This window comes from Papio anubis, chromosome 9 (assembly GCF_008728515.1).
Source record: "Papio anubis isolate 15944 chromosome 9, Panubis1.0, whole genome shotgun sequence".
Taxonomy (NCBI): Eukaryota; Metazoa; Chordata; class Mammalia; order Primates; family Cercopithecidae; genus Papio; species Papio anubis.
Genome location: NC_044984.1, coordinates 58,165,411 through 58,610,700, shown reverse-complemented (window position 1 = coordinate 58,610,700; position 445,290 = coordinate 58,165,411). Strand labels below are relative to the sequence as shown.

The 445,290-nt window shown below is 40.0% G+C and overlaps 3 protein-coding genes, 1 non-coding gene and 2 pseudogenes across 12 annotated transcripts in view; 2 read left to right on the top strand and 4 right to left on the bottom strand.

The window, feature by feature from the left end:
* The window catches only part of C9H12orf66 (chromosome 9 C12orf66 homolog), a 30,484-nt gene extending 4,106 nt beyond the window's left edge, over positions 1-26,378 (top strand). Inside the window, exons 2-4 of one of the 2 annotated variants that reach the window (XM_009181128.4) lie at positions 2,403-2,688; positions 18,422-19,233; positions 25,380-26,378. In XM_009181128.4, coding sequence (XP_009179392.1) covers positions 2,403-2,688; positions 18,422-19,233; positions 25,380-25,453 — 1,172 coding nt within the window. In that variant the 3' untranslated portion in view covers positions 25,454-26,378. Of the gene's footprint in view, positions 1-2,402; positions 2,689-18,421; positions 19,661-25,379 lie in introns of those variants that run through there. The other variant, XM_003906719.5, reaches the window with a different exon arrangement.
* LOC116269009 lies at positions 14,255-14,359 on the bottom strand. The gene has a single exon (XR_004176335.1). It is a non-coding gene; the product is annotated as a U6 spliceosomal RNA (small nuclear RNA).
* A 31,500-nt stretch (positions 26,379-57,878) lies between the features above and the next one.
* On the bottom strand, positions 57,879-376,428 carry SRGAP1 (SLIT-ROBO Rho GTPase activating protein 1). Of its 2 annotated transcripts, none has more exons than XM_003906716.5 (22): positions 375,452-376,428; positions 229,460-229,655; positions 222,880-223,042; positions 196,041-196,103; positions 164,093-164,275; positions 163,488-163,616; positions 144,868-145,089; positions 142,167-142,268; positions 125,102-125,299; positions 123,882-123,966; positions 116,844-116,871; positions 112,483-112,585; positions 108,931-108,991; positions 108,719-108,796; positions 106,532-106,666; positions 94,710-94,815; positions 91,779-92,003; positions 87,873-87,952; positions 77,709-77,889; positions 76,149-76,283; positions 75,672-76,011; positions 57,879-63,427 (listed from the first exon to the last, which is right to left on the bottom strand). In XM_003906716.5, the coding sequence occupies exons 1-22, from the start codon at positions 375,516-375,518 to the stop codon at positions 63,050-63,052; spliced, it is 3,258 nt and encodes a 1,085-aa protein (XP_003906765.4). In that variant the 5' UTR covers positions 375,519-376,428; the 3' UTR covers positions 57,879-63,049. The 2 variants fall into 2 exon arrangements, with proteins under 2 accessions (XP_003906765.4, XP_017801477.2); XM_017945988.3 differs by lacking the exon at positions 112,483-112,585 and adding an exon at positions 111,930-111,963.
* On the top strand, positions 347,116-347,894 carry LOC108581003 (annotated as a pseudogene).
* Positions 376,429-408,217: 31,789 nt separating the features above from the next.
* On the bottom strand, positions 408,218-410,246 carry LOC101025536 (annotated as a pseudogene). The gene has a single exon (XR_634776.4). The product of XR_634776.4 is annotated as a polyadenylate-binding protein 1 pseudogene (transcript).
* A 15,773-nt stretch (positions 410,247-426,019) lies between these two features.
* Positions 426,020-445,290, bottom strand: part of RXYLT1 (ribitol xylosyltransferase 1) — a 38,316-nt gene continuing 19,045 nt past the window's right edge. For 5 of the 6 annotated variants that reach the window (XM_003906712.3, XM_031650592.1, XM_009181121.4 and 2 more), the window contains 3 exons: positions 431,846-432,160; positions 428,881-429,051; positions 426,020-426,642 (listed from right to left, as the gene is read on the bottom strand). In XM_003906712.3, the coding sequence (XP_003906761.2) occupies positions 426,225-426,642; positions 428,881-429,051; positions 431,846-432,160 (904 nt within the window). In that variant the 3' untranslated portion in view covers positions 426,020-426,224. Of the gene's footprint in view, positions 426,643-428,880; positions 429,052-431,845; positions 432,161-442,630; positions 444,533-445,290 lie in introns of those variants that run through there. The other variant, XM_031650591.1, reaches the window with a different exon arrangement.

Here is a 445,290-nt window from a genome sequence, read left to right as displayed (position 1 = left end):
CTATGTTATTTCATTTTTTTTTTTTATCTCTATCACCAGTTTTTGTTAAAATGAACCTGGGAGGCGGAGCTTGCAGTGAGCTGAGATCCCAGCCACTGCACTCCAGCCTGGGCGACAGAGCGAGACTGCCTCAAAAAAAAAAAAAAAAAAAAAAAAATGACAACCAAAGCTCAAAGTGGTTCGTAGTAGTTTGCACATCAACATAGCCTGGGTAAATCGCGGGAGCTGGGTTTGAAACCGCAAGCCTTCAGGACTTCCACAGCTTTTGCCTTTATGACACTCTTATTACCCCTCCTAAGCTGAGAGGTTTTTATCCTAGATGTTGTCACAGAGGCCTATTTATGTTGTACCCTTCACCTACAAAATCAGCAGAACTAAACTGAATATTGGTATGGGAGGAAGGCAAACCCTGCAGGGAACAGTTCCATATGGGATATTGGTGTCACAACTGGTCCACCTGTACCCATATGGATTTTGATGGTGTTAGTAGGAGAAATGATATGCCAGCTACTCAATCTGTTTGAAACAAGCTTGTCCAACCTATGGCCTGCTAACCACATGCAGTCCAGGATGGCTTTGAATGAAGCCCAACACAAATTCATAAACTTTCTCTTTTTTTTTTTTTTTGAGATGGAGTTTCGCTTTGTTGCCCAGGCTGGAGTGCAGTGACACGATTTCGGCACACTGCAACCTCTGCCTCCCAGGTTCAAGTGATTCTCCTACTTCAGTCTCCCACGTAACTAGGATTACAGGCACCCACCACCACGCCCGGCCAATTTTTTTGTATTTTTAGTAGAGACGGGGTTTCATCATGTTGGCCAGGCTGGTCTCGAACTCCTGACCTCAGGTGATCCACCCGCCTTGGCCTCCCAAAGTGCTGGGATTACAGGCGTGAGCCACCATGCCCAGCTAAACTTTCTTAAAACAGTATGAGATTTTTTGTGCGTTTTTTTTTTTTCCTCATCAGCTGTGGTTAGTGTTAGCATATTTTATATGTGCCCCAAGACAATTCTTCTAATGTGGCCCAGGGAAGCCAAAAGATTGGACACCCCTGGTTTAGACAGTATATTGGAAAAACACTTTTCAAAGTATCAGTAGTTTGTCTGGGGTGTCAGAAATAAGTAGGGTAACCAACTGTTCAAACTTGCCCAGGGCTGAGAGATTTCTAGGATGTGGGACTTTGTTTTAAAACCTTATAAAGATTTCCTGAGAAGTTAAACTTCTAGTGCTAAAATCTGGAAAGTCCTGGGTAAACTAGGACAAGTTGGTTGCCCCAATAGTAAGGGAAAGAAGGTTCATTTCTTGAAACAGAAACTGAGCAATGAATTAAAATCAATATTGTGAAATGGTTCATTTATTAAGAGGATGTTTTACAAATGCCTTGATGAATAATTTTTATTCCTAATTATAGGTATATGTTTATAATAGTAAATTAATTGAAGAGAAAATGTAAACTCTTGTCCATCTCTGAGATTTTTTTATGTATTCCTAGAAATCACTGTTTTAAACCTGCCCTGTTTCTTTTCATTTTCCTAATATCTTGCCTCTGGCCCTTTGGTGGGTGCAGAATTGCTTGAGGAAACATCCATGAAGCTGGCTCTATAATTAGAAATATAATTGGTCATGTATAACTACAGAAGTGAGTAAATGATATCTATGCTATTTGATCCTTTTTGGCTATGAAAAAATGTTTTTGGTTTTATTTTTTGATGATTTCCTTTGGAGCCCCCTAGTTAAAGCAGCAGTTATTTATAATTGGTTCCTGGTCTTAATAATTCACAGTGTGGTGCATATTATTTATAACATATAGTGTCAGTCTGTCAAGAGTGCTAAGATTTTCTTTATTCTCCTGGGATCCCAGTAGTCTGTTTTCTTGCATAGAGGGAATATATATGTATGTATGCAATTTTCTGGTATGATCTAAAAGATAAGATTCAAAGGAAAATACAACTCTAAAGCAGAAACAAAAAAATTGTGACATATCAGGAATAACAATCGTGTTTCATAATTTGTGTGTTCTTTTGTTTTGAATACATCTATCTTAAAGGTAGCCTTTTTAGTTCCAGTTGGTGTTATTTGCTAGGTTAATTATGCTCTGAAGTAAATCTGAATCCTCATTGAATTGAGTTGGGGGAGAATTGGTACATGGGTAAGCAAATCGTACACAGGTCCATTGCTACAGTAATGAATTCTATCAGGTATTCGTTTAGCTTATTCCTTAGGGAAATTATGAATCATAAAGTATTTATTTATATCTCAATCATAGGAGACAGAGAATATGGTAGATGAAAACCTATGGAGCTCAGTGGGTTTGGATTCTTTGCTTTTGGATGCTGGTAGGTGTTTGGTACTTATGGTTTCTCCTTCTTACTTGTCATGTGCTTATGTCTTTTGCCTACCAGGGGGCCAGTCTTTCTTCAGCAGGAAGGATTCCATCCGCACCATCTATACTTCCTTACATAATGAGCTGAAGAAGGTGGTGACTGGCCGTGGTGCCCTGGGTGGGACTGCTCCTCATGTAGAAGAACTCCTTTCCCACCTGTCAGAGCAGCTCTGCTTCTTTGTTCAGGCTCGGATGGAGATTGCAGACTTCTATGAGAAGATGTACACCCTCAGCACACAGAAGTTCATCAATGCTGAAGAGCTCGTTGGCCTTTTGGATGCCATCCTGAAAAAATACAGCTCCAGGTCAGAGTGGGGAGGAGGGAGGGAGAAAACGTGGCTGTCCTATTAATCCCACAGAAGCTCAAGAGTTTTTCTCCACACTGTTAATGAAAATCTGTGATGAAATAACTGAAATAAATAACTGGATTACATTTTATGCATATTCATTAATCAACAGGTATACATTAGGCACCTTCATTGGTCTTATTAACACTATACTGGCTGCTAAGCCATAGCAAAAGACCGAGAATGAAGTAATCATAAAACTTGTATTATAACTGATTTTGCTGCTTAGGAAAGAGTTCATACAACAAGAGAATTGTATATAAAATAATAGGAATTTCTTTTTTCTGGAAACCAAATTGTAACATAGTAAAATAATATGAATCTCTCTCTCTATATATGTGTGTGTGTGTGTGTGTGTGTGTATATTTTTTTTTTTTTTTTTTTTTTTGAGGTGGAATCCCACCCTGTTGCCCAGGCTGGAGTGCAGTAGCACGATCTCAGCTCATTGCAACCTCTACCTCCTGGGTTCAAGCAATTCTCCTGCCTCAGCCTCCTGAGTAGGTGGGATTACAGGTACACGCCACCACGCCCAGCTAATTTTTTTTTTTTTTGATAGAGATGGGGATCTCACCATATTGGCCAGGCTGGTCTTGAACTCCTGACCTCAAGTGACCCACCTGCCTTCGCCTCCTAGAGTGCTGGGATGACAGGCGTGAGCCAATGCACCTGGCTGAAAATAATGTGAATTTTTAACAAATTATTATTCAAACAGATGTTGTCCCTTTTAAAGTAATCAGTTATCTGCTCGTTCCTTTGAACAAGTCCATTATTTAACATGTGTTGGAAACTCCTTTGTAATTGCTTTTAGAGTTTGTGCCATAGAGTTTAGATTTCATTTTAAGTATTCTTAGCGGAGGCAAGCATCTACTTTTAAGGAGGATATACTTAAGTATTTTTGAGTGGCCAAAGAGTTATTTGGAACCAAATTTAAGTATTTTTTAAAAAATGTTGATTAACTGGAAGGTTGCTTTTATTGGAAGGACATTGCTGCTGATAAAGAAATGAGAATGTTTGTGATGTGCCACCCACTGCCTGGCACAAAAAGCAATACGAAAAGAATTTCAGAAGCATTGTGAGTGCCTGAAAGTGACTGAAAGTCAGTGAAATGAATTACTCAGTTTTATTTTTGTGTCCCTAGAGCCTGCAGCCTGAAATAGTGCCTTGCACATAGTAGGCACTTAGTAATTGTATGTTGGACTGAATGGAAAATGATTTGTTTGAAGTATTTCACTCCTTTGGATATGTGAGTTCAGATATGTTTGCTTAAAGAGAAAGGTGAATATGTTAATTCATATTCCCAGATGAAGGCAAATACCCATCTGATTAATGGAATAGGGGAAGGGAGCAAAGTCGGAAGATTCAAGGAGACTCCATGGAGAACGTAGAATCTGAGCCTTTTTTTTTTTTTTTTTTGAGATGGAGTCTTACTCTGTCGCCCAGGCTGGAGGGCAGTGGCACAATCTTGGCTCACTGCAACCTCCGCCTCCTGGGTTCAAGCGATTTTCCTGCCTCCGTCTCCTGAGTAGCTGAGATTACAGATGCACGCCACCAGGCCAGGCTAATTTTTTTTGTATTTTTAGTAGAGACGGGGTTTCACCATGTTGGTCAGGCTGGTCTCGAACTCCTGACCTTGTGATCCGCCCGCCTCGGCCTCCCAAAGTGCTGGGATTACAGATATGAGCCACCACACCCAGCCAAGTTGAGCTTTTAATGGCAGGTAGGATTTTGAAAGCAACTATAGGAAAGAAGACAGCAGGTGTTTTGAGATGGGAGGATATTTCAGAATACAAAAAGGCCTCAGGGTTTTGTTACTTGCAAGTCTTTCTCCCTGGAAAGTTCTTACTGTAGTTGTCTTCTCATCTTTAAGTCTTGGTTCACAGAAACCTCTCACTATCCTACCAAAACTATTCTGCTTTTAGTCATGATCTTATTCTCCTGATTTATTGCCATCTGAAATTACTGTTGTTTGTTTAGGGTGTTTTTTCTTTCCTTTTCTCAAAAACTAGAGTGTGAGCTCCATCACAGCTGCTGTGCCTTTAGCACCTGCAACAGAGCCTAGCATATAATAGATGCTCAATAGATGTTTATTGAAGAAATGAGTGAATAGTTGTGTTCCAGGTTGAAAATTTTTACTTAATTTGGTAAGTAGTGGGGAACCATGAAAAGTTTTGAACAGGGAGTGTCATGTTCTCATCTTAGACTAATTACTGTGGCACTGTGTGTGTAATGGGATGGTGAAGCGAGAGGTTACAGGAGAAAAGGTTAGTGTAGCAGGCTACAAGGGTAGCCTAATAGGCGATAGGAGGGCCTCGTGGTTGCAAGACAGTGGAAAAAGAGATGCTGACAAGAAGGCTATAAGTCTTGTCAACAGAATGGTGGGAATAATGAGAGGTTGCTGTCAAAGATGATACTTAGATTTTGCCCCTCCAGTGATAATATTGTTTACAGAATTGAAAAGACAAGAGGAACTGAAGAGGAGCTGGTTTAGAAGGAAGGTAGTAAGCTAAAATTGGGGCAAGTTGAGTGTGAGTTGCTAGCAGATTTTCGAGTAAAGATTTAGCAGGCAGTTGGAAATGGGGGTCTAGAGCTCAGACGAAAGGCCAGAAATAAAACAACTTGGTAGTAGACTCATACAGTTTTATGGTTTGAAAACTAAAATGTCATTGTTCTTTAATAAAACAGCAATTGATTTTTCACCTTGTAGGAAAAGGTGGTGGTGGGGGGAATATTTATATATACCTATTCTGAAGGAAATTAGCATGTGTTGAGCACCTACTGTGTGCCAGACACTATGCAAGACCTTCTTCTCCGTTACCTGATTTGGAGTATAGGTGTAAAATAGTACACCTTTTATAGACTTCTAGAGAAGTTGAACACTTTGCTTAGAGTCATACAGCTTAGCTGTGTGACTTCAGAGCCCATATTCTTTTCTGTATGTATCATTGCGTGTTATTAAAAATCGAGATATTTTTTATCTAGTCCAGATAAATAATTGCTCTTTGCTGATCATTTTGCAAGTCAATAAATTAGTTCTTCAGAAAACATAGGAAGCATTTACTACATTCTCTTGCTAGGAATATGAGTTGTGTGCTACCTACAACCATGTATATACATATTATTTCTGAGTGTAAGATAGTTTGGTTAATATACTATTATGTTACTATTCTTTCTTTCTTTCTTTTTTTTTTTTTTTTTTGAGAAGGTCTTGCTCTGTTGCCCAGGCTGGAGTGCAGTGGCATGATCTCAGCAAACTGCAACCTCCACCTCCGGGGCTCAGCGACCTTCCCATCCCAGCCCACCAAGCCACTGTGACCACAAGTGTGCACCACCATGCCTGGCTAATCTTTTTGTATTTTTGGTAGAGACGGGGTTTCTCCATGTTGCCCAGGCTGGTCTCAAACTCCTGAGCTGAAGCAATCCACCCACCTCGGCCTCACAAAGTGCTGGGATTACAGGAGTGAGCTACTGTGTCCAGCCTATTCTTTCTTTATAAAAGTTTTCCTCTAATTTTTTATTTTGAAATTTTTAATGCTATAAAAAGTTGCAAGTATAGTATAATGAACATAGTTACCATGTGATCAGCAATTTTACTCCTAGGTATAGATCCAAGAAAAATGAAAACATATGTCCACACATAAAAACATTGACATGAATGTTCATAGCAGCATTATTTATAATAGCCAAAGGGCAGAAACAACCCAAATGTCCATTGACCAATGGATGAATGGATAAATAAATGTAGTATATCCATACAATGGAATATTATTCAGCAATAAAAAGGAATGAAGTACTGACACATGCAACAACATGGATTAACCTTGAGAACATTATGCTAAGTGAAAGAAGCTAGTCATAAAAGGCCACATGGAAATCACATAATTTCCATTATGTGAAATATCCAGAACAGGCAAAGTCATAGACACAGAAAGTAGACTACAAATTCGTAGTCACAGAAAATGGTTGCCAGGAGTTGGAGGGGAAGGAGGAGTGATTGCTAATGGGCACAGGATTGCTTTTTTCGGGACCATGAGACTTTTCTAAAATTGATCGTGGTGATGGTTGCGCAATTCTGCAAATATATTAAAACCATTGAATTCTACACTTTAAAAGGATGGTACATGAAGTAATTAAGAGTAAAGCTGTTACTAAAAAAATTTTTTTTACAATGAACATATAACTATCCTTCACCTTTGTTCACAAATTGTTAACATTTTGCCACATTTGCCTTATCACTGTGTATGATTGTACTTCCCTGAGTTATTTGGAAGTAAAATGCAATCTTCATGATGTTTTCCTCCTACATACTCAGATTTTGTCTTCTAAGAACCATACATAATCATAACACAATTTTGAATGAAAAAAACAGTTTTTACATTCAGGAAATCTAACACTGATTTTCTGCCTTTGTATAATACATAGTCCATGTTCAGATTTCCCCAGTTGTCTCCAAAATGTTCTTTATAGTTGCTTGTTATTTTTTATTGTCATAGCTCTTTGATTTTTGTGACATATTCTAAATTTTCTTTTTATTTATTGTTTGATATGTAATATGTTCACATGGGTCAACATTTACAAAGTATAACACAATGGAAAGTCTTCTTCCTTCCCCTTAGCCACTTAGTTCCTGTCTTTAAGACGCAGCTAAAGGTAGCAGGGGTTTTTTTTTCTTTTTTTTTTTAAGATGGAGTCTTGCTGTGTTGCCCAGGCTGGAGTGCAGTGGCACGATCTCAGCTCACAGCAACCTCCACCTCCGTGATTCAAGTGATTCTGCTGCCTCAGCCTCCCAAGTAGCTGAAATTACAGGCATGCACCACCATGCTTGGCTAATTTTTTTTGTATCTTTAGTAGAAATGGGGTTTTACCATGTTGGTCAGGATGGTCTTGAACTCCTGACCTCAAATAATCCTCCCACCTCAGCCTTCCAAAGTGCTAGGATTGGTGTGAGTCACTGCGCCCGACCTAAAGTTAGCAAGTTCTTGCTGTCATTCCTGAGAAATAGGCTATGCATATAAGTATATACACTTACTCTTTTTAACCATTTAAAAATTTTATATTTTTGGAAATATTATTTCTTCCTCCAATCTGATTAGTATGTTTTCTTTTAATAAAATGGTTTTTTGAAGCCCCAAAACTGAAGTACAGTTAAGGATATGATTCCTAAGGGGAAGAGATCTCATGTAGTGATTCCCAAATGCTAATATAAAAGTGGTTTGCTGAGCTCTTTGGGAAGCTTAAGAAAAATACCCATCCCTGAGCCCTTCCTCCTCTTTCCTAACAGGGTAAAATTTAGTGATTCTGGTTATGTGCCCAGAAACCTCTGTTTTCAAAGTTCCCTGTGATAATGATACATGGTCTCTGCACACAAAAAAATTGGGTAACTAAGAGAAAGATGTCAACTCCAGGATAGAACAGGTACTGAACCTTACTGATGTGTGTGTGTGCATGTGTATGCATGTGTCTCCTAGGAATGATTAGTATTGATTGTTTTAAATTTGTGCCCTATCATTATTTATTTTGAGATGAGGTCTTGTTCTGTCACCCAGGCTAGAGTTCACTGGCGCCATCTTGGCTCACTGCAGCCTCGACTGCCTGGGCTGAAGTGATCCTTGCACCTCAGCCTGCCAAGTGGCTAGGACTACAGGAGCATGCCACCACCCCTGGATAATTATTTTATTTTTTTTTGCAGAGAGATAGGATCTTGCTATATTGCCCAGGCTGGTCTTGAACTCCTGCATTCAAGCCATCCTCCTGCCTTGGCCTTCCACAGTGCTGGGATTACAGGTGTAAGCCACGCACCAAGGCCCTATCATCTGTAAACCTTCTTTGAAACACCCCACTTCCCAGAGCCTTAGGAGTTTCTCCTTTTCCCTGCAGATTCAATTTTCAAAGTTCTTAGGGCAGTTCTTAGTTGTAACCCTCATCCTCTGAGTGGATATTGATGGAGTTGGATGGAACTGGATTACAGTATGGACAAGAGATGTCTTTTTTCATCTACAATTTCCATCTTCCACCCATGCGGCCTTTCTCTAATTAATAGGGAATGACTGATCACAGACACATCCTAGCCTGAAAATGATCTAAATTAGAGGCTTTGGGTTAATTTGAACAACATAAATTCTTTAAGGAATTCTGAAAAGTTGAACTTCTGTATAATGATTTTCTTTGGGAAGTGGGATTCCTTTATGTATCAACTAACATGATTTTGCCCTTTGCTAGGTTAATGTGCTTTTTTCTGTAGACTTTTTGATCTGGCATCTGTGCTACACCAAACATTTCTCTTTTATGGTTTCAGTGTTCTAAAGAAATAATTCATATTTTGGTATTCTGTTATATTGAAAAAGTTAAACCTCTTCCCAAAGGATCCATTTATCTTTCAGGGAATGTCCCAGTGTAGCTGATCCATGTCAGAACTCTTATAACAAATTTTGTGAATAGTACTATGCTTCAAATGCTGAAACGCCTTTGTATTAAAAAATTAATGAGTGTGATGAATAGCATGGAATCTAAACCTCTGGCCTTGATTTAACATGTAGATCCTATATGAGTTATTGCAATGTCTAGTCTGCTTACACAGATGAATGGAAAGTATGTGTTGGTTTTTTTCTTCTGAAAGCCAGTTGTGTTCACGGTAGAATGGTATTAAAAAAGGCTTCCTTTTTTGGTAAATTTATAATGAGATGGAGTTTTGCTTTTGTTGCCCAGGCTGGAGTGCAATGGTGCAATCTCGGCTCACTGCAACCTCCACCTCCTGGGTTCAAGTGATTCTCCTGCCTCAGCCTCCAAAGTAGCTGGGATTACAGGCGCCTGCCACCATGCCCAGCTAATTTTTGTATTTTTAGTAGAGACCGGGTTTTACCATGTTGGCCAGGATGGTCTCGAACCCCTGACCTCAGGTGATCAACCCCCGCTCAGCATCCCAAAGTGCTAGGTAGGTGTGAGCCACTGCACCTGGCCAGTTTATAACGTTATTAAGCATATATAAGTTCTTGTTTAGGAATCACAGTCATTTGTGATTCTGCATTTCAAATTGAATTATTAACAAATTGAACTATATTAATAATATAATTATATAAGTTTAATTGTGTGCCATTTAGCAGAAGAAACATGAACTTAGCTTGTATAAGGTCACAGTATCTGCTGTTCCTTGAGTACTTTTGAGGAGCAGTAGAACTTGGGTTTTTGTTTTTGTTTTCCAAAGAAGCACCAATGGAACATTTTCTGATTCTGCAGAAGTTTTTACACATTTATCTATTGTTTTGTGGGTATAAAAGAAAATTCTGGCTAATTTTTCTGTTTCATGGTTAAAACAAATTTGCAAGACAGATTGTAAATGCAAATTAATATTTACTTTCCTAAATCAAGACTATAATATTAAGAAATAATATTTTTAAAGAAAGAAGAGAGCCATCACTTATGCATTCTAGAACATTAAAAAAATCTCTATGGTATGGCAATAATAAACCATTCCGTGATTTTAATTCTTTTTTTTTGTTGTTGTTGTTGTTTTTTGAGACGGAGTCTTGCTCTGTCGCCCAGGCTGGAGTGCAGTGGCCGGATCTCAGCTCACTGCAAGCTCCACCTCCCGGGTTTACGCCATTCTGCTGCCTCAGCCTCCCAAGTAGCTGGGACTATAGGCGCTCGCAACCTCGCCCGGCTAGTTTTTTGTATTTTTTTAGTAGAGACGGGGTTTCACCATGTTAGCCAGGATGGTCTCAATCTCCTGACCGCGTGATCCACCCATCTCGGCCTCCCAAAGTGCTGGGATTATAGGCTTGAGCCACCGCGCCTGGCCGATTTTAATTCTTAAATTTAATAAAATATAAAAATAATTTTATAGCTAGAATTTAAAGAACATTAAAAAATTGATCTACATATATTTGTTTGCATTTTAGGAAGTACACTTTCTTGATCTGAATGCTTTAATTCACAAATTTCTCACAAAAGGCAGAACTACAATTTATTTAGCCCTTATGCCCACTTTTCATCAAAAAAAGATTTTTGATGATAAGGCTGTTAATAAGACATTTTGTTAGTTGCATGTGTATAGTTAACAAGGTTAATTATTGCTCAATGAAAATCTAATAAGCAAAACTAATAGTAGTGCAATTTCTGTGGAATGCGCTCTCTCCTAGGCATTTGACATGCTTAGATTTTAATAGTGAAGACCTTCAAAGTCTTCCGTGATAGTGCCCCAGCCTATCTTTTCAAATTCATCTGCTACCTCCCATCAAGTGCTTTACATTGCAGCCAAATTCTTACTACAAAGAAAGAAACTTAAAAAGAGCCAGGCGCAGTGTCTAATGCGTGTAATCCCAGCACTTTGGGAGGCCAAGGTGGGCGGATCACTTGAGGTCAGGAGTTTGAGACCAGCCTGGCCAACATGGTGAAACCCCATCGCTACTAAAAATACAAAAATTAGACAGGTGTGGTGGTGTGTGCCTGTAATCCCAGGTACTTGGGATGCTGAGGCAGGAGTATCACCTGAACCTGGGAGGTGGAGGCTGCATTGAGCTGCGATTGCGCCAGTGCACTCCAGCATAGGCAACAGAGTGAGATTGTGAGAGAGAGAGAGAGAGAGAGTGATCATTGAGGATTTTAAGCAGAAGTCCAAAAACAGCCCATAGTCTAATACTCAATATGTTCGTCATAAGGATTTGCCATTTCCTACCTCTCTGCTTGGGATCCTGTTATTTTTATGCTCAGAATGTCCTTTTATTGTTCTATCATGTATCAGTTTGCTATTGCCACAATAAGTCTGCATAACAGACCTCCAAATTTACACTTGTGGGTTTGCAGGCCTACTAGGGTTGGCTGACCTGAGCAAGGTTCAGGTGGGTAGCTCTGCTTAACACTGTTTGTTTCACTGGGTTTGACTTTTTACTATGAGCTTTGGGCTTGGGTCTGCTCCACATGTGTTCATTCTGAGCCTAAGGTTGGAGGGGAAGTAGCTACCCAGTAGCAATGTCCAAAGCTCAAAAGTATGACCCAGCTAAGCTCATTTTAAGCCTTTGCTTGCATCCAATCTGTTAGCATCTCTTTGGCCAGAGCAAGTTAGGTGGCCAGTCCATATTCCATCATAGGAAAGGAGCTGCAAAGTTACAAAACAAAGGGTGAGGAATCATGAATGGGAGAAGATTGGGGCTGGAAAATCAAGCCCCTATCTTCATATGGCAAAATCCTGCCTACTCTTCCTCCTGCTTTTCTATTTTGTTAAAAAAAAAATGCATAATATCAAATTTACCATCTTCTTTTTTTTTGAAACAAGATTTGGCGTTATCACCTTGGCTGGAATGCAGTGGCCTGATCTCAGCTCACTGCAACCTCCACCTCCCGGGCTCAAGAGATTCTCCTGCCTCAGCCTCCCAAGTAGCTGGGACTATAGGCGCATATCACCACGCCTAGCTAGTTTTTGTATTTTTGTAGAGATGGGGTTTTGCCATGTTGCCCAGGCTGGTCTTGAACTTGTGAGTTCAAGGGACCCGCCCATCTCAGCCTCCCGAAGTGCTGGGATTACAGGCATAGGCCACCGCCCCCAGCAGATTTATCATTTTAACTTTGTTTATGTATCCAGTTCAGTAGTGTTAAGTATATTCACAGTCTTTTGTAGTAGATCTTTAGAATATTTTCATCTCACCTCACTGAAACCCTATACTCATTGACCAACATTTTCCCCCCTCCCAGCCCTGGGCAACCACTCTTCTGTTTTCTGTTTCCATAAGTTTGACTACTCTGGATATCACATATAAGTAGAATCATATAGTATTTGTCTTTTTGTAACTGACTTATTTCAGTTACCATAATGTCCGTGAGGTTCACCCATGTTGTAGCATGTGACAGGATTTCCTTCTTTTTTTAAGGCTGAGTAATATTCCATTTGTATGTATGTACCATATTTTCTTTATCCATTCATTTGTCAGTGAGCATTGGAGTTGTTTCTACCTCTTAGCTATTTTAAGCATCATGGCTCAATTCAAATGCCATCTCCTCTATGGCTTCCACAATCTTTTGACCAAAAGGAATTGTTCCTTCCTCTGAAATGTTATTTTATTCATAATAAATGTATTAGTTTCTACTTTGTATTCATTATAAATGCCTCCTTCTGCCATGGAAGGTCCAGTAGGGCACATCTCTGGGTAATTTTTTATATCTTCAATGTATTGGTATTTAAGAATTAGTAAACAAGTTGTTTAAATGAAAAGATGTTACAGATTTTGCTTTGTCATGGTAAAATGTACATTACATAAAATTTATAATTTTGGGTGCAACAGACCACTGTGGTACACATATGCCTATGTAACAAAGCTGCACGTTCTGCACATGTGAAAAAAAAAATTTATCATTTTGGCCTGACGTGGTGGCTCACACCTGTAATCCCAGAACTTTGGGAGGCTAAAGCAAGAGGGTTGCTTGAGGCTAGGAGTTCAAGACCACCCCAGGAAACAGCAAGACCCTGTCTCTACAAAAACTTAAAAAATTAGCTGGGTGTGGTGGTGTGTGCCTGGTGTCCCAGCTACTAAGGGAGCTGAGGTGGAAGGATTCCTTGAACCTGGAAGGTTCATGCTACATTGAGCTGTGCAGTGAGACCCTGCCTATAAATAAATAAATAAACAAATAAGAACATACACCTTTAGGAAAGAACTCCATGGTGCAGATTTGCAAAGGAGAAAGGCAGTATTTCTAAAGTGGAGTTTAGTGTTTCATTAGAATATTACACAAATCTATTCATTTTATATTTTCCTCTATTCTATGGAGACTTCCTTTGTTCCTTCCCTTTTTCCTTCCTTCCTTCCTTCCTTCCTTCCCTTTTTCCTTCCCTTTTTCCTTCCCTTTTTCCTTCCTTCCTTTCCTCAGAGCAGATGATCTCTGCAAATAGTTGTTAATTTATTCTGTATTAAGACTATTCAGACTCTTTCAAGCTTGCTGCCGTAGCTTAGGTGGATATTTTTGGATTACAACCGTTTGACAGAGCCTCCTATAATATGAGTTGTGAATAGCTATGAGGCACATGGCAGTAGAAACAGGGAAATGATACATCATAATGCTAATCTCTAAGTCTTGGCAGACTAACATTAACATGAATTTTTAGCTCTTCTTGAGGTTGAAAAATAGCTTCAACATTCACATTTATCTTTAATAAATGTTGAGCACTTAAGCACTTTTAGTGTATGTTATGGAAGAGCTTGTTCGGAATTCTTTCTGAAGGTTTGGACAGGGAATTTATGTCCTCTTAAGGAGAGCATTGCCTATAAATGATGATTTCCAGCCAAAAGCAGTAGAAAGATAACAATAGTGTTATTTGTACTAGAATTTTCTCTAATTTCATGTCGTTAATCCTGTGATTAACAGTCTTACTATGTTCCTAGTTCCTGGGCAGATTTTCCTAATAGCCATGATTATAATATTTAATGCTTATAAGTGTCAAGGGGCCTAAAAGCTAAGGTGGCTTTCTTACAATTCAAAGATTTTGAGACTTACTCTATAATGGGGTTTTGCATGTGTACATTTAAAACATTTTTAAAAATATATAGTATTTAAGTAGATTTTTTTAAAAAGTGTTATCCTTGTATAGAGGACATGCTAATCTTCTCTGTATCATTCCAATTTCGGTATATGTGCTGCTGAAGTGAGCTTTTTTTTTTTTTAAGACAGGGTCTCACTCTGCTGTCCATGCTGGAGTGCAGTGGTGTGATCATGGCTCACTGCAGCCTCAACCTCCCAGGCTCAAGCAATCCTCCCACTTTAGCCTCCCAAGTATCTAGGCCTACAGGCGCACTCCACCAGGCCTCGCTAATTTTTTTATACTTTAAGTTTTTGTAGAGACAGGGGTCTCACTATGTTGCCCAGGCTGGTTTCAAACTCCTGGGCTCCTAATGATCCTCCTGCTTTGGCCTCCCAAAGTGCTAAGATTACAGATATGAGCAACTGCTGTCAGCCTGAACTTTCTTAGTGTTCATTCTAAAATATATAATGTTTGAAAAGTCCAAATTAATTAAACACATAAGCTAGAAGATTTGAGATCTGGTTTATCTTTCTGATTTTTTGTGTATTTATTTATTTTTTTACTTTAATTTTTTTAAGTTCTAGGGTACATGTGCAGGATGTGCAGGTTTGTTACATAGGTAAACATGTGCTGTGGTGGTTTGCTGCACCTGTTAACCCATCGCCTAGGTATTAAGCCCAGCATGCGTTAACTCTTTTCCCTTATGCTCTCCCCGGCACCTCCCTCCCCAAGTAGGCACCAGTGTATGTTGTTCCCCTCCCTGTGTCCACATGTTCTCATTGTTCAGCTCCTACTTGTAAGTGAGAACATGCAGTGTTTAGTTTTCTGTTCCTATGTTAGTTTGCTGAGGATAATGGCTTACAGCTTCATCCATGTCCCTGCAAAGTGAGAACATGCAGTGTTTAGTTTTCTGTTCCTACTAACGTTAGTTTGCTAAGGATAATGGCTTACAGCTTCATCCATGTCCCTGCAAAGGACATGATCTCGTTCCTTTTTATGGCTACATAGTATTCCATGGATTGTGCATATTATTAGACTTGATCTCACCAGTGTTTTAGCTGCCTCAGCTGGAAGGATGTTGATGTAAAATGCAGATAACATGAATAATGACATTTCACATGATAATCGGTTTATCTCTTACAATGTCCAACCTAGTATGGATTCTCTTAACTGTAATCCTTTTAATTAGTATTTAAGTAGATTTAAACAAAAATCCTAGATATACTTGTGATTTTTTTTTTTTCTAATTGTTTAGTTGATAACCAGCATGTGCTTTTTCACCAGCAGCCAAAATAGAACTGTGTGAGAAGCGTCCATCTCATTAACAATGAAGTGATCAAATGCACTCAGGCCTGTGGATCATCTACCATAGTGCCTGGAACATATAATGTGCTCAATAAATACAAGTACTTCCCCTGCCTTTACAGTGGGATCACTTGCTGAGGTGATTCCGCAGCCTCTGCAGGTGCTCTGAATCTTCAGGAAGAGTGTAAGCGCTTGATGTAGACTTCTAGAGAAGGAGCATGTATCAGGCCTGGCAGCCACTAGGCGTTTCTCAGAAGAGAAACTGAGCAAGAAAGCTCCATGTGGTCGGTACAGAAAGGACTCTCCCTGCCATTCTATTCCACTGTTATAGAACTTCGTTCAGCCCATAACCAGCAGGCAGAGTTAATGAGGCAGAGACTTGGATTCATATCTTTACATAGTTGGTCACCACATTGACTAAATTTCTGCTTGAGTCATAATGTTCTGGATAGACAAAAGAGCGAATAGAGGAGGCAGCTATTACTTCCACTTTAGGAGGAGTTAAACTAGGGTGGCCATATGTCTGTTTTCCTGAGAAATTACATGGTCAGACTACTGAAGTGGGAGAGAGGTACTAGGAAATGAGAGGATGTAACTGGGGAACCTGACCTCGTCTGGAAGTAGACAGAGAAAGCTTTTCTAGAGAAGTGACTGACGAGGAGACCTGAAAAATAAGGAAGAAGTACAGTATTGATGAAAATGGGTCATGCTGTCACTTGTCTAGGGTCCCTGAACTTGCCCTTTTTTCCCTGTGCCTAGAAGAGAGGATGTCCCACGTCATGTTCTTTTCCCTCTAAACATTACTTTATTACATGTGAAGTAGAACAGTGTTTTACAAACAGCAGGTAGTATATAATATATATACTCCATGGGTTATAATCCATGGGTCATAAAGTTAACTTAGTGAGTTAGTAATCTGATTTAATATATATAGTAGAACATAAATATATATTTAATATATATTAGAAAATATCAAGTAGAAAATAAAATATATTTAACATATATTAGAAAATATCAATAGCGGAAGTAATAGCTGCCTCCTCTATTCGCTCCTTTGCCTCTAGAACATTATGTCTCAAGCACAAATTTAGCACAGTACATTGTACATAGTAAGAAAATATTGAAATAAAATAATATTTATGTGTGCAGGTACTTGGTCACAATATAAAGTGTGTTTTTTACTATAGCTCATAGTCAAAAACTTTTTTTGGAGACAGGGTCTCCCTCTGTCAAGCGCAGTAGTGCGATCATAGCCCACTAGCCTCAGCCTTGCTGGGCTCAGGTGATCTTCCCACCGCAGCCTTCTGAGTTGAGTAGCTGGGGCCACAGGTGCACACCACCACACTTGACTAATTTTTGAATGTTTTATAGAGATGGGGTTTTTCCATGTTGCCCAGGCTGGTCTCATGAACTTCTGGGCTCAAGCAGTCCACCCACCTCTGCCTCCCAAAGTGCTGGGTTTACAGGAATGAGCCACTGTGCCCAGCATCAAAAACTTTTATACATTTTGTCTAGGACAAGTGGAAGTCAAATTGCACTACTGTCTTGAACTTGTAGTATAGTTGCATTTGCAGTTATTTAATTAATATCTGGAGAAAGTGAGAATAAGAAGAATGTGGCTCAAACTGGGAAGGGACTACATTATTCAGTGCCTTCTAGGCCTTTTTACGGATTTGGGATTTTATCCTAAGATAAATGGAAAGTGATTGAAGTGTTAGCTATTTCTTATTGGGTCACCATTTGTTTGTTTGTTTGTTTGAGACAGAGTCTTGCTCTGTCGCCCAGGCTGGAGTTCAGTGGCGCTATCTCAGCTCACTGCAACCTCGCCCCCCCAGGTTCAAGCAATTCTCGTGCCTCAGCCTTCCTAGTAGCTGGGATTACAGTCACGCGCCACCATGCCTGGCTAATTTTTGTATTTTTAGTAAGGATGGGGTTTCACCATGTTGGCCAGGCTGGCCACCATTTTGTTTTTAACTATAATTAAAGATGAAGGGAATTTGGGAACCAGGATTGAATAAGGACTGTCTAATAAATGCTCTATTTCTTTAATAAATTTATTTTATCTACTGTGTTTTCCATATAAGCTTATAGTATGTACTGTCATCTGCAAGACAGGTTTACTACCTCATGGCATTACTGTGAACATTAAATGAGTTTATATGTGTCATCTACACATTCAACAGATGTTTTAGTGACTTTTTTTTGTTTTACCTCCACCTCTTTAGGACCACACTCTGAAAAGAGCATGCCTTGTTTCAATGATTGTTTTAGTCATACAATTCCCAGAATAAACAAAATACACTCAGAAAGAATTATAGCTAATTTAGGCCAGGCATGGTGGCCCACACCTATAATCCCAGCACTTTGGGAGACCGAGGCGGGAAGAACACTTAGGGTTTGAAACCAGCCTGGGAAACACAGGGAGACCTTGTCTCCACAGAAAACAGAGTGTGTGCCTACATTCTCAGCTGCTTGGGAGGCTAAGGCGAGAGGCTCACTTGAGCCCAGGAATTGAGCTACAGTGAGCCATGATTGCACAGCTGCACTCCAGCCTGGGTGACAGAGCAAGACCCAGTCTAAAAAAAAAAAAAAAAAAAAAAAAATGACTTGTAGCTAAGTCGGTATTTCCGTTGTTGAAAAGAAAGTGGCCACTATTCTCAGGCTGTTTCCATAGGAAAATATGATGTTGACATAATTTTGAAATGGTGAAATTATATCAGAATTTTAAAATAAATCAACATGTAGTTCTTCCATCTTTTCTTCCCCTGTCCTGAAACATAATATTATTTGTTTGGCCATATTGTTGCTTTGTGGTTAGAAAAATGTCAGTGTGGCAAGTGAAGTAACATTTCCATGTATCTCTATTAATTTCTCTCTTCCCTTTAGATTTCACCACCCAATCCTCAGTCCTTTGGAAAGCAGTTTCCAGCTGGAAGTTGACGTCCTGTGTCATCTCCTGAAAGCCCAGGCCCAGGTCTCAGAATGGAAGTTCCTCCCGTCTCTGGTTAATTTACACAGTGCGCACACCAAGCTGCAGACCTGGGGCCAGATCTTTGAGAAACAGCGGGAGACCAAGAAACATCTGTTTGGAGGGCAGTCTCAGAAGGCCGTGCAGCCTCCACACCTTTTCCTTTGGCTGATGAAACTCAAAAACATGCTTCTTGCCAAGTTTAGCTTTTACTTTCACGAGGCTCTGAGCCGACAAACTACTGCTTCAGAAATGAAAACGTTGACAGCAAAAGCTAACCCAGACTTTTTTGGAAAGATTTCCAGCTTCATCAGGAAATATGATGCTGCCAATGTGTCCTTAATTTTTGACAACAGGGGTTCTGAGAGTTTTCAGGGTCATGGTTATCACCACCCCCATTCCTACAGAGAGGCCCCCAAGGGTGTGGACCAGTATCCAGCTGTAGTGTCTCTGCCCAGCGACAGGCCAGTCATGCACTGGCCCAATGTCATCATGATCATGACGGACCGCACATCTGATCTGAACAGCTTGGAGAAAGTGGTCCACTTCTATGACGACAAAGTTCAGAGTACCTACTTCCTAACCCGCCCGGAACCTCACTTTACCATTGTCGTCATTTTTGAGTCAAAGAAATCTGAGAGAGACTCCCACTTTATTTCCTTCCTCAATGAGCTCTCACTTGCCCTTAAGAACCCCAAAGTGTTTGCAAGTCTGAAACCTGGATCCAAAGGTTAGCAGGTGATTTGTGTGGAGGGGTTTCAAGACTAGAAACTGTTCTTAATTGCCCTAATGATCTACGGTGTTCTGTGATTAGAGTTTATGTCCACTCATGTCTCTTTCAGAACTAAATTAAAGACAGATCCTCCCTGTGTTGCACACTTTATAAGCAATTAAGGCCAATTGAATTGAGTATCCAAAGAGTAATCTAGGAAGTGGTCATGGGCTACCATGTATCTCCATGGTACAGCAAAGTAGTTGCAGTATTTCCCCCTATTTTCCTGTATTTCTTGTAGATTGAATATTTATTGGGCTTTTTTTTCCCCATATGTTTTTCTGTTGTTCTAAACGTGTTCTACTGCAATTCCGGACACCCTCTCTGTTTCCCTCCTTGGAAGAGTAATAGGGGTGAGATATTAAATGGCCTTTTTAGAATTAAGGACTGTATGTTTTCTGTCTCATAAATTAGCAAATGAATATGGAGTTAGTAGTTTTATGATTCTGATCTACAAATTAACATTTATGATGCCAAAATGAGGGTCTTGGTAAGAAATTTCTATCAGTTATTGAAACTGAAGGTGAATCAGATTGGTAGCATAACGTAAGTAAGGTTTTAACAGTTCAGAAGATCCTCATGGCAGCTTTAATAGCCATAGGTTCTTTTGGGGTGATGTATACACCTAACTGCATTTGTTTTGACTTCTTTAATGTTTGAATGTTTCACTCAGTTTTAAAGTCAGCATAAGCCATCATGTGGGCTTTCTTCATTCTTCAGCATATTACCCGCTTGGCTTTCTGTTTATCACTTTTCTGCTGAAATGTACATGTTTGGCTCTAGTCCTGGGTTATTTTTAGGCTTAAAAGCATGCAGTCGGTTTTTCAGCCACTTTTAGATACTCATGCAACATAGCCTACTTTTATAAAATCACAATGAAGGTCTTCATACCCTGCACCTGCTAAAAATCAGTTGTGCGCCTGAAAGACCTTTTCATAGTTGAGTAATCACCTCAGTACTTAAGTACTTCTGAACTTGGGTTTCATGCCTGCCCCCCACAAATTGTGTTTAGAAGCAGCACTGCATCTTAGCACATGCTGCCTTATCCCTTTCCTTCAGCAGGTGTTCATGGGAAGTAGGTGGATCAGTGAAGGCATAATGGGCTGTGGAGACCTTCACTTCTAGATTATTGATTCAAAATAAAAAGAAGCCACAAAGAGTAATTGAGTTGTTACTGGTTTGATGGTTCCTTCAAAGCCTGTGTGAAATGTAATGGTCACATTCATCTCTTTTCTCATGATTGTATGGAGCCACTGTTTTACTGGGTGTCCACAGCAGGTATGCCAGCAACATCAGCAGAGACCAGAGAGCCCCTCGGAGTCCATGTAGGAAGCCTGCCCACCTAGGGTGGACTGCCTGGCAGAATAAAGAAGAACCGGCCAGGTACAGTGGTGCACGCCTGTAATTCCAGTACTTTGGGAGGCTGAGACGTGCAGATCACATGAGGTCAGGAGTTCGAGATCAGCCTGGCCAACATGGTGAAACCCCCTCTCTACTAAAAATAAAAAAATTAGCCGCGAGTGTGGTGGCGGGCAACTGTAATCCCAGTTACTCTGGAGGCTGAAGCAGGAGAATCGCTTGAACCTGGGAGGCAGAGGATGCAGTGAGCTGAGATTGTGCAACTGCACTCCAGCCTAGGTGAAAGAGTGAGACCTGTCTCAAAAAAAAAAAGAAGAAGAACCAAGAAACTCTGGGCTATTTTTTATTTTCTGGGAAGAACATGTGTTTTTCCTTTTTTTTTTCAAGACAGGGTCTTGTTCCGTTGTCCAGGCTGGAGTACAGCGGCACAATCATGGCTCACTGCAGCCTCACCCTCCTGGGCTCAAGTGATCCTCCCACATCAGCCTCCCAAGTAGCTGGGATTACAGGCATGAGCCATCACACCTGGGTCTCACTATGTTGCTCAGGCTGGTCTCAAACTCCTGGACTCACACAAGGTTCCCACCTCAGCCTCCCAAAGCACTGGGATTATAAGCATACACCACTGCACCTGGCCTCCTTTCTTTTTCTTTAAAAATGGTCATAAGCTTTGTAAAAAGCCAGTTTGCTTTAAATAGAAAGTAGTGATTTACCTCTGCATTTTATTCACTCAGGTTCTATAAAAAAATCTCAGCAGATTCTACATTGACCTTACCTAAGAAATTGAAAGCAATTGGAGCTAAAAAGTCAAATCACTTTTCTTCTCTTTTGTGTTTTGCCAAGAAACTGAAAAATATTCCTTGGTATGCATGTATTTTTTTCATTTTTTTCCTCTTAGATTAAACCACCATTAGCCTTAATGACACAGTCCCCCAAATACCTAGAAGAATATATGCTTCAGTGGAACCCCGAGACAGGTGTATGTAAAGCATATATATGCTATTTAAGTAACCAGTCCTCACCTGAACATACTTGAATTGTATGTCTATCTTTAAGCATAAACACAAAAAGAATTTCAAAGAACAGAAGGCAGATGTGAATATTAAGAAAATCTAAGACAATATATATTTATGAATTACTGTGCAGCTGTCATAGACTTACTGGAGGAGTTTTTGAAGATTCAGTATTGATACTTAAATTATTTCTTAAGCTCTTCAATAAAGTTTTCTAATTATAAAAAAACCCACATAATTTGGTTCAAGTCAAGAAACAAAGTCATTTTACTCTAAGATTTATTCTCTAAATACAGTAATGAGATCTGTAAAGTCTGTGTTTTGCTAATTAAAAGAGTAAATCTGCATATTTTCTGCAGACTGCTTTCTTTGAATCTGTTTCTAAACCATAACTTGGTAAGTTTTTATGGGTAACTGGGAGTTTGGTCAACACCGAGTTTGCCAAGGGTTCCATCCAGGAGTGTTTCATTTTAGGATGCTGTTTGGACACAGGGTTTGTAACTTTGTTCTCTCTGGGTCCTACCTGATCTCTGGCTGTGTCATTTCAGGGAGTGTGTGAAAATAAAGCCCAATTCTTAACCAAGGAGCCAATACCCTTAATATAATTGCTTTGGATATTTGGACATATTGGGGGAAATATTTCCAAATACTTTTGTTTTCTGTCTGTCACCCAGGCTGGAGTACAGTGGCATGATCATAGCTCTCTGCAGCTTTGAACTCCTAGGCTCAACGATCCTCCTGCCTCAGCCTCCCGAGTAGCTAGGACCATGCCTGGCTAATTTTAAAAAAATATTTTAGAGATGGGGTCGTACTGTGTTGCTCAGGCTGGTCTCGAAATCCTGGGCTCAAGTGTTCCTCCCTCTTTAGCCTCCCAAGTGGGAATACAGGTGTGAGCCACTGTGTCCAGCAGAAAATGTACTTTCTAGAAAGAAAATAATTGATACTTCACTACATTCCCAGGGAATTCCCTCAGGTGATCTTTAAAATACGTCCACCCTTTTGATCTAGAAGCAGACTCGCGATTTTGTTCGTTTGGCAAATCAGCCTCTGAGCTCAACTTCCTTGTCTGTAAAATGGAGCTACGGTAATGTGGGCTGCCTTTTCAAAGGATAGTGTTAGGATGGAACGAGATCATATGTGTGAAAAAGGCTTTGGAAACTTTCTGGAATTTGAAGGCTATATAAATAAAAGATGGACCACTCTTTCCTTAAATTCGGCACCTTTCCTGTTCTTTTCTTTCTCTTCAATTCTGTGGCAAACCTGTACCTAGTTATTATGTTTGAAAGCAAACTGGTTTAGAAGAGGAGGCAGATAAATGCCTAACCAACCTACCCACTCTTCCTATTTTAGAATCTTTGTGGTTTTTTGTTTCCAAATTTTTATGGTTGGTTGATAGCATTGTAGTTCTTCTACATTATGATTTCTTTTTTTTCCCTTGGTTACTCTATCAATTACTGAGCGAGGTGTTTTAAAATCTCCAACACTGCTTGTGGATTTGTGATTTTCTTCCTTTACTTCTGTCAGTTTTTCCATCCTGTATTTTGGAGCCCTGTCATTAGGCCCATATACATTTATAGTTTTTCCTTCACTTGTAGTCACCATTTTATCTTTATGAAGTTTCCTGCTTATCTCCACTGCTACTGCTTACTCCAAAGTCCATTTTGCCCAATGTTTTTATCGCCCTTCCAGCTTTCTTATGCTTACTGTTTGTGGTGTGTGTGTGTGTGTTTTCCATATTCTCATTTTTAACTTACTTATTTTTATATCTTTGTATTGGAAGTATCTACAGACAGAACTAAGGAAATAAGACAGATTAAAAAGAGCAACAATCTCTGCCTTTTGATGGGAATGTTTAGTTTATTTCTCCTGTAAGGTTTCTACAGTCAGGATTTTGATGATGGTATCCTTGAACTGTCACTTAACGTGTTTTTCATCCTTTTTCCCCCTTTATATTGGAAGTTAGAGCAAGATGTTTAATCAGATTCAGCTTTTCTTTGTGTAGTGGTGTTGCATATTTTATTAGGAAGCAGCTAATAACTGGCATTGCCTAGATAGACTTTATCATTAGAGGTTACAAACTGGTAATATTCTAATTGTTATTCCTTTTCTCATTAGCCAGAATACACCTACAAAGAGAAATTCACCTCCAACTATTTAGTACCTTGAAGTACAGTTCATATGGAATGGATGGATAAATCCTTGATTCTTTTGCTTTTCTTTATTTTATTTATTTATTTATTTATTTATTGGGATGGAGTTTTGTTCGCTCTTGATGCCCAGGCTGGAGTGCAATGGCACCATCTCGGCTCACCACAATCTCCGCTTCCAGGGTTCAAGTGATTCTCCTGCCTCAGCCTCCTGAGTAGCTGGGACTACAGGCACGTGCCACCACGCCCAGCTAATTTTTGTATTTTTGGTAGAGTTGGGGTTTCACTATGTTGGCCAGGATGGTCTCGATCTCTTGACCTCATGATCTGCTCGCCTCAGCCTCCCAAAGTGCTGGGATTACAGGCATGATCCACCGCGCCCGGCCTTTCTTTATTTTTACTAGTTCTTAACATATTGAGTTAGTTCCTTAGCATCTTCCAGACACTGGGGAGTTTTAAAAGAAATGTATATGAATGTATAAGGATTTCTGCCTCTTAGGTTTAACCCTGAATTTGAAATAAAGCAGCCATTTTCTCCCTGACCACAAGGGGTTTTTTTTGGTAAATATTATGACTTTCCCTTATTTCTTCCTCATGGTTAATTTTCTCTCTTAATTACTGTTGACTATTTTCCTCCACATATTTTTCCTCTCACTCTCCCTCTATCAGTCTCTCTTCCTCCCTCTTTCCTTCTTTTCCTCTCTCCCTTCCTTCCTTCTCTCCCTCCCATCCTCTCTTACCTGTTATTTCTCCATTGCCCAGGCTGGAGTACAGTGGCGCAATCTCTGCTCACTGCAACCTCTGCCTCCTGGGTTCAAGCAATTCTCGTGCCTCAGCCTCCTGAGTAGCTGGGATTACAGGCACGCACCACCACGCCCGGCTAAGTTTTGTATTTTTAGTAGAGATGGGGTTTCACCATGTTGGCCAGGCTAGTCTCTAATTCCTGACCTCAGGTGATCTACCTCCCAAGTGCTGGGATTACAGGCGTGAGCCACTATGCCCAGCCCCATCCTCTCTTACCTTAGTTTCTGATTTCTTTCTCATAGATTCTGCTTTAGCCACCTTTCTGCCCATGCCTCTGAGATCCAGGACATACACCAGTAGTCTCTGACCCAGTTTTGGGAAAGAGCATCTGAAAGTATTCATTTTGATTGTTTTTATAACCAGTTACTTTTTTTCAGGCAGTGAGGAAGGAATACATAGAGGGGGAAAGGTCAGTGTTGATACTAATAGGGTGACCACAATTATTCCTAGCCACTTCATGAACACCCAAGGCCTTTGGCCAATGCAGCCAAGCATTGCTGTATGTATTTGACAGGTTATTTGGCAGGAAAAGTTACTCTAAAATCTTTTCAAGTGTATTTTTACTATGTGATTTATTATTATGTAAAAGATCACTCTTAGTGTATTTGCACTAATTATTGTATAAAAGCATTAAATTAGCCTCTGATTTTTTTCAAGTAAAAATGTAAGAAAACTAGATTTTTTTTTATCCTAAGTGAGAAACAAAAAACATGCTATGTGACTCCCCACGAAAGCCCTGTTTGAGTTTAATTTAGCAGTCCCCTCTCTATTTTTCTACCAGGTTCCTGTTACCAATGCAATTATTTCGTGGCCTTTTGCCTGAATTATCCTAAGCTCCTTCTCCAGAGGAAATGAGTCAGAAGAAATAGGCTTGATGTGCATTTCTGCCTTTGGAGACTTCTCTTGATATGGTGTAAATCCATAAGGCTTCATTAATGCCTTCTCTGCATTATTTTTTCAATCTCCTTTTGATTACAAGGTCTGTTTCTAGGGTACTTCAAATTTAAACCCATACAGTATGTGTAAAATATCACCACTAGAAAATGGAGAGACGCAAATGGGTTCCCCCTTCTGTAGTCCCTCCCTAATGTCAGAATCTGGGATTAGGGTTCTAAGTGATGGTATCACTCAGGAGAGGGTCACATGAGGCAACTACATGGGAGTGCATTCTGAAAGACGACTGCTTAGACGTGCGGCGAGATGGCCGGAAAACGGAGGGTGGCGCTTGACATTGATCTAGGAGAGGAAGATAGTCACTGGGACTTTTGCTACCTTTGTCTCTAGAGAGTGAATTCTTTTGCCGGTCCTAAAAACTGCAGAGTAATTCTACAATCTAGTTAAATTTGTAAATCTAATGCCTGATTTGATCTGAGATTTATAATGACTCAGCCGGTCGATCCAGCTTAGGTCTAGACTCATTTCACTTTTGTTGTGACAAGATGTGACAAGATATGACAATGTAGGACACACCCTTTACCCCCCACGGTCATCCTGGTGTCAGTCATTTCAGGCTAGGCCAGTGTCAGAGCAGTCCCTGAAGCAGAAGTGGATGGGAAGATGTGAATGATTTCTAATATTCAACATTCATTAATTTAACATTGACTATGCTAAGGGTCGTGATATAGCAGTTAACCAAGACCAACATGGTGTCTGCTTGGTTGATGCTTGAAATAAGGTGATCTGGCCCCAACCAACCAGGTGGCCCAGAGCTGAAAGGGCTGTAACCAGTAGGCAGTGAATAGTCTTCAAACTTGTTTACTTGCGCACCTACAAATTTTGGAAAAACCATGATACTCTGATTGATTGATTTTTTTTTTTTTTTTTTTTTTGAGATAGAGTCTCGCATTGTCACCCAGGCTGGAGTGCAGTGGCGCGATCTTGGCTCACTGCAACCTCTGCCTCCCGGGTTCAAGCAATTCTCCTGCCTCAGCCTCCTGAGTAGCTGAGATTACAGGTGACCGCCACCACGCCCAGCTAATTTTTTGTATTTTTGGTAGAGACGGGGTTTCACCATTTTAGCCAGAATGGTCTCGATCTCCTGACCTCGTGATCCGCCCGCCTTGGCCTCCCAAAGTGCTGGGATTACAGGCGTGAGCCACCGCACCTGTCCCTCTGATTGATTTTTTAAAAGAATATCTAAAATCATTATGTTTAAATAGTCTCAAAAGAAGCATTTTAATATGTATTGTAAATATTGGCATTTAAAAATGTTATTTGGTCTTTTAAATGTATCCAGTGAAATCTTGGTGCAATAGAGATTTGATAGCTACCATTTTCCATCTTTAAAAATACTTTAACATGCTTTGTAACAGTTGGAAATATTGTTTGATTTCTTTTGCTCCCTGAACTCCATTCTACTTCTTCCAAAAAATTTAATCCTAAAATGAATTTATTTTTTGCTTAAAAGTCTTATTGGTTACCTTATCAAATACTACTCAGTATATTATAGATGTAAGTTTTCTTTGTGTTACTGTAGGCTCTAAAAGTTTAATGACCAAATGACATTTTAATAAATATTAAACTTAAAAAATTACATTTGGCTGGGCACAGTGGCTCACATCTGTAATCCCAGCACTTTGGGAGGCCAAGGTGGTGGATCACTTGAGGTCAGGAGTTCAAGACTAGCCTGGTCAACATGGTGAAACCGGTCTCTACTAAAAATACAAAAAATTAGCCAGGCGTGGTGGCAGACACCTGTAATCCCAGCTACTCGAGAGGCTAAGGCAGGAGAATTGCTTGAACCTGGGAGGCAGAGGTTGCAGTGAGCTGAGCTCACACCACTGCACTCCAGCCTGGGTGACAGAGTGAGACTCTGTCTCAAAAGAAAAAAAAAGTTATATTTAATTTGAAATACATTTTCTATGAAATGAGTAGGTATAATATTTACAGTGATTTGGTTAAAGAAATTGTCTAAATGTTCTTTTGTTTGTTGGACAGGTATTTTTACACCCTGTGATAATGCCCCATGTTAAAAACTGGGAAGGGTTTGTGATTTTACCTTATTTGCTAGCTAACAACTTGCCCTGACATAGTTTCACAGATGTGGACAGAAGACACAAGACAGTTATTCTAGTAATAGCAGGAGCTGGATAACATCGCTTTTGCGTTTTTGATTTCCTAAGCTTCAGTTATCTCAGGACCAATGTGGATGTTCCCAGATGGATGTCTGCTCACATGCATGTGAGAATTCTGATCTTTGGAAACCCCAATTTTTTTTTTTTTTTTTTGAGATGGAGTCTCGCTCTGTCGCCCAGGCTGGAGTGCAGTGGCGTGTTCTCGGCTCACTGCAAGGTTCGCCTCCTGGGTTCACGCCATTCTCCTGCCTCAGCCTCCTGAGTAGCTAGGACTACAAGCGCCTGCCACCATGCCTGGCTAATTTTTTTGTATTTTTAGTAGAGATGGAGTTTCACCGTGTTAGCCAGGATGGTCTTGATCTCCTGACCTCATGATCCGCCCACCTCGGCCTCCCACAGTGCTGGGATTACAGGCGTGAGCCACCGCGCCTGGCCCCCAATCTTTTATAATGGTTTGTAAGCATGCTTTCCCTTTGCTGCAGAGGGAGACATTCCTATTCTAGCCAGTAAGTGTGTTGGTTTCCTAGAGCTCCCATAACAAAATACCAAAAATTGGATGGTTTAAAACAACAGAAATGTATTGTCTCTCACTTTTGCAGGATAGAAGTCTGACATGGTGATGGCAGAGCCATCTTCCCACTGAAACCTCTAGAGATAGTGCAGAACTAAGGGCAGTTCATGCCTTGCTCTCAAGACCTGCAGAACATGAAAAAAACCCATGGAAAATGGTCTCGTAATACACTATAGTAAACAGATGGGTGAGAGGTAAGTTTATTTTTTGGTGAGAGAAAGGCAGTTATTAAAGGAGAAGGTAGAAAAAGCTTAGTTTACTAAAAGTACTTTCACAGGTTCTTAGGAGAGAGTTCATATGGAAGTTGAGGAATCTGAAATTGATTTCCTAAAAATTGATTTTCTTAAAATGATCTCTATTCTCATATCTTTTGAAAAATATTTCCATATCTCAGTAGAATCCCAGTTTGAAGTTCACTATTTTAAGGGACATGAGGTACATCTGTACTGCTCTTCTCTGGGAATCACCACATATAGTACAGCTTTGAGGTATCGATGCCATAATGCCCCCTTCTATTTTCCTGAACTTTCTAAGAAGTCTTTGCTAAAAGTTGTGGATGGGCTGAGCAATGTGATCAAAGAATTAAAAGAGGGGTTTCTGCCTTCTTTTAGGGGAGGGCAGCAGTAGCAGGAGGAAGGTTGAGTCCAGGAATTGCCAAAGGTGGTATGCCGCAGAGCCCCTGTCAGCCTGTGCACAGGGAAGGTGGTCAGGAGGCAGATGCGTGGCAGAGGCAGCAGACAACTGGGTTGGGGTTCTGATTTCCAGAAATAGTAAGGAGAGGAATTTTTCAAGAGCCTGGAATTCCTGCAATTAAGCAGAATGGGGAGTTGACATTTTCCTAATGGATATTAACAAATAAATGTGACCACCTCATTTTACGCTCCCATTGGCCAACGTATGGACATTCCAGTTAAAGTTTTTGATCAAATTATATATGGCTAAATTGATGTGGAATCATTCAGTTCCATAGTAAACCATCTATACAGGCACAATGACTTATTTGCATATTGTTTCCTACTATGTTTTTTAATAACAAGGCCAGTTTTTGTGAAATGTAACTGTCTAGTCTAGGAAGTATAGTTGTCCTTGGAAAGCTTGAGAAAGTGCTTCTTTTAGTATTTATTAAATGTTATTTTTAGTTTGAAAACAGCACAGATCTCCAGGAGCAATAATGTTTTATGTTATTAAAGTTGAGCCCCTGTAGTCTTGCTTGATTTTTAAAAGGATGGATGAATGATATTGAGGAGAGGAAGATACATTTTTTGTCTCTGTCCTCAGGGAATTAACTTCCAAGGAAGGGGGACCACCAGCACCTGAAGAGATATCTAGCTTTAAAAAAAAATCTTATAGATTTGTCAAACTTTACAGGTGGGAATTGTAACAATATTGAAAAAATGTCAACTACTTAACAGCTGGTAAGAAAATTCTTAGGGGAAGTATTAAATGTTCAGAGAAAATACTTTGAGGAGATACTTGGAGTAGGATTGGCCTTACTACCTGCAGGGCTTTCATTTTTCCTTCCCTGGAGAAAGAATGGGGTTCGGAGGGAAGAGATGTGATAGGGAGAGGAGCCAAGAGGCTCAACCTGGCCTAGCAGGATTAAATAGACCCTTAGATACACTACTGCAAAGCAGGGGGAAAACGCATAGGGGGAGGTCTCTCAGGGTGTCAGTTGTGAGGTTACAATGTAAACCTCTCCTCTCTCCTCTTTGAAACTTTCAATAACTCCTTGAGTGAATGTTTTTTTGAGGGGCCTGACTCCAAACAGAGGGAGAAGGGACAATTGACATCTAAGGGCACTATATTCTTTCTTCCTCTTTCTGTTCCTCAAGTTACAGGAGGAAAGGATTAGCAACCTCTCCTTTCATTAATAAACAAAAAAGTCTTTAATTGTATTAGCTGCTGAGGGCTTGCTGATGCATAAGATGGTGGTTGTGACTTATGTTTATCACCCATATGTATTGATTACATAGGAAGGTGATAATGGACAGAAAGGCCAAACACGATCAGCCTTCTACCTTTTCATGTGAAAGTGAGTGAAAATAAGGTGCTTTGCTGGATTAAAAAGCAAAACAGAAAAGAAGGGAAAAGCATATGAAGGAGAAGTAAAGTGCAACTCTCTTTTCCTTTTAGCTCTTAGTTTGTGCCAGTATGATGAGATGGAAGGTAGATGTGGGGTTAGACAGTTCATAAAGAGGAAAGGAAGAAAAGTAACAAAAACAAAAAATCAGAGAAGGAAGAAGTGAACACAAGAAGAGTGAAGAAAGGCCAGGCATGGCTCATGCCTGTAATCCCAGCACTTTGGAAGGCTGAGGCTGGCAGATCACTTCAGCACAGGAGTTTGAGACCAGTCTGGACAACATGGTGAGACCCCATCTCTACAAAAAATACAAGGAAAAAAATTTTGCTGGATGTGGTGGCCTGCACTTGTATGTTCCAACTAGTCAGGAGGCTGAGGTGGGAGGATCACCTAAGCCTGGGAGACGGAGGCTACAATGAGCCAAGGTCATGCCACTCCAGCCTGAGTGACAGAGTGAGTACTGTCACACACACACACACAAAAGAATAGTGAAAAGAGTTACTATGGCATTCGTTAATAAAGACAGTCTTTGCTGTTCTGGTCAGTGCCATGGGCTTAAGAAGTAGGTGTACAAGACCCTTTCACTGTAGTTCAATAAAAGCAACAAAGTCCTCACTTGGGGAACCTGGTCCCTCCTTCCTGTCTTCATGGGGTATGTGAGAACCCATTCAATTCTAACTCTCAGCTATTCAGCCAGAGTCCCTGGCACTATGTTTATTAAGCTTACCACAAAAACCACTTTCTACACACAGCCTAGCAAAGGGAATTACTTTTAATGAAACAATAACAATAACAATAACAATTTTCAATGCTATTATTTCCCTATTCCATTCTGTGGGCACAATCCTCTGCTTATTCATTATCACTTCATATACAACACGTTTAAAGCATCTTTTTTGTCTTAATTATGTGGGGCTAACAAACATTTAGGGAGCATTCACCATAAACTCTATTAGTCAATGCTGAAGCTTCCTAGTAACATTGTTGACATTTGGTATTGCCTTACTTTGTTTTTGGAGCTGGTAGGTTGCTGTTAATTTTTTTTTTTTTTTTTAACCTCTTGGGGTCTGACTCTCTAGAGAGGCTTTGTGTCAAAAAAGCAGCCTAATTGCAAAATCTTTCCTTTGGCAGTGAAAAGATTGGGAATGAGAGTCTATGAAGACCAGCCAGTAGATGGCAACACTAAAGCAAGACACAGCTCCTTGGCTGTGGCTTCGTTTCCATCCTGGGACAACCCGTGCAGCTCGGCTTCTTTGGACAGTGGCGAGTTGAGCGGTATGAGGTTTATAAAAATGACCATTTTTACTGTTTAAGGTTGGGGCATTAATGACTGCTCTTGTAGAGACAGGTATTCAGGCAAGAATTGGCTCAAGAGGTGAGTCAGAAACTCTTCTGTCATTTCCAGTGAATTTTAACCAAGACATTCCAAATGCCTTCCTCATCTGGTGACTGTGCAGTGAGCATCTCCTGACTCAGAACCATCCATACATGACTGTAACTGCTGCTGCTGCTGCTTTGTTCCTGAGGCATTCTCTGTTTGTTCTGAGACTCATGCTGCCTTCCCAAATTTTCAGACAAGAGGGCTTACCTTGTTTGGAGTGTTTAGAAGGATGAATGGAGAGTATTAATATTTTTGTGAGGGAAAAGGGAGTTTAGTGCTCCTTGAGTTTGTAATGAAAGTACATACCTCTCCCTAGATGTCCATGAACACAAATAGAATTTGCTTTAATAATTTGGGAGGTTCATGGGACTCCCCATGAGTCCATGGGCCCCCAAGATAAAAATCCCTGTTTGGGAAAAGCTCCTGATGAAGTCCAAATAGGCTATTCAGGAGATACAGTAAGTCTTAAAGGTCAGTACTGTCCCAGGCAGATAAATTACTGCTGGATGTTTTCACCCGGATATCCTGTAGGCAACTCAGCATTTTCCTTCCCCAGACTTGCTCCACTTGGCATCCTTAATTCTTTCTTAGTATGACTCTTGTCCCAGTCGCCCTCTCTTCAGACTTTGGAGTCATGTTTGATTCTTCTGTTTTAGTCACTGCTGAATCTTCACAGCACTCTCATATTCGTTCCATTTTCATAGTCAGTTCTTTCTTCACTTTGGGCTATTAGTCAAGCCTGGATTAGAAACGTCATCTCCTGCTTGGTCTTTCACCTGTTTCTTTCTCTTCCAGGCCTGCCTTCTTACCTTTGCTAGGGAATTATTTGAAAACCTTGAGCTGGTTGTGTCTCTTTGGCTCTGCCTCTTGCTCCCTCTTTTTTTTGAGATGGAGTCTGGCTCTGTTGCCCAGGCTGGAGTGCAGTGGCGCGATCTTGGCTCACTGCAAGCTCCGCCTTCCAGGTTCACGCCATTCTCCTGCCTCAGCCTCCCGAGTAGCTGGGACTACAGGCGCCTGCAACCACACCGGGGTAATTTTTTGTATTTGTAGTAGAGATGGGGTTTCACCGTGTTAGCCAGGATGGTCTCGATCTCCTGACCTCGTGATCCGCCCGCCTCAGCCTCCCAAAGTGCTGGGATTACAGGTGTGAGCCACCGCACCCGGCCCCGCTCCCTCTTTTTAAAAAGTCTTGATTAAGTAGCTCCCCAGAGTCTGATGGAAGAAGTCCAGTTCTGACAATCAGGTTCTGCCTTTTTTTTTTTCTCTTTCGCTGTTTCCTTGCTTTACCTCAGTTTTACGCAAAATGGAATACTTGGTCGGCCATGTATTTTCTTGCCTGGCCATGTATTTTCTTGTCTTTGCTCCAAGTTTTTTTTTGCCTGGAATCCTTCTAGACCGGGGTGCTTCACATTTTTGGTATGATAAAAGATGAGATCTCATTGGCAGCCTGCAAAGCATACAAACACTTTCTCACAATGTTTTTAATGTATAAAATGATACACAGAATTACAAAGAAACCAATTATATTGAAATACAATTATAAAAATATTTAAAAATCTGCTATGTTGTGTGCATTCTTTATTAATACATTTAATAACAAGATATGGCATTGGTCCTAATAATTATCATGGCAATTTATGGCCTACATTGACAATGGAAGGAAATGTTAAATTTCAGTTAGACATTAGGGGAAATAAAGATGTATTTTTTCCGTATCCAAGTTCACAGACCCCAGGCTAAGGATCTTAAATCTAGATTATTGATTCTCCAACTAAAGTATGAATCAGAATCACTGGGATGCTAAACAAAGCATGCTCAGACTCATTTCTGATTCAGCAAGTCAACGGTAAGACCCTAGCTTTTACATTTCTAAGTGTTGCTGATGCTGCAGGCCCAGGGATTGCAGTTTGAAAACCTGTGATCAGGCCGGGCGCGGTGGCTCAAGCCTGTAATCCCAGCACTTTGGGAGGCCGAGACGGGTGGACCACGAGGTCAGGAGATCGAGACCATCCTGGCTAACATGGTGAAACCCTGTCTCTACTAAAAAATATACAAAAAAAGCTAGCCGGGCGTGGTGGCGGGTGCCTGTAGTCCCAGCTACTCGGGAGGCTGAGGCAGGAGAATGACGTAAACCTGGGAGGCGGAGCTTGCAGTGAGCTGAGATCCCACCACTGCACTCCAGCCTGGGTGACGGAGCGAGACTCCGTCTCAAAAAAAAAAAAAAAAAGAAAAAAAGAAAACCTGTGATCAGCTGGGTGCAGTGGCGCACACCTGTAATCCCAGCACTTTGGGAGGCTGAGGTGGGCAGAACTCCTGAGGTCAGGAGTTCGAGACCGGCCTGCCAAACATGGTGAAACCACTAAAATACAACTACTAAAAAGTTAGCTGGGTGTGGTGGCAGGTGCCCAGGTACTCGGGAGGCTGAAGCAGGAGAATCACTTGAACCCTGGAGGCAGAGGTTGCAGTGAGCCAAGATCACGCCACTGCACCCCAGCCTGGGCGACAAGAGCAAGACTCCGTCTCAAAAAAAAAAAAAAAAAAGAGAGAAGAAAAGAAAAGAAAACCTCTAATCTAGGATAGATCATCACCTCTTGCCATCTTTATCTGCCAAAACCCTATGCCTCCTGAAAGACCCAGGGAAAGGCCACCTTTTGTATTAAGTTTTCCCCTATATCCCCTATTGGAAGAAATTTCTTCTCCTTCAAGGACCCTGTCCCAGTTGTTCATCCCACTCTCATGGCATTTAACTCTCTGCCTCGTTCGCCGGAGTAAGATGTGTCTCTTCTTCACTTGGGCTTGAGCCTTCTAAACTATTTGTACTACTGGAAATGGTATGATATTTCAGACCTCCATGAAGGAATAAATGTCTTCTCTCACTCATTAGACTGTGAGCTCTTCTAGGGTATGAAACATGTCTTATAATTTGTGGGAGAGAAGAGGGACTAAGGAAGGGAAGAAGGAAAACTTCAATAGAGAACTCCTCATTAGGGAAATTTATCTAGAAGCACAGAAATTAGTCATGAAAGAGAACACCTCATTTATTCACATAATACCCTTCCTGGGTGCTACGGGCTGAAATGTCCTTTATCCAGATTGAAAAATATAACAAAGTAGGTTACACAGTGGACCTTCCAGCAAGTTTTCAAAAAGATTTCCATTGGTTCATGGTCATTGCACAGTGTATGGCCTCATCCAGGTCCCTGGTAAGAATATTTTATGGGTCAGAGCCCTGGGAGTGCATATGGATTTTCTGCAAAGGCTTTGATGTAGTACTCTGGAGTTATTTTTAAAGGCAGGATAAGCCCCCCGGGGCCTTTTGTATGGCACAGCTTATCTATACCTGATCAGACCTCCTAACTAGTGAGTATCAATCGTTTGGAGTCAACCTGGGAGGAGACAGAGAATTAAGTAAGTGTTGAGCTGCAGGATTATGATTTCATCCCTGTACTGTTTCATTCACTTGAATTTTTCTTCCTTCTTCCCCTTCCTTTTTTTCTTCTCTTCTTCTCTCCCTTTCTTCCCCTTTCTGTCCTTTTTCCCCTCCTTTCATTTTTTTAATCCAATGACGAGGATAGCAATTATGTTGAAGGTTGGTCTATAGGGGCCTGTAGGTTTCCTTCTAAATAGAAAATTCTGAGACTCTATAAAACAGATTCATAGTAAGGTGTTCTCCCTTGCCAGGTAGCAATTTTATTTGTGGTATTGTTGCTTCCCGTACTTTAAATCTTGTTTATTTGACAGAGACTATGCCTTTGTGAAGTGGAAGCATGCTCTGAGATTTCCATTCAGGTCTTCTGTCTCTATCTTGCTGTACTTGTATGAATTGTGTGATCTGAGTTACTCTGTCAAGTTTAGATAATGAAGATAGAGGCAAAAATAGCAATTATTAACAGTGATGATAAACATTTGGATGCAGTGCTTTTCATTTCTAAATGGCTTTGAAGAGACCAAATCCATCTGTTAGTATTAGTCACTCTGCCTGTGGGATTCCTTATCTTGGGTCAGAGGGTTTCCCTTGGACTCTGTTCTAGCTGTGTAGAAAGACTCATTTTGGTAGCTATTGAATTTTTTCCCCCTATGAGGCATATTCTAAACTTTTAATCATTTCTCATGGGTTACATCTGTTCTTTTGGTGCTAGCTGTGCATGTTTGTATTCTCATGCATGCATTTAAAATGAATTTATCCTGGTACTGTGGCTAGATAAGAAACTACTGTTGCTGAATTCTTTCCTAGGAGGGAGAAACGGAATTTTCTCTGGCGGTTCAGAACAGATCTTCAAATAAAACTCTGATCTTCATAGTGGTACCCTATGGGGTAATTCAACTGATACTTTGAGTGCCTTTTTCTCTAAGGCAGTGGGCTAACAATAGTAGCTACCGTTTCTCCTGGGCTAGTCTAGATGCAAATGTTCAGGTGAAGGTTGTCCCATGCATGTACCTTTCTCCCTTGTCACTTTCTGGGTATTCTAGATGGATTTGCATATAGTTCTGCGTGTATGACTAAGCTGTAAGGAACAGGTACTGGGTCTTTTGTCTTTTTACACTTAGTGTTGGCATGTAAGTGGTGCTCAAAAATTGTTGTGCTGAAATCCTCTTTATTCTAATCTCAAACCAAACCATATCCTCTTTATTATCATCTCCAACCACAAACAAAAACATTGTTTTGCATGTACAGATTCATATTAAATTGATTAGGGAGCACATTCTGACTTAGTACATGGCTTCGTGATCTAAGGATTTATTTTTAATAAACACCGCCACTTGCGTGTGGAGCCCGGCCCCTTCCCCAGGCTCGTCACATGCATTCTTCCCTGGCTCTGTTTGGGTCTGAGGAGCAGCCCTTGCTATTCCCTGTGTCTTGCATGCTTTTCTTCACCCTCTATCTTGTGTCACCCTTTATCCCTGCATCCCTCAGGCCTCATCTCAGTCATCACTTCCTCGGGCACTCCAGCCCTGTTTCTGCCCAGCCCTGCTCAGTCTCCTTTGGCAGAGGGCTCTTCGGTTCCTTTCCTTCGGAGTCCTGATCACCATTGTAAGTGGTTGACCATTTACTTCTGAGCAACTCCCTTCCTCTCTGTTCTATAAACTTCCTGAGGCCAAGGCCTAAGCCCATTTCTGCTGACCTTTGCATTTCCAGCCTTTGCACAGTGGCTGGGGCATAACAAGCACCAGTGGCCATGCCAAGGAATGCTCAGGGTTGGAGTACCCCATAATTTCTGTCATTCCACACAAAATAGTTCTATTCTTGGATATGAACTATTGCCATTTTCCCACTCTCATGTAAAATGTGAATGTTGACTCCACAAGGGCAGGGCTTCCTGTCACTGAATCTTGAGCATTTAGATGAGTGCTACCTAGCAGCTGCTCTGAAATATGTGTTGAATTGATAAAGGTATCTTGAGAAATCTTGGTTTTCATTGATCTGTGATATTCAGTTGTATGTGCTCTGCAAGCCCAGTTTCAAGGCAGGTGCCTTCCCTCCGTTCTCTAACTCCCTGCCTTCTAACTAGATTGCACTTTCAAGTCCGTTGCTTTAGCAACTCTGGCACTGCCTATTGGAAGGTTCTCAAGACATATTTTATGAAAGTCCAGAGCTGGAATTTTTCAAGGAAGTTTCTCAACAGTATACACCTAACAAAAGTATGGTCCAACTAGAGAGGGGGTGGGCTAGGGGTGGAATAGGTTTCCCAAGGTATCTCTGCTTCCAACAGTGTGCTGTGAGTGATTCATGAATATATATGCAGTTGGCGTTGAGCAAGTAGCCAGCAAGATTATCAGCTGGAAAATATGTTTTTATTTAAAAAGCTTAACAGTGAGCCAAGTACAGTGGCACATACTTGTAGCCCCAGCTACTCAGGAGGCTGAGGTGGGAGGATTGCTTGAGCTCAGGAGTTCAAGAACAGCTTGGGCAGCATAGGGAGGCCCCATCTATAAAATAATAATAGTAATCACCACCATCATCATCAATCATTATCATCATCTCAACAGCCTTTTTAAAAGGAGAGCATTTTTTAAAAGCCATTTTAAAATTGTAAATACTAGTTTACATGCACATATAAACAAGAGCACGTCCATATGCATGTATCCCTTCCCCCCGTTATTTACTTATTTATTTTTGAGATGGAGTCTTGCTCTGTCCCCCAGGCTGGAGTGCAATGGCACAATCTCTGCTCACTGCAACTTCTGCCTCCTGGGTTCAAGCGATTCTCCTGCCTCAGGCTCCTAAGTAGCTGGGATTATAGGTGCCCACCACCATGTCTGGCTAATTTTTTTTTTTTTTTTAGTAGAGACAGGGTTTCACCAAGTTGGCCAGGCTGGTCTCGAACTCCTGACCTCAGATGATCTGCCTGCCTCGGCCTCCCAAAGTGCTGGGATTATGGGCATGAGTAACTGCACCCGGCCCCCCTCTGTTATTTTACCAGATTGTCACTCCCCACCCTCAAAGTTTCCTTGCAGTTCAGCTTGTCAGTGGCTTCATCAAACAAAGAAGGCAGCTTGTTGTCACCAGCAACCAACATCTGGTTTTAGATGTGGCTAGCGTGCCTAGTTGCTGTAATAGAGGGGATGTCATAATTAAACTGCAAGGCATGGTGAAGGGTATGGCTGTCATACATTACCACACTTCTGGGATAGAAAACAAATGGTCTTGAACTTAGCAGGGACATGCAGGAATACAGTTATTATATACTTCTTGAAATTGTCTCCTTCCAAAAACATTTGGTTTTAGGGAAACACATTGGAGAATTAAAACACATTGAAAAGCTAGAAATAGGTCAAAGTGATTGCAAAACAGTCTTTCAGCATTGTGGTGGGGCACCTAATGGCTTTCGTTGGTCACCCAATCAGAGAGCTTGTCTTTAAACTAATGCTATTCAGCTGGTTACCATGGCAATGATGGAGTACTAGTTGTCATGGCAATGAAATGGAAATTTGGGGGACCAATTTCTTTAGAAGAGGTGGATTCATTAAGCCCTTTCTTTCTTTCTTTCCTTAAAACTTGACCATGTCGTACAATACTTTTAAAGGGTGTACATTTTTATACTCTATAACATTTTAGGATTTATGTAATCTTTTCTTATTATTGGATCTCATGTCTTAAGTCATTTCACCTCTGTGATTTTAGTAGACACCCCCACCCCTACACAGTCTTTTGTGGTTTATATTAAAGAACGACACTGCAAAAGCTACGTTTCTTTTTATCCCCCAAAAGGTGTTCCTGCCAAACTCCATTGGATTCCTCCAAAGTTATTTTGGTATGAAATAGAATAGGTCAGAATAATTACAGTGGACTCAATGATAAATGAGACTTCTACCAATGCAATGCAATCACCTGTTCCTCACTGAGGTGTTTATTAGAATTGGACTTTGAGGCAGATCCTTTCAAGAAGCACCAGAAACCTGGCTCTTTTTCCCTTCCTGGGCCGATGGGGGTTTTATTCCTCTTTGCTTAGAGTCCACTCTGTGGGATCATCAATGGGAAATAGATCTTGTTCACATGTTATGCAGACTTGAGTGAACTTTTTCTTGACTGTCGCCAAGGAATTAATTTAGCTGCTTATTTTGAGATTCTAGAAAAGAATAAGTGATTATATATATACATACACACACACACATATATTTGTTGTTGTTGTTTTGTTGTTGTTTGTTCGTTTTGAGATGGAGTTTTGCTGTTGTCACCCAGGCTGGAGTGCAGTGACACAATCTCGGCTCACTGCAACCTCCGCCTCTCAGGTTCAAGTGATTCTCCTGCCTCAGCCTCCCGAGTAGCTGGGATTACAGGTGCCCATAACCACGCCCAGCTAATTTTTATATTTGTGGTAGAGACAGAGTTTCACCATGTGGGCCATGGTGGTGTCGAACTCCTGACCTTGGATGATCCACCCGCCTTGGCCTCCCAAAGTGCTAGGATTACAGGCGTGAGCCACTGCACCCAGTCATAAGTGGTAATATTATCGGGTTGGCTAAATCTGGGGATTGTTAGAGATTTTAGAGAAAATGTATTGAATCAAATCTGAATTCATGGACCTCTAAATTTTTCTGAGATTATTTTTGGTGTATTAACATGAACTCTGGAAAAGACCTTTTGGTATATTTTTATACTGCGAGTTTGCTGCTATAGAACTTTTACGTGATATTTATGACAGTAATTCTCACATTCTATAATGAAGGAAAATCCCTTGGGGATTTGGAAGGAACCTCTGAGAGCCTTTCCTATAATCTGTAACTCCCCATTATTATAGATACACTACTTTACATGAGATCCTGTGGGGGGCTCAGTCGACCTTGTTGGGCTGAACACCCCCTGTATCCGAACTCAGGCTCTGTGACCTGAGAGTTCCAATCCTGCATAAGGAGGAAACTGGGCTTTTGTCTGAGATCCTCCCCCTTTTTACTGCCTATTGCCTCCCTCCGGTGCCTGTGGATTGGCCTGCTGGGGCTATAACAAATTACCACAGGCCAGGTGGCTTAGACAGCCGAAATGTATCTTATCTCAGTTCTGGCGCCTCGGAGTTCCAGATGGGAGTGTCAGCAGATCTGTTTTCTCCTGGGGCCTCTCTCCTGGGCTTGTAGATGGTGACCTTTACTCTGTGTCCTCATGTGCCCTTTCCTCTATGTGCACACATCCCCGGTGTCTCTTCTGTTTGTCCAAATTTCCTCTTCTTAAAAGAACACTAGTGAGATTGGATTAGGGTCCACCTTAACAGCCTCATTTTAACCTAATCCCCTCTTCAAAGGCCCTGTCTCCAAATACAGTCACATCCTGAGGTGCTGGGAGTTAGGGTTTCAACATATGTTTTAAGGGGACACACTTCAGCCTATAGCAGACTGCAACACCATATTATTTTTATTGTTGATTGTTTCCAGCAACTCCCTGGCTGGGATCTAAAAGAAATGGTGGCAAGCTTCATGAAATCAGACAGAAAGACTTCACCATTCTCTGCAGTGTTAGGGCACAGGAGTAGGTAAGGGGTCAGGGGGTGGTAAGGAAGCAATCTCTTGATGTTCCTGGGAGCATAGCTGGGTTTCCTCGGCCTAGTGAGATGGACAGCATCAGAAGGGGTTTGTGAGAAGTAAGGTGTTACTAAACGAGGCAAGGAGAGCAGATGGGATGGGGGCGGGGAACAGAAATGCACATTTTTTTTTTAAGGCCTCTTCTTGGACTAAGATTTGAGTTCCCTTAAGGATTGCAAACTAAAGGTTAAGATGCAAGACTGGAATAATTTTCAAATTTACACAAAAGTCTAGATTTCTAGGTTCTCTTAGATGATGTGACAACAGAGCCCACATTCCAGAACAGAAATAATTTCTTGCTAACCTCCTTGGGCTTTATTAAAATAGCTTCTTTACTTTCAAAGAAGATATGGCAGATGGGCTTCAGCCAAAGGAAGTGAAGCCAGTGATCACTCTATGAGCCACGCTGGAAGGCCCTAGCAGGAAGTGAAGAGGTGGCCATGAGGTGAGAACTGCTCATCTTGCTTGGGGCAGACTCAGTGTTTTCAGAGCTCCCAATCAACCTATAAGAAATAATCCATCAGAAAGGTGTCACCAGCCATGTGCCCTGCAGGGAAGAAAGGGCATGAAGGTACTACCACTAACTGGCTTGGTGTTCTAGTTAGGCAATCTTTTTCTTTCTTCCCTCCCTCCTTTCCTCTCTTCCTCCTCCCTTCTTCCTTCAGTCCTCCTTTTTTCCTTTCTCCCTTCATTCTTTCCCTCCTCCCTTCCTCCCTTTTTTACTTCCTTCCTTCCTCCCTCCTCCCTCTTCTCTTCCTTCGTCCCTCGTTTCCTCCCTCTCCTTCCTTCCTTCCTTCCTTCCTTCCTTCCTTCCTTCCTTCCTTCCTTCCTTCCCTTCCTTCCTTCCTTCCTTCCTTCCTTCTGGCAGTGTTGGGGATGGTAGATACTGGCTGCTGGGTCTGGGTCCAGGGACAGTGACAGAGGCAGTGATGTCTTCTAAACATTTCTGTGGCATAACCCTGAGTGAGTTCCTAGCTAGGGACCCTCAAGCCTCATTCTCTGGTCTTCCTGCAGGTTCTCTGAACTATTAAAATAGCTTTAAATAAATTCACCTTTTGCATAAATTATCCAGAGTGAGTTTATTTTGCTTGCCAAAATGAATGCTGATACTCTTTGTGCTCTGCCCAGACTTACTGTCACAGACAAGAACCTTGAGATGGCCACAGGTCCCAAATTGTTACCCAAATTTCCAGAGAGACCCAGAGCTTATCTTAGGGAGCCCCAGATGAGTCAGTCCCCAGATACATTCCATGACTCCTCATGGTAATAGTGTCACTTCCTTGAATGAGGAACCTGAATGAGGAGCTAGGTGAACAACTCTTTCCAGCAGCAAATTAAGCGCATTTTTTTGTTCTTTGCAAATGGAACATGCTCAACAAGTTCAAACTAACTTTAATGGAATTTCTAACTGTCTGTGTCCAAAGTCCCATCAATAGTGTTCTCTTTTTCTTTAAGTATGAAAGGTTTAGTGGAAAGAAAAAAGAATTTCTCATGTTCTGTGCTTTTCTCTTGCACAGAAAAATACAGCACCAACCTTAGATTTAATTAGAGTTAAATTATGACCCAAGCAGGAATAGTGGTCATTCTGAAAATCACAGACTTGGCAGAGACTTTCAGAAATCATTAATGCTGTTTCCCTATCCCTGGATTTAAAAAACTGGATTATGCAAGAAACGTGAGTGTTGGGGTTGGTGGGGGGTGGAGTTCAAGAGAACCCTGGAAGTGGAGTAGGGAGTGGAGATAGCCAAGAAGGGTCCAGATCCTTTCCTTAGGTTGATTGGGTGTCTGTCAGCTCTTCATCCCCAGTGATGTTTCATCTCTTTTCCTCCATACATTACAATAATGCCTTAGTTTTTCTTTTATTGAAAAATTAGTAAATTTATTGTCAAACTAAAAAACAAAACGGAAAGGAAAAATAATCACCTGTAATCTCACTACTGGAAGATAATTACTGTTAATAATTTGGTGTCTGTATTAATCTGAACTGTTGCTAGTGACAACTCAAACTACCTTAAGTTAAAAAGGAAATGCATTAGTATATAAAACTGCTAAGTCCAGGGTTTTATATAGTTTTAGGCTTATCTGCATTTAAGGGTTCAATGTCATAGGGGGTTTGAGTGGAGAAGTGAGATGTGTTTTCATTTTTAGAAGATTATTGACTTTTTTTTTTTTGTCTTTAACTGCCTTTCTTGCTCATCAGAGTAGAAGGAATTCTTTCTTAAGTGTAGTATAAACATCCACCCTAAAAGCCTCTCCCTGGCAAAGATCTGAGAAAGCTGTAGATGCTCATGGGGCTAAAACAAGCAGACTTTTGTGAGGTGCTAAGTGCTAAGTCACAATATAGATCCATAGCATGTACATTTAAAAAAAGAAGAGGAAAGGAAAAGGAGGCCCACGTAAACAGTGGAAGTCTAGAACCATTATGAAGCCTGTCTTGCTTCCAGCTACATGAAGAAATGTAACATTGATATTTTTATCATTTATTCTCTGGATACCAGATTCCTTAACTCAGAAAGAAGGATACCAAATTCCTTAACTCTTTACTCAGGGACTTCCTAGTTCATGGGAGTGCTTATCCTGACTTAAGCATACGTAATTCTTCCTTTTGTTTCCTATATCCATGATATAATGACAAAGGGACAAGTAGAAAATTTACATGTATTAACAAGTTAATATATCTTGCATAGTTTAAAATAACATTACATTTTAAGTCAACTCTCTCTATTGCTTTTTCTAGAATAGCTGTAAGTGAGAAAATGATCTCGTTTGTCCTATCAGTTGGGCAAACTGACAAATAATTACCACCAAAGATACGCTAAGGAGAAAAGTACTTCCTTCACTTACTAGGCGTGGTTATGGGATATGTTGCCTGTAGCATCTGTTTTTACTGAAATGCTTATTTACTCCTTCGGTGAAATTGTTGGAGCATTTCAATCATGTGCCAACATGTGCCTCTGATTCTTTGTGTCAGCGTTGGCAATTTTAGATTGGTTGCTTCGGAGGACACTGCTGTTGTGTTTACCCTGCGGGCAGGCATATTGTCTAGCACTGTGCTTTGGACACAGCTCTCAAAGGCCAGCAACTACTCAACTGTTGGTGCTTCTTTGCCATATTCAGCGTATCAGTACAGGACCAAGGAGACAACTACTGTGTTCCCTGAGGCACTTCGAAGCAAGAAGGAACCTCAAGGCCCATAATATGGGAGGAATGAGAGTCTAAGAGGGAATAGATGGACTTTTGGAAATTTTACTGTGACTAGCAGTTAGAAATTGGAGCTCAGGCAGTGTAACTCTAGAATGTAATAAGGATGGTGTGGCCAGGCGCAGTGGCTCACGCCTGTAATGCCAGCACTTTGGGAGGCCAAGGCGGATGGATCACCTGAGGTCAGGAGTTCGAGACTAGCCTGGACAGTATGGCGAAACCTCATCTCTACTAAAAATACAAAAATTGGCCAGGCATGGTGGTGAGCACCTGTAATCCCAGCTACTCGGGAGGCTGAGGCAGGAGAATCGCTTGAACCCAGGGGCAGAGGCTGCAGTGAGCTGAGATTGCACCACTGCTATCTCCTGTCTTCACTGTGACCAATATATTTCCAGGTCTAGAACTTCCTGGTAATTATTTTATGGAATTTTTTCTGCTCATCTTGCATTACCAAGACTCAGTTATCTTCATTCTAAGATTATTTCTCAATTCTAGTAGACTTTTACAACCATGACCTGCATTTGACCTAATATGAGTTCTTCTTATTTTTATTTCAGACAGTTCTTCTTATTTTTATTTCAGACATTTTATTTCTGTTGCCCAGTCTGGAGTGCAGTGGCACAATCTTGACTTACTGCTACCTTTGCCTTCCAGGCCCAAGTCAGGCGATCCTCCCACCTCAGCCTCCTGAGTAGCTGGGACCACAGGTGTGCACCACCACGCCCAGCTAATTTTTGTATTTTTGGTAGAGATGGGGTTTTGCCATGTTGCCCAGGCTGGTCTGGAACTCTTGACCTCAAGTGATCTCCCCGCCCCGGCCTCCCAAAGTGTCGGGATTATAGGCATGAGCCACCATGTCTGGCCATGGATTATTTAGAAATTTCCTCTAATTAATGTAAATTATCCCCAGTTTCCATAAGTTATTTTGAGGGGTACATAAGCAGATATATTGGAACCCCTTCTTCCCTACTTACATCACTGGAGGCCTTTGGTTCTCTGGCAAGGTTCTCCGGCAATGAGGCTTACTATGTTTTCTTCATCAACACACTCCCATTCTAAACAAGATATATTGTAACTTTTCTTTTTCCAAGTGGAAATGTATGAGCTGTTATGGATGACCATTTTATTTATTTGTTTTGGTTTGATTTGGTTAGGTGTTTTCTTTATTCAGTGAATATTTTTTATTATGTATCTTGTTTCACACCATGCTAAACAAATTTTCCTCATTTCTTTTCATTTCTTTCTTTCTTTTTTTTTTTTTTTGGAGATGAAGTTTTGCTCTTGTTGTCCAGGCTGGAGTGCAATGGTGCGATCTTGGCTTCCACAGCCTCTGCCTCCCGGGTTCAAGCAATTCTCCAGCCTCAGCCTCCCGAGTAGCTGGGACTATAAGCATGTGCCACCACGCGTGGCTAATTTTGTAGTTTTAGTAGAGACAGGGTTTCTCCATGTTGGTCAGGCTGGTCTCAAACTCCTAACCTCAGGTGATTAGCCTGCCTCGACCTCCCAAAGTGTTGAGATTATACCTGTGAGCCACCAACCTCCACCTCCCTGGTTCAAGCAATTCCCCTGCCTCAGCCTCCCAAGTAGCTGGAATTACAGGCGAATGCCACCATACCCGACTAATTTTTTTGTATTTTTAGCAGAGACAGCGTTTCACCATGTTGGCTAGACTGGTCTTGAACTCCTGACCTCAGGCAATTGGACCATCTCGGCCTCCCAAAGTGCTGGGATTACAGGTGTGAGCCACTGCACTCGGCCAACTTTCCTCATTTCTGATCAGCTTTATTTTTTCCTTTAAAAATATTTTTTTTTGTTAAAAAAAGAGAGAGAGAAACCAGAATACCTCTGAGAGGAAACAAAACACTTTCTCCCATTGTTCTGCTTCTAAATGCTGAAGTGATTAAACCAAGTAAAACCGGGATAAGTTCTGACTGAGTCTCTTCTAAGCCATCTTCTCCTTTTTTTTTTTTAAATTTTAAGTTCTGGGGCACATATGCAGGATGTGCAGGTTTGTTATATAGGTAAATGTGTGCCACGGTGGTTTGCTGTACCTATCAACTCATCATGAAGGCATTATGCCTAGCATGCATTAGCCATTTTTCCTCAATCTCTCCCTCCCCTCACCCCAACCCCCGACAGGCCCCTGTGTGTGTTGGTCCTCTCCCTGTGTCCATGTGTTTTCATTTTTCAGCTCTCACTTGTAAGTGAGAACATGTGGTGTTTGGTTTTCTGTTCCTGTGTTAGTTTGCTGAGGATAATGGCTTCCAGCTCCATCCATGTCCCTGCAAAGGACATAATCTCATTCCTTTTCATGGCTGCATAGTATTCCATGGTGTATGTGTACCACATTTCCTTTATCCAGTCTATCATTGATAGGCATTTGGGTGGATTCCATGTCTTTGCTATTGTGAATAGTGCTGCAATGAACATATGCATGCATGTACCTTTGTAATAGAATGATTTATATTCCTTTGGATATATACCCAGTAATGGGATTGCTGGGTCAAATGGTATTTCTGGTTCTACATCTTTGAGGAATTGCCACACCATCTTCCACAATGGTTGAACTAATTTACATTTCCACCAACGGTGCAAAGGGTTCCTATTTCTCCACAACCTTGCCAGCATCTGTTGTCTCTCGACTTTTTAATAATCACCATTCTGACTGGTGTGAGATGGTATCTCATTGTGGTTTTGATTTGCATTTCTCTAGTGATCAGTGATGTTGAGCTTTTTTTCATGTTTGTTGGCTGCATAAATGTCTTCTTTTGAGAAGTGTCTATTCATGTCCTTTGCCCACTTATTTATTTATTTATTTATTTATTTATTTATTTATTTATTTATTTTTTGAGCTGGAGTCTCGCTCTGTTGTGCAGGCTGGTGTGCAGTGGCATGATCTTGGCTCACTGCAACCTCCACCTCCCAGGTTCCAACAATTCTTCTGCCTCAGCCTCCCAAGTAGCTGGGATTACAGGAGCACACCACCACACCTAGCTAATTTTGCATTTTTGGTAGAGACAGGGTTTCACCATGTTGGTCAGGCTAGTCTTCAACTCCTGACTTCAAGTGATCCACCCATCTCGGACTCCCAAAGTGCTGGGATTACAGGTGTGAGTCATTGCACTTGACCCTTTGCCCACTTTTTAATGGAGTTGTTTCTTTCTTATAAATTTGTTTAAGTTCTTTGTAGATTCTGCACTCCAGCCTGGGTAACAGAGCGAGACTCCAGTTCCAAAATTCATTGTGTGATAATTGCACATCTGTAAATATACTAAAAACCACTGAATTGTACCCAATAAAGTACTAAATTGTATGATATATGAATTATATTTCAATAATGCTAATTACCCTCCCCCCACCCCATTAGAAACCGGACTGCACAGCAGGGGGTAAGTGACCATTACCACCTGAGCTCTGTCTCCTGTCAGATCAGCCAAGGCTGATTCTCATGGGAGCAGGAACCCTACTGTGAACTACACAATTGAGGGATCTAGGTTGTGCGCTCCTTATGACAGTCTAATCCCCCCAACTCCCACTATCATCTGTGGAAAAATTGTCTTCCACAAAACTGGTCCCTGTTGCCAAAAAGGTTGCCAAAACTGTTGCTCTAGAGAGTAAATCTCCAAGTCTTCTGCCTCAGCCTCCCAAGTGGCTGGGACTTCAGGTGCCTGCCACCATGCCTGGCTAATTTTCGTATTATTAGTAGAGACGGGGTTTCACCATATTGGCCAGGCTTGTCTCAAACTCCTGACCTCATAATGCTAATTATTTACGAGACTTAAATGAAGTTGCATGTTTATCAAAGCATAATCCAATCAATAGTGATTTTAATTTAATTCTGTGTCAACTAAGAGGGTAGACTGTAGCATCAGATGTGTTGGGTTTGAATCCCTGGTTTTTTAGACGAATCTCCTTCAAAAGCAATTGGGTCTTAAAATTTTCATATACTTGAAATCACAGTCCATGAAGTTGCTTTAGTATTTCATCCTTGACAAACCAGAAATGACTGGAGAAACTTTTAAGTTTTTGGAATAAAGGACAAATACAAAGCAGGAAATAGTTTTAATTTAGAAACACCTAATCCTAGACAATTTAGTAACATTGATTATAGCACAATTCTTGAGCACTAACTATGCACCAAGCAGTGTTTAATTGCTCTCTTTTAATCCTTACCTGGGCTCAAGTAATCCTCTTGCCTCGGCCTCCCAAAGTGTGGCGGTTATAGGCAAGAGCCACCGTGCCCAGCCCTGGGTTCTTTTTCTTGCATTATAGGAAGATGACATTTCCCGGCCTTGCTTGCCATGTGACTTGGACATGTACAGTAGTGATTTGTGTCTCCTCCATACCAAGACGTAAAACTTCACGTCATTGCAAGTGCTTTCTCTTCCTCGTCATGGTGGCCACATACTAAGGTGGCAGTGACAAAAAAACGGAAGGAGCCCAGAACCCTGAGTCACCTGCCTGACCCATACCACGCTGTGATGTGAAGGAGAAATACAGCTTGATTGTGTTACTGAGTTTGGGGGGTTGTTTGTTACAGCAGCTAGCATCAGTTACTCTCATACAGATGTGTAAATAGATATTTGCACTATAATGTTTTAGGCCCTGCTCCAGCTCTTCCTACAGTGTGAGACATGGCAACCCTCATGAGTTATTTGTTCAGTAAAAGATGAATTTAGAGGTGGACACATTCCTTTGTTACAGTGGGGGTCTGAAGGAGTGTTGAAGGGTGGGAAAGCCACCTCAGTCTATGGAACGGCATGTGTACTATCACTGATCTTTCCATGTAACACTCTTTCTCATGCCAAGAATGCCCTTTTCTCAGAGGTGCAGCTACCATATCAAACCATCCACTTTCCGGTCCCAAAGCATGAGCAGTGCAGGCCTGGCTGTGAAGGTCTCTCAGGTCAGAGAGTTTTATGCCGTATTCCCCCATCCCTTCTTCAGAGAAGGTAATCTTTTCTAGAGAAGTGTGTTCTTTCGCCATTGACCCCTGGCAGTTGGTAACATTTTCACCAGCCTTTCTCCTATTAAACTGCAGGGATGCAGCAGCCCAAAGCCATAGAAAACTTGGCAAATGTGATTTTCCATGTGTACTAACACTCCTTGCTTGAGCCCACTTTCCTTGAGGTCCTAACCATGCACGTTAAGATAGATGGCTTATTAATCCCTGTTGTTCTTGGTGTATTAAGGCTAGATTAATAGATTTAACTTATATAAATGTTCATTTATTTTATCATTTCCTTTTAGCTTTGCCTCTAACAAAACCCCTACTCTTGGGGTCAGGGCACCTAGAAACGTGCTCATACCCTTTAATCCTGTGGATGAGTACCCGTGGGTATCCATCACAAGGAATAGGATGATAGAAAATGAGTAACATATGCAGAGATTCAGAGTATTTGCTACTAAAAGAGCAAAAGCACTGGAAATGGGATAGAATATCATATGGCTATGAAAATTGCAAATAAGTAAAGTATATTAACATCTACAGATTTGTTAAAAATATTCATTCAGTTCCTTCTCTCCACCTGACATTGTTCTTCCTGCAAATGAGTCTACAAAACCAACATTAAGGAAAAAATAATCAGGATTCAATAAATTCTGATGAATACAAAAAATAATAAAATGTCTTTAAAAATTTATATTTCAAGTGTGTGGGGCAACAAAGAGGCCAGATAATAGTAGTTAAGCGTGGGGCTCTGTAGGCAGTAGATCTAGGTCCAGATACTGGCTCAATTGTTAGGTATGTGATTTTACAAGAGATAATTTCTTTAAACCTCAGCTTTTGCTTGTCTGTTTTAATCTGAAAAATGGGGATAATAATGATTCCTGTCTTACAGGATAAAATCAGATAATATGAAAGCAGTTAGCACAGTGCCTGGCACATAGAAAATATTTAACTCAGCCAGGTGCAGTCGCTCATGCCTGTAATGCCAACAGTTTGGGAGGCCGAGGTGGGCAGATCTCCTGAGGTCAGGAGTTTGAGACCAGCCTGGCCAACATGGCAAAACCCCGTCTCTACTAAAAATACAAAAAAATTAGCCAGGTGTGGTGGCACACGCCTGTAGTCCCAGCTGCTCGGGAGGCTGAGGCAGGAGCCTCAAACAAACAAACAAACATAAAAAATATTTAACAAGCCTGATTGTGTTTATTTTTTTTTTATATTTATTTATTTAGTTTGAGACAGAGTCCCACTCTGTCACCCAAGCTAGAGTGCAGTGGCGCAACCTCGGCTCACTGCAACCTCCACCTCCCTGGTTCAAGCTATTCTCCTGCCTCAGCCTCCGGAGCAGCTGGGACTACAGGCATGCGCCACCACACCGGGCTAATTTTTTTGTATTTTTAGTAGAGATGGGGTTTTGCCATGTTGGCCAGGCTGGTCTCGAACTCCTGACCTCAGGTGATCCGCCCACCTCGGCCTCCCAAAGTGCTGGCATTACAGGCGTGAGCCACCATGCCTGGCCTTAACAAGCAACATGGCGAAACCCCGTCTCTACAAAAAACACAAAAACTAGCCGGGCATGGTTGCATGCACCTGTAATCCCTGGTACTTGGGAGGCTGAGGTGGGAGGATCACTTGAGACTGGGAGGCAGAGGTTGCAGTGAGCTGAGATCATGCCACTGCATTCCAGCCTGGGTGACAGAGTGAGACTCTGTCTCAAAAAAAAAAATTACATATATATATAATATATATATATAAATCATATATATAATATATATAACAAATGTTAACTATTTTTATTATCATCATATTTATATTAACAAATGCACACTAGAAATGCGAATCACTTCTTTTCTCTGGGTACTGATCACATTACATGCTCCTCCTGATTTTCCTCCTCCGCCCTGGCTGCTCCTTCTGTCTCCTCTGCCAGCTCCTCACTCCACCCAAGCTCTCCAAGTTGGGCTCTTCAGGGCTTGGTTATGTGCTCTGTACCTTCCTTTCTCTTTCTCTTTCCAGGAGATCTCCTCCAGCCCCATAGCCTTAAATATCAAATTTACACCTTCTGGCCAGAAATCCCCCACGAGCTTCAAGTCCATCTGTCTCCTAGACTTCTCCACTTGGAAGTCTAATACCTATCTTAAATTAAAAGTTCAAACCTGAATACTTGGTTGTACATCCTGGCCAACTTTTTTCTTTCCCCACTCTTTCTTTCTAAGTATATATCAATATATTCCACCCATTTGCTCAAACAAACAAATACTAGGAGCCACTCTTGATTCTTTTCTTTCTTTATTCCCATATTTAATTTATTAGCAAATTTTGACTTTAACTCTAAAACGAAACCCCGATTCATCCCTTCCTCTCCTTCTACCTGGCTATCTAGTCCAAGTCACCCTCATCTCCTGCTGTTGCTCCTTAATTGTGGTCTCTCACTTCCCTCTTGCCATTCCCTCCCAAGCTCCTCCCCACCCCTGGACCCCAAACACAACTTCAACATCTACAGTGATGTTTAAAATTGTGATTAAAAAATACGTAGTATAAAATTTATCATCTTAACCATGTTTAATGTGATGTTATTTGCATGCATATTGTTGGACCACAGATCTTTAGAACTTTTTATCTTGCAAAACTGAAACCCTGTAACCACTGAACAACAATTTGTTTTCTTCCTCATCCTGATCCCTGGCAATCAACATTCTGCTTTGTGTTTATAAGAGTTTGACTACTTTAGATATCTCATAGAAGTAAAATCATGCAATGTTTGTCCTTTATTGACTGGCTCACTTCACTTAGCTTAGTATCCTTAAGGTTCATCCATATTGTGGCATATGACAGGAATTCCTTCTTTTTTAAGGCTGCATAATATTCTATTTTATGTGTATAGTGCATTTTCTTTACCCATTCATCCATTAATGGGTTGCTTCTCTCTTGTGGCTATTGTGAATAAAGCTGCATAAACATGAGTGTGCAAATATCGCTTCTGTTTTCAATTCTTTTGGATATGTACCCAGAAGTGGGCTTGGTGGATCATATGAGGATTTTATTTTTAGTTTTTTTGAGGAACTTCCACACTGTTTTCCTTAGTGGCTCTACCATTTTACATTCCCACCAGCAGTGCACAAGGGTGTCAATTTCTCTACACCCTGGCCGAGACTTGTTATTTTCTGGAATGTGTTTGTTTGATCATTTGAGAGTGGTCATTCTAATGGGTGTGAGGTGATATCTCATTGTGGTTTTGAGGAGTGATCTTTTAAAAATATAGATGTTGTCACGTTCCTTTTTGGAACCTTCCAATGGCTTTCCTTGAACTTAGAATGACATCTAAGCACCTTACTTTTTTTTTTTTTTTTTTGAGATGGAGTCTCACTGTGTTGCCCAGGCTGTAGTGTAGTGGTGCAATCTTGGGTCACTGCAACCTCCGTCTCACGGGTTCAAGCCATTGCCCTGCTTCAGCCTCCCGAGTAGCTGGGATTACAGGTGTGCACCACCAAGCCCTGCTAATTTTAAGTACCTTACTTTGGCCTCCAAAATCTTATCTCTGTCCATACTCTGGCCTTTATTTTCATCTCCAGGGCTTCTTGCTTATGGTGGTACGGTCACAGTGAATGCGTTTGACTCCTTAACCACGTGAGCGTGGCCCTGTTTTCCCATGTGCAGTTCCTTCTGCTTGGGTCTTTCTCTTCCTTTTCACATGGCCGGTTCCTTCTCATTATTCAGGTCTTAGCTCAAATGCTACCACATCCAAGGTGGCATTCAAGCTGTCCCATCTCAAATCCTTCTCCCAGACACTCTAAATTCTATCACCCTGTTTGTTTCACTTTTGCATTTGTAGCAGTTTTCAACACCTGAAATTATTTTGCCAATTTAGCTGTTGGCTTATGTAGTGCTTTTTTTTTTTTAAAAAAAATCATACCAGGAAGTAAGTACACTCCATGAGACCAGAAGCCCTGTGTGTCTCATTCATAGCTAGATGCCCAGAAGGGAGCCTGATTCAATAGAAGTAAAATGTAACAGAACAATTAATGCCAGCTGGGAGGTTTGGGGAACCCTTCATGAAAGATATAACCATTTTGTTGGGTTTGGAATGATGAATACAATTTCAACAGGCAGTTATCAGGATGAAGTAGGGGGCATTTTAGGCTAAGGAATGGCATGAAGTATGCGGAGGGAGCACGCAGCATCGCATTTTCAAAGACAGGTGACCTGCTATGACTGAAACTAAAGGTTCTGAAGAGAAGCTAGTGGGCAGGAAGGCTGAAATGGCAGGCTGAGGTCAAAGCGGCAGACATTGAATTCATTTCAGTTCCGCCAATTTGCTGTTTAGTTAGTGATGCGTTAGGCTTGAAGATACAAAGATGAATAAGACACAGTAGTATCCCGTCCTGCAGCAATGGGGAGTCACGTATGGCTTCTGAGCAGGGTAATGACATGAGCACGTTATAGAGATCAGAATGCGGCAGTGGTTACAAGTATAGCCTCCAGCACCAAATGGCTTGGAATCAAATCCTGCTGTGTCACGATCTAGCTATGTGACCAGAGCCAGTGTACCCCTGCGGCTTAATTTTCTTATGGGTAAAGATGATGATAATAACAGTGGCTCTCTTGGCTTTCTTGTGAGGATTAACATTTGTAGCGTGGAGTCTGGTACTCAATACATGTTGGCTATTAACATGCAACGTGTTGAGAGAAGCAATGTCAGTACATGGAACATTTTCAATGATTGTTAGGTTTCTCATTTTGTTTTTAAGAAAGATGATTTATTGGCAGCAGTGTAGATATAATCATTTCAAGGAGGAGACAATGGGCACAGGCATACCAACTTGGAAGCTACGGCAATCGTTGTGGCAAGGGGAATGGCACACAGAAAATTAGGTTAGAGCAGAGATAGGTGGTGGAACAGATTGGAGGATGTAGAGGGGCTGCAGAATATTTTTTGGAATGAAAGAAAGTGGGTTTAATTATTGGGTCTGTTGAGCTTACGGTGCCTGAGGAAAATCTCTGTTTGATAATGTTTAGCTGAAACAATAAAGAGTCATGTAAGTTTAGGACACAGAGGTGAGTGAAATAGAGATTTGTACTATGGAAATGTGGGTGTGCACGTTAACAAACAGCTGAGAATTTGCATTGAGCCTACCACTCACCTATTACACTGGTAAAGAATAAATGACCATGTTTTATACCTGTGTACTCTTATGCATTGCTGGCAGGGATGTACATTTGTACAACTTTGCTGGAAAACAGGTCGGCGATATTTGTCATGAGCCTTACAGATACTTGTATCCTCTGACCCAGTGATTTCACTTTTTGGAGTCAATGCTAACTTTATGATACAAACACAGACAATTATTATATATAGAGCTGCTCACCACAACATAACATTCAATTGAAAAAAATAAAACCTTCAAACAGGCTCACTCAGTGATAGGAAAATGGTTAAATAATGATGTGTTCATATGCTAGAATATTATACAGCCATTAAAAATCATGTTGACTGAGACTCCTACTGTGAATTGCTGTAAGGGAGAAAAATCCAATGAGGATACACAATTATATATAGAATATGAGTTTGACTCTGTTAAAAGATAACATAGTATAAGGATTAGAAGACAATATACTAAGACGTTCATATTATTATTTCTGTTTGGGAAATGGAGGCATGGGTTGGTACTTGTTGAAGTCTAGTAACTGAGTTTGACTTATGACTATATAATAGGTTTTTGGCTTACTTAAAGTTTCTTTTCCTTCTTTTCCTAATGCATCTGGTAATATTTAGTTACTACACAGTAATAATCTTTGGCTCACAGATCAAAATTCAAATGGCAATTTCTATTACAAATCTTGACCATGTTGCCTTTTTATTTTTGAGACAGCATCTCACTCTTCCATCCAGGTTGGAGTGCAGTGGTGCAATCATAGCTCACTACAGCCTCAAATATCTGGGATCAAGCAATCTTCCTGCCTCAGCCTCCCAAGTACCTAGGACTACAGGCATGTACTACTATGTCTGCCTAATTTTTGCATTTTTTTTTTTTTTTGGTAGAGATGGGATCTCACAAAAAGAATACAAAAATTTGTATTTTTTTGTGTTTTCATTGCCCAGGCTGGTCTTGAACACCTGGCCTCAATTGATCCTCCTGCCTTGGCCTCTCAAAGTGCTGGGATTACAGGCATGAGACACCACGTTTTGTTTTTAATGGATGCAGTCCATCAAAGGCCCAGAACCTCAAACTTCATTTTTGAGTTAATGTCATGTCATTGTACAATTTTGAATGTGCCACCAGACCACTGAAGATGTTTCCTTCTCTCCTGGCTTACTGACACAATTATCCACTTGCATTTAGAGGGACATAATTTTTACACAAGGGGCTCCTTGTGTATGTCAAAGACAGAAGATTAGAACAATACACCATCATTGAGAGGGTAATTCATTGAAAGTCCTAACTTCAGCTGCACAGCGAAGCAGCTAAAAGAAATCCAATGACCCTCGGAAGCACCCCTGATAGAGAGCTGTTGGGTGTGAAGGATCCATCCATAAGTCGCCAGAATTGGATTGCAAATATCCTAGAGCTGACGATCTCCCAGATCATGCTGCCATAACTGCCTTCAAGATGTTAATACTGAACAAGGCATGTTGTTTCAGGACTGCAGGAGGAGCAATCTCTCTTCTCAACCCCTCCCCACCTCCCCACCCACACACATGCACATGCACACAAGCACATTTTGATATCCAGCCCAGTCCCATTTCTCTTGCTGAGACTGACCTTGATAGAAAAACTATTTTGTTTTTGTTTTTTATTATAGAAGGCAAGTTTCTATTTACTATGTAGAAATAGATAAAAGGCTACTGAAGAAGTGATAAACTTCATCGTGATTATGAAGTGAGCAAAAATACTTATACTAAAGTTTAAGTACTTATTTGCTTATATTACAGTATAAGTAAGCCAAAAATCGATTAGCTGGTCCTAATTCAAATTCATTTACTAAACTTCAATAAATTACCAACCCATGCCTCAGTTTCCCAATATTTTCCAGGGCTATATGGCCTGTGGACAGAATTTACCATCATTCTGAGCTTTTAGGACCTTTTTGACACTCTAGGTCAAACTTGGGGGATTTTCCTTTTCAGGAGTCCCAACTACTCAAGGCAGAAGCCAGCAAACTCTCTTGCCCTGCCTTCCTAAGATTCTTACAGGGTGCAGGCATATGAACTGTGGGAACTGACGACCAGTCACACTCTGTTGGGACTCTGGCTCGGGAGTGAGCGATGGGGAGGCAGGCGCAGTTTTCTCAACAGGAGATGGTCGTAGCAGGCTGAGGAGCTTAGATTTGAGGGTAGCAGGATGGTGGAGTCTTTCCTGGATAACTCTACAGACTGATTTGGGCATTTGTTCCTGGTGGGATAACCTCTAAATCCAACTCTCTGGTCCGAAAGTAGGCACTGAAGAAAAAGCATCCAGCATCGGGTAAGAGAACATGACTTGATAAGCATCAAGTAAAGCTTCAACTAGTTTCAGTGTCATCTATGAATATTTCCAGCCTCTATATTGGACAGTGCTTTTTTGGAAAGAAAGAAAAGTATCCTTGCCTTTGAGTAGGCCTTCCAGTCAACGGCTTCGTTCAACATTATTCCATCATGGTTTGGGAAAACAATTCCTTTGACAGGGGGGTCCCCCACCTCCCCATTCATTTCTCTATGTTTAAAGATATCTGCATATACTACCCAAAGTTTAATCAGGAAATACTAAAACAAATGTAATATTGAGCATATTCATGTAATGGAATTCTATATAGCAGTAAAAATGGAAAAACCATGGTTTTACTAACAATGACGACTCTTACAAACATAAATTTCAACAAAAGGAGCCAGACACAAAATCTACGTACTGTATGAACCCATTTGCAGAAAGCTAAGATGACAAGCAAAACCACACTATGGTGTGATTAATCAGGATTCTGATACATTCACAGAGGCATGAGCACAGTGGCTTCTGGGATGCTGATAATGTGCGATTTCTTAATCTGGGCAGTGGATACATCAGTGTATCAGCTTGTGAGAACTGTTACACTAATGATTTGCACACTTTTCTGTTAGTATTTTGCACTTTACTAAAAAGTGTTTTTCCTTGATTTGCCTGTCAGTTTTTAAACTTTATATTTCTTACCAATATTCAATCTTGCACAACTTATATTGTTTTACAAAGCTATCTACTACAATTGCTAGACCTTGATTGATTTATTTTTTTATATTTAAAGAAAAATTCCTGGCTGGATGCAGTGGCTCATGCCTGTAAGCCCAGCACTTGGGAGGCTGAGGTGGGTAGATCACTTTAGTTCAGGAGTTTGAGACCAGCCTGGCCAACATGGTGAAACCCCGTCTCCACTAAACATACAAAAATTAGCTGGGTGTGGTGGCGGATGCCCGTAATTCCAGCTACTTAGGAGGCTGAGGCAGGAGAATCGCTTGAATCTGGGAGGGGGAGGTTGCAGTGAGCTAAGATTGCACCACTGCACTACAGCCTGGGTGACACAGAGAGACTCCGTCTCAAAAAAAAAAAAAAAAAAAAAAGGTAAAGAAAAATACCAATACACAGGGAATTCTAAGCACATAAAAATTACCTAAGGATTATTTTTCAATTTATTGAAATGAAACCAAAGATGGGCTTGCCATGGTTAACTAGAGTCTTTCTCAAAAGAAAGATTTCAATCTGGTGTATGTTTAGGAGGCTTGTACACTCTCAGCTTCTCAGTTAAGTCTCTCCCAAGACTCTTTTCTCTGACTACACATTGAGCCTCCAAACCATGACTGAAAAACCACAGCTTCATGGACAGGGCCCTGTGCAGGACACCCTATTTGCAAATGAACAAGAAATGGAAGTGAGATAAAAAAATATTTTAAAGGTAAAAGTTTCATATTATTTAATGCAAACTAGCTGTCAGGGAGAAAGTAGTGATGACAGAAAGGAAAGGAACGAAGACACCACAGAGATGCACATCAAACTGGAAGCAGACAAAGGCAGCCAGAACTATCTTATTTATTATAAAGATACACCGTGAAGAACAAACCTGACTGTATACTGAAGCCTGTAATGGTACATGCCAAAATGTACAGTACTATACATAAAAGTGCATTGTCACAACAGATTAACAAAACATTTTTTTCTTTCCAGAACTGTAAAAGTATCCCCCTTTATTTTCACCTCAGAGAGGAGGGAATGAAATGGTGAGAGGCAGTACAGAGCACGGGCGAGCGTGATGCTGTCAGCAGCACATGAGCGGGGGATGGATGCGGTGGGATGGGAGGACACAGGGGTGAGAAAGGCACAATCACGTCTACAAGGAAAACGAGACAGTCTGAGGACCGACAGGGATGCAAGATGGGACACTATTGAGCACTGAGGCACAGGAGGGAGGGGATGGAGAAGGTGGGGGAGAGGGAGGAAGCTTCAAAACACTGGAGTGGGCAGCAGGAATTGGAAGGAGGAGGTGGAGGTGGGGCACAGAGTGGGGCAACGGTACAAGAGCAAGGCTAAGACTCCTCTAAAATAGAAAGGCACTTTCACATGTACATACTACAGATGTACATTGACACAATTAGGTAACAGTCACAAGCAGGAAGCTACCGGTACTGCAATTGATCAAACCGACAGGAAAGGACAATACTGATTTAATTACGCGGGCAGCAGTTACCCTTCAGTACGTAGGTAAACAGTAGCCTCTCCTGTTACACAGCCACTTACTATACTTTAAATATCTATAATAACCATCACACTACACACTGAACTTGGATGAATGCTCTAAGGGGGGCATTCACAAATGCACAGTTCATATATTTTCTTTTACTAAAGTTTCTAAGATAAGCATTATGGAACCCAGTACAATTATTTAAACATACAAAATTCCCTACGTAATTTAAAGACACAGGTATCCATCTCGATTATACCACATAGACTTTTTTTTTTTTTTTTTTTCCACTTTTTAAAGTAAGTATACTGGGGTAAGTGAAAGCTCAAATTCCAGTTTGCTTTATGGATCTGACAAAACTTCGCTAAAGTCACCCTGCACCAAGCCTGACTCTCCAGCCCAGCTGGAGCTTGTGTTCTCAGCTTGGGAGGTGGGTGGCAGGTGGTCTGGAGTAGGGAGCTCTGTTTACGCATGGGTAGAGCTTTCTAAGCTGCTCTGTGTCTCAGGGTTTCTGTGGTGGATAATCGAAAACAAGACTGAGTCCCACATTTCCTGCACAAAAAATGGCCTCTCACTGCTATGGTCAGGAATCAATGAGCATCATCCCAAATTTGAATCCTCTAACTCCCCCTCAAGAGACCCATAGGCTCTTTAACTGGATTTCCAAGGCTGATCAGATGAAAGCTTCTTCAGTTTGTAGACTCCAGAGGCTATGTCATTCCTAAATGTTAAGGACACAACTACCAACCCACCCCTCTTTTCCTTTTCTTTAAATTATAACCGCCCCCGCTTTTTGGTGGGGGAGAATAGCAAAAGTTGGAAAACCCTTAACTGATACAATTTGACTCTTGGAGCAGTACATCCACTGATAGCTGTTCACAATCATTGCAGTAGATTGTGGGACCCTGCCATAAATTATTCTACAGGTGGCTCGAGGGACACCAAAGCCAGATGATGTTGTACGAAGACGTGCTAATCTGTTGAATGGTGCTGACACTGAATGTGAACATGGAGCTCTACAAAGCGCCACAGAGCAGGTTCAAACAGTTCACATGACACCCATTAGAAAATGTGTACTAAGTACCTTTCTCTCTATCCCCAAATCCACTCCCCAAACCCCAACCCAGTCCAAAAGGCTGACTTGGTGACTCTCTTGCAGTGAGTTCTATGGATGGGATGTGAACATACAGTTTTATCAGCTGTGAATACATATTCTTGTGTAAGTGGAGTCAGGTAATCTTTGTAGAGCCATCATTTACCCACCATCAAAATGCCCGCCTCCCCAAATTGCCCATGAAACCTGATAAGCTCCTTGAAACTGGGGGCAGAACACCTCAAGGCTTCATTCTCCTCGTTCTCTCTCGTTTCCCTGTGTCTTCCCACCTCCCCTGTGTGCTGCCTCTGTCGCTAGAAAGAAGGCTGTGAACCTTCTCAGCTGCAGTGGCTCTTAATGAGCTTTACTGAGCATGATTCTGGATTCTTTGTGAAGTGGCCACCTTGTCTTACCTCTGGAATCTGAAGACATTTACTAAACCAAGTAAGGAGAGGTGAGTCTTTACTGAGTCCTCACTCACTGAGGTTATACCCTTCATATGGAATTGAAAAAAAAAAAAAGTCTCAAGGTGACAATAGGAGTATAGGGAAATAAGATGGAGACAGGTAGAGTGAGTGATGGGAGAGTATTAGGAGCTGTTTCCTGAAAGAAGGCACAGCCTCTGAGGCTCTGCAGCAGCACGACTCCTGCCCACCAAGACAGCAGAGTCCTGATGGGGAGCACAGAAAGGCAATCCTCATTCCACCACAGGTGGACACACCAGAGAGAAGAGCTGCTGGGGAGGATGACCAGATAGAAGGCTGAATAAATGAACAGGCAGGAGGAAGATCTGAAAAGCTCAGAAAAGACACTGAAAAAAAATAAATTCAAAGACACCTCTGGCCCTTTGATACCCTCTGTTAACATCTTACTCTTCCATCAAGCAAGGAATATGGTTTTTAAGAATTCTTACTATTTTAAAGAAGTGGGGGAATGGCCAGGCATGGTGGCTCACATTGTAATCCCAGCACTTTTGGAGGCTGAGGCCATTGGATCACCTGAGGTCAGGAGTTTGAGACCAGTCTGGCCAACATGGTGAAACCCCGTTTCTACTAAAAATACAAAAATTAGCTGGGCATGGTGGTGGCACCTATAATTCCAGCTACTCAGGAGAATTGCTTGAACCCAGAAGATGGAGGTTGCAGTGAGCAGAGATTGCACCACTGTACTCTGGCCTGGGTGACAGAGCAAGACTCCAACTCAAAAAAAAAAAAAAAAAAAAAAAGTGGGGGATTATTTAGGAAAGTTTAAACTTCCTAAGGAATTCGTAAGGATTGTTTAAAAGGGCTAGTGCTATTCAAAGCTCAGTCCCGGCTGGATCTCCATGGTGTCCAAGGGTGCTGAAGGCCCCAAAAAGCTTGGGGGAAACGGGGAGGGGCTGGACAAGGTACTGTCCTGGGCTTCTTTTTCAAAATGGGCAAAAAGTATGGCTCTGAAAATTTGGAGGTTTAAAAGTTCACCATACCTAGAAATACATGGGAAAAAAAAATCACTATTCATTTGTGAAATCTGGCCACAGGCAAGCAATCAGCAGTGTGACTTTGGAAGGTAACAATATCTCATCGATTTAACCTCTTCCTGCAATAGAATGACTAGATGGGCAAACTGAGGTAGAGATCAAAGTAATGATCTTGATTTAAGTACAGATCCCAATTCATTTCTGCACGATGCATTCACCAATGGGCTGATGAAGTAAAATCTACACTGTGTAGCTCTTAGGTGTGCGTGCAATTGGCTGACAGTTTGAAATGAAACCAAGAAGGAAATTAATGGTGGGCCAGAGGGATTAGTTCTGGGAAATCCATTTTTCTCAACAACAACAACAACAACAACAACAACAACAACAACAAAAATATCAGTAACTTCAATGATAGAGTCGATAAAATGCTCACAAGTCTACAGGTGATATCAGCTGCTGCTGGTAGGAGAATGGAATTCAAAGCAAATTTTCTTAAGGGGGAAGATATAGCATAAATATAGCCTTAAAAATTGTCTGTGTGCTAGGATGCCAGAGAAAGAGCGTCTCCAATTGAGAGTTCCGCTGACTATGGGAGTGATGTAGAGACCACATACAAAAATGAAAACAAAAAAGGGAAAAGGGACAAAGAAAAAGAAGTTGTGGTTGTGAGGTACACAATTGGGTGAGAACTACAAGGTCATCTTCTGCTGATGGCCCTGCGTGGTTCTCACTCAGGTACCAGGGCCAGTTTGGGGTTGGCTCAAAGACAAATGGAGAGGGCAGTTGGGATTTCAAATTTAGGATCATCAGGTCTTTGGGGCATTTTTTTTTTTTTTTTTTTTTGAAGAGACAGGGTCTCACACTATGCTGCCCAGGCTGGATTCGAACTACTAGGCCCAAAGCCATCCTCCTGTGAAAACCACCTGAGTAGCTGGGACTACAGTGTGCACCACCATGCCTGGGCTTTGCAGCATGTTTAAAGGAACCTAGGTGATTTAGTCAAAAGAGAACACTGCATGAACCAAGGCCTCAGGTGCTTCTTGCGGCCTCCATTTCCACAGAGGAGAACACAAGGATTTGGGGAGATAGAAACATTTTCTAGGCAGTTATTGAACAACGAATCTTTGGAGGAGTTCGTGGAGTACTGTAACCAGAAAGTCTTTAAAATGAAACCCTTCTAGTCGTTTGTAAGTGTAGGGGAGGGACTTGGAAATCTCCGAGGCCTAATCATGCTCACAAAAGGAGTGACATTAATAGCTTTGGAGATGGTGTCTTCCTCTCCTTTCCCAGGTTAAGTTCAAGCAATAACAGCAGAGGTTCGACCCAATTCCATCGAGTCTTTAAGCTGGACCCGGGGAAATAACTGTTAGGAAAGAGGCAAGCATCCAACCCACTCGAGCTGCGGACTGACAGTCCCGCTGGGATCGTCCCATGGAGACAACTGCAAGTCTTTTGCATGAGCTAAACCCCACTCCACATGGAATCGAAGGTGCTCATTGTCAGCTACCACGCAACGCCATTATCACCTTTCAGCCCAAGTGCCACAGACCAACACTGGCTATACTCCAGTGAGGTGTGGAATTCGGGTTCTTCTGCCTTCAGGTCACAACCTTTCTGACTCACCTGGGCTACACTAAACCTGGAGCTCTGTACGAGGTGGAGAGCGGTGTTGCCTTCATTACAAGTGGTGCAGCATTGGATTTTCAAGTAAGTCTAAGTGTTTCTATTGTCCTTAAAATGACATATGTCCAGTTATTTTAAAAAATTACAAAATACAAATGCCCGTGTTAATTTAGCTAGTCTCAGACATTACATTCGACAACATAGAAAAGCCAAAAGATCTCCAGTTATAAGCACAAAACTAAGGAAAGTTATGGATCAATGATTTTGTCACTAATCCATTTTTTTTTTTTTTTTAAAGTCACCTCCCTTTATGGCCTTGCTTGGCTGGTTTTTACATCGTGCAAGACTTGTCTGTTGGACCCTGGGGAGGCGGGGCAGGTCCTATGGTAGGATTTGTTTTTGGAAGAACAGCAGGTTTTGGCCTAAGGGCTGGAGGCTTCAGCTGCACACCCATTCTGGGTGCCACCATAGGCTTGAAAGTACTCATTGTGTCACTGGAGGAGCTAGTGCTACGTCGAATCTGAGGCTCGGAGCTCCTGAGGGCAACGTTGTGCAAAGGGCTGAGAGATTCCGTGGAAGTGGCAGGGGTGGGAGAGTTTTTCACTTGCTCCAGGGTATCCAGCACCACATCAGGGGCATGCTTTGCTGTGCTCTGTCTCTCCAGTTCTCGGAGTTCATTCAAAGCTGTGTTCATTGTTTCTTCAATATCCTATTGAAGAATAATCAGAAAGAGAGAAAGCACAGACTGATAATGAATACTAATGTATAGAAACCCAGACACTTAATTTCAAAGTAAACGGCCCAGCAGAGTATGAATATCTTTAACTCCATAGTCCGCAGAATATATAAACATAATGCCATCTCACACAATCATTTTGATTCTTGATTCAGGAGACTGAGATGCAATGGCTCACGGAGCCATGTATCAAACATTGGCCTTCCTAAGGCCCTAGGTAGCCTTCTGATGGTCTCTGACTTACATGCTGACTTAAAAATTTTTTTTAGTTTTTATTTTTTTTTTGAGGCAGGGTCTCACTCTGTTAGCTAGGCAGAGTGCAGTGGTGCGCATCAGCTCACTACGGTCTTGACTTCCTGGGCTCATATGATCCTCCCACCTCCTGAGTAGCTGGGACCACAGGTGTGTGCTACCTCCTGCGTAGTAGGTGGGACCACAGGTGTGTGCTACCTCCTGAGTAGCCTCCTGAGTAGGTGGGTCCACAGGTGTGTGCTACCACACCTGGCTAATATTTAAATTTTTTGTAGAGATGGGGTCTTACTAGTTGCCCAGGTTAGTCTTGAACTCCTGGGCTCAAGTAATCCTCCTGCTTCCGCCTCCTAAAGTGCTGGGATTATAGGTGTAGGCCACCATGTCTGCCTGCTGACTTATTAATATAGAATTCTATTTCAACTTATGATAAAAGTTTATGAAAACTTTTGAAAAACAGTTTTTCAACTTCCTCCCCCTCCCCCACCAAGACCGAGTCTTGCTCTGTCACTCAGGCTGGAGTGCAATGATGTGATCTTGGCTTACTGCAACCTCTGCTTCCCAGGTTCAAACAATTATCCTGCCTCAGCCTCCCAAGTAGCTGGGATTACAGGCCCACACCACCATGCCTGGCTAAGTTTTGTATTTTTAGTAGAGACAGGGTTTCACCATGTTGGCCAGGCTGGTCTCGAACTCCTGACCTCATGATCTGCCTGCCTCGGCCTCCCGAAGTGCTGGGATTACAGGCATGAGCCACCGCACTGGGCAAGTTTTTCAACTTTTATGATAAAAGTTTAAATTTAGATATTGCAATAATTTCTCAATAAATAAATATAATAGGAATAAAAAAATCTGGCTTCATTCATTCATTCTACAAATTTTTGAGCACTTACTATACACTTGGCTAATTCCAAGAAGTTCTTCAAAATTCAGTTTAAGTCTTCCCCTGATACAATTTTCCAGTGGATCTCAATGAAAGTGGTACTGTCTCATAGAGGGCATTTTGGTAATATGTTGTTGTGTGTGGATTTTAATGTCACAATAACAAGGTTGCATTATTGGCAGCTGATGGGCAGGCTCAGACATATTAGGTATCTTGCAAGTGCCCTCGTGCGTTTACATGCAGTAAATTTTCCTGCACCTTGTTCAACTTTTGAATGTCCTCCAGACATTTATATAGGTAAAAATTCTCTTCTTAAGAACATGAGTCTAGAACCTCTTTTTCTAATATATAAACATAAAATATCTTTTGGATGGCATCAAATGTTTTAGGAATGTTATTGTTTTAGGAAAGTTATTTTTTGTTTTGAGTGTAACAGTATGACCAAGGGTTGTTCACCATTTTGGAGAAATATTATCACTAATGGAAGCTCTTTTCATGGAATTTGAGTTATTAACTCAATTAACTGAATACTCCCATATCGACATGCATTTTTAATTATTGCATTTATGGAAATTCTACCATGTAGGTGAAAGCATCACTACTTCATTTGTCTTCTAGTGTAGTTGATAATTAACTGAAATACATTTGTTTTAATATCAATTTCCCTTTAATTTTATATTCTATTTAGAGCTTTATATATATATTTTCAAAAGAGATATATCAATCAATTTATTTCAGATAGCTGGGCATGGTGGCACACCCCCAGCTACTCCCAAGGCTGAGGCAGGAGAAATGCTTGAACCCAGGAGGTGGAGGTTGCAGTGAGCCGAGATAGCACAACTTCACTCCAGCCTGAGTGACAGAGTGAGACTCCATCTCAAAAAAAAAAAAAAAAAAAAAAGGTCAATTTATTTCAGATAGTAAAAGGGGGAAGTTACAATAAATTTGTTTCAAAAAGGTGGAGTGTGCTCCATCAATGGATGGATAAAGAAAATGTGGTATATACATACAAAGGAGTATCATTCAGCCTTAAAGGGAAGTAAGTCCTATCGTGTGCTATAGCATGTGTAAACCTTGAGGACATTACACTAAATGAAATGAGCCAGTCACAAAAAATACAAATACTGTATGATTCCACTTATATGCGGTATCTAAAGGAGTCCAATTCATAGAAACAAAAAGTAGAACGGTGGTTGCCAGGGACTGGAGGAAGGTGAAATGGGAGGTGTTTAATGTGTACCGGGTTTTGGTTTTGTGAGACGAACACATTCTGGAGCGATGTTTCACAACATTGTGAATATACCTTTCTGAACTATACATTTAAAAATGGTTAGGATGGTCAATTTTATTTTATTTTATTTTTTAACCACAATTAAGAAAGAAAAAGGCAGAGTATTGTGTGAGACGGTAGAGATCCACTGCCCTGGTGACTGACATGTCTCTTACTGACATATTCCCAGGGCTTCTTCCACTCATCTGGAGCATACCCCTCATGGCACGGTTTAATGGTAACTCATTTCCCTATTCATCTCCTCAACTAGACTGAATGTGAGCCCTCAGAGGCTGCGGCTATTGTTTAACTTTGTTTGCATAAAACCTAGTGTGAGACCTGGCATACAGTAAATGCTCAATAAAGATTTGCTAAATGAATAATCTAAGACACTGAAATTAAATCACAGTCTCCAATAATGAATAAACCAAGATACGATGATTATGTATGGATGTGGTAGTCTTTTGAAAAATCTCCATTAGGCATTCCATTAATTTGTTTAAGAAAATAATTTGCATTTTTTTAATGAACACAATGATGGCATGCTTACTTGTCCCCATGGGAAAATCTGAAGGCTAAAGATGGAAAGATAAAAAGCAAATCTGGAAGCTGTTTTATGAGGGTGACATCACTTTTCTAGTTATTACTTTCATATGTGATTTCCGTTTGTGGCTAAACATGGATTTGTTTTTTTTTTTAACAAGTATTTACCTCAGAGACATGTGCGGAGCCTAGTTATCTGTTGAGTTTTTGCTTTTACAATTTACATTTCTTTTTTTTTGAGATGGAGTCTCACTCTGTCACCTAGGCTGAAATGCAATACTGCGATCTCACCTCACTGCAACCTCCGCCTCCTGGGTTCAAGCGATTCTCGTGCCTCAGCCACCCGAGTAACTCGGATTACAGGTGCCTGCCACCATACCCAGCTAATTTTTTGTATTTTTTGTAGAGACGGGGTGTCACTATGTTGGCCAGGCTGGTCTCAAACTCCTGACCTCAAGTGATCCATGCGCCTCAGCCTCCCAAAGTGGTGGGATTACAGGCATGAGCCACTGTGCCTGGCCTGTTTTTATAATTTACAATTAAAAAAAATTTCCTGATTCTAGAAGTCAAAGGGTTAAACAGACGTTATATGCCTTCCTACCTCCAAGCACCTAAATCCCTGTCTCTCTAACCCAAATTATGTTTCACCTGCTTATTATAAGCAGTGATGTTATAAGTGTCTCAAATCATTACATTCAGCTATAGTAAAATATTGCTGGTTGCAAATATGCCTCAAAGGGCTTTGCACAGCACTTTAAACAGAAAAAAATAAAACAGTCAAAGCCTTTTTGGTTTTTGCTGAGAAGCTGCTGTACATTTAAAATTGCTTTAATTTTTAAAAAACACATTAAACTTCTCACAATCTAATTTGCTATCCCAAATTCTTTTTAGTTAGAACACTGAAAATAGCTTGGACATTTGTCATATTGGGGCCGGATTCCTTGGGTGCTTTTTATTAAAAATAACCCACCTTTAATACTTTTCCATGTTTCATTCATTTCTCATTCACTCTTTTTTGAAATCTACTTAGTTTTTAAACTTCAGTGATAGCTGGAAGCTGCTTTAGATTATTTGAATGGTAAACCCTGAATCTATTCACCTCTTTTCTCACTGACTATAAACATACATATATTTGGAGACAGGGTCTTGGTCTGTCACCCTGGCTGGAGTGCAGTAGGGCAATCATAACTTATTGCAGCCTCCAACTCCTGGGCTCAAGCAATCCTCTTGCCTCAGCTTCCAAAGTACCTGGGACTGCAGACACGCACCACCACTCTTAGTGTGATGGTTAATACCTAGTGTCAACTTGACTGGATTGAAGGATGCAAAGGTGTATCTGTGAGGGTGTTGCCAAAGGAGATTAACATTTGAGTCAGTGGGTTGGGGAAGGCAGACCTACCCCTAATCTGGATGGGCACCATCTAATCAGCTGCCAGTGAATATAAAGCAGGCAGAAGAACGTGAAAAGGTTAGACTGGCCTAGCCTCTCAGCCTACATCTTTCTCCCATGCTGGATGGTTCCTTCTCTCAAACATCAGACTCCAAGTTCTTCAGTTTTGGAACTTGGACCGATTCTCTTTGCTCCTCAGCCTGCAGACGGCTTATTGTGGGACCTTGTGATTGTGTGAGTGAACACTGAATAAACTCACCTTTCTATGTATATGTATTCCATTAATTCTGTACCTCCAGAGAACCCTGACTAATACAGATTTTGGTATCAGGAATGGTTCTAGAGGAACAGAATATTAAGGATGGAGTTCTTTCATTGGTTTTGGGGCTTCTGCTTTATATGATTAGACCCCAAAATACTAAGGACTCTACTTCTAATAGGATGAAGAACACTGATAGTCCTTGGTGTGAATTGTTTAGAGAGTTATGCAAAATACATGCATTTGACACTCCTGATTCATCGCTCATAAGAGGCAAGGAGTTTAGTAACTCCATACGTAATACATTTGTATGGAGTATTGTGTAGAGAACCAAGGAACATAATGAAGCTCGTTGGTTGTTCCTAAGTTCAGTGGACAAAGTAATGAAAAACAATGAAGAACTCAAGGATTCTATCTCCTGGCTTCAGAAGCAGATATTGAGCCTCAAATCTGCTAAGACTGCCCTGAGTGAGAGTCTTATCTCCTGCAGAGAAAGAGCTGAAATTGTGGAAAACCAGACACAAGCTCTTATCATTAGAGTGGCTGACCTGCAATGAAAGGTGCATGCACACCCTTGCTAGGTGTCTACTGTTAAAGCGAGGGCATTGATTGGAAAAGAGTGGGACCCTACAACTTGGAATGGGGATGTGTGGGAGGACCCTGATGAAGCTGCGGACACTGAGCTTGTAAACTCTGATGAACCTTTTTTGCCAGAAGAAACAGCTTCCCTATCCCCAGTAGTGGCAACATCCCCTCCCTGACCCATGCTGCCATCAGCCTTTCCACCTTTGTCTGAGGACATAAACCCTGCGCTGCCTGAGGCAATGGTGATGGCCTCCTGTGAGGCAGTTGCCAGGCAAGATAATGTTGACTCTCCTCAGGAGCCACCCCCAACACCTGTTTGCTTCTAGACCTACAACTAGACTAATGTCCTGGTGGGCCCTTGGAGGTGAGGTTGAGAGTGTGACCCATGAAGAGGTGCACTATGCTAGAAAAGAACTCCTTGAGTTTTCTAATTTATATAAATATAAATCTGGAGAACAGGCATGGGAATGGATATTAAGGGTGTGGGATAATGGTAGATGGAACATAGAGTCAGATCAGGCTGAATTTATTAATTTGGGCCCACTAAGTAGGAGCTCTGCATTTAATGTTGCAGCTCGGGGAGTTAAAAAAGGTTCTATTAGTTTATTTGCTTGGTTAACTGAAATGTGGATTGAAAGATGTCCCACTGTGAGTGAGCTGGAAATGCCTGATCTCCCTTGGTTAATATAGAGGAAGGGATCCAAGGGCTTAGGGAGATTGGGATGGTGGAGTGGAATAGTCATTTTAGACCTACTCATCCCAGCTGGGAAAGCCCTTGACCAATGCCTTGCAAAACAGATTTGTGAGGGCAGCACTTGCATTTTTTTTTTTGAGACGGAGTCTGGCTCTTTCGCCCAGGCTGGAGTGCAGTGGCGCGATCTCGGCTCACTGCAAGCTCTGCCTCCTGGGTTCACACCATTCTCCTGCCTCAGTCTCCCGAGTAGCTGGGATTACAGGCACCCACCACCATGCCTGGCTAATTTTTTATATTTTTAGTAGAGATGGGGTTTCACCATGTTAGCCAGGATGATCTCGATCTCCTGACTTTGTGATCCACCTGCCTCGGCCTCCCAAAGTGCTGGGATTACAGGCGTGAGCCACCGTGCCTGGCCAGCACTTGCATCTTTGAAGAGCCCTGTAATTGCTGTTCTCTGTATGTCAGATCTAATGGTGGGAACTGCAGTCACTCAACTACAAAATTTAAATACAATGGACATAATAGGATCCCGAGGTGGCAGAAGCCAAGTGGTGACACTCAACTGTCAAAGACAAGGTGGGCGTAGCTACTGTAATGGACAGCAGAGGCAAAGCGGCAAGCAGAATAGTCTGACTCATGCAGAGCTCTGGCATTGGCTAATTAATCATGGTGTTCCTAGAAGTGAAATTGATAGGAAGCCTACTGCATTCCTACTTAATTTATACAAGCAGAAAACTTCTAGGTCAGATGGACAAGAGACTAATTTGAATTATAAAAACAGAATCACGGCCCCTCAATCAATTTCCAGACTTGACCCAGTTTACAGACCCAGAACCTCTTGAACAAAGGGGAGGCCGAGTCCCCTTGAGGAAGGACCCCGCTATATTACTGACAATTTATGCAGTGAATCTTTATCCCATACTTCCCCAAGGGGACCTCCAGCCTTTTACCAGGGTAACTGTGTAGTGGGGAAAGGGAAATGATCAGACATTTTGGGAACTAATGGACACTGGCTCTGAGCTGACATTGATTCCGGGGGACCACAAACATCATTGTGGTGCTCTAGTTAAAGTAGTGGCTTGTGGAGGTCAGGTAATTAATGGAGTTTTAGCTCAGGTCTGACTTACAGTGAGTCTAGTGGGTCCCCAGACTTCTCCTGTGGTCATTTCCCCAGTGCCAGAATGCATAATTGGCATAGACATACTTAGCAGCTGGCAGAACCCCCCACATTGGCTCCTGGACTGGTAGGGTGGGGGCTACTATGTGGGAAAGGCCAAATGGAAGCCATTAGAGCAGCCTTTACCTAGAAAAATAGTAAATTAAAAACAATATTGCATCCCTGGAGGGATCATGGAGATTAGTGCCACCATCAAGGACTTGAAAGATGCAGGGGTGGTGATTCCCACCACATCCTTGTTCAACTCTCCCATTTGGCCTGTGCAGAAGACAGATGGATCTTGGAGAATGACAGTGGATTACTGTAAGCTTAACCAAGTGGTGACTTCAAGTGCAGCTGCTAAACCAGATGAAGTTTCATTGCTTGAGCAAATAAACACATCTCCTGGTACCTGGTATGGTGCCACTGACTCGGAAAATGCCTTTTTCTCCATTCTTGTCCATAAGGCCCACCAGAAGCAATTTGCCTTCAGCTGGCAAGGCCAGCAGTATACCTTTACTGTCCTACCTCGGGGCATATCAACTCTCTGGCTTTGTGTCATAATCTTACTTGGAGAGACCTTGATTGCTTTTTGCTTCTGCAAGATATCACGCTGGTCCATTACATTGAAGACATTATGCTGATTGGATCCAGTGAGCAAGAAGTAGCAAACACATTGGACTTATTGGTGAGACATCTGTGTGCTAGAGGATAGGTAAAAAATCCGACTAAAATTCAGGGACCTTCTACCTCAGTAAAATTTCTAGGGGTCCAGTGGTGTGGGGCCTATCAAGATATTCCTTGTAAGGTGAAGGATAAGTTGCTGCGTTTGGCCCCTCCTGCAACCAAGAAAGAGGCACAACGCCTAGTGGGCTCATTTTGGAGGCAACACGTTCCTCTTTTGGGTGTGTTACTCTGGCCCATTTATTGAGTCTCTGACCCATTTATTGAGTCACTCAAAAGGCTGCCAGTTTTGAGTGGAGTCCAGAACAGGAGAAGGCTCTGCAACAGGTCCAGGCTACTGTGCAAGCTGCTCTGTCACTTGGGCCATAGGACCCAGCAGATCCAATGGTACTTGAGGTGTCAGTGGCAGATAGGGATGCTGTTTAGAGCCTTTGGCAGACCCCCATAGGTGAATCACAGCAGAGGCCTCTAGGATTTTGGAGCAATGCCCTGCCTTCTTCTGCAGAGAATTACTCTCCTTTTCTTTATGAGATGGAGTCTCTCTCTGTCACCCAGGCTGGAGTACAGTGGCGTGATCTCAGCTCACTGCAACCTCCACCTCCCTGGTTCAAGTGATTCTTCTGCCTCAACCTCCCGAGTAGCTGGGACTATACGTGCGTGCCACCACACATGGCTAATTTTTGCATTTTTAGTAGAGATGGGGTTTCACCATATTGGTCAGGTTGGTCTTGAACTCCTGACCTCGTGATCCACTTGCCTTGGCTTCCCAAAGTGCAGGGATTACAGGCATGAACTACCGCTCCTGGCCAACTACTCTCCTTTTGAGAGACAGCTCTTGGCCTGTTACTGGGCTTTGGTGAAAACTGAACATTTGACTATGGGTCATCAAGTCACCATGCAACCTGAACTGCCTATCATGAACTGGGTGCTTTCTGACACATCGAGCCATAAAGCGGGTCGTGCACAGCAGCATTCCATCATCAAATGGAAGTGGTATATATGTGATTGGGCTCAAGCAGCTCCTGAAGGCATAAGTTACCTGAGGAAGTGGCTCAAATGCCCAGGGTCTCTACTCTTTCCCACAGCCTGTACTGATGGCCTCAGGGGGAGTTCCCTCTGATCAGCTGACAGAGGAAGAGAAGACTAGGGCCTGGTTCACAGGTGATTCTGCATGATACGCAGGCACCACCCAAAAGTGGACAGCTGCAGCACTACAGCCCCTTTCTAGGACATCCCTGAAGGACAGTGGTGAAGGGAATCTTTCCCAGTGGGCAGAATTTCAAGCAGTGCACCTGGCTGTGCACTCTGCATGGAAAGAGGAATGGCCAGATGTGTGATAATATGCTGATTCATGGACTGTAGCCATGGTTTGGTTGGATGGTCAGGGACTTAGAAGAAGTATGATTGGAAAATTGGTGATGAAGAAATTTGTGGAAGAGGTATGTGGATGAACCTTTCTGAGTGGTCAAACTGTGAAGATATTTGTATCCCATGTGAGTGGTCACCAATGGGTGACCTCAGCAGAGGAGGATTTTGATAATCAAGAGGACAGGATGACCCATTCTATTGACACCACTCAGCCTCTTTCCCTAGCCACCCCGTCATCACTCAATGGGCCCATGAACAAAGTGGCCATAGTGCAGAGATGGAGGTTATGCATGGACTCAGCAACATGGACTTCCACTCACCAAGGCTGACCTGGCTATGGCCACTGCTTAGTGCCCAATTTGCCAGCAGCAGAAGCCAACACAGCCCTCGATATGGCACCATTCCTCAGCGTGATCAACCAGCTACCTGGTGGCAGGTTGATTATACTGACCTCTTCCATCATGAAAAAGGTTTGTCCTCACTGGAAGAGAAAGTTACTCCAGATATGGGTTTGTCTATCTTGCATGCAGTGCTTCTGCCAAGACTACCATCTGTGGACTCACGGAATGCCTTACCCACTGTCATGGTATTCCACACAGCATTGCCTCTGACCAAGGCACTTACTTTACGGCTAAAGAAGAGTGGCAGTGGGCTCATGCTTATGGAATTCACGGGTCTTACCATGTTTCCTATCATCCTGAAGCAGCTGGATTGATAGAATGGTGGAAAGGCCTTTTGAAGTCACAATTACAATGCCAACGAGGTGACTATACTTTGCAGGGCTGGGGCAAAGCTCCCCAGAAGGCTGTGTATGCTCTGAATCAGTGTCCAATATATGGTGCTGTTTCTTCCATAGCCAGGATTCACGGGTCCAGGAATCAAGGGGTGGAAGTGGAAGTGGCACCATGCATCATCATCTCTAGTGACCCAGTAGCAACATTTTTACTTCCTATTCCCACGACATTATGTTCTGCTGGCTTAGAGGTCTTAGTTCTATAGGGAGGAAAGTGCCACCAGGAGACACAGCGACGATCCCATTAAGTTAAGTTTGCCACCTGGACACTTTGGGCTCCTCCTACCTTTAAGGCAACAGACTAAGAAAGGAGTTACAGTGTTGGCTTGGGTGACTGACTTGGACTATCAAGATGAAATCAGTCTACTACTCCACAATGGAGGTAAAAAAGAGTGTGCATGGAATACAGGAGCTCCATTAGGGCGTCTCTTAGTAGTACCATGCTCTGTGATTAAGGTCAACGGGAAACTACAACAGCCCAATCCAGGCAGGACTACAAATGGTCCAGACCCTTCAGGAATGAAGGTTTGGGTCACTCCGCCAGGAGAACAACAACAACAACAAAAACACGACCTGCTGGGGTGCTTGCTGCAGGCAAAGGGAATACAGAATGGGTAGTAGAAGGTAGTCATCAATACCAGCTATGACCACGTGGAAACAGGGACTGTAATTGTCATGTGTATTTCCTCCTTCTTTCGTTAAAAACATGTTTGTGCATGTATACACTTGTACTAGGAAAATATCTTCATTTTATTTCCTTTTTCCTTTAGCATGTGACATAAGATTATATTGACTTCCTATCAGCATTTAAGTATTGTTAACTTTATGTAATAGCATTTGGGCTGGGGATTGGTGCATTTGCGGTTATAGGAAAGGACAAGTGTATTATGTTAGGCGTAATTATGAACTTATTATTGTTTTTATTTGAAGATTATGTATGATCTCAGGAGATGTTTATGGGTTCAAGTTGACAATGGGTAGACTTGGGATGGTTAATATTAAGTGTCAACTTGATTGGATTGAAGGATGCAAAGTGTTACTCCTGGTGTGTCTGTGAGGGGGTTGCCAGAGGAAATTAACACTTGAGTCAGTGGGCTGGGAAAGGCAGATCCACCCTTAATCTGGATGGGCACCATCTAATCAGCTGCCAGTGAATATAAAGCAGGCAGAAAAACATGGAAAGGTTAGACCGGCCTAGCCTCCCAGCCCACATCTTCCTCCCATGCAGGATGCTTCCTGCCTCGAACGTCGGACTCCACGTTCTTCAGTTTTGGAACTTGGACTGGCTCTCCTTGCTCCTCAGCCTGCAGATGGTCTGTTGTGGGACTCTGTGATCGTGTGAGTTAATACTTAATAAACTTCCCTTTATATGTATATATATTCCATTAGTTCTGTCCCTCTGGAGAACCCTGACGAATACACCTAGCCAATTAAAAAAAGGTTTTTTTGTAGACATGGGGTTGTGCTATATTGACCAGGCCTGTCTCAAACTCCTGACCTCAAGCAATCTTCTTGCCTCAGCCTCCTAAAGTGTTGGGATTACAGGTGTAAGCCACCCACCAGGTCTGCAAACATACTTTCTCATGGCCTATGCTGTGAAAAGAGCCAGAACCAGAGGGCAAAATGGTAGAATGATGGGCAAATTCATTAGTATTGTTTCCCTTTTACTTGGTCAATTTTAATCACTAGAAGAAAACTACAGAACCCTTCTCTGCAGTCACTGTTGGGAAGCAAAGACCTGGATGAGGTCAGGAGGTACAAAAGATCCAGACTTGTTCTTCAAATGTCTATCTATTATTGATCACATTATTTATTAGGGCTCATCTTTTCTAAGTTGAAAGTACCATCTTTATCATATACAGTAGGAGTTTGTACTATCTGTGGCTTCGGGCATCCACTGGGGGTCTTGAAACATATGCCCTGCAGATAAGGAGGGACTACTGTTTTAAGATATTTCTGTTTCTGGGCTCTCCATTCTGTTTTATCCATCTGTCTGTTTTACTAGCTTTAGAATGCATTTAGGATCTGGGAGGGCCACTGCTTCCCCATTCTTCTTTTTCAAAGTTTTTCTGGCTATTCACAATGATAGGTTTGAATGTCCTGGGTCTTACGTTTCTGTCATGTTTCTGTTTAAATCACTGTGAACCTTTGGGCCCTTCCAGTAACAAATTGTTCAAAAAAGACTCACACTCAGGGCCTAAGTTAAAGAATGAGCTGCTTTTGTTTCTGTTTTCTTTAGTTGATTCTATACAGAAATATAGCTACATAAAGTAAATCCTTCACACCTCCTACATCACACTTAAGTATTTAAAATGCAATACATAATTAAAAGCATTGTACCTGAGCAATTGTCTCTGGGTCCAGTGGCTTGTGGTCATTGAAGCCTGTGTATTGCCCTGATGATGTGGACCTTCTAATGGGAGGGCTGTCAATCTTCTTGAGGGAGTCGTGCCGGCTGATGTTGGTCAGGCTGCCATGGCCAGGCCTGCGCCTCCGCTCAGGACTGTCATTGTTGAGGCCACGGTTCTGCAGCAGGCCCCGGGGGTGACTGGCGAGGCTGGGGGACCCCAGGTCAACTGAGGAGTTGGAAAGGGCATGTGGAGGGTGGAGTGGGCAATGGCCATCACTGGTCCTGCCAGGACGCCTTACTGGAGGGGGTGGCTCTCCTCTTTTTCTTTGCCTAGACATTCACAGAAACAGGGAGAAAACAGAAGAGCTTATCACACTGGGCAGTACTGCAAGGCTGAGGGTGCAGTGGCTCCTTATGGCCCCGGAAGGAGTGGAGGCTTAGGGGCCTGATTCCCAGGCTCTACCTACCTGGCTAAATAGCCGTCAGGATGACGATCTGTCGGAGAGTTCATGTCCTTGGATGAGGACTTGTCTTCTGTGACTGGCCCACTGCTGGCCTCACTGTCGGCTTTTTGGCTCAGAGTGTCTGAAAATGTATCATCCCTGAAACAGTAAGATGAGTGGAGACAAAATTTACTAGATTTACAAATTTTACAAAATTTGCTAGATGAGTGGAGACAAAAATTTACGTGATAGCATTTATGGATGAAACAGCATTATGTATGAAAGACCTTCTTTTATTAGAATAACTTTTTTCATTATGAAAGCAGTATAATTTCATTACAGGTAAAACAGCAATTTCAGTTATACAAAAAAGAGTGAAATAATCACCCATAATATAACATCCAGAGACAACTACTGTGAGAATTTTAAGAAATATCCTCCTCCATCTTCTATTCTACGCCTGGGATACATATCTGTGAGTGTGCACATACATATGTATGGCATTTATACTACAGTCACGTGTTGCTTAACAGCGAGGATACATTCTGAGAAATGTGTTGTCAAGCAGTCTCATCATTGTGGGAACATCACAGAGTGCACTTACACAAACCTAGATGGTACAGCCTATTGCACACCTAGGCTATATGGTGGAGCCTACTGCTCCTAGGCTACAAACCTGCACAGCATGTTACTGTACTGAATGCTACAGGCAGTTATAATACAATGGTGTAAACAAGTACTTGTGTATCTAAACATATCTAAACATAGAAAAGGTACAGTAAAAATAGGATATTAAATCCTATGGGACCACTGTCATATATGTGGTCCACTGATGCTCAAAATGTCATTGTGTGGTACATGACTGTACAGATATTTATGCAAATTTATTTTATATATGAATATATTTATATGTAGATATTTCAGATATATACGACTATATGTATATACACGCATTTCTTGGCTTCTGAGATACACATTTTAAGATTTCTGAAATCAGGCTGAATCATTCAGTCACTGTATACCTTTTGTGTCCTATATTTATTTTTTCCATAAAAAGCTACAATTTTGGACTACACATTATTTTGCAACCCGTTTCTTTCACTTAATATGTTATGACTATCTTCCCATATATTTAAATACTTTTGAAATTAGAGCTTTCTCCTCAGCAAAAAACAAAACAAAACAAAAAACAGCATTGCAATGATTCCCTCTGACTTTAGGTCAGTGTCCTTCCTCTGGGGAATCTGGAATTGAAACGGTAAACAGACATCAAGAGAAGAGCACTGCTGTTTTTGGAATTACCAATGTCACTTCAGCTCTTAATGCCATTCTCTGCATAGGTTATTTTTCTAAGAATCTGAAAGCTTCAGAAGATGTCTCCCCCGAGTTGTTGCTCCAGACCTCCTGGGCCCTGACTTACTGTTAGCAAAGAGCCACTGGCAAGGTGAGGAACTGTGCCTAGCTCTGAAGTTTTATCTCTGTAATCCCTTCTGCTCCTTTCTCACAAGACCAAGGTCAGTTTAAGAACAATGGCTGGAGTCCTCTATTGGGAGCACTCAGGCAATCAAAGTTGAGACTACTCACATATCCTGCACCACTATATACTGGTGAGGCACCAGCCCGTCAATCCCGTTGTGCCTGCCTTCCCACCAGTCCTCAGATGCGCGGTGATACAGCAGCAGGGAGGCACCCTTCTTGAAGGATAGTTCTCTGGCGGACCGCCCAACATAGTCAAACTTGGCTATTGCTTCTATTGGCTCACATTCTACAACGAACACACCAGAAAACAGTGAGAAACAGGGTTGTTAGGAAGGCATGGTATCCTATCTGTGAGGGCTACATGAGGCTGGAAAATAATCAAGACCATTTTAATATCTAGACTGAACAGAGTCATCAACACATCATCAAGGCAGGAGAAAATAGAGGCTGTTTAAAAAGATGCAGAAAAACATTATCTTGCTGTCATCGGTTTTTCAGGCAAAGAAAAACTGAACATTGGATCTTCATTTCCACAGCTCTTACCAGAGATATAATGACAGTCAAATAAAAAATACTTTAAACTTTGCAATAAGATATATAAAATCTCTCCTTGAGTTGTAATATCCTCCACAATTGCTTCAATATGATTTTGACACTGATGGATGACACTGATGGAATTTCCTTGTAACACGTTAATACCATTTACAACATGGAAAAAAAATCGCCATCTCAGAACATTAGGAAGTTTATGCTTTACTGGCTTATTTAAGAAAAAAAATCAAGTAAAATCACAATAAATAGCATGTGAATACATTCAATTTCCCCATGTGTTCTCTGGCACTATCAGATCTTCATACTAACACTGACGGTAATCCCAATTTTTTTTTTCTCTAGTATCAGTAACAAATTTTGGATCTTAACCATGAAACAAATATACCTTAAACTGCCCTCTATCCAAATGAAAAAAACAGATTCAAAATTTTTATTTTTCTTGAGATCAAAAGGTATTCAAGGGAATGATGGTGAGTGAAAAAAAGCCAATCTCAAAAGATTGCATACCATACAATCCCATTTATACAGCATTCTTCAAATGACGTAATTATAGAGACGGAGAATATATTAGTGGTTGCCAGAGGTTGGGGATGGGAAGGCGATGGAGGGAAGTGGCCGTGACTATAAAGGGTAGCACGAGGGTTCCTTGTAATGGAGCCATTTGTTATTGTGACTATCGGTTGTGGTCACACAAAGCTATACATGTGATAAAACTGTACAGATTTAAGTAAACACACACACAAAGGAGTGCATGTAAAACTGGTGAAGCATTTATATAGTGAATGTTTTGTATCATTGTCAATTTCCTGCTTGTGAAATGACATTACAGTTTTGTAAGATATCACCATTGACAGAACCTGGCAGAAGGTATACGAGATCTCTCTGTATTGTTTTTTTTACAACAGCTTGTGACTCTACAATGATTTCAAAATAATAAGTTAGAAAAAAAAAGATATCAACTGCTAGGCTTAGAATTAGAATTCAGCTCTGATCTAATTCTGACCACAAATATTGAAGGCAAACAGGAGGACAAACTCAGTAACCAAAGAGGTGTTTCTTTGTGATTTATCTTAGCAAGAAGCTCCTCAATTCGAGGCCTTATGATCCCCGTCTTTTGCTCCCGTCTCCCACAAATACCTCATCCTTAGCCCTGTAATCAACAAAGGTGAGTAAACTTCTCTTCAATAATAAACAGGACGAAAAGGGGCCAAGGCAAGGGTCATATGCTTATAGGAATATGCGTATGCAATGAACAATACATCATTTGCTAAAAACTGAGCATGTTTTCATTTCCAAATACTCTAGAATATGTGTACACAGAAGACATTAAAACCTGCCTATCTCAAAAATTCCCCAGGAAGTTGTCTTCTATTTCCCTTTGGTAGCAAACCTTCCCATTTAAGAGTTTATTCTTCCAAAAGTTTACTGCAATAGCTGTTGTACTTGTAATCATTGCATAAGAAATTCTTGGACAGACAGCTGGGCTTCTTTCTCATTTGATAAATTCAAAATTCTCTGGGACATAGAAGGCAAAAGCATTAAAAACCAACAATATTGAAAAGCTTAGGCTTCACCTTATTATATAAAGGCCCTCGCCAAATTTCAGCGAAACATTTTAAATAAAGATAAAAATGCCCCTTCTTTTTGCTTTGGATTATTTTTTTTTTCTTTTAGATAGTGACAGGGTCTTGCTACATTGCCAAGGCTGATCTCAAACTCCTGGGCAACATAGCAATCTTCCAGTCATGGCCTCCCAAAGTGCTGGGATTATAGGTGCCCGGCCTCTAGTGGATAATGTTTGAGGTGAATAATATTTTGTATCGTAGAACCATAACACTGTAATCTGCACAGCAGACTTCCCAACAAAGTAGCCGTAAGGATAATGTTTAAAACAACAGGTTACATCTTTTAGTGGCTGGGCGCCATGGCTCTTGCCCGTAATCCCAGCACTTTGGGAGGCCGAGGCAGGAGGATCACTGGGTTGCCCAGGAGTTCGAGACCAGTCTGGGCAACAGAGTGAGACCTCATTTCTATAAAAATAAATAAATAAATAAATCCTTTAGCAATTGAATAAAACTTTTAGATTGTATGTTAACACTCTGGTATTCCCCCAAATTATATTTTACTAAAACAATATAAATAGCAGCTTTATTAAACATCTACGTGTCTGCTTCATAGAGGAGGGACTATAACTTTACATTTAAAGGGGATGATCTCATTATAGTTCAAAACTTGAAGAATAAATCCTGGTTGACTTGAGATGACAGATACCCAAATATGTCCCCCAGTTATTCCTATGAAAAAGAAAGAAACATCCCATGGAAGAATGAAGACATGCTAGTTTTTGGTTTTTTTGAGACAGGGTCTCACTTTGTCACCCATGCCGGATATAGCAGCACACTCATTGCTCACTGTAACCCCAAGCTCCTGGGCTCAAGCGATCCTCCCACCCTAACTTCCTAAGTAGCTAGGACTACAGACGTGGCATGCTAATTTATTTACAAGAACTTCAGGACATGTAATTTGCAAATTCCTGTGTGAACACACCCACATATTTATATTTGGCTTTACTTAAAAAAATTAAAAGATACCAGCACATGATACAGTATACAGTCTACATATACTTATGTCACAGAGAAATAAAGACAGAACCATTAATGTTTTTTAATGACATTCAATCACACACTGTCAATGCTGGCCATTCAACATAGTTAAGACTATTTAACAGATATATACAAATTTTATTATAATTTCACAATCATGACCTCTTCATCTCCTCTTACTATTTTTATTTTATCTTGGCTCACCGTGACCTCAACCTCCCGGGTTCAAGCGATTCTCCTGCCTCAGCCTCCCAAGTAGCTGGGACTGCAGGCACGTGCTACCATGCCCTGATAATTTTTGTATTTTTAGTGGAGATGGGGTTTCACCAAGTTGGCCAGGATGGTCTTGATCTCTTGACTTTGTGATCCATCCGCCTCGGCCTCCCAAAGTGCTGGGATTACAGGCGTGAGTCACCGCGCCATTTTTTTGAAACAAGCATCAGGATTATCAGACTCTGCTTATTTATTCAAATGTGGTCAGGTTATAGCAGGATGACCAGATAAATCAGCAGAACGTTTTATTGGCAATCCTAGTACATCAACTAGTAATTCTCAACAATTTCATTATTTTTACTCTTTCTACTCCCGTGAGAGCCATTTCACAGTCAAGTGTCAATCAATAAGCTATTTACACACATCTTAGTCTGGTCATTGCAGAGCAAATCAATCTCAGGGCACGGTACACTATGCCTCTTTCATACAGAGTGCCTCGCAGTACTTCAAGGTCCTGCAGAGACTTCATAGAATGCTGCTACTGCTGCTATCAATAACAATAATAGTGAGAGTGCAACATGATCACTTAGTTTTCCTGCATGGGTAATATAATTTTGTGCAAAAGGGAACACAATTCAGCACAGTTGATTCCCTGACTGCCCGGTGCTGTCAAGTCTTATATTTCCATTTCTTGTAATGTTATATAAAATGTGATCACACTTTCTCTTTGGAACCTTGCTGTTGCTGACATTTTTCCTGCTAGATCTGTTACCCACTGTCCTTGTGGTTTTGTTCTGTGACAGCCTGTCTTTCAGAAACAAAAGCTACTCTCTCTAGTGATCCATGACAGAGAAAAAAATACAATATCTCAGCAATCAAAGGATAACTGATAGTCTTATTAATTTAGTTACAGGACTTTGGAGGTTGGCTGTGGGTGAGAGTATCTGTCCTTTGTAAGCAATGTTTTTCTTTCCAGAAAAATCAGGTGAACATGGTCAAAATGTTATCTAAACATAGCACTCAGTAAAGCTCTCTTATAGCCAAGAGGTAAAAGGCAGATGGCATGATGGTGAGATTCATGTTTGGGAAGAGAGACGGCTGGCTTTGTCCTGGCTTTTCTGGCCTCTGGGGAAAGCACGGAAACACCTAAGAGAAGGCAGCAGTGAAACAGAAATAAACCATGCAGAGAAACAAAGAAACCCAAAAGAAAGGATGGTGGCAGAAGTAGGACTCGGAGACTTTCAAAAGCAACATCACAGGCTGGGCACGGTGGCTCACGCCTGTAATCCCAGCATTTTGGGAGGCTGAGGCAGGAGGACTGCTTGAGGCCAGGAGTTTGAAACTACCCTGGGCACACAGGAAGGCCCTGTCTCTAAAGGAAAAGAAAAAAAAAAAGAGCAACATCACAGAAATAGAAGCTCTCACTTTAAAGGATGTCTTGTAAATTAAGTTCAGAAAATATCAACTGATTTTACTTCTAAAGACACAAAGAAGGCGGGGCATGGGGGGCTCATGCCTCTAATCCCGGCACTTTGGATCCCAGAAGGATCGTTCGAGCCCAGGAGTTTGAGAGCAGCCTGGGCAACATAGGGAAACCCTGTCTCTACAAAAAATACAAAATTAGCCAGGCATGGTGGTGCATGCCTATGGTCCCAGTTACTCAGGTGGCTGAGGTGGGAGGATCACTTGGCCCCAGGAGGTTGAGGCTGCAGTGAGCCAAGATTGTGCCACTTGATACACAATACACAAGATTGTGTACTCCAGCCTGGGCAACAGAGTGCAACCCTATCTCACAGAAAAAAAAAAAAGACACAAAGAAACTTTCTTTTTTAGCAGATTTTGGACACTAGACAACTTAATTACCCTCCTGCTAGAATCAATGAAAAATGCCGGATTTAAAAGCAAACAACCAACGTTTGTAATTGCATTAGTAAGCTATCAAGACAGGAAAGAATACTAAAGACCAAAATGCAATGAAAGTGGGAACCCAGAGAGGTAAGCAGAACATTACAACATGAGTCAGATTTTGCCTTGAGGGCACTGTTCTAGCCTGGTCACCTTAAGCTTTTAAATTTTTTTTCATAGGAGATTAAGTCCAGGGCTTGCTCCGTGTTAGGAATCTAAGCTCTTTCCCTCCTCCCCATCCTCAGAAAATTACACCCTCAGTTTCAGAATGAACTTCACTCTAGTGTTGTAGAACTTTCTACAATACTTCTAGTTCTAAAACATCTAGTTCTAGAAATCTTATCCCCTTGTAGCTTTCAATACCTCTCCATAGATAGTAACCATCTCCCCCACCCTCCACTCCCATTAAGGAAATACTCTATCTTAAACCCTTGACACAAATCATCTGAGAATCCCATCCACATTCCAGTTCTCAGGTAGGTTTGCGGTTTAAATTTGCACTACCAGGGTAGTTTGACAAACTTCAAGCCAAAAATTCAGTGTTGTCCCAGGCTGGTTGTAACCCAGGCAGAAGTATATGAAAACCCTCTCTGGAAGAATCTACCTTCCACTGAGCCTGAAGTTCCAAGAAATCTGTACAAAATTTATAAACACAGTGGAAAATAAGACTCAATGAGTGAGAGCCAACAAAACAAATTTGGGAAGACATATGAAAATTATCAGACACATATTCTGATAGAAAGCGCTGATGAATAAACGGCAAGAGACTATAAAAAATGATCAAGCAGCAGACATAAAAGCACACCAAATACAACTTGTAGAAAGAAATAATATTTAAAGGCTGGGCGCAGTGGCTCACGCCTGTAATCCCAGCACTTTGGGAGGCTGAGGCAGGGGGATCACCTGAGGTCAGGTGTCTGAGACCAGCCTGCCCAACATGGTGAAACCCCGTCTCTTTTAAAATACAAAAATTAGCTGGGCATGGTGGCACAAGCCTGTAATCTCAGCTACTTGGGAGGCTGAGGCAGGAGAATCACTTGAACCTGGGAGGCGGAGTTTGCAGTGAGCCGAGATTGTGCCACTGCACTCCAGCCTGGGCAAGAAAAGCAAAACTCCGCCTCAGGAAAAAAAAAAAAAAAAAAAAAAGAATATTTAAAAATAAAAATTCAATGGATATGCTTAAAGCAGATTAGTTACAGCTGAAGAGATAAAAAAAGAATTTGTGCGTATAGCTAAAGAAGTACTAAGAGAAAACGGACAGCTTTAAATGTTTATATTAAAAAGTAAAAAGTGTTGAAAGTGAATGCTAAGCCTTAAACTTAAGTTAGAAAATGAAAAACATCTGTACAGAGAAAGAATAAAAAGTTTATTTGGGAGACATTAAATAACTGGAAATATGTTCCTGCACTGGAATATTGAATATTGTAAAGATATCAATTCTCTCCATATTAATATATGTAGAATTAATACAAAGGCAATCAGAACTCCAGTTGGGCTTTAGAAGGTTTGTTTGTTTGTCTGAAGAACTTGAAAAACTGAGTCTAAAATTTAAGTGGAATTGCAAAGAGCCAAGAATTATTACAAAGCAGAGGTGTTGCTTTATGAACTATTAAGATTTATTAAAAGATATCAAAATTAGGACAGCGATGTAGGGATAGACACACAGACCAGTAGAAAGGAACAGAGCCCAGGAGGAAATTCACACAAAGAAGACACTTTATTTATGACAAAGATGTAGAGCTGTGGAGAAAGGACAATTAATGCTGAGATAATTGCAACAATTATGTATCCATATAAAGAAAAAGGGAATGGATCCCTACCTGATCCCATGCCCCCAAATAAATTGCTGGTGGAATAAAGACGTACGTGTGAAAGCAAAACCTTAAAGGATTTAAAAGAATATGGGGCCGGATGCAGTGGCTCATGCCTGTAATCCCATCACTTTTGGAGGCTTAGGTGCGTGGATCACTTGAGGTCAGGAGTTTGAGACCAGCCTGACCAACATGGTGAAATGCCGTCTCTACTAAAAATACAAAAATTAGCCATGCCTGTAGTCCCAGCTACTCGTGAGGCTGAGGCAGGAGAGTCACTTGAACATAGGATGTGGAGGTTGCAGTGAGCTGAGATCATGCCACTGCACTCCAGCCTGGACGACAGACAGACTCCATCTCTAAATAAATAAATAAATAAGGCACCAAAGAAGACATATAAACAGCCAACACGTATATTTTAAAATGCTGAATATCACTAATCATCAGGAGAATGCAAATCAAAGCCACAAATGAGGTTATCCCACCGTGTTAGGAAACAAATAAGACAAACAAAAGATAACAAGTGTTGGCTGGACACAACGGCTTATGCCTATAATCTCAGCACTTTGGGAGGCCAAGGCGGGTAAATGGCTTGAGCTCAGGAGTTCAAGACCAGCCTAGGGAACGTGGCAAAACCCCACCTCTACAAAAAATTAGCTGGGTGTGGTAGAATGTGCCTCTAGTCCCAGCCACTTGGGAGGCTGAGGTGGGAGGATCACTGGAGCCGGGAAGTCCAGGCTGTAGTGAGCCAAGATCATGCCACTGTACTCCAGCCTGGGTGACAGAGTGAGACCCTGTCTCAAAAACAAAAAACAAAAACAAAAAGAAAAGATAAGCATTGCCAAGGATGTGGAGAAATTGAAACCTTTGTACACTGCTGATGGGAATACAAAATGGCACGGTTGCTTTAGAAAACAGTACAGAGATTCCTCAGAAACTGAAAAATAGAACTACCATGAGACCCAACAATCCTACTTCCAGGTATTTATCCAAAAAAACTGAAATCAGGATCTTGAAGAGATATTAGCAATCCTATGTTCATTTCAGCACTATTCACAATAGCCAAGAGGTAGAAATGGCCTAAATGTCCATGGGCAGATGAATGGATAAAGAAAATATAGGTCAATACAATGGAATTCTATTCAGACTGTAAAAAGAAGGAAATCCTGACATATGTGACAGCATGGATGAACCTGGAGGACATTTTGCTAAGTGAAATAAGCCAGACACAGAAAGACAAATACTAGGTAAGTTCACTTATATGAGGTATCTAAAAGAATCCAATTCATAGAATCAAAGGGTGGAATGGTAGTTGCCAGAGGCTGGGGGAAGGGGAAAATGGGAAGTTACTAATAAGTAGGAATAAAGTTTCAGTCAAGCAAGGTGAACAAGCTCTAGAGATCTGCCATATAACACTATACCTATGGTCAACGCTAAGGTACTGCACATTTAAGTGTTCTTACCAAAATAAAATAAGAGAATATGGGAGAATTATTTATTACCTCAAGACACAGAAGGATTTCTTAAAGGAAATGCAAAGTAAAATGACCATGAAGGAAAAGATTGATAAATTTAACTACTTTAAAATTAAGATCTTCTGTTTAGCAAACGACATAATAAGCATTTGAAAAGCAAAGCTACAGAGCAGCTGCAGATATCTGCAAAGCATATACCCAATAAAGGACCTGATGTGGACCCACAAAGAACTCTCACATATCAAACAGAAAAACAACCAAATACAAAACCAAGCGAAACCAAACAAAAAGAACCCAGAAAACTCAATAGAAAAATGGGCAAAAGACTTGACAGGAATTTTACAAAAGATAAATAAACACATTATCAACCATGTCTTTTATCTTCTGACATCTGGGGCCTTGCTGACCTTGGAGGGACAGTCCCTCTAGGGTTAGTAAACAACTCACCCACAAGCCAACTTTTCAGACACCAACGTGCCCATTGGAGCCAACACCCCACCACCTTGATGATCAGGCTCTCCCACTCCAGGCCACTGCTGCTGTATTCTCAGCACCCCAGGGCCAGGTACCAGACAACCTGGGACATCCCCTAATGCCCCAGAGCCTGCTGAAATTATTCCAACTAGCCCACCCTAAAGCTGCTTACCCTGCCTCACCCATTCCTTCCCGTGGAAAGCACACCAAGGTCTTCACTCTCCCTCTGCCTCCTGGTGCTTCCCCCGGTAGCCTCCCATGGCACGGCATGTCCCCTTCTCTGGGAAACTGTAAGTAGCAACTGTCTTCATGAAAATGGTTTGACAGTATAGAGTAAAGCTGAAGACATGTTTACTCCTAGGCATACATTCTAGAGAAACTCCTGTACATTTTCGGTAGGAGACATGTTCAAAATGTTCCTAACAGTGCATAGTAGCACTGTTCTTAATAGCAACAAGTAGCAAATACCTCACATTTTCATCAAGAACGGAATAGATACATACAATGGAATATTATACAGTGGGAAAATAAACAGTCAAACAAAAGAAACTGCACAGATGAACATCAAGAACATAATACTGAATAGAAAAATCTCATGAAAAATATATACAGTATGATCCCACTTATAGAAGATTTAAGAAAATAGAAAAGGAAACAAGAAACTATTTAAAAACACGAACATAGTGGTTCTCCTGAGGGGGTAAGTAAAGCAGTCGGGTCAGGGAAGTGCAAAGGAAATAATATGTCTTTGTTCTTAAGCTTGGTGGTGGTTCCATTGGTTTTCACTGTAATGTTATTTTTTATACCTTACGCATATTTTATGAATTTTTTTATCTATTAGTTTTTGTTTGTTTGTTTTTTTGTTTGTTTTTGAGATGGGGTCTGTTCTGTTGTCCAGGCTGAAGGGCAGTGGTGTTATCCTAGTTCACTGTAGTCTAGAACTCCTGGGCTCATGCGATCCTCCCACCACACCCTCCTGAGTAGCTAGGACTACAGGTGCACATCACCATGCCCGGCTAATTTTTTGTATTTTTTTTTAATAGAGATGGGATCTCACTATGTTGCACAGGCTGGTGTTGAACTCCTGGGCTCAAGTGATCCTCCAACCTTGGCTTCCCAAAGTGCTGGGATTATTGGTGGGAGCCACTGTGCTTTGCCTCTAAAATTTTAATAGAAACAATGTTTACAATAGGGATATAAAGACAGGTTTTATAATAGCATAAGGGCAGAGCATACCATCTTCGCTTGTGTGGGGCTCTGTACCAGCATCTTGGTCCACTTCCTCCAATGTACCGTGCTCACTGTATGGGCTGTCGCTGTAGAATACAAATGGAAATTCATATGAAATTAAAATAGACAAAAATTTTTTGAGACAGGGTCTTGCACTGCTGCCTAGGCTGGAGTGCAGTGGTGTGATCTTGGCTCACTGAAACCTCTGCCTCCCAGGCTCAAGTGATCCTCCCACCTCAGCCTCCCAAGTAGCTGGGACAACAGGTGTGTGCCACCACACCTGGCTAATTTTTAAATATTTTGTAAAGATGAGGGTCTCATTATTTTGTCTGGACTGGTCTTGAACTCCTGGGCTTAAGCAATCCTCCTGCCTTGGCCTCCCAAAGAGCTAGGATTACAGGCGTGAGCCACCACGCCCAGCCTGAGATAATTTTTATGATGAGCAATTGCTACTGTAATAAAAACTATAAGACTCTATAAGGGCAAAAGAGTAACTGGATAGTCTGTCAACGGAATCCTGGTGCCTCCATTGATTATGCTGTCCTATGGGAATTATATATTAGATACACACATTCATCTTTGACTAGGTTATTTTACAACTCTATAAAGACAGAAGTTAACTTGTAGAAAATGGATAGCATTATAAGTAATTCTTATCCACAGAAATACAAATTGTTGAATTCTGGTAGAATATGATTATTGCCTTATGGATAGACCAGTTTTTACAAATTCATTTCGCTGTTCCTTTACTACATATAAATTGGTGGTTCTTTGATGTCTCCTTTGAACTGGTTGTGGCATCTTTGCCATCTTTCTTGACACATGTCCATTGCATATCTGTATGAGAATCATGATTTTATCCTCTTTTAAAACTTATCCCTTAACACTGTCACCAGCAATCCTCAAATGCATGCTGATAAATGGAATACATGGGCCACAAATATAAACCTAATATTACTGTAAAAGCCCATCTACATTTCTGATGTTGGGCGACAAGTATAACTACTACACTGCTGACTTCCTGTTTAAAATGAGCAGTACCCATAGAAAACACTATGTTTAAAAAGATGGACACCGTCAAGCATACGTTACTGGCTGCAACACTATCATAGGACTTTTACTCTGTTTGGAAAAAGTAGCGATCACAAAATGTCCTAGAATATAATACACATCAAATAATATTGACCAGACATCTACAAACTTGCTCTTTTATAAAATGAACAAGACAGCAGAGCTTAATGACATAGCCCTAATATTTAAAAATGCTAACCAGGCCAGGCACAGTGGCTCATGCCTGTAATCCCAGCACTTCGGGAGGCCAAGGTGGGCAGATCACCTGAGGTCAGGAGTTCGAGACCAGCCTGGCCAACATGGTGAAACCCTGTCTCCACTAAAAATACAAAAATTAGCTGGGCATGGTGGTGGACGCCTGTAATCCCAGCTACTTGGGAGGTGAGGCAGGATAATCACTTGAACCCGGGAGGCAGAGGTTGCAGTGAGTTGAGATTGCGCCACAGCGCTCTAGCCTGGCAGCAGAGTGAAACTTTGTCTCCAAAAAAAAAAAAAAAATGCTAACCATACCTTTGGTACTGGCCTTAAAACAAATACAATGATGAAAATAAAATCATGTGTCTTAGCAGGGTTGAGTTGCATTCATTTACCTTCCCAGAGCCAAGCTCAGTCAGTATCTTGCCCATAGTAAGTACTCAAGTAAATATTTTGAATTGAACTTCATGTGTAAAGTTGGTCAATATGCTACAGAACTGGAATCTAGTATGTTTCGCTCTTAATTTAGAAAACAGTACTTCTGGAAATAGTCCACTCAGTTTTCTTAAGGCATATGACCATACTATGATTCAAGTAAAAAAAAAACTACTTTTAGTTATTTAATTATCAGCTACTCATTCCATTTCTACTTAATCTTTGGTAAGAAAATGGGAAAGAAAGTGTTGTGAGCAGGGTCCAGAAGGAGGGATTTAGACAAACCTATTTCCAGCCTCTCTTGAATCCCAGCTGCACAGGGCAGTTTCTGAGGTGGGCAGGGAGGCTGCTGAGTGAGGAGACTCATGTGTGCTCTGGAATCTCACACACCTAACCTTGATTTACTAGTAATCATTGGAAGGCTCCTTGGCCTTTCTTAACTTACTTGGTAGAGTGGTTATGCTAAATAAAAGAGATAACATGCGCTAAGCAGCTGAGATGTAATAGGGGCTCAAGAAATGGAAGTTTCTATGCTATTTTTTAATTGATATATAACAGTTGTACATATTTTAGGGGCACATGTGATATTTTGATACCCATATACAATGTGTAATGATCAAATCTGGGTAACTGGGATATCCATCACCTCAAACATTTATTTTTTCTTCATGTTGGGAACCTTACAATTCTTCTGTTCTTAAATATATAATACATTATTGTTAACTATAATTTTCCTACTGTACTACTGAATACTAAAGCTTATTCCTTCTAAATTTTTTTAGTTTTTTGAGACAGAGTCTTGCTCTGTCACCTAGGTTGGAGTGCAGTGGCATGAACTTGGCTCACTGCAACCTCTGCCTCCCATGTTCAAGTGATTCCCCTGACTCAGCCTCTGGAGTAGCTGGGACTATAGGCATGCACCATCACGCCTGGCTAATTTTTGTATTTTTAGTAGAGACGGGGTTTCACCATGTTGGCCAGGCTGGTCTCTAACTCCTGACCTCAAGTGATCTGCCTGCCTCAGCCTCCCAAAGTGCTGGGATTATAGGCATGAGTCACTGCGCCCGGCCTTTGTTTTTTCTTTTTTAGAGACAGGGTCTTGTTTTGTTGCTCAGGCTGGAATGCAGTGGTGTGATCAGAGCTCACTGCAGCCTTAAACTCCTGGGCTCAAATGATCTTCCAGCATCAGCTTCTCAAATATCTGGGACTACAGGCACAAGCCACTGCACCCGTCTTATTCTTTCTATCTAACTGTATTTTTATAGCCCTTAACCAACTTCTCTTCATCCTTTCTATTCCCCTTCCTTTCCTAGCCTTTGGTAACCACCATTCTACTCTCTACTCTATGAGATCCACTCTTTTAGCTCCACGTATGAGTAAGAACATGTGATATTTGTCTTTCCTGCCTGGCTTATGTCACTTAACATAATGACCTTCACTGCTAGGTATACATCCAAAAGAAAGGAAATCAGTGTATTGAAGAGATATCTGCACTCCCATATTTATTGTAGCATTAGTCACAATAGCCAAGATGTGAAAACAACCTACGTGTCTATCAACGAATGAATGGATTAAAGAAATTATGGTATATCTACACAATGGAATATTATTCAGCCATAAAAAAGAATGAGATCCTCTCATTTGCAGCAACATGGATGGAATGGGAGGCAATACTGCCATGCTAAAAATTTTATCTCAAAAATACATGAATATAATAAATTTACTCAAAATGACCTAAAGGTCTAACTATAATTATAGTTAGAATTATATTCGTAAGAGTGAAAACAAAAATAAGAATGAAAACACATTTGGTTGACAGGGCTCCTTTAAAATGAGAATTTAAAAACATTTTATATGCAACCAAAACCTCTGATTTAGACTGAAAAATAAAATGTCAATCTGTTATCTTTTCTTTATTTAATGTAATGATAAAAGTTAATATAGCTCTACATAATAACAGAAGTCTTTTTCTCTATCAAAACCATGATAGGGTAGATTTATTTAAAAGATAAGAGTCCTTGCAGAAAAGAGAGGGATAAATATGAGTTTCCATGAGTCTTAGTATTCTAAAATTTATCTCAAGTGTTACTGCTTCTTCCTTTTAAGTTGGAAGCATTGGTGGCTTATAGGAAACTCTTTCTTCTAATCAAATGGATAGGTATATTTCCATAATTTTCGGTGGGAGAAGAGGACTACAAGTCTTAGACTTACCAATAGTCATCTCCAGCCATACATTTCTCATAAACAGGGCCGTCCAGCTCTTTAGCATCTGGGAAAATAGTCTCATGGTGGATGATGATGGTTTTGATAATTTCATTCACATGTGCTTGGCAAGACACTTGATCCTGTATTTCTGGGACAGGCATCAATGTTGGGCCAAAGCAAATGGCCAGGTTATAAGGGTCCATCATATTCTCATCGCTGTACTGTGATAGACTACAAAAGGAAACAAGAAAGGAGTTATAAAAGAACAAAGAGAAGAACAGGGCATACATGTTTAATAAGAAGACACTTCAATACTTTAATAAGATACTTCAACTTTAAGTTGGCTCAGCAAACTCCAAAGAAAGTGAAATGACATATGACCTTAACAAAGTAGAAACTGAGAGGGGATTCTAAGTCCTATTTGCTTAATTGCATTTTTCAAAGTCAGGAGGGGGTTTAATATAATACTTACTACAATGGAGACCAGGATCACGTAAACGAGTTTTATTTGCAAATTTGACAGTCAGGCTCTAAATGCTCCTCAAGTAAATTTGGGATACACAGTAAGGATTTCCATAAAGCTTTATAGATGTCTTTAAAATTGTCTTCTCTCCATTCAAATATATCTCAGATTTTTAGTTTTCTCCTATAAATCTTGGGGAAAGCATAGAAGAAAACAAAGAACCTTTTCTTTGTAACTACTGAAAGGAGCAAATAACTCCAGGCTTCATAATCTGCTTTTGGGTAAGACAATCAATGCTAGGTGACAACCAGTGTCACAGAAGCCGTTACAAATACAAGAAAAGGGGAAAAGAATCCTCAATTCTCTTACTCTATGCAACGCTTGCAAACTGTAGGGGAGATTTCCAGTTGTCTTGTACTAATTTCTACATTCTATTCAATGGGTATTTGTGAAATATTTTCACAGTGATTCAAAATAAGCCAGCTCTTTATTGCTATGCTCCCCGTTCTAGGGAGAGTTTAGATATGTTATCTTTCAGTGTATAGAATGTCAGTCTTGAAAGGAAATGTAAAATCCAGGTGAACATATGACAAATGGAAGGAGAAAAAGGAGACTCAACTACCTTTGTGAGATGATGACAGATACAAAGAAACTGAGATACCACATGACATACTTTACCCTTTTTTTTGGAAATAAGATAGTCTAGAAAGTAGAAAATACAAAAGCATAATTTCCACAGCTAACATATGTTTTTCCCTTCTGCCATTTCTCAAACACACAATATTTTAAAAAATTCACAATAACAGTAAATGATCATGTTACAGATCATCTTGAAAATGGAGATTCTGAATAAGAATGGCCTAATTTCCAAAAGACACACTTCAGCTCAGTGGAGACAGTCACAGTTAATCTTTCTGGGTCTTTAGTGCTGGCTTGCAAACAAAAACGTGATGTAAAAATGTTATTTCCAAGTTTTGATTCTGCAGTAAAATAATAGCTTATCTCTCTTTTCACAATCCCCATCCCAAGCATCCTGCCCTAGAGGCTGGGCCCTTGTGTCTGCGTGAAGGCAGGTGCAACCAGCCAGAGGGCCTCTGGGTAGCACCACTGGAAGCAATGCCAGCAACACCCATGGTGCATTTGCCATTCTTCTGAGATGCGTAAGGAGTTAGGTTCAGGTTTTGAGAACTTTCTTAATTAACAGACTGCTTTCCTAGTCCATTATGGATTATTAGTTCACAGAGGATTTTGTTCAGGTATGTCAGGAAGATTTGGTAGGAATGGTATGGAGGGGGCCAGTAGGAATGCAAGGTACTCCATCCTGGGGTATGGTGGTGGTGCGTGGCGGGGCAGGCAAGCCTCTGGATTTTTAAAACTGCCTGAGTGACTGTGTTTCCTTAAAGGTAAAAATGTACAGCGTCTAGCCTAAACATAGTTTAAACCTATCTCTCTAGATACTGCTTATTTCTGATGGTGATTAATGTACCAAGGGGTTGCTACTGTCATCTGTGAATGTTTTAGGCACCACAGGTCAGCAGTAGAGTTTCTTTCTGTATGGTTCTCTGCCAACATTTCCCTATTGTATGATACTTGGCTCCCGGGGTCAAGCTGAGGGGTTATGATTTCAGGACTAGTCAGCAGGATTGTAATAAGTCACCGTGGCTTTTGAGAACTCCAAACGTCCCATGAAATACCGAAAAGAAAATACCCGAATTTTAGGAAAGGAGAATCCATGCTAGCATGAGAAGGCATTTCCCCAAGTTTATTCAAGAAGTTGATGCCCCTGCATTTCTTTATTTCCAGCTGCTTAACTGAAATGCTGAATAGCAAGGGGATTCTTAGTAGGACGTGGGGAAGCTGTTCTTATAACGGAACCCATACAGCAGGAAGTAGCATAGCTGAAAATCAAGCTGCCGAAATTAAAAGAATAAAGTTCTTTGAAAATTATGTAGTAATTTAAAAGATTTGTTACTTTGTTTAAGAGAACATTTTGAGGTATTTTCTTCTTGATAAGGTCTCATTACAGTGAATTTGCAGAAATTCTTTTTTGGATCTGTGTACAGCTCCCATCTATGATTTTCTTCCATCCCCAACTACAATATTAAAAAGTCACAGAAATTTTCCGCAACGAACAGCCAGTTTCCATCATTTTGACAAAAACATTCATGACAGTTTTGGATGGAAGTTGGAAAAACACTGAATAACACTTTTCACTGAAAAGTGTTTTTTTTTTTTTTTTTTTTTAAAGTAATATTTAAATATCTTTGCATTTGTGGCTACAGTTTCTACATCCAGGGTAGGGCTTTCATCTATCAATGACGCTGATCTGCTAAGGAAAAATGTACCTTCAGTCTACATTCAATCATTTTTCTCTTTGACGCTGCTGATAAATGGAACCCAATGTACATTTTGCAGGATCCAAGAACAAAGACAGAATTCAGATGGGCCTTTTGTTAGAGCATTCAGGTACTTACTGATTGAGGAAGGCAAAGAGGTATCTCATCACTATAAGGACCGACCTGGGCAAAGTCAGGAGGAGTTTGCGGATGTGAAGCGCCCTCTCATAGAGATTATCTATTCCTACAGACGGAAGATGACATGGTGAGAGTCCTTTCACTCGCCACATTTAAAATAGAACATTGCAGTACATGGATTACCAGTACACATCTGAATACAAGCAACACCTTGCTCTTGTGTGAGATGCAATTGTAACCAAAACAGTGAATAAATGATCGGCTTGAGTATACCACCATTCCAGAGGGCTTCTCCTCTGACCCTCACCGTTTTCTCTGACTTTCATGGACTTGGCTTTGAGTAGTTTAGAGTCTTCTAGATTTAAAAACCATTTTTTTCCTTTGCTGCTAATTCTAAATTTTGTATCTGATCTGATTTCAACTTCTTCTTGCTGCACACTAACCAAAGTAGCTTTCTGGGGCAAGGCACCCCTTCCCCAACTGTTATGCGTTAATTCATCATATATTTGTCTATGACTATGATCCAGGCAATGTGCCAGGTTTAGAATCTCTCCTTTCTCAAAATTACCATTGCATTTTACTTAAATGGCTTTTCACCTTGTATTACATTATACCATCAATATTAGGACAGCCTACCAGGTTTCAAGCACTAGGAATACATTAGCAATACAATTCCTGCCTTCATATGATGTATGCCCGTATGTTTACAGCTATTTATTTCCTTATCTCATCCTCCCTGTGGGATGGTGAGCTCCCCCAAGAGAGGATTACCTGAGACTAGTGTTATGCTACCTCTTCGCCGGGAATACAAACTGTCCAAAGTGTCTCAGTACTAAAGTGCTTATGAACATCAGCAAAAAGGTTACCACTACAACACATTATTGGTATAATTCTCTATATATTTAAGAACACATTTTCACATTTGCTGTCTAAGTTAAAGGGAATAACAAACTTTGCAGTAGGCGGAGCACACACTGTCATCCCCATTTATCAGATTAGGAAAATAAGAACTGGGCTAGTGGCATACCCAAGGTCAGCAGGCTAGAAGGGGGAGAGCTGGGACCACAACCTATGTGTCCTGTTTCGTAAGTCTGGTTTCATAAGTCTGTTTCATAAGTTTGTTTCCTGTTTCCTAAGTCTGGTTGCCTTTCTTCGATCCCAAGACTACAACTTTGTAGAGTTGTACCTTTACAAAGTACAACTTTGAAGATACCCAATAAGTATATATTTAAGAAAATATTTCCAAAAAAGTAGTATGTTTGAAAACATTTATGAAGCTTTCTATACTTTGTATCACCATAGTGTTCTTAATTGCTCTTGAGATATTCATGAAAATACCTGAAAATTCTCAGTCCATAGCCTCTGACACCATAGTCAACTCATTCTCCTTATTATTATTGTTGTTTTTTAAACCTTCTTCCACCCACAAATGTGGATAACTCTCCAAGATTTCTACCTGGTCCTCCTCAATGGCAACCTCACCCAGTTGCAAAGTTACAAACATCACTTCTAAGATGACATCTTTGCTTCATTTTTCTCCCTTGAATGGAAACGAAGTCCTGTAGTTTCTAGTTCTAGATATCTCACTGCTAATTTTCTAATTGAAGTCTTGATTATTTCTAAATTAGACTATCAAAATACTCTCCTAACTCAGTTTCCCTTTCCAATTCCTCTTGTATCAGTGGCTCTCAACCTTGACTTGGATTCACTTGGCGAGATTAAAAATGCTGATGCCTGAGATTCTTTTATGCAGCCAGAGTTGAGAACCACCGTCTTAATTACTCTTGCCAAGCTCATTTCCCTGGAATCTTGAGTGCTGACCCCAGCTGTTTTCCACTTATTATCAAACTGGGCATTTTATTTTCCCTTCTGCATAGCTGAAAAGGTGTGAAAAATCTATTAGCAATATTCTTGATTAACCAAGAATGAGTTGACAAAACAAGCAATAATTTATCAGGATTCCTGGGAAAAAAACACTTCCATTCCCACCTTTAAGTATGCCAGAGTTGGAACCGTAGCTCTGTCATCTTTCAGCAAATGCAATTTCAGAAACTCTTGAACCAGAATGTAAGTAAAACATTATCATGCAATTAACATTCTCATTCTTTCATTTTTATTCTTTCACCATAAACCTAAAATTTATAATAGTGTGATCTTAGTAATACTGAATTGGATATATTACATTTTGCCTTTTTTATTTGTAAAATATTTCAAAATGGAAAAACTATAACACTATGAACAAGGCAGATTAGGGTTATATCTATTGCATACAAGCACTTCAACATACTTCTCAGGCAGTGGTCTCAATTTTTTTTTTCCCTGAAAAGAGGGAATAAGATGCTTAAAAAAGAAGTTATTCAACAGGTGTATAAATTCTCTCAGGCCACAATAACTCAATAATTAAGTTATCAACATTTCCACCCAATTCAGTCCTAGTAGGATCAAGACATGTCCCAGAGTAAGCTGTTTATCTCCATGACAACTTCAAGTGATATGTGCAAAACCACACTGTACAGAGAGGGAAGATGAAATGCCTACAGATGAAGTAATTTGAAAGTCACTGAGAATTTAATGGGGGGAATTTTGTACCTTTAAATACTATTTCAACACAGCTGCATTATTATCTCATATCAGAAATTAACTGGTTGAATGTTTATTACCTAAAATAGCTGATTTTATAAAAAGTGTAATGTTGTTGCTACTTTAAGGAAGACAAAGATGATTTAGCATACCTGTATCTCGAAAGCCTATCTCTAAAAATGAAAAAGAAAAACCCTTCAAAAGCGAAATTATACATATTATGATTTATTCTTAAGACAACAACAAAACTTCTCCCACTGTTTATTGAGGATCTTGGGTGTTTCAAAAGTGAAGTTTCCTCATTCTCGAAGCAAATCCTCATTTTAAAGTTAAGGTCGAGGCTAAGGTGAGAAAATTGCTTGAGCCCAGGAGTTCAAGGCTCCAGCGAGCTATGATCACACTACTACACTCTAGTCTGGGCAACAGAGCAATACATCATCTCTAAAAAAATTAATAGTCATAAAATTAAGGTCAACAATCAGGGACAGGATTTTTGTAGCTTAACGCTAGTTTTGAAGGCCTAGAGTTAAAAACAAAAGGAAAGGAAAGGATGTAAAAAGAACCACTCTTACTATATTATTCATCTTTAATATTTGTCAAATCCCATAGATGGCCAGTCACTCTGGAAGCTACATTCTCTATAACTACAGGACATAGGCGTTACTTCCAAGAGGTTTTGTTGTTGTTGTTGTTGTTTTTGAGACACAGTCTCACTCTGTCATCCAGGCTGGAGTGCAGTGGGGCGATCTCGGCTCACTGCAACCTCCGCCTCCCAGGTCCAGGTGATTCTGAGGCCTCAGACTCCCAGGTAGCTGGGATTAGGAGCACCCACCACCATGCCTAATTTTTGTATTTTTAGTAAAGAGGGGATTTTGCCAAATTGTCCAGGTTGGTCTCGAACTCCTGGCCTCAAGTGATCTGCCCATCTTGGCCTCCCGAAGTGCTGGGATTACAGGTATGAGCCACCATGCCCGGCCCCAAGATGTTTAATCTTAATTCAAAATCCTCTTGTTTCTGTCTCTTGGTTCTAAACTTAGTCCCCTCTACCTCTTAAAGGCAGTTCTAAAATTTTATTTAACAAGAATTGAGGGAACAAATATTTGTACACCAGTTTCAGAGTAGCATTATTCATAATAACCAAAAGGTAGAGACAACCTAAATGTTCATTGACAGATGAATGGATAAACAAAATGTGGTATGCACACACAATGGAGCATTATTCAGCCTTAAAAAGAAACGAATTTCTGACACGTGCTACAACATGCATGAGTCTGGAGGACACTATGCTAACTGAAGCTAGTCACCAAAAGAACAAACATTATATGATTCCACTTATGTTAGGTACCTAGAATAGGCAAACGCATAGAGACAGAAAGTAGAAGAGATAAAGCCAGGGCCTGGGGCAGAAGTGCAGAAGGATGGGGAGTTATTGTTTGATGAGCACCGAGTTTCTGTTTGGGAAGATGAAAAAGTTCTAGAAATGGATAGTGGTGATAATTGTGAACGTACTTAATGCCACCGAACTGTACACTTAAAAATTGCTAACATGGTAAATTTCATTTTTTTAAAATATATATATATGGTTATATATATATATGGTTATATATATATATATGGTTTTATATATATATGGTTTTATATATATATGGTTTTATATATATATATGGTTATATATATATTACCACAGCAAAAGAATGAGGGGGTATGTGGGATGTGAATGAAAGATTTCAGGGGAAAAGCAACAAGGACATAAGTGACACCAAAAAGACTAGATAAAGTTATGTGAGGCAGATGTACATTCTCTATAACTACAGAAACATAAATCAAAGCAAAACAGAACTGCTGGCATTCCTGAAGTAGTAGCAAATCTATTCGTCTTGAAGGCTTCCAACCGTGATGGCTGTGAGCAGGACTCCCAATTCTACCTGGCTGGCTGCTCAACAGGCGCGCGATGTGCCTGCGACAGGAGCTTTGCTCTGGTACAAATGACTCATTTACTCTTGAGTCCAGTTAGCGGGCAAAATTTATGGTTGCTGCTGACACTCTGATGAATGTGCATTCCTAGCTGGCTCTGAGTGTGGCAATTCATGGTCTTTCACAATTTCATGCTGGAGGGAAAGATGGGTCTTTTCTTCCCCTCAGAAAAGTTGTCAGTGAGGAAAATCAGTATTTCATTTGGACTTCTTGTAAGCTGGGCTTTGTTTTCCACAATTCAAAGTCTCATGTAATTAGGTAAAAGTGGCATTCATCCAACCTTGATCACATGCTCAAAGCTCCCTGGGTTAATTTATGTTCTTTTCCCAGGAAGGCAAGATTCTCATGTTAGAGTCCCAACTTCCCAGCAGGCGGCTCAGACAGCTCCATGTAAATGCATGTGAAAAATTTACCATAAAACACAAGTTACTTCAGCAAATGGCAAAAAGTTCAAATGGTCATCACTCTGAAAATACCGGTTCTTCTGTGGACTATTTGTAGAAGTATTGGTTTGCCAGAAAACAAATAATAAATCACAAGATGCAAATTTCTCCTTCAGTATTAAGGCAGGGAAGGAAATTCCTCGGTGGCCACATTTAGAAACTGTTTATTTAACAGTGGGTACACACGTACTTGTGAGTTCCACAGCCTAACAGCTGGCATTCAAGATGAATGTACCAGTTTCAGGACATTTTTAGGTTCACACTAACAATGTCAAGGTGTTCATCAAACCTTTGTATATAATTGTTTAATAGACTGACTTCTGTGAATTAAACCATTGATGCCTCTCCTAAATAACAGCACTATAGAAATACATACATAGATGTTTCCTGTTCTGCTGAATTAACATATTGAGGTTAGGAAAGAAACTGAGTCTTAGCCTAGAGAGCTTTACCTACTCAGTTCAGATACTCAGCCTATTAAATATTTTTAAGGATAAAGGAAAAATGAAGAACATTATTATAAGGCATCAAACAGAAATTTAGAATTCAGAGAGAAAACCACCACGTAGGTCCATAAAGCTGAAAGAAATTCTTATAGCGAAAACATATATTAGAGCACCAGAAAAAGAGTTCAAAAATGTTTTTCATGAAATAATCAGAAAAGGCAAATAAATTTAGGTACTAAGAAGCTCATCATAGTATTTTGGCATAATTGCAAAATCACTGGAAACAATCTAAATGTCTAAACTAGGGGATTTGTTACATAAAATAGAAATCGTTATAGGGTCACCAAAAGCTATATTTTGAAAATAATATTATTGAGTTTTAAAAAAGTGGTTTATGAAGAGCCAGTGTGGCGTGACATAATTTTTGCAACAGCTTGGCTGGGCACAGTGGCTCACGCCTTAATGCCAGCACTTTGGGAGGGTGAGGTGGGTGTATTGCTTGAGTCCAGGAGTTCAAGACCAGCCTGGGCAATGTGGTGAAACCCCATCTCTACCAAAAAAATACAAAAATTAGCTGGGTGTGGTGGTGCATGCCTGTGGTCCCAGCTACTTGGGAGGCTGAGGGGGGAGGATCACTTTAGCCTGGGAGGCAGAGGTTGCAGTGAGCTGTGATCATGCCACTGCAATCCAGCCTGGACAACAGAGTGAGAGCCTGTCTCAAAAACAATTTTTTTTACAACACCTTTATTGAGATATAATTAATATACGATATAATTTACCCATTTACAGTTTACCAATGATTTTTAGTACATTTAGAGTTGTGCAAGATCACCTCAATCATTTTAGAGTATTTTCATCACTTTAGAAACAAACCTCTTATCCATTAGTGGTCACTTGGTACAATATAATTTTTATGAAAAGTACATAGGAGTGGTGTACCCACAAAATGGATTATTATTTTGCAATCAAAAAGAATGAAGTACTGATACCTACTACAACATGGATGATCCTTGAAAACATTATGCTAAGTGAAAGCCAATCACAAAGGACAACATACTGTCTAATTCTATTCATATGAAACGGCCAGAACAGGCAAATCTATAGAAACAGAAAGTAGATTAGTGATTGCCTAGGGCTGGGGGTGGTGGTGGTTATGAGTAAATGGGGAGTAATTGCTAATGTTTGCTAACTGGGGTTTCTTTTGGGGATAATAAAAATGTACTATAATTGATTGTGGTGATGGTTGCACAATTCTGTGACTATACTAAAAACCACTGGCCCGTACTCTTTAATGGATGAATTGTAGAGTATGAGAATTATATCTCAATCAAGCTGTTTTACAAAGTACATAAGTACTGTAGAAAAACTCTGGAAAGACACTGAAAATGTTATCACTATCCCTGTGTACAGAAATTACAATTCGTTCTTAGTTTATAATTTTTCTACAGTGATAACGTGTTAATTGCATAACATTAGGTTGGTGCAAAAGTAATCGTGGTTTTTGCCGCTGAAAGTAATGGCAAAAGCCACAATAACTTTTGCAACAACCTAATAAATAATTAAAAAAGCACTGACTACTCATTTGATGATTTAAGGAATTATTGTTTGTTTTAAGGGTATGATAATGGTATTGTAGTTATGTTGCATATTAACATGAAACATAATATTTGTTGTTGTTTGTTGTACACAAAATGTGTACATGCCAGTGGTACTCTTTGGGTAGTGGAATTATGGAATTTTGGTAGACAATATTTTATGTGCTTTTGTGCATTTTTCAGGTACTCTACAATGACTTCATGTTGGTTTTGTGATAGGAAAAAAAATTCTCCCTTAAGAAACCATTTCCTCATATCCAAGTAGTCATCTAAATAATAACACCTAATGCAAAATGAAGTGAAAATGTTTCATCTGGGCTCACAGCCTTAAGGCAGTCAGAAAAAAAACATGAATTACTTGAGTGGCTTTTCTAGGGCAAGTCACTTGAACTTATGCCCTAGGAAATCCCAGAGCCATGATACAGGGATATTCTAGAAGCTGCCCAGACTTTGTGGGTATGACCTGGAGCATTGACAAAACCACTCACAAAGTGAATGGTTAAAACAAAACAAAACAAAACAAAATAACTCTTGGGTGAGAAACTGAGAAACTACCAAGTTTGTCACTTCAAATTTATGTTGCATTTGGTTTTACCATGTCTTCATCCAGATAAGTAATCTTTAAAAAGAAATGTACAATAAATTGGGGAAAAAATAGTGCATTTTTTTTTAAAAAGGCCAAGATAAATTTCCTTTGACTACATGTATTTGTAAGCTTCCAAAGAACGTGGTCACTCAGGGTCATAAGGCATAAACATGGCTGGATAATTACTCAACACACACACACACGCGCACACACACACACACACACACCCCTTTCCCCAAACAATCCAAAAATAGGTAAGCGAAAAGTAGTGGGTGCTCCAGAGACTCATGGGAACTCTTAGAAAAGATGAAAAGGGAAGATTTTTCTATACAAAATAACTGTCATGTGAAATTACTTTAATAGGGAAAATCACACCCAATTACAGCAATGCTTACAAGATGACAAGAGTAAAAACAATCTATCAAACAGATCTCTCTTTCCTGTAAAATTTCTAAATCTTTGTTTCTATTGTATATTAACTTAGCCTGCATTTATTTGTAAATATCTTACCTTTCCTGCTATATTTTAAGCCTCTTAAATGCAAGAATCAAGTCTCTGAATCCCTAGAAAGTTTTATACATTGTAGGCAATTAATCAACTTGGTTCAAATCATCAAAAGTCTGCAATATTGATAAGGGGATACAATGATAAAAGATGTATTATGCTACTCAAATAATTTATTGAAAATCCAGGGAAAATGCAGGAAAATCCAGGAAAAATGTATTATGGTCACATTGGTAAGAAAAAAATGCTTGCTTAGAGATAATAACATCCAAGAATCCTCTCCTTCTTAAGAGGTTAAATGTTGGAGGAAAAGGGGTTGTTATATAAAGAGGTTGTTAGTGTCAATATGTATATTTTTGAAAAACCTGCCATTCTGTAAAACTGTGCACTAAAAGTAACAAGACTTATGGGGAAAAATAGGGTTGGGGCAGACTACTCAACATTTATGAAACTTTGTAACTAGAGCACTAATGAAAACATTAACAATCCTATTAAAATCCAAGGATTATGAATCCATTGATTTTGATTAATCCATTGTTTTATTACAGGAGGGAATGTCATTGTAGCTTCTTCATTTGCACTTGAGCACTGCAGGCACTGCCTATATGAAAGTTATCTCCATAGATTTTTTTCCTTGTAGTTTACATATTTGCTAAATATGACTCTAATTGTGAGAAAACTTGACATGGATTATTACAAAGCATTTAATGTGCTGGGAAAAATCATGCTGGAACCAATGTAACTTGAGGATAACACTAATATTTCTAAATTCATGTGAGTTAATTATGCCAAAGAAACGCATATTTAGCAGAACAGACAGATTGCTAAGTAGCTAACCCAGGTACTGGCATATGTGACCAGAGTTTATAGTCAGAGTAATTGTAATAGTAGTAATGATGACAGCTTGCAACACTTACTGAGGGTTACTATGTGCCAGGCATGATGTTAAACCCTGAACATGGACTATCTCATTTATTCTTCACATAGACTCTATGAAGTAGATGAAGAAACAGCTATTTAATAAGATTAAGTATTAATCTTTGCTAAAGTTTATACAAAGTTGGAAAGTGGTAAAGCTAGGATTTGAACCTAGATCTTTCTGACTCTATGGCCTCAGTTATTAAAAACCACTATGAAATGTTATTTTTCACCTAATAAAAGTGTGAAATGATTCTATAATGGTAACTGACAATGTGGCCCAATGCTCTTTATCCAACTGGTACATGTACATGTTACAGCTGACATGATGTATGGACCTAGAAAACCACTAAGCATTGTACAGCACTTGTTATTTTTCCAGACTTAAGCTTTTTGGCTAGGATGTGAGGGAAATCTTTGGACATGGCCAAAGGAGAATTCCAGAAGTGAGACACCTCCTTTTCATTTCTTTCCAGCTGGGTCAGAGGTTCACTGTGATGACTCAGGCTACGCAAGGGCTGTGGAATGGACGTGCAGCTGTACTTCTAAATTCCAATGGGACATCCGACTGGGGAGGATTATGACCGGGAAATTCATACCCAACTGGAGCCAGGACTCTACACACCAATGCGAGACAAAGAACTTGTGGTGGAATCTTGACTTTTCAATTCATTTCATCTATAAATTCTATTTAACTTAACATGCTCCAGGAATTAACTAATTCCTAACATTTGGGACTGGCCAAATGTTAGGGCTGCAAAACTGAGTAATTCATAAATCCATAGGCCTGTGGAGCTAATTGTGGGCACTTCATTGAGCATATTCTGTGCCAGGCACTCTTCTTGGCATTTTACACGTATTAACTCACTAAATTCTCACAACCCTATGATGTAAGGAGTAATGTTCTCCCTATTTTATAGGTGAGGAAACTGAGATGCAGAGAGCTTAAGAAACCTGCCTAAGGTCACACAGCCGATGAGCGTGTGGCAGAGCTAGGATTTGAACTAGGCTCTTTGAATCCAGAGTCTCCATTCTTACCCTACTGCCTAAACTCCTTCTCTAGCAGTAGGAGACAGAGGGGTTAAACAAATTATAATGTGGGGAGATCAGAAAAACTCTAGACATACGTACCCAATAGAATTCTGGGAGAGGAGAAAGTGATTAATCCTGGTTGGAGTGGTGGGGAGGACAGAGTTGTGGGAGGAGTGCCAATTTGGCAAAGCCTTCACAGCAGATGTTGAATGGTTATCAGGGACAGCTGAGGAAACAGCATAGGCAAGTGGATGGAGGTGGGAAATAGCCTGGCATGTGTAGTCTGCTACTGCTGAAATATACAGTAAATATGGTAGGGTAGCAGGGGAGGACTGTGTAGCAGAAGAAGATATCAGAGAGAGGAAGAATTCAATTCTATGAACTGGCCATGCCATGGAGTTTGCTTTTTCTTTTTTTTTGAGACAGTCTTACTCTGTCACTCAGGCTGGAGTGCAGTGGCACGATCTCGGCTCACTGCAACCTCCGCCTACCAGACTCAAGAGATCCTCCTGCTTCAGCCTCCCAAGAAGCTGGGAATCCAGGTGCATGCCACCATGTCTGGCTAATTTTTTATTTTTAGTAGAGATAGGGTTTTGCCATGTTGCCCAGGCTGGTCTCGAACTACTGGAGACCAAGCAATCAGCCCACCTTGGGGAGTTTGCTTTTATGTGGGAAATACTGAAACAGGTTTTAAAAAGGGGAGAAAGCAAGCAACCCAGTTTTTTTTTTTTTTTTTCTTTTACTTGCTGCAGTGTGGAGAATGGAAGGATGCAGGGCCGGGGTCAAGGGGTAGGGGTTGGGAAAGGAAGGCAAAATCTAGAAGTAGAGTCCATTTAAGAGACTCTAACTATCCCCAGTGAGAAACCAAGGTGATGGGGATGGGGAAGGAGGGATGAGTAGCGAGATTTTTTTTTGAGGCCGGATCAACAGGACTTGTTGATTCAGGTGGGGGGGGGGGGGGGGGGACTGTAGGGAGGTTTCTTTATTAAGAGTAAAAAGTTGATTCTTATGAAGCCTAAGTGATTGAAGTCAGCTCTAGACTCTTGCTGGGAACTCGGACTTAAAAGGGGTCCTGTATTTTTAGATGCATGGATCCTGATTGTGGCTAATAACTAATTCATGGTATCATTATTTTCACCTTCCTTTGTATAGTGTCAAAAAGCCCCACTGAAGTAAACAGCAATGCTGTACTTTGCCAATGATTATCAGTTTCATAACATGTCACACACAATCCCAGAGCAACTCTGCCTATTAGCTTGGGTTGCCCACTGACAGATAATTACCACCTGGTGTTCCTGCACTGTAATAAGGATCTTTGATCTCATCTTACCCATTTCTTGAAATAACATTCAAAGATGAATAAATTACCCCACTCCTAAAACTGGTTGAGAAAAACCAAGAACCAAAAGCCAAGAAAAGGTCACATTTCCCAGCTTACAACTTTCTCCTTTCCCTTAGGCGGCTGGCACCTGCCTTTCGGCTCAGTTCCAGCCATGAGTGGGAAGCTCCTGGCTTTCTGGAGCCAGAGGATGTTCGGGAGCAAAGCCCACTCAGTCGAGGGCGAGGCCATAGCTGGGAGGATGACTCGCACTGGATCCAGAAAGAAAGCAAATGGTCTCAGAAATATGGTGGTAATGGAGTAATGGTGGGAGTGGGGGTGTGTGGAGGGGGGCCAGTGCCTTTTCCAGGAAGTTGGTTAGTGAAATAATTCTGGTGGGAAAAGACGAGAAAGAAGTCCACTTACTGATACAAGAAATCAGATCATTAAATCTTTCCTTAGGAAAGAGGGGGTTTTCCAGCCCACGGAAATAGAGCTTCAGAACGCCAGCAACTGAGTTAATATCATGGTTACTCTGGTCATCAGCCAAAGGATTTTCACCTAAAAAAAAAATTTGTTACATTTATAGTGCTTCTTTTTATCTGAACAAAAATATATTTCTATGAACACACACACTGCTATATATACATGTATCTTTTAATTACACTTTATGAAAGATTATATGGTACTAAAATTAAAATAATTGGTTTAGATATCCCACCCCATGATTAACCTAAAAGTAGCTGACTAAAATAAAGCTTTTAAAATCTTATGCTACTAAACAATCCCTGGGTAACTAAACAAGTTACCCAGATCTTAAAAATAAAATATTGTGGAATTTATAATTTTACCCAACCCCCACTTTTTAAAAGCTGAAATCTGTAATCTTAGTTAGACATGAATTCAAACACTACATCCTGTGTTTCTTACCCTACTGGAAAAAAGGCACACACACACATAGTCTGTCTGGCTATGCTATGTGAGTCAGCAAAATTTATCAGAAATGTCATAGGCTCCACTGAATTGTGAACACCTACAATTAAATAAGTAGGTATTTCCCAAAGTGGCATGGTGGTGTTCACAGCACATCTGAAAGCTGTCTTAGCAGAGGGAGATTGTACAATCAGATAGAGGAGCTTGAAAATGTACCTTTCACGTTACCAAGGAGTTTGTATAAAAAGTGGGAATTTAAAAAATATATCATAAATATAAAATTACGTATTTTTTATGGTAAACAACTTTAAAATATTAGGTAACTAGTCTGGTGTTTCTCCCTTAAGAATTAAATTAAATTATTAGGCAACTAGTCTGGTTATTGTTCCTCTCAGAGACAAAATCCTTAAGAAGTTCAACATAAAATACAACCTTAATTCAAATTCTGTTTTTTATTTACAGTTTTATGCTTCTCTTCTAAAGTTCACAAAAAGTGTGCACTGCATTTTAATGTATTTTTTTTTTTTTTTTTGCTTCTTAGGGCAATTTATTTTTAGGGATTTGTTTGTTCCCTTTTCTCTGTTCCTAGGGCATGAAATCATTGAACATGAATTTATCAGAATATAATAATTACTATTATTTTTGCCCACTGTGAGAAAGCCTCACCCAAGCAGATCACAAACAAATAAGAAATACTGGGAAAACTTCCAAGGAAAAATGATAGCGTATTTTGCCTGTGGTGGCTAGCACAGAACCTGATACTTCATCATATTCCAACTTATCCTGAAGATGGCCAATGCACGGGACTTGACACATGTGGCTGCTCTGCTCTAACCATCAATTTTTAGTTTTGCAGATGAGGAAATCGAGGCCAAATAGGAATTCAGCGACTTGACCCATATCACATGCTTGATTAGTGACTGAGAGTCTGATATGATTCTAGGTCTGCCTGACATGAAAGTGTGCAGCTTTGCTAATTATAATGTGCTAATTGGAATGTTTCTAACATAAGGAAATTATATGTGCTTCAGGTGATGGATATCCTAGTTACCCTGATTTGATCATTACACATTGTATGCCTGTGTTAAAACATCATATATACCTTATTGATACATAATACTATTACGTACCCATAATAGTTAAAAATACAAAATTAAGGGAAAAAAAGTACTGACATTGAAAAAAGATAATGTATATGGTAAATGACCCAGTTTAGTAGAACTTATTTGACAGCCAATTATGAACAAGCATAAGGCACCTGCTAGGGTCACAGGGAAGGAGTCTGTGGACAGTGAGAAGAAAAAGGGAAGAGCTCCCGACAAAGGGAGCAGCTGGGCAGCTGGGAGGAGCTGCCTCCCTCACCTGCTATCCAGGCCCAGGGCTGCCCTGGCCACTCTTCTAGAACCTTTCAGCCCCACATTTGCTATACCTGGCACTGATTATCAATGTCAGCCCTCAACCAGGATGCAGAGCTCATATACTTTTCTAATTTTAATAACAAGGGCTTATAGTTCTGGTCCCATTTCTCAGCTATTTTTAATGGATTCTTATAGCTGCACCCCTAATGCAGTACATACAAAGAAAGGTTTTGAGGATATACAGAGTGAGGGCGTCACTTCAGTTTACAGAACATGATGACTTTTCAACATGGTTTGCTTATAGGGATAGACATGCAATTACCTCTCTCAAATGAATTTTTAATATCATTGACTTCCACCTGGGAACCAGACACTCTGAAAATCCCCTGATGCTGAAGACCTACAGAGAAAAGAAGGCAAAGAGGATAAAACTCCCATCACATTGTCTAGGTCCCTCTTTTCCCAGGAAGTAAATTTACGGAAACACTCCTAGTGATTTTTTAAGAAATCAGAATTCTGTAGTTTATGGCTTACCATAGAGATTGATGAACCGAATACAGCTTTCCACAATGAGGGGAATAACCTGTCCTGAGTCCTGGGTAAACGGATAGAAACCAGTTAAGCTCAAGGGAGAGGTATAAACCCCTCATTATAATAAGGCTTACAGTTTAACAGTAATTAAAGAGGGATTTTTGCAGTTCTGGAGCAAACCAAATTAAATACATTTAAGGCAATCCTGTTTCAACTTACCCTGCTCTGCCTAGAGATGTCAAAAGCTAATTCATCTCTTTTCTTATATTAAGACTCACATACCAAAATGAATATGTGAATAACTCATTTTTAAAAGCTTATTTATGCAAGTGATCAATCTTTAATGGACTTAAAAAGAACCCTGTGTGTTACAATCATAGCATCTTCAGTTTGATTGGCTGTATTCATCATGAAAGGCAACTTTTCAGCCATCTCAGGATTCTCTCTCTGACATCCCTGAGAGTACATCACCTAGATGACAAGTTATAAAAGGGCTTCCATATCTATAGATGCCTAATATGAGAATTGTTACAGAGATAATTAAAACATGTATTTATTTAGTTTACATCAGAACTTACAGATTTTTCATTATTACATTTTCATATTTTAAGGAATAAGAAAAAAAATGGCACAAATGTACATCGGAGTAGATCGTTTTTTTAGAAAGGAACATTTTTGGGCCTTCTTTCCCCACGTCTTGTAAAACAGTCACTGCCTTCTACTAAACAAATGTAAATTGTGGCAATGTTTTAAAACATGTATAGGATGACAAATGAGATGAAGGGCTGCTGAGGTCACAGTTAAATATGTACCAATGCCATGTACTCCATGAAGTTACAGAAGGTTACTGACTACAGAATTATTTTTCATGTATTTTTAAGACTCTGCTTTTTCAGGAATTAGATCTTTTTTAAAAAGCCAAAAAAACAAAACCACTGGGCTCAAAAATGATTAGCTGACATCAGGTATTAATTCATGAGGAATTTTATTTTGAAATGCAAAAAAAAGTTGGTTGTCTTAATATATTAGAACAATTCAGAATCCATTAACCTTTCCAATTAAGCAGTGGGGGAAGGATTGGGAATAATGCAGTTCAGCAATTTAAACTCTTTACTATTCCTAGAATGGGTATTATACTTCTTAAGGAATTGTCTTATTTTAGGTTTTAAGACAATCTAATCAGTGTATAAACCAGTTAATGGCTCAATTACTTCTGGAGCCTGTATTAAGTTTCTCTAATTAGTTAATTTGTTTTAGGAGTATAAATTTTATTAATTTCTTAAAGAAGAGTCTTAAGAATAAAGACACATTTTAGTGTGGACTAGCTGGCTCAGGAACAGTAATGTAATTACATCACAACTTACTGAATATGTGAAAGGATTTTTCTTTAAGATGTAAGTGTTTTAGGGGTAGTAAACTATACGAACAATTCATGGAACACTAATCTGAAAGCAACATATTTTTAAATGTGATAAAAGGAGACCATTAATTTACATCTCTGCTGAACTTAGTATTAAAACAAAAAGAAAAGCGAAGAATACAAGGTTATTAAAAGGAAAATGTTTGCACTAAGAAAGTTCTCAATAAAAAATGTCTTAGGTTTTCATATTTTTAAAAATGTCCTTGTATTTACATTTACTAATTGCTCTTTTAAAAAGCTATGATCAGTATTTCATTCAGATATAATTAATTTTGTAGTCAAAAAGTAATGAGTATATGTGAGTTAATTTAATTTAATTTTATAGATTTCAGATGCATGCGTAGAAAACGTAAGAAAATATAAGAACAATGGATTGCATTCCATCTATCATTCAAACTAATCCTTTGGTGTCAGTTTTCCCATGACAAAAAGAGAAAAAATGGTTTTGCCTTTGCTGTCTTCACAGTGACACTGTAGAGATTTCAAGTGAGCAAGCCCGTTTTAGAAGTGGAAAGGAGTCCTCTGTATTGTTTCTATTACCAAAGATTCTTCAATGTGCCATCTGGGCGGTGAAGAGCTTCTATAAGTGAATTTTCCATGATAGCTGGTTTATTTATTCTTTGGTACCTCAATTTACTTTCATTTAACTGCTCCTAATGAAAAATCGAAAAAATATATAAAATGTGCTTTTCTATCACCTTAAGCAGCCATTCTCATACCATATTATCAAATACAACAGAATCCTATGTCGTCTTCTTGCAGCTTTTCTATATTCTCTTTCTCTGCCAGGACATCAGCTGCATATCTCATTGCCTTCATTTTATCATTCCTCTCTCTCCATCTAATTTGTCCCTGCTTATAAGCCAGGGGCTGGGAAAATAGATAATCAAATTTGACAATAATTTTATATTAAATTAGAGCCAATAAGGTTCTTCTGGATTTAAGGCTTAAGGCAGATTTGTAATTGCTATTTAGGTTCTTCAGTGGCTTTTCACTTAATTCCAGAGTAGGGCTATTTTTAAGGCTGCCAGAGGTTTTAATCTATGTATGTATGTATCTGTCCTTACACATGCCGCGTGCACATTTATTTAATTGTTAGTACACAAATTCAACAAACAGACCTAAGAAAGTAAGGCATCTGTAACATATCATTAAGGGAGGTTATTAATGATGTGGTTTCTCAGATAAACTTAGTTTGCAGAAACACTGCAGCCCATGCCATAAAATGTGAACTATGAAGGAGAAAGCAAGCCCTTTACTTCTTTGTAAAATTCACACTAGGGTCCATAATCCAGTATTAAGTGTGTATTTGGTAGACTTTCCCTAATAAAAGCCCTTGATCAAACTTGGTACATTTGCCAAACACATAATGTAAAAAGTAATAGTTTAATGTACCCATTTTTCCTCTAGTGTTTGACTGCTACAGTTTCTAAGTAAAACCCATTTACAAACCTGTCTAATTTCCAAATGCAAACATTTTTCTTTTAAAAACCTTAACAATCTAATTAAAGCCAAGCATGAGCACGACTTGAAAATGATACCAACAGTGAAAGAGCACCCTCACGTCCCTCTAGCACTATACCTGATGTCTTGTGTGCGAGTTTCTTCGTCCTCGGCTAGAAGCATTATCAGAAATACAGGATGAAAAAGAAGACGAAGAGTAAACACAGCAGAGATACAAGGTATAGATCATAGGGTCTTACAATTCATTCAATATAATGAATTCCTCAAGTCATGGGAAGTCAGAACTCCTGCTGTGCTTCAGAGCTAGCCTAACAAGCAGACTTTAAAGAATATTTTGTGCCATCTCGTTTGCACGAGTAAAAATACAACATTTTTATCAGGTTGCTTTTTAACTTTCTGTATAAATTATGGCTCTTTTAAAAAAAAAAATAAGGAAAGAGGGCTTTCTTTTGTGCCCACATAATAATACCCACATTTATTCTCTCTTCTGAAGACACTCAACCCAAATATTCTTTACTCTCTGACTTCAGGAAATATTATATTGATTTTCTGGGAAAGCAAAGAGCCCCAGGACAGACTTGGACATAATGACCTTCCTCCTCTTACAAGAGGCTGAGACCATTATAGTAAGAAGCATGGAGATCAGCCACCCAGATGGCTGGTGCCAGTACCTTGACGAATGTTTCCAAATCCCCATTAAACAACTTAGTATTATACTGTGAGCGGGGCCTGGACTTCCTGTGTTTCTGGGGCTTAGGGGGAACATTTGGAGGCCTAAGGGAAGGGAATATAATTACTGAGCATGGCAGAAATCAAACAATAAATGAAACATCTATAGGTCACATCAATATTACAAAACATGGGAATCTTGGGTTCCTTCCCCTCCCCCAGTCACAGGGGAAAACAGTCCTTCCCATTTCCCATTTATTTACTTTCACTTCTGTATCAAAAAACACACAAATTGTTTATTCACACTGCTGTTTCCCTGTATGTTGCAGCTGACATTTGTTTGTTTGCTGGTTTGTTTTAAAATACACACTACCAAGTAGACTCGTTAGTTATTTAGCCAAACGTTACACACCAGCATTCTTGCTCTCTGGGTTACAAGTCACACAGTAAGATACAACCAGTCATAAAGATTAGGGCTCTGGTAGATCCCCAGATGAGGAATTAAATATAACATTTTTAGGTAGATGTAATTTTTTTTAATTTTTATTTTTTAAAATTATTATTATTATTTTTTAAGACAGAGTCTTGCTCTGTTACCCAGGCTGGAGTGTAGTGGAATGATCATGGCTCACTGCAGCCTCCACCTTCTGGGCTCAAGGGATCTTCCCACCTCAGCCCAAGCAGCTAGGACTACAGGTGCATGGCATCATGCCCAGCTAATTTTTAAATTTTTTGTAGAGACAGTGCCCCCTATGTTTTCCAGGCTGGTCTTGAACTCCTGGGCTCAAAAGATCCTTCCACTGTGGCCTCCCAAAGTGCTGGGATCACAGGCGTGAGCCTCCTCACTCAGTCCAGCAAACCAATGCAAGTAACATCACATCTGTTCGATACCCCTCCAGGAGTAATGGGATTTTATTTTATGCAAAAGTAACTATTAATGGATTGCAAGTAAAAAAAATAGTTTGGGTTCACTGCTTTTTCTAATTTGGTGGACATACAGGTTCGCATGAGTTATTATTTCTTTAGAACGAACTATTCCACCACCTAAATATCTGAGGATGTACTCGTTTATGCCACTGCAGACTCTCTTCCTCTCCAGTCCGCCCATTTGCTCTGGTGAATAAACCATTCTCTCTGACATACGCCCATCTAGTGCAGCAGGTAGTATATTTAGAAACTCTGTACCACCTTGCCCTGTGACTGCAGAGAGGGAACCTCTTTTGCTCTCTCCCGTTAGTGGAAAGAAGGCCAGAATTACCTGACTCAACTTCTACTACTGTGCTGAATGAAATACATGGAAGGAGAGCCCTGAGACCTGTCTCTGGATGTTTTAATGCAAAACTCCTTCTTAATTGCAAGGCTTATAGGAGGATACACACCACACCGGGAAATTGTGTAAAGCCCTTCATTAAGCTTCAGACTCTAGGAAAATTTATCTTTTTTAGTTCATTTAGTTTTAAGTTCAGAAGGTCTGGTTCATATACCAGATCCCAAGAAGTTACACGGAAGCCCGACTAGCTTCCTAAGACACTATCATGTATGGAAACAAACCTACTGGTACAGCCTTCCATAGTTAAATTCTAAGACCCTCCCAGTAGATGGGCTCATATGATGAATGGGGTGCACAGCACCTGAAGTTCCACAGTGCTGGCGAGGTTAAAAGGAGCCTTTGTGAGTGTCTAGGAGGGAATATGGAAACTTCTACCAGGCAACCTATCATTTCCTGCCATGGTTGCAATTTCTGAGATCTCTTTTATACACTGAATTCTGGCCATTCATGGAGGAAAGAATCTGATAAGTGTAAAAAGAACAAAACAACCAACCACCAAAGGGTTTAACCCTACATACTTTATTTCATCCACTCCTTTCACTATTTTAAAAGTGTTTTAAAATGTGGATTTCATTTTTATTCAGGTATGGTGAGGCCAAGGATCAGGAGACAACTACCACTGAAAAGATAGTTTGTTACTCACAGTTCCCAAGAGTTGGGGACATGCCCCACCACCAGGGAAGCCACAGAAGGAAGCACCAGGGTTGGTCAGGAGGCAGAAGGCACAAAGGAAAATGTGGGCAAGAGTCTTTATTGTGGTTCCCACTGGAGGGAATGGGAGAAGCTGGGGAAGCAGGTTTAGAATAGGCTACTTGGAATGATTCCAGTGGGCTTTGGGGCATAGGGACTGTCCCTAAATTGTCCCATACCTGGCCTTGGGGTGATTAGGGAAGGGGAAGAGTGGCCTTGAGTGTCAGAACCATGAAGGAGGTGGTTGGAGGTAGGTCCTCTGGATCACCTGACTTGCATACAAAAGGCACACTTGCAAGCCAGTTCTTACTACTGCTAGGAATTGGCTAATCCTGGGAGGGGCAGTACTTCTGGAATCAGCAAGGCCCCAAGATACCAAAGCATGAAACTAGAAAATGTGGTTATTACAATAAGGTCCAAGAGAGCTTCACATCTGGTGATATTTGGAGAAGCTGACAAAGCTAAGGAGATTAGAATTGTGTTTGGTCACTGATTCATGGAGCAAGCCAATCTTGTAGACGGAGCCAAAAACCTCCAATGCCCTGAATCATTGTCCCCGCATGACTGGGAGACGCAGGGTGATGCTGGCTAATGGAGGGATATCTTTTGAGTCTTCTATCAAAGGCCTGAAAATCACCTCTGTAGGATTCTATAGTATGGTAAACGTGAACACATGCAAGTTATGAGAGGAACTTGGAATGCAAACGAACTGCCTGAGTGCTTATCAAAGTAATTTCCATGGTGGAGGTCTGACGATTCTTGCTCTGCTACGCCCACATCAAGTGAACAGAGCCAGGGATGTTCAACATTCCAACTGCGTGACTCATTCTGACTCTGTGGCTACCACATGACTTCCTGATAATCTGGTTTCCTATAGAGGATGCCCACATGAGAGGAAGTACTGGTCAGGTTGACGTGAGTATCTAGTCTATTTGGCAATTATAGCTCGCATTGCAAATTAATATATTTCCATTTCTGCTTTTGAAAAAAAATCTCTTTTTTTGAAGTGCCTTACATTAATTATAATTGAGAAACAACAGGTAAAATAATTGATACTGCAAGGAGATGCTACAGGTGAAAAACATCTCTATAAGCTGCATATTACCAGGTTGAGGTTACAGTCCTCTTTTTCACTGACACAGTGAAGAAAAACCTCAGTGTTTTTTTCTTTTATTAGGTTTGGAAAAGTCAGGAGCTGTATCTTTCTAGTTGGTTTACCAAGAAGTATAAGAGGCTTCCTTATGAATAAGCTGCCCAGCAATAACATCATAGATCCTTGAAAGTCGACTTGCCAATTACTGCAACAGATATACCAGTGTTCTAAATGCCTCTTATTTCAAAGATAACTCAATTTCAAAAGTGCAACATCTTGCTATGCTAATTAGATAATTTATGTCTGTTGCACAAATGGTGACATAGAAAAATAAAAGTTGCCACAAACTTTCCCCAACCCAGATCAGAATCTGCTGCCCAAATGGCTTTTCCTTCTTGTAGTAGCTTTACAATCCTCCCTTGATTGAAGAAAGTACAATATGGGAGTATGTTAAAAGTTAAATGTTTAAAGTGAATCAAAATGGAGAATATATAGAGAGCTAAAATCTTAAAGATATTCGATATAGCTCTAATTTTTATTTTTAGAGATGGAGTCTCACTCTGTCACCCAGGCTGGAGTGTGGTGGTGCAATCTAGGCTCACTGCAACCTCCGCCTCCCGGGTTCAAGTGATTTTCCTGCCTCAGCCACCTGAGCAGCTGGGATTACAGGCGCATGCTACCATGTCGACCTAATTTTTTGGTATTTTTAGTAGAGACGAGGTTTCACCACATTGGCCAGGCTGGTCGTGAGCTCCTGACCGCAGGTGATCCACCCGCCACAGCCTCCCAAAGTGCTGAGATTACAGGCTGAGCCACTGCACCCAGCCAGCTGTAATTTTTATATGACTAAAGGAAAATAGGAACAGAAAATAATTATACTTTCTACTTATGCAGATGTACATCATATTGTTTTTTTAAATTAAACTATCAAATCAAAAGTCCTGTCACACTATTTAGAAACACTTGAAGTGTTCTGGATTAGATAAACCAAGCCTGTTTAACTTAGGTTTTTGTTACCGTCTCTGCCTATTAAAGAGCTTTACAATTCCAGAGGGAAACCTTAAATAAGCCAGAACATACCCAGTCTTGTGAGAAGCCCAAACATTTCATGTTGCTATGCTTTGTCAAGCCAAAACTATCTCCCGTATTCGTTAACAAAACATGTTAATTCTTTCAGCACTGAAATGGTTGCTTCTTGTTAAAGAGAAAGTGAAATATGCTATAAGTTATATGATAACATATTTTCCTACCTTGTAGTCATATATTCAGCTCTATGACCTGCAGAAAAAAAATTAAAGTAAGTAAACTGAATGGAATCAGTGGACTGTATGTGGTACTCTTTTGTATCTCCTGTCCCTTATTTTAAAATGTTGAATTTATAATAACTTACACATTTTTATGGTAGAAAACATGAGGATAGCATATGAAGATAGACAAATAATTCAGAGTTAACATTTCATAAAATCTATACATAAAATGCAATAAATTCTATAGATTTGAGAATCATGCTTCGCTTGGCAATTTGAGGTGGTTTTTTTTTTTTTTTAAGAAAAGAAACAAGAATAGCTGCTTGATCATAACTGTAAGCCCAAAAATGAAATACAAATAAGATACATCCAAGATTTACATGTTTGCTATTCTCTCTGTTTTGACTGACACTTGTTGGGGAGAAGGATGGGGTCAAATAGAGTTGAGAGGGTTCAATTTTCCTTAGACTAAGTTGGTGTTCTTTCTATAATATGAATCAGGGGACTGGAGAGAAGTTGTATTTTGTAATCAGAAATGACATTTGTGAATATTAAAGTACAAGGACATTAAATGATACTACATTCCACCAGCTTGTAAGCTAAAAGCCTTTCACGGAGTTCTCTGTCCATTAAAACACAAACTTCTTATACATTTGGGTTTCTTGACTTGTTTTAAGCAACAGGGCTGAATTTTTGTAGTGCTCCAACAATCGGCAATAATTTCAAGTTTGCATGTGTTTATTGGTTGCTTTGTACGTTTAGTGAGGAGTGCTGGGAAGGAATGTGGGAAAGTTGAACCATTCAGCTGGTTTGTTTGCAAAATAATGATATGGTCTTGAAACAGCTTGAAAATATAGCTGGCAGGGGATGGTCATGTTGCAGCACAAATAGCTAAGCCCAGCCTATCATATCATAACGCAGTGATTCAGATTTCTAGGGCAAGGCCAACATGACAATGGTAAAGAAAACTGGCTTGTTGGGAACGGTGAATCAACACTCCCAGGCTGCAGCAGAGTCTTTTACTCTATTATCTCCTCTTGAATAACAAATAACATAAAGGATTTGATTAATATCTACTGATAAAAAAGGGGCAAACAGTTAAAATCTGAGACTACCTTTCTTTACATAGGGCCAGGCCACAATAAAAGTGTTGGCAGAATGAGTTCATGGCCATGACTTGAAGTGGGGATGAAGGGAAGGGAAGAATCTCCTCCTCCTCCTCTTCTCAGTTCTACTTATTTAAGTTATAAGTCCCTTCCTTTTGCTGGCCTTCTACTTTGGAGGAGAAGAAAAAGGTGAAGGTGTACACAGAACTTCAGAATAATTTATAGCTATCCATGAATGGGAGCGAAGGTCTACTGAGAAGAAGAGGGGGCAGATGATGAGCTGACTGTGGTATGCGGTGCCTTATGGGATATCCTAATGGAAGTGTTCGGCAGGAAGCTGGCTATACAGGGTTAGAGCACAGAGAAAAGACAGGGCTGGAGATAAAGATGTCAGAGTCACCACCATTTAGGTTGTGTTGGGTCCATAGGAGCAACATAAGATTACCCAGTGTGAGGTAGTAGAATGTGCAAAGGGTTGAGGGTAGAGAAACTGTATGGCTTGTGCTGTATTATGTTGTTATTTTGTATACTTTATGATAGCATTAAGTCTAATTAGGTATGATGCAATATATATTAGTAACAATAAAAACAGCAATGACATCTAATATTTATTAGACACCATCATAAGCACTTTGTATTACATATATTAACTCACAATTTTCACAATGACTTTATGAGGTAGCTTCTATTATTATCCTTATTTTACAGAAAAGACTGAGCATATAGAAAAGTGACTTGCCCAAGGTCACGCTATTAGTATGGGGTGGGTGTGGCACTCAGGTCCAGGTTTGTTTTAATCCCAGTCCTGAGCTCCCAGGAACTATAACTATGTACTAGCTCCCAAGCACTATAATGTACCACCCTTAAAAACGTTAAGTCTTTTTCCCTGGCAAATATGTTGAAAGATCCTAGAAGAAAGGTAGGGATTACAGCTTACAATTCTGTCTGCCTCATATGCCTAAAGCCAAATACAAAATACTGAATATTTAAATAAATTTAATAAATTCTATAAATATTTACATTAAATTAATACATATCTATAAACGTAAATTTGATAACATAGGTAATCACTTTCAAGTGATTCAATGATAATGATGCCATGAGAATTCCTTAGAAATGAGATGTTATAACTTTGAAATTCTGCCATTTTTGTTACAATATCCTAACAAATTATTCCCTAGATTTAGAAAATGATACATAAAATGTTTAAAATTATTTTGCTCCATCCATCCATAGTTATAGTATGAGATAAAAAATTAAAAACCTATAACAGATACATTCTGAATAATGAACCAAGAGCAAACTTTGCAAGAACTATCATTCACAGTGTAACCACACTACCACATCCATCGTTTTTTCAGCTAATAGTCCTGAGTGTGTCTCAACTGATGAATGAGGTTTTATTTTTTAATCAGTATCATCATTAATAGATCAATAACACACAAGCTTAGAAGACTCTTCTTCCCAGAGAAATGGGAAAGCTTCCAGCAGTCTGAGGATTAGATTTCAATCATTTTGTTTGGAAAGCTACTTAATTATTAAAAACAATGGACCACTCCTTCCCCCTGCCGCCACACCCCCGAACATGCAAGCCATTGTGAAGGAAACAAATGCCCCAGGCTTAACTTGTTCTTGGTGCAAACATTTTTTTTCAGCTACTCTTAAATTTCACTTGAGAATTATGAAGTGAATTATTTTTCACACCTAAATGTATTTTATCTCCTACATATAGTTAACGGGAAAACCAAAATATAGTTTGGTGGCAATTTGATATTTTAAAAAAGGAGATAAAAGACTTAAAATGTGTATAGCTCAAATGAGACACAGGCATCCTGGATTTGCTCCCTAATGAATGACTGATGAGAACTCCTGGCATTACTTTCCAGTCCTTTTTCTTCCTTAAGAATACCAACTACTGCAGTGCTTTTCTAAAAAACCATAATTACTCACAATCAGCTTCCCTTTTGAAAGTATACTTGTACTCCTACTCAAAGACAGACAATGGATTGTATGAGGATAACCTATTAAATTCCTTTGTCAGAAACCTTATGCCCAGGGCAAGAAGCAATATAATAATGGAGCTCAGCTCCTAGTGTCAGATTTTCTGTTTGGCAAAATTGCACTGATATTTGCAACCCCTTAGCTCCAAATGTTGCACACAAAGAAGTCAATGTGAACATTAAGGCTTATTACTGAAAAAGAAAAAAAAATTCAGTGCCTCAGTTTTATAGATGTATATATCTCATTTACTGTGGTCAATTTAACTTCTATGATTAAAAAACAAATGACATCACAATAAGATATAATGGTGTTGCTAAGGGTTGAAGAAAATGATAATGATGAGTTTGGTCTTAACAACTCATTGGGTGTTTCCTTCTATTTCAGTAGTTTTCGAAGATTTGGAATTCTGAATTTTGACAGTGCCACTTTAAGAGCCCAATCTAGTTGCTTCACAATGTTGTAAATCAAAGAACTTACTGGGCCATTGGCAGCCTACCAAAAAGCGAGCAGTAAGGCAGGCCAAACACATGTCTGTAATTACAGATTCAGCTGTGGACGAGCAACTGCTAAATCTTCGGGTTAGGCTCTATTTGTTTTACTATGAAGGCAGTTTTTGCAGTGGTGAGTCTAGTATACTTCAGAGAGGCAATTTCTATATAAAAAGTCAGGACTGTCCCCAAACATACCATTGAATCCTGTACTAGTAACCCTATTACACCAAATCTGGACTCAGATTCCTCCATAAGAGCTCACCATGGGATTACTTCACTATGGGATGGCCGCCATTAACTCTCCTGGTCTCCTTTGATGTAGCCTATTAACATGTAGAGGGCTTGCACAGAAAGCCAGCAGGCTTATAATGGTTAAGCTAAGAGGTGTGGCATGTCTCCCATGCTCAGCTTTTCTCTGGGCAAATTTGCCAGTGTCATATTCAGGCAGTGACCATCAATTGGTGTGCCACCAAGCCTGCAAAAGGGGCAGGGCTAGGAAGCAGAGAGGTCTGCAACCAGTGGGCAGAGGCTAGTGTGCCTGCTGCTGATGGATGAAAGCCATCCAGTTTCCTCTGCAGCATAAACTGAGTCCTGTGAAAGTCTTATATACCTCAATACAGCTTGTGTCCCTGGTATACCACAGCCCATTGAAAAAAATTCCGAGATAAAGAAATCCTGAGCTGGGCACGGTGGTCCATGCCTGTAATCTCAGTACTTTGGGAGGCTGAGGTGGGTGGATCCTGAGGTCAGGGGTTCGAGACCAGCCTGGCCAACATGGTGAGACCCACCCCCCCCCTCCGCCGTCTCTACTAAAAATACAAAATTAGCCAGGCATGGTGGCAAATGCCTGTAATCCCAGCTACTCAGGAGGCAAGGCTGGAGAATCACTTAAACCCGGGAGGTGGAGGTTGCAGTGAGCTGAGATTGGGCCATTGCACTCCAGTCTGGGCGACAAGAGCGAAACTCCATCTCAAAAAAAAAAAAAAAAAAAAAAAAAAAAGAAAAAGAAAATTCTTGCTTGCAGTTCACAAAGTATAATATAGATTTATGCAGTTCAGAAGCTAAAGATGAAATTTGGCATGTGGATTCAGTAAATTGGCTAGACTATAGCCCCATCCAATAATGACATGTAAAAGAATATTAAGCATTCGGGTTTTCTCTCTAGGAGACACAAGAGAATCCATGTTGAATAGGTATCATAAAAGTTTCAGAATGTGGCCCCAAGCATATTAACACATGTGTCTGCATGCAGTTCCAAGAATGAATTCCCGCACTACTTCATGATCTCAAAACACAATTTCTAAAGTGGTATCCATCCTCATAGGGTAGGATTTTGTACCTGTAAGCGTTCATCTACACTTAGGATAATTTATGCTTTGGGGCTGGCAACTGACCTTGAGGGCATCACTTGAAATATCAGGCATTTGTGAAAAATTGAAAAAAAAAAAAAAAAAGACACTACATGATACGGTGAGGGGAAAAAAGAAAAAAATAGGACACAATTGTAAGAAAACTATTCAAAGATAAAAAGACTTTTTTTTTTTTTTTTAAGTTCAAACCTACAGAAGAGTTAAAAGAGCAGTACAGGAAGCATCCTCATCCCTTTCATGTAGATTTTCTGGCTGTTAACATTTGCCACATTGACTGTACCTTCTCTCTTTCTCTTTCTCTCTCCCTCTTTTTTTTTTTTGGAACCATTTGATGGTAAGTTGCAGACATCATGACACTTTAGCAAGCATTTCTTAAGAATAAGAGTGTTCTTCTTTATAATCATAATACCATGATCATATCTAACGCTAACATTATCACATCAAATTAATACTGATTCAATAATATCATTTAACATACAGTCTGTATTTCCACTTCCCTAATTGTTCTTAAAATGTCTTTCATAACTTTTGCTTTTTGATTCAGTATCTAATTTAATCTAGTGTGTGAAGGTTCATACGTTGTACTTGGTTATTTTATTTTTTAATGACACTTTTTAGTAGTTTAAGTGTTGCTTTTTTCCTCCCTCCCCGCCCCCAGGTGAAATTGGCCTTTTCATCCTAACTGTGTCAAACATGGTTCTTAGGTCATGATAACCTTTCTCCATGTGGTCATTCCCTGAGGACAATGAGTTCTTTGGCGGAAACCAGGAGATAAGGTGATGGAAACTTTATGGGTAAGGAAGATTCCAGAATGGTAGGAGGCAAGATTAGGTCTAAGAGGGGTAATCTCTTTTTTGACCTGAGTTACTCACACAACTCAGTCCTCTCATTTCCCACTCCCTTCCATGTTCTCTTTTACTTTTTCTAACTTCTGGCAGGGTCTAGTGTGAGTAAAAGATAAAGTTATAGACTATGAAGCACTTAAGACAGGGACTTGGCTTGTATTTTTTTTTTTCCTTTTAAATTTCATCAAGACAAAGATAAACATTAACATTTATACAGTCCCCTTTGCCTATATTCCCATACCCCCCCCTCAGTTTCCTCATTTGTAAAAATGGAGAAATTAATAGTGCACAGTAAAATATACGACTCAGAACAAAGCCTAACCCAGAGAAAGCCTTACAAGTGTTAGCTGTTGCTGTTGTTTTTGTTACTATTATTGGACATAGCAATCTACTTATACTGTAAGATGTTTCTCAACTACAGCCGATGCCTACTGAAAGAAAAAAATCACCCAAACTGGTTTAACTGGTTTCCAGAGTCTAAACAGGCAATAGATGGAACAACAAATACTCGCCCATTAAAACAAACAGGGGTGGGGCTGGAAGGGTGCAGAACCCTGAGAAGGGAAGGAAGAAGAGACTAGGGGGTCAGCAGGTAGGGGAGGGGCAGCGTCTCCAGACTTTTCTACCATCAGGAACACCATGCTCTGAAGATCCCTCCCTAGGAGCTTGGTATTGACTTTCCAGCCCTCCCTAGATTTCACTATACTTCCTCAAGGTTAGCACCACGCTTTAGAAGAAAATAGTGCCAGGCCGGGCGCGGTGGCTCAAGCCTGTAATCCCAGCACTTTGGGAGGCCGAGACGGGCGGATCACGAGGTCAGGAGATCGAGACCATCCTGGCTAACACGGTGAAACCCCGTCTCTACTAAAAATACAAAAAAACTAGCCGGGCGCGGTGGCGGGCGCCTGTAGTCCCAGCTACTCGGGAGGCTGAGGCAGGAGAATGGCATAAACCTGGGAGACAGAGCTTGCAGTGAGCTGAGATCCGGCCACTGTACTCCAACCCGGGTGACAGAGCGAGACTCCGTCTCAAAAAAAAAAAAAAAAAAAAAAAAAAGAAAATAGTGCCAGGAGAACTTGATCGTGACATACACAAATGAAACCAAATCGAAACACAGAGTATCCTCTGCTTCTTAAAGCACAAAAATACAATTCATACTCTTTCTGGAATACATGCATGATACGATGTATCATCCAGGTCATCTTCCTATACATTTCGGATAACTCACCTTCTCCCAGAGTCCTCTGCAGCAAGTCATGTTTGGCTTGAAGTTTCGTGATGAGATTACTGCCTTCCAAATATTCTCTGAGTTTCTGCAAAAGGCAAGAATAATTTAAAAAAATTTTTTTTTCTTTTTTGAGACAGAGTTTCACTCTTGTCGCCCAGGTTGGAGTGCAGTGGCTCGATCTTGGCTCACTGCAACCTCCGCCTCCAGGGTTCAAGTGATTCTCCTGCCTCAGCCTCCTGAGTAGCTGGGATTACAAGCGCCTGCCACCACGCCTGGCTTATTTTTGTATTTTTAGTAGAGACGGGGTTTCTCCATATTGGCCAGGCTTGTCTTGAACTCTTGACCTCACGTGATCCGCCTGCCTCGGCCTCCCAAAGTGCTGGGATTACAGGCGTGAGCCACTGCACGCAGCCTAATTTTTAAAAAATTATTCAATGTCAAGGAACTTTTCATAGATCTAAAATCCAGCCACTTTGATCTTCTAGATCCTAGAAACTTGTTACTTGAAATGTGGTCTGCAGACCAGCAGCATCAGCCAACCTTGGGAGCCTAGGAGAGAGGCACACTCTCAGGTTCCTTCTGTACCAGACCTCTGGAAATTAGAACTGGCACTTTCACCAGCTCTCCTGGTGACATGTATGGATACTGAAGTTTAAAAGTACTGTGTGTTTTTTAATTTTAGAATTGGGGTGTCACTCTCTTGCCCAGGCTGGAGTGCAGTAGAGTGATCTCAGCTCACTGCAACCTCTGCCTCCTGGGCTTAAGTGATCCTCCCACCTCAGCCTCCCAAGTAGCTGGGACTACAGTTGCATGTCATTATGCCTGCCGGCTAATATATATACATACATATATATATATGTTTTGTAGAGACGGAGTTTTGCCATGATGCCCAGGCTGGTCCCAAACTCCTGGGCTCAAATGATCCTCCCACCTCAGCCTCCCAAGTGTTGGGATTGCAGGCGTGAGCCACTGTGCCCAGCTAAAAGTACTGTTTTATACCAGTCCTCTAACTAACTAAATAACTCCTAACTAACTAATTAACTAACACCTAAGTAACTCCTAAACTCTTTCCAAGACTGGCTGAATCAGGAACTCTGATGGTAGACAGGAGTCTATTTTAACAAAAAGAACCCCAGATGATTCGGATGCGACTATAGAAGTGGCACTTGGGAATCCGAGATCTGAGCTCTGTCGAGTGGCTTGGGAAGTGGCGGGCGCACCATGAAGTAGAATTGTTCGGTTTCCTGCTGGTTGGCTCTTCTCTTGGCGATGCTGGGTTTACTCAGGTAGGTTTCAGAGACAGTGGACTTCACAGATTCTGTGGAGCGACTGTGCTGGAAGCATTCAGAAACATCATAGTCCTCGATGGTGACCATATCTTGTATCGTCTGCAAGGTGGCTTCAGTCGTTTTCTTAACCTGGGAACAGAAATACATTTCTCACATTAGTACATTATTTCATGAATCCCACAAACAGGGAGAGTCCACTCTGTCAGGCAGAGATGACTACACAGAGCCTGTCCCCGCCAAATTCACAGTCTTATTAGGAGAGAAACAAAGGTAAAAAACACTCCAGATCACCAGTTTAAGGGAGGGATTTCTTCAAAATCATCCTAAGGAGGTTATTGCTTTATATTTCAGTCCTTATAAATCTCATATATTACTGGGTACTCTCTCAATTACTTTTTTGTCTTAACATTTTTAATTGAAGTCAAACTATATATAGAAAAACACATGGATCATAAGTGTGCAGCTTGATGATGAATTATCACAAAGGGAACACATCTATGTGAGTAACAATCAGACTAAGAAAAAGTATATTACGAGCCTGCTAGTGCCTCTCCCAGTTACCATACACCTATTCCCTCTCCTCCTCCATTACCGGGATTTCTAAGATTAGATATTAGTTTTGCCCCTTCTTGCACTTCACATGAATGAAATCCTACAGGATGTATAATTTTTGTCTTCCTTTTGCTCAACGTGAGATACACTCACTTCTTGTGAGTATATTTCATTGCTATTCATTGTAGGAATACACTGTAATTCATCCATTTAACTATTGATAGATGCTTTTTTTAAGTTGTGGGCTAGTTTGAATAATACTGCTATAAACACATTTTTGTTTAGTCACACATACATGAATAGAATTGCTGCTAAACTGTTTTCCAAAATGATTGTAATTTATATTGTCACCAGCAGAGTGGAAGAATCCCTGTGATTCCACATCCTCATCAACAGTTGGTATTGTGAGTCTTTCTTTCAAATGTAAACAATTGTGTTGGGTGTGCCGTGGTATCTCACTGTGGTTTGAATATGCATTTCCCTGATACATGAGATTGAGCACATTATCATATGTTTAAGGCAATCTGGATCTCCTTAATTGAGAACACTTTGTTCAAATCTCTTTCTCCATTTTCTAAGTTATGAGTCTTTTTCTTAATGATTTGTTGATAAGGATACGAATCTTTTTGTAGTTGTATGTGTTGCAAATATTCTTCCCCACTCTGTGCTGTGGTTTTTCCCTCTTTCAATAGTGTCCAGATGAACAAAGATTCTAATTTTAATATAACGCATTTATCAATTTTTTCCTTTTAGTGTTTCTTGTGTCCTATTTAAGAAATATTTTCCTATCTCATAGCCATGAGATAGGAGCTTATTTATTTATTAATCTTCTAGTAGTCTTTTTATTCACTGAAGGTCATATTCCACCTTTGCTTATCAAAGTGTAATGTAAATTGATAGCTTTTTCCTTCTGTCACACCATGTAAAGAGTTTAGAACACCTTAACTTCATTTACTCCTCCTGATTTATATGCTATTTTTGTAATGTATTATAATAGAATATATGTAAATATTTATATATATTTAAATTTAAGACATTATTATTTTATGTAGTCAATATTCATTAAGCATCATCCATGTATTTATTATATTCTTGGATGTCCAGTGCTTATATTTTAAGGGTACCCTTTAGAAATTCATTTTAGTATGTGTCTGTTTTGTTGACTTGACAATGTCTTTTATTTCACCTTCATTTATTAAATACTTTTTTCTGTGCAGCAGTTATTTTCTTTTTGTATGTTAGAAAGGTACCACTGTACTCTGTTGTGGCTTCCATGTTCCTGTTGAGTGAGAAGGTTACTGTCAGTCTGTCACTGCTTTGAATAAGATCTGCTTTCTTTTTCCAGCTGCTTTTATAATTTTCTATTCATCTTTGGGTTTCTACAGTTTCACTGTAATATATCTAGGTAAGGATTTAAAAAATACATTCTGCCTGGAATTTCTTGGACTGCTTGAATTTGTGTGATGTTTTTCATAGACTTTCGTAAGTTTGCAGCGTTTATCTTTTCAAATATTGACTCTATATTCTTACTTTTCTTTCTGGATGGGGCACGGTGGCTCACACCTATAATCCCAGAACTTTGGGAGGCCGAGGCAGTGGATCTCTTGAAGTCAGGAGTTCGAGACCAGCCTGGCCAATATGGTGAAACCCCATCTCTACTGAAATACAAAAATAGCCGCGCTGGGTGGCGAAGCATATGCTCAATCCAGCCACGGGAGGCTAAGTCAGAAGAAGTGCTTCTGAACTCAGGGCAGAAGCTGCAGTGAGCCGCCAAGATCGTGCCACCGGCACCCAGCCTGGGCGACAAAGCAAGACTCTATCTCGAAAATTCTTTTTTGTTTCTGGGAGCTGGACTCACAAGTATATTAGGATTATCAATACCTGTGTTTCTGTATCTCTTATTCTTCTTTTCAATATTTTATTATCTTTTGTTTTTGATGCTGTGTTTTCATTATTTCTTCTGATTTGTCTTCTTTAATGATTTATTTTTTAGCTCTATTTGATGTTAAACTCACCCACTGCTTTCTTAATTTTGGTTATTTCTCAGTGCTAGAATTCCTATGTAGCTCATTCTCAAATCTGTTATTTTAGTGCTTATGATTTCCAGATGAAATCTAAGCTTGGCTTTTAAAAACCTCCTTGAACACTGTAAATAGTTCTTTTGTCATTTATTTCTAATAATCCCAATATTTGGAGTTCCTGTGGGTGTGTCTTATTGTCTATTATTTCTTCTGGCTATCACTCATGGTTTCCTATCTCTTCATTGTCTAACTATCTTTGCTAGATATTTTTTGTAGAGTTATTTGAGGTCAAAGGTGAGGTTATACTCCAAAGAGAATGTTTATTTTCCCAAACCATTAGGGGCACTAATAGCTCAGAATCTCTGGATTTTATTATTGTTCAAAATATTAGATGATCTTCCTTTTGGGAAGATATGGTTCCCTGTGTCACAAGTTGCAGGCCTGGCCATGCATCTTGTCCTAGAAAATAAAATTTGAAGGAATCAGTTGAGTGACCCAGTCCATCATTACAGGAAGTAGAAATCTTTTCAATTACTTTTTTTTTTTTTTTAAACAAAATAATGTTTGGGAAAGAAACAGTAGCAATTAGTACTAGTTTGGGTGTTTAGAAGGTCATGTGATGGAATTAATATTAAAAAAAAAGAAGAGAAAGACATTTAATAGACAATAATCATTCCTGGGGTTATGCACAATGCAAAGGGTAGATACTGTTGGAAAAAAAGCATATTAATGACCATTAAAATACTGTAATTAATTACTTTAAGGAGGTCATAATTAAATATCTATAGACTGAATTAAAAGAGTCACCATCCTACACTAGTCAAATAGGCTCTTACAGCTTGTAGACAAATTTCTAATGACAGTATCATGCACAAGTTTTAAAAGCACTGTATTTCAAACAAATAGATGTGAAGATGGTATACTCTAAGAAAAGTATACTTGATGACTCAAAATGTGGCTCTGGTAATGACAAACAATATCAGGATATATGAAGAGTCTTCATAAAATTGTGAAAATGAGAGAAAAACTATTTCTAAATTAAAATACTGTTTTATATATGATTTAAATTATGCATAACTAAATTAATAACTGAATAAGGAAGGTAAATATTTGACTATATTATCTACAGCTCCATAAATTTTATATTTATAATACTTTTAAAAAATGGAAGTACTTGTGCCAATATATAGTAATTAAAATGCTACAAAGTCAATGCTATTATTTCTTTATTCAATTAAACTCTTGAAATTGACAAATGTGTAAGAAAACACAGGCAAAAGAGTATATTGTGCTGTCTGAGGAAGTCACGGAAGGCACCATTGAGAAGATAAATTTTGAGCACATATTAAATGGTGAATAGGTGTTCACTGGAAAAAAGGGCATTCCAGGCAGAGGAAAAAGTGGGAAAAGAGAGATCCTGGCCGCCTTGGGCTACAACAAGAAGTTTTTTTTGAGAAGTAGGAGTGCATAGCATCTAGAGAAGATGACTTGCTAATAAAGGCCCTTCCTATTGTATGATACTGGGGTCAGAATTTAAAAAAATAAAACAAAAATAAAGGCCCTCATATACCACACTTAATTGAGAATCAACAGGGACACTGACACCTATAAGGGACAGTTTAGATTTACATTTTTAAAAGATCCCTGAGTTGATGAACAATAAAAGGGAAAGAGACAGAAAGCAGGAAAAGTAGTCAGGAGACCCTAGTTCCATTAGAGATGACGAAACCTTGATCTAATGAAGTAAGAGTGGGAATGAACACGATGGGGCATATTTGAAAAACATTTAAGCAACAGCAGTAGCAGTTAATCGTTTTCAACAGATGGCTTAAATAGCAAAACTGCTGAGAAGAACTACAGCTTCTTTTGCTCTGGAAGGCAGAGCAGAACTTCCAAATACATAGGAGCATGAAAAGTATACGTAGGGGCATGAAATGTTCTTCAGATACTGGTAAGGTGAAGTACAAGAATAACACGATGTAAGGTTCAATAAGGTGCTCTGATATGTACCTAATTAAAACACAATTAAAGGAAAACAATGACAAGAAAAGCTCCTAAAATACACAAACAAAAAACCACAAAATCCATCTGAACAACAAAAAAACCCAAAAATAATCATGAACCAAAATAAACATTCCTAGTTTGTCTTCAAATGCAGTCAGTTTTTGTTTTTTTAATGGATTCTCTATCCATGTATTCAACCATTCACAAGTTCAACCAACTGTGGGTCAAAAATATTTGTAAAAAAAAATAAAAAATAATACAACAATAAAAAATAACAAAACCCAGTATAACTATTTACATAGCATTTACATTGTTTTAGGTATTACAAGTAATCTAGAGATGATTTAAAGTATAGGAAAATGTGTGTAGGTTATGCGCAGATACCACACCATTTATATAACGGACTTGAGCATCCTCGAATTTCGCTATCTGTGGGAGATCCTGGAACCAATCCCCCTTGGACGCCAAGGGACAACTGTAATCTGTAAATTTGTTGGAATTTTGCAATTAAAGTGTGTTCACTGAGTTTATGACACAGATGGTTACATAAGAATGTTTCACTAGAGCCGTGTTCTTACATATAGGAAACCAGAGACAGCAGCATTATCAGATGCACACATGGAATACATATACGAAGAACCAAAATCAACACCACCATTTTTCTTCTTTTTTTCAACTTCCTTCTCAGAAGCAGTGGTGTCATGGTTAAATTTGGAAGTATCAGGAATAAAGGATGTGACAGAAGCCACCAGACACAATGCTGGGACTGCATATCATCCCATGGGATGTTTGCAACAGACAGTAACACCAGCTTCTGACACACACCAGCCATATTAATAAGTCTCGGGGGGAACATAATGAGGCAAATATGAAACAGCTAATATGAGCCTTGTAATACCTCCCCATCAACAGGAGGAAAACACAGTTGGGTTTTGGTGGAAGGAGAGGCCAAAGACTTGACAAAGGATTCATGAGAAACCAGAAGAATGCACTGCACTGAAGGAGCTGCCCGGGTGGCTTGAACTCTGAGCTGTGGGTCAAAATGAATGAGGGAGAGGTGACTTCTGCGGGCTTTTGTGGACTGGCTCTGTTGCCTTTGTGTTACCAGGACACTACCATCACTGGGAGAATAAGACAGCTATTTCAGTGGTCTCATTCCCTGAATGCACTGTGTTATTCTAAGGCAAACCAGGTACTGAGTAGCTTAAACAACAGAAAGGTATTGTCTCACAGTGCTGGAGGCTAGACATCTGAGATCGAGGTGTTGGTTTGCGGGGTTGGTTCTTTCTGAGGGCTGGGAGGGAAGGATCTGTTCCAGGCCTCTCTCCTTGGCTTGTAGATGGTCATCTTCTCCCTATGTCTCTTCATATCGTCTTCCCTCCACCTGTGTCTCTGTATCCAAATTTCCCCTCCCCTTTGTCTTATAAGGACATAAGTCATATTGACCTACTTTAATTTGATTACTTCTGTGAAGATCCTATCTTCAAATAAGATCACATTCTTAATCACTGAAAGCTAAGACTTTAACATATGAATTTTCAGGGAGGACACAAATCATACCATAACACACTCCATGTATTTAAGGCACTGTGCCTTGTACCTTGCACTGATACAGTCCTATTCATCCTTTAAGACTCATCACTCATCTGTGAAGGTGACCCTGATCCCTTCCTTCGCCTCCCCACTGAACTACTTGCTCCTTCCCATCGCTGACCTTGAATGTATTTCAATTATAGCACTGTGTCATTTCAGATGTACTAAAAATTAGCAGAAAGGGACCACACACACACACACACACACACACACACACACACACACACAGATTGGGTCAATTCCATAATTAATTAGCCAAGGGTACAGAAACTCACAGCTAGCACAGGCCACAGAAGGCGAGAGCACAGGCAGAGCATCCTGCCATGTCCTTCCCTTGCGCCTTGTACCCTAACATGGGTGCAATGCTAGTGACCCTATCCCGTGTCTGTGTTGGGTAGGCATTACCAGATCTGAAAAAACAGACCAATGTTTGCTGTCCCACAACCTTTTTTTTGGGGGGGGGGTAGGGAATGTCACATCACCATTCCAGAAGAATTCACACTAGTAATTTATGTACTTGCATTTAAGGTAATGTTTACAAATGCTGGGCTCTCTTGTTTTTGAACAAAATTCATTCTCAGCAATGATATAACTTAATCCAAGGAAGAAAACATCATCGTTGCTCAGGACTCTCAGAACAAAGTCTCTGCCTTCAGCTGTGTCTCGGAAAACCTGTTTTCCTGTGGCCCACCCCTGACTCTGATTTAATGACCCATGTGAGTGGACCTGACACTGAGTGTGGTCTAAGAAGCATGATCTCAAATTGATTTCTCACAAGCACCTGCTACACTGTTTAGAGGTTTATATTTCCACCTATGGTGGAAGCAACTTGAAGTCAGTGATAACTTATTAATCTTTATAGCTCCAGGGACTAGCACGGTGCCTGAAACACAGCAAATTATCAGAAAAAGTTCACTGAATGAACAGTGGATGCTGAAGTTATCCTTTCAAATCATAGATGCCAAAAAATGCTCAGTGCATCCGAGAAAATGAGTGGCTTCTCCACTGAGAGCCATCCTGAGCGCTGCCATTTTCTTTGGGGTGCCCTATCCCAGGACTCATTTTTATACCCATCCTAGAAACTCTCCTCATTTCTCTTGGTATTCTTTTGGATCAAGGCCCTCCCTTTAGTGAGCTAAAGCTTGCTTGAAACAAAAAATATAAATGTGTGTTCGTGGTGAAAGATAGTTGATCCTATTTTTAATTTTGGCCAAGAAGATGATGCCATCTAAGGGACAAATGGCAGTTATCTTTTACTTAGGATTTTCCTGTTAGCTTATCAGTAGAAGGTTGCAGGCAAGTCAAAGATACTTAAATCAGTAAAAATGAAGTTAAAGGCCACAGAGAAGACCCAAAGCAGCAATTATAATTAAGTGGTTATCAGGCTTCATATCTTATATCAAGTCTCAAAAGAACTTGAGAATCCCCCAGGAGAGTCTGATCATTGATTTACATGACCTGGGATTCTGCTGAGGTCACTGGTATTATGAGAAATTTGGGGGGAAAATGTGATTTTTCTACCCTAGGTAGGAGGTATAACTGAAATATCACTTAGTTCCCTCAATTTCCCATGCCATGAAAATTGTCTCAAATGTTTGCCTAAAATCTGGCTCATTATTGTTTAAAATATCTTGTGTAAGTAATGTATTTTTGGAACAGTCTGTGAAATACTCGTTGGCAAGCTGCTGGTGAAAGACTTCAAATGGTGCTAGGAAAATTTACGTGGAGCTATCTGTTCATTCAACACTGTTGCAAATTGATTGAGAAATTATGGGTCTCTCTCATTGTACATTCCCCTCAGGGTGGTAAATCTACTATAATTTAAGAGAGACTAGTTGTTTTATATGTGAGAAGGTTTTACTCACAGAACAGCAGTGACATGCTGATGAAAACTTTATTTTCTGGACCAAATATTGGGACAAACAGTCTGAAAATGGGGCAAGCTATTACAAACCAATGTTGTCCTAAAAAAATATAAAAGGCATAGATGCTCTCCTCAAAGTAGTTCCTTTTTCTCTTTCTTTGACTGTGTATAGATAAAGGGAGAAATGAGAAACTTGAAGAAATGGGAACTGTAATCAATGGTGAGTTACTCCAGAGGCTAGTTTGGAAAGGAAGAAGCAACAGGAATGACCCCTAAGCAGAAATCCCTACAACAAGGTTAAATGCAAACTTTTGAGAAAGCAGACAAGACAGTGCAATATTAGGCTGGAAAGTGTTTGGAAAATGTTTATAATGAGAAAGGTATAAATGATTAGTTTGTTTTTGAAAAGTTGCCTTTAAGAGCATGTTGGGCCAGGTGGCTGAAATGAGTAATGTGAGCCGGCTGTGGCTCTCACCTGTAATCCCAGCACTCTGGGAGGCCAAGGTGGGAAGATCGCTTGAGCCCAGGAGTTCAACCAGCCTGGGAAACATAGGGAGACTCTGTCTCTACAAATAATAAAAAAGTAGCTGGGCGTATTATTTTGTTTTTGAACAAAATTCATGAACAATAATTGAAAATTTAAAGAATAATTCAAAACAATTATTTGTAGAAACACTGTCTCTGTAAGTAATAAAAAAGTAGCTACTTGGGAGGCTAAGGCAGGAGGACCACCTGAGCCCGGGAGGTTGAGGCTGCAGTGACTGTGCCACTGCACTCCAGCCTGGATGACAGACTGGCACCCTGTCTCAAACAAAACAAAACAAAAACATAAGTAATGTTTATTAATGTTTCCTTTCAAAGTTTTAATAAACAGCTAAGTAATCAAAATAAAACAATGATCGGGCACAAGGCTGTGTGGCAGCAGGCCCCGCTCTAATTCCATATGCATAACACACAGTGGGCACTAATGAATATTCACTGACAGATCGGCTGGAAGTTGGAATCGTGAGACTGAGGTACTAAGGGCGCAAGCTTGCAGCATAGTAAAACTCAAACCTCATTTTTAAAAGTTTAACAGGTAAATGTAAAGTTGGGAAGTGACAATAAATGTCACAATCTCTTATGAATCTTTATCAACCACAGATTTAATTAAGCCCTTCTCAAACCTTTTAGCTTTTACTACTTTTAAGTATACTGAGGCCATTTCACAAGCATGTACTGCTCTCTTCTCTTTGTTTTAAGGCAGGTGATACAAACTCAAATATCTTTAAGGGCCAGGCAAGCCATGAAAATGAGCTGAGTGGGCTGAGTGGAGAACATGGCAAACTGGAAGCACACATTCTGTGTCTAAAGGAAGTCAGTTATTGTCCTGTAGAAACATTAAAAGAAATAACTAAGATCAGAGCAGAACTGAAGGAGATAGAGACACAAAAAACCCTCCAAAAAATCAATGAATCCAGGAGTTGGGTTTTTGAAAAGATCAACAAAATTGACAGACCACTAGCAAGACTAATAAAGAAGAAAAGAGAGAAGAATCAAATCGACGCAATTAAAAATGATAAAGGGGATATCACCACCGACCCCACAGAAATACAAACTACCATCAGAGAATACTATAAACACCTCTACACAAATAAACTGGAAAATCTAGAAGAAATGGATAATTTCCTGGACACTTACACTCTTCCAAGACTAAACCAGGAAGAAGTTGAATCCCTGAATAGACCAATAGCAGGCTCTGAAATTGAGGCAACAATTAATAGCCTACCAACCAAAAAAAGTCCAGGACCAGATGGATTCACAGCTGAATTCTACCAGAGGTACAAGGAGGAGTTGGTACCATTCCTTCTGAAACTATTCCAATCAATAGAAAAAGAGGGAATCCTCCCTAACTCATTTTATGAGGCCAACATCATCCTGATACCAAAGCCTGGCAGAGACACAACAAAAAAAGAGAATTTTAGACCAATATCCTTGATGAACATCGATGCAAAAATCCTCAATAAAATACTGGCAAACCGGATTCAACAACATATCAAAAAGCTTATCCACCATGATCAAGTGGGCTTCATCCCTGGGATGCAAGGCTGGTTCAACATTTGCAAATCAATAAACATAATCCAGCATATAAACAGAACCAAAGACAAGAACCACATGATTATCTCAATAGATGCAGAAAAGGCTTTTGACAAAATTCAACAGCCCTTCATGCTAAAAACGCTCAATAAATTCGGTATTGATGGAACGTACCTCAAAATAATAAGAGCTATTTATGACAAACCCACAGCCAATATCATACTGAATGGGCAAAAACTGGAAAAATTCCCTTTGAAAACTGGCACAAGACAGGGATGCCCTCTCTCACCACTCCTATTCAACATAGTGTTGGAAGTTCTGGCTAGGGCAATTAGGCAAGAGAAAGAAATCAAGGGTATTCACTTAGGAAAAGAAGAAGTCAAATTGTCCCTCTTTGCAGATGACATGATTGTATATTTAGAAAACCCCATTGTCTCAGCCCAAAATCTCCTTAAGCTGATAAGCAACTTCAGCAAAGTCTCAGGATACAAAATTAATGTGCAAAAATCACAAGCATTCTTATACACCAGTAACAGACAAACACAGAGCCAAATCATGAATGAACTTCCATTCACAATTGCTTCAAAGAGAATAAAATACCTAGGAATCCAACTTACAAGGGATGTAAAGGACCTCTTCAAGGAGAACTACAAACCACTGCTCAGTGAAATAAAAGAGGACACAAACAAATGGAAGAACATACCATGCTCATGGATAGGAAGAATCAATATCGTGAAAATGGCCATACTGCCCAAGGTTATTTATAGATTCAATGCCATCCCCATCAAGCTACCAATGAGTTTCTTCACAGAATTGGAAAAAACTGCTTTAAAGTTCATATGGAACCAAAAAAGAGCCCGCATCTCCAAGACAATCCTAAGTCAAAAGAACAAAGCTGGAGGCATCACGCTACCTGACTTCAAACTATATTACAAGGCTACAGTAACCAAAACAGCATGGTACTGGTACCAAAACAGAAATGTAGACCAATGGAACAGAACAGAGCCCTCAGAAATAATACCACACATCTACAGCCATCTGATCTTTGACAAACCTGAGAGAAACAAGAAATGGGGAAAGGATTCCCTATTTAATAAATGGTGCTGGGAAAATTGGCTAGCCATCAGTAGAAAGCTGAAACTGGATCCTTTCCTTACTCCTTATACGAAAATTAATTCAAGATGGATTAGAGACTTAAATGTTAGACCTAATACCATAAAAACCCTAGAGGAAAACCTAGGTAGTACCATTCAGGACATAGGCATGGGCAAAGACTTCATGTCTAAAACACCAAAAGCAATGGCAGCAAAAGCCAAAATTGACAAATGGGATCTAATTAAACTAAAGAGCTTCTGCACAGCAAAAGAAACTACCATCAGAGTGAACAGGCAACCTACAGAATGGGAGGAAATTTTTGCAATCTACTCATCTGACAAAGGGCTAATATCCAGAACCTACAAAGAACTCAAACAAATTTACAAGAAAAAAACAAGCAACCCCATCAAAAAGTGGGCAAAGGATATGAACAGACATTTCTCAAAAGAAGACATTCATACAGCCAACAGACACATGAAAAAATGCTCATCATCACTGGCCATCAGAGAAATGCAAATCAAAACCACAATGAGATACCATCTCACACCAGTTAGAATGGCGATCATTAAAAAGTCAGGAAACAACAGGTGCTGGAGAGGATGTGGAGAAATAGGAACACTTTTACACTGTTGGTGGGACTGTAAACTAGTTCAACCATTATGGAAAACAGTATGGCGATTCCTCAAGGATCTAGAACTAGATGTACCATATGACTCAGCCATCCCATTACTGGGTATATACCCAAAGGATTATAAATTATGCTGCTATAAAGACACATGCACACGTATGTTTATTGCAGCACTATTCACAATAGCAAAGACTTGGAATCAACCCAAATGTCCATCAGTGACAGACTAGATTAAGAAAATGTGGCACATATACACCATGGAATACTATGCAGCCATAAAAAAGGATGAGTTTGTGTCCTTTGTAGGGACATGGATGCAGCTGGAAACCATCATTCTTAGCAAACTATCACAAGAACAGAAAACCAAACACCGCATGTTCTCACTCATAGGTGGGAACTGAACAATGAGATCACTTGGACTCAGGAAGGGGAACATCACACACCGGGACCTATCATGGGGAGGGGGGAGGGGGGAGGGATTGCATTGGGAGTTATACCTGATGTAAATGACGAGTTGATGGGTGCAGCACACCAACATGGCACAAGTATACATACGTAACAAACCTGCACGTTATGCACATGTACCCTACAACTTAAAGTATAATAATAATAAATAAATTAAAAAAAAAAAAAAACCCAGAAAATCACTAGTGTTTGTGAGGATATGGTGAAATTAGAACTCTTGTACACGGTTAGTGGGAATGTAAAACGTTTGAGGGCAGCCACTGTGGAAAACAATACGGCAGTTCCTCAAAAACTTGAAAATAGAATCACCATATGATCCAGCCATCCAGTTTCTAGGTATATACCCCAAAGAACTGAAAACAGGGACTTGAAGAGAGATTTGTCCCCCGTGCTCATAGCAGCATTATTCACAATAGCCAAAAGGTGAAAGCAACTCAAGTGTCTATAAATGAATGTTTAAGATGGTAAATTTTATGTTTGTGTATTTTATCATAACTCAACATTTTTTCCATGTCCATACAAATGAAATAATAAACTATTTTTTAATAAAAAAAAAAAAAAAAAGAAACACAGGTCTAGTGTGATCAGTTCTTCTAATTTTTAAAGAGGCTGGATATTGATAAATATATATTATTTATATTATAAATATAAATAATTTATGTAATTTAATAATATTTATAAATTAAATATTTATAATTTAATAAATTAAATATTTATAATTTAAATAATTTATAATTTAATATTTATATATTATAAATAATGTTTATTATTTATAATATAAATAATATATATTTATTACATATTTATAAATTATATAATTTATATATTATATATTATTTTTATAAATATATTTATAAAATATAAATATGTAAATATATAATATATATATTTATATATATTATATATATAATATATTTTTTATATATATATATTTTTTGAGACAGTCTTGCACTGTCGCCCAGGCTGGAGTGCAGTGGTGTAATCTCAGCTCACTGCAACTTCCACCTCCTGGGTTCAAGTGATTCTCCCACCTCAGCCTCCTGAGTAACTGGGACTACAAGCATGCGCCACCATGCCTGGCTAATTTTTATATTTTCAGTAGAGACAGCATTTTGTCATGTTGGCCAGGCTGATCTCGAACTCCTGACCTCAAGAGATTTGCCTGCTTTGGCCTCCCGAAGTGCTGGGATTATAGGTGTGAGCCACTGTGCTCACCCTGCATATTGGTATTTTTATGAAAACTTACAGTTTTTACAGGATAGTAAATAACTTTCAAAACCCAAGCACTGTAGAGCAAACAAAAGTTTTCAGGCCAGGAGTGATGGCTCACACCTGTAATCCCAGCATCTTGGGAGACCAAGGCAGGTGGATCGCTTTGAACCCAGGAGTTAGAGACCAGCCTGGGCAACGTGGTGAAACCCAGTTTCTATGAAAAAAACAAAAATCAGCCAGGTGTGGTGGTGTGTGCCTGCAGTCCCAGCTACTCAGGAGGCTGAGGTGGGAGGATTACCTAAGCCTGCGAGGTTGAGGCTGCAGTGAGCTGTGACTGTGCCTCTGCACCCCAGCCTGGGTGGCCGAGTGAGACCTTGTCTCAAAAAAATTTTTTTTCATGGGCCAGATATGGTCTGTTGCAGGTGGTGCCTACTTTTTTGTTGTTGTTGTTGTTGAGACGGAGTCTTGCTCTGTCACCCAGGCTGGAGGGCAGTGGCACAATCTTGGCTCACTGCAACCTCCCGGGTTCAAGTGATTCTCCTGTCTCAGCCTCCTGAGTAGCTGGGATTACAGGCGCATGCTGCCAGGCCCGGCTAATTTTTTGTATTTTAGTAGAGATGGGGTCTCACCATTGTTGCCCAGGCTGTTCTCGAACTCTTGAGCTCAGGCAATCTGCCTGCCTTGGCCTCCCAAAATGACTATTTAAGGTATTCTAAGATTTGGTGAAAAGGTTCATGTTCTACTTAGCTGCACTGTCCATGCTTTTTAAAACTTGGGTGAAATTCTCTCTCAACTTTTCTTTCTTTTGGTGGGGGAGACAGGGTCCCATTCCACTGGCCAGGCTAGAGTGCAGTGGCATAATCATAGCTCAATGCAGCCTCAAGCCTTGGGGACCTTCAGTATTTATTGTTCTGAACCACAGTAACAAAACTCCTTAACCTGGCTCTCAAAGCTTCTTGTTGAATGACCTCACCTTCTCCTTCAGTTCATCCCCAAAGAGAACTGGGATGATAACCAACTATTCTCCCAAGGAACCTTGACATATATTGAAATATCTTTTCGTCCCTCTATTTTTATGGTTATCTACTGATTATCAAAAATCTAATTTAAATCTTACTTTCTTTGAGAATCCCACTCCACCACAGTAAATTTTCTTTGGTGTTCAACAAATCATAAACCAGTAGTCATGCTCACAAGAAACATTAGGATAATCCAATTCATTTGCTGCTTCAGCTAATGTTTAAAAAGTACTTTTTAAGTTTTATTTTGCAGTCAGTAGGTTTTTAAAAATTTATTTTAATTAATTAATATTTTTAAGAGACAGGGTCCTGCTGTCACCCAGGCTAAAGTGCAGTGGCACCATCTCACCTCAGTGCAGCCTCGAACTCCTGGGCTCAAGAGATCCTCCCTCAGCTTCCCAAGTTCTTTAGAGAATTTTTAAAAATTAACCCTCACAAAGCATTGCCTGACTCTCTAAGTTTATAAGGACACTGTGCTTCTCCACATTATGCCTAAAAAGGCATACATTAAGGGTCACAAACTCAAAGGCCTGCGGAGGCCAGACAGGTAACACAAACAGTTCACTATAAGAGAAATGGAAGTTGAATGACTCTGGCAAAGTAGAATTCAAATGCCCCAGCTCTTCAATTTATGAAGCAGTGCAGGGCCAGAGTAGTCAGACCTTTTTTTAAAAAAACAGGTCAAAACTTTGGGAGCCAAACAAAACATATCCTTGAGCTGCCAGTTTTGACTTTGTGTATAATACCCTATTTTCCTTGAGTTTAGAGAATGTTATCCAAATAAAACAGCAGAAGGATATGCAGGGAAAAACAAGGGAAGTCACTAGACATACAAACTGTAGATAGAATAGGATCCAGTAAACTGCATTAGGTATTTTGTGAAGCCTAGCCAAAACCTAGGCTCTCAAATGCTACTTCAAGGTGAGCAGTAGCTTTCCTTTGGAAAGGTTCATTTGTGGGACTCTATATAGAGATGACATTGGTTGCATCTTAAGTACACACATTTGAATAAGGGCTGGTTTGTTTCTATTAGGAATAATAAAAGCCAAAATTTACAATGGGTTTTGACCAAATTATACTGGTCTAAAAATACATCACTCTTTCTTAACAGAAACAAATACACGAGCTCAAACATCCTGGTGGGATTAAAACAAAACAGGGTATGAAAGTGAATTTTGGATATTCACTTTATCATTGTAAGTTATTTTTTCACTTCTGTCCCACGATCCTTCCTTCTGGGAATTGTCTCTAGAAATACACTATTTCTGTTGGAATTCTCAATCAAAGGGTTCTATGAGCTGCACATTCTCCAGGCTGACCAATGACAGAATCTCATCTCCTAGATGGAATCATTTGTCCAGAAGCATGCATGACTTCAGCCAGGTCAGTAAAGAGTCAGTCCTACTGCAGAGACAAGGATGCTAGGATGAAGTGGGATGGCAAGCTTTAAAAGGGACCACATAGTTCTGCCTCTATCCCCAACACACTACCAACACACATGAAGAAATCACTTCTAAGTGATAGAGAGAGAGTCCTGATAACGTCATTTGAACACAAATCCAGTGATGTCTGAGGATACTGCAAACACTGACCAATAGTTAACTTTGTAACTTGTGTTCCTGTAAATTACAATTGGGAGCCTTGATTAATGCAAGAAACATTTGTGGTTCGCATCTTTATTTTAGGAGAACGTGGATTCAAGTAAGTTAATTTCAGAAATAGGCAGCTGAATTGTATAATTGCTTCCTAACTCAACATATATTGATAATTCATATTTTATACTCTATTCATTTAAATATACTAATGCTGGCAAATAAACATTTGTCTATCCTCATTCAAGTACCATTTCAAAATATGATTTTGTTCTAATTATATCAGTAATGCCATGTTCAGTACCAAAAATTTAGAGAATATAGGAAACCATAAGGGAAAAAAAGTGAATTTTAAAAGTTAGGATTAAATTAACATGGCACACTGTGGGCCAGGCCCCACAATGGCTCATGCCTGTAATCCCAGCACTTTGGGAGGCCAAGATAGGACTGCTTGAAGCCAGGAGTTTGAGTCCGGCCTGGGCAACACAGCAAGGCCCCATCTCTGCAAAATATTTTAAAAAATAAATTAACATATTAGTCAAAAGTTCCACTGTACACAGGATTGTATATTTTTGTACATATATGTTGAATTTGACAACCCATGGGAACTATTTTCACTATGAATTACAATTTAAGGTAAAAAAATTATGTTTACATGTATATGCAGTGAGTGTCTAGTAAAATATTAATCTATGGCAGAATACAGAATCTTTGCATTTATCCCCTACAAAGAGTATTACAGGAACCCTGAGAGCAGGAAATACGTAATGAAGAGGTTGAATCTTGAATATTACATATGCCTAGATCATGTGAGAATGCCTTCCAGTTATATCTGAATTCAGAACACTGGTGTGGCAGGATGAACGCATGCTCACCTCTTCATTCTCGATTTTGAGCGTGGCGAGGCGGGACTGCAACTGTTGGTACCTGAGCATGAGCTCTGCCTGGACTGGTTGCTGGGCACTGACCTGGCACACCTGATGGAGAATGAGAAACCACAGTTACAACGGGGCACCACAGACCCACCTCCAGAAGCACAGTTCTCCTATTTAAATGACGCACGAATCACACCAATCCTCTCAAGGTTCCAATTACATATTTACTTTTAATAGGCGCATCAGAACTTCTCTTGTAAATATGGAGCTGTTACATAAGCTGCAACAGTAGAATGCAGCGGCTTGGCCTGGCTACGACTGGAAGATGGCAGCTGCAGGAAGGACTGTGGTAAGAACGGAGCAGTTCCTGCGATGGACCTCTGATGATGAAATCTCACTCGTGGAATTCTTAATGGCTCTTGTGCAGAGGCGGAAGATGATTCATGTGGACCATACAGACATAAATTAATAAGGCAGCAGGGCTTATTGGTTAGGGTCTGAGCTCTCGAGTCAGTCAGTTGTACTCGAATGCCAGCTCTGTCCCCTACTAGCCAGGTGACTGTGGTAAGTTACAAAACCTCAGCTTCCTAATCTGTAGAATGAGAATAATAAGAGTTCTTATAACACAGGGCTGCTGTGGGAATGAAATGAGACAATGTACAGAAGCAACTTAGATCAGCGCTTGGCACATAGTAAAAACTCAGAAAATGTGAATGACTATTTGAGCATCTTTCAAATATGGCTTCCCTAGCCACTAGCAGCCAAATCGCGTGACTCACCATGAACTTCAAGAGGCCACTTATCTTAGGTTTTGATAGAATATATTTGGCCATGATCTCAATTATGGATAAGTTCAAAATCAGAGCATTATTAAAATTGCACCAGAAACAAACAATTTCTTCTTATCTGCCTTGTTTTAGAAATGCTCTTGGCTGATGGGGGTTCCTTTTATGGAGTTTCCAAAACATTAGAGAGATTACCACTGCTCCTTAGCAGAACTGGCCATAAAAAAGGGCAACCAACTTATTTTATTAAAATAATAAAACCATTAACATCCAACTGATGTCATTTGTCTGTGATATGTTAACATGCTATGCTTAACATATCCACAGCTGAAAAATTTAAACAGCGACCATTTGTTTTTGGAAACATGGGATAAGCTACTCATCCTGCTTGTCAAAATCCACGTTCTTTTGGCTTAAAAACTGCTTACCATTTCTATCAAACACACATAAAATCCAATTAGAAATACAGCAGGTACATTATATATAAATACATACACGTATATATTTTATATGTCTTAACACTTGGTATTTCAGAAAAAATATGACATTAAAGAAATCTTTCATGATCTTATAATTACATCTATTTTGAAAAACAGACTGTCACCATAAGTTAAGACTGAGTTTTTATCTATGAGTTTTTTTTTTTTTTTTTTGAGACGGAGTCTTGCTCAGTCGCCCAGGCTGGAGTGCAGTGGTGCGATCTCGGCTCACTGCAAGCTCCACCTCCCAGGTTCACGCCATTCTCCTGCCTCAGCCTCCCGAGTAGCTGGCGCCCGCCACCATGCCCAGCTAATTTTTTGTATTTTTAGTAGAGACGGGGTTTCACCATGTTAGCCAGGATGGTCTCGATCTCCTGACCTTGTGATCCGCCTGCCTCAGCCTCCCAAAGTGCTGGGATTACAGGCGCGAGCCACCGCACCCGGCCGAGTTGAGTTTTTATCTATGAGTTTTGTTTTGCACAGCTGAGACACCAAATGCTATTATATAGCATGCTCCATAAACTGGCTTTTTTTGTCTTCTCCTCTTCATAGACAATAACATAAACAACTGTAACTCATAATCAGTTTAAATGCATGTTTTTGGTAAAATAGGATAGAAAGCTGAATTTATATAAAGGATATAAAACAGTCATAATTTCTAAGGCTCATTTTAAACTTTGGAGCCAACTTGAGTCTTAAAAGAAGTCTTGTACTTTTTTTTTGCTTCCATTTTCCTGCCATATACAATTACTTTTCTTTATGAGAATCTTTAAATCAGGATTATAAGAAGCCATCAGACAGATTGTATCAGACCAGCAAAATGCCTTCCTTTTCAGTAAATTAAAATGTCTTGAGGTAGAACAAAAACTTTCTATTCTGGGAAAGCTTAGTGCAACAGAAATCTGCACCTTTTATCTGTTTGACCTTTGTGAGTATTTGAGTGTTTGACATTTGCTTTAAAAGTTGGTAGCGACTGGCCAGGCGCGGTGGCTCATGCCTGTAATCCCAGCACTTTGGGAGGCCGAGGCAGGCGGATCACGAGGTCTGGAGATAGAGACCATCCTGGCTAACATGGTGAAACCCCGTCTCTACTAAAAATACAAAAAAATTAGCCGGGCGTGGTGGTGGGCGCCTGTAGTCCCAGCTACTCCAGAGGCTGAGGCAGGAGAATGGCATGAACCTGGGAGGCTGAGCTTGCAGTGAGCCGAGATCGCACCAGTGCACTCCAGCCTGGGCGACAGAGCCAGACTCTGTCTCAAACAAACAAACAAACAAAAAAATGTTGGTAGCGGCTGATCTCAGCATTATATTAAGGGCCTTTGCAAGGATAGGAGAGAGAAAACAACTTGGAATTATTACAGCTGTTAGATTATAGCAAGTGAGGAGAAATATAAGTGAAGAGACAATTCATTATTTTAAAAATGATCAATTACTGACCTCATCACCCATGTGAGACTGAAACTCAAACTTCATTGGTGGACAGAATGCAGCAGGGTACATCTCCATGAATCTCTGCTTATCACTCCGGGGCTCTAAATTATCAACTGCATTCTCAATAATGTCTAAGCCCTCATGTCTGGAGGTTTCAAGGTTGTACTCCGCAGAAAGATATGTTCTTAGGGCTCTATTCAGACTTGCGTGGTAGCCAAGATCACAGCACTTAAAAAGTAAAAGAACACCACATACAAAAATGAATGCAAAATTGATCAAAGACAAAAATGTGAGACCTATAGCTATAAAACTCTTAGAAGGAAACGGGTAAGCTTTCATGATATTGGATTAGGCACCGGTTTCTTGGACATGACCTCAAAAGCACAAGCAACAGATGAAAAAATTAACTAGATTCATCTAAATTGAAGACCCCCCCGTCTCTACTAAAATACAAAAAATTAGCCGGGTGTGGTGGCACGTGCCTATTGTCCCAGTTACTCAGGAGGCTGAGCCACAAGAATCGCCTGAACCCAGGAGTTGAAGGTTGCAGTGAGCCAAGATGGTGCCACTGTACTCCAGCTTGGGCTACAGAGCGAGACTCCATGTGAAAAAAAGAAAAAAAACATAGACACCATCAAGAGAGTGAAAAGAGAACTCATAGAATGGGAAGAAATTTTTGCAAATCATGTATCTTATTAGGTACTTATATCTAGAATATATAAAGAACTCTTAAAACTCAATAATAAAAAGACAAAGCCTAATTTTAAAATGGGCAATGAATCTGAATAGACATTTCTTCAAAGATGACATACAAATGGTTAATAAGCACATGAGGAGATGCTCAATATCACTGGGAAATACTAATGATAATCAGGGAAATGCAAGTCAAAACCACAATGAGATACCACTTCACACCCACTAGGATGGCTGTAATCAATAAGACAGACAATAGCAAGTGTTGGAGAGGATGTGGAGAAATTGGAGCCCTCATACACTGCCAGTGGGAATGTAAAATGGTAGAGCCACTTTGGAAAACAATCTGGTAGTTCCTCAAAAGTTAAACACAGAGTTACCATATGATTCAGCAAATCTGCTCCTAGATATATATCCAAGAGAAATGAAAACATATCCACCTAAAAATGTGTATACAAATGTTTATAGCAGTATTATTCGTAATAGCTAAAAGGTAGAAACAATCTAAATGTCCATAAACTAAAATAAAATATGGTATAGCCATATCATTAAATATTATTCAGCCACAAAAAGGAAGAACTGATATATGCCATAACATGGATGAACTTTGAAAACATTATTCTAAGTGAAAGAAGTAAGTCACAAAAGACTACATATGATTTCATTGACATGAAATGTTCAGAAGAGACACATCTATAGAGATAAAAAGTAGATTGTGGTTGATGAGGGCTAGGAAGAGGGAAGAAGTTGGGGGTGATGGCTGAGAGGTGCAGGATTTCTTTGTGGGATAATGAAAATATTCAAAAATTGATTGTGGTGATGGATACACAACTCTCAGTATACTGAAAGACAGCTATAGATTTATAATGGGTGAACTACGTAGTATGTGAATTATATCTCCATAATGCTGCTAAAACATAAAAGAGGCAAAATCAAACAGCAAAAGAATGAAAAATAGCATTCAAGTTTCATTTGTGCAATACTGAGATTGATACAATCATTTATTGAAATCTGTGTAGGTTGCAAATACACTAACTACAATATTTTGAATTTGCATATTTTATTGAAGATCAAGAATAAACTGTACTCTTTTAGAAGTGAGAAGAACAGGTTAGAATCTGCCAAAATAGTCTAGGAATGCCTTCCCTCTTATCCCCAGAATAAAACTCTTAAATAATAAATGATTGTCAAAGTCTGCTTATTGGAGATAGAATTTCATTTAGTATTCCTAGGAATATAACTGCTTTTGAGATTCTTGAATCTTCATTATCTTTAATTTGCATTTGTATTTTTTCATGTTGCATTTTAAGAGAATATGACTTGAAATAAAGCATAATACTGGAAATTAGTAATCAATTACTGACAACTACTGACAGGCTGATTTTCAATTTGTACATAAAAGCAGTATGAATCACTTAAAGAGGAAAGAAGTGACTTTAAAGGTACAAAACTAGGTCCTTTCCCTATATTGTTCCAGTGAAGTTCAATCAGTTCAGTTTGATTCAATTCAACTCACTAATTGGCCATGGATTAAGTGCCAGGGAATATGCTAGGCTCTAGACATATAAAGATTGGAGCATAGTAAATAAACTACCTCCATCCACAAGGAATTTGAACATAAGCTGTCCATTGGCTTGCTGTTAAAATAGTGGAGGGGTCACAAAGAAAGCAACCTTTGTACAAAGGATATATCTACCAGGATGTGAACCATCGGATCTGCCTTCACTGACCTGTCTTTAGAACCTATTTAATTCCACCCTTGGATTTAAATTAAATAGGTTGGTTCTTACAACTAACCTATTTAATTCTAATCTTTACCCTCCTATTTCAGAATTATTAAATTTGAAATTTTTATGTAAAGATATTCTAAAATCTTGCTATTTAAAATTTAGTCTGTGGACCAGCAGCAACGGCAGCACCAGGGGCTTGTTAGAAATGCTGGATCTTGGCTGGGCGTGGTGGCTCACGCCTGTAATCCCAGCACTTCGAGGGGCCAAGGTGGGAGGATTGCTTGAGCCCAGGGATTCAAGACCAGCCTGGGTAACATAGTCAGACACTGTCTCTACAAAAAATTTTAAAAATTAGCCGAGTATGGGGGTGGGTGCTGTGGTTCTAGCTACTCAGGAGGTTGAGATTGGGGGATCACTTGATCCTGGGAGGTAGAGGCTGCAGTAAGCTGAGATCGTACCACTGCACTGTAGCCTGGGAAACAGAGTGGGACCTTGTCTCAAAAAAAAAAAAAGAAAGAAAGAAACAAAAAAGAAAGAAAGAAAGAAAAGGAAGGGAGGCAGGGAGGGAGGGAGGGAGGAAGGAAAGAAGGAAGGAAGGAAGGAAGGAAGGAGAGAGAGAGAGAGAGAGAGAGAAAGAAAGAAGGAAAGAGAGAGAAAGAAAAGAAAAGAAGGATCCTGAGTCCCACCCCTGACCTATTTCAGAATCTGAAGGTTAAAAAGGATCCACAGGTGATTCATATGCACATTAAAAGTCTGAGAAGCAATGCCCTAAAACAATCATCAAGTAAATGGGCTTGCAACCATGTCTTTTGGGGGTGCTATTTTCCCATCATCAAATAAATGGGCTTGCAACCATGTCTTTTGGGGGTGCTATTTTCCCAAGCAGAAAAAAGGACTTGATTAAAGACGACTTGATTTAAAAAAATCAGAAAGTAGCTGTGACACCATAATTACAAATGCAACTAAAATACAATTGTGAAATGCAGCAATCAGTCTCATCATTAATACATTTCCAGTGGAATCAGCTGTACTCAAATATAGAGAATGATTCATTTTGGTTAATTTAGAAATTCTAGTCCCAGATGAACAAAGTCCTCTTGTATTCCTCCTGCTTTTCAAAATCTATAATGGTTCTGTGTAGCAGTTTTATACATATCAGAGGGCCTGAAAAATTATTCTATCTTTCAAGAAAGACAAGAAATTTGTGTTAATGAAAACACAGATTTGTAAAGGAAATGACCTCTTTTTTTTAGAGGTACCAGTGTTTAAAAACATCTCACTATTCTGAAAGAAGATAGATTCTACTGGATTATAATGAAACAGATGAGACAAGCTGTTCTATTTTATGAGTATTGATTCCAACGGGACTTAAAAAATTGAAATCTAGAGGAATGAAATCAGGAGAAAAGCCTCCCTCTCTCAGAAAAACCCCCAAATCTCTTAACAACTTAAAAGAGAAAGACAGAGAGAAGGAAAAGACAGAAAAAAAAAAAGAAAAGAAAGCAATCTAATCCCAACCACCAGATTGACTTGGAGCTCTGAAAAATACACACTAAATTTTCATTATTCCAAGACTTAGCTCATGCCTCAAAGTTTTAAGTGTAGCTTCTTTGGGGAAATAAATGTGAAGACTACAAAAGCATCAGTGCATGTTTCCACACCCAGTGCAGTCAGTTGGATTCTGCAGGTCTGGGCACAGCGAGAGATAATTTCATCCTGGTTTCCTCCTAGGCTGGGAGGAGCGTGCATGCAGCTTAGTAACTGATCTAGGAGCCTCCCCAGGTCTTCTGAGCTTTCAGTGCTACCCTTAGGAGGCTTCCGTGAACAGTTTTGATAGGAAATTTCCTTCTCTGACCCCTATGATGCTTGTCAGTCTGTAAGATCGCTTAATTGGCCTAGTTTTGTTACTTCTGATAGGCAGCATTTCTACACTGTAGGATTTTCAGGCATCTTGAACTAGAAACAAAATACAGAAAAAAGAAAATTCTTATTCAAGGTCTCCTGAGACAGCAAGGCTAGTCACTGAATCTTTTTTTGTCTTTTTTTTTTTCTAAACTAGAAGCTGAAATGACACGGGATCTGTTAAGATTCAACATACTTGGTTTAAAAGGTTTAAAGTAATTCTATAGAGCTCATGAATTATTAATGACAATATGAAAAGCCAGCCTCTGCACAAAGAGCTGAGTTATAGCCCAAGTGCATTTAGTGATGAAAATACATAAGAAACCAATACAAGATTTCTTGAAAACAAAGCAATGTTGTTCTGATGGATGAAAAATTCTGAACGGATACATAAAATTATGGATTAAAATTGGGGAAGAAAAGGCTGTTGGAAACAGAAGGGCATATGTACATTTTTAAAATATCTGAAAACCTGTCAAGACAGATTCCAGTAGACATTAGTCTAAATCATCACAGTAGGCTAATTTTCTTAGGCAAAAGGGTTGCAAATAGTATCAAAATGAAGATGAAATCCAAATACAGACGCTCCTCAATTTACAATGGGTTACATCCCAATAAACCTGTTGTTAAGTGGAAAATGTTGTAAATTAAAAATGCACTTAATGCCCCAATAAACTTATTGTAAAGTCGAAAAGTTGCAAGTTGAGCCATTGTAAGTCTAGATGCTCCTCTATTTGCAATGGAGTCACATCCAGATAAATCAATTGTAAAGCTGAAAAACTGTAAGTTGAACCACTGTAAGTTGAGGACCATCTGTATGGAGGACTGTGACAAATGCTGAGAGTTGGCTGAAATAACATGGTGAGTATAATGTGTAATGTTAGGTATAACTGAATCACAGCTGTTCAGGAAGAATACTTTCTATTTTTTGGCATAACTCCATGATATGAGCCCTAGTGGGGTAGAAGTTTGCTCCTAAAACGGGAGTTACCATAGTGGAACTGCATGGGAAACAAGTCTGACATTCATGTTTCAAGAACAGTAGCAGCCAAGGTCGTTTGTCAGGGTTGCCCTGGAGTAACTGGAGGGCAGCCCCAGGCTCCCATGTGACTGCAGAATTCAGCAGTTGTCATGAGAATGGAAAAGAAGGAAGTGTTCTACCTCTTCTGCAGAATTATTCTACCTTCATTTCTATAGTCTGGTCTCTGTCTGAGAGCCTTCTGTGATCTCATGTCCTGGGTCTTATCTCTGGGTTGAAATAAGCCTGGCTGTGGTCATTCTAAAGCCATGGGTATTGGGTGTAGACTCTATCCACTTCTTCTTTTGAGCCTTCTTGCAAAATAGTGCAACCTAAGCACAGTGAATTATAACAGACCAGAAATAGAAAATTTCAGAGCTTTTACACAGTAGTCAAATGAAGAAAGTGGATTTCTTCTGCATAACTACCTCTTTGACCTTCTCTATTTTCCTAACTGTACAGAATTTCACCCTAGAAACCACAAACACATTTTGTGAGAGATAGGCATCTTGCAGGACTGAACCAGATGTCTAAATTTCTACAGGCAACTTTTACACACCAGTTTTCATGTCTGCGTTCCTGAAGGTCCACAGAGAGCCAGCTGACAATTTAACTCTTCTTGTTGTTTTAACAACTGTAACCAAGCATTTAGAAAAAGTTGTTTTGAGTTTTCTCTTGAGCAATGAAAAGATCAAAATGGCACATCTGTGTGATAGGGATGGGTACAAAGTACCAAAAAGGAGTGAGTTGCATATGCCCGAGTCAATGAGCAGGCCAAATAATCACTTGTTGCCTAACACATCTCCCACCCATATACCAATGGACAATCATTTCCTTCAGAGGAGCTGCTACTCATTTTTCCTAGGCTAAAATCTCTATAACCAGCCTGAATCAAATAATGAGAAAGGAGAGAGAATGAGCAAACCAAACCCAATTAAATACAGGCCAGATGGTAAATGCTATGGATAAGGTAAAGGGTCAAAGGATTAGGGAGAGTGTTAGGGGAAAGGGTGTTGTCCTTTTATATTGGGCAGTTGAAATGCAACATAAATGAAAAGAAGCAGTCAGTCCTGCAATGCTCTGGAAGAGTGTTCCAGACAAAAAGCGCAAAGGCCCCAGGTGAGAAAAAGTTTGGTGGTTCTGAACACAGAAGGCCAATGTACCTGATGTATGGTGACTAAGGGAAAAGTTGCAAGATACGACACTAAATGTAGGTGGGCGTCAGTTCATACAGGGTCTTGGTGAATAGTTTGGATTTTATTCTAAGGACAATGGGAGGTCTTTGGAGAATATGAAATAGGAATTGATAAATCTGATTTATGTTTCTCTCTTTTTTTTTTTTTAGGTGGGGTCTCATTATGTTGTCCAGGCTGGAGTGCAATGGCATGATCTCAGCTCACTGCAACCTCCACCTCCTGGATTCAAGTGATTCTCCTGCCTCAGCCTCCCAACTAGCTGGGATTACAGGCACCCGGTACCATGCCCAGCTAATTTTTTTATTTTTATTAGAGACGGGGTTTCACTATGTTGGCCAGGTTGGTCTTAAACTCCTGTGATTGATGTTTTTCAATATTCTGGCTGCTTGGGAAGAGAATGGATTTTTGGAACATATGAGTGGAAGCTTAGGAAGCTACTGCAATAGTGGAGTCTAAGAATGAAGAGGCTTTATTTAGGAAACTGCAAGTACAGCTAGTGAGAAGCGGCAGGGTTTGGGACATTTACGAGGTAAAGATGACAGGATTTGCTGATGAATTTATATGTGTGGAACAAGAGAACTGGTTTTTAGCGGAAAGTGGCATTATTTTCTGAGGTGTGAAACATGACTAAGAAGAAAGTTGTTATGTGTGTGGAGGATGATGACAGTAGGGCAAATGGATATAAATAGTTGTGTTTTGAGTATTTTACATGTTCAAGATGCCTGTTAGACATCTGGTTAGGGATGCTCAGTAGTGAGTTGATGTACAAATCTGAAGCCCAGGAAGATGATCAAGGTTGGTGGTAAAAATCTAGGAGCCGTCAGATGGTACTTAAGCCATGGAAGCAAGAAATCCTGCCTCAGGTGACTCTCAATATTCAGAAGTGCAGCCAAAAAGGATAAGTGAGCACTGGAGAATGAGAAAAGAGAAAGAACAGCCCATAGTGCAGGAGGAAACCAGATCGGTGCAGCTTCCTTTAAGCAAATGCCCCTGGAACCTCCACTGAAAAGAACTTTAAGAGCCAACTACTTCAGTCATCCAACTCCTTTCAGTTTTTAAATACCCTATCACAAAGGGATAAACCATGCCTAAATCAGTTAACATGATCACTACAATATCCTAACCATGTAACATGATCTCGCCATAATCTTCCTAATAGGAGTTCAGGTCTAATGGGGAATACAGTACTACAATGGGACAGGTTTTCATGGATAAATCTTAATACTGTTATATGGGGGAAAAGTCAAACTAAGAAAATTCTGAACTGTGAATAAGCTGGCTTTTTAATTAAACACATGTCCCAAGACACAAAAAAGATAAGGCTAAAAGCTTTAACGTAGCTGATTATTCAGAAAAGATAAAAAAGGATGGCATGAAATATATGATGCAATCTAATTTCAATCTTATTCTGCATAAATGGCCAATAAAACACATGTGACAGATAATCTCTATGAAGAAAACTGGCTGGAGTAGGGGATTATTCCTTGGCAATATTCCATAATAATAATAACAAACATTTATCTTTCACACTCTCAACCAACCTGCAAATGTTTATAGGGAGAAACTGGAGACCATGAAACTGTACTGCAAGGATGACAAATACTTTATTACTACTGGGCAGGTGCTCTGGGAGAAAGCACTAATAGAATTTTATTGTTGAGGACTGAGTTTCTCTGAATACATTCTGAAGGTGTGGAACTGAACTGGAAGAGGTTACATTATCAGCAATGCAATTCTAAAACCAGTTGCTTTAAGAATTCCATATTTTCAGCGTGCTGAATCTGATTATAGATCAGAGAATCCTAGCATTAAGACTTGTACTCTAATTCTTTTCTCTTAGCAAATCATAATCTTTTGGAACTCTTAGCATTCAATTACAAATATTTGTTGCCTGTATGATTTTTCTTCTGCTTGTAACATATTTTCATTCTTACAGGATAATAAGTTATAGGCTCTTTTGCACTTAATATTGGGATAATAATTATCACAGATATTTTACCTGTTATTTACAAAAACTACAATCTATTTTCCTCTACAATGATACCTTTATTCTCCCAACCAATTAAACTTCCTTTGGCCAATATTTGCAATATACTTATTCTTACAATTCATATTTATTCTTTAGCATGACATAATAAAAGTCCTTATTTGTTGTGAAATTAACACTGTGTTCCACCTCCCACTTGATTCCAAACTAGGAGATTGTTATTTTACAAACTAAAATTTATCTAGGACTTTCCTCAGAGACAGAGGAGAAGCACTCTCAACAGTCTTCTGTTTAAGTGATACTCCAGGTTAACTAACACTTGCTTCATTTTATAAATCAGGATCGGCAAACTAGACCCTGTGAGCCAAATCCAGCCCAGAGCTTGGTAAGGTAAATAAAGTCTGACTGCGATACAACCACGCCCATTTGCTTACTTATTATTTATAGCTACTTTTGCACTAGAGTTGAATAGTTGTGACACAAACCATATGGGCTCACAAAGCCTAAAATATTTACCCTCTGTCCCCTTACAGAAAAAGTTTATCCACCCTTGTTCTAAAGCATAGTGACCAATGCCAATGGCAACGTGGACACACACAGCCAGTAGGTGCTCTCTAATACTCCTCTACATTTCTGCTCCAACAATTCATCTGTATGCCTCCAAGAACAGACTGTGCAATATTTGTGCCATTTATATTTATTATAACTATAATTTAATTAACTATTAAATAAACTGATAAAATAAGTCTAAAAAATTGTTGGAAAGACTCAGGAGTAAACAAAATTGCTATTAGATGAGGCAAAGGTGTAACAACTGTGCAAGATTGTGAAAACATTGTAAATGTCCAGAATATTTTTTCTTCACCAAAAAACCCTCAAAACTAGAAATTATAAATAATACACAACTAAAGTGATCTGTGTAAAGGAAGATTACTCTGAACTCTGTACAACAGATAAATCATTAAAAGTATATAATGCATAGTAAAAACAAAGAACAAAAAGATAAATCATAATATTAAAAGATTGGCAGGTAAAACTATATTGGTAAGCTTTAGATTAAACATATTTAAGGCATATATTTATCATTTTAGTAATTCCATCCTTTTTATTTTTTAAATATTAAAATATGACATACTTATAGAAAAGTGCAAAACATATATGTTCCTTTTGGGTTTTTTTTGAGACTGACTTTTCTTCTTGTTGCCCAGGCTGGAGTAAATGGCGCGATCTTGGCTCACTACAACATCCACCTCCCAGGTTCAAGTGATTCTCCTGCCTCAGCCTCCCGAGTAGCTGGGATTACAGGCACCCACCATCATGCCTGGCTAATGTTTTTGTATTTTTAGTAGAGAGAGGGTTTCACCATGTTGGTCAGGCTGGTCTCCAACTTCTGACCTCAGGTGATTTGCCTGCCTTAGCCTCCCGAAGTGCTGGGATTACAGGTGTGAGCCACTGTGGCCAGCTTATGTTCCTTTTAATGTTACTGGTATTTCAGAAGTTCTCCAAGTTCCCCCTGCCCAATCACAATTCCTTCCCTTCTCCCGAGACATAATTCAATATCTGGAGTACCCAGAAGTGTCCAATCCTTGTTTGGTATACTACATTCAAATATTTTCAGCTGAAATAAAATAATAGATACTTGGTTAACAATTGAGCCATTTTCTTCATTGAATTACCATCAATATCAATAAACTTTAGAGTTCTGATATCTAATATTTTCAACTTGGACTTGATCAAGAAATTAATTTTTACCTACTAAGTTTATGAAAGAGTCATGTTCAGTGATGGAACTCATCATAATGTTCATTCATTGATCCTAACAAGGCACAATTAAGTATGTAAGATTTACTAAAAATAAATTTCAGTAGACCTCCAAAAACCATTATTTATAAATCATTAGAGATTCTCTACATTGGCAGCAATTTCTCAGAGAGATACAGAGAAAATGAGAGAGAGACAGACAGAGAAAGAGAGAATGCACTTTAGTAATTCAAACTAATATTGATAGGTAAAGGTTTCTCAAATAGATAAAAATTGGAAATTATTAAATATTTTTAAAATCATCAGATCACCTCTAAATATACAGAAAAGACAAATTTGTCTATTAAAGTGTTGAATTATTAAAAGTTTTAGCTGTAGTAGTTAACAAAAGAAGATTCCATTAAATACAGTGTCAATGATATATATGTAAACTGATTAGTCTGAAGTGCTTAAAAACATTTTAAAAATTGTTATTCCCCTTTAGTTTACATCATTAATTTTTACTACAAGAAAGAGTTTTGCTGAACAAAGTAAATTATAGCTCAGATGTTGCTGAGTTCCAAATTAGTAGATTTCCAATGTAATAAAATCCAAATTTGAGAGGTTTTAAAATATCCATAGTCTGTTGTAAGGAGGGAAGACTTAACTATAAAATGTAGGAAATCGAAGTCACATCGCCCAAAGACAGCAATTTTAGCATCACTGTTGATGGGTTAAATAGATGTTGTGGTATGCCTAAATAAGATGTGGCAACACACTTAATGATGTATTCTATTGCAAAGTGCTTAACTTGAACTCATCAGGCCTTTATCTAAAGTTCAACTTGCAAGAATATAGAGGATAAAGAAACAGGATAAATGACATAAGGAGGTAATATACAAATCCAGAAGCTAGGGCATTCTGAGGAACACCTGTCCATGTCTCTTCAACAAAGAATTTTGTTGGATTAAGCTGGGCACGGTAGCTTACGTCTGCAATCCCAGCATTTTGGGAGGCCGAGGCAGGCAGATCACTTGAGGTCAGGAGTTTGAAACCAGCCTGGCCAACATGGTGAAACCCCGTCTCTACTAAAAATACAAAACAATTAGCCAGGCGTGGTGGTCCGCATCTGTAATCCCAGCTACTTGGGAGGATGAGGCAGAAGAACTGCTTTAACCTGGGAGGTGGAGGTTGCACTGAGCCGAGATTGCACCACTGCACTCCAGCCTGGGCAACAGAGCAAGACTCCATCTCTAAATAAATAAATAAATAAATAAATGAATAAATAAAAGAACTTTGCTGGATTAAAAAAAACTTAAGGGACATATCATCCAGACATAGTGTGTAATCCTAAATCAGTCTTGCCTAGACACATCAGCTGTGAAACATTCCTTGGGGTCACAAATGGAAATGTGGTATGTATTAGATGAGACAAAAATCTACTGAGATGGAAGGATAAAGATTATTGATTTTAAAAAGTAGGTTAGAATGCTCTATGTAAAATATTATTTCATACTGTCCTTCTGGTTTAAAAATGTGTGTATATAGACATAGAGAAAGTCTAGCTTTAACAATGATGACCTTAGGTGGTAAGAATGTGATCACTGGAAGTCCTAGATAGTGGAATCAGAGAAGAGAAAGAAATAACATACAAATTGGGAAAGAAAAAGTCAAATTATCCTTGTTTATAGGTGATATGATCTGAATATCTGGAAAAAGCTAAAGATGCCACTAAAAAAACTATTAGAACTGATAAACAAATTCAGTAAAGTTACAGGATACAAAATCAACATTTCTATATGCCAACAGCACACAATCTGAAAAAGAAATCAAGAAAGTAATCCCATTTATAATAGCTACAAATATAAGAAGATACCTAGGAATAAACTTAACCAAAGAAGTGAAAGATCTCTATAATAAAAACTATAAAACACTGATGCAAGAAATTGAAAATACAAAAAAATGGAAAGATACTCCATGTTCATGGATTGGGAGAATCAGTACTGTTGAAATGTCCAGACTCCCCAAAGTGGTCTATAGATTCAATGCAATCTCTATGAAAATACCAGTAATACTCTTTACAGAAATAGAATAAATAATCCTGAAGTTTATATTGAACCACAAAAAACCTACAGTAGCCAAAGCCATCCTGAGCAAAAAGAAAAACACTTGAGGAATCACACTACCTAATTTCAATTATATTACAAAGCTATAGTAACCAAAACAGCTATAGTAACAAAAGCTATAGTAACTAAAACTGTACTGGCATAAACATAGACCAGTGAAACAGAATAGAGAACTCAGAAATAAATTCATACATCTACAGCGAACTCATTTTCAACAAAAGTGCCAGGAACATTGATATGGTTTGGCTGTGTCCCCACCCAAATCTCATCTTGAACTGTAGTTCCCATAATCCCCACATGTCATGTGAAGGACCCGGTGGGAGGTAATTGAATTATGGGGACAATTACCCTCATACTATTCTTGTGATACTGAATGAGTTCTCACAAGATCTGATGGTTTTATAAGGGGCTTTTCCTTGCGTGGCACATCTCTTTCATGCTGCCATGTGAAGAAAGACATGTTTGCCTCCCCTTCCACCATGTTTGTAAGTTTCATGAGGCTTCCCCAGCCATGTGGAACTGTGAGTCAATTAAACCCCTTTCCTTCATAAATTTCCCAGTCTTGGGCAGTTCTTTATAGCAGTGTGATAATGGGCTAACACAAGCTTACACTGGGAAAAGATCTCTTCAATAAATGTTCTGGGAAAGTTGGGTACCCATATGCAGAAGAATGAAACTAGACCTCTATCTCTCACTATACACAGAAATCAAATCAAAATGGATTAAAGACTTAAATCTAAGACTTCAAACTATGAAACTACTACAAGAAAACGTTAGAGAAACTCTCCAGGAAATTGGTCTGGGCAAAGACTTCTTGAGTAACACCCTAGAGGCAGAAGCAAACAATGCAAAAATGAACAAATGGAATCATATCAAGTTAAAAAGCTTCTGTGCAGCAAAAGAAACAATCAACAAAATGAAGAGAGAATCCACAGAATGGGAGAAAATATTTGCAAGCTATCAATCTGACAAGAGATAAATAACCAGAGCATATAAGGAGCTCAAACAACTCAACAGGAAAAAATGTAAAATTTGAATTTAGAATAGGCAAAAGATCTAAATAGAGATATCTCGAAAGATGACATACAAATGGCAAACAGGTATATGAAAAGGTACTCAACATCACTGATCATCAGAGAGATGCAAATCGAAACTACAATGAGAGATCATCTCACCCCAGTTAAAATGGTTTTTATCCAAAAGGCAGGAAAGAACTAATGCTGGTAAGGATGTGGAGAAAAGGGAACTCGTGTACACTGTTGGTGGGAATGTAAATTAGTACAGCCACTGTGGAGAACAGTATGGGAATACCTCAAAAAACTAAAAATAGAGTTATCATATGATCTAGCAATCCTACTGCTAGGTATACACCCAAAATAAAGAAAATCATTACATCAAAGAGATATCTGCATTCCCATGTTTACTGCAGCACTATTCACAATAGTCAAGATTTGGAAGCAACTGAAGAGCCCATCAATAGACTAATGGATAATGAAAATGTGGTACATATACACAGCAGAGTTCTATTCAGCCATGAAAAAGAATGAGATCCTGTCATTTGCAACAACATGCACGGAACTGGGGGACAATATGTTAAGTATTTATTAAAATAAGCCAGGCACAGAAAGACAAACTTCACATGTTCTCACCCATTTGTGAGAGCTAAAAATTAAAACAATTAAACTTACGGAGATAGACAGATGGTAGTAGAGGTGATTGGGAAGTGGGGATAGTTAATAAGTACAAAAATACAGTTAGATAGAATGAATAAGAGCATAACAGCTAGTATTTTTCAGCACAATAGGGTGACTACATTTAAGTGTACAATAAATTACTACACAGTAATTACTACATAGTAATTTGTTGTACAATTAAAAATAACTAAAAGCATATAATTGGAATGTTTGTAACAAAAAGAAATGATAAATACTTGAGGTGATGAATACCCCATTTACCCTGATGTGATTATTACCATAAAAATTAAAAATTAAAATTAAGAAGTGATCATTTTATATTTGCTTGTAGTATTTTCTGTTTTTTTTTTGCAATACACATGTACTGCTTCTATAATAATAGTTTCTATGGAAAATTTGTGACTTTTCTGTGGTATCAATAGATCCATTCATAATGGTTCATCACAGAAAATTTGTTAGAAAAAAGACAGATACTGGCATGAGTGGAAGGTAAAGGGAAACTGGGGGTTTACATAAAAAGATCTCAACTTCAATTCTTTGACTCTTTATAATGCTTTGAATTTATCAAGATACATTTACTGCCTTTCATGTCATTTCACAGACAAAATGCTGTGCATTAAAAATGTTGTCTTGACTTTTTCTCACCAGAGGCATTACAGCTCTTCTCATTATTATTAGATAGCTCAGTATAAGATGTACTTTGCTAAATAAACTCAAAATGCATGAAGAATTCTAGATACCTCTGCATAATAATCAATCTGTTTCTTTTTCACCAGGAAGGGTCAAGCTTAATGGTTGTTAGGATCACCACTATATATGCAAATTGGATTCCTACAAAATAAGCAACCATTTTAGAATATACATATTCACACTCTAATTGCCTTAAAAGTGAGTCGAGGAACATAAAAATTACTTTCACTAACAGAGTACTCAATTTCAGTTGAATATACAACAAACCAAGTTCATATCATTTATTTCCAATTTCTTACATTATATTATTTGAGAACTGTTCACGTTTTAAATTTAAGACTGATCTTTCAAAAGTCCAACTTTTTAAAAAATGGAATATCACTTGGGATATTTAACAGTTACTTATTTAGGTCAGAGTCAATTAGATCTGGAGGTTAAAAATGTATGAGTTTGAAGCCTACCTCTGATTGGCTGCATAACCTTAGGCAAGTTATCTAGCTTAGCTAAATCTCAGTTTTGTTTTGTTTTTTCAATCTATAAAATGGAGAAAACACTGTTTACCTCAGAGTGTTGTGATGATTAGATATTATGCTGCCTGTTACATAGCAGGCATTCAATAAATATCCATGACAATGATGGTGATGACTCTCATAATCCTGACATGTGATTCCAGTCTGATATATCCTAAAAATATTGGCGATGCTCCTTTACATCTCCACACAGATGTCTGATAGGTATCTCAGTTTTCACAGACATAGCAGGACTACTGCTCCCACTTCAGCCTGCTTCTCCTCTGGGGCCCCCATCTCAGTAGATGGCATTATCAGTAACCTAGGAGTCATTTTTCAGGACCTCAACCTAGCAGTCATTTCTATCCTTTTTCACACATGGCAGCAAGTTCCTAGAGCTCTGTCTTCAATCTATTTTGATCCAACCACTTGCATAGGTCTATCACTACCACACCAGTCCAAGCCACCAGTCCACACCAGTCATCTTTAGCCTGGGCAACTGCAAAGACTCTTGCTATAGCTCCCTGTTTTCACTGGTATCCTCCTGACTCCTTTAGTCTATTTCTCACTCTGCTGCCAGAGTGAATCTTTAAAATGTAACCCAGGTGATGTCACTTCCCTGCTCAAAAAACCCTTCAATGGCTCCCCATCACATATAGAACAAAATTCAAACCCCTTCCCTACCCAAAAGATGCTAAGTGATAGGACTTCTGCCAATCTCATCTCCTAGCACCTTCCTCCTCACTCGCTCAGCTGCAGCCATTCTGGCCTCCTTTGCTATTCCATGAGTATCTTCAGATGGGAAGACACACCTCTGCTTCTGTACCCTTAGATATGCCAGTCCTTTTGTGTGAGGCATTCCTTTCCCAGATAGCTGCAAGGTATTGCAACTCACTCCTCTGCTCAAGTATCAGGCTTTTCCTGGACACTCCATCAAAAGCACCTCCATAGCTCTGTTTCATTTTTCTGTATGGCACTGTCATAACTTATTTTATATGTGTGTGTATATACATGTACTTTTATGTATATAAATTCATTTATAGTTTGTCTCCCAATTCATACATAAAGTCAAGAAACGTGAAGCCTTCGGTTTTATTCACTGCTGGATTCCCATTGTCAGGAATGGTGCTTAGTACCTTGTAGGTATTAAAGAAACACTTTTCGATACATGGGGAGTTTTTCTGGCATTAAAATTGGTTTGGATTGGCTGGGCCCGGTGGCTCACGACTGTAATCCCAGCACTTTGGGAGGCCAAGGCAGGTGGATCACGAGGTCACGAGTTCGAGACCAGTCTGACCAACATGGTGAATCCCCATCTCTACTAAAAATACAAAAATTAGCCAGGTGTGGTGGTGAACACCTGTAATTCCAGCTACTCAAGGGGCTGAGGCAGGAGAATTGCTTGAACCTGCGAGGTGGAGGTGGCAGTGAGCCGAGATCGTGCCACTGCACTCCAGCCTAGGTGACAGAGCGAGACTCTGTCCCAAAAAAAAAAAATTGGTTTGGATTTGGCCAAGTACTCCAATCACTACCAAAATGAACCCTAAACAAAAAAGCAAGAAAGAAGTTACATAGGATTAGTTCTTTTATATTCCCTATACCTTGGAGAAACCTGACAGATTTAAGTTTGAAAACTGGGGTCATAAAATTCTTTATTTTTACTCAGGAAACCGAGTAAAATCTTTTATTTAGGAAATCTAGGAGAAGTGTAACAGAAAAAGCTCCTTTGTTTCATCAGGGTGCTGGAAGACGTAAGTATTTAAAGCAACACAAAAAGTTTCTGCATTTAAAATAATCAAGTGATTACTTGAATGAAATATTTTGTAGTAAGTGAAAAGAGAAAATTTTCCCTGGTTTTATTTATTACTACATGGTTCTATATAAACAAATTATGATATTATAGGATAACATTGTTTTGAGACAAAAAGAAAAACATTCACATCAGAGGCTGGGTGAGGTGGCTGGCCAGGTACAGTGGCTCAGGCCTGTAATCCCAGCTCTAATGGAGGCTGAGGCAGGTGGATCACTTGAGTTTAGGAGTTCAACAATGGCCTGGACAACACAGCAAAAGCCCATCTCTACTAAAAATACAAAAATTAGCCAGTGTGGTAGCACGTGCCTGTAGTCCCAGCTACTCAGGAAGTTGAGGCAAATGAATTGCTTGAACCCAGGAGGCAGAGGTTGAAGTAAGCTGAGATAGTGCCACTGCAGCCACTGCACTAAAGCCCAGGTGACAGAGTGAGACTCTGTCTCAAAAAAAAAAGAGGCACATCAGAGTGTTATTAAGCTAAAACATAATTCCTTCCCTCAACAATTCTTTTATAGAAATCCCAAACTGTGGCTAAATGGTTTGGCACAGCTAAATACATGGAACTTAAATTCACCAGAAAAATGAAGCTGTTTTAACCTACTGTATGTTTAAATTATGACGGCTAATTTAATTATAACTGTTGAATCCAATTAATACAAAGCAGTATATGAATAAAATTCCAGCAGGTAACCCTCTGAACCTCTATGACTTTATCTGTGCTGTTTTTATGGCACTTAATCACTTGTTATCTTTTATTTGCAGGTAGTGGCATTTTTAGACGTGGGATTTTTGTGTTTCATCTTTGCAGCCTCCTATAGTGTTAGCACAACGACTGGACTACTCAGTGCATGTTTTCTGAATGAAACGATGAATGAATAATGTGGAGGGTTAAAGTTGGGGAATAACGGCAGTAAACACTGCATACATACAATGAATATGTATTTGGAGAGCTCTAAATAAACCTAATTACTGCTTTTTTATATCATATCCTACGAGAGAATGTACAGACTTAGATACATCTGTAAATGTCATTTATGTGCACTCTATTTTGCATCCCAGTAATGACCACAACTGTAATAAAGTAATCGTCCATGTAGTCATTTCTTAAGTCTGTCTTCTTCACTTTAAATCCTAGAGGGTAAGGGCTGCGTATGGCTTCTGAGAGCTTCAGCGTCTCACAATAGTGGGGGCCCAATAAATACATTTTGAAATAATGAATGCAGTTAGGGCTGCGCCACTACATAACTTGCAAATGACTGGGCCCCGTTTTAGCTGAGTTTACCGGGCTTCTCACAGCTTCACAGAATCTAACCATTTATTTTTCATTGGTTTTAGGATGCACTCTTTTTCACATGCATCTTACAGATGATAGTGTCTTCGTATTATGGATAATTTAAATAAAAGTATTTTTTTCTTTCTGAGTATTACGTAAAATAAGAGTCTTAAGAAATGATAGTATTTTCCAATCAATGAAATATGGTTATTGTTAATTTCATTTTAATATGGAAAGACAAAAACTTCAAGTACTCACATCAATTAAATCAGAAAGATCATGAATATAATACTTGAAAACTGAGGCATTGGTGGCTTCAAGTGTTAGGAGATATTCGTTCCGTGCCTTAATTGATTTTAGCTTATTTTCCGAATATTTTGCTTGTCTCTGTAATGAAGAAGATCCAGGCAGTGGGAAAGAACGCAAAGTCATTTTTAATCAAGACAGAGAAACATACATGAATTTTTATTAACCTTAACAATTTATTCCACATATACAAATGACCCTCAAAGTCCTTTGCCAAAAGTACATTTTGAATCTGATTTAAATAGCAAACTAAAATCACCCAGCTATGGGGAATAATAACAATGTATTTGGGCTTCAGGCCCATTTGCAATGAAATCTCCTTGTTAATATTCAAGTTCTCCACACTGTGTATTGAATACTTGGCATTCACCACTAAATGATGTCCAGCTGTTATTACATGATTTTTACATTTCTTAAACATTTCTCATTCCCGTGGGAGGAAATGCATGTCATTTCACAATAATTTACAATCTGTGGATATCAGCTATTGCATCAGTGTTCTTAGTATTGTCTCCTCAAATGAAGGCAGAGGAGTTCTGCCATCTCTTTTCACTTACTTTTTCTTTCATTTTTTCAATTTTCTTTACAGAGCTTCGCCGTTGATGTCTCTCCTCTAGTCGAATATGGAAGACTGGATCACCAGATCTTCCAATTTGCTTTTCCTCTTGTTTTTCAGCCTCTTTCAGCTTGCTCTCTGCACTGATGCTCTCTGCATGATACATATGGTATGTTTTCATCACCTGTGGAAAAGTGACCCAAATCGTTACAAGATGTCTGTCTGTAATTGAGAGAGTGAATGGGAACCATTTATAGGACATATACGATATACATGCCACCTTCCAAATGGCAGAGGGGAAAGTCAAACTGTTAGTAAAATAAGTGAATTATGGACTACTGCTTCTACATAAAGCACACAGAAATATGCAAATTCATCTGCCAGGAAAAGGCACTTAGGGGGCAGGATTTGATGAAAAAATGATTTACGGAGTCTTATGCATACTTTTCAACGTACCTGAAAAGTTCTCTTTAGCTTAAAAGTATTTCTGTAAAATCTCCTCTACATTATTAATTTGCAGAATAAACCATTTATTCATGGATCAATTTTAGCCCAACCCAAACCCAAATTCATACAGTCTTTATTAAAGGAATTTTATTGCATAAAATCTATTTGTCAAAGTAAAAAATGGAAATATTAAGGTTCATACATAGTTTTAGTTGAAAAAACATTGTTTTTCTGACCACAAAGTAATACTTTATGTTCATTGTAGAAAACATTTATTTTCTTAAAAAAACAAACAAAAACAAAACAAACAAACAAAAAAATAGGCTGGGCGTACTGGCTCATGTCTGTAATCCCGGCACTTTGGGAGGCCGAGGCAGACAGATCACTTGAGGTCAGGAGTTTGAGACTAGCCTGGCCAACATGGTGAAATCCTGTATCTACTAAAAATACAAAACATTAGCCAACTGTGGTGGCACACCTGTAATCCAGCTACTCGAGAGGCTGAGGCAGGAGAATCGCTTGGAGGTTGGAGTGAGCTGAGATTGTGCCACTGTACTCCAGCCTGGTTGACAAAGTGAGACTCCATCTCAAATAATAATAATAATAATAATGAAAATAAAAAGCAATCAAAGATAATCACTGACAAGATTTTAGTATAAAGCCTTCCAGCCTTTTCTCTATGAAAACACACACACACACACACACACACATTTCTTCCTTTAAAAATGCCCTATATGGCTGGCTACTGTAGTGAGGGGATGTCAGTTAAAATTAAGGGCAGGGCACTGTGGCTTCACGCTTGTAATCCCAGCACATTTTGCGAGGCCAAGGTGGGAGGACTGCTTGAGCCTAACTAATAGTTTGAGACCCGCCCGAGCAACACAGTGGGACCCTGTCTCTACAAAAATAAAAAAATTAGCTGGTCCTGGTGGCGTGCACCTGTAGAGCCAGCTACTTGGGAGGCTGGGGTGAGGGGACTGCTTGAGCCCGGGAGATGGAGGTGGCAGTGAGCTGAGATTGTGCCACTGCACTTCAGCCTGGGTGACAGAGTGAGACCTTGCCTCAAACAAACAAATAAACAAAATAAAATAAATAAATAAATAAAATAAAATGCCATATATGATTTCTCTCTTTAAAAAACTGAGACCATCCTATATTTATAGTTTTTAGATTACAATGTCCTTTGTCATTTATATATCAGCACATTTTCCTATATCATTAAATATTCTTCTAAACACAATTTTCAGTGCTACATAGTATTTTTCTATATGACTGTGCCATAACTTAATTTCCCATTGTTAAAAATTTAAGGATATTTCAACTATTTGCTTTATAAAGTTGTGTTAAAAACCTTTGCTGTATATTTAATTTCTTCTCTTAGAAATGATATATGTAATTTGAATTTTAATAAATTTAGGAATATATAGAATATAAAAATTTCATAATGTATTAAAACTTATAGAATGAATCCTCAATTATTACACATTTTGGCTATATTATTGTTACAAAAAACATCTGTGTACAAAATTGTGTCATATTTCTTAGGACAAATTTTTAGAAATAGAATTGCAGGGTTAGAGAATATGCACATTTCTGAGACTTAGTAATATATTGCCAATTTTAAACTCGGCTAATTAAAACAAACTGGTCTATAGTGGTATCTCTGAAAGTATTTCAGACAACATAGGTGCTTAATAAATATTTTCTCAAATAATAAACAAGCTATTCATTATTTTTCTAATAGTATCTATAAATCTGTATGTAATCTCTGTATTCTTAGGTACAGGAGAATAACAGTCACAGATTTCAGAGTCACAGATTTTACCTGAAAATCATAATTTTTCCAATATAATTTCAATATGCTTTCAGATGTCAGACATCTGGGTGAATTTGAAAACCTGTGTATTTTGAGCACAATTATACCCCTTAAAAGAAACAACACATGTAAGGTGTGATGACTCCAATGCAAAGGATGTGTCGAGGAGCACACCCGAACTCGGCACCCAATGCTAAGCATTTGTGGCAGTACTTTCTTATAAATGATGTCAAATTCTCATCCCCAGAAGACAGACTTCATTTCATATGCAAATAACCACACGTTACTCAGAGCCAATTTTATAACTAAGGTTTAAGAAGTTGAGAATAATGCAATGTTTTCAAGTAATGAATTTGATTTTTCTCATTTCAAGAGATGAGTTTTCAAATGGTTTGAGACCGGAAGCATCACTGGAATAAATATATTTATTTAGGTTGATCCATTTGAAATTGCTGCTTCTGTAAGTTATTAAAAAGGTGGAAAATCAGTACTTTCTTATGGTTCAACTTAACATATGTTCTCTAGATGACTATTTTGAAGAGTAAAACGCGGGGTTAACAAAGAACCTTTACTTATTTTCATAAAATCTGATGATGGCTTTCCTTAAAAATGTAAGCTAGTAAATCAGGTCAAAGGCATTACAGAGCCAGAACAAAGTTAGGGCTAAACTATAAAGCACTGGCAGCTTTTTCTGAGCCATGTGTAATTGGAAAGTTGTCTGTTTTTAATAATTATTGAACCTGTCTGGGAGAAGCTTGGTTGGCTACTCCAGTTTAAAAGAAAAATAAAAGAGCAGTAGGAAGCAGCTGAGCAGCTGGGAAATGAAAAGGGAGTCACCCTGCAGCTGGGCAAACAGCAAAAGGTCAACGAATCTACACACACCTTGCATTTCTTCCTAGGCTTGGCTCTGTTATTCCCTGCCTGAAGCAAACCCACACACTATTATATTTGGGTCTTGGTTCCAGTTACATCTTAAAATGACAGGGTGTACACACACACATACGCGCGCGCGCACACACACACACACACACACACACACGAGTTGCTCAGCTGTCTGTATTCTTGCTAATAGGAAGGAGGAAATGAGAACATGTGACTCTCATCACACTTGGCCACCCCGAGAATCTGAGAAATATTTCTTTTAAATATATTATCGCAAAGAAAAAACCTGAACTTCTGACTCTTGCTTGACTTGGACACTGAGGACTAGTATAAACAGGTAGTTTGCACAAAATAAGCCTTAGTATAAGAAAAAAGATACTGCGCTGACTGCCAGCAGGGTGTTCCTTATTGACTAGTATGGGTTAAAAGGAAAACATTTCAGTCTGACCTAACGCTGAAAAGAAAAGAGTGTATCTCATCATAATGTGATTCAGCACAATAGCTGAGGATTCTCTACCTAGTTCAGTGGTAATTTCCGGAAAGCAAATTTCTTTTTTGAGTTTTCCAATTTGATTTAGGGTTTCCACTATTCACTAAAATGTTAACAATGAATGAATTTTAAAAGTTGGGGAGATAAATGCTAAAAGCTTTTCGAGAACTCTAATTGCAGATAATGAATGCGAGTACAAACTGCATTATTTAAAATGTAAGCTGTTGACAGAAGTCAAATGTATTTTGTATTTAAAATAACAGACAGTTCTCTTTCTTTTTCAGAGAAGTAAAGGAAAGCTTTTATTTTTTACAGGTGCATTTTGAATACATACTGCAAAGAAAATAACAGCTTCTCCAACAGCTTAATGCAAACACAAGCCTTTGCATACCAAATGACCTGACAGGCATATAGCCATGTAAATGTACTCCCATAGCATATTTTCCTGTTTGAATTCTTCTCTACTAAAACTTCATGCATAATTCTCCGTTCAATACACCTAATTTATCTTTCTTGCTCCATTTTTCCTCAATGGCTGAAAAAACAGTCAAGTAGAAAATGACCCACATCATGAATTTCCTTAGGAGATTGGGATATCCTATATGATAACTTGCACAGAAGTTAATATTTTTTTTCTTATTGACACACCCATATTATGTATCTGACACTACTCATATAGTTTAAGTCAAAATAATAAAAATACCTGTAGCAAATTTAATACTTTGTGTTAAGAAATCACTATATATCTGAAAACTGTATGTGTTGGAGAAGATCAATAGATTAATGCTATAGTTTCTATTTTTTGACTACTGGTTCGAAAGTTAGAAGACATGGATCCCAGGAATGGATCTATAATTACTATGTGTGCGGAAATTATTTAATGCCTCTGATTACTTTACAAGGTCATCATGGATGCCAAATTGTGTGTCCCTATGTGTGTGTGTTTTTAAATTTAAATTTTATTGAGTATTTACTATAAATATCTATGTACACAATACATACAGTATCACTAATATAGATATGTACATATATATGTATAATTTACTTTAGCAAGCATTATATAATGCTTACTATGTGCTAGACATAGTATTTTCAACATTTTACAAATAACATATTTAATCCTAGGAACTCTTATGAGGTAGGTACCTTTATTCTTCCCTTTATGCTGATGACAAAACTGAGGCATAGAGAGGTTATGTAACTTGTCCCAGGTCACACAGCTGGTAGAGCAATGGTGGGAACCCAGACAGCCTGGCTTCAGATGAGGTGTTTTGGACTGCTATGCCATAACCTTTGGAAAGTCTAAAGTGTTGTACAATTGAAAGGCCTCTTTATCTAAGGGATACAGTCACTCTTAGTTCTATGTAGGAATGGAGGAAAAGAGGGGATGAAGATATTTATGTATTCAACATGCACTTGGTGCTTACCACCCATAACCCACTGATGGGTGTAAAAAGAAATATTTGGTTTCCATGTTCTAAAAGTTTAAAATTTTGGAGACTAAAAAATGGGCTTTTGATGTTCTGATGGGCACACATGAAGGGAGGGCATCCAGGCTGGAAAGATGGTACAAGCAAAGTTCTAATAAGGCGGGGATGCGGGAAAGTGCACAGGTGAGGTGGGCATGAGCAGACCAAGATGGCAGAGAAGGGGTCCAGGGAAGAACTTGGAAAGTAGATGGTTGGGTAACAAGCTGAAGGATAAGATTAGATAAGTTGGCCTGGGCCAGAGAGTCTTGAAATCCCCCACTAAGAAGGGCATAATGTATTCTATAGGTGTTGGTGAATCCACAGTGTTGCAGACAGTATGGTCAAAGCAGTGTCTTAGTAATAATGTGGTAGAGATATGCAGGATGGCTTGGGGTGACTTCATTTAGTATAGAGGAAGAGGGAATGGACAATAAGAAAAAGAATCCACGATGACAGTTATAGGGCCTTTTCCCTGTTACCATGCTCTTCGACCTTTTCTCAAACTTGACTTGATTCCCTCTACCATGGAGTTCAGTGCTCTCAGATTGGTCCCAACACCCATCCAAGCAGCAATTTGTGTACCACTCTGAATCAGTCACTTACGGCTCCCTCCCCAGAATTTATACGTTCTTGCCTCTGCAGCTTCTCCCAAGCAAGTCCCTGAGCTGCCGTCCCCCAGCGCCTCCTCCTTTTGACATTTGACCCATTCTCCATGGCAAGCTTAAATCTCACCCATGGCTAAGTGTTCCCTGGCTTCTCAGCCAAAGGGATCTTATTCTTTGGACTGCCAAGACAAGTATTGTCTTTCAAGACAGCTCTTCATTCAGACTCTTCAGCACACAGCACTTTAGCTATATGTCACAGATCTCTGTGTACCACCCAGATTGTGGACTGTCCTGTAAGAATGGCAAGGGTACCAGTCATGTTTATGTACCTTCAGATTCTTAAAACTGTCTCATATACAGTATGAGTAAAATAGGTGACAATCAAATGAAGGATAAGAACCCATTTTATAGTAAGCTTGCCCATCCATTTATTCACTTAACAAATATTTATTAAACATCTACAATGTGCCTGGCATTGTTCTTTTCTATTCCAGGCTTCCAAAATAGCACTAGCAATAAATACCTGGGATTGGACTAATGGAATGACAAATAGTTCTAAGTCATTTGTGAAATATGGTTAGTGTTGGAATTTATGGCCTCTCAGAAAAGAAATGATGTGGTGGTTTAGCAGGGAAGGGAGATGAAAAACAGTATGTTAGGGACAATATTTCCTAACTCTATATAGCCTGCTGCTTCACTAAATCCATTAATCACTAAAAGCTCTTCTGAGAAACTATATTCTTTGGGTTTCTTATCAACTACCTAAGATAAAGATCTATTTTCTACAATCAATACATAAGAGGAATTTCTGCAAGTGCCAGACTAACCAAACCACTGGGGTAGTACCACAGCCTTGGAAGCCCAAGCCCACTGTTCCCCAGGAAACTCTCAGGTGTGTCGGGAAAGCAGGGCCACCAGGGCCACCTTCAGCTGAACCCCAGGAACCTAACACAGCCACAGTACCTCCCTCCAGATTATAGCCTCTCCTTGGGCAAGCTGTCTCTCTGGTGGCTGGAGACAGTGGTAGTGGGCAGGAATTCCCTCAAAAAGAGCACTCAGGACACTGTGTGCCATGATCTTTACATCTGCAATCTCCAGTCTTCTTGCTCTTTAGTATACCCGGCCAAACCTGCTGATGAACACAGACTCTGGAACCAGGAAGACCTGGAATTGAGTTCCAGTGTCACCATTTCTTAAGTGGGCAAGTTTCCTAATGTCCCTGAGCTCCAGTTCCTCCAAGGTAAAATGGGGATGAAATGACAGAATGTAAGCACACAGTACAGTGGCTAGTTATGATTCCTGACAGTGTCTAAGGTATGATGTAGAAGTAACAGTGCAAGCTTCATAGGCAGGCTCTAAGCAGAGAGGTGCAGGCCACTGTCTCCCAAAGCAGCAGAGAACTGAGGTACAATAAAAGCAGACCAACAGATGCCTTTTTGCTATTTCATGTTGAGAACTGGGCTAGCCCAAACCTCATAAAAACTGAAATAATGTTATCAGTGAGGATGGTCTTGGAGGCGACTGCAAAGACACTTACATGTTTATAAAACACTCCTGAATTCACACTTTGGAAATGCTTTTGGCCTATCTACACACACCTCTTATAATTAGCGCCTTTTTCAATGTACGGTGACAGTTACTCTAAAATCAGGCAGACATTAGCCCAGGTTTCAGGGTGCAATGTATACTGATTTTATTTATTCATCCACCAAACAGCTACTGAGTGTCTGAATACCAGGCACTGTGCTAGGCCTTCAGACTAGAGATGAAAGACATAATCTCTCCCCAGTAGGGATGACACAAACTCCAGCCTGCTCTTACTGCACTACAAACAGGAAGTGGATATATGCAGAGATGGGATGGGGCAGTTGCTGGACTTCAGGGAAGGCTGAGTGGGAATTAGGTAGAGAAAAGTTCCCAGGCTTCTTTGTAATCAGCTTATATTTAAGTCCGGAAGCCCATTAGGGAGAGAAAAAATGGATAATATATTTCATTTACATAAAGGATGTAAAGGCATGAGAAGCCAGCCCTTAACATATACCTACAATGGATGTCTCTGTCAGTTCCCATCCCATCCCCACCTCCCACTTAAGGCCTGCAAGTGACACTAGAAAGTTTTTTTTTTTTTTTTTTTTTTTTTTTAATTTATTTATTATTATTATACTTTAAGTTGTAGGGTACATGTGCATAACGTGCAGGTTTGTTACATATGTATACTTGTGCCATGTTGGTCTGCTGCACCCATCAACTCGTCATTTACATCAGGTATAACTCCCAATGCAATCCCTCCCCCCTCCCCCCTCCCCATGATAGGCCCCGGTGTGTGATGTTCCCCTTCCTGAGTCCAAGTGATCTCATTGTTCAGTTCCCACCTATGAGTGAGAACATGCGGTGTTTGGTTTTCTGTTCTTGTGATAGTTTGCTAAGAATGATGGTTTCCAGCTGCATCCATGTCCCTACAAAGGACGCAAACTCATCCTTTTTTATGGCTGCATAGTATTCCATGGTGTATATGTGCCACATTTTCTTAATCCAATCTGTCACTGATGGACATTTGGGTTGATTCCAAGTCTTTGCTATTGTGAATAGTGCTGCAATAAACATACGTGTGCATGTGTCTTTATAGCAGCATAATTTATAATCCTTTGGGTATATCCCCAGTAATGGGATGGCTGGGTCATATGGTACATCTAGTTCTAGATCCTTGAGGAATCGCCATACTGTTTTCCATAATGGTTGAACTAGTTTACAATCCCACCAACAGTGTAAAAGTGTTCCTATTTCTCCACATCCTCTCCAGCACCTGTTGTTTCCTGACTTTTTAATGATCGCCATTCTAACTGGTGTGAGATGGTATCTCATTGTGGTTTTGATTTGCATTTCTCTGATGGCCAGTGATGATGAGCATTTTTTCATGTGTTTGTTGGCTGTATGAATGTCTTCTTTTGAGAAATGTCTATTCATATCCTTTGCCCACTTTTTGATGGGGTTGTTTGTTTTTTTCTTGTAAATTTGTTTGAGTTCTTTGTAGGTTCTGGATATTAGCCCTTTGTCAGATGAGTAGATTGCAAAAATGTTCTCCCATTCTGTAGGTTGCCTGTTCACTCTGATGGTAGTTTCTTTTGCTGTGCAGAAGCTCTTTAGTTTAATGAGATCCCATTTGTCAATTTTGGCTTTTGCTGCCGTTGCTTTTGGTGTTTTAGACATGAAGTCTTTGCCCATGCCTATGTCCTGAATGGTACTACCTAGGTTTTCCTCTAGGATTTTTATGGTATTAGGTCTAACATTTAAGTCTCTAATCCATCTTGAATTAATTTTCGTATAAGGAGTAAGGAAAGGATCCAGTTTCAGCTTTCTACTTATGGCTAGCCAATTTTCCCAGCACCATTTATTAAATAGGGAATCCTTTCCCCATTTCTTGTTTTTCTCAGGTTTGTCAAAGATCAGATGGCTGTAGATGTGTGGTATTATTTCTGAGGACTCTGTTCTGTTCCATTGGTCTATATCTCTGTTTTGGTACCAGTACCATGCTGTTTTGGTTACTGTAGCCTTGTAATATAGTTTGAAGTCAGGTAGCGCGATGCCTCCAGCTTTGTTCTTTTGACTTAGGATTGTCTTGGAGATGCAGGCTCTTTTTTGGTTCCATATGAACTTTAAAGCAGTTTTTTCCAATTCTGTGAAGAAACTCATTGGTAGCTTGATGGGGATGGCATTGAATCTATAAATTACCTTGGGCAGTATGGCCATTTTCACGATATTGATTCTTCCTATCCATGAGCATGGTATGTTCTTCCATTTGTTTGTGTCCTCTTTTATTTCACTGAGCAGTGGTTTGTAGTTCTCCTTGAAGAGGTCCTTTACATCCCTTGTAAGTTGGATTCCTAGGTATTTGATTCTCTTTGAAGCAATTGTGAATGGAAGTTCATTCATGATTTGGCTCTCTGTTTGTCTGTTACTGGTGTATAAGAATGCTTGTGATTTTTGCACATTAATTTTGTATCCTGAGACTTTGCTGAAGTTGCTTATCAGCTTAAGGAGATTTTGGGCTGAGACAATGGGGTTTTCTAAATATACAATCATGTCATCTGCAAAGAGGGACAATTTGACTTCTTCTTTTCCTAAGTGAATACCCCTGATTTCTTTCTCTTGCCTAATTGCCCTAGCCAGAACTTCCAACACTATGTTGAATAGGAGTGGTGAGAGAGGGCATCCCTGTCTTGTGCCAGTTTTCAAAGGGAATTTTTCCAGTTTTTGCCCATTCAGTATGATATTGGCTGTGGGTTTGTCATAAATAGCTCTTATTATTTTGAGGTACGTTCCATCAATACCGAATTTATTGAGCGTTTTTAGCATGAAGGGCTGTTGAATTTTGTCAAAAGCCTTTTCTGCATCTATTGAGATAATCATGTGGTTCTTGTCTTTGGTTCTGTTTATATGCTGGATTATGTTTATTGATTTGCGAATGTTGAACCAGCCTTGCATCCCAGGGATGAAGCCCACTTGATCATGGTGGATAAGCTTTTTGATATGTTGTTGAATCCGGTTTGCCAGTATTTTATTGAGGATTTTTGCATCGATGTTCATCAAGGATATTGGTCTAAAATTCTCTTTTTTTGTTGTGTCTCTGCCAGGCTTTGGTATCAGGATGATGTTGGCCTCATAAAATGAGTTAGGGAGGGTTCCCTCTTTTTCTATTGATTGGAATAGTTTCAGAAGGAATGGTACCAACTCCTCCTTATACCTCTGGTAGAATTCAGCTGTGAATCCATCTGGTCCTGGACTTTTTTTGGTTGGTAGGCTATTAATTATTGCCTCAATTTCAGAGCCTACTATTGGTCTATTCAGGGATTCAACTTCTTCCTGGTTTAGTCTTGGAAGAGTGTAAGTGTCCAGGAAATTATCCATTTCTTCTAGATTTTCCAGTTTATTTGTGTAGAGGTGTTTATAGTATTCTCTGATGGTAGTTTGTATTTCTGTGGGGTCGGTGGTGATATCCCCTTTATCATTTTTAATTGCGTCGATTTGATTCTTCTCTCTTTTCTTCTTTATTAGTCTTGCTAGTGGTCTGTCAATTTTGTTGATCTTTTCAAAAAACCAACTCCTGGATTCATTGATTTTTTGGAGGGTTTTTTGTGTCTCTATCTCCTTCAGTTCTGCTCTGATCTTAGTTATTTCTTGCCTTCTGCTAGCTTTGGAATGTGTTTGCTCTTGCTTCTCTAGTTCTTTTAATTGCGATGTTAGAGTGTCAATTTTTGATCTTTCCTGCTTTCTCTTGTGGGCATTTAGTGCTATAAATTTCCCTCTACACACTGCTTTAAATGTGTCCCAGAGATTCTGGTATGTTGTATCTTTGTTCTCATTGGTTTCAAAGAACATCTTTATTTCTGCCTTCATTTCGTTATGTACCCAGTAGTCATTCAGGAGCAGGTTGTTCAGTTTCCATGTAGTTGAGCGGTTTTGATTGAGTTTCTTAGTCCTGAGTTCTAGTTTGATTGCACTGTGGTCTGAGAGACAGTTTGTAATAATTTCTGTTCTTGTACATTTGCTGAGGAGTGCTTTACTTCCAATTACGTGGTCAATTTTGGAATAAGTACGATGTGGTGCTGAGAAGAATGTATATTCTGTTGATTTGGGGTGGAGAGTTCTATAGATGTCTATTAGGTCTGCTTGCTGCAGAGATGAGTTCAATTCCTGGATATCCTTGTTAACTTTCTGTCTTGTTGATCTGTCTAATGTTGACAGTGGAGTGTTGAAGTCTCCCATTATTATTGTATGGGAGTCTAAGTCTCTTTGTAAGTCTCTAAGGACTTGCTTTATGAATCTGGGTGCTCCTGTATTGGGTGCATATATATTTAGGATAGTTAGCTCTTCCTGTTGAATTGATCCCTTTACCATTATGTAATGGCCTTCTTTGTCTCTTTTGATCTTTGATGGTTTAAAGTCTGTTTTATCAGAGACTAGGATTGCAACCCCTGCTTTTTTTTGTTCTCCATTGGCTTGGTAAATCTTCCTCCATCCCTTTATTTTGAGCCTATGTATGTCTCTGCGTGTGAGATGGGTCTCCTGAATACAGCAGACTGATGGGTCTTGACTCTTTATCCAGTTTGCCAGTCTGTGTCTTTTCATTGGAGCATTTAGTCCATTTACATTTAAGGTTAAGATTGTTATGTGTGACCTTGATCCTGCCATTATGATATTAACTGGTTATTTTGCTCGTTAGTTGATGCAGTTTCTTCCTAGCCTCGATGGTCTTTACATTTTGGCATGTTTTTGCAATGGCTGGTACCGGTTGTTCCTTTCCATGTTGAGTGCTTCCTTCAGGGTCTCTTGTAAGGCAGGCCTAGTGGTGACAAAATCTCTAAGCATTTGCTTATCTGTAAAGGATTTTATTTCTCCTTCACTTATGAAACTTAGTTTGGCTGGATATGAAATTCTGGGTTTAAAATTCTTTTCTTTAAGAATGTTGAATATTGGCCCCCACTCTCTTCTGGCTTGTAGAGTTTCTGCCGAGAGATCTGCTGTGAGTCTGATGGGCTTCCCTTTGTGGGTAACCCGACCTTTCTCTCTGGCTGCCCTTAAGATTTTTTCCTTCATTTCAACTTTGGTGAATCTGGCAATTATGTGTCTTGGAGTTGCTCTTCTCGAGGAGTATCTTTGTGGCGTTCTCTGTATTTCCTGGATTTGAATGTTGGCATGCCCTACTAGGTTGGGGAAGTTCTCCTGGATGATATCCTGAAGAGTGTTTTCCAACTTGGTTCCATTTTCCCCCTCACTTTCAGGCACCCCAATCAGACGTAGATTTGGTCTTTTTACATAATCCCATACTTCTTGCAGGCTTTGTTCATTTCTTTTTCTTCTTTTTTCTTTTGGTTTCTCTTCTCGCTTCATTTCATTCATTTGATCCTCAATCGCTGATACTCTTTCTTCCAGTTGATCGAGTCGGTTACTGAAGCTTGTGCATTTGTCACGTATTTCTCGTGTCATGGTTTTCATCTCTTTCATTTCGTTTATGACCTTCTCTGCATTAATTACTCTAGCCGTCAATTCTTCCACTTTTTTTTCAAGATTTTTAGTTTCTTTGCGCTGGGTACGTAATTCCTCCTTTAGCTCTGAGAAATTTGATGGACTGAAGCCTTCTTCTCTCATCTCGTCAAAGTCATTCTCCGTCCAGCTTTGATCCGTTGCTGGCGATGAGCTGCGCTCCTTTGCTGGGGGAGATGTGCTCTTATTTTTTGAATTTCCAGCTTTTCTGCCCTGCTTTTTCCCCATCTTTGTGGTTTTATCTGCCTCTGGTCTTTGATGATGGTGATGTACTGATGGGGTTTTGGTGTAGGTGTCCTTCCTGTTTGATAGTTTTCCTTCTAACAGTCAGGACCCTCAGCTGTAGGTCTGTTGGAGATTGCTTGAGGTCCACTCCAGACCCTGTTTGCCTGGGTATCAGCAGCAGAGGCTGCAGAAGATAGAATATTTCTGAACAGCGAGTGTACCTGTCTGATTCTTGCTTTGGAAGCTTCCTCTCAGGGGTGTACTCCACCCTGTGAGGTGTGGGGTGTCAGACTGCCCCTAGTGGGGGATGTCTCCCAGTTAGGCTACTCAGGGGTCAGGGACCCACTTGAGCAGGCAGTCTGTCCCTTCTCAGATCTCAACCTCCGTGTTGGGAGATCCACTGCTCTCTTCAAAGCTGTCAGACAGAGTCGTTTGCGTCTGCAGAGGTTTCTGCTGCTTTTTTGTTGTTGTTGTTGTTGTTGTTGTTGTTGTTGTGTAGCTGTGCCCTGTCCCCAGAGGTGGAGTCTCAGTTGAAAATGCAGAAATCACCGGTCTTCTGTGTCGCTCGCGCTGGGAGTTGGAGACTGGAGCTGTTCCTATTCGGCCATCTTGCTCCGCCCCCCCCCAGTTTTTTTTTTTTCTTGTTCCCAGCATCAGGGCTGAAAGAGTTGCTGCTCACTGAGGTCACAAGTAGTCAGCAGGACTGTTATAATGATAAACTTTCACAAACCCACCTTCTCTCCCTGGGTTAATATGGCTCTTCATAAATCAGTGAAAGCAAAGTTTACAAAACTTCAATTATACTTGCAAAGTAGTATTTACAGGACAATTCACTTTGAGAAGTAGCATACTCATGGTTAAGAGCTCAGACTCATGAGACAGACTGCCTGGGTTCAAATCCTGCCCTGCCCTTACTTGCTGTGAGGTCTTTGGCAAATAACCTAACCTTTCTGTGCTTCAATTTCCTTACTATAAAATCAGAATTACAATATTACTCACTGCCTAAGGTGGTGGGGAGGATAAAATGTGTTAACACATACGAAGAGCACAGAAGAAAGAAGCTGACATATAAGTGCACAGTAAATGTCAGCTATTGATATTTGAAAAGAATGCCATTAAATAATTCATTTTAATAACAGGTAATAATTTTTCCATGATTGGAGGGATTGTTGTTTCTAATAGAGGTAAAAGGAAGAAAATCAGCAATATTTCCATTTATATATTACTCTTCTCTTGCATTGCTATAGAGAACCACCTGAGACTGGGTAATTTATAAAGAAAAAGGGATTAATTGACTCACAGTTCTACAGGCTGCATAGGAAGCATGGCTGGGGAGTCCTCAGGAAACCTACAATCATGGTGGAAGGTGAAGGGGAAGCAGGCATGTCTTAGGTGTCCAGAGAAGGAGGAATAGGGCAACGTGGGAGGTGCTATACACTTTTAAACAACCAGATCTTGTGAGAACTCTATCATGAGACAGCACCACCCCCATGATCCAATCACCTCCCACCAGGTTCCACCTCCAACACTGAGTATTACAATTCAACATGAGATTTGGGTGGGGACACAGAGCCAAACCATATCAGTACATATGTTAAAAATTTTAGCAAAGCTCTATTGATTGACTGATTGATTGATGGAGACAGAGTCTCACTCTGTCACCAGGCTGGAATGCAGTGGCGTGATCTCGACTCACTGCAACCTCCGCCACCTCCCCACACCAGGTTCAAGTAATTCTCCTGCCTCAGCCTCCCAAGTAGCTGGGATTACTGGCGCCTGCCACTGTGACTGGCTAATTCTTGTATTTTTAGTAGAGATGGGGTTTTACCATCTTGGTCAGGCTGTTCTCGAACTCCTGACCTCGTGATCCACCTGCCTCGGCCTCCCAAAGTGCTGGGATTACAGGTGTGAGCCATTGTACCCAGTCTTATTTATTTATTTATTTATTTATTTTGAGATGCAGTCTAGCTCTGTAACCCAGGCTGGAGCATAATGGCACGAGCTCAGTCCACTGCAACCTCCGCCTTTCGGGTTCAAGCGATTCCCCTGCCTCAGCCTCCACAGTAGCTGGGATAACAGGCACTCTCCACTACGCTGGGCTAATTTTTGTATTTTTAGTGGAGATGGGGTTTCACCATATTGACCAGGCTGGTCTTGAACTCCTGACCTCAGGTGATCCACCCCCCGACAGCCTCTCAAAGTGCTGGGATTACAGGCGTGAGCCACTGCACTTGGCCACAATACTCTTTAGAATGAGCAAATAGACCAAGGTGAACAATTAAATAGCATGAGATACGGTCTTTATTGCAAGTTTATCAAAGGAAACTTGAGATACATTGTGACTGCATTGAAATGAAATCAGCATAACGACTGAATTTATCATCAAATTATATTTATAATCCAAACAAATGCTTTGAACAAAAGGCACTGTCTGCGACTCTGCACCCTGCTGGCTAGGGACTGCCAAGTAACCAAGTGACAGGGCAAACGAGATACAGAGACTAAGCAAAACAAAGGGAAAAATAGAGACCACATATGCAAAGGGAGGAAATAAGGCTAAGAAAAATCACAGAAATAATCAGCTTCTGTTCAGTGTAGTGTTAACACTTTTGTTTCTGGAGTAATCATACAGAGTAGCATTTTTTTTTCTTTTTTGGGGACTTAAAAATATTTTTATTTGTAATTGACACATAAAAATTGTACATATTTATGGGGTACAATGTGATGTTTCCCTCTATGCATACTTTGTATAATGATAAAAAATGACTAAAAAATAATGTAGATAAAATGTCTGATGCCAAAATTACATGAATATTTATTATATGAAAATATGTACATTGCTAAAAAGTAAAAGCACTAATACTCATACATTCGGATGGGTCAATTAATGCAGCAGAAAATTCACAGACAAGCTAAAGAAATGTGTGAAATGTGCTCAAGATCAATAATAAGTGAAGAAACATGAGGCAGAATTTTTTTTTTTTTTGCTTTGAAAGTTCATGTCACTTGTTTGTAATAGGAAATCATGTCATCCAGAATTTCAAAAGTGACTGTGAGGGCTTGTGGTGGGTTGTCGGGGGCAGGAGTGGGTGACGAATGTGCAGAGCTAAGTCCGTGGCTCTGGTCAGGGCACTGCCCTGGGTCACTCTGTGCTGGCCCAGGCCTGCTCCATGCCTGGCTGCTGGATAAACCAGTTCTCTTCTGACGCACAAAGCAATCTGATGGTGGGGCAAACTCAGGATCTCTCTTAGTCTGGAGATCTGACTGATGAAGCAGATTTTTTAACTATTTGTAAAAAAATGGAAGTATCTCATACTGCCATTGACACAGCCAGGTGGGAGGGGGTCACTGGAGAAACGCCAACCGGCCTGCTCCCGGGGTGGAGCCTGGGGAAGTTTAGGCCCTTTGCAGTGGGAAGGATTTGGTCCCTCCTCTTCCTGTATAGAACCTGAGATTCAATCTTCCAGTGGGGGAAGCACTGGAGCATGGGACACTGGCTTATGCAGAGTTCCTGTTTTCCCCTTTTCTTCCTTTTCACCAAATAAAACCCTGTCACCATTCAAAATGTCTGTGAGTCTAAATTTTCATGGCCATGGGACAAAGAACCCTGTCTTTAGCTGAACTAAGGAAAAGTCCTGCAACACCATAGCATATAGAGATTTTGCCTCTAGTAAATTTACAGAGTAGCATTTTTAATGGAGAGGTCTATGAACAACAAACCTGGATTTTGGTCCTGGCTTTGCTGCAAAATAACTCTGTAACCTCAGCCTTTCTGATCCTCAGCATAAGCCTCATCTATTAGAGATGACAACATGACAACATGAGGTCTCTCTACAGGATCAAAATTAGGGAGACAATCAAATCTAACTTTATACCTCAGGCACTTTGAAAAGTGTGGGATGAAAGACAAAGTACAAAGTAGAGGCGTGATCATAGAAGGAAAAATTGATCGCATAACTTCTGGGTGCAGAAGGCTTCCTTTCAAGAGAATTTTAATATATCCTTCAAAAGGAGAATATCTGATGAAGCTCAGAGGAAATAGTGTAGGATGACATTTAGGAGTAGTATATGAAAACAGTGTCCATACTGTTATTCCAGTTTTTATTTTCTGTTGGAGCCCTCAGTCTGCCATGCAGAGACTGTGTGACTCTAGGGCAAGATTTATCTAACTCCTACAAAGGAGGTGGTTGGTTTATGTGCCCTGTCAGGCCTTTTCTCACTCTAAAATTCTATTGATATTGAATCTATGATTTCAAATATTAATCTCACAATAATTAAAATAATTTATTATTTGGGGAAACATATATAACGTACTTCTCAGTGTCAGGGTAGATAGCAGATAATTTTTTTTTTTTTTTTTTTGAGACAGAGTCTTGCTCTGTTGCTCAGGCTGGAGGGCAGTGGTGTGACTGCAACCTCCTCCTCCCAGGCTCAAGTGATTCTCCTGACTCAACCTCCCAAGTAGTTGGGATTACAGGTGTCTGCCACCACACCCGGCTAATTTTTGTATTTTTAGTAGAGACAGGATTTCACCATGTTGACCAGGCTGGTCTTGGACTCCTGACCTCAAGTGATCCACTCACCTTGGCCTCCCAAAGTGCTGGGATCACAGTGAGCCACTGTGCCCAACTGGCAGATAAATTTTAACCAAAAGAAAAAGCCAGTGTAACAACAAATTATATTAATTATCTCCTTCTGGTTCTGTTGACTTGAGACAGCAAGGAGTCCACCATGCTATGCCAGGGATATAAGATTCCTCCTGGAATTCTCCATGGGCTCCGAGGCCATAACTCATCTGCTTTGCTGTACAGAAATTATCTAGAAATGAACAATGCCCCTACAGTCTGTCTAGCACACTGTTAAATTGATGGACCTTATACAGGGATATCTATTACTCTAGTGACTTTAATTAGCTCCCAAACTGATTATTGATCAATCATCAAGTGCTCATTAAGGAGGAAAACCCAAGAGCTATTTGGTAGGCGTGGGCTGACATACTTAACAGATATGCTACATGCTTCTATTTTTGATGGTTACATTTAAGTTAAATCAGGGCATTAGTCATCTTTTTCAAAATGCTAAATTTAACCATGATTTTTAAATGTTAACATAAATTACAATTAGTTTCATGAGATTTTGGTACTTTAATAAAACTAATGAAAAAGGATCAACTTACCCTAAAGAAGATAAATTGTTTTATGCCTTATTAAAAAGAAAATGTTTCTATTTGTAATGAAAGTGAAGTGTACTTATAAATCTTAATCTGCCCTTGCTCTTTCCACCAGTTATTGGAGACAGGTTCTAATTTAAGTCTTTGAGTCATAGATGGGGTTATTGGTTTTGTTTATCTCTAAGGAACTCTTAATCAACATTCATATTCAGCAAAAGTTCCTCAAGCCCTCTACTATGTACAACAGATAGGCCTTGTCTTGATTTAATTAATGTTCTATCACTAGAAATCCAATTATGTTTTCTTCTTTATTGATTTATGCTAGTTCATTAGTTCATAATTTTTTATAAACATAATTATCAATTTGGTGTTATACTACAGTATCTGCCCACTTCACAATTATCAGAGATTTCGACATGAAATAAAGGGTATTTTATCCAATAAATTCTAATTTAGCAAAAGATTCTTTTCCTTTCTTTTCTCTTGAGTACTCACTGTAGTGGGGTAAGAGAGAATGGTTAGGAAATGGGATTTTAAGATATCTCAGTTTAATGCTTTATTTATTTATTTATTTATTTATTTATTTATTGAGACGGAGTCTTGCTCTATTGCCCAGGACAGAGCGCAGTGGCAAGATCTTGGTTCACTGCAACCTCCACCTCCTGGGTTCAGGTGATTCTCCTGCCTTAGCCTCCCTAGTAGCTGGGATTACAGGCATGAGCCACCATGCCCAGCTAATTTTTGTGTTTTTAGTGGAGACGGTGTTTCACCATGTTGGCCAGGCTGGTCTTGAACTCCCGACCTCAAGTGATCCGCCTGCCTTGGTCTTCCAAAGTGCTGGAATTACAAGCATGAGTCACCGCCCCTGGCCTGCTTCATTTATTTTTGCATTAGTGATTTGCTAACACTCTGGCAATATCAGAGTGTATGGAGTTCCCTGCAGAGGCAATGTTTCACACATCTGTGCTTTCCCTCACACACTCTCCTCTTTTTGGAACGCTTTTCCCATCCATCCTTTAGCACTAAATTCAGGTGTCAGCTTCTTCAGGAAGTCTCCTGAGTGGCTCCATGCTTGCCCAGAGCCATAGAGATCTCTATCTAGTCTGGTGCCCAACACTGTACATGGACATATCTCACTAGTCTAGCTCCCTGATGACAGGGCTGTGTGTTACTCAGCCATGCTCAGGACTTAACATTATTTGTTGAAAGACCCCACCCCCAGCCATTCGGTGTTTAAGACTTGGATGCAATAGAAATAATCCTATAACAATTTCAGAGCAGAAGCAACAATGCTTTTAGTACTTTCCATTTATCTGGCTTAGAGACACGACACAAATTTTGAGATTTGGGACAAATGTGGAGTAACTGCATTCCGCGAATTCTAAGACCTTAAAGTCATAGCCCCTCTCTCCATACTTGCTGGCAGCCACCGGGAAAGAAGACAGGAGCACTGTCCTAAAAGACAGCCCATTCCATTTCTGAAAAGCTATAATGGTTCATCCCAGGAATCAGAATGCTTGGGTTTAAATACTAGTTTTGTCTCACACCATGTTCCTTGCTTTACTCACCTCTAAATTGGGAATAAGAATATTACCTGTAAGGTTGGAAAAATGAATACAAAAAAATGAATAAATGAATACATGTCAAGCCCTCGCAGTGATCACTGGCACACAGTGAATGCTCCATGAATGCAACACAATTAATAAAGTACCCCACTCTTCTATCATATCTGCTATGTTCTGAACATTTGTGTCCACCACAACTTCATATGTTGAAATCCTAACTCCCCAAGGTGATGACGGGATTAGGCGGACATAACCAGGGTGATTGGTCATGGGAGCAGAGCACTCATGAATGCAACTAGTACACTTACAATAGAGGCGTGAGACAGACCTCTTGTTTCTTCAACCATGTGAGGGCACAGCAAGAATGTACTGTCTATGAGCCACAAAGGGGTTTCACCAGATACTGAATCTGCTGCTGCCTTGATCTTGGATGTCCCAGCTCCAGAACTGGAAAATAAATTTCTGTTGTTTGTAAGCCACCCAGTTTGTGGTATTTTGTTACAGCAGCCGGAACAAACTAGGAAAATCTTTTCAGCCCACAATAGCTCTAACCCATCCAGTGCTCACTTGTTTATTCTCACACACTTGAGAGGCCAGGGAACTGAGGGATGGTCTTCGTTTTATGGGTCAAAGCAACTGAGCTGCAAAGAGACTTAATCATGCCCAACAAGTCAACAGGGAAAGTCGGTGATAGAGAAGGTCATTCAGAAAGTTCTTATTTCAAAAGCAGTTTTCATACAATGTCTTGAGGCACTGAAATACAAGTTTAAACTACTGAAAGAAGTATCCAAGAGTTTGCACATGGAATAGATATTAACCAGGGCCACAGTGGCAGCAGGAGCTAAGCAATAGCCTTTGGTGGCAAAGGAAAGTTTCAAGTAGTTGGCAGTGTTGAAGGGGAAAGTACATGTATAATGAAAGGCCACCAAATTTACTAGAATTTCCAAGTCACCTGCAACTTAAAATATTTAGTTCTTCTCAGGGAAATGTTTCACATGGCTTCAACATTACATGTGTGTATTAGACCTTTATATGGCAAGGTTTAGTATATGAAATATTTACACTGAGGACCCAAGATACTTCAGAATCTTGAAATCATAAAAGTCCCACACCTTCAGAATTGCCGCATCAACCAAAAGGGAAAGGCTGCTGTGGAATCCTTTTCTTTTAATGAAAAGTGCTTCAGAAATTGACACATATATTTTATGCCTCAAATCCAATACATCTCACTCCTTTTATTGGAACAATAGGAAAAAAAAAGAGAAATAAGAGGCCTTTGTTAATCTGTGCAAGAGAGCTTTTTGAGTTTGGAAACTGCTTTTGACTAGATGTCTAACCATTTTTTTGCTGCCTATGTTCTTTGCAATCTCGTTTTAGTAGCTGTTCCAAAATCATTCAACTTATGATTTTCCCTCTTTCCCTAGATAGGGCTCCAGAGAGAGAGATTCTACGAATGCACCTTGTGCTTTTTCCCAACTCTGTGCCTTGGCTCTCACTGTTCCTTTTCCTCAGATGCCTTTCCCCTGTTTCATCTCTCCTCTTACTGAAATCCTGGCTATCCTCTCAAGTCCATTTGTAGACCTTTTCCTCTCTGCAATTTTCTCAGTCTTCAACATGGACCCCTCTCTTTGGATCTCCGAAGTCCTCTGCCTGAACCTATCTGTGGGTACATAACAGTCTGTGTTATGTACCCACACTATATTCACCAGTAAAAAGGGAGTACAGCACGTGGGCTAAGAGCATAGACCGCCTCGTGTGAGACTTGCTAGCTGTGTGACCTTGGGCAAGGTACTTAACATCTCTGTGCCTCAACTACCTCCCAGGGTTGTTGGGAAAATATAAATAAGTAATTATGTAAAGTGCTTGGAACAGTACCTGGCACAAAGGTTAGCTGTTATTATCTCTTCACTTTAGCACCTCTGCCAGACTGAAAGCCTCCTGAACTGGTACTGTCTCAACTGAAGCTCCTAGCATAGCAGCACACACCTCACAAGAACCTTCTTGCTAATCTGAATTAAAATAAAACCTGGGTTTCAGTTCCAACCTGGCCATGAGTTAGCTCTGGGACATAAGTGAATCACTTAATCTCTCTGAGCCTTCCGGATATTCTTCCAAAATGAGGAGGTTAATTTGAACATTTCTTTTGTTTTTTTTTTGAGATGGAGTCTTGCTTTGACCCCCAGGCTGGAGTGTGGCAGTATGATCTTTGCTCACCACAACCTCCACCTCCTGGGTTCAAGTGATTCTCCTGACTCAGCCTTCCAAGAAGCTGGGATGACTGGCGCGCATCACCACGCCTGGCTAATTTTTGTATTTTTGTAGAGATGGGGTTTCACCATGTTGGCCAGGCTGGTCTCGAACTCCTGACATTAGGTGATCTGCCTGCCTTGGCCTCCCACAATGCTGGGACTACAGGCATGAGCCACTGTGCCTGGCTCTTAATTTGAACATTCCTGAAGGTCCATTTCAGTCCCCAAATGCTATCAAACTATGGTAGGATCAAATTCACATAATCACGTGAGTTAGAAAACCATGCCAGTGAGTTAAAATATGTTGAATTGGATCATCTGATAACAACTGATTTAGAGCTTGATTTCCTTCATGTGATCTTTTACATTTCTGGTCCAATTTCGAACAGTAAAATCCACGAAAAATGCCTCTAATTTATTTTGGCAAGTATCATATATATTTAGTACTAGAAACTGCTTAAGACGTCTGTCATTAAAGCATTCTAATCACTTAAAGATTATAATACTGTATTTCAGAATGTAATAGTTTGGACAAAATACTTCGTTGAGAAGAATTCTGGATGTAAAACATTCTTTAGAATTTTTTTTTCACTAAAGTATACTTTCTAACACATTCTCATTTCTAAGCTAAATAATTACATTGGGGTTCATATGGCTCACTTCTTTTAATAAAAGACAGCCTTACTTGTGGTATATAAACATTAATCATAACTAATTCTTAAATATCAGAAAGAAAATGAAACTATAAGCAGGAGGTAGGAAGCAGTTGGCATCATTGATCAGAACGCCCTCAAAGATGTCTACATATAAAGTTCTTATCAAACAGTTCTTCTCAGAGATCCTTGAATTGGTCATTTTATTAATCCCGATCATTCTGGCAGGAAAACAAAGCCAGGTTAAATTAGCTAATCTAGTCTCCAAAGTCGGTGTGTGTCAAGGCCAAGATTAGAATTCAGAAGTTCCTTGCAGAGAGTCACACGATCCCAATCCCTCTTTCTTTCCATTGAAGTGTCTAGCAATCAAAGCCAGGGGAAGGAGGTACGGAAATTCTTTGTCAGCCCAAGGTCCCTAAATAGAGTGTTTTTAAAAAAGTTTTCCAGGAGGCATCGTGGAGAATGTGGTACTCCAAAGAGATTTTCAGTTTGGGAGCTTTTTACATATTCCTACTCCTTATTTCCCTTTGTTCAGTGTTTTGTTTTGAGACCCAGGCCTCTGTAGTCTGTCTCAAAGGAATGAATTTTCATTTTCACTACTGAAATACATCTATTTCAAATTCTTAAAATGCCCTTGAGCTAAAATAAGTACGTAACCCCCACTCCTCCCCTCTCAAGGTCAAAAACCTCTTTGAGGCTCAGAGAAAAATCTTCCGATATGAGGTGGCAAGTATCTTGGGCTCTCGGAATGACTTTTCAACCTTGCCTTGGGCATGTTTCTTCTTTATAGAAGGATACATTAGCTCCTGGTCTGTGGGAGGCTCACAAAACCAGCCAACAAAGTTTCCCTCCGCAGTCCTCAGAGGCTGTTTTCAAGGAAGGGCTTGAAATAATAAACAGCATCTTTTCTTTCCCTGTAAAAAATAATCAGCTTTTTTTTTTGTTTGTTTTAAATTTAAACGTTTTAAAGAGACAAGGGCTTCAAAGATACATAAAGGCCAGGCTGGATTCTGTGCTCACATCAACTGTTTTTGAAACCGCTCCTGTGAAAGTTACTCAGCCCACCTCTGGGTTTGCACCAGGACAGCTTCCATACTCCATTTACATTTGTTAGGCATTGATATGGTTTGGCTGTGTCCCCACCCAAATCTCACCTTGAATTGGAACAATCCCCAAGTGTCAAGAGCAGGACCAGGTGGAGATAACTGAATCACAGGGCTGGTTTCCCCCATGCTGTTCTCGTGGTAGTGAGTGAGTTCTCAGGAGATCTGATGGTTTTATAAGGGGCTGCCCCTTCACTTGGCACTCATTCTCTTTCCTGCTGCCCTACGAAGAGGTGCCTTCTGCTATGACTGTAAGTTCCCTGAGACCTCCCAACCATGGGGAACTGAGTCAATTAAACCTCTTTTCTTTATAAATTACCCAGTCTCGGGTATTTCCTCATTGCAGTGTGAAAACTGACTAATACAGGCATATTGGATTTAGTGCTCATTAGGAAGAAAACGAAGCTGAATGGAGCAAGACATGGATCCTTAGAAGTAACCACTGTGTATGAACGCACACTGAACAGGAAATTTTACATTATAACACTAAAGCTAAATGAAAGGCCGCACCCAAAATGAACATATCCTGATTTTTTTTTCTTTTTCTTTTTTTTGAGACTGGATCTTACTTTGTCACTCAGGCTGGAGTCCAGGCTGGAGTCCAGGCTGGAGCGCAGTAGCACAATCATGGCTCATTGCAGTCTTGACCTCCTGGGCTCAGGTGATCTGCCCACCTCAGCCTCCTGTGCAGCTGGGACTACAGGCACACACCACCACACCTGGCTAAATTTATTTGTTTTTTGGTAGAGACAGGGTTTTGCCACGTTGCCCAGGCTGGTCTCAAACTGGGCTCAATTGATCCTCCCAGCTCAGCCTCTCAAAGTGTTGGGATTACAGATGTGATCACCACACCTGGCTTCATATCCTAATATGAAAGCCGATTACACAAAGTCATTTGGGTTTGCCCATTCTGTAACCCATATAACAGTCTAGAAAGCTCATGTTTTCACAAGTGTCTGTCATAGAGAGTTTTACTGATCCTTTAACTCAGGTTTACCCCTCCTCCTGCCACCTCCTCTGCACGTCCTTCTCTAAGGCAGCTGCCCAGTGAGGAACTGATGGGCCTTGGGAACAGAAGTGGGTTTAGATTTTGAATCAGTCATTTACTGTCTGTGTGACCCTGAGCTTATTATTCCAAGCCCCAATTCCCACATGTAAGCCTGAGATTAGGCATACCTGCCTCATAGTGCTGCTGTGAGAAATAAATGGGATAATGTGCTTGCCCTCAGGGTAAAGGGTTGGATAAATCTTCATTTCCTCAGTTCTCTTCCTCTTGATCTAATGGAACTTGAGGATAGATTACCTCTTGACTCTGGCTAGCTGTGTGTGCTGCTGATGCACAGAGAGTGTGATAATCAATTACATACAATTAACAATCAATTTCACATGGATTTATCATGACATCTGTGCTAATCTTGATTAGAATTAGCTGACTGAGAGTGGTCAACTCCTTGTTTTGTAAAATGCTGAGTGTAATGCTGTAATGCCTAGAGAAAGTAAAGAAATAGTAATAAAGGGCAAATCATGGTTCTTCTATTAAAATACTGCATAACCTTTTGAGATTTTGGTGGTGGGACAGGCTTAACACTTTAAACCCATTTCATATGACCTCTTTACTGGGCCGATGAAGGCACATTTTGTTTTGAATGTTCCCTCTAACCTTTGTGTTACCACTTTTCTCTGCTTTTGCCTTTTACTTTTCCACTTCTCCGATCACAGCCCTGTGAACATTTACTATCAATGTAGTTTCTTAGGGAAGTTACCTTCCTTTTTTTTTTTTGGTACAAAAGTATCAAATATTCATCATAAGAAAAATTCATATATATGTAAAAAACCATCTGTAATTACTGTTAAAATCATTCCTGATATCTGCATTTACTTTGTGAGGCTGACATGAAGCTGGGGCCATCCCCAGTCCATTGATAAAGAGGGTGATGATGATAAGGAGGCTAACACTAACTACTAATGTTTTTTAAACATTTACCATGTGACAGGCACTGTTCTGAATGCTCTACCTGTATCAACTCAGCTGTACTTTTCCTCTTAGCTCTTACTCCTGCCATATTATTTATTTATTTATTTATTTATTATTTTTTTTTTTTTTGAGACGGAGTCTTGCTCGGTAGCCCGGGCTGGAGTGCAGTGGCCGGATCTCAGCTCACTGCAAGCTCCGCCTCCCGGGTTTACGCCATTCTCCTGCCTCAGCCTCCCAAGTAGCTGGGACTACAGGCGCCCGCCACCTCGCCCGGCTAGTTTTTTTTGTATTTTTAGTAGAGACGGGGTTTCACGGTGTTAGCCAGGATGGTCTCGATCTCCTGACCTCGTGATCCGCCCGTCTCGGCCTCCCAAAGTGCTGGGATTACAGGCTTGAGCCACCGCGCCCGGCCCATATTATTTATTTAAGGCATCTCTCTCTCTCTCTCTTCACTAGAATGGAAATGCCTTGAGAGGAAGGATTTGGTCTGTTTTCATTCACAGCTATATCCCCAGTACATCTCACAGTGCCTAGCATAGCAAGCATGCAAAATGTTTCCATTTGTCTTTAAACATTCATCCTTTTTAACAACTCTAAGAGGTATTTTATCATCTCCATTTTACAGATGAGAAAACTGAGGCACAGAGTCACACGCACCTGAAAGGGGCAGAGCTGTGATGTAAGCGTTGACCCTTCCCCATTATACTCTTGTGCCTTGTCAGATGCCATAATAATTAATTTTATGTGTCAACTTGACTAGGCTGTGGGGTGCCCAGATATTTGGTCAAACATGATTCTGGCTGTGTGTGAGAGTGTTTCTGGATGAGATTAACATATGAATCAGTAGGCTGGGTAAAGCAGATTACCCTCTCCAATATAGGTGGGTCTTATCCAACCCACTGATGACTTGCTTTGAACAACAAGGCTGAATAAGAGAGAATTCACTCTCCCTGTGTGATGGTCTTTGAGCTGGAACATTGGTCTTTTTCTGGAGTTGAACTGGAACTTACACCATTGGCTTTCCTGGTTTTCAGGCCTGAACTCAGACTAGAACTATCCCATTAACCCTCCTGGCTGGATCTCCAGCTTGCTCACTGCAGATCTTGGGACTTCTCATCTTCCATAACTGTGGGAGTCAACTCCTTATAGTAAATCACTTTGCATATGCGCGCGTGCATGCGCGCGCGCGCGCACACACACACACACACACACACACACACACACACACAGACAGACACCCATTCTGTTGGTTCTGTATCTATAGAGAACTCAGACTAAAACAAGTGCCCAGAGAAGCTAAATGATTTCCCAGTGCCACACAACTAACAATTAATGAAGCTGGGATTCAAATATAAGCTTGCGGACTGCCAGTCCAGTTACTTTTGTTTCATGATAGCATGACGGTGTCCCTGGTTTCTTAACCCTACTCCCAAACTTGCTAATTCTATCCTTTAGCTTGCTTTCAAATGTTTAACTCAAAAAGAATTAGCAAATTAGGCTAAGAAAGGGAGTCTGGGGATCCTGGTTCACCCTTTCGCTTTTAGCCAATGAATTCCACCTGTTAAATCATTTAAATACATATGTCTAAGAAGTGCTGGTTGCCATAGAGCCACATGTTCAATTTGTCACCTATATTTTGTTAAAGCAACATTAATGCCATTGATTATAAAAACTATAAATGAGCTGGAGATAAACTGCTTATGTTCTCTGTATTGTGGGGGAGGCATTAACATTTAGAGATCTTATTTAGAAAATGGTTCCCCACAACTACGGCAATAGAGATAAAAAGACAGTAAAGGGTAGAGGCTCTGCAGCCAGTCCTGGACTTGAGATCCCACCCTATCACTTACTGTGCACCCTGGGGCAAGTCCCTCTGAGCCTTAGTTTCCTCGTCTATCAAATGAGGATGATGCGAATAACTACCTCATAGAGGTGCTGTGAGGATTACATGAGATAATGCAAATAATATGCTTAGCACAATAACTAGCACAAGCATAATCAGCATGTGGTAAATGTTAGCTACTCTGGCAGGCATGGCTAGTTAGCTACAAATAACTCCCGTTCTCTTTCAAATGAACAGAATCCCATTTTTAAAAAACTAGCTAGCAATGACCTGGCTAGCTAAAAGACTGTAATTCCCAGACCTAACTTGCAGCCTGGAGGGACCATGTTCTAAGTTCTGGCCAGTGAGATGTATATGAAAGTCTTGTGTGAGACTTTTATGGAGTCTCCTTAAAAGGCAAGGCTCCCTTTTTCCATTCTGTTGCCATGAATGCAGATGTAATGGCTGGAGTTCTAGCAACCATCTTGAATTCTAAGGACAACTGTTACAATGGGGTTTACCTGAACAAGCAGTAGGAGGAGCTTGAGTCTTGCAAGGCTTTATGTAACCTCCATACCAGGCCTGCACTGTCAATCTTTGGTCTTTTTTTTGTGAGAGAGAATATAAACATCTATTTGGTTTATGTCATTATTTTGAGAACCTTTGCTCTTCAAGGCTGAACTAATCATCTTTCTTTTCTTTCCTTTTTTTTTTTTTGAGATGGAGTCTCACTCTTGTCACCCAAGCTGGAGTGCGGTGGTGCAATCTCAGCTCACTGCAACCTCCACCTCCTGGGTTCAAGTGATTCTCCTGCCTCAGCCTCCTGAGTAGCTGGGATTACAGGTGTCCACCACCACGCCGGGCTAATTTTTGTATTTTTAGTAGAGACAGGGTTTCACCATGTTGGCCAGGCTGGTCTCAAACTCCTGACCTTAGGTGATCTGCCCACCTCGGCCTCCCAAAGCTCTGGGATTACAGGCATGAGCCACTGTAGCTGGTGAAGACTGAACTAATCTTAACTGCTCTGGCTGTCCTTTGTAGTCGCCTAAGAATTCAAATAGAGGCTTAAAACCATTTGAGGCCTTATTTTTATCGGCAATTAAAAGCAAGATTGGGCAAAAATATAGTAAAGGAGCTGCAAGTCTTTAAAGCCTTTCCTCTTTTTTCAGTAGCCACTCTAATGTCACCATCCTGTCTTCCGCTTGTAAGCCCAGGACTTCATGCCATGTCCACACAAACTGTGCTCTACTGTATTATATATCTATCATATCATCATATGATATCGTATCTATCCCATCATCCGTACAATCTGGGCTGGTAAAACTCGGTTCATTCTAATGTATAAATACCATAGGGCATCTCTCTCTATTCTCCTTCCTGAGCATATATATTTTATTTGAGACAAAGCTTTCTGATAAAATGTTTGAAATAATCAACAATTGCTGTGGGAACAATATTCTGGGGTAAGAAAGTCCAAACATAAGGCTGTCACCCACCACTAAGGTTGACTGTAATTTAAAAGACAATTAAAAAGCATCCTCAATTCCCCGAGGCTACGTATTTTATACCTGTTACTTCAACAATCACTATTACATCATCAGTGCTACAAAATTCCATGCATGATGCAACTAGGTTATTTGTTCATGACAAAAATACCAGTGAGTAGTTGAATGGGGAATCTACACTACATTCCTCCAAATATTGTTCCACTGTTCAAATATGCCTCATCTCGCCTCTTTCCTAATGTAAACTGAAGTATTAATATAATGGATAGATTTTATTTGAACAAGACAAAGTTTGTGTATCTGAAGACAATGTGCAAGAGGGACCAAACAGCATCTCCTTTTAGAATAAAAAGGGAGAGGGTGTGTATATGTGCATGAGTGATATGAAGTTCTCTCCCCACAGAACATGACCTCTGGCCTTGCTGAGCATGCTCTCTGATTAAAGTAAAATTTTTTCCCAGGAGCTCAAAGTGATCTACAGATGACATAATTAAAATCTCATTGCTTGTCTGCCCTATCCCTTAATCCCTCAACCAATTCTGAGAGCTTAAATGACTCTGACAGGGTCGCTCCAACCCTGGTGGCCTTTGGCAGAACCTGGCTGTTTCAGGCTTTTGGGCTGATATTTGATAAGAGTTCTGAGGTGTCAGCTTACTTACTTGAACGCTACAGAGTCTGCAAAATGTCTAGGTGCAATCAATAGGCTGGATCCAGGAGAAATCTCATTATATAGATCCCTCACTGGGATAACATCTTCAGGACACTCTTTTGACTTTTCTTGTATTCAGTGGTCAAGTTCATCTTTGTCACTGTTGTCTTTACTACACTACTATTTTCAGACCATAATCAACAGGCTCTAACCCATGATGGCATGGCAACCAGCAGACTTTCATTTTTGTAACGTATTAAGGACTGATTTCTATTTCTAGGTAAAACAATGTCTAAGCAAAAGGAACTACGAGGAAAGTGCCAAAACGTCCTCATCGTAAAAGAGTTCAATGGAAGACAACACAGAATTTCTGCTTGTTCCTCTTTGGAAGTCTCAGGTATACAAAGGTCGTTTAACTTTTAAATTACTGGGCTTCTAGAAATGGTTGATACCTTAGGGTATCAGAAACTAACAAATCATGTAAGGCAGGAGCTAGAAATTGGCCTTTATCACGTAAAAATCAGTTTCATTAGGCATTTGGTATATAGATATAATCTCTTAACCTGTGGCTTTTGTAGGCTGCATGCAGTCGAAAGTTTCTGAAGGAGGAACTAACACGCAGAAATTGTCAATTCAATTTATATGCACAGATGTAGTAAATGTGCTTTATAAAAATAGATTTATCACACACATAGAAAAAACTAGAAAGTTCATTTTATAAAGAATCATTTTATAAAAGTTTAACTTACAAGTTTCTTTAATTAGTAAGTATCAAAGGAGCATTAAAAATATAATTTGCAAAACTGTATGTTACACATGTGCCTTTTTAGGAACAAATGGAATTGGTAAATCAAGAAACGTGCTTTCGAGTTTCAGGTTTAGTTTGCCTATAAAAAAACCAATTCAGGCCGGGCTTGGTGGCTCATGCCTGTAATCCCAACACTTTGGGAGGCTGAGGTGGGTGGATCACTTGAGGCCGGGAGCTTGACACTAGCCTGGCCAACACGGCAAAACCCCGTCTCTACTAAAAATACAAAAAAATTTGCAGGCGTGCTGGCACATGCCTGTGATCCCGGCTACTCTGGAGGCTGAGGCAGGAGAATTGCTTGAACCCGGGAGGCAGAGGTTGCAGTGACTGAGATTGCGCCATTGCACTCCAGCCTGAGTGACAGAATGAGACTCCTTCTCAAAAACAAACAAACAAACAAACAAAATAATCTTGTGCAATAAAAATCCAAATATCTTTCATTAATATAAATTAATATTACTCATTTATTGTTATTTTATTCTCTTAAAATAAAATATCCCCCAAAAGAAGTATTTCATAACATGATCATTAAGCGTGGAAAAATATTTACATGATTATATTACTAACTCTAACTTGTAACATCATTAGTTTTAGTTATTTTTAATAAAGTAGTTTTAAATTATTTAATTTTTAATGATTACATGAAGTACCCTAAATAAAATGTAAGTCAAAAAAGCAAATTATTGCAAAAAAAATTGATACCCTTTCAAAAGTAATTTTAATACGTCATTAACCAAACAATTAATTGAACTAAAATGTGGAAAAAAAAGAAAGCACCAGAATAACACAACCTAAATTGCTCAAGTTCTATAACAGCAACATTTTTTTTTTTTTTTTGAGATAGAGTCTCACTCTTGCCCAGGCTGGAGTGCAGTGGTGCGATCTTGGCTCTGCAACCTCTGCCTCCTGGGTCAAGTGATCCTCCCACCTCAGCCTCCCAAATAGCTGGGATTACAGGCACATCCCACCACGCCCAGCTAACTTTTACATTTTTAATAGAGACAGGGTTTCACCACACTGGCCAGGCTAGTCTCAAACTCCTGACTTCAAGTGATCCACCAGCCTCGGCCTTCCAAAGTGCTGCGATTACACCACGCCTGGACACAAGGGCATCAATTTTAAACAAAATATTCTCAAATTCAATATATGTAGAGATCACATAAAATCCAGTTAAAAATGTATCTTATGGAGACATCTATACTTTAGTTTCTTAAAGTGCGCTACTTGTGTATATATGTGTGTATGCAGACAGATAGATAGGTAGATAGATAATTTATTTCAGTACAATTTCTCCAAATCGGGATGGAGTGGCAAAGGAATGTAGCTGTGTACACCTATCCACTTGCTCCTGTATTTCAAGCAGATGAGGATCCACTGTCACTCTGGCTTGGAATGAATACTACAATAAGCAGTGTTTTTACAAACCAGAATTCTAACCCAAGAATTCTAGAAAAGAAGAAAGATTATGTGCTTACCGTATAAAGCTCATTAAGAACCTTCATTAAATCCTCATGAAGTTGGAATGCAATCTCTTTGCTCTGTAATTAAAAAGAAAATAAAAAAGAATATTTTAAAATTATTTACTCTTAAAAAGTCCACTGACTGAAAATAGGGGAATGTATCTAACACGTTAGAAAGACAGCAAGGCTCTGTAATAAACATCTTCAACGGAATGGCCCTTTGTAAACTCTAGACATTGTATACAGATGGACCCCTAGGATAAACAGACCAAACAAGTGACAACCTTGGGTGAATGGCTCCCCCACCATCCAAACAGACTTTACCAAACAGAGACAAAGTAAGCAGGTTGAAGCATCATGCTTGCTTAAAAGTTGAGTTGCAGAACTAAGGACCATTAAAAATGAACTAGACCGTGAAATTTTACAGTGTGATTCCCAAAAAGCTAACTTAGAAAACAAAGGGGAAATTAACTTCCTCTGTCCAAAGTTACAATGTGACTGACTACAAGTTTAATTTTAAGAAAGCGCTTTTTTGTTTTTGGAGACAGGGTCTCACTCTGTCACCCAGGCTGCAGTGCAGTGACATGCTCACAGCTCACTGCAGCCTTGAACCCCTGGGTTCAAGCAATCCTCCCACCTTAGCTTCCCAAGTAGCTGAGACTACAGGGGCGTGCAACCAAGCCCAACTAGTTTTTACATTTTTTGTAGAGACGGGGTTTCACCATATTGCCCAGACTGGTCTCAAACTCAGTGATCTGCCTGCCTCAGTCTCCCAAAGTGCTGGGATTACAGATGTAAGCCACTGAGCCTGGCAAGAAAGCACTTTCAAAGCAGTAAAATGGTAAGTCCACTCAAGGTCCATGAACTTTTACCTCTGCATTTATTATTATTTTCAATGAAGACAAAAAAGTGGAGAGTATCATTCTTCTACCCAGTTGGTAAAAAACAGCGTTTAAAATACCCTTCCCTAGGCTAATTCTGAGAGTTTGATAGAGAAGTATTTGAATATTACTTTCAGCAAAAGCTGTAAGTTATTTTAAAGAAATCTTACATCCAAATGACCTTTTTTCCCCCCATTTTGAGTTCATTATGTAGTCAGTTACAGAAAATGGAAAAAAGATGTGTAGCACAGCTTAATCTACAGTTTGCAACAACAACAACAACATCCACTGGTTCATGTATGTACCTCTCACTGGGCTAACAGTATTAGGGATAAGGGCCATATCTTAATCAGTTCTGCAACCCCGCGGTGTCCTGTGTGGTGCTTGGGCGAGTGGGCACCAAGAATGCAGAATTTAAAGAGGGTCCTAGTCCTGGCCCAAGTCCATCTTGTAAACATGAGGTTATTGGGTCAGGCCTCAACAAAAGCCAAACAAGTATGATGGACTGAAGACTCGTGGAAGATAAAATAGTGTGGGAAGATGGCGTCAGAGCAGTACCTGAATTTGGAGAAATTTAAATTCATTAGCAGTATTTTTCACTGAATTTCCTTGGAGTATCTAAGAGAGTGCTGCTATTTACTAAGCTCTGACAGCTTCTAAAATCCCAAATTGAAATTACGGATTTTATGTCTTGCTGTGTCCCTGATATGTGAAGATGTGGGTTACAAATCACCCAAGAGTGAAAGGAAAGTTTCAAGTAAAAAAATGAAGTCAACTGAAACTCATTTTATTTTTCCTCTGTCTTGATTATCGAGAGGGTATATATTACACTACAAATCTCCTATGACTTCAGTTTGGTGTTATTTTAATATCAGATTTCATTCAAGGATCTAGGCCAACAATTTAGAACTCTTTAATGGGATCAAAGGCCACCAAGTAACTCTGCTCAGCTACCCACGTTTCAGGCAGCAAGTCTAAAAAGAAAAGATGGCTGGTCCCATTGGCTCACGCCTGTAATCCCAGGACTTTGGGAGGCCGAGACAGGCAGATCACTTGAGGCCAACAGTTCAAGACCAGCTTGGACAACATGGTGAAACCCCATCTCTCTTGAACATACAAAAATTAGCCAGGTGTGGTGGCACACATCTGTAATTCCAGCTACTCAGGAAGCTGAGGCATGACAGCTGCGTGAACCCAGGAGGCAGAGGTTGCAGTGAGCTGAGATCACACCACTGCCTTCCAGCCTGGGTGATACAGTGAGACTCTGTCTCAAAAAAGAAAAAGAAAAGAAGAAAATATTTCTTGGCTAAGACTTCAGAACAATAACAGCAACAAAAAAATCCCTTATGTTCAAGAAACCTTAACCCAAGAAAATACTCTGGGTCAGATAAAAGATTTAGGTTTGGGGTTATAAGGGTCCTCAAAGCTATCTTAGGCCAAATATCTTAGGACAGGATGATTTTTTCTTTTATTTAACTTTTATTTTAAGTTCAGGGGTACATGCACAGATCTGTAGTATAGGTAAACTTGTATCATGGGGGTTTGTTATACAAATTATTTTGCCACCCATGTATTAAGCCTAATACGCATTAGTTATTTTTCCTGATCTTCTCCCTCCTCCCAGCCTCCATCCTCCAACAGGCCCCAGTGTGTGTTATTCCCCTCTATGTGTCCATGTGCTGACGAGTCATAGTATGTTCCATATTTTCTAAGACTTCAGATAATGAGGTAGAAGACATCTGGCATCACAGACAGACTGTGCTCTGCCAGGCATACACTTACATTTTTCTTTTGTCGTTCCCCAGAGGCCCTGAAATATATAAAGTTTGTCTGCAGGCAGTATAATATAATGCTTAAAAGCAAGGTCTAAGGACTACAGAGTCAGAATGCATAATGTGAAGGTTCAAGGACTTTGGATCTGCGTATGCCTCAGTTTTCTGACCTGTAAAATGAATATAGGCATTGTACTTATCTCATAAGGTTCTTGTAAGTGTTAAAAAGATGATTCATGCATAGTATTAAGAATGGTTCCTAACACACAGTGAATACACCATAATTATCATTATTTCTTTTTCCAGATACTGTTCGTTATGGCAACTCCCTTGAGTGAAAAGGCCACATCACATTGTCCTTTCTCGTGGTCTCTTTTGACATTGATTCTTTTGGCTTCCCTGAAGGAGGGGCTTGAGTTGACTTTGATGTCCCTCCCTACTGCCCTGGCCTTTAGATTCCTTCAGGTGACCCTGGATTCCAAAGGGCCCATAAGGATTATGCTCCAGCTTTTCTTATATCCATATTCCCTTGCCATGTGTGTATATTAAATCTATCTTCCTATGTTCCATTTTCTCAGGGGGTCCTACTACCATTGCTATTGAATGAATTAATGAAACATCCCTTAGGAAATGGATAATTCCTCAAGTCCACATGATAAGGTATATGTAACTCATGAAAGAGGCCCTTGAGGAGCAGGCTCCAGTAGGAATTTTAGATTTTGTGAAAAGTTGGTGTGGAGTTCCTTTCAGTAGGTAGACCCCTGGCTATCCTCATGACACAGCACCAAAGTTTCTGCCTGTTTGTTCACTTTGAATGACAGTCCAAACCCTCTATTGTCTAGTAAATAACACAGAAATTAAAGATTTTCTTCCCAACACTAGTCTGCAAAAATTGCTGAGGAACTGAACTATGCTCTGAGAAGCACTAGTTTATATGACTAATTTGTGAAATATGAATTCACACATCCTTGTATTCACAGATACTTGGGCTGGACAAAACATCAAGTCCTAATCTATATCCTGGGGACATGGTTCCTGTCCTCACGGTATGGCAACAGTGGAGGAAGCACCTCATGTTACCCCCACTTTAAATATGTTTCCAGTTTATTACAGTAACAACGAGAAACAATTGTTTCTTCAAAATGCTACTCTGGACTCCCAAAGAAGCAATCTTTAAACCAAAATGTACCTGGTGTGGTCCAGTTAGCATACGGCATTACTAGGCTAATGAACTGAAATCCTTTAATTAGAAAATATCTGGATTGTCAAGAGTCCATCAAAATTCAATAAGTGAGGCCAGGTGTGGTGGCTCACACCTATAATCCTAACACTTAGGGAGGCTGAGGCAGGAGGATTACTTGAGCTCAGGAGTTTAACACCAGCCTGGGCAACACAGTGAAACCACGTCTCTATTAGAAAAAAAAAAAAATTAATAGGTTAAATACGCCTATGGATTCTATTTCATTAAAAATTAGAAAGTAGGCTGGGCGTAGTGGCTCATGCCTGTAATCTCAGCACTTTGGGAGACTGAGGTGGGCAGACTGTCTGTGCCTAGGAGTTGGAGACCAACCTAGGGAATATGGGGAAACTCCACCTCTAGAAAAAGTATAAAAATTAGCTGGGCATGGTGGTGCACACCTGTGGTCCCAGCTACGAGGGAGGCTGAGGTGGGAGGATCTCTTGAACCTAAGAGTTCGAGGCTGCAGTGAGCTGTGAGCATACACTCCAGCCCGGGTGGCAGAGTGAGACCCACTATCAAAAAAAAAAAAAGATAATAACTTAAAATATTTGAAAGCAGTGAGAGCAGACCCTTGGCCCTTGAACAACAATTGCCACATAAGAAAAATAATGTTAAGTATTAAGGAGAGCAATCAATGTTTCTTCTGTGTTAGGGAAGAAGTTTTTGTTCCTCAATATATTCAAATAATAGTAAAACTTCTAATATTCTAATACATTTCATTAGGATTCTGGGGTCCCGACCCAAGGGAAGGAAAATGGATAGAACTTCAATTCAGTTAACATTTACTGAATGTCTCCAGTGTATAAACCCAGAGTTTAATTCCAAGCCTATTTCCAATTGTTCACTGTTTATTGTCATTTTGATGTTTCAGATATTTCTAACATTAGTCCAAAATGAACAGTCTCAAAGTTTTTAACCTTTTTCCACCATGAAAATGAACTAAGTATATTGAATATTGAAGAAATAGAGAACAGAAGGACAATCCCCCCTTTATAATTTTTTTTGTTTATTTGACACAGGTCTCCCTCTGTCACCTAGGCTGGAGTGCAGTGGCCGGAGATTCTCCCACCTCAGCCTCCTGAGTAGCTGGGACTACAGGCACGTGCCACCATGCCGAGCTCATTTTTGTATTTTATGTAGAGAGGATTTTGCCATGTTGTCCAGGCTGTGCTCAAGCGATCTGCCTGCCTTGGCCTCCCAAAGTGCTGGGATTACAGGTGTGAGCCACTGCACTTGGCCCACCATTATGATTTGATGTATTTCTTTCAAGTTTATTTAAACATAGGTCTAAGTATATTTTCCTATTCTGCTTTTTTTTAAGTTACAATACATTTTTACATGTAATTATATAATTTTCAGAACCACAACTGGATTCATAACTACGTAGTAAACGTACATGAACATTAAATGTAAATGTACTGTTTCCAATGTTTCCACTATTTTCTACCAACCAGTCAATCATTTATTTCTTTACTCAATTTCACCGATATGTTTTAAACACTCTGAGCTAATATCATAAATGCTGATCAAAAGGCATATATCTTGCATTTGTATTATTTGCTTAAGCCAATTCCAAGACATGAAATTACTAGCATACAAGTATAAACATTTTTAAGACTCTTGATACATGCTGGAAGTTTATTTTTTAAAAGGGTTATAATGAAATTATAATGCTTCTAGGACAACAATGTCACTCAAGTCAGAAATCTAGGGTTCCTCTAAGACTGACTGCTTTTCCTTGAAGAAGTTACCAATCTTACCAATTCTGGCTGGTCAATTTTTTTCTATAGGTCATCAGAATTAAAAAAAAAATCTAATTAAGCTTCCTCTGATTAAAATTGTTGAAAGACTTGCTATATCATTTTAGGATAGACTTCAATATTTTTTTTTAACTCATCCATAACTTCTGCCTAACTAGTCTACTTCACTTTCCACAAATTTCACACCTCATCCTTCAGCCTGGTCCTAAACTGCTAAGTCTCAGGCCCTGCTTTCCCATCTCTGCGCTTTCCCCATGCCATTTCCTCTTTCCTAGACTCTCCCTCCTTCTCTTTGCCTGGTACAATCCTACATATAACTCTGTAAAAACTTTCTGGTAACTTCACTTTGTCCCCCAAGGAAAGAGATTAGGTCTTCCTTCCTTGTGATTTTATAATACATTAATTTATTATCACCTCTAGGCTATCTAGTCTACTGGCTAAGAGTTCAAACACTAAAGTTGAAGTGCCTGTGTTCAAACTACCTTGTTACAGTCCATGTACAAGTTAAGTAATTTTGTGAAGGTTCAGCTTTTCCACTGACAAAAAGGAAATGCTAACAGTCTCTGTTACAGGGTTTTACTGAAATGGTCCTTATTAAACACCTGAAATGTTACTAGTAGGCTTGTCACATTTGTTTCTTTCTTCATAAATACAGTTTCTTTGAGAGCAGGGACCACATCCTAACAATTGTCCTTGCATTCCCAGTGCCTACTTTGGTGCTTGGTACCTGGAGGTACAGGATCTACATCTGCTGAATGAAAAGCACTGAATAAGGACTGGTTTCTGCACTCCAGTTTGCAATCTCACGAAGGCGCCAGACATACCAAAACAGCTTTCTACATGGAGTGCTACGGTAAGTGCTACACTGGGTGGGCCCTGGCCAGGGTCCCTATTCCTGGAGGGCTGCAGTCTTACCCCCAGAACCTCCCAGAAAGGAGGGAGAGGAAGAACAAAGAGGATAGTTAATACAACCACATATGAGTACGCTGACCAATCTATCAAGTGATCTATGTGGTTGGATTCAATGACCCATTCAGAAGGCTTGTGGCCTTTTTCAGAGGTATTTTTAAAGTAAATCTATTGTGATGACCAGTCAAGAAATCCTGACCATATGCTGAGTCACCGTGGGAGTAGAAGAGAAAGAGAAAAACCAGATTAAATATTTAATGAGAGGGTTTCAGATGATGATAGTGTCTCATGCTCAGTCACTTTGGGATGTAAATTCTGGTTAAAGGGATCAGGCCATACTTCCACAGCATGTGCGCTTTTAAGTTTCCAAACTCATGTTCATGTGTCTCTATAATAATACGTTCCCTTAATTCAGGTAAACGCTGAAGACACAGGCAACAGCGTCTTCTAAAATGCCTAAAGGAGAAAGTTGGGTTGTGCTTGATGGCCTGAACCAAATTTCTAGGTAATGTTTACAGTGTTTCTGCACATTTTCCTTCTAACTGACAAGGGACATGGTTTTGTACTTATTAAAATCACAACTAAGTATTGAAGCTATCATGGAATTAGTTTGATGATCTACTTTACCCTAAAGGGGTAAAAATCAGAATTTTTAAAGACAAAACTCCTTGCCACTAGAAAAGGAGAAATTGGAAGGAATCGTAAACACAGAGAAACCAGAGCTTCATTTCAAATTAAAACAAAACTTAACCATAAAGGGAACTATCTGGGGCATCTATTACAATTACTAATGTAATTGCTGGACAAAAGTGGTATTCTACATCCAGGTGAAAAAGGTTGGCTGTTGCTGTGTTCAGCCTTCGAGCAGACAATCTGAAAGGTGCATAGTCATCAACACCAAAGTCACTCACAACCTACCACACATAAACAGTACTTGAACGGGCTGATTAAGTAACTCAAGACTGAGATTTAAATCCTACAGGAAATAAAGTAGATGAAAGAAGTGTCTTCATTTTCATTTCCCTAGCTCTTCAAAAAACACATGAAGAGTTGTTTCGCTACTCAAAATGCTGATAAACTGGAAATACCTTTTCAGTGTCACTAAATGAATAAGTTACATATAAATTCTCAGTGACTGATGTAAATAAACCTACTTAATTAAAATCAGAATGAGTTATAAAACTGTTTCAGACTATAATATAATTAACTAAAAATATCAAAAAGTAGTTCCAAACCATTTTCAATATGCTGAACTTTACAAAAATGCAATTAACTCAGCTTTAGGAACAAGTTCTCACTATTACCATATTAATATGTCTTCTTTAGTGCACGAACTTGAGCCTACTAATTTATTAGTAAAGCCAACTGGCCTTCTCCTCTGTGACAGCCATAATTATGAGAGATCCAAAGCTATTCCGCTCCCTGGTGTGACCAAAAGCTCACATCTACAACTCAGGTGGCTGGGATTATAAGTATATCATGCAATGAAGCAAACTAGACCACACTGTGTAGGAAACCCCATAACCTTAGTCTTAATAGCACTGTGGTAAGAAAAATCGAGGAACTAAGCAAATCAACAAGCAGGAAGTTTGCTCATTTATAATGTAAGTCATCCACTGGATTAGCAAGCAAAAGGCAGAGATTCTTTGAGATATTGAAGTAAGTTCATTCATTCACATACTCAGTCATGCATTCACCCGTTCACTCTACTAGTTTTTACTGAGTGTCTCCTATGTGTTTAGGAAAGAAAAGTGACCTTACAGTCTAGGAGAGAAACAGAGAGGTAATCACAACAATTTCAATCCAGTCTGATTTATGCATCTTCAAACACTTTAAGCCAAGCAAAATCTCCATATTTATATCACTCTGGAACTATACCCATAATTTTTTGAATAAACTAACTGATCTTTCAAAATGTAAACAAAATCAGAAACTTCCTTTAAAGATTGATATTTGGCCGAATAGCACCATCTCAGAACTACAGCCAGTTAACTGGTCATCAATCTGACAATGGGTGTAAGTACAGGTGCCATAACGAATAGAAAAAGAAAAACATTCTTATGGAGTAAGTATCTTTTTGACAAAGAACTTGGGTTGCTGAATACAATCAGAGAAATTTTAAAAATGCTTGTGGCTAACGGGCAATTGCACATGGGATGACAGGCACTTTAAGGGGAAAACCCCCAAAACCTTCAAAAAGGGCCAAGCTATTTAAATATCTGTTTAAATATAGTTAACTTCTCTGAGCTGTTTCCACTGTAAAATAGGGAAAGATCACAGTATATACTCCACAGGTTGGTAAAAGGATTAAAGGAGATGCCCATGCTTATGTGCTTAACAGGGTGTCTGGCACATACTAAGCATTCCATAAGTACTATCTCTTACCGTCATTATGATGCTATTATTAGCTCAGCATCATATCTTTGTTTTATCTTGTGAAGACATTTTCGGTTTTTCTAAATTCGAATGCAACAGTCTATTCATATAAATTTTCAAATTAGAATGTCTTAGTCAACTCAACATAATTCAAGATTTACTTTTTAGAATACTCAACTGTGTTTGTGGTACTATATTAAGGAAGATAAAGTCCATTCTAGAGAATATTGCAAAACTGCAACAAAGCAGAACTCTAGATCTGATTTAGACAGCCTTGCTGACTTGGACCGTTAGAAGGTCTTTCTTAAAGCTGTCCCTACTTAAGTTCCTCCAGTTGGTGTTAACTTCTGTAGCCTTACAGAGTAGGTATGCTGACACCACCTTCTGTATGATAGGTCTTCAAATATTGAGTCCTAGCTGAGACTTATTTTCTCTGTACTAAATATTCCCAATGTCTTTAACTGCTCCTTATACCAGGGGTCCCCAACCCCTGGGCTGTGGACTGGTACCAGTCTGTGGCCTGTTAGGAAATGGGTCACACAGTAGGAGGTGAGTGGTGGCTGAGTGGTGGGCGAGCCACCATTATAATGCCTGAGCTCCGCCCCATGTCAAATCAGCCACAGCACTAGATTCTCACAGGAGCACAAACCCTGCTGTGAACTGTACATGCAAGGGATCTAGGTTGCATGCTCCTTATGAGAATCTAATGCCTGATTATCTGAGGTGGAACAGTTTCATCCCGAAACTATCCCCTTGCCCTTGAAAAAATTGCCTTCCATGAAACCAGTCCTTGGTGCCAAAAAGGTTGGGGACCGCTGCCTTATATGACACAGTTTAAAGAAATCAGAGCAAATTCTCCTTGCCTTACAGATAACGGTTTGTTATTTTCTAGCTAGTGATATTAAGTACATGTTTTTATATTTCAAGGAATGGAGGCTAAGATCTTGGGAGGATTAGGAAGCAACACAGGCCACTCAGTAACTTGTAATCACTTGTGATTGCCCTGTTTGGTGGAGTCAGTCCAAATCCATGTCTGCATAGTTACTATAAGTCCAAGAATCTAGGAATCAGGATTAGATTCTTTTTCGTTTCCCAGTAAGCTAAAGATCCATCAGCTAAAGAAGTAGAAGCCTTAAGAAAATCTGAATAGGATGGACTGAATAAAAATATTCTGGATTTAAATTACTAACAGGGCTTTTATAAGTCAACAGCAAAAATCCATTCCACTCATTATTAATCTGCACCAATGAGAATTATTTTTTCCCCCCAGGACACACTAGTGGTTGACAACAATAAGAACGTTTTGAAGGCAATGTCATTATAAGTATAGAGTTATGCTCTGGCCACAATTCACATGATAGGATAAAAATTATCACCCAGATTACTAATGCAACAGCTTCCTCACCAGGTTCCCCAAGACAAGTTTCTTCCCATTCCAATGCTTTCAAATGCTTCACAATGCTTTCAAAAAACAAAGCTGATTAAGTCATATATTTGCTTTCAAACTCTCTTAGCATCCTTAATTGCTTAAATAACAACATACCAATTCCTCAAACTGAGATTCAAATTCTTGTGCCTACCACAACCTGCCTCTCTAGATCTCAGAACTGTTTATCCTTCATCACACCACAGGCTACACTCTTAACACCAGCCAGCTGGGTAAGAGATGTGAGCATTTGCTCTAGGCACGTAAGTGGCCTGATTCATCTTTAAAACTCATTGCTGTTAAGGGGCCACCAGGAGTCTTATCTACCCTTATCTTTCCCTAGCTTCATTTCCTAGATATGTGCTAGGCTGGATCAGAAATTCAGAGACTTGTCCTTGCTGGTCTGTCAGTATAGAAGAATGTACTTTCCCTAGTTTCTCTGTAAAGCCCCACCAAGTTTAAGAGCTTGACTAAATGTTGCTCTCTCTGCGAGGCCTTTCTTCCAGCCAGAATGCTTTACTCAATCCTTTGTGCTCTCATGGTCTTAGGTCCTATCTATCTAAGAGCAGTTACCAATTTGTAATGTAATTTTTATGTCTATAGTTCCTTTCCTTACTAGAGTCTAAGATCCTACAGGTGTACCAGTTGAAGATTTGTGTCTTACTCACTTTTGTGACCTTAGTAGCCACCACTGTGCCTATCACATAAAGGTTATCAATGGAGGTTTGTTGAATAAATAAAGAAATATAATGCCTATTCTGTTTTGGGAAAAGCTGATTTCAGTAAAGTTAGGTTTCAGAAAAAATAAAAAGGGAAGAGAAGTATAAGTTACTACGGATTTGTCATGACTTCTTCGGTAGAGTGATTAGATCTTGTTAAATAATAAAAGTTGATTATAATAGTAGACCTGTGCAATCTCCATCTTTCGAGCTAAAGAGTTAAAACTTTTTTAAGAGACGGGGTCTTGCTCTGTCTCCTAGGCTGCAGTGCAGTGGTGCAATCATAGCTCACTGCAGCCTTGAACTCTTGGGCTCAAATGAGCCTCCTGCCTCCACCTCCCAAGTAGATGGGACTACAGATGTACACCACCATGCCCAGCTATTTTTTAATTTTTATTTTTGTAAAATGGGGGTCTTGCTATGTTGCCCAGGCTAGTGTGAACTCCTGGCCTCAAGTAATCCTCCCACCTTGGCTTCTCAAAGTGCAGGGATTACAGGTGTGAACCAATGTGCCCAGCTAAGATAAAACTTTTATGGACACGTTTGTTCAAGCCAGCACATTAGCCAATTATGGTTCTATGTGTTCATTTGAAACTGTTAACGTTTAAAAAGTAAAAGTAGTGCATGTGTTTATTTACTACTAATTATTGAACATTATTTTTTCTCAATCTAAATAGTTCATATATCCAGTGTCAAGATCTTTCCTTTTTTATAGGCTTCAAGGTCAATTATACAAAGTATTTAGTTGGCAAATTTTCTTGTTCCTATTTAACTGCTTCACTCACAATAATTTTTTTTCTGCTGAAATTTAAAAGGTACTGAAATAAATCTGACAGCCATATTCGGTATCTCTTCTGCAAATGCATATTTTTAGGTTGATATATTCCAAGGTATCACAAGTGTTTCTTAATTCAAATATTTGCTATATGTGCAATCTCCCCCAATATGGCATTTCTTAAAGCTGCTGAAAATCTTTTAGAATCCCTACCATGTGGTATTAAACATAGTCTTCAACTGGTAAGAAAGTTGGCTAGCAACCAGAATACTGTTCTTAGGTGGCTTTAGAATTTGTTGATCTCAATTGCAGACACCTCAACATATGGTAGGAATGTTCTCTCCTCATCAGTGTCTTTCTTAAAGCAGCATCTTCTTTCTCAGATGAGAAGAATGAGTAAGGATTCAGTGTGTCTATGCCTCTTTGAAAATGAACTTCTTTGAAAACGAACATGCCTGTATTCCCAGCACTTTGGGAGGCTGAGGCGGGCAGATCACGAGGTCAAAAGATCAAGACCGTCTTGGCCAACATGGTGGAACCCCATCTCTACTAAAAATACAAAAATTAGCTGGGTGTGGTGGCACACGCCTGTAGTCCCAGCCACTCGGGAGGCTGAGGCAGGAGAATCGCTTGAACCCAGAAGGTGGAAGCTGCAGTGAGCCGAGACCGCGCCACCGCACTCCAGCCTGGTGACAGAGCGAGACTCTGTCTCAAATGAAAAAAAAAAAAAAAAAAAAAAGAATATGAATTTTATTAAGTGCTCATCTTTTATAAATAACTGAAATTGAATAAACCTGGTACTGAACAATATTTTTAAACTCCTTTTTCATGGGACATGAGGGACTGGGTGCCTTCTGACCGACCCTATGTTTGTTCATTGAATTTGGACTTGTAAACCCTAAGATGGGAAAACAAACCAAATTGGAATATTTCTTTTAAAAAAAACTAGGATGGAAGACTTAATCAATTTACATTAATGTTTCTCAGCTGGGGACAACTTTGCCCCCAGAGGACACCTGGCTTGTCTGAATCCATTTTTGGTTGTCACAACCTGTGAGGTGCTGCTAGCATTGAGTGGGTTGAGAGTCCCACAGCCATTTGAATTAATGTTCCCCCCAAAATAATATATCATTTTTCACTGGCTGCTTTCAATATATTTTTCTTTGTCTTTAGTTTTCAGTTTTATGATGATGTGTGTAGATATGGACTCCTTCAGGTTCATCTAGTTTGGTTTTGCTGAGCTTTTTCAATGTGTAGGTTTATGTCATTTGCCAAATTTGGGAAATTTTCTTGCAATTATTTTTCAATTAGTTTTATTTTTATGCCCCACACTCTTTCTCCTCTCCTTCAGGACCTCTGATGACACAAATGTTAGACATTTGGGTATCATTCCCAAAGTCCCCGAGGCTCTGTTCATTTTTTTAAAAATATTTTTTCTCTCTGTTGTTCAGACCAGGTTATATCTGTTAATCTACCTTCATATACACTGATTCTTCCCTCTGTTATCTCCGTTCTAACACTGAGTCTATCTAGTGAATTTTTGTTGTTGTTGTTTTAGTTATAGCATTTTTCAGTTCTCAAATTTGCATTTATACCTTTTATTTTTCTGCTGAAACTTCCTGGCTTTCCATTCATTTCAAGAGTATCTGCCCTTACTTCTTGGAACATTTTTTATCATGGTTGCTTTAAAAGTCTTTGTAGCCAGCCACAATGGCTCATGCCTGTAATCCCAGCACTTTAGGAGGCCAAGGCAGGCAGATCACTTGAGCCTAGGAATTCAAAACCAGCCTGGGCAACGTGGTAAAACCCCACTTCCAAAAAAATAACAAAAATTAGCTGGGCATGGTGGTGCACACCTGTAGTCCCAGCTACTTGGGAGGCTGAGGTGGGAGGATCACCTGAGCCTGGAGAGGTCAAGGCTACAGTGAGCCATGATTGAGCCACTGTACTCCAGCCTGGGCGACAGAGTGAGACACTTCCTCTCTCCCTCCCTCACTCCCTCCCTTCCTTCTTTCCTTTCTTTCTCTTTCTCTCTCTCTCTCTCTCATACACACACACACACACACACACACACACACACACACACACACACACACAGATCTTTGTTAGATAATTCAAACATCTGTGTCATCTCAGAATTTGATGTTTATCAATGTTTTTACTCATGGAAGTTGAAGTTTTCCTGGTTCTTTGTATGCTGAGTAATTTTGGATTGTATTCTAGATATTCTGCATATTATATTATGAAACTCCAAGTCTTGTTTAAACCATATACAGAATTCTGATAATTTTATTCCATCAGGAAATCAGTCTAGTTGGATTCAGAATACAAATTCTGACCAGTATCCTGTTGTTAATTGTTTCCAACACCTTTGCAGTGCTATTCATACCTGTCCTGCAGATGCACCACAAAGTGGCTTCTCTGGAACTCACACAATGCTCCTATTCTATAGTTTAATTCTTGAAGTCTTTGGTAAGTTTCTATCTAGGATAAGTCTCATTCATGTGTAGCTTAGGGATTCAGCAGTTCATAAAGAACTTTATGGTGTTGCTTTCTCAATCTTTACCCCTTCTGAAATCTCCCCAGTACTTTTTGGTTCCTAGGGCTCCCCTTTTCATTGCTCTAACTGGAAAGTTGGGGCTTCAGTTTTTCTAATCTACTAAACACTCGTTATGACTGTGTCCACATCTGAGGCCACGTGGCAGCAGGACAGACAGAAAATAAAACAACAGGTGGTTGCCCCACCCTCTTGGATCACAGCTCCTCTGATCAGGGAGGAAAGTTTCTCTATTTCAGAGTTGTAGGTAATTGTAGGCTTCTGTTGGTGTCACTGCTGCTGTTGCCATTTTGGGATTGTCTAGTGACTGGGGCATGAGGAAGTAGTGAGAAAAATGAAAAATTTGGATCATCTTTATTTTCCCTTTTCTGCTTTTTGTGTCACAGCTAACAGCTTCTCTTACAGCCCTCTATGTTTAAGTAAGTCCAATGTCTACTTTCAGGTTTCTAGCTGCCTTGCATTTAGGCTGGAGGATACTGAAGGAAAAGAAGTGGAAAACATAATGCCAATTTGATGGAATTTTAAAAATCTGGTCTTCTTCCCCAACCTACCTGCTACCGTTTAATTTTCAGTTTTTAAACTGCTGCAGGTATGCAGTTTTTAAACATGCCTTCAGTGGGAAAGGCATGGTGGAGTATACTTAGTCTATTTACCCAAAACCTATGTATATCTTCTGATTTCATCTACCTTTTGGGGAGGGCACAGGTCTTTACCTAGGGTATCATTTAACTTTTGCTGTGGAACAAAACGTCCAAATTTAGGGGCTTTAAGCAACACTTTACTTAGCTCAGGATTCTGTGGGCCAGCTGGGAGATTCTTCTGTTCTGAGCTGGCTTGGCTGTGTTCTTTCTTGCATTTGCAATCAGCTGGGGTCAGCTGACAATTGGATGATCTAAGATGTCCTCATTATATGTGTAATATTTGGCTGGCTGTCACTCAGGAGGTTTCAGTTGCCTTCCATGTAGTCTTGTGCCTCATCCAGCAAGCTAGCTGGGACTTGATAACATGTTACATGTCTAAAAGCATCAAAAGAGGGCAGGCCACAATGTGGAAGCACTTTTCAAGTATCTGCTTGCTTCACATTTACCATTGTCCCATTGACCAAAGCAAGTCATGTGGCCAAGCCCAAAGCCACTGTGGGCAAGAAATACTTCAGGGAGTTGATAAAAGGAAAATGCTAACTTTGCACACAAGCTACCCAAACTAAGTGTGCATTCAGGAAAGTACACTACATATTTAAGATTGCTCTTCAGTTGCTTTTTAAAATGAGTAACAACTTGGTTTTATCTAGAATTTTGGAGTTGTAACTTTCCTTCAATTGTCCTTGGTTTTGCTCCATTGTTTTCTGACATTTAATATTATATATAATACCTAACTTGTGTTCTTTTTGAAAAGAGGATGCTTTTACGGAATGCTTGTAGAAGTCATGCAAGCTTGAGGCTTGAAAGTACTACGTGTGTGTGTCTTTTCAGCAAGTTTATTTGAAAACTCATATTCTATTTTCATATTGTGATATTTTCTCAAGTGGGGATTCTTTTTCACATCATATTTCTTTTATTTTTAATTCTCAGTCCCTCCAGGGGTTGGTTGGAATCTTTTCTACTTTTCTCAAACCTTATTTTCCCAAAAGACCATTCTTTCTCCTCCTCTTGCTTATGAGATGTTATCACTTCTAACTTCACAAAGAAACAGGAATAGAGAATCCTGCATCCATAGCAGCTCTTCTCTCATCTCCAAATACAGTCTTTTGCCAGAGGCTAATCCCTCTGTCTGTCCTTTGGGTCCCATTACCTGCTCCCTTGGCAGAGTCTTGGGTCAATCAGTTACACCTGTTCTCTCCTAAAATGTCAAGCTTCCCTTTTTTTGGCTCCTTTTCCTCAACATATTATTTTTGGATTTTTTTAGAGACAGAGCGTCACTCTGTCGCCCAGGCCAGAGTGCAGTGGTGTATTCATTGCTTACTGTAGCGTTGAACTCCTGGGCTCAAGCAATCCTCCCTCCTCAGGCTCCTAAGTAGTTGGGGGAGTACAGGTGTACATCATCATGCCCAGCTAACTTTTAAATATTTTTTCTACAGAAATCATGTCTTGCTATGTTGCCCATGCTGGTCTTGAACTCCTGGTTTCAAGTGATTCTCCCGCCTTGGCCTCCCAAAGCACTGGGATTACAGGCATGAGCCACCAGGCCTGGCCCTCCTCAACATTTTAAACTAGTTTGTCCTAACATCCTGTTTTTTTCACACACACACACCCCAAACAAACACAAACAACAACAACAAAAAAAAACCTTTCTTGACCAACGTTCTTCTTCAAATACCTCCCTTATCTTTCCTCCTCTTTACAGGCAAATTTCTAGACAATACTGTCCACATTTGCTGTCCCAATTTGCTCGCTCAACATCTACCATTCTGCCCAGACTGCTCTTACAGAGATAATCAATGACCCTTTGCTGCTCAGTTCAGTGGACGTCATGGCCTTTGCATATTGACCACTCCCTCCTGGCATTTTCTTCACTTAGCTTTCTGGACACCTCACTCACCTGCGTTTCTTCTCACCTCTCTGGCTGATCCTTCTCAGTCATTTTATAGGATATGTTTCTTCTTCTCATTCTTTAATTCCTAGTTTTTCTGTGAGTTTTTCCTTACTCTTCCCTCCTCACCCTATATGTTCTCCCTGGTTTATCTCAACTACTCCCAGGATTTTAATGACCTGCCAAAGGTGGAAGATTCTCAACTCTCTAGTCTTGATCTCGCTCCTGAAGTTCTTGGTCTGCTTATGGGGCTTCTCTACCCAGTTATCCACAGGCACACCCAAAAGTAAACACCATGTTTTCCACAATCCCTTTCCCATCACAGCCTCTGTGCCCCGAGCCTTCTCCTCTCATATGACACCTATCATCCTGACAACTGCCTAAGCCTGGGTGTCACCTCTGACTGCTCCCTCTACATCTCTCTCCTCTCCCACCCAGCCAATCAATTACCCAGGCCTACATTACATATTCTATCTCCAACACACCACTCGAATCCACCTGCTCCTCTGCTTCTACTGCCACAACCAAGGAAAAGCATCGTCATCTCTCATCTGGATTAGTTCTAAGAGCTGCAAACTGAGTCTTTCTGTCTTATTACCTTTCAGTCCACTCTCCACACTCCAGGCACACTGAAAGTGAATCACGTCACTCTCGTGTTTAAACCTGTGAATGGCTTTCCACTGTTCTTAGAATAAATTCGAACTCCTCAACATGGCCTTTAATTTCAACTCTTTCTTATTTTCCAATCATCTCTCTTGCCATCTGCCCTCTCCCATTCTTTGATTCACCTACAAAGAACACCCTTGTCCTCCATGAAATCACTCATGGCATGTGATTCTTCACACATGCTGTTTTTTCCTGGAAGAGTTTTCTGCTCCTTTCCCATCATTTCTCCAGCTAACTCTTAATAACTGATTCAAATTGCAGCTTTCCTGATCTCCAAGTCCTAAGAAGTAAGGGCCTTCTCTCCTTACTGTACAATTAACATGCTATTCTGTAATTAAGACTGTAATTGCCTGTACTGTCCCACTGTAAGATCCAAGGGGTAGGGAGAAGGCCTGTGGCGGTTACTGCTGTATCCCCAACATCTTGACAAATGCCTGAGACAAAGAAAGCCTCAAATAAGTACTTACTGAAGAATGAATGAATAAACTATAGCATATATTTAGAGGAACTATGTATTCCTCTCTGTTTATTCATACTTATCCCTGTAAGTATGTGCATAATTATCTCTCTAAGGAAGTCCATGCTTGCCTGGTATTGTCTTAAGAGTAAATGGGAGGCTGAGCTTGATTTTGACTGATAGTTCTTGAGTAATTTTTATATAGACTGGATTTCCAAATATCTCAAGGAATGATGAAAAAGAAGATAATCGTAAGAGCAATTTTCAGTTGGGGGAGTTAGGTGGGAAACTGTGCCATGGGAACCTTCCGGTGAATTTCATGGTGCCTATGGCTGATTAGAGCAAAGTGTGGTGCTTTTTAACACCATGGTCCCAGGGCTACCAATCTGTGACAGAACAGAGAGGATGCTCCAGCGATGAGAGTCATCAGTCTCCTAGCTGACCTGTGAAGGTGGGTTGCTACTAGGACCCACTCTGGTTTCTTTCTCTCGGGAAGTAGGTTGTACATTATAGTGTTGCTTAAACCTAGCCTTGCTAATGCTGGGTCTTGCTGAAATGCCTTGAAACTTGTGTTATGTAAATGCCACTATCTTTGGTTTCTAATGCAGAAGTAAATCTTTATTCATTACTTATTCATTCAATAAATATTTACTGAGCACCTACTCTGTGCCAGTCATTGTTTCAGTGAACAACATGAAAGTCTCTTCCCTTAAGAACTTTCACTGGAATTGAGGGGAGACAGAAAGTCAACAAATAATTAAGTAAATATATAGTATGTCACAAAGGGATAAGTGCTATAAAGAAGAATAAAGCTGGGGAAGGGAGGTAGGGATGTAGACTTTTGCTCTGAGTGTGGTGAGAGTCATTAGAAGATTTGTGCAAAGGAATGATGGGCTCTGCTTGAAGTTGAAATAATTATTCTAGTTTTTCCTATTTATGTATTTGATGGGTCATTTAACAGATAATTTGGGAAGTAAGGTGGTTGAAGCCCATGTAGAATCTGCTGTCTTAGTCAGAAGTCCTCTGATCTCATGTCTTCCTATTTTAACCATCTTAAGAGTGCATAATCCAAGTGTAATTTTCAACTGGACCCATAGAATAGGCAGATTCTCCATTAATAAACAGCATTTGGGGATGAATTATTTACTGGATAGAGTTTTCCCCCTCCTTTACAGCAAACAAACACTGGTATACCTTCAGATTTCAGTTTACAAAAAATAACTGTTTTATTGTGTGTTTTATTATACAACATGTTCATTGTGTGAAATTAGAAACTACAGATTAGCAAACAGAATAAAACAAAAGTAACTTAGAGATATCCATTTAAAACAATTTACCCTTCTAGATTTTAATTTTAGCTAAAAAATAAGTTTTCAAGTGTTCCTTGACCACTTGTCTCAATGTAATCATGAGTTCAAGTACAGGCAGGCATTACTTAACAATAGAGACATATTCTAAGGAATGCATCATTAGGCGATTTCATTGTTGTGTGAACATCATAGAGTGTACTTACACAAACCCAGATGGTATAGTCTACTACACACCTGGTCTATATGGTATAATCCACTGCTCCAAGGCTACAAACCTGTATAGCTGTTATTGTCCTCAATGACAGTGGTCCCATAAGATTAGAATGGAGCTGCCCTACACAGGTGTCTCATTTTTTATCTTGCACACTGTAATTGTATTGTACCATTTCTGTGTTTAGATACTCAAATACTTACCATTGTGTTACAGTTGCCTTCAGTATTCAGTACTTCCTCTTGTTATATTAAAGTTAAAGCCAGGCCAATCACACATATCCTATTGTTACTAAATAATAAAGGCAACAATGTAACTCCAAGAACAGCAGCACCAATAATTGCTATTCAGAGAGCACTTATTATGTGCTTGCCATCCTGATAAGCAATTCAGAAATATAAATTAAAAATATGTTCTAAAATATTTCAGAAAATTACATCATTGCAAAAAATGATAGTTTAGTTTTGGCTTCTTTCTTATAAAAAAAAAAAAAAGAAAGCTAGTCATGGGGTTGATAAAACCCAAGAGAACCAGCTAGCAGTGTTAGCTTGAACTATTCTTATTTATCCAGGCCCTATCAATAATTAAGCTGCCCCTTGAGGCCACCGGAATACCATTTAATTCTTCTGCAACACTGCACTAAAATGCTTTGAAAAAGTTCTTCTTGTTATATTATTTACTACTGTTATATAAGTACACTAAATTATATGTGGTAGCTTACTGCTAATAAAATAGTCAATTAATTTTTCAGTGAATATATGACTTGTCTGTAAATGACAACCATGACCATCATTATTCCAGAAAAGCAAATGGTAAGAATTTAATTCAAGACATGAAATTCTAACAAAATTCAAAGGCCACGCTCCAACTTGATAATTCTACTTCAAAGAATGTAGCATAAGAAAAAAAAAAATCATAGATTTAAATGTCCAACAACAGAAACCTAACATGGCCATGCACAAAGTAAAGTACTATGTAGTTGTGAGGTAGTCTATTTCCAGATGTGAGAAATACTAATAATTCTATATGAAAATGACACCTTTCCAAGCTATATAGAATGAAATCTCAATTCTGTAAAATATATATGTACATATTTAAATATATTATACACATATAAATATTGAAAAGATAGAGCCTAAAATTTAAAAGTAGGTAGTGTTAATACGGGTAATTATTATTTCTTTTTATATTTTTAGTGTTTTCTAAATGTCTACAATCCATATATATTTTTATATTCAAAGAGAAATAGGTTCTTTTTTCACATATATAGATTGATAGTTTTCAGATGCTTTTAACTTACGGGCCTTTTTTTTAAAAAAAAACAAGGTCAGAGCCTTAGAGATTTGTAGTCAAGTGGTATCTTTTATTAACCTCTACTAAAACATGTTTGAATATTAACTTATTTTAAATGGTGTATTTGAAACTACAGCATTTCTCCTTCATAAAATATCTTTGCTTTGTTTTTCACGTTGGGGTACTTAAATAGAATAGAGCTGTCTTTGATCAAAATAAAAAATAAGCATGAATCTTACTAGTAACCTCTCCTTTCTTTCAGATTAAGCCACACAATCAGCAATACCTCAAGTGAGTTAACTGAATTTCTGTGAGTCTGACTCTGACAACCTATGGCACTTATGAGAAAGAGGGGTTATTCTCAGTGATTTGGGGCCAGTTTCTGCTGCTTTGAGTCCCTCCCTATAACTTGGATGACTGACAGATTTTGTGCCTCTTCCCAGAATATCATTCTTCAGTCTTTTCATAAGAAATGACTAGGACAAGAACCATAGTGTCCTATTTCTTAGAAGTTTCTGACCCTATGCATTGGGTGACATCTCTAATTACCACCAAGAAATACCAACAGAGTACATAGCAGCTATGAACTATCTAAGACATACGGGCTAAGACAAGAATACATGCTAGTCAGCCTGACGCTGCAATTTATACTCCTGAGCATTTTGTTTCCTTATCCCTGAAGTGTGGATATAATACCTGTTCACCGGGCAGCTGTGAGGATATGTGAGTTAATTTACGAAAATGTAGAGTACAGTGCTTGGCACACAGCTAAAACTCAGTAAGTGGCAGCTTACAAATATCATCATTATTGGTGAAGAAACAAAATGAATTATATTGTACATGTAATTATGCAAACCAAGGAAGGATAAAAACATATTAATGATTTTAAAACCATCTTTGGGGAAACGATAGACTTCCAGATAATTTAAAACCCATAGAGATAAACTAACATATTCAAATGCCACCATTTGATGGTATACCTCCAAACTACATACTTCTATTAACTTTCTTAAAATTGGTAAATAACACCTTGTGATTAGGTGCTTAAATAAAGTGATTATTGCAAGCTGGCTGTATAGCCCGTCCTGCAACTGTGACAGATGACATTAATTACATTTTTATGTGTAGCACAGGAACTGCACATTTTCTGGCTGCAGAACCAAACCAGATGCAGAGCACTCTGTTTCAGCTTGAGTAATGGAAAGAAGGAAGCAAAAGCTCATGACTGCAGAAGGCAAGGCTGGAGAACAGGGCAAGAGGCACATCAGCCCTGGTTCTTTGGGAAACAAGTGAGGGTTGAGAATGAAACAAGCCCTTGTGTAGCAGGAGCCTCTAAATTCTGACCTTCTCTTAAAATAGCTAAGCAGAACTTAAGAGGGTAAAAGCAGAGTACTCTCCTGTCTGTGTTTACATTGTCTCTATCTAGTAGAAGGTTTAGAATTAAATAACTCTTTTGTTGAATGAATGAAGAAATCAAGCCTCAAAGGTAAGGCTCTCCAGGTGAAACGGCTGTGGGGGATTTGAGAGGCACGGAGTCTTGGTCAGCTTGGGCATTCACCTGGATACTCCCTGATTTCCCACTAAATGTTCAAAGGTGAGGACGAAAATTTTAATTTAGCCACAAGCAATGCTGTTGTGAGGGCACTTATCACTGTTTGCTTACAAATATTGTTTGGAACTTCATAATAAGTAGAAAATAAAATTTATTCTCTGGAAGTGTTTTTCATATCATTGTGAAAACTATACTCTCCTTGGAATGAGGATACATTTGGTATAATATCTGGTATAATCTCACATTACATAATTATTCTGGTATATAGAATAAGTGCTTATACTATAGATAATAATAAAGATATTAGATGAAAGTTACCAGGACTTATTAAGTCCAGACACTAGGCTAAGTGGCTTTCCATATATAACTCATGAATCCTCTAAACGACTATCTGGAGTAGGTTACTATATCCACTTTATAGCTGCAGAAACTGAGGCTTATTTACAAATATTCCCAAGTCCACACAGCTCCCAACAGTGGGAAAGCCAAGATTCATACCCAGAATATCTGATTTCAGAACCTAAAAGCTTATTTTGACCAATAGGCTTCATTTAGAATTTTAAAGGCATAAATCTAAAATAATCAGTATTTGAATAGTTGAATACTGTTGTTTTTAAAATGCTTCACTTTTTTTTTTTAACCTGTTGAAAACTTTCAAGTTTAGGCAACTATGTCTATAACTGGTTTTGATGTAATTAAGATTTAAGTCTTGAAGTTGTTCCCTATAACTCTGCATGGAATTGAGTATTTCTACAAGTGTCTTCTTGATTGTTATATCCATTTACACACAAAAAAATTCCTGAAATTACCTGCTCCACACTCCTTATCAGAGAGAATAATTTGGGTAACAGGATTTTTTGTCATTGAGGAAACTGTAAAAGATATGGCTGTTTAAGAGGCCAAAACTATCAGATACACAGTATTGATTTGGAGGTCCATATAGACATGGGGATATTATTGAAACATGAGGACGTCTCAAAATCTTCTCCCAAGGAAAACAAGCATTATGCTCACTAATGACTCCACAGCAGTTCTAAAGGCTGCTTCAGATTCATGCTAATAATTTCTTTCCATTTTGATAGAAAATAGGCTTCTGACCTAGAACCATAACAATGGAAGAAGAGCTAAAAAAAGAGGAAGATTGGTGATTAAAAACCATTTATGCCTAGTGTTCCACTATTGGAACACTAAGCATATGGGAGTAATTTGTATCTTACTGGTCAAGGTCATCGCCAAGTTCTAACTGTAAAAATTTAAAAAATTGCAACCTCAGGCATAAACGGGTACCAAAAAAAAAAAAAAAAAAAAAAGGCAGAAAAGACTAGTCTTGCTTTCTAATCTAAAGGGACCTGGAATTCTTTGGACTTGGTAGATATAGATTCTGGCTTTTTATTCTTTCAGATGACAAATGTGTCCTAGGCGTTGATCTTACTCCTCTATAAACTCCGATCTCTCCTTTGTGCCCTTTGCCTCTCTTATTCTTTCCTCTTCCGGCAATAACACTGATGGGAAGGTGAGGTGCGTAGTGTGCTATACTCGCTCGAGGAAGGCAGAACTTCCCACCTGCAATTGTAATGACTTGTTACCCTTCCACGTGGTCAGCAATGTTTAGGAATGAAAAAGCTGTTCAGGAAGCATGGAGCATTCCCCCTACTAAATGCCAAAGTAACCAGGAATCCACTGTAAATAGGCAGTTTCCAAGGATGAAATTCTTTGAGAACCAGAAAGTCTGGATAAGAAGAGAACTTCTAGTAGCAAGCAAGCAGGCATATCTGTTTTTGTCTCTGTCTCTCTCTCTGCATGTGTGTGCGTGTGTGTGTGTGTGTGTGTGTGTGTGTGTCTACTGTGCATTCTCCAGGCCATTCCTCAAGAGCCAGTGACTCATTCCTCCAACTACTGGGAATACTGGCTGCTAGCTGCTGAAACTCACAGCTGATCCCTCTCTGGGAATTACCGTCCACCAATGGGAGCTGCCTCACTCCAAGATTACTTAATCCCTCCCCAAAACAAAGGCCAGGACTCCTTGCCTGGATATGAGATCACTCCAAAGGCCATGCCAGCCCCAGAGCACTCACAGGTGCAGCCTCTCCCTCTGCCCAATTTTGCCTTTCTTGCTCCCTCAAGAATGGACAGCCTGCTCTTGAATCTCTGGAATGATCTCCCAAGATCACAAAGCAAGTACGCAGAAGGGCTGGAATTCAAATCCGAATCTGTTTGACTCTTAGCCCTAGGTTTCTATCCACTTTATCAAGCCCTTGACTTTGACTTACAAAATACACATCCTCACATTTTAGCAAGACATACAAAGTCCCTTCTTAATGACCATCCTTTCTAATTTCACATCCCATCACCCACTCCCATACGATCCCTGGTCCAATCATATCAAACTCTTTCCTTTCCCGGAACATGCTCATGTTCTCCTTTCCTGGAATAGCTCTTTGTCCTTCCGTTTGATGAATGCCTCCTTCTCCTACAAGTCTCACTTCAAGTGTTCCCCTAGCTGTGAAGAATTTCCTCATCCCCTAGGTAGAGTTAAGATCTCCAGCCTTCCAGTTCCGTTTAGCGTGGTAACTGTTAATTACTGTAATGAGCTCCTTGCAGGCAGGGACATGTCTTTTAGCTCTGCTCCCCTAGCCAGGCATTTTAAAGATGCTTTGTTGAATGGATTAATAAATGAACTCAGTAGAGGTACTGGTCCTAGAGGCCCTGTCTCAATAAGAAGCATTATATAGTGCCATACAAATTTGGATAAACTGTGACCTCCTTGAGCACCAGGACTAGTTTTTCTTCATCTTTGCAGCCTTTTCAACACCTGTCATCGTAGTCTCCTGCCCATAAGAGATGCTCAGAAAAACCTGCTAAACCAAATGAGGTCTCTGCATAAAGAGCTCATGTACAAGAAAATTATTTCACTTTCATGGCTCTGTCTAAATTACTTTTTAAAAACTCTACTATTTAAGATGCATAGGATATTTCTCTATCTGTTCTTAAATTATATGCTCCTTAGTTTCAATTTTCAAAGTTTCTCCTTCGTTTGAATTTTTTTTTTTCTATTTAATGGAGCATAAGGTGACTTAGAGCTTGCTAAATTCCCTTTCTAGGTCAGAAATCAAATCTAATGTGGATACATCAAACATGACTAAGAAATTTTCCAGCTGGCCTGCTTAACACTATGTCTTTGTTTTAAGGAGACTCTTTGAAACATAAATATTAATCTACAGGGTGGTTTTTCTCCCCGCTACTTTCTGAAACTAATAATTACTTACTGAATAGAGGTACAGGTATAGGTACAGGCATCAACATTCCTAATACAAAGCTGAGGGGGTGGGGAAAACTCTCATCTTACAAGCATAAAAAATGAACGCTAGTTGTACTGGGCAAGTAGCTGCACTCCCTACACAGGAAACGGTCCCATTTTATTATTTGTGCTCAGCAAAAATGTCTACACAACAAAAAACCAGCTGAGAGTTGGCTGAGATTAGTAACAATGATAAGAAAACTTCAAAGTCCAGTTCTTGTTTTTTAATGGACTTGGGAAGGAGGAAGCTTGCTGGTGTGTAAGGGATGGAGTTTTCTGTGCCCTGTGAAATTTTCTTCATCTCGCTCTCTCACAGCCTCTGCTGCTGGTCTGGTGAGACTAAGAAAGACTGTGCTAGCATCTTCTCAAGAGAGTAGCACATGTAATAATCTTGTTCTTTACAAGTTTCTCACCATGTGTGAGCCCCAAACAAAGAATTCAAGGCATTTACCCTCTGGCCTGATTTTTCATGAGTACAGGTAGTCCGTTCCTGGGCAGAGGAGCAATTTGCAGGAACATCTTATTTCAAAATTTTTGCTCACATTGTTTAGCTCGTAGATTCACCGACTTAAAACTCTATACGTATGCCCTATACCTAACTTTTTCTTCTGTATTTTTAAAAGATTCATTCATCCAATTTTAACTCTTTTTTTTTTTTTTTTTTTTTTTAGTTGGAGTCTCACTCTGCCACCCAGGTTGGAGGGCAGTGGTGCGATCTCAGTTCACTGCAACCTCCGCCTCCCGGGTTCAAGCGATTCTCCTGCCTCAGCCTCCCAAGTAGCTGGGACTACAGGCATGCGCTACCACGCCCAGCTAATTTTTGTGTTTTTAGTAGAGACGGGGTTTCATTATGTTGGCCAGGATGGTCTCAATCTCTTGACCTCGTGATCCACCCACCTTGGCCTCCCAAAATGCTATGACTACAGGCATGAGCCACCGCGCCCAGCCTGATTTTTAATTCTTTATTCCATGTCTTTAAAACATCCATTCATCTAATTTTTAACCGTTTATTCTGTGTCTCTAAAGGATTCATTCACCTAATTTTTCAGACACTGTTCTCAGTCCTGGTTATAGGCAAGGCAGTTACTGGAAAGCACACTATGGCAGGATTTATGGAGTGTACCTTTTTAAACATCCTGGTAGAATCCTCACTTATCTGCATGAACCGCATAATCACATTGTTCAGATAGATGTCACTCAAGGTTGCATGGTCTTTGCTTTCTCTCCTTACTTGGTTCAGGAGCAAATACCAGCAGTTCACTGGAGACAACAGGTTCTGGTCTTTCCTAAGAAGTGAAGAAACACAGAATTACCATCCATTTCAAAGCTGTCCCAATCAGATGAGTGAAGTCACCAAGGCAAACTAAGGAGCCACAACAGATGGATACTGTCGCTGTGCTTCCTGCTCTGAGCATTTCTCAGACCGGGATACTTATCAGCCAGCAGAACAGCCTTCCAGCCTGTGGACGGCACAGAGCCAGCAATTGTCCAGGTTTGGAAGGAAAAACCTGGACCAAGAACACTGGTGAAAACCTATATTCCTGACAAGGACTATGGGACCCTAACACACACAGTGCTTAGGCAGGCCCTCAGCTTTACACACTCCATTGAATAAAGTGATTTACGTTTACATAAAAATCTATTGACTACTGTCTCAGACAGACTGTGGTTTTGCCACGGCATACAAAGTCTGCTTTGAATGTTCAGTCTGTTGCTGGAAAAGAAATTTGGCTAGTTATGCGTTGCATGGAACATAAATTCGAGGGTTATTTATTAATCCCCTGATACATAACCTCCAGTCTCCCAAAAACTGTTCCTGGGAATCAGAACTTTATTGCATTGTCTCAAGGCTCATGAAGAGAACCATGAAGTTTGCTGGCTTATGACTTGTCACATGTCCTGTTGAAACCCATTAAACTGTTTCAGATTCATAACTGCTCCTTGTTTTAATCTATAAAATAAAGCTAAAAGTTAATATAAACAGCAAAAGAAAACTGTTTAAAAATCTTAAAGAGTAACTCAACAAAAACAGTGAGCAACTGCGATGATACGGCTTAAGAAAAAGTACTTTTTAAAAAATGTTTGCAGCCGGGCGTGGTGGCTCACGCCTGGAATCCTAACACTTTGGGAGGCCGAGGTGGGCGGACTGCCTAAGACTGGGAGTTCGAGACCAGCCTGGGCAACATGGCGAAACCCTGTCTCTACTAAAAATACAAAAATTAGCTGGGCGTGGTAGTGGGCACATGTAATCCCAGCTACTTGGGAGGCTGAAGCACAAGAATTGCTTGAACCTAGGAGGTGGAAGTTGCAGTGAGCCAAGATTGTGCCACTGCACTTCAGCCTGGGAGACACGGCAAAAGTCTGTCTCAAAAACAAAAAAAAAAGAAAAGAAATTTTTTTTTTTTTTTTTTGAGACGGAGTCTCGCTCTGTCACCCAGGCTGGAGTGCAGTGGCCGGATCTCAGCTCACTGCAAGCTCCACCTCCCGGGTTTACGCCATTCTCCTGCCTCAGCCTCCCGAGTAGCTGGGACTACAGGCGCCCGCCACCTCGCCCGGCTAAGTTTTCGTATTTTTTTTTTTTTGTAGAGACGGGGTTTCACCGTGTCAGCCAGGATGGTCTCGATCTCCTGACCTCGTGATCCGCCCGTCTCGGCCTCCCAAAGTGCTGGGATTACAGGCTTGAGCCACCGCGCCCGGCCGAAAAGAAATTTTTTTGTTTATTTTTTCTTTAAAAAGTAACTGTAAAATGGCAAAATGGCAGAGAATCCTTATGCTAACACAGGAACAAAAGCACCCTTTAATCAGACATGTTATTCTCCTATTATTTATGATCATTTGTGACTCTGAATGTTAATTAAGTTAGGAAAGACATGATGAAGTTGGGTCTTTCTGCCATGGCGTCTCTCAGATTCAGGATTTATGTATGTATGTATGTATGTATGTATGTATGTATGTATGTATTTATTTATTTATTGAGACGGTGTCTCGCTCTGTCGCCCAGACTGGAGTACAGTGGCCGGATCTCAGCTCACTGCAAGCTCCGCCTCCTGGGTTTACGCCATTCTCCTGCCTCAGCCTCCCGAGTAGCTGGGACTACAGGCTCCTGCCACCTCGCCCGGCTAGTTTTTTGTATTTTTTAGTAGAGACAGGGTTTCACCGGGTTAGCCAGGATGGTCTCGATCTCCTGACCTCGTGATCCGCCCGTCTTGGCCTCCCAAAGTGCTGGGATTACAGGCTTGAGCCACTGCGCCCGGCCAGATTCAGGATTTAATACTGCATTAAGTCAGTGCCCTCTCCAGAAGAAAATGAAAGCAGACAATGGAAGCAGGAATGCACACAGGGGAAGAAGGCCTGATTTAGGCTCCTAGCACTTGGCACCTGTGAGGGCAGCCTCCCATTCTCCCCACTGGCACACTGAAGAATTATACCCTCTACCCTGCCATCTCCCTTTTTTCTTAACACCATCAGGCAAAGAGCAGTGGTTCTATAGCAGGTAATTGGAACTTTTCTATTGAGAGTTTCTATCTACCCAGCCCCATATAATAAGGTAAATGGTACCTTATTTCTATTAATCTTCATGTAGATCTTCTCTGCTGAAGTAACCCACACATTCTTTCAGAACATTTCATGCTTCAACGTATCCTCAGGGCCTTGCCCCATAGTAAGCATTAAATAAGTGTTATTTCACTCATTGCATAAACAATTATTATTGCCTTAGTAATAATAGCAGTAGCAGTAATATTGAAAACAATAACAGCTATCATTTACTGAGCACTTACTGTGAAAAGTAATACCCATGTCAAGATCATGGCCTCTTGAGCTGCACTGTCTAGGTTCACCTGCAGCACTACCCCTTACTAGCTATGAGATCTTGGGCAAATGATCTTAACTGCTCTGTGCCCCAGTCACTTTGTAGAATGGGTAAAATAACAGTGCTTGTAAGATTGTTCATGAGAATCACTGGAGTTAATATTATTTTAAAATGCTTACAATAATACCGCGTATATATAGTAAGTGCTATATAAAGTCAGCTATTTTATCCAGAGGCTGGTATAAAGATTTTACAGATATCAACTCTACTTAATCCTTATTACTACCATTTGAGGCAGAGATTCTTTGTATCTTCTTTTTATTTATTTTTATTTTTATTTTTTTAGATGGAGTTTCACTCTTGTTGCCTAGGCTGGACTGCAATGGCGTGATCTCGACTCACTGCAACCTTTTCCTCCTGGGTTCAAGCGATTCTCCTGGCTCAGCCTCCCAAGTAGCTGGGATTACAGGTGCCTGCCACCATGCCTGGCTAATTTTTGTATTTTTAGTAGAGACAGGGTTTCACCATGTTGGTCAGGCTGGTCTTGAACTACTGACCTCAAGTTATCCACCTACCTCAGCCTCCCAAAGTGCTGGGATTACAAATGTGAGCCACCACACCTGGCCCTCTGTATCTTTTCTATCAGTGAAAGAATGGAAGCTTAGCAAGGCATACTGATTTGATAAAGACTAAAGCTAGTGTCTGAGAGAGTCTTTTTTGAGTCCAGGGAAGCTGAACCAAGCCTTGGTCTTTCCACTATGCAGTGGCATCTTTAGGCCAAAGATTGTTCTACACAATAAGTGTCCCAAAACTGAGTAAGAACCAGACTCCAGAATATAGCTTAAATGATTGGTAATGATATCATGCTAAAGATGTAACATTTGGTGAAAAGGAGAAGGAATATCAAGTGCATATCCTGGGTTGGTTATCAGTCGTATCAAAGACTTTATCACGTTTCTCACTTAAGGGTCATAAAACCTCATTTTACAAGTTAGGACACCAAGGCTCAGAGAGGTTAAGTAACTTAACCAGAGTCACAAAGTGGAGCCAATATTCAAACCCAAACCTGGCTGACTTTTTTTTCCCAATCCTGTTTTATCCTTTTCACAGACATATTCATCTTATCTTCAGTCCCATATTCAATAATAAACTCACTCAAGTTAAAGAAAATTTCAGACTGCTTACCTTTTAAAGAAAACTACCAAATAAACCAGGAGAAACAAAAATGCACCCATCTGCCATGGGGCCAGATAAGATACATGGACCCATCCATATTTTCCCTTCACAGCCACCGATTACTAAATGCAAAACACAGAAGATACTCAAAAATATTTACTGAATGGGCTGTGCACGGTGGCTCACACCTGTCATCCCGGGACTTTGGGAGGCTGAGGCAGGCAGATCTCTTGAGGTCAGGAGTTCAAGACCAGCCTAGCCAACATGGCAAAACCCTGTCTCTAGTGAAAATACAAAAATTAGCCAGGCATGGTGGTGGGCACCTATTGTAATCCCACTAACTCGGGAGGATGAGGCAGAAGAATTGCTTGAACCTGGGAGAAGGAGGTTGCAGTGAGCCGAGATCGCACCACTGTACTCCAGCATGGGTGACAGAGCAAGACTCCATCTCAAAAAAAAAAAAAAAAGAAAAAAGAAAATTACTGAATAGATGAATGGGCTGCCTTCTTAATTACAACTGCTTTTAAAAAGAAACAGTTAAGTTACTATAAATGTGAATACAGTACTGGCTCCAGCCTCTGCTTCCCAGCCCCACTCTCTGTTAAGTACATATAACATTTGTTCACCCTGGGGATCATCATTAAGATTTATTTTTATGCTGGACCAACAGTAAAGGTTACAGTCGAAAGACTGTGTGCGTGGGGAGAGAGAGAGAGAGAGAGGAGAGAGAAAGGGAGAGAAAGAAAAAGGAGAAGAGAGAAAAGAGAGGAGAGAGAGAAATAGAGAGAGAGAGAGAGAAAGAAAGAGAGAGGTATTTCTTATCCAGAATAGTTTTGTGTTTGCTTCTGCACAAGTATCCCAGGGATAGTTCCCATCCCATTTTTTTATGCAGGCTCCAAGGTCATGGAGAGGTGTAAAATGAATGGAACTGCAATGCCAATGGTGAAAGAAAGGCATGCTTCTCTGCAGCCCCTTCCAAACAGGAGCCCAGGCTGAGCAGCCAGGTCTCCTTGTTGTGCCCCGTGAAGGTGGGTAGAGGGTTTTCTGTTTAACCATTTCACTGAGATAGCAGCTCTTCTGGTTCTGGGATGCAATGCAATGGGGTTGGTGGGGAGGAAGCTTTTAGTTCCAAGTCTTTACTTGGCACAGACCTCCTCTTCTCTCCCCCTGTGAAATTAAAGGGTAGATACAACTGCCACTTAGGTTTTCAGTTCCCTCTTTTTTTGGCCCCTAGAAATTTATATTTAAAAGGATGTCCATTATATGTTAACCAACATTTCTGAGAGTTTTCAGATTTACATGTTTTTCAGATTATCTGGCCTGCTGTGTTTACAGAAATGAAAGCCTGCACTGTCTTTTTACTATCTCCTAAACAGGTCAACTTCTCTCCACCTGCAGTGTTCCTTCTCGTGCCCTCAGGAAAAGGTCTGGATGGAGGCCTGGCCAGGAAGATCCCCAGGCCCCCAGGACCTGCTCTGATTCACACCTGCAGCCATGTAGCTCACCGCCTCCCTACTCACTCCCACTGGACTACTTCTATTCTGCAAACCTGCTGTACATCCCTTAGCCGGGCGTGGTACATTCCCTGCCGGCCCCTTGCCCATGATGGTTCCCTTGCCTGGAATATCCTCCTCTTCTCTCCTTTATTGACCAACTAGTCCTTCAGGTCTTTGCTTAGATGCCACTTCTTTCAGGACCTTCCCTTTCCCACCTCCAATGCAGAACAGATATCAACTGGGTCTGTCCAGGGTCTCCCCGGCCTTCCCCTGTTGGAGCACTTGAATATTTCACTGGAGTTATCTGCTTACTTGTCTTTCTTTGTTCTGGGATTTTTTTTTTTCTTTGACATGGAGTCTCACTCTGTTGCCCAGCCTGGAGTGCAGTGTTGCAATCTCAGCTCACTGCAACCTCTGCTGCCCGGGTTCAAGATATTCTCCTACCTCAGCCTCCCGAGTGGCTGGCATTACAGATGCATGCCACTATGCCTGGCTAATTTTTGTATTTTTAGTACAGATGGGGTTTCACCATATTGGTCAGGCTGGTCTTGAACTCCTGACCTCAGGTGATCCACCTGCCTTGGCCTCCCAAAGTGCTGGGATTACAGGTATGAGCCACCCTGCCCAGTCCTGTCCCCAGGATTTAAATCATATGGTAAATTTCATTAGCAGAACATCTTATGTGTAATTTTTAAAGCAAATAAGTTATAATTAAACTTACTTGATGCTCATTCATAGCATTTTCCTTAAAACTTTTGTTTTAAATCAGTGTCAATTACAATGACCATAAACATGATGGGCAGGAAGGGGGCACTAAACTCAAGCAATTCTTACTGCTTATTTTCATATAAATGCACAATAGAAAATCTGAGGTCTTTGCTTGAACAAAAAGCTACTTTAAATCTATCCTACCTATAGCAGATATCAACTCCCAGGTTTCTATAATCAAGAATTTTACAAACAGATACCTTCTCTTCTGGCATATAAAGTTATCCATAAATATATATGTATTGGAAAGACAAAACTGTCAACAGATTACACTAGTTTGAAATGATAAACTGATGCCCATAAATTACAAATGTAGAGGGCTGCTTTGATTTATGAGAATATGCTCTACAACCACTACTCAGACAAAAATAGAAAAATCGAAAATCCACAAAGGTGGCAAAGGCAGGATGGATATCACCCTTGGAAAGGTGAATTAGATTCAAGTCTCTTACTTGTATTGTTGATGATCCTTAGTGCTTCTCGTTTTTGCCATGAACCTTTCTGCTAATTTCTCTAGATTCCGGGAATATTCCGTCTCAATTTCAGCTTTTTTCCGGAAGAAATCTTGCAGGTCCTGGAGAAGCTGAACTCGCATCTCCGTTTGCTGCTCCAGGCATTTTTGTTGTTCTACCAGTTGAGCTCGAATTTCTGAGGAGAGAAGAGAAGCCTCTGGATGGTTACATGAAAATTAATGAGGTGTGCTGGTATGTGCAAGATATTAGTCACGAAATATATATATAATATATATGTATATTTTAAATGTATTTATTTAGTTATTTTTGAGATAGGGGTCTCACTCTGTCACCCAGGCTGGAATGCAGTGGCGCAATCTCAGTTCACTGTAACCTCTGCGTCCTGGGTTCAAGCGATTCTCCTGCCTCAGCCTCCCGAGTAGCTGAGACTATAGGCATGCATCACCAGGTAATCCACCTGCCCTGGCCTCCCAAAGTGCTAGGATTACAGGCGTGAGTCACTGCGTCTGACCCTGACTCCTAATTATTTATTTAGCTCTGTATTGGACCTTTGTTAGAATACTGTGTCCAGGTTGATTCTTTAAATAAGTTATCTGCTGACCCTTTAAAAGGACAAGAGGAGCCTCAGGAAAGAACGTAATAAATTAGAATAAATATATGGGTTACATTTGTAATGCCACAAACACACAAAGAGCCATGAGGGGAAAGAATGAAAGCCTTTCAGATAACAATTCATAACATCTTTGGGTAGCTGAAAACACTGTAATTTTTTCAACAGCACTCTATCTCAGCTATCCCTTTTGAGTCTGAATGGCAAAGAAATAAGCATCATTTCTTCCAGGCTCTGAACCACTACACGTTTGCCATTTGGCACATACAGAGACTGACATCTGGTAATTTTTATTTAGTGCATAATTTCTAGTTTGTAAAACACATAGCTTCAGGGCTTATAGGGATGCTGTGCCTAAAAATAACTTCTTTCCGTAGCCAAATAATCCATTCATGACAATGCAGTCCTCAGATTCCAGTTTATTATTCTGTTCACGACAAAAAGGCCTCTTCAGCTGGCCTTCACCTTTTACACGTTGTTCAAAATAATACCCTTATCGACATATTTAGTCCTCAAAGAATCTTCTGATAATTTTAATACATTAGGAACTTGAAGGGTGGTCATTTGGTGATTCAGGGAAATCTCAAAAGCAAAAATGTGGCATGCAAAAATATCTGTAAACGACTGTAACAAAGAAACATGTGTGTTTTGGAAAATGAGATACAGTAACTAATAACTACAGACTTGTTTTTGTTCTAAAGACCTAAGGCTAAGCTCCAAAGACAAGAACATCACGCTGGAAAACTTCTTCATTTCGTCTTTCCCAGTGTCAGTACATTTCCCGAAAAGTGAAGGCTGAATCTAATTCAGTGGAGTTAGTAGAAATCAATGTCCAAATAATGTCTCTTTAAATTTCTTGCTATTCCTCTTAGATACAGAAGGCCAGTACTGATTATAAATATATATATGTGTATATATGTGTGTGTGTATAATATATATACCCATAAACTTGACCATGTTTAATCGAGTTCATTAACAGCAAGTTAATAGCAAGTTCATGAATAAGGTGGTCAAGTTCTGAATGGGGAGTCAGGAAATGTGCTTAATTTAAAAATAACTAGTAATAACTCAATGTTTACTATTCTATGCCCTAATGAAGTAAGTTTTAGTAGTATTTTCCATTTTACAAAGAATAATTGAAGTTTAAGGAGTATAAATACTTTATCTAAGCATTTCAGCCAGTAACTGGTACCCCTGGAGACTTTTGACCCTAACCTGTCAGTCTGACTAATCAAACACTTCCCCCATCCTTCTATCCATCAAACCTTTTTTTGGGCACCTATACTGTGCCAGGCTTGTATCCTGGCAAAGAAGAAACAATAACTAATGAAACAAGATCTCTGCCCTCAATAAGGTCAGGCTCCAGGCAGTGCTGTCTCTGGGGAGTCCTGGGGGAAGACAGGGAAGAATTTCTCAAGTGTCCTTGCGTGGTCTCTCCACCTCTAGATTGCAGGATTTTATTATAACTTCACAGACATGTGCTGAACACCAGAGTTGAACACATTATTATACGCTTTTAACTAGTCAATCAAAGTAAGTGTTTTCCAATACAGTAGCATAATCAGCATGTTTGCCAAACTTTGTCTTTCAAACTACAGAGTTCTTTTTGTTTCATGAAGAAAAAGAATATTTCAAGGGTGGGGGTGTTTCCCACCATTCAGGGATCCCAGTAAGTCTTTTAAGATGAATTAATTTTAGCACACCTTGCTGCACTAAGAGAAAGTAAATCAAACATCTTAGGCTGTCAACTAGTTTTCTGTTTTTTTGTTTTGTTTTGCTTTTTAGCTGCCTTAGTGCCAAGTAAGAAATAAAAGTACAAATCGCAAATCTCATCAGAAATACACAAAAATTATACAGGCTTTTTTCTTGGGTCTCATTTTTATTCTCTTGCTTACTTCCATCAGGATTTAAGATCAAGAACTAGGGAATCATGAGAATGACGGATTTAACAATTAAATCCTCATCCTCGTTTTACAAAAATTAACTGTTACTTTGTGTCATCTGTAATTTTCCAATCAAAACAAGACACTCAGCATTCTCCACAACAGGAAACATGTAAGAGACAGAATCTAGAGCATCACTGCGAAAAAATCAACTCCAAAAAATGGAAGATAATCAACTACCTCTTCAATTTAGAGAAGTTTAGGACAAATAAGGAAAGGATCATAAGAAAGATCATTTTTAAAAACTCAACAGAAAACTACTACCATAAGAAACATCTCATTAGGGGCCAGGTGCAGTGGCTCATGCCTGTAATCCCAGCATTTTGGAAGGCCCAGGTGGGTGGATCTCTTGAGATCAGGAGTTTGAGACCAGCCAGGCCGACATGGTGAAACCCTGTCTCTACTAAAAATACAAAAATTAGCCGGGCATGGTGGCATGCACCTGTAATCTCAGCTACCTGGGAGGCTGAGTCACGAGACTTGCTTGAACCCAGGAGATGCAGGTTGCAGTGAGCAGAGATTGCACCACTGCACTCTAGACTGGGCAAAGAGTGAGACTCTATCTCAAAACAAACAAACAAACAAAAAACAACAAAAAAACCACATCTTGTTAGGAAGAGAAAATCTTTGGATTCCTTATACCGCACCAGCGTCATAGGGCTGCAGAGTACAGAGGTCACCTCCATGAACAAATGGCATGGCTATCCTAGTATGACTTCACTAGATTTGTGCTCACCTTAAACAGCACCAAAGAATTTAAAGAAATATTTCAAAATGAATAAAATGAGTAAAATAAATGATTGGTTGCATACATTCGTGTCTGCTGCTCAGAACAGATCAAAGGGCCATGCACACTGGCTCACAGCTGTAGCCCCAACACTTAGGGAGGCCAAGGCAGGTGGATCGCTTGAGCTCAAACATTTGAAATCAGCCTGGGCAAGATAGGGAGACCCCATGTCCACACAAAAAATTAGAAATTAGCTGGTTGTGGTGGTACACGCCTGCAATCGCAGCTACCCAGGAGGCTGAGGTGCAAGGATCCCCCGAGCCCTAGAGCTTGAGGCTGCAGTGGAGCTGTGATCACGCCACTGGCGCTCCAGCCGGACAACAGAGTGACATCCTGTCTCAAACAAAAAAGAACAAATCAAGGAAGCCCGTGGTGCACTGGGCCCCACACTGCATGAATTCTGCCATGGGGCCACAGGCGGCTGCAGCCAGAGGCACCACTGTCGTCATGGGAACTACAGAACTAAAGCTAGAACTGGTGAACGCGTAAGTGCAAGGGGTAATTCTGAGAAAAACTGTGAGCCTCATTTCTGCATAAGACACTGCAGCTTCCTTCCTACCCCCAGGTTCTTTGACAGTCTATTAAGGCTCCCACCCCTTTTTAGAGGCTTTTTTGGGGTTAGTATTGACCTGAAACATTTTTTTTAGACTCAAAGTTCATTTTAGTTTAGGCGAACAAGCAATTATTGAGTTTCCATTTTGTGTTACGCAGCGTCCTAGGCACTGGAGATACAAAGGTTCGTAAGACATGGGTCCTTCTGGTTAGGAAGACAAATCCCAAACCCATCATTTACACTCTGTTCACTGCCATAACATAGAAGTGCAACAGGAAGCTATGGAAAGAGGAGCAGAAACGGACTCAGACTGGAAGAGTGTGGAACACATAATGCCTTGAAGGATAAGTAGGTTACAAGATACACAGCAGTAACCACCAAGAAAGTGAAAAGATAACCCACAGGATGGGAGAAAATATTCACAATCATATATCTGATAAGGAACTTGTGTAAAGAATATACAAAGAACTCTTACAACTCAACAATTAAAAACAAAATCTCAATTTTAAAAATGGACAGACTGGACGCGGTGGCTCATGCCTGTAATACCAGCACTTCGGGAGGTCAAGGTGGGTGGATTATGAGGTCAAGAGATCGAGACCATCCTGGCCAACATGGTGAAATCCCATTTCTACTAAAAATACAAAAATTAGCTGGGTGTGGTGGTATTCACCTGTAGTCGCAACTACTCAGGAGGCTGAGGCAGGAGGATTGCTTGAACCTGGCAGGCGGAGGTTGCAGTGAGCTAAGATCGTGCCACTGCACTCCAGTCTGGTGACAGAGAGAGACTCCATTTCAAAAATAATAATAATAATAAAAATTTAAAAATGGTCAAAGGGTCTCAATAGACGTTTCTCCCAGATGATACACAAATGGCCAGTAGTATATGAAAAGTTGCTCAATATCATTAGCTTTCAGGGAGGCGCAAATCAAAAGCACAATGGGGTGCCACTTCACACTCACTAGGATGGCTATAATAAAAAAGATTAAAAAAAAGTGTTGGAAGACAATGTGGAGAAACTGGAACTCACACATTGCTGGTGGAAATGTAGAATGATGCAGTCCCTTTGGAAAACAGTCAGGAAGTTCTTCAAAATATTACACTTAGAGTTACCATATGACTCAGCCATTCTACTCCTAGGTATACATTCCAGAGACATGAAAATCTATTTCCACACAAAAACTTGCATGTGAATGTGTGCAATAGTAGCATTGCTCATAACAGCTGAAAGGTGAAAACAGCTCAAATGTGTATCAACTAATAAAGAGATAAACAAAATGTGATATAGCCACACAACAGAATACCGTTTAGCCATAAAAAGGAATGAAGTACTTATTTACAACATGGATGAACCTTGAAAACATGACTTTAGTGAGTGAAACCACTCACACACACAAAAAACACAGTCTATAATTTCATTCCTACAAAAGGTCCAGAGTAATATATAGAGACAGAAAGTAGATTAGGGGTTGCCTAGAGTTGGGATGGTTGGGGAAAAATGGCTGCTAAGGGGTGCAAAGTTTCTTTATAGGGTAATAAAAATGATCTAAAATTGATTGTGGCTCTGGTTGCAAAACCTGTGAATATGCCAAAAGCCACTGAATTGTAATCTCGAAATGATAAATCGTGTGACAGGTGAAATATATCTCAAAATAGCTGTTATATACATAAAAAGATAGCTATATCACAATTACATGAAATTTCGGTTGTTGATAAATTTCTGATAATGATGATAATAGTAATAACAACAAACTCCTATTTCCACACCCAGTACTTTTTGGTACTTTTTGTCAAATGTCCAACATGGGGACAAGCACTTTAAAAAGATTTCATGAGCCCAAAGGCACTTAATGGCATAGAAAAGATTTACCGAATAGAATATTAGGAAAGGTTTTCACCATGAATCCCCCATAACTGCATAAAACAGCACAACCTCTTTTAGGCAGAAAACGTGATCTCTGAGGAGGCTGTAAGCAGTCATTACTTAAATCTAGGTCAGGAGCTACTAAATAACCATAATGGCTGTTTTAATGGAGGCTAAAATTTACTGTTTTTTTTTAAAATGACTATTATTTCATTTCTGTTCTACAGAGCATCACTATGGAATGAATCAATACCAATAATCTAACAAGAACAATGCACAAAATGAGTGTGCTTTTCAAACTGCTGCAATTAATTTGTTGAAAAAAAAAAAAAGAAAAAATGGTTCCTCTAAGCTATAAAAATCTGCTGACTAATACTTGCCAAATAAAATGGAATCGCCTAGAAACAGAGGAAATGAAGGAATGTCTTGTTATTGCTCTCATAAAGGGAAGCCCTAACTCTTAAAATAAATTTGTGTGAAGCCACAGACTGATACATATTTCACAGAAAGACTGATCCACACTGGGCTGTTTCTCTAATACATTACTAAATGACTACGACTAGGACATAAAATTGATACACTGGTGTTATACTCATGATCATCTAGCAAATAATATAATAACATTTCTAAAGTATCACAAATTATCTCTGTTATTTCACATTCTTATTTGGCCAGAATTTTCTTATGATACCAAAAGGGTCTACATTCTCTTAAGATGTACTATTACCTCTATCCAAAGGACAGAAGGGATTTTCCTAAATGACAGGGGAGAGGCATTGAAATGTCTTTAAGAGCAACCCAGTGAGATGCTAACTGGCGCTATTGATTATTTCCATGCTCATTGCTCATGTGAATATTTATACAACCTGGTGACTGTTGATTAACTAAACACCAGGTGCAAATTTTGCATAATAAGCTTTTTTAGGCTAAAAATTTGGAGCAGGCAAAAATTCCATAAAACTGAGTTGTTTTTTTTTTTTTTAAGTGAATGAACTGAATAAATAAAGGCCATTTCTCCACTTCACTAGAAATCTGAACCCAAGATTTATGCTTCTCTTATACTCTGCACATAAATTAGCAAGCGTCAGGATGTATACTACTTAATTCAATTTACCAAATTGAATTCTGGATGGGTAGGAGATTTGGTCACAGATTAGGTCAGAAAGGACCCAGACTAGGTTAGGATGGACCCAGATTGGAGTTACAGTGTCACCTAATACAAGTCATGTGACATGGGGCAAGTCGCTCAACCTCTCAGAGTTTCATTTTATAAAATACTACTTCCCACCTTACAAGGCTGTGCTGAGAATTAAATGAGATGATATAAGTGAAAAGCGTGCTGCAATCTGTAAACCACTATGAAACAGATGGACATGTTATTATTACTAGCACCAGCAAGCTTTCATTAAAAAATATTTATGGAATATTTCCTTGTGCCAGACTCCTTATTCGTGGCCATAAATAACAGACTGAAAGTCATGAGTCCCATTCTCAGCGAGGAGGCAAAGGCAACACAGACAGATAATGAGAGCGAGTGACTTTCATAGCCTCAAGGTAAGACTGTCAAGATGCAGTGAGACTCTGGGGTGGACATATCCATGGCTGGGCAGAAAGGCAAGGGCACAAAAAGGTGACCCTGAGACTGACTTATCAGGAGTTTGGCTGAAGGAAGTGGGAGAGAAGGAGAGTTATAACAAGTGCTTCTCTGTTGCTGAAATTGAATTCTGGATGGGTAGGAGGTCTAGTCACAGACTAGGTTGGAAAGGACCCCATGTGGCATGCTAAGGAGTCAGATTTTATTTCACAGGTCAGCTTTGCAAATTGGCTTGATGATAAAAACCACCTGGCGTCCTTACTAAAAATACCTGTGTTCAGGCTGGATATTTGGATCTTGTTGGTCTAGCAGGACCTCAATGGAGGATACTTAGAAGCATCAGTGGGCAGAAATTGAACAATTTTAAACAAGGAAGATTTATAATCAGACTTACATTTCAGAAGAGAATACAAATGAATAATAAATGCAATGCTTAGCATCCTACACCTTATGAAATAAGAGTTTTCTTTGTAAGTTGTATGGTTCCCCCATTTGAATGAGGAATCACAGGGCAAAACAAATTAATAACAACAACAAAAACCCTCACAAGAATGAATGGTATCCATATTTTCCCCTAAGCCTCTTATTATTTTAATTATTTATGAATCACTCATTTCTGTCTTCTGGTGTGGAACTAATGATTATTTCCATTTAATCTGTTATTAGGGAGTAGAACATGATTTCCAGCTACATTGTGGAGAAATCTTAAGCACTATGCTGCCCAGTATGTAGCCGCAAGTGTCACTGCGAACTTGCAACACGGCTAGGCTGAAGAGAAGTGTGCTGTGAGTGTAAAACACACATGAAATTCTGAAATGTTATTATGAGAAAAAAAAAAGAATAAAATGTCTCAATCATCTGTATATTAATTCATGTTGCAATCATAACATTTTGGATATATTATACATTAAAATATTTTCACATTAATTTCACCTATTCAAGTGTTTCTTTTTACTTTTTAAAATGTAACTCCTAAAAAATCTAAAATGACCAATATGGCTTTTGGACAGCTCTCCTCTAGGATATGAGGGAATTAGCAACTGAATTTGTCGTAAGTGGAGTCTGCAATGTGGAGTTCCCATTGGAATGGGTCCTTGAGGACTTGACAGGCTTAATCAGAAAGCAAAATCTACGCCTAAGGCAAACCTAGTACAGAATACAGAGTGTCTGAACACTGCTTCTAGTCAGAGGAGGTGTGACATTGGAGAAGGGACTATTTCTTTGGAGCTAATGTTGCCTTAACTGTGAAGTGGTCATTAATAACTGCCATATTTCCCTTCCAAAGGTGATGGAAGGTTTCAATCAGATGAAATAAGAAAATACTTTCTCATTATGTAAAGTACTGTGCTGGCCAATTATTAAATGTGTAATGAAAAAAGAAAAATACAAGTTCTAGATATGATGGTGCAGACTACTTAGTCTAAGGGACATTCAGGCCACTTGGGGGTCATCATCACAGATGGCTTCAGAGGGGTTGGCTCTGGACATGTAGAATTTGGGAGGCTGCACAAATGTGGGGAATGGAAATGTCATGCCTTAAGTAAACTCAAAATTATACTCTTGATATCCTAGTCCAGAAGAGTTATTTTCTAGGAAGTTTCGGGTGGCTGAACCAAATGTAACTTTCCAGGTCACTGTCTTAAGGAAAATATGACTCCCTAAGGTCTTTTTCGACTTTAGAATTATGATAGCACCAGCAATTTAAGCAAACAAAATAGTGCAACGAACATAATATAAAATCAAGTTGCTTTCATTCCAAGCTCAAAATTATAGGCTCATCTCAGAACTCTAGAGGTGACTAGTATATCTAGGGGGTAACAGAATTATAATAAAATCCTCTTTTGTATTAAAGTAAGACTGGAAGAAAAAAATAAATAAAAATTAAAAGAAAATAAGAAACTGTCTTCTCAGTACAGGTGCAGTTAATCCTCATTATTTCAGATGTGAAAGTAAAGCAAATTTCAAAAAATTTCTGACACATAGAGGCTGTATTCATTGTTCTAAGTCTTCATTATAATACCTTCATCTGAAATGATGTTAACCTCAATAGTATTTTAGAATAAAAGCTTACTAAAAAACTGTCAGTTTTTCATAACTTTTGAAAGCCAAATATTATATTTTGGCCTATATAACATTTTTAGTTAAAGTATGGAAAACAAACTTGTACTTTTTTTTCATATGAAAGTTAGCCAGGATAAAAGGCAATAAATTAGAGTGTTCAATGATCGAGGTTTAACAACACTGTAGGAAAGGGCAGTTTAAGGAAGTGTAAATCTGAATGACCCACTATTGTACTTTTATTTAAAATGCACAAGAGGCAGGGTTTCATGAACTTCCCCATAATTAAGCAAAGACATTTCAGGTCTTATTAGTAGATTGATTTTTACTACTAGAGAAAGACAGTGTGTGGGAATTATTGATTTACAGGGAGTACAAAGATTTGCATTTTGGAATGACTGTGTTCCTGACAAAGGCATTTGGAATGACTGTGTTACTGACAAAGGTTCAAGGCATTTGCCAAACATTGACATTCTTTCCTGATACAATTCAACATGAAGTTTCATGGAATAAACATCAAAGCTTACACATGTTTTTCTCTGAGTAAGTTTTAAAAATGGAAAACTTTTTTGGGAAAATATTGGAAAGAAAAAAAGAAAAAAAACGAAAAACTTTTAAACTAGTTTAAACCTTTTGTACTGAGTACTGAGTTAATTGCAAATTGAGCCTTTTTCAAATTAAAGCTATTTCTCTTATTGCAATAATTCCAATTTTAAAGTGTCTACTAGAAATTAGTTTAGACTCTTAAGCAATTTAACATTTATATCTAATAAGAGAATATTTATTGATTTCCTATGATGTTTTCAGGTTCTGTGGTAAGTACTTGATACAGTTTATTTCATTTAATTCTTATAGCAATCCTATTATGTGGTGCCTCCATTACAGAGATTATAAAATTGAAACAGAGAGAGTGTAAGTATTTTGTTCAAAGTATGATAATTAATAAATACCAGAATTTGGATTCCCATTCAGGTTTGTCTGACTCCAGAGACTATGATGTAAACTTACAATGTTCGGCAATTATACATAGTGTGTAATTACGCAAAGCAAGCTAAAGTGACCCAGGCCTGTGCTTCTAGATGCTTTATTAGAATGTTTAGAATATATTAGAATGTACAACTATTTTTTTTTTTTTGAGAGGGAGTCTCACGCTGTCGCCCAGGCTGGAGTGCAGTGGCTGGATCTCAGCTCACTGCAAGCTCCGCCTCCTGGGTTTGCGCCATTCTCCTGCCTCAGCCTCCCTATAGCTGGGACTATAGGCGCCCGCCACCTTGCCCGGCTATTTTTTTGTATTTTTTAGTAGAGACGGGGTTTCACTGTGTTAGCCAGGATGGTCTCGATCTCCTGACCTCGTGATCCGCCCGTCTTGGCCTCCCAAAGTGCTGGGATTACAGGCTTGAGCCACCGCGCCCGGCCGAGAATGTACAACTATTAATCCAATGAGAGTTGATGCAGCAAATAACAGTTTAGGTGCCAAGTATCTAGTGCCATTTCTATCATCTACTTTTTTTCTCTTTTGAGAGGGAGTCTTGCTCTGTCACCCAGGCTGGAATGCAGTACCGTGATCTTGGCTCACTGTAACCTCCGCCTCCTGGGTTCAAGCAATTCTCCCTGTCTCAGCCTCCTGAGTAGCTGGGATTACATGTGCCTGTCACCATGCCCAGCTAATTTTTATATTTTTAGTAGAGACGGGGTTTGTCATGTTGGCCAGGCTGGTCTTGAGCTCCTGACCTCAGGTGATCCGCCCACCTCGGCCTCCCAAGTGCTCCGATTACAGGCATGAGCCACCACGCCTGGCCTTCTATTATTTACCTAAAGCCAAAAGAACTCCCCAAAATTCAAAATTTTTTAAAAAAACTAGCTAAATGCCTAAAACTAATTTCCTAGTATTTCCTGAATGTCATGGCTTTCTAGGAAACTATGTATTTAGGTCAACTGCTTTTGTTTGAGATCATTATTGTACTATTGCTATTATGTTCTAATTAACATAAAGTTTTGAACTATAATGTATTATAAGATCCTTGAATACAAATAAAATGTTTCTAAATTTCCACAGAGCACATAGTATGTATTCAACAACTATCTCTGGTGTACATCTGTTTCAATAAGTATACTAAGTTATCAAAATGCTTAGTTAGGCACCTATCGACTTAGGCACCAAATTTTGCTAATTCAAAAAAATGGTTTTCCTTCTCCACTCCCTGCAATCCGCCACTGCATTACGACCTCTTCTTTATTCTTTGCTCCTTATGGCCTCCAACCCTATAAGGTTTCTCCTATAAACAGTATCTTATTTGGTCAGCAGTGAAAAAGAATTCCAATTATATCCATTGAATATCATAAAGTTCTAAACATCTCTGAAATAAAAGTATATTTTATATATCTACTTCTACCACAAGAGAATACCTTAATCTAAAATACTGACAAAGGAAATACTAATCATTTCACTTAATTTTCTTTATACCTCTATTAGAGATTTTTAGGAAAAATCGAGACAGGGTCTTGCTATGTTGCCCAGGCTTGTCTCTAACTCCTGGGCTCAAGCAATCCTCCCACCTCGGCCTCCCAAAGTGCTGGGATTATAGGCACGAACCACGACAATGCCCAGCTTTCTGTTTGAGACTTTGATTGGATTTCTATTGGCAACTTTCTTATTTTGTTTTAACTACATTTCAATAAATGAGAGCTCCAATCACCTCTGGTCCACATGGACTACCTGGACTCTGGATCAGAAGCTGAAAAAAGGAAGCCAGAGAATAGCCTCACTACCCATGCTTCCTGAACATCCATTTTACAACTGAAAGCTGCAATTCTAAATCATAAAATAAAAGCCTTTCAAGTTGTAGGCTACAAAATTATTCTGAGATGGCAATTATTTTTTCACCTAAAAAAAAATTATACATACACACACACACACACACCCCTATACACACACACACCTTTTAAGATTTTTCAGGCCTTAGCAAGTACTGACCATTAACTAGATTTAAAATGTCAGATACGTTAATTCTCTTCTTCATTATTTTATCTCTTCAAGCACCAAAGAAAATGTCCAATGTGACAGACAACCTGTGTTAAAAGTAAGTCTTCTATTTCATCCTCAGATATGAGTCAAACTCTATAATAAAAGTATACTTCTAGTCCTGCACAAACATCCAGCTTTTACCTGCATAATCTGAAAAAAACTGAATTCAACAATGTTCATTAAATAATATCTAGTCAACGAGGAACAAGTAAATATAAAAATGCTTATGTTACTCATCTGACAAACATTACTGAGCATATTCCAGGTAATGGACTCTGGACATACAAAAAATCCATTATTTCTTGACCTTGGGGCCTCCCAGGTTACCTCCTGGTCTACAGACAGGAAAACATGTAACTATTAGTTTTATAATTCTCATTATTTATAATGCAAGGTAATAAGCCCTATCATGGAAGCATGAAGAAAGTACTATGAGAACACATAGGCAGGAACAACAAATTCTGCCCAGGTAAATCACGGAAGGCTCTGGAGTGACCTGGAGCTAGCAGCAAAGCAGAACTTTGGCAAGTTGTGGGTGGGCTCCGAAAGGGTACTATGGACAAAAGGAGTGGCTGAGAGTGTCTAGAGAGCTCAGGGTGTTACAAGGATGGCAGTTTGCTTTGTATTGCAGGATGGTTAGGTAGGCAGAGGCTGGGCTAATTATTAGGGGATTTTAAAGTAAATATTCTAAAATGATATGGGATGCTATCTTGATTCAGCTCTTTGTTCACTTATTACAGGAAATGCTTCAACTTATTTAACAAGTTAAAAACAAATGCAGATTATGCACATTTAGAAAAGATAGCTGTAGATTTATGTTCTAACTAATGAAATTATCAGGAAAATGACATTTCCTGCCAAACAGGGAACAACAGATTTTTAACAATGTTTTGTGTTAATCTTGATAAGGGAGGGGGCAGTTCCAGCTATGTTCAAGGATATGGAATGGAAGGATCTGTGAGTACCATAATGCAATCCGAGTTGCCTTTCAATATAATTAGATTTAAATTTTGAATGAAAGTGGCTTAAAATTACAAATTATTTTAAACACCGATCTTCTGCTTTTCTTATTTGTTTTATGGTCTATTAAACTTGCAAACTACTTTGAAAAGTTACACTTCTTTAAAAATATATCATTAAAAATTACAACAAAGCAGCACTGCAGAAATACTATGATGAAAATGTTAACATTTTCTAATCTCATACCTCTACTTCTCTACAAGCTCTTTGTAAGGCCTCAAATATGATTAGTAATGTTGCCTCTGCCACGCCCACCCCTTTACATCTGTTCTTATCTGGAAGAGTTTCATTTTTAAACATGATCAGATGCATAAATAGCTCTTACAGTGCACTGCTGGAGAAATACTGTCCTCCTCCATCCGAATCCCCAGCACCAGACAGCTCTCACCACCTCTCCCTCTAATTACGCATCTACAATGTAAATGTTGCCTTTTAATTTAAACTCTCCTCCCCAGCGTTCTGCCCACACGGTACGCTCCCCTCTGTTAAATTTCCCTGTGTCTTGGGAAAGAGGCGGAGGTAGTAAAGAGAGGAAAACAGAAGACACCAGACTGGTATGGTCTAGGGAAAGAGGGAAGGTGGGAGCAGGAAAAGGATAAAGGGAAGCATAGCTCAAGGAGAGTTAGAGAAATTTAAAAGAGGAGAAACTCAGGAGTGACATGTGAGGAAAGGCAGCATGGTAGAAAATGAATCAAATGTAAAGTAAATGATGAAGGTCTTGAGGAAGTCACCAAATCACGCATGGGCTCCAGAGGGATTTCAAGAGAGCTTTGGTCTGCACATGCTTGTCTTCAGGATCGTAGATTTTTCAGATTTCTTTCTTTCTTTTTTTTTTTTTTTTTGAGACAGAGTCTTGCTCCGTGGCCCAGGCTGGAGTGCAGTAACGTGATCTCGGCTCACTGCAGCCTCCGCCTCCCGGGTTAACGCCATTCTCCTGCCTCAGTCTCTCGAGTAGCTGGGCGTACAGGCACTCGCCACCGCGCCCGGCTAGTTTTTTGTATTTTTAGTAGAGACGGGATTTCACCGTGTTAGCCAGGATGGTCTCCATCTCCTGACCTTGTGATCCGCCCGCCCTGGTCTCCCAAAGTGCTGGGATTACAGGCGTGAGCCACCGTGCCCGGCCGATTTTTTAGATTTTTAAACAGTACATTTTGCTGCTAATAAATTCCAGGTATCAGACTTCAGTCTTGGGACAGCATGAGAATAAAATTTCAAGTCCAAACGAAAGCACGATTTCTTTTTCTTTTAGAACGAAAGAGTAGGTTATTCGGTTATAAGTCACCCACCCCAGCCCCACCACTTTAAGACCTTAGAAATGGTGCAATCAAAATCAGTCGTGAATATGTAACTTCAATTTTAATGAAATCTGCAATCAGATTCATCCATGATCTTCTTTCCCTAATTCTAAGGTAGCTCTGACAACAAACAGAAATTCTTTGTATTCATTTTATTTTCATGGTTAGGTTTTAAATGCAACTACTCTAGCTTAATTATCTTGGCACCTGAAAACAGGTAGAGTCCATCAGAATGCTTCACACCGTCTTCCTTCTCTGTAAAAATGAGCAAAATTCAAAAAGACCAAAAGCTTTCCACATCGACCCACAGTACGATCTTTTTCCCTTTGAAGTTTAGATGTTTCTGGCGGGGACCCACACTACTCACAGGCACAGCTGATGTTCTCTTGGCTGCCGGCATTCAGAAAGCTGTCTGAATGGATGGCATTGAGCCTCTGCCACTCCATTGGACGCTTCCCCAAGCACAGGTGCCAAGTAACCATGAGCGGAGGCAAGCGAGCAGTCTGCAGGGCACTTGAGGCCCGGTCTCCTAGACTAGGGCTCTCCTAAATGCCAACAGCGCAGCACAGGATGAATACCTTTTTTCTTCTTCCCTCTGGTTACAGAGTTGACTGGCCAGGATTATCCCGAAGGCACAACACTCTGCTCAAATCCAGTGAAACACTTCACATTGTTCAGTCCTCACAGGGTTGAAACGACAGCCACTTAGAGATGTAAGACCTGCCTGTGAGCCTTACACATAGAGCAGGGGTCACAAACTCCAATGCCCTCACAGGCCGGACAGGTCCCCCAAATGAGAGATGCAGGCAGGGTGTAAAGTAACAAGAGATGGTCATGACCACGGTAACATAACGGGCACAGGCTTCATCTAACCACCAAGCTCCAGATAATGGGCGCTGGGTAGGAGGTATGACGCAGTTATGCCAAATCTGGTATTTTTGTTTTCTGAGAGAGAAGCCAGAAATCTGGATTTTTGGGTAAAATCTCCAAAATGTTAAATATCAGTAACTAATTAAATTAAAACAAAATACTGTACAGCCAAACAAAGCATGTTCTGGGGCCAGATTTTACCTATGGCCTACCATTTTGTAACTTCTGACGTACAGAAATTGTAAGCTTATTGGACAAAATTAATACCTTCTTTAATTGTCATAAATATGAGGAACAAAATTCATATTGATAATAGTGTATGAGACCTCATGAATGAGGCAGCAACGTAAATAGTGTGTGGAGACCAATTAAAATCATTTAAGGTAACATATTTAGTGAGTCACATTATTTCCTGGCTCTTAAGTAAATGTATTTGTAACTTGGATGCCAATGAATTGACTTATTCTAAAACTTCTCACACTAGTTTCCTAGCATTGAAAATACTAGAGCAGTTTCTCCTCCTCACCATTCCCTTCCTGGGGCTCAGCCTAAATCTGGAAGATAATCTGAAGTCCAGGCTTAATGGGACTGTGTCACAGGATGAGCACTGTTGATGCTGACTCCAGAAACTGGGGGAAAGCCCTTCTGCTCTCAATGCTGATACAAAACCTGTTCATCACTTTTGCTAACAAAGGCTTTCTAGGATAATCTGCAATTCCAATTAGCTTTCCATCTCTCTTCCCTTGGGGCACATGCTAGAAAAATAGAATTACAGAATCTTACATTTACAACAAGACTTAAACATCACTTAGTCCTACGTAGAATCCAGGAGTCAAATCCCCGCAAGCCCATACCTGCCCAGAATGTCCCATCTCCCAGAGCAACCTGAGCTTTTATCAGGCAACTCCAACCCTAGAAAAGTTTCCTTGCCTGCCAATAAGAACTCATCCACTGGTTCAACAAAAATGTATCAAATGCCAACAATATGACTCCTGCTAGTTGCTTTTTTTGTTGTTGCTGTTAGTTGCTTTTTGAGACAGGGTCTCGCTCTGTCACCCAGGCTAAAGTGCAGAGGTGCAATCTCAGCTCACTTTAGTTTCGGCTTCCTGGGCTCAAGTCATCCTCCGTCTTCAGCCTCCTGAGTAACTGGGACTATAGGTGCCATCGCATGTGGCTAAGTTTTTTTATTTTTAGTGGAAATGAGGACTCACTATGTTGCCAAGGTGGGTCTTGAACTCCTGGGGAGAAGCGATCCTCCCACCCTGGCCCCGCAAGGTGTGGGAATTACAGGAGTGAGCCACTACACCCAGCCTGTTAGTTGCTTTTATATAAAGATGAATAAGCCAGGCTACTGCCTGCCCTCCTCTCAAAGGGCTCACAGAAATAATTTTTAAAATAAATATCAAACTTCCAGAAGGGTACTGTATGAGTAAGTGCACTTAAGAGACAGGATAAAGCCAACCTATCAAAAAGCCCAGGACATAAGGCAACTTATGAGACGTGAATATGGAAATTCTTACCAAAAAAAGGGTTAATCATTATGAATACTCACATATGAAATTTCCTTCAACTCTAATCTAACATCTTTTCCTAATCTGGGAACCAAAGGCTAAAAGGAAGACTGTCACCAAGTTCATTACCCATTATAGAAGAGGAGCAGATTTACTTAGCCATTTCCTCCACACTTGGAGTGCACAAAACCAGCTTCCAGTATCACCACCCATTTCCACTCAACAAACCTCTCCCTTCATGTTACCTGTACCCCTTCTTTTCCTATGCTGACTTTTAAGCCTAAATTAAGAAAAAGATACTCTATTAAAACCACCCCCATTCCTTCCCTCACCCCCCAAGTTACCCAATTAAAAGAAATTCTAGAAAAAAAAATAGAATATGGAGTGGTAGTTTAAGTTTATATTATAGCTAACAGCTGAGAAAACTTGATCCAATGTGAATTTGGTCATAAATTCTGTGGAAAGTTTTATTTCCCCAGTTTAGCATAAGTGAAGATTTCTTTCATTAACATGAGGATTTTATTTTTCCTTTGAAAGCACAAGTTTAAATTCTGAATCGTGCCTTGGGTAATTTACATCATTGCAAGCCTCAACTGAAATCAATCTCATTAACCTGTTGTGAGGATTAAGTTAGAAAATGCATGGAAAAAGTTCAAATATAGAGCCTCATACAGAAAATGCTCAATAAAGAGTACCTATTATTATTAGTATTATTATTATATCTATTGGTCCTGAAACATCTTCCCACATTCCCAAGAATTTGTATTTTTGTGAGTTCTAATGTACTGTAAATTCCATTTTGGGGTAGTGTTTATGCCTATGAAAAATGCACTTTTGACTGGGCATGGTATCTCACGCCTGTAATCCCAGCACTTTGGAAGGCCAAAACGGGCGGATCACTTGAGGTCAGGAGTTCAAGACCAGCCTGGCCAACATGATGAAACCCTGTCTCTACTAAAAGTACAAAAATTGGCTGGGCATGATAATGGGTGCCTGCAAATCCCTGCTACTTGGGAGGCTGAGGCAGGAGAATTACTTGAACCTAGGAGGCAGAGGTTGCAGTGAGCTGAGATCGTGCCACTGCATTTCAGCCCAGGCTACAAGAGTGAAACTCCATCTCAAAAAAAGAAAAATGCACTTTTATCTTCTCCATTATTCATACAAACATGCTTACTGTAGAAAATTGGAAAAGTAGAAAGGAGGAGGGAAATTACCCATTAAGAGAACACATATGTTAACATGGTACGATTGCTTTCTGTTTTTTAAAATTTATTTATTTTTTATAGAGATGGGGGTCTCACTATGTTGCCCAGCCAGGTCTTGAACTCCTGGCTTTAAGTGACCCTCCTGCCTCAGCCTAACAAAGTGCTGGGATTATAGGTGTGAGCTACTGCACCCAGCCCGCTGTGTTTCTTTTCTTTTTTTTTTTTTTTTTTAATGTAAATGATGTTTTAAATAAAAAAAAACCTTTTTATTACTACAAAAGTAGACATACACATCATAAAAAGTTAGAAAATGTAACCAAAATACACTTGATTTTCTATTACCAAGCTATTAATACAGTTACCATTTTGTTGTATATCTTTTTTAAATAAATTGGCCTACTGTATATCTTTTCAAATATTTTTGTAATATGTAAAGCTCTAGGTTATATTCATTTTGATTTTCCAAAACCCAATGATGTATTCATACACTGTCTTTGGTGCAGAAGGTACAACTCCACTGGTCTATATAGGTAGAATTTCCAGAGCCTCAGTACCCACTGTCTCTGGGCTCCTCCCAAAAGCCAGGCTCTTCGTTAGCTTACCTTGAATCCTTATAACAGTGCCAAAGCATACATTCGAACATTCCTATTTTGCAGATGTGAAAACTAAGATTCAAAAAGGTCCCCTGATTAGTCCAAGGCTAAAAAATGTTAAGTGACAGAGTCAGGTTTCAATGCATCTTTGTCTGACTCTAAAGCTCGTATTTTTTCCCCGTATAAGCTTAAAGTTAAGCAAGATTACAGATTCTGTATCTGAAAACAATTAGGCAAGATCAACGGATCCAGATCCTTAATTTGGGAGCAAAGTAGTGCGATTTTCGTTTTACAAAAGGACAAAAGTGACTCAATATTACATAGGTAACAGGGAATTGGGCCTTAAATACAGTTAAGTTGGATGAAGACACCATCATTTTAATACAGTTAGCCCTCTGCTATGAAATGTTAAAATTTAGACTTCGCTGGGGTTTTAGGTAAAATGAACACACTCTCAAGCCATCCACAAGTAACCACTGGTGAGCTGTTCTTGGGATATAATTCAAAGAAGAACACCCACAGTGTAACTAGGGAGTTATACAGGCCTCAAGCGTAATGCTTTCTCCGTGGTTTATACCTACTTCTCAGGCTACTGGAAAGGGTCAATTGAGAATACTAGATGAGATTCCCAGCTCTGCCACTACTTAAGTGACCTTGGGCAAGTTACTAATCCTCTCCCGGGCTCAAGTGACTTCATCCTTAAAACAGGTATAATAAATACACGCCCTTGTGGACTCGACACTGTTGCTTGAAGGATGAAAGTATGATGACAAAAGGCTTGGAAAACTTAAATTTCTCATTCAAATATAAGATATCTAATAATAGTAATAACAATTATAATCATATATTGCTATAGCTAAATGTAAGCGAGTGGATATTATGTCAGGCACAATTCTATTATATAAGAATTAACTCATTTAAATTCTATACCAATCCTATTAGATAAGTATTATTATTATCATCTCAATTTTACAGATGAGGACTGAGGCAAAAAGAGACTAAGAATTTGCCCACAGCCGCCTGGCTGGTAGCTGAAGCTGGGTGCTGAAGGCAGGTTCCCAGAATCCTTTACTTCCTCTTTTCTCACTTCCCCAGGGGAAAAAAACCAGACCAAAATACATTCTGTTCTCTCAGCAACTTCTGCTGTTTCCAATTATACAATTTTCTTTATAAAACAAATAAAACAACCTTACTCTGACAACCTGTTGATTTAAAAAAACGATTTTGTGTATTTCAGCAATGTTCTATTTAGGCATACTGGCTGATTTAATTATGAAAAATTTCAAAGAGTTCACGAATCTCTGAAATACTGAATACTACTATTTTCTTGTATTTAAATTTTTTTTATTTCTATAATTTTACTCATGTGGAGGCTAAAAAAGTTGCTCTCCTGGAAGTAAAGAGAATAGTGGTCATCAGAGACTGGGAAGGGTAGGGAGGATGGCTGATACAGAGAGGTTGGTTAATGGGTAAAAAATTACAATTAGATTGGAGGCATAAGTTCTAGTGTTCTATAGCACAGCAGGTGACTATAGTTAACAATACGTTACTGTATATTTTAAAATAGCTAGAAGACAGAATTCCGAATGTTCCCACCACGAAGAAATGATAAATGTTTGAGGTGACAGATATGTCCATTACTCTGATTTTATCAGTCTATATTGTACACACATATCAAAATATCTCATGTACAATTATGTGTCAATTAAAAGCATTAAAAAATGAATACTACTATTTTAACAAAGGTTCTCATTAAAACTTTTCCCCAGTGGTCCTGAAAAATTATACCTTGCTCTTAAAAGATGACACTATCTTAAAATTTCAGTTCTGAGAAAAACTTAAAAAGAAGAAAAATATGCCATGGAGATAAAATTTTAAAGTAGATAACACTCATATTTAAAAGAAGCTCATTAATCTACGAAACAATGCACTGTCTATTGATTCTTCTCTCTTAACTGGTGGTTCCTGTGGAGTTATGCTCTATGGCTGTTGGTGAACATATTCGTCCCATACATTTTTATTTTCTCTCCATGGTATCATACCCCAATGATATGCCCAAACTGTAGACATATACCCTTAGAAAGTAAGCAGACAAAAACAGCATATAAGCTAAAAATGTAGGCCACATATGTAATTTTAAATTTTCTAGAAGCTACATTAAAGCAAGTAAAAGAAATAGGTAACATTAATTTTAATAATATATTTTAACTCAACATACAAAAATACTATAATTTCAACATGTACTCAATACAAAATATTAATAATTTTATAATTTTATGATTTCTTATACTAAGTCTTCAAAATCTGCTGAGAATTTTACCCCGATAGCACATTCAACTTGGATTAGCCATCTTTCAAACCCTGAATAGCCACAAAGGACCAATAGCTGCCATATTGGACAATGCAGTTGTATAGAGTAGTTTTAAGAGTATCATGAGAGTTAGAAAATCAGGATGTTTTGGCTGGGTGTGGTGGCTCACACCTGTAATCCCAAAACTTTGGGAAGTCAAGGCGGACAGATCACCTGAGGTCAGGAGTTTGAGACCAGCCTGGCCAATGTGGAAAAACCTCGTCTCTATTAAAAATACAATAATTAGCCTGGCATGGTGGCAGGCACCTGTAATCCCAGGTACTCGGGAGGCTGAGGCAGGAGAATCAGTTGAACCTGGGAGGCGGAGGTTGCAGTGAGCCAAGACTGCACCACTATACTCCAGCCTGGGTGGCAGAGCAAAAAAGAACGTTTCTCACCCCTGATCACCAAAGCACTGGTCAAGGAGAAAAGTTAGAACAAGTGGTAATTCTGCACTGTTTAAGTATTGTTTTAGCATAAAAGTCTCCTCAAACTATAATTTAAATAGCAGCCTAATTGTAAAAAGTGGATACTCTTATTGGGAAGTAAAGGACATATATCAGCATCCCAAAGTATGTAGTTTGAAAAAGGAATATTTAATATTACAATGAAATTTTGTATTTGGAAAAAAAGACCATATAGATACATATACACACAACTGTCAATATCTAAATAATAACCATCAGCAAAATCTCAGCCAGTATGGGCACCCAGTATAACAACAGAGGGAAGCAGTGGGAGAACACTATTAGGTAACTAGAAGGTCTGAAGATCAGTGATAAAACGGGAGCCCAGATCATTTAATTTCTTCCTTTCCACCTTCCCTGTCTCACTTGATTGAGGTCTATCCTCAGATGTCTCCTCCCCTGAAAGGTTTTCTGCAACCACTTATCTAAAATATATCTACCAGCCCCCGACTTCCGTCAATCCATCCCATTACTATGGATATTTTTCTTCATAGCACTTATCACTCCCTGACATTATAATACACATCTATTTATTGACTAATCAGTTCTTTCTCCCTCTGGAATGTAAGCTCCATGAATCAAGGAAATTGTTTTATTCTCTGTGGAATTCCAGTACTCATACAAATCAGGGCATGAGTAGGTTTTCAGTAAATTTGTTTATTCAACAATGCTATGCACCTACCACCCACTATCAGGCACTGTGATAGGTATAGAGAGAACACCCTCAGACTTGGGCAAATGGGGGCTGTGTCCTGGTCAGGAGTCCCGAGGGCCAAGGGAATGGAGGCCACATCCTGCCCCACATTTAGAGTATGCTCTGCATATACGATCTGGAATTCCCCATCCATACAGGCCACGTCTGCTTCCATGGCCTGCCCGGCCTCTGCTCCAGGCACATCCAAGGCCCTGCACAGTGAGGGGCAGAGCTGGGGGTGAGGAAAGAAGGGGGAGAGGCTTCCAGTATTCCATGTGAGGAGATGCTAGCCAATATTAGGGGAAGGTCCAGGTAGACAAGGCACAACTCCTCTCCCAAGCATGCCGTCCAATGGAGCATGCTGAAACTACGGAAATGTTCTATGCTGAAACTACGGAAATGTTCTATGCCGATATTACACGGTACAGTAGGCTCTGGCTGCATTTGGCTATTGAGCACTTGAAATGTGGTATGGCTACGAAATGGAACTTTAAAATTTTTGTCTCTAATTTTAAAGTTATATTTATCTAGGCACATGTGGCTTATGTACATGACATCTGACAGCACAAATCTAGTGGGGAAAAAAAATAAATGATTACAGGTTTGTAATGTTTCCTATTGCTGCTCTTACAAATGACCACAAACATAGTGGCTTGAAACAACACAGATTTATTCTGTTATAGTTCCAGAGTGTAGAAGTCTAGATGAGTTTTCAGAGGCAAATACTGAAGCATCAGGAAGGCTAGTGCCTTCTTGAGACTGTTGGGGAGAATCCATTCCTTGCCTCTTCCAGCTTCTAGAGCCTGCTGACATTCCTTGGCCCTGGACTTCAAGCACACCCCAATCTCTGCTCCAATGTCCGATCACCATCTTCTCTCCCTCTGACTCTCTTGCATCCCTGCTATAAGCACCCTTGTGATTACACTGGGCCCACTGGGATCACCTGGGAGAATCTCCTCATCTCAAGATGCTTCACCTCATAACATCTGCAAAGTCCCTTTTGCCATATAAGGTGATGTTCACAGATTCTGGGGACTGGGATGTGAACATCTTTGGGGGAGCCATTATTCAGCCTACCACAGGTTATTGAGTGCTTCCCATGTTTGTCCATCCTTCTCTTTTTTATGCCAGTTTCTTGAAAATCCTTCTCTGGCTCTCTCTTGCTCGCTCAGTCTTTTTAGGATTTTCAAGAAACTGGCATAAAAAAGACCACTCTGGTAGCAGAATGACTAGAGCAAGGTCATATTGGGGGTAGGGGAACCCATGAGAAAGGAAAGAGTAGACGAGGAAAGAGAAGCCTAAAACCAGCTGGCGACAGAGGGCAAGGAGAAGGATGGACAAACATGGGAAGCACTATGGAGCTGGAACCCACAGAACCTCCGGAGGGGAACCCTCAGTCTGAGAGGATGCTGGTGGAAAGGACAAGGAGGGTAAGAATTTCAGCATTCATCTCTCAGAATTCCAGTTGGTGATTTAGAATATCTGTGTCATTTTCCTATTGATGTCACCTTAAATGGATTCCACTCTTGGACAAAACACGAAGGCATTTTCCACTATATGGGTGTTCTAAAAAGTTGATCCATCGTCTAGGCACTAATTAGGAATTTCATCAGGAGTTTAAGGATACGGATGCACATATAGTACAAGGAGGCCACAGGGTCAAGTCCGTCCTTCACTTCATCTCAATGCTGAGTTAAAAGGGGATAATGCAAAGGACTTGAAAGTCTCAAAGCCAGAAGATAAATCTGATGAATTCATCTGAGTAAAGTCTAGTGATTAAGCCTGTGAGCGTTGACATCTCACACACCTGGGTTCCAACATGCCTTTTGCCACTTTACCAGCTTCGTGACCCTTGAGGGAGGCTAGTGAAGAACACTAGTTTCTTCATCTTTAAAGGAGAGATAAGGACGCATATTATATGGTGGCTGTAAGGGTTAAGAAATATCCTGTTTCATCCCAATACAGTGTAGATCTTCAATAAAGGTAATTATTATTAACTGGAAGCCTTATTTAAAGGAATCATTATAGAAAAACATACTGTTTATTACTAATAAATTTACTAAGGCTCCCATTAACAGTTTAAAAAAAACAAAAAAAAACCTCGCACAAGTAGGGATTTCAAAGTTGGAAAGCAACGTATCAGCAAATCCTCATAAAATAACTATGGATAATCTAATGACATGGGTTTAAATATTCATGATTAGTGCCAGCTGAATTGGATTTCTTGAAGTTTCTATTCTAGCTTTAACCATTGCACTGGACTTCACAACTATTCTAAGGAATATAGTAAAACTTATTCCAAGTGTAATCAGCTGTCCTGGCATCAATACCGAATGAGGAAAAAAAATTAAGTGAACAGGTGCCCTCAGTTTATGAGCTAGTTATGTTACTGAAAGAATAGATGTTGCAAACTAGATTTTGCAAATCAGAACTTATTTTCTCAGAATAATTTCAGAAATGTGTTTCTCTGGAAAAATTCAGTAACTTTTTAAAAAATTTTAAATCAGTCAGACAATTAGGGTAGACGGTGTCTGGCTTTCTGGCACAGAGGAAGTTAAACAGATTGCCCCACATTAAATTTTGGGTCTTGCTAGGGTCACGTTTTGACTAAGGTGACAAAGTAATCCTCATCTTCTGGTAATGAAAAAACACGCCATCCTGTAATTGGTGAACTGAAAGATGTTCAATCTAAAGTACAATGCATTTATTTGATTACCTTCCCGGGGCGAGACATTCTACTTACATAAAAGACAGCAATTACCCAGCTTCAATAAATGCTTTACATAAATGGGACTTTATGAATAGATACACCATTAATCAGACAAAGACAGAAGAAGAACACTGAGGGAAAATTAGAGTTTAAATATAAGAAATTACTAAAAATCAGCCTTCGGTTGATAAGGCTATATTATAGTAAGGTGTGGTGTATGATTTTTAGGATTCAATTTCAATTCATTGTTGGGATTTTGTTTTTTAAAAGTAACACTTACAGAAAGCAGGTAAACAACTTAAGATACAGTTTGCCTGAAGTAACACAATTTGGTCAACCGGCCTCCTATTTGCAAACCTAATTACCTAAGTACCAAATTAAATGCTAATCTTCAAAGTCCACACACAGTATTTTAAAAATGATATCCTCTGTGCTCTACTTCACCTTATTAAACATTCAGTGAAGTTGCTCATAAAGCCGTCGTTGAACAAGGACAATCAATCATAGTTAATGGCCACTATGAAAACCAGCCTGCAACACCTAGTAGACAATTTTGTAATTAGTAGCAAGTGTGGGATGCGGCCTTTTGGTAAGGAGGGCCCTAATTCCTCCATCTTCTGGGGAGTGAGAAGGGAGGGACGGGTAGCAAACCGAAGCAACCCTGCAAGACAGCTGAGCACACTGCACGGAGGGTGGCACTCTGAGGATGGGGCCAGGAGAACTTTCTGGGGCTCTGCAAGGTTTCTGAGAAGGAATGCAAGGGCCATAAGAATACTACTGGGTGCAAGGTGTTTTCTTCAAGCTGTCACTCACCTTACTCCCTACCAAGCATGTTCTCAGCCATGTCAGTAACAATTTTGGAAAAACTCAGTCCCCTCATCCTAAGGGGATATACCCATCCCGGTATATCTTTGGCGCCAGAAAAGAAGCTAGTTTCAGAGACTTCAAATAGGTACTCAAGACCACTCTGCATCCTTCCCTGGGGCTGCCATGCCTCAGGTGGCACCATGCAGTGCACTATGCACTTTGTCCTCGTGGTCCCAGACTCAGCACCCCACGGAGACATGCAGAATGGAGATGCAGGTCTGAGCAAGAAACCATTTCTGGAGATTTTTTTACATCACTCGTCTCATTCGAGATTAAATCATGCACAAGGGAAGGGAAAAGCAAATCTTCCAAGAACAAAATTACTGAGAGAAAAAAGGAACACATTAAAAAGCAACAGACAAGTAACCAAGACAAGCAGACGTGTACCATAGCCCTGCCTCTATCGGCCCGTATGTTTCACCTCACACCCATATGCTCTCTCTCAGTTCCCATATGGTTTTTCTTTTTCAATATGAAATTCGGGATGGGGTAAGGGCAGGGATGAGCAGCGTTTTATAGGAACTCTGTTTCTCTAGAAGTTGCCACAGACACAGAGTATCCTAGAGTATCTTAGACAGGAAAGCTGAGGTCAACAGAGGTCTGGCCAGACTGCGCTATGCCTGACTCTGGCTCCTTCTTTCCATCTTCTCTCCAGGGCCAGATACTTGTGGATGTCCCATCATAGTTATGGGCTCGCTGGCCCAGCCACAGGCATTTGTTCCTGTTTGTGGTGGTCTCCTACTAGAAGCCTAAACCTGAGCAGGTGACCTACAAATGTAAGGGTGCCAAGGAGGCAGAAGCCCAGGAAGCTCACTGGCGCTGACCTGCTGATGTCCAGCTCTTCACCTGGACCAGTTAGGGCGATGGTGAGGACCCTGGCCTGTGATTCACTATCCTCCATGATAATGTGACCCGGAAAAGTACTGTGCCTTCAAATGTTCACAGCAGTGTTATTCATATAACCAAAAAGTAAAAATGACTCAAATGCTCATCAACTGATGCATGGATAAATGAAATGTGTGTATCCACACCACAGAATATTATTTGGAAATCAAAAGGAATGAAGTACTGGTGCATGCTACAACATGGATGAACCTTCAAAACATTATGCTAAATGAATGAGGGCAGACATAAAAGGACAAATACATGATTCCATTGATATGAAGTGTTCGGAACAGGCAAATCTATAAAGACAAAAAGTAGATTAGTAGTTGCTAAGGGCAGAATGGACAGTGATGTTTAATGGACGTGTTGTTTCTTTTGGGGATGATGAAAATATTCTAAAATTGATTGTGATGATTGTTGCACAGCTCTGACTATACTAAAAACCATGGAATTGTACACTGGAAATAGTGAAGCGTATGCCTCATTGAGATTATATCTCAATAAAGCTGCCGCAAAAAAAAAAAAAAAAAAAATGCCTTGTTTACTGATCATCAACAAACAAATATATCCTATCAATAACAGGAGGCTGCTCAAAACCTGATGCCAGATGATAGGAGTTCCTTGCATTTTTGTTGTATTAGGAGATAATATTTAAAACTTTTTCTTGTTACTCTTTAAGTATGTCTATTGCAATGCTTCTCTGCTATCCAGCACCCAATCATCTTGAACTACTTTTTTGTTTTCCTTTTAAAAGCGTTTACACAAGTTGTTTTTTTACAGCCTTGGTGCCTCCTTGCACAATTTATGCATTTGCAGCTTTAAAAATACGCATCTGACAGACATTCTACCTAGTGCCTATATAACAGATCAAATTTTTAATGACACTTAGGCTGGGTGCAGGGGTTCATGCCTGTATTCCCAGCACTTTGGAAGGCTGAGGCAGGCGGAGCGCTTGAGCCCAGAAGTTTCAGACCAGCCTGATCCCAGAAGTTAAAGACCAGCCAGTAATCTTGTACTTTTCTGTGAAAAGTACAAAATTAGTCAGGCATGGTGGTGCATGTCTGTAGTCCCAACTACTCGGGATTGGGCCAATGCACTCCAGCCTGGGTGACAGACCTAGACCCTGTCTCAAAAAAAAAAAAACAAAATATATATATATATATATGTGTGTGTGTGTGTGTGTGTGTATATATATATATAAAAATAAAAAAATATATAAAAAATATATATACATATATATATGACACTTTTAGATTGTGAAAAATGACCTAATGTTTTAGTCCATGAAGATCTACAAATGTCACACTGGAATAGATATCCTGGTCATCTAAAATCTTCCCAATTTGAATAAGGCCTCTCTCTGACTCTCCCATTAACCTTCATTTGGATCTCTACGAGGACATGTACTGAAGTCACTGTGGGTTGAAATTAATGTGCATGTATCTCCTCTCCTAAACTCTGAGCTCCACAAAGACAGAAAACACATCTTAATCATCTGTGTATCTTCCATATCAGACACAGCGGTTGACACATAACAATAATTCTGCAAATGCTTGTTAAATTCATATAGCTGTGCCACTGCTGTTCATGAATGATGTACAACCTGCAACCTAAAAATATAAGCTCTTTTAATCCACAAATATATTGTGGAATCTTGATGGACTAAACCTAACAAACACAGACCTTCAATTTTATTTTAGTTTTTCTGTACTTCACTTTCAGAAATGGTAAACCTGAAAATCTGAATTTTAAAAACCAGTAAGAAAATTTTGTTTTGAGACAGGGTCTTACTGTCACCCATGCTGGAGTGCAGTGGCATGATCATGGCTCACTGCAGCTTCAACCTCACAGGCTCAAGTGATCCTCCTCCCTCAGCCTCTGGAGTAGCTGGGACCACAGGTGCACATCACCATACCTGGCTAATTTATTTATTTATTTATTTTTGTGGAGATGGGCTCTCCCTATGTTGCCCAGGCTGGTCAAACTCCTGGGCTCAAGTGATCCTCCCTCAGCCTCCCGAACTGCTGGGATTACAGGCATGAGCTATGACACCTGGCTAAAAACTGGTAAAATTTAGTGAGGAAAAAAAATCAAACACCTTCCAGAGAACACCAGCAGTCAGTCATTTCAACTCACTTCAACCCTCACATCTTCTCTATATCCCATACCTGCGAGCGTCTCCAGAGGCTAACAAAATGCCTAATAAATAGTATATGATCAATAAAAACTTGCTGAATAAACCCATGCATACTGAAAACCGAGTTTCAGACTGATCATCACAAGGTGCTGCAACTTTTTAAATTTGCTAATCTATTCTACAAAGATACAGTTGACTGCACTATCATTGTATTTAGCAAAGCAGGAAAGCATTCCTTCTTCAGTCCTTGCTCCCTGCAGTCCATTTTAGACCCAAAAGTCAAAGTGACCTTTCCAAACAAAATATCAAAATATCATGTCACTCCTCTCCTCAAGACTCCTACTATCCAGAGTAAAAGCCAAGATTGGTCTCCTAAGCTGTCCCAACACACCATTTACCCTGGCCTCATCCTCTCCACTCTCATTTCCTACTCACCAACATGTCGGGCATGCTCTAACCTCAGAGACTCTGCACCTGCTGTTCTCCTGGCCTGGAATGCCTCTCCCCACGACATCCCAAAGGCTTGCCTCCTTATCTCCTTAACATCTCAGCTCAGACTCATCTTCTCAGTGAGGCCTTTACTCATCATATACCTAAAAATACACCAACACTCGGGCCCACAGGAACCCTCTATCCCTTCCCTGTGTTTCATTTTTCTCCATAGCATTTATCACCATCTGGCACACTATATATCTTACTTATTCATCCATTCATTGTCTATCTTCCCCCTTCTGGAATATAACCTTATGAGGGGAGAGGTATTTGACGCTTTTGTTCACTGCTCTTTCCCCAAAGTTTAGAGTAGGCACTCAATAAATATTCGCTAAATTGATTGAATAACACATTTTATAAAGAATTTCACCATTGATGATTCCTGGTATTCAAGAGATTTCCGGTTAATCTCCTAGTCTATAATAAACATTATTATCAAAATGTATAAAGCATATTACATGTTTGTAAAATATTGTGGCATTTTCAGTGGTTCCCATTTCTCACAAACCTAGGTTGCCTAAGAGTATTAATCACTCTTATGTCACGCAAACAGGGCCAACAGACATCAGTGACTTATCAAAAGTGTGTTGCACAATCGGTGGCTCAGTCATAACAAACTGAAGCACGTGTTCACTTTTGGACGGGGCCTTTTGAGAACACAGAGTACTTTTAGGGCAGTGATTTATAATCAGAACTGTATATCCTCAAATAATTTTCAGTAAATGGGTCCAGGCAAAATAACAGTCATTAAGAGAAAAGAATTTGCTCATATTCTATTTTAAAAGTTTTTTTCCTATCCCAAACTCAAATGTCCATAAGCAGCTCATTATTTCAAATCAAATACAACTCAGTTTAAGGCCCTTCTTCAAAAGCTTTGTGTTTTTTTGCAAAAACAATAAAGAGAAACTTAAGATTGTATATTTAGAAAACCCAATCGTCTCAGCCCAAAATCTCCTTAAGCTGATAAGCAACTTCAGCAAAGTCTCAGGATACAAAATCAATGTGCAAAAATCACAAGCATTCCTATACACCAATAACAGACAAACAGAGAAGAACATCGTATTAGTCAAAACAGTACCTGAAGAACAGATTGCTTATGAAGAAAACCAACACTGTGAATTATCTCCCATTCTATCAGTTGGCCTTATCAAATGTCACAGTAGAGTTTCTCTTAAAGTTACATTTTCACTTACTCAGTCAAGTAGGTATTTATACTGCCCCTTACAAAGAACTGGCATTAGGAGGTAAGTCTAACTAAATTAAGTATTTAAGAAGGACCACAAAAAAATGATAAGTGTGTGAGATAATGCATGTATTAGCTTGATTTAGCCATTCCTCAATGCATAACTATATCAAAATGTCATGTTGTACACCAGAAATATACGCAATTTTTATTTTTATTTTTCTTGAGACAGAGTCTCACTCTATCACCCAGGCTGGAGTACAGTGACACGATCCTGGCTCATGGCAACCTTGGCCTCCGAGTTTCAAGTGATTCTCCTGCCTCAGCCGCCAGAGTAGCTGGGACTACAGGTGTGCACCACCACACCCGGCTAATTTTTTGTATTTTTAGTAGAGACGGGGTTTTGCCATGTTGGCCAGGTTGGTCTCAAACTCCTGACCTCAAGTGATCCACCCACCTCGGCCTCCCAAAGTGCTGGGATTACAGGCACGAGCCACTGCACCCGGCTTTTTATTTGTTAATTTTAAAAATTAAAAATAAATTCAAAGCCTTCAAAAGCAAATAATTTTTAAAAAGCTTAATTAAAAAAAGGAAAGGGGAAGGAGGAAGTGTACTGACAATTGTGGACACTTCGCATACATCTCCTCACTTATTATTTAAAACAACCTGGAAGGCAGTTCTATACTAATTTTACAGATTTAAAAAACCAAGGTTCCAAAAGGATAAGTAACTTGTTAATGGTCCCACAAACTAGGAAGCAGCAAAGCTGTAATTCAAACCAAACTTCTGTAACCAACTATCTTTCCATTGCTTCAAATTGCCTCTACTCGCACGCTGCTTCTTTTCTTTTTAATGAGAAAGAAGGGGGAAAATTCCATCTAAATAGGGAAAAGAATAAAAGAAAATTAGAAACTGCCAGGGCAAGAAAAGTTTTTCATGAAAAGGAAGCACATAAACAAAACGCTAAAATGTTAACTTTTCTGTGATCTTAATGTTCTGACCCCTTAAGACATCTTCCTAATAGAGTTATATAAAACTACCACCTTTTTCTCCTAGGCAGAAGAAAAAAAGTTTCCTATGGAGCTACTTTCAAATCACAGTTTGTTGAGCAAAACAAAACAGAAAAAAGTATCTCTGCAAAGCTTTATAGAAGAAACATTGAGACTGACGTATGGATGTAGGTGAGTGCCTCTGCTACCAAGACGATGTCTGTAGTATAGCAAAGAGAATTAGTGAAATGTCTGAAATAACAAGAACAACAAAGAAAGATTGACGGTGAAAAATATATAATTTATTCTCATGTATTTTAGTGAAATGTCTTAAATAACAACAAAAAATGATTGACGGTGAAAAATATATAATTTATTCTCATATATTGGGAAGACTGTCAGTGAAAATTTAGCTCAGAAATAAGCCAATGATAAGGTCTCCAAATGCATTTCCACTGTTAACAACAGCGTCATTGCTAGAAGTGCTGATAAGAACCAGTTCCATGTTCTATTTTAAAATACTGAGATGGCAGCAAGGATGAAAGTCTAGAAGGAATGGTTTCCTTTAACCTTATACTTTATACCCTTCTAGATGATGGAACCATGGGCAGTGGGTGAGGTGGCTCATGTTTGTAATGCCAGAGCTTTGGGAGGCTGAGGCAGGAGGATCATTTGAGACTAGGAGTTTGGGACCAGACGGGGCAATAAAGTGAAACCTTGTCTGTACAGAAAAAACTTTAAAAATTAGCCAAGTGTGATGGTGCATGCCTGTAGTCCCAGCTACTTGGGAGGCTAAGGTGGGAGGATCGCTTGAGCCTGGGAGGCGGAGGTTGCAGTAAGCCAAGATTACACTACTACACTCCAGCCTGGGTGACAGAGTGAGATCCTGTCACCAAAAAAAAAAAGAAAAAAAAAAAATCAATCAAGAAACTTAAATGAAGACCTGTGCAAAAGAGAATAAGGCAGAGACTTTAAAAAGTGAAAAGGCGGCCGGGCGCGGTGGCTCAAGCCTGTAATCCCAGCACTTTGGGAGGCCGAGGCGGGTGGATCACAAGGTCAGGAGATCGAGACTATCCTGGCTAACATGGTGAAACCCCGTCTCTACTAAAAATACAAAAAAAAACTAGCCGGGCGCGGTAGCGGGCGCCTGTAGTCCCAGCTACTTGGGAGGCTGAGGCGGGAGAATGGCGTGAACCCGGGGGGCGGAGCTTGCAGTGAGCCGAGATCGCGCCACTGCACTCCAGCCTGGGAGACACAGTGAGACTCCGTCTCCAAAAAAAAAAAAAAAAAAAAAAAAAAAAAAGTGAAAAGGCTTTTCGTTCTGAGAAGATGAAAAAAATAAAATAGAAACTTAATGAGATGATGTACCATGTCAGATTCTCTACATACGGTTCACCTTCTGTCTCCCAACCCCTGTCTTTTCTCCCCACTTTCCAGTATGGTCTTATCACACTATCAGCAGCCACTTAACAATAAGCCAGTGGACAATCTGGTATAATGAAAACAGTACAAGCTCTAGGGTCAGAGATCTGAGTTGGAAGCCATCCTCTGCCACTTACTATTTGTGTGACTTCAGGCAAATTACTTATTCTCTTGATGTCTAAGTTTTTCTGCAGTAAAATGGGAACAATACCTGCTTTCAAAGTTGTTTTAAAGATTAAATGAAATGATACGTGCAAAGTGTTTTTAAAAGTATTAGCACCTGGCCTGGTGTGGTGGCTCATGCCTATAATCCCAGCACTTCGCAGGGCTGAGGCAGGAGGATTGCTTGGGGCCAGGAGTTCGAAACCAGCCTGGGCAACATAGCAAGACCCTGTCTCTATTTATAAATAAAAAATAAAAAAATAAAAAGCATTAGCACCTGTACCTCCTTTTCCCTTCTTCCCTATTAATTTAGGTTTACTCAATACCTCTATTCAGGGCTCTTTGTAAGGGCTTAATCAAGATTTTTTTATCCCCAGTACCATGAAACACAAACTATGTCTGAGGCCCACTAAGCTGATCATTCTGGGACTAACTTCTATTTGGTGTGTCAAAGGCAGGATGCATCTGATTCTCATCCAGAAATCATAAGGAAGGCTTATTGGTGTGGATTTTTCTTTCTTCTCTTCCTTTCTTCCTTCTTTCTTTTTAAGAGACAGGTCTCACTCTATTGCCTCAGCTGTAGTGCAGTGCACGATCATAGCTTGCTGCAGCCTCAAACTCCTGGGCACAAGCGAGCCTCCCACCTCAGCCTCCCCAGTAGCTAAGACTGTAGGTGCACACCACCATATGTAGCTAATTAAAAAAAAATTTTTTTTTTAAATTTAGAAATGGGGGTCTCACTTTGTTGCCCAGGCTAGTCTCAAAAGCTCCTGGCTTCAAGCAATCCTCCTGTCTTGGCCTCCCCAAATGCTGGGATTACAGGCATGAGCTAGAGTCCTGGTAGGGGTCTTATTCATCCATTCTATTTCATGATTTTTGGTTCACTAGGGCTACAGAAAGCACAATAGTGAGGTGCAGAGTGGGAAGGGGGGTGAGTGTGCATTTAAAGTAAGGAGGACACAGACTCTAAAACTGTCCTGTGTACTAGATGATAAAAATGTTAACTAACTGAGGCCAACAAGGTCATTTTCTACATGAGCCATAGGTGAGAAGCTGACCCCTTCCTACTCTCTATTACATATTTTAAAAATTGGCTAAATCACACTTAACCTACCCCCAGCTCCACAAACACACACAAACCCAAAACTGGATCCCCTGAATAAAAGTATATTCCTTCTAAGAGATAAAATGTTTTCATAATGTATATAGTTATGTAAGCTTATCAGTTACTAAGTCTGAAAAGCAGATCTTCCCCTAATAGCAAGAGCTTTTAAATCTGAAAACCAGGAGCATGCTGAGGAATATTAAGAAAGTTCGTCTTCATTCCATCAACATAAACATTCCACAAGCCAGTCTAAAAAAACAAATAAAAATTCAAATAAACTAAAGAGCCAGGGTGGAAGCAGCTTTCTCTTTAAGTTTAATCTGTTTCTTGTAAGCAAGCTCTACAACACTTAATATCTGCCAGAATTGGGATGAGAACACTGTACAAATTTTGATAGAATTGTTTTTCAGATCAGTTTTGCTGCTGTGGCTGCTGGAACGCATTCTTCATCTAGCACACAAGGTGAGGACAGTGGTTAAAATAGTTCTAAATGAAGGCCAGGCGTAGTGGCTTATGCCTACAATCCCAGCACTTTGGGAAGCCAAGGCAGGCAGATCACTTGAGGTCAGGAGTTCGAGACCAGCCTGGCCAACATTGTGAAACCTCATCTCTACCAAAAATACAAAAATTAGCCGGGCATGGTGGCGGGCGCCTATAATCCCAGCTACTCGGGAGGCTGAGGCAGGAAAATTGCTTGAACCCAGGAAGCGCAGGTTGCAGTGAGCTGAGATCACGCCACTGGACTCCAGCCTGAGTGACAGAGAGAGACTCTGTATAAAAACAAAAAACAAAAAACAAAAGTTCTAAATGGCATGGACCAGCCCATTTACAAACATGAATTAAGCACTTACTCAGATAAGACACCTGAGATAAAGTAAGGGTATGAATGAATCCCTTCCTGTTCTTTAGGACCCCACCTAATTACCAAAAAAAAAAAAAAAAAAATCAATCAGAAAATCGTCATACAATACATAGGTGCTGACATGGCAACAAGTAGAAAATTGTTAAGAAAACACTAATGTGGGGCAGCTAATGCATAATGGGGGTGGGGTGGGGTGGAGTGGGGGACTCAGGACGGGAAATACAGGTAGGCTTTTCCAGAAGAGAAGACACTGTGTAAGGAGAAAAGGTCACTGTTTGAAATGATCAGTGCCAGGCAAGGCCTCCAACATGTCTCAAATGTTTCTGCTCCATTTAGAGAATGTCAACAATTCTATGGAATGCAAAGGTTTATACAGATTTTTATCACCTTCTTGAAAACTCAAAGACTTTGGTTAAGATGGTGGGCTCTGGGATGAAAGAAGGGCACAGAGGGACACAGAAAGAGGTAAACTTGTCTCGGATTAACAGGATGCTGCCCCAAAGTGCCACTCTGAAAGAAAGCCACAAGCATGTCACGAGCTGGAGAGAAGGGCCCACCTGGACACCATGTGCAGCATGTTAAAGCCATCATCCTGCCAGAAACAGAGATGGACGCTAATAAAAGCAAAAAAGAAAGAGTTGAGTAACAAAAAGCACAAAAGGTTTGTGGTATTTGTGCAATTCCTTATGGAGGGAGAAGTCAGAAAGAAAACCACACTCCTGGTGCAGGGACTTAGCAAAGAATAAATCTCCCAAGATGAGGATTACTAGTGAGCAAGAACTGTCTAGTTCTCTGAGGTTTTGGATATCTAAAACCCTCTCTCTCTGAAGATGCTTTCTAAAAAGGTATGTGGAGGCTGGGGGCTGTCAGAAAGGAGGAAGGTTATTAGGTTGAGGGCTTTATTCCTCTCCTTCTTTGAGAAGATATGTCTTTCAATAAGAAGTTTATTCACATTCTAGCCAGTCGCAAAACAGGATTGAGAGCCAAGTTTCTATTGCCAAAGTTCACTCTTCAAACCGGCAGCCTGAGGTCTGATAACCAGTTAAAATGCTCAACACAATCACTGCCTTTTGGTGGAAAACAGAGGCTGTATTGTTTAGAGATACATTTTCATGTTTAACTCTTCTAGAATTATGAAATTCAAAACAAGAGCTATTAGGTTCAATCAGTATCAAAGAAGGGAATTTTTGTGTGTATTAGTTTGGATTCCTTTCTTATTTTTTTCTCCAAAGAATCATTAATTGGATTCCTCTGGTAATGGTCAGAAAAGTAAGCTGTCAGTAATGATGAGTACTCACAAACCGAAAAGCTGCTTCAAAGTTATAAAATTCCACATATGCGTTCTATCGCATTTCTACAATACGTTGTATCCTTAAAAATAAAAATGTCTTTTTGGGAGGCCGAGGCAGGTGGATCACGAGGTCAGGAGATCATCCTGGCTAACACAGTGAAACCCCGCCTCTACTAAAAATACAAAAAAAATTTGCTGGGCCTGGTGGTGGGCGCCTGTAGTCCCAGCTACTCGGAAGGCTGGGGCAGGAGAACAGCGTGAACCCGGGAGGCAGAGCTTGCAGTGAGCTGAGATCGCGCCACTGCACTCCAGCCTGGGCGACAGAGCGAGACTCCGTCTCTTAAAAAAAAAAATTAATAAATAAAAAATAAATATGTCTGATCCAAGACACTAAGTTTTTCAAAGACCAATGACAAAAAAAAAGTTGCGACTCAGCAGCTATCATGTAATTAAAGGGTACTTATAAAAGAGGAGGTGAGGAAAATATTCTTCATTTGCACCAGAGACATATTCTCTTATTTGGTGTATATATATATGGAAATTATATAGGCTATGTGTATCTATTCCTTCTGCAAACACAAGTAAAATGCCTGCCACATATAAGGCACTATACCGGGAAGGAAACTATGTTTATATAAAAATGGGTACAACATGGCTAGTATCCTTGGGTACTTCCAATCTTGTGGGAAATATGAAATATAAAGTGTCCTAAGTTATAAAAACATAGGAGAAGTGACCATATTTCCACTGTATCAAGAAGGAAGGTAGGAATGGGATATCCCTAGACAAAGATGACTGTGTCCCTGACACTGGACTGTGGGAGACACTGGCATCCCTGCTGAGCAGATTATTCTGTGGGTAATGAGAAGCCAGGGATTATTTTTGTTAAGAGGAAAAAAACAATATGGCCAGGAGTGTTCTTCAGGGAGGTTTTTCTCAATTCATGACAGGAAGGGAGACTGGATGGGAAGAACAGTTAAGAAGCCAGTCAACTCATCAAACTTAGAAGTAATTAAGGCCAAAAGTAGGATGGTGACAATGGTAACTAAAGGAGAAAATGGAACCCAGGTCTTCTCCACTGTTGCTTTAACATTATAAAGACCTCCATTTTATTATGCATTTTTGGGCAAAAGAAAGTTGGTGATATTTCCGCTTGACATAATTCCTTATATTGCTAAGGTGATATCTGCAGAATAAAGTAGACAAACTGTTAGATTATACCAGTAGATGAAAAAAAAGTCATTTGACAAAATTCAAATCCATGCATGAAAAAAAAAAAAAAAAAACTGTTGGCAAAGCAAGAATAGAAGGAAACTTCCTCATGGTGATGATGGGGATATATGAAAAACATATAGCTAATACTATTCTTAATGGTAAAAGACAATAAATTTATTCCCTGAGATTAGGATCTCTTCTCATTCACACTGGTTTTTCTTCCACATTGAACTAGAGGTTGTGGTCAGTGCAATGAGCTAATTCTAAAACTAATGGGAAAATATTACAGACCTTGAACAGCCAACACTTTTGAGAAAGATTAAAAAGTTGAAGGATTTATATACTACCTGATTTTAAGACTTATTTTGAAGCTACAGAATCAATGAAGTGTGGTCTCAGCATAAAGAGAGGCATACAGATCAATGCAGCAGAACAGAATCTAGAAAGAGATCCACACATATATAGTCAATTGACTTTTGAAAAAGGTTTAACAGGTAAAGGGAAGTCTTTTCAATGAATAGTTCTAGAGCAACAGGTATCCACATATTTAAAAAATTAAACCCTTTCCTAACACCATAAACCAAAATTAACTCAAAATGGGGCACAGACATAAATGTAAGAGCTAAAACATAAAACTTTTAGAAGAAAACATAGGAGAAAAATTTTAGTAAACTTGAGCTAGGAAAATGCAAATTAAGCCACAATAAGATACCAATACACAGTCACTAGACTGCCTAAAATTTGAGACCCACGATACCAAATGTTGGTGAAGAAGTAGAGCAAATGTAACTCTCATCAACATCTGGTGAAACTGTAAAATGGCACTATCACTTTGGAAAACAGTTTGGCAGTTTCTTATAAATTTAAATACAGACCTACCATGTGATCTGGCCATTCTATTCCTAAGTACCTAAGATAAATTAAAGGGGATGTCCACATAATGACTTGTACTCAAATGTGCATAGCACTTTTATTTGTAGTGGTTAAAAATGAAAACAATTGAAATGTCCACCAACTAGGTCAATGGAAAAGCAATCTGTGATATATAAATCACAACGGAAAATGATTTAACAATAAAAAGAAACTATATGTACAGCAACATGAGTCAAAAAAAATCTTTGGTAAGTAAAAGAAGTCAGACTGTCCCCCCGAAAAAAGAGTGCTTACTGTATGATTCCATTTATATAAAATTCTAGAAAATACAAACTACGCCGGGCATAATAGCTCACGTCTGTAATCCCAGAACTTTGGGAAGCTGAGGCAGGTGGATCTTGAGGTCAGGAGTTTGAGACCAGCCTGGCCAGCATGGTGAAATCCCGTCTCTACTAAAAATACAAAAAATTAGCCGGGCATGGTGGTGCATGTCTGTGGTCCCAGCTACCTGGGAGGCTGAGGCAGGAGAATTGCTTGAACCCGGCAGGCAGAGGATGCAGTGAGCCAAGATCGCACCACTGCACTCCATCCTGGGTGACAGAGTGAGACTCTGTCAAAAAAAAAAGGAAAGAAAGAAAAAGAAAAAAAGAAAAGAAAATACAAACTAACCAGCAAGAGAAAGCAAGTCGGTCAGTAGTTGCCTGGGGAGAATAGAGCTGGGAGGGACAGAAGGAAGGATTACAAAGGCTACAAAGGGGCATGGTAAAATTTAGGAGTGGTGGTAATAGAAATGTTCACTACCTTAGTGGTTTCATAGGTGTATACATATGTCCAAACTCATCAAGTTGTACATTTTAAATATGTAAAGTTTAAGGTCAATTATACCTCCATAAAACTGTAAAAAGAAAAAAAAAAGAAGCCGTTCATAAATCCAAATAGATATAATTAAGGCCAAAATTAGGATGGTGACAATGGTAACATAAAGGAGAAAACAAAAACCAGATCTTCCCCATTATTTTGTTGGCTTGTTTCTTGTTCATTAGAAAGACTTCCATTTCATAATGCAGTGTAGAGAAAAAGAACACTGAGGAGATATTTTCAGTTGAATAAGCTGAATATTGTCAAGGTGATTTCTGCAAGAAACAGCTGAAGATCCTGAAAAGATCAGGGTATGTGTGGGTGAACCAGGTAGGAAGGTATGTGTGGGTGGGTGAACCAGATAGGAAGGTATGTGTGGGTGAACCAGGTAGGAAGGTAAGTGTGGGTGAACCAGGTAGAAAGATGTTGCAGAGGATGCTGCAGTCCTACCCAGAGCACTGCTCCGGGACTGAAGTAATCAGTCTTCTAGATGCCAAGAGTGTTGGCTGTGAATGGCTCATAGCTGAGTCCCTCCCCAGTAATGGTCCTTGGCTAAAAAGAGCCACTTCACCCAAGATTCTGCTCCCTTGCTGGGGCCATCTCAGTTCCAGAGCTCCTCTGTGGTATTAACTCAAGCCTTGGATAATAACGACCAAACCCATCAAAATAAGTGTGTGTGTACGACAGTGACAGTATCCTACAACATTTAGACATCCCTAAAGTAACAATGCGGTTATAAACACCTTGGAGTTGTGGAATCCATAAGATAAGTTCTTCAAGATGTGAAGCAGTAAGAGTACTGGGGAGAAGATGGCTGTTAGGAATGTACCTAAAGTGGGAGTTGAACAATGAGAACACATGGACACAGGAAGGGGAGCATCACATACTGGAGTCTATTGAGGGGTAGGGGGCTAGGGGAGGGATAGCATTAGGAGAAATACCTAATGTAGAAGACGGGTTGATGGGTGCAGCAAACCATTATGGCATGTGTATACCTATGTAACAAACCTGCACGTTCTGCACATGTATCCCAAAATTTAATTTAAAAAAAAAAACAAAAACACAGAAAGACAACAGAGGGAAGGGAGAAAGACAGAAGCCTTTGGCCCTAAGAAGAATCATTCATGAACATTAATGGCAAGAAAGAGTTAAAAGTAAAAGTGCTGAGTCCACATTTCTGCTGTCTGTCTTGTTGGGGAAGGGTGGGCAGAAAGAGGATGTCAAAATGATAGGAAGAGCTGTATTTGTTTTGTTTCCTGGGGCTTGGGGGATGCTTCCTGTGGGCTCTGCCAGGAAGTCATCTTTTCTGCCTGAATAATTGGATTTCATGAGAAGCAGATCAGTGGCTCCCATCCATGTCACTGCACAGTCAGAGAGGGTGGGAGGCAGAGCAGCCTACCTAGGAAGCGACGCTTGCTGCCCGGGTGGGGTGACAGTAGTCCAAGGGTGAAGGAGCTAGCAGGGCACTTAGTGTCTCACTGTGTAGCATGCATCTGGGTTCCTGTCTGGCTACAAAGTGAACCTTCCCTTCCCAAAGCTGTTCTGGGAGCTTTTATGGGAGTGATGGAATGCTTTTCCCACTGGGTTATTTCTTCTCTGCAGTATCAAAGGCAACCTTGGGCCTCAGCTGTATGTCCAGTGTGGCATGTTTGTGAGTGGAGCAAACCTGTTTACATAGCAAAAGCTTTCACATCTACTACTGTTCTGGTGGCCCAACTGTGCAGGAGGGGTAGAAGCAAAGGGCAGTCAAAAGCCCTGGCTCTAAAGCTGATAGAGACTGAATGTGCGTTCCCCTCCAAATCTATAGGTTAAATCTTAATGCCCAATGTGATAATATTTGGAGGTGAGGCCTTTGGTAGGTGATTGGGTCATGAGGCACTAGTGCCCCAGGGAGCTCCCTCACCCCTTCTGTCATGCAAGGTTGAGAAGATGACCAGAAGGTGGGCCCTTAGTAGGCATTGAATCTGCCTTGATCTTGGACTTCCCAGCCTCCAGAACTGTGAGATATAAACTTCTGTTGTTTATAAGCCCCTCAATCTATGGTAGTTTGTCATAGCAGCCCAAACTGACTAAGATAAAACCCAAGCTTTGCCACTTACTATTGTACAACCTTGACACCTGACAAATTACTTAATCTTCTGGGCTTCAGTTTCCTCAGCTATAAAATGAGGATGACAGCACCTTCCTGAAAAGAGTTATGAATATCTGAGGCAATGTGCCCCCAACACATGGTTGGCCATTACCAAATGAGACAAATGCTTGCTACCCATTCCCCCTTACTAGCTGAGCTCAACCCCAGGACCTAACATGTGCATATACATTCAACTGCCAAAGGGCTACATATCTTTATTTACATTATGTGAACTCTCTGTACTGGTATTTTTACTGAATTATAATTTAATATATATTCTTGGATTTTCTGAAGGTAGATTTTAAAAATGTATTCATCTCATACCTTTCATAGGCTTTCTCCCTATGGTTTCATATTCCAGCCATGTACTGTTGACGCCTAAAAAAATCACCTAAATGTTGATTGGCCCAGATCTCTCTGCCCAACTGCAGATCTGTATGCCCCATGGCCCACTGCATACCTCCATTCTTGATGTGTTTAGGCAACTCAAATTTAACATATTGCAAACCAATGACCTTTGCCCACCTCCAACCCCCATAAACTTACTCCTCTTCATTTTCTTATACCCGTAGAAAAGAAACATAGAATAGTTGTTAAAAGCCTGTACCCAAGAGCCAGTCAGCCTTACTTGGGTTCAAATCTCTTACCACTTACAAGCCATGTAACCTTGGAAAAATTATTTAACTTCCCCTCGCCTCAATTTCTTTAAGTGTAAAAAGCAGAATAATTAACAGTACCAATAAGATGTATAGGAATTAACATGCTAATGCCTGTATACACTTGGATGGGGACCTGGCAGAGCTAAGAGCTCAATGAATGTTATTGTTACTATTAACTCACTCCGTGGGATATAAAAAGATTTCTCTTTGATGGTAGAAACCATATATTTCCTATTCTCTGTTGTATGATCAGCTCCTGGCACAGTGCCTTGCACATATTAGATGCTCATTATATTTTTTAACTGAGAAAAAATTTCTGCAGCTTATTATAAAATTACTATGAAGAGACTGTCAATATTTTGTTCCTTGAATGACCATTAATACAGAAATATGTACTAAGAAAAAAAATACTGTTTCTCCTGGTACACTGGCATACTTTCCTCTACCAGATAATAGGTGATGTACAACTCATTGTATTTCCCTTTCTGAAACTTTCGAGAAACATACAAACTTGGGATTAATTTGTAGTAGCCAGACTTAGCCTAGATTTCCTGGCACCTATTACTTTGAAGAGTCCCTTTTCTTATTTTAATGAAAATTGGCTAAAGTAATTTTTAGATGTATTCATTTATCTTTAAAAAACCTATCTATATATTTAGTGAGCACTTTTTAATGTTAAGCATTGTGCTAAGAACAATAACGAATTGTTATTGTTATTGCTAAACAAAAGAAAGCATCTGTGCTAGGAGATGGCACTGGGAGAAGAAATGGATGGAAGGCAGGAGTAGGATAGAGGACAGGAAAGAGGCCAGGCTCAGAAAAGAAAGAAAAAAGCAGCAGAAGCAAAGTGGACTCACTAAGTGGCTAGGGTCTGTGATGGTTAATAATGGCTCATTATGCTTGCTGAACAACTACAACACTGATCATAAAGTGGAAAAAACTCTTCTGAAGATCTAGGCCAGTGGAGGCACCCTGCAGAATCCCTGGGCCCAACTGGGACTGAAAGAGAACAACAGCCTATCAGCAGAAATCTGAAGCAATGAACAAGAAAAAAGAACGTCATCTTACCTAACAAAGTGTACCAAATCTTCCAAAAAATTTAGGATGGGTTGCAATAAAGGGTAATAAACATATTGTAATTCACAATTACATCATTCATTTAGACATACTGTATATGTCATTATATGCATATGGCTAATTTAATTACATAGAAAGTCTACCTATAAGTCTTACTGTGTATAGTTATTCTCAAGTGGGTACTTTCTGTTTAATTAAAGAACTACAATAAGGTATTTTTCTTAGAGCACAAATGACCATGTTGAGGACTGCTAGAATTACAATGATGCCTGTAGAGAAACTTTTCAACAAGACTACCTTTATATCCTCATCCTTTAGTACACACAGAGGGAGCTGAGAGGGAGAGAGTTTTACAGAATTGATAGAGTGATCATAAAAGCACAGAATGGTAGGTGCTTCCTTCAAAGGAGTTCCCCTCAGAAGGAAGCACACACTTCCTCTTATTTTAAACAGAATTCTAACACACTCAGGATCTGATTTCCAAACCTGTAGTGGAAATAAGTTAAATGTAGAAAGAGTCAAGAAGTGCCAACAAGGAAGGATAATGTGATAATACACATCCTAAGAAAAGCAGACAGAAGAACTAAAAATATCACAGCCAGGTGGGGTCATTCTACTCAACAGAATCCAGGCTCATTGACATCATTATATCAGAGAACAGGGTTAAATTATTTTCAGCAAAGTTTAAGATATCAGTCAAGGAAATGCTAGAAATATGTTAGAAAAAGGCTTTCCACTCAAAGGATCAAGTCCTTTTTTTTTTTCCCCCTAACTGGCACGTTAGGAGGAGGAGCTGTAAGTCCTTTTTCAAAACACTTGGCTACATTGAGATTTTTCAAAAATGTTCACACATTTTACTGTTAAGAGACAGCTTTGGTGAAACCCAAGTGAACTTCTAAAATAAAATCCCAATTACAATTTTAGAAAAAACCACCAGCTTCACCTCTTACGTATGCAGCATATTGTATTAACTGCAGATCAAATGGATCACAGACATTCTCAAGATACATCACTAGTTGAGCTGACGTCAAATTCAATGGACCTGACTGATATTTTTTAACCACACACACAAAAAAACCCATCCTATCATCCAGGTCTCCACTTAGAAGAAGATAATTAGTTCATTTTTTGGCATGATGACAACACCTAACAGCCATTCCTTTTTTAAATTCAAACAGAAGGACAGGGGATTACAGTTAATCTTGGCAGTTGTACCAAACTGCAAAAGCGCAACAGTAGGAGAGAAAAGGTTTTTGGGGGAAAGAAAGCTGACTAATTTAATATATATTTATCAGGCATTAATGTTACCTCAAATATCTTATTTACCACAATGAATGTATTTTTCATAGACAAGCAACACTAAACGATGCCAAACATCACTTCCATTCAGAAGCCATTAAGTTTCTGACACTCAGTCTCTAGAGAACACCCAGAAGAAACAATCCCAGCTCTCATCTAGAGTACAACTGCCTTTATCAGGCCGCGGGAAGGTAATGTACAACTGTGGCAATGATAAGCAGCTACTTGTTTTTAGGCGGCCTCCACTGTCCATATGCCGATGATGCATAATTCATAGGAGATGCCACATGCCGCCTGAGGCAGGTGCCCTTGGGAGCCTTTTGGTCACACTCTGAGGCATGTTGCCTCCAATGATGATAACCCTGGAATGTAAGAAACAAACGGAGGCACAAACAATTTCCCTAAATACTGTTTTTAAGCTGATAGTTAGCGGTCTGCTGAACACAGAATACAATTAAGAACAATTAGCCATTCAGTGGCACAACCACAGACAGTTCTCCTTGTGGCCTATATTTTAAACAAAGAGCCCAGCTTCCAGGCAGAATCCTCAACTATCCTGCAAACGAAGGAAGTATAAAAACTGCTTCCTATTTCCTGGCTGACCTCAATTCCAGGCAGCAAACCCCTACCCCCTTAACACATGGCCCATCCCCTTCCTCCCCTGACACAAACACTCCTTGATCACAGCTCTTCTGCTCAGCATTTTTTTTTTTTTTTAAGTAGGGGAAAAGATAAGCAGTTGTATGAGAAAGATGCATTTGACATAATATCAGGTTGGGCCACAGAAAAAGGCAGGATGGAGTGGGGGATGGAAGGAGAGAAGAAGTTCAGTAGTAAGAAATGGGAGACAGAGGCCAGGCGCGGTGGGTCATGCCTGTAATCCCAGCACTTTGGGAGGCCGAGGTGGGTGGATCACTTGAGCCCAGGAGTTCGAGACCAGCCTGGCCAACATGGTGAAACCCTGTCTCTACTAAAAATACAAAACTTAGCCAGGCATGGTGGTGGGCGCCTGTAATCCCAGCTACTTGGGAGGCTGAGGCAGGAGAATCGCTTGAATCCAAGAGGTAGAGGTTGCAATGAGTCGAGATTGCGCCACTGCACTCCAGCCCAGGCAACAGAGAGAAACTCTGTCTCAAAAAAAAAAAAAAAGAAAGAAAAGAAAAGGGAGAGAAAGAATGCTTCATTTCTACAAGAGAAAATGGTTAAGAGTGAAGACAGCACACTCAATTGGACTTGAGAGTTGCAGAGACTTTACAGATCTTTAGGTTCAATCTCCTCATTTCACAGAAGGGAATAAAAGTTTGGAGCCATGGAGCTACCTTCCAGGGTCATGTCAGGTGTGTATCCTAATTAGAGCTTCTCTAAGTAGCAGCACCCTTGGGAGAAAATGCTAGCTTAACACTAGGAATAATTCTTCTTCTCCCGAGAAACAACTTGTTTTTTCCTTCTTGGTTGCTGTTCACAAGCTGGTGTTTAACAGACCAGGTTTCCCTTTTCACTCGAAGGAAACCTTCACAGGCAGCCAGGGGCCCACTCCTTAACCTGCACTTCAGGCACTATGGGGTGCATTTATCTCGGTCTCCTTTCTAGCTTCCCTGGATGCCTTTTTTTCTCCTCTTTTCTTTCGGGTCTTCCATTTAACATTTTTGTTCTTTTGTATTTTATGAATCCTTGCAAGCTCCCTTAAGGCTTTTGTGAAGCAAAAACAGTATATTACAAATACCTTATATAACACTTGCCATTCCAAGGAACATGAAATATTTTCTTTGTTCATATAGTCTCACTGGAACTTGCTGAGGAGGGAGGCTGAGTAATATAAAGACTCCTTTACTTTACATCCTCCCATTAAGAGTCTGAGATCTGTCTTGGGATTGGTACTCTTATACTTATCTTCTCAGAATATACTTCCTCTTAAGTAAGAATTGGTCTACTAATTGACCACTCAGTGCGGAATTTTTTGTTTTCTAGACAAGGTCTTGCTCTGTAGCCCATGGTGGATCTGGTGTGCAGTGGTATGATCACAGCTCACTGCAGCCTTGATCTCCTGGACTCAAGTGATCCTCCTGCCTCAGCCTGCCAAGTAGCTGGGACTACAGGCACAAGCCATCACACCTGGCTAATTTTTGTACTTTTTGTACAGATGGGATCTTACCACGTTGTCCAGGTTGGTCTTGAACTCCTGGGCTCAAGCCATTTTCCCACCTCAGCCTCTTGAAATGCTGTGATTACAGGTGTGAGTCACTGCACCCAGCTCAGATTTTTATATCAAAAAAGTGTATCACGGTTTGCTCAGATTAAATTGAAAAGTATATTAGCAAACCTTATGCCTTTAAGGTCAACTTTCATTCAACTTAAAGGAATTTCAGGCTGAAAAAAAAAAAAAAAAAACCCTAAAAACATTTCTCAAGAAATTCACAAACAGTAGTAGAAGGTGCTAACATGATAAAAGTTATTGCTTCACTCTATTTCCATATGTGTGCAAACAGTATGATAATCTACACCACCTTCCAGCTGTTTATCTATACCACACAAGGCAGCATTGTTATTTGGACAAAATTGCCTAGAAAGGAAGAAAAGAGGAACAGGGAAGGCAATCAAGTATTCTTTTCCGCTCACTTTCCTGTAAGGATGGGATCAGCTTGGGCTAAGGTAAGGGGTCTTTCTCAAACTTCAGGACACAAGCAACCTGCCAGTAAAAACCCACCATGGCTCCACAGTAACAGGTGACAAGCAAGCACAACCAGACACCCTGGCAAGCCTGGAAGACTCCACCCCGAACCAGGGCGACATCTGCTCTTCCACCTCGACAAGGGCTCCTAAAAATCCCTACATAATTCATGGGACTCAAGGAAAGGTGAAATGTGAACTGGCTAAAATGTAAGCATTTACATTTAGAAGCAGAGGAGGCACCAAACCAGGCTCAGAAATACAAAAACAGGCCTTTGGTGTGGCTCCGCAGCTCCCACCTCCACTCTCCTGTGCATCTCCTTGCCGTGGGCCCTCTTAGAAGGTGGTCTTCTCTGGCCACATGGACAGCTTTGGGTCCTCATCTCAGTAGAAACTGCTGAGGGTTCCTCTCTGGAGACTGTTACACATGGCTTAGTCCACACAGACAGTGTGCCAATGTGTAAAACACTCAACTTACATTTTGGCTGACCTGGTCATCCAGGGCTGCCTGCTGCTGTGTGGGGAGATGTTGGAGATTCCAGGCCAACTGTGCCATGGGGCGCTTCTGGACACAGTGTGCTGTTTCCACACGCTGTGAAGGGGCACGCAATACCAGGAAAAAACAAAGACTCCTGATGTGGGTAAAAAGAATAAAGAATAAGAAAGAGCTGTGGCTTTGCATTTAGAGTGTACCCGTTTTATTAGTTATTAGTGAGGGAGAGCAGTTTAAGGTGAGCTCCTAGGTGTTAATATAACATGCTACACGTCTCATTAAGAAGCTACAAAAGGCCGTTTATTGTTCTCATGCTAAAGGTCCCTGTACACAGAGAAATCAAAATGTCAGGATTTTCCTGTCTTAGTCCTAAGGGAGATCAGTCTTTGAAGAGGATATCAAGCTATCCAAATTCAGCATCCCTGCTTTAATTAATCTACCATATGGGGCCCAGATGTCATAGACAAGTTGCATTTGAACTAAGTAATTCATAAAATAATACTACATTTCATTTGTGGTATGGATAATGCTAAATTATCCACATCTAAAGAGAAATGTTCTTGGGGTTTCTGGATTTCCTTTATCTCAAGTTCTATAGATTATATGTAAAATGGTACACATGTAGATATACAACTTGTCACCAAGATGAAAGGACTTTTAAAGACTCGCCTCTCTTCTTATGCTGTACAATTATGGGCCGTTGTCCGCAACATCCCAGTTTTTCCTACTACAGGAAATAACTCTAGCCTGGAATTCTCAGGTTTCTACAATCTAATTCCAACTTAATTTTTTGACTCAGTTATCACGACCAACCAATGTGCAACATCCACTAATCCCAACATGAGATTCATGTGCCAAATACTGAGCACATTTTCACTCTTTGCTGTTTTTCTTTTCTTCCCTCTCCTCTGCTTTGTATCCCTAGCTCCTAGAATGTTAACTGGGCATAGAACAGGCATTCACTCCAAACTATGAATTAAGTACCACATCTCTCCACTGATATGGCACTCTCTCATTTGAAAGAGCAGAGGGAAAACAGAAAGAATTGGAATTGGTAAATTTGGATTTGGGTCCTTAGGCAAGTAGTATCCTTTTAACTTCAGTTTCATCATCAGTATAGGGAATAATTATTTATATATTATCCACTTTGCAGTATTGTTGTTCAGATCGAAGTCAATCTTGGATATGAACAAGTTAGCAAATTGTAGAATTGATGTATCAGTGAGAGAACTTTTAGCCTAATTCAAACTGGCTTTATACAATAAGGTAATTAGTTATCTTACAAACCTATAAGTAGAACAAAAGAAACTAGTTCACCTACGACATGCTGGCTGAACAATGGTATTGATGACTCTGGTGCCTTCTATGTCTTCACTGTACTGTCTACACTTGTCTACTGGTTCCTCTTGTGCAGCAGCTCTGGGTGTCATATGAGACCGGATAAAGTCCATAGACAATGAAGGGTCATCTCTTTTACCGTCTACAAAAGTTCTCAGAAGCATCTGAGCACATGTCCCCTTGCTGTCCCATAGGCCAAAACCGGGCTACATATCCAACTGTAAACCAATTTCTGATCACTGGAAAGGAACTAACGTAACTGAAGAAAATTGGGGCTCTTCCAATACAGAAAGGGACTATGCTTACGGGGGAGGCAACTTGTCTCTGATGCAATAATAACCCATAAATTTGAAATTTCATCATTATTATGGTATTATCTACTCTTCAAGCTCCAGCTCGAGCCCCAGTTCCTCTACATATCCTCACTACCCAAGCCCAATCCTCTGGATTCCCGTATCTCTTACTGTACTTCTCATTTGGTACTCCCTGCACACTGTTGGGCAGTTTCTTTTTAAAAAATAGCTGTTATTATAACACTAGTAACAAATATTCACTTAAGAAAATTCAGAAATATATAAAGAAAATAAAAGTCACTCCTACTCTCATCAGAGGAGATAACCACTATTAAATTTTTGGAATATTATCTTCCACCTTTTCCCCTTTTTTCTGTTTGCGTCGGTTGATGTATGAAAGAAGAGTCTCTTTTTTGGGTATAAATGTTCCTGGATTTCCCAGCTAAAATTTAAACTCACTAAGAGCTGGAATTCTCCATGCTTCTTTCCAATCTTTCATAACAGTTACAGGATCTCAAGACACTTGCTGCTTCATATTTCTGTAGATCACACAAAGAAACTTTAATCTGCTCTATTTCTTTGGGGGATTAGGAAGAAGATTAAATACAGCAACATCACAAAACATACCCAATAATTTTTCAGATATTCCTTTTTACCAATACTTATAAGAAAACTTATTAAACTTTCTGGCAATAAAATACCTAGTGATATACTGTTCTCTGTGAGTGTTATTTTTAGACCAGAAAGTATTGTGTCATTTCCTTGATATTTAGCAATTTCATTTATACTTATAATTGAAGCCATTCTACTGCTTAAAGATATGATACCAAACTACGTAGATTAAATATAATTTTAGAACGTATGATTCTCAGAAAATTCCCTTCATAAAAGATAAATTCACCAAAACTTTTGTGTAAATCAGTGTTTCTATACAACTAAGTAACATTTTCAAAGTGTTGGATTAAGTGGTTATTTCAAAAAAATAGAGCATAAATATTATAATAAAATAAATGGCCTTTGACTAATTTATCTGCCTTTTGGTCTCAGGTTTTGCCAACAGAGTTTTCTTAAATTAAGGCACAATTCCATGTGGCATAAAGCCCATGGTAAATATTCCATTGCTCAGACTCTCCATATGACTTCATGGGCTCATTTTTATTTAAAAAAACATTTACTTTTTGAACATCTACTGTGTGCCAGGCTCTGTGCCAGCCACTGGGAATTGAGTGGTGTGGAAAAACAAAGACATACCCTGCTCTCCCGATGTTTGCAGGCTGGTGGAGAGCCAAGGGCACTAGGGGAAATTAAGGCTTTTTGTCCTAATGACAACCCCCAATGACAAAGCATCTGATTCTCGCCACCATCTTTTTGCCTTTCTATTCTCCATCTCCACTAATTAAACAAGAACAAACATGTCTACAATGAAACACAGGAGTTTAGATTAAAATAGTTACTGGGAAAAAAATGAGGTGAGGTAGGGATATTATAGAACCTCTTCAGGAAATGAATGAAAATATGTAGAATAACCTGAAAGTCCAGAGGAAAGGGCCAGGCAGGGGCTGAGATGCTTCCTCAAATTTCCTTCCACTCTTGTTAACTTATTGCAGTTAGTCTTTGAGGTATCCAGGGAATCGGTCAGTCTATAGATATTTATGGAGCAGATGGGGGGGGGGGGGGGGGGCGGTTGTGCTCAGATCCTGGAAAAATCAGAGATTATGGACCAATGAAGGCCCAACATAAGCTTGAAATAATAATGTATGAAAATAGACAAAAATATAAGAGTTGTTGCCAAGTGGGTTGTGCATACAGCAAACAATGGAGCTGTAAAGAGTTCTACGAGTTCAGAGGAAAAGATTCTGATGTGCCAGGATATTCCAAGGACTTAGTGGAAGTAGTGGGAGAGCTGCAGGGTTTCTTAGGATAGGTGGAATGGAGGCAGAAAGAGAGATGGGGGAAGCCACCTCCCTTGGGAGGCCAACCCAATGGAACTGACTCAAAAGCAGCTGGCAGTACGGGAATAGAGCTCAGTCAGGAGGTGAGATCCAGGTTTACTGACTTGAGAGGTAAGGGCGGAAAAATAGACAGCTGAAGCAACACGATGGATGGGCTCTCTGAGAGTTGACATGCCTTGTCAAGTGCAGAGATTCCATGTGGGCAAGAATTAACTGACATAAGTAGGAAGAGTCTCCTCCTTGTTTTTTCAGGTTAAGGTTTTCACTCTTATGAATGTTATATCTCAGGGCCAAAGGACAATATTCCTAAGGGCTTTGGACACAACTTCTCTACTTGAAGCTTTACTTTAGCATAGAGGTTATTTTAAAGTGACAAGGATGGCTTTTTTCCTTGGATGCCTTCCCACATGTGCCAGAATTACTTATATTTATAGTAAGTGGCTTGTCCTTTTTATTAACATTGCTGTGACATCGCTGATTTCAATTTTACCTTATGCAACACTAAAAACTTCCATGAATTACCATTGGTTCACTTAAAATTTGCAAGATTGCTTCATTAAACCTGGGACTAGTTATTAAAGTTTTATGAGCTCCATGGGTTTCCTCACATTAGATTCAAGCTCTGACTGTTCAAGCTTTTTGTTCTAAATGGTTCACTTTTAGTGTACTTGTGCATCCCTTTAAAAAAGAAATGGAAAAGAAAGATAGTTCTTTTAACACTGCCCTTTAATATAGTCCCAAAATGTAGCAAGATACTTACTGTCTTTTCTCTATTTTCTAAATAGCATTTATTAGATAGAATGTTTTCAATATTCAATGCTGGTTAACCTGCTTTTTGTGTTTGTGTGTGGGTTTTTTGTTTGTTTGTTTTTGGTATGCTTCTAATCTCAGCTAGGGATATGGGTTCATAGACATTAATAGTCCCCATGCCCCCAGTTTACTGAATGAAAAGTGGTTTCCTTTTCTCCATCCTTACACTTCCCCACCACATATAACCTAGGTATGCACCTGTGTATTATCCCCCTACTCATGCATTCTTTGGGTGCCAAAGAATGAACCCCTCTCCCAAAATATGCTCTCCCAAGAATGGCAAAACTACCATTCTGCCTGCAAGTAGATATGGTTCTTTTTTATTTTTATTTTTATTTTTCCCAAGACAGAGTCTCACTCCGTCGCCAGGCTGGATTGCGGTGGCATGATCTCAGCTCACTGCAACCTCCGCCTCCTGGGTTCAAGTGATTCTCCTGCTTCAGCCTCCTGAGTAGCTGGGACTATAGGTACACACCACCAAGCCCAGCTAATTTTTGTATTTTTAGTAGAGATGGGGTTTCACCATGTTGGCCAGGATGGTCTCAATCTCTTGACCTCGTGATCTGCCCATCTTGGCCTCCCAAAGTGCTGGGATTATAGGCGTGAGCCACTGCACCTGGCCTATGTATGGTTCTTTCTGGCAACAACACAGGCATATATTTGGTTGCTAAGTGATTTTCCACTTCAACCAGTCTCATATCGGAATGGAGGAAAAAATGCAAAAGGAAGTGAGCAGGGGCAAAGAACGCAGTCTCCTTTCTCTTGTATACTCAACAGAGCACAGTGCAAGCGCAATCTTAAATGCCAATGGTAAAATCAATTTCCTTGAGTCTTCTGCAGACTAGTAAACTCTTAAAATTTATCAGTGTGTTAGGTCCCTGTATTTCAAGGACTTTGAAACACAATCCCAAAGATTCTTTAAGATAACTAATGTTAAAACTTTATTTACTTATTATTTATTAAAAGAATTCATTCATTCATGAAAAGAACCAGTAATAAAGATTTCTCTACATGAAGGTCATGCATAACAGCAACAGATGGGAACTTAATTTCAAATTTGTATAAGGTCTGTTGGGAAATACTCGTATCTGCATATTGTATTCCTTTGTATGGCCTTTTTTTGCAAATTAGGGTAAGTTTAGACGATCTAAAGACAAATCTCAAAATACTGTATGGTTAGATTAGCTCATGTGTTTGATTTGACACATTCTACTGTTTTCAAACTCAGAACCTTTCTTTTTTTTTCTTTTTTTTGAGACAGAGTCTAGCTCTGTCGTCCAGGCTAGAGTGCAGTGGCGTAATCTCCGCTCACTGAAATCTCTGCCTCCTGGGTTCACACCATTCTCCTGTCTCATCCTCCCGAGTAGCTGGGATTACAGGCATGTGCCACCATGCTCAGCTACTTTTTTTTGTATTTTTAGTAGAGACGGGGTTTCACTATGTTGGCCAGACTGGAGAAATTTTCTTAACATCTGCTAGTCCCTGTCTCAGTGCTTTCAGTTAAATCACATGGACAGGTAGATAATCTATCCAAACTCTTTGGACTGACAACATGCAAGGCATTCAATAATCTGTCCTTCACCTATTTTTAGGCCTAACCCTACATCATTCTATGTGCACTCAAAATTCCAGTCAAACTAGACCTGATCAGCAGGCTACTTTCCAGCCCTCATTCCTTTGTCTATTCTCTTCCTCCCTTCTAGAAAATAATCCCCATGTGCATGTTAAAAGTCTTATCCACCTTGTTCTAAGGCACAACTCAAATTTCTTCTACTGTGAAAAATGTTCCTTGACTTTGAGACTTCCCCAATCAAGTATGATCTCCATTTTTCTGAACACACAGCATTTTGGCCTTATTCATCTTGACAAGACCCATAGTACCTAGCATCATGTCTTGTCTAAGGTAGGCATAATGATATCTGCTGAATGAATAAATGAATAATTCTGGTGATTCAAGCAGAAAATCTCTCAAATGATATGTCTTGTTCATTGCATTAACACAGTGCTTCATCCATATGTAGTAGTGTCTATTCAATAAATATTTGTTAGAAAAAGCAAAGAAAAGAGAAAAAAATTCAACTTACTGCAGAATGGCAATGTATTCAAACAGAAGTGTCATCAGTTAATTACAAGATAAAATTTTTTCCAGGGAAATTATTTCAAGTGATTAACGGTACTTTGGCTATTACCTTCTTTTGCTGAAAATAAAGGCAATTTTAATCCATTTAGAGATACAGAAACTTAGGCCCAGAGAAAAGAAGAAAAGCAGGGAAAGATGACTGGTCTCATTTCAAGTGTATTACTCCACTGTACTGTATCGCTTCTTGCTCATTAATGATGAATTTTTGAGTCAATCCAGACACAGTACGAATGTGAATCATCTGCCTAAAACTACAATAACACCACTACCAACATTACTTCATTATTGATGAAAAAACACATTTTAACAATTATAAAAGATTCCTTTTACATGACTGGATTTTTTCTCACTTAAAAACAAAAAGAGGGGGAGGGTGGACAAACACTTGGCTACACAAATGCACGGAGATTAAGCTGTTAGAATCATAAACCAGTCTATTAGCAACTCATTATCAGTAAGAGGCATGCAAGGATAAACAAAATTAGTTACATAAAAAGAAGCAAATTGGACATTTATGGGAAACTCATCTGGCCATATTCATCTTTTAATGTAAAAATAGCTTTGCAATAATAACCAAAAGTGTCTATTAGTCTATTGCCATATGTGGCTTTTTCATTCTTGATGCTTTTTGAATTTTTTTTTCTAATCCCAATGAGTAAGATCATCTTTTCCATTAATGCAAGCCCAAACAATTCACTCACTCACTCCCCAAAAAGTGAGGTACATTTGGTTTCTTTCTTCAGAGAAAAGAAATTGATGTAATCTATTTCTATATAATCATCAAAGATACTTATTCTTCCAGGACTGCCTGCATTCATAATTAAAAAGAGAGAAAAGTGACACCTAACATTTATAGAGCTTTGAATAGAAAGGCCAAGAGTCTCATAATTTGCATTTTGGTGTAGTGTTGCCATCTTTTAAAAGTTTCTATGTTTTATTACCTCAATTTGAGTAATGCTTGCTTTCCCCCTCAAGCACTTAAAATGCTTAATATTGCTCTCCGATAAAAGAAAAAATGATTTGAATACAAAGAGGGCTCCTTTTTTGGTTTTTCTGTTTTGTTTTTTTTTAAGTAGAAATGATGTTTTACCATGTTGGCCAGGCTGGTCTCAAACTCCTGACCTCAAGTGATCTGCCCACCACAGCCTCCCAAAGTGCTGGGATTACAGGCATGAGCCACCACGCCCAGCCATGAGAGCTCCCTTTTGAGTGTTAGGATTTTCTGTTATTTCTCTGTGAAAACAAAATGAAGCAAACATCAATAATTCTTAGGAAAACGGATCTTTTGAACTAATTTACACTCCCACCAACAGTGTAAAAAGTGTTCCTATTTCTCCACAGCCTCACCAGCATCTATTGTTTCCTGACTTTTTAATAATTGCCATTCTGACTGGCGTGAGATGGTATCTCATAGTGGTTTTGATTTGCATTTCTCTGATGATCAGTGATGTTGAGCTTTTTTTCATCTATTTGTTGCCTGCATAAATGTCTTCTTTTGAGAAGCATCTGTTCATATCCTTTGCTCACAAACCTGCACAATCTGCACATATATCCCATTTTTTTTAGAAAAAGAAAAGAAAGAAAAACAATGTTTTGAACTTTGTTTTGAATTATAGTTAACTATACAATTCTGAAAAGAATAGTTTACTCTAAAACAAAAAGAAAATGGATCTTTTTAGTTTTCTCTGGAAAGGTTTTTAATACTACTAGAAATGCAGCAAATACAGTTTGCCTGTTACACAGTGTCAGAATTATTGGAAACTGACTATATAATTATGATACATACCATACAGTATTACTCATGAAAACATAGTTTAAAAAAAAAAACAAAAACACTCATGTAGGGGCTTTAAAAACACCACAATCCCCAGAAACCACCCAAAGCCAACTATATCAGAAACCCCAGGAATGGAACCCAGGTATCATTGTTTTACAAAATCTCTCCAGGTGATTCTCAGAAGCAGCTAGGAAGAGGAGCACTGAGGTGCTGTCATGAAGATCAGAGTTTTTACTTTTACATTTTATTTAACAAGAACTTAAAGAGCACTAATAATCTAACTCATTTAATTCTCGTAACAACCTTATAAGGTAGATACTAACTTCATTTATATTTGACAGATGAGAAAACTGAAACAAATACTTAGGCAATTTGCCAAAAGTCCTGGTGACAATGAATGGTAGAACCAGGATTTGCATTTGCTTCCAAATTCCAGTCTCCTGACTACCTCACCAGCCTCATTCTCCCAGAGGTAATTTACTTACAGTAAAGTACACAGACCTTAAGTGTCTGGTTCAGTGAGATTGGACAATTGTGTACACACATGTAACCAGGGGTCCCTAACCCCCAGGCCATGGATGGGTATTGGTCCATGGCCTGTTAGGAACCGGGCTGCAGAGCAGAAGGTAAGCAGCAGATGAGCCAGGGAAGCTTCATCTGTATTTACACCCATTTCCCATTGCTTATGTTACTGCCTGAGCTCTGCCTCCTGTCATATCAATGGCACGATTAGATTCTCATAGGAGCATAGACCCTATTGTGAACTGCACATGCAAGGGATCTAAGTCGTGGGCTTCTTATGAAAATCTAATGCCTGACGATCTGTCCTCATCTCCTGTCACCCCCAGATAGAACTGTCCAGTTCCAGGAAAACAAGCTTAGGGCTCCCACTGATTCCACATTATGGTGAGATGTATAATTATTTGATTATAACGCACTTGAATCATCCTGAAACCATCCCCATCACCGCCCCCACTCCTAGTCCATGGAAAAATTATCTTCAATGAAACCAGTCTCTGGTGCCAAAAAGGTTGGGGACCACTGCATGTAACCACTACCCAAAACAAGATTGAAAACACTTTCATGGTTTTGAGCTCATCTATGTTAGGGCTTGTATGAGTAGTGTTTTCTCTCTGTCTCAACTGAGAAACAGGCCATGGTGGTATAGATATACCAGAATTTGCGTATCCAGTCACCTGTTGAAGAAGGTTTGAGTTGCTTCCAGTTTGGGCTATTGTGAATAAGGCTGCTATGAACATTTTTCTCCAAGACTTTTCGAGGATGTATGTTTTCATTTCTCTTGGTTAAATGCATAGGAGTGGAATTTCTGGATCACAGGGTAGGTATATATTTAACTTTATAAGAAAATGCCAAACAATTTTCCAAAATAGTTGTACCATTTTATACTCCCATCAGCAAAGCATACCCAGAGTGACTTTTAGGAGCAGCATGCTGCAATTTTCAAGTACATTCATCTAGAAGGAGGTGAAGTATTGCATTTGACAATAACTATTTGGCTGAAAAAGGAAAAGACAATCTCAACACCACCATCAACACTAACAAAACAGCTATTTTTCCTATAGCAGCATATCCTGAGTGGGTTCCTGAAAATACTGGTTCTGTTACACATCAAGACAGGCAAAACAAAGGGGCAAAAACCACTATATATACAGTATACCCCTCACTTGAAGAGTCACAATGCATTCTAGCATACTGAATGCACATTGGCTCTGAGAAGTCCTATTGTAAGAATCAGTAAGGGAATTAGTAAACTGACAAATCACATTTAACCTAGCTGTTCTCAAGGGTTCTCAGTTCCCTCAAATAAGAAATTGTTTGAGGAAAATTATGGTATATTACCAACCATAAAGCGTTTATAGCTCTGGGGGACACAGGTGAGAGCAACTGCCTCTGTCTGAAGAGACTGGACATAAGCCCATAAAGGAAATAGTATTTTATATGAGTCTTGCCAGACAGTAAGGTTTTAAGCTGCAGAAATGGATGGTGAAAGCTGTAGAAAGGTTTCATTCTAGGCTTAGGTTACAGTATGAACTAAAGAACAAAACGGGAAGTGTGAAAGGCATAATGAAAATGTTGACCTAATGGACCGGGCCACTGTGACTGGGTTAAGAGAAAGTGGGGTCAGACACAGGGAACCTGCAGCTTCCGTGTAAACATGAGGATGCCACTTCCATCTGCTGACTGGCTGTCCTGATGGTTGGCAACAGCATAAGGGCAGCAATCAGTCAATAGATACCTACCCAGTACATAATCTGGGACAGCTAGGGACTGGGTCAGCCAGGGACTGCAGCAGGCACCAGGGGTACAGTGATCGTCTGCACTTAAAAAGTCTGCAGTGTAGTAGGGGTAGGCAGGTGCTTACAAAGGGCAAGTTCTAGAACTAGAATAGGAATAGATGACCAACCAAAGTCTTCCAAGCCATGGAAGTAGAATCTATTCAATTCAAGAATTTCAGAAGAAAATACTAAGAGACGTCAAGATGAAATACGTATGTATATAGTAGTTGACTCCCTCCATTACTATAAAATATATTGGTGGGGGATGGGGAGGATTAGGTATGTTGAGAGAAGAATTTGAGATATTGGAAAAATATCCAGGTAGAGATGCTCGGAAATAGAATGAAGTTCTAAATCAGAGGTTTGGATTTATTGACACATAGTATGACAAATGGAATACTTTCAATATTATTGACAACTCATATTTAAATCATAAGAAAACCATAATAATATTAGACTCTGTAAACAAACAAAAAAAGACATAATACAAAGGTAGGGAATGAGAAGTGTTGATCAAAGAGTATAAAGTTTCATATTGGGAAAAGGAATAGGTTTTGAGACCTACTGCACATCCGGGTGGCTACAGTCAATAATAATGTATTGTATATTTCAAAATAACTAAGAATGAATTTCCAGTGTCTCACCATAAAAAATGATAGGTAATCGAGGCGATATGTTAATTAACTTTAATCATTCCACATTGTATACAGATATCAAAACATCACATTGTACCCCATGAATGTATACAATTATGATTTGTCAATCAAAAATAATATTAATAGTAAAAAAACCAAAAAAACAATAAACAAAAAGAAGACTTGAGCCCTACCCAGAAGGCAGGCAGAGCACAGACTCAGGAGGTGAACAAGTTGGTCTAAATTCAGCTGGACCACTTGCAACTTCGGTGACCATGGCCAAAGAACTTCACCTCTATGATCCTTCCCCTCCTATGAAACTGGGATGATAACTATATTTATATCCCCCACGGGAGTATTATAAAGATTGTCTGAATAGAATAGCACAGCACCCAACACACAGCATAGGCTCAGCAACTCTTAACTATTATTTATAACAAAAAATCCACATTTGCTTGCTGTTAAGATATTAAATTAGAAGGGTAATTTTGGAACATCCAGAAAGTCTATGTAATTGATGGTGTGAGGAAGAAAGAATCAGAGGGCTTAAACCAGTGGTATAATATCAAAGTACTATAAATATGTACTATCCAATCATTTTTAGAACATGAAATTAAATTGCGGATTTTAGAGAGAAGGATAAAAGGAAATTCTCTTGAAACTGGCCAAGTTGTGGTCCTCCTCAGTCCAAAGTGATTTTTCACTTGCAATAAGGGATCATCTTATTTATGCATGAAGGTTTTCATTCTAGGCTTAGGTTACAGTGTGAATTAAAGAACAAATGCGAAAAGTGTGAAAGGCATAATAAATATTCTGCCCCAACAGACTGGGCCACTGTAGCTGGGCTAGGGGAAAGTGGGGTCAGACATAGGAAACCTACAGCTCCCCAGTATAATCATGAGGATGCCATCTCTATCTGTTGACGGGCTGGTCTGATCAGCATAAGGGCAGTCCATAGTATAAGGGCAACAGTATAAGGGCAGCAATCAATAATTTCATACAAAAAATTATTCTTACTCCTTTTCTTTTTGTCCTCCTTTATTCCTTTTTCTACTTTAGATATTAACATGTGGTATCTGTGACTGTGAAAATTAACATATGCAAATTCTCAATAAATGTTAACACTTCCCTCAATTTTTCTTTGCTGTAATACTTTCCCCCAAAATTTGAATTCTGAAACACTGAAGGTGCATGATAATTTTAACTTCTGCACTGCAGGTACATCCTCCTAATTGGCATAATTTTAATAATGAAGCTTTTTAATATACACAAATATTAACAATTTTCCTCCAATTTAACTTAAACCCCTCATCAAAATTGAGACACTACACATCTCATTTATGTTTCCCAATGACCAGAAAGTATAAAAGCTTAGCATTTGCCCTGATGAGGGACTAAGTCATTGATGCTGAAAGTAAATAGTTCATAATAATGTCAGCAATAGATTCACCTTGAATATGAATGCTGGTATGATTTGCACCTAAAGCAGTACTACTTTAAATTCAGGCAAGAGAAGGCAGGCTACTTCTTCATAAGGAGGCTCTGCTACTAAATCAAGATCCAGGAACAAATCATACTTTAAATCATCTGTTCTTTAAAGCATTATGGACACATTGGATAACATCAAATGCAGTGACAGTCACCCCTCCTGTACCATGCCGAAATGATACCACTTGAGAGCCATAAATAGCCTCCAACCAGATGGCATGGCTTGGCTCAAGTTGTGATCTCATTTTTTTAAGACAAAAATTTTAAATTAATTCATTTCTTAATTCAATCATTCATTTGGCAAATTCACATTGCCCCAGTACTACGTGCCAGGCACTGCTGAGACAGTACCTAAAGGTGAGAACTCTCTTGGAGCCATTCACACATTTGATGTTTCACATCCTCACACAGGCTGGTTCTCAAGGAGCAAGCCACAAAGCAACCAAGTAACCCCTGAGAGAATGATCCCTCTGGGAGTTCCCCAAACTGCTGCCTCCTTCAATCCTCAATAAAAAAAGGTGGCATCGCCAAAAGCAAAAAGTCAAGGAAACCCCTCATCATGTAAGTGATAAGGTTCACTAGGGTATAAATTTGCTCATTCCTATATTCTTTTTATTGTTGGAACAATTACAAATATTCTTTCTGAAAATCATATAGTAAACTAGCTATTGGTGTTTTAAAAAATCCTTACGCTCCTCCAAAAAACTGTTCATATAATGCCTAAACTAGATGATCTCTAAAATATGGATTCAACAAACGCTGAATAATCACAAAAAGTTAATGAAGAATCTGTTTCTGATTTACTTTATTCTTGGTCAATGGAGCACTATTAGGTTGGGACAAGAGGTACTTTACACAAATCCAACTCATCTACAACTCAGACCCAAAGAAGGATGGCACCCACTTTCTCTGAGGCTTAATCAAAGGGTCTAATAACTTAAAGAACCTCTGAAGTAAAATTAATGTGGCTACAAAAATTTGAAGACAAAGATTTTATATCGTTCATACTCTTTTTTTTTTTCTTTTCTTTTTCTTTTTTTTAGATGGGGTCTTTCTCTGTCACCCAGGCTGGGATGCAGTGGTGCAATCTCGGCTCACTATGACCTCCACTTCTCTGCAACCTCCACCTCCCAGTTTCAAGCCATTCTCCTACCTCAGCCTCCCGAGTAGCTGGGATTACAGGTACCTGCCACCACGCCTGGCTAATTTTTGTATTTTTAGTAGAGACAGGGTTTTGCCATGTTGGCCAGGCTGGTCTCGAACTCCTGACCCCAGGTGATCTGTCTGCCTCGACCTCCCAAAGTGCTGGGATTACAGGCGTGAGCCACCATGCCCAACCGAGTTCATACTTTTTTGTTCACATATCAAGTTATATAAATGTCGTATGTAGTCAATCTTCAAGTTACCAATTAATTAATTTAGTTCCTTAAGAACCAATGGTATAATCTGTAGCCTTTACTCAAGTGACTTCCTCCTGAAATTAACAAATTTTTGATAACCATCATGTATACTACTTGTATAAAATGAAGAAACTTAAAGGAGATCGTTATCAAAGTGTCTTGCTTAGACTAACATGAGAGAAAATTATCTTGATTATATTATGCAAACAAGGAATCTTAAAATGGGCATTTGGAAGCAGATAATTTTGACTACAGAGACAGAATAAGAATAAGCAATCTATTAAATATCATCTTAATTATGTACTAAGGTAGCTATAATCTCAAACTTTTCACATAAACTCATGTGAAATTCTTTGATATGACTGGTTAAAAAAATTATAACAGAATGATTTCCTTATCCTAATCACCCCTTAAATTAAAAAGTGCCAAAGTAACATATTAATGTATAAACAAAATATTTATAAGCCTTTATAAAATGATGTTGTAAGTATGGCCTTTATAAAATGATGTTGTTGTAAGTATAATATATAGTAGCATGAATAAAATCTATCTATCTATCTATGTATCTATGTATCTATGTATCTATGTATCTATGTATCTATCTATCTATCTATCTATCTATCTATCTATCTATCTATCTATCTATCTGTAAGTCTGGGAGCAAGAGGAAGAGAAACTATGTCACAAAAAAAGTGACACAGTTTGATCCAACTTTAGGGCAACAATACATATAAGTACATTTTTAAAAGTCTGGTAGGGTATTACAAAATACTAGTGGCATTTGCTTCTGAGTGATAGGATTAGCATTTTAGTTTATGGATTGGTCACCATATGATTTCTGACTTAAGTAGGTGAGTAGAAAAGGTGACAAAATTCTTTTCCTTTGTACCAACAGTGAGTTCCCAGGAAGGATAGCTACAAACGCAATGCAGATGTCCTAGAGAAGATGCTACCAAACGTTTTCATATTATATAGTTAGCCTGTGGGTTATGGAGCAAGTAGCAAGTCTTGGGGTGGATTTCTCCTTCTAGTAATTAAACAGATCTACTCTTGTGGTTGACCACAAGTTGGATCTTTCATTCATTAAGCATTGACTGAGTCCTTCTGCACCAGATTCTGTACAAATGAATATATGAAAAAGAAATGGCAATGTTTCTTCCCTCAAAGAGCTTACAGTTCATTGGGAGAGACAAACAGATGCCTCCCATGCAACAATGCCCAAGATATTGCAGGGTATTGCAGGAACACAGACAAGGCACACTTGCTCTAATGTGGGCAACTACAAGCAATTTGGTATGGCTGGAATGTGAAGGATGGTGCAAGAAGTGGCAAGCACTGATGCTGGAAAAGTAGGTTGGAGTAGGATCATGGAGGCCTAGTCTACCATGGTAAAGAACTAAGACTTTGATTGAATACTTGAAAAGCTTTACTTGTGAGGTAACGTGCTAAGTAAAGAGAAACGTCATTGACTCCAGGGCATCCCTAATGCAAAAACAGTCTGCAAATCTGTAAATGCTACTGAAATACTTACTGTTTACAATAATCCTGTTTCACATATGGACATCAGTTGAGTTAGAGCTGCTGTCTAAAAATTCCTTAAGCTACATTAGAAATCAAATTCCATAGATTAGAAATCATCTATCTTTGGTCAGGCGCAGTAGCTCATGCCTGTAATCCTAGCACTTTGGGAAGCTGATGTGGGTGGATCACTTGAGGTCAGGATTACAAGACCAGCCTGGCCAACATGGCAAAACCCCATCTCTAATAAAAATACAAAAAAAAGCCTGGTGTGGTGGTGGGCGCCTGTAATCTCAGCTACTCGGGAGGCTGAGGCAAGAGAATCACTGGAAGCTGGGAGGCAGAAGTTGTAGTAAGCCAAGATCACACCACTCCACTTCAGCCTGGGCGACAGAGTGAGACTCCATCTCAAAAAAAAAAAAAAAAAAAAAGAAATCATCTATCTTGATTTCCTTCACAATAAATAGTGGGTGCAGAGTTGTGATGGCTAAGGAAATATAAAATGTATAAAATGGAACTAAGACATTTTCCAGCAAGTTTTTTTGAAGAGTTTATCTACCATAACAAAAAGTATTTCTCTTAGAAAGGCCTATAAAATCAATTCAGATATTTGAGCAATCCTCTGTTCCCCAACTGATTTATTCAACATATCTTCATTAAACATACTCTATGTACCAGGCATGATCACAGATCACTGCAGCCTCAGACTCCTGGGCTTAAGCAATCCTTGAAATTATATTCTTTAAGAACATATAACAGAGAAACCTAACTTAGTTGTGGCAGGTGTGGGAGCATATGTATGTGTATATGTTAGGGGAGCAGGGGTTGTGAGTGGCTTTTCCAAGGAAGTATCATTTGAGCTAAAATCTAAAGGATGATATTACTTAGAGATGTATTCCAGGTTCAGCCTGTGCAAAGGCCCAGGAAGGGAAATGAATTTGTGCCTTCAAGAAACAAAGAGATGCCCAGAGAGAAGAAAATAGCTAGAGATGGCGTCAGAGATATGGGCAGGAAACCTGGTCATCCATGGTCTTTGGTCATATTGTGGATTAATCATAAAGGCAATAAAGAAGCCTTTGAAGGGTTTTGAACTTGGAGGTTCAAAGTGAGCCAGCTGCAGAGTGGACAATGCATTGAAGAATTAGAACAAATGCAGTTAGGAGATTACGATAGCACTCAAGGTGAAAACACTCAAAGTGGTAGCATAGCTGGCATTAGAGTGATCATGAAGGAGCTGGAAAGAAGTGAACAGATTCTAGAGATATTTTAGAAGTAAACTGTCAGGTGATGGTAATGGAGTGGTACTGGTGACAAGCTAGGGGAGATATTAAAGATGACTACCAGATTTCTGGCTTGTCGAACCAGATGGATGGGCCACCACTCACTGAGATAAGGAAGAAGTTCAAGGGTGGGACAAAAAAGCATCTGTTCAGTTTTGTGCATGTTTAATTGAAGGAACTTTTGAGACATCAACAGATGATATGTCAAGTAGGTAGCTACATATATAATGAATATATATTCTCCATATTAAAAAATCTTTTCATTTTCTCCCCAGTGCTACTCTTCTTCTTCTCAAGGTCTTTCCCATTTCGTCAATGGACCTACATTTCTCTGTTACTCACTCCCAAACCAGGATATTATCCTTAGTTCCTCTTTTTCATACCTCCATCCAGACCATTTACAGGTCTCACTCACCAGCCTTAGCTTCAAAATATGTCCTGAATCTAGCTTTTCACCACCTGCTGTCAGTGTTGCCAGAACCATCTCTTGCCTTAACTTCTGCATATCCAACTCATCTTTAGGGTCTCATTCTCATTATCCCCTATAATCTAATCACACAGAAGCCAACATGATATTTTTAAAACATTAATCAAATCATGTTCCTCCCTTCTAATCCCTTGTCATGTCTTCTCCTACTCTCATAATCAAGTACAGTATTTATCACGGCCCCCCCAGGTTCTAGGAGAACTAGCCTCTCCACTCCTTCCCAACCTCATATCTCCAGCTCACTTCCCTTTATTCGCAAGGGCTCTCTTGCTGTTCCGTGGACATCTTAGGATAATTTCAGCCTGTGGTACGTTGCCTTGGAACATTCTACCCATCACAGTCATTCATGGTTTGATCTTTCACTTCATTCAGGTTTTGGCTCAAGTCGCCGCTTCAGAGGCTATATCTCAATAGTTATCAGGAAAATGTCAATGAAGACCACAATGCAATGTTATCTTATACCCACTAGACTGGCAAAAATTAAGATGTTTTATGATACCACGTGCTGATAAAAAGTGGGTCTGCTGGAGCTCTTAATCACTTATGAGTGGGAATGTAAACTGGTGATGCCCCTTCGGAAAACAATTTGGTAGTAACACGTGAACTTGAACACTGACATACCTCATAACCTAGCAATTCCACTCCTAGCAACAGGCCATGGAGAAACTCCTGTATATGCGTGTTAATAGGAACACATGAAAATGTTTAGCAGCATTGTTCAAATAGCAGAAAGTTGGAAACAATCCAAATATCCACCAACAGGGCAATGAATCAATTGATTCTGCATATTCACCCAACAACACATAATTCAGCTTTTAAAATGAATGAACTACAGCTACATGCAACAATGTCAAGCAGTTATACTATTTTTACAAATCAAAACAAAAGCAAAATTAGCTGTATAGTACTTATCAGCATATTTATAAGGGATAAACATTATTTTTTTTAAAAAGGCAAGAAAAGGAAAAAATTAGGAACTAGTTGCTTCAAAAGATAGGCAGGTAGATGGGATGGGGCAGAGCACAGGCAAGTGCGACAGAATTGGTAATGCTTTTGTTTGTAGATTAGGTGGTAAGTCATACATATGACATTGTTATACTTTATAATTTTCAAACACAGTTGTGTGTGTGTGTGTACATACGTGTGCAATGTTAAGTTAAAACAATTAAAATATTGGCCAGGCATAGTGGCTTACACCTGTAATCCCAGCACTTTGGTAGGCCAAGGTGGGTGGATCATTAATATACAAACATATATTAAATGTTAAGTTAAAACAATTAATATATTGGCCAGGCACGGTGGCTCACACCTGTAATCACAGCACTTTGGGAGGCCAAGGCAGGTGGTTCACTTGAGTCCAGGAGTTCCAGATCAGCCTGGGCAACATGGCTTAACCCTGTCTCTACAAAACACAGAAAGTAGCCAGGCGTGGTGGTGTGTGCCTGTAGTCCCAGCTTCCAGTCCCAGGAGGCTGAGGTGGGAGGATCACTCCAACCCGTGATGAGGAGGTTGCAGTGAGTCAAGATTACACCACTGCACTCCAGCCTGCACAACAGAGCGAGATCCTGTCTCTAAAAACCAATCAAACAAAAACACAAAAAACACCCCTCCCCAAAAAATCCAAAATACAAAATAACATACCTCTTCTCTGAACTTCATTTGTGTTTAGAGCACACGTCACTCCCCAAAGAATATATACAGACAAACTGACTCACACTAACGCACTCATTTCCTTGTTTATTTTAAGTCTCTCCCATTAGAATGCAAACTCCTTAACTGTGGAGTCTGTGACATTCTTGTTCACCACAGTATTTCCAGGCCTAGAAGAGTACCCGGCATATACAATAAATATTTATGGAATAAATGGAAAAACAAATGGCCTAGATAGCACAAGCAAAGCAATAGAGGACTGGCTGGTGCAATGGCTCATGCCTGTAATCCCAGCACTTTAGGAGACCAAGACAGGCAGATTGCTTGAGCCCAGGGGTTCGAGACCAGCCGGGGCAACACGGTGAAACCTCATCTCTACAAAAAATACAAAAATTAGCTGGGTGTGGTGGCACATGACTGTAGTTCCAGCTACTCAGGAGACTGATGTGGGCGGGTCACTTGAGCCTGGGAGGCGGAGGTTGCAGTGAACCCTGATTGCACCACTGTACTCCAACCTGGGTGACACAGTAAGGCTTGTCTCAAAAAAAGAGAGAAAGCAATAAGGGCATAAAAGGCTTAGTTCATGAACCCTGAAGTCAGACACTTCCAGGTTCAAATCGAGGCTCTCATCAGTCTTCTTAGCTGGGTGACCTTGAATGAGTTGCTTAACTTCATTGGGTTTCCATTTTCTCATCTCTAAATCAGGGTAATGCGGGGAGGAGGGGTTTTGATGATTAAAAAAAGAATTTAGCACTTTGTCCAGCACAATATTATTCTTGTACAACGACAATGTAATTTCCTCATAAAAAGTGGCCTTTTATTGCTCAAGGACATAGCTTTGAGCAATTTGCATTCTTTGGGCAGTTTTACTGACTGATTTTGTCCACACCCAATTTTAAAATGTGAACCAATTGGGCATCCTATAGTTGTTGCTACAGTTTGCTCAGACTAAAGACATGTGCTAGGGAAATCTTGTAGCCACCAAACTTCCAGTGAGTATGTCACAATATAATCTTGCATCAGTGCTAGCCACTAGAATAGGGAATCAGTAAGAATAGCAAAAATAACATCATCCATTTATTCACGGTTTTCTGTATGATAAACAACACAGACATATCATCCCATGAACTCCTCACAGCTAGCTTGGGAAATTGGTGTGTACAAGAATTTCTGAAAGTATGTCCATTATAAACTGTTTTCAAATTTGGGCCTAAGCAGGTTCTGAAATAGAGACCATATTCAAATAGTAATTAGCAATTCTTGAGATTAGATCTGCACTATCAGCTATAATACATCTTTTTAAAACAAAACAAAAAGCAAGCTCTTTCACATCCTAAATGATGACTTATTTTACAGTAGTAAAACCCAGGGCCTTCGCTGCTGTGAAGCCCATGTAGTCCCTTCCAAAAATTATGGTAGCAACATCTATACTTCAGAAGGACCAACTGTGCAGTGCTGTTGACTCACATCGCTCCCAACACACTCGCAATTAAAACGAACTTTTGGGTGAACTGACCTATGTTTTCCACCCTGGACTCTAGCCAACACCTAGACATCCCTCCCTCTAGATGGATCATACCCTCAGAGAGTCCTAGGTCTTTCTGGGAGTCTTTTCCAGTTCTGCTCAGGCTCCAGGTCCAGAGGACAGTCCAGGGGTTCCAATGACTCAGGAGAATCCCAGACTAACAATAATTACTCATCATAACAATAATAACGCTTTATACAGTGCTGACTATGTATCAGGCAGTATTTATTCTTAGTGTTGCACATATATTTGCTCATTTAATCTGCATAACTACCCCATGGGGTAGATATAAAGCTTGCAATATGACTAAATCTCACAAGTGAGATTCCTGAAAGTGAACACATGAAATCTATATGCAATCTGACCTTGCTGAGCAAGGTGAGACCGCAGCAGAAATCAGCAGCCCATGCCAAACGATCCTTGGTGGTACTGGGAAATGGTCTGGCCTTGTGGTTTTGATCAAATGGCACACTCTCCTCTCAGATCCAAACCACAACTTCCCCAAAATTAGTCAAGGAGAAATAAATGGATGGTGAGTGGAGCAGAAGAAAGAGTAGTTAATTTTTGTCACATTTCACACCCTAACTACTTCTCATTAAGTCTACTGGCCTGCATGCGATTCCCAGACCTTTGTTAAATCTCATGACTTTTACATCATCCCGGGCACCTTATGCCCCTTCTCAGCTTTCAGCATAGTCACAACTTCCTCTGGAATTTCTTCCTGATTCAAATGTTCCCTGTCATTTCCCTCCAGCCCCTCTATGCTTAGAACACTCTGCACACATTTACTACAGTATGTAATTACTGCTTTCATTTTTAGTTATTCTGTTCATCTCCCCTTTGAACTTTCAGCATCTCAAGACCACGGATGACATTTGTTTTGCCAGCATCTGGTATAGAGTTGGCTGAGCTGCTGCAGACAAGTAACAAATGTTTACTAACTGAATGAACTAAGGAAACCATGCTCCTCATAGACGGCACACAGTTTCTCACCACCCACCTAAACAATGCCCTTGCAGAATGATCAGGTTGGGAAAATTAGAAAAGAAGGTGTCTCAAACTGGTGGGGATCTGCTTGATTTGTAATGAAGGAATTATAAAACAACCCTTTCAGGCTAGGCACGGTGGCTCATGCCTGGAATCCCAGCACTTTGGGAGGTCAAGGCGGGAGGATCCCTAAAGCTCAGGAGTTTAAGAGCAGCCTGGGCAACATGGTGAAACCCCATCTCTAGAAAAATTAGCCAGGCATGGTGGCACATGCCTTGTGGTCCCAGCTACTCAGGAGGGTGAGGTGGGAGGATCGCTCTAGCCTGGGAGGCAGAGGTTGCAATGAGCCATGATCACACCACTGCACTCCAGCCTGAGTGACAGAGTGAGACCCCGTCTCAAAAGAAAAAAAAAAAAAAAAGAAAAGAAAACCATTTCTGAGCACTTTGCTTCCAGGCCCTAGAATTTAAACTTGCCTCTTTTTCAATAAAACAATAACCAGTACTACCACCTATGACCAAGGCTTCTATTTCATCCTTGAGACTTCTCACTTCATTAATATCCAAGTTTCTGAATAGCTTTTGAAGGTTAGTGAAAGGCTGCTCAAACGTTTTGAGCTGAGTTTCTGTTCTAAGAGTTACTTTTTCTCTTCAGGGCAAATCATATTTGGTTTTCCTTTATCTTTCTAATAAATGCTGTTTAAAAGGTTGGAGGCATTGAAGGTGAAGAGCGAAAGATATATCTAGAAGTTGTTAATCAATAAGGAATTTCTCTGGACGCCTGTGTGACCTCAGCGTTTTTCACATTTCCACAGGTCTCCTTGGAGATGGTTGCTATGATCACTCAGTTCCCCGGCTAAAAATCTTCAAAATGTGGATCACTGCTTTTATTCTCTTTTGTCCTCTTTATTAGGGGTTTTCCCCTCACATATAGTTTATTTCTCTATGCATGCAATCTGCTCATAATTTTTTATCAAATTATATTCCATACAAATAGAATGCCCCCCATTCTTTTGGTTCCTCTGGAAATGCTTTTATTTGGAATATAACATTTGGCAATGCATTAGAAATACTATTTATACTTTTATGTTTCCTGGTTCCCTGAAAGTAAATGATTCATATGGCAGCTAGCCCTGCCTGCTTCTGTCTCAAAAAACACTAATCTACACTGGAAGTAACTAAACATTGACAATAAAAATATCCAACCTGATTGATGCTTTGCATGTTGCTTATTTAACAAGCCCTTAGCATGGATTATCTCCAGATTAATATTTACATTTATGCAACTCTTATATTTCCCCTCTTTACTAAAGTTAAAGCAAATATACTTTTATTTGACTCTACATTCATTATTCACATTTCAAATATCTAAATTATTTCATGATGGAGGTTTCTTACAAATACATAAGGGGAAAAAGAACTTGAAATGCTGAGTAGATTAAAACAAAATTTAAGTAGCAATTGTCCAATAAGCAGAGAAACCTAAAATGCAATATCCAAAAACAATCTTAACATCTTTCCACAGCAAGGTTAGATGCTTTGTTGAAATATATAATTCAAATGTAAATTACAAAATAGAGCTCTTCTGGGAGTTTTCAAAGTCCTAATTACGCAGGTCAGCTGAATAGAGAACATATTTGGAAAAAAATATAGTAAATGAATCATAGGGAATGGTTTTTAGACAGAAACTTGTAGGGTTTTCCGTTAGCTACCTTATTTTTGGAAAAGAGGACCAGCTCAGGAACAAACACCAAAATTCAAACCAGCAAAGAAAGGCATACCTGTGCAGCAGAATTACAGTAATGTAAATCTGTGGCAACATGATACAAGGACTTTTTATTGGTACAAGTAATTCATATTAAAATGCAAATCCCAGTTTGTTCACATGGAAAAACATTATTTTATTATCTTCATAAAAATATAATTCTTGAAATATTAAATTGTAGTAGTAGATACAGGTAAACATCAGAAATTAATTCTTCTAGAGTCATTTTAGACAGTTCCATAAGCCGTGAATTTATGAATCAAGTCAAAATTAGGTCACTAAAAACAAAAAGGAACAGATAAGCAGCTAGAATCCATTCATTTGTTCATTCAATCAACAACACTTACTAAGCATTGATTTTACACCAAGCACTGTGGTTGGAATTTGGAAGAGAAAGTGATTAAGAGCTGGGTTCAACTATCCTTAAGGTTTTGTGGGAAAAACAAAACCATAAACAGTTAATTACAGTATGATATGATAAGGACAATGACTGAGGGATAAAACACAGTAGAATTCAGTCTTTAAAAAGGGACAAGTGATAGGTATGAAAATGGTTTTATGAGAGTCACAGTGCCATTGTTCTGAACAACAGATTCATTACTGTTGATACAAAAATACTGTTCATACAAGAGGGACTTTGCCCTTAGGTAGTTATAGCCTAGCACAGAGGACAGATAAGAAAAAATAATAAATAGTGCTTCCCAAACTATCTGTAATAAAGGACCAGTCTTTTCCAGTGTAAATCCTTCACGACTGATACTTTTGTAAAAATTTAAGACTAGAAAAAATATAAAAATTAAGATATAAAAATGCAATCTCCAATTTTTATTATTAGATTCCAGAGTCATAAAATTACTTTGTTAAATTGCTATCTGAGATCTCAATGTTTACCTTCAATTTTTGTGCCTATTTTATGGAAGACGGGTAACATACATTGCCATCCATGGACAAGTACTGCAATAAAATACGAGAGATGCTAAGATAAAAGTATATATGCTGTTGTCACATAGGAGGAAGTGAGCCATTAACAGGAAGAGAGATGAAGTTCATCTAAGAAAAAGCTTTATAAAAGACCCTTGAATTGTGTCTATATATATATATATAAAGACATATATGAAGACATATGCCTATATATATATATATATATATATATATATATATGAACACAGTGACACATGCCTGTAATCCCAGCACCTTGGGAGGCCAAGGTGGGAGGATCGCTTGAGCCAAGAGTTCAAGACTAGCCCGGGCAATATGTGAAACCTTGCCTCTACAAAAAATATAAAAATTAGCTGGTATGGTTGTGAGCATCTATAGTCCCAGCTACCCAGGAGGCTGAGGTGGGAGGATCACCTGGGCCAATGTGGGCAACAGAGTGAGACCCTGTCTCAAAAAAAAAAAAAAAAAAAAGGAGAAGGATTTACCAGAAAATTGATTGCAGTGACAGGCATAAAGAAAAGCATTCCAGGTAGGAGGAATAAAACATGGGAGGTAGGAAAAGCAAGAATTTCTATATCATTGCATAATGAGGGAGAAAAAGAGGCAGAGAGGAGGGCCTTATAAGCTAAAGGCAAGCCTTATGTGTGGAATAGCACCCTATTTAGTGAAATTCCAAAACGAGGACTAAGGAAAGCACTTGATTCCTCTACTGGGTATTTAAAACGTTGTTACAAACAACTCCAGTGATATTCACAAGTGAATTTAATCCTTCTAGGTGGAGCTCATTGAATATCACCTAAACTTCCTCTTTCTTTCCAGCTAGCGTTGCAGGCCATGAACCCTCATCCTAGTGTTGCAGGGCTGAACTACCTCTAAAATGTTGGTCAAAAATCCCTATCATGAAACATTAGAGAATTTTCAGACGGGAAACAATAGTGTTTATACTTCTCTACCTTTTTAAAAAAATTTTTGTTTTCATCTTGCTATCTGTCCCTGCAGAATGGCAGAGCAACAAAGTGTATACTCTATCTAGTGCTGACTTTTTTTTTCTTTTAAGATGGAGTCTTGTTCCATCACCCAGGCTGCAGTGGCTTAATCATAGCTCACTGCAGCCTCAAACTCCCAGGCTCAAGCCATCCTCTCACCTCAGCCTCCCAAGTAGCTGGGGTTACAGACTCATGCCACCACACCTGGGTAATTTTTTATTTTTAATATTTTTAGAGATGGGGGTCTCACTTCGCTGCCCAGGCTGATCTCGAACACCTAGCTTCAAGTGATTCTCTCGCCTTGGCTTCTCAAAGTGCTGGGATTACAGGTGTGAGCCACAGTGCCCAGCCTAGTGCTGACTTTTATATGCTCCGTGACATTGAATGAATTACCCTCTCAGTTTCCTCAATTCTGAAATAAGGATAGTGTCAGTATCTACCTCACAGGACTCTTGTACTGTGAGGATTAAATAAGTTAATACAAGTAAAACACTCAGAACAGTGCCTGGCAAATAGTAGATGATCAATAAGTGTCCCTGAGTTATTAGTATCATTAAAAATAAAAGGAAATGGGCATGGATTGGTGTATAACGCCCCCCCTCTCCTTCCCCAGTGCCATTCATCTAAGTACGCAAAAGTGGGACCAAGTAGACTCCCTAATTTCTAACACTGCGCATCCTCCACTATTTCTCCAACATAATTTTAAACCTAAAGATGTACCACAGGTGGAGAAAACAGAGCTAATTATAGGCCTCTGGAGTAAAATGACTAAGGAAAATCCATGGAGAAGAGCTTATTTTCTGTCCTAGTCCTACCTTAGTTATCCCTAAAATTAGAAGCCAGTAGTTTTGGGTTATTGAAAGACACTTCCTCTGTGAGGGGAAACCGGAATGAGACAAGACTGTTTAGGCAAGCTTTATTTAAAACATTCAGCACCTCTTAGCAATGTAATCGGGGTGATGCTTAAATATTTTAAAGTCTGAGATGGTTGTCAAGAGTTCACTGAGAGTTTGACAACAACTGGGAACTACAGAATTAGCAATATGGTGCCACTTCACACAGAAGACTTAGCAAGGGTATACAGTAATTCTGGGTCAGGAATGTTAAGAGTTTATCTTAATTTAGCAGCTGTAGTGCTGCAGTAGCCAAATCTAGCGAAGTCCTTTCAGGGAGATCAGCTAAGGGCGCAGCCGTCTAGACAAAACACCACCACAACTACATGGATGGGTGCAGAGATAGATGCAAGGTTGACTAAGATGTTGCCAGCACATCAGCAGAAACTTGGAAGAAATCCAGAGACCAGAGTTTAAAAACACTGTGCTGGGCGACGCCTTAAAGAAGTTATTGAGGTGTTTTCTTTTTTCTTTTTCTTTTTTTTTTTTTTTTTGAGACAGAGTCTCACTCTGTGCCCCAGGCTGGAGTACAGTGGCGTGATCTCGGCTCACTGCAAGCTCTGCCTCCCGGGTTCCCGCCATTCTCCTGCCTCAGCCTCCCCAGTAGCTGGGACTACAGGCACCGCCACCTCGCCCGGCTAATTTTTTTGTGCTTTTAGTAGAGATGGGGTTTCACTGTGTTAACCAGGATGGTCTCGATTTCCTGACCTTGTGATCCGCCCGCCTCGGCCTCCCAAAGTGCTGGGATTACAGGCGTGAGCCACCGCGCCCGGCCGAAGTGTTTTCTTTTTATATATATACTTTGGATTTGTTGTCAAGTGTATTGTTTCTGAGACTACTCCTTTCACCTCTATTCTCAAAACATGTCCATATCTCTACCCTAGAGTTGTCAGGACAAATGGAGGATCTCTTCCACCCTGGGGGAGGCTCTTTTAAGATCTGACTGGGATGACCTCTCCACTGTTCCCATCTCCCAAAAGGCACTGTCCCTTGAAGGCAACATATTATATTGGTTTTACCATCACCAGTAGTGAATATAAAAGCACAGGAGAAAATATTATGGTGTACCTATAACCATGAGCAACAAACCTCTCCACTCCGTATTTCCTTCTTTATGCTTCCCTACCATGTCTTATAGATATTACTAATCATTACTGTAAGGTTCCATGTATTTTCCCCTCTAAAGCACCATGACTTTCATGTGTTTCAAAACACCTAGTATTACTGTTGCTGTAGAAAGACCCCATGTAGGCAGAGGGATCCCAACGCTTGCAAGATCAAAATGAGTCAGAAGAGGGTGGGAAGGAAATATAACTACATTGTGTTACTCTTGAAGGCTACATTTATTTAACAGTTAAGTACAGTTAGAAGGATAGTCAGTTAAAGAAAACAGCAGATTATAGATCAGTGACCTTGAGGTGGAAATAAACCCAGAACAGAAGGTAGAGGCATATTTAGTGAAAATAATTGGGCTGCCAGAGAGATTGGGGGAAACAATTTCCTGCTAATAACATCTAACAATAAAGAACATCTGCTAAGCAGAAATAATCTTGCCAAAATTATGACTCTCAAGTTGTCAAGTTGGATTTTGGACTTAACCTTGTTGAAGTCATTCAATCATTCAAATAAGCATTTGTAAAACATCAATTGATTATGTAGCATTGCATTTGATCCCCTGGAGTAAAGAGAAACAAAAGAGACAGACGCTTTCCTACGGAAATTTACACTCGGATCATTAGTTTTATGTGTCAATTCAGCTAGTCTACAGTATCCAGTAATTTAATCAAACACTAATTTAGATGTTGGTATGAAGATACTGTGTACATGTGGTTAACATCTATAATCGGTTGACTTTAAGTAAAGCAGATTACCTTCCATAATGTGGGTGGGCCTCATTCAATCAGCTGAAAGGCCTTAACATAAAAACTCATGTTTCCTAAAGAGAAAAAATTCTGTCTCAAGACTGCAGCATCAATGCCTGCCTGAGTTTCTGGCCTGCCAGCATGCCCTACAGATTTTGGACTTGCTGAAATATATCCTGTTTGTTCTGTTTCTCTAGAGAACCCTGATTAATACACACTGTTATAAGCAATTACAAGCAAATAGTAAATGACAAGAATAAATTGGTTACAAGATGCTTTACAAAGTCATGCCCAAGAATGCACAGACACTGAGACAATTCTGGTATATAGTATAAATACAATAGCAGAGCCATGTACAAAAAAGACAACAGGAACACAGACAGTGTGCCTATATTTGCCTGGGGCAATCACTGTCAGGAATATCTGAGGTTTGAAAGGATACACTGGGAATCTGTTACAGGGAAAGGAAAAAGCACATACAATTGAAAAGAAATGCCAGAATGCAAAGTACATCTGTTGAAGCACAAAGTGAAAGGATGAGATGGAGGTCAAGGGATGTGGTAAGAGATCAAGTAGGATGCATAGGTGGAAACAGTCATATCTGCATGTGAGAAAGATCACAAAATCCCGGAGCAGGGGGCCCAAATTGTTTTATGCCCTTAAATTCCATAGCTGTTCAAATAATTTTTCTTGATTTCACAAACACATAAGTAAGTATCACTGAATTACATGAAGATTCTTATGTAGGCCCGGCGTGGTGGCTCACGCCTGTAATCCCAGCACTATGGGAGGCTGAGGCGGGTGGATCACGAGGTCAAGAGATCAAGACCATCCTGGCCAACATGGTGAAACCCCGTCTCTACTAAAAATATAAAAATTAGCTGGGCGTGATGGCATGCACCTATACTCCCAACTACTTGGGAGGCTGAGGCACGAGAATCACTTGAATCCAGGAGGCGGAGGTTGGAGTGAGCCAAGATGGTGCCACTGCACTCCAACCTGGTGATAGAGTGAGACTTTGTCTTAAAAAAAAAACAAAAACAAAGAAAAGATTATTATTGTAAATATATGCAGTCAAAAAGGGAAGTAGAACAAGTTCAGCAATGTGGAAGGATACAAGATTAATATACAAGACTCTATTTCTATATGCTAACAATGAATATTTCAGAAAAAAAATTAAGGCAGCAATCCCACTTACAGTATTATGCAGCAAAAAGAACACAGTAACTAGAAAAAACTTTAACAAAAGAAGTTTAACAGCTGGGTACAGTGGCTCATGCCTGTAATCCCAGAACTTTGGGAGGCCAAGGCAGGTGGATCACTTGAGGTCAGGAGTTCAAGACCAGACTGGCCAACATGGTGAAACCCTGTCTCTACTAAAAATACAAAAGTTAGTCAGCTGTGATGGTGGGTGCCTAAAATCCCAGTTACTCAGGAGGTTGAGGCAGGAGAATCACTTGAATCTGGGAGGCAGAGGTTGCAGTGAGCCAAGATCTCAGAGTGAGCCTCTGTCTCAAAAAAAAAAAAAAAAGCTTTACACTTACACACTAACAACTACAAAACATTGTTGAAAAATATTAAAGAAGGTTTAAATAAATGGAAAGACATCTCATGGTCACAGATTAGACAACATTTTTAAGAAGGCAATGGTCTCCAAATTGATGTATAGATTCAATGCAATCCCTATCAAAATCTCAGATAGTCTGATTTTTTTGCAAATACTGACAGTTTAATTCCAAAATTCATATGGAAATATAATCAATCCAGGATAGCATAAAAAAAAATCTTGAAAATAACAAAGTTAGAGGACTCATATTTCAAAGCTTACTATGAAGCTACAATTAAGATAGTGTGGTACTGGCATAAGGACATACATATGTATCAATATACATCAATGGAATAGAATTAAAAGTCCAGAAATAAACTCTCACACTTATGGTTAACTGATTTTCAACAGGGATAGCAAGATAATTCAATGAAGAAAGAAAAGTCTTTTCAACAAATGGTGCTGCACAACAGGATATCCCCATGCAAAAAAAGTGAATATGGACCTCTAGTTTATACTTTACACAAAAATCAACACAAAATCAGAGGCCTAAATGTAAGGGCTAAGACCATAAAATTCCAAGTAAATATCAATGACCCTGGGTTAGGCAATAGTAACTTAGAAATAACACCAAAACCACAATGACAAAATAAAAAATAGTTAAGTTGAACTTCGTGAAAGTTTAAAAGTTTTATGCCTCATAGGACACTATCAAGAGAACAAAAAGACAACACATGGGATGACAGAAAATATTTGCAAAGCATATATCTGACAAGGGGTTTACACCTAGAAAATATAAAGAACTCTTACAACTCAACAACAAAGACAAATAACTAAATTTTTAATTTAATTTGATTTTATTTTTGAGATGGAGTTTCCCTCTTGTTGCCCAGGCTGGTGTGCAATGGTGCGATCTCGGCGCACTGCAACCTCCACCCCCTGGGTTCAAGCGATTCTCCTGCCTCAGCCTCCCTGGTAGCTGGGATTACAGGTGCCTGCCACCACACCTAGCTAATTTTTTGTATTTTTAGTAGAGACAGGGTTTCACTATGTTGGCCAAGCTGGTCTCAAACTCCTGACCTCAGGCGATCCATCCGCCTCAGCATCCCAAAGTGCTGGGATTACAGGCATGAGCCACAACACCCAGCTAACTCAATTTTAAAATGAGCAAATAATTTGAATATATGTTTCTTCAGGGTAGATACACAAATGGCCATAAGTACGTGAAAAAATGCTAAACATCCTTAACCATCAGGGAAGTGCCAATCAAAACCACAGATACCATATCACACTCACTAGGATAGATAAAATTAAAAAGTCAGATAGTAAGTATTGGTGAGGATGTGGAGAAATTAGCACCCTCATATACTGCTGGTGGGAACACAAAATGAGGCACCATTTGTGTTTCCATTTTGGAAAATAGTCTGGCAGTTCCTCAAAATGCTAAACAGAGCTGTGGTCACACCACTGCACTCCAGCCTGGGTATCAGAGTGAGACTCAGCCTCAAAATAAACAAATACAAATAATAAACATTAAAAGTGGGCGAGTATAGTCACTAGGACACTGCCGATAAATTTTACATGCCTAAACAGTGTTTCTCAAATTTGAATACTGAATGGAGTCTTTTATATTAAAGAGCCCTGAGAAAAACAAATTGTGAAATTCTGTATCATCATTTTAGCTTCATGATTGTTACTTGGTAACAATTTAATTGTTAACCCAAAAGCAAATGTGACTGAAAATAATCTAACATCCATCAACACGTAAATGGATAAGTAAAATGTAAAATCCATACAATGAGATACTAATCAGCAATTAAAAGAAATGAACTACTGACTCATGCTACATGTGATGAGCCTCAAAATATGCTAAGTGAAGGAAGCCAGGGATAAAATACTACATGTTATTTGATTCCATTTATATGAATGTCTAGAAAAGGCAAATTTATAGAGACAGACAGTAGACCATGGTTGCCTAGGGCTGGGGTGGGATTGGGGATTTACTGCATACAAAGATGAGGGGGCAACTTTTAGGGGTAATGAAAATGTTTTAAACCTGCATTGCAGTGATGGTTGCACAACTGTATAAATTTAGTCTTCTCAGTTGCTTATTCTGTTTTTCCAAGGCTGCAAGCTACCATTCCTCCATGGGTCTGATTGAGTCTAACCTTTTAAATATAGTGTACTGAGCACACCATCCTGATGACTCAGGCGCATCTCCATAAACACTAATTATTGCATTTTGCTGTGCTATAGCTCCAATATAGCAACAGGGCTTACTGAGGTATGTGAGAGTGTCTGTTCCTCCATTAAATGGCCCCAGGCTACTGTGGCTTAAGTTCTTCCTGTGTTGTCATCCTGTCTGCTATTTCTTACTTCTGTTCATGGCTTACATATAGCAAGTACCCTTTTTCTCCTTTCCCACATACTGACTCTATTGTTCTTTGAATTAGGAAGCTGACTTATTAAACTTGCCAGTTTACAGCTCTGTATAAATCAAAACCAAAGAAGTTTTAGGCAGGAGCTTTTAGATTCCCCAGTATGTAAAATGCATAAGCTTTGGCACATGCACTTGCCTTTTCAAAATACTCTGGTCCTTTACTGCGGTTCAGATAGTTGGACCACCTGATATTACTGTGCTGGGACTCCTCTTTGCTCATCTCTCATCAACTAAACTCAAAGAACTCAAGAGAATGACAGCTTAGTCATCAGATAACCCGGACACATGCGGCCACTACCCGCTCCTGTGCCCAAAGCAGACTTTGATAAATGATCATAACATTTTGTTTTTTTAACTGAACACAACACGCTTCGGAATTCTTTCCGGCAGCCCTTTAGGAAGACACTAATGATACCGAAATTGTCACTTAAGATAAAACCCAGAAACATGGCCCAAAGCAGGGGCCCTCGGACATTTCTGATTAGGAACTATAACTATTTCCTAAATTTTATAATCTAATTATATTTAAAATACATAATGCTACATAAATTTTCCTGGAAAGATATAAAAGAAACTGGTTGTACTATTTGCCTTTGGGGGAGGGTAGCAGGCAGCAGGGGTAAAATGGAAAGTTTTCACTCTGTATCTCTGTATCTTTTCTTTTTTTTTTTAGACAGGGTCCTGCTCTCTCACTCAGGCTGGAGTGGAGTGACATAACTGTGACTCAGTGCAACCTCAAACTCCTGGCTAAAGTGATCCTCCCACCTCAGCCTCCCAAATAGCTAGGACCAGATGCATGTATCATTATGCCTAATTTTTAAAAAAATATTTGTAGAGACAGGGGTCTCCCAAAGTTGCCCAGGTTGGTCTTCAACTCTTGGACTCAAGCAATCCTCCCAACATGGCCTCCCAAAGGGCTGGGATTATAGGTGTGAGCCACTGCATCCAGTCCTACTCTGTGTGTTAATACCTTTTGGATTTTGAACATGTGACCGGTTACTTTGTTAAAAAATAAATCTTTAAAACTGTGTAAGTAAAGCTTACCAGGACATATTAGAAGAGAAATGACAAGGAAAGTCCCACATACAGCTGGAGAGAACAAAATCTAGTTCTTTAATCCTTTTGCTTTCCATCCTCAACACCTGACTTCCATCTCATAGTCTCTAAGACACCGCTTCAGTTCCTCCCGTTGTGTTCACATTCCAATCAATAGAACAGGAAGACAGAATAGAGCACAATCCTTCTAAGGACATGACACAGGAGTTGCACATGTTTCTGTTCACATCACTGTGATCAGAACCCGCTGACATGTTCATATATAACTGCAAGGGAACATGGGAAATACAGTCTTTAGAAGGTGGGCATCCAGTTAAAACTTGGAGAGTTGTATTACTAAAGGACAAAGGAGCATAATTGTTGGTGTACAAACAAATGCGGCAGTCTCAGTCACAAATAATTAGTGCAAAATTCAGCGAGTTATCTCTGGTGGGAGGGAAGGGAATGCATTTCAGGGGATTTACGAGTACTGATAACATTTCATTTCTTAAGTCAAGTGATCACAACATGGAGTTTATTTTTTCACTGTTATTCCTACGTATATATAGTATATAAAATATTCATTATGTGTATTTCACAATTTAAAAAAAACAGGCTGGGGCCGACTATGGTGGCTCACGCCTGTAATCTCAGCACTTTGGGAGGCCAAGGTGGGCGGATCACAAGGTCAAGAGTTCAAGACCGGCCTGGCCAACATGGTGAAACCCCGTCTCTACTAAAAATACAAAAATTAGCCAGGCGTGGAAGCACACGCCTGTAGTCCCAGCTACTCGGGAGGCTGAGGCAGGAGAATTGCTTGGACCTGGGAGGCGGAGGTTGCAGTAAGCCAAAACTGTACCACTGTACTCCAGCCTGGGCAACAGAGTAAGACTCTGTCTCAAGGCAGAGGTTGTGCTGAACCAAGACTGCACCATTGCACTCCAGCCTGGGCAACAGAGTGAGACTCTGTCTCAAAAAAGACAAAACAAAACAAAACAAAACAAAACAAAAACAAAAACAAAAAAAATAGGCTGGGTGTGGTGGCTCACACCTGTTATCCCAGCACTTTGGGAGGCTGAGGCAGGAAAATCACTTGAAGTCAGGAGTTCGAGACCAGCCTGGCCAACATGATGAAACCCTATCTCTACTAAAAATACAAAAAAAAAAAAAAAAAAAAAAATGTATTTGTAATACAACACAAATTTACAATTTGTAAATTATAAATTAGTGCATGCCAATCCCAGCTATTCAGGAGGCTGAGGCAGGAGGATCACCTGAACCCAGGAGGTGGAGGTTGCAGTGAGCAGAGATCAAGCCACTGCACGCCAACCTGGGTGACAGAGTGAGCTCCATTTCAACAAACAAAACACCACTAAACAAAACACAACAAAAAACACATTAGAGTAGTTGAAGCTGAGTATGAGTGCATGTGGATTCATTGTACTAGTCTCTCTACTTGAAAGCATGCTTAAAATTTTCCCAAATAAAATAGTTCACACACATACACACACTTCATATACATATATAACAGTTTAATCCTAATATCATTTCAGACAGACAGTACCTATAAAAAACCAACTTTGTAAAAATTGTTCTAAATGTTGTGTTGCATTATACATAGACGAGAAATAAAGAATTGTGCTATTCTTAAACTGTTTACAATCTAATTGAGAGGTCAAGACTAAAATAATAGATATGATGGAATGACCAAAGGAAAAGTACAGACAGAATCCAGAGAAAACAAAGATCAGTTCAGTTTAGGAAGACTGAGGTTGCTATAACTCTAGGAAATGAGCAAATGTGACAAAAATAGTAAGCCTTTAATCAAAATAATAATAAGCAAGCAAACTAATTTTAAGCAATTGGATTGTGCAGGCCTCTTCATGCAGCTGTCATTTTGTTTCAAAGTTTAGAATTAAGTTAACTGCAAACTGAGGAAATAGAAAAACAAGCAACTGTTCCACTTGCACATATTAAAATGGACTTAAGTTACTTTATAACCAAATCTAGTCCATCATTTTAGAGAAGACTTTTGAACAGATGCCTCCAGTCTCTCTGAAGAGGCAGGAAAGCATGATTACGGGCAACTGCGGTTAGTCTGCCTTCTGCTTAGGTTGGATCTCCACTCCACAATTTATAAATTGTGACCCTGAAACACCTTGGAGATTAAGTTGCTTAATCTATCTTGGGCTTCAGCTTCCTCATCTATAAAATAAGGTTAATAATAGTATGTACCTATTAGAAATACTTGAGGGTTAATACTGTTCTTAGAATAGTGTCTAGAACATAGTAAACATTCAATAAATCTTGTTGTTACTTGCCTTTTCCATGGCTCTTTGAAAATTAGCTCAGTTTTCCCTACAGTTCATTGGAGTGGGGAAGGTTATTTCAGACAAACTAGAGATCTGAACTTTGGCAAAATGTTTTTAAATAAATTTTTTAATAGAGATGGGGTTTCACCATGTTGCCCAGGTTGGTCTCGAACTCCTGACCTCAAGCAATCCGCCCACCTCAGCCTCCCAAAGCACTGGGATTACCAGCATGAGCCACCAGACTCCCCGGCCAAATTTCCTTAAAACATGTCTTGATTTTGCAAGTATTATAAAGGCCAAACAAGGCAAGCTTGCAAGCCACGTCCAGTGAACTCCCAATCCCTGGTTTAAATTTTCATGAAGAACAATGTCAGGTGACTTATTGCATAAAGATGATGTTAAACTAAACTCGGCAACTTACACGGCTTAAACGATTCTAATTTAGAGTTCAAGCTTGATTATTACTCATATGGGGAGAAACTTGATGAGAATCCAGTTAATTTTAAAATCTCATTAATTTCTAAATGCCACCCATCAAATGCTAGAGTCTAGCTTTCTTCCTCAAAAAGTTGGGAGGCCAAACTGTGGTTAGCAGCAGCTCCCATTAAAGCTCAGACAATCCAGTTGGGGAGGTATGACTAAAAACAAACAATATGTGCAAAACAATCTGTGATTAAGGGCTAAACTGTTGTGATGTCAATGATGGATAGGCCAAGATTATGGAGCACTCAGGCTGAGCAGGAACAACCAGAAAGAAATGGCATTGTGTGTGGACAAAGTTAACATTTTGCTCAGCTTTAAAGCACAAGTAGAATTCAGATTACAGGGGAAGGAGGAACAAGCTACAGTAAAGGCAGAAAGACAGGGGTGAGCTCAGCATGTACCAAAATGAGACCAGACAATACAACTCAACAGGGAGAGTTTACATTTTGGAGAAGTGGGGAAAATAAACTTGCATAAACATGGGGCAGGACTGGGAATGGCTCATTTTTCCTTTACAGATTTATCCAGTGTTGAAATTATTTGCCCTGGGGTTCCTCACCTCTTAGTATGGAGAAGCAAGAACAAACCATATTAGGAATAGTGCTTTTGAAGAGCAACTATGAGGTTTCTCCAGGGCAAGGACCTTAATTCTATTAACCTTTGAATTCTTAGCACCTAGGACAGTAACTGGCACATAGTAAATAACTGTTTCCAAAATGCCTGGCAAATAAATGACTGAACAGCCACATAGCAGCAACCCAAACCAGCAAGTCAGAACTGTCTCTAATTAAAAAAAAAAAAAAATAGGTGCACAAGTGTGGTTGAGAGGTCATAACCTATAAACATCCTCAAATAGATGTGTTTTATCACCTCTACTGCTCGCTCCTGTTATACATAAACCTTTTCTTTAGTTTACATTGTTTTTTTACTTAGGTTTGATAGTACAAAATCCTAAACAATAATTTCTTTGTTATTTGTTTATTTTTGGAGATAGAGTCTCGCTCTGTCACCCAGGCTGGAATGCAGAGGTGTGATTTCAGCTCACTGCAAGCCTCTGCCTCCAGGTTCAAGTGATTCTATGCCTCAGACTCCCAAGTAGCTGGGACTACAGGTGCATGCTAATTTTTTGTGTTTTTAGTAGAGACAGCATTTTCCCATGTTGTCCAGGCTGGTTTTGAACTCCTGGCCTCATCTGATCCTCCCGCCTCATCCTCCCAAAGTGCTGAGATTACAGGCGTGAGCCACCACACCCAGCCCTATTTTTAATTAAAAAAAAAAAAAAGCATGGCCGGGCACAGGTGACTCACGCCTGTAATTCCAGCACTTTGGCAGGCCGAGGCAGGTGGATCACAAGGTCAAGAGATTGAGACCATCCTGGCTAACACAGTGAAACTGTCTCTACCAAAAATACAAAAAATTAGCTGGGCATGGTGGCACGCACCTGTAGTCCCAGCTACTCGGGAGGCTGAGGCAGGAGAATTGCTTGAACCCGGGAGGCAGAGGCTGCAGTAAGCCGAGATCGTACCACTGCACTCCAGCCTGGGTGACAGAGCGAGGCTTCATCTTAAAAAAAAAAAAAAAAACCAGCAAGGGCAAGCAGAGATATAAGGCATTGCTTAGTTCATAACTGCAAAGCTGTTGTCATCAACATCACTTATTTACCAAATTAAACGTAGAATAGTCCATTGGAGGTATCATGAAATCTGTATCAGTTTAAGACTACAATTTATTACATGTTGTCCCCCAAAATAAAATAAACCCTGTTAAGAGTTCTATCAAGCTTCTAGAAAGTTTTTTGACACTAACATGACCTCTGCATTGAGTTCAGTGCCTCATATTTATTAGTGAGTTATTTCTAAATGCAGATACACTGGAGCAAGGATTCCTTACATTTATTATATAAGGAGTCACTTCATAGCTTCTATTTAAACTCTTACAAATATATATAATACAGAGATTTTAAAAATCACATGCACACTGTTAAATTAAGTTTAGCCTAATGCTGCCTCCTTACATATTTTAAGTTGAGTCCAAGGTTTCCCTGTACATAATGAACTGTAACCTAACTGGATGTGTAAACAGTCTGTAAACTACTCTTGTGCCAATCACCAAGTTTTGGCCAATCAAAGGTGGCCAGCTGTTCAAACCATGTTCAAATAAGGCAAACGCAGAGGTGTAACCAATCTGGGTGGTTCTGTATCTCACTTCCAATTTCTGTAGCCACTTTCCTTTTTCTGTTCATAACCTCCACCAAGTGGCTGTGCTGGAGTCTCTCTGAACCTATTCTGATTCGGTAGCTGCATGACAGGTGAATTGTTCTTCGCTCAATTAAACTCTGTTAAATTTAATTGGTCTAAGGTTTTTCTTTTAACAACAAAAGTACAATTTGTAATATTCCTATTATGTAGCAAACTTGGTTCTTTTTTTTTTTTTTGGGAGGGGGGAGTAGGGGGACAGGCTCTCACTCTGTCGCCCAGGCTGGAGTACAATGGCACTCCACGGCTCACTGCAGGTGATTCTCCTACCTCAGCCTTTGGAGTAGCTGGGACCACAGGTGTATGCCACCACACCCAGCTAATTTTTGTATTTTTTGTAGAGACAAGGTTTCACTGTGTTGCCCCGGCTGGTTTCAAATTTCTGAGCTAAAGTGATCCGCCCACCTCCGCCTCCCAAAGTGCTAGGAATGCTGGGATTACTGGTGTGAGCCATCGTGCCAAGCCTGGCTCTATTTTTGAGAAGGTAAACTTCATTCTTGCGGAAGTTTTAAGGTATGGCATATCATACTTTAGTACTTTTTAATGTAATCATGGTAACTCAGCTGGTTCTAAGTAAGTTGGCAAAAACAATAGTGAAACTTAACCAATGACATGTGGTCAATGAGGTAAGAAATGAAATATATGTCATACCTTTTCCAATAGACTAATAGACTAAACTGGTCCAATTTAAAACAACAAAAAATGTCAAACACGTGAGGTTTCCCTAGCATTCCTTTTACCAAAAGGTATCTATGCATTCAAACTTACTTAAACATTTTCTGTCTTTTTAAAAATGTAAAACAATATAAAACAGTGGCAAATGTGAAGATACCCTAGTGATTAACTAAAATAACATTAACATACATTTAACAGCTCATAACCAATGCTTTGAGTCTACTATCATATCAAATGATTCCAGATTGAATAATTCTGGATTGTTTGTAGAATTTCCTTCAGTTTTGTAATATTTATATAATATAAATCTCTTAAAAGTCTCAGCAACACATTCAGTTTAAAACCTGGAATGATTTAAATTTTAATTTAAGGAAATTTCCCATACTGGAACAGAGACAGAAGTGCCCAATGAAGTGTCCATTTTATCTGACAATTACCTTTTAAAATTATCAGAAGGGAATACATTAAATGTCCAAGGAAAATATTCTCATTCAAGATAACAATATGGCTGTTCAAAATGAACACAGAATGCATAATTCTCTTCTAACTTAGAAATGGGATGTCCTGAGCTGACTGTATTATATTAGATTCTGTAACTGTGAAACCCAGCTCTCAGTCATATTGGTCTCCACATTTCTGAATGAATCAAAAGCCTTCCAACAAGCTTCCTTTCCACCACAGGAAATCCTGTTGGGAGTCCCCCCTGCAAGTTTGCGTCATGCTCACAGTTTTTCATTTTGTGTGCTTTGAAAGACCAACATTAGCTGTATTTCACAGGAATTTCTTCCTTTTCTCCCCCAACAGTTTGCAGGATAAACTGGTTAGATACAAAGTCAGCATAAATCGAGCTCTGCTTTCTTATCATAGTGAAGCAGCTGTGCTAAGGGTGTGAGACACCTCCATTCCATGTACCCAAAGCTTTCTAATTCTCAGTATTTGAAATAGATTCAGCTTCAGGTGAGTGAGTCTTTTGTGCCTTCTTGTTCTCTGATTCCTGTATTCATATCCAGAAATACCTTTGAAAAACATCAAGGAAAAAAATCTATATCCCTCCCCCAAATCCAAAGGCTAACCAAAGTAAAATCCCCAGAAAGACTAGATTAGTTAACTGTGTTCTCAAATTGAATTTGAGCTTCTGAATAAAGACACACGAAAATGCAATTAAATTAAATCTAACGCAGAAACATTTTACTAAGTTGAGAGGCACCACAATTTTAATAAAACTGTGGGAAATTATGCTATTTTAAGACACATCTGAAATAGCAGACAAGGTAAATTGAGGTTGTTACCAAAGGAATTCTTGAGAGCATGTCAGAGTTACAGCCTAAATAGAAGGCTAACTGAATTCCTTTTAGAGGAATTTTTTTCACCTCTTGCCATTGACTATACACAAATTTCATTGATGAACATGAAAATATCCCTTTGTGCCAAATAAAAGTCATTGCTATAATGAAAGAGTAGGAAAGTTGAAAGTATATCTGACATGTCCAAACATTATTGTCATAAGCATTGCTCTAGTTCTCATAACATTACCAATCCTAAATTTGGCTGCACATATTCTTATGCTAACATATTAAGCTAATTTCCAAACAAAAGCAATTATTTCAATATCTATTCCTATATAAACCATATTAAATAGCACATATATTCTGGCATTAGGTGTCAGATGATAAGATCTTTTATTTAAAAACAGAAAATCTAACAAAATGGACATTCAGTGGTTCCATTTGCATCACAAAAGGTTAGTAACGTAAGATAATGATTTCTTCCTAAATGTCAACTAAGATTCAATTTATGTCTATTAAATAAAAAGAGGTCCTTGAGATCTGTCCCTGTTGTTGTCATTCTCCAAAACACTGACACTCATCTCCCTCATGTAGCCCCATGGAGAGGTTCACAAGTCTTCTTCGGGAGCAAGGTTCTCTGATCAAATAAATTTTGGGAATGAAATGCAGGGTGAAGTATTTTCTAAATGTAATTTGGTCACAGAACTAAGGTTTCCCAAATTTTTTTGGCTATAGGACCTTCTTTCCAAGTAATTCCAAATTAACAGCATTAGCATTCTTGGGAAGACACTGGGAAATGTTGCCTTAAAGAAAAGATGGTAAAGTGATGGCCCATGGGCCAGTGTCTGCCCACATACATATTCTGTCTAGTATACATATAGTTTTAAATAAAAATTAAGCCAATATTGACATTTGGAGATTTCATATAAACATCATTTACTAATACTCCATTCCCACAAGATTGTAACTGGCTAAAGGAAGCTTGGCAGTGGATTTAGACCACTTAGACATGGTACACATTCTCTATGCTAATGAAATCCTTTCTATTCTCTACAATCTCTCACCCACAGTCTGCTTTATGTCTGTGTATTACCTGCCTGCCTCTCCTAGGCATTTATTTGCCTTTGAGACCCTGTGCAGAGGATAGGGGAACATGGAGAAAGAACCACATAGCAGTTTCCCCGAGTTGTTCAACTATGGGTAAGAAAGTGTCTCTCTAGTAAACCTCAAAACTTTGGCTGTCACACATTCTATCTTTTGGTGCTCAAGATTCGTGTCTGGACTTTATACTCCTACCAAATTATTAATACATCACCATCACATTATTATTAACAAGAACAATTTATAGGGAACTTACTAAGTTCTAGTCACTAGGCCAAGTACATGGATAATAGATCATTTAACCCTCACAAAACTCTATGGCATATGTCCTTTTATTTAAATCTCCCTCCCTCCCATTTATAGATGATAAAATAAGGTTAGACTTGCCAAGGTCACACTATGAGTAAGTGGCAGAGCTGGCAGAGCAAGGTGATTGTCTCCAGAGCCCACAGTCATAACCATAACACTACATTGAGTCTTACAAGAAAATCTGACTGAGTGAAGAGCAAACCTGAGCAGGAAGTTTGGCAGAAGGTAATGTTTCGTTGTACAATACACTAAAGAATAAAGGCACAGCTGATTGCAGGGTGCAGAATGCTCCCACGGAGCAAATGAATTTGAAACACTATGCCTTGAATTCCCCATGAAGCAAAGAGGCAAAGATTATCAAGTATTATATTTTTTAGTTGCTAACCAAGTTAACAACAACCCCAGCTTCTATCTTTGTCTATGTCATCACTTTAGATATAACTGAAAGCATTTTACAGATGTAGGAGATGTAACCTCATTTTACCCAAAAGAAATGGAAGGTTTCTAGGTTAAAGGCTCTGCCTGAGACCTTACAGCTTATAGAACAAGGAGAGTCGTGAATGTGGAGTCCAAATTCAGGTCTTTCACTTCCAGATCTAGACTCATTATAAGTGACTCTGGAGTAAATAGGGATAGAACTATGTTGTCTAATATACATTTCTATGATGATGGCAATGTTGTATATCTGCTCTGTCCAGCACATTTCCAAATTTAGTTGTGTGGCCAGAGAACTAAATTTTTAATTATTTTTAAGTAAGTTAATTCTAATTTAAGTGGTCAAATGTGGCTAGTTACTACTGTATTGGAAGGCAGAGGGCTAAACATTCCATAAACCTTTTCAACCACACTTCCTGCATGTGTACCAAGAAATATACTTTGTATGAATGCTTGATAACTCCCATATGGGATAAGCTATTGATCAGAAGGAGCCAAAGAAGGCTCTAGTCTTGAGTTGAACACTAAAGTTTATATTAAGCTACCAAGTCATATCTTGAAAAGTAGCAGAGTGCCTTGAACACAGCACATGCTCAACAAATGTTTACATCAGTAAACAAATGAAGGCCCCGGGCATGGTGGCTCACGCCTGTAATCCCAGCACTTTGGGAGGCTGAGGCAGGCAGATTACCTGAGGTCAGGAGTTTGAGACCAGCCTGGCCAACATGGTGAAACCCTGTCTCTACTAAAAAAATACAAAAATTAGCCAGGTGTAGTGGCGGACGCCTGTAGTCCCAGCTACTTGGGAGGCCGAGGCAGGAGAATCACTTGAACCCAGGAGGCGGAGGTTGCAGTGAGCCAAGATTGTGCTACTGCACTGCAGCCTGGGCAAAGAGCAAGACTCTCTCTCAAAAACAAACAAAAATGAAGACTTTTGTTTCTTAACATGCAAAAGAACTCCATAGTAATTTAGAGTAACAAAGCTCTGACAAATAGTGGATATTAAAATGCATTAAAATGTTCAGATCTAGTAAAACATGTAGCAGACCTAGTGATGCAAGGATTTGTCCAAGTCAGTTAGAGAGGGACTTTGAATAAGTCACTTGGCCTCTCTAGTTGCAGTTTACTTTTCTGTAAAATGAGAGGATAGGACCATTCGTTCCTAGGCATTTTCAGCTGTCAAATTCTAGCTGTCAGGCATGTCTGAGGCACTCAATAGTCTTTTCTATTTGGTAACTATAGCTGAGAACAGCTTAAAACTATAAAATCAGATCCCGAAACTTACTTTATTCTTTTCCCTGAAACCCTTGCCACCTTGCAGAGTTATTAATAAAGAACAGTACATTCCAGTCTCTTCTTAGCCAGGGATGGCCCCAGCTGCCTGACACACATATAATGACTACTAAGCCCTACATTTGCAAAGCCTGGCTTTCTTATGATAATGGACTCAGCACAGTTCTTCTCAGATCTTCACTTTCTTTATTCATTTACTATAGCTGAAAAGAAAAGACTCCTCCATTTAAGCCCAAAAATGACAACCTGATTTTAGTTGACATATACAACATGCATTTTCCAATCAACTAAACAATGTCTAATTGGGGAGTGGGCTGGGAAAAACAGCATAATCGCTGTCTAACTATAGCAGCAAAAGATTGGATTCATGTAGCAATAGCTTAGATATGTTGCACAGAATTCCAAAGATCCTTATTTGGTACTTGCGTTTACTGTGTTGCTCTTCTTCTAAATACCTACATAACTGAACAGCCGAACTCAGAGGGTATGCAATCAAGGGCATAGCAAACAACTTCAAAGCCTTGGCACCACTTAGGTTAATAATATATAATTGCTACAATTTTTTTTTTAGCACAGTACTTTTAATTAAATACACTACAGTCTCTACCTACCTACTTATTTTCAACCATAGGCAGCCACTTTGCACTCCAAATTGAGGCATCTAGATTGTGCCCTTTTTCAAAAAGCATGCATCTCCTCAATAATGTTTCTCATAATGCTGGCTTAGAGTGGAGAGACAGCCGCTTTCTAAGTCCAGCTTTGGAGACAGGATTCAAAAACAGAGTAAGCTATAGCTTTAAAGAGCTACATACGGTGCTTATCATGGTTTTGTAAATCAGGTGCTATAACTTCCCATACTGTAACCCACAAGAGGCAGACAACATGGGAAAGGAAAGGGAGGGGAGGAAAAAAGACCACTTTTATTCTGACTGTTAAAATATACAAGCATCTCAAAAACATTTTCTTTCTGATTCTAAAAGACAAAGAGAAAAGTGAGAGATGAATATGTTCAATTCAATAATATCATTACATAGAAGGCATTTGTCTAGAATATTTTTAATGATTTTCATAATGAAACTAGTAAGAATGATTCCATGTGAACAATGATCATTACATATTTTATGACTCTTCATTATTTTTCAGAGCTGTTTTTCATTAGTCCTATTTGAGATTAAACTTAAGAGATATGGCAGTAAGCACCAGAAGAACTGAAAACAGAACATTTAAAAATGGTTGACCCTGTAATTCAAGACTAGAGATAGGGAAGGAGGGAATGGTTGCTTTTCATTAAAAACTTATTTATCTATTTTGTTTTTAAATTATGTGTATATATTACTTTGATCATAGTTTTTTGTTTAAGTTACATAATTGAATCTGGAAAAAGAGTCATACAGTCGAATTTCTGGAATGAATATTTTTTCTACAACCTTCACGTCTTTTCTTTTCTTTTTTTTTTTTTTACAACTCTTGCTCTGTGGCCCAGGATGGAGTAGAGTGGCACAATCTCGGCTCACTGCAGCCTCTTGAACCCTTCTGGGTTCAAGCGAATGTTGTGCCTCAGCCCCACAGTAGCTGGAACTATAGGTGTCCGCTACCACACCCAGCTAATTTCTGTATTTTTAGTAGAGATGGGGTTTTACCATGTTGGCCAGGCTGGTCTCAAACTCCTGGCCTCAAGTGATCCTCCCACCTCTGTCTCCCAAAGTGCTGGGATTACAGGTGCGAGCCATCATGTCTGTCCGCATAATTTTTTTCAAGGGGGACATAGATTTGCCTTTGTCAGTATTTTTACTGAATATACTAATATTTTTCAAATGTTAACCCATCAATAGTTTCCATCAGCTCAACAAAGCATGCCCTCCATGCCAGCACTATGTGAAGAGATTTACTAGGTGCTAGGGACCCAGCCAGATCCTAAGTAATCCCCTCCCAGCTGTAAACCAATAGGTACTAAGAGAAATATGGGCCAGACACAGAAGTGGTTCAGAGGAGGGAGTAATCAGCTTGGATGGAAGTCAAAATAACTTCAAGAGAAATGACTGAACTAATGACTACATGGTGTGGAGATGGTAGGAAAGAACGGTATGAAGGCAGGAGACTGGGTAGGTCTCTCTCTTGCAGAATAAGTACACTGGGCACACCCGAAGGACAGGCAGTGACAGTAACAGAGCACTGCTCCATGTCAGCAGGGGAGGAGTTTTCTCAGATAACAAGAATTCAGGTGTGGTGGTGAAGGCCACTGGCCTTGGTAATGAGGAGCATATAACAAAGGCATTCAAGGTCTCCATGAGTGTGGAGGGATGAGCCAGAGCTACGCATGGGAGTTGCAAGGAACAAGAGAGGGCAAGGTCCAGCCAGGTGGCCAGACCCCTGAAGAGGAAGGGCTTCTGTACAAGGAATAAAAAGAAGGTGTCTAGAATCAGCAACATGGAACTAGGCAAGGCCGTTACCTCCTCCCAGCCTGGGAAAGCACAGAGCTTCCTTTAGAAAAGGCTACCGGAGATGTGTTCCCCTTTGGGCAGGGGGAACAAGATGGTGGAAACATAAAGTTTTGAAGGAACAGTCTGTGAAGAGGGTCAAGAGGTGGGGGCATTTAACTTACAACAGAACCAGTTCTCCACAGGACCCAGTGCAAGAGGACAGGAAAGGGACCAGGCAGAGAGCCTATCACTGCCCGTCCCCTGGAGCCTGCAGAAACCCAGGTGAAGAGCTTTGGTTTTGCAGGGATGGGGGCTCAGGCAGGCCTGTCCTGGGGGAGCTCAGCAGGTGTCATCTAGACATGGTCTGCTTTCCCTCCTCACCCTAGATGCAGCTGGCCACTGCAGAGGAGAGGAGTGACTGAGGGCTGGGTGCAGGGCCCACACCCCACATCTCACCTTACATGGCTCACATTATACATATTCCCGTAAATAGCTTCAATTTCAGTGGTCAGCCGCTTTTCTAGCTTCCCACAACAAAAACCCACAACCTTCTTAATGAACATGTTGTGGTTTTTTTCCTCCACTGTGGAAGCAAAACTCAAACTTTTGCTAGTGCCCACTGCAGCGAATGGCATGGAGGAGGGAAAAGTAGACACTTCAGGGAGAAAAATCCATTCACATGCTCCACTCAGCTACACCCTCACTACCTGCTTACTCTCTCCTGCCTTTGGCCTCTCTCCAGCAACATTTGTGTCTAAAGTATAAGCGTGGCTCTCAAAAATGAACAGTTTCACGCTTTTCTGGTAAAAACAGCACTGACTTTTTGGGGTTGAGTGGGAGAGGTGTGAGCTAATAATGGTGAGTTATTTTTCCCCTCCTCTGGGCCAGGTATCAGGGCCTGGATCACACCAGAAGTACCTGCAAAGTCAAGAAACATTATAAACATGAATCTGCAGCAATCTAAGAGATAGAAGGGAACGAAACTACAGACCAGTTAGGAAGAAACAACATGTCATAGAACAAACAGATAAAGCAAATGAATAATTAACCCATGGTAAATAAATACTAAATAATCATCAGAAATTCTTTTTTTTTTTTTTTTTTTTTTTTGAGACAGAGTCTCGCTGTGTTACCCAGGCCGGAGTGTAGTGGTACAATCTCGGCTCACTGCAACCTCCGCCTCCCGGGGTCAAATGATTCTCCTGCCTCAGCCTCCTGAGTAGCTGGGATTACAGGCGCTCGACACACCTGGCTAATTTTTGTATTTTTAGTAGAGACGGGGTATCCCCACGTAGATCAGGCTAGTCTCGAACTCCTGACCTCGTGATCCACCCACCTCGGTCTCCCAAAATGCTGGGATTACACGAGTGAGCCATCGCACCTGTACCCCCATCAGACATTCTTACACATTTTATTTCAGTTACCTGTAACTCAGAACTGTAGTACTTACCATATTTGTTCACTCAACAAATATGTATTATGTGCCTACTATGTGCCAGGCACAGGTTATATACTTGACTGAGAAGCAACTGTGTGGTGTGATACAGGCATGACACGTACTATGTTTCAAGGTTCTTTATAGGTTTAAAAAGTCAGGCTGATTGTTAGCTCTGCTCTTCCCCACCCTTTTGATTCAGTCCCAGTTGACAGTTTTTTTTTTGTTTTTTTTTTGAGGTGGTATCACTGAGGCTGGAGTGCAATGGCGTGATCTTGGCTCACTGTAATCTGTGCCTCCTGGGTTCAAGCAATTCTCCTGCCTCAGCCTCCCGAGTAGTAGGGACTGCAGGCGAACGCCACCACACCTGGCTAATTTTTGTATTTTTAGTAGAGATGGGGTTTCACTGTATTGGTCAGGCTGGTCTTGAACTCCTGACCTCGTGATCTGTCTGCCTTGGCCTCCCAAAGTGCTGGGATTAAAGGCGTGAGTCACCGCACCTGGCCGGATTCTTTTTTTTAAGCCCCCCTGTAGCATCAACTCTATTGCATTGGATTCCATTGTTTCTACACGGCATTATAGAAAAGTCTATGGCCTCACATTTTCTAACAGCAGCAGCAGCTGCTCCTATGACTCACTACTTAGACTGGGTATTCAAAGATATGCTGTTTTCAAATCTACTTGAGTAGAGGAATGGGAACGGGGATCACCCAGGCCAGAAGCTGTTGCCGCCTCTTCTCTCCACCTCCCAGCACAGAGTTCTGAAAGGAGTTGAAAACTCTGGTAGGCTTGGTATGCTGAGTCAGCAGGGCATTATATGTGAACCTTCAGGGATGGCAAATGTGGTTTTGCCCCATCACCCAATCACTCACTTGTCCTTCCATAAAAATGCATGAAGCACTGAGCCCCCACTCTGTGCCTGGCACTGCCCTGCACTACTGTCACAGGGGTGAGGTTCCTGCAGATGGATACTGTCCCCACGTGTGCTTTCAGGGGATGAGCTTTCCAGGCAGAGGGAACAGCATGTGCAGATGATGAGGTGTGGCCTCAAAGGCTACAGAAAACAAAGTTCAAGAAGTAGAAAGCAGCAGCTATGGGTAGGGTTAAGGGTGTGAGTTTCTCTTGGACCAGGCCTGCACCCCCATTGATCCTCTCCACTCATGGTCCATTCTAGCTGCCGGGTGCAACCTTGGTTTGGGGCAGATCCCCGCCCAATATTCGCTATGTTGTGTTGTGGCCCAGCTGTGGCAGCTTGGGGTGTTACAGAGAAACTGTCCCGCCATGAGCTGTACATTTGGCCAACCTGTGATACAATGCATTGTTTTGTGTAGAATTATCTAATTATATGGGCCCAAGTCTTATCCTCCTTGATTATTAACAGAAGGAGGTACTATGTGCTGGGATAGCTGGTGTTAACAATTCCCTTAGCTTAGGCAGCATTTCTCAGTAGGTAGAAACAAACCAACAAAAAATAAAACCTTTCTACACAGAGAAATGAGAACATGCCATTAGAGCTCAGCACTAATTCTAGTAAAAGCAAAGCTCTCGTCAGGTTTTATCCCGTGTCGGAAGAAGATACAAGCCCAGAATGCCAGATCCTTGAACATGTCCAACCGTGTAATCTGGTGCATCTCAGATTTATAATAAACCAATTTGGGAAAGAAAAATCGCCATGTACAGATTAAGATGAGCCGATGTCTGATACTGCAAGAGAGAGCTAATCTCTATAAGCAGAAACTAAATCCATAAAGACAGAAGTCTTTATGGAAAAAATACAATAAGCTTAATACTATTAAGGGCAAAAGGAAAAAAAAAAAACAACTCAGGATTTTCATACAGAGCTCTAGAGTCTCAACAGAAGGTCATATGAAGACTGGAGGAAGCTGTGTGAAAGGTTAAAGACCTGGCAGCTCCCCTTGGAGAAGAGAGCGCAGGTGGTAATTGGGACACAGGAGACAGAGACCATGTGGATGAACAGCAAGAGAAGCCGGGAGGAAACCGACTGATTCTGCCAGGTTGTGTGCATCTCAACACCCAGAAGAGAGAGAAAAATAAACTCTATGCCAACATTTCTAAAAAAGAGGACACAAAAACTGACCTGACAGATCATCTTAACAAGCTTTAGACTGAGGGAACCTCAACTGAAAGTGCAGTTCAAAATCTTCAGGACAGAGGAAAGGAAATGAACGAACGTTGTCAGAAAGAAATGGAGCTTCTCAGGATATTACCTGTCAAGGCAGATCATGACTTGGAACAAGAAGAGGAAAGTTCTGAAGCAAAAGACAAGATGAGCTGTGAGGATGAAGAGCTGGAGACCTTCAAAGGTAATTCAAAGACCTTGAAGAAAGGCTGGAAGGAACAATTTCTTCTTATCATCTTAGATTCTGTTCCTTGAACTAACAGCACATGATTCCCGGGGGAGAGTGTGGGAAGCTAGACAAAACCTTTTCATCTCAAGGGTGGAGACTGCAGACCTAAGACCATTCAAACATATGTTCAACTCAAGTTTCTAGAAGTGATGATCCACTTGATGTTCCAAGTGGCACAGGTGTCAGGGAGCAAATGGTCCCTGGGAAATGGTTCACATCTTTCCCCTCAGACTTGCTTCTTGGCTGCCAAGCTTTTTCCTTCTTCCTCCATTGCCAAACCCAGTGTTTCCAGTGGATCCAATGGGGAATTTATGGCCAGAGGGCTCAGATAGCATGGAAAACCCTCTCCTTCGGAAAGTGTGAATAACCGCTGTCCCCCACTACCAATCCCCCACTCCCTTGCCATGAGCTGGCTTCCCATCAAGGGGCTCCTGTGCTTATCCTTCCTTATGAGCTAGATTTTCCCTGGACACCCCCATGAAGAAAACAGAAGTGAGCTGCCTTCTGGCATCACTGAGCCTCCACATGACCCCACTAGTCAAAATCCTTAAATCTGGCTAGGCACGGTGGCTCACGCCTGTAATCCCAGCACTTTGGGAGGCTGAAGCAGGTGGATCACCTGAGGTCAGGAGTTCAAGATCAGCCTCGTCAACATGGTGAAACCCTGTCTCTACTAAACATACAAAAATAATAAGCCGGGCGTGGTGGCGGACGCCTGTAGTCCCTGCTACTTGGTAGACTGAAGCAGAAGAATTGCTTGAACCCAGGAGGAGGAGGTTGCAGTGAGCCGAGATCGCGCCATTGCACTCCAGCCTGGGCGACAGAGCGAGGCTCAGTCTCAAAAAAAAACAAAAACAAAAACAAAAAATCCTTAAATCCTTCAGAGGGAAGTTTTGCTTCTTATTCTTTCTTCTGAAGTTGTTTCTGAATTATTTAAATTCAGTAACAACAAAAAAATCCCATTTAAATGTGTTTTGGCCAGACGTGGTGACTCACGCCTATAATCCCAGCATTTTGGGAGGCCAAGGCGGAGGATGGCTTGAGCTCAGGAGTTTAAGACCAGCTGGGGAAACATGGCAAAATCCCCTATCTACCCAAAATACAAAAATTAGCTGGGTGCACGCCTGTAGTCCCAGCTACTTAGGAGGCTGAAGTGGGAGGATCGCCTGAGCCCAGGAAGGTCAAGGCTGAGTGAGCCAAGATTGTGCCACTGCACTCCAGCCTGGGTGGAGAGTCTTGAAAAAAATAAAAATAAATAAGTACATAAAATGGTTCATTTTTAAAATAAAAAAGTAAAAAAAAGGGTTTTTACTTTGGCTCAAATTACAACTTCATATAAATTTTAGACTGTTTTCAATAAAGAGAACATTTAAATTATTTTAATTGGCCGGGCACGATGGCTCATGCCTGTGATCCCAGCACCTTGGGAGGCCGAAGGGGGTGGATCACTTGAGCTCTGGAGCTTGAGACCAGTCTGGCCAACATGGTGAAACCCTGTCTCTACTAAAAATACAAAAAATTAGCCAGGCGTGGTGGCGCATGCCTGTAGTCCCAGCTACTCAAGAGGCTGAGGCAGGAGAATTGCTTGAACCTGGGAGGCGAAGGTTGCAGTGAGCTGAGATTGTGCCACTGCACTCCAGCCTGGGCAGCAGAGTGAGACTCTGTCTCCGAAGGAAAAAATAAACATATTTTTTCATTATACTATATTTTATAGAAAATGTATGATCCAAACTTTAATCCAATGAGCCAGACAGATTTCCTAAACAACATATTATCCAAGATCAGTTCGGATATGAGGACATTTGAAATACAAAATGCTTTTCTTCCCACCGATGATTCTACATCGCACAATAGCAGGAGAAAAGTGAAAGCTGGTCTCTGTGATATTACGATTTTGTGTGTGTGTGTCTGTGTGTGTAGGCATTCATCCATGGTTCCTGGTTCCTAACTTCCAATAGCCCTTGGTGCAGTCATTTGTTATAGCCTTGGGGCACTTCAGGTCTCAGGAGCAGACCTCAGAAAACAGAATCTCTCTCTCTCTGAACTTCTCCTGTTTTTCTTCTACTTTCCCAGGCAGGACTCTAATCTGATCGTGGGTCAAAAGACCCTCATTCCTGAGAGGGCTGTGCCACATACGTTCGAGGAAAGAATGCTGTACAGAGAGGCCAAGAAGAATTTAAACAGACAAGCCTTGCTGGATTCCTCCACTCAGTCTGTTAGTCTGAGATCATACCCTTTTTGTTCAATCACATTTCTACATGGTTGTCAATCATGCCTATCTAATGAAGCCTCCATAGAAACCCAAGAGGGTGCAGGGAGCTTCTGGACAGCTGAACATGTAGAGGTTCCTGGAGGGTGGCGCCCAGGGAAGGCATGAAAGCTCTGCGCGCCTTACTCCATACCTTGCCCTCGACATCTCTTCATCTGTATCCTTTGTAATATCTTTTATAATAAACCAGTAAGCATAAGTATTTCCCTGAGTTCTATGAGCCACTCCAGCAGATTAATTGAACCAGAAAAGGAGAGTCGTAGGAACCCCAAGTTGAAGCTGGTTGGTCAGAGGTTCTGGAGGCCTGGACTTGCTGGTGTCTGCTGCTTGTTGGTGGCGAAAAACTCTCACACATTTGGTCACAGAAGTCTTCCGTGTTGATTGTTGTAGTGTGAGAGGAGAGGAAAAACAGTTGGAGACTTTTTCCTAAACAGTCTCCATAAACTTTAGTGGATTTTAAAAATCTACTCAAATAAGAATGGTGGTGACCAGAGACTGGGAAGGGGGTAGAGGGGAGAGGTTGGTCAATGGGTACAAAGTTACAGTTAGGTAGGGGGAATAAATTCTGGTGTTCTACTGTACAGTAGAGTGATTACAGTTAACAGTAAAATACTACATATTACCAAATAGCTAGAAGAGAGGCTTTTGAATGTTCTCATCACGAAGAAACAATAAACACATAAGGTGCTGGGTGCACTAACTACCCTGGCTAGATCATTATGCAACACAGATATGTACTGAAACATCAAATTGTACCCAATAAATATGTATAACTATAATGCATCAATTTAAAAATATAAAAAATTTAAAAAATCTTCTCACACAATGTAGGAATTCAAACTGATTTATATTCCACTATGACATGTAGAAATCTCAGTGACTAATGTTCTCCGTACTTCTTTTTTTTGAGTTAGAGTCTCGCTCCATGACCCAGGCTGGAGTGTGAAGTGGCAAGATCTAGGCTCACTACAGCCTCCGCCTCCTGGGATCAAGCAATTCTCCTGCCTCAGCCTCCCGAGTAGCTGGGATTACAGGCATGCACCACCACACTCAGTTAATTTTTGTATTTTTAGTAGAGACGGGGTTTCACCATGTTGGCCTGGCTGGTCTCGAACTCCTGACCTCAAGTAATCTGCCCGCCTCAGCCTCCTGAAGTGCTGGGATTACAGGCATGAGCCACCACACCTGGCCTGCTCTCCTACACCTTACTGCGTGCATTCAAAAGGATTTCCCTTTAAAGGAAATGTCAAAATAGAGGTATACCCCCTGGAATGATGAGCAAGTCTTCGGTAGGGCTGTCAGTGTGAAGACATCTTCCGGTACCAGAGGCATTTTTACATGTTCAACAATTTTGTATAGGCAAAATGTCATTTATTTTGGTCAATATTTAAATTTTTTTTAATTTTGGAAGATGTTTGGTCATAAGAACAAGAACATTCGCTATGAGATGTGTCAGAGTCTACCATATGGGATTCTTCAAACGTACAAAAAGCAGGTTTTCTTCTTGTCACTCTGTGGGGCAAAGATTTACCTAGGTAAATCACCTTTGCTTATTGTAAAACTGTGTCCAGTTTCAAGAGACACTTTGGGGACAGCCTAGGAGGGACAAAGGGCAGGACCAACTGAAACATATAAACAGTCCTGCTGTTGAATAAACTGAGGTGGGTTCAATGACACCATCATTTGCCCTGCTTAGTCTTTCATGATGCTTTGAAAACTTCTTGAAAATGAAGACATTCAGGGTTTAATGGGAAAAGTCCCTGTGGGCCTGACCCTAAATGGGAATAATGGAGCTGGCAGGTGGGCCCACAGCCCCTACAAGGCAGCTGTGAGCTTGGCAGGCTGTCACCGCAATCACATGATGAACCAGATCTGCCCCTGCCCTGAGCTGTAACTGGATATCTCCTCATACACTCCAGAGACCAGGCTGATCTCCGGGGATCCCCTGAACTGATCACAAAAGAGGTTTGTGTTGCTGACTTCTCACTGGCCTTGAAAAGCTCCTTTATGAAATGTCTACAAAATGTCACAGACTGAGTTTCAAGAGAATTGTTCTTGGTTGGGTACCTAAACATAAAACGAAGAGACTCTGTTTGCTCTTAGCCATCTAGGAAGTTAGTTAATTTACAAAGCAGTTACTTGATTTTAACCAACAGTCTGTAAATAAATTCAATAAATATCCTAGCTATAATAAAAGACATACTCAGATTCAATATGATTTTTTAATGTCTATCATTTTGAGTGATTAGAACGAGTAACTTATGTTTGGTCTTTGAAATTTTTTAATTATAAAATCATTATAGGGCCAGGCATGGTAGCTCACACCTGTAATCCCAGCACTTTGGGAGGCCGAGGCAGGTGGATAATCTGAGGTCAGGAGGTCGAGACCAGCCTGGCCAACATGGTGAAACCCCGTCTCTACTAAAAATACAAAAAATGGGCCAGGCGTGGTTGCAGGCACCTGTAATCCCAGCTACTTGGGAGGCTGAGGCAGGAGAATTTCTTGAACCCGGGAGGTGGAGGTTGCAGTGAGCCGAGACTGCGCCACTGCACTCCAGCCTAGGCAACAAGAGCAAAACTCCAAAACAAAAAAACAAAAAACATTACAGAAGCATTATGAACACTGGATAGTAGAGTGAAAAAGAGCCATTCTTCATCACAACACTTACTTATCTAAACATCTTATCCCAAGCTGTAGTACTTAATCTATACATCTTAAAATATGTATATTTAGGTTTGTGCAAAAGTAATTGCGGTTTTTCCTATAATGTCAAAACCGCAATAACTTTTGCACCAACCTAATATTTGCTTAATTATATTCATGCCATATATACAAACTCTATATTCTAATTTTTATTTATTCTCTATATTACTAGTTTTCACAATATTTCCCAATACTGCAGTCCTTGAATTAGTAAAACTTCACAGTTTATTATTTTTCTAGAGTTTTAGTAATTTATTTTTAGCGAGCTGTATATCAACTCTCAATTTTAAGTGTTTAAAAGTTAAAGCTAACTTTTATTTCAAAGATTCTCCAGAGGAATAAATTAATGTATATAAAATAGTTAAGAAGGGCAAAAATATCTTAAATTAGAACTCTACCCATAGAAGAGGTTTACAAATACAACTGCTATTGGTACTCTAAAGGGTGTCATTTCTTTCCAGAAGTGTTACTAGACTGACAATCTACATACATCAAGTGATGATAAAGAGTGGTAAAGGAATATTGGCACCACTCGGTGCTTTACCTGAGTTATCATATTTAAGCTGCACAATATCTTAGGCCTCAGTACTATTATTACTTCCATTTTACAGATAAGAAAAATCTGTAATGCATCAAAGAGGGTAAGTAACTTGAATGAAGTCATAGAGCTGGGATGGGAATCCAGACATCCTGATCTAAAGTCACTGTTCAGTCAGTATGCTATTAACTCTACTGGTCCCCCAAATAATGAGTAACCACCAAAAACCCAGTCCATTACTACACATTATCAATTTATTTTTGATAATATCTTTTTCCTTGCAAATGATTGTTATTATGCAGGTGAAATTCTGATCGCCTTTGCCCAGTGATGTCAGTCTGTGTACATACCATAAAATATCCATAAATGGCTTACTGTAATGCATCAATGATCTTTATATCCCATGCAAGCACTTTGATAGATTCCAGCCCAGTCATATGTTCACACACCATTGTGTGTACTCCAGAAAATTACTATCTATAATCTCAAGAGCTCAGTGCCATTGAATTTCAACTACAGTAAGGTGTGGCCCTGACAGTTTCCAGAAAGTCGATGTGACAGCATTGAAGGTGGTAGCACTGTTGTTGGCTGCTTTCCTACAATATTATAATACAATCAGCAACAAAAAATGAGGGATGAGAAAAACAGTTGACTTCCCAAAATATACTGTGCATGTTCTATTGGGTTATGTGCATTGAAAAATGTTGACAGCAGTGTGTTGCTTTGCAGCAGCTCCCTCTCCTCCCTCCCCACTACTCCTGATCCAGTTGTGTTTTTGAGAGGGACCCTAGCAAAGTGAAGAGTGTGCAGATAAAGAAAGGCAGGCTGGTGAGAGACCTGGAACACATCATCCGCTCATTCATTCACACATCAGTACATTTTCAAGGTACATCTAGGGTCTGCCAGGAGCCAGCGAGGCAAAAAGAGAATAAAATAGTTCCTACTGCAAAGTCCACAGTTCTGTGGAGGAGTCACAGAAAATAACGGCAGTATAATAAAATACGTGGATTCATAAAGGTAATGGGAGGTGCTGCCAGAACACAGGGGATAAAGGAGAAACTGAGGACCTGAGATTCTTATACCTACACCCTATGAGATCTGGGCTCTCAGGGTTAGTGAGGGAGTCACTGAGAACCCTGTATTAGTCAATTTTCATACTGCTACGAAGAAATACTTGAGACTGGGTAATTTATAAAGAAAAAGAGGTTTGGCTGGGTATGGTGGCTAATACCTGTAATACCAGCACTTTGGGAGGTCGACAGAGGGCGGATCACTTGAGTTCAGGAGTTTGAGACCAGCCTGGCCAAATAGTGGAACCCTGTCTTTACTAAAAATACAAAAATTAGTCAGGTGGGGTGGCATGCATCTGTAATCCCAGCTGCTAGGGAGGCTGAGGCAGGAGAATCACTTGAACCCAGGAGGTGGAGGTTGCAATGAGCTGAGATTGTGCCACTGCACTCCAGCCTGGGTGACAGAGTAAGACTCTGTCTCAAAAAAAGAAAAAGGTTTAATGGACTCACAGTCCTACATGGCTGGGGAGGCTTCACAATCATGGCGAAAGGCGAAGGAGGAGAAAAGGAACATTTTACATGGTAGCAGGTTAGAGAGCGTGTGCAGGGGAACTGCCCTTTATTAAACCATCAGATCTCGTGAGACTTTTCCACTATCACAACAATAGCACGGAAAAACCTGCCCCCGTGATTCAATTACCTTCCCCAGGTCCCTCCCATGACACACAGAGATTATGGGAGCTACAATTCAAGATGAGATTTGGGTGTGCACACAGCTAACCCATATCAACCCGTTACGGATGGGGACACTCTAATCAAGGGCCATCTTGGTCTGCAGACAACCACTGAGTTTTATTCCCCTATGAGATCTCCAGTTACCTCAAATCAAACATCTTACATTATGGGGAGGGAGGCTGTTGAACATGGATTTGGGTAAGTAAATAATTTTTACTTACAGTTGGTAACTACTTTTAAAGAAGGGACAAATTCATTGTCTATTTAGTAACTAATTCTATCCAAGAGTACTTAATATGAATGTTTTAAATAAATGGCCATGAACTTGCTTCCCCCTAACTTAGTGCTCCTAAAAGTGTGGCTCATGGATCAGTACTGGTTTGCCAATTGTTTATTACCAGCGCCCAAAGAAATACAAAGAAATTGACAGTAAGCATTTAGAAAATGTATGTGTTTATTGGATCTCATTATTAAAATGGGGGCTTTATATGTGTTTTGTATGTTTTTGTCTCTTTTTTAAATAATAATTCATTGTATTATATTTTATAAAAGCATCAGTTCATGACAAATTAGGAACAAAACTAGGTCTTTACCACAGACAGTCTGAGAGGCACAGCTCCAAATAATTCAGAATACGTAAGCATGCAGAGGTGCATTTTTCCCCCTTAAAAAGAACACAGGGCAGGGTGAGGAAGTTCACACTTGTGATCCTAGCACTTTGGAAGGCCAAGGCTGGAGGATCACTTGAGCCCAAGGGTTCGAGATCAGCCTGGGCAACATAGCATGACTTCATCGCTATTAAAAATAAAAAAAAATTAAAAAAAAAAAAAAAGCCAGGCATGGTGGTGCTCACCAATAATCCCAGCTGTTCAGGAGGCTGAGGTGGGAGGATCACCTGAGCCTGAAAGATTCAGGCTGCAGTGAGGCAGAATCACCAATAACTTCAGCCTGGGTGACGTAGCAAGACCCTGTCTCAAAAAAAAGAAAAAAACAGTAAATTAACAGTAAAGTTTTTCAAAAATCATTTAGCCTTCAGAATACGATTCTCATTCAAGTTGGAAAGAACTACTGTTTATTGGGTTTATCTGTTTCAGACACTGAGGTTGGCCTTCAAATGCATGATCTCTCTCAATTCTCAGCAACCCAACAAGGTGAGAATTAGCACTGTGTTACAGATGAGAAGACTGATCCCTACAAAAGCTGCATCACCAGCCAAGGACTTTGCAGCTAGGAGGTGGACTGTGAAACAGACTATCCAACTGTAAAGCCAGGTCTCTGTCCAATGTAACTCAGAATCTACTCAATTATGAATAAAAAGGTATACAGGTTTAATCTCACAGACAAACAAGGCATTCTCCATCATCCCCACTGTGTTCTAGAGATGTGGTCAAACTGACTAGAAAAATCAATTCCCACACAGCTTCAGAAATCAAAAGCTGACAGTTTATCAGATATACACACTCTACACACACACACACACACACACACACACACACACACACACACAGAGGAACGAAGTAATGAACAATTACAACTTTAGGGGCAAGAATTTATCTCTGATTTTAAAAAGAAGATGCGAACATACTCTCAATTATCTTCCACAGGGATTAGAAAACTATGATCCATTTTTACAAAGAGAACTTTACTAGAATACAGCCATGCCCATTCATTTCCATATTGTCTACGACTAGTCTTGGCTACAATGGTACAATAGAGAACTCGTGACAGAAATTGAAGAGCCCACAAAGCCTCAAATATTTGCTCCCTGGCTCTTCACAGAAAAAGTTTGCTGACTCTTGCTTTATACTAATAAAGCAGGCAGCAGTACAGATAATGATTTCCATAAACAAATGCCCAATCACATTTCAGGCATTAGGATCAAGAATCTGATATAGCAACACTTCTCTAATGTTGTTCGCAGATAAAGAGAGCCTGACTTGCATTCTTGATATTTTTCCTTTGTCAACTTTTTAAAGGAGGGTATACTGTCTAACTAATTCTCCCAAATGTAGATGGCAGAAAGGCAAAAGTGTTTTAAGTAATCCACAACATAGAGGCTCCATCATCAACTATGTAACAGCAGTGTGTGCAATCATCATTGGCTCCAGGTAAACATTCCAGGCACTTTCCACATATTTGTGAGGATTTCAGTAATCTGTCCAACAACCTCATGAAGGGGGGACCACTGAGGCCTGGCAAGATTAAGTAACCTGACTAGAAAGATGGTATCTAAGCTGACTGCTGGGTGTAGAATTTGGTTTCAACACTCTCTGACTCTGAAACCTCTCTAGTGTTGCCGGTAGACACCACCACACATCTAAATTAGCCTCAAGACATAAAGTTTTATACCCAAATTTTATAAAATGATGATTTAATATTTTTGTCAATCAAGATGAAGTAACCAGATAGTTGTAACACTATAACATTACTATAACATTGGAAAACAATGTTCCACCTACCCAACAACTTTATTTGTTTGAATGAGTCCATGTTGTGGTTTTAACAAAAGACAGAAAGAAAATGTGACTAAGACACATCTTAATTACAGGCTTTTTTTGGTTCTAATGTGAATTGTATTTTCCTATTAGATTATATTTTCCAGAAGAACAATGTGCATTTACATTTTCCCAAAGGGAAAAATACCTTTTCATGGGTTTATGTTTGCAAAGAAGTAAGAAGGCATTGGCAGAGAATCAATTTTCCCCAAAATACATATACACACACAAAATAAATACAGACTGCACAATTAAAGAAGCATTCCCATCCATTATTATTTTACTTTTTTTGAGATGGAGTTTCACTCTTGCTGCCCAAGCTGGAGTGTCATGGTGCAATCTCGGCTCACTGCAACCTCGCCTCCCGGGTTCGAGCCATTCTCCTACTTCAGCCTCCCAAGTAGCTGGGATTACAGGCACGTGCCACCACGCTCAGCTAATTTTTTGTATTTTTGGTAGACACTTGGTTTCGCCATGTTAGCCAGGCTAGTCTTAAACTCCTGACCTCAGATGATCTACCTGCCCCGGCCTCCAAAAGTGCTGGGATTACAGGCATGAGCCACAGCGCCTGGCCCATCATTTTCAATTTCAATATTATTGCAGCTTTAAGAGGAGAAGAAGTTCAAGTACAAAGCCTGGTTCATATTTTTTAAAAGGTTCATTAATAATTTCCAAGAAGATAAGGATGCAGTCAACCAAAATGATATAACCTATATTGAGAAAATAGTTAAGTACTACCTGATCCTAAAAAGTTAAAATACTCTAGTTGGTGATTGACTTTTGTGCAAACAATAAATCACATGCTTATCTTAGAAGTCAACATTAGCATACATCATTCTGTTTGTCACAGTATCTTAGCCACAAACTGCTTCTCCCACAAGATATAGACTAATGTTAAATGGTAGAAACATCTTGAATTTTGTAGTATTTAAATATAATTCTTCTCCATGACAGGGTTGTATGCTTTTTGGAATTTGAGTTCCATAAACACTGTAATTTCACAGTTAAACATATTTCCATGGTCATAAATATTCAAATTATATAATAAAGATAGTATAAGCAGCTGATAAAATGCGATTAACGTTCATTTACAGTAGCTTAGCAGGCTTAACCAAATGATACTTCTTCCCATAACAGGCTACAAGGTTCTGATTGCATTAAGCTCTCTGATTATTCTTTTCTATCCTATGATATTTGAATACTGTATCTGAGATTCCAAATATCACCATCAAGTGGATTGTAAAGTCTTTTGAAGTTCAAGAGTTCTAGGTTTCATGATACTAAAATTTTCTCCAAGCGTGTTTTCTGAGTTTGTACTTCTTAATTTCTTGTTTCCAAAAATGGTAGCTACTTACCATTTCTTCAATCTTTTCAGTTTAACTCTAGAAAACTAAGACCTCTGACAAAAAATTCATCAAACTTTTTATGTTGGTTTCATGTAAATAAACACACTTTTTTAAAACAGTGCATTACTCTGGATTTCCTCTGCTACATTTAAGTTATATTCAGCAAAGCTGTCTCAGAGAGATACAATAAACATGATTGTTATGTTTTAAGCAATAAACTCTGCTGTCAGCACATTACTTTCATTAAGTAAATTTTATCATTTGGCTTTATAAACAGCAGCTGGTAATTCTAGCTGAGTTTCCTTGTTTCTTAGTGATCAGCATGTCTTGGGAAGTGACTGCAACTAAGAAACTTTGTATATTGCAGAGACCTCTAAACTTGCAATCAACTACAGATTCAAATTACGTTCTTTTATAGAATTACGGCGGATTTTCATACAAACAAATACACTCCTATTGTCCCACCAAAATACCTTCCAAGCTGTTAAAAGTGTCCCTATTCTTGCTTAAAGTTATAATCTTAGGGCCAATCAAAAAGTATATCTAAGATAGCTTTGTCATAATCTTATTTATTGAGTTGTGTTGTAAATTTCAAAATCTATAACTTTTAAAAAATTTTAAAGAAATCTCAGGGCTATTTTTGTTTATAAAATAAGACAATAAACATATTTCTGGTTCAACAACATACCATTTAACACTGTGCAGTTTCATTTACATACATTTCAGCGTTCATAAGAACATAAAAATTCTAAATTGGGAGCAACTAATATTTTTACAGCTTGATTATTAGCAACCTTCCTGCTAAAAAACTGAAATAAAATAGGAGAAAATATTTAGAAACCTGATCTTTGAGGGTACAAACAAATACACACACACACACCAAATATTAACTAAGCACTTATTATGTACCAGGTATTACAGCCAGCTTATATTTGACGGATATAGTCTTTAAGGACAGCTCATGACTGTAATCCCCAACACTTTGGGAGGTGGAGGAAGGGGATCACTTGGGTTCAGGAGTTCAAGATCAGCCTGGGCAATGCAGTGAGACCCCATCTCAACAAAACTAAAAAATTAGCTAGGTGTGGTGGCAGATGACTGTAGTCCTAGATACTCAGGAGGCTGAGATGGGAGGGCCCTTTGAGCCCAGGAGGCTGAGGCTGTCATGAACTACAATCACGCAACTGCACTCTAGCCTGAGCAGCAGAGCAAGATCCTATCTCAAAAAAAATTAGGAAGGACCAAAGATGATGGAGAATAGAGGACAAACATTAAACAAGTAGTTACAATTAAATAATTACAATTAGAGTGAGTTTTAAAAAATATTTTATATATAATAAAAGTAATTATATCATAGCAACAGTAAAAGCTCATATTTGAGAGTTCACTATAAGGCCAGGTATTCTTCTAGCACTTTATATACTCATTCATTTAATCATCAATGTACTATACATTTGTTACAGAAAATTTGGAAAATAAACACACAAAGAAGAAGCTTTTAAATAACTATCCATCCCTTTTTCTCAGAAATAATAATGGTAATATATTCTGGTATATACTGTATTTTATTAATCATATTTTTCTCTCCTCATGAGATTTCTTAGTTTCATTGTCCTTTAATACTCTTCAAAAGTCATACTTTCTAATGGTTCCATATTATTCTAACACTTTCACATATCATAATTGATTTGATTATTTACTGGCTCTTGAATATTTACATGGCTTATAATTTTCTTTCTCTTTCTTTCTCTGTCTCTTTCTTCTTTCTTTCTTTTCTTTCTTTCCTCTCTCTCATTCTCTCTTTCAGACAGAGTCTCGCTCAGTCACCTAGGCTGGAGTGCAGTGGTGCAGATCTCAGTTCACTGCAACCTCCACTTCCCAGACTCAAGTGTCCTCCCATCTCAACCTCCAGAGTAGCTGCATGCGACCACAGGCACACACTACCATGCCTGGCTAATTTTTGTCTTTTTTGTAGAGACAGATTTTTGCCATGTTACCAGGCTGGTCTTGAACTCCTGGGCTCAAGTGATCCTCCCAACTCAGGCTCCCAAAGTGCTGGAATTACAGGTATGAGCCACTGCTCCCAGCCATAATTTTCATGTTTTAAAGAAAACTATGACGAGCACTCTTTGTTTTGTTTTTGTTTTGAGACAGAGTTTCGTTCTTGCTGCCCAAGCTGGAGTGCAATGGCGTGATCACGGCTCACCACAACCACCACCTCCCAGGTTCAAGCGATTCTCTTGCCTCAGCCTCCTGAGTATCTGGGATTACAGACATGTGCCACCACGCCCGGCTAATTTTGTGTTTTTAGTAGAGACGGGGTTTCCCCATGTTGGTCAGGCTGGTCTCGAACTCCCGACCCAGGTGATCCACCGCCTTGGTCTCCCAAAGTGCTGGGATTATAGGCGTGAGCCACCACGCCAGGCCAACCATTCTTATACATAATATTCATCCTCATCTCTGATTATTTCCTCTGGAGAGATTTGTAAAAGTAAGATTACAGGCCGGGCACAGTGGCTTACGCCTGTAACCCCTGCCCTTTGGGAGGCCAGGTAGGCAGATCACCTGAGGTCGGGAGTTTGAGACCAGCCTGATCAACATGGAGAAACCCCATCTCTACTAAAAACACACAATTAGCTGGGCTTGGTGGCACATGCCTGCAATCCCAGCTACTCGGGAGGCTGAGGCAGGAGAATCGCTTGAACCCAGGAGGCAGAAGTTGCAGTGAGTTGAGATTGCGCCATTGCACTCCGGCCTGGGCAACAAGAGGGAAACTCCGTCTCAAAAAAAAAAGTAAGATTACAGAGCCAAATTGCACTGTAGAAAGACTGTATCAATTTTCACTCCCACTCCTAGTGAGAAATTATGTTTATCATACCATACCCTCAACTTCATAAAGTATTATCCTAAAAATTCCAACTGAAAAGTAAAATTGTATCTCATGGTGTGTGATCAACCTATGCAGCAAAGATTCCTTAGCTATGAGGAACATATTGACAATATGACAGGGACATATTTTTTTAAAAGAGGACAGTTTGGCTGGTGGTGGCTCATACCTGTAATCCCAGCACTTTGGGAGGCCGAGGCGATCGAGGGCGGATCACCTGAGATCAGGAGTTCGACACCAGCCTGGCCAACATGGCAAAACTCTGTCTCTACTAAAAATACATAATTAGCCAGGCATGGTGGCGCATGCCTCTAATCCCAGCTACTCGGGAGGCTGAGGCAACAGAACTGCCTGAGCCCGGAAGCGGGAGGTTGCAGTGAGTCAAGATTGTGGCACTGCACTCCAGCCAGGGTTACAGAGGGAGGAGGAGGAGGAGAAGGAGGTGGAGGAGGAGGAGGAGGAAGAGGAGGAGATGACAGTTTACATCAAATAGGAATTAGATTTAGAAAACTTTAAGTGGCAAACATCAGACTCTAGAACTTAAGAAAAAGGGAGTAAAACTGAAGTTCCTTAATGCAAATACTTCCCACAAGAAGTCAGGACATTAGGATTTTTTTTCTCAGATTAAATTTGTGTCGAGGCATCTAAATGCCAAAATGGTAGAAGAAAATGGAAAGATGTGTAATTTGGCATACAAAACATATTGATTGAGAAAGTGACTCAAATGAAATAAAATGAAGAGGAGCATTTTATCAGAGAGAAGCTGACCATGGCAAAAGCTATGTATACAAACAACTTCACCATGGAGAGACGGAATACACAGAATGCACGATCCATCATTCCCAAATGATTAAATGATTTACTACTACTTTCCAAAAAATCTCGAGAGTCATAACCGGGGATACTTTCACCACACCGTATCTGGCCTTGAATTCTTCCCAGCTTGTCCCTCAAGAGCCCAAGAAATTTCTAGAAAATTGATACAACAGATAATGGACTCCTTGCACAGCTGAACTTACTGGGAAAAAAAATTAAAAACAAGAAATGGGAAAATATTTCATTTTTGGAGAAATATGATACTGGATTAAACTTGAAGAATTCAAAGAGCTTAAAACACACACACATATGCATCCATACACACATACACACACACATGTGCACATATGGCTATCCACTGTTGGCTAAAAGTTAAAACCTCTAGGACTGGTATTCTGGACACTGACATCTCACATGTACCCTGGACTGAGTGAGTTCAGTCAGGGACCCTGGCATCATGCCCATTACCAAAGAGTTAGGAGACAAGTGAATATATGCATTCTCCAGGGGAAAAATTCTAGGTTAGTCCAAAGAACAATTACAGATGATAAAGCATTTCCTACATTTTCATTGTTCCTATATAGAGAAAGGCACTCAACAGAATTCTGTATATTTGTGAAGAAAATTCTTTTTCCTGAATGTATGTTTTATCTGAAATGTATTTTTCTACCTAGAAGATACAGCAGTGAACTCCCAACATTTATTAATTAGTTTGCATTCACTACATATCAATGGATACAGTGATAACTAACATTTCCTTCAGTCAACAGAGAGTTAGTATTTCATTCTAAGTGCCAGGAACTGTGTCATGTGCCAGTAATACAGGGAAAATCCAGACTGGATCCCAGTCCTCAGAATGCCCACGGTTTGGCAGGCTAAACATACACTTTCATTAGCAAGCAAGTGTTAAAGGGCATTCACGTCTATCAAGATGTAAAACCCCTGAAAGTGGCAGATTTCTCAGTAAAAATAAAATACTTCTTCTCTACAGACAGTATGAGAAGAGCAAAAGATAAAAGAGATTCCAATGGAACTGATCCTTCTTCTTCAAACACTTAATTCCAAAGAAATATATATGCATTTATCACACAACTGACTCCATGAAGTCAATGTTCCCATGAAGGGAACATTCCAAATGAAAAGGAACACCTAGCCCCATTCCTTCCCACTTAGTAACAATATGCCTGCAATGCAGTCAGGTAACCCATTTCACGTCATATAAAATAAAATGTTTTAAAAAGAGTCAATTTTCTCAAACTAGAAATCACTTAAATCTCTTTCTGATAAGGCATTTTTTCATAACTTTTTAAATAATCAAATTTCTCACCTTCTGAAAATCAAGATAGCATTAATGATTATTATAACTAAAATGACAAATGAAGGCCAGGGAACAAAGCAAGATCCTATCTTTAGAAAAAAATAAAAATAATAAAATTAGCCAGGCCTGGTGGTTCATGCCTGTAGTCCCAGCTACTCAGGAAGGCGAAGTGGGAGTATCTCTTGAGCCTGGGAGCTCAAGGCTGCAGTGAGCCGTGATTGTGCCACTGCACTCTAGCCTGGCCAACAGAGTGAGATTTTGTCTCAAAAAAAAGACAAATGACAGAAGTAAGTTCTAAACTAACCTGCAATGGCTGATATGATGGAACTGAACCCCCAACTGAAAATTTAACAAAGTTAAACATGCCATATGAAAATCTTTTAAATTTATTAGCCAGGATAGGAAAAGTAAGAAAATTACATTTGTTGCACATCTAAATCTAAGCCACGCTTTTACAACAACTTTCCAAGAGTTACCTAATTTAATCCCACAAACAGTGCTCTGATTCCTGAGTTATAGAGGAGCCTGTTGCCCAGGTCAGAGTACAAGGGCACGATCTTGGGTCACTGCAGCCTCCACCTCCCGGGTTCAAGCAATTCTCCTGCCTCAGCCTCCCAAGTAGCTGGGATTACGGGCATACGCCACCACGCCTGGCTAATTTTGTATTTTTAGGAGATGGGGTTTCGCCATGTTGGCCAAGCTGGTCTTGAACTCCTGACCTCAAATGATCCACCCACCTCAGCCTCCCAAAGTGCTGGGATTTCAGGCATGAGCCACCACGCCTGGCCTGCCTCATTTATTTAATCAGAACAAACATGCCTGCCCACTCCATAAAAGAGTTGGGAGAATCAAGTGTTGTCTGTGCATGTACAAGTGTGCTTTGGAAAACTGTACAGCACCATGTATAGTGTTACTGGTTTTGTAACTTTTCAAAGGGGAAGAAATATATAAAAGTTGCAAATGAGGAAGCAAATTATGCCTTGTAAAAGGAAGAACTCTACCAATTCACCTGTTCAAACTTCCTTGTGAAGGGCTGGGCTGCCTACCCTTTAAAGAATTCAAGCAAAAGCCCTATTACTACTTGTCTGAGATTCCGGATGGGTAGAGAGAAGTTGGATTAGATGATATTAATGTCCATTCTACTTCTAACATTTTCCAAGGCCAAAAACAGATTGAACAGAATCTTTCCCACAGGGAAGGAATACCTTTTTCCCTTTAGTACCTTTATCCTGACTTTTAAAATGTTTTGGGGCCGGGCACGGTGGCTCACACCTGTAATCCCAGCATTTTGGGAAGCCGAGGTGGGCGAATTGCTTGAGGTCAGAAGTTCAAGACCAGCCTGGCCAACATGGTGAAATGCTGTCTCTATCAAAAATACAAGAAGTTAGCCAGGTGTGGTGGCGCACGTCTGTGGTCCCAGCTACTCGGGAGGCTGAGGCAGGAGAATTGCTTGAACCAGGGAGGTGGAGGTTGTAGTGAGCCGAGATCACACCACTGCACTCCAGACTGGGTGACAGAGCAAGGCTCCATCGCAAAAATAAATAAACAAATAAACAATAATAAATAAAAATGTTTTGGATTATTCAGAAATGCAAAAAACCTATGGTTCAAAAGAGAAAGAACTTTGATCACCTGCAGACGTAAAAGTTCAGGTAATCATCTTCTCACTTCACCTCTTCAGTCTTTCTTGCCCCAGTGGTTTACTTACCTCTGGGCGGTGGTTCATCTCTTAGATATGCTTGAATCAGTAGTCTTCAAGCCTTTTTTTTTTTTTTTTTTTTAAGAGACAGGGTCTCACTCTGTCACCCAGGCTGAAGTGCAGTGGTTCAATCATAACTCATTGTAGCCTAGATCTCCTAGGCTCAAGTGGTCCTCTCACCTTAGCCTTCTGAGTAGCTGAGATTACAAGTGCGAGTAACCATGCCCAGCAACCCCAAACATTTTTGTGATAGACCCCATAAAAAAAGAGCATTATCTCAATGTGTGTCTATTTCCACATTTATAGATTATGCATGTGTGCTATTCTGTGAATATATTTTAGGTATTACATATACAATAAAACATAAAAGGAGACAATAAAGATGACATTTTCTTCCAGTACAGCACTGTGTGTCTTAATCTCTACTTTGTAAACCTGATAGATCAGTCACTTCTTCCTCCCATGAGCGGTGAAGTCCTCTTGATTCCACCTTTCATATCTCCTTCATATCTCTCAAGGTTAAGATGAAACTGAGGCCTTCAGCATGCTACTAAAGAGTACAAGGAGACCTTTAAACTGGCCTCCCTCCACTCAGTGTTTTCCAGTCTATCTTTCATGCTCACGTTTGACCTTATCACTTTCAATAGCTCCCTACTGTACACAAAATCTAACTGTTTGGCCGGGCACATGGCTCACACCTGTAATCTCAGCACTTTGGGAGGCCGAGGCGGGTGGATCACGAGGTCAGGAGATCGAGACCACCCTGGCTAACACAGTGAAACCCCATCTCTACTAAAAATACAAAAAATTAGCTGGGCGTGGTGGCAGGCACCTGTAGTCCCAGCTACTTGGGAGGCTAAGGCAGGAGAATCACTTGAACCCTGCAAGCTGAGGCTGTAGTGAGCTGAGATCGCACCACTGCACTCCAGCCTGGGCAACAGGGTGAGACTCCATCTCAAAAAATAAAAAAAAATACAATAAAATCTAACTGTTTATACGGCATTTAGCCAAGGCTTATATAACATAATAGATGTCATTTTACTGGCTATGTCATCTCTGGTAAATTCAACTTTCTCCATTTTCTTTTCTTGTTTTTTTGCGATGGATTTTCGCTCTTGATGCCCAGGCTGGAGTGCAATGGCTCAATCTCAGCTCACTGCAACTTCTGCCTCCTGAGTTCAAGCAATTCTCCTGCCTCAGCCTCCTAACTAGCTGGGATTACAGGCATGCACCACCACACCCAGCTAATTTTTTTGTATTTTTAATAGAGATGAGGTTTCACCACATCAGTCAGACTGGTCTTGAGCTCCTGACCGCAGGTGATCCACCCGCCTTGGCCTCCCAAAGTGCTGGGATTACAGGTGTGAGCCACCGCACCCGGCCAACTTTCCCCAGTTTTCTAATCTAGAAAATGGGATAATGGGGTTAGCAGTGTGTACCTCACATATTTCTTGTGAGATTTAAGCAAAATGTAAAATTCACTTACACTGCCTGGCATAAACTGTATGCCCAATAGCTATTAGCTATTATTAGCATTACCTGTTATTCTCATCTTTTACTACTCTGCTCAAGGCACTTAAAACACTAAGCTCATGATTGTTAAGAAGGAAACATATTAGAATCATTTGAGGAGCCTTTCCTCTACCTGGAATGCCCCTCCTTTCCTAGAGAACTCCTCATCCATCAAGGTCTAGCCCAGATGTCTCCCTCATGAGTTTGTATTGTACTCTCCCAGGCAGAATGAATTTCTTCCTCCACAATATTCCCATAAATTAAGATATCTCTAACAGACTCTACGGCAAATCTTTGTTTACTTTTCCACCTTAAAACCAGGATACAAACCACAAAAAGACACGGACTGTGTTTCACTATTCATTCAACAAACACTGCCTGACTGACTACTATAAGACAAAAAAGGGTCCCAATAAAAAAACAAATCCCTGTCCTTGATAAATCTATAAAGATATTCAATAGCTGTTTGTTGAATGAGTGAACTTATGATACTTAATTCCAGCATGACTGTAAATGAATGTAAACCAGTGACCCAGAATCAAATACTTCAATTATCTTAACAATATAATGGAGTCACAGTACATTTAATCTATTGGAGTTGAACCACGTGTCTATGTTTACTTGGAAGGGAAGAAAGGAGAAAGGACAAAATCCTATTTTCCCTAATATCTTTTCCCTCTTTCAACTAGACTGTGGCCACAGGCAAGTGTGGGGTCGTAGCCCATAAGCAAAGAGAAATTTACATCAATTTCTGGCTTCAGAGCTTTCATGGATGCACTTCTTGGTGACTTGGGGATTTTCAAGGGTAATTTTACAAAATGTTTTCTCCTTATTGTCTGACTTGAGATCCTACCCCTCACGTAAGTTGTAGTTGCCATATAACTAATGTTAAAGCAATTTCATAAATTGCCAGTAGACTAGGGTACAAAAACAATCAAACAGGTGCTCTCATGAAACATAACGAAATGTTCCATTTAAAGAAAAACTCCCGGTTAGACAAGAGCTGTACAAGGCGAGGGTCTCGGTCGCTATTTCTTGTTTTCATCATATAGACAGAACAGCTCTGCTGCAAAGATGGTCAATGTACCTAACCCCGAAGAACCTTCTGTAAGAAGTGTGGCAAGCATCAGCCTCACAAAGTGACACACTATAAGAAGGGCAAGGATTCCTTGTATGCCCAGGGAAAGAGGCGCGATGATCAGAATCAGAGTGGCTATGGTGGGCAGACAAAGCCAATTTTCTGGAAGGCTAAGACCACAAAGAAGATTGTGCTAATTAGGCTGGACTGTGTTGAGCCTAACTGCAGATCCAAGAGGATGCTGGCCATTAAGAGATGCAAGCATTTTGAATTAGGAGGAGATAAGATGAGAAAGGACCAAATGATCCAGTTCTAAACTTTGGAATATTTTTCTTTTAATTTTGAAGAGAAAATGTTGAAGCCATAGAAAAATTACCTGTAGGAAAATAAATACAGTGATATTCTTACACCAAAAAAAAAAAAAAAAAGAAAAGAAAAGAAAAACTCCCAACCTCACGCTAACTTGCATGAGCCATAACCTACAAAAAACCTGTACTTCAGTTGTTCTAGAGTCAGGTGTCAAATGTGATGACTGTCCTAAGAGCTGGTGGTAATTGTAGAAAACTGAAATGCACTAGCGAAGCCCTAAGAAGGGTTACATTGCCCTGTGTTCTTTTTCCTTAGTTCAAAAGCACATGCAGATTTGCAGGGAAATTGAACCATTAATCCTTAAGGGCTCATCAGGCTCCCACTTTAGATTTCAATTTACCCAGGTGCGGCATGAAAAGGCGCTTTACAATTTGGGAAGGGAACAAAATATGAAAATGAAGGAAAAATGGCAAAGCAAAAAGCAAGGAGCTACACACATTTTCTAGAATCTTAGTTTAAATAGCCATGATCTGATGTCCATTGAGAGCAATTGTAAGAAAGGTAAAAGATCTTTGGGAAATTGGGAGGAAAATTAGCATTTAAATTGGCTAACTTAAGAAAGTTACAAAATCGCTTGCTTTTTACAGCAGTAGTTCCCGAAGTGTGGTCGTTGACCTACAGTATCAGTCTCACCTGGTAACTTGTTACAAATGCAAATTTGGGGGCTTGAGGTGGGGCCTGTGTCAAGTGGTTCTACCAGAATTCCTAGCACCACTCAAAGAGGACCAACAACAAAGGGTGAACACTTAAATAAAATCAAGAGAAGAGATAGAAGCTCAAGAGATACAACTTCTTTCCCAAGAAAATCAAGCTGGAAGGCAGGGAGAGGTGGCTCACTCCTATAATCCCTAATCTCAGCACTTTGGGAGGCTGAGGCAGGTGGATTGCTTGAGCTCAGGAGTTCAAGACAAGCCTGACCAACATGGAAAACCTCCATCTCTACTAAAAATACAAAAATTAGTTGGGCATGGTGACGCACGCCTGTAGTCCCAGCTACTCAGGAGGTTGAGGCAGGAGAATCATTTGAACCCCAGAAGCGGAGGTTGCGGTGAGAGAGGAGATCGCACCATTGCACTCCAGCCTGGGAGACAGAGCAAGACTCTCAAAAAAAAAAAAAAAAAAAAAAAGATAGGGAGAAACCTCTTCATTTGGAAACTAGCAAAGCCTTGTATTGGAAGTAACAAGGAGCTGAGGCAGTGATTCTTATAATCCCTAGGAACAGGGCACAGGATTTTAGCAAGAGTATTCATTCCAATTTAGGATTTTAAAAAATATTTCTCCCCAAACTGCCTTTTCTTTTTTTTTTCTTTTTAGATGTATTTCTTCTCTACAGGCAAGTTCTACTCAAACCGCTTTTTCTAATGCCTATAAAGAGGCAGCTCCATCACGAGTTTCCTCATCAAATAATCCATTGAGGTAATAATAAAACAACAATTTTCTGTTAGCACATAATTGTTGAACAACAATAACAAAAAGATACAGACTTTTATCTGAACTTATAAACCCTATTAGGTCAAAGATGGCAATCATTCTTCCTAGTTTTTTGGAAGTTTAAATGGAATGAATGGCATGCCATGTAAGCATTTAACCTTTTTTAAGGCGGCATCCTGATGTAGCGCTGCAGGATGGTTGCAGCACCGGTTTGGACCCTGGTGGCGCCACCATTTACCAGCTATGTGATCTTGGGAAAAAGACCTCAAGTTTCTAAGTTTTGAGTTTCTTTCTTCCTATCTGTAATGTGACACCAATATGACCTCCCTTAAAAAAGAACACACTGTGAATGCAAGCCGCTGTTACTAAGACATTAACCATAACCCCAGGCAACAGTCATATTGTATCGACTAGGTTGATCCAAAAGTAATCTCGGTTTTTGCCATTACTTTTGCACCAACCTAATAGTAAACTGTCATACAGGATTTCAGGCATTTTGGATTCGATTACAAGTATCAGTATAAACCCAAGCTTTCTTCTGAGTCACCATTAAGGAGACAATCAAATTATAACGACTTTAATGGCATAGTGAATAAGGTCAGAAAGTGGTCTGACCTTTTAGAACTACTGATACCATTTAAAAGTTAAGGAGACACTTGCAGATCTTATGATGAGAGTGGTCTCCTTATAAAAATATTACCTCTCCCCCTATTAAAATAGTACTCCCCCACTGCACATAGAAAATAGAATTCAGGCCAGGCGCAGTGGCTCATGGCTGTACTCCTAGCACTTTTGGAGGCCAAGGCTGGCATATCGCTTGAGACAAGGAGTTCAAGGCCAGCCTGGGAAACATAGCAAAACCCCATCCATCTCTACAAAAAAATTAGCCAGGTTTGCTGGTGTGCTCAGCTACTTGGGAGGCTGAGGTGGGAGGCTCACCTGAGCCCAAGAAGTCAAGGCTGCAGTGAGCTGAGATTATGCCACTGAACTCTAGCCTGGGCAATAGAGCAAAAGCCTGTAAAAATAGATAGACAGCCACGCACGGTGGTTCACGTCTGTAAGCCCAACACTTTGGGAGGCTGAGGCAGGCAGATCACCTCAAGTCAGGAGTTTGACATTAGGCTGGCCAACCTGGTGAGACCCCGTCTCTACTAAAAATACAAAAAATTAGCTGGGTGTGGTGGTGAATGCCTGTAATCCCATCTACTTGGGAGGCTGAGGCAGGAGAATCGCTTGAAACCGGGAGGCAGAGGTGGCAGTGAGCCGAGATTGTGCCAGTGCACTCCAGCCTGAGCAACAAAGTGAAACTCTATCTCAAAAAATAAAAAATATATATATATGAAAATAGAATTTATTAGCCCTTTAGATTCTCTTAATGATGATGTAAGAAATTGTAATAAAATGCCTCTTTGTAGCCAAATGTTACAGGAAGCCTACCAACACAACACTTTTTAACATTGGGTAAAGAATAGCTTGGCCGGGCGCGGTGGCTCACGCCTGTAATCCCAGCACTTTGGGAGGCCGAGGCGGGCGGATCACAAGGTCAGGAGATCGAGACCACAGTGAAACCCCGTCTCTACTAAAAATACAAAAAATTAGCCGGGCGCGGTGGTGGGCGCCTGTAGTCCCAGCTACTCAGGAGGCTGAGGCAGGAGAATGGCGTGAACCCGGGAGGCGGAGCTTGCAGTGAGCCGAGATCGCGCCACTGCACTCCAGCCTGGGCCACAGCGCGAGACTCCGTCTCAAAAAAAAAAGAATAGCTTCTGGTGATAAATAGCTCCCTGCTTTTCTAAAGCACCATTAACATCCGCATTTTTTTAGTGTTTGCTTTGCAACATTTTAATCTGTTACATAATTTCAACTTCTTTGGAGATGAGTGAGTTTTAAATTATTTTTTTTTAAATGTCACTAATTAAGACCATAGCTTCTGGTAGTAGTAAATAATATTATTATGGCAACTCATTGTTATTGAGCCCTTACTACATGCCAAAAAAAAGTGTTAAGCTCTTTGAAGGTATTATCTCATTTAATCATTAAGCCTCACAATAATCTTATAAGATAGATTCATCTTATAAGACTGATTCATCACATCCATTTTTCAGATTAAAAAGTTGAGGTTCCAGAGTAGCCATAATTTGAATTGGCTTTATCCAAGGTCTCAACCTCTACACTGTGTTGACTCTTTAAATGAAGTTCAATCACTGAAACTGACACAGATAAAAGAACAGAGGTGGCTATTGGTAAAGGCCACCACTATTCCATTTGAAAGACAATCTTGTTTCTAAATCAAAAAAGAAAAACAAGTAATATCAATAACTCTTTTTTTTTTTTTTTTTGAGACGGAGTCTCGCTCTGTCGCCCAGGCTGGAGTGCAGTGTCGCCATCTCCACTCACTGCAAGCTCCGCCTCCCGTGTTCACGCCATTCTCCTGCCTCAGCCTCCTGTGTAGCTGGGACCACAGGCATCCGCCACCACGACCGGCTAATTTTTGTATTTTTAGTAGAGACGGTTTCACCGTGTTAGCCAGGATGGTCTCGATCTCCTGATCTCGTGATCCACCCGTCTCGGCCTCCCAAAGTGCTGGGATTACAGGCGTGAGCCACCGCGCCCGGCCCAATATCAATAACTCTTAAAGGGATAAGGCAACTCTTTATATGTTTATATGGCATGGTGCAGACTAGCACTACTCAGATGAAGGTCAGCAAACTGTGCATTTCAGATCCACAATGAGATAGGGAGCTTAGGCTAGACTCTAAAGCATCACATCACTAACCACTGTTTAGTTTAGTAGGAAGATTTTCTGAATAAAGAAAGCAGTGTGGAGGCCAGGCGTGGTGGCTCCCGCTTGTAATCCCGGAACTTTGTAAGGCCAAGGTTAAGAGCATTGCTTAAGTCCAGGAGTTCGAGAGCACCCTGGGCAACATGGCGAAATACAAAAATGAGCTGGGCATAGTGATGAACATCTGTAGTACCAGCTACTCAGGAGGCTGAGGTGGGAGGATCAGTTGAGTCCAGGAGATTGAGGCTGCAGTGAGCCATGAGTGTGCCACTGCACTCTAGCCTGGGTGACAGAGTGAGAGCCTGTCTCAAAAAAAAAAAAAAAAAGAAAGAAAGAAAGAAAGAAATGTCACGATTTACCTTATCTCCTCATAGACTGGTAACAAACACGTTGCTGACCAGCACTGGTCTATGAACTACGATTGAGTAGCACTGGTATAGATGATACATTGTTGAGAAAAGAAAAAAAAAAAGGCTATATTAACTATCCTGCAAATTATCCCATTTGTTCAATAAGTAAATAAATAGATTATATAAATATAAATAAGTACAAATGATGCCATTGGAAGGATGTATTCAGTTGGTGCAAATGTACTCATGGATTTTGCATTGCTGAAATTTGCTGTCTGATATTAGAATACATTCTTACATAATTGTGGTTATGTTATACATCATTTTAATGCATATTTCTCACTTTATGTTTTCTTGCTAATAACTTATTACTTGCTGTTTATTTTATATTTATTTTAGACAATGGAAATGATGTTAGACAAAAAGCAGATTCAAGTGATGTTCAAGTTAAAAATGGGTCATAAAGCAGTGGAGACAACTCACAATATCAACAACACATTTGGCCCAGGAATTGCTTATGAACATACAGTGCAGTGGTGGTTCAAGAAGTTTTGCGAAGGAGATGAGAGGCTTGAAGATGAGGAGTTTAGTGACCGGCCAATGGAAGTTGACAATGACCAGTTGAGAGCAACCATCAAAGCTGATTCTCTTACAACTACACAAAAAGTTGCCAAAGAACAACATCGACCATTCTACAGTCACTCAGCATTTGAAGCACACTGGAAAGGTGAAAAAGCTTGATAAGTGGGTGCCTCATGAGCTGAGCAAAAATTTAAAAAAACTCATCATTTTGAAGTGTTGTTTTCTCTCATTGTGTGAAACAATAACGAACCATTTCTCAATCAGATTGTGACATGTGGTATAAAAAGTGGATTTTATACCACAACCAACAACGATGAGCTGAGTGGCTGGACTGGGAGAAGCTCCAAAGCAATTCCTAAAACCAAACTTGCACCAGAAAAAAGGTCATGGTTATCGTTTGGTGGTCTGCTGCCGGTCTGATCCACTATAGCTTTCCGAATCCCAGGAACACCATTACATCTGAGAAGTATGCTCAGCAAATGGATGAGATGCACCGAAAACTGCAACACCTGCAGCCAGCATTGGTCAATAGGAAAGGCCCAATTCTTCTCCATGACAATGGCCAAAGGAACTTCGCACGACCAACGCTTCAACAGTTGAAGGGATTGGGTTACAAAGTTTTGCCTTATCTACCATATTCACCTGACCTCGCGCCAATTGACTGCCACTTCTTCAAGCATCTCAATGATTTTTTGCAGGGAAAACACTTCCACAACCAGCAGAATGCAGCAAATGCTTTTCAAGAATTTGTTGAATCATGAAGCACAGATTATTTTTGGTGGGGGTGGGGGGACTGAATCTCGTTCTATTGCCCAGGCTGGAGTACAGTGGCAGGATCTCGGCTCACTGGAACCTCCGCCTCCTGGGTTCAAGCGATTCTCCTGCCTTAGCCTCCCAAGTAGCTATGATTACAGGCACCCACCACCATGCCCAGCTAATTTTTGTATTTTTAGTAGAGACGGGGTTTCGCCATGTTGGCCAGGCTGGTCTTGAACTCCTGACCTCATGTGATCCTCCCTGTGATCCGCCCGCCTCAGCCTCCCAAAGTGCTGGGATTACAGGAGTGAGTCACCGTGCCCGGCCCATAGATTTTTACTCTACAGGAATAAACAAACTTATTTCTCATTGGCAAAAATGTGTTGATTATAATGGTTCCTATTTTGATTAATAAAAATGTGTTTGAGCCTAATAAAAATGATTTAAAATTCATGGTGCAAAAGTGCAATTACTTTTGCATGTAAAACTCTGTATGTAATACTCTGAACCATTAAGAGTAGTTATCTTTGGAAAGGTGAGAACTTTCATTTTCTGCCTTATCAATCTCTATTTTAGCCAACAAGTTGATTTTTTTATATAACCATAAAGTTATATGAGTGGAATTTTTTTTTAAACAGAAAATGTTTTATTTTCCCAGGCTAACAATTTTTTCTAATTCACTAAAGGTGATTGTTTATTTGGATTTCCTTTGTTTTTACCTAATGTTCTTTTCCTGTTGCAGGATCCTATCTAGACACCATGTTATGTTTAGTCCCCATTTACTCCTTAGGCTCCCCTTGGCTACTAAGTCTTTTGCAACCTAACATTTATTATTATTGCTTTCAAGGCCAGAGTTTATCAAAGTGGTAATACATTCACATATTTTGAGCATTCCACGTGACAGACAGTTCAACACTTTACTTGTCTCAGCAATGCTCTGAAAGGGGTACTGTCATTATCACTATTTTAATGGCAGGAAAGTAAGGCAGAGTGAGATTAACTAATTTGCCCATAGTTAAACTGCCAGAAAGTAGCTGAGCTGGGTGATGTAGAGCCTAGCAGTTTGACTCCTGAGGCCATGCTACAAACTACTAGGTTACATGAGACGTATACAAATCTACATGAGTGTGCTTATTTCAGAGCATCGTATGGTATCTGAAAATGGGGCGTGGTATTATGAGACTGTGAAATATCCAAAAGATGAATAACCACAATTATAATAAAATTTTTGTTTCACAGTGCACAAGGCTTTCTGTACATTATTTTACAACGTAATTCCAAGATTGCTGGAAGAAATCTTGGAATTAGATGCTAAACAGAAAAGAACCTGAAGTACAGTTCCCGTCTTCAAAGAAGATACTTATTCATAGATTAGGTATTTGGAGAATATTGTTACATTAAGTTTAACCTAAAGCTGCCTTCTCATATATTTTAAGTTTAGCGTAAAGGTTTCTCTGGACATGGAAAACTGAAACTTTACTGGAAATATAAACAGACTATAACCTACTCTTGTGCCAATCACCAAATTTTGGCCAATTAAAGGTGGCCAGGGGTTCAAACTGTATTCAAATAAGGCAAATGCCAAGCTGTAACCAATCCACCTGTTTCTGTACCTCACTTCCGTTTTCTATACATCACTTTCCCTTTTCTGTCCATAAATCTTCTTCCACCATGTGGCTGCACTGGAGTCTCTGAGCTTATTACTCTGGCTTGGGAGGCAGCCCAAATCACAAATTGTTCTTTGCTCAATTAAACACTGTTAAATTTAATTTGTTTAAACTTTTTCTTTTAACAATACAGATAGATGTGTATAATTAAAACTCTTAGCTCTAGAATAATACAGTCTGGAAATCTTTCAAATATAGATTTTTGGTGACACATTTGAGAGTTCCCATAAACACTGTCAATACAAGTGCAACAGAAGTTCAGTAAAAAATGGAGCAACTGTGGTCGGGCACGGTGGCTTACGCCTATAATCCCAGCACTTTGGGAGGCCAAGGCAGGCAGATCACTTAAGGCTAGGAGTTCGAGACCAGCTTGGCCAACACGGTGAAACCCCGTCTCTACTAAAGACACAAAATTAGGCAGGCATGGCAGCACATGCCTGTCATCCCAGCTACTCGGGAGGCTGAGGCATGAGAATTCCTTGAACCCAGGAAGCGGAGGTTGCAGTGAACCTAGATCATGCCACCACACTCCAGCCTGGGCGATAAGGTAAGACACTGTCTCAAAAAAAAAAAAAAAAAAAAAAAAGAGCAACCATTTGAAAAGGCATTCATTTCTTTTTTGTAATACTGTACTCAGAAAACTCTTTTCTAAGAACACAAAAACTAACAAATTTTCTCTTCTAAATTCTCAAAACCTACCAGCTTTCTGTGCCAAAACATTATCAAGCAATGTTTCCACTGTCTGTCATGATGTAAATAAAAGTGAAAACTTTTCACAGCCAAAGAAATGGTGAGCAAATTAATCAAGCCCTGGGGTCAGCCAAAGAAAACAGTTCTTGCCTTTTCTAGTGCAAGTTTCTAAAAAGGTGCTCTTTTTCCCTACCTCTCCTCTACCAGCGGGGAATGGGCAGAACTCAGTCCTGCAGCAATGATCCAACCTCTCGTTCACTGACTTCTGGAATTTCCCCTGGTGCTTGAGGATTATAATTTGACTGAATGGTACTCGAACTGTGGTAATCAATATGAGCAGAAGGATAAAGCCATCACTTTCAAAGAAAACTTTGTGAACGGCATTGAGAAGACATCAAAAGACAACACACAGTGCCATTACACATGTAAAACAAGATGAGCGAACGGATGTCTTCCTACTCCTCCTTGGTAAATACTGTTCCAAAGCTGAATTCCACTGGTGAAATCATGCTAATTTCACGGCCAAACTAAAATGTGGATATCTTCAGAAGTGAAAAAGGTCTGACTTAAGATAAGCAGACACCATTGTTCTATCTTAATTGCTAGAGGTCTGTGAGAGGGAGCTGTTTGCATAAGCCGCACCTTCAGAATAATACAAGTGAAGGGCAAAAGTCCATATGTCTTCCACAGACCAACTGAGCAGGGAGTCAGAAATGACAGTCCAGGAACTGTGACATCGAATGCTTTAAGAACTGCTGGAACCTTTGTAAATGCTCTTCTTGTGCCAAGTTGGCTGTGACACCAAAAAGCCTGCAGGGTGGCACCTCCCCCACAGAGCGTAGTGTCATAGGTCTCTACAGCCAGCCTTGGAGTAGGAAAGAATCACAAGGGATAAACTGGTAGAAGCAGCTCTACAAGGAATGTTGCCATCTGCACACTGCAATGAAAGACCACACTGTCTAACGGCAATACCAAGACCCCAGAGATTTCCCAACACCATCTCAGATTGTTCAGAAAAATTCTTATGTGTTCATGTTCTGCCCATATCAGAGCCTTTCACTGATCCTCACCACACATTTTCCCCCACATTTCCATATATCCTGGATTCTTCCATATGCAGACACAAACCTATATATGAGGAACTCTAAAGCGTTCGTGCAACATTTTTTTGCTCTCCTGTATGTGTATCCTCCTCAGTGTGCAGCTCTTGGACTATAAACGTCATTCGAGATAGCAAGGACCTGAGCCATGGAATTCTCTTTATGAAAAAAAACAAAGACTTACTCTTCCCACAGTAACTTGAACTATACTAAAATAAATACTGGATAAATTTAAATAGTTCTAATTATTCATGAGCTAAAAAAATACAACTGGATATTAGATTTTGACTTCCTGTAGTATAGTAAATATAGATACACCCCATATGACCCTTCTGGTTGAAATTAAAATGCTGGATTTTGGCCCAGCGTGGTGGCTCATGCCTGTAATCTGAGCACTTTGGGAGGCTGAGGCGGGTGGATCACCTGACGTCAGGGGTTCGAGACCAGCCTGGCCAATATGGTGAAACCCCATCTCTACTAAAAATACAAAGATTAGCCGGGCATGGTGGCGCTCACCTGTAATCCCAGCTACTCTGAGGCTGAAGCAGGAGAATCGCTAGAACCTGGGAGGTGGAAGTTGCAGAGGTTACAGTGAGCCAAGATCGTGCCACTGCACTCAAGCCTGGATGATTCCGTCTCAAAAAAAAAATAAAAATAAAATAATGCTGGATTTTTAAAATGTACTTTTAACCACATCACTGAGCTTTCACATAAGTAAAGAACTTTAAGGGTCCCATAGCAAGATAAAATCAGTATAAAATGGATCCAATGACAGTAAGTGCTCTGGAGAGACATAACGCAGGAAGGTAGATAGGATGGGCCAGGGAGATGGAGGTTTATAATCTAAAACAGCATGGTCAAGAAAAATTAGACTTCAAAATATCTGTAAAATTAGACCATAACTGTGTTAACATCAAACGTGGAATAAAATTTTTAAAAAAATTTGACCATGTTCTATGATGATAATGCAATTAATGTAGAAATGAGAAACAAAAAGATAATTTAAATTACTGTATATATTTGGAAATTTTAAAACTTTTTCTGTGTGTGTGGAGAAAAGGTCTCACTCTGCCTCCCAGGCTGGAGTGCGTTGGCGCAATCACGGCTCACTGCAGCTTCAGCTGCCTGGGCTCAAGCAATCCTCCCACCTTACCACCCTCCTGAGTAGCTGGGACTACAGGCACCTACCATCATGGCCATCTAATTTTTAAATTTTTTTTTTGAGACGGAGTTTCACTCGTCACCCAGGCTGGAGTGCAGTGGCACGATCTCGGTTCACTGCAACTTCCTCCTCCTGGGTTCAAGCAGTTCTCCTGCCTCAGCCTCCTGAGTAACTGGGATTACAGGCATGCGACACCACACCTGGCTAATTTTTGTATTATTAGTAGAGATGGGGTTTACCATGTCGGCCAGTCTCGAACTCCTGACCCCAGGTGATCCAGCCACCTCATCCTCCCAAAGTGCTGAGATTACAGACGTGAGCCACCGCGCCCCGCCAATTTTTTAATTTTTTATAGAGACAGTGTCTCACTATGTTGCCCAGACTGGTTTCAAATTCCTGGACTCAAGCAATTCACCCCTCTCAGTCTCCCAAAGTGCTGGGATTACAGGAATAAGCCACCACTCCTGGCCTAAAACATATTTTTAAACAGATCATTAATCATGGAAATTAGAAAATACACAGAGCTGAAAGATAAAAACACTACATATAAAAATTTATGCCTGACTGGGTGCAGTGGTTCATGCCTGTAATCCTAGCACTTTGGGAGGCAGAGGCAGGTGGATCACTTGAGGTCAGGAGTTCAACACCAGCCTGGCTAACATGGTGCAACTTTGTCTCTACCAAAAATACTAAAATTGGTGGGTATGGTGGTGGGTGCCTACAATCCTAGCTACTCCAGAGGTTGAGGTACGAGAATCGCTTGAACCTGGGAGGCAGAGGTTGCAGTGAGCTGAGAATGCATCACTGCACTCCAGCCTGGGCAACAAAGCAAGACTTTGTCTCAAAAAAACAAAAACAAACAAACAAACAAACAAAAAAAATATATATATATATGCCTACAATCCCAGCCCTTTGTGAGGCTGAGCTGGGCAGATTGCTTGAGCTCAGGAGTTCAAGACCAGCCTGGGTAACATAGCGAAACCCTGTCTCTATTTAAAAAAAAGAAAAATTACAGAATGCAGGTAAAGCAGTACTTAGAGGAAATTTTATAACCTCTTACTTTTATATTGGAAAAGAAAAATAATAACTGAGAAAATAAATAAAAAACTTTAAAAATAATAACTGAGAAAATAAATACAAACTTTAAAAAAGTTCAGCAAATAAAGACCCAGGAAAAAAGTAAAAGGGCCAGGCTTGGCGGTCTGCGCCTGCACTCCCAGTTACTCAGGAGGCTGAAGTGAGAGTATTACTTGAGCCCAGGAGTTCCAGGCTATAGTGTACAATGAACACAACCTGTGAAAAGCATTGCACTCCAGCCTGGGCAACAAAGCAAGACCCTTTCTCTTTAAAAAAAAAAAAAAAAGAGAGAGAGAGAGAGAAATAAAGAAAGAGTATAACAGAGAGGATAAACCAATGAAACAGAAAATACAATACGGTAAATCAATAAAGCAAAAACCTAGTTATTTGAAAAGACTAATAAACATACTTCTTATGCTTATCTTATACTTCTCAATCAATGAAAAAAGAGAGAAGATATATACAGACATTTGTTATTAATAGAAAAGAGGTCTAACTGAAAATAATGCAGAGATTAAGATGATAAAAGGATGCTGTAAGCAATTTTATGTCAGTTAATCAGAAAATTTGAACACAATGAGATTTTCTTCTCCTTGATGAAAATGTGAGACCCAGATTACTTGGCAGATGAGTTCTACTAAACATTTAAGAGTCAGATAATTCCAATCTAACATGAACTCCTGCAAAAAACAGAAAAAGAGGAAACAACCTCTAACTAATTTCAAACACTATTACTCTCACTTCATAATGTAATTCTATTAAGAGGAAAAAATAAAATAGTCTTAAGTATCTGCTTAAAAAATGTAAATAACAGGCTGGGCACGGAGGATCACACCTATAACCCCAGCACTTTGGGAGTCCAAGGCAGGCAAATTGCTTGAGCTCAGGAGTTCAAGACAAGCCTGAGCAACATGGTGAAACCCCGTCTCTACGAAAAATACAAAAAATTAGCCAGGTGTGGTGGTGCATGCTTGGGGTCCCAGCAACCTACTCAGGAGGCTGAGGTGAGAGGATTGCTTGAGCCCAGGAGGTGGAAGTTGCAGGGAACCAAGATCACGCCATTGCACTCTAGCCTGGGCAACACAGTTAGACCCCATCTAAGAAAAATAAAAGGAAATACCATATATATACACACACGTATTTCATGAGTCAAAGAAGAAATTATTATGAAGAAGAAAACATTTTTAGAACATAATTCTTTACATATCAAAACTAGTGAGATGCAGCAAAGGTGGTACTTTAAGGAGAATTATAATGAATATTACTTAGGGAAGAAAAGATGCCTTCCTTCGGGATAATGCTTACATTAGAAGAAATAGTGATATTAGAAAGAATGATTATATTAGAAAAGGAATTGTATTCCATTTAATGCTGATGTTAAAAAGAGGAAAAGGTGTTTATGTTAGAAATGTTACATTTTAAAAGAGGCTTACATTCTAAATACTTACATTAGTAATAGCATTTATATTATAGAAAATAACTGGATTACCTTAAATGCTTATATTATAAAATAAGGATTAAAAAAAAAGAATGAGCTATGTGTTCAACTTAAGAAAATAGGTAAAGGACAATAAATTAAATGAAAATAAAAATGATGATAGTAAAGATAAGAGCAGAAATTCACAAAACAGAGAAGAAAAACTAACAGAAACAGATAAACTAGCCAGGTGCAGAGGTTCACACCTGTAATCCCAGCACTTTCGGAGGCTGAGGTGAGTGGATCATTTGAGGCCACGAGTTCAAGACCAGTCTGGTCAACATGGCAAAATCCCATCTCTACTAATTATATAAAAATTCGCCAAGAGCCAGGCGTGGTGGTGCGTACCTGTAATCCCAGCTACTTGGGAAGCTGAGGCACCAGAATCACTTGAACTGGGAGGTGGCGGTTGCAATGAGCCATTGAACTTTAGCCTGGATGATAGGGTAAGACCTCATCTCACCAAAAAAAAAAAAAAAGAAAAAAAAGAAAAAAGACAAACTACTTTAAGATTTAGCAAGAAAAGGCAAAAATAAATGTTTTAAAATAATATATTTTAAATTCAATACAGATCAGCCTATGTTTTTAAAATAAGAGAATACTATCATCAATACTATTTCAATACATTTTATATCTTATACAGAACGAATACATTTCTAGAAAAATATCATTTATTGGCCGGGCACAGTGGCTCACGCCTGTAATCCCAGCACTTTAGGAGGCCAAGGCGGGCAGATCACCTGAGGTTGGAAGTTCCAGACCAGCCCAGCACATGGCAAAACCTCGTCTCTACTAAAAATACAAAAATTAGCTGGGCATGGTATTGGGCACCTGTAATCCCAGCTACTTGGGAGGCTGAGGCAGGAGAATCGCTTGAATCCAGGAGGCGGAGGTTGCAGTGAGCAGATTGCACCACTGCACTCCAGCCTGGGCAACCAGAGTGAAACTCCATCTCAAAAAAACAAAAGTATAATTTATCAAAACTGACATGAGAAGAAATACACAGCATAAATAATCCTATAACTAATAAAGAAAATGATTAACTACTGATTAGCAATTAAAAAGTTCTTCACACAAGGAAACTAATTAGACCCAGATAAACAGTTCTACTCAACTTTCTATGAAAGAAATATTTCAAAGTTTCAAACTCTTCCACAAAATAGAGAAGCAATACTCTCCCACTCACTCTGTGAGGCTAGTGTAACTTAGATTCGTGGCCAGGCATGGTGGCTCTATGCCTGTAATCCCAGCACTTTGAAAGGCCGAGGCAAGAGGACTGTTTGAGCCCAGGAATTCTCTGAGTCCAGGAGTTCAAGACCAGCCTGGGCAACAAAGTGAAGCCCCATCTCCCCAACCCCCCCTCCAAAAAAAACACAGATAGGAAATGAGACAAGGACATTATTAAAAAGGAAAACCATAGTTCTGTTTTTTCCCCAAGAATTTAAAGACAAAAATACTAGATATTAGCAAACGGAATCCAACGGTGTACACAGACAGACAGACAGACACACACACATATACATACATACATACACACCACACACAAAACACAACGAAGATAGCCTTAAAGCAAAGAAAGTTAAATACTAGGAAATCTATAAATATTACTCATCACATTAACAGAGTAAAGAAGAAAAAGCATAGTATCAACAGATTCAAAAAAAAAAGAAGATAACATGCAACCACCTATTAATGATTAAAACTCAAGTAAACAAAGAATACAAAAGATTTGCACTTTACCTATTAAAGAGTATCTACAATAAACTGAAAACAACCATCATTCTTCAAGTGAGGAGAGGCTTGAAAGCATTCCTTTCTCAATGGAAAACAAGAATGCCAAGGTTGGCACTTTCACTAATTCTGTACTGGAAATTCTGCCTAAGACAAAAATGCAAGAAAAATAAATCCATAGAGCTTATCAATGAAAAAATAAAATCATCTTTATTTATAAATAATGAGTGTTTTTTTACCAAAAAAGGGAACAAATTCTTTGAAATAACAGGCTAGCAAAGTGGCTATGTAAAAGTAAATTGCGGCCAGGCACAGTGGCTCATGCCTATAATCCCAGTACTTTGGGAGGCCAAGGCTGGAGGATCACTTGATATCAGGAGTTTGAGATCAGCCTGGCCAACATGGTGAAACCCTGTGTTTACTAAAAATAGAAAAAAAATTGCCAGGTATGGTGGTGCACTCCTGTAATACCAGCTACTTTGGAGGCTGAGGCAGGAGAATTGCTTAAACGTGGGAGGCAGAGGTTGCAGTGAGCCGAGATCATGCCACTGCACTCCAGCCTGGGTGACAGAGCAAGACTTCATCTCAAAAAAAAAAAAAGAGTAAATTGCAGACCAGGCACGGTGGCTCACACCTGTAATCCCAGCACTTTGGGAGGCCAAGGCAGGCAGATCATCTGAGGATGGAAGTTTGAGACCAGCCTCGCCAACATGGAGAAATCCTGTCTCTACTAAAAATACAAAATTAGCCAGGCATGGTGGAGCATGCCTGTAATCCCAGCTACTTGGGAGGCTGAGGCAAGAGAATCGCTTGAACCTGGGAGGCAGAGGTTGCAGTGAGCCGAGATTGCACCAGTGCACTCCAGCCTGGGCAAGTGAAACTCCGTCTCAAAAAAAAAAAAAAAAAGTAAATTGCATTTCTGCATAATAGAAACTAGAAAACAATCTTGAAAGAGATCTCATGAATATTAGTCATAAAAATAGCATCCTGATATAAGTCTAACCAAAAACATCAAAAATATAAAACTTTACACAAAGATATTTTAAAACAACTAAATAAGTGAAGGAATACTCATATTCACAGCTAGGAAGAACTAATATATAGATGCCAATTCTTCCCTAATTGATTTATAATTTCATGCAATTTCAATGAAAATGGCAATGTGTTTTCAATGGAAGGCAAACTAATTCTAAAATTTATTTGAAAGAGAAAGGAGCATGATCAGAAGATACTTCTGAAAAAAGAAGAAAGAGGGGAGATTTAGCTTACCAGACATAAAGACTTATTACAAAGCTATAGTAGTTAAGATAGTGTGACTATGCTATTGGTGCAAGAACAAATTAATCAACGGAACATGACAGAGTGTCCAAAAATACAGTTCTGTATATGTGAAACTTTCATCAAAACAGAAGCAGCTAGCATATCATTTCTTTAAAAAGATTATTAGTAAATGGAACCCCAAAAAAGGTCACTTATATGAAAAGAACTTTAAAAAAATCCCTAGCTCACAAAATATAAAAAATAAACTTCAGATGAATTAAAAATATATGCTGAAAGCAAAATTTTAAAGCATTTAGAAGATGACACAGACAGATATCTTCCTGACTTTAGAGTGGGGAAGGATTATTTAAACACCAAATATAAATAATTGATACATGTGAACAAATTAAAAATGAACAACTTCTATTTATTAAGAGGATCTTTTTATTTATTTATTTATTTATTTATTCTATTTATTATTTAGAGATGGAGTTTCGCTCTTGTTACCCAGGCTGGAGGGCAATGATGCAATCTTGGCTCACCTCTGCCTCCTGAGTTCAGATGATTGTCCTGCCTCGGCCTCCCAAGTAGCTGGGAATACCAGCACCCGCCACCATGCCCAGCTAATTTTTGTATTTTTAGTAGAGATGGTGTGTCACTAGGTTGGCCAGGCTGATCTCAAACTCCTGACCTCAGGTGGCCTCCCAATATGCTGGGATTACAGGCATGAGCCACCACGCCCAGACTAGAGGATCTTTTTAAAAGTGAAAACACAAGCTACAGACTGGGAGCAGGTATTTGCAACAGATACAACTGGCAGGAGATTAACATCACGAACATACTAAAACAAAACAAAACTCAAAAATCAGTAAGCTATACAGACCTATTACGTACCTACAAAAATTAAAAATAAAAAGAGAAAATCATTCTGGCCAGGCACAGTGGCTCACGCCTGTAATCCCAGCACTTTGGAAGGCCGAGGCAGGCGATCACTTGAGAGCCCAGGAGTTCAAGACCAGCCTGGGCAACATAGTGAAACCCCATCTCTACTAAAACATACAAAAACTAGCCCGGGGTGGTGGTGCACGCCTGTAGTCCCAGCTACTTGGGAAGCTAACGCACGAGAATCACCTGAACCTGGGAGGTGGAGGTTGCAGTGAGCCGCAAAGATGACGCCACTGCACCGTAGCCTAGCTGATAGAGTGAGACTCTCCCCTCCAAAAAAAAAAAAAAAAAGAACTTCATGGTGACTGCTGCTTGTCTACCAAAATCTGTTCTTTCATGCTGTGACCATCAAGTTATAATTAGAAACACGGCCATCCAGAAAGACTACATTTCCCAGCTTCCCTTGCAGCAAGATGTGCCATGCTGGTTAAATAAGTGGAAAGTATATGTACTACTAAGGGCTGGGTTTGAAAACCTTGGACATGTGCTCCTTAAGGCTGATTTTCCTTCCTGTAAGTCAAAACACTGAAATACTTAAAACCTGGTTTCGAAGAGTAGGCAAGTTCATTTATCTAGGTGATGGCAGAACCACAAGATGGAAGAAACCTTAATAATGGGGCAAAGATATACTGGCGGCCTGGATTGGACATATCCAGTCTGTTACCCGAGAAAGAAAAAAATCTCTCTGTTTTAAAGTTACTGTTTAGGGGAGTTCTCTTTATTATAATATCTTAGCCTCTACCTTAACTAATACATTGCTCAATGCTATGTGTTTTTCAGGCTGTGAACTCTCCTGCCCTGCTAATAAGAGAAAGGCTTGACATTACCTGGTGAAGTTGAACATGCACATTCCCCATGACCCAGCAAGTACACCTAGAGAAACTCTTCTTGTACACCAGGAGACACCTACAGCATTTTATACACTATTATTATTCATGAGAGCAAAAAAAACTATAATTCAAATGTCATATAGAATGAATCAATAGCTTGTAGTATTTTTTATGCCCTGGAATATTATGCACCAGAGAAAGCACACAGTGTGGCAGTGAAATTATAGTCACATACATTAATGTAGATTAATCTTAACATAATAATATTGAGTATAAAATTGAAGTCATAAGAATACATATTATTAATTTTTTATTAGGGAAAATTTCAAGCATATGCAAAAACAAAGAGAATAATATAATTAACCTCATGCACCCACTGATTATCAATTCATGGCATTTTATCTGTATCCCTACCTATTTCTTCCCTCCCCAAGATTATTTTTGAGAAAATCCCGGAAGTCCTAATTTCATCCATTATTACTCAGCATGTATCTTTAAAAGATAAAGATTTGTTATACATGCCAAAACACTACTACTCCAATTTTAAAAATGTATACCAATTCGTCATGTTAAAAATTCAGAAAGTGTTCGAATGGCCCTATATTCTTGATATATGAATGCATCCTAATCAAAACTATAGAGAAAGCTACAAAATGATAGTAAAGCTTTACAGAAAACAAGGGAATGATTAATACTATATCCAGAATTGTTGAGTGGCAGTGGGAATGAAGGGAGATTTGCTAGGAAAGGGACAATCCTTGGGGGTTTCTAAGGCACTGGTAATGTTCTGTTTCTTAACCTGGGTGGCTAGTACCGAGGTGTTCAAAGCTATTATTCTTTAAACTGTAAATAATCATTTTCTGTACCTGTTTGTATGTATATTTCACAAAGCAAGCCAGCAAATAAACAAGCAAGTTTGCTCTCCCAAACACACAAGCTAACTAAGCTCAAAGCAAGGAAAAACCAAAGTATATCAATGAGTTGTAAACAAACGAGAAATCTGGTTGTCCTATGGACAAATCTGATTTTACCAGAGGTTTGATCCAGAGGCTAAGCTTTGCTTGGATTTACCTTACCCACTCCTCTACTCAAGGAGGCTGGAGTTGAAAGTCAGATTCCTGCATTTGGCCTGAAAATTTACCAAAGGCCAGGTATACAGTGGCTCAAAGACACAGAAAGTACTAACTATACTAAACAGGAAAGTTAAGCAGAAATTCCTCCTCCCGTGCATTATAGCTTGTTTTGCACATACACAATTCAGCGTATCCCTCAGGGTGCCCACGCAAAGCAATGGTGACTGGCTCACCGTGGGTGCTCAAAACTGTTAGCTCTGGTTATGACTATCTTTAATTATTATTTCACTTTCCATTTTACAGTCTTTCTTCAATTATTATAAAACAATTAACCATATCATAAAATGTTCTTCAAAAACCAGTGGTAAAGACTGCATAACATTGCATGTATAAAGTTAGTTAACAATTTACCAATGGAACTTAACCATTCCCCACTGTTGGACATTTAGAATGTTTCCAGCTGTATGACTTTCGAAAGAAATTATAAACCATTTGAATTCAACTTAAAATTTTGTGGTAATAGGCCGGGCACAGTGGCTCACACCTGTAATACCAGTACTTTGGGAGGCCGAGGTGGGTGGATCACCTGACCTCAGGAGTTCGAGACCAGCCTGGCCAATATGGTGAAACCCCGTCTCTCCTAAAAATACAAAAAATTAGCCAGGTGTGGTGGTGGGCACCCATATTCCCAGCTACTCATGAGTCTAAGGCAGGAGAATCGCTTGAACCCAGGAAGTAGAGGTTGCAGTGAGCTGAGATCGTGCCATTGCACTCCAGCCTGGGCAACAAGAGTGAAACTCCATCTCAAAAAAAAAAGAAAAAAAATGTGTGGTAATACTTGTTTGGACATCCTAGACAATTCTGAATGATCACCATGTTTATTTGCAGTATAAAGGAATTATGATTCCAAATTATTCCTCTTCTCACGTAATAAATGTTTAATGAGCCCTGTACATTAAAGGGTGTGGGAGATAGACAATGATTTCTAATATCAAAGTGCTTTCTAGTGAAACAGAAGCAAATTAGCAGTCATAAGTGAAATTTTCATTCCTACATTGATTTTAAAAGAAAATACTTTTCTCAAGACTATGAGATTAAGTCAGTGACTTTATCTGATGTCATAAGAATCTTTTTCACCCCCAGGTAAGTAAAATCCACTGACTGAACTATGGTTCTCATTTTCCATATAGCATCACTGAACAGAGGTAGAGACAATTTAAAACAAAAGTTATTCTTAAATACATGGCAGCCCAGAGCCAGGAAATGTGCTGTTAGCCTTTGTTACTTGCACTTGGATGAAAAATAATGACAAAATATAAAATCCACCTTATAATGAGCTGGGAATCTGTATGCTTTGTCTATTCTATTTCCCTTTTAAATTCCACCATGAAACTCACTCCATTCTAAAAGCACATGGCACTCTCTTAGGATAATTCAAGATGAGTCCACTTTGGAATTCATTCTGGTAAAAAGACTAGCGATTACATATTTGAATTTCAAAAAACTTATCTAAATCAGAATGCAACAAGATACAGCAGAAAGAACAACAGGCTGGGCAAGGTGGCTCATGCCTGTAATCTCAGCACTTTGCAAGGCCCAAGGTTCACGCAGGCAGATCACTTGAGCTTAGGAGTTTGAAACCAGCCTGGGCAACATGGCCAAACCCCGTCTCTACAAAAAATACAAAAATCATCCAGGCATGATGGCAGGTGCCTATAGTCCCAGCTACACCAGAGGCTGAGGTGGCAGGATCACCTGAGCCTGGGGAGGGCGAGGCTGCAGTGAGCTGAGCCAAGATTGGGTCACTGTGCTCCAGCCTGCGCAACGGAGTGAGACCCTACCTCCAAAAAAAAAAAAAAAAACAGCAGATGGAAAGAAAACCAGCATTAAACAGATAACAATTACTAACATTTATTGACTATTATGTGCCAAGCCTGTGATAAATGTTTTCCTCACTGCAATCTCACAAAGACAAAAAGGAGGCCAGGTGCAGTGGCTCACGCCTGTAATCCCAGCACTTGGGGAAGCTGAGGTGGGTGGATCACTTGGGGTCAGGAGTTCGAGACCAGCCTGGCCAACATAGTAAAACTCTGTCTCTCCTAAAAATACAAAAACATTAGCTGGGCATGGTGGAGCATGCCTGTAATCCTAGCTGCTTGGGAGGCTGAGGTAGGAGGATCACTTGAATCTGAGAGTCACACGACTGCACTCCAGCCTGGGTGACAGAACAAGACTTGGTCTCAAAAAAAAGAAAAAGAAAGAAAATTTAAAAAGACAACAAGGTAAATACTACGATTTTCCCTATTTTACAGATGAAGAAATTCACTCTTAGAGGTCACACAACTAATCAGTGACAAGGCTAGACTGCTAACACCAAAGTTCCTGCTTTTTTTAATTATTTATTTATTTTTAAAAAATTAGAGATGGTGTCTCGCCATGTTGACCAGGTTGGTCTCAAACTCCTGGTCTCAAGTGATCCTTCCATCTCTGCCTCCCAAAGTGCTGAGATTACAGGTGTGAGCCACCGTGCTTGGCCCAGAATTCCTGGTTTTAAACACCACGTTCTGTTTCTTCCCAGTCTAACACATCAACAGGGGAGAGTAAATAATGCTGTCAATAAATTAGAAAGTAGTTCTCAGCTGACAAAAATACCTGTACATAACTGTCTCTAATCCAAGCTTCTTTTTTTTCGAGATGGAGTCTCGCTCTGTCGTCCAGGCTGGAGTGCAGTGGCACAATCTCAGCTCACTGCAACCTCCGCCTCCTAGGTTCAAGCGATTCTCGTGCCTCAGCCTCCAGAGTAGCTGGGATTATAGATGCATGCCACCACACCCGGCTAATTTTTGTGTTTTTAGTAGAAACGAGGCTTCACCATGTTGCCCAGGCTGGTCTCAAACTCCTGGGCTCAAGCAATCCACCCACCCACCTCGGCCTCCCAAAGTGCTAGGATTGATTACAGGCATGAGCTACCATGCCCAGCCTCTAATCCAAATTTCTGCCTTCAAACTGCTAAAGCATAAACAGACTAATTAGACAAACAATTTATTCCCTTTTCTTTATCTTGTTGTTTGAATTGAAGTAAAAATAGGTAGCATGAATAAAAATTTTTAAACTGTCTCTCCTTGGCCAGGCACGGTGGCTCATGCCCATAATCCCAGCACTTTGGGACGCTGACACAGGAGTTCAGAAGTTTGAGACCAGTCTGGGCAACATGGCGAAACCCTATCTTTACAAAAAAAAAAAGCCAGGTATGGTGGTGTGTACCTACAGTCCCATCTACTTGGAGTGCTGAGGCAGAAGAATCGCTTGACCCCAGGAGGTCAAGGCTGCAGTGAGCCTTGTTCACCCACTGCACTCTAGCCTGGGTGACAAAGTGAGACCCTGTCTTGAAGAAAAAAAAAAAAAAGAAATTGTCTGGCCAATTTACAAAGACTCTAAAACCTAGAACAGACTTGAAGTTGTCTGACTCCTAAACTGGTCAACATAGCACAGGAGTAAACAAACCAATCTAGATTGTCAGAGCTGAGATTTACTATCCTGTATTATAATCCAGCCCTCATGTGTTTCAGAAGGTCATGCTTTGCTCAAAATTTTCTCTAAAACTATCCCTTAATATATTCTGAAGTTCATGAAACTAATCGGGTTTTCAGGGCACTGTAAAGGCCTTGTTGCAGTAGCTGCAATTAGCTTCAGCAAAACATCAAGCAAATCACATTTGTACATATTAACCATGTTGTTTTTCTAGACCTTAAAAGCCACCATGTGAAGCTGCTGCCTGGGTATTGTGGTCTCTTGAAATGGTCCTGGTGAAAAAAACAACTTGGTTAGAGTTAATCAATGTAATTAACTCCTGTTCACAGACGACGGTTTCTACGCTCTCTTAGGTCCAACAATGACTCCTTCAATGAATGCAAAGTCTAAATAGGTAACTGTTCTATCTCCTATTTAGATATCTACTTTGTGAGGAATCTAAAAGTGAATTCTCGCTACTGAAAAGAAGATAACCTGGGTTCTGGTCCCAGGTATGTCACTGTTAATTGTGTAACTCTATCGTTAAGCCTCCCTGCATCATGTAATGACTGGGTTGGAGAAAAAAATGTTACAGGTCCCTCCCAGCTATAAAGTTTTAATTCATAACTTAAATTGCTGTCACTTCCAATTCTATGTTAGAAGAAAGAACATAAGATGCAGACACAGTTGCACCATGGCATGATGCAGGGCCATACCAAATCAAATTGGCATTTCCTCATGTTCCATCTGCTACTAAAATGTATTATTTGTATGTCAGGCTGCAGAGTGGTCAAAGAACAACAGATTTTCTTGGCACTCCCTATACATTTTGCATGTAGATAAATATGGTGCTATCTCTAGGAAAATACTACAAATAATAACTGTCAATTCTTAGCAACTAGCAACATACATTATTAAAAACAAACACAGTCTTTCATCTATAAGTTCCACTTCACAAAACATGTCTTTTTGAGTATTTTTCGTTCCCATATGCGTGGCTCCACAATAGTTTTGCTGCAGAATACAAGAATTACATAGATCACTAAAGTCCATAGATAATCTCAAAACCTTCTGTTAGCCAATTATTCAATCCCTTCCACTGCTATACTAGTTGCCAGAGATGCTAACAAATAGCATAGTCAACTGGTTTGGGTTTCATACACTTTTCAAGACATGCTTGCTTTTTAATGGCCTATTCGAACAAGAGATTTATTTCTCTTAATTCTAAGTCTTTGAGAATTTGACCAAGAGGCATGAAATGCTCAATTCATTCTTTAAAACTGTTGCTTGGGGTCTCCTTTTGTCCCCGATTCAAACCTATCCATTGTTTAACCACTTGTATCATTCCTGATTCTTCTCTGTCTTACGATTCTGTGCTACACTTCTCTGCATGTAGTTTTGATTACTGTTTTTTCTGTATTCTTTATTGTATTATATTTTAATTCTCCAAGAACTCAATTTATACAGTGTCCATGAACTTATGAAATAAAAGTGAAGGCAAAAATGATTCTCCCCAAAACAGAGCAGCCAAGAGAAAACTTAAAAAGCTTGAAAATTTTATGAAGCAATTAATATGAACTGATATGACATCTTCAATTAGAGTCAAAGACACTTAGGATTACAAAAATTAGTCAGGCATGGTGGTGCGCGCCTGTAGTCCCAGCTACTTGGGAGGCTGAGGCACGAGAATCACTTGAACTTGGACTTGAACCCAGAAGGCGGAGGTTGCAGTGAGCCATGATCATGCCACTGCACTCCAGCTTGGGTGACAGAGTGAGACTGTGTCTCAAAAAGAAAAAAAAAAAACAAAGACACTTAGGATGAAGAGAATTCCAACTCCTTATCTTATAGATAAGAAAACCAAAACCCAGAGAGAGGCTAAGTGACTTGCCCAAAATTATACATACAACTAGATACATCTATGATCTTATACACAAAATTACAAATTATCACCAGGAATAGTTCTTTTCACAGTTAAGAATAGCCCCTTGAAGTCTGTTCCCAAAACCTGTGCAGGCAGCCACAATGGTGAAATTCCATATCTGTGCCAGATGCAGTGGCTCATGCCTATAATCTCAGCATTTTGGGATGCTGAGGCGGGCAGATCACCTGAGGTCAGGAGTTCGAGACCAGCCTGGCCAACGTGTCGAAATCCCATCTCTACTAAAAATACAAAAATTTGCTGGGCATGGTGGTGCGTGCATGTAATTCCAACTACTCCGGAGGCTAAGGCAGGAGAATCACTTGAACCCAGGAGGCGGAGGTTGCAGTGAGCCGAGATCACGCCACTGCACTCTGGCTTGGGCGGCAGAGTGATTCTCCATTTTATGTGTGTATGTGTATATATATATCTCCTATTTAGATATCTATATATATATATTAGATATATGTATACACATATACACATACACATACATATATATATATATAAAAAATTAAAAATAAAAAAAATTCCATATCTGAAGTCATTCCTTTAGGTCAAAACATTATCTCAAAAATTCCGAGATAAATAGAGTTGTTATTAGGGAAAATGGGAGAGAGTAAGAGAGGAAAATATTCTAGGGTGTTAGGTTCTAAGTTAGAACGTCAAAAAACATACATATAATCAGAATGACTCTTGAAATCACCCACACACCTAAGTCACCTAGAGAGTCCAATATGTATGTTTATTAATTGTGTTCTTCTTGAGACGGAGTCTCGCTCTGTCAGCCAGTCTGGAGGGCAGTGGTGCAATTTCAGCTCACTGTAACTTCTGCCTCCTGGGTTCAAGCAATTCTCCTGACTCAGTCTCCAGAGTAGCTGAGATTACAGGCATGCACCACCACATCCAGCTAATTTTTGTATTTTTAGTAGAGACAGGGTTTCACCATGTTGGCCAGGCTGGTCTCAACCTCAAGTGATCCGCCCACCTTGGCCTCCCAAAGTGCTGGGATTCCAGGCTTGAGCCACCGTGCCTGGCCTAGGCTTATGTCTTAATGAGTTCCACAGAGCTAGGTTTTTCTTCAGCAATAGAACAGAATTTTTTTTTTTATCATCAGATAAAGTTACTGACTGTAATTTAAAAAGCAGGTTGTTCCAAATACATATACCTTTGTTTATTTATTTATTTATTTATTTATTTATTAGACGGAGTCTCATTCTGTCACCCAGGCTGGAGTGCAGTGATGTGATCTCGGCTCACTGTAACCTCTGCCTCCTGGGTTCAAGTGGAACCACAGGCACACTGGGACCACAGGTGTGTGCCACCACACCTAGCTAATTTTTGTATTTTTTGGTAGAGATGTGGTTTATCTACCAAAATGTTGGCCAGGCTGGTCTCGAACTCCTGACCCCAAGTGATCTGCCTGCCTCAGCCTCCCAAAATGCTGAGATTACAGGCATGCACCACTGCATCTGGCCCCAAAACACAGACCTTTAAATAACAGACAGCACTCTGCGAGGGTAGAGAAAAACCAGAGTCTTGTCTCCCATGCTGTCCTTACTAAGGGGCCTACTCTCCCTGCGTTGGACAGCTGGCCTCATGCACTATTTGCCTGTTATTTTTCTCCCACTCTCTTCTTGATTTGCCTAGAAGTACCAGGTGAATTTGTGCCATTTAATGCTTATATGATCTGACTCCGTGATATTCCCTTATTCCCACTTTTGTGTATGGATGTAGCGATCTAGGTTAGATACTGGATGTGTAGGTTACTGAAGGAGGAGGTAAAGCCTGGACACAGGGCAGGCAGGTACAGTGAAGAGTCCTAAAGCAGCCTAGGGACTTGTGGGTGTGTGGAAGGGAGAAGTGTTGAAGGAAATAGGGAGAAGGTCACTGGCTGTGGGAGAGACTTAGTTCCAAATGTGATTTTCACCACGTTCATGATTTTTCTTCCGTTTGAATTTGACAGACACATTGCAACACATCCCATTTCGCTGATTTTCCAATAAGGATTTGATCACTGGCAAGTGACCTTACAGCAAAGATAAAGAAATCAACATTTGGAAGTGCATTTGCCAATTAGAGCTCCAGGCGGCAGAAAAACCAGACCGCCACCCCTTGAAGACCTGCCACAAAGAGCCATGTGGAAAAACTGCACAGAGAAATGGTGGTTGTGAACAAGAGTACTGCCTTGGAATGAAAGGTTTTAGGCTATGTTGGACTCACCGAAAAAAGAAAGGTTAGTCGCATTAGAAAGTTTACCTGGCTCTAAGAAAATAACTGCTAACACAACTTCCATAGCAATGAAACAAGTTCCTGTAAGTACAAATTATCATAATTCCAAGCAGACAAAAATCTGTGTCTACTGAACAATGTTTAGCTTAACTCCATTATAGGGGTCAGCCTAAAGATAACCTAAGTTATCTTGCATATTGTGTCTGCTGTGGCCACAATGAGTTGGTCTCGATTCACACTGGATGATACAGGATTTCTCCACCAGGTCCTCTCACAGGACTCCAGGCATTTTTACAACTTGACCACACAAAAGAACACTCAGGCTGCTCCTCCCTTGCTCAAGGGAAGTACAGTAATGCCTTTCTCCGTAACCCTTTCATAAGACTGTGCATAGACAAACACAGGTGTGTACATAACAATCTTTATGAACTTTGCATTGAATGTGTCAAAGAACAGCGGGCGATCCCAACATTCCATCCATTGTCTCAATCAGGAAAGCTACTCCTGAGACATCAGGAAAGAGGAGGAAAAAATTCAACTAACATATGTTTACGAAACACTTCAGCAGCAAAAAATACTTGTATTGGAGAGAAAATATATTTTTTTTAATCACAAGGCATAGAAAGTAAAAATAATTAATCAGCCTTAATTAGGTTTCCTTCATTAGTTGACAATGCAAATCGATTGAAACTACTACTCAAATATTCAAACCTTCATTTTACATGCAAGTGGCTTCCAGCAAATGATAAAGCAATATTCCCATGTGAATGTGAAAGATGGCAATGAATTCTGGCCCATTATAAAGGAGGAGTCAGATTCCACTAGTCACTGCTTCGTTTAACTGCCAGGCTTTCAGGGAGCTATTTAATAAAAGGGGGACTCGCCCTAATAAATTGTGAGCGGTGTAAATAGGTGAGCGGTGTAAATACCTGAAATAGCCTGCACTCAATGAGGCTGGAGACCGCGTGGGGTTCACAGACTTTACAAATATGATTCCGTAAAAAAATTACGTAGTGACAATCCTACTATTTAAAAAGAATAATGACGGTGATAATAATAGCTGGACAGGATGCATCTCTGCTGTCTGCTTCCCATAGAAGTTGCCCAGCTGAAGGTGGTTAAGTTAAAGCCAGTTCTCTCCCCATTGGAGATGCGGGCTGGCAGCTGGCGAGGGGAGGTCACCCGGTTTCCAGCTTCCCGTGGGTTTGACGGGACTGGGATTGCAACTGGGAACTAAGTGACTTGTAGGAAGCCCGGGTGGCTCAGCTAGGGCTCGAGCTGTCCCCTCACCACCTTCCTCCCACGCAGACACCAAGTTAGAAACGCAACTCCACGAGCACAATGACAAGAAGGCACACAAAAGGAGCAAGGCAGCCGCTCCCATCCTTACCTTTGACTTGACTTTCATACTCGGCTATGATCTCTTTGTCCTTCTTGAATCGGCTCGGGGTGGACATTATCCAGCTGTTCTGGGTTTGCTTTCAATGGGCAAGTTCTGTTCAGTGGTCACAACCAGTTCTCCTTGGAGAGGCAGAGTTGTACTCTCACACGCCGGGAATCCAGAGGCAGCGCCGACCCGAGGGAAGGGAGGAGGGAGAGGAGAGGGAGGAGGAGGAGGGAAAAAGGAGCGAGTAGAGAGGACTAGATTAGCCCGGGCGCTGGCACCATACTCTCGGAATTGAGCTCCGTCGGTGATCCCAGGGAATCCCCGGGGTCGGGGCTGGAGAGGCCGGACACGCAGGCAAACTCCAGCGAGCGAGAGGCGGGGGACGTCTCCCTGCCCACCTCGCCGGGAGCCCGGCCACTTCCTCTACGGCCGCTGGGCGGGCGCGGGGCTCGCGCCGGCGCTCCGCACCATTGTTCGAGACACGCACCGGGCGCCCGGGACAGGGCCAGCGGCGGAGAGCAGGCGCCGGGAACGCGCCCAGGTCGAGCGCCACAACCCTCCCTTCCTGCCTCCAGCCGCCGGCTCCGGCGCTCAATGGTCCCGCCCGGGCTGGGGATGCTGCTGCCACGGCCGCCGCTCCTCTGCCCGCAGACACCGCCGCTACCGCTCGGCAGGCGAAAGGAATCGCAATCCTAACGCGAGTCCCCGCTGCTGCTGGGAGGGTGAAGGCGGCGACGCTCAGACGCGCCCTGGGCACAGCCCCGGCGGAGTTTAGGTCTCCAGAGCCGGCGCCGCGAGAGGCCTCTGCCTCCCTGGCCGCGGTGCGCCGAGGCTGCCTTTCTCTGCGTCCCCCTTTCCGCTGCTGCCCCCAGGAGGCCGCCGGTGACAGGCACACTCGCACACGCACGCGGGAGCCGCGCCCCCGGCGGCCGCAAAGTTGAGGATGCACATACGGCTCGCGCCTCGCGGGCGCCCGGCGAGCGATCTGCGGGCGGCGGCTGCTCGGGGCTCCGCCAGGCGGGGCTAGGCTCGCCGGAGCGGACGGCACTCCGGTCTGTGCCCTTCTCCGTCCAAGCCCCCGCCCCTGCTCCGCGAGGAAACGCCTGTCTGGTCCGGGAAGATGGATGCCTGTTGTGGCCAACCGCAGCCCGGCCCCGCGCGACGAGCCCAGGAGGCCGTGGGCGGCGCCCCCCGCACCTCTCCGCCGAGGCGCCGCTTCACCGCTGGCCGAGGTCGTGGCTCCGGCTGCAGGAAAACCCCTTCCCGACCTGTGGGACCGCCTTCGGGCTCTGGCGGGGGCTCTGGTGGGGCTTTTGCCAGAATCTAATGGGGAAGTCCAGAGTTGGATGTCTCCATGACACAAAGGGACGTTACTCCGAGACACTGGACCCCAGTAGAAAAACTGAACACTGAATTGTGAATGACCTGGCTGTTAATCCAAAAAGCGCGAAGCTCTTCAATCGAGGCGGAGAAAAACACCCACCTTGAACACCATATCCTCTATTCCTACAAGTAACTAGGGAAGCTAGGATGGTGGGAAAGCGACGGTATGGGAAGTCACACGGTGTTGTTCGCTTACTTATTTATTTACTAAACTCCAGATTTTATTCCGATTTTACTAATGTTTTCTACTAGAGTCATTTCTGTTCCAAGATCCAACACAGGACGCCACATTTCACTTAGTACTTTTACAATTTTTTTTTTCTTTGTTTGGGTTTTTTTGGTTTGTTTTTTTGTTGTTTTTTTGTTTTTGTTTTTGTTTTTTGTTTTTTGAGACAGAGTCTCAGTCTCGCCCAGGCTGGAGTGCAGGGGCACGATCTCTGCTTACTGCAACCTCCGCCTCCCGGGTTCAAGTGATTCTCCTGGTTCAGCCTCAAGAGTGGTGTGACTACAGGCACCCGCCACTATGCCTGGGTAATTTTTGTATTTTTAGTAGAGAAAGGGTTTTGCCATGTTGTCCAGGCTGGTCTTGAACTCCTGACCTCAAGTGATCCGCTCACCTCGGCCTCCCAAAGTGGTGGGATTACAGGTGTGAGCCATGGCGCCCAGCCTCATTTTTAACAGATACCTTTTACAAGATCTGTCGTGTCTAGTCTCTTTTTATTTTATTTGTTTATTTTCATTTTAGTACACACGGGGGTCTCCCTATGTTGTCCAGGCTGATCTGAAACTCTAGTCTCTTTTTGAACAATATAACGAAGAATTTACCTTGCCATCCTCGCATGGTTCAGGTGTTATTTGTGTTAAGTACTTTAAATCCATCCTTGCCAGCCTGTTAAACTTTTTTATTCTTTTTTTTTTTTTTTGTAGAGATGAGGCCTTGCTCTATTGCCCAGGCCGGTCTCAAACTCCCGGCCTCAAAAGATTCTGGCTGGGCACGGTGGCTCACGCCTGTAATCCCAGCACTTTGGGAGACCGAGATGGGTGGATCACGAGGTCAAGAGTTCGAGACCAGCCTGGCCAACATGGTGAAACCCCGTCTCTACTAAAAATACAAAAATTAGCCGGGCATGGTGGCATGTGCCTGTAATCCCAGCTACTCAGGAGGCTGAAGCAAGAGAATCACTTGAACCCAGAGGGTGGAGGTTGCAGTGAGCCGAGATTGCACCACTGCACTCCAGCCTGGGCAACAGAGCAAGACTCCTCAAAAAAACAAAAACAAACAAACAAAACAACAACAACGAAAATTCTCCAACCTCAGCCTCCCAAAGCACTGGGATTACAGCCATCAGCCACCACACCTGGTTTTGTTAGCCTTTTTGTCTCACAGTTACCACTTGAGATATTTACTGACTCCCTTCAAATCAATTCTCAAATATTATGGACCTGATTTCTCAAAATGATGTGTCCGAAGGCGTGTCCCCTATCAAATGTTTTCCCTGCAAGATCTAAAGAAAGTAGGGACTTTTAGACTTTGATCATTCTTTCATGTATCCAGTGGTCGGCTCTCCAGTTCTTAACTGTGTGCCAAACACCAACCTAGGAACTAGGGGATTCAGAGATTAACACTGCCGGAAAGGATCGTACAGTCTATTATTGTATAAATAAATAATTACAAGAGGTACAATAATGCTGTAAGAGAGAGAAATACTCCCAGTCTTGGGAGCACTGGGGATGGAAAAACAGACTGCAAAAGAGGATTGGGTGTAAGAGTTCGCAGAGGAGTGGTATTTGAGCTGGATTTAAAGGATGAATAGTAAGTAGCTGGCAACTTTAGGGAGGCAAAGGGATGCATTCCAGGGAAAAGGAAGAGTGTTATACTCTAGAGGAATTGCAAATAGAGTGACAAGATATCTTCCACTAAGATACCAGATCTCTGATAGATGGTGAAAAATAATGTAAAATTTTTAATATATGTATATGCATGTGTCAGCTGATAGTATGTGGACATTGTTAATCGCACTGCTTTTTTAAAATTTAATTTTAGCAAATTTTTTTTTACTTTATAACAACAGAATATATGTAAAGAAAATATGCCAATTTTTTTTTTTTTTTTTTTTAGTTTTTTTTCATTTTACCATACAGGCGGTTATACTATGGCACCCCTGGCTGCCCTAATTTCACGTGGAGTTGTCTTATGTAAGAGTGTACGGTGAAGAGAGAGCAGAGGCTGGAAAGGAAGGTCAGGGCCAGCTGGGAGAGTCCTCCTGTGCCATGCTAAGATCTTGGACACAGTTCTGCAGACAGCAGGGAGCCTTTTACATAGAGAAGCATCACGATCAGATTTGTGTTTTATAAAGATAACTTTTGGCAGTGTAGAAGGATGGGTTAGCCATAGAGAAAGAGAGGCCAGGCAGGCAGCCCACTTAGGTGATAATCATAGTCACATCTAAATGGAATTCATATCCATGGTGCTGTTGGGATTTGTTTCATATTTGCACCTGGGAAGGACAAGTTGACAGCAGAGATTGCAGCACCTAGAAATGAATTGTTGCCTGAGTCTAGACCTAAACCAGTGTGTTGCAAACAAGCCCCAGAGACAGGGTGCCCAGAGGTGAATCCTAAATCTGCTCTTTCCTAAGGGATCTGGTAAAAATTACTATTTCTCTCTAGGCCTTAATTTGTAAAATGGGTTACAGACTATCCTCATCTGTAAAATTGGTTAATGCCTAAGTCCTGGGGATGTTATAAGCACTTACTGAGATGAATCCTTTAAAGTACTTGTAGGCCATGGTATACACCCAGTGAGTATTAGTTATCTTTACTATTATTATCTCAGTTTTACTCTTCCTAATAGAAAGCTATCTAAAAATCAGAGATAGGCTGGGCATGGCGGCTCATGCCTGTAATCTAAACACTTCAGGAGGCTGAGGTGGGAGGATTGCTTGAGCCCAGGGGTACAAGACCAGCCTCATTTCCACAAAGAATAAATAAAGATCAGAGATAATATTTCATCTTTAATTTTATTATGGTGTCCAATACACAGTCAATAAAATGTATTGAATATTAATGCCACCATTGGTAGGCCACCATTTTACTGTTGTTGAAGATGGGATATACCCATTAAGGTAAGAATTTTGCACACATTCTCAGAAGAACCCTACATGGTGGACACCATTGTCCTCATTTTACAGATGAGAATCTGGAGGCTCAGAAAGTTCAGTAAATGTCTGGCCTGGCAGGGTCAGAATTCCAGTTCACATCTGCCTATCTCCAAAGTAGGTACTCTTTCCAACTTTCCATTCTGCTTCCTATGAACTTACGATTCCTTTAAACTTGTGAAGTGAGTTCAAATAAATAAAATGTGTGTGACTGAGTCATGGGTTTCTATTGGTGGATCTCTTTTCTGATCCAGCTGTTTAGTGTAATGAACAAGTCAATTCGTCTTTCCATTATTTTCTTTTAACTTTTTTTTTTTTTTTTTTGACACAGAGTCTCGCTTGCCCAGGTTGGAGTGCAGTGACATGATCTCAGCTCACTGTAGCCTCCACCTCCTGGGTTCAAGTGATTGTCCTGCCTCAGCCTCCCGAGTAGCTGGGACTACAGGCGCCCGCCACCTCGCCCGGTTAGTTTTTCGTATTTTTAGTAGAGATGGGATTTCACCATGTTGGCCAGGCTAGACTCGAACTCCTGGCCTCTGGTGATCCGCCCATCTAGCCCTCCCAAAGTGCTGGGATTACAGGCATGAGCCACCGCGCCCAGCCAGTATTTCTGTAATTTTCATTTTTCAGATTTTCTTTATCTTTCCCATAGTTAAGAACCCATTTCAATTTACAAAGTTGGATATGGAGAATGCCTGTGATTTAAAATCCAGAAAGCCAGGGTGACCCGTTTGGGAGACAGGCAACCCTGGTTCTGGCTCTCCCGCCAGTTCTCTGTGACTTTGCTCCACCTTGTGGTAGCTCTTTTCTAGCTATAAAACAAGAAAGACTGCACTTGGCCCCAGAAAACCTGCCTCTCCCCTGCCACACTCCCATTCTTTAGGGACATGTGAGAAATCTGGAGTGCCTGATGGTTGGGACCACTGCTACATACTAATCCACTCTGTTATCTAGCATGGTCCTTTTTAGACTGCCCCCAAAGTTCCATATGTAGAAGTTAATTTACCACTTGACCATATGCCCTGGGATAAGTAAGAGTATGCACGGGGGTCCCTATAGCTACAAAATAAATCATGCACCCTACTGCAGCATCACTTTGGCTCAGTGGTAAATAAAATTATTTTCTAAAAATTAACACACATATTTTAAAGAGTCAATGCCAAATTCACACAGCTGTTTTTGTTTGTTTGTTTGTTCGTTTTAGCTGTAGTTTTTTGTGGATTTTTTTTTTTTTTTTTTTGAGACAGATTCTCACTCTGTCACCCAAGCCGGAGTACAGTGGCACAATCACCTACCAGGTTCAGGCAATCTTCCCACCTCAGCCTCCTGAGGAGCTGGGACTACAAATGTGCACCATCACACCTGGCTAATTTTTGTGTTGTTTTGGTAAAGACCAGATTTCACCACATTGCCCAGGCTGGTCTTGAACTCCTGAATTCAAGCAATCCGCCTGCCTGAGCCTCCCAAAGTGCAGGATTACAGGCTTGAGCCACCAGGCCTGACTAGCTGTGGTACTAGCCTTTAGGAATTTCATGTCTGGGGCCGGGCGCGGTGGCTCACGCCTGTAATCCCAGCACTTTGGGAGGCCCAGGCGGGTGGATCACCTGACATCGGGAGTTACAGACCAGCCTGATCAACATGGAGAAACCCCATCTGTACTAAAAATACAAAGGTAGCCGGGCATGGTGGCGCATGCCTGTAATCCCAGCTACTCCGGAGGTTGAGGCAGGAGAATCGCTTGAACCCAGGAGGCAGAGGTTGTGCTAAGCCAAGATCGCGTCGTTGCACTCCAGCCTGGGCAACAAAAACAAAGCTCTTATCTCAAAAAAAAAAAAAAAAAAAGGAATTTCATGTCTGAAATGGGCCGTTCTGCTACTCCTCCTAACATAAAGGATACACTCTCCCCTGCCAATATTCTAGGTTTTATTTCTGGGTCCAGCCAGAGCTTCAGAATACAGATTGCTCTGCATACCTATTTTATATTGTCATGATTCTGTAACCCTTTGGCTTCTCAAATTACTTGCAGTATTGGTTTCAGTGGATTGCATTTTGGTATCATGTCTTGGGACAATGTGTTACCGAATATGACCTTAACATTGATCGCATACGTCAGAATCACTTTGGGAATGTGTTTCAAATTTGGACACATGGGATCTACGTTACCCTTTTTAAAGTGACACTTCTCAACTTTGATGTGCATACAAGTCACCTGGGAATCTTGATAAAATGCGGTTCCGATTTCTTCTGGAATGAGGCCTAAGATCCTGCTTTTTTCATAACCTCCTAGGCCGTGTCAATAATGCTGTCATAAAGACCACATGTGGAAGAGCAAGGAAACATTAGGGTCTGAATTTTGGGTGCCTGGGAAGTTCTCATGTGATTCTTATGCATGAGAATCTTTGCTCAAGGCTAAGGGATATTAAAATAATATACTTATAAAAGATATACTGCATGTACTCAAGTAACACTGATGACATTATCAACACTTTTGTTTCAATTTAATGTGTCCCTAAGAACCTGTACGATTTTCTCAAAGATTATTATTACTATTTTATCTGTAAGATAGAGATAATTACCCTAACAGGTTGTGGTAGGCACTGAGTGCAAAGTATATATAATATAAAGCACTCAGCACCAAGTCTGGCACAAATAAATATTGGTTATCATTGTCATTGGTATTACTTCAATGTAGAATAAGAAGGTCTAAATTTATAGTAAAATCATTACAGTTGTCGAGGACCTTGTAGCTTATTTATCTGTCCTATTTACCTTCTTATTGGAACTTTCTATGTTAGTTGAGGATTTCTTGGATATTAATGGGCTTGCTTTGTAGCCTATTATTAGCTTACTGTATGTCCACACTTTATTATACACTACCTCAAATATTTTATAGAATGATTTGTATAGTCTATTCAATTCTAATCAACAGATATTTATTATCTATTAAGTTGAACCACACAACATTGCTGATATTTGATCATTTTTGACATAAAAATGGCGATATTGTATTATTCAACCCAACACTGTGAGCCCCGCACTTTGTGATTGGTGTGAACAAAATCCAACAATAAAAACCCACTTCTGAATAGATTTGTGCAGGGTTCAACTGCACAAATCTAAGGAAATCCCACTCATTCATAGGTTGGATTAGTCCAGTGCAGTTTGCCAGATAGTCAATCAAGAAATATTAATTATTGTTTTAAAAGAAACTTGGCCCATAATTTAACAGCAGCTTGTCCAAATGGACCGTATAAATTTCCATTTTCCCTCTTTTGGCAGCAAAATAGTAAAGACAAGCTGTCAAATGATCTTGCCAATTCCATTCTGATGCACTTTCCCTGGCAGAAAAGAGGATAGAATGAAACAATAAAGGTGAGTTTCGATGAGGCCCTGAAAGGATTGGTACAGGAGAGGCTGATGAAAGACAGGCAGAGAGAGAAAGGACAAAAAAGAAAGAGGTAAAGAAATGGAATGTCACAGAGAGAAAAGGCAAAAGAGAGCAATGAAATGAATGATTATTCAAAATGTTCAATTGTATAATTTAGCTCTCCTCCCCCCAAAAAAAACTTGTCTCTGATTTTCAAGAAAACTATTTAAAGCTAAAATAAATCAGGGCTTTAAACTCTTTTGTTTTGTTTCAGTGAAGTTGCTCTATAATATTTTTAGCCATCTGCTCAAAAATCACCTGTTTCCACTTTGCACAAATCATTTTTAAAACAGAATTTGCTTTGCTTAATGTCTTATTAATAACTTCTAAACACCCACACATAACAGCCTTCTCATCAGAGCTACTATTTTCTGCTTTTGAAATTCTACTACAGCTTCCCATGTGGCTCTGCACAATATAAGCAGAATATGAATATTCAATGAACCCATCCTGATGAAAGTATTAAATCCCATCACTTACACACACACACAAAAAAGATTGTATTATTACTCAGAGGAAAACAGCCAAAGTTAGACAAGAAATGGCAGTTGTAATTCAGTCATCAGAGTTAGAGATTAATTGGTATATAAAGCAAGCTGTAACAAAAGATTTATTATACCAAGAAATACATGTATCTCTCTAATGCTTATATTTTAGGAGATAAATGACAGACTCCTTCTTTTCTTGCCATTATACTTTGGCAGCAGACATTTTGAGGCTGCCTAATTCTGTCACCTCTTCTACAAAGAAACAGTCTGTGGCGTTAGTCCTCATTTTACACACAGATCTGCTGTTAGTGAGTGTGCAAGGGAAATCTAGTGTTGGTAGAGTCCTATTTAAATGTAACAGAGACATTTGTTATTTGAAAGAATCTCGTGGTATCTATCGCCTTTTCGTAAAGGAAAGAACATTTTTGGAAAACAATTATCACCTGTCCTAGATTTTTGGTATAAATTTGAATTCTTATGAAGTAGGTCTTTCTTTAAATTAGCTGTTCTCAAACCAATCAGAACCAATGCTTTCTTAAAGAAATAAAAGCCATAAATTATTGCATTTTAAAAGCAGTTTCAAGTTTACAGAAAAATTGGGCAGAAAGTACAAGAGAGTTCCCATAAACTTCCTTACCCTGCCATTTCTCCTATTCTAAACATCTTGTGGTTGTGTGATACACTTGTTACAATTGAGAGTCAATATTGATATATGACTATTAACTGAAGCCCGTAGTTTACATTAGGGTTCACTCTTTGTGCTGTGCATTCCAGGGGTTGTGATAAATATATAATGACATGTATCCACTAAAACAGTATCATACAGAAGAGTTTCAAGGCCCTACTTTTACAGAATTTGAACCCTTCCCCCGCCTTCTTTTTTTTTTTTTTTTTTTTTTGGGATGGATTTTTTTTTTTTTTTTTTTTGGTATTTTTAGTAGAGATGGGGCTTCACCATATTGGTCAGGCTGGTCTTGAACTCCTGACCTCAGGTGACCCGTCCACCTGGGCCTCCCGAAGTGCTGAGATTACAGGCGTGAGCCACCACGCCCAGCCTGAAATCCCTTTTTATAATAAAAATTTTGTAACATCTCATTTACTATTCTAAAAGAGAACTTATAGAAAATAAAATGAGATGTATGTGGTGGCTCACACCTGTAATCCTAGCACTTTGGGAGGCCAAGGCAAGAGGATCACTTGAGGCCAGGAGTTCGAGAGCAGCCTGCGCAACTTAGAGAGACCCCTGTCTGTAGAAAAAAAAATTAAACAAAGAAAAACAAAACAAAAGAAAAAAACTAGTTGGGCATGGTTGCACGTACCAGTAGTCTCAGCTACTTGGGAGGCTGAGGCAGGAGGATTGTTTGAGCTCAGGAGTTCAAAGCTGCAGTGAGCTAATGTGCCATTGCACTCCAGCCTGGGTGACAGAGTGTGACCCTGTCTCTTAGGAAAAAAAAAAAAGCAAGAAAAAAAAGTGTATCTACCTTGTATTTTTCTTCATAAAGTCAATATTTAACTGTAACATGGACACATTAAAAGAAGGTAAATCATGATTAAATGATATATGTTTAAATATGCAAATACTCAGAACTGCTATAATAGAAAACTTAATGAAGCAGTCAGAGGCTTGTACCTACTTATAACTAATAAATTTAGATGTAAGAGAAGCAGGACAGGCATGGTGGCTGACACCTGTAATTCTAGCATTTTGGGAGGCCCAGGTGGGCAGATCACTTGAGCCCAGGAGTTTGAAACCAGGCTGGGCAGCACAGTGAAACCCCATCTCTACAAAAAATCAAAAAATTAGCTGGTGTGGTGGCGTTTGCCTGTGGTCCTAGCTATATCAGACACCGGAGGCTGAGGCTGAAGGATTGCCTGAGCCCAGGAGCAACACAGCAACACCCTGTCTCAGAGAGAGAGAGATGGAGAGACAGAGAGAAAGAGAGAGAAGAGAGAGAGAGAGAGAATCAGACCAGAATATACCCTAAAAAAAGAGAGAAAGAAGTAATAAGACCAGAGTATAGTCTGTACAGGATTTACAAGGGAGGCTGAGGTGGGCGGATCCCTTAAGTTTAGGCGTTCGAGACCAGACTGGGCAACATGGTGAAGCCCTGTCTCTACAAAAAGTACAAAAATTAGTTGGGTGTGGTGGTGAGTGCCTGTTGTCCCAGCTCCTCGGGAGGTTGAGGTGGGAGGATCACTTGAGCCCAGGAAGCAGAGATTGAAGTGAGCTGAGATTGCACTGCTGCACTCCAGCCTGAACAACAGAGTGAGATCCTGTCTCAAACAAACGAACAAACAAACAAACAAATGTATAAGGCAATAAAATACAGAGGTATGTGCGAATGCTTAGATGATTTAAATCAATATTTCACACACACGAATACCTGGTGGGATAATCTAACATTGGACCCATCCACTAAATGCTAATATCCTTTCTTCCTAAAATATTGTGACAAGCCAGAATACCCCCTTACATGTCCAAAAAAGAAGCAATTCAGCTTCCTTTGGCCCCTAAAAGGCAATTCTACTTCTACTGAAAACCACACTATTAAAAGTCTGTGCAACTGTAGAGACTAGCATCACCCTTGTTTCCTTGGGGCTTTTTTTCTGAACAATTTTTCCTGGCCCATCATCTGAATTTTTTTTTTTTTTTCTTGAGACAGAATCTTACTTCGCTGTCCAGGCTGGGGTGCAGTGGTGCAATCTCAGCTCACTGCAACCTCTGCCTCCCGGGTTCAAGCAATTCTCATGCCTCAGCCAGGCGCCACCATGCCTGGCTAATTTTTGTGTTTTTGGTAGAGATGGGGTTTCACCATATTGTGAGCTGGTCTCAAACTTCTGACCTCAGGTGATCTGCCCTCCTTGGCCTCCCAAAGTGCTGGGATTACAGGCATGAGCCACGGCACACAGCCTGAATTTTTCTTAAAAGACCTCACAATTCGATGTATATCTTATTTCATATGCTGTGGGCCAGCATGTTCCGTAGTGAGGAACCTTCATTCCATGGGATACAAGATGATCTATTGGAGCTTGGAAAGACAATATTGCAATGTCTATGTTCTTATTTAGTTTCTATTTTTGAGTACATTGTATTTTGTAAATAAAGTATTACCACAGTATTACCTGCATTTAGTTTATAAAAATAAGTATGCAGATGTTGAGATTGCATGTTCAAAATTTTTTACTGATGGAGTTATGATAAAAAATAGTTTGCAAAACCCTTTCTACAAGTACACTCAGATACAGAGTAGCAGACACAACTTGTCTTTGACTTCGGCCACATCTTATATCCTTTCAGATTCCCGAGGTACCAGCCGTGATTCTTGTTTTGTTTTGTTGTTGAGATGGAGTCTTGCTCTGTCACCCAGGCTGGAGTGCAACAGCACTATCTCAGCTCACTGCAACCTCCGCCTCCCAGGTTCAAGCCATTCTCTTGCCTCAGCCTCCCGAATAGCTGGGATTACAGGCACCCGCCACCATACCCAGTCAATTTTTTGTGTTTTTAGTAGAGACGGGGTTTCGCCATTTTGGCCACGCTGGTCTCAAAGTGCTGGCCTCAGGTGATTCACCCGCCTCGGCCTCCCAAAGTGTTGGGATTAGAGGCGTGAGCCACCGCACCTGGCCTCCAGCAGTGATTCTTGTTATTTTGGGTGAGGTACATTTGTGATAGACATGAGGGCCCTTCATGACTGACCTCTGTAACAATCCAGCCACCACTCCTGCCTGCATCGGCTCCCGCCATACTCAACTCTTACTGCTTCTGTGTCTTATACCCCCCAACCACCTTCACATTTTTGCAGGGACTGTGCCTCTGCTCCAAACTGTTCAGGGGGAGGGGGTGGAAATTTTCCCCTATGCTCTTAGGTTCATTCTCTAGAGGTGTGTGAGTCAAACTGATAAAATACAGATTCGCTGGAGGAGAGAAAGTTTATTCGTATGCACATAATAGCTAACAGAAGTAGTTAGCTCCCTCATGGTTAAAGTTAGAGGCTTATATGCCTAATTTAGTAGGAAAAAGGGAATGGGGAGAAGAGGCTTCTCTGGGAAGAACCAGTAAGTTTCTTTAGGAAAGACAAATGAGATTTTAGGTGAGCAAATGGGAAATAAGAAAGTTGTGATGTGTTTGTTTCTGCAGGTGCACGTGGTCTTTCCATCTTCCTCATAGCCATGACGATCCTCTGGAGAAGAGATTTATAGTAGCCCCCTTTTCCCAGAAATTGCTGCTTTGATTCAGATAAGAAAAGTTCTGAGAGGCTTCTTCTTTCTTGAGTCTCAATAGTCTTCAGCATAAAGTAATCTTCATACCAACTCTGGAGTTCCAAGTTGGTCCCCACAGAACACACACACACACATACACACGCACAACACATGCATGCTTGCATACATACACTATACCCACCCTACAGACATTGTTTTGCCTGGCTAATGTCTTTATTTATTTATTTATTTATTTGCTTATTTATTTATTTTTGAGACAAGGTCTCGTTCTGTCACCCGGCTCAAGTGTAGTGGTGCCAACAAGGCTCACTGCAGCCTCGACCTCCTGGCCTCAAGCAATTCTCTCACCTCAGCCTCCTGAGTAGCTGGACCCATAGGCACATACCACCATGCCTGGCTAATTTTTTAAGATTTTCTCCTAGGCTCCAAGCCATCCATCTGCCTCGGCCTCCCGAAGTGCTGGGATTACAGGCGTGAGCCACTGTGCCCCGCCTTTTCGAACTTTAAAACTCTGCGATAGCATCATCCTGGGAAAAGTTTCCCTTAACAACCTTCTCGAGGCCACATTAAGTCCCCTTCCAGTGGCTCCCCAGTACCTCAGGTATCATTCGGTCAGAGCACTCGCTGCACTATGTTCTTGTTATCTATTTGCCTGATCCAGCTTCTGACCTATAAACTGATGAAGCATGCTTGATTACTCTTCCTGGCATATGGTGGATGCTCAATAAATGTCTATCAAAAACATGAATGGACCAGGTGCGGTGGCTCACGCCAGTAATCCCAGCACTTTGGCAGGCCAAGGCGGGTGGATCGCCTGAGGTCAGGAGTTCGAGACCAGCCTGGCCAACATGGTGAAACTCCATCTCTACTAAAATACACAAAAAGTTAGCGAGTCATGATGGCACACACCTGTAATGCCAGCTACTCAGAAGGCTGAGGCATGAAAATCGCTTGAACCTGGGAGGTGGAGGCTGCAGTGAGCTGAGATGGCACCACTGCACTCCTGCCTCGGCAGCAGAGTGAGATTCTGTCAAAGAAAGAAAAAGAGAGAGAGAAAGTTGTATGAATGGTTATATGGTTTGAATATTTGTTCCACCCAAATCTCATACTGAATTGTAATCCCTAATGCTGGAGGTGGGGTCTGGGAGGAGGTGTTTGTGTCATGGGACAGATCCCTCATGGTTTGGTGCTGTTTGTGATAGTGAGTTCTTGCAAGAACTGGTCATTTAAAAGTATGTGGCACCTCCCCTCCTCTCACTCTCTTTTTCTCACTTCTACTTTCCCCATGTGATATGCCTAGACCCCTTTCGCCTTCCAACATGATTGTAAGCTTCCTGAGGCTTCCCTAGAAGCTGAGCGGATGCCAGCACCATGCTCCCTGTAAAGCCTGCAGAACTGTGAGCCGATTAAATGTCTTCTCTATAAATCACCCCATCTCAGGTATTTCTTTATAGCACTGCAAGAATAGCCTAATACAAATGATAATATCATTTTGGCAAACTGCATGATTTGAATACTGAATTCTTTTCAGAGGACATTCCTTGTATTTAAAAACCTGACTTGATCAGTTTTTTTCTAATTTTTGAGAATTGTGGAATTGTAAATACATATAACATAAAATTTACCATTGTCAATTTATCATTGCCAAGACCAGTGTCAAGAAACATTTCTTCCATGTTTTCTTCTAGGAGCTTTATGTTTTAGATCTTACACTTAAGTCTTTAATCCATTTTGAGTTAGGTTTTTGTGAGTGATGTAAGATGAGGTAGACAGATTCTGCCAGTGCCATTGTTGTGTAGGAAAAAAGACAGATTATTGGTGCTTCCTGCTCTGCCATCTTCTCAGAGTCCTTCCCTTAACTAATTTTGATGAGGTTAATATAGCAAAATGAAGAATGATGAACAAAAGTAAAAGACAAAGAGCTATGACATGCAGGATGAAGGTAAGATGGATTGCATCTACTGAAATGCCTTTAGCTGAAATCTCTGAGAGTGAGATCTGTGATGTGCTAGGCAACTGTGGTGTAGGAGAAAGAGCCCTCATTGGGAAGCAGAAGATCTGAGCTTTGCTTCCAGCTCTGTCGCTTTACTCTTTGACCCTTTGTATTCTCACCTATGGAATGGGGAAAGAATATGTAATTTAAGAGCTGTAGACAGAGAAAATGTATTTGAAATGGCACTGTAAGCTTCAGAGCACTGTACAGAGTGTGAAGTGATTTGTGAAAGCAGCACAGGAGAACTTGATTTAGCCAGACACAGAAGTACCCATCTTTCCAGGCAGTGGAAGCATTTTCTGGGAAGGTGCCTGGGGAGACATCAAGCCCTTCAGTAGTTCACTTGCTGGGAATGCACTCTTACTTTTTTTTTTTTCTTTTTTTAAATTTCAATAGGTTTCTTGGGAAAACTGATGTTTGGTTACATGGATAAGTTCTTTTTAATTTCTGAGATTTTGGCCCACCTATCACCTGAGCAATGTACACTGTACCCAATGTGTAGTCTTTTATCCCTCACCTGCCTTCCACCATTTCCCCTGAATCCCCAAAGTTTATTGTATCATTCTTATGCCTTTGCGTCCTCATAGCTTAGCTCTCACTTATGAAGGAGAACACATGACATTTGGTTTTCCATTACTGAGTTACTTCACTTAGAATCATGGTCTCCAATTCTATTCAGATTGCTGCAAAAGGCATGATTTTGCTCCTTTTTATGGCTGAGTAGTATTCCATGGTATATACATATACCACATTTTCTTTATCTACTCATTGATTCATGGGCATTCTTGGGCTGGTTCTATATTTTTGCAATTGGGAGTTGGGAATGCACTCTTTCAATTTAAATTGGAATCACTGGTTTGCTGCAAGTTCTAGCTGAGTTGCATAAACCCAGGGCAAGCAAGCTATCTGGGTGAAACTGGGGTTTCCAGTTCCATTTGTTTTCTGCGTATAGGCACAGCCACAAGCTGTGTATTAGAACCTGAGATCACAGTGGAGTATGAGGAGATAGAGCAAGTAACTGCCAAAGTGGCACGACTCAAGGGTCGCTGAGGAGCTCTTCTACCAAAATGGCTCTCCTATTGGCCTTTCTTCAGTGCTTGGAATCCCTACATTGCTCAATCTCTTTGGTAAGATCCAGCATCCAATTTGGAATAAGAAATCTGGGGCTGTTATCTACAGAAATTTTCTTATTTTTATTTTTTAGAGACAGGGTCTTACCCTGTCACCCTGGCTGGAGTAGTGGCACAACCATAGTTCACTGCAGCCTCGAACTCCTGGCCTCAAGCAATCCTTCTGCCTCAGCCTCCCAAGTAGTTGGGCCTGCAGGTGTACATCACCACATCCAGCCTACAGTTCTTAACTAAGGCTCCACAAGAATCTGTCCTTTCTGTCACAGAACAGCAAAAATAATAAGAACAGTGAAGATTCATATAGATGTACAGAAGTGTACCTGTGCAGTTCCAAGTAGTTTATATACATTAACCCATTTCATCTTCATTACAGCCCCATGAGTTCAGTGTTACCTTTGTCACCCCATTTCATGGAGGAAGACATAAAATATGGATTTTATTCATCCGTCATTTAGGTCAGGGTCTGCGGGCAAACCCCCACAGCTAATGCCCTCTTGTGAGGAACAATACCTCAACTGGTGCCCCATTGAGGAGCAGTACCTCAGTATGGAATGTGACAAGTCTTTCCAAAGAACATACAGCTAGTCAGTAGCAAAGCTGGAATCAGAACCAGCTCTTGAGTCTAATACCTAACCACTATGTTGTTGGCTATACAATTGTGAGAATGGAACAGAATATGTAAAACTGTTTGTTAATTTCCTGTCAACAGTTGGTCCATGCTTCCCCATGCTCCTTCTTATTTAAGAAACTGTGTGTGCTTGCTTTTTAATGTTTCTGTTACAGAGGGGAACTAAACATTTCCCTCCAAGCTCCCAGTGATTAGATTGTAATTAGATGTCACTATTAGCCCACAAAGTCTCCTCTGAAGGAAGAAAAAAAAAAAAAAAATAGACCAGAACATCTCCCTTGCTCTGCAGTGCCCAACAGTTTGCTCCCTTTTTAGTGGTTACCCATTTGTGTGGCAGTGGCTCAGCAGAAGGTACAGGACAGTCCCTCTCTCATCCACCCCCAAAGACCCCATGAGTGGAGCCAATCCTGAGCCCTGGGCCATTTGGCTCACTGGAGGCAGAGGACAGGAACAGAGTAGACAATAGTCACGATTTTGGCTACTCTTGTTTCAAGAAGTAAAGGGAGGTTGAAACCTTTATCTAATCTGTGCTTTTCTGTATCTCTTAATCTGTATCTAGTTGCAATTTAAAAATATCAAAGCAAAGCCTGGCTCAGAGTGGAAAGGCAGCCCTAAGTGTGGCAGATCCTGAAATACTTGGATTAAGGCATAAGAGGTCCTTTTTAAAATAAAAGTGTCATTACATACGAGCAAGATACTAAGCCATGGCAGCTATTCATAGTTATTAGAGCTTAGCTGTAATTCATTTATCATGCTGCAAAGTCTTTGGGGTGAGGACAGATCTGGGGCAGCGCCCTTTGCCTGGAGAGCAGCTGTGGGTAGACTCTTGGCTTGGTGTTTGCTAGGCACTGGCAGCAGGCTGGCTCCACCCGCGAAGAAGACATGTACTCAGGACAGCAGGAGGCGCTGTTAGCCTTCTCATCCTGCAAGGGCTTAGGTGGGCCTGCCTAGAAGTCATTTTGGCTAAAATAAACCAAATTAAATGAGATAATGTACATGTAACCCTTTGGAAATTTAAGTTCTGGTCATCATCATCATTAGATAAGACACGATAGACAGATCCACAACAACATAAAAGGGAGATTCTGATATAGACACACACACACAAATTGGAAATTTGATTTAGACAGAATTAAAATTTTATTCTCTCACTCTCACAAATGTGATGTTTTAAAATGTGGGCTTAGGATGACAGTGCATACTAGAGAAACTTATGTAGGGAGACAAATAGGTGCTTATTCTAATAAGATTTCAGGAAAACCTAAGACCAGGGGCAGTCAGAAAAGCCATTTGTCTGCTTGGCATTTTTCTTGAGAGGCACATTGTTGATCCTGTGTTTCATTTCAGGTCTTTGGTTTGTCTGGCTTGCTGTCTTATACCAGAGGAATTGATGACAATGTATCTTGGCTATTGATTGCTGTGCAATCCTGACAGTCAAACAGAGCTGCCCGCTGGAGGGGCAGGAAAACAACAGAGGAATGTTCTTCTTTCACTTACAACATTGCCAAATTTACCCATTTTCTTAGAATTGAATCCATTACTGAGACAGTAAAGGAAGGGATTTCTAAGAGAAGCAAGAAAGGGAATAAAAAGAGTAGGAGTTGGGGGAATTTGAATGGGGATCTAGAATTTTTTTTTTTTTTTTTAGACAGAGTCTCACTCTGTTGCCCAGGCTACGGAGTTCAGTGGCATGATCTTGGCTCATTGCAACCTCCACCTCCTGGGTTCAAGCAATTCTGATGCCTCAGCCTCCCAGTTTAGCTGGGATTACAGGTGTGTGCCATCACAACTGGCTAATTTTTGTGATTTTAGTAGAGACAGGGTTTTGCCATGTTGACCAGGCTGGTCTCAAACTCCTGAATCTCCTCGGCCTCCCAAAGTGCTGGGATTACAGCTGTGAGCCACCACACCCCACTGTAGAATTCTTTTCTACTAGTCAGGGTGGAAATGAAGTATAAAAGCATGAATAACCTTTTTATTCCTGGAAACACTTGTCACATCTTGTTCCAAGTTACCATTGATGGGATGAAGGAGAGTGTCTTTTTACAGGCTGAAGAAAATTCACTCATCTATTCATTTATTTAGTAGATATTTATGGATATCCTGCTGAATATGTCCCAGCATTTAATATCAGGCACTACATTAAATGCTGGAGCATATGTAGGTGAATAAAACAGATCACTTCCTGCCTTCAAGGAGCTTACAGTCAAGTGCAGGAGATAATCTATGAGCAAGGAAACCCATTCTAATAAACTTTACAGGGTTCTGTGATGGAGAATTAGGAAGCCTTAGATAGGATAGTTGCTGAAGGCCTTTGAGAGGAAATGACATTTGAGCTGAGGTCAGAGCATGGAGCGATGACTCGGTGGGGGTTCAGTGGATGGTGACATCCGAGGCAGAGGGAATGATGTACACAAAAGCTGAGATGTTGAAAACATTTGATGAATCTATGAAGGTCTACATTTGATTAGGGTCTTGCTTTTGGCACTAACCAAGGAGCAGGACTCCAAGAACACTAAAACTGTAGTGACAAATAGAAGCCTTTCCTACTTTTGGGAAATTCAGCTAGCTCATTAGAAAATTCAAGTGATGTGCCAGGTGCGGTGGCTCACTTCTGTAATTCCACCACTTTGGGAGGCCAAGACTGGTAGATAGCTTGAGCCCGGGAGTTCAAGACCAGCCTGGGCAACATGGTGAGACCCTGTCTCTATAAAAAATATAAAAATTAGCTGGACATGGTGGTGGACATCTGTAGTCTTAGCTACTTGGGAGGCTAAGGTGGGAGGATCACTTGAGCCCAGGAGGTTGAGGCTGCAGTGAGCCATAATTGCACCTCTGCACTCCAGCCTAGGCGACAGAGTGCCACCATGCTCAGCCTTCTTTGGGTATTTTTATTTATTTCTTAAATACAATAGGAGTTAGCATCAATTCTCTTTCTATTTTTCTTTTGCTTCTGACAAGTTTAAGAGCTAAAAAATCTTTTTCACCTAAATAAGTGTAAGGGGAATGGAATGGCTTTCAGTTCTATGAATTCATTATGAATTAACTATATGACAACTTTATAATTGGACAGACTTAATAGTCTGTCAACTGAAAACCAACTTTGATCCTCAGTCAATAGAATAATCTACGTTCTCAACCCTGGCACTGGTACTTCCAGTTGCCTCTTTTTTGGAAGAGGTTTTTACACTGGTGGCCAGGGCACCAGAGGAAGATTCTGGATGGACAGCACTGCACCTTTGGCTGAAAGGTAACTGTGAAAAGCTCAGTGGTAAAGGTGAGCCTGAGGCTTCAGCACTGGCATACACTTCAGGCAAATGACTGTAGGAAAGAGCGTATGTGGAAACTGAGAATCTGAACATTGATTTCCTTAAAATTCTCTGATGACACCCACAGAGGTACCTGTGGCCCAGCATGAAGACCACTGTCCAGAAAAACCTCTGCTCCTGAGTCTCATGGTTAAGAATATTCTCAGCATCCCTGTTTGTACCAGCGCCAGACTAGAAACAAGCCAAATACCCCTTGTCAGGAGAGACAAAAATACATTTTAATCTGTTCATATAATGCAATTAAATATAAATACTGCAGTGAAAAACAAATGAACATCTGGGTGTGGTGGCTCATGCCTGTAATCCCAGCACTTTGGGAGGCTGAGGTAGATGGATCACCTGGGTCAGGAGTTCAAGACCAGCCTGGTTCACATGGTGAAACCCCGTTTCTACAAAAATACAAAACTTAGCCAGGCATGGTGGTGTGTGCCTATAATCCCAGCTACTCAGGAGGCTGAGGCAAGAGAATCACTTGAGGCAAGATCGTGCCATTGCACTCTAGCCTGGGTGACAGAGCAAGAGACTCTATCTCCAAAAATAAAAAAAAAAGAAAAACAAATTAACTATATTTATATTCAATGATATGATAACTCAACAAGGTGAATCTTGGAGACATGATGTTGAGAAAAAAGCAAACAAACAAAAATCAACTAACCAACCAAAACCCAACCACACGAGTCCCAGAAGACTATGACCTGACCTTGTCTGACCTTCAGAGCATTTCCGGAAACCATCCTTAGAAAGCCCAAAAACATGGTGGCTCATGCCGGTAATCCTAGCACTTTGGGAGGCCAAGGTGGGTGGATTGCCTGCCTCTACCATAAAATACAAAAACTTAGCCAGGCGTGGTGGTGCATACCTGTAGTCCCAGGTACTTGGGAGACCGAGACTTGAACCTTGGAGGTGGAGGTTGCAGTGAGCTGAGATCTTGCCACTGTACTCCAACCTGGACAACAGAGTGAGACTCTATCTCCAAAAAATCACCCCACAAAAAAAAAAAAAACAAAAAAAGAAAGCTCAAAAAAAAATGTAAAATCAACAATATGTGTTTAGGCATACATGCGTAAAAAAAATTTTTTTTTTTGAGACGGAGTTTCACTCTTGTGCCCCAGGCTGGAATGCAATAGTGCAATCTTGGCTCACTGCAACCTCCACCTCCTGGGTTCAAGCGATTCTTCTGCCTCAGCCTCCCAAGTAGCTGGGATTACAGGGCCCCACGACCACACTTGGCTAATTTTTTGTGTTTAGTAGAGATGGGGTTTCAGCATATTGGTCAGGCTGGTCTCGAACTCTCGACCTCAGGTGATCCACCTGCCTCGGCCTCCCAAAGTTCTGGGATTACAGGCGTGAGCCATCACTTCCAGCCTAAAAAAAAATTTAAAGACAACAAAATAATAAAATTCAGAATAGTGCTTGCTTCTGAAAAGGGGAAACAAGTATCAGAAAAAGGAGAAACATATTGGTAGATGCAGCCTATGCCATCCCAAAATATGCTACTTTGGCTTAAGGATTACCTTGAGCTAGAGGCACTTGTAAAACAGTCGGTGCAAGGAGGACACTCTCACCTCCCTGTTTTTTCCTCAAAGGTGATAAAAATCTGCTGTGAAAGATGCCCTCCCTACATCAGGAGGAAGGAAACATCACCAAGAAATGGGGAGTCTAGGCCGAAAGAAATCTAGACAAACACGATGTTAAAGTAACTCTCATCTTCCTTTGGTCTTCTTGTATATGGTAGGTACTTTTCCACAATTGTCTCTCTTTGTTCAACCAAGGATGTAAGCACTTAGTTTTTGCTATTTCTTTGAGTTTTTGTTTTTCTGTGGGGATTCCCAAGTACATGTAAAAATCTGTATGCTTTTCTCCTATAAATCTGTCTTATGTCAATTCAATTCTCAGGTCCAGCCAGAAGCAGTAAGAGGATGAAGATGAAGTTTTGCCTTCTCTACGCAAAAATTATTCAGGCGGGGAGATCACGAGGTAAGGAGATTGAGATCATCCTGGCTAACATGGTGAAACCCCATTTCTACTAAAAATACAAAAAATTAGCCAGGAGTGGTGGTGGGCGCCTGTAGTCCCAGCTACTCGGGAGGTTGAGGCAGGAGAATGGCATGAACTTGCAGTGAGCAGAGATCAGCCTGGGTGACAGAGCAAGACTCTGTCTCCAAAAAAAAAAAAAAGTATTCATGGGGTGATTAGTTTGCAAATGATAATTATAGTATTATGCATTATAATTTAAATATAAGTTGCATATGTACTTACATATATATGACCTGTATTTATCTTTAAACACAAATGAGGAAAAGTTTAAAAAAAAGAAAGGGGAATACATGAAGTTAGACTTGATTTAAAAACAAAAAGAAATGCAAAGAAATAGATTTGACTTCTTTTTCCTGTTTGTTTATTCTCTGAGGCAAGAGCAAGTTAGGTTGATACATTCTTATCCCTTTATCTTTGCTATTTATTTATGTATTTATTTAGAGACAAAGTCTCACTCTGTCTCCCAGGCTGGAGTACGGTGGTGCCATCTCAGCTCACTGCAACCTTTGCTTACTGGGTTCAAGCGATTCTCCTGCCTCAGCCTCCCAAGTAGCGGGGATTACAGGTGCCCGCCACTAGGCCCAGCTAATTTTTGTATTTCTAGGCAAGACAGAGTTTCACCATGTTGGCCAGACTGGCCTCGAACTCCTGACCTCAGGTGATCCACCCCCCTCAGCCTCCCAAAGTGCTGGGATTACAGGCGTGAGCCACTGTGCCTGGCTTATCTTTGCTATTAAAAAAGAAAGAAAAGTTACAGTAATTCAGGGTGCTCAGTGAAAGACTTTAGCCATAAGAGAGAAAACAGGCTTTATATTGTAGGTGCTCAAAACATTTTTATATAACAGATTACATTAGAAACCCCATTTTCTTGCTATGTCGACACTAATCACATATACACATGCCATGCTATAAGTAAAATATAGTCAAACTTCATGGGAACTTGAATTATGCAAATTTGAAACAGTGTAAAACAAATTATTGAGTTTTATTTTATATGCACGATTTAAAATAATGCAAATCTTTCCCCCTCCAAAAATATTATCAAGAATCACATACTGTAATTCCAAAGCCGGCAGGCAAAGGCAGACAGAGATAGGAAAAGTGAATTGGAAACCATTTACATTATATGTTGCTGTCACATGGAAATATTACTTTATTATAAAACAAATATATCAATTTTTTTAACTTTAAGTTCGGGATGCATGTGCAGAGTGTGCAGGTTTGTTACACAGGCATACATGTGCCCTCGTGGTTTGCTGCACTATCAACCTGTCATCTAGGTTTTAAACCCCCACTGCACTAGGTATTTGTCCTAAAGCTCTCCTTCCCATTGCCCCCCACCCCCCGACAGACCCCAGTGTGTAATGTTCCCCTCCCTGTGCCCATGTGTTCTCATTGTTCAGCTCCCACTTATGAGTGAGAACATGCGGTGTTTGGTTTTCTGTTTCTGTGTTAGTTTGCTGAGGATGATGGTTTCCAGCTTCATCCATGTCCCTGCAAAGGACATGAACTCATTCTTTTTTATGGCTACGTAGTATTCCATGGTGTATATGAGCCACATTTTCTTTATCTAGTCTATCCTTGTGGGCATTTGGGTTAGTTCCAAGTCTTTGCTATTGTAAATAGTGCTGCAATAAACATACGTGTGCATGGGTCTTTATAGTAGAATGATTTATAATCCTTTGGGTATATATCCCGTAATGGGATTGCTGGGTCAAATGGTATTGCTGGTTCTAGATTGTTGAGGAATCACCATACTGTTCCATAGTGAATGAACTAATTTACACTCCCAGCAACAGTGTAAAAGCATTCCTACTTCTCCAAAGCCTCGCCATCATCTGTTGTTTCCTGACTTTTTAATAATTCCCATTCTAACTGATGTGAGATGGTATCTCATTGTGGTTTTGATTTGCATTTCTCTAATGACCAGTGATGATGAACTTTTTTTCGTATGTGTGTTGGCCACATAAATGCCTTCTTTTGAGAGGTGTCTGTTCATACCACTTTTTGATGGGGTTGTTTGTCTTTTTCTTGCAAATTGGTTTAAGTTCCTTGTAGATTCTGGATATTAGAGCTTTGTCAGATGGGTAGACTGTAAAAATTTTCTCCCATTCTGTAGGTTTCCTGTTCATTCTGATGGTAGTTTCTTTTGCTGTGCAGAAGCTCTTTAGTTTGATTAGATCCCATTTGTCAATTTTGGCTTTTGGCAATTGCTTTTGGTGTTTTAGCCATGAAGTCTTTGCCCAAGCCTATGTCCTGAAAGGTATTGTCTAGGTTTTCTTCCAGAGTTTTTATAGTTTTGGGTTTTACATTTAAGTCCTTAGTCCATCTTGAGTTAATTTTTGTATAAGGTATTAGGAAGGGGTCCAGTTTCTGTTTTCTGCATATGTCTAGCCAGTTTTCCCAGCACTATTTATTAAATAGGGAATACTTTCTTCCCCATTGCTTGTTTTTGTTAGGTTTGTCGAATATCAGATGGTTGTAGATGTGTGGTGTTATTTCTCAGGCCTCTGTTCTGTTCCATTGGTCTATATATCTGTTTTGATACCAGTACCATGCTCTTTTGGTTACTGCCGCCTTGGGGTATAGTTCGAAGTCAGGTATCATGATGCCTCGAGCTTTGTTCTTTTTGCTTAGGATTGTCTTGGCTGTATGGACTCTTTTTTGGTTCCATATGAAATTTAAAGTAGTTTTTTTTCTAATTCTGCGAAGAAAGTCACTGGTAGCTTGGTGGGAATAACATTGAATCTATAAAGTACTTTGGGCAGTATGGCCATTTTCAAGATATTGATTCTTCCTATCCATGAGAATGGAATGTTTTTCCATTTGTTTGTGTCGTCTCTTATTTCCTTGAGCAGTGGTTTGCAGTTCTCCTTAAAGAGGTCCTTCACATCCCTTGTAAGTTGTATTCCTAGGTATATTCACTTTGTAGCGATTTGTATTCTCTTTGTAGCAATTGTAAATCGGAATTCACTCCTGATTTTGCTCTCTGTTTATCTGTTGGTATATAGGGATGCTTGTGATTTTTGCACATTAATTTTGTATCCTGGGACTTTGCTGAAGTTGCTTATCAGCTTAAGGAGATTTTGGACTGAGACAATGGGGTTTTCTAAATATACAATCATGTCATCTGCAAACAGAGACAATTTGACTTCCTCTCTTCCTATGTGAATACCCTTTATTTCTTTCTCCTACCTTATTGCTCTGGGCAGAACTTCCAATACTATGTTGAATAGGAGTAGTGAGAGAGGGGATCCTTGTCTTCTGCTAATTTTCAAAGAGAATGCTTCCAGCTTTTGCCCATTCAGTGTGATATTGGCTATTGGTTTGTCATAAATTACTCTTATTATTTTGAGATATGTTCCATCAATACCTAGTTTATTGATAGTTTTTTGCATGAAGGGGTGTTGAATTTTATCAAAGGCCTTTTCTGCATCTATTGAGATGTGGTTTTTGTCGTTGGTTCTGTTTATGTGATAGATTACATTTATTGATTTGCATATGTTGAACCAGCCTTGCATCCCAGGGTAAAGCTGACCTGATTGTGGTGGATAAGCTTTTTGATTTGCTACTGGATTCAGTTTACCAGTATTTTATTGAGGATTTTTGCATTGATGTTCATCAGGGATATTGGCCTGAAGTTTTCTTTTTTTGTTGATGCTGGCCTCATAAAAAGAGTTATGGAGGAGGCCCTCTTTTTCGATTGTTTGGAATAGTTTCAGAAGGAATGGTACCAGCTCCTCTTTGTGTTTCTGGTAGAATTCAGATGTGAATCTGTCTGGTCCTGGGCTTTTTTTGGTTGGTAGGCTATTAATTACTACCTCAATTTCAGAACTTGTTATTGGTCTATTCAGGGATTTGACTTCTACCTGGTTTAGTCTTGGGAGGGTGGGTTTATGTGTCCAGAAATTTATCCATTTCTTCTAGATTTTCTAGTTTCTTTGCATAGAGGTTTTTTTTTGTTTCGTTTTTTGTTTGTTTGTTCGTTTGTTTGTTTTTTAGACAGATTCTCTGTTGCCCAGGTGGAGTGCAGTGGTGCGATATTGGTTCACTGCAACCACTGCCTCCCAGGTTTAAGTGATTCTGCTGCCTTGGCCTCCTGAGTATGTGGGACTACAGGCATGCACCACCATGCCTGGCTAATTTTTGTATTTTTAGTAGAGATGGGGTTTCACCATGTTGGTCAGGCTGGTCTCGAACTCCTGACCTCAGGTAATCCATCCACCTCAGCCTCCCAAAGTGCTGGGATTACAGGCGTGAGCTACCACACCCAGCTGAGGCTTTTATAGTATTCTCTGATGATAGTTTATATTTCTGTAGGATAAGTGGTGATATCCACGTTATCATTTTTTATTGTGTGTATTTGATTCTCCTTTATTAGTCTAGCTAGTGGTCCATCTATTTTGTTAATCTTTTAAAAAAAAACCAGCTCCTAGATTTATTGATTCTTTGAAGGCTTTTTCTCGTCTCTATATCTTTCAGTTCTGCTCTGATCTTAGTTATTTCTTGTCTTCTGCTAGCTTTTGAATTTGTTTGTTCTTGCTTCTCTACTTCTTTTGTGATGTTAGGGTGTTGATTTTAGATCTTTCCAGACTTCTGTTGTCAGCATTTAATGCTATGAATTTTTCGTCCCCAGCTAATCAGCAGCACCCATTCCCTATCCACATGCACACCAAATTATCCTTAAAAACTCTAGCCTCTGAGTTACTGGGGAGCAGATTTGAGAAATATCTCCTGTCCTTCTGCTCAGCTACCTTGTGATAATTAACCTCTTTCTCTATGGCAACTCCTGCTGTTCTCTGTATCATCTTTTTTCGGCAGCAGAAAAGAAAAATCCATCAGACAGGTACACCCTTTTACCCCCCATCCTGCAAAAAAAGTTAACATCCTAATCCCTTGAATCTGTTGTAAGGGATCAGAATTTTCCACCCCCAAATATTCTACCCTGACGTAAGTATTATTTCAAGTTGAAGGCAATTGAGAAAAAGTTCACTGCCCTCCTTCCATCTTCCTAAAAACAGGGTATACATTTTCCTTGTGAAGGTATCCCTCCCTTTCCAGTAGTAGAGAGAACAACCCTCAATGCCATAGACAGAAATGGTACCAGAAGAGTCACATAAAGAAACCTTACTGGCTAACCCTAGGGGGCTAACATTAATGAATCTCCTACAGTTACCTTTTCACAAGTTACCACTGCTAGAACATTTAGAAACCTCTTTCCTTTGTCTTGTCATTTCTCTATACATTTGTCATCCTTTAAGTGGTAAAAAAAAGCCCCAAGTCTGGCTACTTCTTTGGGGTGGGTTGGGGGGGTTCTCTTCTCTATAATTTCTCCTTCCCATTTAAAACTTTTAAGATTAAATAAAATGTGTATGCTTTTCTCCTCTTAATATGTCTTTTATCAGTTTATTTCACAGACTCAGCCACTGACCCTAAGAGGGTAGAGGGAAATTATTATTATTATTTTTGCCCTGCATTGTGAATATGTTACCTTATATGGCAAAGGGGAATTAAGGTTGCAGATGGAATTGCTGGCTTTGAAGATGAAAGGAGAAGCCACATGCCCTGCAAGGCAGGTAGCATCTAGAAGTTGAATAAAACAAAGATATGAATTATCCCATATAGCCCTCAGGAAAAAACACAGTTGTCTTAGTCCATTTTGTGTTGCTATAACAGAATAGCACAGATCGTGTAATATATAAAGAAAAGAAATTTATTTCTCATAGTCATGGAGGCTGGAAAGTCCAAGATCAAGAGGCCTGGCATCTGGCAAGGGCCTCTGGCTGTGTCATGCCATGATGGGATGTGAGAGGGCATGAGGGGTGAAAGACAGAGAGAGAGAGTGAGAGAGAGAGAGTGAGAATTCACAGCCTCAAGTCCTTTTCTAATCTGCGTTACCCTATTCATGAGGGTGGAGCCCTCATGATCTAAACATTTCCTATTAGGCCCCACCTCCTGACACTATTGCATTGGAGATTGAGTTTCTAACACTTACTTCTTGAGGGACACATTAACAACACAACAATCCTTCTGACATCCTGATTTTAGCTCAGTGAGTGCCATTTGGGATTTCGAATCTCTAGAAAGGTAAGAGAATAAATTTGTATTGTTTCAAGCCGTTAAGTTTTCAGTAATTGTTTTTGAGACAGGGTCTTGCTCTGTTGCCCAGGCTGGAGTGCAGTGGTATGAACATGGCTCACTGTAGCCTTGAACTCCTGGACTCCAGCAATCCTTCCACCTCAGCTTCCTGAGTAGCTGGGACTACAGGCATGCACCACCATGCCTAGCTAGTTTTTTCCTTTTGGTAGAAACAAGGTCTTGCCATGTTGCCCAGGCTGGCCTTGAAGACCTGGGCTCAAGCGATCCTCCTACCTTGGCCTTCCAAAGTGCTGGAATTACAAATGTGAGCCACTGCCCCTGGCCTATGATAACTTTTTTTTTTCTTTCTTTGAGATGGCGTTTTGCTCTTGTCACCCAGGCTGGAGTGCAATGATGCAATTTCAGCTCACGGCAACCTCCACCTCCTGGGTTCAAGTAATTCTCCTGCTTCAGCTTGCCGAGTAGCTGGGATTACAGGCACCCACAACCATGCCCAGCTAATTTTTGTATTTTTAGTAGAGATGGTTTCTAGTAGTAGTAGGTTTTTAGTAGTAGTAGGTTTCACCATGTTGGCCAGGCTGGTCTCAAACTCCTGACCTTAGGTTATCCACCTGCCTTGGCCTCCCAAAGTACTGGGATTACAGGTATCAGCCACCATGCCTGGCCTGGTAACTTTTTAAATAGAAGCTGTAGAAAACTAGCACAGGATTTATTTATAGGTTTAGTTTATTCATTTTAATTGCTATCTAGAATTCCACTGTATGTGTCCTTTGCCTATTACTTCTCAAAACTGTATTTGGGAGATTCAATCATGCTGCATGTGCCCGTATTTTCTATAGTTTTATTAGTTTTCTGTTGAATGACTATACAGCATTTTATTTCCATTTTATTTCTTTATACTCCTGTTGATGGACATTATTTCCATTTTTTTGTTATAAGCAATGCTATGAAAATTTTTGAATTTGTTTTCTATGTATATGCACAAGAATTTCTCATAGGGGCTGGGCACAGTGGCTCACACCTGCAATCCCACATTTGAGAGGCTAAGCTGGGAGTATCACTTGAGCCCAGGAGTTCAAGACCAGCCTGGAAAACATAGCGAGACCTCATCTCTACAAAAAATTTAAAAGCTAGCCAGGCATAGTGACATGCACCTGCAGTCTTAGCTACTCAGGAGGTTGAAATGGAAAGATCTCTTGAGCTCAGGAGGTCAAGGCTTCAGTGGGTGTTGATCGTGCCACTGTACTCCAGCCTGGGCAATAGGGCAAGACCCTGCCTCAAAAGAAACAAAAAGATTTTCTTAATAGGCCAATGGGTTGATAGCCCACTGGGATAATGAATCTAATGTGCAGCCGGGTTTTTAACTGAAGGGGAGTGGAACTGCTGGATTGTAGGGAGTATGCATCATTAACTTCATTATATGGACTAAATTGCTCTCCAAAGTGGTTCTACCAATTTAACCTCCTCTGGCAATGCATAAAGGCATCCATTTTCCTATAAATTCAAATTTGACTTTAAACTTTTTGCCAATATGATGAGCATAAATGGGTTCTCCTTTTTATTTTAATGTGCATTTCCCTGATTACTAGAAAGGATGAACATGTTTACATATGTTTATTGGCCATCTGCCTTTCCTGTTCCTTGAATTGTCTGGATAATGTGGAACAATATAAGAGACAGACCCGACATGCAGGACAACGCCAATGTGAAAATGTAATTGAACTTCCACAGGCCTTGATGGTTATTTAAGTAGTATTTATTAAATTTAAGTAACTTTAAGTGAAATTTATATGAGGAACTCATGAATGTATTATTTAATAAAATGTATCATGAATGTATCACTTAATAAAATCTAAGTAATAATATTTGTCTTTTCACGTGAAGAGTAATTTAAAGCTATTGAAACTCTGAGAAACTTTAATATGGCTCTTTTGACAAACACTTCCTACTTTTTTCTTTTTTTTTTTTTTTGAGATGGAGTCTCACTCTGTTGCCCAGACTGAAGTGCAGGGGCGTGACCTCGGCTCACTGCAACCTCTGCTTCCTGGGTTCAAACAATTCTCCTGTCTCAGCCTCCCGAGTAGCTGGGATTACAGGTGACTGCCCCCATGCCCAGCTAAGTTTTGTATTTTTAGAAGAGACAGGGTTTCACTGTGTTGGCCAGGATGGTCTCGATCTCCTGATGTCAAGTCATCCTCCCGCCTTGGTCTTCCAAAGTGCTGAGATTGCAGGCGTGTGCCACCGCATTCGGCCAACATGTCCTACTTTTTGTTTCTGATTTAGCACTCAAATGTCAAGAACATGAACCCATTTTTCATTAAATAATGAACACATGTTAGATTCTAACCAGTTTATTTAACAATGAACACATTTTAGACTCTAACCAGTTCATTTAAGAAGAATTAAAAACTTCTAGCAACAAGGATATCATCTTGATAATTACTGAATGTTTGAAAGTATTTAATTCTTAGGTTAAAGGAAAGGACTTAGGAAACCACAGAGGGGCATTGGTGGCTGGGCGTTGTGCTCAATGGTTCTAAAGCTGCAGTGTGCGAGACAACCGCTTACTCCAAAGATCTGTTCATCCCACTGCTGATACTCTCCTTTCCCAGTTCCCTACTCTCCTCTGGCTCTTGTTGAGAAATATCAGAAGCAAAAAGTCAGAAAAACCATGATGCTATCTGTGATTTCACTGCTCCCTCTTTCGGACAGAGACTGCACCTGCACCATGAGAGTCATCCACTTTCCACGGCATAATAAAATAAGTGACTTTCATTTCTGTATTTCTACTTTGTAACCAAAACTATCAAAAGATATTTAGTACATAAAGACTTCAAATTAATATCTTTTTATATGTTTACCTATTTAATTTAGATATATCTATCTGCCATAGCGATATATAGACAGGTAGATGGATGAAAGAGAGATGGAGATATGGCTAGAGAGATAGATATAGGTGATAGGCTTGTTTTCCTTCTGTTTGTTTTTTCTAAGTCTTTGTGACATGGAATTTCCCTCCACAAAGCATTTAAAAATATTGTTATCAATTGACAATTTACCCTTGACTTGATGTCTTTTTATCAAATTCTATTTCATACCTTTTTTTTTTTATTTTTTATTTATTTTTTTATTTTTTGAGACGGAGTCTCGCTCTGTCGCCCAGGCTGGAGTGTAGTGGCCGGATCTCAGCTCACTGCAAGCTCCGCCTCCCCGATTCACGCCATTCTCCTGCCTCAGCCTCCCGAGTAGCTGAGACTACAGGCGCCTGCAACCTCGCCTGGCTAGTTTTTTGTATTTTTTAGTAGAGACGGGGTTTCACCGTGTTAGCCAGGATGGTCTCCGTCTCCTGACCTCAAATGCACCCATCTGGGCCTCCCAAAGTGCTGGGATTACAGGTGTGAGCCACCACGCCCAGCCATATTATTATTATTTTTGAGACAGGCTCTGTTTCAAAGGGCTGGAGCTGCAATCACGGCTCACTGCAGCCTTAACCTCTTGTGCTCAAGTGATCCTCCCACCTCAGCCTCCTGAGTAGCTTGGTCTGCAGATGTGTGCCACCATGCCCAGCTAATTTTTGTAATTTTGCAGAGATGGGGTTTCTCCATGTTACCCAGGCTGGTCTCAGAACTCCTGGGCTCAAGTGATCTGCCCGCTTTGACCTCCCAAGGTGTTGTGATTACAGGTGTGAGCCACCACACTCAGCACCAACTTTATTATATCAGCCTATATTTTATTCCTTTCCTTTCTATTCTTCCCTCCCTCCCTTCCTACCTTTCCTGCTTTCTCCCCTATTTTCTGTGATCTTTTGTAACTGCTGAAATGATCACAGGTATTCCTTGCTACAGTGCAAGGTATATTGGGATAACAAAATATATGGGGAAGATAATAGCCATATATAAGTCAGAGGGTCCCTCTATTTTGTTATTCATTAAGTTGAGCCAAGGTTTTGTTGGCTTTACAATTCATTGGGAGATACAAGCATATGATGCAAAATTCATGTGGTATCAAAATGTATACAGTGAGGGAAAAGTCTGTTTTACACATCAGCTTCCCGCCTAAGGGACAATCTCCGTTGCCTGTTCCTTAACACATGTATTTTAAAAGCGAAATCCTCTGCACATGGTTAACAAAATGAAGTGGAATTTCAGAGCGATATTATGTTCCTCATTTAATGGAGAGAAAAAAGAATATGCCCTCGAATATCCTTCTGCCTCCCCTTCCCTCTCTCCCTTCCTTCCTTCTTTTTTGAGATGGAGTCTTGCTCTGTTGCCCCGTCCCTCCCCTCCCCTCCCCTCCCTCCCTCCGTCCCTTCTTTTTTGAGATGGAGTCTTGCTCTGCCGCCCAGGCTGGAGCACAATGACACGATCTCAGCTCACTGCAACCTCTGCCTCCTGGGTTCAAGCAATTCTCCTGCCTCAGTCTCCCGAGTAGCTGGGATTACTACTGGCACTGGTACGGCATAGTGGCGCGTGCCACTATGCCCGGCTACTTTTTGTATTTTATTTATTTTTCACTGTTTAAGGAATTTTTATTAAAGTAATAATTTTATAATCTGAATTACGTTTCCTTGCTCAGTTAATTCTGTTACTTAACACAGAACTGACATTTTGAGCTATTCCACAGTAAAGAATTACAAAATTAAAGAAAGGAATGCTTTAAATTGTTGTACTTTACTGAAAATTCTTTTTCCCAGACTCTATAAAACATTAATGTGTTTTCATATTTTACTATTTTTGTGTGTGTGTTTTTTTAATTTTTAAATCAGTAAGTAGTCTAGTACTAGTGTTATGTTTGCTAGACTTGGCATTTGCTTGGTACATAAGGTTCAAAGTTTCTTTTCCTTTTTAAATTTATTTTATAATTTGCAATGTTTTTTCCGTAATATTTACATTTTTCGATGTTTAGATATTTTTCTTCTGTGAAGTACAAGTTTCTTTTCGTGGTCCCTGATCAATTTTAAACAGTTGGAACACGGGTGGCACTGTGAACTGCTTTCTGGGCAGCCTCTTTAGCTTGGTGGGCTTGTAGTACAGCTACAGCTTCATCAGCCTTCGAACGGAGTGACTCTGGAGACTCCAGCATATGAAGAAGTTCTGAATTACCAATCTCCAACAACATGCCAGTGATTTTACCAGCGAGAGTAGGGTGCATGGCTTGAATAAGAGGAAAGAGCCGTTCACCCAACATTTGCTTTTGCTCTTAAGGATGGGCAGATACCAACATGGAAGCAGTCAGAAGGTTCCTGACCTTGTACATGAACAGCAGGCTGTTGCATTGTAACTTGTGGCTGTGCATTACGATGTTTCTGAGGATTTCGAACTCCTGCAGCATAGTTATAATGTGGAGTTGCACAGCAGCAGCTGCAGGACATGGACCCATTGTCTGTGTTGATGTGTTAGCAACACGCTGTGTTGACATGACTCGTGGAACCTGTGAAGAAGCTGGTCTTATAGTACCAAATGGTGGTCTAGGAGCAGCTGGGCGGATAGCACTGGGCATATTTTGGAATGGATGAGGTCTGGCCCCCTAGGCAATCCAGCGAGGACTTGGTCTTAGTTGAGCAATTTGGCTAGAAGGATGGTATGCAGCACCGTTCTCAGTCTGTGGGAGAGCTGCCATGAAGTAACCTGAAGGAGGTGCTGGCTGGTAGGGGTTGATTTCAGGGTTGGGCATAGCTCATACACTTGCCATTCTCTGCATATACTGGTTAGTGAGGTGAGCCTGGCACTCTTTGCGCTGAGCTAAAGCTACATACAATAGCTTTGTGGCCACAATTCTACCATTCATTTCTGTAACTGCTTTAGTAGCTTCTTCTGGTGAGGAGAAACATACAAAACCAAACCTTTTGCTGCGATCACCCTCCATCATAACCTTTGCACTAGTGATTGTACCAAATGGAGAAAACTCTTTCCGGAGACGTTCATCATCAATGCCATCATCAAGATTTTTCACATAAAGATTAACACCGTGGAATCTGGTGATCCTATCTTGCTTCATCTGTTCAAACTTGCGCTTAAGTTCTGTCTGCCGTTTCACTTTTTTCTGAGCTCTACCAACATAAATTTCTTTCCCACTGAGCTCCTTTCCATTCATTTCATCCACAGCTTTCTGTGCATCTTCAAGCCTTTCAAAGCTTACAAATCCAAATCCTTTGGGTTTTCCACTTTCATCAGTCATTACTTTCACATTTAAGGTAGGCCGAAACTTGCCAAAGAGATCCTTAAGGCGCTCATCATCCATGTCTTCTCCAAAATCCTTAACGTAAACATTGGTGAACTCTTTTGCCCTAGCTCCAAGTTCAGTTTCTCGTTCTTTATGAGACGTAAATCGTGCAACAAGTACCTTGCGATCATTTAGGAGCATTCCATTCATTTTTTCCATAGCTCTTCCAGCTGCTTCCTGTGTCTCAAAGTGTACAAATCCATAGTCCTTGGAATCATTTTCATCACAGACCACCTTACATGAAAGGATGTTACCAAAAGGAGAAAATGTATCATACAGTGCTTATTATCAATGGATTTGTCCAGATTTTTAATATACGCAGCCCACTCCACTTCTGTGAAGTGATGGATCACGCTGAGACCACACGATGCCTACTGCCTTGCCCTTTATAACATCAAAATTCATAGTGTTCACAGCATGCTCCGCGTCCGCTGGCTGCTGGAAGTTCACATACGCGTAGCCCAAGGAGCAGCGGGTGATCATGTCCCTGCAGACCCGGATGGAGAGGATGGGCCAGGCCTGGCTGAACTTTAGAGCATCGCGTGGGTCACGTCGGGATGGAGGTCCCCCACGTAGAGCGAGGACGTGGGGTAGCTGGGGGCACTGGGGTTCATCTCGGCATGGCTGCCCGCAGGGCCACAGGCGGCGACCTTTCCGTGAGAGGAGGAGAGCCAATGCCGGGGCTGGGGGCCGGAGACGGGAGGCAGTGAGCGGGGGCAAGCGCAGAGGGCCAAAAATCACCCGGAATCGAAAACTACTCAACCGCCCCAGAGCGGTGTTGATCCGCTGCCGCTGGCTGCGGGCGAAGGTGGCGGTGTCAGTCCGGGCAGCGGAATGCCTCGGTCGCTTGGTTCCTTCTTGGAGCTGCTGCGGGCGGGCGGGCGGCTCGGCTTCGGCTGCTTCAAGGCGTTATTTTATAAAAGAGGAGGAAAAAAAAAATAGAAGTCTACAGCGGGGGAGAGGCAGATTTTTTGTACATTTTGGGGAAGTTTAAAAAATTGTTTTTAGTTTTTTGTTTTTGTTTTTGTTTTTTAAATAATAAGTGTATGTTCCGAGCCTGGAGCACATACTCCGCACTCTCAGCACTAACCGCCGGGGAGAAGGGGCTAATTGTGTATTTTCAGTACAGAAGGGGTTTCGCCATATTGGCCAGGCTGGTATGGAACTCCTGAACTCAGTTGATCTGTCCGCCTAGGCCTCCCAAAGTGCTGAGATTACGGGCGTGAGCCATCACACCCGGCCAGTTTTTCTTTTTTTCTGATGTAGGCACTTGTAGCTATAAAATTCCCTCAGTACTTACTGCTTTTGCTGTATCCCATAGATTTTGGTATGTTGTGTTTCCATTATCATTTGATTCAATAAATATTTCAATTTTCTTTTTAATTATTTCATTGATCCACTGGTCGTTCAAGAGTATATTGTTTAATTTCCATGGTGTTTATATAGTTTCCAAAATTCCTCGTTATTAATTTCTAGGTTTGTTTCATTGTGATCAGAGAAAATGTTTGATATTATTTCAGGTTTTTTTGTTTTTGTTTTTTTAGACTGAGTCTTGCTCTGTCACCCAGGCTGGAGTGCAGTGGCGTGATCTCGACTCATTGCAACCTCTGCCTCCTGGGTTCAAGTGATTCCCTTGCTTCAGCCTCCCAAGTAGCAGAGACTACAGGCATGCGCCACCATGCCTGGCTAATTTTTGAATTTTTAGTAGAGGTGGGGTTTCACTATGTTGGCCAGGCTGGTCTCAAACTCCTGACCTTGTGATCTGCCTGCCTTAGCCTCCCAAAGTGTTGGGATTACAGGTGAGAGCCACCACACCTGGCCCAGTATTTTTTTTTTTTAATGTTTTAAGACTTGTTTTGTGACCTAAGAGTTGGTCTATTCTTGAGAATAATCTATGTGCTGAGGAAAATAATGTGTATTCTGCAGCCATTGGATGAAATGTTCTGTAAATATCTATTGGATCCATTTGTTTTATAATGCAAATTAGGTCCAATTTGTTAATTTTCTATCTGGAAGATCTATCCAGTGCTGAAAGTGGGGTGTTGAAGTCTTCAGGTATTATATTGGGACTTATCTCTCTCTTCAGCTCTAATAATATTTACTTTATATATCTGAGTGCTCCAGTGTTGGGTACATATACATTTAAAATTGTATCCTCTTGCTGAACTGACTCCTTTATCCTTATATAGTGACTTTCTTTGTCTTTTCTTATAGATTTGTCTTGAAATCGATTTTGTCTGTTACAAGTATAGCTACTCCTGCTCTGTTTTGTTTTTTATTGGCAGGGAATATCTTTCTATCCCTTTATTTTCAGTCTATGTGTGTCTTTGTAGGTGAAGTGTCTTTCTTGTAAGCAACGGATCATGGGTCTTATTTTTTTTTATCCATTTAGCCACTCTGTGTCTTTTGATTGGAGAGGTTAGTCCATTGGGGAGTTTGCATTCAATGTTATTATTGATAAGTAAGAACTTAACTTTTGCAATTTTGTTACTTGTTTTCTGGCTGTTTTGTGGTTCTTCTTTCTTTCTTTTCTTCCTGTTTTCCCTTAGTAAATGTTATTTTCTCTGGTGATATGATTTAGTTCCTTGCTTTTTGTTTTTTGTGTATTCATGGTATGTTTTTTGGTTTGAGATTACCATGAGGCTTGCAAATACTATCTTATAACCCATTATTTTAAGCTGATAAAAACTTATCACTGTTTGTATAAACAAACAAGCAAAAATAAAGCTAATAAAAAGTTTGCACCCTAACTTCATCCCCTCTTTTTGATTTTTTGTTGTTTCTATTTATATCTTATTGTACTGTTCATGTCTTAAAAAGTTGTCATAGTTATTATTTTTGATTAATTCATCATTTAATCTTTCTGCTTATGATAAGAATAGTTTACCCACCACAGTTACAGTGTTATAGTCTGTGTTTCTCTGTGTCCTTACTATTACCAGTGAGTTTTGTACCTTTTCTTTCAAATTGAAGAACTCTCTTTAGCGTTTCTTGTAGGACAGGTCTGGTATTGATGAAATCCCTCTGTTTTTGTTTGTCTGGGCAAGTCTTTATTTATCCTCCATATTTGAAGGATGTTTGCACTGGATATACTATTTTAGGATAAAACATTTTTTTTTTAATTCAGCATTTTAAATATGTCATGCCACTCTCCCTTGGCCTGTAAGATTTCCACTGAAAAGTCTGCTGCCAGATGTATTGGAGCTCCATTGTATGTTATTTGTTTCTTTTATCTTGCTGCTTTTAGGATCCTTTCTTTATCCTTGACCTGTGGGAGTTTGATTATTAAATGCCTTAAGGTAGTCATCTTTGGGTTAAATCAGCTTGGTGTTCTTTAATCTTCTTGTACTTGGATATTTATATCTTTCTTAATGTTTGGGAAGTTCTCTGTTATTATCCCTTTGAATAAACTTCCTACCCCTGTCTCTCTACCTCCTTCTTAAGGCCAATAACTATTAGATTTTCCCTTTTGAGGCTATATTCTAGATCCTTTAGGGATGCTTCATTTTTTTTTTTTTCTTTTGTCTCTTCTGACTGTGTATTTTCAAATAGTCTGTCTTCATGCTAATTCTTTCTTCTGCTTGATTCATTCTGCTATTAAAGGCCTCTAATGTATTCTTCAATATGCCAATTGCATTTTTCAGCTCCAGAATTTCTGCTTGATTCTTCTTATTTCAATCTCTTTGTTAAGTTTTTCTTATAGAATTGAATTCTGAATTCCTTCTCTGTGTTATCTTGAATTTCTTTGAGTTTCTTCAACACAGCGATTTTGAATTTTTCATCTGAACATTCACATATCTCTGTTTTTCCAGAATTAGTCCTCAGTGCCTTATTTAGTTTATTTGGTGAAATCACATTTTCCTAGAGTGTCTTGATACTTAAGGATGTTTGCTTGTGTGTGGGCATTGAAGAGTTAAGTGTTTATTGTCTCACCTGAAGCCAGCAAGTCCCAGAGGTTCACTGTCTGGGCCAGACTACTGCAAGTGTTCCCTTAAGGCTCAAGGGCTCTTAAGTCAGCTTTTTTTTGTTTGTTTGTTTGATGGTTCCTGGCCTGGGACTTGTCCTTCATGACGATGTTCTCCCCTTGGCCCAAGGCAGGTCCAGAAATGCCCACCAAGAGTCAAGTCCTAGAATTGGGGACCTCATGAGCCAACTTGGTGCTGCTCTACCCAGCTATGGCTGTGCTGTTATCTAAGGCGCAAGACAATGTCCCCTTCATGTTTTCCTCTGCTTTTCGCAAGCAGAAGGAGTTTTCCCTGTAGCTACCACAGCTGGTAATATGCTGAGTCTCACCTGAAGCCAGCAAGTCCCAGAGGTTCACCAAGGCCCTTGATGTAGTACCTGGGTATAACTGGTGGTTATTCAGAGCCCAAGGGCTCTTCAGTTAGCAGGTGATGAATGCTACCAGGACTGGATCCTTCCCTTCAAAACAGTGGGCTCCCTTCTGGCCCAGGGCATGTCTAGAAATGTTGTCCAGGAGCTACGGCCTGGAACAGGGGCCTCATGACTCTGATGCTTTGTCCTGCTGTGGCTGACCTGGCATCCAAGATTCAAGACAAAGTCCTCGTGGTTCTTCCCTCTCCTCAAGTGGAAGGAAGGGGTCCTTTTGGAGCTGTAAGCTGTGCATCCTGGAGTTAGGGGAGGGGCGATGCCAGCACTCCCTTTGCTATGCCAGCTAATGTCTCAGTAGGTCATGTGAGCCCAAAGTCCACTGTCTCTGGGCCTAGTTCAGCACTAGGACTCACCCAAGAATTGCAGTCCTGTGGCCAAGACTTCCTTTCAAGTTTATTTAGAGACCTAGAGCACTTTAGCCCTCAGTGGCAAGGTTTGTGGGAACTCAAGTTCAGACTGCTGGGGTTGGCAATTCCCCTCTGGCTAGGGCTGGTTGAAAGGCTCGCTCTGTGGGTGTATGCCAGCTGAGTTTGGTCTGGTTTTCCTTTCTGCTCCAACAGGACGGCACGGAGTTTAGTGCCTCATAATTGCTGTGTTTTCCCTTCCCCAGCACCCACAGATGCTCTTTGCACCATGCCACCAATGCTACGGGATGAGGAAGGGTGGCACTGATGATTCAGAACTGTCTTCTCTATCTCTTCATTGCCTCTTTCAGCAATACAAAGTTAAACCCAGGTATGATGAGGGCTTTCCTGATTTTTGGTTCCTATGAAGGTGTTCTTTTCTGTGTAGACCATTGTTAAATTGGTGTCTTTGCAGTGGGGAGTGGGAAGGAGATCGGTGAAGACTTCTATTCCACCATCTTGCTGTGCCTTCTCATATCCCATTACTGATAATGTATTGATCACTTGGTTAAGTTGGTGCTTTCTCGACTGTAAACTTGTATGTTTTTTCCTTTGTAACTAGTTAAGTATACTGCGAGGAAATACTTTGAGACTATGTAAATCTCCTGCTTCTTATCAGACCACTAATTTTAGAAGAATTGGTTAACCTATCAGAGAAGAGTGATTATCTTTCATTTCCTAGAAATGCATAAGCCAGACAATAAGGGAAAGCATCCCTGAAAGCCAAATGTGCTAGTCAGGATGGGCTGGGTTATGCTGTGACAACAAACAACCCTCAAATCGCAGTGACTTAATACAGTAAAAGTTTATTTATCTCATTTTTCATGTTCATTGTGAGTTGCTGGGGGATTCTTCTCACTCAGGGATGCAGGCTGACTGAGGTCCATTTGGACACAAGCTTCCCTAACTGGTGAGGTAGAAAAAGAGAATGAGAGACCGGGCGTGGGGGCTCATACCTGTAATCTCAGGACTTTGGGAGGCTGAGGCAGGTGAGTCACTTGAAGTCAGGAGTTCGAGACCAGCCTGACCAACATCGTGAAACCAAGTCTCTGCTAATAATACAAACATTAGCTGGGCATGGCGGCACATGCCTGTAACCCCAGCTACTTGGGTGGCTGAGGCAGGAGAATTGCTTGAATCAGGGAGGTGGAGGTTGCAGTGAGCCAAGATCGCACCATCGCACTCCCGCCTGGGCAACAAGAGCAAAACTCTGTCTCAAAAAAAAAAAAAGAAGAAGAAAGAGGGAATGAGGTTGATCGCACTTTGGCTTCTCCCAAGGATTGAAACACGTTACCTACGGTATACTCTGTTGGCTAAAGTAAGCCACAACAATAGTCCTATCGTCCAAGAGGTCCACTGAGTGTAATCCTAATATGTGCTCAAGAGAGTAGAACTGAAATGCTTGTGAATAGCCTCCAGAACTTTAACATCACGTCTCCTGTACTTCAGGTTTCACTAGTAGGGTGTGGTAACTCAGACTATTTCCAATATTTTCTCTCTTTCAGAAGATGGAGTATACACCTCCATCTCTTTGAGTTCAGGCTTGACCCTGTGACTGCTTTGGCCTTTGGAAACTGGGCTGAAGGGACAGGGTGTCAGTTCCAGGGAGAAACTTTGAGATCCAGGGCATGACTCATCACAAGGTACATCAATGATTGTCCCGTCCGGTTTTGACACTTCATTGTGAGAATAAAATATTGCAGAGAGGGGCTACTCCTTCCGCATGGGTTTTGGAAAGACTAAGACGTGTGGGACCAAGTTGAGCAGGGCCCAGCCGTGCCCTGCACAGTTGCAGCAGATAGGCAACCTCAGTGTAATGAGGACAAGAACTACATGTCTGTTTTTGTACGCCACTGAGATATTGAGGTTGCTTATTGTCAGGCCAGGACTAGGGTACTGAGAGTAAAGCACTCTCCTTGGGGCAAGCTTCAGGGGGCACCAAACAGCGTAGTAATCAAGGTGAGTGATATTTTCATGCAATTACTACCACCAAAAGTAATGTAAAATAATCCACGATGAACAAAATATCCAAAGTCGGAATCAAGACCAGATGAGCAGTATAGCTTAGCAAAAGCTCACTGGAGAAGAGTTTTTATGTAACTAAAACAAACTCTAGCTGGAGTTTCAGCAAGAGAAGGGAAGGAACAGAAAGCTGTTAGGAAATAATAAATTGTCAACAGCAGTTAGAAATGTGTTTCTGAGTTAATTATTCATTATTACGTTTTCTGTTTTGTTTTAGTGAATTTTTAAAAGCTTTACACACGTAAAGCATCTCAAACAACAGATTGCAAAAAGACAGTAAATCAAAGAGAGAAAAACACAAACAAGGAATGTTTTAGAAATTTAGGCCCAGGACTGGCACGGTGCCTGACGCCTGTAATCCTAGCATTTTGGGAGGCTGAGGTGGGTGGATCACCTGAGGTCAGGAGTTCAAGACCAGCCTGGCCAACATGGCAAAACCTCCTTCTTTACTAAAAAAAAAAAAAGAAAAAAAAAAAATGTAGCCAGGCACGGTGGCACATGCCTGTAATCTCAGCCACTCAGGAGGCTGAAGCAGGAGAATTGCTTGAACCCAGGGGGCAGAGGTTGCAGTGAGCTAAGATTTCGCCACTACACTCCAGCTTGGGTAGAAGTGCGAAACTCCATCTAAAAAAAAAAAAAAAAAAATTTAGGCCCAAACTGCACCTCCCTGGAAAGAATTAGGAGCCAATTTGGAGCGAAGTAGTGATGGTTTAGTGAGGCCCCTCCAGCCTGGCAGGGGAATTCCTCTTCTGCTATGTAGTTTTTAAAACCAAGGCTTCACTACCCAGGAAGTTAAGTTGCAACAATAGTGTTTTCCATTTTCATCTCAGAAAGGTAAATAAGATAATTTATTTAAAGCAATTCAAATCTATCTCAAGCAAGACAGACACATAGAAACCATAGTTGAATCAAAGATAAGTTTAAATACCAGGTTGATTTAGCCATCTGGATATTTTGAGCAATCAACAAACGGAAGCTTATTTGACTAACTTCTTTCAGTAAACAATCTGAGAATCTGTCATTTGTGTTGGGATTGATACAACCAGTTATCATAATGAAAGAGGCAAAATGTGTATTCTAGGAAGTAAATAAAAGACAAAGGCTTCAGCATCTGAGAAGATTTTCAAGTGCTTAATGTGTCAATGTGTGACTTTTTTTTTTTTTAACCATTACAGACTGCAAATTTTTTTTTTTTTTTTTTTTTTGAGATGGAGTCTTGCTCTGTCGCCCAGGCTGGAGTGCAGTGGCGGGATCTCAGCTCACTGCAAGCTCCGCCTCCGGGGTCTACGCCATTCTCCTGCCTCAGCCTCCCAAGTAGCTGGGACTACAGGCGCCTGCCACCTCGCCCGGCTAGTTTTTTGTATTTTTTTGGTAGAGACGGGGTTTCACCGTGTTAGACTGCAAAATTTAAAGGCCAACAATGAGTTTAAGTCCTAGAAACTGTGGTTTGCTGCCTAGAGCAGTACCTGCAACACAGTAACTGTTCAACAGGTTTGCGTAAAAGGAATGTTTTAGTGAAACTTTAGTGGAAGTTTGCCACACACCAGACTGTAAAAAATGTACTATATTCACTTGCATAATTTGCTCCTTTTTGGAAAAAGTTATTGTAACAGTAAAGAAGGACACATATGAATCTTTGCAATAGATGTAGTTCAACAAAAACGCATCTCGACAGTTGAACAGCCTAGACCATACTGTCCCCTGTTTTGGCTGCTTTGGCAACAACTTCACCTCTAGCACAAATGTAGGACTCCTAGGGAGTGAGATTGCAAATCAAAAAGAAAGAATGCAGTTTCCTTTCAACTGATAACTTTTTAAAAATCTGTATTAAAAAAAAAATCTGTATTTCTGCTATAGGAAATAACCCAACTACAATGTACAAAACTAGAAGACACATTTTTGCCTAATTAGCTTACTTAAATAAAATAACTATAACTCTTAAAATAGTGTTTTAGGCCAGGTGCAGTGGGTCACCTGTAATCCCGGTACTTTGGGAGGCCAAGGTGGGTGGATCTCTTGAGGTCAGAAGTTCGAGACCAGCCTGGCCAAAATGATGAAAATCCGTCTTCACTAAAAATAGAATAATTAGCCAGGTGTGGTGGTGGGCACCTGTAATCCCAGCTACTTGGGAGGTTGAGGCAGGAGAATTGCTTAAACGCAGGAGGCAGAGGTTCCAATGAACTGAGATTGTGCCACTGCACTCCAGCCTGGGTGACAGAGTGAGACTCCATATACATATATAGTGTTTTAATTACTGCTTTCATGGTAACAAATATAATGAAGGACTATCAATAATTGGTGATGCTTGTGAATACTGATTTTTCATAGACATTTAAGCTGTTGTTTTATATTTATGAAGGTCTTATGTTAGAAACTATTGATACTGTATTAAACTTTATATTTCAGAAGTTCTACTTGCTAGTTATGGCTTTAAATCTCAAATCATTTTGTAGATTAAATAATATATGTCATAGGTAAGATTTTTTTGTACAACACCTGATTGTTTCTTCAATTTGTAATTAATCTCAGTAACATCAAGTTGTTTTTGTGGTAGAAATTTACTACCTGAAAAAAATATTACTATATTATTTAAAAACTTGCTTAAATAAAATATAAATTTGAAAAACAGTACAAGATTTCATGAATTTATTTATGTAATTTTTTTTTTTTCCAGACAGGATCTTGTTCTGTTGCCTAGGGTGAAGTGCAGTGGCATGATCATGGCTCACTGCAGCCTCGACCTCCTAGGCTCAAGTGATCCTCCTGAGTAGTTGGGACTGCAGGCATATGCCACCACGCCTGGTTAACTTTAGCGTTTTTGTAGAGATAGGGTTTCATCGTGTTGCCCAGGCTGGTCTTGAACTCCTGGGCTCAAGCAATCTGCCCACCTTGGCCTCCAAAACTGCTGGGATTACAGGCGGGAGTCACCATGCCTGGCCGATTTCATCAATTTAAATGTATGAGTGTTAAAGAAAAGCAAGGGTGCTGTTTAAGTTCTTCAGCTTTATTCTTACAAATAATCAAAAGGGAGAGTCATTTGATTCATTCTTTCCCTCTAGGACAAAACATAGTCTCTGTTGTGAAATAAGAATTCACTCGTGATGTGGACATACCTTCTTGGCACCATGCTGATTAAAACATACTTTTAGAATATAATACCTCAAAAAATATGTTTAGATGTATTTGTTATGCTATAGATTCCATTACTTTGTTAGAGACTCAAAATTACAGTGGCTTATACATGATAAAGCTGAAAAAAATGTTCAAAGCTCCTTTTCTGCTAGAGTTTTATATTACAGTGGAAGGAGGTAAACTAACAAATATATCTAGTGACTGAATGAAACAAATGTTATTTAGCTACTAAAATAGTGGTATGAATGACACATTTTTATTTCAGAAAGAGAAAAAAGCTTATATAAAAGTATGCCCAAGAGAGTATGTTTACTGAACAGATAATGAGGGAAGGCTAGAGCACTTGTTGAGGGGTGGAAGAAGACAAGGCTGGAGAAATAGGTTGGAGTCAGATTGTGAAGGATCTTGGAATAACAATTTATAAAATGTTAATTTTAGCTGGGTGCAGTGGCCCATGCCTGTAATCCTGGCACTTTGGGAGGCTAAGGCAGGTGGATCACTTGAGGTCAGCAGTTTGAGACCAGCCTGGCCAACATGGTAAAAACTCCATCTCTACTAAAAATACAAAATTAGCTGCGCATGCTGGTGCACGCCTGTAATCCCAGGTACTCAGGAGGCTGAGGCAGGATACTTGCTTGAACCTGGGAGGTAGAGGTTGCAGTGAGCCAAGATTACGCCACTGTACTTCAGCCTGGGTGACAAAGTGAGTCTCTGAAAAAGAAAAAAAAAAAGGTAATTTTATGTTATAGGCAACAAAATGCCACAGGTGCCTTTAATTAGGATTGCGACCTGATAGTATTTATATTTTAGGAGAATGTATGTGTGTGTCTCCTTCTCCTCCTTTTTCTCCTTCTCCTTCTTCTTCCTCTTCCTCTTCCTCCTCTTCTCCTTCTGCTTCTTCCTCTCTTCTCCTCCTCTTTCTTCTTCTCTTTTAAATACGGGATCTCACTCTGTCATCCAGGCTGGAGTGCAGTGGTGTGATCATAGCTCATTACTGCTTCAGCCTCCCAAGTAGCTGGAACTACAGCTGCATGCCACAAAGCTTCACTAATTTAAAATTTTTTTTGTAAAGATGGGTCTCACGGTGTGACCCAAGCTGGTCTTGATTTCCAGTCCTCAAGTGATCTTCCTGCCCTGGCCTCGCAAAATGCCTGGATTACAAGGCACAAGCCACCGAGCCTGACCTATTATTATTCTTTCATGGCATTTTTCCTTCAGTGAACTTGACATTTCAGATTTAAAGTTTGTTGAAACTGGAAATGATTAACTTGCACCCATGAAACTAAGGCAGCGCTGGGAGTTGGAAAGGCAGGGAAGACACGCTGTTGTGGTTGTCCCACTGAGATGAGACAAAATCTGCAAATGAGGGAGAGGTGGGGATGGAGGGAGAGGCCTTATTCTAGGAAGACTTGAGGGTAAAAGGCACAGAATTTGGTGATTAATTGGAGGAATAGGGAGGAATAAATATGATGTTACAGATTGTAGCTTGGGAAACAGCTAGTGAAACCATTTACTGAGATTAAAAACGTTTGAGAGGAAATAGGTTTGTGTGTGTATATTTTGGAAAAAGGCAATAACGAATGTTTTAGTTATGTGGTTTAAGTGCCCAAAAGACATATAGGTGGGGCTAAAAGATCCATTTGAGGGCCTGTGACACACTGAAGATGCCAAGTCTTTTGCCAGACAACTTACAGCAAGCGGGACTCTAATTCTTTCTGAAGATGCTAAAGAACTACAGTCATGCGTGGCTTAATGATAGGGATATGTTCTAAGAAACATATCCTTACATGATTTTGTCATGCAAACATCATAGCGTGTACTTAGCAAACCTGAATAGTACAGCCTACTACACACCTAGGCTACATGGTGTAGGCTGTGGCTCCTAGGAGGCAAACCTATATGTACAGCATGTCACTGTACTGAATACCATAGGCAGTTGTAACACAAATGTAAGTATTTGTGTAGCTAAACATAGAAAAGGCACAGTAAAAATATGATATAAAATATTAAAATGGCACATGTGTGTAGAGCTCTTATGAATGGAGCTTGCAGGCCTGGAAGTTGCTCTGAGTGAGTGAGTGAGTGAGTGAGTGAGTGGTGAGTGAATGTGAAGATCTAGGACATTACTGTAAACTACTGTAGACTTTATAAACACTGTGTATTTAGCCTACGCTAAATTTATTTAAAAAATATTGTTCTGGCTGGGTGTGGTGGCTCACGCCTGTAATCCCACCACTTTGGGAGGCCGAGGCAGGTGGATCACCTGAGGTTAGGAGTTCAAGACCAGCCTGGCCAACATGATGAAACCCCGTCTTTAAAAAACATAAAAAATTAGCTGGGTGTGGTGGCGGGTGCCTGCTATCTCAGCTACTTGGGAGGCTGAAGCAAGAGAATCGCTTGAACCTGGGAGGCGGAGGTTGTGGTGAGCTGAGATGATGGCACTACACTCCAGCCTGGGCAATAAGAACAACTTTGTCTCAAAAAAAAAAAAAAAGATAAAAGAAAATATTTTTCTTTCTTGATGAATAAATTAATGTTAGCTTACTGGCTTACTGTAAATTTTTACTTTATACACTTTTTAAACCTTTTGATTATTTTGTAATAACACTGTTGAAAATATACATTGTGCTGCTGCACAAAAATATTTTTCTTTTTTATATCCTTATTTTATAAACTTTATTTAAAAATTTTAAAAATTTATTTTGTTACTTTTTATTGTCTTACTTTTTGTTAAAAATGAAGACACAAACACCCGCATTAGCCTAGGCCTAGAATGAGTAAGAATCATTAACATCACTGTCTTCCACCTCCACATCTCACCCCACTACAAGGCCTTCAGGGGCAATAATAGGCATGGAGCTGCCGTCTCCTGTGATAGCAATGCTTTCTTCTTCTGGATACCTCCTGAAGGATCTGACTGAGGCTGTTTAACTTTTTTTTTTTTAAAATAAGTAAAACCAGTACACTCGAAAATAATGATGATATGGTTTGCATCTATTGAATTGTAATTCATGATTACAATTCATGTAGAATTGTAATCCCCAGTGTTGGAGGCAGGGCCTGTGGGGAGGAGAGCGGGTCGTGGAGGTGGATTTCCCCTGTGGTGCTGCTTTCCTGGTAATAACTGAGTGCTCGTGAGATCTGGTTATTTAAAAGTGTGTAGCACCCACCCCCTTTTCCTTCTGCTCTGGCCATGTGAAGACATGTCTGCTTCCCCTTTGCTTTCTGCCAGGATTGTAAGTCTCCTGAAGTTGTCATGCTTCTGGTACAGCCTGTGAAAATGTGAGCCAATTAAATCTCTTTTCTTTGTAAATTACTCAATCTCAGGCATTTATTTATAGCAATGCAAGAACTAATACAAATTGTAAAAAGTATAGTAAATACATAAACCAGTAACATAGTCATTTACTGTCATTATTAAGTATTATGTACCAGACCTAATTGCTGTACTTTTACTTGACTGGCAGTGCAATAGATTTGTTTACACCAGCATCACCACAAACACGTGAGTGATGTATCGCACTACATATGTCATCACTAGGCTATGACATCACTAGGCGACAGAAATTTTCCAGCTCCATTATAATCTTACGGGACCACTATCATATATGTAGTCCACTATTGACTGAAATGTCATTATGTGGCACACACATGTGTACACATGTGGTGCTACCACAATGAATCAGTTTTTGGTGATCCCCTCTGTGATGAATTCATCCTCATGGATGGAGATGACTGCAATTCTGTGCCTGCACAGATCAATGGTGCTACATACCTAGAGGCAGTTAACTTGAATATCCTATTCTCATCTCCAGGAGCCTCAGTCTCCCAAACCAATGTACCTGTGCCTGAAAGTTCTCAGTCCTAATTAATTAATTAATATTTAATAAACAGAGTCTTGCTCTGTCATCTAGGCTGGAGTGCAGTGGCACAGTCATAGCTTACTGCAGCCTCAAACTCTCGGGTTCCAGCAATCCTCCTCCCTCAGCCTCTTGAGCAGCCGGGACTACGGCACATGCCACCACCACACCTGGCTAATTTAAAAAATTGTTTTCTTTTTGTAGAGACGGGGTCTCACTGTGTTGTGCAGGCCTTGAGCAATCCTTCTGCCTTGGCCTTCCCAAGTGCTGGTATTATAGGCATGAGCTACTGCACCCAGTGCCAGTTGATTTCAGAGAAGAGAAAAATAAATGCTGCTCCAATATCTCTTTGCTGGTACTGAAAGATGCAACCAATTTATTCATCCTTTAAATTCCACTCAGGACAAGTCTGAAGGCTGTACCCCTGAACAGCCATTTCTCTGAGTTCCCACGGCTCTTCATAAATGTCTACACAAATTCTTAGAATGAATATTCTGTAATACTTACATAACGATCTTCCCCATCAGGCTGTGAGTCCTTGAGGACAGGACTAGTTTTTTTTTTCTTTTTTAAAAAATTCCTAACATTTAGCTAAATTCCTGGTACATAGTGCGTATTATAAAATATTCAAAAATTAGCCGGGCGTGGTGGCACATGCCTGTAATCTCAGCTACTTGGAAGGCTGAGGCACAAGAATTGCTTGAACCCAGGAGGCAGAGGTTGCAGCGAGTCCAGAGCACTCCAGCCTGGGTGACAGAGCAAGACACTTGATCTTAGCCAAAAGGCCAGGAAGAGATGAGATATATATTCTAAATAGCCATTAGATTTGAACCCAGATCTTGGTTAAGTTTTAGCGCTTCAAACTTTACGGACTCCGATTTTGTAATAAAACCACCAAAACTATGCAGGCAGATTTCTCACTAGTTTTAGAACCAACGGATGGCCTAGAGTTGGCCTCTTAGTTATCCAGAATCTCTATATAGTAAGAAAAGATGTTAGAGAACATTGGGAAATTTCTTTTGATATAATTCACTTTCTCTTGCCCCATGGTCTTGACATTGCAAAGACTTTGCTGGCAACCAATACATCAATGCAGAAAGCATTCTTGAAAAGATTATAGGCAACAGTAAGTCTCATATAGAGAAAGATGGTACAGTCTTGTTGGTGAAATACAGTACAGGGACTCCTTCTAGTCAAAGAACTGTATTAAAGCCTTAGACCTGGCACACATCCCTGTTCAAGGGGAAGGCAGAATGGAGACTCTGGAAGATGGAATATATGGTCACTGTGTTGGACTCTTTTGGTTTGGAAAGTCAGCTCAAGTAACCAAGGCAAGGAGGGATAGAAAACATAAATCTGATGACTTGCATGGGGGTAATAAAAATGCAGTCTCAAAACTCATGGGGGCTGGGGTAGTAAACCCATTGGGGCAACTCTGGGCACAGGATTGTCCCTCTCCTTGACCTTGTTGTTATCTTTACTTCTTTCATAGCCCTGATGCTAGTTCATAGCTCCTACTCCATTGCATCCTGTTTTGCTCTTATAGTTGATTCCCAGGTCCTCAGTATTTCCTAGTTCAAAATGCCTTGAACTTGTTTGCCTCATTTCTTTTTTGTTTCAATATCTGGGATCACTAGGAAGCCTATCAACAGGATGCCCTGAGTCAGTGCCCACAGCTGTGACGTTAAGGTGGGGACAGAAGCTGAGAGTCATCTGTGTGCATTGCCATTAGCAGGGGCTGTAGATGGGGCAACTTCCCTTAGAATTGGATAGGGTTGCAGTAGGCTCTCTGACTCTCCAACAAAGTTAAGGTCCTTTGCATCCAGGCTTCCAGACCTTCTGATGATGGGACACACATTTTTTTTTTTTTTTTTTTTTAAAGACAGGGTCCTGCTCTGTCCCCGAGACTGGAGTGCCTCTTAGTGACATGGCCATAGCTCACTGTAACCTCAGACCCCTAACCCTAAAATGGATTAAAAATCACTATTTTAGTTACATGTGTGTGTATACACAAAGGACCTAGTGTATGTGCCCAGTGTGTAATATACACACACACGAGGTACTTTATATTTCATTTCATATTTACAACGAAACCTGTGAAGATAAATTATCTTCATTTTATAACAAAAGGAAGACTCAGAATGCTTAGGTGGCTTGCTCAAGGTCCTTGGTTAGAAGGTACAGAGGCAATGTTTTAACACAGATTTTTGTCTGACTCCAAAACATGGCCTTTCAACTACATAATGCTGTGTCCTAGAGTGGGTTTATTTGTATTCTGATAGTTATTTATAAATTGACAGATAAAATAGTATGATTTACCATGTACAATATGATGTTTTGAAGTATATATATAGTTGATTGACTATAGCTAATTAACATATGCATTACCTCAGTTCTGTGGTGAGAACACTTAACATCCAATCTCAGCATTTTTCAAAAATGCAATATATTGTCATTAACTATAGTCATGCTGTTGTATAACAGATTTCGTGAACTTATTCCTCCTGTGTAACTGAAATTTTGTATCCTTTGACGGACATACCCCCATCTCTGCAACTGTTTCAATAACCCCAGCCCTGAAGCCCCCATTTTATAGAGTGGGTATGCATCGGTGAGAATAGCTGGTAAATGTTGACTCATTCAACTCTGTAGAAGTGAATCTCAGTAACAGTTTAACTACATTTTTAGCTTGTACACAGGAGTGGCCTAATAAGGGAGCACTTGGTCAGCGTGACATACATCATCTAGAGTTTTCAAGGCTACCTTAAAGAACATCTATACACACACAAAAACACACTTATACACTCAGTAGTCAAAATGATTTTAAAAATCACATCTTAGCTCAAAAAGATAATTAACTTTTATTTTTCATTAAAAATGAACTTTCTAAAATATTAGTAAATTTCATTTTAAGCTCTGCCTTGAAGTGCTGATACCACTGAAGTAACATTTTTCTTCTTTCAATTTTTTCTTGTAAAATTATAGTTTTCTCTTTTTCTAAAACAGCAGGGAGTTCCTTCCAGTTCTTGATAAAGATAAAGGGAGCGCCCATGGACTTGAGTAACTGCAGAGGAGCACTGTGGTGCACAGATGTATTCCCACAGCTGCCAGCTGTCATCACGTCTTCCACCACAGGAATGGAGCCATAGGAGCAAGCCTCATAGATTCGATAGCATTCTGTGTTTACTCCGACCGGGCACAATGTGAGATCACTCTGAAGCAAGGCATCTTGGTAATTCTTAAGACTTTCATTTGTTTCCTGAGGCTGCCAGCTAAAAAATCAGAAAAACAACTGTAGTTTTCACTTTACTAAGTATGTATTTTGTGAACAGAAATACCTTATCTTTTAATAAAATCAGTTTCAGGAAATGGTGAAACTTATAGAGATGATAGGCATAAGAGATATCCAAAATCCTGGCCCAAATAGATTTCTTAAAAATGCTGAAGAATTTGAACATTTTACAGTTGTACATTTATAAAATCCAGTAGTCACCGTAATACTTCTGAATGGATAATGATAATTCAACCCATACTTTCGGAGTGCTAGGTCCTCTCTTCCCTACCTTACCCTCATGGAGCATATATTCTAGTTCTGGTGGTGGAGATGGATAATGACCAAGTGAAGTCAGTAGATTATTTAGATGGGGTAGAATACTGTGAGAAAAAAGCACAGGAGTAAGTAGAGCAGGAGTTTCTGAGGGGGTAGGGTTGCAATCTTAAATAAGTGATGAGGGACTGTCTCACTGTGGCAGCATCTGAGCAGAGTTGGGGATGAAGGAGCAAGCCATGTAGATCTTGGGGGATAAAAGAGCAAGCAAGAGTGAAGGCCATGAGACAGCATGTGCCTGGCATGCTCAAGGAGCTGCGGGGAAGCCAGGGTGGCTGAGGCAGGGTAACTGAGGAAGCAGGCACAGAAGATAAAGTCTGAATGGTCACACCGGACTCTATCATATCAGGCTTTTGATCGTGGGGTGACACGACCTGATACAGGTTCCATCAGAATCAATCTGGCTATTGTGTTGAGAATGGACTGTATAGGGGCAAGGGTAGAAGCTGAAAGATCAGTAAAGAAAGATAGATGTGGCTGGGCGTGGTGGCTCATGCCTGTAATCCCAGCACTTTGTGAGGCTGAGGCAGGTGGATCACCTGAGGTCAAGTTCGAGACCAACCTGGCCAACAAGGTAAAACCCCATCTCTACTGAATACAATAGCACAGGAACAACAGGGCCAGTATGTCTGGAGTAGAATGAATGAGGACAGTATAAAATAACAAAGGTTATTATGGGAATAATTCTTGTAACTCCTCTCATACCATTGAGCCAGAAGTTGAGTAGATGTTTTCCTTGTTTCTCATTGTTGCTTCTAGACTATTCTCCCCTTTCCCTCCCTAATAATCCCAATTTTGAATCTCATGTCAGCAGACAAAACCATCCATCACCCTTACTCTCTGAAATCATGCACTTACCCTTGGGTGCATAAATGAAACCTTCTAATGAATGCCTTCCTTGGCTATTCCAAAATAGCAAATGCTCCACCACCAACACCCAAGCCCTCTCTATGCCATTCTTCTGCTTAATTTTTTACAGGGCATTTATCATCTTCTGACACACAATATATTTTACTTGCTTGTCTCCTCCAACAAGCATTTAAGTGCTAGGAAGGCATGGACTTTGTTTTGTTCACTGCTGTATTTACTGTGGGTAAACAGTTTCTGGCATAGAGCAATTGCTTGGTAAACACTGACTGAACGAATATGATATGGTTACATTAGCAATAAAGAGTACCTGTTATCATTTAAAAAGTAAAATTCCAGACCTAACCGGACATTTTTTAAGGCATTACTTCCCTGATGACTCTGCATTATGCTTTATTTGAAAACTTGATTTGCCTATTTAAAAACAAAATAAATGATTGCAAATTTACTTCCTTCACACCATGAATACCTGTTTCCTGGTTACTACACAAAAGAAGAAATTTAACCCTATCAAGTCTCCCTATCCAACCATTCATCTACTCACCATTTATCCTAGGCTGACTTGGTGCAAGGTCCTATGTTAGATCTGGGGATTCACAGAAGAAGAATACAATGTCCGTGTCCTGAAGATGGTGTCAGATTCCTGAATTCCTGAATTTGTGAGGGGTGCTGCACACCAGTCTTGGAACACTTAATTGGTCCACTGCACATCATCTCAGGGATGAACCTAAGTATCTCGTTAGCATTTATAATCTCCTGTGTGACTAACAAATATTACTGAGGAAACCCTAACAACTGAAATTTGCAAATGACAGTTGCCAGTGTTCCTCTTCAAGATGGACTAGTCATAGGAGGTTCTCCATATTTTAAATGTGTACAACCCAGTCTCTTCATAGTTTTAATTACTAATGTATCCTCTGGGGAAAGACTGGTACAGACAGAGTTACCCATGCCTCTTTGGAAACCTGTGTTTCTACATAAAGCAACTTTCAGACTGGACAACAAAATGAATGAATTAAATAAGCATAGAACTTACTGTTCTCTTGCTGAAACCCAACAAAGCTTATCGTTCCCATCTTTTTTCAAAATGTTCATTAGTGCCTGTCTGGATGAATTTTCATAAATCGTTCCTAAGAAATTACATAAATATGGCCTCTCATCATGCAGCATTGACCAACTTGCCTCCACCACAGGAAAATTCCTGTATCTATAAAAATAAATACACATGAATTAATGTATCTCCACCACAGGAAAACTCCTTATATCTCTAAAAATAAATACACATGAATTAATATATGATATAGAATTGGCAAAAAATCCCCCTAACCCAACCTCTTAGGTAGCAAGAAGTACATAAAAGAGGTTTAAAATGTGATTTCTAAATCTCAAATTGTAATTTTCCATGCATACTTTGCAAAGCTCCCTGAATCTAGTAACTTAAAAAACTGAATTTCACATTGACATCTCTTATAAAATTGTCATAGAGATTTTGTGCCTAAAGTTCTTTGTTTTTGACATTCTTTAACTTGCATTACTCATCTGCAGCTGTTAGGCATGTTACATTCAAAACCTTCAAATTATAAAGACTCTTCTGTATTCATAATGATCGTGATTTAAGCAACATTTTAGCCAGGTGATGAAAAGATTACAGAATGCTCCAGGGGAGGCAGATGGATGGGGAAAAGGAAGATGTTGATCAAAGGGTATGAAGTTTCAGTTGGACAGGAGGAATAAGCTTTAGTGATCTATCACACAGAATAGGGTGACTATAATAAATAATAATGCACTGTATATTTCAAAATTGCTAAAACAGCAGATTTTATGTTTTTACCACAACAATTGTTAAGTATATAAGGTGATGGATTTGTTAGTCTGATTTAAGCATTCTACATTGTAAACATATTTCAAAACATCATTTGTACCCCATTAACATATACAATTACTATTTGTCAATTTAAAAAAAAGGAAAGATTTTATATTTTGCTATTGCAAAGGGCTCTGATAAATTAATCCCAAGGGCTTTTCAAGTAGATTAAAACAAACCGACAGATAAAAAAACATGGTATGCCATACAGGAAAAGTTACCTCTTTTTATAAGCATTTGGAAATACCAGGGATTAAAAATGTGTACCTGAAATATAACCTTCACACGAGAACAAAATTTTACCTAACAGTTAGTATATCTGCTGGATACCAGTTTTGACAACCTCTTTCCTCCAGTTGTGACAATCAAAAATGTCTCCAGGCCAGGCACAGTGGCTCATGCCTGAAATCCCAGCACTTTGGGAGGCTGAGGCAGGCAGATCACTTGAGGTCAGGAATTTGAGACCAGCCTGGCCAACATGGTGAAACCCCCTCTCTACAGAAAATACAAAATTAGCCAGGAGTGGTAGTGCCCACCTGTAATCCCAGCTACTTGGGAGGCTGAGGCAGGAGAATCGGTTGAACCTGGAAGGCAGAGGTTGCAGTGAGCCGAGATTGTACCACTGAACTTCAGCTGGGGTGACAGAGCAAGACTTCGTCTCAAAAAAAAAAAAAAAAAAAAGTCTCCAGACACTGCCAAATGCCTCCTGGTCAGCAAAATTGCCCCTGGTTGAGAACCACTGACCTATATAAGAAATATACTGGCCTAGTGAAACAATACCGTGATTACCAAGAGGTTCCATCTTATACTATATGAAAACATTTTACAAATGCAGGCTCTGCTCAAAAAATAGATTTTTAAGAGGGTCTTAATCCTGGCTTTACTTAACAAAAACCTTTTTGTCTGGCCCTACTCCAAACCTACTGAGTCAGGATATTATAGGAGTAGGCCTGAGAATACATCTCATTACTGGCACAGATGTGCCAGTGACATCTGTGTCACTAACTAGGCAGCAGTCTAAGGCCACATCCAGCAACCAGTGACAGAATAATGAATAATGAATGTATGATTCAAAAATCATGTCAGTGAGATTTTTCATAATTCATCCACTCAACAAATACAGAATGTCTACTCTGTGCAGGTGCTGTTTTAGGCTCTGTGGATAGAGCAGTGAACAAAAGAGAGAAAAATCCCTGCTCTCAGGAGGTTTATATACTAGTGGCAACTTACCTTAAAGTCAACTTGCTCTTAATTAAAAACATCCTATTAACAGAAAGATAAAAATATGCTTTTCATTTTATAGTTGGATAAAAACTGTATCTTTTTGTTTTTTATTTTTTTTTGAGAGACAGTCTCATTTCACTCTGTTGCCCAGGCTGGAGTGCAGTGGTGCAATCTCATCTCAGCTCAATCTCCTGGACTTAAGTGATCCTCCCACCTCAACCTCACGAGTAGCTAGGACTACAGGTGCCATACAGGAGTCCATGCCACCATGCCTGGATAATTTTTGATTTTTTGTTTGTTTTTGTAGAGATAGGGTTTTGCCATGTTGCCCAGGATGTTCTTGAACTCCTGGACTCAAGCAATCTACATACCTTGTCCTCCCAAAGTGCTGGGATTACAGGCAGTGAGCCACTGCGCCTGACATAAAAGACTGTATCTTGAGAAACCTTAGCTATCATTTAATTAATCCCTCCTTTTATAGAAGGGATTTGTATAAATTCAGCCAGTCTCAAACACAATGGTATAGTATATTCCTGATATAATAATACTGCCTTTTTTTTTTTTTTTTTACTATAAATAGATACTACCATTGTTTTTAAAAAAAGTCAATCTGCCATTTCTCTGCTAAATATCTTTTTATGGTACTCCTAATGAGCTTGAAAAATCCATTCTATGCCTTGGGGTTTTAAAAGAAAAAAGTAACTTATCTCCCCATTAAAGAATAAAATACTCTTAAAAACATCATAATTGTTATTGAAGGATGCAACCACACCCTATTTTTATCGCTGAGAAAGACTGTACCTGGCCTCAATAATCCCGGAAGAACTAAATTTATTACAATTTTGAATAAGTCTTCCTGGTTCAGAAATTCAGGTGTTAGGGTCTAAGAATGTTTCATCATATTTTTACTTACGTTGCTACTCCTAAAGGCCACTGAAAAACATCCACGTCATTAATCCAGGGGCTGTCATATATTATGAAAAGCAGCTCCACGAAGCCTCCATTTCTTTTGAGGAATGGGTTTATCCACTCATTATTACAATGTTCATTTCCGAGCAAAACAACAGCAAGATGCTGGAGTTTTTGAATTTGCACTAAATTTTGTGCATAAAGTAACCACTGGGTGGCATAAAAGATCTTTGCTTTTTCTCTTCCATTTAAAATGAGTACCACATTATTCACATCAACGGAGAAGTACCCCGGTATTACAGCTGGACCAGTGATGAAGCTGTTAAAAACAACACAACAAAAACAAGAGACAAAGCCTGAACAAAGGTATTTGGTATCAGAAGTTCATCATTTTATACAAAATCTACAATGAGATTTAATCCATATTCTTTCTAGAAGTACAATTTCTATAATACAATTTCTTTTGAACAAGTTTGAATGATGGGGCATAGCTGTAGATTAATGGTAAGCTTTGGTTGTAGACAGATCAATTTGCATATCATACAAAATGTGATTTTTTTTTTTTTTTTGAGGCAGTGTCTCAACTCTTGTGGCTCAGGCTGGAGTGCAGTGGTGCAATCTTCGCTCACTGCAGCCTCAACTTCCCTGGCTCAGGTGATCCTCCCACCTCAGCCTCCCAACTAGCTGAGACTACAGGTGTGCACCACTACATGCAGCTAATTTTTTGTAGAGATGGGGTTTCACCATGTTGCCCATGCTGGTCTTGAACTCCTTGGCTGAAGCAATCCATCTACCTCAGTCTCCCAAAGTATTGGGATTACAGGCATGAGCCACCATGCCTGACCTTTTTTTCTGTTGTTGTTTTAACCACACTGAAAATAAATGTTGGCTAGAATTTAAACTCTTAAGCAAAGAAATATAATAGAATAGTATGGAACTCTTAAAATAATGGTGTAGTTCAAACCAGAAAGGTATTTAAAGCCAGTAGTTCTCAACCCTTTTATAGTGTGAGCTGCTATTACACTCTTCATCTGAATCAATGGATGAGAAACTGTTGACAAATTGAAAAATGAAGAATGGCATTATAAACATTCCATGAATGTTATATCTCAAAAATATAAGGTTAAAAAAAGCAAGGATTAGGACACTCACAAAATATAATTACACATAAACTTGAAAGTATAGTCATAAAAATTATTTATGCATATATATTTAGGATCAGTATTAATATAAAAATTTGAATGAGAGGATCCACATCAAATTCATAATAGCGATTCTATCTGAGGAGGAAGGAAGAGGAAAGGGACTAGAAAACAGTATAAAGGGAGCTTTACCCTTATTGAAAGTATTTAATTCTTTTAACAGGAAAGTTAAATATCTGAAGCAAATATGACGGAGAGATGAAATTTGTTAGTTTTGAGTAAATGGGAATTTGTTGTATTACTCCTTTTTTTTTTTTTTTTTTTGAGACAGAGTCTCACTCTGTTGCCCAGGCTGGAGTGCAGTGGCATGATCTCAGCTCACAGCAGCCTCCACCTCCTGGGTTCAATTCTCGTACCTCAGCTCCTGAGTAGCTGGGACTGCAGGCACCTGCCACCATGCCCAGCTAATTTTTATATTTTTAGTAGAGACAGGGTTTCGCCATGTTGGCCAGGCTGGTCTTGAATTCCTGACCTCAAATGATTCACCTGCCTTGGCCTTCCAAAGTGCTGGGATTACAGGTATGAGCCACCGCGCCCAGTCTACTCTCTTGTTTAAACTGTATTTTAAAAAAGTTATCATTAAAGGAATAGACATGTATCATAACTCATTTTTTTTCATATTAAGTGCTGCCTAGAACAACCAGTACCATTGAAATATTTCCACTAGTATGAATTAAATGTAACAAATACCATTTAATTCATCTTAAAATCAGTCACTCTTATCCTGGATTCTTTACAACCTGCTTAAACCATTTCTTTATATCCTGATAGAATCTTTTAATTTTCAGCACAAATATGCCCAAATCCTGCTTTCATTGCTTCTTACTGCTGGGGATAAAAACTAACATTTGTTCAATGCCTTTTATATACATGATACATAAGCACTTTGCATGGGTCATCATCAACCCCCACAACAACTCTGAGGAGTTCATTATTCTCTCATTGGCATTTGTGAAATTGCACTTTAGCTGCACAGCCTGTAATGGCAATGCTGAGTTCTCAACCAAGCTCTGTCTCACTTCAGAGCTTAAGTTTTTCCATAACACCATGGTTAACAAACACTAGAGTAAACAGACATTAGTTAAAACACAAAACCTAAATATATATTTTACTATGTATACATGTACCATATGATTTATATGACATTATTCTAAAATTATATAACATACAGGGACCAGGACTAGGTTTTGAGGACTATATTTGCCTTGGACAGTATCTAGCACTGGCAATGACTAATGATTCAGTGATCATTTAGTAATCTAAGATAATATGCAGAATCTGAGGGGCTAGAAAAACTAGCAATGATGATGATAATTATGGTAAGTTTAAAATATTTATTATTGATAGCATCTGAATACTTAATATTTCTCTTTTAGAAATATAAGCAGGTATAATTCTTAGAGCATGAGAAAGTCTTCCAGTCCTCCTTCCCCATGTTAGGTCAATTTTATGAAGGAAAAAAAGGAAATCGTGAGAGAGCTTCTATGACTTGCATAAAGCTAGCTGACACTAGATAGGAAATGGTACAGGTTGGACTCAAATTTGGTTGACATTAAGCCCATATATATCATGTGCCCAAACAATTTTAGAGTGCCATACAGCTGGGTGTGGTGGCTCATGCCTGTAATCCCAGCACTTTAGTCGGCTGAGGTAGGTGGATCGCTTGAGTCCAGAGTTCGAGACCAGCCTACACAATATGGTGAAAACCCATCTCTACAAAAAATACAAAAATTAACTGGGCATGGTGGTGCATGCCTGTAGTCCCAGCTACTCAGGAGGCTGAAGCAGGAGGATCACTTGAGTCCAGGAAGTTGAGGCTGCAGTGAGCTGAGATCACGCACTGCACTTCAGCCTGGGTGACAATGAGACGTTGTCTCAAAAAAAAAAAAAAAAAAAAAAACGGTTTTAGTCAATGTATTAAAATAAAATATATGAAGTTATTCTCAAATGTAAGTTTCATGTGAAAGGAATATCTTTCTAATTTTATTGATCCACACAAATTAACAAAATGAAGTATGATTTGTTCAAGGGCACATTTATACTGTCTTGGTCTTGGATGTCCACAGCTCCCTGTGTTTTGGTAATGGTGAAAGCCAAGGGGTCAATACTGGGAAGCTAAGGTGTAGGTCAGAGGTTCGCAGCACCTTTAGTGTTCCTGTAAATTTTTCAGTGTCTCCCAAGCTAAAAGAAATGCTTAACAGTTCAATTTTTAAAGTCATTAGGTCTAAACAACCTAGTATCTATGTCCTAACAGCTTAAAAGTGACTTAAAAAATAATACACAGACACTGAAAGAAAAAATCATATTCCTATTTCATTCTTAACTAATCACAAGTATTTAATAGCATGTGTGCACCTGCTGAGCACCATACAACTTCTCAAACCTTGAAATTCGTGGTCACTGTCAGTGTCATTTCCTATTCCACACCGATTTTTGTGCAATGCATGCATTTTATCACAGCAACCATGGAAAACCCAGTTTCACAAAGTCCTGACATTGTTGAAATAAATGCAGGGTGATCTAATGTTGAAACTGTACTACTTTGAACTTGCAGTTTGCACGGGGCATGACAGATGTCAAGTATCAGTGTTTCCCGTAAATATTTAAAATAGTTTGTGATGTCCCACAGTGCCTCCGTCAAGGAACCACAGATCTAAAAGATGAAACTGTAAGAGCCAAAAAAATTTCATTAGACTCAGATACTTGGTTTGTATATATGTATATATGTGTGTTGGGAAGTCTGTTAGTCAAACTGCAAGGGTTGAGAAGTAAGGAAGTGATTACAATGAGTATAGACAAGGATTCTGAAAGTTTTGAAGAGAAGGCGATAAAGCAATAATGGATGAAGAAGTGGAGAATAAAGGAGAGCAAGAAAGTAATGCATGGAACAAGGTCCTAGAAGCAGATGGGATGCACAGGTGGTGGGCTTTACTTGAGCCAGGAAAGATCACTCAATGTTTGAGAGCTTGGAAAGAGATAAGGATGCGTGAGGGACCAGATAGAGAGTAGGTACACGTTAGAGCAGCTAGTTAAGAGAGATAATTATGATGTCCTCAATTTTCCTGATGAAAGAGGAGGCAGGGTTGTCTGCTGAGACAGAGGAAGTAGGTAGATGTTGGGTGGTGGGCTAGGGAAGAGTGGACAAATTTGCTCCTGTTTCTGTATTTTCTATCTTTGTGTCACATTAGCTACCTACTCATGCAGACTAGAAACTAGGGACTTGTCAGATGTTTCTCTCTCTCATCTTCCCATCTAATTAATCCCTAAATTCTGACCATTTTGCTCCTAAATATTTCTGGAATTTGTCCCTGGCTCTGACCCACCACTACTTCCCTATTTCAAGCATTAGTTTTATCTCTGTTGGATACTTCCAATCTCCTACTTGGTCTGCCTGCAGTCAGCTGTCTCCTTCAAATCACTTTCCCCCAAGGCTGCTAGGGAAATCTACACACACAAACACATGACAATATCACTATCCTGCTTAATCATCCTCAACTGCTTTTCACTACCCTAGAACAAAGTCCAAGAGCCTTAATGTGGTACATACAAGGCTCACCATGATCTGGCCCTTGCTCAATCCTCCCAATCTCAGCTACCCTACCTTTTCTTCATGCTCTAGGAATACTAATTGGTTTGCAATTCCATGCACAAACCCAAGTTGATCAGTTACGAGCCTCTGATGTCACCTCTGCTGGGAATATAATCTTTTTTCTGCCTTGCTAACTTCTACTCATTTTAAAGACTGCTCAGCTATCACCTCCCTTACGAAACCTTTGTTGATAGGCCCCACACCCCTAACTCTACTCAGATTGAATTAATTGCTTTTCTTCTGTATTTCCATAACAACAAACACGGTAGAGTATGCATATTCTTATCATTATGCTTTCTATATGGTATGAAAATAATTTATAAGGCCGGGCACGGTGGCTCACGCCTGTAATCCCAGCACTTTGGGAGGCTGAGGCGAGTGGATCACCTGAGGTCAGGAGTTCGAGACCAGCCTGGCCAACATGGTAAAACCTCGTCTCTACTAAAAATACAAAAATTAGCTGGGCATGGTGGCGGGTGCCTGTAATCCCAGCTACTTGGGAGGCCGAGGCAGGAGAATTGCTTGAACCTAGGAGGTGGAGGTTGCAGTAAGCCAAGATCGTGCCACTGCACTCCAGCCTGGATGACAGAGCAAGACTGTCTCAAAAAAGAAAAAGAAAAAGAAAATATAATTTATGTGTCTGTCTCAACCACTAGTCTGTGAACTTCTTGAGGTCAGAAGGCATTTTATTCATTATGAAATTCTTCAGAGCCTACTATGAACTAAATATTAGGCACTCAGTAAATACTGAATGCATAAGCAGTAATTTTCTTTAAGAAAGTTATTTGCTCTACCAATTTACCTAAGTTCTCCTAATGCATTGAAAATATAAATCAAGGTACAAAAATCCAATTTAATAACTTTCTTGCTATACATTTATTTTGCAAAGTGAGGCTTATGTATGAGATATTATAGTACACTTACACATGATGAATGCTACACTTTCATTCCTAAGGTTATTAGTCAAGCATTAATCATAAAATTCAATTAACTGAAGAATAAATATATATTAAGAACTCATATCCAGAATTTTAAAACAGTGATTTGCTTTTCTCAATGTCTTGACATATATTTAATAATTAGAACTTATAATTTTTAGTATTCTCTCTTCTGCTACTGATGTAGTTAAAAACTTTCCTCCTAATAAGTACTTTTCAATACTTAGAAAGTCCAGAGAAATCATTCAAATATTGAGTTTAATGCTGATTGTGGAAACAATATATTTTTGGAATCCAATATACAGGTGACCCTTAACACAGGTTTGGAATGCACAGGTCCACTTATACACTGATTTTTTTTTCAACCAAATTGATGGGAAATACAGTATTAGCAGGACGCAAAACCTTACTAAAAGGTAGGACCAACTGTTCCTATACTGCAGAACTTGATTATGTGCAGATTTTGGCATACTGCCCCCGAATCAATCCCCCACATACACCAAGGGATCACTATATTGATTCATTCTTTTCTTTTTTTTTTGAGATGGAGTTTTGCTCTTGTTCCCCAAGCTGGAGTGCAATGGTGCGATCTCAGCTCACTGCAACCTCTGTCTCCCAGGTTCTAGCCTGCCTTAGCCTCCCAAGTAGCTGGGATTACAACCGCGCACCACCACACCCAGTTAATTTTTTTTTGTCTATGTTTTCAATAGAGACAGGGTTTCACCATGTTGGCCAGGCTGGTCTCGAACTCCTGACCTCAGGCGATCCGCCCACCTCAGCCTCCCAAAGTTCTGGGATTACAGGCGTGAGCCACCACACTTGGCCTATTACTTACTTTTTAAAAAATTTTTTGCCTCCTAAACGCCTTTTTTTTTTTTGAGACAGCATTTCACTCTTGTCACCTAGGCTGGAGTGCAATGGTGCAATCTCCGCTCACTGCAACCCCTGCCTTCTGCGTTTAAGCAATTCTCCTGTCTCATCTCCCAAGTAGCTAGGACTACAGGTGTGTGCCACCACACTTGGATAATTTTTGTATTTTTTATAGAGACAGTTTCACCATGTTGGCCAGGCTGGTCTCAAACTCCAGACCTCAGGTGATCTGCCTGTCTCAGCCTCCCAAATTGCTGGGATTACAGGCATGAGTCACTGTGCCTGGCTAGCCACCGCACCCGGCCCTAAACTCTTCTAATAGTTGGTTTTTTTATTTTATCAATTTCTTCTTTTTTTTATTGACAGGACTATTGCAGTAGGCTTTTTTTCTAATGAATGGTCAACACTAAAGTCTTACTGGGATTGCACTTTATTTTAAAATTTTTATCCCGTAATTCTGGGGTTTTTATGAGGTTTTCTTGGTTGTTTTTTATGTATTTATTTGCATATAACAAACAATTTAATTCTTTGTTCCAAAATAATTCATATATTCAAATTATGTGCTTTTATTTTGTTTCTTGAAATCAAAACGTTTAAGACTACTAAACATTTTACTCCTTGCCCTGAAGATGAGGCCTAATTTAAGAGATGAATAATCAGCTGATGACTGATTCAACAAATGGCATTTGTTTCATTATTTGTCTTTGGGTATTTATGTGGATGCTAAAATTTGCGGGTGAAAGGGAGATACTCTGGGACCTTGTAATCATATTGAAAAACAGGTTATTTACATGGTCCCAGAGAATCTCATAGTAAAAATGACAATGGAAAAAACAGTAACTTTACAGTGAACAAACCAGGCAGACTGCACCTTAGCCAAGTGATCAAAGTTAACATAATCAGTAATGGGAACAAATATGACACACCGAGGATGACACGATGTTGTTTCTGAGGCATTCGGAACCAAAATACATAACCTGAATTGAATTGTGAGGAAACATCAAACAAACCCAAACTAAAGGACATTCTACAAAATAAATGGGCAGTACTCTTCATAAGTCACAAGGTCAACAAAGACTGAGAAACTATCACAGACTGGCTGAAGCCAAGGAGATATGAAACCAAGCACACCATGTGACTCTGGATTGGAAACTGGGCCAGAAAAGAGACAGCAGTGGGAATGTGAGTATGTGTAAATTAGATAATAGTTTTGTATCAATGTTGTTTTCCTGAAAAAAATAATTATACTGTAATTATGTAAGATGTTAGCATTTGAGGAATCTGGATGAAAGGTATAACGGATTTTTTTGGTATCATTTTTGCAATATTTTTGTTAAGTCTAAAATTATTTCAAAAATAAGTTAAAAAAATTAAAACATTAAAAAACAATTTCCTATAATTTTATAGGAAATAATTTGGGTATATTTAAATATTAGCAGTTTAAATGGCTGTAGATTAAAGTTCATATAGATAAATGCTCAAATAGAGGAGAAATGAGTTTGGCGTTATATTTAACATTGGGTTCAATTATTATACATTTTGAATGACACAGCCTGTAAATTCAGCTCTCATTAAGGAAAGGTGTTACAAACATAGAAATAGCCCAACTTTTATATTTTAATAGTTTTTTTTTTTTTGAGACAGGGTCTCGCTCTGTCACCCAGGCTGGAGTGCAGTGGTGCAATCTAGGCTCACTGCAGCCTTGACCTCGCAGGCTCAAGTAATCCTCCCTAGCAGCTGGAACTACAGGTTTGTGCTGCCACACACAAAGTTTTTGTGTTTTTTGTAGAGACAGGGTTTCACCATGTTTCCTAGGCTGGTCTTGAACTCCTGGGCTCAGGCAATCCTCCTATCTCAGCCTCCCAAACTGCTGGGATTCCAGGTGTGAGCCACTATGCCTGGCCCTTCTTCTTCTTTTTTATTTTTTGGCACAGGGTCTGTCGCCCAGGCGGGAAAGCAGTCACGTGATCACAGCTCACTTGCAGCCTTGACCTCCCAGGCTCAAGCTATCCTCCCACCTCAGCCCCACAAGTAGCTGGGACAACAGGCGCTAATTTTTGTATTTCTTGTAGAGATACAGTTTCGCCATGTTGCCTAGGCTGGTCTCAAACTCCTGAGCTCAAATGATCTGCCTGCTTTGGCCTCCCAAAGTGCTGGGATTACAGGCGGGAGCTACCACGCCCAGTCTATATTTTGATATTTTAAAAATAAATTTTTAGCCGCCTCTGCAGCTTGTTCTATCACCCATACATTAACATACCAAAATACAAGTATTTTTTACTTCCTAGGTGAGGTTATCATAAGATCTTGCTTTCACATATTTTGCTGACAAATCAGATATTTATTTATTCTACTACAGTGAAAACTATGGAAAGGCCCTCTGTTTTATTTTTAATTTTTTTTTAAATGAAAAAACATGGGGTTTCACTATGTTGCCCAGGCTGACCTCAAACTCCTAGGCTCAAGTGATCCTCCTGCCTTGGCCTCCCACAGTGCTGGGATTATGGGAGTGAGCCACCATGCCCAGTTGAAAGGCCCTTTAGGAATAAGATATTACGTATGTTGCTCCAAGCAGTACATAAATTAATAACTTTATAAATAAATCCACTACCCCCTTCAGTTATTAGTTTGTCTGAGTTTGCAAGGAGATACTAATGCCCATTTCCATAGACTAGGAAGGAGGAAAGGGGAAATTAAACATTAGGAGGTGCTCAACAATTATTTAGTAGAAAATGAATTAATGGATACTTTGATCTCTCAATTTATTTAATATTTTAATTTTGAAGAATTATACATTTAATGCCAGTATAAATACATTTTCCCAAGCTAGGGAGCAATGATATTTTGGTGGTCAAAGTTTTAAGCAATATGACTGACAACTTAGTAAGAAACTGAGAACAAGAACTGTGGAGAAACCATTTCCTTGGGTAATGAACAGAGCAGAGTGGACTATAATAGAGATCTGAGTGTCCTACAGCAGCTACACATCAATAGAGAGAGGAAATGGGAGTAAGGGCTAGACCTCCAACTGTGAATAGTCTACCTTATGATGTGGCATTTTGGAATTCATGCTAGGTGGATTTAGCTGGCCCCAGAAAATCCTACTGGAGTGTACCAGTAACATGAAAAGTTATCACTTAAAGGCTACAAGAAAGACCTTTCACTGATGGCGACCTCCTTTCTCTTATATCATACATAACCCTCCAAGCAAGGATCTCTTTGCTCTGTAGTTGAGGCCTAATTTAAGAGATGAGTCATCAGCCGATGACTGATTCAAGCAATGGCAATTCTCTTATTAAGTAGGCTTCAGTATTGTAAGAAGTTGTTTACTTGATGTTCTAATTTTTATCTATCCCAAAGTTCTTTTTAGGTAAGGGCGATAATCTAAAAAAATTATTCAGTGTTCATTCAGACTATTTATGATCCATTCTATGACAAATTGTGTTCTGAAGAGAAAATAATATAATACTATCCCATATGAATCAAATTTATCTTTTCAAAGACAGCTAAGTTGTTATTCCTTTTGGTTGTAAATATTTGTTTTCCACCCCACTTCTCTCCATTTCTACTGCTATTTAGGCAGCTTACCTGTAGCTAAAGGCAATTTTAGTTTCCTAAGTATATAAAATCTCTTAAATGTATCACCAAGAGATGAATGTCTATTGTAGAAATATTATATATTAGATTTAGGGGAGAAAAGGTTTTCTTTTTTATTTGCTTCTATTATAATTTCATGCATCAGGTATGCTTTTATTGCAGCACTTCTCTTTTTTTCATAATTATGAGTATAGCAAAAGGGGGCTATTAATTTAGTTTGTGTAAGCAAAAGCATCAGAGAACCCTTCAAGTATATACATGCACTGTGCACCCTGTGCCTAAAATTCACTAAGTAGTAAACATAACCCTGAAAAGTCACACAGTTAAAAAAATTAAAAACATTGAAAGATAATCAAGAATTGGGCACATCAGATGTGCAAAAGTTAAATCACAGTTAACAGGGATTATGGCAAAATTATAATTAAATTACTATAAAGAGGATATTAAAATCTAAAAACATTTAAAAGTCAAGATGAGGTTATAACTGGGTTGTAGCAGATTAGGAAAAAAATTCTAGACCCAAAGCATTGATAAGAATTTCTAAAAATGACTCCATTTAAGAATTCAGCATGATGCCAGCCAGTGTTGCATACCTATATTCCCAGCTACTCAGAAGGCTGGGGCAGGAGGATCTCTTGAGCCCAAGAGTTCGAGGCTGTAGTATGCTATGATCTTGTCTGTGAACAGTCACTGCACTCCAGTCTGGGCAACATAGCAAGACCCCCATCTCTTAAAAAGAAAATAATTCAACATGAAATTATAGAATCGAGTATATTTAATATTGGAGGTGACTTCTAGATGATGTGGATTAATCTATCGTGTTAAAGGAAGGACCATGGCTCAATCCCATCTTTACTGTTTACTAGTCATTTACTCTCTCAGAACATCAAGGTTTTCATTTGCAAAATGGGAGTAATACCACCAGCTGCACAGGGTGGTTGTGAGGATTAAAATTCACTGAGCTAATATCTGTAAAAGCCCCTGGAACACAGCAACTACTTCAATGTTGCTGTTGACTCAGGATTCTTTCCATTTTAAAATAAGACAGTAAGACCCCAGAAGGCTGGGAAATCTCATAGCATGCCAGCAGCAGAGCTGGGACATGACTGTGGGCCTCAGTGTTTACTCTGCCAGGCTGGAAGCAAATCTCACCCACAGCTGGATGCCTTCTAAGCAGCCTGAGTACTCATTAATCTTTGAAGAGGCATAAGAGCCAAGAGCTGGCAATTTCTCATTTCTTTATCTTGACTACATGGGTTTGGGTGAGACTTTGGCTGAACAGGAGTGATGAGAGAGAAAGAGTTTCAGCAGCTGTCTTCTGTCAAACCAAAAATATATCAAAATAGTGCATTTTTAAAACAAGGTTTCTAAATATTACACTGGATAAAGTGTGAACTCAGAGTTGCTACTCTAGGACACTGCTTAGTTCATCAGTTCTTAGATTTCAAAATTCCACTTACTACAAAAAACTGAAAATGATCTTTAGGGACCAATACAGAATCATCAACTTTTTAAGACATTAAAAATAAAAATCCCGACTGCCTCTTACTCAGAATAGTCCCTTAGTCAAGAGTGTAGTGCTTGACTTTTGGCTTTACCCACTAATTAGAAGTACGTAACCTCACGCCAGGTACTTAGCCTTTCAGTGCTCAAACGAGGTAAGCACAGTACCTGCCTCATGGATCCCTGTGAGCACTGAATAATAGAGTCTCAAACATAGTAAGAGCTAGGTAAATGTTAGATGTTATTTGTTATAATTATTAGTTTGTGGCTGTGGGGAAGTTATTTAATCTCTTTGTGTCTTAGTTTCCTAACTTGCAAAATGTAAACAATGATACTTCACTGGGTTGTGGTAAGGATTAAACAAATTAAGTTATTAAGTGTATATGTTTGGCGCATAGTAAGCTTTTCATAAGCATTGGCCTTCACTATCACTACTGTTTTTTAAAGGATATTTTAACATTAAAAGAATAAATGTGGCATTTTGAAAAACTGTTTTGTCTTTGTTTACCAATGAAAATTTTATTTGGGATCTGCACTGATTTATGCTCCAGCATTTGACCTAAATAAATGTCATGTCATTAACCATTAATGTTATCTATAAATGCTTTCATTCATAGTGAGCTAACTTCTTACGAAAGTAATGTCTGGAAATTCTAAAAATGCCATCCAACATGTTTTATTCTATCATGATCTTTGGAAATAAGTTCAACTCTTTCATCAGCAGCAGATGCTCACTGAAGATGTTATAATCGAATCTTGATAACAATTAATAATTTAGGATCTACCTTTTGTTTTACCAAATGGGTAGACATTTATATAGCCTGTGGTAATGACTATACAGAGAAATGATAGGATTCTGAAGGCAGTCTTTGGGGGATGAGCAAAAGCCACACTGAGTAGAAGTAAGGTTCCTCCTAAGAAATTAAAAATAAAATTGTCCTATGAGATTACACTATAAATCAACATATGATGATTATGAGTAGTGGTAGGCAAAGTTCCTTCAAGAGACAGAATGAGTCTCAGGCTAGCTTAAAACTGAATTGAACGTATTAATATAAAGAATGTATCGGTAAGGCATTTGTGGGCAGGTACATGATGGAGGGATAAGAGACAGAACTAGAAACAGAAAAAGGAGAACTGCTTGTAGGAAGATGTTGCAGTACTTAGTTAAGTAACACTAAAAATAAGAAAATAGCAACAAGATTTCTATAGTGATTATTACGTATTAGATACTATTGTAAGCCCTGTAATTTATTAACACATTTAATCTTTGGAATAATCCTGTGAAATATGAACTATTATTTGCCTTAAACGTGAGGAAACTGAAACAGAGAGGTTAAGAAACTTGCCCAAGGTCAGACAGCAAAGTGACAGAAGAAGAATTTGAACTAGGCCAGGCGTGGTGGCTCACACCTGTAATCCCAGCAGTTTTGGAGGCCGAGTCAGGCGGATCATGAGGTCAGTTAGCCTGGAGTGGTGATGGGCGCCTGTAATCCCAGCTATTTGGGAGGCTGAGGCAGGAGAATCGCTTGAACCCGGGAGGTGGAGGTTGCAGTGAGCCGAGACTGTGCCACTGCACTCCAGCCTGGGTGACAGAGCAAGACTCTGTCTCAAAAAAATAAAAGAATTTGAACTAAGATAGTCTCACTCCAGAGTCTGTGCTCTCAATAACTGAGTCACATGCGACGCTGCCCAGAAGTGACGGGGCTTCATCAGGCTCCTCCAGAAGTTCAGTTTGCCCTGTATGTAT

Excerpts from the sequence above, each read along its gene's own strand:
- SRGAP1 (XM_003906716.5), bottom strand. The coding sequence starts at position 375,518 with ATGTCCACCCCGAGCCGATTCAAGAAGGACAAAGAGATCATAGCCGAG. Across the intron at positions 163,617-164,092 it reads TTGAAAAAATGAAAGAAAAA|AGACAAGCAAAATATTCGGA; the intron begins GTAAGTGAAAAG and ends TCTTCATTACAG. Across the intron at positions 76,284-77,708 it reads TATATAGTGGTGCAGGATAT|GGATGATACATTTTCAGACA; the intron begins GTGAGTAGTCTC and ends TTACTGTTTCAG.